The 498,124-nt window shown below is 40.7% G+C and overlaps 5 protein-coding genes across 7 annotated transcripts; 4 read left to right on the forward strand and 1 right to left on the reverse strand.

Annotated features, from left to right (window-relative positions):
• Window positions 1-118,382: 118,382 nt before the first annotated feature.
• Window positions 118,383-131,827, reverse strand: LOC126336434 (protein C10). The gene is made up of 3 exons (XM_050000127.1): window positions 131,378-131,827; window positions 131,074-131,250; window positions 118,383-119,113 (listed from the first exon to the last, which is right to left on the reverse strand). The coding sequence occupies exons 1-3, from the start codon at window positions 131,430-131,432 to the stop codon at window positions 118,989-118,991; spliced, it is 357 nt and encodes a 118-aa protein (XP_049856084.1). The 5' UTR covers window positions 131,433-131,827; the 3' UTR covers window positions 118,383-118,988.
• Window positions 131,828-184,211: 52,384 nt separating this feature from the next.
• Window positions 184,212-208,598, forward strand: LOC126336435 (uncharacterized). Its single transcript, XM_050000128.1, has 2 exons — window positions 184,212-184,504; window positions 207,175-208,598. The coding sequence occupies exon 2, from the start codon at window positions 207,175-207,177 to the stop codon at window positions 208,099-208,101; it is 927 nt and encodes a 308-aa protein (XP_049856085.1). The 5' UTR covers window positions 184,212-184,504; the 3' UTR covers window positions 208,102-208,598.
• Window positions 208,599-228,947: 20,349 nt separating this feature from the next.
• Window positions 228,948-244,264, forward strand: LOC126336436 (uncharacterized). The gene is made up of 2 exons (XM_050000129.1): window positions 228,948-229,021; window positions 243,092-244,264. The coding sequence occupies exon 2, from the start codon at window positions 243,092-243,094 to the stop codon at window positions 244,073-244,075; it is 984 nt and encodes a 327-aa protein (XP_049856086.1). The 5' UTR covers window positions 228,948-229,021; the 3' UTR covers window positions 244,076-244,264.
• A 6,696-nt stretch (window positions 244,265-250,960) lies between these two features.
• On the forward strand, window positions 250,961-271,507 carry LOC126336440 (uncharacterized). The gene is made up of 2 exons (XM_050000139.1): window positions 250,961-251,070; window positions 270,523-271,507. The coding sequence occupies exon 2, from the start codon at window positions 270,532-270,534 to the stop codon at window positions 271,402-271,404; it is 873 nt and encodes a 290-aa protein (XP_049856096.1). The 5' UTR covers window positions 250,961-251,070; window positions 270,523-270,531; the 3' UTR covers window positions 271,405-271,507.
• LOC126336439 (uncharacterized) lies at window positions 270,641-487,385 on the forward strand. Of its 3 annotated transcripts, none has more exons than XM_050000137.1 (8): window positions 270,641-270,720; window positions 358,377-358,573; window positions 364,635-364,790; window positions 364,913-365,015; window positions 380,130-380,217; window positions 389,241-389,360; window positions 404,342-404,466; window positions 467,505-467,642. In XM_050000137.1, the coding sequence occupies exons 2-8, from the start codon at window positions 358,414-358,416 to the stop codon at window positions 467,635-467,637; spliced, it is 885 nt and encodes a 294-aa protein (XP_049856094.1). In that variant the 5' UTR covers window positions 270,641-270,720; window positions 358,377-358,413; the 3' UTR covers window positions 467,638-467,642. The 3 variants fall into 3 exon arrangements, with proteins under 3 accessions (XP_049856094.1, XP_049856095.1, XP_049856093.1); XM_050000138.1 differs by lacking the exon at window positions 270,641-270,720 and adding an exon at window positions 312,341-312,382; XM_050000136.1 differs by lacking the exons at window positions 270,641-270,720; window positions 467,505-467,642 and adding exons at window positions 317,825-317,880; window positions 487,136-487,385.
• Window positions 487,386-498,124: the final 10,739 nt, after the last annotated feature.

Below are 498,124 nucleotides of genomic sequence, written 5' to 3' on the forward strand. Positions count from 1 at the left end.
TTAAGAATCATGAAAGAAGGTTGTATACGTGGAAGAACCCTGGAGATACTAAAAGGTATCAGATAGATTATATAATGGTAAGACAGAGATTTAGGAACCAGGTTTTAAGTTGTAAGACATTTCCAGGGGCAGATGTGGACTCTGACCACAATCTATTGGTTATGACCTGTAGATTAAAACTGAAGAAACTGCAAAAAGGTGGGAATTTAAGGAGATGGGACCTGGATAAACTGAAAGAACCAGAGGTTGTACAGAGTTTCAGGGAGAGCATAAGGGAACAATTGACAGGAATAGGGGAAAAAAATACAGTAGAAGAAGAATGGGTAGCTCTGAGGGATGTAGTAGTGAAGGCAGCAGAGGATAAAGTAGGTACAAAGACGAGGGCTGCTAGAAATCCTTGGGTAACAGAAGAAATATTGAATTTAATTGATGAAAGGAGAAAATATAAAAATGCAGTAAATGAACCAGGCAAAAAGGAATACAAACGTCTCAAAAATGAGATCGACAGGAAGTGCAAAATGGCTAAACAGGGATGGCTAGAGGACAAATGTAAGGATGTAGAAGCTTATCTCACTAGGGGTAAGATAGATACTGCCTACAGGAAAATTAAAGAGACCTTTGGAGAGAAGAGAACCACGTGTATGAATATCAAGAGCTCAGATGGCAGCCCAGTTCTAAGCAAAGAAGGGAAGGCAGAAAGGCGGAAGGAGTATATAGAAGGTTTATACAAGGGCGATGTACTTGAGGACAATATTATGGAAATGGAAGAGGATGTAGATGAAGACGAAATGGGAGATACGATACTGCGTGAAGAGTTTGACAGAGCACTGAAAGACCTGAGTCGAAACAAGGCCCCCGGAGTAGACAACATTCCATTAGAACTACTGACGACCTTGGGACAACCAGTCCTGACAAAACTCTACCAGCTGGTGAGCAAGATGTATGAGACAGGCGAAATACCCTCAGACTTCAAGAAGAATATAATAATTCCAATCCCAAAGAAAGCAGGTGCTGACAGATGTGAAAATTACCGAACTATCAGTTTAATAAGCCACGGCTGCAAAATACTAACGCGAATTCTTTACAGACGAATGGAAAAACTGGTAGATGCAGACCTCGGGGAGGATCAGTTTGGATTCCGTCGAAATGTTGGAACACGTGAGGCAATACTGACCTTACGTCTTATCTTAGAAGAAAGATTAAGAAAAGGCAAACCTACGTTTCTAGCATTTGTAGACTTAGAGAAAGCTTTTGACAATGTTGACTGGAATACTCTTTTTCAAATTCTAAAGGTGGCAGGGGTAAAATACAGGGAGCGAAAGGATATTTATAATTTGTACAGAAACCAGATGGCAGTCATAAGAGTCGAGGGTCATGAAAGGGAAGCAGTGGTTGGGAAAGGAGTGAGACAGGGTTGTAGCCTCTCCCCGATGTTATTCAATCTGTATATTGAGCAAGCAGTAAAGGAAACAAAAGAAAAATTTGGAGTAGGTATTAAAATTCATGGAGACGAAGTAAAAACTTTGAGGTTCGCCGATGACATTGTAATTCTGTCAGAGACGGCAAAGGACTTGGAAGAGCAGTTGAACGGAATGGACAGTGTCTTGAAAGGAGGATATAAGATGAACATTAACAAAAGCAAAACGAGGATAATGGAATGTAGTCAATTTAAATCGGGTGATGCTGAGGGAATTAGATTAGGAAATGAGACACTTAAAGTGGTAAAGGAGTTTTGCTATTTAGGAAGTAAAATAACTGATGATGGTCGAAGTAGAGAGGATATAAAATGTAGACTGGCAATGGCAAGGAAAGCGTTTCTGAAGAAGAGAAATTTGTTAACATCGAATATAGATTTATGTATCAGGAAGTCGTTTCTGAAAGTATTTGTTTGGAGTGTAGCCATGTATGGAAGTGAAACATGGACGATAACTAGTTTGGACAAGAAGAGAATAGAAGCTTTCGAAATGTGGTGCTACAGAAGAATACTGAAGATTAGATGGGTAGATCACGTAACTAATGAGGAGGTATTGAATAGGATTGGGGAGAAGAGAAGTTTGTGGCACAACTTGACTAGAAGAAGGGATCGGTTGGTAGGACATGTTTTGAGGCATCAAGGGATCACAAATTTAGCATTGGAGGGGAGCGTGGAGGGTAAAAATCGTAGAGGGAGACCGAGAGATGACTACACTAAGCAGATTCAGAAGGATGTAGGTTGCAGTAGGTACTGGGAGATGAAGCAGCTTGCACAGGATAGAGTAGCATGGAGAGCTGCATCAAACCAGTCTCAGGACTGAAGACAACAGCAGCAGCACTACATTTTCGATGTTCACGCAGAATAACTTCTGTATTAGGCATGAAGTTTTAATTTATTACTGCTTTACTACTAACTCTTCCACCAACGTATTTTTCAGACAGTTTTCACGTATCTGCAAAGTTGTACCATTATACGACAGGTTATAAGACGTCATAAACTCTGAGATGCGTGAGTGAAAACTGTTGCATCACTCATGACGTATTAATTTATTACTTCTTTACAACTAACTATATATGCATCACATTTCGCATGCACTATCCATGTCCACCACTGAATGTACCTGCAAGATAATATCACTATAAGATACCTAGTTCAGGAGATACGACGTTATAAATATCTGCGTGAAAACGAAACTGCAGAGCGAAATTCGATGAAGATACAGGTGAAACATGTTTACTGAGCCGTGTCGGCTCGTTTTCTGATCGATTACATTTTTGCTGGCTGGCGCGATCCGTTATCCCGTCACGCCACAGGCTGGCGCTTCGGTGTTCTTGAAGTTGGCTCTGTGGCTAGAGAGAGTTGGAGGTAGCTTATTGAAGGACGGTAGGGCACTGAGCGGCGTGGTATTCCGCCTCCTGTTTCGCGGCTGCCACAGAGGCGGCTCGGCCTTCTCCCTTGTTGCGGCAGCTCTCTATAAGTTCAGTTCTTAAGCTTCATGCCATTCCGACTTAATATGTTTAAATCAAAGTGTTCACTACCCTAAGCCATCCCAGGCAAGCCTTGCCTCCGCCACTTTCAATCCTTTACTAATGGATTGCTCAACCTGTAACTTTTAATATCGTTGACTCTGCAGGAGAGACGCTCAGTAGCTCGGTACGGGCTTTTGTTAAAGTTTCGAGAACATACCTTCACCGAAAAGTCAAGCAGTATATTGCTCCCTCCTACGTATATCTCGCGAAGAGACCATGAGGAAAAAATCAGAGAGATTAGAGCCCACACAGAAGCATACCGACAATCCTTCTTTCCACGAACAATACGAGACTGGAATAGAAGGGAGAACCGATAGAGGTACTCAGGGTACCCTCCGCCACACACCGTCAGGTGGCTTTGCGGAGTATGGAGGGGGTAGATGTAGATGTTGTTACATTTCTGTTCCGAAATTTTTAGTGGTAAAGGGCGCTCCAGGTATTTTTTCGTAATCCTGAGCTTGTATATTTTAAAATATTGTTGCCTTTCCCGTTTGAAAAACTGCTTAAGGCAAAGAGACTCTCCAGATTGGTGAACTACTGAACATTTATATCTTAAAAATTATGTTTGAAAAAGTGCTAATGCCGAAGAGGCTTCAGCTGTCAACTGCTGAAATTCTGAAAGTTTGAATATCGTTACCTTCCTCTTTCAAAAGGTGCTAATGTCAACCAGTAAATTTTAAAAAAATGGTGGGATTATCCTTCGGTTTCTAAATTCCTAACGCCAAAGGCGCCCTCAGGTTATTTTAATTGTAATGTAAACTTGTAAAATTTTTCTAACAAAGGAATACCTCCCTTGTTTGGAGTTTACTACCTACTGAATGGTTCTGAAATTGTTATCGTAATGCTCTTTCTGTAATTGCAGACAAGTCATGTTTAACTGAAATTTTACGAGTGCCTAAAGGTTTCTCAAACTGTATTTTTATGCATGTTGAACTCGTTACTTTAACAGGGCATAAGTTGTCCTGTAAAAAAAGGAAAACATTGTAACTGCTTAAAGGGATATTTAAACCACCTTGTGTAACTTGCGTTAGCTTGCCTTAAACTTCCTGTTCTTTCAGGGCTACTACATTGAAAGTTTGATCTTTCTGGTTTGTCGCTCTGAAATCAGTCTCAGTATATCTCGTTAAATAAAGGATAACAACATATTGTGGAGCAACTAATAGCTTTCCTTAAACTAAGCCTGTCCGTTAAGTTGTTATTGTATCTTGAGGCATCCACTGAGATCTGGTAACACAGCTAAGGGCTTGCGAAATAATGTAGAATAAAAAGAACCTCTTCTTGAGTAATTAAAACACAAAACAAAAGAACACAATCCAGAGAATAAGACAGAACCAATAATTCTAAAGGAACAAAGAATTAATTTAAACTAGGCGCAGACAAGAAATTAGGTTATACAATTTATAACAAAAGATTAATGCTCAAAGTACCAGAACATCAATTTTAACTATGCTAGATCACATCGACCCATTGCACCGAGTACCACGTCAGGCTCACAAGTGCCACAAAATAACGCAGTGAAAAACATAATCATCACTACTAATTTATCCTGCAAAACAATTTTATCTTCTCGGTACAAATGCACCATTAAATAACATATACAAAATTTGCTTCGCCCAGTACTGCTGCAAGGACTGCACCAAATACCGTAACTCTGGGGATTCACAATGAGGCGTAACCAATCAAACATGAAATAAGGCTGAATAAGAACATGATCAACTTTACATAAAACAGCTGCCCTTATAAAGCACTCGTGCCTTTTCTGTTTCCAGTAAGACGATGTCGGCTGTGTAGTGGGCAGATCTTAAGATGAACTCTCACAGGCTCTTGTGAAGCAATGTACACAAGACCCACACACACACACACACACACACACACACACACACACAAACACACACACACACACACACACACACACACACACACAGCACAGCATAGGACGCAGCGCCAGTATGTGCACTCAAGAAACACAAATAAGAGACTTGCAGACACCAAGACAATCTTGTCCTTCGGGCTGTCGCTTATACGGTCAACCTACAACCACCACTTGGTTCCTCACATGCCTCTCCAAGTGTGGGCCATTCCACTGCTCCACAACACATTCTCTGCCATCAGTCACCATCAGCCACCACGTCCACAATACAGATGAGACAGCTATCATATGTGACCAGCAGCCAACCATCACTCGACTTCCCATACACATGCTCCTACACTGGTGTAATGCTGCTCGTTGACTAACTCAGAACCAGCCACTCCAGGATGAAGGCAACACCTCCATGCGTCTGACGCCATTCCCGTAGTGTTAGCTGTCAGATACCAACCACAGCTTGCTTCACGTTGTGGCTACTCCGCTGTCACACACCAAACTTCTTAACCAAAGACGAAGACAATGAGAAGTCACGAAACTCGCACTCGTTTTTCTGCAGCTCCACTATTACAGCACTGCCTAACAGCTGGAGTGTATAAACACACATCGAAACGATTGTGTATTGTATATATGGAGTGGAGCAGCACATTCAATATGGAAATGATGTATTTTGGAGCTTATTCTGGCACTATACAGGAAATATGGAAAGGCGTTTTCTAGGCAGGATGACAGCGATAACTGAGACATGTGGAAATCCACTCTCTTTCTTCAAAGTGAATTAGAATAGACTGTACTGAGAGGATTGTACAAGAAGTCGAAGCCAGGAAAGGTATAAGCAATAACTATAGGATGCACCACCATTATGGTCGTCCTAACCAATTTAACTAATACACTAAAACATCCTGCACTAAGAATCAACCAACAAATAATGTGAAAACCTCACCTACTAACCATCCAACAGCAAGCCCACAACAGACTAAAACTTTGAACTCACCAACCCTGGAGATTTCCCACCTTCACCCTCCTCCATAGTTACAAAACCATGACCTGGCTCATCATTTGCTATGTGAATGTTGCTTGGATACCCTCATCAATTCTATATGACGCTCCAGATCCTGGAAAGTCATGTACTCTGTCTCGGTTTCCCCATCTGTTTACCCTCCTCCACTAGGATCCATTACCAATTCAGCAAAATTCCTACCTCTCTTCACTTACACTGAACAACTCAGAACAGTCTACAGTAATCGTAAACTCGACTCGAGTACCTCTACAGTTCCCCCTCTATTCCCCAATCCTCATACATGGCCATGCCTCTAAAACACATCCCACCAACCCTACATCTACATACCCTCCACACACTCTCCCAAGGGAACTTCGACTGTTCACCGGTTTACCTCTGATGATCTCTCATGCAGTCACAGGTGAAAGGTTAGGGGAAAGTTTTATGCATCAGCATTCAAGTGAAGTCAGCACCAGCCATGAAAGCCTAGACTGTATGATTAAACTTCAACCATCTTTCTCTCCTGGATCATGAATTCCGCTCCGACTTTTATCCATCCTACCAACTTTAATTCCACTCCACCCATTCTGCCTCATCAGGACTATCACTCCTTCCACTCCATATGTTCCCCTATCGGTTTTCCCCTTCTCCCTAATTTCCCTGCCCCCTTTTTCCACTTGAAATTTTCGTCTCACTGATGCCCCCACCTACTCTACCCTTCTGCTCTTCAACAGCCACTCCTACCCCATCGATACCAAACTGGAGTCCTCCATCCCTATACTGTTCTTCCACAAACAACTTTTTCCTTCTTCTTTTAATGATCAGTCGTAAATCGCATTTTAAAAGTTTTAAATATTCTCTTGTACTTCTTCGTTCTTACTTTTCAATTATTAGTGTTTTAAATCAAATATGAAGAAAGACATGTTTCTTATACGTGTAACTACTTCTAACACTTTAACCCTTCAAATGTTTTTTTTTAAATCACTTGTAAATATATCATCTTCGTGTTGTTCCACGTCCTTTAGTGTTACTTACCAATTGGCTAAAGAGTGGGTTCGATGTACCGCTGACAGACAACCCCTCACCCCTTTTGGGGCAAGGGCAGAGGGGACGAAATAACAAAAAAAGGAAAAAGAAGAAGAAAGAAGGGGAAAATAAAGGAACGCAGTAAGGCAAGTTCATTTTCACCACTGATGTCCATTTGTTCACTGAAAACGAAGTTAATGGAATGTTGTTGTCTATCAAGGAAAGTAAATAAATCAATACTATTAATTCATGCAGCAGTGGTAGCTGAAAGTGAACAGAAATTTCGTTTTATACCAAATATAACGGAACATGTGCTAGCTGTAAGATAAGATATGCACGCAAATAAGAAGAAAGTGTCTTAGGTGGACACGCTGAAGGTCTAAATGTTACAAATGGGAAAGAGAATCTGTGAGGGTTATACACATTTTGGTAGAAAGGTCTTTTGTAAGACTAACTAGCGGCTAATGTATAATGATGTAAAAAACGTGCCTAGTTTTGAATGTAGTAAAATAGGTTTGAAATCCTCAAAGAAACTCATGCAAAGCAGTAGAAAGTCCGTGAAAATCATGCAGATATAATCAGTTTCTTTTGAGCTTAAAATCTGGTCAATATGTAAATTCCGTGTTACACTATTTTCGATGATACGATTACGACTGGACTACTGTGTACCATATATATATACTGCACTCAGATTTTACTGTTTTACTCGTATGTTAATACTAGTAGCCAGTGAGACATTAGTTTAATTAGATTTTCCTATTCATATTGCAAAAATCGCCGCTCCATTTTAAAACAAATCACCGTTCGAACAGGCCTTGAAGGCCAAATTGTACCGACACGCTTTCATATTAACATCAGCCCTTAGGGATCACCAGATGAAGATACAGAGGGGCATGTGGTCAGTACACCGTTCTCCCGGCCATTGTCAGTTTTCGTGACCGGTGCCACTGTTTCCCATTCAAGTAGCGCCTTATCTGGCCTCCCAAGGGCTAAGTGCACCCTGTTCGCCAACAGCACTCGGCCGACCGCTAACGGTCATCTGCCCGAGTGCTAGCCAAGCCCGACAGCGCTTAAATTCCGTGACCTAACATGAACCAGCGTCACGACTGTGGAAAGGTCATTGGCTACTGCTCCGTTTAGTCACCGGGAAATGTGAAAATAGCAGCATCAATAATAGCATTTTATCACATTCTGCTGTTACTAAATGCCAGCCGCTTGGAGCGCTAGCATCGCTTGTGCTGCCAAAAGGTAGCATTTATTTTCTTTTTTTCCCTGAAGAGTTTAGTGACTGTTTCTCATTGAGAGTGCGTTAACGCTGTCACCCGGTCCCACTCACTGACTCGCGGTGCCGTTATGCTCGGTTGCTTTGAGCTTTGATGCTTCCCTCACTCTCTGCCTCGGCAGGAAGACGTCGCTAGCCCTGGCGCCAGCTGCCGGGCGGTGCAGAACTGTGCCGCGTACGACTAATCAAGACGCACTGCTGAAATACGGGTTTGATCGTACCAAGTTTTTCCAGCAATAAGCATCTAATATCATTGCTCGCTTGATGCTGTCAGTAAATCAAAAGATAGTATGCCAGGACGCCAGACTATTTCCAAATAATAGACAGGATACTTCAGATAAAGTGTTTGTAAATATTTAGTGAAAGAAATACGTATCTTCATACGTGCTAATTTTCTCGAATCTGCAATTCAATGTTTCTTCCAAATGACCTGCGGTCAACATATAAAGTTGCTGGTATGCTTACAGGTGAGATGTATCAAGCTTTTATCGTCGACAGTTTATTTGCATTCAGGAAAATGGGCACTAGACTCAATACAATGAACATTCTCCAACAGAACATTCATCTCAACGTAGGAAAAACCTGCTTAATAGCTTTTTTTGTCCATCTTTGGAACAGAATACATCACTGATTTTGTGGAGCGGAGATCCGACTTCGTTGGTTGGTTTGTGGAGTTATGCGGCATTACATGTCTACGCACAGGTCATGTAATTCGTGTAAATAACGGGCCACTCTTTTGCGTACGTGGTGATGGCGCCCGACAGCGACCGAGATGTGTTCCACAGGATTTACATCAGCTGAATTTGGTCACAGAGACATCAACGTGAGTTCACCATAATGCTCCTCAAACCACTGTAGCATGACTCTGGCCCCGAGACGCGGACGATTATGCTGCTAAAATATGACATCGCCATCGGGGAAGACGTCAACTATGAAGGAATGCGGGTGGTCTGCAGTTGTCAGCGTGTCTTCGACTATCACCACAGATCCCCTGCAAGCGTAGGAGAATGCACAATACAGCTACCACCCGCCAGCGTTCGTGGCGCGGTGAACATTTGAAGCCGCCATTCACCTCGATGACGGCGTTTATGGAGACGACCATCGACCTAGTGTAGCAAAAATGTGCTTCACTCGAAGAGCTGATATGTTCCCACTGATCGCCGGTCGAATTCCGATGGTACTGTGCCCATTGCAATAGTAATTAACGATGTCGTTGGCTCAACATGTGAACACGAAAGGCTGATCTGCTGCGGAGCTCCACCCTCAATAATGTACGGTGAACGGTGTGCTCCAAACACTTTTGTGTGCACCAACATTGCGCCCTTTCGGATGAGATGTCACAGATTACAAACTATCCTACATTACAGAGTAGATAAGCCTCCGAACCCCACGTTCTGTGAAGAGTCGTGGACGTCCAACCATTTAGCTCCTAGTGGCAGTTTCATTCTACCTCCTTCCGTAGATGCTCACGACAGTAGCACATGAATATTCAACCAGTTTCGCCGTTTTCAAGATACTCGTTGACAGGCTCTGCGTATTATTAATAATCTGTCCTTTGTCATAGACGATTATCTCAATGGATTTCCCTATATCTTCGCTATGGTGATCCCCGTCCGTGCCTGCTACGCCTACATACTTTTGTTACCGCTTCACGTGCCCACAACGACACCAGGCGACACCCAACGTCGCGGTAGGCAATGATCATAATTTTTTGTTTTATCATATGTAAAACTTTGAATGTTTATAGTTTCCTAAATTGACAAAAATTTGATTTAAGTAGATCTGAACACTGTTGACTTAAATACGTCGTCTACATGACAAAAAAAATATGTTTACAGTTGACCTAAATACGTCACCTACATGGCAGAAAAAAGATGTTCTGTTTAAAATAATATTTAACTCGTTGCTGCAGCTCTCTGGAAAAGAGGTAAATAAACTACGTTCATAACTCAGCGAAAAAAATAACATTTCTTACTTTTTACCTATCCAAACAAATATTCATTTTACTTATTTTATAAGGCACAGAGAAAGAGATCTTGTCCGAAACACCCTGTATATAAAGCAGTAACTGCAGACCACAAGTGACCAACCTGATCAATGCTGTCTGCGATAATATTTGAAACTTTCATAGTTTTATTATACATGACGCCATTACAAACCATGAAGGTTTTTATCGAAACGGATTCTAGTCGCGAAAGCCTACAATATTATAGCATACTGAGGTGATATGAGCCACTAGATAGCGATATTGCGGTTGTATCCCGTATACGAGGTATAAAATGGCAGATCATTGGCAGAGCTCCAATTTGTAATCAGGTGTTTCATATGAAAATGCTTCCCACGTGATTATGGACGTACGACGTGAATTATCGGACATTGAATGGGAAATGGTAGTTGAAGCTAGACGCATAGGGCATTCCATTTCGGAAATTGTTGTTGTTGTTGTCTTCATTCCAGAGACTGGTTTGATGCAGCTCTCCATGCTACTCTATCCTGTGCAAGCTTCTTCATCTCCCAGTACTTACTGCAACCTTCTAAATCTGTTTAGTGTATTCATGTCTTGGTCTCCCTCTACGATGTTTACCCTCCACGCGGCCCTCCAATACTGAATTTGTGATCGCTTGATGTTTCAGAATATGCCCTACCAACTGATCCCTTCTTCTAGTCAAGATTCGCCACAAATTTCTCTTCTCTCCAATCCTATTCAGTAACTCCTCATTAGTTTTGTGATCTACCCATCTAATCTTCAGCATTCTTCTGTAGCACCACATTTCAAAAGCTTCTATTCTCTTCTTGTCTAAACTATTTATCGTCCACGTTTCACTTCCATACATGACTACACTCCATACAAATACTTTACAGCAAAGCTGCATCCCTCGGGAAAAATTGCGGCTGTAGTTTCCCCTTGCTTTCAGCGTTCGCAGTGCCAGCACAGCAAGGCCGTTTTGGTTAGTGTTAGAAGGCCAGATCAGTCAATCATTCAGACTGTTACCCCTGCAATTACTGAAAAGGCTGCTGCCCCTCTTCAGCAACCACACGTTTGTCTGGGAATTTAATATTCCGAAATTCATAGTGTCAAGAGTGTCCCGAGAATACAAAATTGTAGGCATTACTTCTTGCAGTCTCTGGGCTAGCAGGACAGAGCGGTTTGGGTTACATTTGTGGAAAGGGGCCAAAATAAGTTACTGTCAGCTCCACTCAACATATAAATTTTATTTGTAAAAACACACAATCACTCAAGTAAGAATCAAAAACTCTCAAGGTTTTAACGAAAGACCTCCTTTTATTTAATTTAGATCGAAAATCCAAGCCTCAAGGCCTAAGCAAGGAACTGAGGTAAATAAATTCTTCTGGAGGTTTCACTTCTTTAGAAAAAAAAATTTTTATCTTCAATATAAGAAGGCTGAAAGCCTTAGCTTGAATTTTTCCCATAGAACTAGGCTGAAGGCCACATAATAATCAAAAGCTTAAGGCCGAGACAAAGATTTTCAATGTTTAATCTAGTTGAAAACTCGGGTGAAGGCCGCATATCAACTAAACAATTTAACGGCTTAAGGCCTAGGAAGAATAGCTTTCAATTTCAGAAGGCTGAAGCCCTTATCTTAAAATATTTCCTGTAAAACTCGGCCACAAAAATGAATTCCATCCAACATTTATGGAACATAATTGAGAGGTCAGTTCGTGTAAAAAATCACCGGTAACACTTCCGCAATTACGGTTAGCTGTAGACGCAGCATGGCTCAGTATTTCTGCAGGGGACTTCCAACGACTTATTCAGCCCATGCTAAATCGAGTTGCTGCACTACGTTGGGCAAAAGGTGGTTCAACACGATATTAGGAGGTATTCCATGACTTTGGTCACCTCAGTGTCTAACATATCCCATAAATGTGTTAACATCCATAAACGTAAGCAGTAAAGAAAACTAACCAGAAATTTGAAAAGAGAATTAAAGGACAAGAAATAAAAACTTTAATGCCTGGTGAAGGAGAGATGCCAGAGATGGCAATTTAAGGAAAAGGGGGGGGGGGGGGGATATCAAACGGGCCGACTTGGAGCAGGAGAGTCACCAAAGGACATTTTAATTTCTACTGTCTATACTTTTACAAATAAATTCATAAAACTTTGTCACCATGACCTGGAATGATTGAGGCCTGACACTCATCGCAGTGGACGTTCAAAAACGTAGCAAAATACCTTTTTTTTACATGTGAAATTTCATCATTTTTTCACTTATTACTGGCTGCATTTGTTGCTATAGGTACACCTTTCTTCCTAAGTAAGAGAGATTCTTCGATGAATTTTTCATAGCATACAAACAGTAGTTACAGGTGTATGAAACTCTAGAATTTTCCAAATCTATTAAAAAACTGTGGAAAAAATTGAGATAATTAACTATAAAACTTGAGTTTTTATAAACATGAAGTTTAAAATGTAGCAGTTCATTCATTTTTTCATAAATTGAATAACTTCTTGAGTTTCATACACCTATGGTTTGTACGCTGTGCAAAAGTCATCGAAGAATCTCTCTTACTTAGGAAGAAAAGTATACCTATAGCAACAAATACAGCCAGTAGTAAGCGAAAAAACGATGAAATTTCACATGTAAAAAATGTGTTTTGTTACGTTTTTGAGCTTCCACTGCTGTGAGTGTGAATCCTGAATCCTTCCTGGTCATGCTGTTAAACTTTTATGAATTTATTTGTAAAAGTATAGACAGCGAAAATTAAAATGTACTGTGGTGCCTCTCCTGCTCCAAGCAGCCCGTTTGTCGTCCTACCCCCCTTAAAAGCTTCAAATGAGTGGTGTGGATAGGGTCTTGTAAAGAGATTTTTAAAGGAACATCAACAAAGAAACAGAGAATAATCAAATTATTTTAGGTGACGCTGGAACATCTTAGAAACTGAGGCACTAGAAGTAGTATACGATTTTGGACAGAAAAAAATGGACGACGGCTGAGAATGATACAAAGTGCACAATGCCGATACCTAGAAAATATTTTCAGAAAAAATATGGTTATGTCGTATATGTCTGTTAGGAAGTCATTCCTGGAGCTTTTGCAGTACAGCCTCATATGGAAAAGAAACGTTGACGATGAACGGTACAGACAAGAAAATATGAATGGGTACACCGGATAACTAATGAAGAGGTAATAAACCGAAATGAGGATTAGGAAAGTTTTATGGCATAACTTCACTGAAAGGACGGTTTAATTGTTATCCTGAGGCATCACGGTAGTGTTGATTTGATAATCTAGGGAAGTGTAGAGGGTAAAAACTGTAGAGGGAGTTCAAAGTTTGAATACAGTAAGCTGGCTAAAGTGGATGTATAAATATGAAAAGACAAATATGAAGAGACTTCCACAGTGTAAATAAACTTGAAGAACTGAATTAAATCAATCACAGTGGTAAGCATCGCAAATAATAAACAATATACTCCACAGAAAATAGGGAACACTAGTCAAAGATCTGTTCCCCATGTATAAACAAGAAAGAAAATCTATGTCAAGATGAGTACGGAAACGCTAATTTTCGTATTTATGAAACAGTAAATGAGTGGCTCCAATTGGACTGCACATAATGAAAAATAGGCTTATTACTTATGCGAACCATGGAATTTTCTTGCGCAACACACTCGATTATTTGGATGACTTAGCTTCGGCAGGCTATAGAGGGCTATGTTCCTTCTACGACGATACTCCATAATCTTTCAGTTTAGGCACTCGAACATAAGCAATGATAATTACCAGGTCAGTAGCTAGACATGTAGGCAAACAGTGAGTTTCTCGTGCTGGCAATGGAAGTCTCACACTGTAAGCCGAAAATTAACGAAGTTTTCGATGTAGTTCCTTTTTAGGGTAGTTTTTTCCATCATTGAAATATGATTCAGAATGATCTGAAAAATGTCAATCTACTGTAATCATAACCTCTTATGTAAATTCAAAAGACGTTTCCCAGCTATGTGGTGAATACGATTACTGTTCCGACAATTCATTCTTCAAAATCCACAATTTGATGTTGATCACGTACCATTATTGATAGAAACATACTCCTATCTTTTTCCTTCTTTTATCCATGCTAGCTCTCCCGAATTTCAGTTAGTCTAGAAGATTGGAGACAAATTCGTTGCTTACTGCTAGTTCGTTTCGTCATTTTAGAATTACTCAGAAGAGCAACATTTCCATCCCAGTGCTCGTAAAATTTCTTGAAGATGAAACCGACTTCACGTTTTCTATCTCTATTCCGTTTACCGAGCGAGGTGGCGCAGTGGTTAGCACACTGGACTCGCATTCGGGAGGACGACGGTTCAATCCCGTCTCCAGCCATCCTGATTTATGTTTTCTGTGATTTCCCTAAATCGTTTCAGGCAAATGCCGGGATGGTTCCTTTGAAAGGGCACGGCCGATTTCCTTCCCAATCCTTCCCTAACCCGAGCTTGCGCTCCGTCTCTAATGACCTCGTTGTCAACGGGACATTAAACACTAACCACCATCACAAAATCTATTTCGTTTGTGTTGTGAAGTAATAACAAATAACAAATGAGCGCACAAAGTGAGTTGGGTTCTTTTTATAGCAATCCACACATTTAGTTTGATCAACATTTTAAAAAAATTCTGCTCCAAATTTGCACAAAGTTATTTCTAGATAATTCTTCATGGAATATCTTCTGAAATGATTTTCCTAGGCCGCCCGTGCAGTTTATCGGTGCGGTACCCCTGGACAACTAGACTGTACCGCATCACAACAGCCTTCCGGATACCAGTAAATAAACACTGGAGATCGCACGTCCGCGCCCGGTAAACATGAGCATATTTGCTGCCCGAATTATGGGAAGCACCACACAATGCCTCGGCGTCAGCATCACCGCTCCTCACGCGGAGCGACACCTCATCTGCTATTCTATCCGCAAGCCAGATTCCAATAGCCGCATTGTCTCCCATGTGATCACCAACCCCAGTCTGCTGCCGCGCCTTCATAAAAAGATCCCAGTGTCGCTACACCTAAACACATTCCATATCCTATCTCAACCTAACCTGAACCCATTCCCTCCCTCAAACAATTAGACCCACCCTGACTTTTATCCCTCCTACTAACTTTAATTGTTCCACTCCTCTCCCTCTCCATCCATACCTATAAGTTTCCTCTTGTTAACACTACCGTACCCACACACAACACTGCTCTTCATCCTTTGTCTTTTCCACTGTCTGTATTCCATAGCTTCCCTACCTAACGGGCAATAACTGTTTACTTACACCCGTCAACTCTCTGGAACATATTGTCTCCTCCCATAATACCTCCCACCCAGCTCACGTCCTACAGATCTTAAGTGGAAGTGGAGTACTCCTGTGCTTTTCCATGAAAGAATATCACCAAGCTGTAGTTGTGTCTTTCAAATTGTATATATTTTTCGTCCTTTTAGCTGCCCGTCAGTAATCTTTTTAATTTATAAAGAAAACGGTCCCCATGTTCTTTTTTCTCTCATTTTTGCTATACTTTTAGCAATGCTCTTGGCTGAACAGCGGAGTATTTTACCATTGATAGCCCCCCCCCCTCCCCCACCCACATGGGATGTGGGGGATGAAATAACAATAAAAGCAGCAGTATCACTCCAGACGGCGCCACACTCACGCACCTATTTCCTGTGATAGACACGAGTCGCCTGGAGACTGTTCGTATGGTTCCTCCGCCCAACCCACAGCCAACCAGTCGTCCCGCGAACCCCGACACAGTCATGAACAGCCGTGGTCTCCACGACGAGCCAAGCCTCCGGTACCGCCGACCAAAGTGTGGAAGCACGCTCCCGAGTCACCTTTCCGCCGCTCCGAGCGGTCGCCATCTGCCTCCGACCACAGCCTCGTGGATCCACTTGCGTATGCTCCAGAAGCCGCACCTGTCGCTCATCCATCGACCACGGTCTCGCTGGGGGCAACCTAGCCCTACGTACTTCGCCCCATCCAGCCGTTAGCATGAGCAGCTACTCTTTACTACTGACCTCTGCCTCATACGGCAATGCACTTATGACCGCTGTGACACTTTTCCTACACTACGGGCCATTAAAATTGCTGCACCACGAAGATGACGTGCTACAGAAGCGAAATTTAACCGACAGGTAGAAGATGCTGTGATAAGAAAATGATTAACTTTTCAGAGCATTCACACAAGGCTGGCGCCGGTGGCGACGCCTACGACGTGTTGACATGAGGAAAGTTTCCAACAGATTTCTCATACACAAACAGCAGTTGACCGGCGTTGCCTGGTGAAACGTTGTTGTGATGCCTCGTGTAAGGAGGAGAAATGCGTACCATCATTCTTCCGACTTAGATAAAGGTCGGATTATAGCCTATTGCGATTGCGGTTTATCGTATAGCGACATTGCTGCTTGCGTTGGTCGAGATCCAAATGACTGGTAGCAGAATATGGAATCGGTAGGTTCACGAGGGTAATACGGAACGCCATGATGAATCCCAACGGCCTCGTATCACCAGCACTCGAGATGACAGGCATCTTCTCCGCATGGCTATAACGAATCGTGCAGCAACGTCTCGATCCCTAAGTCAACAGATGGGAACGTTTCCAAGACAACAACCATCTGTACAAACAATTCGACGACGTTTGCAGCAGCATGGACTATCAGCTCGGAGACCATGGTTTCGGTTACCGTTGACGTTGCATCACAGACAGGAGCGTCTGCGATGGTGTACTCAACGACGGATCTGGGTGCACGAATGGCAAAACGTCATTTTTTCGGATGAATCCTGGTTCTGTTTACAGCATCACGGTGGTCGCGTCCATGTTTGGCGACATCGTGGTGAACGCACATTGGAAGCGTGTATTCGTGATCGCCATACTGGTGTATCACCCGGCGTGATGGTATGGGGTGCTATTGGTTACACGTCTCTGTCACCTCTTGTTCGCATTGACGGCACTTTGAACAGTGGACGTTACATTTCAGATGTGATACGACCCGTGGCTCTGCCCTTTTTCGATCCCTGCTAAACCCTACATTTCAGCAGGATAATGCATGACCACATGCTGCAGGTCCTGTACGGGCCTTTCTGGTTACAGAAAATGTTCGACTGCTGCCCTGGACAGCACATTCTCCAGATCTCTCACCAATTGAAAACGTTTGGTCAGCGGTGACCGAGCAACTGGCTCGTCACAATACGCCAGTCACTACTCTCGATGAACTGTGGTATTGTGTTGAAGCTGCATGGGCAGCTGTACCTGTACACGCCATCCAAGCTCTGTTTGACTCAATGCCCAGGCGTATCAAGGCCGTTATTAGGCCAGAGGTGATTGTTCTGGGTACTGATTTCTCAGGATCTATGCACCCAAATTGCGTGAAAATGTAATCAGATGTCAGTTCTAGTTAATATATTTGTCCAATGAATACCCGTTTATCATCTGCATTTTTTCTCGGTGTAGCAATTTTAATGGCCACTAGTGTATTTCAGTGATTGTACCTAGACTCAGTGGATGCGGCGTAATCTTATTTCTGTCTGTCAAAAGTGGCCCCTTATCTCATTCTTGCCATCAGGCAATGACTTTTTACCTGTTCTTCATGTTCTATGTCAATGAAACAATAATGCACTGTTCATCACCACCGATGGCAAATCAGTAAGCGGCTAGTTCTCCTAGTCATCACGGTTATTTCATACAACTTTGCATAGCCATAACACGTACTTTCTCATGGTTTTCATCTGTAGTAGCAGTCTGATCTCGTCGTCAGCAAAATTAAAGAGAAGTATGGCATCGTTTGGTTTCTCTGTACTACCGTGCATATTTCAGCTTACTTTCAGAGAAGTGGCCTTACATAGTAGTCGAATAACGTCGCACAAGACCAGTTTGTACCGACATGTTTTACTAATTGAGTTGCATCTGAATGCAGCGTTTTGCCGAACGAGATGGCGCTGTGGCTAGCACGCTTGACTCGCATTTGGGAGGACGACGGTTCAAGCCCGCGTCCGGCCATCTTCGCTTAGATTTTCCGTAACCTAAACCGCCTCAGGCAAATGCCGGGATGCTTCGTTCGACAGGACAAGGTCGATTTCCTTCCCCGTCCTTCCCTAATCCGAGGGGACTGATGACCTCGCTCTTTGGTCACCTCTCCCAAAACAATCAACCAACCTATGTGGTGTTTGTTATTTAATTACAAACAAAGGGATTTCAGTTCACCAGTTGCACGAGTGTAAAAGATTCCCCTTTTTTTTCTTTTTGTTCGGGCGTCTTTTGATTGATGCTGCCAGCCATGAATTCCTCTCTTGCTCCAACACTTCATCACAGAATAGCGCTTGCCCCAAATGTCCCCAGTTATTTGTTGCGTACGTTCCAATCTCTGCCTTCACCTACAGTTTCTACACTTCACACTCCCTCAAGTACCATTACAAGGCATTCCCTGATTTCTCAAAGTACAGCCTATCATCCTGTCATTTATTTTTCAATTTTTTCCACACGTTCATCTCCTCACAGATTCTGTGGGGCTTATATTTTATTTTATCGACAACCCAATTTTCATCATCCTTCTGTCACACCACATGTCAGAAGTTTCGATTCTCCACTTTTCCTGGTGTCTCACTGTCCATGATTCTCTACCACACAATGCCGTGCTCCAAACGTACGCCCTCAGATACTTTTTCCTCCATGTAACGCCGGTGTTTAAGACTAGTACACTTCTTTTGGCCAGGAATGACCTCTTTGCCTGTGGTAGTCTGATTTTTTTATGCTCTTCTTGCTCCATCCGTCATGGGTTAGTTTCCCTCCAAGATCTATTCTTGGTCCGTGATGTTAAGTTTATTGCTAATCTCATTTCTGTTACTCATTAGTTTCGCCTTCGTTCGGTTTACTCTCAATCCATAGCGCTTTCTTATTACACTGTTCCTTCGATTCAATACTTCCTTCAAAAATGGCTCTGAGCACTATTGGTCTTAACATCTGAGGGCACCTGTCCCCTAGAACTTAGAACTACTTAAACCTAACTAACCTAAGGACATCACACACATCCATGCCCGAGGCAGGATTCAAACCTGCGACCTCAACGTTCACTTAAGACAGCAACGCCATCAGCGAATATTATCATTGATATCTCTTCACTCTGATAGTTCCATTGACTTCTTCGATGTGCAGATGGAACAGTGGGGAAGAAAGATTGCATTCTTGTCTTACAAGCACTTTTTTCAGAGCACATTCTTGTCGGTCTTCCATTCTTATTGTTCGCTCTTGCTCGTGTACATGTTATATATTGTCTATTTTTGCCTACGGCTTACACTCATTTCACTGAGAATTTCGAGGGTTTTGCACCATTTACGTTCTCTGATTGCTTTTTCTAGATAGGCACTTCATATGAAGGTGTCTTGACATTATTAAATCTTATTTCTATTATCAGGCTGTACTGTTTTTCCTGGGTGGACTGGGGTTTTAAAAAATGTAAACTAAATATTATGATAAATTTTATAAATAATCGACAAGTATGCCAAAGAAGAAGTGATAGAACTACAATGGACATGTTATTCCACGGACTCTTGCGCTTCTATGCATGAACTATCTTTCCTTTGTCATTCGCTTATCTAATCTCCTTGGATTCGGACCTTATAGGACGTTCTTGTGTAAAGCTCATCTTGCTGTACCAGCTGATAATGTAAGTTGTACTTAAAACCCGAAAAAATAATGGTTATTTTGTCAAAAGAATTTGTGTATGTGGTCAATCTATTATAAACCGGATACCTTTGTTGTCTTAAGTAGATATGGGCCTTAACAAAGAATTTGCATTGTTAGGCGCCATCTTAGAAAAATCTTTTACATTTTTTTTTAGCTCATCTACTAGACGTGCCGTCGGTTAGGACAATTAACTTTATTTCAGATCCCACGAGAACGGAGGCAGCTTGTAGCCGGACTTCGAATTTCGCCGCGCTACACTCGTTCCCTCAGATATAAATTATACCGTCGCAGCTGTATGAGCGCTCGACGGCAGAGAAAATATTTATAAGAAAATGAAGGTACAAAAATTGTAACTCTTTTTTTTCTACCCGCTCTTGTCTCTTGAGAGCGGAAGCTTAACTTCACTTATTCGCTAGTCTTGGTATGATTCAGGCGTAAAAACTTATTCGCTAGTCTTGGTATGATTCAGACGTAAAAACTTATTCGTTAGTCTTGGTCTGATTAAGACGTAAAAGCTTATTGATGTGCAGACATTTTGTATTGTGGAAGCTTGTATGAAATTTGGAGGTGGAAGCAGCCGTTAAATACATTGCATTCAATATCAATATGTTTTTAATTCGTAGACATTAGTAATTCCTGGACGATGAAATTTACTGAAAGATTTTGGAGCAGCTACGACTTTTTTATTCAGAAATGGAGCAAGAGATTGTTGGAGAACAAGACCTGGACGCCGCACGAGAGAGGACATATTAACTTGGTAATGAATGAACTCTTATTCCCTCCTGTTAATCACATTTTGTTATTCTCTGTTCTCTTTCTAATATTTTTTATAGTAAAAATTGGTTTGACTTTTGCTCAGAAACTCCACAATGACCACCCCAACGATAGCTTTCCCGAATCACGAAGTCCGACAGCTTTTCTGTAATACGAAGTCCGATTTGCAATTGATTCTTTCCCTTTTTCACGGTCATTAACGATTTTTAAAACCCCTTTTTATTCACCACTTCTTCCCACATTTTCAACCTTTTCTTTTCTTCTCTTTTTCTTTTTTGTTAACCACTACAAGCTACTAATAATTTAACAATTTTATTTACAGATTTTCTTAATATAACGAGATAACATCCCAGGTAGGAAATGTCTGGTCACAGGATTCCCGTTCCATTATAGGATTTCATTTGTAGATGCTACTCTTGTTATCTTATATTGGGGAATCGAGACGAAACCACTATGTATCGACGATTACGTAACTACCCTGAGAACTGAGCTAGTTTACTGAGTGCTTATTCACGTCGGGTTAAATTAACACTATATATCGTGTTTGGAAGACGCTGATATCCGGCAGAAAACCCGATTTCCACGAGATGTCACTATACACTTGGTTTTTAAGAATCCTTTATCCCTAATCAACCCAGGGAGCCTTGATAACTCTTTAATAATTGAATAGAGAGCATCAGGGGTAACAATGTAACAATGATAGGGTAGCATATTCAGTAACAGCTGTAATGTCAATTAGTGTGGACCAGTGACATAGTTCCTTCTCACTCTAGTGCGAGTGTCGTGACAATTACAACGAATAGGGTGGCGATGCTGTTGCGCTTATGTTAGTAAATTTAACCAATGTTTATTGGGCCAGATACATATTTTATAAAACATGACCCTAAGTCAGCTGCCACAACAGCCGGGCAGAGCAGTATCAGAAACTGTAAACAGTAAAAAAGTGTCCATACCATCAATAAATTTTTTTCTTAATCACTGAGTAGGAAATTAGCAAGATCTTGCGACAGAGAGTTCCATTCCTCCACCAGCGCTGACAACAAATGCTGGATGGTCGTTGGCGCATGTGGACGTGCTGCAATAATTGTCTCCAATGCATCCCAGACGTGGTTGTTTGGATTTAGGTCAGTCGAATGGGCAGGTCCGTGGATTTGCCGAATGTCCTCTTGTTCCAAGAGCTGCTCTACCTCCTTTGTTCAATTTGGTCGCATGTTGTCATCCACAAAAATGAAGTCAGGACAGAATGGAAACCTGGTGATATGCACATGGGAAAGGAGTGCCGTGTCACCGTGACGTTGAGCGGTGAGTGTGTCCTGTTCAAATTTCTTGAGGTGAGCAAACTCAAGTTACGTTGTAGCTCCCCATACAGCGACAGCGACACAACCTACAGAAGTTACTATCGGCCTTAATTCCTGCACACCAGTGTGTATACACTACTGGCTATTAAAATTGTTACACCAAGAAGAAATGCAGATGATTAACGGGTATTCATTGGACAAATATATTATAGTAGAACTGATATGTGATTACATTTTCATGCATTTTGGGTGCATAGACCCTGAGAAATCAGTACCCAGAACAATCACCTCTGGCCTAATAACGGCCTTGATACGCCTGGGCATTGAGTCAAACAGAGCTTGGATGGCGTGTACAGGTACAGCTGCCCATGCAGCTTCAACACGATACCACAGTTCATCAAGAGAAGTGACTGGCGTATTGTGACGAGCCAGTTGCTCGGTCACCACTGGCCAGACGTTTTCAATTGGTGAGAGATCTGGAGAATGTGCTTGCCAGGACAGCAGTCTAACATTTTATGTATCCAGAAAATCCCGTACAGGACCTGCAACATGCGGTGGTTCATTATCCGGCCGAAATGTAAGGTTCCGAAGGGATCGAATGAAGGGTAGAGCCACGGGTCGTAACACATATGAAATGTAACGTCCACTGTTCAAAGTGCCGTCAATGCGAACAAAGGGTGACCGCGACGTGTAACCAGTGGCACCGCATACCATCATGCAGGGTGATGCGACGAATACACGCTTCCGATGTGCGTTCAACGCGATATCGCCAAACGCGGATGCCACTCTTAATGCTGTAAACAGAACCTGGATTCATCTGAAAAATGACGTTTTGCCATTCGTGCACCCAGGTTCGTGGTTGAGTACACCATCGCAGGCGCTCCTGTCCGTGATGCAGCGTCCATGGTAACCGCAGCCATGGTCTCCGAACTGATAGTCCATGCTGCTGCAAACGTCGTCGAACTGTTCGTGCAGTTGGTTGTTGTCTTGCAGACGTCCCCATTTGTTGACTCGGGTATCGAGACGTGGCTGCACGATCCTTTACAGCCATGTGGATAAGATGGCTGTCATCTCGACTGCTAGTGATTCGAGGCCGTTGGGATCCAGCACGGCGTCCCGTATTACCCTCCTAAACCCACCGATCCCATATTCTGCTAACAGTCATTGGATCTCGATCATCGCAGGCAGCAATGTCACGATTCGATAAACCGCAATCGTGATAGGCTACAATCCGACCTTTATCAAATTCGGTAACGTGATGGTACGCATTACTCCTCCTTACACGAGGCATCACACCAGCGTTTTACCAGGCAACGCCGGTCAACTGCTGGTTGTGTATGAGAAATCGGTTGAAAACTTTTCTCATGTCAGCACGTTGTAGGTGTGAATGCTCTGAAAACTTAATCATTTGCATATCAGAGTATCTTCTTCCTGCCGGTTAAATTTCGCTTCTGTAGCACGTCATCTTCATGGCGTGGTGTAGCAATTTTAATGGCCATTAGTGTACGATGCCGTTAATTTTTTTTCCTATTATCCGGAAACTCTAAAGTGGTCGTACATAATAAATAGCCTTGATAACATATAGTCTTATAAAATTTTAGAGTTTTGATGTAATAGATCTAATGTTTATGTTAACATATTGAATTGATGTTAATTGTACACCTTGCATTTAGTGTTACATTTTTCCTTTTAGCGAAGTGATTCTATGTATCCAGTGTTAATAACAACACTGGGCTGGTACTACTAAAAGATCTGGCGACGTGTCATACAGGGTGACAGTTATTGAACTATATACGAAGGTTGTTCGAAAAGTAAGGAACAATCTGCCGCGAAATGGAAACCACAGAGAAAATCAAAACTGTGTTCTTTGCACATTTAGCTACACGTTCCAGGTACTTCTCTACATACTCATCGCTCCGACTTAGACATTTCCAACACCATCATCATAAACGGCAGGCAGCCACCTGTGCTTTCCGATAGTTTTCTATAGCGCGTATCCTGCACCCAAGCGTTGTCTTCGTATCCAGCGTTTCGTGTGAACAGAGACGAGCCAATTAGGGCTGTGTTGTGGGTGATCTAACACTTCCCATCGAAAAGGCTGCAGGAGCGTCTTCACTGTCCCTGCAGGGTGCGGCTGAATATTGCCATGGAAAAGGAAGTGCGTGGCAGCTGTGCTAGGTGGGTTGCACTCGTTAAGGCGAAGCCTCTCAGCAGGTCCTCCTTCTTGGTGGGAGACGCCGTTGTTCTAGGCACCTTTACTCGCTCACAGTGCGCTCACAACCGAAAAGAGCGTCTTGATGCGATCGACAGGCACTCTAGGCACTGCCCAAAACGTCTGTGGTTGCCATTTCACGAGCGATCGTTCCTCACTTTCCGAATAGCCCTCGCAAAATAAAATCGTCATAACTTCTGAACGGATGCGTTAGGACGTTCCGACTGCACGGTTGGCCGCAGGGCATGGTGGTAATTAGTATGCGAGTCCATGGTTTGGTTTAGCTACGAAGTCTACTTTAATTTGGATGGGTTCGTCAACAAGCAAAATTGATGCGTTTGTGGGACTGATAATCCTCATTTTGCGATCGAAATGTCTCTTCACCCTCTACAGCTGATTGTGTGGTGTGTAAAGTTCAGCTACAGAATAAGCGATGTGATATTACATGATGGCACTGTGGCTACCAAAGGGTATGTAAACGGTTTGCAAGATGATTTCATCCCCATTACCCAAAGTACCCCTAATTTCGACAAAGCATGGTTCATGCAAGACGTAGCTCGACCTCTTCGAAGCAGGAGAGTGATGTCCTGGAGGAGCACTTAGGGGATCGCATTCTGTCTCTGGGGTAACCAGAGGCCACTGAAATGGGCCCTGATGGTCTGCCATATTCTCCATATCTGAACACATGTGACGCCTTTTTGTCGGGATATATTAAAGACAACGTGTACAGAAATAGCCCCAGAACCATTGCTCAGCTGGAAACAGACGTTGAGAAGGTCATCGTCAGCATCGATGTTTGGACACTTCAGCAGGTCATGCAGAATTTTGCTATTTGCCTGCGCCACATCGTCACCAATGATGGCATGCGTATCGAAACAGCCCACAGTTGCACTAATTATGTTTATTTTAGGATAAACATAATTAGTGCAACTGTAGGCTGTTTTTCATTTTTATGTATATTTTATGTTTATTTTAGAATAAACATAATTACTGCAACTGTGGGCTGTTTTTCATTCGAGACAATTTCGTAACGGTTGCTGGTGCCGCTGCCATGACGAAAATGGTGTAATTTACGTTTATTTTTTATAATAAATGAAAAGCACCCGTTATCTTTTGTTGTAGAATATTACTTTTATTGTTAACCGGTTTTGGGCTTACAAGGCCATCTTCAGACATTTACTCAGTATTATCACCAAAGAATTAAATGTTAGCAGACAATATTGGAGGAGAAGTAACACATCGAGATTGATGTAGAAACATACAGTAAGTAACATCTTTCCAATGTAAAAGTAAAAATTGAACTGTACATGAATAACAATGGAGTAGCCAGGAAAACCTATAGCACAAAATAGGAATGGCATGCCTGCTTAACAGTTTCTATTAATAAACAAAACTAATAAAATAAAATAAAATTAGTACTAGACAAGGCTTCATCAGAAGGTATGAAACATGGAGAGTGATACACAACAAATTTAAAGAAGAGACAGTTATCAATGTAAATACAGAATACATGAGGAACTTAAGCAATAACGGTAAGACAAACCGAAATAAATAAATGCAGGAAAATGGAGGTTTTCGAGGGAACCTGCAGTCTAAGAGTGTGGTGGTACTGCATATTAACATTATAATGAAAGTAGTGGCTGTGTAACAGTTTTCATTAAATATATGAGCAAAGTAAAATATGAACAGTATTTGATGAGACAACTACAAGGGGTGTTAAACATAGACAGTAATACAAGTACCAGTTAAAAGAGAGCCTTAACTATTGAAACTAGAGTCTATGTGGAATACAAAGACAACTTTAACAAACAAAACAACTTAATGAATACAGGAAAATGGGAATATGTAGGAAGAGAGAATGTGGGAAGTAATGAACAACAAAGATGATTATATGAAGTTTAGGAGAGGGGAAGTGTTGAGCTGTGTCTGGTCATTTAGGATGAGATCTGGACTGTGAGCAAGATGTTTTATAGTTAAGTAGTTGTTACCCTGTGCATTGATGAAGTCCTGTACACTGTTTATGTGGAATACAAAGACAACTTTAACAAACAAAACAACTTAATGAATACAGGAAAATGGGAATATGTAGGAAGAGAGAATGTGGGAAGTAATGAACAACAAAGATGATTATATGAAGTTTAGGAGAGGGGAAGTGTTCAGCTGTGTCTGGTCATTTAGGATGAGATCTGGACTGCGATCAAGATGTTTTATAGTTCAGTAGTTGTTACCCTGTGCATTGATGAAGTCCTGTACACTGGTGAAGGGACTATTCTTAGTGAAGCGATCTTCTGAGCCTACCTCTTGCTAGTAGAGCCACAAAGAGTGTGGTGTGAGGCAGTCAGCGCTCGGGAGAGAGTGCAGCTCCACCACAGGCGGCTATCTGGAGCCGTCGAGTCCATTAGGGCGGCCGCTTCCGCTTCCTCATTGAAGACGTGGGGGCTGGCCGGGGCGGGTCGACGGTCGCCACCAGACTGGTCCAGGCTACTTCCTCCTTCCAGTCGCCTTGCATTTGTCTCTACAGTCTCTTGTCTCCTTATAAGAGACAGCACAAGAGCTCAGGCCTCCAATTTCCTGATAGGAATCTACGTAAATAAAAATCAGTTGCTGCTTTTATTAAAGATCATCACTTGAGAACGGATCAGTCTACTTTTTTTCTTTTTTCTGTTCGTATTTGTCATGAAAAGGCCTGTTTGAAAGAAAATTTTTGGAAAATCCACCGGAAAAGTCGGAAATTTGGATGGTATTTTTGAATGAAAATCTCGATGAAAGAAATGTGACGGTCGCTTTTACTGTTCCACTGTCACATGTTTTCATTTTAAAAAATGTGACGTTCAGTTTGACAGTTCTGCTGTAGCGTGTTTGCACAACGACAAAAAATTGCGCATTGAATATCGATATCTTGCGATAAAGAATACAACTGAAAGCGATGTCATCACGGCTTCGGTGTGTTGCAAAGGTTGAATTTATGTCAGTTAGTGATAATTCGATGTGTTGAAAACATTCGATTGTTTTAAGTAGTTTATTTCTTTGGAAGAACACCAGCAATGAGGCGTCAAAGTATAGGGCAGCTTACACAACGAAGGCCAACTGCACGATCGCCGAGTCAATGAGTATGACGAAGAGCGTAGACAGAATTATGCAATAAACATTTTCTGTTAAACAGATGCGAGAAAGAAGGTGTTGTGCTGTGAAAATGTGTGAGTTGTTTCCTTCTCGCAGCCATTTTTAACGGAAAACAAGAAAGTTCTGTTTATGGGTAGTTTCGTATTCCTACCTGTTCGTAGATGAAGACCAAGAGAAAGTACTGTCATTAAAGCTACTATCCTCACAGATCTAGCAGTTGCAAAGTTCTCTCTCATACCCCGTGTACTAAGGACTTCAACCGATTTACCGTTTATATTCCCATTTAAGGTTCCGTTTGCAATAAAAATAAATAAGGTCAGAGAGAGAGGGGGGAGGGGGGCAGGAGGAGATTGACAAATAACAGGAAATGAAATGATTATAAGGAGGAGAAAGAGAGTATAGACAAAGAGGTGAAGGAGGAGGAGATGGATAGAGAGAGTGTTGGACAGGAGATATATACAGAGCAGAGGGAAGATGACAGATTTAGGGGGTAGAAAGAGGAGATGGACAAAGGGAGCAGGAGACATCCAATTCCCATTCTTAGTTAGCAACTGCGAAGCATTGCAAATGGTTCAAATGGCTCTGAGCACTACGGGACTTAACTGCTTAGGTCATCAGTCTCCTAGAACTTAGAACTACTTAAACCTAACTAACCTAAGGACGTCACACACACCCATGCCCGAGGCAGGATTCGAACCTGCGACCGTAGCGGTCGCGGGGTTCCAGACTGTAGCGCCTAGAACTGCTCGGCCACCGCTACCGGCGAAGCATTGTAGATTTCACTAGTAATACATAAGGGAAAGGTAAAGACAAATGAGTATCTCTTACGTGACTATTACTTTGGTGCTAGGAGAGGTAACGGCACCAGAGACACACTTCTGACCTCACGCTTGATGATGAAAGCAAGACTTCAGAAAGGAAAAACAAGACACTGACGTAGAAAAGAAAAATAAACTCGAGGAGTTTGAGAAGAGGTGCTACGGAAGATTCCTGAAAATTAGATTGACTGATAAGAAGAAAGGAGATTCATCAGAACTGTCGAAGAAAAGAACATATGGAAAACGCTGACAAGAACAGGGGTCAGAATGATAGCACATTTGATTTCAGGAACTCACTGATAGTAAACGGTATAGAATGTAAAAACTGTAGGGAATGACAGAATTGCAATATACCTAACAGACTATAGCAGTGTCAGACGGCACCAAACCATGAAAGCAGACGACTGATGTCCAGATGTGACTAGTGACGTTCAGTGTGCCACCAACAAAGTAGAAGTGGCCATCATTCATGGAAGGCATTCACGACTAGTTGTCTTAGTTGCTGGTGAATCTTCCTGGTTAAACGGCCGTAGTCCATCAAACTTCTTTATTTCTGACCTTTCGTTAGAGCCGCTTAAGACGTCTTCAGAGGTACTCTGGTTCCGAGTCGCAAGAATCAGGGCAATCTGGAGTACTTCTCAGGATGTCCAACGTAAATCTGGACTAAACGCCAGAGACAAAAAATTCATGGACCGTGACCATATAATACTAAAGATTGTTTCAGTAATGTTTGAAAATTAACACACTTCAATATTCTGTTATTAGGCTTCTACAAAAGAGATAAAGGCAGCTCACTAGCATTGTTACCGATTACAGTTTCAGTAAATATAGTTACATTGTCGTTTAAGAAGGAAAAATCAAGTTGAACTGTTGACCAGCAAACTGAGTAAATTCTGTTGTCTTGAGAAGAGTCTACATGAGCTCCTGGGTAATTCAATATCTAATTTCGATATCTCTGTCTGACCATAGTGTAAGCCAGTTGAAATCTTCCTGTGTCTCCGGGCCTTTTCGAAATAATTCTCCTCCTCTTGCGAATTTTGGAAAGTGCATTTTCCAGTACTAACTAAAATTTATTGCGAAACTCAGTTGGCCTTTATCCTCTCATATTCCTGCTGCCAAGCCGGTATTCTCCCCTAAATCTGTCTTCTATTCCTTCCCCTATAACCATGTTACAATCGTCCATGGTTATTAGATTATCATATCCTTTACTATATTGAACGATTCATTCAGTAACTCATGTTTCCTCTGGCTCTTCAGCTACTGCTAATGACGGCGTGTGTACCTGAACTATTGCTGTTGGCGTTGAATTGCTGTCGATTCTGATAACAACAACCCTGTTACTGAACACTTCATAGTGACTCACTCTCTGCCTGCTTTCCTTTCATAACGAATCCTATTCCCGTTATACCATTTCTCCTGCTGGTGATATTATCCTACAGCCTTCTGACCAGAAACGCTTGTCTTCCTTTAGTGCGTTTCCCTTTTCAAATGTTCTAGCTTCCCTAATAAACTCCTGACAGCCCGCGCTCCGACTCGTAAAATGTTACCCTATCATTTCCCTCATGGTAACCTTCCCCCCGATACCTATTGGCCACCTCCACGCGGTGATCCGAATGGGGGATTAAAAAGGGATCGTTTGGCAATGGAGACATCGTGGCAATTACCACCCGAAGGCCAACTGTCCTGTGGATATACATAGTTGTTAATGCAGTGGTTCCCACTTCCTTCTGCATAAACATGGTAGGAAGATTGGGTTCAACGTCGCGCCGACATCGAGGCCATTAGAGACGGACCACAAGCTTGGATAGTGTCAGGATTGGGAAGGAAATCGACCGTGCCCTTTCAAAGGAACCATCCCGGCATTTTCCTGGAGCGAGTGAGGAAAATCAGAGAAAACTTAAATGTGGATGGCTGGACGCAGGTTAGAACCGTCGTCCTCCGAATGCGAGTCCACTGTGGTAACGACTGCCCCACCTTGCTCGATCATCATAATGGAATTTATCATTACCTTTTAGAAGCAGTTTTCCACTCCAACTGCAAAAGTTGCCTTGAAACTCTGTCCCTTCCTCCTCCATCTTTTAGAAAGCTGTTGGCAGAATGACAGTGGCTCCCAACACCGAAAGTCTTGGCCACCATTGCTGATGACTTTACTCAGAGTGTAGCCAGTTGCTATAATCATTCAGTGGTCCACATGTTGTGCGCGTCTTCGTACACAGTGGTAAGGAGAGCTGGGCTATAGGCTGGCGCAGCAACTGTTGTCATAGGAAAGTTGGACAGGAGCACACATGAGTAGTGAGCAAGTTAACAGAACAAAAAATTACTTAAATTGTATTTCTCCAAATCTACAAGGACTCACTACAAATAATACAGCGAGAAACAAACTGTCACAGTGTTGACAGGGAAGAGACTCTCTGTACAAAGCAAAAGCAATGGAGTTGGAGCTTCATGAAGCAAAGAGGCTCCAAGTGTGAGTGGGTGTGTCGCTGCCTCCCGGCGTCCTACACTGTAGTGGCAGAGGGCGCTCGTAGTCCAGAGCCACCCCACAAATCAAACATCATCATCACAGATGTTTAGATAAGTAATCAAAGTCGTCACCCTTATATCTCAGAAAAATTCTACGAATTACTTACTATGCAAATCTGAAAGCTCTTGCAAGATCCCTTCCTTTCACCCCCACAATTCACTAAATTTCCTAAAGTTTTTCAGTTTAGTTTATGAGCCTGTAGACTGGCCGAGCTTTCCCATCTGAGTTTTGCGGAGATCTTTTCTTAGTGAGTCGTCACTTGGTATTTCTTGTTACTTCTTTTGTCGCAAGGCTCTCGTAGTTGATGTCCTTCACAGAAGCAGTATCAGTGCCATCTGATTCTCTGGAAAATCCACTCTATAGCCTGTAATTCTAAGAGATGACACGGGAAACTATATTGTTTGAAAAGATTGGAAATGCCCTTATGATGTGTTTATTTACGAAAACACATTAATCTGATGATAATGAACAACATATCACCTATTAACTCAAAATTAGCAATTTCTTGAGAGCATGGTTTTACGACCGAATTAGTATAGCGAATGGCGGCTATGGAGTGTAGTCTACCACAGTAGCTACCCCATGTGATCAAAAGCAGCTGGACAGCCCCAAAAACATACGTTTTTCATTTTGGGTTCATTGTTATGCCACCTGCTGCCAGGTACTTTATATCAGCGATCTCAGTAGTAATTAGCCATCGTAAGAGAGCAGAATGGGGTGCTCCGCGGAACTCACGGACTTCGAAAGTGGTCAGGTGATAGGGTGCCACTTGTTTCATACGTCTGTACGCAAGATTTCCACACTCCTAAACATCTCTAGTTCCACTGTTTCCAATGTGATAGTGAAGTGGAAATGTGAAGGGACACTACAGAACAAAAGGATGCAGGCCAACCTCGTCTGTTGACTGAGAGAAACCGCCGACAGTTGAAGAGAGTCGTAATGTGTAATATGCAGACATCTCTCCAGACCATCACACAGGAATTCCAGACTGCATCAGGATCTACTGCCAGTACTATAAGAGTTAAGCGGGAGGTTAGAACACTTGGATTTCATGGTCGAGCGGCTGCTCATAAGCTACACATCAAGCCGGTAAATACCAAATGACGCCTCTCTTGGTGTAAGGAGCGTAAACATGGACTATTGAACAGTGGGAAACGCTATGTGGAGTGACGAATCACCGTACACAATGTGGGGATCCGATTGCAGGGTGTTGGTTTGGCGAATGCCCTGTGAACGTCATCTGCCACCGTGTGTAGTGCCAACAGTTAAATTCGGAAGCGGTGGTGTTATGGTGTGGTAGAGGTTTTCACGGAGAGGGCTTGCACCCCTTGTTGTTTTGCGTGGCACTATCATAGCACAGGCCTACATTGATATTTTAAGTACTTTCTTGCTTCCCACTGTTGAAGAGCAATTCGGGGATGGCGATTGCATCTTTCAACACGATCGAGCACCTGTTCATAGTGCACGGCCTGTGTCGGTGTGGTTACACGACAGTAACATCCTTGTAATGGACTGGCCTGCACAGAGTCCTGACCTGCATCCTATAGAACACCTTTGGGAATATTTTAGAACGCCGACTCAGTGCCAGACCTGACCGACCGACATCGATACCTCTCCTCAGTGCAGCACTTCGTGAAGAAAGGACTGCCATTCCCCAAGAAACTTTCCAGCACATGATTGAACGTATGGCTGCGAGAGTGAAAGCTGTTATCAAGGCAAAGGGTGGGCCAACACCATATGGAATTCCAGCTTTACCGATGGAGGGCGCCACGAACTTGTAAGTCAATTTCAGCCAGATGTCCGGATACTTTTTATCACATAGTGTATTTGTACAACTTCGTTATCTTAAACATTGTTCATTTGTTTATCGAAACGACTGCTTTCTTGCCTCGTAATACTGTTGTAAGAAAGTGTTTATGACCAGTAGAATTATCCTAATGTCCATAGTATTATTAGTAAATATTTATTACACAAAATCACTTGTTTCGAGCCAGAATGGCTGTGATTTCCGTCGTATCGTGCGCCCTCTCACAGCTACCCACAGCCTCTCCGCACCATCTGCTGGCAACGCCAGATGATCCAGTCGCTACTTCGGCAGTGCGGGAACTGAAATTTTACTCTCCACTAAGCGTTCTGCGGTACTGTCTGAACATATTGAATGCTACTGATATTTGCAGACGCAATATAAAATGTAAATCTGAAAAATAAGGAAGTAAAATTTGGTTTCTTGGGAATGTAATTTTTGGAAAACAGTCGTATAAACTTCAGAAACAAACATGGGGATAATGACTTGAGGTTCTAACAGGCACTCATGCAGGAAAATATGACTGATATCAAGCAACTTCAGAAAAGGAGATATGGGGAAAGGCGAGACAACAAGCACTAATATTTGCATGGTACGTAATGTCAATTTAGCTCACGTTACCTAGGGACACCTCTACAGGGGATAAATAACCAGCCCAGAGGGTGGATAGACGGTCTGTATCTCGTTACTGTAGTCCCCGTACGCTATCGAATATAGCTGTCACTCTCTTGAGTTAACCTGGATTTGGTACTCTGTGCGAGTGTGTGATGTTGTTTCTGATGATTCTGGCTGGGTTCAAGGGTTCCGGTTCGAGATCACGTTACTTTTCAGCAGTCAGAGTTGATCTTTGTTTCCAAGCACTGTGTAGCGCATTTTATTTGGCCGATGAGACAGAATTCACAAGAGATGGCATTATAAATTACCACAATACTCACAAGTGGGCAGACTCAAACCCTTGAGCAGTCCAGTAGGTGAGGCATCAGGATCACTTTAACATCGACTCTTAGGCAGGAATAATGGTTAAAAGACTCATAAGGCCATACTTCTTACTAAAAAGGCTAAAAACTGTTGTGTAGTACAGGTTTCTCCACGATGAATTACCAAGAGCTGAGAAAGGCAAGGACTGAGCTTTATGCACGATGGGCAGCACTCCATTTCCTACGAATCGTGCGACATTACCTCAACACAACGTTTCATGGGTGATGGCTTCGTCAAGGAGTCCCAGTGGCAATGCCTCCCCGTTCACTGGACCTGAACCCATTGGATTTCTGGCTATTGGAACAATTAAAGGCATTGGTTTATGCCCAACCCACTGACAATTCATGGACGTTACATGAACCTTTGACTGATACATGTGACGCAGTTTGAATGGAGCCAGGTATATGTGAAACCGGTTGAATTTCAATGAACAACAATCTTACAGTCGGTCAGAGAGTTCTTCCTAACACAATATGTGAAAAGTGTGTGATTCATCGTGAAGGAGTGCTGAAGGACCTGTGACAAACCCAGACACTGGCCGCTGGGACCACAGCCAAGCAACTGAAATCAGACCATCGTCCATTGGCCAATGCCCTCGTAGCTCAGCAGTGTCAGCAGATGTGGTTTCTGCAGCCAGCGCTTTCGTGTAGCGAAAAGAGAGCCGTCACACAAACTCCCGGCGCATGATCGACCGACCTACTGATTACGCCACACCAGTCCATCGACTTCGCTCCTGACGTTTCGTTGCGGCCCCAGTACAGGGACCTTCCGCAACTGTGAGCACGTGGAAAGGGCATTAAACCACCACGACCAGGCCCTAAGCAAGTGCCGTCTGATGGCACACTGTCTGTGTCAGTCACCGTCGCATCTAAGACATTGCCTCCACTGGGTCGCGAACTAGTGACCGCTGCCTGAATGTCTAACTGAGGCATAGGCATGTTGCTTTGCTGATGCGCCACTACTCTGCAGCTGTCATCCACTATCCTCCAGAATGCTATGGTAGCGAGCCTGCCACTACTGTCCATGGGGAACGCCTCTATCACCGGGCCTGCACCAGCGTGCTCGGGTCCAAGGATCATCTCCCATATAACTGATTCACCTCGATGAGCATTGTATCCACAACCTTCAGTGCGGATGCTCGATATCATTCGATTTCCTGCGGAAATCTCGAAGCTTCGAGAGTGGAACATGAATGGGAACTGCGAATAGGTAGGTAAGAGATGGAAAAGAGCCACCGTGGTACAACAACCGAGCTAGAAAACTGCTGCGGAAGCAAAGGGAACTTCACAGCAAACATAAACATAGCCAAAGCCTTGCAGACAAACAAAAATTACGCGAAGCGAAATGTAGTGTGAGAAGGGCTATGCGAGAGGCTTTCAATGAATTCGAAAGTAAAGTTCTATGTACTGACTTGGCAGAAAATCGTAAGAAATTTTGGTCCTATGTCAAAGCGGTAGGTGGATCAAAACAAAATGTCCAGACACTACGTGACCAAAATGGTACTGAAACAGAGGATGACAGACTAAAGGCCGAAATACTAAATGTCTTCTTCCAAAGCTGTTTCACAGAGGAAGACTGCACTGTGCTTCCTTCTCTAGATTGTCGCACAGTTGACAAAATGGTAGATATCGAAGTAGACGACAGAGGGATAGAGAAACAATTAAAATCGCTCAAAAGAGGAAAGGCCGCTGGTCCTGATGGGATACCAGTTCGATTTTACACAGAGTACGCGAAGGAACTTGCCCCCCTTCTTGCAGCGGTGTACCGTAGGTCTCTAGAAGAGCGAAGCGTTCCAAAGGATTGGAAAAGGGCACAGGTCATCCCCGTTTTCAAGAAGGGACGTCGAACAGATGTGCAGAACTATAGACCTATATCTCTAACGTCGATCAGTTGTAGAATTTTGGAACACGTATTATGTTCGAGTATAATGTCTTTTCTGGAGACTAGAAATCTACTCTGTAGGAATCAGCATGGGTTTCGAAAAAGACGATCGTGTGAAACCCAGCTCGCGCTATTAGTCCACGAGACTCAGAGGGCCTTAGACACGGGTTCACAGGTAGATGCCGTGTTTCTTGACTTCCGCAAGGCGTTTGACACAGTTCCCCACAGTCGTTTAATGAACAAAGTAAGAGCATACGGACTATCAGATCAATTGTGTGATTGGATTGAGGAGTTCCTAGATAACAGAACGCAGCATGTCATTCTCAATGGAGAGAAGTCTTCCGAAGTAAGAGTGATTTCAGGTGTGCCGCAGGGGAGTGTCATAGGACCGTTGCTATTCACAATATACATAAATGACCTGGTGGATGACATCGGAAGTTCACTGAGGCTTTTTGCAGATGATGCTGTGGTGTATCGAGAGGTTGCAACAATGGAAAATTGTACTGAAATGCAGGAGGATCTGCAGCGAATTGACGCATGGTGCACGGAATGGCAATTGAATCTCAATGTAGCGAAGTGTAATGTGATGCGAATACATAGAAAGATAGGTCCCTTATCATTTAGCTACAAAATAGGTCAGCAACTGGAAGCAGTTAATTCCATAAATTATCTGGGAGTACGCATTAGGAGTGATTTAAAATGGAATGATCATATAAAGTTGATCGTCGGTAAAGCAGATGCCAGACTGAGATTCATTGGAAGAATCCTAAGGAAATGCAATCCGACAACAAAGGAAGTAGGTTACAGTACGCTTGTTCGCCCGATGCTTGAATACTGCTCAGCAGTGTGGGATCCGCACCAGGTAGGGTTGATAGAAGAGATAGAGAAGATCCAACGGAGAGCAGCGCGCTTCGTTACAGGATCATTTAGTAATTGCGAAAGCGTTACGGAGATGATAGATAAACTCTAGTGGAAGACTCTGCAGGAGAGACGCTCAGTAGCTCGGTACGGGCTTTTGTTAAAGTTTCGAGAACATACCTTCACCGAAGAGTCAAGCAGTATATTGCTCCCTCCTACGTATATCTCGCGAAGAGACCATGAGGATAAAATCAGAGAGATTAGAGCCCACACAGAAGCATACCGACAATCCTTCTTTCCACGTACAATACGAGACTGGAATAGAAGGGAGAACCGATAGAGGTACTCAGGGTACCCTCCGCCACACACCGTCAGGTGGCTTGCTGAGTATGGATGTAGATGTAGATGTAGATGTAGGTGGCGCGAGTGGGAGTGTGGGTCGGCTGGGGAGCGCGTCGAGTTAAACACTGTGTCCGGATGGCGCAGTTGTTAACGGAACTTCCCAGTAATTACTAGGCACTGGGTTCGAAATCTGGTGCACTACACATTTTTATTTCGTCGCCGCTGATTTCGTGCAAAGACCCAAAGCAGCTGACATCAATAATTCCTTTCCTTTTACTTCCTTTCTCCCTCCTCCTCCAATTTACATAAAATGGTGCACGACGCCGGGCAAAAACAGATCCGACACGATATTGGGAGCCATCCCATGACATCATCCCAATGTATAAACCTTCAGCACATTTTTCCTATTCGATTGCTTTTCATTCGTTACCCTTATTACCTGTGGAAGACTGGCTAGACAAACACTAATCTGGAAATGTGGGTTGATGTCTTTCCACACTGTAACACGGCCACTTCGTAAACAAACGAATTTTTAAATGTTCAGTATATATTTATTCCATTGATTTACGTTTGTCTGTCAAGTGTTTGTGCCTTGCCCCTTTACCTTATTACATAACTGCTGGTGGGAACACTTGCTTCAGGGTCGACCTCGAATACTGCCACGATGAGGGGATAGAAGAACTACACGTAAGACATATTTTATCTGCTGAGAGTGAAGTGGAAGCAGATAAGGCACCTAATTCTATGTAATTCGTCTCCTCTTCGACCTCATCAATTTCGTGCACTATGAAACTTTATCTTCTAATGCGATAATTAAAAATTTCAGTACCCCTCATTATTAATGGGACTGGTGTGTATTCCTGTATGCAAAAAGTCTACAGATAGTGTTTCACCAACATTGACATGGAAGGCGTTTATTCGATTAATTGTTTTACAACAAACAGATAGGAACTATCATCAGTGTTCTGACTGGCCTGACGCTGCCCGCCACGATTTCATCTCCTGTGCCAATTTATTCATCTCAGAGCAGCAAGTGCAAACTACATCCTCAATTATTTCCTGGATGAACTCCAATCTCTGTCTTCCTCTACAGTTTTTATCCTATACAGCTGCCTCTATTTCCTGATGTCTTAACAGATGTCCTATCATCCTCTCCCTTCTTCTTGTCATTGTTTCCATATATTCTTTTCCTTTCCGATACTGGGCGTAACCTCTTCTTTCCCTACCCCCTGATTTTTTAATGTTCGTCTGCAGCACCACATTTCAGATGCTTCGACTGTCTTCTGATACGGTTTTCTCACAGTTCATGTTACATTACCATACAATGCTCTGAACCAAACGTACAATCTCAGAAATTTCTTCTCCAAATTAAGGCCTATTTCTGATACTAGTAGACTAGTAGAATGCCCTTTTTGACAGTATTAGTCTGCTTTTTACGGCCTCCTTGCTCCCTGATGTTAAATTTTCGATATTCTCATTTCCATTTCGATTTACTCTCAATACATATTCTGTACTTATTTGACTGTTCATTCCATTCAGCAGATCACGTAATACTTCTTCACTTTCACTAAGGACAGCAATGTTACCATCAAATCGTATGACTGATATCATTTCACCTTGAATTTTTATTCCACTCCTGAACCTTTGTTTTACTTCCCTCCCTGCTTATACGATGTATAGATTAAACAGTAGTGTCGGAAGATTACATCCCTGTCTCACGCCCTTTTTAATCCGAGCACTTACTCCTCGGTTTTCCACTCATACTACTCGCTCTTAGCTCATTGGCATGTTGTACCGTCGCTCCCTATAGTTTACCTCTATTGCAGAATTGTGAACATATTGCACCACACTACGTTATCGAACGCTTTTTCTTGGTCGATAAATCCTATGAATGTGACTTTATTTTTCTTTAGTCTTGCTTCCACTATCTACCGCAACACCAGAACTGCCTCTCTGGTGCCTTTACTTTTCCTAAAGACAAACTGATCACCATCGTACAAGAGCTGCTAAGCTGACTGTGCGGTAATAGTTACACTTATTAGCTCTTTCAGTCTTCGGAATCTTGTGTATGACATTTTTCCGATGGTAATATATCGCCAGACTCATACATTCTACTGTGCGGCTTATCCCGGCGGAAGTTCGACTCCTCCCCCGGGCATGGGTGTGTGTGTGTTTGTCCTTAGGATAACTTAGGTTAAGTAGTGTTTTAGCTTAGGGACTGATAACCTTAGCGGTTAAGTCCCATAAGATTTCACAAACATTTGAACATTTGAACTCATACATTCTACACACGTGCGTGAGTAGTTGTTTTGTTGCCACTTTCGCCACTGACGTTAGAGATTCTGACGGAATATCATGTATTTCTGCCTCATTTGATCTTAAATCTTCCAAAGCATTTTAAATTCTGGCTCTAATAATGGATCCCCTGTCTTTTCTATATAGACTCCTGTTTCTTCTTCTATCACATAACATATATATCTTCCCCTCATAGAGGCATTCAGTTTACTCTTTCCATCTATCCGCTTCTACTCTACATTTAACAGTGGAATTTCCGTTGCCCTCTTCATGTTACAACCCTTGCTTTTAATTGTCTTGACTTTCCTTTATGCTGAGTCAGTCTTTCCAACGATCATTTCTTTTTCGATTTCTTCCCATTTTTATACAGCCATTTTGACTCAGAAGGAGTGGCCCCCAGCGGTGCTGTCGATTTTTGGAGCTACCTATACGATGATGTATGTTAAGATCCCATGCACCACACACTGCAGATATTGGCCCTGGTGGGCCCTTGCTTGCATTTTCTGCTGTGGTAACGTTAAAAATGCAGCAGTATATGGAGTCGTTGTGTGGTGTAATTGATACGATAACAGCCTCCTCCCCAGCGGGTCCCGAGTTCGACTCCCGTCAAGTACACACGTTCTTTTCAATTTTAAAATCTTTATCGGAATGACTTTGACATTTTTATTCAATTAATTGATTTAAATGCATTTTTTTTAAGTTTTCGTTACACCACACCACCAGCCAATGTGAAGTAAGTTTTTAACGCTATTAACTGTCACACAAAATTCCGAATTTGTTTCGTCAACTACTTGCAGACGAGGGCCCACAGGGGTGAATGGCTGCAGTCTGTGATGCATGGCATCTTAACCTGCGTAACCGCATAGACAGTTTCGAAAAGTCGATTGCACCGCTGGGACCTCTCCTTGTTAGCTTCCCTGCATTTCCTATTTATTTCATTCCTCAGCCACTTGTATTTCTGTATATCTGAATTTCCCAGTACACTTTTGTGCTTCCTTCTTTCATCGATTAACTGAAGCATTTCTTCTGTTACCCATGGTTTCTTCGTAGGTACCTTCTTTGTACCTACGTTTTTCTTTCCAACTTCTATCATTGACCTTTTTAGAGATATCGATTCCTCTTCAACTGCACTGTCAACAGAGCTATCCCTTTTTCCAGAATATATAGCCACTAAGACGCCCTGCTAAACCAGCAGGACAGGACAAATAGAATAAATTGTGGAAAGGGGCAAAAATAAGAGGCTGTCATTTACACTCAAACACACAAGTTTATTATTTGATCAAACATTACAAGAGCTCAAAAAAATATTTTTTAAATACACAGCTTTGATCTTTAGGACTTAATTACCTGCTGAAAACCACTTTAATTTAAAATGGCTGAAGGCCAATAACTTGAAACACAAGCATTTTCAGAAATTTTAGGGCAAGCCTTATACGAAAACAGTTCTTTAGTTAGTCTGAAGTTAAAAGTTAAATTCAAATTGGCTGAAGGTCGAACACTTAAAACTGCCAAACATTAACTTTTTTTAAATACCAAATGCCTTACATGAAACAGTTATTTAATTTAGGCTGAAAGCCTTAGGACCAAACAACTGAAATTCAGACCGACTAAAAGCCAAAGACTTCAAAATTTAATTTTTTTTCTAAAATGCCAAAGGGCTTACATGAAACAGTACTTTAAACTAAGATGATGGCCTTAAGAGTAAAACAACCGTAATTTAAAACACAGAACCGGCTAGAAGCCATACAAGAACCGCCAACAGGAACAAATTATTTAAAAAAATAAGGCAGTCCACACAAGGGCGCGCAGATGTCTGAGGGTCGGCCTGTAATTCAAACACTAACGCTCGCTTAGGTGAGACAGGCAGTGGGCCAACCATTCGCGATCCGACGACAACCCAATCATCCGTTAGTCAGTGGACCCACCTACAAGATAACTTTCACTTCACCCTACCAGGGTACAACATGGAGTTCAATGGTACAACGTAGAAGATATTGGCGCCCACAACCAATCATACATGGAGCTGTCAAACTACACACTGTGCTGGACAGCAAAAACATGATGAGCAAACTACACTGCCAAAAATTTAATTCAATGCCCAGGGCAAGCAACCGGAACATTAACGGCCACAGGGCAGAAGATTCCGCTGGTGCACTTCAATTCAAATAACCAAATACAGTGAAATTCCACCGGAGGGTGGTTAGAATTTTTCAACTCGAAAACGACGTTGTTGCTCGCTGGAATATCCCAACTGCCGACAACGAACTCCAAACACAATGTGAACAGTCTTGACTTGCTGGTAGGTTAATCAAAACTCAACTTTCGTGTACAGGGACGCTGAGCCACGGACCTCGTAGCAATAGGACCAGTGCCACACTCTCCGACACCGCGTAGAGACCGCCAGTGGCCCCTGGCCTAACTACGCTCCGCCGAGAATTCCTCACTCCTCCAAGCAAACCGACTGACTCCACAGATCAGCACGGAGACAGCTGGCAGTGACTGTGCAGTAACAAGGACGAATCACGAGTGGGTACACACAGGCAACCTAAAAGCGTTCGCCGGCCAACACACACGTCGTCTGACAAGACGACCGACCGACGGCCAACCAAGGTGGTCCGCACTCAAGTGATATGTATCGGTAACCATGGTACGAGTCACAGCTGTCCACACCTCACTGCAACCTCGCCCCAACCGAACTTCTGCCTCGTCCTGAGTCAAATACTTCCAGCGCCTCCCCACTCACTGGCAGATCCAAACTAACTGCTGGCGTGTCCCAACTGACTGGTCAACACACAACAACCAGGAAGTAATAGCAGTTCAGGAAAGATAATACGGCAGGGCATATATCGATGAGTGCTGCTGCTGCTGCCGCTCACAGGCCGGCAAAGCCGCAACTCAGTGACACAAGTAATTGAAACTAACATAATGAGGTGGCAGTTTGGCAAAAACAGGATGTTAAATAAGAGATGGCATGAACACGAGTCACACATGGCTCAGCCATAGAGGACTTCAAGAGTATCACTTCATTCCTTAGTATTTCTGTACTCTACTTCTTTGTGTATTGATTCCTTCTGACTAATATCTTAAGCTTCAGCCTCCTCTTCATCGCAACTACATTGTGATCTAAATGTGCTCCTGGTACAATCCAGAATCTGATTTCAAAATCACTGTCTATAATATAATCTTACTGAAATCTTCCCGCATCTCTCGGCCTTTTCTAAGCATAACTCCTCCTCTTGTGAGTCTTGAACAGAATATTACTAGCTGAAATTTATGACAGAACTCAATTAGTCTTTATCCTCTCCCGTTCCTAGTACCAGGCCCATATTCTCCCGCAATCTTTTTTTCTATTCCTTACCCTTGTAACCGCATTCCAATCCCCCATTTCTATTAGAGTTTCATGTCCCTTTATGTACTGAATTACCCGTTAAATATACTTACATGCTTTACTTCTTCATCTTTAGCTTATGACGTCGACATATCTACCTGAACTGTCTTTATTGGTGTTTGATTGCTGTTGATTCTGATAAGAACAATCATAACACTGAACTGTTCACAGGAACACACTCTCTACCCCACCTTCCTATTAACTACGAATCCTACAGCCGTTATAACATTTTCTGCTGCTGTTAATATTATCCTATACTCGTCTGACCAGAAAATAAAGAAAGAAGAAAGAAAGGAGAATAAAGAAATAAGAATAATAAGGAAATAAATAACATGTAAACAAATCTCCATGATGCATTGTACAAACTAGTTTTACTAGAAAGTAAACTTAGGTTATTGGTTTCAAAAATCAATAATTTAGATGAAAAACCTGGTAAGGATCAAGAAGTACAGAAGTCTTTAGAATCAAACAATTAAAATAATTAATTATTTTTTGTTCTATATAAATGAAGAATGATAGTCACATCTACCGTTTGAAATTCAAAAAGTTTATTGAAACATGTACTTCTCATAGATTAACAACTCAAAATTTAAGACAATTAATTGAAGATCTTTGTGCAGTCCATAAAAGTAAAAAGAATAAATTAATAAAATTTTTTGTACATTATGGATTACATATTCGTCAACAAATTATTAATGAATAACATAAACCAATGAGAAAAAATATTAAAAGAAAAAATGTAATTTCTTTTGGAATAGATGGTTTATGGAAAGCTGAATTAGTTGAATGTGATTCAGGTAATCTGAAATGAACTTCAGGAATAAATAAAGGATATAAATATTTATTAACTGTTATAGATATTTTATCAACATTTCTTACACTATTCCACTTAAAGATAATAAGAGAAACTATATTGTTGATTCTTTCGAAAAAAATATCCACACTGAGAACAACAAAAAACTTATAAACAGGTAATCGAAAGGAATTTGATAATAAGGAATTTCAAGAATTAATGAAAAACTTAACATTTATCATTACTCTACTTTCAGTGAATTATAAGCATCTCTTGTTGAATGATTTAATAAAACACTAAATGAAAATTTTTGAAAGTATTTTCCCTTCAAAGAAATTGTCAATGGGTTGATTACGTTTCTAAATTAATACATTATCTATAACACAAAGCATTCGAAAATAAAAATTAAGCCAAAATATGTAAACAAAAATAGTGAAAAAATCTTCTTGAAATCTGTTTATGTAACAAATTTGATAGATACTGAAACTAAATATAAAACTTCTGATAAAGTAAGAATAAGTAAATTCAAAGGAATTTTTGGAAAAGGATGTAATGCTAACTGGTCAACAGATATTTTCAAAAATCAGGATGTTGTTAATGCTGATACCATCACGATTAAATTGAAAGATTTAAACAGTGCACAAATAAAAGATTATGAGCAAGAACTACTGAAAACCCATTTTCCAGGTGTTTGTCTTGTTGAAAAAGTTTGAAATAAGAAAAGTAGTAAAACATACGTTACATGAAAATATCGTGATAATTCACACAATAGTTGGGTAAATAATACTAATGTGATTTTTTAAAATGTTAATGAAAAATTTTATACATAAGTGGAGAGATTATAGGGAATTTAAACATTTGTTTTGAATGTAATCTTCATTATGATTATTGTTTCATTAAAGAAGATAGAGTACAGTTTCATATTCAAATAAAGGCTACTAAAATGACTTAGCATAAAAAATAATGTCATGATTTTAAATCTGAGTTAATGGAATCATAAGGCTATAATATTTTTGTTTATGGGATGTATATAAAAATCTTCACAAATGTTTTTTAAAATTTATTTTGAAAAAAGTCTTTGCAAATTCAGTTTTATATTCTAAAGGAATATGCTAGATTATTTATATCTTCCAAAATTTTTCTCATAAATAGTTATCCAATGTATTGAAATATATTTGGGGACTAGTAATTCTTAAGGTTGCTTTCATTTTGATACAAATTTACCGAATTTGCAATACAGTCAATTCTTAAAATTTCATTTGAAATTTGGTGTCTGTTTCTCATAATGTCTATTTGATGTTACACATTTTTAAATTTTCCTCACATAACATAATATTCGTAATTAAAATAATGTAATTTTAAAATTACAGAATTTGCTCTTAAATTACATTCACTTAATTGAGGAACATCATGCGGTAATAAACTATTTATTCAATCATTTCTCATACATAAAATTTCTATCAAATTGAACATCTGAGTTTTGTATATAGTTATCCTTAATTTTATTCAGTTGTTTTAAACGACTTATTTGCCCTTTATAGAGTTGTTTTACATTAATCTTTATTTTATATTCGCTGTGTTTTCGAATTGATGGTAAAACTTCATGAGTATCCCATTTTTAAAACTTTTTTGCATATTCATTATTAGATTTTAAAATTAAAGAATAAAGTCCTCCTTCATTGATAAAAATAGCTGATCTGTCACTTCCTTCCTATACCTCCAAATTGGAGTGATGTCACTTTTCTAGCTTAATATTATCTTCGTCATAAAAATTTTTGCTGGCTTTGTCCATTTTTTTTTTTTTACATATCAAAAGTATAGCCATATCTTTTGCTTCAAGCCATGGATTATTATTATCATTAATAATTATTAAAACATTGTTACCATTATACATAAATTTGTTATCTTTTACATCTAAAACTGACTCCAGTTATATACAATTAAATTTAATATGTTTTATTCCAACGTATTTACTTCGTTATAAATAGAAATGAAAAATAAAATGTGTCCAATGCACAATGAAGTAAAAGAAATTCATAAGGAAATGAAGATAACAAAACAGACTATACCTCCAAACTGGGTTGCATTGATTGTAAAAAGAGAAACAAAAAAAATATCTTCATATCTGACATAATAAAACATTTATTTGTGAAAAATGTTGAAAGGAAACTAAAAATTCTTCTAAATATATTCATACCTGTGATCAATCAAAAAACGAGAAAATAGCTTTAATTTATCGAAAGAATAAAGAAGGATTATGAGGAAGTTGAAAGTTTCTGTGGAAAATTTTTTTGTAAAATTTATTTGGGAAAACATCAAAAATTACCTTATAATAAAAGAAGTGTAAAAAGTAAATTATATTTTTAATTTTATTTCATCTTTTGTGCAACTGTTTAATTCTCATAAGAAAATATTCTTGTCATCTTTAATTTCATTTGGGTTTAATTTATACTGACCATGTTCTGTTGTGGTCTTCAGTCTAGAGACTGGTTTGATGAAGCTCACCATCTACTCTATCTTGTGCAAGCCTCTTCATCTCTGAGTAATTACAGCAACCTACATCCCTCTCACATGACCAATTGCTACTGTATTAATTCTATGCTACTCTATTAATTCTGTCTTGTAATACAACACGTTTTTTCTCCTTAGAACCTAAGTAACGTCATTACATTCAACTGTGTACAACATATGTTTATATGATCTATTCATTTTTCTTTATTGGTTTATTTCGTCAGTTAAACATTCTTTATAATCATCAAAGGTAATTTTATTTCCACAACAAATTTCTTAACTCCTTTAGATTTTTTCCCTTCTTTAGTACCAACTTTATAAGCATACATAAAAGATCTTAAACTTATGTGCTCTAACATAATTTTACCACAATTTTCATCTTTCATTTTTCCTAAAACTTTGTTATTTACTTATGGAATTCCAGAAATATTATCTTTTAAACAATAGCTTGTATCAAAGTGATCAGTCATTCATTTCATATCTTTATAGAAGTTTTTATCTCTTATATCATAAATGAAAGGATCTGTATCTACACAACATAAATCAATAATTTCACCATATTTACAGTTCATAACGTTATAATGAAAATGATACATTTTTATTTGTGAAATATCTACAATAATCATTCCAATATAAACTGGTTTATTGAACATTGTTTTCATTTTCTTCATATGAACTGCTAATAGATTTTCTGAGAAGTATGTTTTGGGTTTGAAATATAATTTGCATATTTTCTTAGACCTGTTATTATTTAATATTTTTTCTATTTTTATTATTTTCCATAGTTTTCCCAAATACTGAATTGTTCATTAACTTTAAATTATAGAAATCTTTTTCAAAATCTTTAACTGCTTTTTTTCATTTCTGTATGTATGAAAATCTATACATTTCTTTGACCTATATGATTTTTCAAATGATAAGACTATGAATTTTCTTTAACTTTAATCCAAGATTCAAACATAAGGTTGTTAATAATTTATTTCATCCTTCTGGCACTAATGGTAAATCTTTTTGGATATTGTAAATCAACTTCTAAAATATAACCATTTTCACTATCATCTGTCATTTTAAGTATTTTTTCAGCCTTAAAGGAGCTTGGTTCTAAACAGCTGAAGTCTTTAAATGGTAAAAACTTAAACATTGCCCCACCATATAACTTATTTGTGTCTAAATATTATATAAAATTTGATTATTTTGTTGCCTCAAAATTTTTCATGTATTTATTATCTGATTTAACATGTCTTTAATACTTTGAGAAATTCCACTTTGAATTCCTTTCTTAAGAAACATAAATCATATCATAATTGTTTCATAAATGTAATTCAGTTTTTGTCACTTTTAACATAGAATCCGAAGATAATCCTGGTGCAGTAAAATACCAAGATGGATCGAATTTATACAACTTAATAAGCGTATCTCTAAAATTTTCGAACATGTCTGCCTAAACTGGTATGTTATATTTATTGTAAAATTTCCGCAATAAAAGATGACAGCCAAAACAGTTGGAGGATAAAGATTTATTAAAATTCTTGACCAAGGTTTTGGTATATATAAATATACCTTCATCAGAAGAAAAAAATCTAAAATTACATCATGCAATGGAGATTAATAAAACAATTGTGCCAAAGGCTTCGTCAATAATTGAGACATCTTCTCCATTTGTACAACATGACTATGGGCACAGGGTCATTGCGAACAGTTTAACTCCAGTACTTAGCATTTCACATCGCTGGCAGTGGGTTATACACATGCTGGTGACGCTTGGAAGGTCAGTAAAACTTTGAAACACGTGTCTATTTTGTACGAGCTGTTAATAAATAGTTACCACTATTAAAGTTCTAACCCTCAAATATTCCTGGTTTGAAGCCTTTTTCTTAATGGTACAAATTGTGAGCGTTTGACAAGGTTTTTAAATTGTTATCATAATAATTGTTGTTAAGCAATAAAGTCTATTTCATGAAATGACAAATCAAATCCTTGGGTCCACACCTTCCATGTGTTTCTCCTTAGAATAATCCCAACCCTTGTTGTGAGATATCAGTAATTTTGCCTCCTGAACGTATTCGTGATTAGTTAAACAATTTACATCCCCTACATAAGGAACAGATCGACAACGCCGATAAGACCTGTGTGTATGGGTGATCGTGAAGAAGTCCCAGTTACAAAGTTATATATATATATATATATATATATATATATATATATATATATATATATATATATATATATATATATATATTTGCAGTCCTGGTCCACGATGAAGTTCCTGCGCCACACACAGCTGAAAAAGTAGAGTATCGTGCGATTCATTTCTTTGCATTTGAAGGGTAACATCGCTGACATAACCTAGGATGAACTGGTTGATAAGTATAACAACAAAGCACCGTGATACGATACAGTGGTTAGCAAGCAAACCAGCTTACAATGTGGCAAAACACGTTTGAATGATGAAGAACGAAGTAGCAGACTGTATGCTTGTGACGACACGAGAGTCGCAAGTGAAATGGAAGTTCATGTACTGGAATACCGATGCATCGCAATCGAGGTGATAGTGGTAAAAGTGAAAATGAGTCATCAATCATCTTTCAGCATATTGCACGAACTTTTGAGCACGACAAAGGTGACCGCTCGCTGCGTGCACGACCGCTCACACTAATTCAAAAAACTCGCCGATCCGGGGCAGTAGCAGAGAAACTTCAGCTGTGTCAGACCAATGTAGATGTCTTCTGTAGCCGCTCAATCAACGTCGACAAGTGCTGAGTAGACACTAAAATCCCGAGACGAAGAAAAACAGCAAACAGTGGAAACATGTAGATTCACCACCACCATAAAAAGTCGAGGACCCTGTCGCCTTCAGGCAAGGTGAAGTTTTTTTTTTTTTTTTGGGGGGGGGGGGGGGGGGGACAGCCCCAGTGTGGTGCTAACAGATTACGCTCGTAAGGGAAAAACTATCACAGGAGTACACTACCAAACCCACATAACGCGTTTATGGGACGCTGTGAAGACGAAGCATCGTGGGGGTGTTTTTACGTCACTTCAAAACGAGAAACCAAGGGATTAAAACAGAACAAAGGCTGAAATGGACGTAGTTTGCAGATATTACTCGGAGATGAAGAGGCTTGCGCAGGATATACTAATATGAAGAGCTGTTTTTTTAACCACAAATAACCTTAAAGGTAGGGGAAACAAAGCTAAAGTACTTGTGCTTAATTTGAAGGACAAACAAACAATTCAAAATTAGAGATAGTAAAACAGCCTATACTAAAATAAGTGGCAGTCCAAATCTGCAATATCTGTTATTGTATTTTCACTGTATGACGAACGGTTTCATATCCTGGAAGTATATCTTCAGTTCACATCTGCAAATAGAATGAAACTACATAAGTACACTATTGGCCATTAAAATTGCTACACCAAGAAGAAATGCAGATGATAAACGGGTATTCATTGGACAAATATAATATACTAGAACTGACATGTGATTACATTTCACGCAATTTGGGTGCATAGATCCTGAGAAATCGACACCCAGAACAACCCCCTCTGGCCGTAATAACGGCCTTGATACGCCTGGGCATTGAGTCAAACAGAGCTTGGATGGCTTGTACAGGTACAGCTGCCCATGCAGCTTCAACACGATACCACAGTTCATCAAGTGTAGTGGCTGTTGTTCCGCCACCATTGACCAGACGCTTTCAATTGGTGAGAGATCTGGAGAATGTGCTGCCAGGGCAGCAGTCGAACATTTTCTGTATCCAGAAAGGCCCGTACAGGACCTGCAACATGAGGTCGTGCATTATTCTGCTGAAATGTACGGTTTCGCAGGGATCTAATGAAGGGTCGTAGTTTGCAGATGTTACTCAGAGATGAAGAGGCTTGTTCAAAGTGCCGTCAATGTGAACAAGAGGTGACCGGGACGTGTAACCAATGGCACCCCATTCCGTCACGCCGGGTGATACGCCAGTATGGCGATGACGAATACACGCTTCCAATGTGCGTTCAGTTTGTGCAGAGAAGAACTGACAACATCACCAAGTTTCACAGTTGCAGGGGATTTTTTTCGTCGTACTTGTAGTAAGAGGAAAATAGTGGAGTTGCCATTTGCTGAGAGTGTGGGAAAAACTGAAATATTCCATGCCTCGAGCTGGATGCTTCTAAAAGGATGGGGACAACAAAGGTCTGAAAGGCTGACGTAGACAAATAGGAGCCGGCTTCCGCAAGGGAGTTCGCCCACACGCTGTGTGGCCTTCGTGAGTGTCAGACTTGGAGGAGAGAAGGCTCCCCAGTGAATTGAGACCGAGCGTGGGCGGCGCTAATAATACGACCCGCCGGGCCGCCCTGCCACAAGACAAGTGCCGCCGCCCACGCGGCCCCCAGTTCCTGTCTCGGGGTACTGAAAAAACAAATACCTCCCAGGTGCTTGTTACTACCACAAAGAACTCCTCAAAAGAGGAGTGAGTGGCTACTGGGCTTGAAATCAGGCAGTATAAAAAATACAACATAGGTAAGGGTACGTCCGAAAGTAATATTCCTTACTGTCTCTTACTTTTTCACAAATGCTACAGCAATAAAGAGAACAGGTTTCAGCCCTTTAAACTTAGCTTTCGCTTAGTAGTTATCTTGCCTTGGAAAATGTGGGAGAGAGGGCTGGAAAGTTCTTGGCAATCGCTCCTTCAAACTGCAAAATGAATTACGATCGCAATGTGATCTGGTGAAGGACGGAGCAAGGGTGCGGTAGGTAGTGGTCTCCAATATTTTAATGCAATAATTATACTACTGGCCTTTAAAATTGCTACACCTCGAAGACGACGTGATACAGACGCGAAATTTAACCGACACGAAGAAGATGCTGTGATATGCAAATGATTAGCTTTTCAGAGTATTCACACACGGTTGGCGCCGGTGGCGACACCTACAACATGCTGACATGAGGAACGTTTCCAACCGATTTTTCATACACAAATAGCAATTGACCGGCGTCGCCTGGTGAAACGTTGTTGTGACGTCTCGTGTTAGGAGGAGAAATGCGTAACATCACTTTCCGACTTTGATAAAGGTCGGATTGGAGCCTATTCCGATTGCTGCTCACGTTGGTCGAGATCCAATGACTGGTAGCAAATATGGAATCGGTGGGTTCAGGAGGGTAATACGGTACGCCGTGCTGGATCCCAAATACCTCGTATCACTAGCAGTCGACATGACAGGCATCTTATCCACATGGCTGTAACGGATCGTGCAGCCACGTCTCGATCCCTGAGTCAACAGATGGGGACGTTTGCAAGACAACGACCATCTGCACGAACAGTTCGACGACGCTTGCAGCAGCATGGACTATCAGCTCGGAGACCATGGCTGCGGTTACCCTTGACGCTGCATCACAGGCAGGAGCGCCTGCGATGGTGTACGTAGCGACGAACCTGGGTGCACGAATGGCAAAACGTTATCTTTTCGGATGAATCCAGGTTCTGTTGACAGCATCATGCTGGTCGCATCCGTATTTGGCGACATCGCGGTGAACGCACGTTGGAAGCGTGTATTCGTCATCGCCATCACCCGGCATGATGGTATGGTGTGCCACTGGTTACATGTCTCGGTCACCTCTTGCTCGCATTGACTTCACTTTGAACAGTAGACGTTACGTTTCAGATGTGGTAGACCTGTGGCTCTACCCTCCATTCGATCCCTACAAAACCCAACATATCAGCAGGATAATGCACGACCGCATGTTGCAGGACCTGTACGGGCCTTTCTGGATACAGAAAATGTTCGACTGCTGCACAGGCCAGCGCATTCACCAGATCTCTCACCAACTGAAAACGACTGGTGGCCGAGCAACTGGCTCGTCACAATACGCCAGTCACTACTCTTGATGAACTGTGGTATCGTGTTGAAGGTGCATGGGCAGCTGTACCTGTACACGCCATCCAGGCTCTGACTCAATGCCAAGGCGTATCAAGGCCGTTATTACGGCCAGAGGTGGTTGTTTTTGGTACTGATTTCTAAGGATCTATGCACTCAAATTGCCTGAAAATCTAATCACATGTCAGTTCTAGCGTAACATATTTGTCCAATGAATACCCGTTTATCATCTGCATTTCTTCTTGGTGTAGCAATTTTAATGACAAGTATTGTACTTTTATTTTCCACAGGTTTCCGAAAAGGAAATTCGGCACAATCGATTGTTAATTTAATACAGTTTAAACAAGGCACTTTAATCCAACCACCAATTCAAATTAACCAAAAATAATTATTTCAAAAATCGTAACCATTAAGGTTACAACCTGAAGAAGCAATTACAGCTGTCAAAGCAGTTTTATAACTGGTGTGTCCAAACACAACGATAAGGTGGACTAGCGAGTGTTGCGCTAAGTTAACACAGTAAACAGAAGATTTACTTGTATTTACCTGTATCTCTCCTAGTGTACAAAGACACATTACAAATAATGCGTCAAGAAACTGAGTCGAGATCAAAAATGGTGCAAATGACTCTGAGCACTATGGGTTTTAACAACTGAGTTCATCAGTCCCCTAGAACTTAGAACTACTGAAACATAACTAACCTAAGGACATCACACACATCCATGCCCGAGGCAGGATTCGAAACTGCGACAGTAGTGGTCGCGCGGTTTTAAGTCAAGCTATCACAGTGTCATCATGGATAAGGCACTCTGTACTAAAGCACGAGCGATGGAGGTGGATCCGCGGCTAGGTGAAGAGCCTCCAAGTCCGAGAGAGGTGAGTTGCTGTCGCCGGCCGTCCTACATCGCAGTGGCAGAGGGCGCCCGTGGTTCGAAGCCACTGGAAACGTAATCCAGCGGGCGTGCACCACGGGGTCCGCCAGCTCTTGCACGACTGCTATCCAGCCGCTATCGGCGTCTGACGGAAACTCGTAATTCCGTTGCCAACTTCGCGACCCCCGCAGGGTGGTATCGATATGTGATACCACAATAACCACTTAAAGGATAAAGTAACACACTTGAGGTACACCTTGTGACGTCCCTTCCCTCCTTCTCACTCACCGGGAGGAGACGCGACTCGTAACGATGTTCGTCCCCGTCGGTATGACGTGGAACAGCACCTGTAACTCTCGTGAGAACAAAACTCCTCACGTGGTTTAGAAATATTCTGTTATCTGTCCACAACACTCTTCTCAGCTTGTGCGAACTGGTAAACTGCAATCGTTTATTTTTATTTTATGCCCGGTTAGTTCCGCGATGAAATAAAATCTTGGTTCTTGATTTCATCATTACGGTTGTTTTTCGCAAGCCGGCCTCGGAGAAGATCAGTTTGGATTCCGTAGAAATGGTGGAACACGTGAGGCAATACTAACCCTACGACTCATCTTAGAAGTTAGATTAAGGAAGGGCAAACCTACGTTTCTAGCATTTGTAGACTTAAAGAAAGCTTTTGACAATGTTGACTGGTACACTCTCTTTCAAATTCTGAAGGTGGCAAGGGTAAAATACAGGGAGCGAAAGGCTATTTACAATTGGTACAGAAACCAGATGTCAGTTATAAGAATCGAGGGGCGTGAAAGGAAAGCAGTGGTTGGGAAGGGAGTGAAAGAGGGCTGTAGCCTATCCCCGATGTTATTCAATCTCTATATTGAGCAAGCAGTGAAGGAAACAAAAGAAAAATTCGGAGTAGGTATTAAAATCCATGGAGAAGAAATAAAAACTTTGAGGTTCGCCGATGACATTGTAATTCTGTCAGAGACAGCAAAGGACTTGGAAGAGCATGCTGAGGGAATTAGATTAGGAAATGAGACAAAGTATTAAAGGAGTTTTGCTATATGAGGAGCAAAATAACTGATTATGCTCGATGTAGAGAGGGTATAAAAGGTAGACTGGCAATGACAAGGAAAGTGTTTCTCAAGAAGAGAAATTTGTTAACATCGAGTCTAGATTTAAGTGTCAGTAAGACATTTCTGAAAGTATTTGTATGGAGTGTAGCCATGTATGGAAGTGAAACATGGACGATAAATAGTTTGGACAAGAAGAGAATAGAAGCTTTTGAAAAGTGGTTTTACAGAAAAATGCTGAAGATTAGATGGGTAGAACACATAACTAATGAGAAAATATTGAATAGGATTGAGGAGAAGAGAAGTTTGTGCCACAACTTGACTAGAAGAAGGGATCGGTTGGTAGGACATGTTCTGAGGCATCAAGTCATCACCAATTTAGAATTGGAGGGCAGCGTGGAGGGTAAAAATCGTAGAGGATGACCAAGAGATGTATACACTAAGCATATTCAGAAGGATGTAGGTTGCGGTAGGTACTGGGAGATGAAGAGGCTTGCACAGGATAGAGTAGCATGGAGAGTTGCATCAAACCAGTCTCAGGACGGAAGACCACAACAACATAGCGAGGATGAAATTTTGCTGTCTACTATTCCATTGCTATGCCATTGCTGCGTCCAGATATTAACAACGGTCCGACGAAACTCCAGACATAACTTATGTTGGAGTAAATGTTTTTTAATACGCCGTAATATTGGTTTAAACTAATCACTATTCACTGCCCATTATTCATGTACTCACATAGTCACTTAAAATGTTTAAAGAGTCAATCAACTTGCATTAATGCACATTTTATTGTCCGTTTAATGAGATAGGCAACAAGTAAGATTTAACCTTTTGCCTCAGATTTTATTGTTCTTTCTGTAATTAATTGTTTGTGCCTACAGCACACGCACACCGATGTGTCATTCAAGATTAACTTCAGTTCAGTAATCGTGACGCCGACGACTACTTTTGACTAATCGGCGTACTTGTCTTTCTTCGTGTCTTCGTTTTATTGTGTCCTACTCAAGATTACGAATTGTTTTTCTGTCGTTGATCCATTGCTCTCAAGGTTTGTAACTGTTCATCAGTTCCAAGGATAAGTCTGATAAACCAATATCACTCAACTGAAGTCTAACACTCGTTTTACTATACCGTCGCGTTGAGAACGGTAACGATTAACTTTCTTCAGTCCAATGATTGAACAATACTTCAATCTCTATCTCACGAATTATCAAACTTCCAAAACTAAAACAATCAAACAGCGTTTGCATCCAGACAACTGTCGCAAAAGTACTCTAGAGCGACTCAAGAGCAACTAACTAACTGAACATTTCCAGATCCGATTTGCATTGTAGTAGCATTGAATTTCCTTTTCGATGCGGCTACAGCTCTCTTCCATGGTAAATGTTATCTTTGTCTGAATTACTTTCTTGGATTTAACCTTCGTTCACATGAATTTGAATTTATTCTATAGATGTTTGACAAAGTATCTATAATAATCATTTCTTTTTATCTCCCCTTTTTGTATGCTTTTTCAGTATTTGAATGATTTAGGTGTTAATCAAAATATTACCCGTGTAGATTTTATCGTCAATGGTTGCCGTCACCGTCAAGATGGCTCACTTCTCTGCTTTAAGCTTCCACAAACTTTGTTAATTGGGGTTTTCTGTCCTTGGGGCGTTACAAACTGTAAGCACCTGGTTATTAGCAAGATTGATAGACCGACAGGTTTCGAAAGATATAACAATTCACAATCAGCTTCTCCACTAGAAGTGCATCCAGTCAACACACCAAATAAGCCCAGTTTCATGCACGTGGTGTGTGTACGCCCTTACAAGTTACCAATACCACTATTACCAATGGGCCACTTGACTACAACATAAGGAGAAGTTGCATACATCCTGTGCCCTTGAATACATTCGAGTAAGAAGTATAGCCACTCAACGGACATTAAAACAAGAGATACGTGCCGAGCATAATCACTAGTTAAGATAGTTTGCTTGTACTTTCCATTAATAGACTTCCGTAAACTAACCAGGATACAGAATGGTTTCACCACAAGAAAAGACACCTGAAACGCTGTTCAACAGAAAAGGTACAGTACTAAAATCGTGTTTTCTACAGATGGCTCAGACTGACAACAGAAGCCTCTCCAGATTCAACAGTATCCTGCTGCCCAGATGAGATGGTCGTAAATCACCAGTAAATATGCCTCAGTAATCTGCTGCTGAGTTTTAAACCTTGTCTAGCAAAAATCTTCATTGCAAGCGATACAACACACTACCGGACGACGCTGCTCGGTAACACCGTTCCTAACGGTGCACCATGGCCCGATAAACAACCCGTGCAACGCAAAGTGTGGCGCCTCTTCAGTCATAGGCCAGCCAGCGTGCCAAACAATAGCTCTGGCGTAACATGCAAGACGGGTATTCGATGTTGCGATTACGGACAACCACCAGCTCTATAATGGAATGATGACAATGAAATTTTGTGTCGGATCTGGATTCGAAACGTGATTTTCGGTTTTAAGCAAGAGGTCGCCTCAACCACTTTGGCCACCCAAGCACGACTCAAGACCAGATCAATACTTTCTGATAAAAATGAGTTCAAAGAAGTCCAAGTACTGGTGCTATAAACAATTGTAAACGGAATTTCCTTTCATCAGTGGCATTAATGCTTTAAAAATGGACACGAACAGCCTCTTTCGCAAAAACATTTATTCTATTGTAATCGGTATCGATCAGTTTTTGACCATCCTCAGACTCTCATACCATGATTCAACTGCATTCGTGGAGTTAAAAAAAACACCCGCTCCATTCACAGTCACCGCCTGCCTTCATGGTATCAGGGTCTGAGGATTGTTAAAAACTAACCGAAACCGACTACCATAGAATAAATGTTTTTGCGGAGGAGGCTGTTCGCGTCCATTTTTAAAGTAATTTTTGCCATGCCGCTTTCCTCCATGAGAAATATTCCCAGAAATTAGTGACATTAGTTCTTCGGACTCAAATGGAAAGATATATGGAACACATACCCTTCCAGTTTCTTAATAAGCTACAGTGGATATCGATATATTCTGTTCCACCTAAAAAGTAACAAACGTAAAAGAGCAGTCTCCGCAGTTCCATTTAGTGCAATTTTAAAATCTTTCCTTAAATCTGAGAAATCTGTGGCCGGGAGGAGAGGTTTATTGCATCTCAGGGACTTTCTTTCCTTTGTAACTTCAAAATTTGTAAAATGTTCCGAAATTGGGTCTAGAAAATATGGTCATCTTATTGTCGTTGTTGTTGTGGTCTTCAGTCCTGAGACTGGTTTGATGCAGCTCTCCATGCTACTCTATCCCGTGCAAGCTTCTTCATCTCCCAGTACCTACTGCAGCCTACATCCTTCTGAATCTGCTTAGTGTATTCATCTCTTGGTCTCCCTCTACGATTTTTATCCTCCACGTTGCCCTCCAGTACTAAATTGGTGATCCCGTGATACCTCAGAACATGTCCTACCAACCGATCCCTTCTTTAACTCAAGTTCTGCCACAAACTCCTCTTCTCCCCAATTCTATTCCATACCTCCTCATTAGTTACGTGATCTACCCATCTAATCTTCAGCTTTCTTCTATAGCACCACATTTCGAAAGGTTCTATTCTCCTCTTGTCCAAACTATTTATCGTCCATGTTTCACTTCCGTACGTGGCTACACTCCATACAAATACTTTGAGAAATGACTTCCTGACACTTGAATCTATACTCGATGTTAACAAATTTCTCTTCTTCAGAAACGCTTTCCTTGCCATTGCCAGTCTGCATTTTATATCCTCTCTACTTCGACCATCATCAGTTATTTTGCTCCCCAAATAGCAAAACTCCTTTACTACTTTAAGTGTCTCATTTCCTAATCTAATTCCCGTGGCATCACCCGACTTAATTCGACTACATTCCATTATCCTCGTTTTGCTTTTATTGATGTTCATCTTATATCCTCCTTTCAAGACACTGTCCATTCCGTTCAACTGCTCTTCCAAGTCCTTTGCTGTCTCTGACAGAACTACAATGTCATCGGCGAACCTTCAAGTTTTTATTTCATCTCCATGGATTTTAATACCTACTCCGAACTTTTCTTTTGTTTCCTTTATTGCTTGCTCAATATAGAGATTGAATAGCATCGGGGAAAGGCTACAACCCTGTGTCCCTCCCTCCCCAACCACTGCTTCCCTTTCATGTCGCTCGACTCTTATAACTGCCATCTGGTTTCTGTACAAATTGTAAATGGCCTTTCGCTCCCTGTATTTTACTCCGTGTAATTTCAACGCCCTACAGCCATACATTTAGCTTTGTACAGTTTTACTTCTGTCGTGCAATAAATGATACATTATACGTAAACTCAGAACGCTGTGGCTTCTTTCCATTTCACCACATCGTCCTCTATTCCCCCTACACTCTAATTAACTCTAAATCAAATTAATTACTGAGTTTTTCTTTCATAGCTAATTTCAGGACCACAGCGTAGGTGTTCAATCATTCGCAATAGACGAGACCTTACAGTTTCGAAACTAATTGCTTGTCAGAGATCCCCCGACAAGGGTGGGAGAAAGCGTTTGATGGCCTCGCTACTTCAAAGCATAAGAGGCGCTAAAAGCGAGAACCATACTTTCTTCTCATATTTTGTAGCGAACGAGTGCAGGAAGACTTGGGTTTCTCGAAACAGAAGCCAAGAATTAATGGCGCCGCAATTATATAAATCGCTAGCGTAAATTACACTTGGTATTTTCGAGTAAATTGGACGGTGATTAATGAACAGAACCATTTTCCTTTCCCCGTTTCCTAAAGTTATAAAAACGGGCGCTTTGAGCGACTAAGCGTTTATGATAACTACATGGGTAAAAAGCGACGAGACTGATGGCATTACTAAGGAACTGCATACACACCCTCACATGATAAAAAAAAAGAAGGGGAGGAGGAAATGAAATGAAACTTTAGATGTTGACAGGTACGGCATGTTATTTCAGTGTCTATAAAATCAAGGCAAATCGACAAAGTGTTTGGCGCTATGAGCCCAGTTATTACTATGACGTTCCACCCCTATTAGCGTTATGCATGCACAGATTATGTTGGGAAGCGTGTGATAAATCCGTTGGAGACACTACTGAGGCAAGCTGCCCCACAACTGTTGTAACTGGTCTTTGACATCCTGGATATTGCCTCTAGGTTCCACACGTGCTCTAACGGGCGTGATCTATGGAACTTACTGCCTATGGAAGTACCTCAACATTACGCAGACAATTCATACAGACACAAACCATGTGTGGGTGAGCACTGCCCTGTCCAAAAATTGCAGCACGACGCTGTCGCATCAGAGGTAAGACATGAGAACGCAGGACATCCGCGACGTACCATTAGACCGTCAGAGTTCACCCACTCACTAACAGCCGTGACCCGAAGTCTTACACGATGGCTCGGCACACAGTGTCGCCAGTAATAACACCGCTGTTTCTCTCCAAGACAGTGAAAGCATGGAACCTCTGCGTAGGCAGCCGTTATACCCCCCCACGATGGTCATCGGGAGTAATGCAGAACCGTGGCTCATTACTGAGCTCAGTCTGACAACATTCATCGCAGTCCATGGTTCCCAGTCAAGACACCACTCAAAACGCGGCCGTTTCCTTTGTAATGTCAACGGCAGCCTATGCATGGGATGTTAATTCCATAGAATGGAAGTCTCCGAACAATAGTTTAGAATGATGCAAATTGTTGAAAGATGTCCATAACTTGTTACTGGATGACAGCCACAAATGTGGAGAGATTAGGATGTAGTTGGTGTACAATTTGACAAACGTGAAGGAATTACGAAATGGTTGGTGCACAACACGGCAGTTCTCTATAGTGGTGGTCAGACACAGTCGAGTGTACCTTGACGAATATGCCTGCCTTAAATTTCAGCATAGTTGAACATCGGGCCAGTGCCACATTCAGATGCCCTACAAACATAAATATTGCACAATTCGACCATCCAGCCACATGAAGACTGACAATGAATCCCCTGCGAACGTTTCTCATGTGCTGATAAAGCTTTGTCACGCGATTGCACGGCATCTACGTGATCTTCGCAGTGATCATTCAGTATCTGATTCCGCTCACGCTCATTATATACCCTACCAAACCTACTAACAACACCAAATGCGAACATTAATTCACACTGGACGGCCGTCCTACCTGCCGCAGTGAGTTGCAGCTCTAATCATTTGCACGGCCACCGATAATGTGTACTTGTACGAAGTCACATTGACATCCGACCTTGTCTTCTGTATGTTTCACTTCATTTGTTACACAGTACACTTGCTGTGCGTAATAGTGGGCGACCATTAAGTACGTCATTAAACTGTGTAAAATTTTATTAGGCTCGACCAGCTCAGCGACAATGGACGAGCAGTTTCTAAAGAAATGTTCAAGCGCTCCTTGTCGTGACTTAACACAAGACAGACGGAAGACAACGAGGTTATAGTTCAGTCTGCAAATGCAGAAAGAGACTCCCAGTGAAGGCAGGCTGATAGATTAGAGAAGCACTCGAAGCGAGATAAACAGACTTCTCGACGATTACTCGAGGCTGGCAATGAGTGACACAGAGTTGATGCCCAGAGGTCTGACAGAGAACTCTGAATACAAAAATGTATTGTGGTGGCGTACTTTTTCTTCTTGTTCTTGCGATGTATAGTAGACCCTCCACTCATCCGACAGTTTACAGGCATCGGCCAATCTGATGATGGGCTCTGCACCTCCCTGGTGTCTCCTTCAACCACGTTTAGGTCCTTTCCCACCTTTACTCTAAGTCGGGATGATTCTGGCGTTTACATAAACAAACTCTATGTCTGGTACCAAGAGCGTTCATCTGCGAGCTGAAGTCAATGCCCTTTCTATTATGGTGGTAACAAAGTGTTCTGCGTCACTTGGCCCCGTCATGAAGCGTCTTGTGCATGGGGACCGCTATTCAGCATTTTTACCCACTTTGCAGATTACTCTAACTTGGGTAACCGACCGACGTTGCGGTTATCAGAGGCAAGTATGAAGCTTGCTGCTTATGCTAAGAGTTGTCACCGACTTCTACTGGAACACCTTGCAACAGCATCTAGGCGGTGGATGGAGTTACCAGTTAATTCTTCGAAATTCTCCCTCAGAGACAGCTGCCCAGATGGTATGAAACTGCAGCGCTCTTGTTTTACTGTTTATCTCTGGTAACCTAAACGTTAACACTTTACGTGCTCTCTGCAATGCGTCTCTGATTTTCTATCTTGGAGTGCCCTCATTGGCTTCCAACAGCCTTAAGTTTAACACTATACAAGTCAGTATATAACAGCCTCTGGAAAATATCGTGTACCAGGTTTGACAATAAACATACTAGACTTGTATTACTGATTTTTGTCTTTACCATTTAACGACCCTTTGACGATCCTGTGGAGCTGTCAGATTACAGATATTGACCATTTTGTTTCACCTGCAGTTCCAAATAATTCCTGGCGTTACTTATGCGATGAAAGTAGGGTGACTTAGCGGGCCAGTCGAATTGCGGTGGAGTGTCTGAGCGGTCGTCAAACCAAGAGCGTGCCTGTGCAGCTCTGTGAGGACAACTGCCGTCATCTTGGAAGGGTGGAGCGTGCATCCAGGCCACCGAGAATATCAAATTAAACCTCCTGATTAATGTATTATTACCTGCATGGATGGGCTCATCTCATGGTACGACGAACAACCATAAAACCACCTAGAATCACCTGCGGCCTCAACTGACTCATTAGATTATCATTTAATGAATAGATTTATCAAAGTTCTGTCAATTACACACACATACACACACACACACCACACTACGGATTGGACACCTCATTGTGCCCTCTGTGTTCTCGATACCTTGAATCATTTGATAAGAAACAAAACTGCGACTCGTCGTACCACGCTGCACGCCACCGGTCACCTACCTTCCGTTTATGTGCTGTTTGGCTCACTGAAGATGTTCAGCTAAACGTGTCACTGTGACTGAAAACTGTGTTAGAGATACGATTCATTTTATGTTCACGAGAGTGTAGTGTTCAATTAACTTCTGCAGAACAGGAGAGTTCCTTAGAGATATCTGCAAAAGATGCTATCAGTCTAATTTCGGGCTTCTTTACTTGGTCATATTGCCTTAGAAAAAAGACGATACCTACAAGCTACAACGTTATCAGTAATTACTTCTTAGCAACCAATAAAAAAGGAGCCATTGTGAAGAATACAGGAATTAGCCACCACAGTGTCGTTGTAGCGAGACTGCATCGGATAATATGCAAATACGCCTAAAGCAAATGCAAAAATTTCCTAATCAAAAAAGCACATAAAAATTCGTTTCTCGCCTTCCTTAGAGACAGTTTTAACTCCTTCCCACTAATTGCGTAAGCTTAGACGAGATATGGCTTAGATTCCAAAAAACTCTATCAACGGCAATTAAAGAATTTATACCGAACAAATTAATAAGAGATGGAACTGATCCCCCATGGTACACAAAAGAGGTCACAACGTTATTGCAGAACAAACGAAAAAAGCGCGCTGAATTTAAAATAGCGCATAACCTCCAAGACTGTCTATGTATTACTCAAGCTAGAAACTTAACAGGGGCTTCAACGCGAGATGCTTTTAATAATCTCCACAACGAAACTGTCTCCAAATCTACAGAAGATCCAGAATGATTCTGGTCGTATGTAAATACGCTAGTGACGGACCTTCACGGCGCGAAAGTAATAGTAACGTTATTAAAGCGTAGTTAGTAAACACAGTTTTCCGAAATTCCTACACCAAACAGAATTCTACTCAAAAACTGCTGCCAACATGAGTAACTTAGAAGTTTCTCGGTTTAGAAAAGTGTCTACAATCACCTAACAAAGGGAAGTCTCCCGGTTCAGATTGTATACCAGTTACGTTTCTTTCAAATCATGCTGACATAATAGCTCTACACTTAGCAATTATATACAGTTGCTCACGAAATGAAAGATCTGTATCTGACGACTGGAAAGTTGCCCAGGTCTCGCCAATATTCTAGAGAGGAAACAGTAGCAATCACCTGAATTACAAACCGGACATCGCTTTACAGAAGGATTTTGCAACATACACTATGTCCCAACATTATGACCTACCTAGAAGGAAATGATCTGTTGGCACTTAATCATCACAGATTCAGAAAATATCGTTCTTGTAAAACATCTAGCTCTTTATCCACACGAAGTAATGAGTGCTATTGAAAAGGGATTTAAAATTGATTCCGTATTTCTAGATTTCCAGAAAGCTTTTGACACACTACCACACAAGCAGCTTACAGTTAAATTGCGTGCTATTGGAATTTCGTCTCGCTTATGTGACTGGATTCGTGATTTCCTGTGAGATAGGTCAATGTTCGTAGTAACTGACAAGTCATCGAGTAAAACAGATGCAATTTCTGGCGTTCCCCAAGGTAGTGTTACAGGCCCTTTGTTGTTCCTTACCTATATAAACGATTTAGGAGACAATCTGAGCAGCCGTCTCAGGTTGTTTGCAGATCTTTTATAGACTAGTAAAGTCATCTGAAGATCAAAACAAATTGCAAAACAGATTTAGAAAATATGTCTGTATAGCGTGCAAATTGGCAATTGATACTAAATAACGGAATATGTGAGGTCATCCACGTAAGTGCTAAAAGGAATCCGTTAAACTTCGGTTAAAAGAGAAATCTGTCAAATCTAAAGGCCGTTAATTGAACTAAATACCTAGGAATTACAATTACGAACAACTTAAATTGGAAGGAACCCATAGAAAATGATGTGGGGAAGGCTAACTAAAGATTGCGTTTTATTGGCAGGACATTTAGAAAATGTAACAGATCTACTAAGAAGACTGTCTACACTACGCTTGTCCGTACTCTTTTAGAATAGTTCTGTGCGGTGTGGAATCCGCGGTAGATAGGATAGACAGAGTACATCGAAAAAGTTCAAAGAAGGGAAGCACGTTTTGTATTAAAGCGAAATAGCGGAGAGAGTGGCAGTGAAATAATGGACATCGCTGAAACAAAGGCGTTTCTCGTTGAGGAGGAATCTTCTCACATAATTCCATCACAAACTTTCTCCTACATAGGGAGATAATAGAAGAAAAATCAGAGCTCGCACCGAGAAATATAGGTGTTCGTTCTCTCCGCGCGCAGTACGAGATTGGAATAATAGAGGACTATTGTGAAGGTAGTCCGATGAACCCTCTGCCCGGCACTGAAATTTGGTTTGTAGAGCATTCATGTAAATGAAGATGTTCTAATCAGATTGCGAGCTTGTGTAGTACCTTTTCAGTTGTGCGACAGGATTCGAGATTTTTTGTCAAAAAGGTCACAGTTTGTAGTAATTGACGAAAAGTCGTTGAGTAGAACAAAGTGGTTCCTGTCGTTCCCTAAGGAAGTGTGATAAGTCCCCTACTGTTCCCAATCTATGTAAAATATTTAGAAGACAATCTGAACAAACCCCTTAGAGTGTTTGCAGATGATGTCATTTACCGTCTAGTAAAATCATCAGAAGACCAAAACCATAGCAAAATTATTTCGCCAGGATATGTGTATGGTGGGAAAATTGAAATCGACTCTAAGTAATTAGACGTGTGAGATCATTCCCATGAGTACAAAAAGAAATCCTTTAAGTTTAGGTTACACATCAACTCGCAAAAATCTTAAGGCCGCCGACTGAACTAAGTATACAGGGTCTGCAATTACGAATAACTTAAATTGGAACGATCACATATTTAATGTTACCAGGAAAGCAAACAAAAGACTTCTTTCCTATGGCAGAACACTTAGAAGACGCAACAGGCCTTCTGAAGAGACTGTTTCTACTATGCTTCTGGAGTACTGTACCGAAGTATGGAATCGTTTCCAGATAGGATTGACGGAGGGCATCAGAAAAGTACAAAGAAGAGCAGCTTACTTTGTATGATGGCAAAACTGAGGAGACAGTATCACAGATAAGATACGCTATATCGGACAGCAACCACTAAAAAATACGCGTGTTCCGTTGCAGCAGGATCGTTTCACAAAATTTCCATCAAAATCTTTTCAGAAAATTTCAGCCGCCAACGATGTCCTCCGAATGCGAAATATCTTGTTGACTCCCACCTATGTAGGGAGAAATCGTCATAATAAGAGAAATCAAAGCTCAGGGCTCGTATTTCCTGCACGCTCTCCAAGAGTAAAACGGTAGAGAAACAGTCAAAGTGATTCGGTGAACTTTCTGCAGGTACTGAAATGTCAATTGCTGAGTAGTCACTTCAAAAATCCGTTCAAATGGGCAAAATAGGTCCCAAGAAGTTTCTAGGGAAACCCTCGCATAAAAGTACTTGACCCCAAAGTTGTTCAACAGCGTTCAACGTTTAATTTCAAACACTAACATATATTTATTGTAGACAATCAGAAAACAACAATTTCATGAAGGAATCAATCAATGAAAATAAGGTTACTTTACATCATCAATTAATCCAAAATTTGCTTCGCCGATCTCAAAACTTTATTATATGACTCTAATTAATACTTCCAAATCAAAGTTCACAGGCTGACTAATGCTCAAAATAAAACTGTAGACTGAAATTAAAAAAAATAATAATGTCAAATTTATTTATAACGGGGAACCAGCCCCTTAAACATAACTAGTTGTATAAGGCATTGTGCCCTTTAATAAAGTTAATTGGATCTGAATTACAAGAATAACTAATATTTTATCAATAATATTTCCTTAGAGAAATAAGAATCAGAACAATATATAATTAAGTGACGATTAGGTCTGCAAAACAATTAATCAACACAGTAAAAGACCAGATGCAAGGACATCAAACAGTATAATAAGTAATTTCTTGGAACATGAACAACATAAGTTTCAGTTATTACATGAAATATTAAAAGGCCCAAGACCAGTTTCCAATCCCAATGAACAACAACTCAACACTGAGAATTAGTTGTATAGATTAGCTGCAACGTACGCAATATACAGAAGTAGTCCATCTGGAATGGTTACTTACACACACACACACACACACACACACACACACACACACACACACACACACACAAAGCAAGGTGTGTCGATCGACGTGTAGGTGCCCCTTCCGGCTCGAAGATGTGCGGACTGGTGAACACGCCCCTCAGCGACTCAGGTGTGGACGATTAACACAAGCAAGAAACCTCACGCAAGCAGGTACATTAATAACTAGAATACGAAGCACTTAGGTTACAAAAACTTATTAATCAAGATACAAGAGGGAAAATGCGTTAACTTGGCACAGAAGTAGGTCAAATTTGAACCACGGCATGAATATTAAATTTTATTTGGCAAAACCTTGCATCAGGTCACTAGGCTTCGAACTGACACAAATTTAAGCAATTGCCCGAAATACCTTGGACTTACTATCTTAAAACCTCAGTAACATGAACAAGCTTACAGACACGATAAACTGAAATTCATCTGCTGACTAGACAGCATGAGAAATTTACAGAAATCTTAAATATATAATTTGCAATAAAACATCAGCTAGGTCACAAATTTACATCACCAAGACGTGTATAGCTGTGTAGCATGATACACGTAAAGCTCCAGAGCTTGCAAATAGTGCTTCAGAGTCTATAGTTTACCACAAGTTGTGCTGTGTCAAAACGCACGGGTTACGTTCGCCTTTACAATTGATGAGCATCTGACCCGATAAATTGCTAATAACGCCTGGTGATTAGTATAAATATACGTGTACGATTTATTAAGGGCGACAAAACATGTTATAGATGATCGGAGGGCGTCGACGAAAAAAAAACAGGTGGTGAGCGCGCCACGACTTCAGCGATGCAACAACTTGACACCACTGGGTCAAGAGATGCTGACTGAGCGACGCGCAGCAGCCAGCCACTGTCGTAGAGAACCGACAGCATCAACGAATAATTGATTAGTTGTCAAAAGTTGGAGGGGCGCTGCGTGTTTGTTCGTGTAAATGGTTCCTATTGCATGACGTAAGACGCTAGTTAGTTCCCGAGGAGACCTCTTACCGACTAAGTTGATATATCGGGGTACGTCTAGGTCGAATAGGATACCGACCCACTGCGTCGTGTATTGAGGCACCGCACTTGATGTTTAAGGCTTGGGAGGTGGAAAGAAGTTCTGCTGGTAAAACCAGTATCTTATTTTGGTGCAGTTCACGGAGGCGTCGTGGATACTTTGTCTTTTAGGCCCCTGTTCATATACTTGGCTGTGAGGGTAGGTTCCTCCCAAAGCTGAGCTGTGGAACGTACGTAGGATCTGTGAGATTTTATAAATAGTCGCGGATGAGACACTGGTTTTGGCGAATTTATGTGCTAGGGCGATCGATTTATTGTCGTCCTGTGGACAATTCGGTAGTAAAGAACAGTTTGATGTGAAGGATACAGCGTGCACCGGGTTAGAGAGAAGGAGATGGGCAGTTTATGAATTTTTGGGAATCGTTGGAACCGATATCCTGTCCGTGGCGTACGATTAGTGGTCGCGGCTCGCCCAGAGGTGATTGGGTTGTTAGTTGCTTTGTTGGAGTGGTTTGGTAGTGATTGGTTTGTGTCGAGAAGCGAAAGCCTTGAACACAAGTTTGTTGTTGTTTAAATACCACGATCATACAGCGGACCTAGAATTGGCTCGTATAGATTCGAACTTTTTCACTGTAATATGCTAGATCACACCAGTAGTTGAGTTCATAAGCGACGAGAAAAACAGGAACCACTTACAAGCAACATTCAACTAAAAGAAAACTTTATTAGTCAAAGCAACGAGTGGCCTATTTCAATTTGCTAACGACTGAGGAGGCTCAGAATAATGTTCAATTGTTACTAAAAAAAATTGGTTCAAATGGCTCTGAGCACTATGGGACTTAACATCTACGGTCATCAGTCCCCTAGAACTTAGAACTACTTAAACCTATCTAACCTAAGGACATCACACAACACCCGGTCATCACGAGGTAGAGAAAATCCCTGACCCCGCCGGGAATCGAACCCGAGCTACCGGGCGCGGGAAGCGAGAACACTACATGACGACCACGAGCTGCGAACTCGATTGTTACTAGAGGTTAGGTTTAAAAAGGCCGTGGGGCCTAGGATTTTTTTATTATTATTGAATTTCCGGATTTGTGGGGTTTGTTAGTCTTTGCTGGCACTCGCTCACTTACGTGAGTTAAATTGTTTTGAGATACCTCGAATAAATACCAGTTTTCTTGGGTTAAAAGATACCTTTACGTGTGTTCAATTAGTAGCTGTTGTGTGTAGCTATATTTTGTGAGAAAAGCAAAAGTTAAGTTTCAGGGATATTGATAACGCTTTGCATGACACAATTATACGATGGTATTTGTAATTTGGCCTGATCTAAAAGTTCATTGATTGAATTGATCCACGCTAAATATACAGAGGGTAGATATGCTAAACAGTTAAAACGATTTCATTTATGGAAAGAGTGTCCTATGTGACTTCAATTAGAAATGAGGCCATAGAAAGCTATCACGGAAAAGCCAGCGATTGTACTAATAACAAAGATTGGTAAATCTGTGGAATACGTTACGTCATATTATTTACATAGCTACGCTGGACTAAACAGAAAGAGATTTAATGGTAGCATCAGTTATCTTAATCCTTATAGATATCGGTGAAAGCAACCTAAAGTGAAGTGGTTGTAACACGACGACGTATTGGATATAAATATTGTAAGTAATTAAAAGATTCCGAAACTTTTCCAGAGATAATGTGCTGCGTTGTGAGAATTTTGTGGTGTGTGAGAACAATTGCAAGCCAGAGGTAATATTTAGCTTGATATAATCCAAACAGGTATTGTATTTAAAGTGGTTTGGTGTTTTATTTTGTCCGATAGTACGATAACGGGAGTTGTTATCGAAATCTGTCTGTCTCGTAAGCGCTGCTCGATATTGTTTGTCAGTGTCACTGGGATGTTTCCGCGTGTCTATTCGTGGTGTAATAGTGTGTGGCACTGCACGATTACGATGTAGTGTATAGTAAAGGTGCTGTTTGTTATTATTCGACATTTGAGTCAGCCGTCTCTTCAATGTTTATGATTGCTGCAGTATTAATTATCCGAATGTTGATCTGTCATCAATTTGTCTTTTAAGAGTGCAACTACGTTACGAGCAACGACTGGAACATTCTGAAAACTAATAGCGATCCACAGTCATAACATCGACTATAAAATGAAAACAGTACCAAATTCATAGTGAAGTGGTCGATTGGTTCGCTCAAGCAAATTCGCGCAGCGGGCGCATAGCGACGTTGGTACAGTACAATCCGTCGTCGTTGTGAGTTCGATCTTGACTACCGCCAGTTGGCACGTTACAAATTCCAGCAGCGAGCCCACAACTAAATAGCAGGTCATATACTCCCAGCGGAACAACCGTCCAGTGACGTAACCGTAGTTTAAACTTAGCCGTCCACGTGGGCAGTAATAGAGCACAGCAACATTTCCATCAATTTTCAATACAAATAAATGCATCAATTTAAAAGAAATCGCTGGCATGCAGACCTAAACAACGTCACACTACACATAGTCGGAGCCAAAGGAGGTGAAAGCAGTAATTTAAAACACAATCTCAAGCTAGCTCTCAGCCACGTTCGCAATACAAATGCATAAGGAAGCAATTACAGCGCTTGGCTCCAGAGTTCCGGATTGCAGTACCGATGCTTCCAGACGAACAGCTTCGTTCTCCGGAGTTATGGCTTTAATGTACAAACGGAAGGGCCGTAGCATCAGTTCTGCCCGTCGGCTAACGTGCAACCAAAATACGGCACGACGCTGCCAGCCCCCACAGGCCGCGGAGCTACCGCTGCACCGGCCGCTGTGGCCGAGCGGTTCTAGGCGCTTCAGTCCGGAACCGCGGTGCTGCTACGGTAGCAGGTTCGAATACTGCCTCGGGCATGGATGAGTGTGATGTCCTTAGGTTAGTTAGGTTTAAGTAGTTCGAAGTCTAGGGGGCTGATGACCTCAGATGTTAAGCCCCATAGTGCTCAGAGCCAAAGGCTACACTGAGTCACAGCACCAGAGATTACGCCAAAGATTATTATTCTGCCGTCTCCACTGGGAGCAGTAGTACTTGAGAGGATGTCGAGGGCAGTCTGTTCTGTTGGGCAAGAGAGTAGACGATCTTAGTGTTGACTGAAATGTTGTACTGATCGGTTGGTGTAATGTATAGATGGAAGAAGATGCAATTGGCAGAATATATTTGGGAAAGGAGATGGGCTTTTGATTTATGATGCTGGTGCAAGGGAATATTTTCGCCAAATATACTGAGGTAAAAAGGTATTACAGTAATCTTTAATAACAATCCCTCTTGCTCACAGGTACAGTCAAGAAAGCATCTGGCTCGCGTTCATTTATTAGACTTGTAATTCTGGTTTCTATGTGCAATTATAGTATTTCTGGTTTTTCAGTTAGTTCATTGTAAATGGTGTTTAAAATATTTTGTCGTACTAAGAAAGAACCGAGCCAGATACATGTACGTTGAGTCACATTACCACACACAGAACAGTTACAATTGTGTTTTGTTGTTTCGTAGCTTTTGTAGTTGCAGGGGACTTGATTAATGAATTGTGTTAATGGAAATTCCTTGTCATTCTTTATTTTTATTTTATGCAGTCAGATTGCGTGCTAATACTAGTCCGGGCCAACCAGTTAGGAGACTTCTTAACCGGTCACACAGCTAGTAAAATTATTGCATTTATTCATTAATATTAGTCTTCCCTTTTTAATTAAGCCCCCAAGCAGTGTGGTGTGTGTGTGTGTGTGTGTGTGTGTGTGTGTGTGTGTGTGTGTGTGTGTGTGTGTGTGTGTGTGTGTGTATGTGTGTGTGTGTGTGTGTGTCTAAATAAAGGGCCCTAGCAGCCAATCATAAGGTGGATAATTTCCATATCATCATTAAAAATATTAAATGTGATATTAAAATCAAGATCAGAATGCACTCTTCAGTTTATTACAAAAGAAAGTATTAAAACGCAAATTCATCTGAATCAATTTTGAAATCACCAAAATTACAAACATAGGATTAAGAATAAGATTTAGAAAGACGGAAGTATCGGTTGACAAAGTCACTCAGAGGTTTCTGAATTGCTAATAAGCACGCATCTGACTTCATGAAATCTATCGCAGCCTGCCTACACATGGGTTACAGTAACTGTTCGACTGAGTAGAAAACTGAAGAAACCCATGTATCTGATGATGTACTGGCTAACGCAGAACAGTAGATCATATGCCGAACCCGAACAACGAACCAGGGATTTTCATAACATGACAGAGCTGCTAGCTATTCTAGTATAAATGGTTCAAATGGCTCTAAGCACTATGGGACTTAACATCTGAGGTAATCAGTCCCCTAGACTTAGAACTAAGTAAATCTAACTAAAAGAAGGACATCACACACATCCATGCCTGAGGCAGGATTCGGACCTGCGATTGTAGCGGTCGCGTGGTTCCGGACTGCGGCCGGCTATTCTAGTATAAATCTCGCAAAAAAGAAAAATGTCAAATAGCGATCATGTGATATATTGATACTAACGTGGTATAGACAATATTACAAATAATAATGATAATGCAATTTATACTAGATTCTGCACTCACGGCAATTTCTTAGCCGACTCCAGTGGCCGCCAAGTGTCCTGCCTCGCTCACTTATAAAGTTTGCTAACTACACGAAATCACGTCGCTATTTGTCCTACGTTTTGATTATTTAGCGCGTTATATGGAACCTTCTGACAACAGTCTCAGAAAATCTAATGGTGCACTTCAAAATGCGAGTGGAAAGCTCTTATAAACTAATTGGCTGCTTCGAATACCTGATTCCGCAAACTATTGAAGTATTGAGGTTTGACCAGAAACTATCAGTCTTTATAATTCGTGCAAGATCGCTCTCAGAGACTACCAACATACTGTACATTATTCACCGTTGTTTCATCTGGAGAACAAATATACTTCACGCCATGGCGGTGTTTCATCGTCCTAAATCGTCCTCTCTCATTCGGCTGGCACGTAATAATTTTAGCCTGGGCTCGAGGAATAAATTCCAATCGAGCGTGCCGATGTGGTTTGCAACTTTAAGCCCAGTCGCGAACAGGGGCGTGACGAGGGAGCTCGGCCCCGTGTTCGCACTTGAATGTTTCATCCCCGTGTCTGACGTCACGGCTGGGATGCTGCGAAAGGCTGTAGTCGCGGACCACGGTCGATACAGTCGCTGACGTCAGCCGATGTTCACTACATCTGTCGGCGATCCGCAACACTTCCACCGCAATGTGCTCACAAGACTGTGACGCAAGTATCACGTGGGCGCCATTATTTGCTGTCAAGAGGTTACTCGTGCGCAGACGCTCACAGCAGACTGAGTTCCGTTCTCTTAAGGACGTAGAATTACGGGAAATGTCAAATAAACAACGTGGAGTGAAGGAAGGAATATTACCGTGTGAACTCTCGTTGACCTCACAACCATTAGAAAATCCTTTGGCAAGTGCTCTCCCTGTCAAGTATCTTTACATGTTACTAAAGCCCTCGCCGCGCTTTAATGTCTGAATGTGAAGCCTAATCTCAGGAACTGCTGTGGGGATTTTGATACTGATTTTACTAACAGACAGACTGTTTCACAAGAAAGGTTTTTGCGTATCATTTGTTACCTTAGATTTTTTAATGCTTTCCTTGCAAAGCCGTAGCGGGTCGCTAGTAAACTGGAAAACTGTGTACGTTTGCCCTGTTATTGTGCAAAAGCAACTGGATTACTCTGGAATGAGAAATAATGAATCACGACAAGGCTGTAATTAACTATTGGAAGAAGGCCCACTAAATAACCTAAGGGTGATTGACTATTTTGTACTCGTCCCTAAAGAATGCAGAACGAAGCGATGCGAGCTTCTATTCATAAATTCAAAGAAAGTAATCGAAACAAAATATCGAAGTATTGAATGAAGGTAATAGAAGCAGTTCTTACCGGAGACTTCAGTGTTCGAAGCTACTCAGAAAAAACACGGCGTACGAACGTCAGTGAGGATCAAGTAGCTTCACACAATTTGAAGTTCCTTTGATTGTTAAAATAGAGGAAGTTCTTATTTACGAACCATATAGATGTCAACTCACAATACGCAAATTACAGCTAAGGCTACAAGTCTGCAACTGCTCCCTTCAAGCTAGACTGTGGTCTATGGGTGAGAGTAGGTACCACAACTGTCCTAAGTCCAGATTCCAGGTTGATTCACGTACCCTGTAAAAGCAATTATTTTCTTTTCGCTACTGTAACTGCCATGGTTTCCTTGTACTCCGCGTATGGTTGTACTCTACCGAGTGCAGAATTATGTTTGATAAAGCTCTATGAAGCCGGCCGAGCGGTTCTAGGCGCTTCAGTCTGGAACCGCGCTGCTGCTACCGTCGCAGGTTCGAATCCTGCCTCGGGCATGGATGTGTGTGATGTCCTTCGGGTACCTAGGTTTAAGTAGTTTCAAGTTCTAGGGGACTGTTTACCTCAGCTGTTAAGTCCTATAGTGCTCAGAGCCATTTTTTGAGCTCTATGAAAAAAAGTGCTTAGAATTGCAAGAGCAGCCAATCAGACTAGACTCGACACGTTCCTCCTTAAAATCATCCATTGGAATCAGTGATGAAAGTCAGCAAATCATCGCCACGAACAGTGAAACCTTTTTGTACCTTTCAGATGTCTTCGGTTACCAAGCACTTGAGGCAACCATCCCGCGTAGACAATGCAATTTACAATTGGAGACTATTGCAAGTCCTAATGCTTTGGTATCCTACTTGAATTATTGGTATCCCTGCAATTTTTTTCGATGTATTAACACAATTTCCGCAACAAAGCACTTTTGTTTTCAAGTCGTTTCGTGTATAACGCATAACTAGTCTACGCAATACAATTACAGGATTTTTTTTCGGGGCGCCTTAATTGTCTCCCATTGTATGTAGAAGTTCAAATTTGGCTCAAATATGCCTGCAACCATTCTTTTTTATAAGCAAAACTGTGAGTTCCTGCAGCGGACCCTCGGGATCGGCAGGGCTTCAAACAGCTAGGTGTTGACACATGTGGGAAGAAAGGCCGTAGCTCCGAAGTTCACATTAGGTGTAAGGTAGGTTAATGATGTCACATTGGCACCAAATTTCACCATAATTCTGCCCAACGCCACCTTGAACGAATCACAAGATGGGAAGGTGGTCACTGCCCACAATTCACTCCTGCTTTTGATGCTTCTGCGATGGGTGTCAGAACCGCGAAGCCCAGCATTGAAATAACACGGTTTTCTTATGGGTGATCGAGGAAAACATTTCAAACACGCCACCGCTCAGATTCAACACGAAAACGCCTTAGGGACTGGCGTAAAGGGCGTTGATGGAAACACCCCTTTCCTTGGGGCGCTGATTTTCAGCCGTTTCTTGGTCGAAGACGACAGTTCATAGTGTGATGGGCAACAAGATGACGTTCTTAGCAACCTTTGATACTGCTGGCAGCTCCCAAACGATTCAACCTTCTCTAATATCGTGGGTCAGCAACCACACTGAACATGATTTCACCACTTTCGAAAACAGTATGACCACAGATTTTGCTCTGGTGTACAGGGTGAAACCCCTAGGGACCGTTCAAAACCATTCGACGAAATGTGAATCGAACCGAAGCAGCAAAGGGTGTTTATACATTTTTATCCCTCCTGTTTTGTGCGCACCTGTGGTGTGATCATGGAGGGATGCAACATTGAGAAATGCGTAAACAAAACGGTAAAAGGTCCCTCTACGACTCCCCAGTTCGGCAACACCTTCGGTGCCAACCATCTGCTACTGCTGAGCACTTTTAAAATGTACCTGTACACGGAGAGACTGTGGCAACCATCATAGGCGCCTGTGGAAAGGCAGTCCCCTGACACGGTTCCTACTCTGCATGCCTGCTAACAAGGGCAAGGTCAACAGGTAACTACGATTCGTGTCACAGTTTTTCTCTGTACAGGTACATTTTTAAAGTGCTCAACAAAAGTTGGTGCATGGCACAGAGGATGTTTCCAAACTGGCGGGTCTTAGAGCAACCTTTTGTCACTTTATTTTCACGTGTGTCAGTGCCCATGATTACGACATAGGATGGTACGAAAAAAGAGCGCTCAAAAAGCGTAAGCACCCTCTGCTGCTTTGGAACTCGTTCAGATTTCATCGAATTGTTTTGTACGGTCCTTAGTGGTTCTATATTGCACACCAGAAACCTGTGGTCACACTGCACTCCAGGGTGGGGGAGGGGGGTGGGAGGGGGGGGGGGGAGAGGGGGGGTCAGTCACCTTCAACGGGATTGCTAGCTCACGATGTCATTACAGATTGATTGATTCGTCCGTGGGATGTCAGAAGTGTCAAAAGTTGTCGACAATTTCGTCCTTTTGTCATGAAACTGTGAACTGTCGTTTTCGAACGCGAAATGTCTGAGAATCGAGGCCCCAAGGAAAGGGATGATTCCACAGACGACCTTTATCCCACCTTCTAAGGCTTATTCGTGTCACTTCTGAGATGCTGATTCTCTTAAATGTTTTCCTGGATCACTCATACGAAAACTGCGTCATTTCGACGCTGGACGTCGCAGTTCTGACCTCCATGGCAGAGGTGTCAAAAGATGGGATGAATTATGAGTAAGAAGGGCTGTGACGTCGAACAGCTCATGCTAATACCCATCCAAATGCTTAAAAATGGATATCAAATATAATTTTTTGGCGAATGTTAACGAAAAAACAGCTACGAAATAAAAAAATGTTTTGTGTAGCTGTTTGATGGAACTGAGCAGGAAGATGACGACAACGCAACACTTACGTCCTAGAATCCTCATGTAAAGTTTCACAACCATAATGATTAACATTTTGCACTCTTAAAACATACGCTACCTAGCAAAACAAATAAACCACTTAAAAGCGGAGGAGGTAACAAAGCGAAGCTTCATGAGTTGAGTTCAAAAGTGCGGTCGCCAAGAAGCACTGCCCACACATTGATGTTGAATCGATGCTGATGAGACGCCGCACCCACTCCCCGATGATTTTATGTAACCCAAAGATCATGAGTATGCAGATTGATGATGACAGTTCTGATAAAGCTCGCTTTGTCGATAAAGGGGACTGATGACATAAAACCCATAATTTTGATGGTCTGGTGCAAAAACTGCCTATAAAATCTTTCCTGCAGAGGGAAATCCACCGCTAACAGTCCTTTCACTCGTTGCAGGTGACAGGGATAGTAGCGGTTGTCATACAGGATACATATAATCGTAATGTGGCTTACCATATAGGCGGGCCACTGTCCTGTAGCATATACTGGGGTTTTGTCTCAATATCCTGTAGAAATCAGACCTCCAATCTGGTCCACGGACAGTTCGCCGTTTCCTTGCACGTTCGTCTGTCTGAAATGATCCACGATCACACGGATGTCCGAAAAGGGCTTGAGATGTTGTGTAACGTGGTTGGTGTCAGTGAGGGTACTTGTTTTTATTTAGCTGTGCTACCTCTCGACGTTTACCATCTACTTCACCGTACACAAACACCATCTCAGCTTGTTCCCGACATGAATACCAGACCATTCCGCCCCTTAAAGTACATTGCGTCAATCACACAGCCTGCAACACCCAAGGAGCTCGCGGCACGTTGTCAGAGGAACTTCCATTTGTCAGCGCCATCTATCGTGGCAACATTGCATTTCCAGACACATGTTCAGAGGACCTTTTGTCCTCCATTTCCATTCAGGGATCCGTGCCTACAGTTTGTCGGTTTTATTAATGTTCACGGTGTGTATCTTACCAGGCCTGGGGTTGGGTTGGGGAAGGAGAGCAGACAGCAAGGTCATCGGTCTCATTGGATTAGGGAAGGACGGGGAAGAAAGTCGGCCGTGCCCTTTCAAAGGAACCATCCCGGCATTTGCTTGGAGCAATTTAGGGAAATCACGGAAAACCTAAATCAGGGCTGGACGCGGGATTGAACCGTCGTCCTCCCGAATGCGAGTCCAGTGTGTTAGCCACGGAGCCACTTCGCTCGGTTACCAGGCCTGGTAATAATGGTAAACACGAACGACACTAGTACACACTGCTGGCTGGTCTACCTGCTACAGAGAATTGCAAATTCTAATATTTTACATATCTGGCGATGATGAATGCTTGTGTGAAGTTACATTGACTTCCGCCCTTGTTTTATTGGAGCTTTACTTTTTTTTTTTTTTTTTTGTTAGGCAGTGTATATGACTCACTTTTCTCTAAGATGTAAAGGACAGACAAGCGCATAAGTGTCATAATATGGTAGCCAGGACGATCCTAATGCAATGGCTACATCTGACAAGAGATTAAAGAGGACACGTGCTCCAATACAGGACGCCAAGAAGTCTTTCCCTGAATACAAAAATAGGTAAGGCGTAAAATATGACAGCTAGACAAATATTTTTTGTGTTGTCTCACAAGTTTCTGTGTACATACACACTTACTGTTACTTTCTTTGTTACAGGGTCCAGTGATGTAACAATAGCACAATCGAACACCATTTTCAAACAACATGCACTCAAGCTAGGAGAAAGACCGCTGAGACCTCTGGTATCACGAGGCACAGTCACCAAAACCAGCTGAGAGAAAATTCCAGACAACATATCACATACAGCCAGCAGATGTCAAAAGCATCAAGATGTCGTATGCGAAGTTTAAAGAAACGAGGTATTGTGTCTCTCTGTTTGTTGTTGTTGTTGTGGTCTTCAGTCCTGAGACTGGTTTGATGCAGCTGTCCATGCTACTCTGTCCTGTGCAAGCTTCTTCATCTCCCAGTACCTACTGCAACCTACATCCTTCTGAATCTGCTAAGTGTATTCATCTCTTGGTCTCCCTATACGATTTTTACCCTCCACGCTGCCCTCCAATACTAAATTGGTGATCCCTTAATGCCTCAGAACATGTCCTACCAACCGATCCCTTCTTCTGGTCAAGTTGTGCCACAAACTTCTCTTCTCCCCAATCCTATTCAACACTTCCTCATTAGTTATGTGATCTACCCATTTAATCTTCAGCATTCTTCTGTAGCGCCACATTTCGAAAGCTTCTATTCTCTTCTTGTCAACACTAGTTATCGTCCATGTTTCACTTCCATACATGGCTACACTCCATACAAATACTTTCAGAAATGACTTCCTGACACTTAAATCTATACTCGATGTTAACAAATTTCTCTTCTTCAGAAACGCTTTCCTTGCCATTGCCAGTCTACATTTGATATCCTCTCTACTTCAACCATCATCAGTTATTTTGCTCCCCAAATAGCAAAACTCCTTTACTACTTTAAGTGTCTCATTTCCTAATCTAATTCCTTCAGCATCACCCGACTTAATTCGACTACATTCCATTATCCTCGTTTTACTTTTGTTGATGTTCATTTTATATCCTCCTTTCAAGACACTATCCATTCCGTTCAACTGCTTTTCCAAGTCCTTTGCTGTCTCTGACAGAATTACGATGTCATCGGCGAACCTCAAAGTTTTTATTTCTTCTCCATGGATTTTAATACCTGCTCCGAATTTTTCTTTTGTTTCCTTTACTGCTTGCTCAATATACAGATTGAATAACATCGGGGAGAGACTACAATCCTGTCTCACTCCCTTCCCAACCACTGCTTCCCTTTCATGTCCCTCGACTCTTATAACTGCCATCTGGTTTCTGTACAAATTGTTAATAGCCTTTCGCTCCCTGTATTTTACCCCTGCCACCTTCAGAATTTGAAAGAGAGTATTCCAGTCAACATTGTCAAAAGCTTTCTTTAAGTCTAAAAATGCTAGAAACGTAGGTTTTCCCTTCCTTAATCTAGCTTCTAATATAAGTCGTAGGGTCAGTATTGCCTCACGTGTTCCAACATTTCTACGGAATCCAAACTGATCTTCCCCGAGGTCGGCTTCTACTAGGTTTTCCATTCGTCTGTAAAGAATTCGCGTTAGTATTTTGCAGCTGTGACTTATTAAACTGATTGTTCGGTAATTTTCACATCTGTCAACACCTGCTTTCTTTGGGATTGTAATTATTATATTCTTCTTGAAGTCTGAGGGTATTTCGCCTGTCTCATACATCTTGCTCACCAGATGGTAGAGTTTTGTCAGGACTGGCTCTCCGAAGGCCGTCAGTAGTTCCAGTGGAATGTTGTCTAGTTCGGGGGCCTTGTTTCGACTCAGGTCTTTCAGTGCTCTGTACAACTACACGCAGTATCGTATCTCCCATTTCATCTTCATATACATCCTCTTTCAATTCCATAATATTGTCCTCAAGTACATCGCCCTTGTATAGACCCTCTATATACTCCTTCCACCTTTCTGCTTTCTCTTCTTTGCTTAGAACTGGGTTTCCATCTGAGCTCTTGATGTTCATACAAGTGGTTCTCTTATCTCCAAAGGTCTATTTAATTTTCCTGTAGGCAGTATCTATCTTACCCCTAGTGAGATAAGCCTCTACATCCTTACATTTGTCCTCTAGCCATCCCTGCTTAGCCATTTTGCACTTCCTGTCGATCTCATTTTTGAGACGTCTGTATTCCTTTTTGCCTGCTTCATTTACTGCATTTTTATATTTTCTCCTTTCATCAATTAAATTCAATATTTCTTCTGTTACCCAAGGATTTCTACTAGCCCTTGTCTTTTTACCTACTTGATCCTCTGCTGCCTTCACTACTTCATCCCTCAAAGCTACCCATTCTTCTTCTACTGTATTTCTTTCCCCCATTCCTGTCAATTGCTCTCTTATGCTCTCCCTGAAACTCTGTACAACCTCTGGTTCTTTTAGTTTATCCATGTCCCATCTCCTTAAATTTCCACCTTTTTGCAGTTTCTTCAGTTTTAATATACAGGTCATAACCAATAGATTGTGGTTCGAGTCCACATCTGCCCCTGGAAATGTCTTACAATTTAAAACCTAGTTCCTAAATCTCTGTCCTACCATTATATAATCTATCTGAAACCTGTCAGTATCTCCTGGATTCTTCCATGTATACAGCCTTCTTTTATGATTCTTGAACCAAGTGTTAGCTACTATTAAGTTGTGCTCTGTTCAAAATTCTACCAGGCGGCTTCCTCTTTCATTTCTTAGCCCCAGTCCATATTCACCTACAACGTGTCCTTCTCTCCCTTTTCCTACTATCGAATTCCAGTCACCCATGACTATTAAATTTTCATCTCCCTTCACTATCTGAATAATTTCTTTTATTTGATCATACATTTCTGTTTAGAGGCACAAAACGCGTGAGTGTTTTCAGATCGTTACTAAACGCAAATAAGTGGGAGGCCGAGTTGATAGGAGCTGAAGGAGCCCAGGTTGCAATAATATGCGGTACGGCACACTGTTAGAGAGAAGGATTATTATTCAAGAAACACATAGTACAATGAAATTACTTATCTTCATTAGTTTGTAGGACTTCAGCTGAGTCTATGAACTTACAATCTCGTAACATGGAATACCATGAACTAGTACAACATATTCTCAGGCACTAAGCCTGATGGGCCCTCCTCAGAGAGTCAATGCAAACACTACAGAACTGGCTGAGGGCCGATTATGAAAGTGCGTCTGCCTAGCTTGAAATATAGCTAAGAAGTGAACGAGGCACACTCCAGTTCCGTCGAGCTGCACAGCCCGCTAGAGTGCGCTGTGCTCGGCAGACAAGCTGTCAACCTTGTGTTGGCGCGGCGTTGCAATAGTTTCTGTGGTAATGATACTACATGGGGAGCGTCTGAACCTAGTGAACAGGCAATTGAGACAATGAGATACACCTTCGTGAGAAGTCGCAAGAAGTCAGTCCCAGAGCCTCACGTGAGTTCCATATTTCGAAGATATCAGTGCGCCGTATCCTACACAAACAACCTATTTTCTGTGTCTACAAAATCCAGATAGTACAGTGCCTCCAGCGGACGGATTACAGTGCTCTTTACGACTTTGCTGTTGCCATGCTGACTCAGAGCGAGGACTATCTCACACGTGTCCTTTTCCTAGATGACGCATATTTCATTTGAACGGTGCTGTCAATCGACAGCATGCTAGGGCGTGGGGGTCCGAGAATCCTCATGCTACCTCTGCATCTACATTTATACTCCGCAAGCCACCCAACGGTGTGTGACGGAGGGCACTTTACGTGCCACTGTCATACCTCCCTTTCCTGTTCCAGTCGCGTATGGTTCGCGGGAAGAACGACTGCCGGAAAGCCTCCGTGCGCGCCCGAATCTCTCGAATTTTACATTCGTGATCTCCTCGGGAAGTATAAGTAGCGGCAAGCAATATATTCGATACCTCATCCAGAAACGCATCCTCTCGAAACCTGGACAGCAAGCTACACCGCGATGCAGAGCGCCTCTCTTGCAGAGTCTGCCACTTGAGTTTGATAAACATCTCCGTAACGCTATCACGCTTACCAAATACGCTGTGACTAAACGCGCCGCTCTTATTTGGATCTTCTCTATCTCCTCCGTCAACCAGATCTGGTACGTATCCCAAACTGATGAGCAATACTCAAGTATAGGTCGAAAGAGTGTTTGTAAGCCACTTCCTTTGTTGATGGACTACATTTTCTAAGGACTCTCCCAATGAATCTCAACCTGGTACCCGCCTTACCAACAATTAATTTTATATGATCATTCCACTACAAATCGTTCCGCACGCATACTCCCAGATATTTTACAGAAGTAACTGCTACCAGTGTTTGTTCCGCTATCATATAATCATACGATAAAGGATCCTTCTTTCTATGTATTGGCAATACATTACATTTGTCTAAGTTAAGGGTCAGTTGCCACTCCCTGCACCAAGTGCCTATCCGCTGCAGATCTTCCTGCATTTCGCTGCAGTTTTCTAGTGCTGCAACTTCTCTGTATACTACAGCATCATCCGCGAAAAGCCGCATGGAACTTCCGACACTATCTACTAGGTCATTTATATATATTGTGAAAAGCAATGGTCCCGTAACACTCCCCTGTGGCACGCCAGAGGTTACTTTAATGTCTGTAGACGTCTCTCCATTGAGAACAACATGCTGTGTTTGAGATCGTCAGAGGCTGAACGTGTGGTGTGGTCTTACGCCCAGTGAAATCATAGGACGTTTTTGCTTCAGTGAAGCGACAATCACAGTCAATACCTATCTTGATATGTTGCTGTTATTTGTTGTGCCACAGATTCAGGACATTTCGGACTTAATTTTCCAAAAAGGTGGTGTGCTACCTCAGTGATGTTTAGACTCTCGTGTCTATTTGAACACAACATTTCCGAGAAGAGGGACCGGGAGTGGTGGTCCACTCAACTGGCCTCCGCTGTCACCGGACATAACACCAGTGGACTTCTTCCTTCGGGGTTATGTCAAGGACCGGATTTACCGAACAACAGAGAGCGACATCGCAGTATTACAGTGCAGAATAACTGACGCCATAGTATCTATCACTCCGAAATGTTGACTAACACATGGATGAATTGGAATATTGCCTGGCTATCCTTCGGGCAACGAAACAAGCACACATCGAAATTTATTGATTACGTATGTGTACACAATAACTTGAAAATGTTACCTTTATCTCAAGATATGTGTTTATGTATCTCATTTTCTGCCTTAAGCATGTTTGTGATCAAGTAAAGACTTCTGGGACACCTGGCGTTTCTTCCCTCACTGTTACTCGCCACTTGGAGTATGGAAGTTACTGAGACCAATTTAAAGCACTGATTCGATTCGTGAGACGTGCTCGGATAGCGCAATCGGTAGCGCACTTTCCTCTAAATGCAGGTCTCCGGGATCGATCCCCTGTCCGAACCGAGCAAGGTGATGCTATAGTAAGGTACTGGATTCGCGATGGGGAGCGTAGTGGTTCAAATAAGTGTCTCGCCATCTACATTTAGGGCTCCCGTGGCTCTCATAAATCATTTAATGCAAATCCAGAATGATTCTTTTCAGAAGGACACGGCAAACTTGCTTCGTTGTCCTTCGCCTATGCAAGCTTGTGTTAATCTTCCTTCTCAGCGCGTCACATAGTTTTAACTTTTAACTAATTTCGTCGGAGTTAAAAACACAAGTTACCACACGACATTGCTTATTTACGACGCGTAACGTGTACCCACACTCCTCCTGTCATTAACCGCCTATCGGTCTGTTGCCACACGAAAGATTAATCATTGTTCTCTGCGATATTTGTCTTCTGCAGCTAATCACAGACGGTCATGAAGCGTTAGCAAATAACACACAATAGCTGTCTCTCCTCATGCAGACTTAACGCTTTGTCGTGCAGAAATTAAACTGTAGTGACGCATAGCGAGCTCATACGGTGATCGTCGTTTGTGCTAGCTCCGATATACGATTATGCAGTTTTATCAATGTAGTAACAGGTCTTATTCATTGTCAGACCGTAATGACAAAGCTTCATTTGTCGTCTGGCCCAGTATTACAATGCAGCCACACGATATATTCCCCAGTGGAGCACAACAAACGACGTTTATCTCCACGTACAGGCACATTTCTGAACATCTCAGAGAAAAGCTTTCAATAATATCGGAATGCGATAACTTTCTGCATAGTTCGTGTCGTATTCACAAACCAGTGATTATCAGAGCTTCGCAAAGGTACTACTCTTCTCTCATATGCACTTCCGTGACACTCACGCTGGCTTCGCTTTATGGTGTCATTCCAAAATTCGTCAAGATGATGGACAGGTATTTTTATGATGAAACGTCATCAGCGAGTGGCTATCCTACGATTCTGGGGCAACAGTTGGTAGCCTGTAAGTGGAGAGTTCGGAGAGTTCTGGAACCTGTAAAGAAAATTGGAATAGGGATCAACATAAACATCATTTCCGCCCTTTTTATTGCTCATGTAAACCACACATTGCGTCTTGTACCACCATATAGCGAGACTTTGAGGTGGTGGTCCACATTTCTGTACATACCGGTACCTCTAATACCCAGTAGCACTTCCTCTTGTATTGATGCACGCCTGCAATCGTCGTGGCATACTATCCACTAGTTCATCAACGCACTGTTGGTCCAGATCGTTCCATTCCTCAACGGCGATTCGGCGTACATCCCTCAGAGTGGTTGATGAGTCACGTCGTTTCAATCTATCCCAGGCATGTTCGATAGGGTTCATGTCTGGAGAACATGCTGGCCACTTTAGTCGAGTGATGTCATTATCCTGAAGGAAGTCATTCAGAAGATGTGCACGACGGGGGCGCGAATTGTCGTCCATGAAGACGAATGCCTTGCCAATATGGTGCCGATATGGTTGCACTATCGGTCGGAGGATGGCACTCATATATTGTACAGCCGTTACGGTGCCTCCCATGACTACCAGCGCCGTACGTCGGTCCCACAGAATGCCACCTCTAAAACGCAGGTAACCTCCACCTTGCTACCCTCGCTGGACAGTGTGTCTAAGGCGTTCAGGCTGAGCGGGTTGCCTCCGAACACGTCTCCGACGATTATCTGGTTGAAGGCACATGCGAGACTCATCGGTGACGAGAACGTGTTGCCAATGCTCAACGGTCCATTTGGCATGTTGTTGGGCCCATCTGTACCGCACTGCATGGTGTCGTGGTAGCAAAGATGGACCTCGCCATGGACGTCGGGAGTGAAGGTGCGCATCATGCAGCCTATTTCGCACAGTTTGAGTTGTAACACCACGTCCTGTGGCTGCACGAAAAGCATTATTCAACATGGTGGTTTTGCTGTCAGGGTTCCTCCGAGTCATAATCCGCAGGTAGCGGTCATCCAATGCAGTAGTAGCCCTTGGGCGGCCTGAGCGAGGCACGTCATCGACAGTTCCTGTCTCTCTGTATCTTCTCCATCGAACGACATCGCTTTGGTTCACTGTGAGACACCTGGACACTTCCCTTGAGAGCCGCCCTTCCTGACACAAAGTAACAATGTCGACGGAATCGAACAGCGGTATTGACCGTCTAGGCATGGTTGAACTACAGACAGCACGAGCCCAGTACCTCCTTCCTTGTGGAATGACTGGAACTGATCGGCTGTCGGACCTTCTCCGTCTAATAGACGCTTCTTATGCATGGTTGTTTATATCTTTGGGTGGATTTAGTGACATCTCTGAACAGTCAAAGTAACTGTGTCTGTGATACAATATCCAGAGTCATCGTCTATCTTCAGAAGCTCTGGGAACCGGGGTGATGCAAAACTTTTTTTGATGTGTGTATCAATATTGTATACGGACTGAGAGAAACCGTAGGAAAACGAAAGTAATTAGAAGTAGCAGAGATGAGATTAGCGATAAACTTTACATCAAAATTGGTGACAATAAAGTAGACGAAGTTAAGGAATTCTGCTACCTTGGAAGCAAAATAACACCTGACGAAGTAATTTAATTCAGTCAAAGAGGGCATTCCTGGCCTAAAGAACGTTGCTAGTCTCAGACATTGGACCTGATTCGAGGAATAAATTTCTGAAAGTATACGTTTGGAGCACAGTATTGTATGACAACGAACTGCGCAGTACTGGAAAAGTGGTGTTGTATGATACTGAACCACGCACTGTTGGAACTGTGGAAAAGAAGAGAATCGACGCGACTGAGGTGTAGTGCTACAGATGGATGTTGAAAATTAGGTGGACTGATAAGGAATGAGGTGCTTCTCTGCGAATCAGTGAAGAAGCGAATATACAGGAAAAACTAACAAGGAAAGGGGACAGGACGGTAGGATGTTTGTTAAGACATCAGGGAATAACTTCCTTGGTGCTGTAGGGTACTGCAAAGGGTAAGAACTATAGGGGAGATAGAGATAGCAATACATTCAACAAATTATTGAGGTAGGGTGCAAGTGTTACTCCGAGATGGAGAGGTTGGTACAAAAGAGGAATTCATTGCGGGCCGCATCAAACCATTCAGAAGACTAATGGCTCAAAAGTAATTATAACGACGTAATTCCTATCGATGACAAAAGTCATGGGATAGTGGTATGCAGATAGCGGTAATATCACGTACAAAGGTATAAAAGGATGACGCATTTGCGAAGCTGTGATTTGTACTCAGGTAATTCACACGTAATTGTTTCCGCCGTGATTTATGGCCGCACGACGGGAATTAACAGACTAAGCGGAGAGGTAGTTGGAGCTAGACACATGGGACTCCGCATTTTTGAAATCGTTAATGAATTCAGTATTCCGAGATCCACAGTGTCAATAGTGTTGTGTACAACTTTGTGGGCCACAGAGCGATGCGACAACTGTCGTCGTAGCAAAGTTGGACAGGAGCAGGAAATGATGAGTGAACAAGATAACACAACAGAAGATTTACGTAACTTGTATTTCTCCAACGAAACCAATACTCATTACGAATAATGAAGGAAGAAACAGAGTCCAGATATCACAATGGCAACAAGGAAATGGGAGAGTGCGCCAGAATTTGCCTTTAATGGGCTACAGCAGCTGACGACTGACGTGAATGCCTTGGCCAACAGCACGACGTAGCCTGCAGCGCCCCTCCTGGGCTTGTAATCGTACCAGGCCAGATGAGTCTCAGTTTCACTTCATAAGAGCTGAATCATAGGGGTCATTTGTCACCACGAAGCCGTGGGCCCAACTTGTCAACAAGGCAGTGTGTAAGCTGGTGGTGGTTCCATAATGATGTGGACTGTGTTTACATGAGATGGAAAGGGTCTTCTTGTATGTTCAGCTACTTGGAGACCATTTGCAGCCATTCATTAACTTAATATTCCCAAACAACCACAGAATTTTTATGGATGACAATGCTCCATGTCACCAGGCCACAACTGTTCGCATTTGGTTTGAAGAACATTCTGTGTAATTCGAGGGAATTATTTGGCCACCCATATCATGCAAATGAATCTCATCGGACATTTATGGGACATAATTGAGTGATCAGTTCGTGCACAAAATCCTGTATCGGCAACACTTTCGCAATTGTGGGCGGTTATAGAAGCAGCATGGCTCAATATCTCTGCAGGAGACTACCAGCGACTTATTGAGTCCGTACCACGTCGAGTTGCTGCACTATTCTGGGCAAAAGCAGGTCCGATACGGTGTTGGGAGTGTATACGGCCTGATGACTCGAACAAAATCGTAATGGTGCAATTACTATTGACACATGCAACTTGGTGCCTACGGATCAATTACTGCTGGTTTGCGCTCTGGAAAATGGAGGTGGATGTGGCCTCACCGACTGATGTAGAGGAGCAATTATACCATCCAAAATGTAATCTGGAGAAGAGGGGTTAGAGTTACAGGCTAACCTTCCAGATTTCGATTTACAAATTTTCGCTACATAACTTGACTAGAAGAACGAATCGGTTGGTAGGGCATATTCTGAGGCATCAAGGGATCACCAATTTAGTATTGGAGGGCAGCGTGGAGGGTAAAAATCGTAGAGGGAGACCAAGAGATGAATACACTAAACAGATTCAGAAGGATGTAGGTTGCAGTAGGTGCTGGGAGATGAACCTTGCACAGGATAGAGTAGCATAGAGAACTGCATCAAACCAGTCTCTGGACTGAATACCACAACAACTACAACTCGAGGCAACAGCTAGAATGGTTCTTCAGAAGTGTTGTGGCTGCCATTGCTCTCCAGCTTCTAGAACTCTGTCTACAGTCACCTCAATATCGGTAGGGCGTTGAACGCCAACCTTCCTTCGTTCGTCTGGGCTCCATTCACTCATCTACCTTGTAACACACATGTAACCACCACAATTGTTCAGTTCAAGAGCTGTTCTGCTGAGAGGACATTAAGAGAGGTATTCGTCTTGAGCGGTCCAAAATTAGGAAAAAGATCTTCCATTATCTCCGCGTTGTAATGTATCAGAGAACTTTATACGTAACATTGAAATGGTTCAAATGGCTCTGAGCACTATGGAGCTTAACTTCTGAGGTCATCAGTCCCCTAGAACTTAGAACTACTTAAATCTAACAAACCTATCACACACTTTCGTGCCCGAGGCAGGATTCGTACCTGCGACCGTAGCGGTCGCGCGGTTCCAGACGTAGCACCTAGAACCACTCCGCCACTCCGGCCGGCACTTAACATTCATAACCTTTTGTCTGTCGATATACAGTTTCTCAGTGGAGTGGTAATGATCATTCAGAGTATTGTATTAATATGTAAGTAACTGCTACTCGCTTGGAGTATGCGTTTATCCCGCAATTTTCGTACCAGAGAATACGTTATTAAATCGCGATTAAGACCACGATTGAAATTTTATAGGAAGATACATTCAGTTAGGCTTGAATGAAAAGTTCTAGTTTAAATTTCCTCTTCAAATTTGGATAAAATCCCGAGCTATCGCTGGCTGCCTACATCAGTCGTCAGTGACTGTCTGATTCTCGGAAAACTGCCGAGGCTCCCACTGTTATGCATCTACTTGGCCAGATTGTTACGGAAGTGACGACGGCATCTGCATCTACAAAACACGTGTGTGCTCGCTGTCCGGCGCCACCACTCACAATAAGCGACAATCTACCTGAAGTCTTCCTCTCTGATCTTTCTTTATCGAGTGCGGTCTTCCATGCATTGCCGGTGTGTTGACTGAAGCTGTTAACACGTAGCTAACTTCCTGTGCGTCCCTAACGTCAGAGTTCGAAGCACGAAACCGAATTCTTGTGAACTTAATTTCGTATTTATTTACCAGACAATGCTTTTTTATGTTGATGTTCAACGCAGCGATCGGCAGCAGTCCGTATAGACTGCCCCACGTAACTGCTGCCACACTCATAACAATATTATAGATCCCATAACAATATTATAGATCCCTGGTAGTCCTAGGCCGAGATTATCGTTAAAAGGTTGCAACATTTTTTTTTAATTTTACTGGGTGGCTGGAAGACTGGTCTGATTCTTGCCTGTGTATGACTCTGCCTATTTTACTAGTTGTTGCACCACGGAACGGAGGCCACGCTATGTGTTGGTACTCCTGGCTTGGGTGAACAGCATCACGTTTTGGTTTACTCGACAGAGTTGACCTAAAGTCACAGACCGAAAATCTGTCCTTTCTAAGCACCATCACCAGCCGATTAATCTCGCAGCAGGGATGGTCTTTGTGTATTAAGGTGTCCAGCACAGCTCTTTTCTGAGCAAGATGATGGCTACATGATGAAAGCTACACTCGTTGAGCTATGGGTTCGTATGCATTGGTTTTCAATACACATAATCCGCTTTCCATTCGACCGTCTAAGAAAGGCTACTTATAGTCCTCCCCCTGTAAATATTGTGCTTCGATGTATATCGTTCATATGATTCATGAATTGTCCCGGCATCTCACTGCCATGTCAAAAGTAGCAGGACGGATGGATGGAGGGAGGGACACTTTTCAACGTTCGTTCTTCAAAACTCTCCACGAAAAAGCTATGGCTGCCGACAGTGGCTATTATATCAGTCATATGATAATTAATTACCACCATACAGAAAGAAATGGTCTTTAATTTATGCCGAAACATTTAGAAAATTTCAGGGACAGGCAATAGTTTTAATGTTCTTCCATTGGTGCTCTCATAAAACTGAAGACGAAGTTGTGAATGGATTTCACTTGGGTCTATCCTCATCTGCTTTACGATCTCTGCAAACACGTGAGTGTGTCCACAGTGGCCAAATCTACGGGTCAATAAATAAGTTAAATATTTCTACCGTATGTATGGACGATAGCCGATAATACCGGGTGATCAAAAAGTCAGTATAAATTTGAAAACTTAATAAACCATGTAATAATGTAGATAGAGAGGTAAAAATTGACACACATGATTGGAATTACATGGTGTTTTATTAGAACCGAAAGAAAGGTATTGCTAGACGCGTGAAAGATCTCTTGCGCGCGTCGTTTGGTGATGATCGTGTGCTCAGTCGTCACTTTCGTCATGCTTGGCCTCCCAGGTCCCCACACCTCTGTCCGTGGGGTTACCTGAAGTCGCGAGTGTATCGTGATCGACCGACATCTCTAGGGATGCTGAAAGACAACATCCGACGCCAGTGCCTTACCATAACTCCAGACATGCTTTACAGTGCTGCTCACAACATTATTCCTCGACTACAGCTGTTGTTGAGGAATTACGGTGGACATATTGAGCATTTCCTGTAACGAACATCATCTTTGCTTTGTCTTACTTATATATATATATATATATATATATATATATATATATATATATATTGTTCTAATAAAACCCCATGTCATTCTAAGCATGTGTGTCAAATTGTATCTCTCTATTTGCATTCTTCCGTGATTTATTCAGTTTTCAAATTTATACTGACTTTTTGATCACCCAGTACTAATTGTTGGTCTTAGTAGTAAGCCTTCTTTGTGTCTCATAGGCAGATCATGCAACCTGTATAGCTTAGGTGCTCGTGGACTTAAATTCTTCACAAGTTCGTCATAGAAGCCAGGGTTCTTTAGTAGTTCCCCTCTCTTCTTGCTAAGTGCTGACGTGGTATATCCTTCATGAATCCGGTATTTGGTATGCTTCAATATTCAAATGGTTCGAATGGCTCTGGGCACTATGGGACTTAACATCTGTGGTCATCAGTCTAAGCTTTGATAATAGACATACTTTCTGTAGCAGTGAGGAGCGCCATCGCATTATCCCTGTTCACTTCTTCAAAGCAACCATCTCAACATTCTCATGCAAAGTCGTAGAGAAACAATGGGAACCTAATGAAGATGGCCAGACAGGGATTTGAACCCTGTCCTCAGCACAGTAAGCCCCATAGCTCAACCACTCTACCGCCTCTTGCCATGTTCTTCAGTGTATGCATGCCAGAACGTTTGCACACGACCTTCTGTTGGCATTGCAGTTTGTTTACACATGTAAAATGGCAGAGACGACGCCGAGAGACCCACTCTAGCTTTGCAGCCGAGCAGACCTGTTAATCAGAGAATGAAAATCTCTGTTTTTCAGGAAGTTGGGTGAACCACAGTCCATCAACCGGCTGCTAGGATTTTCATCTTGCATCCAAGCCCACAGCATATTTTCAATGTCATGATTTGCTCTTTCGGCGCTCCCCTGACTGTGAGAGGTGCAGGTTACCATGGACGATCTTCGAGGCGGTCTGGTACTCCGCTAGGCTGCTTACGAATTTGTTTGGAAATTCCCTGCCGTTATCGAACTGTACGAACGTTGGAGAGTAGGATAGTTCAGTAGGTTCTAGCTCACTTTTTTCCATGCTAGCTCACTTCTTGGCTCACTTTGTGAACCAAAAAGTTCGCTAGCTTGGGAAAAAGTTACCTAGAATGCACTGAATTATCCTACTATACTCCAACTTTTACGGCTAACTCACTTATTTCCTTTGTTTTGCAAATCAAACTGCCTTTTCCTGCTGCTAGTTATTTTATTTATCCCATACGTCATCTCCTGTTCTAAGGCATCATCAGTAGGATCTATAATGATACAGTTTTATTAGTTATAGATTACCAAACTGTATCATTATAGATCCCACTAATGATGCCTTTGAACGGGAGAAGGCGAAACGCGTATGGGATAAATAAAATAACTAGCAGCAGGAAAAGGCAGCTTGATTTGCAAAACAAGTATTTATATGCTTGCTGCCGAGGATGACCACACAAACAAACTTGTTGTTCACTTATTTTCATTTAAAGAACACGTATTATAAATAACTTAGAAAAGTTAAGAAAAATTACAACTTTTGCTTGTCACACTCAATTATTATAAAAAATATTGTTTTCTCATAAATGTGCACATAAGAAAATACATCTAATATTTCCTGATAAAAGGTGCCCATAAGAAAATAAATTCAATGTTTTGTGAAAAAAGGTGATCATACGAAAGTGAATAAAAACTGTTTTTATTTCTTGTATATATTCTACTGCATACCTAAAATTTCTTAAAATTTAATGGCTCATTAGTCCAGTGTGTTTTATTATTTAAGGTGAATGCAAGAAAAAAATCCGGTTTTCATATGTTCTATTCCTTGCCCAAAATTTTCCTAATTCTTTCTTCTTGAGCAACCATAATATTTTTGTAAACTGTTGACTTTTCATGTTTTTTGAGACGACTCTTGACTACACTTCTGCCACGTTCACATGTAACTTTAATTTTCGGGTACTGTTTACTACACACTTTACATATATTATGATATCCATCTTTCTCATTCTTATCTTTATTTAATTTATCAACATTTTTTATCGATTCAATTCCTACACTGCTTTAGTTATTTGGTATTGTCCATTTAAAGACTATAAAATTTAATAGGAAAAAATAAAGGCGATTTTTAAACCATATTTCACATCATGAAATTCATTATTTTTATTTTTTTTAAGTTCCTTCATTCCATTATATTTCAGATTCATTTGTCCTTCTTCAGCAATTTCAAAATCCCCTTCAGTAATTAATTTAGAATATCTATCTGGTAAAATAACCTTAAACTCATTATTAAGCTCTATACAAATTTTTTCTCCATATCTAGTATTTAAATATTCACATCCAGTAACATTTAATGAAACATTTACCTCATATTCACTTATTTTTTGAATCTCTTTCAAGACATTTGCATTGTTGAGCTTCTTGATTAGAGTCTGCATTCATATAGGAAAATTTTTTTTTTACATTTGATTTAAAATGAATAATGTCTATATGGTAATGTATCTATTTATGGTAATGTATGTATTTATATATCTCTTATCATCATGTGAACTCAACGCTTCATTGTTTATTTCAACTGGGTGTATTTCATGTTTTTTCCCTTTGAATCATCATATTTATTCTTCTGTATTGTTCTCTATTATTAACCATTCAATTTTTATAATTTTCTAAGCGTGTTCTATTTTTAATACTATATTTATTAACTGCTTTATAAGCATACATTTTTGTTCTTAAACCACAAAATTCTTCCATTAGTTTTCCATTGCGTTTTTCTTTCATTTTTCCTAAAACTTTCTTGTTTGCTTGTGGAATACCATAAATATTATTTTCAGGATAATCACTAGGATCGATATATCAATCATTTTCATGTCCTCATTGAAATCTTCAGTTTTTATATTGTAGATATCACTATCAGTATCCTGATAACACAGCTAAATATTTTCTCCATATTTTGGTTTCATTATTCTATAGTGAAAATCATATATTAGTTCTTTTGATAAATCAACTACACTCATATCAACATAAATGGGTTTATTAAATGTGACTTTTGTTTTATTCAGATGGATGGTAATAAGATTTTCATTAAAATGTGTTTATTGCTTTAAAGCTTGGCTTAGCTATTAAATTATCACATTTTGTACCATCTGAGACTAATTTTATATTCACTCTGTTTCTTATATTTTACGTTGCCTTATCAAGCACAGAATTATTCATCAATTTGTAAAAATCTTTTTCAAAATTATTCTTAGATTGGTTCCTCATTTTAGTATTTAATTCTTCAACCAATTAGATTGTTTAAATTTTTTAAGACCCTAAGTATTTTTGTTAATTTGAGTCCTAGAGATGGATAATGTTTAAGATTTTTATAGTGAACTACAGAATTACATTTGTCATTCAAAGTAGTCAGTAACTTATTTTTCTTAGTTCCAGGTACTATTTTATTTTCAGGAGCTAGCGATAAATCTTTATGTAACTCATGCAATTCTTTTGGATATTCTAGACCTACTTCAGAATATATCCAATTATAGCAGTAGCTTAAATTACACTTAATTTTGTACGATCAAAATTATTTCTCTCATTCCATTCAAATAAAAAAAAACCTAACTAACATAAGGAAATCAAACACATCCATGCCCAAGGCAGGATTTGAACCTGCGACTATAGCGGTCGCACGGTTCCAGACTGTAGTGCCTAGAACCGCTCGGCCACTCCAACCAGCCCATTCAAATCCACCATGTGGTAAATATCAACTGATACGTAACCATATAAATTATTTTTATCTAAAAATGTTAGTTAATTCAATAGGCATCAATTTTTTCATATATTTATTATTTGCTTTTCTTTATCTTTTACAACACTGGATTTACTCCACCTCTTATTCCTTTTTCAACCATTAAAATCATATGTTAATCATGTAATAATTCTAGTAGTTGTTTAGTCACTTTCAACATTGCATCCTATGACAATCCAGGTGCAGTGAAATACCAAGAAGGATCTGAATCATATACTTCTATACAAGATTGTCTAACATTTTCAGACACATCACACAATAACAATACAGCACTTTTAAAATACAGATCATGATATTCACCAAGATTTTTAATATCAATTTTTCCCAAACTAATTTTGCATATTTATAATCTTCATCACTTACATTAGTCATTCAGTTTATAGTAAAGTTCTTCCTTTGATGGTAATTGTGGATCTTTAAATTTCTTCCAAGAATCCATGTAATCACGTGAAAAACACCTTTTCTAATCACCATATTGAATAATTCTACTGGGAAAAATTTTCTACTATTTTTCATTTGATCTCTCCTTAAATTTGATGAAAGTTTGTCAGTGAAAAAGCCATAAATTTAAATGTATCAAATAAATCTCATCTTTATATTTTCTGTCTTCTTACCAGAAACTGATATACCTATCTTCATTGTTCAGTATTAAATCTATTTCTTTCTTAACATACGCAAGTTCTTTCAAACAGATGGGAATCCTATCCTGATAAATAATGTAAATAAATTGGTACAAAACTTGGATTCCTTATTTTCTTCCACCAAATTTTCTCCAATCTAGTGCAAAATTTAGTATCTTTGTTGGCATTACTACAATTACTCCAGACTGTGCTCAGAAATCATAATATTTGTTTTTTACACATTTCTGATGAACACAGTTAACATTTCTATCTGGTAAACCCCAGTTAACTAATGACTTACTAACACCTACTGGCAGGATCTGTCTCTACAGCCAAGTTGTCAGCTCATCTGACAGTTGTAGAACACCCCTACTAAACCTGCAGTACTAGCAGGGATAATTTTTTCTTGGTGAGAGGATTGGAACAGGGTGCATTCAGCCTCAGGACGCCAATGAAAGAGCTACTTGAATGAGAAGACGTGGTCCCAAGGTCTGAGAAGTTGACAAAGGTGGGAAGAGCAGTTTCCTGACCACTTGTTCAACAGCATCCACATGATGCCATGTGGCTGAGAGTGACATAATGACTGATCAACAACAGGGTGGTCTTTGGAGTCTGACCACAGACTTAGTAACAACAACTAACCTCCACATACATCCCTATTAGTGGCCTACCTTTCCCCATTCCCTTCACAATCACACTTCAAATTATTACCCTCTATTGCTGTTTCCTTAATTTCAGCATAAATCATGCTATCAGTCTCCTCATCATATTTTTTAAAAAAAGGAAAAGAAAAGGTTATCTAATACTTCTATTGAAGAGAAGGCATTCTTTAACACTGTTATCTAAAATCTCTATAAGTTGTTGACCGATTTACTTCAGATTTCTACACGATACTCAATGAACATTCAAAATATATTAAAAACAAAGATTCCAAGACTTACCAAGTTGTAAAAGTCACATTTGTGATGAAACGAGAGCATCTGATTTATGCCTAATTGCATTAAAGGGCAGTTGATAATAAACAAATATTTTTAAGCTTCCTGGCAGATTAAAATGGTGTGCTAGGCAGGGAGCTGAACCTAGAACCTTTGCCTTTCATGAGCAAAGCTCTTAATAACTGAGCTACCTACATATGACAAAGGACCTACCCATACAGATTCATTTTTGACATTTATCTATCTCCTACCTCAAAAACATTGTCTTGTGTACTGTAATGCAACAAACCAAGCCTACTGATAAAAAAATAATACAAGATTGAGCAACCACTCACACATCCAGCCAATGTCTGGCCCACATCACCAACATCTTCCCTGAAGACAGACACAAGTGAAGGCCTCTGGTTCCCAAGATCCCCAAAGTTATCACGTAATTTTTATTTACAGGGCACACTAAAAGGCAAAAAGAGTGTGCTGAGAATCCTTTTATGATGGACAATCTTAAACGGAACATTACTAGTGACTAGTGAAATTAACAACATTGGCCCTGCAGAAATACGGCATGTTGATAGTAACATTATCACATAAGGTCACCCATGCTTGGTTGACCATGGCCACCACTTCTAGCAACAGTTAATGACATGTTTATGTGGCGGTTGTTGTGTATCATCAACATGGACAAATGCAGTGAATATGGATGATATGATACTCTATGGTATTCTGCGGTTTGAATTCACTCTGGCGTTGGTTTTTTCTTTTTTTTCCCCCTTTGATTTGGTTTTGTAAATGATACTGACAGTATAATACACATGTATACTACAACTTCTCCCGGATAATTATTTTGTTCAAATTGCACAAGATTTCCACCTGATGTAGTGTAATAATGTTGACTGTAAGTTGTGTTCATATCACTACAATTACAGATTGTACATCAGAGCTTTTATAATTTGGTCTTCGATGGATTTAATTATTCTTAGCAAACCGATCATGAAAAGGAACCACAGAATACCACCCACACACAACACTGATGTATGCTACCAGAAACATTTTTCTCCGTGATTTGTGGGTAGGTTAACTTTGGCCTCATACATCAGCAATGAAATCCTGTTCAGCAACTACCATCAGCACTGTTCTTAGAAAATGCAGTCTGATTCGATTAATTCTTTCTTTTATAAATAGAGTTCAGTACCACCGGTGCACATTTATTTCTTACACATCGGAATATTGTTTGCAGTTTCAAGCAATTTAAATTTGCCACTGTGATAAAAGTTAAGATGGCAGCCAACAAAAGACATAGGATTACCTTTTTAATTAAGATTTCCCTTTGCTCAACAAATAATTAAGCATTTAAATTGATGCCACCAATAAAAAAAATTATTAAATTGTTTTGCAAATTAGTTTAACACAAATCCATGCTATTTTCAACTGGAAGTACAGACAAAGTTGCTATATTATCGCAACTAACAATGACTGCGCTTTTTGCACCTATGATAAAACAATTAATACAAAATTATAATTAAAAGAGGAAGTGAATTTTCAATAATTAATCATAAATAGTTTTAACACATTTGGCTCTATTTGTTTTTACAAGCAAATGAACTTAAAAGTAAAATAATTTTACATTCAATGTTTTTCATTCAACAGACCTCAAATTGATTCAGAAGAAGACATCAGAAGAAGACAACAAAACAAAAGAAAAGAATGACATAGATTAACAAAGAATGAGAGACAAATATTGTCTCTGTTTTACATAATTATCATCTTTTTAAGAAATAATTACATAACTGAATGAATATTGTGGACTTACGTAATTTTTCACACATTCATATTCCACTTGTAATAAAAAAATATATATATTGTGGATGTCATATTGACCCTTGGACTGATAAAAAAATAGTTTATTCACAATGTTTATTTCTCATCACCCCTTTTTTTTTTTACCAGTCCACATATCCATGAAGATGCATTGATTTCAATGTAACTTGACACAGAAAATTGTATGTGAATTGAGCATTCTTAAAAAAAACAAAAAAAAAGAGAGAGAGAAAAAACACCTAATACGTGACTGTATTGCCTCGGAAATTGCTTCGGATATTTCCCCGATTATCTTATTCCCCCTCCCCCCCCCCCCCCAATTCGGGTTAGGTGGAATCGGAAAACTGGGATCAAAACCATCCAAGGGGCTTCAAGACAATACATTCACCTACTATTTACAGTCAGGTTTGACATAGTTGAGATTATACAAACTGGAACACGTATTTATCTTTCTGTCATATGTAACATTGAAGTTTTATTTTTTTAACAGTTTTAATATATTTCTTGGCGTTATAAAAATTTCTTCCAAGTCAACCCGTCAGAACGCAGTCAGGTAGTGACGGCCGCCGGTCTGCCCCCGGCCGCGTCGGCATAGCGTCAACTGCCGTCGGCTGCGTCGTGATTGCGATCTGCTGCCAGCCGGAACTACCCCTGTAGCAGCTCTGGATTCCCTTGTGCCTCGTCATTCAGTTCAAGACGGGTACATGAAATGTCAAAATACATGTGTCAGTGACAAGATAAACACTCTTGCCATCCTGTGGAGAAAATTTGTTGGTGTCCATTTCACTCGCATTCACACTGACTTCTTTTAAGTGGAATGTCCCTGATAAGTCATTTTATATGACTTCATACTGAAATGTGTACATTAATTAGTACACAATCAGATACTATTTGAGAGGTGACTGACATGATCACACAGCTCACACATGACCAACACTCGTTGCATGTATGGGACTATATGACTCAATCTCATTTAAAACATTTTAAGCATTTCATTGATATATATGCTACATTACAAAAAAATAATATAATTTACTACATCTAATACAATAATATTTACGTGAATTTTTATGAAGATACTGATTTCTTATATTAAAATGTGTTTATCATGGAGATTCTTTACTCGTTGCACAAATAATTCAAGAATATTGTATTGTGACACTTGACGTGTAAATCTAGAAACTAACAGACATAATATAATTGCATTACTAAAACTAAACATCACATTTATTAATGTTCGGTACATTAGCACCTCTTATTAGTCCTTTCTAAATACAAACATTTTATTGCAAATATTTTTTCATGTGTTTATGGCAATATAGCCCCTAATCCAGGGAACTGAGTAAGCTGCTCTACAATTGGTCTTGCGCGGGAATACATTATGATACCAGGTTGTTCAACAAATACTTCATGATATTCAGACAATAATTTGGTCAATTGCTTAGCCTCAGAAGTATTAATGCAAGTTGTCTCCTTTATTTTTTCTTGTATTGTTGCCATGATGTCATTCGCATTACTGGGTACATCGTTATTTTGGTTTTGACTACATATCTGCGGTTCAACATTAACATCTTCTGTTTACTGATAGAAAGGTGTACCTTTTGCATTAATGGAAGATTTGCACCGAACTCCTGATTCAACATCAAAGTTATCGGTCACTGTTGGTGATTAAGATCACATGTCCCCCGGGCAAGATTAATTATACATTCCTTTTCCCGAAGGAACTCAAGTCCAAGTACCACTGGTGCGAATAAGTTATCTATCAATAGGAATGTGCATATCAAGTGACCATTTCCTAACGTAACTTCCGCCTGTGTCTGTAATTTTATGGTTTGTGTCTTATTTCCCTATGCTCCAATAACCTTGCAATTTGCGACGGGTAATATCGGTAATTTTCCTAGTTGTGAAACATCCTTGAAAAATTGCATATTCATTATGGATACATCTGCACCTGTACCGAGCACAATTGTAGTTGGTATCCCATTTATACTCCCGGTGACACTTGCTTGAATTATTTCCTTTTCTACCTTATCAGAAATAATAGGTTCTTGATATAGCTCATCTTCTAATTTATTTCCATCCTGATATCAAATCATGTTTATATTGTGATTCTTCGACCTATTGCCTTCCTGGATGCCCTCGGTCGCCTGGCGAAGGCCTACAGGGACCGCAATTAGTTTGTCGGCTCCTGTGAATTTTGTTTGGTATCAGAAGGTACCTCTGTTATTTTCACATTTTGTGAATTTTCTGTTGTAGTTGGACGTGGCCTTCTTGTATCCCACCATGGTGGACATTGGCTGTTTGACATTGGAATAGCTTGGACATAGTTTATCGGAAGGCCTGTATTAAAACAACGTTGCGACGGTTGCCAATGGCTTGGTCCTGGCTGCTGCCAATATTCGTTATCTCCGCACATATTCTTTGGCTTATCTTTGTACAGACTGTCTGGTCTGTGGTAATTCCGTCTTTTTTTGGTTATTAATGTCACTATGAAAATTTGAATTCTGATTGTGATGCTGCCTTGGATTGCCATTCAACTGTTGGTATTCTTCGGCTTTCCTATAATCCTTATTATTCTTGCTGTAACGACAGTCTTGGTTGTATTGGTTTCTATTGTTGTAATTGCTGTTTCCATAAGATTTATTTTTATTTTGTTTAGGACTAGCTTCGCTCCTATTTCCCTTGTTTGAATTCCATGAATTCTTTCCGTTCGGACTGTTTGTATTGCTGGTGACATCAGAAGTTTTTCTGGTGTCCTCCTGCACAAGATCCAAAGAATTCATTACAAACAGAAACTCTTTTAAGTCGATGTCTGTAACATAGAACAGTTTCTCTCTAATGTGGATTGATAGTCTCGCTTTTAGTACTCGTAACAAATCTCTAGTGGTAACTGGCTCATCCCAGTATCTGGTCATGTTAACATATTTTTTCAAAATATTTCCTTAATGAACGTGATTTCAGATTATAGCCTTCGGCAATGTATACTATTTTATGAAGTCACTCTTGAATAAATGGCATTCAAAATTTATCTAAAAACGCCTTTTCAAAGTCTTGAAAGGTTTTACAAGTTTCCACAGCATTTAATGACCATAATGATGCATCACCAGAGATATGTGATATCACAAATTGTATCTTTTGTTCTTCTGACCATGATTTTGGGAGAACACTTTTGAAATTATGGAGAAATACAACAGGGTGTATATTTCTTTTGCTTTCTTCATTGAAGATCTGAAACTGCCGATGCTTGATGAGACTCTCTTCATGCATCAGAGTTGTTAGTTGCATTGAACTGCTATCATTTGCAGGTGTTGCATTTACCTTTTTCAAGTACACTCTGTTTCATTATCATGATTGTTTCTTGTTGTCACGCATTGCTACGGAAAACCATTTGATTACCAAAGTCTGGTTTTCTTTGCAGCACAACAAGATTTGGTGTAGAATGTTCTGTGTACATTTTCCGATCAGCATGAGTGTTGTTATTGCTATATATATACACGTTCATGTTCCACTCGTAATAAAAAATATATATATATATTGTGGATGTTATATTTATTAGCAATACTATTGTCTATTCATTTTTAGTTAGTTCATTGTTACTTGAATCTCAGGCATAAGGCATGACGGTTTTACATGGGACTTTGGTGAATGTTAAAGCCCAAAGTAAATAAAGGAAAAAATGTTAAAATAAGGCAAAAATGGAAAAGTTTGGCAATTCAATAAAAAACGGGAAACACAGATAAAAATAATCATTGTAATTATGTTACTCAAAATTGTCAAACAATTTTTAATATGAATCATGTAGGTAAATTGTTTAAGTTACAAAATTTTAATTACATCAGAATTTTTAACAAATGATCAGTCACTAACCTTGTCTCATAGTTACAGACTTATACAAATGACCATGGCTATGGTCACATGCCCAGCTCAGGACATTACTTGGATAGTATGAGAGCTATTAATAAAGCAGTGTCAATGTAGTCCATACATTCGGCAGATATAAGGAACTCTCAAATGGGGGTATGGGAGCAATGAGATGGTACCATTGTCAATGTATAGTATGTATTTGAGGGGCATCCGACTGGGAGAGTTGTTGTCCTGTTATGTTAAAGTGAAAGTATCAATTTAACTGCTCTAAAGAGTTTTTTTAAAAGGTGGTTCATTTTCATGGATTAAAATGGAGATTGCCTGTGGCAACAATACGTCAGAATGTTATTGAGGATTATGTGGAGCCTGTGGTAAGAATGTGTTACTGGTTGTATAATGCATCAAGGTATTTCGTATGCATCAGAATGCGACTGCAGATTTGCACCACACAGGTCAGCCATCCATTCCTCAAGATCAAATTTATATTATGACTGTTCTCATTTTCATAGATCATCACTGGACTGTCCAGGCATTATCCATAGAGTTTGGTCTCAGCCATCAGACAGTGTGGTACATACTCACAAAACTTCTTAATATGAGGAAAATTGCATCCCAATGAGTTCCACAACAATTCACTAACATACAGAAATTGTACCCGTATATACTGGCTGGCCTCCATTTGGACAGATACTACCATCCTTAATGTCACCACTGATGAAACATAGGCATGAGCCTATGACCATGAATGAGAGTGTCAATCAAATGAAAGAAACATAGGCATGAGCCTAAGACCATGAATGAGAGTGTCAATCAAATGAGAGGCATCATCCAGGGTCGCCACGTCCACTGAGGTGAAGCTTATGTTGACTGCAGCATATGACTATGAGAGGCATTATTCTTATGTATGAAAGACAAACCATTGACAGTGACTACTATTGCCAATTTCTAGAGTGACATTTGTGTCAGGCTATGCAGCGCAAACTTCAATGTTTATTGTGAGACAACTGCCCTACCATGTTTCCTGACAACACATCAAATCACAAACAATGTCAAGCTCTTATTGTGATGGTGGTATTGGGAGATGCTGTAGCACCCGCCATGCTATTACAAACTTCTCTCCGTTACTTCTAAAATTCTTCAATTATTGACGTGAACTATTTATTTATTTTTATTACAGCATTAAGTCTGTGCAGCCATTTAAGGCAAGATATATTAAAAATAAAGATTCCAAGACTTACCAAGCGGGAAAGCGCCGGCAGACAGGCACATGAACAAAACACACAAACACACACACAGAATTCAATTCTGTGTGTGTGTTTGTGTGTTTTGTTCATGTGCCTGTCTGCCGGCGCTTTCCCGCTTGGTAAGTCTTGGAATCTTTATTTTTAATATATTTTTCCCATGTGGAAGTTTCTTTCTGTTTTATTTACATTTAAGGCAAGAAGTATATTTAAAGTATTTAAAACAAATACTCATCTGGTTCTTGTGGATCTATGTCAAAAATATGTACAGTAACTTTATTTTTCCACAAATTACCATTACATGTCCTGACAGGACAACAATTCACTCCAGACCTCTCTCCAACAGCTACTCCATAACAATTATTTCACAAATGCTGCTGACTTGCAGAAGAACAGAGATAAATGAAGTTACAGTTCAGCTATCTCATAACACATTGATGTTTTACATCCAAAGAATTTCATACGCATTAAGTTCTTTTAAAAATATTGCCAAATACACGACTGGACATTAAAATTGCTACACCACAAAGATGATGTGCTACAGACATGAAATTTAACCGACAGGAAGAAGATGCTGTGATACACAAATGATTAGCTTTTCAGAGCATTCACACAAGGTTGGCACCAGTGGCAACACCTACAACATGCTGACATGAGGAAAGTTTCCAACTGATTTCTCATACACAAGAAGCAGTTGACCGGCGTTGCCTGGTGAAACATCATCATGATGCCTCACGTACGGAGGAGAAATACGTACCATCACGTTTCCGACTTTGATAAAGGTTGGATTGTAGCCTATCGCAATTGCAGATTATCATATCATCACATTGCTGCTTGCGTTGGTCGATATGCAATGACTGTCAGCAGAACATGGAATTGGTGGGTTCAGGAAGGTAATACGAAACACCGTGCTGGATCCCAATGGCCTCTTATCACTAGCAGTCGAGATGACAGGCATCTCATCTGGATGGCTGTAACGGATTGTGCAGCCACGTCTCGATCCAAGAGACACCAGATGGGGACATTTGCAAGACAACAACCATCTGCAGGAACAGTTAGACAACGTTTGCAGCATCATGGACTATCAGCTCGGAGACCATGGCTGCAGTTACCCTTGATGCTGCATCACACACAGGAGCGCCTGCGATGGTATACTCAACAACGAACCTCGGTGCACAAATGCCAAAACGTCATTTTTTCAGATGACTCCATGTTCTGTTTACAGCATCATGATGGTCACATCCATGTTTGGTGACATCACGGTGAATGCCCATTGGAAGCGTGTATTTGTCATCGCCATACTGGCGTATCACCGGGCACGATGGTTAGGGGTGCCATTGGTTACATATCTCTGTCATCTCTTGTTTGCATTGATGGCACTTTGTACAGTGGACGTTACATTTCGGATGTGTTATGACCTGTGGCTCTACCCTTCATTCGATCCCTGCGAAACCCTTCATTTCAGCAGGATAATACATGCCCGCATGTTGCAGGTCCTGTACGGGCCTTTCTGGATACAGAAAATGTTTGACTGCTGCCCTGGCCAGCACGTTCTCCAGATCTCTCACCAATTGAAAATGTATGGTCAATGGTGACCAAGCAACTGGCTTGTCACAATACGCCAGTCACTACTCTTGATGAACTGTGGCATTGCGTTGAAGTTGCATGGACAGCTGTACCTGTACACGCCATCCAAGCTGTTTGACTCATTGCCCAGGCATATCAAGGCCGTTATTACATCCAGAGGTGGTGGTTATGGGTACTGATTTCTCAGGATCTATGTACCCAAATTGCGTGAAAATGTAATCACGTGTCAGTTCTAGTATAATATATTTGTCCAATGAATGCCCATTTATCATTTGCATTTATTCTTGGTGTAGCAATTTTAATGGCAAGTACTGTAATTACTCAAAAAACTATAGAATGGTAATTTAAAATGTGATTATCATTTTGAAAAAAATGATTTGGTTTTCTCAAAACAAAACATGTTAATTTTTGTGTGTTGCTTCTATTTATAAAAATATAAGTCTATGTTATGTTATCAGAATTAGAATAAATACAAAGTTACAATTTTGATGCTGGTGAGTCATATCTCAAATTTAAATCTAGTATTGTATTCTACAATAAGTGACAAAAATAACAATGATCAGTTCCTTTATCATATGAGTACAATTATTTTTACTGTACATGTCTCTGTTTAACATATGTGTGTTTATTTTCAAAATCTCTAGAATTATTTGTTCTTATCAGACATGGTGGCAAGTATTCACACACACCTCATATATGTATGGCACATCATAAAGCATTTGTCCAGATGAAGGGTACCATAACATCACCTACAGTCAAAACATGATTATTCATATTGCCCATGATCATAAAAGATCTTCTGTCTTCAACAGGAAGCTGTTCTCTGTCAGAATTATTTCCACTGAAAAATCTCCCCAAACTTCTCTTTGAGTATTAATGGATTTTCTGGTTTGCTTGATTATCCCTTACTAATGTATTCATGGAGGCTCACACTCCTCAAGAAATGCTCTGCCACACTGAGCCACAATTTAATGGACTTACTCTGACTGCATACTGGGTTCAGTTATAGTAGAATGGTGCATCCATTCACACTGTTGCATCCAGGAGGTAGAAATATATTGCCTCAGATGTATTTATCTATCTTCTCACAAAACGACATGTATACTCCCATTTACTGACTGTAACCATTAGATATCACACAAATAAAAGAGAGTTAGGAAATACACTGAGAGTGCAAAACTACAAAGAAAATAGAAATGAAATACACTGAGGAAAGAAAGAGGATTGACAAAGAAAAACAAACGAGAACTGCATAGAAACAAAAAAAAATCATTATGAAATAACATCCATAACAATAGGCAAATGAAGAAAATCATGTAAATAGTCAGTATGTACTACGGAAATATTATATTTGTAAAACTGACTTGTTTCACAATAAAGTGAAAAATCACAAATATGATCTGTGGAACATTCAAATAACTGACTAAAGAAGTTGTAGCAAGAACCTAAGATGGAAAGAGACTTCAATTGAGCTCACATCTTGCAAATATTCCAAGAACATCTTTAGAGAGACAGTTTTCAGCTATCTTTAAATCCTCACATGTGGTGGCATAGCCTGGAATCACTTATAACATAAATAAATGAAAATTTTAATTTTCACACTTCCTATAAATTCTAACCACAAAGTAATTATTACTGTAGATATCCACAGCCATACCTGTAGATATCCACACAGATTTAAGCTGTTGACCACAAATTAATTATTATTGTGGATATCTGCACACTGCCATGTCACGAGTGTGAGTTTTGATCCAGAATGAGATTTTCACTCTGCAGCGGAGTGTGCGCTGATATGAAACTTCCTGGCAAATTAAAACTGTGTGCCCGACCGAGGCACACAGTTTTAATCTGCCAGGAAGTTTCATATCAGCGCACACTCCGCTGCAGAGTGAAAATCTCATTCTGGAAACATCCCCCAGGCTGTGGCTAAGCCATGTCCCGCAGTATCCTTTCTTTCAGGAGTGCTAGTTCTGCAAGGTTCTCAGAAGAGCTTCTGTAAAGTTTGGAAGGTAGGAGACGGATACTGGCAGAAGTAAAGCTGTGAGTACCGGACGTGAGACGTGCTTCGGTAGCTCAGTTGGTAGAGCACTTGCCCGCGAAAGGCAAAGGTCCCGAGTTCGAGTCTCGGTCGGGCACACAGTTTTAATCTGCCAGGAAGTTTCGTGAGTTTTGATGCTGGGAGACATGGGATTGTGCTGAACAGGAAATTTTTCCAATTGACTGAAATGGGAGGGAGCCTTCCTTGTTTGGATTAAATTCTCTGAAGTGGATGTGTAGGATCAGAGGACAACAAGCAGAATCATCGGCTCAGAAGATAAAATTAAGTTCCAAGGTTGTGTTTTTTTAGATTCGTCGGAAAGTGGTCTGTCACAAAGATCATCATGTTGTACAAATCCAATAAAGCCATGAGGCTGGGGAAGAGAATGTTAGCTCAGTAGCTGAAAGTGCTGTGGGGGCAGCAATGAAGTGGGTAGGAGTGCCATCATTGAGGAAAGACAGAACATCATTTGTAAGAAGTTGGTCAAATAGAAAGCAGAAAGTCGCTATGAGACAAAGCGGTACTCCATCCACAGGTGGTGCTGTGCACTGAGAACCCCAAGTATAAGAAAAATGGCTTGGGGGATGAGCTGCTGGACTGAGGTGGTTGACTCAAAGAAAATAAGTGGCCTGCCTGTAGGTATGTAAACATTGCAAATGGTAATTGCTGAGGTCATTTGCACTCGTATTGCTACTACTTCCAACATGGTACAAAGAGGAATTCATTCACTGACCATATCTGCATGAACCAATATACAGACCTCTCTAAATGCCCTCTCAGGGCCAGCAGGTTTCCCATGGAATGCATGATGATTACAATGTGTTGCAGAATGGTCTTCAGTGAAGTGCATCTCTCTTAGAGCAACACAAAATGCAGAAGAGGAGGAAATAAATTGTTCTAATTCTGACTGGAAATAATAATATCCACTACAGTTCCACTGAATGACTGCTTTATGGGTGTCCAAAATAGGCATAAATGGGCAAAAAGGACCAGTCATGCACCAGGGTCACTGCTTGCCACTGATGGCGGGGGAACCACATCAATGAGAGTTCGTTCAGAATCCAATGGCGCGGGGGATCTAAAGTGGCTGTCACAAAATTAGTCACCTCCGAGTCACACCCAGCCACTCCCTGCAGTCTGCCACTGCTAAGCCCTGATTTTCTCATAGCTTTGTTGCTGCATGTGCACTTAACAGTGCAATAGGTTGGTGCCAGATGAACACAGTGTTTCCATGTGATTTCATGTATTCATGTGTAGTTTCAGTCTTCCGTAGAACGGTGCACTGATTTGCGTTTGGTAATGAGGAAAATACAGAAGACCAAGGGCCTACATGTAGTACTACTCCAGTCGGTGTGCATAAAAAGTGAAAAGACCAAATAAAATATTATAGAATTGTCATATTGAACATAGTAAGATTTTTTTATTGATCTGGCCTACAGTGTCAAAGACACAAATAATATAAACTTCACAAAGTTCATTCTCTAGATGTGAGCATGTGTTTTGATTCTCCAAGAAAGGTATATAAATGAAAACCTAAATTAATGAAGTTTGATGAAACATTAGTGCATAGAACTGTATTTCGATACCATAACAGAGGAGAGCAGCTGATAGCTAGAAAAATACAGAGTGATCTCTGTTAAAAAAACTAATTATTCTGGCTTCTGGCTTCTGGCTTCAAGACTTCAATTCTTCATCTTCTCCATTCACTTGGGCTTTGATTCAGAAGGTTTTAATAGAATGCAGAGACACTGCACTAGCAAGAATGAAGTTTTGCATAAAATGCACTTACTGCATGCTCTTGTAGTATACTTAGTAAAACTTGTGGTTTCACAAAACCATACACAAAAATATGTTTTGCTTGACTTCAACAAAAATGTTGGCCTGAAAGAACCTACAGTTACTTCGCTTAGCATGTATGAGCAATTTGGGTGGCGGGTGTGTTGGCAATGGGTTTGTAAGAGTTACAAATAAATTTTCTGGAGGTATGGAATATTCTTGGTTGTATTACAGCAGGAACTACAATACTGGCATCAGCATACAAGTACTCGTGTGTGGAGTCTCTCGTAACACAAGGCATGATACAATAATGACATCTTAGGTGTTACCAAAATTAATATCAAAGTTTTCTTAACAACTTGCAGCTGAAAGTTTCTACAAGGCCCAACAGAATGCAAATTCATTAGTGACAACATTTTTCTTACACTGGCAGAAGAGTTTCACAACTCTTATTGTATTTAAAAGGTTTTCAGAAATTACTGCAACCAGTCGCCTTTTATGTAGATGTATTTTATTTAACCATGACCGGTTTCGAGCTGCCTAGCAACTCATCATCAGATGGTATATACATTTAGTGCTTTTTTGTACCCATTGTGTGGGTGGTTGAGTATCTGTGGAGATAAATCTTTCTGCAGGTATATATATCTCTTTTAGGACGTATTTTTGAAACCATTGTGTCTTGTTTTTCACAATTTCACAAGTTAAAACTTTCACTAGATGTATATTACTTTTATGAGGCACTATTGGAAACATATATCTTGTTTTTCGTAAACATCGCTGAACACACTTAGCCACAGATACGAATCTGTGGCTAAGTGTGTTCAGCGATGTTTACGAAAAATAAGACATATGTTTCCAATAGTGCCTCATAAAAGTAATATACATCTAGTGAAAGTTTTAACTTGTGAAATTGTGAAAAACAAGACACAATGGTTTCAAAAATACGTCCTAAAAGAGATATATATACCTGCAGAAAGATTTATCTCCACAGATACTCAACCACCCACACAATGGGTACAAGAAAGCACTAAATGTATATACCATCTGATGATGAGTTGCTAGGCAGCTCGAAACCGGTCATGGTTAAATAAAATACATCTACATAAAAGGCGACTGGTTGCAGTAATTTCTGAAAACCTTTTCACACCACAGTCGCAGTGTTCCACATCCACAATGGATAAAAGTCTTATTGTATTTTATTTTTATCTCCGAATACTTTTAATTTATAATGATAAAATATGCATCCATAAATTCTGAGAATGTTCATATATTATTTTCAGTCCTAACATATCAGTGGTTCTATTTCTTTTCACTTGTTTAAATAAAGAATATCGGTATGTTTCTCTTCAAAATTTCTTGTTGCATTAGGGTTCTTTTAAGCAGCTAGCAAGAATTTACTTCTGGAAAGTATTACATCATATTCTTGACTAAACAGAGAGATTGGTAGAACTTTTTTCAGAATTTTTACCAATATCTGAAATTATCACTAAATGGCAGTGTTGTAGGATGGTAAAATGATCTGGACATGCCTATTTTCATGACAGCCATTATAGCACCACTGGGGTCACCAGAGTAGCCACCTCCTCCTCCTCCTCCCTCCTCAGCCTTTGGTGGCTGGGATTCTTGAGACAGTCTGTCTGCAACAAGAGTGGAACAGTTGAAGAGCAGGCAACTCGGGGATTCTCAGATCGCAGTTCCTTCAGACACTGGCTGGCGTCTGACCTCTAATCTGTTGGTTTCTGAGGAGTGGGTGCCCAGAGGGATCTCTGTCACCAGTAGATGAAGGAGAAAATGCTGCTTCTCCAGCTGGGTGTGATAAATGGTTCCTGAAGATGGTGTCACAGGAATACCAAGATAGGGGGGCAGTGGGAAAACTTGTTTTGAAAACATTAAGGTAGAGGAAATGATGGCTGTGACTTTCACACAATTGGACTTCACATCAACAGGCTGTAGATGTCCATAGTTTTTTCAAGCCTCAGTATAGGAGTGTACGACACACAGTCAACAAATGTATATTTTGTATTTTCTTTTCTTTACTGGTGACTGGAGAAACCAGTGAACATGAAGGATGATGTTGCATGTAATTAACACACACAAGTGGTTGTTCACAAGCACTATCTTCACAAAGTAATCATCCACAGATACCACATTGAGTCTGTCATACAGTGGGATGACATATGGCCAAAGTGTAATAACTGCAAGTTGAACAAATATATTTTAAAGAAGACGCAATACATGAAAGTCACAGATCGAGTAAACAGAGTAAGACGTGTACACTTTAACAGTCAAATCATAACTGAGTCCAAGTCTAGCGGCTGGCCGGCAGACAGACAGCGCCACATGTAGAGGATGCGTATAACTGCGCGGCAGCACTTTGAAAGATCGGCGAGTCACAACACTTTTCCCTCCTTTGAATTTTTTGCACAGGTCTTGATGGAGGTGGCCTGTAGATTGCTAACATCCACAGGTGTTGTTTGACTGGCTGTAAAGTCTCGATGAGGAGGCTTCTGGTATGGGCAGAAGTTTCCCCGATGATAATGGGTCGAGATCACAGGAGACTTAAGGGTCGAATCTGCTGAGGCCCCATGCACCAATCTACCCATTGCGGCAAGTCCGGTTATTATGACAGGCGACATGGGTGATATTTCTGCGTCCGCAGCAGGAGGAGGCGAGTAGAGTTGCTCTGACAGATGATGGTCATCTGGTTCCTGCATGGTCACATCTCCTGGTGGCGTAAGGACTGCGTTGAGAGCAATGAGAGATTCCAGTATCCCATACAAAGTCATCGGCGGTGAACCGGCCAAGCGAAGGCACTCGCGGCCATAAGGTGGAAGGCCGCAGAAGATGAAGTAGCGTGCGAGGCTGTCAGCCATGTAAGAGCTCAGCCGGGCTGTGGTCGCCCATGGTGGTGAAACGGTAAGAAGCCAGACATTGGAGAAGCTCATCATAAGCACCAGCAGCAGCAGCAGCAGAAGAAGTCAGGAGTATCCTCATCTGAGCCTTAAATGTGCAGACCACTCGTTCAGCCTCACCGTTTGACTGTGGATGGAACGGAGGGGCCGTGACATGCATGACGCCGTGACGGGCACAAAAATCTGCAAAATCGGAAGGACAAATTGCGGACCATTATCAGTGACAAGATTAGAGGGAAGGCCTTCCAAAGAGAAAATGCGAGCTAGAGCATTGGTGGTTGCCACGGTGGTAGGCGATGTGCAACGGACAATGAAAGGAAAGTTAGAGTAGGCGTCAATAACGAGAAGCCAATAAGTACCTAAAATAGGTCCCGCGAGGTCAGCATGACTACACTCCCAGGGCTTCTCAGGCAAAGTCCGTGGTGACTAAGATGACTTCGGGGTGGCGGCCTATGACGCACAAGGGCCGCAGACAGTGACCAGGCCAGTACACATGACAGTGTGCCAGAGATTTTGAGCAAGAAACACCCAAGTGCCCTTGGTGAAGGAGGTGCAAGTCTGAAGCACACAAAGATGCAGGTACCACAACATGCGGCGAAGCATTTTCGGTGGAAAGGAGGGTAACACCATCCCTAGCCATGAGGCGGTAACACAAAGCGTAGTTGTTCCACAACGGATCAGAAGTCTTAGCAGATAAACGATCTGGCCAACCCGTCTGAATACAGCGTAAAACCCGGGAGAGGGTAGGGTCAGAACCTGTGGCAGCTGCCAGCCGGCCCCCGGTGATGGGGAATCCGTCCACAACCCGCTGCTCGGCAACATCCAAGTGGAAACACAAAAGTTTGTCCTTATAGAATGCCAGATTAGAACCCATGGGAAGGCAAGACAGTGCATCAGCATTTGCATGTTGAGCAGTCGGCCGGAAATGAATCTCATAATTGAGATCGAGACAAGTAAAGAGCCCAATTCTGGAGGCGGTGTGCAGCCTTGTCGGGAAGTGACGTTGATGGATGAAACAAGGAAACAAGTGGTTTGTGATCCGTAACAAGATGAAATTTGGATGCATAGAGAAAACCACCAAATTTATGAAGAGCATAAATAATGGCCAAAGCTTCTTTTTCAATTTGAGAATACTTTTGTTGGGCATCCATGAGCGTTTTGGAGGCATAAGCAATGGGTTGTTCAGAACAGTCAGAAAAACAGCGCGCAAGGACTGCACCGACCCAGTATTGAGAGGCATCCGTGGCAAGAACAATATGTTGGCCAGTGCGATAAGTAGCCAGGCACGGGGTCTGTTTCAGCATGGTCTTCAATTTCTGGAAAGCCGCATTGCATGATGCGGGCCAATGAAAAGGGATGTTTTTATGCAACAGGTGATGCAATGGATGAGCCACCGAAGCAGCAGATGGTAAAAACTTGTGATAGTATGCTATTTTCCCCAAGAAGGCCTGCAGTTCCTTAACAGATGTAGAGCATCGTTCGCAGTGATAGTTTGCTGAACCAGACAAATACCATCCCGAGGGAGATGAAACCCCAAGTACGTGATAGATGCCTGAAAAAAATTTTGTTTTCTGAAGATTACACTAAAGACTGGCAGCCTGTAAGACATGAAAAAGTGTAAGGAGATTTTGAAGATGTTCATCAGTGGTGGAGCCAGTGACAACAACGTCGTCATGGTAATTTATACACCCAGGGACAGTGAGCAATAATTGTTCCAAGAATCACTGAAAGAGAGCAGGGGTACTGGCAACCGCAAATGGCAATCGTTGATATTGATAGAGGCCGAAAGGCGTGTTAAGGACCAGAAACTGCCGGGAAGCAGCATTGAGAGGAAGTCGATGATAAGCTTCTGACAGGTCAAGTTTAGAAAAATACTGGCCTCCAGCAAGTTTAGTGAACAACTCTTCAGGTCAAGGCATAGGGTAAGTGTCCATAAGGCATTGAGCATTTACAGTGGCTTTGAAATCGTCACAGAGATGGATACCACCATATGGCTTAGTAACGACAACGACAGGCGACGACCACTCACTGTAAGTGACAGGAAGCAAGATCCCTGAAGCAGTGAGATGATCCAGCTCCCGTTTGACCTGATCACAAAGGGCCACAGGAATGGGCCGAGCCCGAAAAAACTTTGGCCGAGCAGTGGGTTTGAGAGTGATATGAGCTTCAAAGACATTTGCACGGCCTAACCCAGGACAGAAAGGATGAAAATGTCGTCGACAAGGAATCCAATTGAGCATAAGGAATAGCATCAGAGATGGTATTGAAAGAGTCATCTATGGAGAACCAAAAAACGCAAAAGGCATCGAAACCAAAAAGATTCCCCACATAACTATGGTCGACCACAAATATGGGAACAGTGCGAACGACAGATTTGTAAGATACTTCAGCATCAAATTGTCCCAAGAGAGAAATCTTCTGTTTACTGTAAGTCCGTAATTGCCTAGTGACAGGTGACAGGATTGGAGAATCCAACTGAAGATACGTCTGAGAAATGATGATAGTGGCAGCAGAACCAGTATCCACCTGCATGCAAACATCTTGACCAAGTATTTGGACAGTGAGGAATAACGTCCCTGAAACGGAAGAAGTACAATTCACAGACAACACAGAATCAGAATCAGCATCATGTTCATGAACATCATGTATGCGGTCGGATTTGCAAACGGATGACACATGGCCCTTCTTTTTTGCATTTGTGACACACGGCCCAATGTTGTGGACAATCTTCTTGTGAATGTTTCATAAAACACCATTCACATGAAGGAAGTTGCCATGGATTTTGCTGCAATTTCTTAGAGGTTTGTTTAGGGTTAGGTCGAGGCTGTGCTTGGGAGCGTAATGCGGCCACGTCGGCCGGCGGGGACATGCCACACGCTTCGTCAACATCGCACGCGGGGGGAGACTGGGGGCGCGGGGAGAGGGAGGGAGGGGCGGGGAGAGGGAGGGAGGGGCGGGGAGAGGGAGGGAGGGGCGGGAGGAGAGGGAGGGAGGGGCGGGAGGAGAGGGAGGGAGGGGCGGGAGGAGAGGGAGGGAGGGGCGGGAGGAGAGGGAGGGATGGAGGGAGGAGAGGAAGGGAGGGGCGGGGAGAGGAAGGGAGGGGCGGGGAGAGGAAGGGAGGGGCGGGGAGAGGAAGGGAGGGGCGGGGAGAGGAAGGGAGGGGCGGGGAGAGGAAGGGAGGGGCGGGGAGAGGAAGGGAGGGGCGGGGAGAGGAAGGGAGGGGCGGGGAGAGGAAGGGAGGGGCGGGGAGAGGAAGGGAGGGGCGGGGAGAGGAAGGGAGGGGCGGGGAGAGGAAGGGAGGGGCGGGGAGAGGAAGGGAGGGGCGGGGAGAGGAAGGGAGGGGCGGGGAGAGGAAGGGAGGGGCGGGGAGAGGAAGGGAGGGGCGGGGAGAGGAAGGGAGGGGCGGGGAGAGGAAGGGAGGGGCGGGGAGAGGAAGGGAGGGGCGGGGAGAGGAAGGGAGGGGCGGGGAGAGGAAGGGAGGGGCGGGGAGAGGAAGGGAGGGGCGGGGAGAGGAAGGGAGGGGCGGGGAGAGGAAGGGAGGGGGTGAGGGAGGGAGGGGGGAGATCTAGGCTTCCTGAAAAAAACCAGTAGGCACTAGGAACACACACGTCAATCCAAAAAGAGTCCCTCTTGCCAGGGTAAGCCTTCTATAATTGAAGTGCAGTATGTTCTCCAGAGGTTTGCCACTAAAGGCTGTTCTCCCTCAACTATCCACCCTATCAGCACACAGCTTACCTATAGACTGATGCTATCATCCTTACATTCTAGGTGGCTAAGCCAAAATCCCCATCCCTGTGACACACATCATTCCATTGAAAAGCCGTATGGTGATCACAGAAGCGTCCCTAAAGTTTACAGCCATCGAAGACTGGTGGCCCTCACCAGTATGCAGCTCAGGGAACACATGGTTGCCAAGCCCAGTCCCAGCAAACTAATGCTGAGTACCTTGAGGCACTGGCCATTCGGAACAGCCTGGGTGGTACGTCTGACTTAATGAAATATATCAGTCTACTCTCATCACCTCGGGTTCTCAAAATAGTTTGTATTTAACAGTTACTCAACTTTTGTATGAAACACACACTACTTATGGAGTCAACAAACTCAATCACCCCTTTTAAATTTTAATTACTTGTCACCCTTCTGACAGGTTCTCTGAAATATCTCTGTATATCATCTATCATTGTTGCCCACATTCCAATCTGTTTCCCTCGCCCTAGCTTGTCTTTGAACTTTTTATATGCATAATAATAAATGTATCCCTAATGGGGAATAATTTTATTCAAGAAACCGCTAAACTTCATCCAAGTTCCTGTCCTTTCTTGTACCTGCAATCTTGCCTTTGCCTATACAAATTTAAATAAAAGTTCATATTCCTCTGGATTGACTAGGTCCAATGCAGAATCAGTGTGTTCAGTACAGTCCCTAAGGTCCTTCTCATTATTATCAAAAAAACTTTTCTGTTATACAGGGTGATCAGAAAGGCTCAAAAGCTGTAAGAGTGCTGCAGGGTAGTTTGCGCTGAGAAGTAATTGTCAAGAAAAAACCTAATATGCTGCATCATTTCAAAGTTAATTAGCATTTAAATTAGCCTGAGGCCATTGTGTGTGCAAATTCACTTAGCCTGCCCTACAATTAGTGTTAGTTCTTACAGCACAGATGACTGCACACGAGACTGTTTGGCCTTTGGTTCAGATTTGATCCTTACTACCACCCCATGTCCAATTTTTTTATTACACTCTTGTTCGGTTTTAAGAAACCGAATGAAGAACAGATTTGATGACACCATCTCTAGCGAGCAGCTTAAATTTGCTGTGTACAGTGGCCTGATTGACTAACTTCAGTGCTAATAACTTTGAAATGGCACAAAATATTGAATTTTTCTCTTAATTATTTCTTAGCACAAATTACCCTACAACACTATTACAGGCTTTACAGACTGTTTCTGGAAACTCTGTCTACAGTACTTCCTTAGCACTATAGTACTTCTACCATTTGCAGATGAGCTTACTTCATTAAATAAGCCTTTCAATCAGACAAAATACTACTCTAAAAAGTTGCAATTTCTTAATTTACCTCCTTGCTGTGTTGCCCTGTGGCAAATCGTGCTGAGCTGCAATGAGGTGTGTCAATGTGCACAGCAATGTGTAGGCTTCTGTACCCCTTAGACAGTGCTGGCTCCTCACTTGCTGCACCTGCTCGGGGCCCCAGTCTTTGACCCTGGGACATCCTGCTGCCACCATTAATGCTCACCACCTGCTGATTACTTTTATCAGCACATCACTCTGCTCAGCCATGAGACATTTCGGTTGCATCCTCTTAACAGTGCTTCTCTGCGGTGACTTCTGTAGCTGTTACTGGCTTCTATTGTTCCAACCTCCTTCAGCAAGATAGATGAGCCACCACAACTTTCATGCAGGTGTTACAGTCACTGTAGCAAAACCTATCTATTTCTATGCACAACTACCACACATGCCTGGCATTTATTTATGTCATAAATTTATGTGGATATGGCAAGGGATTAATCAACAGGGGTGTTTGCTAACGGCAATTCAGCCATTTCCTAAAATGTGAGGAATACTTACTTGTCTGGATTAAATTTCCTGAGATGGGAGATGTCCCATTTTACAAGTGGAGTAGATGTAATCAACTCTAAAGATATAATTAACTTTAAAGTTTTATTCAGAATTTCAACTACAAAATGACATCCATAGAAGAGGTGCCTCCACATTAGCAGCCAAGTAAACTGTGATTGCGTACCAGTCTGTCTGCCTAACCCTTTCGCTACTACAGATGTGCTCTCTGCATTCCATGCTGAGGTGGCACTTCTTATGGCTGTATTTCTCATGAAACACTGGTGGCTATGCTGAGAGACAACATTCCAGTTGATACGAAATACTAAACAAACTTTTCGAAAACTATAAATAAAAAATTGTTTTTTTTTTTTTTTTGTACATATTAGAGTGTCATCTTCACTCAACAAAGGACTGGATTTCTTTCGGTTATACACTATAGTTAGTACATATTGCAGTGTCATCTTCACTCAAAGGACTGAATTTCTTTCGGTTATACACTATAATTTCTGAGCTGCATCAAGTTCAGTGAAACACTGCACAAAATTTTAAAGAATTTGTAGAGGTAAAAACGCATTGCATAAAGTTTGAGTATCGTTTATTTTACCTCAGATATTGCAGTGAATAAAATCTAGATAAGATACGGAAATTTTATTTAAAACTGAGAGAAGAGCAATATCTCAATTGGTTCAGGAGTTACTCGATTTTAAATGTGAAGGTCCATAGGGCACAACACACTCAGTTCTGTCTATGCAGACTTGCCGACCACTATGAAAGACTTATCCATTTTTAAGAAAATAATCATCTGACAAAATCTAATTTTTTCACATCTTCCAGTCCGATATCTTCACTTCATAACACATTGAATTTCTTTTCATTATATGCAACAGTTACAGGGCCGCATCAAATTAAAGAAAACACTATGAAGAATTTTAAAAGATTTTGCGGAAGTAAAAATGCATTGTTTGAACATTGCTTATGGTTTGATTCCTGTAGATAAGATACCAAAATTTTATTCAAAATTGAGAACAGTAGAACATCCCATTTCATTTGCGACTTATTGTGCTTTAAATTTGAAGAACGGTTGTGTGCTGTGGTGACAAGAATCGTCATTTTATAAACAATTCAAGATATCGAAACAAGCTTTTTTGCGAACGAAAGCACACAATGAGGCACATATGTTTTATAATAAATACTAAAAATTTTTATAATCACCGAGATGGGATAACTCATTCGCAGGAGGGAGAGGTCAATGCCACAGAATGCATTCAGATGTCTACATCACTAATTTCAAAATTATTCACTATCATAACTCCCAAATGATACTCTTTAGTGGTACTTCTGTAATACTTTTACAATAATATAGAGGCATATGGAGAAAATACGTACAAATACCTCTCTTGCGGTTGTGGATTCTTTAGTGCATGAGGTGAATAAGCCTTATTTCATTGTATTTCTGATGTTAGCACTCATCTTACATACCAACAATAATCAGTAAGAATGAAATTACAATGAAATCCAGAGCAATAGCTGCTTAAAGCCATTGATAAATAGCGGGAACAGTTGAAAATGTGTGCCCCGACTGGAACTCGAACCCAGGATCTCCTGCTTACATGGCAGACACTATCCGACTGAACCACCAAGGAAACAGAGGATATTGTGACTGCAGGGAATTATCCCCGGCATTCTCACGTGAGACACACAGTTATGTAGTGTGCACACACTAAATTAGTAGTGCCCTGCCCACTATACTCATTACTCACGGTAGTCAATCTACCGATTCCCGTAAGAGTTTGAGCAATGTGAGTGCATCCGCACTGAAGAAGATCATTGGCTGGTAAGCCTGATCTATATGAAGATGGCATCTGTTCTTTTGGACATGTCCAGCACTATAGATGTAGTGTGTGGACCATAAGTTCGAACTGTGAGTCTCATGGGGAGCATGCCAGAGATAAGTCCCTGCAGTCGTAATATCCTCTATGTTCTCGGTGACGCAGTTGGCTACAGCATTTGCCATGTCAGTAGGAGGTCCCTGGTTCGAGTTCCAGTTGGGGCACACATTTTCAACTGATCAAAATGGTTCAAATGGCTCTGAGCACTACGGGACTTAACATCTGAGGTCATCAGTCCCCTGGAACTTAGAACTACTTAAACCTAGCTAACCTAAGGACATCACACACATCCATGCCCGAAGCAGGATTCGAACATGCAACCACAGCAGTCGCGCAGTTCCAGCCTGAAGCACTTAGAACCGCTCAGCCACACCGGCTGGCAATTTCAACTGTCTCTGTTGGTATTTATCAATGCCTGTAAGCCACTAATGGTCTGAATTTCATTGTAATTTCATTTTTCGTGTGGTGCAAGATCACTAACGGTATCTGTTCTTTCGGACATACCATCTTCATGTAATCAGTAAGAACTTTGCGGAGTGGATGAACATAATACCCTCTTGTATTTCACCACCTATGAAACAAAAGCAACTTAGGCTATGAACTCCTTCATTCTAATCTATAAAAAAAAAGTACAACTACTGTACTTACTGCAAGTGCAAAATTAACAGACATTATAGAGCATGTTAAAATGCAGCAAATTTTCCAATCCTTGCAGAAGTTCACAACAATGGAACTTTAGTTTAAAAGTGAGACTAAAACAAATGCCAATAAATCATGTGAAGCAGGAATCTGCACGTTCATTGCTGAACACAGTTCATTTCTTTTATATGATCACTTATCAGAATTATGTAAAAAAACAGTTTTCAGTTAGCAAATATGTGAGAACTCCACTTATACAGAACTAATAGCAGAGAAATCTTCGTAAATATGTTAGCTCCACACTTTTTGGAAATGTTGAGTCAAGATATTGGTATGGGTGGGTGTGTACGTGCGTGGGTGGGTGGGCATGTGCTCTGATACATCTGCAAATAAATGTTTAAGTCTGAAATTTTAACTATTGTATTTATTTTGTCTGGACAGTTACAAAACTGAACAACAGCAGGAGAAGTCTTCACGGTCAATATTCTGAAAATATTTAACTAATGTGTGGGTACATTGGCATAGGTAACTCGAGCACAAGGTAAAAATCAAAATACAAGATACTAATAAGAGGTGCCCAAACTAGATTATTACAAACGAGCACTCAATATGGCATGTAGCATGATTACCTGCACAGCCAAAGGCTTAGCTGTTCACTTTTTACAGGTGACCACAATGAATAATTGGTAGAAAGATAAAGGATTTTATATTTTTATTAGAAACTGTTAAAATTCAATAACCACACTACCAAAGTTGTAAATGAACTTGGCATGTCAGTAATAAATAATCTGTCCAATAAAGGGAAATCAATGTATCTCACATTATTGCACAACTGCACTGAACACATGGTAGTCTGTTGATATAAATTAATGTGCTGTAAACAAGTTATAAAATATTTTATACTGTTCTAAACTCTCCACAAAACTTGGGGAAAGCAAACACTCAATGGAATGTGTAAACTGCAAATATGTCCTTTTTGGCAAAGTTGTCTCACAATCCAAGAGACATTCTCAAGACGATTCTGTGCTGATGGACACTGGAGGCAAGTAATGGGCTCTAATCTGTGCATGCAGATGAGCAACTTCTGGATCCTCTTTCTCCAATGTTCGTATTAACTGCACAAACTGCACAATACCTAAGAAGAAAGAAAGAAATTAATATCGCATATGTATAGACAAAATTATCAGTGAGTTTTCATCCTCAAATGGGAGAACAGAATAAAATTTTAAAATGGTGAAGTATAAAAACACGCAATGCTAAATGTGTTAAGTATGGGGTCAGTATCATTTTTTAACCAGTTGAGATACTGGCTAATAGCAGTGCATATCATCCACCCACTATAACTTTTCATTTCTATTTGTTTTAACCCATATATGCTATCTTCTAACGAAAGTTGGGAAAGTGCTGCATGAGAATGTACAAAACAAGTAACAATGTCCTAACAACAACTATCTTACATCTCACTGTTTGTGTGCAGTTTTCAGCATTACTGTGTTGTGAACATTGTAGTTTGTACTAATACAATGTGACTTTTCTCTCTGTGTTGCAATGATGCCATCATAAGTGATTAATATTTTTTTTATCAAAAATTGTAGGTGGAAAGACAGCCCATAGTGCTGAGAGATGAACACATTACAAAGTCCTAAGAAGCTATAAAACAACATAGTTTTATTACTTTAACAATGCCAACCACCAAGTTTGCACAGTATTGTAACACTTCTCAGAAAACAGTCCAAGAAAGAAAAAGTAAATTAAGTTGTTATAATGAAGGAAACAAATTCTTGTCAACTCCTGCAAAAAAATGTAAACATTCAAAATATTACAACAAACATACCAATTTCAATAACCATGTAATGAAGTACATTATTGTGGATTTTTATGAGAAACTATGTCATTCCCGCATGTGTAAAACTTATGACTTTTCTGATACAATGAATTAATTTCCAATGGAAAGACAGCTTTAAAAAAAATGGTATAAGCCTTGAAAGTTACTATTAGAAGAAGAAGAAAAAAAAAACAAATATTGTAAACTGGAAGCAGCACTATTTGCAGAAAGCAAGGAAATTAAGTGTTGATGGTGGATCACTATTTTATTTCAATGACAATTCAGTTGATTTCAACATGACTTACAGAAAATGTTGGAAACAGTGATGGTATAGGAGTCACAAGCACACATGGTGATTGTTGTACATTTTGGTGGACTCTCAGGCTTGGTTGAAAGGTTTGAATTAATTCACCACGGGCAGTAAAATTCTGATAATTTTGATAAGTGGGTGGAGGAGAAAGTTATTCCCAGAATAGCTACACTGAAAACATGTTTTCTTGTTATGTACAATGCTCCATATCATGAGAACCATATCTACAATCTAACATCAAAGAGTTTCGTTAAAAGATGAATGCTTGATTATTTGAAAAACTTGGCACGACATGCAAATACGCCCCAAGAAGACAGACATGTTACTTTAACAAGCTATTGGCTAGCAATGGGCATTCAGCTGCCACACTACCACTATACGCATGTGATATTAATGTGATTAAGCTAGCTTTGCATCAAGTGAAATGATGGTAACATGTCACTGAAAAAAAAGTACAGGAAGGTGTCTAGAAAAGCATCCAATGTGTGATAGCAAACAATAATTGATCTTATTTTTTTTCATAAAATACTAAAGATAGAAGATCATTATTGGCACAGAGACAAAATCATGGAAGACATCTTTAACAATTTTGTAATCAAATTTGAACAAGACGATATCAGAGAAAATGGCACTAGCAACTTAGAAATAGCAGCAAAGTCAAAGATATGGGCGAGTTGCCACATTTGCCTCCTAAAGCATATTAAGTTTACCAACATTTGTAGTTTAGGTTGTAGCATCAGAGACAGCTAGCTTGTTCACAAGATGTAAGGACTTAAATGGGGTTGTGTTGCATTTTTTTGAGGGAAGAGACCAAACAGTGAGGTTTTAGGTCTCATCAGATTAGGGAAGAACGGGAAAGGAAGTCAGCCGTGCCCTTTCAAAGGGACCATCCCAGCATTTGCCTGGAGCGATTTAGGGAAATCACAGAAAACCTAAATCAGGATGGCCGGACACGGGATTCAATCCAGTGTGCTAACCACTGCGCCACCTCGCTCGGTAGACTTAAATGGCTTTGTTGTTCATAGACAGTTTAAGAAGTACATTAACAAGAGTGAGCAGTTTACTGGATGGAATGCTGATCACTCTGGGTGAGACTTACAAGCGACACAACAAAGAATCACTGCCAGAGGTGTAGTGGTAGTTCTTCGGCCTTGGCACATGGGTTGGCAAGTGAGATGGTTCTATATATGGATGAGGCCAGTTCAACCTCTTTAGGATAGCATCAACCACATTTACATTCAGAGGTCTTGCTGATCAATGCATTTGGCAAACATAATCTAGCAGGAATAACACAACGCTTGTAAAACTGTACCCTGAGATCAGTAAATAGGGCAGTTTATGATTGAGCGCCTATTTTTAGATCCATCAGATGTGGTGACCAAGACAGCTTTTAATCACATATGAGTCCAGGAAACTCATCAAATCATTTACCACCAGAAAGGTAAACTTATATATGTAGTCCCTTCACTGGTTTGAGCAGGAGCAATTTGGACCACAATCCATAATGAATTTGGGAAGTGTTCCGCATCCCACATTATGTTCAACAGGGTATGGATGATGTTTTCAGCTTCTGCTGTGAAGTGCCACATATTGTAATGGATTTCGATGTTATCAGATGCAGACAATGTCTAATCCTGCTCTCACTTGGAGAAAGTGCAGTTGGTAGAGTTGGTCACTATTGGAAGCAGTTGCTACTGTATATACAGAAAACTGGTGCCTGGCAGGCAGTAGTAGTTGTCTATATACAATGTTATGCCATGATATGGGTTGCATCCCTCACGTTCAGTTCCAGGCTCCAGGTTCCTCCAACCTCACCCAAAAATCCTTCTGATGGTCTTGCATAACTTTGTGGACAGATTTATGAACTGTAATATCTTTAGGCTCTCTTTTGTATATCAATGTCAGCTGATCAAGACTGCTCAATAACCTGCCACTGACTACGAAACGGCACTCATTGCTCAATCAGAAGTCCTCACAGTTGGCCTAAAGACATTGGAGTGGATGGAACAGCAGAAGACATCATGTTTATAGTTTGAAATTGACACTGCAAGTCTGACAACCTCCTTTCGGGCAGTATTTGATCTGCTAGTCATATCCACATTGGGAAAGGGTCACTTGAGGTGAAGCCATTGACAGTTATTGATTAATGTCCTCAGAGGTGGATAGCATATTAAGGGATCAACAACAGAATGGCCATCAGCACTGAAATGTGACATCTGTCCGATATCTATAATATTTGGTTTTTGTATCTGCATAAAGCTCTAATCTGGAAGCATATAGTGATGGGGCTCTACATCACATTGTCAGCATCAAAAGTCTTTTTTAGACGAGTCTCTGACACAAAAACAAAGTAACACCTCTTGTGTTGAGAGTCTTAGTTCCTCCGACAGAATCCTGTACCCGTTAAAATAATAATAATTTGATAGTGTACCCCACTCATGGTTACTACAAATATTGGAAATATACAAAGTAGATCCTAAATTGAGACAGTTCCTAAACATAGTAATGAAAAATTGGAAAACCACACTTAACATCCAAACAAATTCAAATAATATCACATCACAGCCAATACAGATTAAGCGTGGAATATACCAAGGAGACTCATTAAGTCCTTTCTGGTTCTGCCTTGCTCTGAACCCACTATCCAACATCCTAAATAATACAAATTATGGATACAATATTACTGGAACATATCCACACAAAATCACACATTTGCTATACATGGATGATCTAAAACTACTGGCAGCAACAAATCAACAACTCAACAAATTACTAAAGATAACAGAAGTATTCAGCAATGATATAAATATGGCTTTTGGAACAGACAAATGTAAGAAAAATAGCACAGTAAGGGAAAACACACTAAACAGGAAGATTACTCATTAGATAACCACCTGCATAGAAGCTATGGAAAAACAGATGCCTATAAATATATAGGATACAGACAAAAAAATAGGAATAGATAATACAAATATTAAAGAAGAACCAAAAGAGAAATATGTAGACAAAGACTAACAAAAATAATGAAAACAGAATTGACAGCAAGAAACAAGACAAAAGCTATAAATATTTATGCCATACCAATACTGACCTACTCATTTGGAGTAGTGAAATAGAGTAACACAGACCTAGAAGCACACGATCACAATGCCACAAATATAGAAAACATCACATACATTCAGCAACAAAAAGATTCACATGAAGCAGAAAGGAAGGAGGAAGTGGATTTATCGACATAAAAAACCTACATTATGGACAGGTAGACAATTTAAGAAAATTCTTTCTAGAATGAGCAGAAACTAGCAAAATACACAAAGCAATCACTCATATAAATACATCGGCTACACCACTGCAATTTCATAACCACTTCTACAACCATCCCCCCCCATGAACCATGGACCTTGCCGTTGGTGGGGAGGCTTGCGTGCCTCAGCGATACAGATGGCCGTACCGTAGGTGCAACCACGACGGAGGGGTATCTGTTGAGAGGCCAGACAAACGTGTGGTTCCTGAAGAGGGGCAGCAGCCTTTTCAGTAGTTGCAGGGGCAACAGTCTGGATGATTGACTGATCTGGCCTTGCAACATTAACCAAAACGGCCTTGCTGTGCTGGTACTGCGAACGGCTGAAAGCAAGGGGAAACTACAGCCGTAATTTTTCCCGAGGACATGCAGCTTTACTGTATGATTAAATGATGATGGCATCCTCTTGGGTAAAATATTCCGGAGGTAAAATAGTCCCCCATTCGGATCTCCGGGCGGGGACTACTCAGGAGGATGTCGTTATCAGGAGAAAGAAAACTGGCGTTCTACGGATCGGAGCGTGGAATGTCAGATCCCTTAATCGGGCAGGTAGGTTAGAAAATTTAAAAAGGGAAATGGATAGGTTAAAGTTAGATATAGTGGGAATTAGTGAAGTTCGGTGGCAGGAGGAACAAGACTTCTGGTCAGGTGACTACAGGGTTATAAACACAAAATCAAATAGGGGTAATGCAGGAGTAGGTTTAATTATGAATAGGAAAATAGGAATGCGGGTAAGCTACTACAAACAGCATAGTGAACGCATTATTGTGGCCAAGATAGATACGAAGCCCACACCTACTACAGTAGTACAAGTTTATATGCCAACTAGCTCTGCAGATGATGAAGAAATTGAAGAAATGTACGATGAAATAAAAGAAATTATTCAGGTAGTGAAGGGAGACGAAAATTTAATAGTAATGGGTGACTGGAATTCGAGTGTAGGAAAAGGGAGAGAAGGAAACATAGTAGGTGAATATGGATTGGGGCTAAGAAATGAAAGAGGAAGCCGCCTAGTAGAATTTTGCACAGAGCACAACTTAATCATAGCTAACACTTGGTTTAAGAATCATGAAAGAAGGTTGTATACGTGGAAGAACCCTGGAGATACTAAAAGGTATCAGATAGATTATATAATGGTAAGACAGAGATTTAGGAACCAGGTTTTAAGTTGTAAGACATTTCCAGGGGCAGATGTGGACTCTGACCACAATCTATTGGTTATGACCTGTAGATTAAAACTGAAGAAACTGCAAAAATGTGAGAAATTAAGGAGATGGGACCTGGATAAACTGAAAGAACCAGAGGTTGTACAGAGTTTCAGAGAGAGCATAAGGGAACAATTGACAGGAATAGGGGAAAGAAATACAGTAGAAGAAGAATGGGTAGCTCTGAGGGATGTAGTAGTGAAGGCAGCAGAGGATAAAGTAGGTACAAAGACGAGGGCTGCTAGAAATCCTTGGGTAACAGAAGAAATATTGAATTTAATTGATGAAAGGAGAAAATATAAAAATGCAGTAAATGAAGCAGGCAAAAAGGAATACAAACGTCTCAAAAATGAGATCGACAGGAAGTGCAAAATGGCTAAACAGGGATGGCTAGAGGACAAATGTAAGGATGTAGAAGCTTATCTCACTAGGGGTAAGATAGATACTGCCTACAGGAAAATTAAAGAGACCTTTGGAGAGAAGAGAACCACGTGTATGAATATCAAGAGCTCAGATGGCAGCCCAGTTCTAAGCAAAGAAGGGAAGGCAGAAAGGTGGAAGGAGTATATAGAAGTTTTATACAAGGGCGATGTACTTGAGGACAATATTGTGGAAATAGAAGAGGATGTAGATGAAGACGAAATGGGAGATACGATACTGCGTGAAGAGTTTGACAGAGCACTGAAAGACCTGAGTCGAAACAAGGCCCCCGGAGTAGACAACATTCCATTAGAACTACTGACGGCCTTGGGAGAGCCAGTCATGACAAAACTCTACCAGCTGGTGAGCAAGATGTATGAGACAGGCGAAATACCCTCAGACTTCAAGAAGAATATAATAATCCCAATCCCAAAGAAAGCAGGTGCTGACAGATGTGAAAATTACCGAACTATCAGTTTAATAAGCCACGGCTGCAAAATACTAACGCGAATTCTTTACAGACGAATGGAAAAACTGGTAGATGCGGACCTCGGGGAGGATCAGTTTGGATTCCGTAGAAATGTTGGAACACGTGAGGCAATACTGACCTTACGACTTATCTTAGAAGAAAGATTAAGAAAAGGCAAACCTACGTTTCTAGCATTTGTAGACTTAGAGAAAGCTTTTGACAATGTTGACTGGAATACTCTTTTTCAAATTCTGAAGGTGGCAGGGGTACAATACAGGGAGCGAAAGGCTATTTATAATTTGTACAGAAACCAGATGGCAGTAATAAGAGTCGAGGGGCATGAAAGGGAAGCAGTGGTTGGGAAAGGAGTGAGACAGGGTTGTAGCCTCTCCCCGATGTTATTCAATCTGTATATTGAGCAAGCAGTAAAGGAAACAAAAGAAAAATTTGGAATAGGTATTAAAATTCATGGAGCCGAAGTAAAAACTTTGAGGTTCGCCGATGACATTGTAATTCTGTCAGAGACGGCAAAGGACTTGGAAGAGCAGTTGAACGGAATGGACAGTGTCTTGAAAGGAGGATATAAGATGAACATTAACAAAAGCAAAACGAGGATAATGGAATGTAGTCAAATTAAATCGGGTGATGCTGAGGGAATTAGATTAGGAAATGAGACACTTAAAGTAGTAAAGGAGTTTTGCTATTTAGGAAGTAAAATAACTGATGATGGTCGAAGTAGAGAGGATATAAAATGTAGACTGGCAATGGCAAGGAAAGCGTTTCTGAAGAAGAGAAATTTGTTAACATCGAATATAGATTTATGTATCAGGAAGTCGTTTCTGAAAGTATTTGTTTGGAGTGTAGCCATGTATGGAAGTGAAACATGGACGATAACTAGTTTGGACAAGAAGAGAATAGAAGCTTTCGAAATGTGGTGCTACAGAAGAATACTGAAGATAAGGTGGATAGATCACGTAACTAATGAGGAGGTATTGAATAGGATTGGGGAGAGGAGAAGTTTGTGGCACAACTTGACTAGAAGAAGGGATCGGTTGGTAGGACATGTTTTGAGGCATCAAGGGATCACAAATTTAGCATTGGAGGGCAGCGTGGAGGGTAAAAATCGTAGAGGGAGACCGAGAGATGAGTACACTAAGCAGATTCAGAAGGATGTAGGTTGCAGTAGGTACTGGGAGATGAAGCAGCTTGCACAGGATAGAGTAGCATGGAGAGCTGCATCAAACCAGTCTCAGGACTGAAGACAACAACAACAACAACAACAACCATTCAGATCACATAACAGCAACAGACACAAAGAAAGTAAATTGGAAAAAGAAAACACTTCACTTCATGGCAAGCACCCGTATCATCTAACACATCCACACATCAATAAAGATGTATCCAACACATGGCTAAGAAAAGGGGCAATATATACAGTGAGACAGAAGGATTCACAATTGCAATACAGGATCAAACAATAAACACCAGATATTACAGCAAGCATATTATTGAAGACCCCAATACCACAACAGATAAATGCACACTTTGCAAACAACAAATACAAACAGTAGATCACATCACAAGTGGGTGTACAATACTAGCAAATACAGAATACCCCAGAAGACATGACAATGTAGCAAAAATAATACATCAACAGCTTGCCTTACAACATAAACTTATACAACAACATGTTCCCACATACACGTATGCACCACAAAATGTACTGGAGAATGATTAATACAAATTATACAGGAACAGAACCATTATAACAGATAAAACAACACCACATAAACCTGACATCAAAACCTGACATCAAACTCACCAATAAAAAGAAGAAATTAACACAACTAATCGAAATATCCATACCCAAAACAAATATACAAAAGAAAACAGGAGAAAAAATTGAAAAATACATCCAACTGGCTGAGGAAGTCAAGGACATGTGGCATCAGGATAAAGTTGACATTGTACCAATTATACTATCAACTACAGGAGTCATAGCACACAATATCCACCAGTACATCAATGCAATACAGCTACATCCAAAAGTACATATGCAACTACAGAAATCTAATTATTGATACATGTTCAATTACCTGAAAGTTCCTAAATGCAATGTAACATATACCACACAGTTAAAAGGAAGTCACGCTTGATCAAGGTCCACGTCACTTTCCATTTTTAACCAGACATATCGTCTGAGAAAGGAAAGACATAATAATAGAAGTCATCTGAAAGATCTCTCCCCCCCCCCCCCCCCCTGCTCCCCCTGCTTCAGTTCCTACCGACTATGAGATGGATCTGATGTTTAAGGCATTCGCTAAGGTGCTAGTTAGTTCTCTTGGGCAAACTTCATTATTCACATGATCTGTTGACTGCAGTTACTCAGATTCCTCTGAAAGGTCTAGAGAAATATGAGCTAATACCTGTGAGCTGATATTTTTGAATGTGTGTCTCCTTGAAAGATGATGATGTAGCCTTTCTTTCAATAAGGAGACACACTTATTGGTCATTTTTTTATGGAGAGGGGGGGGGGGGGGGGTGTAACTGGCTTGGTACTTAGTGAAGGTACACTGGAGAGACACTTGAGTATTTCCATGAGCAACTGTAGAAATTCAATTCCTGTTATCTGCATAAAAGCATTGACAGGTTTCCAATGGTGCAACAAATGATTAGTGAACTCTGGATGCTGATTAGCATTTAACAGCTTTTAAGCCTCATCATATGATGCACATTTGATTCAGAATTTTTTTGCTCTGCAGCTTAAACATGAAAGAGCTTGTTCAACACTGAGTGTTCCCTGCCAAGGCATGACATTCCGTGCCTCAGTCCCTGCAAATAGTACTGGTTTTGCACACAATTTTAGTATGAATGTACTTCTGCCACAAAGCATTCCACATACAGGTTAATTTTTATCAATGTTTAAAAAAAAACAAGCTCACGTATGTGATGCTGAAACAATTAATTTAATATAAGAGCAATGAAGCTACAAATGGTGGGAAATACCCCAAAAGTGGATGACAAATCTTGAACATGTGACTTCAGCAGATGACGTATCTCACCACATGTGCAGTGTTAGGGCCTAATGATTTAACACACTTGATCATCCAACCCAAGTCAAGTATTCACACTGGTGTGGCTCCAGGCCTACATACTTTAGCAAATGGGGCTCATGGTTCGAGTCTTGCATCAGGCAGTCACCAGACCCTAACATAATTCCAGTTAGCTTTTACACTATCACACTTCAGAATTAGCTCCTTTCTTAGCTCACAGTTGCTAAGAACCTCTCAGGCAGTAGTGCTCCACTATTGGGGAAGTATGGAGGCCATTCCTGTTTACAACGGAGGTTTGAAGTTCTTGAAAAGGAAAAGAAAAAAGAAGTACTTACATGACAAACTTTTTTTTTTATTTTTCAATGTATTCTCCTTATAGACCAATGCACTTGGTCCAAGATGTTCCAGTGCCTTGATCCCATCTCAAAAATGAGTTTCCTCCATGACTGCAAAATAGGTGTCAACTCTGGTTATCAATTCTTCGTTTGAAGTGAATTTCGTCCACCAAGAAAAATTTTCAGTTTTGGGAAGAGATGGAAGTCTGACAGAGCCATATCAGGCGAATAAGGTGGGTATGGCAACAATTCATACCTTAGTTCATGTAATGTTGCCATGGCGATGGCATGTGTATAGGCTCACATTGTCAAGGGTCGCGGCACTCATCTTGCAGATAATTTTTTTTCCATTTTTAGTTCTTCAGTTAAAATGCGATATACCCTTTCAGATGACATCTGGCAAGCAAGAGCAATTTCACGCACTTTCAATCGGTGATCCTCCATGACCATTTTGTGCACTTTTGCAATGATTTCTCGAGTAGTGACATCTTCGCCAACCACTGTGACGCTGACCAAATTTAAATTCATTTGTCCGCTTGGCACCAGTTGAATATGAAGGAGCAGAGTCCCCAGTTTATTCTAGAAATCAGCATGAAAGCCCTTTATGTTCATACCTTTATTTATGAAGTACTTAATCACTGCTCAAATCTCGATTTTTCCATCTTCGCAAATCACTATGCGAGAACAACAACAAAGCCATATCACTGCCACAGCTCTCTTCCAAGAGCGCTGACATGGCACATGTTTACAGGCAACAGTCCAATGAATACCTCTTGAACAACTTGTCATGCTAGTGTTGACTTCTCATAATTTAACTGATAGTTGGTGACCACATCATGACACTTTTTTAAAAAATACACGGTTAGTCATTGCAATGAATCCCTGTTTTCAAATGTGGTCTCGTATTTCTGAGTTTTTAAAGTATCTTAAGGTATTGATAACAAGGACATAACACCCAAAAACTTCCATATTTCTGAAGGGTTCCCAAAACTTTGAGAGATAAAATACACCGGACTGAATACCATAGTTGTCGGAGGAGTTGACAGCACCGATGGTCCCAACTGACAAGTTGTAGAGTTCAAATGGCTCTGAGCAATATGGAATTTTAACATCTGAGGTCATCAGTCTTCTAGAACTTAGAACGACTTAAACCTAACTAAGCTAAGGACATCATACACATCCATACCCGAGGCAGGATTAGTTGTATAGTATTCTACAAAATTTCCACAGCAGATAGAATAATTCAGCTTACGCAACATTCCCATCAACATGCGGGATCGACTTTCCTAAAGCCAATACATGCAAATTACAAACCACTCTTCCGTGCCTATGCTTCATGGGTGAAAGAATACAGCATGTTATCTTTAAGCAAACATGGTATAACCAAATTATGGTTAAAGTGGAATAACAAGCATATGCCATCCACTCTGGCTAACCCTACACAAGGCAGCTGTGTACAAGTAGAAAGACTGATATCCCCATTTCAACCTTTAGGACAGTATCCCACATAGAATACAAAAAATGTTGTAGTAGACAAGACTGGCTTTTTGTATCAACATAAGTTGTAAATATAACGAAGGCAAATGCATTTTGTTAAGGAAAGAGCTGCCGTCATACCATTACAAAATTTGTACTGCAAACAATATACATTTTCAGAAACTTTTTAAATTCTGTATATTTTTGTATACAAAAACTAGACGTGAAAAAGGTGCGCAACTTTCATAACATATTAAATTAGAATCAAGTATTTCTATTTAATCTAATAGACGATCTAGATTCATTGGTCTCATATCCTCGTCAGCAGTATGATGGTAAATAACTGTCTCTGAAGAAGGCTGAAAGTTTTCAATTTGTTGATAACATAGACCATTGCTATGACAGAATGTGAAAGTTCATAAACATTTTGGGAAGAGTAGAAATAGACTGCAGCTGCCAAACCAATGTCACATGCAATTCCTTACCCTTCAGTATCAGCGAGGTCAATACCTTTTCTCAATACAGATGACATTCCAGTTAGATTCATGACAAGTTTCATGGCAATGTTTTTAAGCAGGAACAGCAGAACATCGTTAGAGATAATTATATTAGTATGAACACTAAATAACTGTACAATGTCAAACGTTCCTTTTCGTGATGGAATGTACAAAATATTACGTATCTACGAATGACAAACTTACCTTCTCTACCTTCCTGAAATCCATAATTTTTTATTACATCCATCTGTATTTGCAATACAATGGGGAAGACATACTGCATCATTTTTAACATATCGTTTCCGGCATTATCTTTCGCTTCTCCAAGTTTAACGGAATTTTCAGGAGAATCTAGTGCTTCCAAGACATTCGACAGGGCAACTGTGGTAAGGAAAGCATGATCATTTCCATTTATGCATGTGCCTTTAGTAAGTAATGAAAGCTTTAAGGTAAGAAAAGTGCCAATATTTAGCTGCCTGTGGAAAATTATACAATTTAACCAACTTACCTCTGGCTTTCTCTGCTGTGAACTGAAAGGAATTAGTTATCTGAGCACTCGCCATTATTATTTCCGTACACTTCGAAAAATACTTGTTGAGACTTTCCTCGTGTTATTGACGTGGAAAAACAATATTCTATTTAGTCCATCCAGCAGACGTCGCGGGCGACGCAATTACAAATCTATCGAATGTCACGGATTAAAAAACACCTACATCACAGTGTCACATTACACACACAAAGACACCGTATGACTTCACAGGTCTGCCCGAATACACATACAAAACTGTCAAACCTAAATGGTGACAACCCTAACACTCTCGTTGACATTTCTAAATTTGACGCACATCATACGTCTTTTATTTTCATAGATCACTAAATGACAAGCAACACCCTTTTTCGGAATGTCAGAGATTTTACACGTGATGTTTGTTGCAGTTCCAGAAGCGTCTCGCGGGCCCCGAGGAATCATGACGTCACATCATGACATGAGGTCGTCTCTCACGCTAACCAATATCGCTGGTAGTTTTGAAACGCCGATATTCTTTGAAAATGACATGCTAAAGCTTTTCAGTCACGGAAAAAAATTGATAATACTTGCTGCAAAAGCAGATGTTTGCAGAAGAGAAATGATAGTTTATATTCCAGATAATGGACAGTAAGTAACTTCCGTTAGTAATCTTATAATGCTCAAGAAAAGTAAAGTGTATGGTAAATCTACACAAATTTCATTCTTTGTGCCTATAGTATTCTGACGCATTATGCTACCCAGTAAAGTTTCTTTCAATGCATCTATGCCGATTATTTGTGGTAACGGCGTATTCTCATAACAAATCGCTTCGGTATTTAAGTTGCAGTCATCGTAACTTTTTCCTGATCTAAAATTGAGTAGTAATTGTATTCTAACGTCAGTAACCTGCACATTTGAAAACTTTTGAATGTTCAAAATTACATCATTCATCATAGTATTTTTTACAGTAAAATAGGTGCGAATTGCAGAGACTGAATCCAGATTTTTGAGTGATGTAATCTGTTTCTGTAATGGATGTTTCAGAGTTTCTGAAGTGAAAATTCGGAGAGGAGAAGACAGCGAGAAGTAGCTTTTTGTCTGTTTCATGGTTTATAGGCCTACTGGGGAAACTCGCCATGTAAAAAAACGAGTAACGCATCAAACTTGGTACCTCTATGGTGATGTGGAAATCCGAGCGTTGTTAATAAAGAAATTAATTCAGTGTGTGTGTGTGTGTGTGTGTTTCTTTTGATTCCTTTATCATGTTGCTTATAGCAGACCAAATTTAATTAAAATACCCAGGTGATAATTTCAACATAAATTGGACTATGTGCATAGCTGTTTCTAATGGCTTTGATGTTTCTCAGAGGTAAGTATGAATATTTACCATCCTCTGGCATGTGCGTTCACTAGTCAGTTATGGCAAAGAAATCACTGACTGAAAGCATAATTGGCTTGGTAGACATAATTGTAAATGCCCGTTTTAGCTACAATTTTACGTTTTTAGATTATAGTATCCCCTGAGAGATTGTCTTCTACATTTCTTGACCCTGACATGATTAGTAATGGATGTTTCACCACCAGGTCAGGCATACAGCATTAAGTGTCCTGCTCTGTTGTGAGTAGCATGGTAGTCAATGTGTTAAGCAGCCATTTAGGAACTTTGAAAGTGAAGTATATGCATATGTACAGTTGTGGCTAAAAAGAACAGTGGTTTTGTAAGACATTTAAATAAAAATACTGCAGACCCAAAAATAGTCTGGAAATGGCAAGGAATAGCAAATATAAGTAAATATTTTTCCTCAGTAAGATTAAAGTGTAAAATTGCTGATACCTGGTTGTTACCATAGCACTGCTGGCCCCAGCAGAGCAATCTGCTCTGACCACCGGCACCTTCATGCCAGCCAACGGGTTAATACACAAAACAGAGCCATGGAAGACTTTGTCCGTAATTCTCGTTGGTTGAAGCAACTGAAATAAAATTTCTGAGGTGTGCTGGAACTGTGTTATTGGTATATTCCCCAGCATGATTTAAAATTTTTGCATTGAAATGACACTGACAGTGTGTAATATATTTTACAACTGAGGACAGATACTACAAAATTAATCTGGGAATATATTTCAAGGAACTCTTTCATACCAAACCTGACAATTATATTGGCACACAAATAAACCTACCTGAATGGCACACTGGGTTACACAAGCATTAGCTGTAGGTATAGAATAGGTAATTTACACAGAAAGCTTTTCATACAAATTTTATTGTAAAGCACACTAAAGTTAAGGGAAATGTGCAATGCCTAGATGAGATAAATTTGGGACAGGCAAGAACTGGTTTTGCTCAGATATATGGAAAATTAACTGTAGTATCATATGACATACAACGTATCTGAGGTGCAAATTTGTGGAGAGGAGAGATTGCATTGAACATGGAGCACATTTTGTTGCAGTGCTGGGATGATGTTATCCAGATTTCAAAATTTGTGGTCTAGTAATGAAACTCTCATCAGTTTTAATATTTAAAAATAAACATGCCTGAAAAAGGAAGCTGAATTAGGACTTTCAATTAAATGGCAAAAATGTTCTTGTTTTCCACATTGACTGCGGATGGCACTTAAAAGCACGGTGTTTGTAGCTCTTATTGACCTTTGTGTCAGCCACAGTGAACATGTTGAAGGTGTTAATGGATGACAGCAGGAAACAGCAATGAAATAATATGAATTACTTAAACCAGAAATTAAACAAGTCTACATAGCTTTGAATACAGTCAAAAAATGGTTGGTTCAAATGGCTCTGAGCACTATGGGATTTAACTTTTGAGGTCATCAGTCGCCTATAACTTAGAACTACGTAAACCTAACTAACCTAAGGACATCACACACATACATGCCCAAGGCGAGATTCGAACCTGCGACCATAGCGATCGCGCAGTTCCAGACTGTAGCGCCTAGAACTGCTCGGCCACCCCGGCCGGTGAACACAGTCATTTCACACTTCTTATTCACTGCATATTTGTGTGCTATAACTAATACAGCAGCCTTTTATTTTCTCATCTTTGATCTGGAACACATGTCACATCTTACTTGTTTTCCTAGAGCAACTCTAGGTTTACAAGATCCACATTTCAGATTTCTGGTAATTGCTAGTCCTACCTCACGCTGAAAGTGTGGGTTGATAGCTGTCTCTTCAGATATGATCTCATCAACTGCCATTTCAGAAACTTGAAGCGTAAATGTGATTATTCAATTTTCTGTCAGTGATGAATATATCACTAATGTATAGGTATATGCGTGATGGTATAGAACAGTGCAGGTCCATCTTTTGGAACACCTGCTGGATAGACTAAACTGTGCACTTCACATCCAGTGCATCAATTTATTCATAGGTAGTATCATAGTACACTACTATCTCAGACTTGATTGTAGTGATGCTCAATGAAACAGCATTATGCCTTGAAGACACTAAACTAACAGCCTTCTTAAGTTTTTGAAGGAAGGATATAAGTAAGTAATATATCCAAAAACAATTTTACATTTTGCTGTCAGGGACTCTTTTGGAATCTTTCCTTTTATTATTTTTGTGTACATGTATGGCCTTTTTGTTTCCTCTTCCCAGTTTGACAAGCACATCTGATTTGCTTAATGAGGATATTTATAGTTACAAAAAAATTAAAAAAATATGCAGAGACAATGCAACCTGCAAACCAAGATCATCCTCCAAAACTTTACAAGCCTAGGAAATAAGCACAATGATTTGGACATAATAGCATGTTTTAATAAACCAGATGTTTCAGCTGTTACTGAGCACTGGTATACCAAAAAAGAATCTTATTATGCACCCAGTAACAAAGAATTTCTGCTCATCTTTCAGTAGGGATATCAAACATTGTGGTGATGTTGCAAAAAGTTACAAGAATTGGCGCTCAGAGATGTAATTCCTACATGTTGAAGGTGTTACTAAACTTTCTGCAATAAGCTATAGATGGGAAACATAATTTTAGATATAGACAGACCTCCATCTGAAAGTACAGATTTGTTTTAGCTAATCTCTATCAATTGCCTGTAGAGAGAGATAATAAATACTAAGGGAAAACGGCTGGTAATTAGGCTGATAATTATTCACAGTTTAATAAAAGCTTATCTAACACAAATCAGTTTCACTCGTAAGGATGGCGAGTGGCACACACGGATCTAATATTACTGACAAGTAATACAGGGTACCCAGGACTTTGTATTGGGATACTTTCTTTTGTTGATTTGTGTAAATGACAAAATACTGCTCCTCAAATTCAAGGATAGTTCTGTATGCCGATGCTATACCCATTGCATGAAAGTGTAAAGATCATGAGCAACTACAAAAACTATGAAACTGCATTACAAATGAAGTTATTCAGTATTTCTATGAAAGTCATCTCATTGTCAGCACAAGGTAGCAGCAGTAACGTATTTTCACCTCACAAGACAGATTTTGAAATTCAGTTGTGCACTGTAACTGATATTGTCATCAACGAAAACTACTGCTTGGTTACAGGTAAACTTTTTATACTTAACTTGTTACAACATGGAAACTAATTACTGTACAAGAACATAACTTGGTAGCATTAATGTCAAGGACATGGGGAAGAGGAGTAATGCAGAAGCAATTCAATTGAAACACTTTTAATGTGCTGCTACAGAACACCATACCATTACATACCAGTACCATTACTGGTGACGGTGACGGAGGCTGTTATGAAAAGCTTGCAATATTATTCAAATCTGATATGGCAAGTTAACAGAACTTTTGATCTATGTGAGTAAGATTATTGTGTAAAATCGATAGTGCAGCTTCTTACAGAAATCTCTTCAGGTCCTTCGGAGCCTTTCACTTACACGTCAACATATTTACTCCCTAATAGTATTTGTTGTTCATAATAGGCATAATTTTACTCTGTTCAGTGAAATGAACTTGCAAAATACTGGAAGAAAAAACAATGTCCATGTAGACTATACATCCCTGCCTACGTTTCAGAATAGAATTTCACGTTTTGACCGAAAGTCTTTAACAGGTTGCTGCTAGACATCAGGCAGAAAACTGAAAATCCTAAGATATTAAAAAAGTACAAAGTAAAAAAATTATTTTATTAGCCTCTCCTTCTATAATTATAATTAAACATAATGTTTCGACTCAAGGATGCATATGCTAGTTAACACTAAGGTTCAAATTGACAGGGTTTTAATGTTACAATTATATGTAGGGCTGACAGTACTCATCGTAAAATTCTGAAATGCTTTGTACGATGTATGAGAGAAAAACAGCACTTGAATAAAAAAAACCATTTCTAGCTTTCAGGGTCATTACTTTCTTCCTCTGGGAAACTGAATACGTTTTGTGACTGGAAATGAGGGGAAGATCACTTAGACCACCCGTATAGAACACTTATGTGACACATTCATGAGTACTGCTCCAAAGTTTGAGATCCAGATCAGATTTAAGCAACACACTGAAGCAACTCAGAGGCTGGATGCTAGATAGGTTACCAGTAGTTTCAAACTATGTGTGAGCTATTATTTTGGATAACACTATTGAGAAAATTTAGAAGGCATGAGAAATCAGGGCTCAGATGATAGGCAGCCTTTCTTCCCTCTCTCTATTTGCTAGTGGAATCGGAAAGAAAATGATTTGTAGTGGTATAAGGTACTCTCCACCAGGTACCATTTGGTTGCTTGTGTAGTATGTATATACATAAAAACATGGAAGAAAATTGTGACTGCCTACTACATTAGAAGTAATAGTTGAACTAACCTAAAGCTTTGTGATTTACTTCAAATGTTTAGTCCCACTGACACACTCTGACAATCACTGACTTGCATCTATACCAGACTTACAATTTGGAGGTGTCAGTATTGCTTGGATCTATTAATATTCCCTCATTGAGCTCTTTTTATCTTAGATCACATAAACTTGGTTTTTGAGAAACTACATATAGGAAGATGTGATTGGCGTATAGCTGTTTGTTTACAGAAAAACAACGATCAAAATTTAAGCTTATCGCTAACACACACAGTGCAAGAGCACATATCTTGGCCAGAGTGCTATACTGGATTTCACCCCCCTCCCCCCTTTTCACTAGAAACCTTGACTGGAGTAATAACTTTATTTGTAGCATAGTCTGAGGTCTACATTAGGTTGACAAGCGATAATTACGTTGACAGTTGTGGAACACCGCGAATGAGAAATAAAGGTTGTGGTAAAGACAGACGTGTGTCTTTGCCTGATATTTGTTTGCGGCATATTTAAATCCACTTTCCCACATTTAACGCATCTCTCAAAATAAAACTACTAGTTCATCCCCAAAAACATATATTAGAAAATGAACAAGCATCCGACGTGTTTTGATGCATATTACATACAGATATCGTACACAAACTGGAAAAATGCAATGGGCGTTCCACTACGCATCCTTTACCATATTTGATTCGTTTTTCCGCGTTTGCTACTGCGTTAAAAACAATTAGACACATTGTCCGCAATGTGTAATATGTGTTATGCTATAAATCACTCTGCCTTTCGATCAATAATTTGTAATCAGTTGGCTTCAATCAATCACGTACGACTGTAATATGTAACTCTGACTACGCTGCGGATTTATGATGTCACCATAATCCAGATTATTCGCATTTAAACCTTCTTTCTATATTTTATTCTGTTAACGGAAGCTTCATTCAAACAATCTGGATTGATTTGACATTCCAAAACAACGGTTGAAGGCAAGTCTGTATTAACGCTGTAGCCAACGTGTGACGTCACTTACGTCAAGAGATTTGTTTACAGGTCTAGTAACCAGGCAGCGCTGTCACGCTTTCAGCCTTTTTGATGGCGTCATGAAGCGATTCCTCGGGGCCCGCGAGACGCACGTTGCAGTTCCTAGCTACGACAGTGATTCCAAATACGAAAAGCAGTTGCACGTTTAACATAAACCAAGGAATTATATTAATAAAATTGCCCATAGATGACTACTTCTTTGGGTACAATCAAGAGAAAGTTTACAACTCCTCAAACGCTTAGAAACGCAGAGAAATCATAACAGATCTGTAAATCTGATCAGTGAAAATGGATGAAGAGCCAGAATTCTATCGACTAGCAAACCAGTTGTTATTACTATAGCCCCATCGTTTCCAATTAAATTTAAAGAACACTGTGTAAGGACAGCAAACAGAAAATGAGTTCAAAAAGAGGTGCTTTACTCAGACAGCTATTTATGCATTCAATGATTGCATAAATTTTTTAATGATAAAATATCAGCTGTTGGAATCTTCAGCAGCTTATCGAATAGTTGATCACAAAAGTATACAGAATGCACAAACTACTGTACTGGTACCTTCAGAAATTTGTGAACTGTTTCAGTATGTCATTGTTTTCCTTCTATGTATTTGCTCTTACTACAGTTAATTTTCATTCTTACTTTCATATTTGTGCTATTGAGTTTCTCTAACACTATGTGAATATCGTTTGCACTCAAAGAAAATATAATTTCGATTTTTGAATGTAAGGGCTTCAAATATATGTGTAAATATTGCTTTGTTCCCACAGTGAGTGAATAACAGTGACTTAAAACTCTTTTCCCTGCAACTACCTATTTTCCATAGACTAAAATGTCCACGTATTTTAATTCTCCAATAGTTTCATCATCTCTGCAATAATATGTTTACCATATATGGCCCTATAAGTAGGACATTGTTTTGTTTGCATTTATTTATATATTTACTTATTCATTAATCCATCGTCAAATTTCTTTGTATGGACATCGTCATTACACACATATACATGCGTTATTTATAATAGAGGTACATAAGAAAATGGAAAAATAGGGTACACATAAGAAATCCACAACAGCAATATATGTATACACAATATTTATCACCCCATTACATAAGGCAGAAGAGTCTTCTTCAAACAAGAGAAATGAATTATAACACTCCTCCAATAATATACCTTGGCTTTGTCTTCCCTGGAACAGTTTACAACAAACTACAATGTATTGAGTACCTTACAAGCAAACTCCTTCCTCTTTGTCCACTTTGTAATTGATCCACCTCCTTATTTATTCGTGATAGGCTAATTTTATGTTGCATGAGCTCTTTAATAGGGTAAAAATCATTTCTTGTAAATATTCTTTAAGATATGCTTTAAATTCCTAGTGTTCCTTTACGTTTTTGATCTCTTTTGGCGGTTTATTATATATATTGAATCCTTGGTAAAAGATAGTGGCTTGGGTCTTTGATCTATTCATTCTAGTCAGGTAGAAGCAATCACTGTATCTGATTTGATGGAGCTGTTTGCAATATATTGTTCAACGTTTTTTGTATAAAAACTTCAGTTTGGAATATTTATTTACTTGGAACTGTCAGAATATCTTTTTTTTTTCAATAGCTCAGTGCAGTAAGTCCTTTTGTGACTCTTTCTCATTATTCTGATGGCTCGTTTTTGCAGTTTGAACACCTTTTCCACATTCTGAGCGTTTCCATCCCACAATATTATGACATAACTCATGTTAGAATGTATATGTGCACAGTATGTTGATTTTAGACATGAGCTATTACACACTATGGACGTATCATATGGCATTGCATGCTGTGCTAAATATTTTTCCAACTACCCTCATGTATTCGCCCCATTTTAATTCTTGATCAATATACATACCTAAAAATGTTTTGTGCCAGCTGCGCAATCTGAGGCTTCATTATGTGTTTTAAGCTTTGTTGTATTAGGTTTATTATTTGTGTAGATATTCATGTTATTAGTCTCGCCTACATTAAGAGTGATTTAATTATTGTCTGCCGAGTTCTGGACTGCCATAAGGCTCTTATCAGCTTTTACTTCTGATGTTTCTGAGGTCCTATCTGTAATTATTATACTGCCATCATCAGCAAGAAACAGTTTCTCCTTGTGTGACCGACAGGGGGAAGTCAATGTAAATAAGAAACAGAAATGGACTTAAAACGCTCCTTGAGGCACTCTAATGTTCAAATATTCTGGGTCTAAAACATGTTTCAACATATTATTACAGTCACTTTATTTTTATGATTTCTCAACGCTGCAGTCTGTCTGCCATGTAAGATATAAATCATGGTTTTACCTCCCCCCTCATTCCTAGTGCTTCACGTTTATCTAAAAGCATTTCATGATCAACTGTGTCAAATCATTAACTGATGTCTATGAAACTGTTTGCTACTTGTTCTCCTCTATCTAGGGCTTCTAAAACTACTTTTGTAAATTTTGCCATAGCAACATCTGTTTCCTTTCCAGATCTGAAACCAAACAGTTCTTTGCACAAAAGTTGGTATTTATTTAAATAATCCGTAAGTCTGTTTTTATAACAGTTTCTATAATTTTTGGTCAGGAAGACAATAATGAAACTGCTCTGTAATTCTCTGTATTTTCTGCATCATCGTTTTTTGTATAGGAAGAACTTTTGCCTGCTTTAAATAATCAGCCAAGCAACCTGATGAGAATGACTCATTTAAAATGTCTGTCAGGGGCACTTTTATCTTCCTATGCAGTCTTTTAGTAGACACATTGGAAATTCATCTACACCTGTGGACTTTTACTCTTAAATGTATGTACAATCCTACTGATTGTCTCGCCAGTCGTGGGTAGCATCATCATTGTGTCACGTACATACTTATTTGTAGGTTTATGTTGTATTTTTGGAATCTTTTCTTTCAGCTTGGTTGCTGAATTACTGAATTGGTTGTTCACAAAGTTTGTCAGGTCCTGAGGGTTATCTATTAAACTATCTTTATTTTTATTTTTGTGCTCATCTGCCTCGACTTTGTGTTACAAATTCCTTGTTTTACTATATTCCAAGTGTCTTTGCTTTTATTGTTGGAGTTCTGCATAGTCTTATCATTTTGGATTCTTTTTGCTTCATGCAACAGTTTACTGTACACTATTTTGTATCTGAGAAAGAATATTAAGAAGACTGGGTCCCTCTTATTTTCGTTAATAGAACTGGGACATTTTAGAGTTTCATAAAGTTTTCTGATACCTTTCGTTACCCAGTTCTTTCTACTACCTTAGGAAATGTCTCCTTAAATTTTAATTTTAATATGTTCATGAACTCGTTAAATTTTTCATTAACATGCGTTCCTGCTTATACTTCTGACCACGCCTGACTGGTCATCTGCATTGCAAATTCATACTTTTTTATTTTGAAAACGTTCTTCTGCAGCTAAGCACTTTTGTAGGTGTTATGAATTCTGCAATTTGACCAAAATGGTCTGATAACCCAAAAAATTTTGACAGCTACCTCGCAACATTTATGGTCGATGATGAATGGCTGGTTATCCTTTGGAATTAGTTACCCGTGAGGCTGACATAATCTACTTTCATCATATTGGTATATAAATCTCCACAAATAAAAATATATCCTGTAGAATTATATATATTGTAAAGCGCTTGTATTAATTTAGTGAAAAAAGTTTTGACATCACCATTAGGAGACCTACATAATCAGAATATAAACCGTTTTTAATCGAATTTTAGTCTCTTAACTCTACTACTGAGAGTTCGAAATGTTTTTCTTCAGTCAAAGAAAGCTTATCACTTCTAACTATGAATTGGAGTCCTCCTTTTACATACATATGTAGACCACCACCTGTCTTTCATGTTCTGCTATAATAACAATCTAATTCATAAGAGGATAAAACTGTGTATTCAGTTTTAGTTCCTTTACACCAATGTTCAATAATGAAGTTGTCAAGCTGTCTGTGGCTTCCAGTTCAGTTTCTAATTGTTGCATTTTGTTTCTTATTGACTGAACAGTCTGCTAAAATACTGTTCAATAATTCAAGTTACTCATTTTGGGCGCTTCTTCTTCCTTCCTTCCATATACTAAAAAATCGTTTGATGGGAAGGAGGCATTGTCCTCCTTTTACTCACACTGATACACGCTGGTTCTTCTACAGTTCTGTTACTGCTGCTGTTCATTCCTGCCCTGCTTGTGGTAATGATGCTCCTAACATCACCATTGTTGTTCTCCTTATTTGTCCACTCCTCTGTATCGTGGATCTTGTGTTGCTACTGATTTTACAGTCCTTGTTGTTACTGCTGTTATAGTTGTTGATGCTGACACTGGTTCATCTTCTGCCAATGTCATCAAAGCTGCTTCATTTGCAACTGTTGCTTCTGTGGCATCTGCATGTATGAGGGTGGGCTTATCTTCAATAGCCAGTTGCTATTTACATTCTTTAGTGTAACCTTTTCTGTCTGAGAATTCTGGGTTGTGTTCAGTGGAATTTGATCGTATCTTCCACTGTCTATGTAAATATTGTTCATTAACTCGCCACATTTTTTATTCAAATAGGATTTACCTTTCTTGTTTAAGGAGATTCCATTTATTGTGAAGCACGTTCTTTTCAAATCAATTGTATCAAGAAAGAAAACATTATCCACTGATCTGCAGATTTTTTGGTACATCACGTACACTTCCTGGATTTCCTTGTTTACACAAGACCATTCTGTTAGATCATGACTGTGATCAAAGGCTGTTACAATAAGTTTCTGATATTTCATTCTGTTTAAGAGAATCTTTGGTGTTCCGGTAGCTTCAGGAAGCTCGATTTTGTGTATGTCATTTGCACCACATACTACAACTATGCACTCGTTTTGCAATGGCTGATTACTATAATTACAGTGTTTTAAAATTTCATTCATACAGGCTCCTGGTTTGATGAAACCTGTAGCTTTGAATCATTCCTGATATTGTAGTGTTTTGGCTAAGCCTCTTCCGTTACTATTGGAATAGAAGACAACATCTGTAGTTTTATTGTTCTAATTTACCTCAGTTACTATGTGTTTTACATTCAATTGGTCGCTTGAGATGATCACTTTCATTCTGAGCACACTTTTCGTATCTTTTTGCACAAGTGAAGTTTCTGTTTACATCACAGATAGATGGAATTACGGGTCCTTTAGTACGATTACTGAGAAAATTAGGTTTCCTGTCATTCACAGTATTACGATTTATTTTACCAGAAATATCACTGTCTTTGGCTCGAAAAATAACTTTGTTTTTTGTATGTTTAAACACTGTGATTTCACAACCTTAAGTACCAGCACTAAAGTTTGTGCTGGTTGATCACTTTTCATAATCATTTTTAAGTTGGTTCTCAGAGCTAATACAGTCTAAACTCTTGCTTGGTTCTGCATCACACTATGCCTCTGTGGATGTATTTAATTACTTTTAACTTGCAAACGTTCATTTCATCCAATTATTTTCTTAAAATTACAAATTTGATCAAGTACTTCAATTTATACATTCTCAAACACACAAATTTTTACATTTTTTTTTTATTTTAATGTCTGAAGCTAACCCACTCAGTCCAGATCCTCCAACAGTTGCATGACTTGCTTATGGGAAGCCTTGTATAATTTTACATTCCCATAGTGTTTTTTAAATCTTCTTTCTCCAGTTTTCACTAATAACATATAGCCTTTCTAAGTATGTCTTATTTCGACAAAGCTGTTCTGTATTTCAGCTTTTTAACTATGGATTGAGAGATCCCTTGCCTAAAATGTTCTCAAATGACCTTTCTATTTAGACAATACTTTGCAAATTTGTTGTTCGATATGCCAGAGTCCATGCAAAAAATATTAACCTAAAATGTTTTCTAAGGATATTATTGAGAAGTTTTTCATAAAATTTCATTAGTAATTCATCCTACAGGTCTATAGATTCCAAGATGAATCAGAATATTATAGGATTTTAAATGAATCAGTATATTCATTATCATGGATACCCAATATTACTTCTGAAGATTGATATTAACAAATCATTACATTGTCATACAAGAACTTCTGTTTGTGCTTACATAGCACGTAAATGTATTAGTGGGAAACATGACACTTTCTTCAATTATGATAGGTAGTTGTTGATTACATATTTCTGCTTGCTTAATATCTACATGACTACATCAATAACTGACACAGAATAACAGCATCTACATGTTGTATACATAAAATCAATTTACAGTTGAAATTATATATATTCATACACAAGTATGAATCCCAAAGCCAACAATTACAGCATGGTCACCTTGCAGATGCCTGTATCAACGTGGCAGGTACTCGGTTTGCTTCTATCAGCCAGTCATAGCAGAAAACCCATAACATAACAAAGCATTACTACTTCATCGTGTGAATTCATAAACGCCTTGGATTTAACCTTACGCTATACATGACATAGACTGTGCGTGATGTCAGTATACTGAAACCAACATCCCAATCATATGATTATTTGTGGCATCCATTTGCTGACAGCCTCTGGAATACTGTTCAGTTCATCTTAACTGTAGTATTTCCAGTAAAGGTTTATTTATCACAATATCGAAAATGCTTGAAGTGCATTTGGTTTCAGTGACACTCATGTGAAAGGAAGCAACACTTCATTCCATATTATATTCTTCTTAACTTGATATTGTTTCGATATACGCACTGGATTAAGCAAAAGTCAAAGACATATGCTTAAAGTCCAATTCTCACTGGTCATCACTTCACATCATGAAACTTCCTGGAAGATTAAAAATATGTGCCAGAACTGAGACTTGAATTCGGGACCTTTACCTTACCCGCAGAGTTTCTGTGAAGTCTGAAAGATAGGAGACGAGGTACTGGCAGAATTTAAGCTGTAAGGATGGGTTGTGAGTCGTGCTGGGCTAGTGGAGTTGGTAGAGCAATTGCCCACAAAAAGCAAAATCCCCGAGTTCAAGTCTTGGTCTGGCACGACAGTTTTAATCTGCCAGGTAATTTCATGCCAGCACATACCCTGCTGCAGAGTGAAAATTTCATTCTGGAAACATCATGTCATGTCATGTCACATCACTGTGCTGTCATGTCAGGATGTATTCACCCTTTCTGCCACATCGTGTCACGTCAGTTTGCCTAGCCCAGCACCAAATGGTGAAACTGAGGTTATAACTTATCAGCTATGATACAAACAGAGTATAGTATCGGAATTGAGGAACTAACTACGTTAAGGTTTATTAAAGGGCAATGCAAACTTTACAGCATATGATCCAGATCAAGTTGGCATGGTAAATAGCCCAGAATTAGTAGAACATTTTAAAATATTGATATTTAGCTGCTAGAAAAAGTATGTGCATACAAACACATGAAGCAATATTTATAAAGGAATAAATAGAGCTAGTTTACCATATCCACTATTTATTTTCTTACGTAACTAATAACGTCATAGACAGCTGCATTTTCCTCTTTCATTACACCTGACTTATTCACGTGAAATGTTAGTTGAAGAAAATTGTTTCTTCGATTTTCTCTCCTTCCTATCCAGTGGGTGTCAGCTCTTTTGTGGTCATTTAAATTTGAAATAATTTTTCATCTTCGGTGACTTAGTTTATGGAAGAACACTCAACAGAAAAAACATCCAAGCCATTATGGTATAGTTGGAATTTCCTATAAAATAAAGCACGATAATAAAAATAAAGATTAAAAAGACGCAAAAGCACAAAATCCATTAATATAAAGTTAGTGAGCGTTGCCAACATAGGTTAACTTCGAATGACAGCAGATGACGGCACCATTCAAACCTTCTTCCCGAGAAACCTTGACGCGACGTGACGGAATGTAACGGTCCGTTGACGACCTGTGTGAACGCTGACTTTTGAAATGCACTGTTGAAAATTTTAACATAATGTGACATAATGGGCAGTACAAGTATTCACTGTAAAAGTGTAGTTCTCACTCATAAAAAGAATGAGCTGTCAATATAATTCAATGTTTCGGACAGTTTTCCATTGTTACATCTAGTCAAATGTAAAATTGGTAACCATAGAATTAATATCAATAATTTCGAAGAAGTTAGGTTAACTGCATTACAGCATGTGAAATACTAATGCAAGAATGCAAATACAAGCGTGTAATTAACTGTTAGTTAATTAGTTAGTGATTGAGTTTCATGTTCATTTACATGACAAATTGTAATGATGTGGAACGAAATCAGCTTTAATTGAGAAAAACTAACTGTAAGCTCCACTTCATGTCAGAAACTCGGCTTTTTGCGACTGTCACTTGACTTAGATGTTAGTTTTAAGCATAAACAAAGTAGAGATGAGAGCAAGAAAGGTCTATATGCATTTATGTTCTAGAATTCGAACACACGTGAAAATTGATAATATTCTTCTTGGGTGTGCAGCCGGATCATAACGTCATCGTCGCTGCTGTCGAATGCATCCTGGAAATGGGTGGATAGATCTTCTTGGGCACTATCAGATTGGACGCATAGTAGTGCCGTCATGAAACAGTCTTCGAAGTTTCAACGGCTTTGTTCTCAACCCATGATATCTGATAACGACACCCGTCGATGGACAGTGATTAACCTCACGAGTAAGGAACTGGACGAAGCCATGCTGTCAGTATTGGAGAAAGGCCTGAATTTTGCCCCCACACTGAGTAACGTGCCTATCACCGAATTCACCTGTGCAGTCGAAAAAGTGGTGTCCAGCTTTTCTGAGGACAAGGCTGAAGATATCAGGCAAAAGGTCTCACACACACTGCGTGGGGCAACGCCTCCATGGAGTAACATCTCCTCTCTCGAAATAGCAGCAGTCCGGTCCATTAGACAAGACGAAGATCTGATAATTCTACCAGTGGAAAAAGGCAATGCAATGGTTCTTCTGTCAGGTGACGACTATCTGGGAAAGATGGATTTCTTGTGAGCCGTGGTTAAAAAAGCTGTTTTGAACAGCGCGCAGCAGCATGTAGTGTGAAGCAGTCGCCCTCCATTTCTGGCGGTGGCGCCACTGTGGCAGTCGCAGCTTTGGTGTCTCCCTCTGATGGGACAGGGGAAAGGTCACCTGTTCACGTGCATTTAAGGGGCGCTATAAGCTCGCCAGTGGGGCAGTTGGTCAGGCTGAGTCCCTCAGTCTAGTGTCAGTCTCTCGTGTCCAGCTTGCTAGTCTGTCTCTCGTCCGAATTTGTGGGGCAGTCAGTGTCTGTCTGTCATCTGGAATGCCAGTATGTCTGTCGTTCGGATCGACTCTTAAAGGCCGGTTGAATCGATCGGTTGGTCGGTCGCACACTGAGACACCAGATGCCTTATCCGTCTTGGGCGTCGGCGCATGTGAGGTCGCCATGTCAGTCCAGTGGGCCGCGCCGTACAGCGAGGGGTAGTGGCTTTGTGGCCGACAGGAGAGCAACAGGAGTCAACCCACGAAATCGGTCTGCCCGCTTCGAGCTGCGACGCCATGAGACGGGAGATCGGCACGCCTTCCTGCGCCTGTTGAAACAGCTGGCAGCGGACGGTTCGGGAGAGCATTTTGGGGGTGCTGCGCCAGGTCTTCGCCAGACATCGCAGTTTATTAGAAGTTAAGTGCTTTGAGATATGTTGTTTCATTTACTTGTTAAATTCTACTTGTTTTCTTGGTCAGTCTCTCGTCCCCAGCTTGCTAGTCTGTCTCTCGTCCGCACGTCCGCATTTGTTAGGTAGTTAGCGTCTGTCTGTCTGTCTGCCATAGGTTAAAGTTCCCTCTGTCATGTTTGTCGGATTCGGTATTGACGAATTTATTGCTTGAAGTGTAACGGCTGAATTCCTGAAATATGTTTTTATCTTGCCTATCATTTTGAGAGGCGGTATATGTGTAATGTAGAGCATGTTTGGGCCAACCTTGTATATTTTAAGTAAGACTTCATTTCATGGATTTTTATTTAAATGGTCATTTTAGTATTTAAAGTTGCCACATTTCCAACGTAAGAGTTTTTTTTTAAAAAAAAAACAGGTTGCATCTTCAGAGGCAAGTTAATTTTTTAATCTTAGTGTTTTGTACCATTTCCATTCCTTCTACAGGGTGCATAGTTTATGTGCTTGTGTGAGTTGTTAAAAGTTTTAGTTTACAGTAATCTAGTGTGTTGCAGATTTGCACCAGTGTAGTCTTTCAGAGGTTGTTGTGAGCGGTCATGACTATGGCCATGTCAAAAGGGAGCATCAAGGTTCTCAGCCTGAAGGCACATACAGTCAAAAATTGTTCTTTCTGCCTCTGAATAAATTTTAAAGTGATATTTAGAGGGTTCTTTCTGATTATAATTTTAAATCTGTACAAAAAAGGACTTTTAGGAATAAAATTTCCATTTGTTGAAAGAAATTCGATTTGCTTTCATCAGTTACCCGCTGGCAACTACTTCCACAATCACATAGTATGATTAAATGCGTTAATGTTCTTGCTGAATCGCTAATAAATAAAGTGAATTTTTAAGAAAAGGTTTTGAAAGTAAATTCATGGTTCATCTTGCTTGAGGACTCAGCATACAGAAGATTGCAGGACGACCCAACTTAACAGCTAAAACGGAAGACGCTTTCACTGCTGAAGAAGAGTTCTTTACGTGACAACGTTCTCAAAAAACTTCATCCTGGTGCTGCTGTTCCGCCGAGATTATACTGTCTACCCAAGATTCATAAGCAAGGGGTTCCACTTCGTCCAATCGTGAGTAATTTGGGTGCTCCTACCTACAATCTAGCCAAGTTCTTGACCCTCACGTCGGTAAATGCGAACATCACATTCCAAATTCTATGGCGTTTATTCAGAGATTGAAGTCCTTGTCTCTTAGTATCTGGGATTTGCTTGTGAGTTTTTATGTCATGTCGCTTTTTACCTTGGTTCCTCTGGAAAAATCCTTGCAATTAATTGGAGAGAAACTGGGTGAGGAAACAACCAGGCTTTGTCGCCATGTGCTGACATCGACGTACTTTTTATTCGATGACAAATATTTTGAACAGACTGACGGAGTGGCTATGGGGAGCCCATTATCCCCAAAAGCCGCCAATTGTTTTATGGAAGATTTTCAGGTCATGGCGCTGAAGACAGCCTCTTTAAAACCAACCTGTTTCTGGAGGTACATGGACGATATGTTAATGGTGTGGCCCCATAGGAGAGAAGCTCTTGACCTCCTCCTAGATCATTTTAATTCCCTGCATCCTAACATCAAGTTTACCATGGAGACAGAAAGTGACGGAAAGCTTCCGTTTCTGGATGTTCTGGTGTACAGAAAGGATGATGGGACACTGGGACACAGCGTTTATTGAAAGCCTACACACACGGACTGTTACCTGCATGCTTCTAGCTGTCATCCATCGTTCCAGCGTACAGGGGTCCTGCAGACGTTGGCGAGAATAGCTTATGCCATTTCAGATGGAGAAAGCTTGACACAAGAATTGGACCATCTGAAGGTTGTGTTCAAGCAGAATGGCTATACAGATAAACAGATCCGTCGTGCTTTCCAGTTTGGACCTTCGCCTTAACCACCAGATGATACCTGCAAATAGGTGGCCTTTCTGCCTTTTTCTGGGAGCATATCCTTGAAGATAGGAATAATTCTAAAACGATATCATATCAAAAGTATTTTTAGTCTGCCAGCCAAGATTAGGGCGCTTCTTGGCTCTGTTAAGGATGACTTGGGTTTCAGGAAAAACAGTGTGTACAAGATCCCTTGCCACTGTTGGAAGGCTTATATTGGTCAGACAATCTGGACCATTCAGGACCGATGTGTTGAGCACCAGCGGCACACACGGTTGCTCAACCTGAGAAGTCGGCAGTGGCGGAGCACTGCCTCACCGAGGGACATAGAATGCTGTATGACGAGACACAAATGGTTTCCCCTGCATCTCGCTATTGGGACTGTGTTTTAAAAGAATCCATAGAGATTCGTTCATCTTATAATCTTATTAATAGAGACAAGGGTTATCTTTTAAGTAAGACTCGGAACCCGGTGTTATCAGACATTAAAAAACAACGGTCTGTGTTTCGATCGTTGTTTCCAGTTATGGCACCTTCTCGCGCACGCATTGTGGGCCTTCTGTGATCTATATAGAGGCCGCCGCTTGCGCTGAGAAGTCAGTTCCGGCGAGATCGTGTACCAGCACTCTATCCTGAAGATGGCGGCCAGTTGGACTGCAGAAATATTGTGTCAAGATGACGTTATGATCTGGCTGCACACCCAAGAAGAATATTATCAATTATTACGCCAGGAAAGCCTTCGTAATCACACACGTGAAAAGCATTAAAGGCCTCTAATTCAGAACTGAATTCTTCCCCCTGACATCTACCCCTCATGCCAACTCCAACCCCACCTTCCCTCCCCTCCTCCTCCTCCTCCTCCTCCTCCTCCTCAGGGCTTCCTGTCCCCTCCTCTTCCATTTCCCTGGACAGTTTTCCTATCTCCTGTGTTCCCCCTTTCCTGTACCCCCTCATGTGTCTCTGCGCTCCCTCCTGCCGTGCCTACCCTCTGCATATCGCACCCCGCCCATCTCCTGTCTCTTGGTACACCCCCGCCCCCTTTTTTTTATTTTTCTCACACGTCCTGCATATACATCTTATCTTGAAATTACCTTCTGATGTTATTTACTCGTATATTACAAAAGGAAAGGAGATATTGTCTGTAAACTCCTTAGAGAGTCCTGGCACTACAGTAGCAATCGGTAAATGTTGCAGCCTTCCCCTGTGTGGGAGCCACAAACTGCACCTGCTCCAGTTCATAAGAAAGGTAGCCTCTCAACATGTGACAATTACAGGCCTTTGTGAATGATTCCTGTGCTACAAAAACAATTGAATAATTAAATCAGTATTCATCACACAAATTGGACAATCAACATGCACGAAGTCTATGTGATGATGCATCAGTCATTAATTCAAATACAGTGACATGCCTGGATGATGTAATAACTTTCAGTTCACTAGGGCCACTTTCATTCCGTCACCTGAAATTTGACAATTGTGAGACAAATGCCATGATATTTCACTCTTGAAAAATTAAGCAATGGTTCACGGTTTTACGGCTGCTTTCCTTATTGTGCTAATTTTCTTGTGAGAATTATTGACACAGCAAGAATAAGTTTGGTTTCAGATCAAGCATGGGTACAGTTGGCATTGCTGCATCGTTTCTGACTAGACTAGGAAACTAATCATTGTTTCAGAGTAGGTGTTTCGAGTTGGCAAAAGTTTGTGGCACTGTGTCTGAGTAATGTTCAATATCTGAAATACTGGTTGCATGAACTGAATGCAAGTTGTTCTATCACACTTCTTTAGGACATACCTGAAATTATTTCTGTTTGTTTTGGACATTCATAAGGATCCTTTTAACAATTCCCATAGTGGAGCAGTTAGTACAAGTGAATGCATTTTTGTTATCAATGGTGTTACTATTGTCAAAACTGATACAGGAACACAGTAAGACCACTTTTGCAAGTATAAAATACTTCAATACACATTTAGCAAGATATGCAGTTTGATAAGACCAAGGTGCTCTTGAAATGAAAGATTTTTCCTGAGTTCATAACAATTCTTTTGAGAAAGAAAGGTAATCAGCTATATTACAATTTAACAAGCCATTGATAGCAAATTTATTAGAGATGAACAAAAGTTAGACATTATAATGATGGATGAGGAAAATTTTCAGACATATATATGTTACCTATTGGGAAGGATATGGCCAGATATTTATTGGTGCTCCTACCAACAACCAAGAGGGTAGTGACACATCTAGCATACCAAATAAAAAATCGGTAGGTCAAGATGACATTTCATTTTACGCCTTTAAAAGTGCATAAACACCATAAAGGCACCATTAGCAGATATAATTAATTTATTTTGCAAATGTGGGTGCTTTAAAAAATTTCTGAAGCAAACTAAAGTATTACCTAGATGAGAAGGAAAATTTAGAGTACTACAGACCAGCTTCAGTACTGTCATTTCTAGAAAAATACACTCCTGGAAATTGAAATAAGAACACCATGAATTCATTGTCCCAGAAAGGGGAAACTTTATTGACACATTCCTGGGGTCAGATACATCACATGATCACACTGACAGAACCACAGGCACATAGACAAAGGCAACAGAGCATGCACAATGTCGGCACTAGTACAGTGTATATCCACCTTTCGCAGCAATGCAGGCTGCTATTCTCCCATGGAGACGATCGTAGAGATGCTGGATGTAGTCCTGTGGAACGGCTTGCCATGCCATTTCCACCTGGCGCCTCCATTGGACCATCGTTCATGCTGGACATGCAGACCACGTGAGACGTCGCTTCATCCAGTCCCAAACATGCTCAATGGGGTACAGATCCAGAGATCTTGCTGGCCAGGGTAGTTGACTTACACCTTCTAGAGCACGTTGGGTGGCACGGGATACATGCGGACGTGCATTGTCCTGTTGGAACAGCAAGTTCCCTTGCCGGTCTAGGAATGGTAGAACGATGGGTTCGATGACGGTTTGGATGTACCGTGCACTATTCAGTGTCCCCTCGACGATCACCAGAGGTGTATGGCCAGTGTAGGAGATCGCTCCCCACACCATGATGCCGGGTGTTGGCCCTGTGTGCCTCGGTCGTATGCAGTCCTGATTGTGGCGCTCACCTGCACGGCGCCAAACACGCATACGACCATCATTGGCACCAAGGCAGAAGCGACTCTCATCGCTGAAGACGACACGTCTCTATTCGTCCCTCCATTCACGCCTGTCGCGACACCACTGGAGGCGGGCTGCACGATGTTGGGGCGTGAGCGGAAGACGGCCTAACGGTGTGCGGGACCGTAGCCCAGCTTCATGGAGACGGTTGCGAATGGTCCTCGCCGATACCCCAGGAGCAACACCGTCCCTAATTTGCTGGGAAGTGGCGGTGCGGTCCCCTACGGCACTGCGTAGGATCCTACGGTCTTGGCGTGCATCCGAGCGTCGCTGCGGTCCGGTCCCAGGTCGACGGGCACGTGCAGCTTCCGCCGACCACTGGCGACAACATCGATGTACTGTGGAGACCTCACGCCCCACGTGTTGAGCAATTCGGCGGTACATCCACCCGGCCTCCCGCATGCCCACTGTATGCCCTCGCTCAAAGTCCGTCAACTGCACATACGGTTCACGTCCACGCTGTCGCGGCATGCTACCAGTGTTAAAGACTGCGATGGAGCTCCGTATGCCACGGCAAACTGGCTGACACTGACGGCGGCGGTGCACAAATGCTGAGCCAACACCGCGGTTCCTGGTGTGTCCGCTGTGCCGTGCGTGTGATCATTGCTTGTACAGCCCTCTCGCAGTGTCCGGAGCAAGTATGATGGGTCTGACACACCGGTGTCAATGTGTTCTTGTTTCCATTTCCAGGAGTGTATGACCAAGTAAGTGGCATCTCTTTGGAGCTGTCAAAGGCTTTTGACACTGTTGACCACAGAATGTTATAACACAAATTAGAGATATTAGGAATAAGAGAGTGGCAACATGTGGTAGGAATCTCAGCTGTAAATCAGGGTGAAACGAGTTGAAATTTCACATACTGTAAAAATACTATTGTAAAATTTGAAATTTCCCGGCGAATCAACTGGTCAAAAAGATTTCGGGTTTGCAGCCGGTCGTCGTAACTACATTGCACGATATTTCTGCTGGACAACTGCCAGCCATCTTCAGATGAGCCGAACAAGGACTGACAAAGACGTTCTCTGCTCCAGCTTATATAGTGCGCTGATAGCACTGCCGCACATGCGTTGCAATTGTGGAGATAGAAGGGCCACACCGACCAGCGGCAGCGCCCTCGCTGGTGGAACTGCAGTAATCATCTGCAGTCGGTATTGTTCCTGGCTGCAGCTATCGAATTCTTCTGGCATCTTCGTATCGAGCAAATTTCGGAAATGACGGGATTCCATGCGTCATTCAATTGGTAATCACTGTCATGGTTCATCAGATTTCCTGCAATGCGTATTTCAACTGGTTCTTTGATAATGGAGTCCCACGAAGTTTTTGTAGTGGACAAAATCGAAGTTTTGTCGTACTCCATTGAATGTCCGTTAGAAATACAATGTTCCGCAACTGCAGACTGACTGGGTTGCCGTGGGCGAATGCAACGTTGATGTTCTGTACAACGCTCTTCCACTGTACGCATTGTCTGTCCTATATAGGCCATACCACACTGAGACGGTATTTTGTAAACTCCCGCCTTCCGCAGTAACACCGATCCCAGTAAATCCGAAATCTTAGAAGGTGGACGAAAAACCACTTTCACATTAAAACAGAGATATTTCCGACAAAGGGTAGAAAAGCTAGGGACTGGCTGGCGCGTACTCCTCTTTATCCACTTCCCGGTTCCTGGCTCTAGTTGAGAAGACCCTATTAATTTGCCGGGTCGAGTACCCATTGTCTCTGAACACCGTCCTCAAATGTGCCAGTTCCTTTGGCAAATCCTCTGAATCCGACACTGTGTGTGCCCAGTGTACAGGGTTTTAAGTACACTCATGGTCTGGGATGGGTGATGGCAACTTGAAGAATGTAAATAAAAATCAGTGTGAGTGGGCTTGCGATAAACAGAATGTCCCACAGTGCCATCACTCTTCCGTTTAACCAAAACATCCAGGAATGTAAGGCATCCATCTTTCTCTAGTTCCATAGTAAATGGAATGTTCTCATGGATGGAGTTAAGATTATGAAAAACCTCCATTAACTTTTCTTCTCTGTGGGGCCACACTATGAAAGTGTCATCAAAGTATCTCCAAAAACAGCTGGTTTACAGACCGCTGATTCAAGTGCTCTCTCCTCAAAATCCTCCATGAAGAGCTTAGCCACCAGAAGAGACAGAGGGCTTCCCATGGCGACACCGTCAGACTTCAAAATATTCCTGGTTAAACATAAAATAAGTTGAGGAAAGAGTATGTCAGAACAAAGCAGTAATGTCCAATTCAAACTATTGACCAATTAGAATCAAGGAAACCGCAAGAGGTACTTTTGTGAAATGGGAAACTACATCAAGACCCACTAGAAGATCCGAACTACTTAAGTAGAGAGCCCTTAGTCTGTTAATAAAATTAGCAGCGTTCCATAAATGGTGTGAACATTTGCCAACAAATGGTCTCAACAAAGAAGCTAGATGTTTGGATAAATCATATGTTGGTGCGTCAATATTACTCACTATAGGCCGTAAAGGCAGACCTTATTTATGCACTTTAGGAAGACCATACATTCTCGCTTCCCTGTGGTCTTAACCGCTTGATAGTCTCTGGAGCTAGCGAGGAAGAGTTCAAAAGTGCACACGTCTTCCGTTACACACGTGCTGTTGGATCTTGATCAATTCTCCGATATGTAGTGTCACTAAGCAGACTATACATCTTCTCCAAATACGATCCATAAGGTAACAAAACGGTAGAGTTACCTTTATCAGCCTTAAGTACCACTATTTCCGGATCTTCTAGAAGGTTCCGTAGTGCAGCCCTTTCTTCAGCGGTTATATTACTGCGTTGAGGAGGAGCTTTCAGAAGGACTCGACCAGTTTCCCTTCTTATCTCTTCAGCAGCGTCCTTAGGAAGGCGACGTACAGCTTGTTCAACACCACTTACGAAACTTATTAGAGGTACAGCACTTGGTGTAGGTGCAAAGTTAAGACCTTTGCCCAAAACCGACAGCGTCGCATAGTCTAAAATCTTCTCCGTGAAATAAACCACAGAACATCATGCAGTTATTTCCTGTGGCGTCGGCTGTTGTGGCACCAAGCGATCAAATTTCGACATCTGCCAAGAACTAGCAGCCTTATATACCCAGTCGAACTTAGCTGACGTCACAACATCCACCCACTCCCATGACATAGGAGAAAGAAGTGCTGCAATTTTCAAGTGTAGATGGAACAATTCTTCTGAGATGGCATTCAACCTTCGTCTCGTATAACAAACTCTCTCCTTCACAATAGCGTGGCTCGCCTTATCCACTATTTTCCGTGCAGTGGTCGTCTTAATAAAACGTGTCACTCTGACAAATTTGGGTATTATGCCATGGTCCCGACATCTCATTAAAAATATTATAGAACTTAAAAGCTTTACTCTCTCACCACGTAGCTTGTCGAACCTTCTTACATTTGAGGCCATCTCCTCCCCGTAATGGCGTTTGACGTAAAATTTGAAATTTTCCCGGCGAATCAACTGATCAAAAATATTTCGGATTTGCAGCCGGTCGTCGTAAACTTCATCGCACGATATTTCGGCTGGACAGCTGTCAGCCATTCTCAGGTGAGCCGAACAAGGACTGACGAAGACGTTCTCCGCTCCAGCTTATATAGGGCGCTGAAATATTATTGGTAAAACACAAAGTACTGTACATATTCATTTTATGTATTAACAGGAACATCAAAATACGGGAAGTAACTAGTACTCCTGCAGGGATATTTCCGCCCTTGCCTGTGTTGACTGCTACTGTCATGCAGAAACGCTGCTCAGTCACTGCTGGATTACTGATTATTCTTCATGTTTTACTGTCCCAGTTAATGCATGTTGATGTAACAAACATTGCACTAGACAAATTTTGGGCCGATCTTTCGACTGGGCACGTAAAATTCCGCTTTAAAAATCATTTTGTTTCTAATGAGTAGCAAATTGACACTTTGCTTCGATGCTGAGTGTCACATGAAAGACTTTATGGGTGGTTTAGTTTGAGCTGACGCCAGCTACACATTTCAAAAACGAAATGGAAAATATCTGCCAAAACACCAGAAAAAATGCACCTGACAACTCTTGGGAGAGACACCTTGTACGTTACTATAGGTGTTCCTCAGGGTAGTTTGTTAGGCCCATTCCTTTTGCCAATCTGTGAGTTTTTACAGACTGTCAAAAATGGAGAAAACATACTTTTTCCAACAATGGTACCATACTGATCACAGATAAAACATCAATGTAGATGACAAATAAGCCAATGATGCTCTGAAAAAGTCCTCAGTTGGTCATTGGACATCTGAATAACACTATGTGTAAACAAGACAAACTGTTTGAAATTCTCGTTGACTAAAAAACACTACAGTGCTAGAGTAAAACTCAACAATGCTGCTTGAGAACGTGCAAAAGAGACTCAATTCTTGATAAGAATGTAGATTTCCATCTGAAATGGGAAGAACATGTAGCAAAGAGAATACACGCAGCAGAGGATTATTCTTTGAATCCTTGCTTCAGTGGGCCACATTTTATGCCCCCAAATCACTTACTTTGGATATATAGCATACAATCAATATTTAGTTATGGGATCGTTTTTTGGGGCATAAGTGCTGGGAATATACAAACTATCTGAATGGGCTAGGCAAATGGGACTAGGCAAATAGTGACAAATAGCAGTGCTAGGGATCATTGAGTGAGTCATTTCAAATCTTAGGAATTCTGACTATGATGTGAATATGTCTTTCAGAATATAATGTGTGAGGGCATGCTGAAAGAAATGCGTCTGAATTTTTTATCTAAAAGTCTTAAGGCTTTTTAAATTCTGTCAGTTGGTACATCTTTGCCTATCGATAGGTTTGTAGCAGTTGATGGGCTGCGAGTCGTGCATCACTGGGAGGATGGCAGCAGCAGTGAGGATGATTGTTACAAGGGGGACCATGGAGAGACAACAAGAAAGTCTGGGCTGTAAATGGAACAGTACTTAACCTGATTGTGTTAACAAGCAGGGGCTACAGCAGTCAGTGCTGTGACTGATGTTGAAACTTGCTGTGGTTACTGTGGTTAAGTCTGTGGAGACTTTGAGTCAATGCCTCCAGAGAGGAACAAGGTCCTTGTAGCATGGACATGATGGTGCATTTATTTTCATGGAATATAGTAGATGGAAGCAGTTTCCTGTTCTGTAGTATGGATAGGCTGAATCAAGGGACTGTTATGTGGCAGGTCCTCTGGGCAATTCTGTATGGAAGGAAGTCTGCTGCTCTGACCTTGCATCATTCATTGCTTGTTGTCACAGTATTTTGCAGCAAACTTTTAGGTGGCACAGTTGCTTCTTGCCTTGCAGCCCTCTTAACAATATAGAACTCACTTAATGGAACAGATGTTTGTCTATCGGTTTAGGGGATATGCCACAGTGTTGGTATACAGTTTAAAGTATGGTGATGTGGACTAACTGTGGAGAGATAACTGTGTCATTGGACCTCATGTGGATTTTTATGTATTTTATTGGGCAGCAGGAACTGTATCACGTAGCATCACTGTTTCAGATGAACCTTAGGGATGGTAATATCTGTTATCTGTGTGCACACTAAACAGAAAGGCCCAAACAAGTGGAACCTTAAGTATAATAACTATCTGTCACATGTGTGGACAGTAAACAGAAATATCAAAACAAGTGATGGTGGTTAGATGAGTGGAAAGATACCACACACATGAAAGAAGGAAACTGCACAACTCATTTGCCCGACGTTTGCAAGTTATGTAAATATTTGTTTTGTCTCATGATGAGCCTTATGTTCTTTACTAATGTGATTTTAAATTTATAAATGAATGAATTGGATTGTAGTTTTAGATTTTAATAATGCTATGGTTGGTTTCAGATTTTAGTATTGCTAACACTGATATAAAGAGAAATTTTTCAAATGAGGGTACAGGGATCCCTCAGTAGAAAATTATAATATAGAAATGTATAGAACAACTGGTAGTACATGAAAGATTCACTCTAAAATCTGTGTTTGAATAACTCTTAGCTGCACTCATTTAGGGGCCATTTACATCCTATCACCATCAAGGGCTTATTATCATAGTTCTTGTAATGCCTTATTGTCCATAAACTGTTCCCACTCCCGAACTTAATGGTATTATCATTTCTGTAAAGATTTTATTATGATGAGATTGGTAATATATTAAATAACTGTAATATTAGTGTTTTAATAAGTGTTTTAGTAACCCGTGGTCTAGGGTTAGCATCTTTGATTCATAATAAAAAACGTCCCCGGTCCCGGGTTCGATCCCCGCCACTGCCTAAATTTTGACAAATAATCAGCATTGGCAGCCGAAGACTTCCGGCATAAGAAGTCAGCCTCATTCTGCCAACAGCCTTGTCAAAGAGGGCGGAGGAGCTGATAGAGGTTCAGGGCACGCTCTTGTCCTACGGGTGGGAAATTGCCCCTAAAGGCGGAAGAATCAGCAATGATCAACGACATGTGGATGCAGAAGGCAATGTAAATCACTGAATTAAAGACACGTAACGTGTATCCACAGGACATGTGGCCTGTAGTTGAAGAAGTGTCATGATGATCTCTCCATTGGCAAAAGATCCCGGAATAGTCCCTCATTCGGATCTCTGGGAGGGGACTGCCAAGGGGGAGGTTACCATGAGAAAAAGATTGAATAATCAATGAAAGGATAATGATCTACGAGTTGGGGTGTGGAATGTCAGAAGCTTGAACGTGGTAGGGTAACTAGAAAATCTGAAAAGGGAAATGCAAAGGCTCAATCTAGATATAGTAGGCGTCAGTGAAGTGAAGTGGAAGGAAGACAAGGATTTCTGGTCAGATGAGTATCGGGTAATATCAACAGCAGCAGAAAATGGTATAACAGGTGTAGGATTCGTTATGAATAGGAAGGTAGGGCAGAGGGTCTGTTACTGTGAACAGTTCAGTGACCGGGTTGTTCTAATCAGAATCGACAGCAGATGATAGTTCAGGTATACATGCCGACGTCGCAAGCTGAATATGAACAGATAGAGAAAGTGTATGAGGATATTGAAAGGGTATTGCAGTATGTAAAGGGGGACGAAAATCTAATAGTAATGTGCGACTGGAATGCAGTTGTAGGGGAAGTAGAAGAAAAGGTTACAGGAGAATATGGGCTTGGGACAAGGAATGAAAGAGGAGAAAGACTAATTGAGTTCTGTAACAAGTTTCAGCCAGTAATAGCGAATACCCTGTTCAAGAATCACAAGAGGAGGAGGTATACTTGGAAAAGGCCAGGAGATACGGGAAGATTTCAATTAGATTACATCACGGTCAGACAGAGATTCTGAAATCAGATACTGGATTGTAAGGCGTACCCAGGAGTAGATATAGCCTCAGATCACAATATAGTAGTAATAAAGAGTAGGCTGAAGTTCAAGACATTAGTCAGGAAGGATCAATACGCTAAGAAGTGTGATACGGAAGTTCTAAGGAATGACGAGATACGTTTGAAGTTCTCTAACGCTATAGATGCAGCAATAAGGAATAGCGCAGTAGGCAGCACAGTTGAAGAGGAATGGACGTCTCTAAAAAGGGCCATCACAGAAGTTGGGAAGGAAAACATAGGTACAAAGAAGGTAGCTGCGAAGAAACCATGGGTAAGAGAAGAAATACTTCAGTTGATCGATGAAAGGAGCAAGTACAAACATGTTCCAGGAAAATCAGGAATACAGAAATACAAGTCGCTGAGGAATGAAATAAATAGGAAGTGCAGGGAAGCTAAAACGAAATGGCTGCAGGAAAAATACGAAGACATCGAAAAAGATATGATTGTTGGAAGGACAGACTCAGCATACCGGAAAGTCAAAACAACTTTTGGTGACATTAAAAGCAATGGTGGTAACGTTAAGAGTGCAACGGAAATTCCACTGTTAAATGCAGAGGAGAGAGCAGATAGGTGGAAAGAATAAATTGAAAGCCTCTATGAGGGTGAAGATTTGTCTGATGTGATAGAAGAAGAAACAGGAGTCGATTTAGAAGAGAGTGGGGATCCAGTATTAGAATCGGAATTTAAAAGAGCTTTGGAGGACTTACGGTCAAATAAGGCAGAAGGGATAGATAACATTCCATCAGAATTTCTAAAATCATTAGGGGAAGTGGCAACAAAACGACTATTCACGTTGGTGTGTAGAATATATGAGTCTGGCGACATACCATCAGACTTTTGGAAAAGCATCATCCATTCAATTCCAAAGACGGCAAGAGCTGACAAGTGCGAGAATTATCGCACAATCAGCTTAACAGCTCATGCATCGAAGCTGCTTACGAGAATAATATACAGAAGAATGGAAAAGAAAATTGAGAATGCACTAGGTGACGATTAGTTTGGCTTTAGGAAAAGTAAAGGCACGAGAGAGGCAATTCTGACGTTATGGCTAATAATGAAAGCAAGGCTAAAGAAAAATCAAGACACGTTCATAGGATTTGTCGACCTGGAAAAAACGTTCGGCAATATAACATGGTGCAAGCTGTTCGAGATACTGAAAAAAGTAGGGGTAAGGTATAGGGAGAGACGGGTCATATACAATATGTACAACAACCAAGAGGGAATAATAAGAGTGGACGATCAAGAACGAAGTGCTCGTATTAAGAAGGGAGTAAGACAAGGCTGTAGCCTTTCGCCCCTACTCTTCAAACTGTACATCGAGGAAGCAATGATGGAAATAAAAGAAAGGTTCAGGAGTGGAATTAAAATACAAGGTGAAAGGATATCAATGATACGATTCGCTGATGACATTGCTATCCTGAGTGAAACTGAAAAAGAATTAAATGATCTGCTGAACGGAATGAACAGTCTAATGAGTACACAGTATGGTTTGAGAGTAAATCGGAGAAAGACGAAGGTAATGAGAAGTAGTAGAAATGAGAATAGCGAGAAACTTAACATCAGGATTGATGGTCACGAAGTCAATGAAGTTAAGGAATTCTGCTACTTAGCCAGTAAAATAACCAATGATGGACGGAGCAAGGAGGACATCAAAAGCAGACTTGCTATGGCAAAAAAGGCATTTCTGGCCAAGAGAAGTCTACTAATATCAAATACTGGCCTTAATTTGAGGAAAAAATTTCTGAGGATGTATGTCTGGAGTACAGCATTGTATGGTAGTGAAACATGGACTGTGGGAAAACCGGAACAGAAGAGAATCGAAGCATTTGGGATGTGGTGCTATAGACGAATGTTGAAAATTAGGTGGACTGATAAGGGAAGGAATGAGGAGGTTCTACGCAGAATCGGAGCGGAAAGGAATATGTGGAAAACACTGATAAAGAGAAGGTACAGGATGATAGGACACCTGCTAAGACATGAGGGAATGGCTTCCATGGTACTAGAGGGAGCTGTAGAGGAAGACAGAGATTGGAATACGTCAAGCAAATAATTGAGGACGTAGGTTGCAAGTGCTACTCTGAGATGACGAGATTAGCACAGGAAAGGAATTCATGGCGGGCCGCATAAAACCAGTCAGTAGACTGATGACAAAAAAAAGTCAGTCTATACTCATTTTCTGACTTTAATTTGAGTAGTGGAAGTTCCAGTGTATAAAATGTTATAAGCATTAACATTATACATCTTTATTCATCATGTCCACACATTTGCTGCCCTCTCCCACTAGAGGGCTCTGAATTGTAGTGTGTAACTATGTCGATGCATGAGAAAAAGTATGCTGTAATCTTGTTTCAAATTCGGAGAGTTCATCCACATATAGAGTATCCTCTCCCACAGCATGACAGTGCCAGTCCACACATGGCATCTGCAGCAATCTCATATCTCGGGCTCACTGTCATCGATCATCCTCCATATGTGGACTTCGCTTTGACAGAGGAGAATCAGTGCAGGCAGAGACGAGGTTCTGGCTCTGTCAACAAAGTCAAACTCTTTACTGTGATGGTATCAACAAACATGTCACTCATTGGGAAAAACGTGTCCATTGGCATGGTGGCTTTGTTCAGAAATAAATATGTATTCATGAAGAATAGAGATGTAAAATGTTAACAACATTTTTTTATGTAAAAGCTTTAGGAGTTTTCACATTAAGAATTTGGACGTTTTACTTTTCAGCACACCCTCATACATCAGAAAAAGATTTCATCTGTATGACACAAGCACCTCAGTACATGACCACAGAGCCAGATCAAGTCATTATTAACATCAAAATAGGAAAAACTAGTCTAAAACACAGGGCAGTCTGTTATATCATGGTTTAAAACTGTACAGCACCATTCACAGGAAATTAAAGATCCAAACAATCCTAGCACCTTTAGCCGAAGATGTAAACAAAACTTTATTAAATAACCGTGATTTCACTGTAAATAAAAATTTAAAATCAACCACAATAGGCAAATAACTCCCTGAACATTTAATACTTCTAGAAACGCTACAGGGCTAATCGTAGAAAATTATGAAAATGTATCAGAAATTAAATATGTCATTTAATGAAAACCATTCCATTAACAACTCATGGCATCCAAGCAATTTACATTGTACTACATGAAAATAAGTAAATAAACGAATTAGTTGGTCATATGATTTTTCTACTTAGCTATTCTTGCATTCTCATTAACTGATTTGGAGAACCCACTACAAACCTATTTATGAATGGCTGGTTCTTGATCCTAATGCTACTTTGGCTAAACAGGAGTCCACTGTCCTAGCCACTGTCCAATATTCCTGTGTCTTTGGAGAAAATGTTTCACTTTGCAAGGAAAATCGTTACATTTTTCGTTTTAGAACATTTTGTATCATTGTTAGACTCTTTCAGCTGTAAATTTCTCATAAATAAGATAAATTAGTGAACTGGAATTTCTTCAGTGGCTGGTATCTTATTTGTTATCAGGTTGGGGGTCTTTGACATCATTTAATACCTGGTGTCAGCCATACTTTTCTAGTGTACAGGGTCGAGTAATTTTAAACTTATATTATTTTTTGGAGGGAGAAGCTGGTTGTAACACAGTAAAGAATAACAATTAGTATTTCCATTTTCAGTGGACAAGTGCAAGTCTTGTCATAAAACTGTACTGATAAAAACAATTATTTATAAAATAATTGTAATTAAAAGTCAACAGTAAAATAATATGTGCTTTTTGAGGCTTTCCTAATGGCTAACTGCTTTAAAGATTCTCAGGTGGTGTATCAGATGGTGTTGCAGAAATTACACAATATTTTTAGGAGGCAGATGTTGTGATCATAAGGTACAATGTCGAAAATGAAGATGGCTACTACAAAGAAATATTGTGAATTTTTATGACACCATTTGATGCACTGCTTGAGAATCTTAACAATTTCTGACACCACATAAAATTTGAAAACTCACACAGTAGTTGTCATCTAAATCGGAGGAAAAGTCCATAACTAATATTAGATAATATGGCCTCTCATCAGTAAATGAAACACATTGAATAATGTGCAGTAAATTTGTAATTTGCAGCATGTCTGGTTTTGTGTCCCACTGGCTCACAGCCTTGGTGGAACACTGTGAGACTGTGCAGGCATCTGCTCTGCTTGTAACATGGTACATCTGCCAGAAGGCAGTGCTGTGACCATGGTTGGACCACATGTGTCAATTCTTCAACAACAGGGGTGAAGAGAGGTGATGGCAGCGGCCAGGGTTGGTGGATCGGGCTGCAGTTGTAGGTGGGCAACAGAGTGGGAATTTTAGGTTACTCAGCCAACTTGAGCCAGAAGGCGCAGTTACAACCAGAGTGGTAACCAGTTGCTGGACAGCCAGGTTCAAAGCAGTTGCTGCAGATCCAAGTACAGGAAGCATCTACAGGCTGTTGCACTGTGGAGCTGTTGACAGGATATCATAAGAATCAGTGCGGTATGTCATCTCTGAGTGAACACACACACTAAACTTAGAAGCAACATATCTTCCAGAGGACAAGAAAAGAATTTTTAAACTATATTTTGCTGTTATGTCTACATGTTACTGCATGAATCAGTTTTGTGGGCCCTGTCAAAAATCAGTTATTTAATCTTCATTTGTTTTACACTAATGACCTCCGACAAACTGCTGCTGCAATTCCTGTTTGTATTTAGCTCGATGGCAGCTTCAGTGTTGTTGAATGATTTAATTGGGGCATTTGTGATGTATCTCATAAAGCATGAACATGAATATCAAAGAAATGTGACTGAACGTGTGTGGAGGAGAAGGTCATTTAAAAAGTGATGCCTCCATATCATATTCACACAATGTATCCCAGGAGAGACTTATATTTTGCACCTGCTGAGATCACATACTTTGTGGAAGAAAATGCGAAGTGATCATTGATGAATGTAGGTGTACTTCAACAGTTTGGTGAATTAGAATGCCTGGAAAGTTTCTCATTGAGGAAAGAAAGTTTTTATACCTTTGTATGGAACTGTCAAGTGCCTTGCCGCCATCCACTGCCATTAGAGAAGAGAGTGGTAATAGTCCTTTATAAATTAGCAAGGTTTGCAGAGAACTGATTAATTGCTAATCAGTTTGGTGTGCATTAAAGTCTGTGCATAAATGTATGTATTCATTTGTGAAGGCTGTGAATATGTATTGCTGACAAAATTTACAAAAATTGCAGACACTGAGGAAGCAGAGAGAATCAACAATGAGTTCTCCAGCATGACAGGTTTCCCACAGGTCATAGGAGTAATAGATGACTCACGTATTCCCATGTTAAGGATATGCAGATTTTCACAAAAGAAAGGGGTGGACATCAATTGTTCTTCAGGCAGCTGTTGACTGTCGTTATTGGCTTGTGAAATGTTTTCTTATACATATATAGTGATAATATAGTTGGCGAAAAGAAACAATTACATTTTCCATTTCACAGTGTTGGGAACATTAACACCAGCTAGAATGGAAATGTTCATGATGTAACAGTACTGAAGGATTCAGGACTCTGTAAACTAGCCAGCAGTCTGATGCCAGGAGTAAGATATAGTTTTATAGGTTCCCAATATTTATAGTAGTAAACATGGTTTCCTCAGTGGCTGAAGCTTCAAGCACTTACTCTCTTGTGAAGGACTCTATCATTTGCCCCGTATACTCAGAAGATTCACCTATAACATGTTGTCTAAAAAAGTACACAACTATTATCTCTTCATGAATTATTTCAATTCAAAAATTAAAAAACTCCCATTCTAAGTAAGAAACTGCGTAATTACATGTTTTGCAGGCTAAAAAAATGCTGAAAAAGACATCTGCCAAACCACACATCAGGAGAGCATGTTTCAAAAACTACAATATCAAAACAAATCCATGTTTCTGATGCAGCTAACTATTTCCTTATTACAGTATATTCATATACAGTAACAGTATGTCTTACATGTAATGCACTTGCAATTCCAGATATCATTAGTGTAAATGTCATCATAATACAAATAAACAAGTTATAGTGATCTAGAATTTTGCTGTATATGTGTAACCTAGTACAAGCAATTTACAGAGATATTAAAAACATATCAGTGTAGAACAGTCATTTTTTCATGTATAGTCTATCAAACCAACAGTATGCATATACCAAATGGAAGCAATAAACCATAGATATGTGTTAAGCGTTAAGTCGATATGTGCCAAGTAGTTCTTTTTCATGTGCAAACAGATAATAATTTCAGTTATTGCAATATTTCAGCATTGCAATATTGTTTACTAATGTAAATTTATTTTCTCAGGCATCATACAAAATCAGTGGGACTGTTACGCCAAAGTTGCTATTTGGAGATGCAGCATATTCTCTGCTACCATGGCTGATGAGACCATATAAAGGGACACATTTTCAGCTGAACAAGAAAGTTTTGTTGTTTACCTGAGCTCTACCAGAATTGTTGTGGAGAATGCTTCTGGTAGGCTCAAAGCTAAATGGAGGTGCCTTGTCAAATGTATAGATATAAACTACCAATTTGTAGCTCAAATGCTTTCTGCATGTGTACTATGCAACACCACTGAAACACACAAAGACCACTTCAATGAAAAGTGGCTAAACGACATGGAAAGGGTAAATGAAATATTCCCACAGCCAAATGAATACACTTGCATTGAAGCTAATCAAGATACAGAAAGGATTAGAGACTGTCTAAAAAAATACTGTACTTCCAATTATCCGTATATCTAGGTTAAGATTTTAATAATTACATTGCGTACTCTGTAAGTAATATATACTGATAACCTGCTTATAAGATCGAATTTCAGAAAGTTATCAAGTAAAATAAACAAGTCTTTGCAATGAGTACTATATTTCGTATTGAAGTTTAAATTTTGACACACAGTGACAATGCTTACATAGTTCTTGGCATATCATAGAACATCTGTGTACAGTTTATGAGACTGCAAAAGAAAAAGGACCTGCAAAAGCAAAATCTGACAAAGCTACCAGTACATGAGAAAGTAAAAATGGTTATGTATAATGTAAAATCAAGCATTAAATAAAAGAAAACGCACTGATCATGGCTCAGAGGTAATGAAAATTCAATAATTTTAATTTTTTTTTTCAACTGGGTTGCAGATGGGAGATCTGGATGCAGATGGGAGACTGGATGGAGATAGGAGACTGGACATTGATGGGAAGGGGACATAGCTATAGAAGGAGATCCTGGTGGGAAAAAACAGGTTGTGAAAAGAACTGGGAGCAAGATATGAACTGGGATTAGATGTTTCTGCCATAAATTGATTGCAGGTCACTTAGGAAAGTGGTCACCAGTTGTCTTGTGTCTTCTGCGTATTTTGTCTACAAATTTTCTACCATCTGCTTCTCCGATTACCTGTCCCTTTAAAATTCTTCTGACAACCTACAGCAAAGTTTAGTGAAATTAGCACCATATTGTTGTACTTATAATGGTACTTTCTTTATAAACAAATGTCCCTGTATATTTATGAAATACAGCTGTCCTCATGTCCCTGCTACTTGGTTTATAAATCCATCATTATTCCAGCTTGGTACTGCACTTTAATTGGATGATTCCATAACTTCAGTTAGTATCATGCTCTGACAATGCTTTGTACAATAAATTTTAATGATGTCACACTCTCTAAAAATATTCCCCATACTTTTGCTGTACATTAATTTAACATTCGCATGTTAAATAAGACCATAACTTACCATCTTTTTTTGCCTTTTGAACATCTAGCTGGTTTGCATGCACGTCCTTTTGTAAAAGTGGCCAAAGCAATTGCATATCCCCCTCTGCCAGTATGAGTTCTTCATCCTGAATGAGGAGTTCAATTGCGAATAAACAATATACATTCCACTGTAATGCAACAGATACAACGACTTTGTTCCAAAATGTGAATGAATGACTAAGCATGTATTAGAGGGTAGGGGTGATAGTGAATCCCCAGCCTCACCCCATGAAATCTTGGATGTATTGACAGATTGGTTTGCAACATAATCCAAGGTCTAAGTGAGTGTGGAAAATGGTAATGTGGTTTTGAATTAGCTAAGCACATGATTATGAATGCGAAATAAAAGTTGGGGTAAAAGACTGATCATAAAAACTACAACATACACCAAATAATGGACAAGTCACTGACAGGTATTTTGAAGTATAGTGTGTACACATATTGTACATAAACTACAAAAAAGCAACTTTTACCTGAGAAAGATAAATGTAATTTGAACAGTGTAATCACTCTAAGCCATCAGAACTACTGTTGTAGGTATATAACGAAAACACGGAGGCAACCACTACTATTTAGCAATCACACAAATCAGTTAAAATTGGTAAAGCTGTATAGATTTCAAATATATATAAAATATGAAAAATCCTCTGCAAATAACATTATCCCAATCTACCCTTAACTGGCCGTTTTGACTCCATCTGGTGGTACAATCAAGAAATGTACGATGCAGCATTTAATTTAAGGTAATAAAAAACAAGTTAACTGAAATTCATAATTCGTTATAAGAGCAAAACACTTACCTCCTTCGCATGGTGTAAAATCCACACCACTTTCAACAATTAAAGCAGATGGCTTGTGGTCCAGGAGTCTGGCCATCTCGTCATACAAACGAAATTAGAGTGGTCACATCCGCTAGTATTATTATGCCTCTTTGAACTCGCTCTTCAGAGATTTAAATGTTGTCCTAATATACAATAATATTTCGAGTTAAATCCAATTTAAACACAGAAAAAATATTTATATCCAAATCACACAATTTAGCCTACTATTATCTAAAATGCTACACCAACTTTAACTGATCATATGTTTGTATGTAGCCATCTTTAGCCATACATGGCTACACTCCAGTAATACAATAACGCTTCAAAATCCGTTGCGTTTGCCGGCATGAGTGACCGAGTGGTTCTAGGCGCTACAGTCTGGAACCGCGCGACCGCCACGGGCGCAGGTTCGAATCCTGCTTCGGCTGTGATGTCCTTAGGTTATTTAGGTTTAAGTAGTTCTAAGTTCTAGGGAACTGACGACCTCAGAAGTTAAGTGCCATAGTGCTCAGAGCCATTTGAACCATTTTTTTCCGTTGCGTCTACGTAGAAGCGAAAATCTATTGCAGAATTGGAAACTGGCAACTAGAAGCGAATTTCCAGAATAAATTTTGATGTGTTTTCATTAGCACCCTGAAGCGATATTGGAAAATCGGTGAAAATTGCGACAGAAAACTTGGTGAAGTGATTGGAGAGGAGAGAGGACGGCGTTCCCAGTGGAGGCAGAGAAAGGGGCTTCTTCATGTCAAGGGCAGTACAACCAATGTGTTTTGTAGTTGACAGTTGCATCCTGGTGGTTGAGTGATTCGGTATGCGGACAGTACATCGTAGGAGTCGGCTGCGACCTTAAAAAAGCGATAACTTAAACAGCGTGAGAGGTGGGGCGATGGGTGGAATATGCCCCTCTCGATGGGCTGCCATCTTACGTCAGCGTTCATTGCTTCCACGAAAGCAGACCTGGCATAACGGTCATAGGGATCCCTGATTCATTTTGTTGTGGTGTGAGTCGTATTCGAATCTTTTTATGCACCTGGATTAGTCTGTTAATTCGATTCAAAATAAGTAACATAGCATACAGTCCACAACAGAAAGCAAACTGAAGTACACAAAGCACATGGTAGCGGCTATAGCGCATTTTTTTTGCTGCTGTTGGCAGCGGTAGTTCAGGCGCGGCCTCTACCGGTATCTTACGCAACCACAGTTCAAAATACTTCCCACCTAAAACTGACACCACACATAGTGCCGGCATAATACAGCGCTGAGTGCAAGCGGTGCACTGAGTGTATTGGTTAGCGGCAATATCAGGTGTGGAAGTCAGTGGTTATGCTGTGACGAGTTATTGTTGTTGTGTGATAGCAAGCTCTGTGCGTGTGCGTGTATGACAGCGAGAACCATATGAGTTTGTTAAATTACATGCAGGGAGTGTGATGGATTTGTATCTTGTATTATACAGAAAGTGATCGTATTTGTATAACACTTTGTGACTGATTTGTTCATGTCATTTGTATAAAGAAAGTCACCTTGTTACTTGCCCTGTGCAAGAGATCAATTTATTTTATTGTGTAGAAGTTTACTGAGATATAAGCGTAGGTAGCTCTGTAGAGTGTTGATGGGAGCTTGATAGAAGTAAAAATATTCAGTTACGTGTTATTTAGATGACCTTAATGAAGACTAAGAGTTGTTTTAATTGCAGAACTTTTATCTATTGTATTTCCTGTCGGTAGCTGAAGACATATGTTGAGATTCTTAGTGTTGCTGTCCCATTCTGTGTGCTGGAGCTGAGTTTGATTTTAATTCTGTTTACGGTACTGCATCCATTTTATTCATATTATCTTGTTTGTTCCTTGCTATCACGAACTATATGGGACCACAGATTGGGTTCGGTTTCACTGTTATTATATTATTGTCCTATTATCATAAAGAATTTTGTGTTTCATAAATTAACCGTTAAACTGAACTCATGCATGCACAACTCCCAGACCAAATGCCACTCCACCCAAATCCTACACTGCAATATAGTTCACCAAATATTATACAACACAAGTGTCACATACTTGTGGGTCCTCTAGCCAGAAAGTAAACGTTGTGCTAAAGAGCTGTGTTCGATGTGGAATATACTACTGTAGCTAGAAAGAGTTACACAATGGTAAGATAGTCAGTTCACAGGATGAAGACTGTTGTCAGTTTCAGTCACTGAACCTCCCAGCAGTGCAAGGAGCTCGGCAAGAAAACAACCAGGACCTGACACGAGGAGGGGGGGAGGGAGGGGGGGGGGCAAATCATATTATTTTCGTGAACGGGAGAGGGACAGAAGATAAGAAACTCAATCTCTTGCTAAATAAATCTTAAAGGTATTGAAAAAAAACTAGTGTTACAACTTTATTAGAAAGTACATAAGACCTTCGATGTAACTAACTGAAATGGCATAGTTAGCTTAAAATTTATAATATTATTGTGCTGTCAGTCAGCTAACATCCAGATATACGCGAATATTTTTTATAGTCACAATTTTAGTCGTTCTTTTTACAAATACTACGAATTGAAGCTAATCGCAAAACTGGGAGCTTGTAGATCCCAGTGGTCTCAGCGTTTTAGCCACGAGAAGAATAATGGTGAACAGAAAAATAATTTTGAGCTCTTGCTACAAATGGAATAGCTGTGGGTACACTTGCTACAAGTCAGTATGCATTACATCTTCTACCCTTCTTCTAACTGATGCTAGAAAGGTAAGTCGATCTGTCTAGCCGGACAGATCTGACTTGAGAATACTTTTTTTGGGGTGGGCGGGGGGCTGTGGGAGTGGCAGCTGCTCAGCCCCTCTGGTTCAGTAGCGAGATCCCTGCCACATTTCATCACTCTAAGAGTATCGAGCAAGCCTCCTTGACCGCTGAATTAAACACTTCATTACACTGATTTCCCACATGTCCTGGTACCGTAGCTCTTGTAGGTGAAATAGCGGATCGTGATTGGACTAGACTAGTGTATAAGCGTTGGATAACCTTTAGTGAAAAAGCAGACTTTTGTAGCTCGAATACATTTCATATCACAAGTGTACTCATGATCTAAAGTGATTTGGCATTGTAAATGGTATCATACAGTAAGTTGATTTTGAGGACATGATTGGGGTAAACGAGAGGGCAGCCACTGTTGTCTTTCCGCTCACACTCATCAGTGTAGACTGATATAAAGTGTGCAATGCTGATTTAAAATACTTTCAACTAGAATTTTAAAGTGTTTGTCTGGAGTACTCCCTCTCTTATACTCTGTTAAATCGAAAATAATTCCCTACTTCGTTAGTAAAAGGCATGAACAATGACTTAGGACTGACTTTCCTCTACTCTAGGTCTGCCATCTTGAAGACTCCAAACATCTTTATTGCTTTAGGTAATTTGCAGATTTCAATGGGTATTCACTTATGAAGGTGGAATACAGGCAGCCGTGGACTAGAAAAGAATGTATACACCTAAGATGTAACAGTGACTCTACAGCCCCAGAAGATGCGAATTTCACCTATCCTGCAGGTTCTTGAAGCCATCCTTACCCCTCTCCCCTCTTTGTGGATACCACTTACAATCTTCTTACTGGTAGGACTTAGTGATCAATAAACATGGCAGCCACAAGTCATTTGGGACTACACAAAAGCCTTGCAAAATTGTGGCAGGCGTGTTCTTCCTGCTCCACAGGACCTGTGACTAAGCCACATTTTTAGTACCCTAAGAGACTAAAACCCCTTAGTCTTACTATTTATGTCAGTTTATAAAAATGACTACACGTCCTCGGAAACCCACAGATGAATAAGTCTGAGAATGTTATGATTCCAAGACCTAGCATAGAGGCATCTTCAGACATGCTTTTGCTGGTCGTTGATGCTCATTTTGAAGAAGGACTCATCACTCAAGACAATTCTAGTCGAGTCAATGAGACTACAAGCTGGAGATGCGTCTGGAGACTTTCCAGACTGTAGTGGAATAACAACCTGAGTGACGCGCCCATAAGCCACGACATCCAGGAACTATGGTCATGGCTGTTCATAGCACCACCCCTTTGGTTGTCATCTGCAGCACCCTTACAGCACAGCAGTACGTCGACGATATTCTGCAGCTCGTTTTGTTGCCCTTCATGGCAAACCAACCTGGACTTACGCTTCAGCAAGATAATGCCTGCCTGCACACAATGAAAATATCTGCGGCTTGTTTTCGTGCTTACCAAACCCTACGTTGGCCAGCAAGGTAGCGGGATCTCTTCCCAACAGAACGTTTAGAGTATCATGAGCAGGACCCTCCAACTATCTCGTGATTTTGGTGAACTGACGCACCAGTTATACAGAATTTGGCACAATATTCCTCAGGAGGACATCAAACAACACTATCAATCAATGCCAAGCTGAATAACTGCTTACATAAGACCAGAGGTGGACAAACTCGTTACAGAATTGCTCAGTTTGTGAAGCTCTTGCCCTCGAATAAATCATCCAATGTTCCTAAAATGTGATCATTTGTTTGTCTGTACATGTACACCACATCTACCGATTTCCATCTCATTCGGATAATTTTTTCAAACACTGTAATTTAAGTAGTTTTGTTGGGAGGTATTACTCCTTACAGCTTAAAATTGTTGAAATGGCTCTGAGCACTATTGGACTTAACTTCCGAGGTCGTCAGTCCCCTAGAACTTCGAACTACTTAAACCTAACTAACCTAATGACATCACGCACATCCATGCCCGAGCCAGGATTTTAACCTGGGAGTTTTACTGTTTTCTTTTAATATGAAGAAAACAGCAGCTGAATATCAGCAAATGCTCTCAAGTACGTATGGTAAGTACGTTATTAGTGAAATAATGTATCGTGAGTGGTTTCAACGCTTCAAGAACGGTAATTTTAACGTCTAGACCGGCATAATGGTGGAAGAGAGAATGTTTTCGAAGATGCAGAATTGGAGACGTTTCTGAGTGAAGACTAGCGTCAAACTCACGAAGAATTTACACGGTTTGTGGGAGTGACACAGCAAGCCATTTCAAAACATCTCAAGGCTATGGGCATGATTCAGAAAGAAGTAACTTGGGTCCCTTGTGAGCTGAAACCAAGAGACATTGAACTGCGATTGTGTGTTTGTGATCAGTTGCTTCAGAGTCAAAAACGGAAGGGATTTCTGCATTGAATTGTGACCGGGCACGAAAAATGGGTTCATTGCGATAACCCTAAATGCAAAAAATCATGGGGATATCCCGGCCATGCTTCCACATAAACGGCCAAAGCGAATATTCACAGCTCCAAGATCATGCTCTGCATTTGGTGGGACCAGCTCGGCGTTGTATAGTACAATATGTTAAAACCAACTGAAACAATCACAGTTGCTCGTTATCGTATCCAATTAATGCGTTTGAGCAGAGAATTTAAAGACAAACGTACGCAATACAGCGAGAGCCACAATAAAGTGGTTTTGCAGCATGACAACGCTCGACCCCACGTTGCAAAAGAGGTCAAAACGTACTTGGAAACGTTAAAATGGGAAATCCTACCCCACCCGCCGTATTCTCCAGACATTGCTCCCTCTGACTATCACCTGTTGAGATCAATGGGGCATGGCAGGGCTGACCAACACTTCCGATCTGAAGAAGAAGTCACAAATTGGATCGATTCGTGGATCGCTTCAAAAGATAAACATTGTTTCGATGCGGGATTCATACACCGCCTGATAGATGGGAGAAAGTAGCGGCCAGCGATGGAAAATACTTTGAATGATACATGTGTAACCAATCTGTTTCATTAAAGCTTCAAATGTTGGGGAAAAAAACGGCGGAAGCAAAGTTGTACACCTTGTATATCGTTCCAGCCCCATACATGCAGTCAACATCCAAGTACAAGATGGAACTCTCATCGATATCAGGATTAAATATTCCCTCCATCGAAGTTTCTTTGCGATTGCGTTTATACGAAAGTAGTGACAAAAATAATGGTATGTCAACAGTGCTTAACCGTTGCAACTTCACGCGCCTTTGTTTGAACGTTCCATGTACAGGTGACAATTATTGAACTATACGAAATAAAATCTTCATAACTTCTGAACGGTTTGCATTAGGACGTTCAAACTGCATGGTTGGCCGCGGGGCATGATGGGAATTGGTATGAGTATTATGGTTTGGTTTAGCGACGAAGTGAACTTTCATTTGGATGGGTTCATCAATAAGCAATATTGGCACATTTGGAGGAATGAGAAACCGCCTCTTCACCTCGACGGGTAACTATGTGGTGTGCAATGTCCAGTTACGGAATAATCGGTGCGATATTCCTTGATGGCAGAGTGACTACCGAACGATATGTGAAGGTTTTGGAAGATGATTTAATCCCCATTATCCAAAGTGACCCTGATTTCGACAAGATGTGCTTCATGCAAGACGCAGCTCGATCCCACCGAAGCAGGTGGGTGTTTGATGTCCTGGAGGAGCACTTTGAGGACCGCATTGTGGCTCTGGGGTACTCAGAGGCCACTGGCAATGGCCTCGATGGGTCACCATATTCTCCGGATCTGCACACATGTGGCTCCTGGTTGTGGGGTTATATTAAAGACAAGGTGTACAGCAATAATCATAGAGCCATTACTGAGCTGAAAGCAGCCATTCAGGAGGTCATGTACAGCTTCGATGTTGCGACACTTGAGCTGGTAATTCATAATTTAGCCATTTGTCTGCGCCACATCGTCGCCGATGATGGCAGGCATATCGAACATGTCATAACCTAATCCGAATATCTGTAGTGACGTTTACATGTTGAATAAAGTGTTTGCACGCTGTAGTTTATAACTAATTTATGATTTTTCGTATAGTTCAATAATTGTCACCTGTAATTTGTACTGTTTACTCGTTTCAATAAAAGGCTGCACGGCTGCACTTGTTAATGTTCACTTATCACTTCCTCTGGAAGAACCACTTCTTATTCCCATTTCCGCTAGCCCTACTCTGATCACACGTTGCTCAATCAATACTTCGGACTTCAGGTGTACGAGCCCGTCATTGTTGCCACATAATGACAAGCCTTCTGTCTTCACTGAACAATTGCTACATCAGTCCTATTGTCATATACAATACCTTGCCACACCACAATTCCAGGAGCTGCAGAGGTGTGGTCTCGGAAGTTGCTGCTTCCTTGACCTTCTTCTAGGTCGTCTACGGATACGTTGGCCACGAAAAAAAAAAAAAAGAAAAAAAAAACAGCGAGACGCATCGCGAAAACCACAAAATGTCACTCAGCATCCCAACAGACTCTGGCTCAACAACATTCAAGGCTCTGCAGCTTGTGGTATTGCGTCAGCGATAAACGACGAATGGCAATACGAGATCTTAACCTAGCTTCCAGTAACCTGTTCACGACGGTTTGCAGTAACTCCCTGCTTGTAACCTCTGCCTCTCTTGTCATCTGCCTATTCGGCAGAACCAATTTAACAGTCCTGCGACCACCTCGTGGTGCAGTGCATCTATAAGGTTCGGTGCCTGTACTTCTTGCGCTGAGACCATGTCACAAACCACTCGTTCTGCACTCACTGTACTACAGCAAGACTGTCTGTGCAGCCTTTCAGTATTACATCCGCTGTCCCTCTCTTCAATGATTCGACTACTCTCAAAGTCGAAAAGGGCGATATGCCCTATGCCAACCCGCCTTGCTCACCGGACCACGGAGAAAGGGGAATAGAGGCCACCCTCAGCATTATCTCCCCCCTTAAGAGTTACGATTTTTGGTTGCATTTAGTTGAATATGCTTTGTCTCAAATGCTGCTCTCCGGACACAGCTCAGATTACAAACTCCGTCTGTGCTAAAATTGCAACTGCATGTGCGAATTTCTACCGCTTCTTCTGCTATGGAATCCCAGTAGATGGATGCTTCGGAGAGCACATTCGTATTCTCAAAGTTGATCTCGTGCCCTGGCCTAAGGCTGCGTTCAGCTAGTGGTCATTCCTCACGATTTCTGTTCTTGATGTGCTGTCTGTATTCAGTGTAGCGCTCAGCTACGGTAATTACGCCCCATTCACACGGCACATTGTACACACCAGATACTCTCAGTTTCAGGCTGCCTTTCACGGGATGCAATGGGGATGAAATCATCTTCCAAAACCTTCACGTACCGTTCGGTAGTCACCGTGCCATCAAGGAATATCGTATCGATTATTCCGTAACTGGACATTGCACACGACACAGCCTCCCATTGAAGGTGAAGAGACTTCTCAATCGCGAAATGCGGATTCTCAATCCCCAAATGCGCCAATTTTGCTTACTGACGATCCCTCAGAGGTTGCAACCAAAAATCGTAACTCTTAAGGTGGGAGATAATGCTGAGGGTGGCCTCTATTCCCCTTTCTCAGGCAGCTTTACTTACGATCACTCCACTCGACGGAAGGAACTCTTAGCGTTTCTCTCCTGGCGTTGGCTGAAAGGGGGGGGGGGGAGGGGGGTGCGCTCTCATGCTCTCATTTATCAGCAAATGCAGCTACACAAGTAATTTTATTTTTATGTGGTCTGTATCCGTTTTACCTAAACACATTCCTTAGGTGTTTCAATTCATATCCCAGGTGATCATGGTCTGAAATTATCTGTGCTCTGTATAATGAAGTGCTGATGACAGCCGGCCGGTGTGGCCGAGTGGTTTTAGGCGCTTCAGTTTGGAATCGCGCGACCGCTACGGTCGCAGGTTCGAATCCTGCCTCGGGCATGAATGTGTGTGATGTCCTTAGGTTAGTTAGGTTTAAGTAGTTCTAAGTTCTAGGTGACTCATGACCTCAGATGTTAAGTCCCATAGTGCTCAGAGCCATTTGAACCATTTGCTCATGACAGAATATTTTGAGCTCGATGGTGGAAACTATGCTCATACAGATAAAGATATGTGCAAGTCGCTCGTCTGTATACGGAATGACCTTGTTATCCATCCAATTTATGCTCCACCAACAAGACCGAAATCGACAATTTGCCTTCCCTTTTCACCTCCACGGTAAATTTTATGTTCGGATGTAAGTTGTTTACACGGTCCAAGGAGTGATGCAACGCACTCAGCCATAAGACTTGATTAAAACCGTGTTTTCCATCTGCCTATGAAAACTAGATGGACGAATAGGAGCAGAATGTACAGTCCGTTCTTCAAAATCTTCCGTGAAGTAGTTAGCGCCAACTGGTGACAATGGGGAACATATAGCCCTACCATCGTTCATTTTAAATGCTTGCCACTGTAAAGAGGGTAAGTGGTCGTCAAGATGTATTTAAAAAGTTTGGTAATGTCAGGTGGAAAATGTACATCTAGACGTTCCAACGCACATGCTATCGGTACTTTTGTAGACAAAGGTACCACGTCTGCGCTCACCATAAACTCGTTCGGCGCTAATTGTCTTTCCTCAATTATGCCAAAGAAAGGTTTAAAGTTCCGGATGTGATGATGCACTAGCCGAGTTTAGACGTCAATAGCTTCGTAAAGTGATTCGCGAGCATAAAAGTGGGAGATCCGATGGTACTAACGATTGATATGAGTGAACTGCCTTGTACATATTTTTGGTAAACCATACGGTCAAGGTGGTCTGGCGGCGAGAAGCATGAGTCTCTGAACAACCTATCAGGGAGTAACCTCAGCAATGTTTACGATAATTTGCAGGATTAAGAGTCACGGACACATTCGCCTTGTCCGCTGACAGTACTACTAAGTCGTCGTTGTTACCTAATAATCAAAGATACCGCCTCCCTGCAAAGTTGATGTTGGGCTTGGCTGGCTTAGACATAGCTACAGCGCGGTTTCTTGCTCGCGTTACCTCATTTGCCGTGTCTTGCCAGAGACGCCCGACAGATCGTTCCATCAAAACTAGACATGATTGTATTATTGGGATAATTTGGGACGATTTGAATAAAAATATGGCATTTCAGTTTTTGATCTTGAATGCAACAGCACGCTCCAGTAAGAAGCAGCGGAACGGCCCTCAGTCTACTGGCGGCGAGGTGAGTTGGGCGCAGCGGAAGTCGCGTGGCGCTGTATACGTTCTGACGTAGGGTAATCCTCTCCACCACCAAACAATACAAAGAAGAGGAAACGCACATTTTCGAAAAGAAAATTATATTTTAAGTTTCTTTTAAAAAAATTTAAATTACTACAAATTATTTCAGTTCATGGTCCACTCAAAAAAGATTATTCATATGTTATTTCATTAAAATTGTCTTATTATTAAAAAAGTATATTCGCTATTATTATGTATGGTAAAAAAATAATATCTTAGTACTTATGCACAATTCTTACAGATAGAGTGCATTTTTTACTTTTGCCATTCAGATTTCTCCAAACTGTGATATAAGATTTTAACAGATTAAAAATTACTTCAGTTATGACAGCAAACCAATAGTTCTGTACTGACAGGTTACTCTGCAATATATGGTATGTTGGCATTTAATACATTCCAAAATTTCTTTTTGTAAACTAAGATAGTTCTATTAGTAACTATATATCTCTCTTGTTAATTCTATTTTAACTTTATATAACACATCTGAAGATGGGCAGCTAGCCTGAAACCGGTCATTGAAAATAAAAAAATAGCGATCAAAGACTGAGATTGTCCCATTGCGCTGAAGGGGATGAAAACGGAAGGCAAATTGCCGTTTGCGATTGTATTAGTCGAACGTAAATTGGATGGAATAATGGGTCATTCCGTGTACAGAAAGCCGACTTACACAGATATTTATTTAATTGGGCGCTGTTTCCACTATCCAACTAAAGAGCATACTGTCATGAGCAGTTCATTACACAGATAATTTCAGACCATGATAACGTGGAATCTGAACTGAAACATCTAAAGAATGGTTAAGGGAAAACGAATACAAACCACATGTCATTAGTGCTGCATTTACTGATAAACGAAAGCGCAAAGCCAGTCAGCCAACGGAAGAAGACAAACCCGAAGCATTCCTTCCATTCTGCATTTCCAAGTTTAAAAATATCATCTCGTGACTCGCGTGCACGATATGTGGTAGGTATGTAAGATGACAGACATGCAGCAGATGGGTTTTTGTGTGCTTGAGTATGCAAAGTGCATTCGTATCAAATACGGAAATAGTACACCTGGTCATCAGAGCATTTCGCGTTGGTCCCGCCAGTTTCGTGACACTGGTTGCCTGTGCAAAGGAAAGAGCGCGGGGACGACACGTGTCTCAGAGGAAATCGTGGAGCGGATGAGACACAGCTTTGTGCGCAGCCCACTGAAACCAATCCTTCGTGGACGCCGTGACCTAGGCATTCAGCAGAAACCTGTGTGGAACACTTTGCACGGCCTTTGCATTTCAAACCCTACCATTTCCAACTGTTACAGCACCTGATTCCAGATCATTATGCACGACGACTGGAGCTTTGTACTTGTACGCACCAAGCTATGGAAGATGATGGTTTGTTGGGGGCATTGATATTCAGCGACGCGGCGGTTTCCATCGGTCGGGAAACATGAATCGTCACAGTGTGAGACGGTGGGGTACTGAATTGCCGCATGTCTGCCTAGAGTTAGAAAGGAATTCACCAAAAGTGAATGTCGTCTGCCTAGAGTTAGAAAGGAATTCGCCAAAAGTGAATGTCTTCCATATCCAAGGCAAAGGTGTATGATCCCTTCGTCTTCATCGATCCGACGATAACAGGCTCTTGTACCACAATATCTTGCAGTTGTGGTTGTTGCCGTAACTGACGACTGACTGCATGATCTTCATCTTTCAACAAGACAGGGAGCCACATCATTGAAGCATTATTGTCAGTCTTTCTCAGAGAACTATCATATGACTGGATTAGGTGCGCAGGTCTGGGTGATGATCCTCTGTTGCCATGGTTCCCAGGGCCGCCAGATCTCATGCCATATGATTTCTTTCTATGGGCTTATGTTAAGGACGAAGGTTATGTGCCCCCAAAGCCAACAACGTTGCAAGAATTGCGGGAATACATCACTACTGCTGTTACACATAGACGGAAACATCGTAATAAATTAAGAGACTTCAGAGCTCAAACGGAAATGTATAGCATTCGATAGTGGAACGGTGGAGAAATGGTCTGAAGATGGTTCTATGAACTCCGTGTCAGACACTTAAGTGTTAATTGCAGGGAAGTCATGTGGATGTAAACATAGGTGCAAGGGCGTCGATTTCCCAAACTTTCTGTGGTTGCTTAACAATGACAGAATGTAGTATGTGTTTTTTGGGGAGTCTCGATATTTTTTAAAATGATTTCATTTCACCTATATTATATTATGAACACTGCCTGTGTCATAGAGACCTGTGCTGATATAAAGTAAAATATACCGGTACTATAAGCATACGTTGAGACTGCCCCAGCTCAGAAGACCTATTCTCAGATTCTCAGGTTCCTTATTTTTTGGCTGGATATGCTTTTCTCTCTTGTCTGTATTAGTGATATCCACCTGTGATGATGACGACAAACGCACGACGAATTTATGCATAGCGACTAGTAAACTGTTCGAATATAAAGGTGTGTAATTAAGTCGGGTGATGCTGCAGGAATTAGATCAGAAAATGAGACACTTAAAGTAGTTAAGGAGTTCTGCTATTTGGGGAGCAAAATAACTGACGATGGTCGAAGTAGAAAAGATATAAAATGTAGACTGGCAATGGCAAGGAAAGCGTTTCTGAAGAAGAGAAATTTGTTAACATCGAGCATAGATTTAAGTGCCAGAAAGTCGTTTCTGAAAGTATTTGTATGGAGTGTAGCCATCTATGGAAGTGAAATATGGACTATAAATCGTTTAGACAAGAAGAGAATAGAAGCTTTTGAAATGGGGTGCTACAGAAGAATGCTGAAGATTAGATGGGTAGATCACATAACTAACGAGGAGGTACTGAATAGAATTGTGTAGAAGAGGAGTTTGTGGCACAACTTGACTGGAAGAAGGGGTCGGTTGGTAGGACATGTTCTGAGGCATCAAGGGGTAACCAATTTAGTACTGGAGGGCAGCGTGGAGGCTCAAAATCGCACAGGGAGACCAAGAGATGAATACATTAAGCAGATTCAGAAGGATGTAGGTTGCAGTAGGTACTGGGAGATGAAGAGGCTTGCACAGGATAGAGTAGCATGGAGAGCTGCTTCAAACCGGTCTCAGGACTGAAGACCACAACAACAACAACATAGAAACAATACTCAATATTGTGTTTCAGTTTTCCAAACGCGTCCAGTAAACGCGCAATGTTTTAAAACCGCCAACATTTTTGCCCGGCGAAGAGCTTTTGCTCCACGCACCCCGTCAGTAGACCCTCTTCTTTCTATTGATGCTACACCACCACTTCAGTCTACAGTATTAGCTACCGTGTCCTTCAAAGCCATTGTCTCAATAAATATAACGATAACAATCCAGATTATGTGAAAACAATTTCACTGAAATCTTAGTCCATACCGTGTTAAATTTTTGCCAACCTCTATGACCGAGCGGTTCTAGGCGCTTTAACCTGGAACCGCGCGGCCGCTACGGTCGCAGGTTCGAATCCTGTCTTGGGCATGGATGTGTGTGATGGCCTTAGGTTAGTTAGCTTAAGTAGTTCTAAGTTCTAGGGTACTGATGACCTGAGATGTTAAGTCCCATAGTGCTCAGAGCCATATGAAACTTTTTTTTTTGTTAAATTTTAAAGAAATGTCTGTTGAGGTTGTCCGTAACAATTGGCTGTCTTATATCTCGGATTATTCTTTATTATTGCTCAACATAGGCAAGCAGATATTTTAAAACAATCGTTGACGATTGGAGTGGACGTATTATAGCGTTTCACTTGTAAGGTGTCCGCCCCCGGTAGCTGAGTGGTCAACGCTACAGAATGTCAATCCTAAGTGCCCGGGTTCGATTCCCGGCTGGGTCGGAGATTTTCTCCGCTCGGGGACTGGGTGTTGTGTTGTCCTCCTCATCATCATTTCATCCCCATCGACGTACAAGTAGCCGAAGTGGCGTCAAATCGAAAGACTCACACGCGGCGAACGGTCTACCCGACGGGAGTCTCTAATCACACGACATTTACATTTACTTGTAAGGAACATGAAATCAAGCCGCAAGAATGGATTCCATTCACCGTATACTGCTACTGTTATTCTGGGGAGGAACGGGGAGTGTGTTGCTTGGTTGCCTTTGCACAAAGACCTGCTAAACAGATATACAGGGTGATTCAAAAAGAATACCAGAACTTTAGGAATTTAAAACTCTGCAACGACAAAAGGCAGAGCTAAGCACTATCTGTCGGCGAATTAAGGGAGCTATAAAGTTTCATTTAGTTGTTCATTTGTTCGCTTGAGGCGCTGTTCACTAGGCGTCAGCGTCAGTTGATGCTAAGATGGCGACCGCTCAACAGAAAGCTTTTTGTGTTATTGAGTACGGCACAAGTGAATCGACGACAGTTGTTCAGCGTGCATTTCGAACGAAGTCTGGTGTTAAACCTCCTGATAGGTGGTGTATTAAACGTTGGTATAAACAGTTTACAGAGAATGGGTGTTTCTGCAAAGGGAAAAGTTCTGGACGGCCGAGAACGAGTGATGAAAATGTAGCACGCATCCAGCAAACATGAAGCAACTTTCCACACTAACGGGAAAGTCAACTGTCACAATGTCTGTATATGGGGCACTGAGAATCCGCGGGAAACAACTCAGTATGAACGTGACTCGCCTAAGGTGAACGTTTTCTGTGCCATTTCAGCCAATAAAGTTTTTGGTCTCTTTTTCTTCGAAGGTGCTACTGTAACTGGACTACAGTATCTGGAGATGTTAGAGAATTGGATGTTCCCTCAGCTCGAACAAGAAGCACAACAATTCATATTTCAGCAGGATGGAGCGCCACCACATTTGCACTTATCTGTCCGTAACTACAGTACCTGAACGTTAACTACCCGAGGCGATGGATCGGCCGCCAGGCAGCCCGTGACAGAACACTTCATCACTGGCCTCCAAGAAGCCCCGATCTTACCCCCTGCGATTTTTTCTTATGGGGGTATGTTAAGGATATGGTGTTTCGACCACCTCTCCGAGCCACCATTGATGATTTGAAACGAGAAATAACAGCAGCTATCCAAACTGTTACGCCTGATATGCTACAGAGAGAGTGGAATGAGTTGGAGTATGGGGTTGATATTGCTCGAACATCTCTGAACTTGTTTTTGAGTGAAAAAAACCTTTTTAAATACTCTTTGTAATGATGTATAACATAAGGTTATATTACGTTTCTTTCATTAAATACACATTTTTAAAGTTGTGGTATTCTTTTTGAATCACCCTGTATTTTAGAGGTCGGAAATTTTAACTTCCATCTCAGTGTTAAAATATTGCATTACGCTTTGATAAATAGAAGTGAGAAATATTTTTTTTTTATCAAACTAAAAATTTTGTGGGTGGGGCTCATTATGAATGTGGGTGGTCGAGCCCCGGCGCACCCACGTAGTCGGCGCGCAATGAGTAGATGTACACTGATTTCTTGTTTGCAGCCTTTCGTTGTGCACTTTTCTTAACGCTAAGCATAATGATGCCACAATGAAGTTCCCAGCAAGCCGCTAGTAAGAAAAACTCATTGGCTTTCGGTATGCTACATAACAACAGAGAAACAGTCGCAAACTTGAAGCAATTATAGAAGGTCAGGATGACTTGGTTCACATCACTGGACCGCACGAGAGATAACGCTGGACGGGCCGAGGAAGGACGATAAGCGCGCGGTTTTTCGCCCTACTCCACGCGGCGCCACTGATCCACGCTCTATCGACGGTTGCAGAGGTAAGACAGCAGCTCTTATACGGACTTTTGCGAGTTCTCCTAGTTAACACACCATGCTTTATGACTTGATCTCTGACTTAATATCGCTTCATAATCCGCACTCACTGCCAGGTTTTACAGTACATTTCCTTCGGCAGGGAAGTGAAGGAGTGTGTAATGCAAAATGTCGTTATTGTTCGCTGTATACAGTACAGATGACATTACTGGCCAGGTTAGATTTTTCAAATGTACTGTGTCGGTGGTGCGTGTGTGTGTGTTACATTAGACTCCTGTTTCGTCCTTCTGGGAACAGACACTTGCTTCCTCACACACATATAAAGTCTACATATATGGTCCTGCACACCACAAACTGCTTCCAAGCACAGATTTTGCTGTACGTCATGATACTCCTAACAACTAACTTCCCAGTCCTTGTCAAATGTCAGCATAGTTCCGGATTCGGTGCAATTGTGATTCGTGAGATTCTCAAAGATATGACAGAACACTGTCAATCGCCTGAAATTTAAATATTTTCGTAAGAAAATCAATTTAGCGGATAACAATATTTACATTAAACTGAAGTTCCATACTTGCCGTGCATAGATAATCGTTTTATTCAACTGATTGTTTCTAATGTAGGTGTAAATTGAATATACTCAAATCGTTAATTAGCAGCTGAATTAAACTGCTGAAAAAGAAATAGTTATAATAATTGTTTCGACCGTAAAGAAAAAAAATGGTTCAAATGGCTCTGAGCACTATGGGACTTAACATCTATGGTCATCAGTCCCCTAGACTTAGAACTACTTAAACCTAACTAACCTAAGGACATCACACTTATCCATGCCCGAGGCAGGATTCGAACCTGCGACCGTAGCAGTCGCGCGGTTCCGGACTGAGCGCCTTAACCGCGAGACCACCGCAGCCGGCAACGTAAAAAAAGGAAATGCCCTTGGGGGATATCATGTAACAAAAACATTATTATCAATAACAGTAACATCGTATGGAACTATTAGCGAGAGATCGCAAAGATTAGTTTCATCGATACAACTTTAAAGTTTTCTGTTTTTGCGCAGATGACGCCTTTCCCAAAAGAAGTCAGGTAAGGCAACATGCGAGTATATTGTGTGTCACAGTAGAACCACAATTTTATATGATACGATAAGCGTTATTCAGATATTAACATACATTGGTGTTTATTGTGAACAATAATTTATTGTAAAAAAATTTACTATTGCAATTGGTGCCAATTCGCAGTTCCCGCCAATGTGGTATTGTCAGCGTTGGGTGTAAAACAGGGCATTTTGTTCTTATTTTGTATTTTTATTAACTATTGGATAAACTATGAATTATGACGTCCTTTGAACAAACCACGAACTGGAAACTTTTCGATGGATTAGTGACGATGTAACACTACTTCCTCCCCCCCCCCCCCCCCTCTCCTCTAGTGTTCCAGGGTTAACCATTCCTCTGCCAAACAGGTTCTCTCTAAAGTGAGGTAATGAAACGGACGACGTCAGCTTCAGCCTTTCTAAGAAGAAGAATCAGTAGAACGTCCGATGTTTGTGTACTGGAAAAGATAAGTAGGCACTAATAAGGTATAAAATGAGAATGCCTCAGAGCCACTGGCGTCATTACCAAAATGTGATTCGCCTGTAAACACGCTTTTAGTGTCCCATGCTACACTCGCAGAGCAGGTACAAGAGACGACCCTCACTACTAGTGACAGAGATAAATTACATTCCCACGCAACCCTGAGCAAATCTACAAGCGACTGGTCAAGCAATCGTATATCGAACGAGATTTGAAGGGTAGTTTAAATGCGTCAAAAGGTTTCTTCAACATATTGCCTTCATACAGGATGTCAGTTACTGAACTATATACAAAAACGTTGTAGTTGCTGTTGTGGTCTTCAGTCCTGAGACTGGTTTGATGCAGCTCTCCATGCTACTCTATCCTGAGCAAGCTTATTCATCTCCCAGTACCTACTGCAACCTACATCCTTCTGAATCTGCTTAGTGTATTCATCTCTTGGTCTCCCTCTACGATTTTTACCCTCCTCGCTGCCCTCCAATGCTAAATTTGTGATCCGTTGATGCCTCAGAACATGTCCTACCAATCGATCCCTTCTTCTTGTCACATTGTGCCACAAACTCCTCTTCTCCCTAATTCCATTCAATACCTCCTCATTAGTTATGTGATCTACCCATCTAATCTTCAGCATTCTTCTGTAGCACCACATTTCGAAAGCTTCTATTCTCTTCTTGTCCAAACTATTTATTGTCCATGTTTCACTTCCATACATGGCTACACTCCATACAAATACTTTCAGAAATGACTTCCTGACACTTAAAATCTATACTCGATGTTAACAAATTTCTCTTCTTCAGAAACGCTTTCCTTGCCATTGCCAGTCTACAATTTATATCCTCTCTACTTCAACCACCATCAGTTATTTTGCTCCCCAAATAGCAAAACTCCTTTACTACTTTAAGTGTCTCATTTCCTAATCTAATTCCCTCAGCATCACCCCATTTAATTCTACTGCATTCCATTATCCTCGTTTTGCTTTTGTTGATGTTCATCTTATATCCTCCTTTCAAGACACTGTCCATTCCATTCAACTGCTCTTTCAAGTCCTTTGCTGTCTCTGACAAAATTACGATGTTATCGGCGTACCTCAAGGTTTTTATTTCTTCTCCATGGATTTTAATACCTACTCCGAATTTTTCTTTTGTTTCCTTTATTGCTTGCTCAATATACAGATCGAATAACATCGAGGAGAGACTACAACCCTGTCTCACTCCCTTCCCAAACACTGCTTCCGTTTGATGTTCGTCGACTCTTATAACTGCCATCTGGTTTCTGTACAAATTGTAAATAGCCTTTCGCTCCCTGTATTTTACCCCTGCCACTTTTAGAATTTGAAAGAGAGTATTCCAGTCAACATTGTGAAAAGCTTTCTCTAAGTCTACAAATGCTAGAAACGTAAGTTTGCCTTTCCTTAATCTTTCTTCTAAGATAAGTCGTAAGGTCGGTATTGCCTCACGTGTTCCATTGTTTCTACGGAATCCAAATTGATCTTCCCCGAGGTCGGCTTCTACTAGTTTTTCCATTCATCTGTAAAGAATTCGTGTTAGTATTTTGCAGTTGTGGCTTATTAAACTGATTGTTCGGTAATTTTCACATCTGTCAACACCTGCTTTCTTTGGTATTGGAATTATTATATTCTTCTTGAAGTCTGATGGTATTTTGCCTGTCTCATACATCTTGCTCGCCAGATGGTAGAGTTTTGTCAGGACTGGCTCTCCCAAGACCGTCAGTAGTTCCAATGGAATGTTGTCTACTCCCGGGGCCTTGTTTCGACTCAGGTCTTTCAGTGCTCTGTCAAACTCTTCACGTAGTATCGTATCTCCCATTTCATCTTCATCTACATCCTCTTCCATTTCAATAATATTGTGCTCAAGTACATCATCCTTGTATAGACCCTCTATATACTCCTTCCACCTTTCTGCTGTCACTTCTTTGCTTAGAACTGGGTTTCCATCTGAGCTCTTGATATTCATACAAGAGGCTCTCTTTTCTCCAAAGGTCTCTTTAATTTTCCTGTAGGCAGTATCTATCTTGCCCCTAGTGAGATAAGCCTCTACATCCTTACATTTGTCCTCTAGCCATCCCTGCTTAGCCATTTCGCACTTCCTGTCGATCTCATAAAAAAAAAAACGTAGAGTTACAAACAACGGCGTGCACACTTTAATCAACATGTAAACATCACTACAGATATTCGGATTTAGGTTATGACATGTTCGATATGCCAACAATAATTGGCGATCATGTCGCACAGACGAATAGCGACATTCTGCATGACTCGCTGAAGCGTCGGATCATCGATGCTGTCGGTGACCTCCTGAATCGCTGTTTACAGCTGACCAATGGTTTTGAGGTTATTGCTGTACACCTTGTCTTTAATACAGCCCCACAAAAAGGAGTCTCATGTTTTCAGATCCAGAGAATATGGTGGCCAATTGAGGTCCATGCCATTGGCCTCTGGGTACCCCAGAGCTAGAATGCGGTCCCCAAAGTGCACCTCCAGGCCAACACACACTCTCCTGCTTGGATGGAGTCGAGCTTCGTCGTGCATGAACCACATCTTGTAGAAACCAGGGACACCCTGAATAATAGGGATGAAATCTAAAACCTTCACGTACCGTTCGCCAATCACCGTGCCATCAAAGAATACAGGAAAAATTATTCCGTGACCGGACACTGCACACCTCACAGTCACCAGATGAGAGTGAAGGAACTTCTCGATCGCGATATGCGTATTCTCAGTCCCCCAAAATGTGCCAATTTTGCTTGTTGATGAACCCATGAAATTTGGCTTCGTTGCTAAACCAAACCATACAATTTCCATCTTGCCCTCGGTCAACCGTGCAGTTTTGAACGTCCTAAACCAAACCGTTCAGAAGTTATGACACTTTTATTTCAGATAGTTCAACAATTGTCACCCTGTAAATATGGCGTGTTCTTACATGTTACAAACTTGAAAGAGTTTACTCTCCTCAACTAAGATGAAGATACGTCACGTGGACGCTAGACGCAACGCTTGATTCTGCGCGTAGCTGTCACAATCGTGACAAGTTTATCGCTCACCGGGTCAATGGCGTACCCACAAACAATTTCAATTAGCCAAGGACAACACGCTTTCGTGCGTCCACTTTCAAAAGTCAAAGGGTTTCCTCCTTACTGCGGCTAATAGGATATTGTACACTGCGGAACGCAATTGGGAGAATTTTGTCTCCAGTCAAATATCCGCCGAAGAAGACAGTACGGGATTAAGGCCAGTTCTTACCATGTCCAGTGAACCGTTTAAGGCAACTTCACTGACAGTTTGATTTTACAATGTCCAGTTAAGAGACACCTGTCCGTAAACAATTTCATAACCGGCAATTATCTTCACCTAGCATTGTCTTCCAGTATACTTTTAGCATAGCCATATTTTAAGGTTACATGGCAAATGGGAAAATAGGATTGTATTTAACTCTTTGAAAGTTACTCTGAAGATAACAATGACGGTCAGATTATAATACGTGAAAGGAAACCTGAAGTAGTAAAAACCAGTACAGACTAATACGAAACTTAAAAAAAATCAAGAATTCTCTAAGCCATTCCCCCTAACAATACTAACAGTTTACTTACTCCTTCCTAATTCAGCATTAAACACAAAGGTAAATTCTTGTTCTATATTATTATGATTTTAATTGTTCTTTTTGGCACTTCTGTAGAGTTTCTTTAACATGTTGATGAGTACTTGATAAACGGAGAACTGTGTATTACACTCTCACTCCAGAAATAATATTCTAATGCCGATGGATCAACTACTTCTAATCATGCGATTTTACGGTCTAGAAAGAATGCTAACTGGACTTTGTGATTTCGTAGTGGTTAGCACAGCAGCTACTTCTCAAATAGTAAAAACAGCAAGCAGTTCAATTGCAAGATTGGCAAAAGAGTACATAAAACATGAAGCAAAATACGAAATTGAAATTGCAAAATTAAACTATTTTCGTTCTGTCAAATTTCATGAAGCTTTGAGTGCATTACATTGCAGTCACCTGAAATCGACCATGCCGAAATGTTTAGAACAGAAAAGGTTATTTTTCCGTAGATGTACAACTGCTGATCAATGCAGAGATACTTATCGCTCACACTTAGCAAGGTGGCAGTAGTAGTGTAGTGGCGCCCTCGGTGCAGTTTTAATGTCAAATTGATATGCCAGTTAATTAAGCTGATCAAATAACGACCCTCCGTCCCCTACCACCCCAGCCCCTGACTACGACCACCCCCGCCCCCAGATGACATCACGCATTTTTCTCAGCCTGCGCATGAGCCCTAGCCCCATCCCCCTCCTCTCCAACCTCCTCCCCCCCCCCCCAATTTACCCTATTGGCCGGAATTTAAAATATTGGCAAGAATTTCTTTGGCTGAGGGCTATGCTTACGTCCGACCTCACCCCCCACCCAGGAATTGGTGGGAAATTAAAATTGGTAGTACTCTTTCTGGGACTAGAACCCTGGTCCTCCTGGACAGAAAGCCCAATTGCAACCCCCTAACTCAATTATACCACCAGAGGTGCCTGGAATTGACAGAAAATTAAAAGTGGCGGTGTCCTCTCCAAGACGACTGATTCTACTGGATGGGAAGCCCAAGTATATCCCCCCCCCCCCCCCCCAACATGAAACTTGTCTAGATGCGGGAGAAAAGTTGAGGACAGTATACTTCACTTGTTTTGGACGGGAAACTGAAGAAAAAAACGATCCTAGTTATGCAATTAATCACAAATATCGCACCTAATTACACAACTGTATACATAGCGCTACACAAGGACGGCACAAAAGCGAAATACAACCCAAAAATTAGCGATACCATACAACTGGTGTTATCCTGCTGGGAAAAATTTTACAAAACCACTCGAAACTAGTGACAGACACACTCAGACTCTACCCTTCACCTGTAAACTGGCGCAAAAAAGGCAGGGGTGTAAGGTACTATCTTTATTCTTTTCGTTCAACTGATGAGATGCTGGGGTTGGACAGAGAGGAGTTTAAAAAGTGTATTACCTGTAAGCATGCAGTATCAATCACTGTTTGATGTCAGAGTACGCTACAGATGCCTGCTCAAAAATCATTCTGCAGCCCAGGTAATCGTAGCCAATACATGCTACCACAACTGATTGAAAAAAAAGTGTCACATTTCAAATTACACTTCGAAATTGTCATGAAAAACCAGCACTCATAATGAACGGGTTATAATGCAGCACATGTACTGGGGAAAATCGTTCTCCTAAAAGACTGCAAAGGGGATGAGCTGAACCTACGTTCTCCTCAATGTACAATTTCAAACTGCCGAAAACCGAGGCCCTCTCAGTTCCCCTCACACCTCCCCCTCCCCCCACCCCTGCCTCCCTCCATCCATTCATCTATGGGCAGGATACATGCTTCTTCAAACGACCAGCTGCTCCACCGTCCTCCTTACCGCACATGCAAGCCGCCGTCCGCCCTTTGCTGTTTTTCTGCAGCTCAACTGCCGACCCCTCTACGGCCGCAGGCCCCACCAGGCCCTCCGCAGTCAGCCGGCCGTTGTGGCCGAGCGGTTCTAGGCGCCTTAGTCCGGAACCGCGCTGCTGCTACGGTCGCAGGTTCGAATCCTGCCTCTGGCATGGATGTGTGTGATGTCCTTAGGTTAGTTAGGTTTCACTAGTTCTAAGTCTACGGGACTGATGACCTCAGATGTTAAGTCCCATAGTGCTCAGAGCCATTTGAACCTCCGCAGTTACTCGTGATACGTGGCATGCCTAAGGCGACGGCCTAGTGAACACAAAATGGAAATTTGGTAGCCCAACTTCGTCCACCCTAGCCATTTCTAAAGTCGGCTGCTTGCGAAACAGGAAGCCTCTCACGCCTAAGGCGGGTGCAGCCTCACACGGGAGTGCCTCCAATACAAAGCGCAACGCCAGCATCTCTCAGAACTGTGATAAAGGACAGCGGGTTGTTTATCCAAAGGGAGAGCCGTGGTCTGTTAGGGAACTCGCCCACAGCAGAACACTGTTCTGCGCTAGCTATTTAACATCAACATGACTCCTATAATAAAACATCTATTAGAAAATGAAAATGCAATCACGATGATAATAAATGTCCACTTTCCACAAAAATAGGTAAAGTCCATTTTCTTTTAGTTTTACGAGCAAAATCGGTATAGTTTTTACGTTCGACAGCAGGATACAATTCGCATCTAATTTTTCGTGATGTCCAATGAATTGCACAGCCACCGATCACAAATGATCAGCGGAGACATGTCCACCATGTTTAAAATCAGGATAAAAAAGCTTCGACTGTTTTGCTGCGATAATTACCCATCACCGCAGAATGTCCTCGTTACCTCGAAAAAGTCATTGGAGTAAAGAAAAAATGAGAATATAATCTCCAAAGAAAAAAATCTATATTAAGCAATTTCTTTCAGCTTATTGAACAAATTGCACACCTGAGAGCGTCTCTCACATTCAGTGTCTGTAAAGAAACTGTCATGCACGTGTGTATTACAAACATTTCAAACAGTCTTCCACGCCATTGGCTAACATGTCAGGAAAAAAAGCACATTCATTGTACGTTCCACAAGAACAAGCTATAATTCTAGAGAACGCAGATGTTTTGTAACTGTGGTAGGTCCCCTTTTACCAATGCCATGCTATATCATACTAGCGTTTACGAAAGCCTGTCTAGTCCTGTGTATGAGGGAGATTGAAACTTCGTTAAAAGATATCGCCACAACGAAAAAAATAGAAACGCCTGACAAGAATCATTCTGTGGTGCCCTAGCCGTCTCCTCCACCTAACAGGCGACAAGTCATTCATATCAAATTGATAGGCTAATTAATTAAATCGATAATGAGAGTCAGTTTACATGGCGAATATTTTTTTTTTTTCAGTGCTCGGATTACACTCATCAGGTAGGTCAGATGGGTATCAATGGAGGGAAGACAGTCTTTTTTTCAAGGAACACTATTGAGATATGACATTTGAAGCTGACCACAGAGTTATTCTACAGCCCACACCATAGATTTTGCATAAGATTTGTGTTATTAAAAACACAATCGAAGCGACTGTGTTACCGTAACCCTGCATAACAAGCGGTTTTGGGTCTACAGGCATACACACTAGTAGCTGATAGTGTTATGCTTTCGGGTAGAAACGCTGCTGCGATTTGGAATCAAGTCTATCCGTTCGACCACGTACTTGGGTTGGATCCTGTAGAGACGTCTTTTAATGATTACGAGCACTGGTGAATCACATTTCTATCTCTTTCATATCTCGAAACGAGCCACCCTTTTCAAACTTATGTGCTAAGGATCCCATACAGCAAAAACCGCAGCGCTATTTTTTAGACATTCCCTGTGCATGTTGGTCGTGATCGAAGTCGCTTCCACAGGCCGGTGTAAAGTTTCACCTCCTGTAGTGTGGGATGACTATATCCAAAAATCACACGAGAGGGTTCCTGTATCGTTCCCTCATAAGCAGTTTCGTAAATTGTTTTTTCGGTTGTAACACATCCAATCAGTGTACACCGCCATACACTTTTTTCCACCGTAACTTACAGATCCGTATCAGCTGCTGCTTAACCAACTTTAATACGTTTGAATCCTCTGGCTCTCAAAGAAAACTGAACATCGCATGGCATAAACTGTACAGCTAGCATAACACAGGTGGGTAGAAGTAAAATACAGAAGTGATGTTTCTCGTTCACAAAAATGTGAAAGACATCGTAACATATGAAAACTGGAAAGTTAGCGGTATTGTAGAGTGCTTCCGACAGCTATTCGATGGTAACGACCTGTACAGTTAATCTCATCTTTCCCATCTACAGGGTAGCGAATGTCTCAAATGTGTGTGAATTCCTAAGTGACCAAACTGCTTAGGTCATCGGACCCTAGACTTACACACTACTTAAACTAACATATGCTAAGAACAACACACACACCCCTGCCCGAGGTAGGACTCAAACCTCGTGCAGGAAGGGCCGCGCAGTCCGTGACATGACGCCTCAAATCGCACGGCCACTCCGCGCGGCGAATATCTCAGTGTTCCATTCTGAAAAGCATTGTTCCTTCATTTTACAGTCATGTACATGATTACTGTTCCAGTGTGGACCATCGCCGGAAGGTGCTGTTCACAACACGCGAGGAGTAAAGCAAAGAAAAAGAGGTAGTGTCACCTTATTGGTGAATAAAATAATAATAGAAACATGTTGAGGGCATCGCAGCATATGGAAATGGGACCAGTCTGTAGCAATGAGGAACGCCAGCAAAGAACTGAATGGAGGTGATGACTTCTACATTTAATCCCATGCTCCACAACAACAAGTAGCTGATACCTGGTGTTCCGCCAAGGCTTCCTCCGACTCAACCGAGTGCTGTCAGTCAATCATTTTGCAGTAATCATCAGCATACCCAGTGGATGAACGGGACGGGAAAGAAACCCTTGATAGCAGTTGATAGCGAGATCAATTTTACCCAGAAGTCGGTGAGAGCTATATCTACCACATTCTGCAACCCGTGTAGAAACAGAGTTAATGCTGTACGACCGAGTTTTGACCACTCGGTGGAAATGGGAACATGTCGTCATAGCTCAAACACACCTGTACGATGTGTACGGTCAGCACCAAATGAAACCTGCTCCTGCAATATGTCGTAGTATAAAAGGCACTGTAAACAGTTACAGTGGTGTTTCTTGTTGGAAAAAATGGGAAGACTCCACATCATACGGGGCATGGAAGAAGGACTAGGATTTTGCTACTGCATTTCGATGCATCTCCAAACTACGTACTGTTACTGCAGTCCGAAGTAGATCCGCGTCCGTCAAGGTCGATTCACGTCTATCACCCAAACATTCTATCATCGTTATTATGTACCATCCAAGAGAAAAAATTAAGAACTTTAAAAGCTCCACTAACTTCATCCGATAGATTTTTTTCCGCATCTCTCTCTTCTGATATATCGAAAACTAATACCGGCTACGTGCCGGCACTGATCATGTGCGGCGGACCTATTAAATATAGAGGTACTGATCCATTGGAACCGATGGCTAGTGATCGACGCCGCTTGCACAGACTGGTGTAAAGTTTCATCGCCTGTATTGTACGAGGACCACCTCCCACAGGTTATCCGCCGTAGGAGAGGGTCCCTGTTTCGTTGTTAAATACACCGCTTTCTCTGCTGTAACACGCTTTGTCCACTGCCATACTTTTTTTTTCCGCCACGACTTCGACGTCTGTGTTAGTTCTAAACTGACATTAACACGTTTTGGTCCATTGGCTCCTCCAGAAAACTAGACATCGCACGGTGCAAATCATGTTGGTGCTGCTGACCCCACAACACACCCACACACTGGGCGATTGAAACAAAAGACAGTCAAGGAAACTGGAAGAGTTTTGAGGCATTGTGGAGCGTTTCCAAACTGCTGTCTGGAGGTGACTGACGATCTTTAAATTTAAACTCATTGTTCACAGTGATGGGGTAGCTCATGGTGCTGTGTTCCATTTAATTGATTCCTCATACTGCTGCTGTGCATGTGATCACTGTTTCCGTGTTAGCCATCCGCGGAAAGTGTTGCCTCCTCCACCAAGACTATTTCTCCTTCTCAAATAAGCAATGTCAATCGGCCATTACGTGGTAATCAGCAGCATACCGGTGGACTGTTGGAGTGGAAAAAGACATCGTCGATGTAGTAAAATAATAAGCATCATAGTTAATACAGCGATCAATTTTGGCAATTTTATTGTAATTACGACGACGACGAATGACACGGCAGCATGCTTACCAATTTCTGTATCATCACTAAACAGCCCCTCCACTACTTTGCGAGTACCATTGCGAATGTAAATAGATGGCTGTGCGGTACATTCATTTATTGTTAATTTTCGAACATACACACCAAATTATACCAGACAGCGACCTACATATCTCTAGTCCTTCGATCATAGTGCATAATTTACGATCTTTCTCTATAAGTCACAGTTCATTCTCGCATTCATAGGATAAAGTTAGAGATCGAAATATCTCCTCGCATTGTCTTTGGCTTAAGTTCCCTGCAGCACTGGCACTGATTTAATCTGGAGCTGGCCAGAGGTAGACCGCTACATTCCACGTTTCGTGCAGGAACAGTGCAAACTGAGGCTGTAACTGCTGTCCCGCAACCGTCCAAGAGCACAAGATTTCTCCAGATGCGCGAATGTCGCGGAGGTTAGCACCCCTTATCAATGTGTAGCAGATATGAATATGTTGTGATGGTATAACAGACGGTTAAGAACAAGAAACGGGTGGTTTTTATGCATGATGGGACTCCAGACGGACGGAGTTTACTGCATTTTACGTAAATCAACTGTGCTATCAATTCTATAGTATTGTTCTAGTGTCTCGGATCATTACCAAGAAGGTATTGGCACTAGAGAACATAAACACATGCACTTTGGTTCAAATGGTTCAAATGGCTCTGAGCGCCACGCAACTTAACTTCTGAGGTCACCAGTCGCCTAGAACTTAGAACTAATTAAACCTAACTAACCTAAAGACATCACACACATCCATACCCGAGGCAGGATTCGAACCTGCGACCATAGCGATCTCTCGGCTCCAGACTGTAGCGCCTAGAACCGCACGGCCACTCCGGCCGGCACAAATGCACTCCTGAGGCTACGACGTTCTGCACTTATAACAGGCTACAATGTTGGATAGTTGCGGTTTCCGACCTATTAGTCGTATGGGATGCAACGCTGTTACGATCCCAATGCAAGAAATATATTTCCAGCGCATTATATACATTCTCCTTGCAGGTTTCTCTACTATAAACTATGGTGATAAACTGTAAAATGAAAAACTACTTCCTTAAAACATCAATTCTTGGTGATACATCTACAATATTCTTACGCCAAATGTATGTTGTGGGCTGTATAATCCCTCTACGGTCAGCTTCAGATGTCATATCTCAATAGTGTTCCTCGTAAAGAATATCGCCTTTCCTCCACGGTTTCCCATCTGACCTACCTGATGAGTGTAATCCGAGTAGTGAGAATAGAATTACTCGCCATGCAAACTGACTCTCACGATCGATTTAATTAATTAGCCTATCAAATTGAAATCAATGACTTGCCGCCTGGTAGGTGGAGGAGACAGCTAGGGCACCACAGAATGATTCTTGTCAGGCGTTTCTATTTTTTTCGTTGTGGCGATATATTTTAAGGAAATTTCAATCTCCCTCATACACAGGACGAGACAGGCTCTCACGATTTGTTTCGTAAACGCTAGTATGATACAGCATCGCATTTGTATAAGGGGACCTGCCAAAGTCACAAAACAGCTACGTTTTCTTGAATTATAGCTTGTTGTTATCGAACGTACAATGAATGTGCTTTTTTCCTGACATGCTAACCAATGGCGTGAAAGATTGTTTGAAATGTTCGTAATACACACGTGCATGACAGTTTATTTACAGACACTGAATGTGAGAGACACTCTCAGGTGTGTAATTTGTTCAATAAGCTGACAGAATTTGCTAAATATAGATTTTTTTCTTTGGAGTTTATTTACTCGCTTTTTCTTACTCCAATGACTGTTTCGAGACAGCGAGGGCATTCTGCTGTGATCGGTAATCATCGCAGCAAAATAGTAGAAGATTTTTTTGTTCTGATTTTACACATGGTGGACATGTCTCTGCTGATCATTTGTGATCGGTGGCGGTGTACTTCATTGGACATCACATAAAATGAAATGCTAATTGTATCTTGCAGTCAAACGTAAAAACTTTACCGATTTTGCTCACAAAACTAAAAGAAAATGACTTTGCCTATTTTCGTAGAAAGAGGACATTCATTATCTTCATGATTGTGTTTTCCTTTTTTAATAGTTGCTTTACTGTAGGAGTCGCGTTGATGTTACAGCCCAGTGCAGATCAGTGAGCGGTTGCGGGCAAATTCCCTAAGAGACCGCGGCTCTCCCTTTAGACAAACAACCCGCGTACATTTATCACGGTTCTGAGGGATGCAGGCGTCGCGCTTTGTATTGAAGCATTGCAGTGTGAGGTTGCGCTGGCTTTTGGCGGTAGGCGCTTCCTATTTTGCAAGTAGTTAACTTTTGAAATGGCATTCTTTGGATGGATCATGAAAATGAAGGCTGAATAAAAACATGACGTTGTCAGGGGGTGGGGTGGACGTGCTCGGGGGATGGGGGTGGTCGGTGCATTGACGATTAATTGATCAATTTAATTAATTTTCATATCAATTTGATATAAAAATTCCAACGAGGCAACCACTGGTCTAGCACTGGTGGCTTGGTTCAACACATGATAGTAACGGTTTCATGAATAGTAGGTTAAGGGCATGCCTCGAAAGAGGAGAGTTAAAGGCCTACGGGTTTTAGGCGACAGTGCATATCCCTGGAAAACCTATTTCTTGACACTACTTGATGGCCCTAGTAACAAGGCAGAGAGAATGTCGCATTCACGCTGGAAAAGTAATAGGAAGGCATTTCGGTGTGTGAAAGCGAAGTTTTCCAGTGTTATCACCAGCCTTGAGAGTCGAATTACAGTCATGGCTATTGTTGTTGCTTTTGTTGTACTACATAATACAGCTCAGAACCAAAAAGATGAGCCTCCTCTAGAGCCAAATACCACACTACTAAATTTGGAAGTTCATGTCTCAGCTATCGTAGAGGACATGGCGAGAATTGGGCTGATCGAAGACTATTTCGCACAACTATGAAATCATATCTCGCTGCAACAGAAGAAAGTGTTTGGTATCTGTACTTACGCATTTTATGCAAAAAATTAAACGCAGTTATATGATACTACAACTCAAAATATATTTGTCGTTTACACACCTCTGATTTTTTAAAGTTTATTTTCATGTTCAGTACTTTCAATTTCCATTCATTTTCTGACTGCCCGCACTGATGGCTTTATGTTTGGCAGTCATGTCTTTCCCTTTCGTATTCATTCATTTCTTTAGCGAAATTTTCTTCTTTTGTAATAAACACGTTTCTGCTGCGCAACCCATCGGAGGTGGTGGTGGTGGGGGGGGGGGGGGGGAAGGGGGGGGGGGGGAGTGCTAGGAGTTGACATAGTCGCTTTCACACTGAACTGGTAATCGGTAAGCTGACGATTCAAAACCGCGTTTGGCCATCCAAATTTAGGTTTTCTGTTACTTCCCTAAATCGTTCCAGGCAAATTCCAGGATGGTTCCTTTGAAAGGACAAGACCGATTTCCTTCCCCATCCTTGACACAATCCGAGCTTGTGCCCCGTCTCCAATGACCTCAACGTCGATGGGACATTAAACCCAGTCTTACTATCCGCTTTATTAGCATCCCCAATATTCCTTTTTTACGGCCTGCCATCAGCAGTTAGTTCGGGACTCGTAACAGACTTTGGGGACAATTCTAGTGTCCGATTCCACTTGTCAGCTTCGAGCAATGATGCCATGCCTGAAGTAGAGACGCTACGGAGAGGCAATCTTTGAAAGCTGCCAGGGTTCTGCAGCCGTTTTAAGTTACCCAGAACATTAGCAGACTACCGTTTACGACTGGATATTTTGTTTTAACATGTATGTGAGTAACTTTTTAGTACGGATAACCTAACTCGTGTAAGATGTAGGCCTACCTTTCCAACAGTAGCCTATTTGCTTCTTTTCCCTGAATATTTCTCGCCAGTAACTCTGTCAGTGTTTCAGAAATAACCAACACAGCAGAACTGGAATGTACGTCTATGTTTATCATCTGCTTGATCTTATTTTTGAAATTTTTTGATTTTAAGGTCTTCAAAGTATACGTTTATACGACGCTTTGTGATATACCAATAATTAGTTACTTAGTTTCATGTTCCATTTATTATTTGCACAATAAATCGTAATGATATGGATCTACTCATTATATACTGACATTTTTTTGTTGTAAATATTCCTCCAAACATCATAAAGGTTTTAGTTTTTACATTTCTCAATTAAAGATATGTTAGTAATTCCTACCCATTACCATTTACAAGCCGGCCGAAGTGGCCGAGCGGTTCTAGGCGCTTCAGTCTGGAACTACGCGACCACTACGGTCGCAGGTTCTAATCCTGCCTCGGGCATGGATATGTATGATGTCCTTAGGTTAGTTAGGTTTAAGTAGTTCTATGTTCTAGGGGACTGATGACCTCAGATGTTAGGTCACGTAGTGCTCAGAGCCATTTGAACCATTCACACATTACAGTAATAGATAATCTCTTGCTGAGTAGGAGGTCTTATCAAAGAGAAACGTTTCAGCTTAGTCTCAAATTTTACTATGATACGTGTCAGGCCTTTTATATCTATGGGTAAGTGATCAAATCTTTTGGTTGCAGCATTGTGAAGATCTTGTTTGTGCTACAGACTACCTTAATGTGTCATAATGAATGTAATTTTTTTTCTTCTGGTATTGTAATTGTGTGCATCATTGTTCCTGTTGAAGTGTAGTGGATTATTTGCAACGAACATCATGAGGGTGTAGCTGTACTGCGAAATAGGTAGGTTGCTACTCAAAAGCCGAGCACAAGGCACGCACGAGGAAATGAGTGTTCACATAAATTTTCAGCCAAAGCCTTCTTCAGAAAGAAAGCAGAGCACACATACCCATTCACACAATCATACACACAAAACTCAAGTACACATGACAGCTGTCTTCTGCTGTCGTAGGCAAAATATTTTTTAAAGAGGGGAGGAAATATGAACAATGATTAATAATAATGGGTTGTTCGCGGATGAGACCGTTAATAAGGTGTGGCCCGAATGTCGGGGCTTTTGCGACTTGGAAGGCAATGAAAACTACAAGAAAGAAGAGAAAAAACCGACACTGAGAAAAGTAAGGCAAATCTAAAGTCAAATGACGGAAATAAAACTATTACAATAAAAATAAACAGTGCAACAATTACTCATGCATACAAAAGAAAATATTGCTTTAATTTAATGTAAATACATAAAACTGCAACCGGTCACTATTTTGAATAGTTATTTATTATTCCATGAACGGGTTTGCTAACCTTTTCCGGTTCTAGCACAACGTTGGGTGCTGGTTTGCGGTCACTATTTTGAATAGTTATTTATTATTCCATGAACGGGTTTGCTAACCTTTTCCGGTTCTAGCACAACGTTGGGTGCTGGTTTGCGACAGTATGGGAGGCTTCTTTCTGTCAGTGTCCATCCGTCTGCTTACACTTTGATGGCTAGTTGCTACATCACTTCACACACTTTTACACAATCTGTATGCATTTACACGGTGAAGCTTTGCTAGCATCCAGCTTGTGCTATACAACAGAGCAATTCTTTTTTTTACCCAATCTAATTTTATTATTCATTCTTATTTTCTCCCAGTATTACAGTTTTTAATTTTTCGCATCAACCGAACATATACGATTTTTTTATGTGTATGACTCGTTGGGTACCTTGGGTTTAAACATAAGAAAGATGTAATTTCACATCGATGAATCAAATAGGTAGCATTCCTATTTCTGTTATTAAAATTAAAAGGTGTGCCTTACATACAGCAATGAAACACATTTATCATTTAGGTGTGAAAGTAATCTACCTTAAGAGCATTATGTGGATACCTGTTAGTTTGAAATACAATAAAAAATGGTTCAAATGGCTCTGAGCACTATGGGACTTAACAGCTGTGGTCATCAGTCCCCTAGAACTTAGAACTACTTAAATCTAATTAACCTAAGGACATCACACATACCCATGCCCGAGGCAGAAATACAATAAGTTTAGTGCGTTCCCTGACAAATTTTGTTCTCAAACTCACACAGTCAGTTACGTCAAAACTGGCAATTTTGAAATCTTACCCCCTCTTGGTTAAATTTGTGCCGACGCCCATGCTGACACAACAAAACTGAGAGAACATTAATACCAACGCCTTCTTTGTTCTAAGGCGTGTAATTTTATATATATATATATACGCCCTCGTAAGTCAATTGTTACAACACACAGAGAACTGTCACCCACACATAAATGCAAAGTGTGCAATGCTAAGGAACAGCTGGATGATATAAATGGGGAAGTCCCTCCTTACCTTTCAAGTAGGGGCATTTCTATTAGTCCAAACTTCAGTTACGTTGAGCGTGTAAAAGGAAGTTACAATTTCGAACGGCCGTCATCTGTGGTGGCTAAAACGCAGCGGATTCATCGTTGCAGAGATCGATGCCTTTGTTCTTCGCCGTTGGATTCAGATCATTTCGAGCCCCCCCCCCCACCCCCCCCCCCCCCCCTCATGAACCATGGACCTTGCCTTTGGTGGGGGAGGCTTGCGTGCCTCAGCGATACAGATAGCCGTACCATAGGTACAACCACAACGGAGGGGTATCTGTTGAGAGGACAGACAAACGTGTGGTTCCTGAAGAGGGGCAGCAGCCTTTTCAGTAGTTACAGGGGCAACAGTCTGGATGATTGACTGATCTGGCTTTGTAACACTAACCAAAATGGCCTTCCTGTTATGGTACTGCGAACGGCTGAAAGCAAGGGGAAACTATAGCCGTAATTTTTCTCGAGGGCATGCAGCTCTACGGTATGATTAAATTGATGATGGCGTCCTCTTGGGTAAAATATTCCGGATGTAAAATAGCCCCCCATTCGGATCTCCGGGCGGGGACTACTCAAGAGGATGTCGTTATCAGGAGAAAGAAAACTGGCGTTCTACGGATCGGAGCGTGGAATGTCAGATCCCTTAATCGGGCAGGTAGGTTAGAAAATTTAAAAAGGGAAATGGATAGGTTAAAGTTACACATAGTGGGAATTAGTGAAGTTCGGTGGCAGGAGGAACAAGACTTCTGGTCAGGTGGCTACAGAGTTATAAACACAAAATCAAATAGGGGTAATGCAGGAGTAGGTTTAATAATGAATAGGAAAATAGGAATACGGGTAAGCTACTACAAACAGCATAGTGAACGCATTACTGTGGCCAAGATAGATACGAAGCCCACACCTACTACAGTAGTACAAGTTTATATGCCAACTAGCTCTGCAGATGACGAAGAAATTGAAGAAATGTATGATGAAATAAAAGAAATTAAACACATAGTGAAGGAGACGAAAATTTAATAGTCATGGGTGACTAGAATTCGAGTGTAGGAAAAGGGAGAGAAGGAAATGTAGTAGGTGAATATGGAATGGGGCTAAGAAATAAAAGAGGAAGCCGCCTGGTAGAATTTTGCACAGGGCACAACTTAATCATAGCTAACACTTGGTTTAAGAATCATGAAAGAAGGTTGTATACATGGAAGAACCCTGGAGATACTAAAAGGTATCAGATAGATTATATAATGGTAAGACAGAGATTTAGGAACCAGGTTTTAAATTGTAAGACATTTCCAGGGCAGATGTGGACTCTGAAAACGATCTATTGTTTATGACCTGCACATTAAAACTGAAGAAACTGAAAAAAAGATGGGAATTTAAGTAGATGGGACATGAATAAACTAAAAGAACCAGAGGTTGTACAGAGTTTCAGGGAGAGCTTAAGGGAGCAACTGTCAGGAATGAGGGAAAGAAATACAGTAGAAGAAGAATGGGTAGCTTTGAGGGATGAAGTAGTGAAAGCAGCAGAGGATCAAGTAGGTAAAAAGACGAGGGCTAGTAGAAATCCTTGGGTAACCAGAAAAACACTGTGCTATTGCCATCTTCTTTTCCCATCATACTTATTTTCCATAATTACTGTCTTATATGAAGTCTTCACGGGTTGTCAGCCAAATAGCATCGTTGTCTCGTAGCAACGTTTCGATAGAATGCGTCTCCCGCAACCTACGATATCCCGACACTTCGCCTGAAGATGATGGAGACGCATTCCATCGAAACGTTGCTACGAGACGACGATGCTACTCGGCTGACAACCCGTGAAGACTTCATATATGAAATTCGCCGAGAAAGCCTGCATTCGAGTTATTGTCTTGTTTCTTCGTTACTGGTTCAAGGAAACTGACAAAGTGTTCCAAGTCCTCTGACGACCTACGATAAAATGTTCAGACTTGTCGTCACATGCTTTTGGAGGTGGATTCATCGGCCTTCAGAATGGTTCGTGCGGCGTACTACGAATTTCTCTCCTTTACCAGCCTTTTTTTTAAATCTCAGAGTATTACTTGTACGCAGCATCCTCAATTATTTGCTTTATGTATGCCATTTCTGTCTTACCCTACAGTTTTTACCCTGTAGTAAGATGGATGTTATTCCCTGATGCCTTAATGTATGTCCTATCATACTGCCCTTCTTCTTCTCAATGTTTGCTACATGTTTTTCTCCTCGCCGTTTCTGCGGAGAATCTCCTCATTGCTTACCTTATCGGCCCAACCAATTTTCAATATACTTTTGTAGCACAACATTACAAATACTTCGATTTTCTACTTTTCAGGTTTTCCTTCGTCCATGAGTCGCATCCATATAATATTCTCCTACAGACGTACATCCTCGAAAATATCTACCTCAAAATAAGGGCAATGTTTGATACAAGTAGTCTTCTTCTGGCTAGGAATATTTTTTTTCCTATAATAGTTTGCGTTGTGTGTCCTTGCTTCGTCCGTCTTGTACTATTTTGCTTCCTAGATAGCAGAATTCCACACTTCATCTATTTCGTTTTCCCCAATTCTCACTAATCACTAACCTCATTTCTGCTACTCCTCAATACTTTTGCCTTTCTTCAGTCGTCTCTCAGTCCATACTCTAAGCTCAGTAGTACGTTCGCTCCTTTCACTACGTCCTGTAAGTCTTCCTCGCTTTCACTGAGGATAACAAAGTCACCAGCGAATCTTAGCATCGTTATGCTACCGATCCCTACCGATACGTAAATCACTTGAAGGCTTATTTCTCTCAAATGTTTTTGAACTTATCAGCTCTAGTGTCACCACTGACGATATTTGTCTACGTTTTTCCGCCTTCGGCTTACAATAAACAACTATGAAAGCAACACTTGCACTTTTCAGTTACGCCTTCTATTTTTAGCTTTCCGTATCTCAGCTGGTAAAAGCAGAACCCTTATAGGACCATTCTGTTGTCTGTCCGACTGTTAAAAACTCTTATCCTTGGGAAAAGGTAGACGTATCAAGTTGAAAAAGTCACATACTAGGGTATATGGTCCCGTGATTGTGTAAATAACTGAAGCTTCAAAGCCATCCAATTAAAAGACACGACAATTTATGTCACTATTTTGATACTCGCAAACTTACTCATCAGAAGCTTTCCGTTGACCTAGAACCATGAAACTCGCCAAGAAACAAGGTTTCACAGTGCTAATAAAGTAAAAAACCAGAAAATTAATTTCTTAAATTATATCACACGCAAAAAATTTGCTCTGTCATTTGTTATCCGTCTTCAATCTTAAAACATTCTCAAAAGTCATGGAATTCCCGGGGCCGAAATCTTGCCAGTATCAGTGCCGATAACAAGCAAAAATTGTAGAAATTCTCGTCTCCCGGGATGGACAGATTGTTTGTGATATAATTTAAGAAATTAATTTTCTGATTTTTTTACTTTATTAGTACTGTATAACCTTGTTTCTTGCCGAGTTTCATGGTCCTAGGTCAACGGGAAGCTTTTGATGTGTCAGTTTGCGCGTAAAAATAATGACATAAATGGTCCTGTCTTTTAATTGGATTTTTCTGCTATTGATTACATACAAAATAATAGGGGGTGCCCATTCAAAAATACACAAGTTTGTGTTGAAAATAGTATTTGTTTACGTTTTAAAATTTCGCATAGTATTTGGTTTCCTAAGCCCTTGCCTTACGTTCACGCCGTCGAAAAGCGTTTTTGAATATCTATTGTTCCAGAGGCATGGATATACAGGGTGTTACAAAAAGGTACGGCCAAACTTTCAGGAAACATTCCTCACACACAAATAAAGAAAAGATGTTATGTGGACATGTGTCCGGAAACGCTTAATTTCCATGTTAGAGCTCATTTTATTTTCGTCCACCTACGCTCAGTGGAGCATGTTATCATGATTTCATTTGGGATACTCTACCTGTGCTGCTAGAACAAGTGCCTTTACAAGTACGACACAACATGTGGTTCATGCATGATGGAGCTCCTGCACATGTCACTGGAAGTGCTCGTACGCTTCTCAACAACAGATTCGGTGAGCGATGGATTGGTAGAGACGGACCAATTCCATGGTCTCCACACTCTCCTTACCTCAACCCACGTGACTTTCATTTATGGGAGTACTTCAAAGCTCTTGTCTACGCAACCCCGGTACCAAATTTAGAGACTCTTTGTGCTCGTATTGTGGACGGCTGTGATACAATACGCCATTCTCCAGGGCTGCATCAGCGCATCAGGGATTCCATGCGACGGAGGGTAGGTGCATGTATCCTCGCTAACGGAGGACATTTTGAACATTTCCTGTAACAAAGTGTTTGAAGTCACGCTGGTACGTTCTGTTGCTGTGTGTTTCCATTCCATAATTAATGTGATTTGAAGAGAATTAATAAAATGAGCTCTAACATGGAAAGTAAGCGTTTCCGGACACATGTCCACATAAAATATTTTCTTTCTTTGTGTGTGAGGAATGTTTCCTGAAAGTTTGGCCGTACCTTTTTGTAACACCCTGTATATGCGTTTTTGAATATCTATTGTTGTTCCAGAGGCATATATAAGTTTGTACAGAACTCTGAGCGCGCGTGTACTACTCGCACCAGGTCAGTTGTTTTATTAGCAAACTGGGACACTGGTGCGCACACACGAACATTGCTTCATTCAGCTGCATTCTGGGCTACTCAGCGCCGCGCGTTTGATCGCAGAGCGGCGAATCCGGTTTGGACGTCACTCACTTAAATTCCTCCTTGATAGCGACGTGAGTAATGAGAAATATTTGTTGGGGAAGAAGGGTACTTAGATAGAAATTGGTAAAAGGCTCAAAAACAAGAGCACACATTATTATTGCCTTATGAGGTAAGTCATTATCTGTCTTTTGAACCTTGCGATGTGATTCAGTTCTCTGATACAGTGATACAGATCATTCTGATACCGAAAGGGATTAAGAGAAGACGGCTGTTTGAGGTTTCATTTGAGGAAGGGCCGAAAAGAAGTATTCCACTAGAAAATTTCTGAAACTGTAAAACCTGAACTGATTCGAATCTTTTTGTTTCAGATGTCAACAAAATGCCCTGCCGTGCCATGGAGCTTTCACATTATCTTCCTTGCCCTCGTCAGTTTCTCCACCGTGACGGCCGCATATGACATCAGAGGCCGGAAAGATGTCACATCGACGAACGTCCATGACTCACCTCCAGTTGTTGTGTCATCAGCTACATGGTTAGATGGAAGTCTAAACAAACCAGGAGATGTGCACAAGGAGAAAAACTTTATTGACAACATCGCTGAACTTGGAACAAGTAAAAAAGTGAAGAGAAGCGACAATGGTGTTAAGGTGTCTAGGCCCTTTATTGTTCAGTATAACAACAAACAGGTGATGAGTCTACCTGGAGATTCACCCACTGACGCGTTATTTGATTTTATAATCAACACGGTGAACGCGGAGATAGTGAAAAAGAAACTCAGCCAAATAAAGATACCCGATATCCACGAGAAATTCCACAAAAGGGTTGGCCATTCGACCATTAAGGGATCATTCGTGGCACAGAAAGGCTGGTTCAAATCTCTGTCGTCTCTACATCGCACACAAGGGATCTCTGTTTCGAAACGTGGTAGCGTTCTAGCTGTAACTGCTGAGATTCAGTTGAGAGAGATGCTGCTCGGTTATGACGAGTATAAAGCCAAATCTGTGGGTCCAAAAGGACGCGTCACTGGCGAAATTGACCACAATGCTATCGAGGTAAAGCTGACTGCAGACCTCACTGGGTCACGTTGCAAACTAGTATTGGCGGGTCTCCGATTTAAGAAGTTAAGTAATCCTAAAATTCAAGTGACTGGATTCGGAAAGAATGGCTGGATATTCGCAAAAGCAGTTATTTCAGTAACTGACACGTTTAAAGGAAAAGTTATACCTAGTGTAGAGAAGGCACTGTCCGATAACTTTCAGGCGGTTCTTGGACGAACAAGCTGTTACGTAGAATGATTATGTGAGAAGCTTTCATAGAATTGAAAAGCAATATTTGAATATATGCAGCTTTCCTGAAATTACAGTTTCTCATTTATTTTTATAACTTTATATCAGTACTACAAGAGTTATCACTAAAAATTATTGTACAATTGCTGAAAATATATATTTTTTTAATTCTAGTTTTCATATGAATCCAGGTTTCTAGTTAACTAGTGTAACTTCAAGAATGATAAACTATGAAAACAAAAAGCTTGCGATGCATGAATCTTGCATACGATGAGTAACTGATTTTCATAGTATTGATTGGTACCTCTGAATATTTCAGTTAGTAAAATATGCATATTTTGTTTAAAGATGTTTTACTTTATTCATGATCTCAACACAACAGATCGCAGTAAATGCAGTTGTCGCAGAGCCATAAGTAACATCGTACATTAAGTAAACGTAGATAATCGATCTTTGTTTGTTTCCAATAAATGTACAAACCAAATAAAAATATGTTGACAGAAAGAGGACTGGGGTATGCTTCATTACTAAGCCATTTTTTGCACTTTCCAGTACATGTGTAATAATTCCTTGTTCTTTAAGTAGTAATGAAAACACATCAGATTCAAATTACATTCGAAGAAACATGTATTTTTCTTTTCTTTTATGTATTCCTTGGAGTCCACTTTAATTCAGATATTGTTTTACTCCTTTTTCTAGTAAAAGAATCTATGTCATTGCAAGTATCATTATCTGTGTTATTGAACTCACAAACTTTCTTGTACCGATTCAAGTTGAACTGAATACTGAAATTAAAAACAATCACACAATAATCAAGAATTTGAAACCATTATAGAATTACTCCTTTTTCCTAGCCTTATTCTGTATCTTCACAGGTTCACCGTGTTAACCTGGATTTGGCAATACTAGTTTTAGAGGCCTTTCTTGTGGCCAGACATAATTACGGAATGAATTGGTAAATTATTGGAGAGTTGTTAATGTATTGATTGCGTGCAGCAATTGCAGTTAATTGTCTAATGGCTAGAGTATTCCAAGCTATTTTTAGAGTGGTGAATTTTCTTTAGTTATTGTATTGGTTATTTATGTATAGATTCTGAATGTCTATTCAGAATGTCTAGACGACAGTTGTATTTCCACATTTGTATCGAACACAGTATCATAACCTCAAGTACAATCAAACAGATGAACAGATTTCTGGAACTATACTTACAATAAAGATTTTCATAATTAATTTTCCTCATTTGGAAAATCAGCAACTAAATGCTCGTGTTGTAAGACAATTTTTTTTGAATAAAGTAAAATTTTCAAACCATGAAATACTGGCCAAAGTAGAGGAGACCAGTGCAGGTAGTCACAGCTCATTTTTAATTTTTGAGGAGGTAGTGGTTTCAATTTCCCTTTCTATTATTAGTGTATCTCGGTTATATTTTTCCACAATTTTGTAGCTATAGCAGCGTATGCCTTTTCAGATAAAAGGATCTGACGGAGTAAATTTGTGTGACAACATGCCCTGACTTGGGGTAGGCTCCCACAGACATGGGGATTAGTCGTCACGGGTTATTTAGACGGGAAAAATATTATTTATTAAAAAAGAGTTGTATTAAGAACAGTGATACAGTACAGGGTAGCGGATGAGGGAAGTGCTAAGGTACTGGCCCATAAATAGAAACGACACAGTACAAACAATCTTCGTTAAACAATAAAAATCTTACCAAATATTAACCACACTATCCCGTGGAAACATTACTAAATTTCGATTCCGTCAAAGACTAGCACACATGATTATTCTAAAATTCAGATGTGATGTGTAACAGCTCAAATAAAACAGGCATTTACTCCAACAGCAGTGCGATTAAGAAAAACGTGACGCATGTCTCGTTTGAGAAAAATAAGACTTTACTTAGACTGAATAAAAGATATAATACAGCCCACCGTGACGTTTTTCCCTTTTAAGATAACAAGTTTATGTAACAGAATCCAAAGATATTATATAGCTTAGACGTAACGTACGTCACCCCAAGACCTATAAAAAAAACAACTTTAATTAACACAATCGAAAATTACACACTAGCTGAACATAAGGTGCGACATCCTTAGAGGAAGGAAGTATTCTTCTGCTGAAACAATTTACATCCGTGCCAGATGTGGAAAATCGTAACACCGATAGCGCCCCTACAGGATGGTGTAAAAAATTTGTAACAGCCAAGACTGGCTATGAAACACGCGACTCCAAGTCCACTAGGAATAGCTGTACAACAAAAGCAGACTGTCCGAATTTTACAATAACGACCACTCCACACTGGAGCCTTAGTAATAGGGCCTTAATATCAATTATTTCAGTGTTGTAATCAAAGACAGATAATAGATTTTGATTAAGGCGTAAGTTTACAACTGTTGCCATACATAACAAGTCCTCCTGCTGAGATGGCATTAGTTGCTCTTAAAACAAGATGACAGAACGTACGGTGTGCAAGCGCTTTAACTATAGTTATCAATACCAGTGACGAAGCAACACGCTGTTGTATAAGGCCGATTGGCGCGGGAGGTACACAGATAGAAACTGAGGCAGCGGCCAATCGTCACCTGACCTCAACGGACTTACGTATAGTATTACTCTGGCAGCAAAGGTATTAGATATTTTATATATCATGTATATCTGTAATTTTATTGCATTGTTAGTAGCCTTATAGGTGAAATTTTCATTCTTTTTTAAATGTAAGATGATGTTACACAAGCAAAGTAAAGTTCTTGTGCACATGTATTTAGCGCCCTCTGCATCCTAGTTTCTCATAATCGCTTGAGCCTGTACGTTCGTGATGAAAAATGTTATTTTAAAGGCAAGAAAACATTTTATTAACTTTATAATTACACCCTGGAGACGAAAAAAACATATTTACTGAAAAAATACAGAAGTTACACAAAAGCAAAGAATAAAGACATTGACAGCACAGTCATGGAGCAGCACATAAATATAGACTTAAAGGAATTTTTTTCTTTTCTTTTAACATTTCCTCCAAAAGAAAAAAAATCATGACATTACTGCATGCCAATTTCTGAACATAGAAAATTAAATCGAACTCGTTCAAGGGGTTTCGTCAAAATATCTGCCAACTGGTTGTGTCCATCAATGTGTTCCAAGAAAATCTCACCATTCAGATATCTTTCACGAACATAGAAATGTCGGACCCCTGTATGTTTAGAACGTCGATGATATTCTGGATTTTTTGCTAACTTCAATGCACTAGCATTGTTAATGAAAAGAACTGGAGGCTGCACCGACATTTACACTAATTATGATAGCAGACGACGTAACCAAACTAACTCTTTCGCTCCTTCACTAGCTGCAATTAATTCCGCCTCGGTTGCGGATGTGGCCACTATTTTCTGCAACTGACTTGTCCATGACACTGCACCTGAGTACCTTGCAAGAATTGCAGTTGTTGAGCGTCTTGTCCGGTTATCACCTACGAAATCTGCATCAGCGTAAATCTTTAACTCTTCTTTTTTATTATATGCAATTCCAAAATTTACGGTCCCATTCAAACACCGGAAAGTGCGCTTCACTCTATTTCAGTCTTCAGTGGTTGGTTTCTCCATAGCTCGAGCAGCTTTATTGAGTGCAAAAGTGATGTCTGGACGAGTTGCTGTTGAAAGGTACATGAGACAACCAATTGCTTCACGGTAGGGTACAGATGACGAAACTTCTTCGTTTTGATTATTGTCCTCACGTCCAATGGGAGTGGAGGCTGTATTGCATTCTGCCATTCAAAATCTTTGCAGAATTTCTTCTGTGTGTTTCTCTTGACTTATCGTTATTGCCCCTCCGCCCGTGAACCATGGACCTTGCAATTGGTGGGGAGGCTTGCGTGCCTCAGCGATACAGTTAGCCGTACCGTAGGTTCAACCACAACGGAGGGGTAACTGTTGAGAGGCCAGACAAACATGTGGTTCCTGAAGAGGGGCAACAGCCTTTTCAGTAGTTGCAAGGGCAACAGTCTGGATGATTGACTGAACTGGCCTTGTAACAATAACCAAAACGGCCTAGCTGTGCTGGTACTGGGAACGGCTGAAAGCAAGGGGAAACTAAGGCCGTAATTTTTCCCGAGGACATGCAGCTTTACTGTATGATTAAAAGATGATGGCGTCCTCTTGGATAAAACATTCCGGAGGTAAAATAGTCCCCCATTCGGATCTCTGGGCGGAGACTACTCAGGAGGACGTCGTTATCAGGAGAAAGAAAACTGGCATTCTACGGACCGGAGCGTGGAATGTCAGATCCCTTAATCGGGCAGGTAGGTTATAAAATTTAAAAAGGGAAATGGATAGGTTAAAGTTAGATATAGTGGGAATTAGTGAAGTTCGATAGCAGGAGGAACAAGACTTTTGGTCAGGTGAATACATGGTTGTAAATACAAAATCAAATAGGGGTAATGCAGGAGTAGGTTTAATAATGAATAGGAAAATGGAAGTGCGGGTAAGCTACTACAAACAGCATAGTGAACGCATTATTGTGGCCAAGATAGACACAAAGCCCATGCCTACTACAGTAGTACAAGTTTATATGCCAACTAGCTCTGCAGATGATGAAGAAATTGATGAAATGTATGACGAGATAAAAGAAACTATTCAGGTAGTGAAGGGAGACGAAAATTTAATAGTCATGGGTGACTGGAATTCGAGTGTAGGAAAAGGGAGAGAAGGAAACATAGTGGGTGAATATGGATTGGGGCTAAGAAATGAAAGAGGAAGCCGTCTGGTAGAATTTTGCACAGAGCATAACTTAATGATAGCTAACACTTGGTTCAAGAATCATAAAAGAAGGTTGTATACATGGATGAACCCTGGAGATACTAAAAGGTATCAGATAGATTATATAATGGTAAGACAGAGATTTAGGAATCAGGTTTTAAATTGTAGGACATTTCCAGGGACAGATGTGGACTCTGACCACAATCTATTGGTTATGACCTGTACATTAAAACTGAAGAAACTGCAAAAAGGTGGGAATTTAAGTAGATGGGACATGGATAAACTAAAAGAACCAGAGGTTGTACAGAGTTTCAGGGAGAGCATAAGGGAGCAATTGACAGGAATGGAGGAAAGAAATACAGTAGAAGAAGAATGGGTACCTCTGAGGGATGAAATAGTGAAGGCAGCAGAGGATCAAGAAGGTAAAAAGACGAGGGCTAGTAGAAATCCTTGGGTAACAGAAGAAATATTAAATTTAATTCATGAAGGGAGAAAATATAAAAATGCAGTAAATGAAGCAGGCAAAAACGAATACAAACGTCTCAAAACTGAGATCGACAGGAAATGCAAAATGGTTAAGCAGAGATGGCTAGAGGACAAATGTAAGGATGTAGAGGCTTATCTCACAAGGGGTAAGATAGACACTACCTACAGGAAAATTAAAGAGACCTTTGGAGAAAAGAGAACCGCTTGTATGAACATCAAGAGCTCAGATGGAAACCCAGTTCTAAGCAAAGAAGGGAAAGCAGAAAGGTGGAAGGAGTATATTGAGGGTCTATACAACGGTGATGTACTTGAGGACAATATTATGGAAATGGAAGAGGATGTAGATGAAGATGAAATGGGAGATACGATACTGCGTGAAGAATTTGACAGATCACTGGAAGCCCTGACTCGAAACAAGGCCCTCCGAGTAGAGAGCATTCCATTGGAACTACTGACGACCTTGGGAGAGCCAGTCCTGACAAAACTCTACCATCTGATGAGCAAGATGTATGAAACAGGCGAAATACCCTCAGACTTCAAGAAGAATATGATAATTACAATCCCAAAGAAAGCAGGTATTGACAGATGTGAAAATTACTGAACAATCAGTTTAATATGTCACAGCTGCAAAATACTAACGCAAATTCTTTACAGACGAATGAAAAAACTGGTAGATGCGGACCTCGGGGAGGATCAGTTTGGATTCCGTAGAAATGTTGGAACACGTGAGGCAATACTGACCATACGACTTTTCTTAGAAGAAAGATTAAGGAAAGGCAAACCTATGTTTCTAGCATTTGTAGACTTAGAGACAGCTTTTGACAATGTTGACTGGAATACTCTCTTTCAAATTCTAAAGGTGGCAGGGGTAAAATACAGGGAGCAAAAGGCTATTTACAATTTGTACAGAATCCAGATGGCAGTCATAAGAGTCGAGGGGCATGAAAGGGAAGCAGTGGTTGGGAAGGGAATGAGACAGGGTTGTAGCCTCTCCCCGATGTTATTCAATCTGTATATTGAGCAAGCAGTAAAGGAAACAAAAGAAAAATTCGGAGCAGGTATTAAATCCATGGAGAAGAAATAAAAACTTTGAGGTTCGCCGATGACATCGTAATTCTGTCAGAGACAGCAAAGGACTTGGAAAAGCAGTTGAACGAAATGGATAGTGTCTTGAAAGGAGGATATAAAATGAACATCAACAAAAGTAAAACGAGGATAATGGAATGTAGTCGAATTAAGTCGGGTGATGCTGAAGGAATTAGATTAGGAAATGAGACACTTAAAGTAGTAAAGGAGTTTTGCTATTTGGGGAGCAAAATAACTGATGATGGTTGAAGTAGAGAGGATATCAAATGTAGACTGGCAATGGCAAGGAAAGCGTTTCTGAAGAAGAGAAATTTGTTAACATCGAGTATAGATTTAAGTGTCAGGAAGTCATTTCTGAAAGTATTTGTATGGAGTGTAGCCATGTATGGAAGTGAAACATGGACGATAACTAGTGTTGACAAGAAGAGAATAGAAGCTTTCGAAATGTGGTGCTACAGAAGAATGCTGAAGATTAAATGGGTAGATCACATAACTAATGAGGAAGTGTTGAATAGGATTGGGGAGAAGAGAAGTTTGTGGCACAACTTGACTAGAAGAAGGGATCGGTTGGTAGGACATGTTTTGAGGCATCAAGGGATCACAAATTTAACATTGGAGGGCAGCGTGGAGGGTAAAAATCGTAGAGGGAGACCAAGAGATGAATACACTAAGCAGATTCAGAAGGATGTAGGTTGCAGTAGGTACTGGGAGATGAAGAAGCTTGCACAGGACAGAGTAGCATGCATCAAACCAGTCTCAGGACTAAAGACCACAACAACAAAACATCATTATTGCTCCATCTTCATATTGCTTTATTTTTATGCCAAGAAAATTGTAAAGACTGCCAGTTGTTATATTGAATTCATGTTGTAAAACATCCATACAACAGCTATTTCTTTCTTGTTACTGCCGACAATCAGGCCATCATCAACGTAGATTGCCACATAAAGGCTATTTTCATTTTGCCTACGATAAAATAGACACAGATCTGCATCACTGTTTGAAAAACCAGCTTTCTTCATGAACTCAACAAAACGTTTGTTCCAGCAACGTGGAACCCATAAAGACTCTTTTTTAAGAAACACACTCGACCTGTACCATCTTCGAAACCTTCTGGTTGTTCCATGTATACTTCATCTTCAAGTATTCCATTCAAAAAAATTGTATTTTCATCGAATTGTTCTAGCAGCATTTTCTTTGAAGCAGCTACAGCCAACGGAGTTCGTGTGGTGTCATAACGTGACACAGGACTAAAGGCGTCGTCATAATCAATTACTGCTTTCTGAATACAGCCTTTTGCAACCAATCTGGCTTTAAAGCGAGTACCTCCATTGACTGCGACCTTTAGCCGTAGAACCCAGCGGTTTTGCAATACTTTGGCATTCTTCGGACGGTCAACCAGCACCCAGGTGTTGTTTTTCTTTAGTGATTGAAGTTCTTCACTGATAGCTTCCATCCATTCTTCTGAAAAACAGTTTGGATTTTTGTATTCAAGTGCATCAACTTTTGTTGCCATACAAAATTCACCACTTTCCACCCAGGTTGGTTTTCTTCGTTGTCTTTTATCCTCTTGTTTCTCTTCATTAGAAGATCCAGCAGCTTCTGCTTTCAGAAATTCTGTTAATTCTTTATTTTCATCTGAATTCGTCTAAAGATGACCAATGTAAATCTCCTAGGCTTACGTCTGTAAAGAAACAAGATTGCTAGCGGCGATTATAAGGCCAGCATTGATAAGCTTGAAGGACCCGAGGACTGGGCCCATAACCTGATGAAAAATATTATTTTAAAGACAACAAAACATTTGATTAACTTTATATTACACCCTTATACGAAAAAAACACGTTACTGAAAGAAAACACAGAAGTTACACAAAAGCAAAGAAAAAAGACATTGGCAGCATAGTCATGGAGCAGCACATAAACATAGACCTCAAGGAATTTTTTTTCCTTTTTTGTTAATAGTTCGAACAGTTGGCATTTGTCTCTGGCATGGTGAATATTTATGTTATGTAAATGTTTTATTGTTTCGACTCCTGTTATAATTTTATATTGACAAGAGCCTTCACCAGTGAGTGAATGCATTTTTGCATTTATTCTGATTTACGCTGAGTGTAATGTGCTTGCTGTCTCAAGCCATGGCATGTGAGGTTTCTGGTTTTCATATCAATGTTTGTATGACAAGAGATGGTCGGCTTCAGCCAATGGAATTTACCACCATGTGACGTAACCTAGCCCACTCCTTCTGAAGAAGATATTATTATGAATATCGAAACCTATTTCTGACAGAATTTCATTGTCGTTGTCAGACTTAACTGGACTAGTCCGTGAATAGCACGGGACACCTTGAAGAAATTGTCAATTTTTTAAACAGTGAAACTCAAAGAATAACATTTGTTAACCCATATAATGCTTACTGTCTTTTAAGATATCTTTGGGGAACATTTTTATGTACGAACGACAGCTTTAGCTCTCAAATTTTTTTGTAACTGTATTTTTTTGTTGCAAGTGAAATAAAACATGCTAACTATTTATGTAAATGACGTGTGATTAGGGCCTCCCGTCGGGTAGACTGTTCGCCGGGTGCAAGTCTTTCGATTTGACGCCACTTCGGCGACATGCGCGTCGATGGGGATGAAATGATGATGATTAGGACCACACAACACCCAGTCCCTGAGCGGAGAAAATCACCGATCCAGCCGGGAATAGAACCCGGGCCCTTAGGATTGACATTCTGTCGCGCTGACCATTCAGATCACGGGGGCGGACAACTATTTATGTGCATCACAGGTACACATACTCAAAATACAAACAAAGTATAAGCATTATTTTTTCCTGTAAGTTCTTTAGACTATTATCTTTAAAGCATACTACTGAAAAGATGGTGCTCTTATAAATTGTAGTACAAATTTTTTTAAGTATGATTATCAAAAATTTTGGAAATAAATTCAGGGTTTTTCTTCAAAACCATTTTATTTTCAAAGAAAAGTCACAAGAATAGTTTACTTTTTAGTTAAGCATCTTTTAAGACAGTGCGCAAAATTTCAATCTATATCTTCAGCAATTTTTAGCCAAAGTGTAGCAGAACATAAAATGATTTAACTTTCGGGAAATTCAAGTTAAGTTAAAACTTGCTTTTTCTATTAAACTTGCATGGCACTAATGCATCCCAGGTCCATGTTCATCTTGTTTCCTGTGTTGTTCTTCCTCTCTTCTCTTTTTCACGCTTCTCCTTCTCATTATTGCTTCTTTGGTGGCTTACAACACTGATTTTTCTGCTTCGAAGAGTCTGTTTCGGTCAATGGCTATTCGAGTTCAGTGCATATTTAGTCCGACAGGCACTTCTTAATTCTTCCCATTGCTTTCAAAAGGGATAAGAAACTCACGCACTCAATAAGAAAAATGGTTCAAATGGCTTTGAGCACTATGGAACTTAACGTCTGAGGTCATCAGTCCCCTAGAACTTAGAACTACTTAAACTTAACTAACCTAAGGACCTCACACACATCCATGTCCGAGGCAGGATTCGAACCTGCGACCGTAGCAGTCGCGCGGTTCCAGACTGTAGCGCCTAGAACCGCTTGGCCACTCCGGCGCACTCAATAAGAAACTCATGCACAAAATTACTTCGCTGTAAGCAAAATATTCGCACCAAAACAACAGCAAAGAATGACTAAACTCTCTGTATGAACAAAAGATAAGCAACTGTAAAGCTTTCGCAGGTTAGCCAGTTTACCCTTAAAAAAACGAAACAAATGAAATGTGAGCAAAACTTTATTTTTAACAGTGCTGACTGTGTGCCATATACATGTCGTGGTGTGTGCAGCCACTTTTAAATTCCTCTAATTTTGATACTTTCTGTGGTCTATTTTCCTGGAAGCAAACTTTTCCTCGTTCAGAAAACTACAAATAATTTAAGACAAAAATTAAAAACTGATTTTTTGAGTGTTATTCATGTACTCGTCCCCTTAAAGATACTATTTCTTCTTGCTGAATACGAAGTTCTCCCCAAATTTCTCCTTGTATTCTTTTCCTGTTTGCTCAATGTACAGAATGAATAATATCGGGGATGGGCTGCAGCCGTGTCTTGTCCAATACTACTTCCCTTTCATACCCTCCGGCTCTTAAAACAGCATTTTAGTGCAAATACCTTACGGCAATGCAGCGGGGTGACGTCGTCGACAACTGCCGACATTTCGATAGAAGGCTACACATCGTTTTTGACGCAAAACAGTAGCAAGTAAGCGCTGTACACGCGAATGTGAAACCTCGGTTTGCAAAGCAATTCTGGAAAGATAACACACACACACACACACACACACACACACACACACACACACACACACACTGACAACTCTAGCGCCACCACACAACAAAAGATGACCGACGCGAGAAGTACTCGATAGTGAAAATTACTAATCAACAGGTTAGTTAGTATTAATGACTGGTGCCAAGACAATGTTCTGTAAGAGCCGATTTGCTCGGCTGTTGCAAGCATGAGTGACGTTTATGCTTAGTACACCGGTTCTTCACGGTCATGATGGTCTGACCAACATATGACATGCCACAGCTGCAAGTAATATGATAGACAACTGCCTTACGCAAACCAGTATCATTCTTAAAGGAGCTTAAAAGGAACATAAACTTAGATCGAGTTCGGTAAACACATTTCACACTACATTTTCGCAAAATCCGTCCAGTCTTGTTGGAGATGCTCAGATGCTCCCTGCGTAATGCAGAAAGACCATAGACATTGACGTTAGATAGGTATTATAATCTCTCAACCGGTGCACGGAGCCCTGTGAACCAATGTATGGAGTCCCCCTTCACGATGAGCCGGATGGTGATAACTATCAGCTTGTATACACAATTCAGTGTGAGTAGCTTCATATAAATAGCATGTAACAATGTAACATCAACCTTTCTATTGACCAACACATCAAGGGAGGGACCGCAGCCATCCTTTTCTATCTTCATCGTGAAACGAATAATTTGGTGTATTGAATTCAGGTGTTCTAAAAATCGTTCAAATGCTCATTACCAAGAGTCCAAACAACAAACCTATCGTTTACATATCCGAGAAACATGCGGGTTTCAAAGCTGCTGACTCCACGCCACGTTTCTCGAAGTCTTAAAAAAAAATGGCTCTAAGCGCTATGGGACTTAACATCTGAGGTCATCAGTCCCCTAGACTTACAACTACTTAAACATAACTAACCTAAGCACATCACACACATCCAAGCCAGAGGTAGGATTCGAACCTGCGACCGTAGCAGCAGCGCGGTTTCGGAATGAAGCACCTAGAAGCGCTCGGTCACAGTGGCAGGCTCGAAGTCTTCCGCAGACAAATAGGTGACAACGGGCTTCCCATCGCAACTCCATCTTCCTGCTCATATTGTCACGTCTTAGCATTCTAGTATCTGTACAAATTATAGATATCTATTCGTTCCTTCCATTGTGTTACTGACAGTTTCTGATTTCAAGCAGTATATTCCAGCCAACGTTGTCAAAAGCTTTCTTCTAGCTGTCTTCTACAATGAAGCGCCAAAGAAACTGATGTAGGCATACCTATTCAAATACTGAGACATGTAAACAAGCATGATACGGCCCTGCGGTCGGCAACGCCTATATAGCGCAGCTGTTAGATCGGTTACTGCTGCCACAATGGAAGGCTACCAAGATTCAAGTGAGTCTAATAGTGGTGTCACAGTCGGCGCACGACCGGTGGGACACAGCATCTGCGAGGTAACGATGAAGTCGGGAATTTCCTGTACGTCCATTTCACGAGTGTACGGCGAATACCAGGAATCTGGTAAAACATCAAATCTCCTACATCGCTGCGGCCGGAGAAACATCGTGCAAGAAGGGGACCAACGAGGACTGAAGAGAATCGTTCAACGTGACGTAAGTCCAATCCTTTCGCAAATTGCTGCAGATTTCGGTGCTGGACCATCATCAAGTGTCAGCTTGCGAACCATTCAACGAAACATCATCTATATGGACGTTCGGAGTCGAAGGCCCACTCGTGTACCCTTGGTGACTGCACCACACAAAGCTTTACATCTCGTCTGGGCCCGTCAACACCGACATTGGACTGTTAATGACTGGAAACATGTTGCCTTGTTGGACGAGTCTCGCTTCGAACTGTATCGAGCAGATGGACGTGTACGGATATGGAGAGAAAATCATGCATCCACTGACCCTACATGCCGGTAGGAAACTCAAATGGTTCAAATGGCTCTGAGCACTATGGAACTTAACTGCTGTGGTCATCAGTCCCCTAGACCTTAGAACTACTTAAACCTAACTAACCTAAGGACATTACACACATCCATGCCTGAGGTAGGATTCGAACCTGCTACCGTAGCGGTCTCCTGGTTCCAGACTGTAGCGCCTAGAACTTCTCGGACACCCCGGCCAGCGGCAGGGAACTGTTCAACCTGCTGGAGGCTCTGCAATGGTGTGGGGCGTGTGCAGTTGTAGTGATATGAGACCCCTGATACGTCTACACTCCTGGAAATTGAAATAAGAAAACCGTGAATTCATTGTCCCAGGAAGGGGAAACTTTATTGACACATTCCTGGGGTCAGATACATCACATGATCACACTGACAGAACCACAGGCACATAGACACAGGCAACAGAGCATGCACAATGTCGGCACTAGTACAGTATATATCCACCTTTCGCAGCAATGCAGGTTGCAATTCTCCCACGGAGACGATCGTAGAGATGCTGGATGTAGTCCTGTGGAACGGCTTGCCATGCCATTTCCACCTGGCGCCTCAGTTGGACCAGCGTTCGTGCTGGACGTGCAGACCACGTGAGACGACGCTTCATCCAGTCCCAAACATGCTCAATGGGGGACAGATCCGGAGATCTTGCTGGCCAGGGTAGTTGACGTACACCTTCTAGAGCACGTTGGGTGGCACGGGATACATGCGGACGTGCATTGTCCTGTTGGAACAGCAAGTTCCCTTGCCGGTCTAGGAATGGTAGAACGATGGGTTCGATGACAGTTTGGATGTACCGTGCACTATTCAGTGTCCCCTCGACGATCACCAGAGGTGTACGGCCAGTGCAGAAGATCACTCCCCACACCATGATGCCGGGTGTTGGCCCTGTGTGCCTTGGTCGTATGCAGTCCTGATTGTGGCGCTCACCTGCACGACGCCAAACACGCATACGACCATCATTAGCACCAAGGCAGAAGCGACTCTCATCGCTGAAGACGACACGTCTCCATTCGTACCTCCATTCACGCCTGTCGTGACACCACTGGAGGCGGGCTACACGATGTCGGGGCGTGAGAGGAAGACGGCCTAACGGTGTGCGGGACCGTAGCCCAGCTTCATGGAGACGGTTGCGAATGAGCAACAGTGTCCCTAATTTGCTGGGAAGTGGCGGTGCGGTCCCCTATGGCACTGCGTAGGATCCTACGGTCTTGGCGTGCATGCGTGCGTCGCTGCGGTCCGGTCCCAGGTCGACGGGCACGTTCACCTTCCGCCGACCACTGGCGACAACATCGATGTACTGTGAAGACCTCACGCCCCACGTGTTATGCAATTCGGCGGTACGTCCACCCGGCCTCCCGCATGCCCACTATACGCCCTCGCTCAAAGTCCGTCAACTGCACATACGGTTCACGTCCACGCTGTCGCGGCATGCTACCAGTGTTAAAGACTGCGATGGAGCTCCGTATGCCACGGCAAACTGGCTGACACTGACGGCGGCGGTGCACAAATGCTGCGCAGCTAGCGCCATTCGACGGCCAACACCGCGGTTCCTGGTGTGTCCGCTGTGCCGTGCGTGTGATCATTGCTTGTACAGCCCTCTCGCAGTGTCCGGAGCAAATATGATGGGTATGAAACACCGGTGTCAATGTGTTCTTTTTTCCATTTTCAGGAGTGTATATACGACTCTGACAGGTGTCACGTACATAAGCATCCTGTCTGATCACCTGCATCCATTCATGTCCATTGTAGACAATTCCAGGCCGGCCGGTGTGGCCGAGCGGTTCTAGGCGCTTCAGTCTGGAACCGCGAGACCGCTACGGTCGCAGGTTCGAATCCTACCTCGGGCATGGATGTGTGTGATGTCTTTAGGTTACTTCGGTTTAAGTAGTTCTAAGTTCTAGGGGACTGATGACCTCCGATGTTATGTCCCATAGTGCTCAGAGCCATTTGAACCATTTGATTTTGGACAATTTCAGTAGGAGAATGCGACAACTCATACGTCGAGAATTGCTACAGAATGGCTCCAGGAACTCCCTTCTGAGTTCAGACACTCTCGCTGGCCACCAAACTCCCGAGACATGAAGATTATTGAGCACTGTCGGCCCGACAAAATTGAAGGGGTACGTACAACGAGTAGAATTTAAGCTAGAGCTCATATTTTGGCGGAAATTACATAAATAATAAAAGTATATGTTGCTATTGGAGTAATATGAAACGTACCGGCAAATTTACAGAAATTGTTTAGGAATGTTTGTTGAGTGGTTTGATACGAAGAACCTATGGTTTGAGAGGCTTCGACGTAGCGTTTGTTTGATATTTTCCCACGTTTCAGACGTGAAACCATTAGACTGGAACAGATATGAATTGATAGTAACATAATTCTGCAAAAGCGGATGGCTGTTCGCATCCGCAGCTGAAAATATATTTCATGTATTTCAAACAAAATTACGCGAGTAAAGAATAGTCTTCCAGTAGAACATTTAAACTTCAGTTAGAGCAGTCTTCAATGCTTTCGCCGTTACGGTAGGGGTTCCTTTAACACAGCAGTTCAAGGTTGTGGCCAACATGAACATAAGAGATTGTACAGTGATACGTTGATCGCACGATATACCCGAGTACCAACGAACAACGTATTATTGATAACATAGGACAAGGAGAAAATTTCTCTGCCGAGTACCAACGAACAACGTATTATTGATAACATAGGACAAGGAGAAAATTTCTCTGTTTGTGAAACACAGGAAGCTGAGATCAGTTGAACAGTTTCCGTTACCTTAGTAAATGTTGTATAGTAAAGTGTTAACTTGATTGGCCTAGCAGTCGTCTTTGATGATGATGAGGTCCCATACTCCGAGGAGCGTAGGGGACGATGCAGGAGACCCGCACCGCGGTACTAGGCAAGGTCCTAGTGGAGGTGGTTTGCCATTGCCTTCCTCCGACCGTAATGGGGATGAATGATGATGATGACGACGGCTCAACAACACCCACTCATCACGAGGCAGGCGGGAATCGAACCCGGGACCCTGTGCTCGGGCGTGCGAGAATGCTACCGTAAGACCACGAGCAACGGACATTTAAATGTATAGTTGTATATATTGTACTAGCGGACCCGACAGACGTTGTCCTGCATGATATTTCAAGCGATTAGGATATTAAACAAAATATGAAACGAAAGACAAATAATATAATAATTTCATTATTTTTTATTCTGAAATAACATCAATTTTTCTAAAAACAATTCGTTATAATCAATAATGTTTGTTTAATTTTATCTTAACGCGAGTTGATGAACAGAATTAGTAGTCAATTCCTGATGAGTATAGATGAATAAACTTGACGTGTTTCCAACGCGAGAACACGCCACATACAATTGACATTTGTGAAAAGACAGGATTTTCTAGATCCAGCCCACAAATCGAAATTGTTTGACCTTGTTGCTGGATTTCTTTGTTGTTTGATATTTAAATGATATCCATCTTCTCCTTCCGAAAATATCAATGGATATTGCAAAGCGTCGTAAGAGCGACGACTGTCTTCAATCGTATGTACTGTGTTATGTCTGCGTTGGATTCGTATACCTCGACGTTCAAATGCGTCTCCAACAACTGCAACTCCATTAATGGTCAGTGCATTATATCTGCCCGTGTGCTGCCCAGATGGTACTTTGTCTGCTTTGATGACGATCGTATAGTTGTCGTTTAGCAGTCTGTTTGAAAAGGTATTGAACAACTGGACCACCTGGTTGTGATTTTGTAAAAACGGTTCTAAAATACCCACAATTCCTCGCTCCTCCATCTGCTCGATATGGTTGTACTGGCAGCGTGCGTTTATATGCTGCTCCTCATCATCCATGAAGTAGATTTGCAGAAATTTTGAATCGGTATCAGGCATCGGCATTAAAGAACCAATCTGATGATACACTTAGCCCTGAATTTTAAATGTTGATAGAAAATTGGGACCATCCTCATTCTAAACGATTTTTGTTGCTCCAAATGATGTCATTTGAAAGCACAAATTGAATTTGCGAATTTTACGGAAAAACGTTTTAGACTGAGATATGCAACAGTGTTTCCAATGGTTCTAGCGGCGAATTGAATGGTGGACATACAACTTTTCCGGACCCACAGCAGAAACCGGCCGATTCACCTTTGTATTTTAGTGCATGACAGTGCTGCCATTGTTTGTTCATAGAACCGATTACAATTTGTGAATCTGACGAAAAATCGATGTCCGACTCATATTCAAAAGTAAGGCGAAGAAGTACTGCACGTGTCAATGCGCGGTGCACTTGCAAACGCTGTTGTTCGCGTGTAATGAATGTGTCGGTGAATCGTTGACGGGCCAGTCTTTGTCTCAATGCATTAGCTCGAAGGCGTTCGTTGCGTTGCTCTTGACTTTCATTAACACGTCTGACTGCAGCCTGATTTCTTAAATTTTCATTGTCCGTCAGTTGATCTTCTGCAGATCTATTTAACCGACGGTTCTGGACTAATTGTGAATTCCGAGTCCGTCGACCAATATTTCCTCCTCGTCCACGAAGACGTGGCATTGTTTTATGTACGCAACTTATATTTGAATATAATACACTTAATATTCACTGAAATGCGACACCTGAAATATCAAAAGACACCGTACAAAAAAATTAAAATGTGAAAATAACGAAACACACTTAATATAACACACTCAAATTAAAATGTCAAAAAATAAAAGAAATCCTATGCACGTAACTTATATCTGAATATAATACGCTCAATATTGCACACAAAAATGCAACGCCACCTACCGTGCTGATTTAAGAATGTAAATTTTCCAGGCCCCCACTTGAATGCATACACGAAAATTCATTTAAATCGATCCAGCCGTTTAGTAGCAATATAGACAAATAACCTGGATACCGACTGCAGAGCCATCTGCCGGGCTGATTTATGAATCTAAACCATCCAGGGAGCCAACCAAACGCATACAAAAAAATTCATTCAAATCGGTCCAGCTGTTTAGGAAGAGTTCAGTGACATACACACGTAAGTAGAATTATGAAGTTAAGCCCTGTTCCAGGTGCATTTTGTTAGCATAACTGACCCCAAAAGAGAATGCAGCCATTTTAGTAAATTAAAGCAATGCCCATTTATCTGTAATCGCATAATATCAAAGAACAACATTGTAGAGCACCCGCAGTATCAAAGTATGAGGTTTTATAGTGTCTTCTCAGCACACATTTATCTTTCAAGAACCATTTTGCAATTTTAGTGGAGGAATGTAATCATAATTTATTTTTCCTAAATCTCAATTAAAATTTCAAACAGTGTGTGCTACTTGAGAAAGTGTGTGTGTGCTGGGGGGGGAGGGGGGGGGGAGGAAGAGAGAGAGAGAGAGAGAGAGAGAGAGACAAATACGTAGTAGCAATGGTCTCTAACTCTTACTAACCCTCCACAGAGGGAGGGGAGCATCTAATTTTAACCTCTAACTCTTGGAATTCATCTAACAAAAATTTAAGCAACTTAAACCCTGCTCTAGTTAGTTAGTAATGTATTTTAACTGCTGGTAACTTTCTCATCTTCTTATGAACTTTAATGTATGCATCATACCAACAATACTAATATATGCATTTAACCACTAATTCACTCTTTACTTCATGTTCTTTGGACAGAGGACCTACATCAAAAGAACTATTGGCTCAGCTGGATTACTTATGATGCCACAATACTAATAAGAGCTCAGTAATAAAACATCTGTTAAGCGAAATAAGCCAACGTGATAAAGGAATTGAATAACTGAAGCATGAAAAGAGACAGTATTCGCAAGAAATACGCGAAGTGAAACTTAAATTGGAGAGATATGAGACTTTAGATATGTCATCCAAAATTTTGTGTAAATCTTCCTAGACTTTACAAATGTGCTCATTGCCTGATGAGTATAAGAAATGTCACACTGCCCAGTATCTAGCCATTTGGTATCAAATACTCTTGGAAATTACTTCTAGTTTTCCCCTCACAATAATTAATTAGATAGCAAAGGTGGGAGGAAAAGTAGAGCCATACAAATCATGTGATAATGTTTTTTTTACAGTAGGTGCCTTGTGTGTATGTGTCTTTCAGAGGGATAAAGTGAATAGCCGTGCGTCATACAGTTATTTATTTTTTGCACTTTATCGCCAAAGGGAAATTCATTCAGAATTGATGAAGGCGAATAAGAAGTGCGTTCCTTAATATTCACAACTATGAAACTGATAGAAGAATTCAAACGTGGCTGTACCTTGGGCGATGTTAGATAACGAACGTACGAAATCGTGGACCAGAAAGAGGAAGTCTATTTCATCTGTCGGAAAAGTTACGCGCAATGCTTTCTGGGATGAAAAATTCATTCTTTTATTGGTTATTCTACAGAAGCTAAGATAATAACTCATGAATACTATGCAATGATTGTCAAGCAACTAGATGAAACAAAGGCGAGGCACCTGAATCGCAGAAAATGGTTATTTTTCGTCGTGGAAACGAGAAAACTAAAAGTTAGAATTAAGAATAGTAGCAACATCTAAACTATTCACTAGATTTGGGGCCCTCTGACTTTCAGCTATTCTCACGTCTAAGTAAATTCGTATTGGTAAAATCGATCTTTTACCACCAGACGGAGAAAAATTATATTTGTTTTTGTATATGAAGGAATATCGGAGTATGGTGATGCATTAGCTCCATATTTAACAATCATATACAACCGCTCGCTCGACGAAAGATCCGTACCCAAAGACTGGAAAGTTGCACAGGTCACACCAATATTCAAGAAAGGTAGTAGGAGTAACCCACTAAATTACAGGCCCGTATCGTCAACGTCGATATGCAGCAGGATTCTGGAACATATATTGTTTTCGAACATTATGAATTACCTCGAAGAAAACGGTCTATTGACCCACAATCAACATGGGTTTAGAAATATCGTTCCTGTAAGACACAACTAGCTCTTTATTCACATGAAGTGTTGAGTGCTGCTGACAAGGGATTTCAGATCGATTCCGTATTTCTGGATTTCCGGAAGGCTTTTAATACTGTATCACACAAGCGGCTCGTAGTCAAATTGCGTGCTTATGGAATAATGGAATATCGTCTCAGTTGTGTGACTGGATTTGCGATTTCCTGTCAGAGAGGTCACAGTTCGTAGTAATTGACGGAAAGTCATCGAGTAAAACAAAAGTGATTTTGGGCGTTCCCCAAGGCAGTGTTATAGGTCCTTTGCTGTTACTTATCTATATAAACGATTTGGGAGACAATCTGTGCAGCTGCCTTCGGTTGTTTGCAGATGACGCTGTCGTTTATCGACTAATAAAGTCATCAGAAGATAAAAAGAATCTGCAAAACGATTTAGAAAAAATATCTGAATGGTGCGAAAAGTGACAGTTGACCCTAAATTACGAAAGGTTTGAGGTCATCCACATGAGTGCTAAAAGGAACTCGTTAAACTTCGGTTACACGATAAATCAGTCTAATCTAAAAACCGTAAATTCAACTAAATACCTAGGTATTACAATTACGAACAACTTAAATTGGGAAGAACACATAGAAAATGTTGTGCGGAAGGCTAACCAAAGGCTGCGTTTTATTGGCAGGACACTTAGAAAATGTAACAGACCTACTAAGAAGACTTCCTACACTACGCTTGTCCGTCCTCTTTTAGAATACTGCTCCGCGTTGTGGGATCCGTACCAGGTAGGACTGACGGAGTACAATGAAAAAGTTCAAAGAAGGGCAGCACGTTTTGTATTGCCGCGAAATGTGGAAGAGAGTGTCACAGAAATGATACAGGATTTGGGCTGGAAATCATTAAAAGAAAGGCGTGTTTTGTTGCGACGGAATCTTCTCACGAAATTCCAATCACCAACTTTCTCCTCCGAATACGAAAATATTTTGTTGACACCGACCTACATAGAGCGGAACGATCACCGCGATAAAATAAGGGAAATCGGAGCTCGTACGGAAAGATATAGGTGTTCATTCTTTCCGCGCGCTATACGAGATTGGGATAATAGAGAATTGTGAAGGTGGTTCGATGAACCCTCTGCCAGGCACTTAAATGTGATTTGCAGAGTATCCCATGGAGATGTAGACGTAGATGTATCATCTACACTAGTAAGGCGGGGGGTCGTATTGTAAACTTCTTAGTTTTGAATTTACTGACAGCACAACTCAATGACAACAAGCACAGAGGAAAATGCAACAGTGAGATTCGGTGGCGGAAGTGTATTTTATGTATCTCGACCACTCGGAGAGATAAGGAGGAATAGGACGAGGAAGAGCGATAAGCGGTTTCGACAGAGCGTCTCGGTCTCGCTCCAGATAAGAGTCGCACATTCTCAGTGAGGACCACACCATTTCAGCAACAGGAGAGGTAAGAGCACTCTGCGCGCACGCAGAAAGCTGGTTTATATACAAAAAGTCCGTAACACTGTAACTGCGAACAAGGGTCTTCTATGACATTTCATTTTAACATCTTGATAAAAAAAAATTGTGGACGATGAAGGTGAAGTACTCGATGTTGCATTCTTTCATTTACGTTTCTTTGTTTTTCTTCGCTACAAGAAAATGCATGTCATCCTTAACGTGAGAATGCAATCTTCTGTGCGGACACTGTGATTGCTTACATTATTCCCATCGCTTGCCCGCCTACACTGTTTTACGACGAGCTGAAAACGAGGCATGCAGGGGTTAAAGAGTCACCACGAGTGGCTGGAGCCACATAGCATTCCTTGCAGCTGCTCCAGAGAAGCCAGAGAAAGATTACTATAACGAAAACGGGGATCTAGTTGGCCAGCAAATGTTCGTAGCGGCCAGTCTTCGAAAAAATGTTTGCTGCGGCAGATACGCACAGGGCTCTGAAACGATGAGCGTATACTTTCAACCATTTGCACTGTTGTGTTGGCAGAAGAGCCAACACCGTGTTACTATTGGAGGCCGAAATGTACGCGTTTAGCTCAAGCAGGCTGGCGTCAGAAGAGAAGGACTATACTGACGTGAGATCTGGAACATGACAAGGAATTAGAATTCAGAAAGCGGACGTAGTTAGTTTGATACTTAACTTTAAGCCATTAACGATGAACGTCGCTCTTGACGGTACATGAGTCATAATATTATCTTTTCAGAGGACATAGTAACTGAATATGGCGCCTTGCTAGGTCGTAGCAAATGACGTAGCTGAAGGCTATGCTAAACTGTCGTCTCGGCAAATGACAGCGTATGTAGACAGTGAACCATCGCTAGCAAAGTCGGCTGTACAACGAGGGCGAGTGCTAGTGAGTCTCTCTAGACTAGACCTGCCTCGTGGCGGCGCTCGGTTTGCAATCACTGATAGTGGCTACACGCGGTTCCGACCGCGGCCGATTTAAAGGCTACCACCTAGCAAGTGTGGTGTCTGGCGGTGACACCGCATGCACACTACTTCCTGCAGTTGTAATGATGCCGTGATGTATATCCTTACCTGCGAGCTACCAGCAGCATACGTTATCAATCGAGTCTTAGCTTCTAGAAATTCCTGCCCACGCCTTTTCCGGCAGCCAGGGCACTGCTATGTTGCTAGGCAGTACCGAATGCGGACAGTCAGTGGTAAGGTGAAGTCCATCGAGTTAGCGTGTCCGAAAGAACAGACACCACTTTGATCCTGCAGCCGCTATGAATCAAGACACAAAGGAATTAAAAGACATTAGGTACCAGTACCATTGATTTACACTGAAGAGCCAAAGAATCTCGTACACCAGCCTAATATCGTATAGGGCCCCTGAGGGCACGCAGAAATGCCACACAACGACGGGGCATGCACTAGATAAATGTCAGAAGTAGTACTGGAGGGAATCGACGCCATAAATCCTGCAGGGCTGTCCATAAATACACTCCTGGAAATTGAAATAAGAACACCGTGAATTCATTGTCCCAGGAAGGGGAAACTTTATTGACACATTCCTGGGGTCAGATACATCACATGATCACACTGACAGAACCACAGGCACATAGACATAGGCAACAGAGCATGCACAATGTCGGCACTAGTACAGTGTATATCCACCTTTCGCAGCAATGCAGGCTGCTATTCTCTCACGGAGACGATCGTAGAGATGCTGGATGTACTCCTGTGGAACGGCTTGCCATGCCATTTCCACCTGCCGCCTCAGTTGGACCAGCGTTCGTGCTGGACGTGCAGACCGCGTGAGACGACGCTTCATCCAGTCCCAAACATGCTCAATGGGGGACAGATCCGGAGATCTTGCTGGCCAGGGTAGTTGACTTACACCTTCTAGAGCACGTTGGGTGGCACGGGATACATGCGGACGAGCATTGTCCTGTTGGAACAGCAAGTTCCCTTGCCGGTCTAGGAATGGTAGAACGATGGGTTCGATGACGGTTTGGATGTACCGTGCACTATTCAGTGTCCCCTCGACGATCACCAGAGGTGTACGGCCAGTGTAGGAGATCGCTCCCCACACCATGATGCCGGGTGTTGGCCCTGTGTGCCTCGGTCGTATGCAGTCCTGATTGTGGCGCTCACCTGCACGGCGCCAAACACGCATACGACCATCATTGGCACCAAGGCAGAAGCGACTCTCATCGCTGAAGACGACACGTGTCCATTCGTCCCTCCATTCACGCCTGTCGCGACACCACTGGAGGCGGACTGCACGATGTTGGGGCGTGAGCGAAAGACGGCCGAACGGTGTGCGGGACCGTAGCCCAGCTCCATGGAGACGGTTGCGAATGGTCCTCGTCGATACCCCAGGAGAAACAGTGTCCCTAATTTGCTGGGAAGTGGCGGTGCGGTCCCCTACGGCACTGCGTAGGATCCTACGGTCTTAGCGTGCATCCGTGCGTTGCTGCGGTCCGGTCCCAGGTCAACGGGCACGTGCACCTTCCGCCGACCACTGGCGACAACATCGATGTACTGTGGAGACCTCACGCCCCACGTGTTGAGCAATTTGGCGGTACGTCCACCCGGCCTCCCGCATGCCCACTATACGCCCTCGCTCAAAGTCCGTCAACTGCACATACGGTTCACGTCCACGCTGTCGCGGCATGTTACCAGTGTTAAAGACTGCGATGGAGCTCCGTATGCCACGGCAAACTGGCTGACACTGACGGCGTCGGTACACAAATGCTGCGCAGCTAGCGCCATTCGACGGCCAACACCGCGGTTCCTGGTGTGTCCGCTGTGCCGTGCGTGTGATCATTGCTTGTACAGCCCTCTCGCAGTGTCCGGAGCACGTATGGTGGGTCTGACACACCGGTGTCAATGTGTTCTTTTTTCCATTTCCAGGAGTGTACGAGTACGAGGGAGTGGAGGTCTCTTCTGAACAGCACGTTGCTAGTCATCCCAGACATGCTCAATAATGTTGATGTCTGAGGAGACTGGTAGCCAGCGGAAATGTTTAAACTCAGAAGAGCGTTCCTTGAGCCACTCTGTAGTAATTATGGGCGTGTGGGGGTGTCGCATTGTGGTGCTGGAATTGCCCGAATCCGTCGGACTGCACAACGGACATGAGTGAATGCAGGTGATCAGACAGGGTGCTTATGTACGTATCACCTGCCAGAGCCGTATCTAGATGTATCAGGGGTCCCATATCACTCCATCTGCACACATCCCACACCACTACGGAGCCTCTAACAGCTTGAACAGTCCCTTGCTGACATGCAGGGTCCATGTATTCATGAGGTTGTCACCATACCGGCACACGTCAATCCGCACTATACAATTTGAAACGAGACTCGACAAACCAGGCAACATGTTTCCAATCATCAACAGTCCAGTGTCCGTGTTGATGGGCCAAGGCGAGGGATAAAGCGTTATGTCGTACAGTCATCAAGGGTACACGAGTGGGCCTTCGGCTCCGAAAGCCCATATCGATAATGTTTCGTTGGATGGTTCGCACGCTGACACTTGTTGATGGCTCAGCACTGAGATCTGCAGCGATTTGCGGAAGAGTTCTGTCACGTTGAAAGATTCTGTTCAGTCGTCGTTTGTCCCGTTCTTGTAGGATCCTTTTCCGGCCGTTGCCGGAGATTTGACATTTTACCGCGTTCCTGATACTCACGGTAAACTCGTGAAATGATCGTACGGAAAAATCCCCACTTCATCGCTACCTCGGAGATGCTGTGCCCCGTCACTCATGCGCCGACTATAACGCCACTTTCAAACTCACTTAAATCTTGGTAAGCTACTACTGAAGCAGCAGTAACCAATGTAACAACTGTGTCAGACACTGTATAGGGATTTGCTAACCGCAGCGCCGTATTCTGCCTGGTTACGTAACTATGTATTTGAATACGAATGCCTATACTATTTGCTTTGGCGCTTCAGTGTATATCAATACCGCAAGTTAAAAATTTGAGCCGTATGAGGGTGCGAACTTGGTGTGCATCTGCACTGAAGGAATAATTCGCCATCATCGCCGTAATTATGTATGTGGTGACTGTTCAAATGGTTCAAATGGCTCTGAGCACTATGGGACTTAACTGCTGAGGTCATCAGACCCCTAGAACTTAGAACTATTTAAACCTAACTAACCTAAGGACATCACACACATCCATTCCCGAGGCCGGATTCGAAACTGCAACCGTAGCGCTCGCACGGCTCCAGACTGTAGTGCCTAGAACCGCTCGGCCACCCCGGCCGGCGGTGACTGTTCTCTCAGACAGACGCACACCAAGGTCGAACTCTTAAGGGAACTAGCGAGATGCGGCATGTTATGAGGCTAATGAGCAGAGACACTACATCAGAAATGTGTGGTATAAAGTTGAGAATTTGGGTGTGATGGGAGGTGTGCTAGGGTAGTGCGTTTGGTTGTATTGACCACTGTGTTCGGATTGCGTAGTGGTCAGCGCAGCTACAGAGAAAGCAGGAGACACTGATTCGAATCAGGGGTGACAGAAATTTTGTAACTTGCCCAATTGATATAAATCAATTGCCAATAGTAGCTAAAATTTAGCTGAAAAAAATGTTACTGGTTAGAAATTTAGAATTTTTTGAGTCATCAGCTTCTGACTGGTCTGATCGGCCTGCAACGATTTCCTCTCCTGTGCCACCCTCTTCATCTCAGAGTAGCACTTGCAGCCTACGTCCTCAATTATTTGCTGGATGTATTCAAATCTCTGTCTTCCTCTCCAGTTTTTGCCCTCTACAGCTCCCTCTACTACCATGGGAGTCATTCCCTGATGTCTTAACAGTTGTCGTGTCATCCTGTCCCTTCTCCTTGGCGGTGTTTTCCACATATTTCTTTCCTCTCCGATTCTGCGCACAAACTCCTCTTTCCTTGTCTTATCAGTCAACCTAACTTTCAACACGACATTTCAAATGCTTAAATTTTCTTCTATTCCGGTTTTTTCACAGTCTATGTTTCACTACCATACAGATGTGTGCTCCAAACGTTCTCAGAAATTTCTTTCTCAAATTAAGGCCTATGTTTGATACTATCAGACTTCTCTTGGCCAGGAATGTCCTTTTTGCCAGTGCTAGTCTGCTTCTAATGTCCTCCTTGCTCCGTCCGTCATTGGTTATTTTGCTGCCTGGATAGCAGAATTGCCTAACTTCATCTACTTCGTGACCATCAATCCTAATGTTAAGTTTCTCGCTCTCCTCATTTCTGATTTTTTCTCATTACTTTCGTCTTTCTTCGGTTTACGCTCAGTCCATATTCTGTAGTCATTAGACTGTTCATTCAATTCAGCAGATCACGTAATTATTCTTCACTTTCACTCAGGATAGCAATGTTAGCAGTCAATCGTATCATTGATATCTATTCAACTTGAATTATAATTCCACCCCTGAACCTTTCTCTTATTTCCATCATTGCTTCAGGACATACCAGATTTAACGGTAGAGACGGAAGACTACATCTCTGTCTTGCACGCTTTTTAGTCAGAGCATTTTCTTGATCGTCGACTCTTATTATTCCCTCTTGGCTCTTGTACATATTGTATATTACCCGTCTTTCCCTATAATTTACTCCTATTTTTTTCAGAATTTCGAACATCTTACACCATTTTATATCGTCGAACGCTTTTTCCAAGTTGAAAAATCATATAAAAGTGTCTTTATTTTTCTTTAGTCTTCCTTCCATTATCATCTGCAACGTCAGAACACTGCCTTCCTGGTGCCTTTACCTTTCCTAAAGCCAAACTGATCGTCATTTAACACATCCTCAATTTTCTGTTCCATTCTTCTGCATATTATTCTTGTCAGCAACTTGGTTACATGAGCTGCCAAGCTGATTGTGCGACAGTTCTCACACTTGTCAGCTCTTGCAGTCTTCGGAATTGTGTAGACGATATTTTTCCGAAAGTCAGATGGTATGTCGCCAGGCTCATTCATTCTACACACCAACGTGAATAATCGTTTTGTTTGGCACTTCCCTCAGCGACTTTAGAAATTCTGATGGAATGTTACCTATCTCTTCTTCCTTATTTGATATTAGATCCTCCAAAGCTCTCTTAATTTCTGATTCTAATACTGATTCCCCTATCTCTTCTAAATCGACTCCTGTTTCTTCTTCTATCACATCAGCCACATCTTCATCATCATAGGTCCTTCAATGTACTCTTTCTACCTGTCTGCTCTCTTCTTTACATTGCAGTAGAATTCCCGTTACACTCTTAATTGTACCATCCTTGGTTCTAATTTTGACTTTCCTATATTCTGTGTCAGTCCCTCCGATAATCATTTCTTTTTCGATTTCTTCATATTTTTCTCGCAGCCATTTCGTCTTAGCTTCCCTGCACTTCCTGTTTATTTCATTCCTTAGCGACTTGTATTTATGTGTTCCTGAATTTCCCTGAACATTTTTGTACCTCCTTCTCCCATCGATCAGCTAAAGTATTACTACTGTTACCCATGGTTTCTTAGCAGTTACTTTCTTTGTACTTATATTTTTCTTTCCAACTTCTGTGATTGCCTTTTTCAGAGATGTCCATTCCTCTTCAACTGTACTGCCTACTGAGCTATTCTTTGTTGTTGTATCTGTAGCCTTAGATAACTTAAAGCATATGTCGTCATTCCTTAATACTCACGTATCCCACTTCTCTGAGTATCGATTCTTTCTGACTAATCTCTTAAACTTTAGTCTACCCTTCGTCTCTACTAAATTGTAATCTGAGTCTATATCTGCTCCTGGGTACGCCTTACAATCCAGTATCTGATTTCAGAATCTCTGTCTGGCCATAAGGTAACCTAACTGAAATCTTTCCGCATCACCCGGTCTTTTCCAAGTGTATCTTCTGCTCTTGTGATTCCTGAACAGAATATTCGCTGTTACGAGCTGAAATTTATTACAGAATTCAATCAGTTTTTCTCCTCTCTTATTCGTTGTCCCAAGTCAGTATTCTCTTCTAACCATATCGTCTAGTCCTTCCCCTACAACTGAATTCCAGTTCCCCATGACTATTAGATTTTCATCTCCCTTTTCGTACTGTGTTACCTTTTCAATATCGTCATACCGAGCGAGGTGGCGCAGTGGCTAGCACATTGGACTCGCATTCGGGAGGACGACGGTTCAATCCCGCGTCCGGCCATCCTGATTTAGGTTTTCCGTGATTTCCCTAAATCGCTCCAGGCAAATGCCGGGATGGTTCCTTTGAAAGGGCACTGCCCACTTCCTTCCTCTTCCTTCCCTAATCCGATGAGACCGATGACCTCAATGTATGGTTTCCTCCCCCAAAAACACCAAACAACAATATCCTGATACACTTTCTCTATCTCTTGAACTTCTGCTTGCGAAGTCGCCATGTATTCCTGAACTATAGTTGTCGGTGTTGGTTTGATGTCTTTTCTGATAAGAACCACCCCATCACTGAACTGTGCACAGTAACACCCTCTCTGCCATACGTTCTATTCATAACAAATCCTACTCCCGTTACCCAATTTTCTGCAGCTGTACTTGGATCGCTGGTAGCCAGGCCTTCTACAACTTGTAACCACTCTCTCTGCCCATGCTGTCTGGGCGCTCAATTATTTGAATACCCTCTCTTATCTACCGCTGCTTCATTTATTGCTGCCTAACGAACACACAGGCTTGATGAAATTATATGCTGTGTTGCCCCACTGGCGAACAATCGACAATGCCACGTGACTTGTTTAAACCACTATTTCCTAAAAGCAGTTATTGGCAGACACAATGTCCCCTTCTCGAAATTATCAGTAGAGATTTCCCCACTCACTTCCCAGTCTTCGCAAGGTTTTGCTAAATTATATTCTTCCACCTGCGACCTGGTTAACTGTTACTAATGAATTTTCAAATAAATTCATGTGTTGTAATATATAACAGAGTAACAAAGTGGCTAAATAGTTGAGTAGATTATTTGTTCCACGCTGGAATTATGTACAGAAATATAGCTGTTCAGTATTAATGAAATACAATTTTTTCTTTTGATTCAGTTTTATTTTTTGTTGCCGATTTCGAAGCTAGGCAGATTCATCCTCAGCTGTCATGATGTGACTCGTGAATCAAACGAGATCCACAAACGTGTGCTGCCTTATAGAAACCAGCTGTGTACTTTCCTAAACTGCATGTATCAACTTGTCTAGCGAAGTGATATATTTATACATGGTGATACGAAATTCCCTTTACAGGCTTCTAGGAAGGATTGTAGAAAAGACTAGATAAAGTTTAGAAAAGAAATCCGTATCCGGAAAAGAGGCATGTAGAAGCTGATTGCATGAACAATGTTTCGAGTACCTGTCCTCGAGTTCTCTTCTACGTGACGAAGGACTTCCTCTTCAAACTCTAGAATTCAGCGTGTCCGTGGAGCACCACAACCAACCCTCCCAGTTTCGAACTTTCTGGCAGCTGTTGTCGGTAATGTACATGATGACATAATTACAACAAAGACTGACGACGGCGTCCTCTTCTCAGCCTACAATGATGTCTGATATTTGAAAGTGATCCGATCTCCAAACTTATTTTATATCTACATGTTACATTTCCGGGCATAGGTTCTTTATCATAACCTCTATGACCCCTAGAAACGCGTAAAAAGAATTTTTAAACACTCTGTAACTGTTGGACAATAATCAGACAAATGGTTTATATAAAGCGATGTGACGGCAACTGAAGGAAATTGTCTGTAGGTAGTGGGCTAGTGGGCACCCAGTGGTGGACTGATTACCTCACATGTTAAATCCCATAGTGCTTAGAGCCATTTGAACCATTTTTGAAGACCAAACAACAACATTCACAAAAAGTCTCAGAAATATCAAAACGGGTACATACACTGAGGCCAAAAACTTGTGGGATAGTGACACGCACATATACAGAGGAAGGTAGCGTCGCATACACAAGCTAGGGCTGTCATATGTATTCAAGTGATTCATGTGAAAAGGTTTCCGGCGTGATTAACGCCGCACGATGGGAATTAACAGACTTTAAAGGCGGAATAGTAGACAGAATGTCAGGTCGACCTCGATGCTTGGTACATTCCATTTCGGTAGTCGGTAGGGAATTCAATATCCCGACGTCCACTGTCAAGAGTGTGCCCACAATATCAAACTTCAGGCACCACAGACTAAGCAGTAGTCGACGGTCCCCACTTAACTACCGAGAGCAGCGGTGTCAGTGCTAACAGACAAGCAACACTACGGGAAATAAGCGCAGAAATCAGCGTGCGACGTACGACGAACGTGTATCCGTTGGGACAGTGCGGCGAACTTTGGCGTTAATGGGCTGTGGCAGCAGACGACCGACGGACCTACCCATAGGTGAGTGATTGAAGGCTCAGTGTGTGCATGCCCGGGGGGGGGGGGGGGGGGGGGGAGTGTGACACGAGACTGTGATATATAACAACAAAGCATTGAGGAATAGGGGTGGGGAAGGACGTAGTAATCATAATAAGCTTAAGGAAACGTAAAAATGCATTACACTTGTATAAAATAGAGTATTTCTCCTTATTAGGAAAAGCATAATGAAAGCTACTTTGGTGATGCATAGCATAAACAGATCAGTGTATGTTTATGACCTATCCTAATCACAATAGATACAGATCTTATTCAGGTTACCTTCCATTTGGAAAGCGGCTACACTCAGCGACTGTTATATTGACTTGTAAATTATAGATTGCAGCAATCAGTTGTCCTTACTTAAATTTTATTATGCAGATCTAGATTTTAGCTAGAAGCTAGCTATTCTCAATGCTAAGAATACAAGACGTACATAGTCACATGTAATGGCTTAACTCATATGGTTTGTATATTACATATTTTGGTATTGTGGTATGTAATATACAAACCATATGAGTTAAACCATTACTTGTAACTTTTTTTATGGCATCATCTTACTATGTGCTTCCTGTATTCTTAGCATGGAGAATAACTAGCTTCTAGGTGAAATGTAGATCTGCATAATAAAATTTAAGCAAGGACGAGTGTTTGCTGCAATCTATAATTTACAGATCTTATTTATTACAAAGATGTTTACTAAGCACAGGGAGACGACAAAATTTCCAGCATATTCAGTTAAACTTGACTTGACTTGACTTGGAGGCTATTTGTATAAAACTCGTTGCTTGTTGGGGTTGTGAACGTAAGAGTACTAGTGAGCTGGAAGGGCAGTAAATGTAGTATTCGAAGTAGATATTAGAGGAGGGGGTGAATAGGGCGTTAAAATGTGTGGAGAGTAGGAAAGGTGGGGAGCAAAGGGAGGGGGGAAGGCAGGGGGGGGGAAGATACATGGGAATAGATAATAATGGACTGTAACTGCAGCACAACAGCGCATCATTCAAGCATTATCAATGAACATAAAAGGCTGAAACATTGCAGACGTAGTGTGACTTTCTTAGATCACAACTGTTCTTTAACCCTTCTTTAAATCACACTATGTCTACAGCGTTACGAGGGGCATTGAATAGGTAACACAACACTTTTTTTTCTGAAAGCAGGTTGGTTTTGTTCAGGATCCCAATAAACCATATTAATCCAAACTCTTTTGGCTACAACACCTCATTTTTCAACATAATATCCGTTCAATGGGACAGCCTTACATTATCTTAGTGGGACGGCCTGTATGCCTGCACAATACCACTCTGTTGGTCTACGTCTTGTTGGATCAATAATATCCCCACCATTCACCTACTGCTTCCCATGGAGTGCATCTTTCATTAGGCCAAACAGATGGAAGTCGGAAGATACGAAATCCGGGAAGCAGTTTGGATGAGGAAGAACAGTGCAATGAAGTTCTGTGAGCTCCTCTCGGATGTGCATACTTGTGCTAGGTCTTGTGTTGTCATGGAGAAGGAGACTTTCGTTTGCATTTTTGTTAAGACGAACAAGCTGCTGTCCTTTCTTCAGTTTCCTTAGCGTAGTGCTGATGTGTGTGCCCGACTGGAACGTACTAGATCGGACTGGTTTGCACGACCTTGTTGCGATAATGACAGCGCCTCGCCCAACGACTCACCGTGCTTTTGTTCACTGCCAGGGTTCCATAGACATCCTGTAAGCCCTTAGGAATATCGGCGATGCTCTGGTTTTCCGGCAAAAGAAACTCAGTGACAACTCTCTGCTTGGAACGTACCTCCGTTGCAGACGTCGTTTTAAAGACTACGTATAGCGTTGTTTCCTATTGGTACTTAAGAAACTACAGAGGCTAAATCGGAAATATTCCATTATATCCCACAAGCAATTAGGCAATTTTTCAACCTAAATTGATCGAGAAAAAATAACTGTGTTGCGTTACAGTACTTACTGAATGCCCCTCGTATCGTTATCATAATTACGTTGTATTACCACTGCATCATACACTTTTACTTTACTACATATATTACGACCATTTCAAGACAAATTCACTATTCCATTACCACATTTCTCCTCAATATAAACTTTTTATGATCGTATTAAGAGGGTTGTCCAGAAAGTAAGTTCCGATCGGTCACGAAATGGAAACCACAGTGAAAACCAGAAACGTTTTATTTGCAACCGTTAGGTACACTTTCCACCTACTTCTCTACATAGTCACCTCTCCAGCTTCGAGTTTCGTCGTAGTATTGTATCAACTTCCCAATATCCTCGTCCTAGAAAGCAGCCGCCTTTTCTTTCGGCCAGTTATCTGCACTGGTCTGCAGCTCGTTGTCTGTGGAAAAATTTTGTCTTCATAGCCAGCGGTTCTTGTGAGCAGATATGAGACTCAGGGGCAGCCAATTACGGACTGTATTGTGGGTGATCAAACACTTCTCATCGGAAATGCTGCAGGAGCGTCTTCATTGCCCTTGCAGTGTGTGGCCAAGAATTGGCATGAAGAAGGAACTGCTCGACAGTTGCGTTATGTGGGCTGCATCACACAGGCGAAATCTCTAACCAGGCCCTCATACTTGGCGGGAGACGCTGTTCCCTACGCATCTTTACGTGCTCACTGTTCACTCAAAACTGAAAACAGCGACGCGACACGATCGACGGGCATATTAGAGACACTGCCCAACATATCTGTGCAAAACTTTACCCCATTTCCCCAGTGGTTTCCATTTAGCGACCGTTCGGAACTTAACTTCTGGACAACCCTCGTACCTTTTACATTTTAAAACAGCGTTTTATTTATTAATCTGCGTGTGTCATTGCTACCATTAACACCTGTGTACCGAAAACACGTCTTTATCAACATCTCACAGTACCATATTTCACTCATTAACCTCTGTATGCTTCATTCTAATTTTTGAAAACCAGCAACGTAACAAAGGCACACTAAGCAGAATGAAAATTTTATTTCATCTCTCCGTAGTTTTGGAGCTTCATTTTTGCATATAACAGTGCTCACACATATTCATTATTTCAGTCCAATATACTGCATTAATTGTGTCGGGTTTAATGAGTCTGTTAGTCTTTAAAAAAGTTCTAGGCGCTTCAGTCTGGAACAGCGCTGCTGCTACGGTCGCAGGTTCGAATCCTGCCTTGGGAATAGATGCGTGTGATGTCCTTAGGTTAGTTAGGTTAAGGTAGTTCTAAGTCTAGGGGACTGATGACCTCAGATGTTAAGTCCCATAGTTCTTAGAGCCATTTGAACCAAATTTTGTAGCATTGAAGTTATATTGATGAAAGCCTCTTCAACACAATACAGAATCAGTAATGGTCGTAGTAGAGTGGCTCGTACCCTACTTGAAGCAGATTCCGAATCATAGCGTTATTCCACATATTCGTATGATTCAGGAATCCATATTCATCACGTAGCCGACATGAATATCACCGAATTACCTAGCTTGTCTCCTTTCGCAGCCTTGTGAGATTAAAAACTAAACTGTCATAGGCCTATAGTTCTTCTGCAGATAACAGGAGTTAATTAGAAAACAAGATAAGTTTGTTTTTAGACTATAGCAGTATGACAAACCGGTACGAACCTCTAAAAATGTCCAATCACAGTTTTTTCTACTCTGGTACGTGTCCCGTCATTGGAAAACTACGTTCTTCTTTGTGCAATAAAATTTCACAGCTGACATGCACAGTTTGTTTTTGGTTTACATCTCGGGAATAGTTAATGACAGACATAATGTCCATAAGATTCCAAATTACTAGTCGAAAGTGTTAGCAAAGTTCATCGTCTTGGATTTAAATCTGAAAGAATAGATAATAGTTGCAATCTGGATTTGTACTTAAAAGTCTTTGTCCATGTACAAACCATTGAACATATGCACAGTGTACATGTTCGGCTCGTAAATTCTTGACAAAAGTTTGTACCCAACATAGACGAAAACATTTCGTATTGACTTACATTTTAGGTATAGACATTTACATGTTGTATAATATCATTCTGTTAGACACTGTCCTGTGGAAGAACACCATGAATGTTACTATTGTGGTTATCAGTAATACTGTTACGCCATGGATATTCGCTTTTCCAAAGTCGTGGGACAAAAGTTTTGTTGTAATCTGTGTTACTTTCTTCACCTGGCATTGGTACAAATAAGAAAGTGTTCATTGGAACAAAAGAGCTGTAGGCAAAGTAATTCAAAATGATAATAACCTCTTTATTAACTGGTACAAGCAATGGAGTTACTCCTTTTTATACAGTTGCTACCCAGTATTGCCTCCCTTGAAAGCAATATATTTGCGCCGTCGTTGGCCTGAATTTCATTCACGTTCTTTGCAGAAACGTAATGGAAGCAACTAATTATCCCACATTCTGGCGTTTGTCTTCAGTACTAGTGTTCACTTCTACAAACTTCTTCATCAATCTTTGCACATTACATTGGTCAATGTTGTCATCCCATCATAGCTGGCATCACACCTCCACCAAAACGCAGTAAAAAGGCGTAACTCAAGCTGTCAGTCTGATATTTAACTCAAAGGAACAATGCTTTTTTTAAATTTAAAGGCACTTGGGCAACGTGAGCAGTTTCAATAGCCTCTACCAGCTAATAAGAAGGTTATGGCCATTTTTATATCAGTATCGCTACAATACTCGTACAGTCACAAAATTTCTTCTTCTATGACAAATTTTCTTTTTTGTTTCAGATGGTGACAGAAAGAAGAAGGCTGCAATGGGGTCTACTAATTCTTTTCTTCCACAACGTCATCCTTAGTGTTACCTGCTTTTCAACTGCTCGTACAGTATACGAAGCACTAGAGAGCAAAGTTATAATTTGCTCGCAGAACACAAACTGTCACGCAGTTGCTTCAGTGTCCGTTCCAGTTGAAAACGATACTCCAAACGAAGTACCCAGTGCTATTCAAGACACAAATAGCATAAAAAATACAACAATTCCTCTGTACAACACTAAAGGAGTGATATTGTCACCACAGACCACCAAGACAAATGTTGCTAACATCCCCAAGTCCATTACTATCCTCTACAACAAGAAAAAAGTAATGAACTTGTTCGCAGATTCATCTATTGACACATTAGTCGATTTCGTCATAGACATGGTGAAACAGGAGATAACGAAGAGAGGAAAGAGCCAAATACAGATACCTGACATTCATGAGACATTTCGTAAGAGAGTTGGTCCTTTAAAGGTTAAAGGAACATTCGATGCCAAAAAGGGTTGGTTCAAATCTTTGTCGTCTTTATATCGCTCTGAGGGTATCTCTGTTTCGAAAACTGGCAGCATTCTGACAGTGACAGCTGGAGTCGGTCTAAAAAAAATGGTACTCGGATATGACCAGTACAAGGCAAGGTTTGAGCATATTGGCCCTAAGGGACTTGTCACGGGAGAAGTGGACCACAATGCAGTTGAAGTCAAGCTGACCGTGGACCTCAGTGGCTCACATTGTAAGATAGCACTGGCAGGGCTTAGATTTAAGCAACTCAGTAAACTTAAGATTCATTTAACTGGTCTCGGTAAGCTGAGTTGGATATTCTCAAAGGTAGTTACTTGGATAACCAACACATTCAAAGGCAAGATCATAGACAGTGCGGAGAGAGAGTTGTCTGAAAATTTGGAAACGGTGCTTGGACGAATACATTGTTACAGTAGTAAAAGAAATAGTTTCCTGTGACAAACAGATACGTCTACCGTTTTAATTTCAAACATAAATCGCAGTAGACACTTCAGACACCTACAGAAGTAGGTTGATGGTGTATCTTCAGATGTGAGCTCTGCATAGCAGAAACGTTTAAAGAAACACACATTTTATAGTTTATTAAAATTATTTATATCAGAAGGTTGATATTGCTGCATGTGTGTTCAATGAAATAACATTACATTTTTCTTCAACAGCTGATGCGAGTACTTACAAGTAACGTGTCCCAACGAAATAACACATGCTGTGAAAAATATGTTAATCTCTTCCAGAACTACTTTAACAGAATATTTCACACATACTTGTATTTGAAATGTGATGGTTTCTTGAGTGCATGTGTGTACAATGTAAATCATAAAATATTTAGTTTTTTCTAGTTTTCTAATAAATTTATAAATATCACAGAATGTTAACGTTAAAGTAAGTACACTGTCAAGTATGAACACAGAGCAGAATGATTTTTCACAAGGTGGTGATGAAGCCACGATTCCCGTACATTTTCATCCAGAGTTTGTGCCTATCCTTACCTTTTACAGCCACAGCTATAAATGTAGCTTTCTGGAATCAAGCTGCATCGTTGGGAAAGAGCAGGAGTTTCCATATATAACATTCCCCAGATGCGGTGACAAGGTGGCTACTGAAGAAAACTACTGACGCTAAAGCTATCCTTCTGGAAGCAGGCAGTACAGATGGCGGCGACGACATAAATGCTGAAAGTACTGGAGAAACAGTATTGGTCAGTATAGTGTATCTTGGATGGTTCATCACTTATGGCTTTAAGTGGATTCCCTCCATTGTTTGAGCGCTATGAGTAGCTCCAGCGATCTGATGGCGCAGTTAAACAACGAAGGATCGCTAAAGATCTGCAAAGTATAATATATGAGAAAAATAGTGATAAACTGTAGTATTAGAGCTGCACCTTTTTTAGATTGCAATCAGCTAATTGGTATCCCTGCTTAAAGGAAGTCTCTCTAATAAGGGATCCACATTCATGGAAGCTCAGATACCTAAGTATAGGATTTATCAGGAGGTAGATTGGGTGATGGTTCACCTTATGGAAAGTAGCAAAAATCAGTTGCATTCGATGACTTCAGTATTAATTCGGTATATGATTGTGCAAGAAGAAGTATGTTGGAAGATCTCCTCAATTTACATGGTCTGATGCAGACAGCATTTTTGCAATCAGGGTGAAGGAGAACAGTAGCACAACCATAGACAATATTTTTATTCATTCTTCATTACTAGATAGGCATTTTGTTAGTAAAACGGTTAATGGCCTTTCAGCCCATGATGCACAAACTTTGACACTAAAAGGTTTTTGTATTCAAATGCATGTCATGTGTAATTACACACGATGTAGGAAAGCTAATCCAATGGCAGTAGAGAGTTTTTGAAACCTCATTAAGGAACAAGAGCGGCAAGATGTTTGTGGTGCTGATAACATACATGTCAAATATAATGATTTCCATAACACATTTCTCATATTCTTTGAGAGTTGCTTTCCATCAGAACGTTCAAAACGGTGTACTAGCAGTAAAAGGCAGCCTGGGTGGCTCACTAACGGGAAAAGGATATCATGTAGAAAAACGTGGGAATTGTACCAAAATTTTAGAAGTAGCCACAATCGAGTTACAGTACCTCATTACAAACAGTACTGTAAGGTGCTTAAAAATGTTGTTAGGAAGGCAAATAGTACATCGTACGCAAATAAAATAGCTAATAAAAATGTTCCACTAACTGATAAGTCAGATATACACTCCTGGAAATTGAAATAAGAACACCGTGAATTCATTGTCCCAGGAAGGGGAAACTTTATTGACACATTCCTGGGGTCAGATACATCACATGATCACACTGACAGAACCACAGGCACATAACACAGGCAACAGAGCATGCACAATGTCGGCACTAGTACAGTGTATATCCAACTTTCGCAGCAATGCAGGCTGCTATTCTCCCATGGAGACGATCGTAGAGATGCTGGATGTAGTCCTGTGGAACGGCTTGCCATGCCATTTCCACCTGGCGCCTCAGTTGGACCAGCGTTCGTGCTGGACGTGCAGACCGCGTGAGACGACGCTTCATCCAGTCCCAAACATGCTCAAAGGGGGACAGATCCGGACATCTTGCTGGCCAGGGTAGTTGACTTACACCTTCTAGAGCACGTTGGGTGGCACGGGATACATGCGGACGTGCATTGTCCTGTTGGAACAGCAAGTTCCCTTGCCGGTCTAGGAATGGTAGAACGATGGGTTCGATGACGGTTTGGATGTACCGTGCACTATTCAATGTCCCCTCGACGATCACCAGAGGAGTACGGCCAGTGTAGGAGATCGCTCCCCACACCATGATGCCGGGTGTTGGCCCTGTGTGCCTCGGTCGTATGCAGTCCTGATTGTGGCGCTCACCTGCACGGCGCCAAACACGCATACGACCATCATTGGCACCAAGGCAGAAGCGACTCTCATCGCTGAAGACGACACGTCTCCATTCGTCCCTCCATTCACGCCTGTCGCGACACCACTGGAGGCGGGCTGCACGATGTTGGGGCGTGAGCGGAAGACGGCCTAACGGTGTGCGGGACCGTAGCCCAGCTTCATGGAGACGGTTGCGAATGGTCCTCGCCGATACCCCAGGAGCAACAGTTTCCCTAATTTGCTGGGAAGTGGCGGTGCGGTCCCCTACGGCACTGCGTAGGATCCTACGGTCTCGGCGTGCATCCGTGCGTCGCTGCGGTCCGGTCCCAGGTCGACGGGCACGTGCACCTTCCGCCGACCACTGGCGACAACATCGATGTACTGTGGAGACCTCACGCCCCACGTGTTGAGCAATTCGGCTGTACGTCCACCCGGCCTCCCGCATGTCCACTATACGCCCTCGTTCAAAGTTCGTCAACTGCACATACGGTTCACGTCCACGCTGTCGCGGCATGCTACCAGTGTTAAAGACTGCGATGGAGCTCCGTATGCCACGGCAAGCTGGCTGACACTGACGGCGGCGGTGCACAAATGCTGCGCAGCTAGCGCCATTCGACGGCCAACACCGCGGTTCCTGGTGTGTCCGCTGTGCCGTGCGTGTGATCATTGCTTGTACAGCCCTCTCGCAGTGTCCGGAGCAAGTATGGTGTGTCTGACACACCGGTGTCAATGTGTTCTTTTTTCCATTTCCAGGAGTGTATGTACTGTGTTTAGGAGTCACTTTCTAAAAGTAGTCTAACCGACCAATTTAAATAAAAACTTGATTCCTACAGAGAATCACATAACTCTCTTTAAAAATGGCTTTCCAAGGCTGTTATCTGAAACACTCCGCCGTTGTGCTATCAAGAGGTAGATTGAGTTAACAATCAAATCACTGAAGACTAAGGACTCTCATGGATAAGATGAAGTATCTAACAGAATACTAAATAACTGTGCTCCACATGTTAGCTATGTACTTAGCCATGTTTGTAATTTTTCCTTTAGGAATGGTCAGATTCCTGAACGATTAAAGTACTCAGTAGTAAAGTCGCTTATAAAAAGGGAGAAAGGGATAATGTAGACAATTTTAGACCTAGTTCTATGCCATCAGTATTCGCTAAAGTTATTGAAAAGTCATTATATGGAAGGTTAATTGATCATTTTATTTCACATAATTTTCTATCAAATGAACAATTTTAGAAGTGGTTTAACAGCTGAAAATGCTATATTCTCTTTTCTCTGTGAGGTACCCAGATGAATTAAACAATAGGTTTCGAATGTGAGGCATCTTTTTTTATTTAACTGAGGGATTTGATCACAAAATATGGCTCCAGAAGTTGAACCATGTGGTATAGGGTAGTAGCTCGTAATTGGTTCACCTCTTACTTTAATAACAGACAGCAAAAGGTCATTCTCCACTACATTGAGAATGGCACAGTTGAATGGGAGATGCCTCAGGGTTCAGTGCTGGGGCCACTCCTCTTCCTTATTTATATAAATGATATGCCTTCTAGTATTATGGGTGATTCTAAAATACTTCTGGTTCCTGACGACACTATCTTGGTAGAAAAGGATGTTGTGTGCAATGTCGGCACTGTTTCAGATAGTGTAGTTCAAGACATAAATTCATAGCTTGTAGAAAATAAACTATCGCTAAATCATAGTAAGACTGAATTTTTACAGTTTCTAACACACAATTCAACAAAACTTGGCATTTAAATTACACAGAATGGGCATGTAATTATTGAGACTGAACAGTTCAAAATTATAGGTGTTCAGACAGATAGTTAACTGTCATTGAAAACCCTTGTTCAGGATCTTGTTGATAGGCTTAATGCTGCCATTTTTACTGATAGAACATTATTTGTAGTAAGTGATAGTAGTCTACTTTGCTTGTTTTCATTCACTTATGAAGTATAGTATTATATTTTGGGGCAGCTCTTCCCATTCTCAAAGGATATTTTTTTGGCTAAGAAATGGGCAGTTCGGGCATAAGTGATGTAAGGTCGCGAAACTCTTGTCGACCTCTGTTCATTGGTGTAGATATTCTTTAACGTAGTTTTTTGTTAACAATATGTGCTTATTCATAAGAATTATCAACTTTCAGTCAGTTAATAGTAGGCAGAAATCCAATTTTCATTTGGATCACAACTCTTTGACTCTTGTGCAGAAGGGCATGGAGTCTTCTGCTGCAGCAATTTTCAGTTAGCTGCCACAAGAATTCAAAAATCTTCGCAGAAATCCAAGCGTTTCCTTACGTAATATGAAGAGTTTCTCCTTGTGTCACTCCTGTTCTGTCGAGGATTGCCTTGAAAAATTAAGCTGATACATGTGTTATATTGTTGATTGCATTTACATAAATTTATAGCTTGCCCTCATTTTACGATTCATAATATTTTATTTTATTTATTATTACTTTTGTGTGGTAAGTTCATATCCTGATACTTTCCATCATAATGGAGATTTGATTCTCAATTTGGTCCTAGAGAAATAGACGTGTAAAATGAAAATAAAAATAAAGACGTGTAATATTCAGTACGTACAAGAACAGAAAGGAACAAAATGGCTCTGAGCACTATGGGACTTAATATCTATGGCCATCAGTCCCCTAGAACTTAGAACTACTTAAACCTAACTAACCTAAGGACATCACACAACACCCAGTCATCACGAGGCAGAGAAAATCCCTGACCCCGCCGGGAATCGAACGCGGGAGCCCGGGAGCGAGAAGCGAGAAAGGAACAATAATAGTGGAAGACCGAGAGGTAAGTGCTAGGATGAAAAAAAGGGCGTAAGACAGGGATATAGCCTTTCGCCACTACTGTTCAATCTACACGTCGAAGTAGCAATGATGAAAATAAAAGGAATGTTCTAGAAAAGAACTAAAATTCAAGGTGGAAGGATAGAAATGATAAGATTTGCTGATAACGTTGCTATTCTCACTGAAAATGAAGAATATTTACAGGATATGTTGAATGGAGTGAACATTGCAGTGAGCACAGAATATGGACTAGAGCGAATCGAAGAAAAACGGAAGTAATGAGAAGTAGCAGTCGTGAGAATAGCAATAAACTTAACATCAGAATTGGAGAAGGAGCAAAGAGGGCGTAGAAAGATGACTAGGACTGGCAAAGGACATTCCTGGCCACGAGAAGTCTGCTAGTATCAGACATCGTCCATAATTTGAGGAAGAAATTTCTGTGAATGTACATTTGAGCACAAAATTGTATGTTAGCAAGTCATGGACTGGATGAAAACCAGAAGAGTATCAAAGCATTTGAGATGTAGAGCTACGGAAGAATACTGAAAATTAGGTGGACTGATCAGATAAGAAGGTGAAGGTTCTCAGCAGAGTGGGCGAGGAAAAGAACATATGATAAACACTGACAACAAGAAGGCACAGGATTATAGGACATATGTTAAGACATCATGCAACAACTTCCATGGTATTAGATGGAGCTGTAGAGGGTAAAAAGTATATAGAGAAGGCAGAGACTGGAATACATCCAACAAATAATTGAGGACGTAGGCTGAGAGGGCTACTCTGAGATGAAGGGGTTTGCACAGGAGAGAAATTCGTGGCGGGTCGCATCAAACCAGCCAGAAAACTGATGACTCTACCCAGGTAAATTACACAGCAGTACAAATTGAAAATTAAACACCTCTGAAGATCTATTTGTATAGGACAATGATACAGAAACGTCTGAGAACTCAGTATCGCGTACAAATTAGAAAACTTGTGCTAATCATGAAAATTCATAGTTGGGAACTCTACTTGGCACAGTGTCAGACACAACAACTCACATAATTTTATTCAGTCAAGATATATGTCAAGAGGGTGATCAGGAAAAAAGGCAACAAAATGGATATGCTAGAGTGATCGGAGATGACAGAAATTGTCAAGACCCGTGCATTCCGATTACTCTTCCTAGCCCTTAGATTCGATAAGAACACCTCTACAGATATTCCGAACTTCGAAAACTTTGTGACACTTTTTTCAATTAATTAGATTGGAATCCATATGATCCCGTTCTGCGCACCGACCGATGAGTATAGACAATGGAGAAAAGAACAGAAGTCGATCGTGATCAATTACTGTTCTTTTCTCTATAGACTTATTTACATTTTATCATCTCGTTAAAGGGTAAACACTGATGGAACCGATGGAATTATGGGTGTTGTAGCGCTGTAGGAAACACTGACGATTTATGACTCGAACACGCCCAAAAGCCTTGAAAATATCTTTGTAAGCGTTTCCACATTACGAAGCAGAAACTTTATCAAGCTCTCAAGCACCTGAGGTTTTCCGTAATGTGACCTCTTCCTGTAAACAATGCGCTTCTGCTGTTTCCCGTTTCCTGTTCATATCCTCCGGCGAAGGTTCCTGTCAGTACCTCCGGAAATCAGCTCTCACCTCTTCATTCTGGCACAGTGAGGTAAAGGTGCAACGTCGTTGCTGTTCGATAGGTGTCACAGAGGCAGAAAACACAGCGCCAGCATCCGGTCCTGTTGTTGGTGAGTTAGTTAGTTATTTACGAATTTCGTAGATTGTATTCACAATAAAAATTAACATGCGGTAGTTATTGGAACAATTTACCCACATATTTTTGTGACAAGATGGCCATTTACAATGCTCTTCTGTGTACATGAGGAAGGTTGTCGATGTATGAAAAGTATTGTTCTTCTATATGAAACTGACACTTAATACGATTGTATGGTTCAGTATGATTGACATGTGTCTTGCAGTGACCAAGTTTTCGTACTAGATGATGGTCAGCGATCGAAACCAATAGCAAATTAATAAATTGTCCTAACGCAACCAAGTGCCACGAATTTTTTGAAACAAGTAAATAGCTACCACCATTCAAGAATGTATCTGTGATGTAAAGAGAGATATCTAGGGATAATATCCTTATCTGCATTTGAAACACCACTGTTGTTTGTGAGACGTTCTAGTTTAGTTGGCAGATTGTCAAACGGTTTACTGTGCCTGTTTCACTCCGCTTTGACCCAAAGGTTGAGCCTTGTAAGACGTCTCCCCATATCGCTCCAATTAAAATGTTTATTTAGCGGTTGTGAATCCAATTAAGGCCATCGGAAAACATTTTGTTCGGAGCTAACAAGTAACATACGGGTAAATAATGACAGGTTCATAGCTGTGACGTATGGGTAGTACCAATCAAAGGACCCTATTTCTATCTTCTGACATAGTTTGCAGTATGTTTATTGAAATTTAATGGACAACAAAAATTCCTCGGTTCATTTAAGAATTAAACCAAAAACATCTGTAATTAAAGTCACTTTTTATTAGATATTGATTTCAACCTAATAATATTTTAGTTCTCCATTCACACTGTCTTTCCAAAACTATCTACGCTCTTGTTAATGTCATTTTGGAATATATCCGTGAAATGTACAGAATCTTAAATTAGACACTGTTTAGGACAAATACCATTTCTCTTGTTACTGTTAAACACTTGAGCAACATCCTCCGTACCTTCTTATTACGTTACTTCCCCCTGAATCCTTTAATTAATGCTTTCTTCGTGTCGCAATTCCACGTTTTATCATCTGTCGGAATTTATTTCTGGGTATTACCCTGGATATCATTCTAAGGTTTAGAACACACTATATGAGTTTTAAAGTAAATTCTGCAGCAAGAAGATCATCTCGAACAAGCTGACAAGTTCTCCGTGGGAAGAAAATCCCGTCATCTGTGTTGGAACTGTTTCACTGTGGAAGAGTGTGGAGCACCAGTTTGGCAAGGATCGGATCACACCAGGCATGCGGACGAGGCATTAAACGAATCAGTCCGCTTAGTTATAGGGTGCCTCAGACCAACCACAGTGCTGTTGACCAGCACTGCACCCCCACCCATAAGCAGCATAGTGACGTGAGAAACAGAACGGAAGAAGCACACTAGGAAAAGCTTTCTTTTGCTGCGAAAGCTACTATAAGACTCTAGCCAGATGTTACGACTTTTTTTCAGTGGCAAGAAAGTGCTCTTAAGCAACAAGGCTTCACTTTCAAGGGGAAAATTAGATGCTCTTACCACTTACCCCACGCTGCTTGTAGCATATTTAATAGATTGAGAACAGGAGTCTCTCAAGATAGAGAAAAAATTTGGTCCTACGTGGACTTGAGGAGAAGGTCAAATGCAGCTGGGAAGCAGTCCAGATACCTGATCACTTACTAGTATGTCAAAACATGAACGGATCCTGTACTCACAAGGGAAACTCGCATCGCACGCTCCTCAGATTTAGTGATAAGATGGCCAATTGGACAGTTCCTCAAGAACTGAACAGAGATCAAGCAAAAAAACGGGCAGAAGGTGTACTGAACTGTGGGAAAAGGAGCAAAATCAAAACAGCGAACCGTCCAAATGTAAGGTGTACAATATCGTGCGAATTTAAACAGTCATGGTATCGTGGTCATGTGGTCACGGTGTTGGACTGCGAAGGGAGACATCCGTGTTCAAATCTCCCCCGTATCCCATATATGTCACTAAATTATGAAGTGTCCGTCCGGTCATTGATGTGTCTGTCAGCTGCATTTAAATATGTGTCTGTGTCGTGGTGTAACGATCGTTTACATCAGTGAGGTACTCCTGTTTGTTCTACACAAGAACCACATGTTATGACTCTTACGTTCCATTTTGGAAATTTTGGCTCTTGGATTCCTGTTTTGTAACATAGTTCACACCCGTACGTTTGTTGTTTTAATGTCTGTGAGAGGTCTATGCGACACTTCGCATGCTCTCACTATTCATCACATTCACATGTAACGGTAACCATAATTACCACATGACTCGTATTCCATTACCAATTTATAGAATGACAACTGCCAAGACTACAGAAGGAGAACAGACACGTCAATGACCGAACGGAAAATTCATAATTTTGCGAAAAAAAGGGGTACGGGGGAGATTTGAACGCGGATCTCCCGCTTTGCAGTCCAACACCGTGACAACACAACGACGACGCCGTGATTTTCGCAACTCGCTCGATGTTGCACATCTTTCGCTTGGACCGTTCACTGATTTTATTTTGCTTCTTTTTCCACAGTTGGTTATACCTTCTTCCTATTTTCATGCTTCATCTGTGCCCAGTTTTTGAGGGGCAGTCCACTGAGCCAACTCATCACTAAAACTGAGGGGGTGAGATGGGGAGTTTCCCTTGCGAGAAATATTTTTTAACTGTCACCATAAAGTGCACAAAAGTTGCGGAATTGCGGAGAGGAAAAGTGTGATGTCTTTATCCCGGACATGGAAAGTGAATAAGTATTTCGGTCGCTTTTAAGATTCATAACATCAAAAATCGTTTCACTGGAAATTCTGTCTACTTCCCATCGCACCACACATCCCTTACACAGCTCTCGGCTACACGTTTCTTCTTTGTATTTGAGGTCTTGTTCCCGCTGCAATGCGGGGTCGGCCTTGTTACTATTGATTTGACAACGTTAGTTGCAGAGGGTGGCTGGATGCCCTTCCTGCCGCTACCCTAAACCCCCTGGGACAGAAGAAGTGTACCCCAGCTGTCTGCATCTAGTGTAAGCCATGGGATAGTGCGAACGTTTATCAAATGTCTGCGACTCGTGTAACTGAGGCGGAACATGGCGACCAGACCGGTATTCACCTATCAGGATGTGGAAAACCGCCTAAAAACCGCCCTCGTCATTAATCCGCCAGGGGGATTCGATCCGGGGCCGGCGCGACTACCCGCGGCCAGGAAGCAGCGCATTACCGCTCTCGGCTACCCTGGCGGGTTGGCTCTCGGTTACACACTGACTCCTCGAAAACGCAGGAGCGCTAAGCTCGAAAAACCAGCGCTGTCGAGATGACGATGCTCAACGAATATCCTTCTGCCAAACAGTTTAATACCCTGGTGGACATGGCGGCCTGTAGCCTTTAATACTCCAATTTTCCTTACAGTATCGTATTTTTAGGTATTATTACTTACCAACACGAAATGACTATTGGTAACCACGCGTAAATTTAGTTCGACACTTAAATTAATAATCCCAACTACTTAAGACATGTGCTGTTTAAGGCTGAAATGTGGTGACTGTTGGTGAGCCACTTGACCCTTGTGATCGGTGGTACCTCTAATACAGAACGCGACTTCGAATACGCCAAGCAAACACTATCTGATCAAAAGTGTCCGGACAGAGCTGAATTGATCACCAGATGTCACGAGAAGCGGACCCGCCAGTATAAGAGGAGATCGGGAGTACCGTGTTGTCAGCAGAGAAGCAGTAAACAGCTGAATGATCGGTAAGGGCCTCAAACTTGCACTCGTCATTGGAACTCATAAGTCCCCAGAGACATTTCAACCCTTATAAAGCAGCCTGGGTCGACTGTCGGTGGCGTGATTTGTGGAATGAAGACACGTAGCATCAATCACAGACCTCGTATACTGAAAGGACAGAGATTCGGGCATTGCGAAGTGTGGTTGTAAGAAAATCGTATGGCATCAGTGGAAGAAATCACTAGTGAGTTCCAAAGTACCACCGGCATTTCAGCTAGTACAATGTGAGTAGCTCCGCCACTGACAGTGAATAACTGGAAACGATTGATTTGGTATGATGAATCGCGCTTTGCCTTGTGGCAGCTCGACGGCAGGGTTTGGGTTTCCGAATCCCTGAAAAACGTTACCTGCCGTCGAGTGTAATGCCAACAGTGAAGCACGGAGCAGGTGGTGATACGGTATGGAGGTGTTTCTCGAGATTAGTGCATAGTCTCCTCATTGAGCTTAAGGAAACGCTAAATGTTGTAAGAGGTCCATGATTAAGGAGTTTGTTGCTAGCGCACACGAGCAGATGTAATTTCCATGGATTGCTCACGCTCTGCCTGCGATATGTAAGCTATAACAGAATCTCAGACCAGAGAGCAGTGTTCGCTGCAGTAAGAGCAGTGTAAGTAGGAGTAAGTGGTAGCTCGCAGTAGGGCGGTTGAGCCGATCGGGCATGAGCGATGTAGTTTAAGGTAAAAGCAGCCGCGCGCATATGTAGTTTGTTACAAAAAAATTTGTGCTATTGTTACATCAAGTCCCGTGTAAATGTTTTAAAAAATCTTTTAATAATAATCTTTCTTATAAAATTAAGTTTCGACAATCATTCATCTGAATTTAAAGAATTTACTAATTTCTGCAATCCATGGTCATCCCGATTATCGTAAAGAAAAATCAATTGTTTCTTTTTAGACATGACAAATGTAGCAGCCAGCATTGCACTGGGCTGTACCACAAAAATTTATTATAGGAGCAGATATATACGCGTTATCCGGCGACTTCATTAAGATAAGAATTTTCAATTTATTCAGAATGATCTTTCAGGGCCATGACGCAGCACTGCTGACGTCCAAATTTACCATTTTAAATTCACAGTCGATTATTTGAAGGTTATAAGTAAGCCACAATCTTATTGAGAGGTTAGTCACGTTATTATTGCAAAGTTACGGAATAGTATTCTAAATGTGAATGTTATATAATTATATACTTATTTTTACTTTTGGGAGGTTACACTAAATGTGAATGATACATATTATTTTTTACTGTTGGGAGGTGACACTGTGATAGGTCAATTTTAAATCATCGTGTACTGTGTACAGCAGACGATGATAGCACAATGCACTCTATCATACAGCAGCATGTGTGAAGCAATAGTTTGTGGTCAGTAACATTCCTGAGATGGAATGGCCTGCCCAGAATACCGACCTGAATCCACTGGAACACCTTCGGGATGAGTCAGAAAGTCGACTTCGCTTCAAAACTTCTGTGGTTGCAGCGCTTCAAGAACGTTCATCTATATCCACATGGATACTCTACGTAACACATTTAAGTGCCTGCCAGAGTGTTCATCGAGCCACCTTCACAATAACTCTCTATTATTAAAATCTCGCACAGCACTGCGGAAAAAACGAACACATATGTGTTTCCGTACCTCTGATTTCCCTTATCTTATTATGATGATCGTTTTTCCCTATGAAGGTCGGCGTCAGCAAAATGTTTTCGCATTCGGAAGAGAAAGTTGGTGATTGAAATTTCGTGAGAAGATTCATACGCAACGAAAAACGCCTTTGTTTTAATGACGTCCACCCAAAATTCTGCATCAATTCAGTGAGACTCTTTCATTTCGCGATAATACAAAACGTGCTGCCTTCATTGACCTTTCTCGATGTACTCCGTCAGTGCTATCTGGTAAGGATCCCACCACCGCGCAGTAGTGTTCTAATAGAGGACGGACAAGCGTAGTGTAGGAGGTCTCTTTAGAAGATTGTTAAATTTTCTAAGCGTCCTGCCAATGAAACGGTCTTTGGTTAGCCTTCCCCACAACTTTTTCTATGTATTCCTTTCGATTTAAGTTGATCGTAACTACAATTCCTAGGTATTTAGTTGGATTTACTATCTTTAGATTTGATTGATTTATCCAGTAACCGAAGTTTAACGGATTCCTTTTAGCATTCATGTGGATGACCACACGTTTTTCTTTATTTACAATCAATTGCAAAGTTTTGAACCATATAGATATCCTTTATAAATCGTTTTTCAATTTATTTTGATTTTCTGATGACTTTACTAATCGAAAAATTACAGCGTCATCTGCAAACATCATAAGACGACTGCACAGATTGTCTCCTAAATGGTTTATAGAGATAAGGTACATCAAAGGGCGTATAACACTACCATGTGGAACGCCAGAAAGCACTTCTGCTTTACTTGAAGACATTCCGTCTGTTGCTACGAACTGTGACCTCTCTGACAGGAAAACACGAATCCAGTCACGGAACTGAGACGATATTCCATAAGCACGCACTTTCACTAAGAGCAGTTTGTGTGGTACAGTGTCAAAAGCCTCCTGGAAATCTACAAATACGGAACCAACTTCAAATCCATTGTCAAAAGCACTCTACACTTCGTGTGAGTAAAGAGCTAGTTGTGTTTCACAAGAACGATGTTTTCTGAACCCACGTTGACTGTTTCTCAATAGACCGTTCTCGTCAAGGTAATACATAATGTTCGAATACAGTATATGTTCCAAAATCCTGCTGCATGTCAACTTCAGTGATATGAGCCTGTAATTTAATGGATTACTCCTACTGCCTTTCTTGAATATTGGCGCGACCTGCGCAATTCTCCAGACTTTGGAAACGGATCTTTCTTCGGGTTTTGATGCTTGTTATTGGTTTAGGATTATTTGTTGCTAAGATGTCAAGTATGCTTTCACAATCGTTTACTATTCTTGTGGGCTCATGAACTAACTGCTCAAAATACTTTTCAGAGAGTGCATTTATCACAATTTCGGATGATGTTCTATGCCTATCTTCGGATTTAAACATGTATTTTCGCCAACATATCGAGGATAAATTAAAGTCGCCACCAACTATAATTGTATCAGTCGGGAACATGTTTGAAATTAACTCAAGTTTTCTATGAATCTTTCAGCACTTGTATCATCTGAATTGGGAGGTTGGTAAAAAGTTCCAATTATTTTTTTATTCCGGTTACCAAGAATGACCTCTGCCCATACTAACAAAAGCTATCTACTTTAATTTCACTGCCGGCCGAAGTGGCCGTGCGGTTCTGGGAGCTACAGTCTGGAACCGAGCGAACGCTGCGGTCGCAGGTTCGAATCCTGCCTCGGGCATGGCTGTGTGTGATGTCCTTATGTTAGTTAGGTTTAATTAGTTCTAAGTTCTAGGCGTCTGATGACCTCAGAAGTTAAGTCGCATAGTGCTCAGAGCCATTTAATTTCGCTACAAGATCAACTACTCCTAACAGCATAAAAACGCGCTACCGCCAACTGTGTTTAGCCCATCCTTTCGGAACACAGTTACATTTTTCGACAAAAATTTCGGATGAACTTGTTTCCGGCTTTAGCCAGCTTTAAGTGCCTATAACTATTTGAGCATCAGCTCCTCTGTCAGGAAGTTTCAAATCAGCGCATACTACGCTGCAGAGTAAAAACCTCATTGTGGAAACATCCACCAGGCTGTGGCTAAGCCATGTCTCCGAAATATCCTTTTTTCAGGAGTGCTAGTTTTGCAAGGTTCGCAGGAGAGCTTCTGTAAAGTTTGGAAGGTAGGAGACGAGGTACTGGCAGAAGTAAAGCTGTGAACAGGGGCGTGAGTCGTGCTTGGGTAGCTCAAATAGTTTGCTAAGAGTGACGTAGAGGTAGCATCCCTGACTAATTAACAAAGCGTTTATCGGTCCTGGGTTCTAAACTCGCTACCGCTTATATTCTGCCGGCACGGTAGCTCAGCGTGTTCGATCAGAGTGTCAGCTGCGCTCTGTAATAAAACAACTGAGTGAATGGATCAAAACAAAGAACTTCAACGGGCGTCAGGTGATGACCGCCACGAACGGATGCAAAGAACTATGACGAACAACAACAAAAAAAAAAGGATGGTAGAGCACTTGCCCTCGAAAGGCAAAGGTCCCGATTTCGAGTCCCGGTCCCTTACACAGTTTTAATCTGCCAGGAAGTTTCATATCAGGGCACACTCCACTGCATAGTGGTTCAAATGGCTCTGAGCACTATGGGACTTAACATCTATGGTCATCAGCCCCCTAGAACTTAGAACTACTTAAAACTAACTAACCTAAGGACAGCACACAACACCCAGCCATCACGAGGCAGAGAAAAAAATCCCTGACCCCGCCGGGAATCGAACCCGGGCGTGGGAAGCGAGAACGCTACCGCAAGACCACGAGATGCGGGCGCTGCATAGTGAAAATCTCATTCTGAAAACATTTTTGATTTATGATTACCAATCTAGCTTACATCATTCACTACACGTTGTGGCTGCCTATCTTAAAGGTGCAGGAAATATTTTCCAGGACAGTTTTATTTTGACTACCCTTTACGTTACATCGTATCACTACAAAGAGATGTCCAAATGTATATGAATAGTTCTTGTTGCCCAGTCACGTGGAACAGCAAGGAATTTTGGCACATTTCATAACTATATCTGGAAATTATATTGCAAACATGTGTACCTATTGTGACATTTTTGCACCTTAAGTTGACCTGAAGGAGCGAAGCTGGCCGTGAAATAAAAGCAAACCATTTAGCAGATGTCAATATGTTATCAATTACGCGGAAAGTGTAGTGCACAGTCACTGTTTTGACTGGGCATGTGTGCTCTTCATTTCAAAAATAGGGAACCTACTCGTAAGTAGATGATAGTATGGTCACTAGTTATAACATTGATACACTTCAAAATACCCAGGAGTAACGCTTGACAGATCTTTTATTTTCAACAGACACCGCATGAATTACGAGACGGAAGATTCCACCAGGAACAATCTGTTAAGAAAATTGACCAGTGGGGCAGTCAACCTGAAACCATCCGAACCTCAGCACTTGCAATTGTCTGTTATGCAGCAGAGTATACGTCTCCAGTTCGGTATAATTCATCACATGCCAAACAGATAGCTCTCGACGATACCTGCAGAATTATAACAGATTGTTTGAAATCTATTACTGTCGAAAGGCTTTACCACATTGCAGGACTAGCACCACCTCCCATTCGAAGAAAAATTGCGACCAATAAGGAATGAAAGAAAGTGGAACAAGAACAAACCCATCCCCTATAAGGGCATAAACTGCATTCGCAGAGATTGAAATCAAGGAAGCGTTTCCTTAGAACATCAAAGATATTTACTATCGTTGCTGAAAATTCCAGGGTGCAACTTTGGAGGGATAAGACTTGCATCCCCTCTGATTGGAAAAGAGTTTCTGAAACTATGCCTCCACGGCATGATGAGGAATGGATGACCTGGAAATCTTTGAATAGGCTGAGATCAGCAGTGGATGGATCAAGGTTTAATCTGGAAAGATCGGGATACAGTACACAAAACAACATTAAGTGCGATTGTGGAGAAGGCCAGACTGTCTAGCACATGCGGCAGTGTCGTCTGAGTCCAGTCTCGTGTACAGCAGAAGACCTCCATCAAAGAAAATGGACCGGAAGTGGCCAAACTTTGGTGAAAGACTGCGTGACATGTAAACTGTGCACCTACGTATGTTTCTGACACGAGAATAAATAAACTGAACGTGGTGACTTCTACTTCAAGCAAAGAATTATAACCAACTAGAGTAGAATCACCACGTGAACTGCTAGAGCTACAGACAAATGAGACATCATTTAGATTATTAGAGCAGCGGCGGAAGGATGGGAAAGGAATCATGCGGTGCATCATTGAGGTAAGCTTCCAAGCTTTTGTCTGAAATAGGAAACCAACAAAACACCTACACTGGCCGTTTAACGGTACAGACAGCTGCCCATGCAGCTTTAACACGATACCACAGTTCTTCAAGAGTAGTGACTGGCGTGTTGTGATCCAGTTGTTCGGCCACAATTGACTAGACGTTTTCAATTGGTAGAGATCTGGAGTATGTGCTGGCCACGGCAGCACTCAAACGCCCGTCCAGAACCTGCAACATGCGGTCGTGCATTATCCTACTGAAATGTAGGGTTTCGCAGGAATCGAATGAAGAGTAGAGCCACGGGTCGTAACACATCTGAAATGTAGCGTCCACTGTTCAAAGTGCCGTAAATGCGAACAAGAGGTGACCGAGACGTGTAACCACTGGTACCCCATACCATGACGACGGGTGTTACTCCAATATGGCGATGATGAGTACACGCTTCCAATGTGCGTTCACCGCGATGTCGCTAAACACGGATGCGACCATCATGATGCTGTAAACAGAATCTGAATTCATCCGAAAAAATGACATTTTGCCATTCGTGCACCCAGGTTCGTCGTTGAGTACACCATTGCAGGCGCTCCTGTTTATGATGCACCGTCAAGGGTAACTGCAGCCATGGTCTCCCAGCTGATAGTCCATGCTGCTGCAAACGTCGTCGAACTGTTCATGCAGATGGTTGTTGTCTTGCAAACGTCCCCATCTGTTGACTCAGGGATCGAGACGTGGCTGCACGCCATGCGGATGCCTATAATCACGACTGCTAACAGTCATTGGATGTATATACCACAGCTACAGCCGGCCGGAGTGGCCGTGCGGTTCTAGGCGCTGCAGTCTGGAACCGCTACGGTCGCAGGTTCGAATCCTGCCTCGGGCTTGGATGTGTGTGACGTCCTTAGGTTAGTTAGGTTTAATTAGTTCTAACTTCTAGGCGACTAATGACCTCAGAAGTTAAGTCGCATAGTGCTCAGAGCCATTTTAAACCACAGTTACAAACTTCTAGGACTTGTAGAGGGGAGTGAGTGCAAATACTCTGAATACGAACCCTTGTCCGGAAATGTCATCCAACGGCGGTACAGAGCGTCGAAGTTATAGGCGCCAGCGTCCGTTAATGTATGTGCATACATGGTGATTTCTTAATGATGTTATAAACTTTCAGAGATCATGGAGACAGATAAACGTATCAATTCGAAATTAGGGTCCCTGTACCGGAAACGAAAGAGTTGCAAGTTATAAGCGAAAACCGTTCGTATACTGCTTTCAGTGGAATACATGTACCGGTACTGTTGTTCTAAGAGTACAGAGTATGCATCTTTCAGAGGTGGTAGCATGGATCAAAACAAGAAAAACGTCTAGTAAACATGGGCTCTAAAATGCATTCCTCAGGAGCTATGAGCACTTCTTCAATAGAGGATATATGTTCGACGCTAGCGAAGATGAACTAGTGGACATAGCTCCTCAGGAAAGCATTTTAGAACCCATGTTTAATACACATTTTTTTCTTGTTTTGTTCGGTACTACCACCTCTAAAAATTTCATATCCGACTTCTTACCGACAACAGTACCGGTATATCTTTTCCACTGTTAGAGGTAGCAGAATGATTTTCACGTATAACTTTCGACTCGTTTATTTCCGAATCAGGAACCCTTATCTGCCTCAATGATCTTTGAAAGTTTGTATACACACACATTTACAGACGCCTGCGTCTTTAAGTTTGACGCTCTGTAGCGTCTCCGGGCATGGGTGTGTATTCAAAATACTATGTACTCACTCCCCCCCCCACAATTCCTAGAAGTTTTTAATGAGAATTTCCGAACACCTTGTCTATGATTTATTTCTATGTATGACTGCATCTCGATCATTTACAGATTATTATGTAACACAGAAGAGTAAGTTTAATAAAAATGAGCATATTAGTGTTCGACACTGCTCATATTACAGCTGAAACACTAATTTAACAACAAGTTAAATACATTATTCTACTGCACTCGACATGCTACCGATGTTTAATCAAACCATTTTCTCTCGAATAGAAGGAGTTGTCCAGAATAAATGATCTCAGTTTAGATTGAAAATTTGTTTTGTTACATGTCATATTTTATTCTAAGGGGCAAATGATCAAAGAATTTTGTGGCTGCATACTGAATTCCTTTCTAACATGTTTCTTTCTGTTCAGGTTTTCAATAATTTGACACCCATAAATTTGGAGCATTCCCATTAGTAATTGATCTCTGTTTATGTACCACATTAATTGCTGGCATTTATCTATTCGTAAAAGAAAGGAAGATTAAGGCATAATGTCCATTAGAGACACTGTTCTATTTGCAGCTGAGAAATGTATGTATCGTGTTCTTTTTTTTTATTTAGGAAGTGTCCATTTCCAGACAATGACTAACAATTGTATGAAAAATAGTATTTCTTATGTTTACTATCACTTATGTCATTTGCAAAAAGTACAACCTCTTCTTGATGTATCTAAACTTAAGCTAATACACCTGCGGAAGAAATAGGACTGGACCCATAGCTGAATCTTTCTAAACTGTGGTTTCTCCCAAGTCACTAAGATTTTATTCCAAGTCAAAAAAAAATTGCAGGATCATTCAGCAGCAAAACTTGCATTCTTTTTGGTAAATATGATTCAAACAATTTGCTTATCACATCATTAATGCTATAAAAGATTTTCTCAAAGAGTGTCATGATTTATGCACTCAAATTCCCTTGACACAACATACAAAATACTAATGGTCGATAGTTTGTTATTTAAGGCTTGTGATATATGGTGAATTAAGTTTTAAATGGCATTATCAGTTGAGCAACTCTTGTGGGATTTAACCTGTGAAGCATTCACGAAATCATTTGTAGCTAATTATGACACTTCCATTGAGTATATTATTTTTACATTACAGAAAATGAAACCAATAAGGAAACGGAAAGATAGTTATTTACACTGTTCCTATCACCTTCCTTATACCGATGTTTGGTACGGAATATTTTAATCTGAGACAAAAAATTCCTTTCGCTAGCAATGCAACATCCTGTTTTTGAACTCTTTTCTGTACGTTATGTGGACCTAAAGTGGTTTCATTTTATGTAAATATTTTATTTGATGTACTCGTAGGCTCAGATAACATCAGGTGCTTATAATATAAAGAATTTCTATATATACAATAATGAGTCTGGTACAGTAAGTGTAGACTTGTAGAGGTTCATGTTAATGTTGTGACGGGATCTCAATCTCTCTCTCGAACTGTCGCAAGAAAGTGTGGTCGACAAGGTCTGACCTGTCAGTGCAGCGACACAGTGACAGAAGCAAGAACATTATCGCAAAGGCACATGACTTCATTGTTATCTTTAGTGTGTGTGTGTGTGTGTGTGTGTGTGTGTGTGTGTGTGTGTGTGTGTGTGAAACTTTTCGTTATTGTAGCACTATAAACTACAGGTACATCTACATCCATACTCCGCAATCCACCTGACGGTGTGTGGCGGAGGATATCTTGAGTACCTCTATCGGTTCTCCCTTCTACTCCAGTCTCCTGTTGTTCTGTTTTCACAAAATTCACGTCAGTATTCACTGAATCCGTCGTCGACCCAAAAAGATAACGGAATAGCATAACCACGAAACAAAGATAAGCTGTGTAGCGGCAGTTAAAACCACAATATTTCCGACCACGTTCGGCATTGTACCGCCGGAAAAGGCTAACCTCTTCCCGTATCTTGTCGACCTCTATGTCGTCAGCTTCTCTAGAAAAAAACTCTTACATTATTTCTGTAGTCACTATCTAAATTTTATTTGCGTAATTTCTCTATTCAGTAATTCATGTATTATTACTTTACCTTTAATCTGCCATTAGACTGTATTAATTATATTTAGTTTATTACACATGAGAGTGTTTATCAAGCTTTACGGTTTTCTAAAATATTTTTCTAAAAGCTGTTATCTAACCAAAATGATCAATAAATAATTGGTTGTCAGTGCTTTAGATGAAAAACGTTTGCACTGCTAAAGAAATTAATAATGAAAAAGGTTTGTAACAAGAAAAGATTGCTGTAAAAATTACGGTTTTTTTTCACATCAATTTTCAATTCGTCCTTCACGTTTCCGAAGAGATATTCTTTCCTCTCATCTCCATAGCGCAAAACCGCAGTGTGATATGACTATAGCGATTCGCAGATTGAATAACTCAACCAATACAAATACCTGGATGTAGCAACTCTTAGAAATACAAAATTGAATAATCACATGAGCCCAGAGCAGATGAAAGACTTCGTTTCATTGGTAGGATACGGGGAAAATGCAAGTAGTTTTCAGAGCAAACTGCTTACAAAACACTGAAGTGATCCATTGTAGAACACCAGCAAACCTCCATTTCTTTACAGAATAGAGCTGCCATGTATAAAACAGCATCAAACTTCTGAATGCAAAAGAGTTAGTGACTTAAATATTAGATGATAACCATGTGAGCGAGAAAAATTTAGAAAAGGTTTGAAACTACGTTTCACGTTTGTTGATAGTCGCTAAGCACTCTCATTATGCAACATGGTATTAGAGTAGGCTGCGTTTCAAGTAAAAGCTGGTTTTTCATGCGTCTCGATGTTTGTATCACCTGACATATGTGAATTACAGTGATACACTTTGGGGTGACAAAAGACATTGGATACCTCCTAATACCGTGTAGAACCTCATTTTGCGCGGCGTAATGCAGCAACTCGACGAAGCCCCTGCAGAAATTTTGAGCCATGCTGCCAGTGAACGTGTTGCCGGTGAAAGATTTCCTGCACCAACTGATCTCTAGATTATGTTCCACAGAGTTCGATGGGATTCACGTCGGACGACCTGAGTGGCCAAATCATTTGCTCGAACTGTCCAGTCGCTAATAGTTGTGGCACTGTGACATTGCGCATTGCCATACATAAAAGTTCCTTCGTTGTTTGGGAACATGAAATCCATGAATGGCTGCAAATGGTCTTCGGGTAGTCGAACATAACCGTTCCAAGTCAATGGTTGGTTCAGTTGGACAAGGGGATCTAGTCCAGTCCATGTAAACACAGCCCGCACCATTATGGAGCCACCACCAGGTTTCACACTGCGTTGTTGACAACTTGGATCCATGGTTTCTTCGGAAATGAACTGAGCGTGTGGCATCATTTGCCCGGAGGCACCAACTCTGGAAGTTCGGCCGCCAAGTGTAAGTCTTATTTGAGTCGACGCCACATTGGGCGACTTGCACGTCGGTGATTAGTATGAAAGGACGATGAGGACAACACAACTCCCAGTCCCCGAGCGGAGAAAATCTCCACCCCGGCCGGGAATCGAACCCGGACCCAGTTGCATGCGAGGCGAGCACATTAGCACCCAGCTAAGCGGACGGCTTCTTGGAGTCTGCGCCTCACTCGAGCCCTACTACCAGCTCTTACCAACTGAAAGCAGGACTCATCTGACCAGGCCACGGTTTTCCAGTCGTCTTGCGTCCAACTGATATGGTCACAAGTCCAGAAGAGACGCTGCAGGCGATGTCGTGGTATTACCAACGACACTCGCATTGGTCGTCTGCTGCCATTGTCCACTAACGGTCCACAGCACGGTGAGACAACGCTGGTTCTCAAAATATGAACAAGTAAAGCGTCCGTGCTGTACCCGCTAAACATGGTATTCCGCCTCACGATTGTTTACGAGAGCGACACCTTCCTTTACGGTATCGAGTAGTTCGAGCCGTAATAGCCCAGACTGGAGTACACGAACTGGCTGTCTTCCAAAGACATTACGAATACAACTTTCATGCTGACAGAGGCCAATAAATCACAACGAACTGAATATACGTGTTATTGCACAGAAAAAATTAAAAGTATAATTTACAAGTTCACTTATATGAAAAATTAATTCTATTACAAAATCAGGAAAAAAACGAAATATATACATATAATTGTTTTGGGATGTTAGAGCACTTCATCAGACTAGTTGAAACACACAAAACTAAAGCTCCATTTTCACGTACATTATTAATTTTTAATGTGCTGTTGAGCCATGAGCAAATAAATGAGGGTACGAATTACTGGAACATATTAGAACCATTTTAATTTTGCGCATAACATTGGAAGATAGGACAAATTTGAAAGTAGCCTATAAAATCAGTTATAGTAACATTAAAATAATGTAAAGTGCATTAAAAAGGTAAGGCACAAATGAGCAAAGAAGTTGTAAAACCATTTGACTTTCTGTATTTACGGAAATTGGAGCCGAATCGATAGTTAACAAAAAAACAAAGAATAAAACTAGATTTTGTAAAACTAAACAGGATTTCGTAAACTAGGCTTTTGATATGTCTGTGTGTATTACTGGTTTTTTCTTCTGGCAGTGAGACGAAATCCATTCGAAAGCTAGCAGTTGCTTAGCCAGGAATAGAGATACATAATAAAATCATTAGCTCGGAAGGAAATATAAGGCAGATTAGAGTTTAAAGTGGTACCGCAAACAAAGTGATTAGATGCGGGACACAAGGATCAAACATGGAGAAGGAAATTTCCCGTGCCCTTTCAAAGGAACCATTTGGTCATTTTGCCCGAGCGATTAGGGAAATCACGGATGAGGCTTCGGGGGTTAGTGATATACCTCCAAGGTGTCCACCCACAAAAATTTTAAACTGTCGTACACAGAAGATTCCGAGAAAAAGGGCTCTCATACATCGATCAACTGACCAACTACGTAGCGAAATCGCTGTACCTGTAGCGGATTCACTTGCCACGTGGGCGCTACAGGTTCGATCCTACCTTCGGGTAACATTTCATTTGTTTTTTATTAATTGTTTTAAAAATCATAACAACTTCTAAATAAAGTTAATGACCTAAAACATTATCAATTAATGATAACGAATTTTATTTCATTTATGAAATGACTGTTACAACTAATTAACGTAAAATATGAATTACAAATAATATTGTCTTTTTAAAAAGTTGAATAATTTCAAATGCATTTTAATGGAGGTGAATTAAAACTTTAATTACCACTGTGAGAAAATGTCAGGTGGTTTTTTATTTTTACAAACTTTTTATAATATCGTTTTTATTTGTCTGTTGTCCGCCCTGGTAGCTGAGTGGTCAGCGCGACGGCATGTCATGCCTAATGGCCCGGACTCGATTCCGGGCTGGGTCGGAGATTTTCTCTGCTCAGGGACTGGGTGTTGTGTTGTCTTGATCATCACCATTTCATCCCCATCGACACGCAAGTCGTCGTAGTGGTTTCAACTCGAAAGACTTGCACCAGGCGAAAGGTCTACCCGACGGGAGGCCCTAGCCACATGGCTTTTCTCCATTTCCATTTGTCAATTTCGTGTTTTAAATACAAGCACCAGAATGATAATTAATAAAAACATTGAAAACAAAGATAGTTTGACATCTTGCACAATCTGTAAAGGACAAGTGTTTACACGAACGACTGGACAATTTCGTTAAAAATCGTTGATGACAGTTTATGATGCACTATTGAATTTATTTCTCTATTATTTTCAATCAGATAAGTTCAATTTTGTACATACTCTTTATTAGACTTTTTACCTATCTATAAAAATGAACGTCACAGGATTGAACAAGAGGAGTACCTTTTGGAGGAATCACTTTCTGGTCATCCTGAAGAATTTCGTCATATAATTCAGGATGAGGTTGTTTACCACGAGAATTAATAATTAATAAAAACTTTCATTTTAAAGCAATGTGAAAAAGCAAATTAAAAGGTACGTGAAAGTAGGATCGAACGTGGATTGCCCGCGTGCAAGTGTGTCCATTACAGGCGGAGCCAACTCGGTGTGCTGCCAGAATGCGTCAATTGACAGGTATATCTACATCTACATCTACATCCATACTCTGCAAGTCACCTGACGGTGTGTGGCGAAGGGTACCCTGAGTACCTCTATCGGTTCTCCCTTCTATTCCAGTCTCGTATTGTTCGTGGAAAGAAGGATTGTCGGTATGCTTCTGTGTGGGCCCTAATCTCTCTGATTTTATCCTCATGGACTCTTCGCAAGATATACGCAAGAGGGAGCAATATACTGCTTGACTCTTCGGTGAAGGTATGTTCTCGAAACTTTAACAAAAGCCCGTACCGAGCTACTGAGCGTCTCTCCTGCAGTCTTCCACTGGAGTTTATCTGTCATCCCCGTAACGCTTTCGCGATTACTGAATGACCCTGTAACGAAGCGCGCTGCTCTCCGTTGGATCTTCTCTATCTCTTCTATCAACCCTATCTGGTACGGATCCCACACTTCTGAGCAGTATTCAAGCAGTGGGCGAACAAGCGTACTGTAACCTACTTCCTTTGTTTTCGGATTGCATTTCCTTAGGATTCTTCCAATGAATCTCAGTCTGGCATCTGCTTCACCGACGATCAACTTTATATGATCATTCCATTTTAAATCACTCCTAATCGGTACTCCCAGATAATTTATGGAATTAACGGCTTCCAGTTGCTGACCTGCTATTTTGTAGCTAAATAATAAGGGATCTATCTTTCTATGTACTCGCAGCACATTACACTTGTCTACTTTCAGATTCAATTGCCATTCCCTGCACCATGCGTCAATTCGCTGCAGATTCTCCTCCATTTCAGCACAATTATGAGCTGCTCGTAAAACTTTAGAGGGAATTTTTTCGGTATTTTTTGGCTAGTGCGCTTTACATGTTTTATGTGTGGACATCCTTGACTAACCTCGAAGTCTCATCCCGAACTGAATTTCCGAAACTTTAAGGTCCGCTTGTCAGACGACGACCCTATTTTAAACATTTTTGGCAGAAGACTGTTAACAGCCGTTAAGTTATGAATAAAATGAGTATTTTAATAATCAGCTGTTTATATTTTAAACCCAAATATCTACAGGTTTCGGTCTTGAATCATCTTCACGCATGAGGGTTAAAATGATTCACATTCATGGCACGTATTATATATTTTAAGTAATGACTGACGCAGTATGGTGGTTTAAACCATTTAACTCTCATCCGTGAAGATGGTCCATGACCGAAACCGGTAGATGAAAAAAATGAAATGAGCGTATGGCATCTTTGGCCGGGAGGCCCCAGCCGTGAAAGTTCAGCCGCCAAGTGCAAATCTTATTTCAGTCGACGCAGCATTGGGCAACTCGCGTGTCGGTAATGAGGATGAAATGATGATGCGGACAACACAACACCCAGTCTCCGAGCGGAGAAAATCTCCGGGCCCGCTTGCATGGGAGCCGAGTACGTTACCACCCAGCAAAGAAGGCGGACACCGGTAGATGTTTGGGTTTAAAATGTAAACAATTGATGGTTCAAATATGCATTTTATAAGAGGACCTAATTAAAGGATAGTAGATTATGTTAGAAAATATACAGGAAAAAACAGGAGGTGTTTGGTTGAATGCTGTACCTCGTGGGAAAGTGTAGAGGGTACTTCCATGCAGCACTGGATGATGATGATAAAATCGATAATTATGTAGACTTTAAGAGTAATTATAGGTACTGTTATAACAATAATATCTCGCCATTTACCAACAGAAACAAAAAGACGTAAGGGGTAGTTGCAGACGAAACCTATGGTTAACATTGGCTGTTAATTCCATTTTATATCTACTTGTAGGAACACACTTCTCTGCAAACGTGATCTATTACGATCTTAATTTTATGTGATGCGATCTAGGTTAACAGCTAATTCTTGCATAACATTTGTTCTTTTTTAAGCTTGTTCCATTTATTTCTGTACAATACAGAGGTTTCGATTCGTATTTTTGTTCCAGATTACCACAATGATTTCTGCAGTGAACCTTTGGACGGTGTCGTTTGCCATTTTGTGTAGTGTGTCGCTGAGCTGCCTTAATGCAGACGCCGCTGAAAACCTGGCTGCTCTACGAGAGACAGATCACAGCTTCGCATCTCCCAGACGATTCAAGCTGTCACTGGACGCTGGAGACTTCTCAGTTCATCCAGATCTGAAGGTAGAGAAACGTTCTCCTGCTGAAATCCAAGTGTCCAGTACTGGAGGCGAAGCTTTAGATTTTGACACCAACAACAGTCAGTTCGTGCAACAAATGACCGACTTCATCCTGAACCTGATCAGATCGCACATAATTTCGCAGGATAAGCGACAGATTGAGTTACCTGATATCCATAAGAGTTCTTGCAAAGGGATCGGTTACCTGTGTGTTACGTTAGCATTTAACGCAACCGAAGGCTGGTTTAGGGACCTGTCTTCTATCACACGTGTTGGTGACGTCAAGGTCTTCCGCAACGGAGACAATATAGTAATGGATTTCGGTGTTGGTCTGCGCACTATACAACTGGGTTACAACAAATACAGATTGAAAGTAGGTCCTCTGAAGCTCAGCGGCAAGATCGACGGAGAGATGGGTACGAGTGTGGTCAGGGTAAAATTCTCCATGGACGTCGGCCAACAGACCTGCAGCATCTCTCTTCTGGACACGGAGGTCAGCTTCCTCGGAGAACCGAAGCTCCGGCTTACAGGTATGGGGAAGCTGAACCCGCTGTTGTCCAAGATCGTGACGTGGGCTGCGAGCAGAGCCCGCAAAGACGCTGCAGCCACAGCCGAGGACATTCTCCGAAACACCGTCCAGGATGTGTTCGAGCGCTTGCGTTGTGATGAAGAGGTCAACAGTGTTTAAGTGCTCTAAACACCGCGGCGGAAAGAAGCAATCATTAATGTCGTCATTTTTCTGAATTTTCGTTATTTCGTCAATTAATAAACAGTTCTTTCTTTACTTGAGATTTGACTGTGTTATTTGCTTGTGATGATGATGGTTTGTGGGGCGTTCAACATCGTGGTCATCAGCGCCCATACAAGTTCCCAGTCTTTCCATTTCCAGTCCTGCCACGTCGCGAATAATGATGATGATGACAGCACGAACACCCAGTTCAAGTGCAGAGAAAAACCCCAACCCGGCCAGGAATCGAACCTAGGATCCCGTGATCTAGAGACAGCAATGCAGGCCACTAGACCACGAGCTGCCAACTTATTTGCTTGCGGCTGAAATGTAAATAAAAGTAAAAAACTGTAAGGACATGACAAAAGTAACGGGTTACTCAGAAGTACCTCCGGAGTTTTAAAAATACACTCCTGGAAATTGAAATAAGAACACCGTGAATTCATTGTCCCAGGAAGGGGAAACTTTATTTACACATTCCTGGGGTCAGATACATCACATGATCACACTGACAGAACCACAGGCACATAAACACATTCAACAGAGCATGCACAATGTCGGGACTAGTACAGTGTATATCCACCTTTCGCAGCAATGCAGGCTGCTATTCTCCCATGGAGACGATCGTAGAGATGCTGGATGTAGTCCTGTGGAACGGCTTGCCATGCCATTTCCACCTGGCGCCTCAGTTGGACCAGCGTTCGTGCTGGACGTGCAGACCGCGTGAGACGACGCTTCATCCAGTCCCAAACATGCTCAATGGGGGACAGATCCGGAGATCTTGCTGGCCAGGGTAGTTGACTTACACCTTCTAGAGCACGTTGGGTGGCGCGGGATACATGCGGACGTGCATTGTCCTGTTTTAACAGCAAGTTCCCTTGCCGGTCTGGGAATGGTAGAACGATGGGTTCGATGACGGTTTGGATGTACCGTGCACTATTCAGTGTCCCCTCGACGATCACCAGAGGTGTACGGCCAGTGCAGAAGATCACTCCCCACACCATGATGCCGGGTGTTGGCCCTGTGTGCCTTGGTCGTATGCAGTCCTGATTGTGGCGCTCACCTGCACGACGCCAAACACGCATACGACCATCATTGGCACCAAGGCAGAAGCGACTCTCATCGCTGAAGACGACACGTCTCCATTCGTCCCTCCATTCACGCCTGTCGCGACACCACTGGAGGCGGGCTGCACGATGTTGGGGCGTGAGCGGAAGACGGCCTAACGGTGTGCGGGACCGTAGCCCAGCTTCATGGAGACGGTTGCGAATGGTCCTCGCCGATACCGCAGGAGCAACAGTGTCCCTAATTTGCTGGGAAGTGGCGGTGCGGTCCCCTACGGCACTGCGTAGGATCCTACGGTCTTGGCGTGCATCCGTGCGTCGCTGCGGTCCGGTCCCAGGTCGACGGGCACGTGCACCTTCCGCCGACCACTGGCGACAACATCGATGTACTGTGGAGACCTCACGCCCCACGTGTTGAGCAATTCGGCGGTACGTCCACCCGGCCTCCCGCATGCCCACTATACGCCCTCGCTCAAAGTCCGTCAACTGCACATACGGTTCACGTCCACGCTGTCGCGGCATGCTACCAGTGTTAAAGACTGCGATGGAGCTCCGTATGCCACGGCAAACTGGCTGACACTGACGGCGGCGGTGCACAAATGCTGCGCAGCTAGCGCCATTCGACGGCCAACACCACGGTTCCTGGTGTGTCCGCTGTGCCGTGCGTGTGATCATTGCTTGTACAGCCCGGTGGGTCTGACACACCGTTGTCAATGTGTTCTTTTTTCCATTTCCAGGAGTGTAGACTAGACGGAAACTATAAGACTTACAGAAAAATGGCACATATCAGTAGACAGAATATTTCTTCAAGCTTCGATTCGCATCACACTCTGTGGCGAGTTGCAGAGCGTACCACTAGGGGGTAGACGTGTCAGACTGTGTTGGCAAGTCATCCGCAAGGCATAGGTAGCGCAGGATACGCTGGCCAATGCGCCGTGTCCAGTTTTCGTCCTAAAGAGCTGCGCGAGTTTATTCGTCTGTTCACGAGGGGAGGCCGACAAGCGGTTGCCACCTCTCGGCCGCTCGGCGATGACAGAATCGACGCGCATACCTTGCAACCCTTCTCAGACGATTTTACAGGAACTGTTCGGTAAGGAAATTTCATTTTTGCTTTACTTGTAGCTTATATGTCAGGTTCATTATAATGTACGCATCAGTTCGCTAATGGTCATAGTTGGGTTACTTACGTGGAAGTAATTCGAAAACAATTGTAATGAAAAATAGGAGTCGCTATGATTTTGCGTCTTCTGTGTGTGTATTGTGTGTTGAACTGGGGACCTAGAAACGACGGAGAGGCTTCGTCCCGCAGTAGTCCTTAGTGGTTCACTACCCCACAACAGGCCACAGCAGTGCACCCACCTCACCGCCGCCCCACACCGAACCCAGGATTACGCTGGGGTTCGGCCCCCAGTGGAACCCCCCCCCCCCCCCCCCCCCCAAAGGAACGGCTCATACCAGACGAGTGTAACCCCAATGTTTGCGTGGTAGAGTAATTATCATGTACACGTACGTGGAGACAGTGTTTGCGCAGCAATCGCCGACATAGTGTAACTGAGGTGGAATATGATGATGATGTTTGGTTTGTGGGGCGCTCAACTGCGCGGTTATCAGCGCCCGTACAAATTTCCAACGTTTGCCCAGTCCAATCTCGCCACTTCCATGAATGATAAAGAAATGATGAGGACAACACAAACACTCAGTCATCTCGAGGCAGGTGAAAATCCCTGACCTCGCCGGGAATCGAACGAGGGACCCCGTGCTTGGGAAGCGAGAACGCGACCGCGAGGCCACGAGCTGCAGACTGAGGCGGAATAAGAGAAAGTAGCCCTCATTAGCCGGGGCAGATGGAAAACCGCCTTAAAAACCATCCACAGGTTGGCCGGCACACTGGACCTCGACACAAATCCGCTGAGCGGATTCGTGCCGGCACGCCTTCCCGCTCGGGAAGCAGCGCGTTACACCGCGCGGCTAGCCGGGCGGGCTTCCGACACGATATTGGTAGATACCCCTTAATTTTTGTCACCTCAGTGTATAATGGGTCCTTCTTTCTTTAATTCCTTCTTAGTCTTGCACAGTACAAACGCTTTACCTTAACGTCAGTAGTCATCACCCAGTATATGAAATCTGTGTGTGGAACTGTGAGCTTCACGTTTCCAGCGGCGTGGTGTGTGGCAGTGCGCATTCGCCCATAGGAAGCTGCAGGCGAGTGTGACAGGGGGGAGGACAGTGGCATGTTGGCAGATTGCAGTTTTCCTTTACTCCTTGTGTGTTGTGCTGAAGAACCATGCACCATAATCTTGAATGTGATAAAATGCAGAATTAAATTACTATCCTTTTTCCAGCTATTGTATTTGTTTCTTTTTTACAATTATTTTATTTTACTGGAAGCTTTAACCATGGCCTTGCAACCTCAAAAAATAAGTTCTGGGACTGTGAGTGATCTTCAACTGTGAGCGATCTTCAACAGCTGAAGTTTTACAGCTATCTCTCCTTTAAGAAGCCACAATTTAAAAAAAAAAAAGAGATCGTTCATCATCCGATATTCTAATATCTCAGCCAGGCATAAAGATATACGGGTATTCGTACCTTTAATTCAGAATGGTATCAACAGCTAAACTGGTGTTGTGGATGAGAAGTAAAAAGAAATGTTGCTTAATGGACAGATATTCTCCCATTAAACATTAGTTGCTAAATTTTTCCATAAAAAATGCTTCACTAATTCTAAGAATAAACAACCTACAGAAGAGACAGTATTGACCACTAAAGCGTATCCTGCGGTTGACAAAGATATGCTTCAAACTGAAGTACAGTTTTATACTCGAGGTCTGATATTTATGAGTACTGCAAATTAACTGAGGCCCTGAAATTTCTCTTAAAAACATTCTGGATGACGTGCTTAATAAAATTATGAAACTGATAAAAATCCTTTTGGCTCTTCCTATGACTACAACAGAGACAGACCGCTGATTTTCAACACTCAAAAGAGCATAAATTTCGAACAAGTAGTATGAATTCGGAAAGAATAAATGTGTTTGCAGTGTTTTCGAACAACAAAAATTTCCTTAGCTATCATCCAGAGGCCAAGAAAAAATAATGTCGATATTTTCGCCAAATTAAAAGAAGAATGGATTTCATTTTTTAATGAATGAACAACGGCAACAATTGAGGTTAAAGTAAGTAAAAATTTTTCAGGATTTTTATCAACAGTTGTGAATAACTATTCTTTTTATAGCTGTGTGTTTCCTTTTACACGATTTCAAAACGTTCTGGAGCAGCACCCACACTAATTTTGGCTACTAACCAACACTGCTCAAACCGCCATTTATTCACGAGTCTATTCAAGCGGTAGCTTGTTTCATCCGTGAACCGCATGCAGCCAACATCAAATCCTTCATTAACAACTATTGTGAGAATCTGGTTCGCAAAGCAATCTCTCCATCGTACAGTTATATGTTTATGGTGGTTGGTAACTTTGAATTTTAAATTGCATCATGTGTGGACTTTTTCTCAGTACTGAACGCATTCTGGAATACTTCAAACAGTCTCTGCAGCAATTCTTGCTGATTACATACAGAAACAATGGCGTCATTTTTAGCAGTAGCTAAAGTTGGCGTGAGGCCAATGTTCCCCCCTAGATCATTATCCACTCTACCTGTCAGCCCGAGTTTGGCGAAGAACTCATGAGGTTTCCGCATCGGGTCCTGCACTTTGTTGCCATAATACGTTTGTGGTAACCTGTAATATTCCAGCACAAAAAACACATTTTGTTCAATGAAATATTTGATTTCAAGCTCTTGTTTCTGTACGTTACTCTCTTGTCGCTTTCCAGCGGTATGACTGATCGCTACGGGCTTCGGAGTACAATTTATAGGCACTACGTATTGTGATAAAAACGCCATTTGTTAGTATCTTCTGTAACAACTGCTTCAAAACTTCTGCGTAAAAGTACCGTTCCTTGTATTTTGCTATCGCACTTTTTTTTCACGTTATATAGTTTCAACATCATGTAGGCCTTTGTTGAACACACCGTACCCAGAACATGGCAGCACACCTGCGAATTACTTAAAGAAGCAGTTCTAGAACGCGATTTTACACTAATATGGCACAAAACCTTAGCTGCAGAAACGAGGTAACTCACACAGGTTGCTTGGTGGACACATTAACCAGTCCTCAGCTTATTTACTGTATAAGACATTAATAAAGATCCAAGTCAGCTGCTAGCAGCAGGAAAAGGCCCTTTTATTTACAAAACAAGTATTTATGTGCTTGCTGCGGAGGATGGTCACACAAACAAACTTGTTATCCAAGTCCGCATTTATGTAGTCTTCCCATATACTTCAGAGTACATTGCAACCATATGCAGTAGAATGCATATTCTGGAGGAGAAATAAATAAAAAAGTACCACACACACTGGAAGATGACCAGCAAGGAATACTATTTGTTGATGCCAAGACAAATGTGTAATTAAAATATTGCGTGTACCTGTGTTACTCCGAGTTGCTATACAATGTGTCTTGGACATGCATGCACATCCGAACGAGCAAGTACTGCAGCGACTACAGCCGTTATGAAATGTATTTGCAGTTCCAAATATGGGCAACTATCTGCTGTATAATGGAATGACGACAATGAAAATATGTGCTGAACCGGGGGACTCGAACACGAATTTCCCGCTTCTCGAGAAAGGTCGCTGTACCATTTGGCTATCCGATCATGACTCCTGACCAGACGAAAATTTTTATATTTCGTCCACCAGGTATCTAGAACCTGTACTCGCGCATCCATTGTGTATATTTCCGTACATGACAGACATTTTACTTGAAAAGCGTTTGCCCAATTGTTGTTGTTGTGGTCTTCAGTGCTGAGACTGGTTTGATGCAGCTCTCCATGCTACTCTATCCTGTGCAAGCTTCTTCATCTCCCAGTACTTACTGCAACCTACATCCTTCTGAATCTGCTTAGTGTATTCATCTCTTGGTTTCCCTCTACGATTTTTACCCTCCACGCTGCCCTCCAATACTAAATTTGTGATCCCTTGATGCCTCGAAACATGTCCTACCAAACTGTCCCTTCTTCTGGTCAAGTTATGCCACAAACTTCTCTTGTCCCCAATCCTATTCAATACTTCCTCATTAGTTATGTGATCTACCTATCTAATCTTCAGCATTCTTCTGCAGCACCACATTTCGAAAGCTTCCATTCTCTTCTTGTCCAAACTTGTTATCGTCCATGTTTCACTTCCATACAAGGCTACACTCCATACAAATACTTTCAGAAACGACTTCCTGACACTTCAATCTATACTCGATGTTAAAAAATTTCTCTTCTTCAGAAACGTTTTCCTTGCCATTGCCAGTCTACATTTTATATCCTCTCTACTTCGACCATCATCAGTTATTTTACTCCCTGAATAGCAAAACTCCTTTACTACTTTAAGTGTCTCATTTCCTAATCTAATTCCCTCAGCATCACCCGATTTCATTTGACTGCATTCCATTATCCTCGTTTTGCTTTTGTTTATGTTCATCTTATATCCTCCTTTCAAGACACTGTCCATTCCGTTCAACTGCTCTTCCAAGTCCTTTGCTATCTGTGACAGAATTACAATGTCATCGGCGAACCTCAAAATTTTTTTTTCTTCTCCATGAATTTTAATACCTGCTCCAAATTTTTCTTTTGTTTCCTTTACTTCTTGTTCAACATACAGATTGAATAACATCGGGGAGAGGCTACAGCCCTGTCTCACTCCCTTCCCAACCACTGCTTCCCTTTCATGCCCCTCGACTCTTACAACTGCCATCTGGTTTCTGTACAAATTGTAAATAGCCTTACGCTCCCTGTATTTTACCCCCGGCACCTTTAGAATTTTAAAGAGAGTATTCCAGTAAACATTGTCGAAAGCTTTCTCTAAGTCTAAAAATGCTAGAAGCGTAGGTTTGCCTTTTCTTAACCTTTCTTCTAAGATAAGTCGTAAGGTCAGTATTGCCTCACGTGTTCCAAAATTTCTACGGAATCCAAACCGATCTTCCCCGAGGTCCGCTTCTACCAGTTTTTCCATTCGTCTGTAAAGAATTCGCGTTAGTATTTTGCAGCTGTGACTTATGAAACTAATAGTTCGGTAATTTTCACATCTGTCAACACCTGCTTTCTTTGGGATTGGAATAATTATATTCTTCTTGAAGTCTGAGGGTATTTCGCCAGTTTCATACATCTTACTCACCAGATGGTAGAGTTTTGTCATGACTGGCTCTCCCAAGGCCGTCAGAAATACGATATTGCAGTTCCTGTGTTATTCCGAATTACGATGCAGTGTGCCTTGGACATGCAAGCTTGTCCGAAGGAACATGCACTGCAGCGACTAGAGCCGTTATGAAATACGGGATATGTATTGAGAATATGGACAGCCATCAGCTGTATAATGGAATGACGACAAATTGCTATGCAATGTTCCTTCGGAGATGCATGCATGTCCAATGCACATTGCATCATAATTCGATATTTATCGGCCAACACCGGGAAAGCGACTTTCAACTAAAATGTCCGTGGTATAACGGAATATACATAATGGATGTACATGTACAGGTTGTAGACACATGACTAACGACAGGAGGAAGTTTAAGTCTGACCGCGAGCCGTGTTCGGATACCAGTGCTGGCCTAGGCGCCCCAGCGTGCGAGCTCGCCGCCAGAGAGGCACGTCGTTGGCCGGGTCACCGTAGCTTGTGAGAACAACATAGCTACGGAAGCTCAGCCTAGGAAGTCTAGCTTGAAATTTTTGTTCCTGTTCGGATATGACAGGCCGAAAGTTTATGAAATCGACGATTGGTTGTTCGAAGGGATAGCTTTACAAGATGATGACGTTCACGGGTTGTCATATCTACATCTACATCTACATACATACTCCGCAATCCACCATACGGTGCGTGGCGGAGGGTACCTCGTAACACAACTACCATCTTCTCTCCCTGTTCCACTCCCAAACATAACGAGGGAAAAATGACTGCCTATATGGCTCTGTATGAGCCCCTAATCTCTCTTATCTTATCTTTGTGGTCTTTCCACGAAATGTAGGTTGGTGGCAGTAAAATTGTACTGCAGTTAGCCTCAAATGCTGGTTCTCTAAATTTCCTCAGTAGCGATTCGCGAAAAGAACGCCTCCTTTCCTCTAGAGACTCCCACCCGAGTTCCTGAAGCATTTCCGTAACACTCGCGTGATGATCAAACCTACCCGTAACAAATCTAGGGTCTCGCCTCTGAATTGCTTCTATGTCCTCCATCAATCTTACCTGATAGGGATCCCAAACGCTCGAACAGTACTCAAGAATAGGTCGTATTAGTGTTTTATAAGCGGTCTCCTTTACAGGTGAACCATATCTTCCCACAATTGTACCAATGAACCGAAGACGACTATTCGCCTTCATATCGCTCTGCAGTGGTACGCCCAATTATTTAATCCACTTGACTGTGTCACGCGCTACACTACTAATGGAGTATTCAAATATTACAGGATTTTTTTCCCATTCATCAGCATTAATCTACATTTATCTATATTTAGAGTTAGCTGCCATTCTTTACACCAATCACAAATGCTGTCCAAGTCATCTTGTATCCTCCTACAGTCACTACATTTCCTTGGTAATGTAGTGTATGTTAAAGTGCGAGATGTTGCAACATGTACCCGGATTATGACATAAACAGGCGGTTTCCTGAACTTTCTTCATTCCAGTGGCGAATCTAGTTCAATTGCGATCACCTACGCTGATTTAGGGTTGCGATCTATGCGCCTATTCAACCTCCGATTTGAACTGAAGTTCGATCTTATCAAACAAGCGTTAACGCCTTATGGAACGCTTTTGCAAGTTACTGGTGAGAAATGAACGGGCAATAAACATTTCAATGTTGGAAATGGTGTGCGGAATGTTAGAACTGATCTTCATAAGCACATCCCGTCGTGTATTATGGTTCAAGGCTTCAGAGTCTTACTTGTTTATGATGGCCAACCAAGGACCTGCGTAGTATGTGGTTCCACGGATCATCTCAAGGCAACCTGCCCCGCGTCAAATCAATACGGAGGGAAAACCACTCACCTCCGCGGCCGATGTGCGACATCAACAGAAACTCGTGTGCGGAGATCTTGTCAGCCCCTTTGCAGGAAACCGGGAATGGGCAGGGCGCTTACATATCACGTCAGGAAGGAAATGAAGGAAATCGGGATTCAGCTACACGTAGCGTGTTGACAAATGAACAGCGTTCAACGGTTAGACTGCCACAAAACGTTCGAATCAGGCCTCTCCAGGAAAGACTAATACCCAGAAAAGAAATTACTATGCCTGTTAAACATCCCGAGGTACCACTAGGCTCCCTTTCCGATGATGTTTCAGTGTCACAGTAGGTAGTGACATGTGAGTTGACAAGGATACAAACCCAAACAACCCAACATTCAACGGCCGGTCTGATCACCCAGTATCAAGTAAGGACAATTCATAAAAGTCGTCTAAACAAACGAAACGGCCCCGTAGAATACAAATCCTGGAAGAGACACAGCAATTAGAAAGAAAAAGAAAACGCACAAGAGATATCCTTAAGAAATCTCAGACAGGGGAAACGGCGGTAGCTGATGCAATTAGGGCATTCAGATGGAATTAGACAATCACGTGAATACAAACGTGTTAGCATCTTCTGAGTCTTACCCGCCTCCAGCACGCTTTGGTCGGAAGATACTGCCGGCTGCGGTGTCCGAACCAAGAGACTGCTACGGTCGCAGGTTCGAATCCTGCCTCGAGCATGGTTGTGTGTGATGTCCTTAGGTTAGTTAGGTTTAAGTTGTTCTAAGTTCTAGGGAACTGATGACCTCAGATGTTAAGTCCCATAGTGCTCAGAGCCATTTTCTTTTCGGATGGTACTGAGCAGTACTAAACAGTTATATGCAGACTTACGAGCTAGGTTACAGTTAACGTTCAGCAAAAAGTTACAATGTATGAAAGATTATCTTTATGCCGCGGATACAGATGTCGCCATGTTACAAGAGCTTGTCACAACTAAAGTAGCGGACATAACAGGTTATGAAGCCATCATCAACATCGGAAATGAAGGAGGAACGGCAATTTTATTTAAAGAGGGTATCACGTGTCAAGCTCAAGCTATTTTAGAGACGGGTCGGGGTATAACTGTCCAACTTCATGACCACACATTAATTAACATACATGCGCCATCTGGGACTAATGAAAGACGGCACAGAACTAACTTTTATCGGCATGGGATAGTTGAAGTGTTAAATAACGTTGGCGCAGCCACCATACTTGCCGGAGATTTTAACTGTGTGTTGCGCCGTGAAGACCAGACGTCGAATTTTAACACTCGTCAAGAGCTACAAACTCTGGTGACTGTGTTGGAACTGCAAGACACCTGGACTCACTTGAATCACCATCATACCGGATATACTCATTTCAGTAGCACGTCAGCAAGCAGGTTAGATAGAATCTATGTTACTAAAGAATTCATGCGCAATATTGATGATTGTAAACTTCTCCGACCATGGTGCATACCATATTTCATTCAGGTGTATCCGACAAAAAACCTTTCGTAGCCGTGGGGTATGGCAACTTACTATTGCAGGATGCTGAACTTAAGCAACATATTAGACAGACTTTGAACAAATGCTTACGCTCCCAAACGAGATATCGGGAGCGGATTATTTGGTGGACCGAACATGCAAAACCCGTGCTTCGTAAACGCACTATACAGCATGCAAAAGCCAAAGCATATTGGAGCAAACAAACGGCGGAATATTACTTCTCCTGTTTGCGAGATGGCTTTTCGGCTAACATACTCAAACTGAAACGTTTTAAGTCGAAAATAACTGCCCTAGCCTGGCAGCGTCTGGATGGGGTGCATACGAGACCTCGAGGTAAGGACGATCTTATGCAGGAACGTAAGTCGTTATATCATGTAATAAGGGAGACACGTAGAGGGAAACAGAGAATAATAACCGCGCTGGCGGATCATGACGGAGGGGAGTACACTGCTCAGACCGCCATAAAACAATGTGTGGCGAAGTATTAGAGGAATCTCTACGCTGGAACGGTGAATAACTTTTAGCAAACGTTACGACGGTACTACGTGAGGAGGATAATGCCTGTCTAATCGAACATCTAACTCAGGACGAAATAAAAACCACAATTAACGACGCTCCGAGGAATCAGTCAGCTGTTCGATGGGCTCCTGGTCGAATGTTATGTACGCATGTGGGTTGTAATAGGGAATGAGCTCACAGATATGTACAATGAGTTATTAACTAACCAGACTTCCCTCATATATTTACAGAGGGAATGATTGTACTCATTCCTAAAAACACCAAGCAGCAAGAGGATTCACGATTTAAGACCACTCACCTTACTCAACGCTGACTTTAAGATTCTCACTTGCATACTGAATAGAAGGATGAAGCCCCTCCTGCAAAATGTCATAGGTCCGTATCAAACGAGTGCAATAAAAGGTAGATCAATGCTAGATACCTTATGTGAGTATAGGGACGTCATAAACCTTGCTTAGTTAATTAACAATAGTCTTTCCTTATTTTTTTTATTAGATTTTGATAAAGTCTTTGATAGGATTTATCATGGCTTCTTATTCAGCACCATGCAGAAAATGGGTTTCGACAACCACTTTATAACTGTCATACGTAAATGTATCAGTGGTGTTTTTTCAAGTATTAAAATCAATTAACAACTGACTGAAACATTTCCAGTTCAACATTCAGTACGTCAAGAATGTCCGCTGTCTGTGACATGATATGCGATCGAGGTAGAACCTTTGCTTTCGACAATGCACCAGAAATTGAGAGGACTACAGGTCTTCAATATTAAAACAGTTTGTCACGGTTATGTTAACGACATAAGTGTTATTGTTAATTTGAATAGTGAGGGCGATGAAGTGCGATGTTTGATACAACCGTACTCACGAACCTCTGGCGCAAAATGGAGTCTTAAAAAATTCAAAATAATGCACCTCGGTTCTTACAGTAGTGCAATAGAGGCGCACTGGTTGGATGTAACTGGAGACACAATCCGACTCGGATTGTGGTTAAGGGCGAATCCCATGCTCATGGCTATGAACAACTGGGAACGAAAACTTAATGTCATCAGAATCTGGTTTGAAGGACCACAACGTCAGATCGTTAGACCGACTGCAGAATGTTCAGTTTATAAGTACATACATAGTTAGCAAAATATATCATGTCGCAGCAGTCTCACCGATGCTGCACATCTCAGCACGAAAAATACTATGTGCAGCTTGTTGGTATGTGTGGAAACAAAAATATCTTCAAGGTATCCTTCCACACGGCGACTTTGCAGAGGCACAGCGGGAGACTTGGAATTAAAGATGTTAAATCTAGATGCCCCCTCCCCCCCCCCCCCCTTGAACCATGGACCTTGCCGTTGGTGGGGAGGCTTGCGTGGCTCAGCGATAGAGATAGCCGTACCGTAGGTGCAACCACAACGGAGGGGTATCTGTTGAGAGGCCAGACAAACGTGTGGTTCCTGAAGAGGGGCAGCAGCCTTTTCATTAGTTGCAAGGGCAACAGTCTGGATGATTGACTGATCTGGCCTTGTAATAATAACCAAAACGGCCTTGCTGTGCTGGTACTGCGAACGGCTGAAAGCAAGGGGAAACTACGGCCGTAATTTTTCCCGAGGGCATGCAGCTTTACTGTACGATTAAATGATGATGGCGTCCTCTTGGGTAAAATATTCCGGAGGAAAAATAGTCCCCCATTCCGATCTCCGGGCGGGGACTACTCAAGAGGATGTCGTTATCAGGAGAAAGAAAACTGGCGTTTTACGGATCGGAACGTGGAATGTCAAATCCCTTAATCGGGCAGGTTGGTGATAAAATTTAAAAAGGGAGTGGTGGTGGTTAGTGTTTAACGTCCCGTCGACAACGACGTCATTAGAGACGGAGAGCGAGCTCGAGGTAGGGAAGGACTGGGAAGGAAATCGGCCGTGCCCTTTCAAAGGAACCACCCCGGCATTTGCCTGAAACGATTTAGGGAAATCACGGAAAACCTAAATCAGGATGGCCGGAGACGGGATTGAACCGACGTCCTCCCGAATGCGAGTCCAGTGTTTTAAAAAGGGAAATGGATAGGTTAAAGTTAGATATAGTGGGAATTAGTGAAGTTCGGTGGCAGGAGGAACAAGACCTCTAGTCAGGTAACTACAGGGTTATAAACACAAAATCAAATAGGGGTAATGCAGGAGTAGGTTTAATAATGAATAGGAAAATAGGAATGCGGGTAAGCTACTACAAACAGCATAGTGAACGCATTATTGTGGCCAAGATACATACGAAGCCCACACCTACTACAGTAGTACAAGTTTATATGCCAATTAGCTCTACAGATGACGAAGAAATTGAAGAAATGTATAATTAAATAAAAGAAATTATTCAGATAGTAAAGAGAGACGAAAATTTAATAGTCGTGGGTGACTGGAATTCGAGTGTAGGAAAAGGGAGAGAAGGAAACGTTGTATGTGAATATGGATTGGGGCTAAGAAATGAAGGAGGAAGCCGCCTGGTAGAATTTTGCACAGAGCACAACTTAATAATAGCTAACACTTGGTTTAAGAATCATGAAAGAAGGTTGTATACATGGAAGAACCCTGAAGATACTAAAAGGTATCAGATAGATTATATAATGGTAAGACAGAGATTTAGGAACCAGGTTTTAAATTGTAAGACATTTCCAGGGGCAGATGTGGCCTCTGACCACAATCTATTGGTTATGACCTGTAGATTAAAACTGAAGAAACTGGAAAAAGGTGGGAATTTAAGGAGGTGGGATCTGGATAAACTGAAAGAACCAGAGATTGTACAGAGTTTCAGGGACAGCATAAGGGTACAATTGACAGGAATGCGGAAAGGAAATATAGTAGAAGCAGAATGGGTAGCTTTGAGGGATGAAGTAGTGAAGGCAGCAGAGGATCAAGTAGGTAAAAAGACAAGGGCTAGTAGAAATCCTTGGGTAACAGAAGAAATATTGAATTTAATTGATGAAAGGAGAAAATATAAAAATGCAGTAAATGAAGCAGGCAAAAAGGAATACAAACGTCTCAAAAATGAGATCGACAGGAAGTGCAAAATGGCTAAGCAGGATGGCTAGAGGACAAATGTAAGGATGTAGAGGCTTATCTCACTAGGGGTAAGATAGATACTGCCTACCGGAAAATTAGAGAGACCTTTGGAGATAAGAGAACCACTTGTATGAACAACAAGAGCTCAGATGGAAACCCAGTTCTAAGCAAAGAAGGGAAAGCAGAAAGGTGGAAGGAGTATATAGAGGGTCTATACAAGGGCGATGTACTTGAGGACAATATTATGGAAATGGAAGAGGATGTAGATGAAGATGAAATGGGAGATACGATACTGCGTGAAGAGTTTGACAGAGCACTGAAAGACCTGAGTCGGAACAAGGCCCCCGGAATAGACAACATTCCATTGGAACTACTGACGGCCTTGGGAGAGCCAGTCATGACAAAACTCTACCATCTGGTGAGCAAGATGTATGAAACTGGCGAAATACCCTCAGACTTCAAGAAGAATATAATAATTCCAATCCCAAATTTACAATTTGTACAGAAACCAGATGGCAGTTGTAAGAGTCGAGGGACATGAAAGGGAAGCAGTGGTTAGGAAGGGAGTAAGACAGGGTTGTAGCCCCTCCCCAATGTTATTCAATCTGTATATTGAGCAAGCAGTAAAGGAAACAAAAGAAAAATTCGGAGTAGGTATTAAAATCAGTGGAGAAGAAACAAAAATGTTGAGGACCAGAATGAGATTTTCACTCTGCAGCGGAGTGTGCGCTGATATGAAACTTCCTGGCAGATTAAAGCTGTGTGCCCGACCGAGACTCGAACTCGGGACCTTTGCCTTTCGCGGGCAAGTGCTCTACCATCTGAGCTACCGAAGCACGACTCACGCCCGGTAGCTTTACTGCTGCCAGTATCCGTCTCCTACCTTCCAAACTTTACAGAATCTCTTCTGCGAAACTTGCAGAACTAGCACTCCTGAAAGAAAGGATATTGCGGAGACATGGCTTAGCCACAGCCTGGGGGATGTTTCCAGAATGAGATTTTCACTCTGCAGCGGTGTGTGCGCTGATATGAAACTTCCTGGCAGATTAAAACAGTTTATGCCCAGTGAACGTCATCCCCGTGTGTAGTGCCAACAGTAAACTGGGAGGCGATGGTGTTATGGCGTGGTGATGTTTTTCTTGGAGGGGGCTTGCAGCCCCTGTTGTTTTGCGTGACACTATCACAGCACAGGCCTACATTGATGTTTTAAGCACCTTCTCGCTTCCCAATGTTCGATTCGGGGATGTCGATTGCATTTTTCAACACGATCGAGCACCTGTTCATAATTCACGGCCTGTGGCGGAGTGGTTACACGACAGTAAAATCCCTGTAATGGACTGGCCTGAACATAGTCCTGACCTGAATCCTATAGAACATCTTTGGGGTGTTTTGGAGCGCCGACTTCGTGGCAGGCCTCACCGACCGACATCGATACCTGTCCTCAGTGCAGCACTCCGTGAAGAATGGGCTGCCACTCCCCAAGTAACCTTCCAGCACTTGACTGAACGTACGCCTGCGAGAGTGGAAGCTGTCATCAAGGCTAAGAGTGGGCCAACACCACACTGAATCCCAGCATTACCGGACTTGTAAGTCATTTTCAGTCAGGTGTCCGGATACTTTTGATCACATAGTGGAAATACCTCCAGGCTTTCAATAGACGAAAACTACAAGGCATATAGAGACACATATCAGTGGATAGAGCATCTATCCAAGTTTTTAACTCACTCTGCAGGTGCTCAGTATGGGAACACTTTATGATGCAGCATACGTCAATTTTTGAGTGCATTCCATTGAAGTGGCAGACTTGAACTGCCAGGGCAGCAACGACAAGAGCCCGCTGTGCAGATCTATTCATTGGGTTGCCTGTCCGCAGGTGTGCACGGATTATGTGCGGCAGTGTGGAGCGGATGATTCGTCTACTCCAGGCCGAGCCAGAGAGCGCTCCGAGATCGCGAGCGCTCCTAGCACAGTGGCAAGCGGGGCTGAGGGGAGAAGAAGAGAAAATGAAAGCTGCAGCCGGACACCGACAGAGCAAGCCTGTCGCAATGCAGTCTGCTGACAATAACACTTCTGTTAAATCAGGCTTCTTCATACGCCCCCCCCCCAAAAAAAAAAAAAAAAAGAAAAATAACTGGAGAAGCCACGTCGCTCAATGCTGAATGGGAATTACCTTACTTTTCGTATCGTTTGAATGTCATGCAATATGCCATCACATTGCGAAGTTCAGAAGAACGCGAAATCCCGAAGATGGGGTAAAATTTACAGATGCGCGAAATTTGGCACGTACTTCGATGCGAGATGCCTTTAATAGGTTCCACAACGAAACATTGTCTCGAAATTTGGTAGAAAATCCGAAGAAATTCTGGTCGTATGTAAAGTACACAAGCGGCAAGACACAGTCAATACCTTCGCTGCGCAGTGCCGATGGTACTGTTACCGACGACTGTGCCGCTAAAGCGGAGTTATTGAACGCAGTTTTCCGAAATTCCTTCACCAGGGAAGACGAATGGAATATTCCAGAATTTGAAACACGAACATCTGCTAGCATGAGTTTCTTAGAAGTAGATACCTTAGGGGTTGCGAAGCAACTCAAATCGCTTGATACGGGCAAGTCTTCAGGTCCAGATTGTATACCGATTAGGTTCCTTTCAGATTACGCTGATACTATAGCTCCCTACTTAGCACTCATATACAACCGCTCGCTCACCGATAGATCTGTACCTACAGATTGGAAAATTGCGCAGGTCGCACCAGTGTTCAAGAAGGGTAGTAGGAGTAATCCATTTAACTACAGACCTATATCATTGACGTCGGTTTGCAGTAGGGTTTTGGAGCATATACTGTATTCAAACATTATGAATCACCTCGAAGGGAACGATCTATTGACACGTAATCAGCATGGCTTCAGAAAACATCGCTCTTGTGCAACGCAGCTAGCTCTTTATTCGCACGAAATAATGGCCGCTATCGACAGGGGATCTCAAGTTGATTCTGTATTTCTAGATTTCCGGAAAGCTTTTGACACCGTTCCTCACAAGCGACTTCTAATCAAGCTGCGGAGCTATGGGGTATCGTCTTAGTTGTGCGACTGGATTCGTGATTTCCTGTCAGGAAGGTCGCAGTTCATATTAATAGACGGCAACCCATCGCGTAAAACTGAAGTGATATCAGGTGTTCCCCAGGGAAGCGTCCTGGGACCTCTGCCGTTCCTGATCTATATAAATGACTGGGTGACAATCTGAGCAGTTCTCTTAGATTGTTCGCAGATGATGCTGTAATTTACCGTCTAGTAAGGTCATCCGAAGACCAGTATCAGTTGCAAAGCGATTTAGAAAAGATTGCTGTATGGTGTGGTAGGTGGCAGTTGACGCTAAATAACGAAAAGTGTGAGATGATCCACATGAGTTCCAAAAGAAATCCGTTGGAATTCGATTACTCGATAAATAGTACAATTCTCAAGACTGTCAGTTCAACTAAGTACCTGGGTGTTAAAATTACGAACAACTTCAGTTGGAAGGACCACATAGATAATATTGTCGGGAAGGCGAGCCAAAGGTTGCGTTTCATTGGCAGGACACTTAGAAGATGCAACAAGTCCACTAAAGAGACAGCTTACACTACACTCGTTCGTCCTCTGTTAGAATATTGCTGCGCGGTGTGGGATCCTTACTAGGTGGGATTGACGGAGGACATCGAAAGGGTGCAAAAAAGGGCAGCTCGTTTTGTATTATCACGTTATAGGGGAGAGAGTGTAGCAGATATGATACACGAGTTGGGATGGAAGTCATTACAGCATAGACGTTTTTCGTCGCGGCGAGACCTTTTTACGAAATTTCAGTCACCAACTTTCTCTTCCGAATGCGAAAATATTTTGTTGAGCCCAACCTACATAGGTAGGAATGATCATCAAAATAAAATAAGAGAAATCAGAGCTCGAACAGAAAGGTTTAGGTGTTCGTTTTTCCCGCTCGCTGTTCGGGAGTGGAATAGTAGAGAGATAGTATGATTGTGGTTCGATGAACCCTCTGCCAAGCACTTAAATGTGAATTGCAGAGTAGTCATGTAGATGTAGATGTACTAGGAGTTGGAATAACATATTGGAACCCCAATACAATATCAGTCACAAAACCGATATAAGGCACTTATTTTCTGTGCAACGATAGAGAATGCCAGCTGAACTGATGACAAAACTGAGTGTACGATAACTCGACTGTCGACAAAATCTTCTATGGTCGACTTTACCAGTTATTTAAATGCGTTAAGTGTCTTAGAGCAAGGTGTAATCTCCCCCGTCCTTCCTAATTCCTGCTATTGATCACAATAAACAAAGTCATGAAAAATTTGAGAATAGAGAAGATTACCATAAACTTTCTAGTTTTGTTAGCTTTTCGAGTAGAGTTGACTCCAGTTCTTGTCTAGGGGTCTGAATCTTGAAGCTGAAATTCTCACATTTTAGGTCCTCATGGTTGAATTGATCTAAATAAATTTGAAGATTGTTATTGCAGAATTTTTGTTGTTACGTTAATACATTTTGTCACATTTTAGTATATCTTACAGTCTTTTGAATTTTCACATCAAGAAAGCCGAAATTACATTGTTCACTCAAAATACAAAAATACGTCCGGTAACATCAGAGACATGCTTACTACTACTTAACTCTTCGGTAATAACCCTATTCCAATAGGTTTACATTTTTTCTTGACAAATGAATTTCTATTAATTTCGATTAATTTCGATTATTATTTCATAAATGAATCCATAAGTAAAGATAGTAAACAGTACTAGATTGCGCAATTGATCATAGAAATTTTAAGTGTGTCAAATAATTCGTAATTTCAAATGTTTCTAAATTTTAACGGTACATTCAGAGCTAGTACATATCGATTGTAACATCGAAAATAAAGTAATTTCTTTCCAGAAACTTTAGCTTGAAACATAACAAATGGTTCAAATGGCTGTGAGCACTATGGGACGCAACATCTTAGGTCATAAGTCCCCTAGAACTTAGAACTACTTAAACCTAACTAACCTAAGGACATCACAAACATCCATGCCCGAGGCAGGATTCGAAACATAATATATTGCGTATAAAATCATATGAAAGTTTACAGAAAAGCGACCGAGATAATATTGACCTGTCCAAAATTTGAAATATAATACTGGTATCGACAACTACTGTTGAGAAAAGGTAATGCTAGAGGAGGATGTCCCGTTGCAAAGGGGAGAATCATATGGTGACAAATATGGTGGGCAAGATTGATGCTGTGAAACAAAAACTAATCTTATGGGAAAAATCAGTTTCAGGGCCATGACGCGAAACATTTCGTGTAACTCAAAACAGTAATTTGTAGGCCAGATGTGACTGACTACGTCTGAGTAATCGAAACATATCGTCATGAGTTCTCAAAGATATTCTAAGACACTGTACGACTGAAAACGGATTTGGATAAACTTGTCAGACCATTGTCGCCTTTGGCTGTTAATGAACTTCCAACTTGAGTAGACAGGCGTAAGTGTAGCACCTGGCCCAACAATCTGTTTGTCCAAACCACGAATTAGCAAGATTTTTATAAATGTTAAGCCAGAAGCAATATTCTCATCTGAACAGACAAGCCCACCAAAGTTGTCGGCCAGAGTGGCCGAGCGGTTCTAGTCGCTACAGTCTGGAACCGAGCGACCGCTACGTTCGCAGGTTCGAACCCTGCCTCGGGCATGGATGTGTGTGATGTCCTTAGGTTAGTTAGGTTTAACTAGTTCTAAGTTCGAGGGGACTGATGAGCTCAGAAGTTAAGTCCCATAGTGGTCAGAGCCATTTGAACCCAACAAAGTTATTTCAATGTTAGGTTCAACACACGTGTGTAAACTTTTTCTTTCTGCTATGAAACTGGCGAAACTCCGCCACCATGAAAGTTTAATAGATTTTAATCTGCGTAACATCAAGTGTTGTCTTTATGACGAACCTTAATTCCAGATATGTTACATATTCCAAAATCGAAATCTGTGTAAATTTATAAACATCACAATGTAATGGTAAATGCTTGTATGCAAAGCTTTTTGCTCTGTTCATCATGTTAGCACAATCTCTATTTGTATATACATGAATACTCTGAAAATCACATGTAAGTACCTGACAGAAGGTTTATCGAACAAACTTCACATTTCTCTATTACTCCAATCTCGTATAGCGCGTGTAAAAAATCGAACACCTATATCTTTCTGTACGAGCTCTGATTTCCCTTATTTTATTATGGTGATAGTTTCTCCCTTTGTAGGTCGGCGTCAACAAAATATTTTCGCATTCGCAGGAGAAAGTTGATGATTGAAATTTCGTGAGAAGATTCCAGCGCAACGAAAAACGCCTTTCTTTTAATGATGACCACCATTCCAGTGACACTCTCTTCCTTATTTCGGGATAATACAAAACGTGCTGCCCTTCTTTGAACCTTATCGATGTACTCCGTCAATCCTAAGTGGTAAGGATCCCACACCGCGCAGCAGTATTTTTTGACGGACAAGCGTAGTGTAGGTTGTCTCTTTAGTAGATCTGTTGCATCTGCTAAGTGTTCTTCCCATAAATCGTAGTCACCTTCCCTACATTTTCTATGCGTTCTTTGCAATTAAGTTGTTCGTAATTTTAATTTCCAGATATTTGGTTGAATTTACAGCTTTTGGATTTGATTGATTTATCGTGTAACTAAAGTAAAATGGATTTCTTTCAGCACTCATGTGGATGACCTCACATTTTTCATTATTTACAGTGAATTTACAATTTTCACACCATACAAATATCTTTTCTAAATCGTTTTGTAATTTGTTTTGATTTTCTGAAGACTTTACAAGTCGATAAACGACAGCGTCATCTGCAAACCACCTAAGACGGCTACTCAGATTGTGTCCCAAATCGCTTATATGCAAGAGGGTCACTACCTTGGGGAACGCCAGAAATCACTTCTGTTTTACTCGATAATTTTCCGTCAGTTACTACGAACTGTGACCTCTCTGACAGGAAATCACGAATTCAGTCACATAACTGAGACGATATTCCGTAAGCACGCAATTTCACTACGAGCAGCTTATGTGGTACAGTGTCTAAAGCCTTGTGGAAATCTAGAAATACGGAATCATTTTTAAATCCCCTGTCAATAGCACTCAGCACTTCGTGTAAGTAAAGAGCTAGTTGAAACTTGAAACTTCCTGGCAAGTTTCATATCAGCGCACACTCCGCTGCAAAGTGAAAATCTCATTCTGGAAAGAGCTAGTTGTGTTTCAAAAGAACGATGATCTCTAAATCCCTGTTGACTGTGTGTCAATAGACCGTTCTCTTCGAGGTACTTCATAATGTTCGAACACAATATGTTCCAAAATCCTGCTGCATATCAACGTCAATGATATGGGCCTGTAATTTCGTGGATTGCTCCTACTACTTCCCTTAAATATTGGTGTGACCTTTGAAACTTTGCAGTCTTTGGGTACGGAACTCAGGTCGAGCGAACGGTTGTATACGATTGTTAAGTACAGAGCTATTACATCAGCATACTTTGAAAGGAAGCTAACTGGTGAATAATCTGGACTGGAAGACTTGCTCATGTTCAGTGATTTAAGTTGCTTCACTACTCCGAGGATATCTACTGTACTTCTACGTTACTCATGTTGGCAGCTGTTCTTGATTCGAATTCTGGAATATTTACTTCGTCTTCTTTCGTGAAGGAACTTCGGAAGGTTTTGTGTAATAACTCTTCTTTGGCAGCACTCTCTTCGATAGTACCTCCAGTGCTATCGCGCAGAGAAGGTTTTGACTGTGTCTTGCCGCTATCATACTTATGTAATGTACTTATTTAAGCAAATAATAAAAGTTATTGCTTTGACAGAAAAATGAAAAGTTGAAAACAAGCACACATATTAAACTCCTGGTTATAAAAGTATGCTGCAATATTCGACTCTCAGAAGTAATTGTACTGTGTTACAAACATTTGTTCCTAAGTTCGCCACTGGTACAGCGTTCAGCATATAACCATCTCACTCGCTCTGGGAGAGCAAATTTTGGCCAGGCCAGATATGTTGTGACACACCTGTCCCCTTAGTGCAGCTACGCCACAGCGCTCTATCCTTTGTTAAGTGCCATTTTCAATCCATCTACAGTACTACGTTCGCCTAGAACATGGAGCAGTCAAAAATGTCTTATTATCGCCTCCAAAAAAATTATATTTAATGTTTGCAGGCAAACCTCTAGAGTCTTGGAATACATATAAATCCCTGCGTCAGATTACCGTAGCACGCAATTTAGGTGTGAAATTTATATTCAAGCATTTTTCCCAGTCTGGTGTTGTTTACAGTGGCACTATAAACTGTTAAGACACGTTAAGACATGAAGGCAACATGAAACTACCAGATCAGTAGTCATTTTTTCTAAACCTCCTCTCAATAGGTTTCTCCGTCCTCACAAAAGTTCGTCAGTAATTCTTATACAGCTTTTGACTGTTTATACAGTAACCTTCCTTTTCTACATCTTATACTCTTACCAGTCGACTGCATCGGGTTATAAAAATTATCTTTTCAGCCCACATCCTCCGCCTGTGACCCAAAATAACCAACTCAGTGTGTGACTGGAGAAATGGAGAAACTGTGCCCTCGCTTTCAGCATCTAATATTTTCTGCAGACTCGGCCTTCGGCCAAGCCATACGGAGAATTTCTGCTTGAAGGGCTTCTTTTCTTCCTGCGCAGCATTTATGACGGCCTTTATCATGGCCTTCAGTTTTGTCGATTTCCAAGGACGATAGTAGTGTCGCTATGAAGGCAGTGGCTGAAGAAGTAGTCTGGTCCTAACAGACGGATGTCAGTTTCTATGTTCATGTCACAGGTAAGGAAATAAACTAGCCCTCGAGTTTTACCTCAGCGCCACCAAATATGCAATATTTTGTCCGTCAAAATTTTTGTCCCTCAAATCGTTCAGCATTCGTCTTCAGGAGGTATCCACGTTCACCACTGTCATTTCCAGCAGCATTTCACTTAATACGGCGTCTTGTACAAGTCAATCCATCGGGACGGTGTAATGTTACAAACCATCGTTATTGTTCTGACATCAGAGAACGTGTTTTTAACTGTTTATTTGTCCACACTTCTCTGTTTAACGTTGTACACAAACTGATGATCAAGCTGACCAAGTTTACAAGTTATAACATTTTTATAGTATGAAGACGACTTTGAATGGTATGATTATTAGAACTAAGATACTTTAAAGACACAATTGGAATTGTTTATAAGTTCGTAAAATCACGTAGTTCTCCTGTGCAGCACTTGGTTCTTAGGACGGCCGTAACTGTCATTGCGACTAAAAACAAATATCACTCTAACACTGACAATTGGTGCAAATGTGTTCACAACTTAACTTTTACGTACATGTCTGCAGGTGATTTCCCTAAATCACTCCAGGCAAATGCCGGGATGGTTCCTCTGAAAGGGCACGGCCGCCTTCCTTCCCCATCCTTCCCTAATCCGATGAGACCGATGACCACGCTGTCTGGTCTCCTTCCCCAACCAACCAACCAACCATGTCTGCAGTCCTAGCACACATCAAAATCTCTTCGCCACAGCACCGTACTACGCCAGTAGAGTAGGGTGACCAAACGTCCCGGAAAACCAGGATTGTCCCGGTTTTCATCCCTGTGTTCTGGTGTCCCGAAAATTTGTTTCGGGACGCTTAAAAGTCCCTGAATTCAGTTTTTAAATACATTTCGTGAAACTTTCTCAAATTGTTGGGATTTCGCTGTATTAAAGGGAATACAACACAAGAAATTAATATATTTTAGCTTATTTGTCTCAAACCTCAATTGTGAAGCCTACTTATGGTTCATTCACAGTCAGCTTAGCACTTTGCAGCATGAGATAAAGGAAATTGAGGGAAGCACGAAAAGTGTAATAGAGGTAAACTATGATTTGTAAAATACCCTGGAAACTGTTACTAAGAGGAGAGAACAACAGTTCATTTCTTTAAATGTTAAATCTGTCCTTAAAAGAGCAGAAGTATCAGAAGCAGCGGAAAGGAGTTTTAGAGAAGAACTTAACAAGTCTTATGACACTTGTGTAGAATATCTCAGCAAGTGGAGCGCCTCATATTTACCCTCATCGCCGGTGTTTGATTTGATGTTACTGAAGAGAGTGCCAAAATGGGAAAGTGTTGAAGAGACATTTTCTTATTTGAAGAGTAAAGAGATTGAAATCGATGATTCCATTCTCTTTGATCAGTTCAGCATACTGACACATTTTGTTGAAGAAAGTCTTCACAAGTGGAATGATGAAAAAAAAGAAGAAACACCATTGGAATGTCATGAGAAGTGGGCGAGTTTTTTTAAAAGCTGTGACTGTCTTCAGCATTACTCTGAGTTGGTAATAATTGCAAGGTATTTATTTGCAATCCCAGCCCATAATGCCAACGTGGAAAGAATATATTCGTTCATGAATATCCAGTGGACTGATGAAAGAAACAGAATGGAGGTGGACTCTCTCTGCCGAGTTTTATCACTGTGTCTCAAAGAACAAAGACATGATCAAGAAGGCTGTAGGCAGTGAAAAATACCCTTTTCTCCAAGGACAGTCAATTCCATCTACAAGTGCTCAGTAATATTAAAGCTCATGTTAATATTAATTGATTAAAAGTTGAATGGCTGTAAAATTTTGTAAAATCGTTATACATTTCTTAATTACTGTATACGTTTATTAAATGTCATTAATTATACAGATAATCTAGATTATATCAATCTTTTGTATCCTCTTATTAGTTATAAAAATCTGGTTAGCAAAATGTATCAACAAAACATTAATATTTAAAATGAAGAAACCTGGGTACATGTGGAATGAGGTGTCCATTGGCACCCGGGTGAATGTGTCCCGGTTTTCACCGAAAATAATTTGGTCACCCTACAGTAGAGGAACCGAAACGAATAGCGCAGCCCTTTGACGAAATGGAGCATCGGGCAGAAATTCGTTTCCTGCATTTGAAAGCGAACACCGCTGCAACAGTCCATGCTGCGGTGGTGGAAACATAACCTAATCTGCAGATTTAATTATCTCATTAAGGGTCAGTGGCCTGGTTATATCTGGATGTATTCCGGATGTGCCTTCCTGTGCCCTCAGAACTAAGTGAGTAAAGTCTACAAATTCCCTAAAAGAGCCACGCTAGTAATGGTAGAAGGCCTGTCCTGCAGTGACACGTGAAAATACGACATCCACAAACAGAATAAATCAATGAGGTCATTCCGCAATTAACACTTTACCACAATGCGAACTCATTGTTACGTGCATACCGATTTACGTAATACGGCATCAAGGCAGTTCCTTGCAACTGCAGAGACGCGACGCGCCTTCCGACACTAGGTGCGCGCTGATACAAATCTAGAAGAGAACTGGGGCCTGGCTCTAGCTCGCAGCGCTCTTATTTGTATAGCCGCGGTGCGGACCGCCGAAGGCCAATGAAGCTCTCAATTTAACTGTGTTATCAACACATATGTAAGTATCTATAATAAAATTCTGATGTGGCTAGGTTAAATACATTTGGCGAGAGAATTATTTTAGTTGCACTGCACGCAATAGATGAGCTCTGAACTTTCCCTTTTGGGAGACGCTACAGCTATAGTTTTAGAGCTACCATTTGGTTGGAAACTTCTCACATCTTTGTTATTATAGCGTATCTCCATTCTACCTAGATCTAAATATCCTAGCTTTATCTAATCACTTGCTTGATATATATTGCTTCCATACTTTTACGACACAAAAACAGAAAATCATGAAATTCAACGAAAATATTACTTCGTGAGATCCAGCATACCGTTTCCATTAAATTACAATGAAAAAGGAATCCGAATATAAATTTTGAAGTTTCTAGCTCCTTCCTGTTGAGCCGATGACTTTTCCGTAAAACTTAACACATTATTATTTTAGCATCACTCCTGACGTGCTATTAACTTTTCAGATTATTTACTTTACTTTTAAGGTATTGCGCAACATTCGTGACGTCACAGCTAGTTACAGCGGACTAGGCTGGCATTCAATGGAAAGCATATGAATTCTATATGGCGTGAGTAGGCTACTTCCCTACATGGCGTCTGAAACGGAGGTGCGTTCCAAGCGAGAGCTGTTATTGAGAGCATCGTAGATATTCATAGGCTCTTGCAGAATGTCGGCGGAGAGATGACAGAGAACAAAAGCTCGATGAGTCGTTGGGCAAGGCGACTGTCATCATCGCAACACAATCACGCAAATCTGTCCAATCTTCCCCGTTCCGGTCGGCAGCTCACAGTTGTGACTCCTGCAACGATGGAACTTGGGAACACTCTCATTCGAGGTGAAAAATGATCGACGGATCACAATCAAACACCTCGCTGCTCTCTGTTTGTAGCTCTGACATACTCGTCTACCAGTTGGCGTATTCGAAGATGTGTGTCCGCTGGGTCGCTCGCCCCGTTAACAGAAGACCAGAAATAGCAACTAAGGGTCAAGTGTGAGGATTTGCTGGCGCCTTACAAGGCTGATCCTGACAATTTCTTGTCAAAATCGCCACTGGCGCCTTCATCACTTCGAACCGGAAACAAAACGCAATCCATGGAGCGGACTTGTCCTCCATGAGAACGCAAGGCCTCACAAAAGTCTACGCACCCGAGAGAAGCTCACAAAACTTCATTGGACTGTTCCTCCTCATCCACCCTACAGCTCAGATCTCCCATCTTCCATCTGTTTGGCTCAATGAAAGATGTGATCCGCGGGAAGCAGTACGTGGCTGAGTATGGGGTTATTGATGCCGCAGGACGTTGGTTCCGAAGTCGACCAGTACAATGGTGCCATGTGGATAAACAGTCCATCCCAGTAGGGTGGCATAAAGCCATCGCATTGAAACGGAGGTTATGTTAAAAAATGGGGCCATGTAGCCAGAAGATTGAGAGATGTGGTTTATTGAAATCCTGATTAAAACCAACCTGCTGTCAGAAAAAAAATGTGTTGCGTTACTTATTGAACGCACCTCGTATTATGCGGCATTACAATATTACATTTTTACAAGACCTTGGATGACGAGGACGCATTTCGACCGATCTACCATTTGCACCATCGTTCGACTGCGCTTTAACGATGCCACGTTTCCTGTGCATATGTACAGAATCAATATTTATAATTCCTCTGCACGTGAGTGCGATTCTGAGTCAGAAACTAATGTAAACCACATCTTGTTTTCGTGTTAGAAATTTGCCAGTTAAGGATCGGAATTTTTGAAGACTCTGATAAGAATGGGCTACCTCCACTCTCAATCAGCGTATTCTCTTTTGGATTCTAGACATTCGCCTTAATAAAAGTGATTGTGATTTTCCTTAAGAATATAGGGAAAAATCTGTAGACTTTAATAGTATTCATGTACTCATTTATCTGTATTGCTTATTATTCGATTTAAGAAATAGTGAGAACTGATAACACAAAAATGGCTAGTTTACGTGTCAGACACGTACTGCTTCCCATGGATCACATCTTTCATTCGGCCAAACAGATGGAAGATGCGGGATCTGAGCTGTAGGGTGGATAAGGAGGAAGTGTCCAATGACGTTTTGTGAGTCTATGCGCAGACTTTACGTGTATTTGTTTTGTCAGTTTTATATTGGAAATGAAAAAATTAGCTGTGTTTGTAGTGTAATATCGAAAATATTTCAGTGAAAACATCTTCCAAATTGTGAAATAGTTGTGTAAAGAAATATCAAAATAGAAATCCTCTGTACGCTGGGCACAGCTGCTTCGCGTGTCTGCAAAGCGGTTTTGTATACGGCTCTAGGGCAACGCCTCTGCATAGCTATACAGACGGCTATTGTTTTCGCCTACAGCCGTTTGCGGTTCGCAGATGAAAGTTGTCGGAAGCGCTGCCAGGTGTCAGTATTTTCCTTAAGTTGACTCGGCTGTAGGAGTGCCTTAGTAGTAAAGAATTTTAAATCGCCGCAACTTTTTTGTCGCACGTGCGCGCGCTCCTATTCGAACCGATGTGTTTCATTCTTGTGACAAATAAATCGCGCGACGGAAAATCGCCAGTGCGCGCCTAGCCTAACTGTACTGAAACTTCATGCATGATGCAGCAGTTTTTCCCAGTGTCTATGACGCCATATCTCTTGAACTACGTGTCGTACAATGATGTATTTGTGTAGGTACATTCAGCTGCATACAGTGTCCGCCAAGTCTGTCGCAAATACATTTAGTACAAAAGAAGTAATAAATTTTAATGTCAAGCATGATGCGTCAGTTTTTCACGGTCTCATTGTTTATCTCCTGAAACGTGGCCTACGATAAATACAGCCCTAAGCGCTTACCGCACCGGCTGTGTGACGTTAACAATGTAGTGTTCGTGGCCAACAGTGTAACAGCCCTTTGATCTTATGGTAATAGGGAAGGTTCTAACAATGATCTTTGCAAAAGTTAGAGTGAGACCATAGTTTGCATGTCACATCGATTGTTTCAGTTGTCCATTTAAGCTATAAATTGACGAAGTGTATCTGGTGTGGGGCTACCACCACTATGATCGTTGCGAAGTGTGAAAAATATAGGATTCTTCATATCACAAAGCACGCTGACTACAAAAACAGTTATAAGCGGTTGCAATCTCACAAAGAAGTAGTAGTAGGAATCAGCTGTATTCGAAGTTGCTGCATTGTGGATGATGTTAGACTAGGGTGACCAAATTATTTTCGGTGAAAACTGGGACACATTCACCCGGGCGCCAATGGACACCTCATTCCACATGTACCCAGGTTTCTTCATTTTAAATATTAATGTTTTGTTGATACATTTTGCTAACCAGATTTTTATAACTAATCAGAAGATACAAAAGATTGATATAATCTAGATTATATGTATAATTAATGATATTTAATACACATATACAGTAATAAAGAAATGTATTACGATTTTACAAAATTTTACAGCCATTCAACTTTTAATCAATTAATATTAACATGAGCTTCAATGTTACTGAGCACTTGTAGATGGACTTGACTGTCCCTGGGGAAAAGGGTATTTTTCTCTGCCTCCAGCCTTCTTGATCATGTCTTTGTTCTTTGAGACACAGTGATAAAACTCGGCACAATCCATTTTGTAGTTGTACAGGATCCGAAGGATTGCTTCAAGAGAGTCCACCTCCATTCTGTTTCTTTCATCAGTCCACTGGATATTCTTTCCACATTGGCATTATGGGCTGGGATTGCAAATAAATATCTTGCAATTATTACCAACTCAGAGTAATGCTGAAGACAGTCACAGCTTTTAAAAAAACTCGCCCACTTCTCATGACATTCCAATGGTGTTTCTTTTTTTTTTCATCATTCTACTTGTGAAGACTTTCTTCAACAAAATGTGTCAGTATGCTGAACTGATCAAAGAGAATGGAATCATCGATTTCAATCTCTTTACTCTTCAAATAAGAAAATGTCTCTTCAACACTTTTCTATTTTGGCACTCTCTTCAGTAACATCCAATCAAACACCGGCGATGAGGGTAAATATGAGGCGCTACACTTGCTGAGATATTCTACACAAGTGTCATAAAACTTGTTAACTTCTTCTCTAAAACTCCTTTCCGCTGCTTCTGATACTTCTGCTCTTTTAAGGACAGATTTAACATTAAAAGAAATGAACTGTTGTTCTCTCCTCTTAGTAACAGTTTCCAGGGTATTTTACAAATCATCGTTTACCTCTATTACACCTTTCGTGCTTCCCTCAATTTCCTTTATCCCATGCTGCAAAGTGCTGAGCTGACTGTGAATGAACCATAAGTAGGCTTCACTTAAAGGGTTACTGAAAAACTGAACCAATATTTTGGGGGCTCTGTCTTCATTTAGGAAAAAATCTTTTAACGGTTCAAACACGCGGATTACTCTTTCAACTGCTAGAAACAGTGATAACCAGCGAGTTTTCGAGTGACACATTACATTCATATATTCAGTTCCCACATAATCACAGAACTCCTTTAGCCTCTCTGTTCTAACAGTATGTATGTAAAAGTGTGAGTATACCTTCATGACGATAGTTTTAACATCACAGCTTAAACTGTCAGCAGATGTCCGCCCGCTATTGTGTAAAACATGTGCAGGGCACCCTATGCCTTCAATGTTTTCATGCAACGTTGCCTTTCATTTGGTAAATGCGTTGCATTTGCCTTGTCTTTTTAAACCACCAAAGTTTGTGTTGGTGTTGTCTGTACAAAATGCCACACATTTATTTTTCTCAAGATCAAACAGTCATACAAAATCTTGAAATTTCGTCAGGTGTTTCATTAGGTAGGGAACTCACCTTCAAAAGTTTGGTCTGAATTCCCTGATTAATATCGAAAAACAGAAAACAAACGGAAATATTTTAGTGGCCTTATGATTGCTGGCATCAGTGGATATCCCGTAGAAAGAAGACTTTTTGATGTACTCAAGGCTTTCCTTTACACTCTGGGGAGCAATAACTCCTTTGACTAAGGCTGACACTTTAGTTCTTGCTGAACTAAACTTTTTTACAATGGAAGAATCATCAAACATAATGCTGTTAAGCTTATTACTCCAATCACTAGATCTATAAGTTTGGTGATGTTTCACCGTGTGGTAAGCTATTGTAAGCTCGGCTACTTGAACTTTCGTCTCTTCACTTGACTGATGTTTCACAAAATAGTTTTGTAGAGTTTTACTGCAGCTGGGTGCACTGTATCTGTTAATGTGTTTCTTTGACCTGATGCGATCAACTGTGTCGGAACGTCCAGAATGACTTATACTAATAAAACAGTTACATACGGAACACTCTGCTTCGTAATCAAAACGACCTTTCTTAATGCAATTCCATTCCTTGAAATAAGATTCAATGAACTTGCAGGCACGTTTCGGCGTTGCGTTTCACACTACTGCAGCAATAATACCATTATATGAGAAAAAAAGCTATTGCAGTTTGTCTGACAAAACATCAACTACTACACTGTTCTGACAATGAGTGTGTGAGTAAGTGGCGCGACAATCGGACGGTTTCATGGCTCTGTTACAGTAATACAACTCACTACTTGTTGGCCAAAGTACCGCTCAAAGTAAATTATTGCCTGAGTGTATCAATACTGATACTGTGATTACTAGTATGGGACAATTGAGGTTTGAGACAAATAAGCTAAAATATATTAATTTTTTGTGTTGTATTTCCTTTAATACAGCGAAATTCCAACAATTTGAGAAAGTTTCACGAAATGTATTTAAAAACTGAATTTAGGGACTTTTAAGCGTCCCGAAACAAAGTTTCAGGACACCGGAACACAGGGATGAAAACCGAGACAATCCCGGTTTTCCGGGACGTTTGGTCACCCTACGTTAGACCTACATTTAAAAAGGGAAAGATGCGGAAGGACATGGAGGTGTGAAAAACCAAGGGTGTTCGAAGAGTACATAAGTGAAATAAATGTGTTTGTTTGTACTCCAAATAACGTAAAATCACCCTCATAAATGCCTCATTGGGTGATTTATATATTGGTTCACATGTTTCTGCAATAATACTTATAATAGTACATTATGGGATGCGAGTAATATATATGGAAAGCTGGAATAGCTTTCACCTGTTGCTAAAAACCTTTAATTAGTCATGAGATCATCTTTAACAGAAACAACATTCATGATTTAAAGAATGTAACACTGCACCAGTTATGTATTTTTCACGATTTGAACAATGCTTTGCGGGAATTTATTCTCATGATCAAGTAGAAATCTTTAGACAGGTATTTTGTGTGATGCTTCGGAAAATCGCCCAAAAGAAATCTGTCCGACTGCAGTTGACCGTAACAACATAACAGCATGGCAAGATACGGAGAACAACACACATACCATACCTATTTGAATATTTCTTTTTGCTAATGAGAATAAACTCTCGAAAACGTCATCGTAAGCATAAAAAGTATGTAACTAATGCAGTGTTTCATTATTTAAATCGCGAGTGATACAATTGCAGGTTTTCAAACGCATCGACTATAAGAATGAAATTAAAAATTGGCATTTCTTAAATGCGTATCGTGTATGGAAGTATGACGGACCAGTTGCACGAGGGCAGACTGAAATGTCTGTTCGCCTACTCACAATTAATTTTCGTTGTTCTTTAAGTTCCTCGCATTATAGCTCTCCACTATCGACGGTTTCACCCGCTATCGTTCCCATTTCTCTTTCTTTTCAAGCAGTGCACTCGCCACCAACATAAACAGAACTGTTCGGCATCCATCCCCAAACAACTATGACGATGAATTTTACTGTCGTATAATACCTTCAGTGAAGTAGTTTGGCCAAGGAAGTTTGACGAAATCTTTGACAAAGCAAGAGTTTCTGTCGGCCTTCCAGGTTAAAATAAGGGCAGATAGTGTTCGTTACCTATGCTGCGTAAATTTTTACAGATTTGTTAAATATTCGTTCTGAAAAAAATCTGTAAATGTACATTTTCTCTGTACAATTATGTATTCCGTATAGACATGTGTTTTCGATGGGTAAATAGAGTACGAACTCTGGGGGCCAAATAAAACAAACCAAACATACGGCAACAATGAACTATCATATGTCAAAGCGGTTAGGTGCTACAGGCGATTTTACTGCGTTCACACGAGTCTTAAAGAGGAAGAACGGAATACCAGACCATCTCTCTGTGAAGAAACGGGAATCGCAAGAGAAATAGATGCGATGGTGCTCTAAGACCGCCGTATCGCAATCTAGGCGATAGTGGAAACAACAAACTTTAGTCACGGTCAGTTCTCAACATCTTGCAAGGCATTTTGAACCTGACAAAGGTCGCCACTCGTTGGATTCGGAAATTGCTGATATCTATTAAAAAAAAAAAAAAAGCCTTCGGAAGTGAGATAACAGGGAAAATGTTGCATGTGTGGGAGGCCAATCCAGATGACTTCTTTAGCCGCCTAATGACGAGTGTTGAGCGTATTACTACGGCCCCGAGACAAAGGAACAAAGGAAGCAATGGAAACGTGGATTCACCGCCGCCGAACTGCCATGGTGTGGTGCTAACAGATCGCGCTCTTAAGGGGCAACCGTTGCACGAGTATACCACTGACATCTCCTGACGAGATTAAGAGAGGCTTTCGAGATGAAGAGTCACGGAAGGCTGACCACGGGTGCGTGTTTGATCCACGACAGTGCACCAGCGCAATTTGCTGGCTGCTTCTTCGGACTATTAGATTTTACCTCATTTCCTGTATTCTCCTTACATCTGCATCTACATACACAGTCCTCAAGCCACCGTACGCTATGAGGCGAAGGGTAACCTGTACTGCTACTAGTATCTTCCTTTCCTGTTCCATTCACAAATACAATGAGGGAAAAACGACTGTTTATATGCCAGTGTATGAGCCCCAATTTTTCGTATCTTATCTTCGTAGTTCTTACGCGGAATTTAGCGGTTTTCTGAATTTTCTCAATAGTTTTCCTCGAAAAGAACGTCGCTCTCCCATTTGAGTTCGCGAAACATCTCCGCAGTTATTCGAGCCTACAAATCTAATCTAGCAGCCCGCCTCTCAATTGCTTCGATGTCTTCCTTTAATCCGCCCTCGTTGTGATTCCAAACACTCGAGCAGTGCTCAAGGATAGGTCGAACTAGGATCCTACATGAAGTCTCTTTTACAGATGAACCAGACTTTCCTAAAATTCTCCCAACAAAACCTAAGTCGACTATTCGCCACCCCTTACACGATATTCGCATGTTCGTTCCATTTCATATCGCTTTGTAAGCTTACGCCCAGATATTTAAACGTTGTGATTGTGTCAAGCAACACACTACTAATGCGGCAGGTTTGTTTTTCCTATTCATCCGCTTTAATTAACATTTTTCTACTTTCAGAGCTAGCTGCCAGTCGTCACAGCAACTAGAAATTTTCTCTGAGTCACCTTGCACCCTGCTACAGCGTTGCTATCACACTTCCCTGGCGCACTCTGACGAACAATCGCCGACGAGGACGTGTTGAGTTCTGTTACTTAAGGGGCCTTCGAGCCACTCACATACCTGGGAATCTATTCCATATGATCCTACCTTCGTTGACAGCCTGCAGTGGGCTACCATGTCAAATGCTTTTCGGAAATCTAGGAATATGAAATCTGCCTGTTGCCCTTCGTCCATAGTTCGCAGTATATCATGCAAGAAAAGGGCAAACTGAATGTCGCACGAGTGATGCTTTCTGTATTCGTGTTTATTCATGGCCAGGAGCTTTTCCGTCTCAAGGATAGTTATTGTATATCAACTGAGAACATGTTCAAGAATTTTCCAACAAACCGATGTTAAAGATATTGGTCTGTAATTTTGCGGATTCGTTCTTTTATTATGTACATGAGTCACCTGCGCTTTTTACAGTTGTTTGGAACCGTGTGCTGCACGAGTGATTCGCGATAAATGCAAGCTAGGTAACAGGCCAATGCCGTAGATTATTCTTTGTAAAATCGAACTGGATTCCATCCGGAGTTAGCGACTTAATTTTTTTTAACTGTTTCAATTGTTTCTCTCCGCCAGAGATGCTTATTAGTACAACCTCCTCCCAGGACTCTGTGCCATGGTCAGACGACGGTATGTTTGAACGAATCTCCTGCGTGAACGATTTCTTAAACTCGAAATTTAAAACTTCAGCTTTCGTTTTGATATTTTCTACTGCCACACCAGACCGGTGAACGAGTCTGGCAGCTACTGACTTCTGCCCCTCTGGTCGGATGAGTAAATCTTTGGCTGTTCCATAATGGCATCGATTTTGTGTAGAATCGTAGAACATATTCTGGACTCAGACGTAATGAGGTAACTTGAACAGAACGACCTCCTCCTGCCAACCGGCATGGACACCGTAAACTTTGATCGTGTCAGACTCAACTCATACTTTTCTCACATGACGTAGCGAAAACCTTGGATCAAGGCAACCAAGTAGATGCAGTATTTCTCGATTTCAGAAAAGTAATTGACTTGGTACCACAGCTATTCTTATTATTAAAACTATGATCATACGAGGTACCAAGCGAAATTTATAGCTGGACTGAGGATTTCTTGATAAAGAGGGCGTAGCAAGTTATCTTGGATGGAGAGTCATTGACAGATGTAAAAGTAACTTTGGATTTTCTGCAGTGTGCCGTGAAGAGTGTTCCGATTCTTGCTGTTCATGTTGTACGATAACGACCTTTCGGACACTACTGATAGTAATCTCAGGCTGTCTAAAATAAGCTGAACAAATATTGATTCTGATCTTGATAAGATTTCAAAGTGGTGCAAAGACTGACAATTTGATTTAAATGCTCAGAGATGTACACCTGTGCACTTCACAACACGAAAAGCCATAGTATTCTATAACACCAATAAGCCGTAATAGTAATCGGACAGCTCAAAGAAGTGGCAGGGTATAAAATGAAATGATTACATAGGCTCAGTTTGGATAACACAGGTGTCGACTTTGGTTTATGTGTAGAATCCTGGGGACATGCAACCATTCTACAAAGGCGATTGCTTACGAATCACTCTTGTGACTCATCTTAGAATCCTGCTCAAGAGCGTATGTGAGACCCATACCAAATAGGACTAGCAGGGGACGTTGAACGTACACAGAGAAGGGCAGCACGAATGGTCACAGGTTTGTTGGACGCGTGGGAGAGTCACACAGAGATGCTGAAGAAACTGAACTGACAGATTCTTCAAGATAAACGTAAACTATCCCGAAAAGGTCTACTCACAAAGGTTCAACAACAAGCTTTAAACGATATACTACAACTCCCTAAGCATCGCTGCCGCAAGGATCGTGAGGACGAGATTAGATTAATTATAGCATGCACTGAGGCAATTAAAAATCATTCTTCCCAATCTCCTCACATGAATGGAACTGGGAAAAAAGACTAATAACTGGTATAATTGGACGTATACTCTGCAATGCGCTAAGCGGTGGTTGAGAGAGTATAGCTATAGATGTAGATGTTGATTTTCGAGGGCAACGGTTTCTGAGCAGCCAAAATGTAGACTTCTAAAACCAAGGCCTCCACCAAATCATTCGTCATTGGTAAAAATGTGTCACATTGCAAGGAGTATGTGAAGAGAAGCAGCAACTCTTATCAGCAAGTTTCGTGGTCGCAGATCGATTTGTTCGGGGTGATAATTAAAACTTTTTGACTACACCTCGTAGAAGATGAAAAATGAACCTTCCGAAACATTAGCCTATTTCGTACTTCAAAACTTGCGCTTTAAAAACATCTGAATGAACCGCTAAGATTAGCGTAGAGGAACGACCTGAATTCAGTGGAAAGCGAGGATTTGACGGAGAAGTAGTACGCTCGTAGCAACAAAATACCATACTAGAATCTAAATGACGCAATTCTCAAATAACGAAGACTAGTTGATCAACTGTTTGCGTGTCTTTGCGTGTGCTATGAGTGTGGTTGTAAATCAGTTCATCTTATATCCTCCATTCAAGACACTGTCCGTTCCGTTCAGCTGCTTTTCCAGGTTCTTTGCTGTCTCTGACAGAATTACAGTGTCATCGGCGAACCTCGAAGTTTTAATTCCTTCTCCATGAATTTTAATTCCTACTCCAAGTTTTTCTTTTGTTTCCTTTACTGCTTGCTCAATATACAGATGGAATAAGATCAGGGATAGGCTACAACCATGTCTCACTCCCTGTCCAACCACTGCTTCCCTTTCATGCCCCTCGACTCTTATAACTGCCATCTGCTTTCTGTACAAATTGTAAATAGCCTTTCGCTCCCTGTATTTTACCCCTGCCACCTTCAGAATTTGAAACAGAGTACTCCAGTCAACATTGTCAAAAGCTTTCTCTAAGTCTACAAATGCTAGAAACGTAGGTTTGTCTTTCCTTAATCTGTTTTCTAAGATAAGTCGTAGGGCCAGTAATGCCTCACGTGTTCCAACATTTCTATGGAATCCAAACTGATCTTCCCTGAGGTCGGCTTCTACCAGTTTTTCCATTCGTCTGTAAAGAATTCGTGTTAGTATTTTGCAGCCGTGGCTTATTAAAATGATAGTTCGGTAATTTTCACATCTGTCAACCCCTGATTTCTTCGGGATTAGAATTATTATATATTTTTTGAAGTCTGAGGGCATTTTTCCTGTCTCATACATCTTTCTCACCAGATGGTAGAGTTTTGTCAGGGCTGGCTCTCCCAAGGCTATCAATAGTTCCAATGGAATGCTGTCTACTCCCGGGGCCTTGTTTCGAAATAGGTCTTTCAGTGTTCTGTCAAACTCTTCACGCAGTATCTTACCTCCAATTTCGTCTTCATCTACATCCTCTTCCATTTCCATAATATTGTCCTCAAGAACATCGCCTTTGTATAGACCCTCTATGTACTCCTTCCACCTTTCTGCTTTCCCTTCTTTGCTTAGAACTGGGTTTCCAAATGAGCTTTTGATATTCATGTAAGTGATTCTCTTTTCTCCAAAGGTCTCTTTAATTTTCCTGTAGGCAGTATCTATCTTACCCCTAGTGATATACGCCTCTACATCCTTACATTTCTCCTCTACCCATCCCTGCTTAGCTATTTTGCACTTCCTGTAGATCTCATTTTTGAGAAGTTTGTATTCCTTTTTGCCTTCTTCATGTACTGCATTTTTGTATTTTCTCCTTTCATCAATTAAATTCAGTATCTCTTCTGTTAACCAAGTATTTCTTTTAACCCTCGTCTTTTTACCTACTTGATCCTCTGCTACCTTCACTATTTCATCTCTCAAAGCTACCCATTCTTCTTCTACTGTATTTCTTTCCCCCCATTCTTGTCCCAAATTCTCTCCCTGAAACTCTCTACAACCTCTGGTTCTGTCAGTTTATCCAGGTCCCATCTTCTTAAATTCCCATCTTTTTGCAGTTTCTTTGGTTTTAATCTACAGTTCATAACCAATAGATTGTGGTAAGAGCCCACATCTGCTACTGGAAATGTCTTACGATTTAAAATTTGGTTCCTACATCTCTGTCTGACCATTATATAATCTATTTGAAACCTGTCAGTATCTCCAGGCTTCTTCCATGTATACAACCTTCTTTTATGATTCTTGAACCAAGAGTTAGCTAAGATTAAGTTATGCTCTGTGCAGAATTCTAGTGGCGGCTTCCTCTTTCATTCCCCACCCCCATTCCATATTCACCTACTACGTTTCCTTATCTTCCTTTTCCTACTATCGAATTCCAGTCACCCACGATATTAAATTTCCGTCCCTCTTCACTATCTGAATAATTTATTTTATCTCATCATACATTTCATCAATCTCTTCATCATCTGCGGGGCTAGTCGGCATATAAACTTGTACTACTGTGGTAGGCGTAGGTTTCGTATCTATCTTGGCCACGATAATGCGTTCACTATGCTGTTTATAGTAGCTTACCCGCATTCCTATTTTTTATTCATTGTTCATTCTGGCCCTTGTGCAAACTATTATTCAGCTTGACATTCATTGGCCGAGTTGTTGGATGTCCTCCTGAAGGACACCGTGCCAAATTCTGTGCAACTGGCGCGTTAAATTGTCAAAATCATAAATGTCCTCAATTAGGGAGAGATCCTACTGGCGAGGATAGGATTAGGCAAAGACGTCTTCGCTGGTTATCGGTGGTCAGTTCGAAGCGATGCTCATCACTAAAGACAGTTCTACTTCAGTCAATGAGATTCCAGGCGACAGACGAGTCCGGAGAGGCCCAGGACAGCAGTGGGATGAACTGATGACCTCATGGTTCTCAGAGCCATTTTGAGCAGTGGGATGTCGCCCTCCAAACGGCCCGGCAGCTATAAGTGAAGGTCCAGGATGCCATTTCTTTTCATAGTACGAACTCGTACAGCATAGCGGCACGTCGACAACATTTTACGTCCCGTTTTGTTGCCCTTCATGGAAAGCCGTTCTGGACACCCATTTCAATAAGATAATGCCCGCCCACACACGCCGAGAGTTTCTACCACTTGCCCTCGTGCTTTCCAAACCCCACCTTGGCCAGCAACGTATGCAATGCAATATTATAGGTAACCGCCCCTCCCCTCCAACTATCTCGGGATTTTGGCTAATGCGCAGTTGGTAGGAATTTGTCACAATATCCTTCATGAGGACATCCAACAACTCTGTCAATCAAAGCCAAGCCGACTGTCTGTATAAGGGCCAGAGATGGACCAACGCTTTATTGACTTGCTCAATTTGGGAAATCCTTTCTCTTGAATAAAGTCTCCAATTTTTCTGAAATGTCTGTATATGTCATCACATCTACCTGCATCTATATCTACATACATACTCCGCAATCCACCATACGGTGCGTGGCGGAGGGTACCTCGTATCACAACTAGCATCTTCTCTCGCTGTTCCGCTCCCGAACAGAACGAGGGAAAAATGACTGCCTATATGCCTCTGTACGAGCCCTAATCTCTCTTATCTTATCTTTGTGGTCTTTCCGCGAAATGTAAGTTGGCGGCACTAAAATTGTACTGCAGTCAGCCTCAAATGCTGGTTCTCTGAATTTCCTCAGTAGCAGTTCACGAAAAGAACGCCTCCTTAATTCTAGAAACTCCCACCCGAGTTCCTGAAGCATTTCCGTAACACTCGCGTGATGATCAAACCTACCAGTAAGAAACCTAGCAGCCCGCCTCTGAATTGCTTCAATGTCCTCCCTCAATCCAACCTGATAGGGATCCCAAACGCTCGAGCAGTACTCAAGAATAGGTCTTATTAGTGTTTTATAAGCAGTCTCCTTTACAGATGAACCACATCTTCACAAAATTCTACCAATGAACCGAAGACGACTATCCGCCTCCCCCACAACAGCCATTACATGCATGTCCCACTTTATACCGCTCTGCAATGTTACGCCCAAATATTTAATCGACGCGACTGTGTCAAGCGCTACACTAGTAATGGAGTATTCAAACGTTACAGGATTCTTTTCCCTATTCATCTGCATTAATTTACATTTATCTATATTTAGAGTTAGCTGCCATTCTTTACACCAATCAGAAGTCCTGTCCAAGTCATCTTGTATCCTCCTACAGTCACTTAACGACGACACCTTCCCGTTCACCACAGCATCATCAGCAAACAGCCGCACATTGCTATCCACTCTATCCAAAAGATCATTTATGTAGATAGAAAACAACAGCGGACCTACCACACTTCCCTGGGGCACTCCAGATGATACTCTCACCTCCGATGAACGCTCACCATAGAGGACAACGTACTGGCTTCTATTACTTAAGAACTTATTTCCGTCCCATTCGAACAATTCCTTCGTGCTACATCGTTCTTCTTCTTCTTTTCTTTCTTTATTTTTTAAATTGTATATTCCCTAGGTTCTTCCTTTCATTAGCACACTATGAATAACGCCGTCGCTTATTTGAACATTTAATCTTTCTTGTCTAGTGCGTTAGTTTATGTATTTCTTCGCTCTGACAACTGACTGACAAAGAAGAGAAGAATTCCGAGGTTGCACCCTTTTGCCAGAACAGGTTCACTGCATCACGAGATTTCTAGGTCTGTGTAACTGCTTGGATGCACATGAGGTACCGAAACGCAGATTTAGGGGCTTACGAGACGAGTTTGCAACGCGTGGCTGTCGCATCTCCGTGACCCTCCTCCTTGCCTGCGCCACGGTACAGTAGCCACCTGGCGAAACTCAAGACCGCTGCCGCACGCACTATATCAGCCTCCTGCTGCAGCCGCCAGCGGCCACAATCACCAGTGCGACCTATACCGGGATCTCTGCCACAGGCCACATTGATCTCGCAGGTAAGACAGCCTTGGAGATATCGTGTACGCAATCAACGTTGGAATGCTTTCTGTGTCTTCGTCCGCATAAAAATAACTTTGAAACTCTAACACACCGGTACATTATTTTAATTATATGAGTAAAGTGTGGCACAGGGCAAGTTTTCGATGAGGCGAATCTGTGAAGCGTTGCGCCAAATCCCTCGGTTTGGCCGGTAACTCTTTGCGACCTAAGAGTGAAGCAAGATTGTCCTCGTCTCCCCAGTTCAACTCGTTGCTCTGCAACCGTGGCAAATGAACTGCGGAAATCGTAAATCTGTGACAGCATAATGTGCTGTGTCGTACTCGATACGTAGTGATTCCCAACATTCCTGAGAGAACTACCCCTGACCTAGTATCCCTGGTCCCCTCCATCCACATCATCAACTTTAGCGCCTAACTAAACTTTAGAATGAAAAGGATTTTCTTTGAACACTTTCATTTTTAAAATGACGAAAGATAAATTATATTTAGTTTTTCTAGGTGTTTTACGAGCCACGAACTAATGAGTCAGTGAGACATCGGTACCATTTATTTCTAACGACCTTTTTTTTTTTTTTGTAGAACAATGAAGCAATTTTAGCGTATCGAAACTGCTACCTACAACTCCTTCTCAGAAAAGAAAGTTACCTGTCCACACTGAGGACAGACAATTGTTACAAAACTTGCTTCCTCTGCGCCAGTCCTCTCCCTAGCGACACTTGCTTCACCTATATACTACACCCCATTTAAAATCAACCAAATTAAAATGCGCGTACTATACTCACTGCTCGTAAATCATTTAATTGCTGGAGTCTTTATTTGTGAACTTATAAAACTTTGAGGCTTCAGGAGGCCAAAGCTTTGTATCTTAACCTCTGCCACTAATAATAATAATACTGTGTCGGCCCTACGCCCAGATAGTAGACATTACATAGTAACTGTGTTGTGTTGTCAATTAGTTCCTTTCTGTGTTGTGAGGTGAATAATGAAGGAATTTCTGGTTCACTGAGGGAACTACCTCCAACTCAGAGAAGCTGTTGTCCAGAGCTATTTTAGCATATATGACGAAAATGTCCCAAATTTGCTATCATAGATGCACAGTATAAAGTACAAAACATGTATGTAGTGGGTAGACTATGTGAGGAAGACATGAGGTGTACTAGCAGTTGCGAAAGTGAATATTGGTGCCCTGCCGAGACTCTTAACACTGATTTCCCTCTTACCGAGGGCAGTCTCCTTATCATTAAGCTATCCGAGCACGTTACACGACCTGACTCGAACCATGTGTCTACAATCTGCACTATTACATCCATTATGAATATTCACGTACATGGGAGACATATTAATTGAAAGTCTCTTGCCAGGTTCAAAAATGGCTCTAAGCAGTAGGGGACTTAACATATGAGGTCATCAGTCCCCTAGACTTAGAACTACTTAAACCTAACCGACCTAAGGACGTCACAAACATGCATACATTTCCGAAGGAACAGGCACTACGGCGATTACAGCTATTATGAAATATATGAAATGTATATTCGAAGGTATATGTATATTCGTACTTATGATCAACAAAGGCAAAGCAATATCGTATATGAAGAAGATGATTTTCTTACATTCGTTTCACAAACTGTAATCTACGCCACACTGTATCAAGCATTAATGCCAATATTTGAAAAAAATATAGTAGGTATTGGTAACTTATGTAACCGGTAACACAGTCTTATGAAGCAGTGATAATAGAAACGATCTTTAAAAAATAGTTTCGTAACGGAAACCCAAACGAACCTTCTTGTTTTCAGAAGATTTCTTTTTGCCCCTCATGGTTAATGACATCTAGGATGGGAACCACTAAGAATAATTTTAGAGGACGTCTTCTCGATTTTCAGTTTTCAGTTTTTTCCCCACTCTCCTAGTCGAGAAAACGGTATCTCTTTTTCTCGGTGTATTTGGGATCACAGATGAAGTATGAATGAATATACTACATAGCATGGGCGTGTTCTTCAGGTTCTGCTACAACAGCTCTGCCTTGTAAAATTGAATGTGGTCTCAGGAAATCATTTAGTGCAGCGTAGTGATTATTAAGATGTACATCTGCGTGAGGGATGTCCTTCTGGCATTTGGGTACAGTGTCGAGTAGGAATACTGCAGCTATGTTTGTTTTCTAGCACTTTTTGAACTGCAGCTCGATAACGGCTGTACAAGGATGCGATCTCCTTTTCGGCAATGTTCTACAGTTTCACAAACGTTATTACTGCAAAACCGCGCCGAAACTAGCGCCGCTCCACGGAAACGGAATAATTTACGATCAACACCCTGACAATCAAACGAAACCCAAGTTATGCATTTCTCTCTGAAACCACGGTATTTCCATTTGAACTTGGCAATGCTAGATTGCAGTTTAGACGGTTATTTTTAGAAATATGTAATAATTTTGTAATGAATAAAACGTTTGTCTATCAAATTCTATAATGGACAAGTGGTTTCTCTTGCCGCTCCTCCTTCTTCCGTCCCCTTTTAAGTTTATAACCGTACTAGAAGTAACAGCTTTAAAATTTATTTTTTCAGTTTTGTTATTCGAATTATCAGCAAAAAATGAAAAGTCATTAAAGTAACACAAAAATGAAATAACATTATCAGCTGTGAAGATCTGTAAGCAAAAACGATGTTTTAAATGGTATCGAAGCCGAATAAGTGTATTTCAAACTTTATTTTCTGTTCCTTCACTTTTAGGTGTTAATCATTGACATTTTTGCTGGCTATTTTTGTTGATAACCAACGGTGACGTTATTGGTCTACAAAGAAATATAAATTTTGCTGTTATTTTACAACCGTGTGAGGACGCAACTTCTGGTCGTTAAATGAAAATGGTGTCATACATGTACATATTAATAATACATGACATTAGATTAATACTTGTTCCATAGATCACGAGTACAACATTTCGCAATGATGCGGAACGTCTCAATTTAACATATATTCCTTTTTTCTTTACAATGACTTCTTTATATTTATAAAGTCATCTATTGAGTAGAAGGAGATGTCATTAAGAAATTTTTTCAATTTGTATTTAAATACTGGTTGGCTATCTGTCAGACTGTCAGACTTTTAATGCTATTTGGTAAATGACCAAAGATTTTTTTGGTAGCATAATTCACACCTTTCTGTGCCAAAGTCAGATTTATCCCAGAGTAGTGAAAATCATCCTTTCTTCTAGTGTTGTATCTATGCACTTTGCTTTTATTTTCAAACTGGGATGGGGCATTACTAACAAATTTCATAAGTGAATATGTGTGTTACGAAAGTACTGTGAATATCCCGAGTCCTTAAATTAATGTCTACAAGGTGATCTGGGTGAGTTCCAGCTATTGTTCTGATTACACACTTTTGTGCACTGAATACGTTTTCTCTTAGTGATGAATTGCCCCAAAATATTAAGAAATATGAAAACAGTGAATGAAAAGAGGCACAGTAGGCTAGTTTAGTGATATGTTTACGACCAAAATTTTTAGTAACCCTAAGAGTATAAGTAGCTGAACCTAAACGTTTCAATAGTTCATCAATGCGTTTCTTCCAGTTCAATTTCTCATCAATGTACACACCCAGAAATTTTGCATATTTCGCTCCTTAGCAACCGGCTTCCGTTCAAAGTCTATATTTATCAATGATGTTATGCCATTTACTGTACAGAACTGTATATACTGCGTTTTCTCAAACTTCAGTGACAGTTGCAGAGAACCACTTAATAATTTCCTGAAATACATTATTTACAATTTCCTCAGCTAATTCTTATTCGTTGGGTGCGGTTACTATATTTGTATCATCAGCAAAAAGAACTAGTTTTGCATGAATATAGAGGGGCAACTCATTAATATGTACTAAGAACAATAAGGGACCCAAGACTGAACCCTACTGGACACCATTCTTGATATGTCCCCAGTTAGTGGACCCTGAAGATGAACTTTACATACACCACTGAAACGCCTTTTAGGTTTCAAAGTAATGTACTTTTAACAAAATATCAAGTCGATAATTATCAAATGTTACAGATAGTTGCTGTCAAATTTCGTTCTTTGGGGATGACATGTTCTCAGACTCACCGAATCAGTTATACTAGAAATGGAAATTTTAGGATCTTATTCCTATCGGGTAAATTTTGGTGGATGCCCATACTATCGTCCTAAGCACGAAATAGAAATTTTGTTCTCGATATTTGCTCCCTTACTTGCAGTATATAAGAACACCGTCGCCTTCAGATTTGCCACCAGAAGTCTGACGTTATTTCAGCAGAGACAGGCCGACCAAAGTGCAGCAGGGCTTAACAGACTCTATTCACATTACATTGGAACAGAGACCTCAAGACTGGTAGTCTGTATTTCGGTCCCCCCACCCCAGATCACTTAATGTTGGGAGTGTCCCTATGAGAAGGAGTTGGCTGATTTCCTTCCCCACCCTGGTTCTAGTGCTCTCCACTAATGACCTCATCATTGACGGTTTAGTTTAGTGCAAACTTATTTCCTTCTTTGACAAGATTACTATTACTTTGTTATTTAGTACTGAGGCAAAAATAAAAGGTACCAATAGTTACCTTTTTTAGCGTATTTCACTTGGTCACATCAGTGTCAATGGTAATTAAGCGATCAGTATTCAATTATAGTCCGAAAGTTACGATCCAGAGTAACCCTGGATATTTGTGGAATGCACTGCTATACTGAGGAAGGGTGGTTCTCACTTAAAAGCGCACTTTGTCGAATGTTCACCTTCCTCTTGCAGTTGACTGTGCGAGTTAAGGGCGGAGGAGAGAGGAGGGGTGATAATGCTGCATGTGCCGACGTGTGTGGAATCCAAGAAAAGGAGACGTAGCAAAGTGCTCTGTCGAACAAGGCCACCATTTCACAGATAGATCACCGCTTACAGTACCAAGTGCCCTCCATCATTGTGATCAACACAGGGTACAACGCAGAGTATAGCGATCAGGGACTTCTCCACCATCTGTTCTCCCATTGTTGACCAAATGAACAAACGATAATTTGTTTACCATCACGATTAAAACCGGCTATCCTCACGTCGAACGTCATATCACTACTTGGCGTGTGAAAGCAAAAGGATGGAAATTTTGTTGTTACGTCCCGTTGACAGCGAGGTCATCAGCGATGGAGGGCAAGCACTGATTGGTGAAGGACATCTGTGTCTTTTCATACCAACCATCCTGGCATTTTCCATAAGTGACTCAAGGGAACCACGGAAAACTTAACGGGAGTTGGACAAAAACATAGAAGCACTGTGAGAAATGCATGCTCGAACACAAATGCAGATGCTAGCCAAGCGTGCTAGTTGCGCCATTGTGTTTCACCACGGGCGGCATCTGTGCAATGACCTCAGTGTTGTGAGGAGATAAAGAGATAAGGAGATAAAAGCTGCAAAAGTGACTGCAGAACTGAATGTCGCACTCGCGAACCCTGTCAGCACCAAACCAACATGATGGGGGCTTCCAGATGCAGGTAATTACTGGGTGAAGTGGAATCCCGAAACCACCCAACAGTGACGCAAATACCAAAAGAGGAAAATGTATTGCGGAGACAGTAAAACTTGGACTCTGTGAAAATGGAAGAAGTATCATTTGGGTGGATGGATCTTGTCTCACACTGTTTCCAACTTCTGGCAGAGCTTATGTCCCAATGCTGAAAGATGGCAGGGATTCGGTGATGATTTAAGCAACCACATCGTGGTATTCTAAGGCCCCATAGTTATTTTAAAAGGTTGCATTACTGCCAGAAATACGTGACCATTTTGGTTTATCGGGTCCACCCTACAGTATAATGTTTATTTCCAAATGGTGATGCTGTTCCAAGACGACACAGGCGCTGTTCACACATCTCGCGTCGTCTAGGACTAGTTTTATGAGCACGAGGATGAAGCGTCGCTTCTTCTCTGGCCCCCGCAGTCACCACATCTCAGTGTTGTTGAACCTTTGTTGTCAATTTTGAAAGGAATAGTGCATGATCGGTATACATCTCCATCGTCATTAATTGAACTTGCCACTATTTTGCAATAAGAATGCTACAGGAGTCCCTTGGATACCATACAGGACATCCATTACGAAACGGCTGGAAGCTTTTTTTAGGCCAACGTTTTTCCTAGACCATATTAGGCATGGTAATGTCCTTTTGGTGTTCCCGTATTTTTGTCCATCGCCTGTCGATCTGCACGGCTGGACTCGGATTTGCATCTTACTGAATACGAGCCCAGTTTGTTACCATTGCATCCTCACACTCCGTGCTGTCCTTAGAGATCTCTGCTGTGGGTATGGATGGTAATAATAAATGTATTGAACATGCAAAGACAGTTCTGTCCGAAAGAAAAGGTTGGTTGCAACCATCGATTTGTTTTAAGTCAAAGCTATGTCTTTTTTATAGCATCATCCCCCTGATACATAAGTGGAGAATGAATTACAAGAGGTAACTATGATCGTTCCTCAGTCTTACAAGTTTACAAATTTGTAATTATTTAAATGAAAAAGGCGAATTATAAGGACAATATTAGCACCACAAAACACAGCAGAATGTTGAAAATTACGAAGTAATGCTGAAGTATACAAAAATATAGAAAATATTTCGAATGTAATGAGATAAAGAAGGCTCATGTTCTTGGACATTTATTTCGAATGCAAGACAGTAGATTGACTAATATGATTGTCAAATATTTGTGGAGTGAGAAGTGCACAACAAACAGGGTCAACGAGGTAAAAAAGGATTTAGAAAGAAACAATGTAAAAATAGAAGGTATAAACAACAGAGAAGCCTTTCGGAGAAAAGTATTTAAAATGAAAAGATTCCAAGGCAGCGTAGCTAAAAAGACTGGTTCGAAATGGTCTCCAGATGGAAAGAAGAAACACAGCGAGCAAATTAAACATGCTGAAATAAAAGAAAAGAACAAAGAATGAAGAACTGAAATCGGAACGAGATCCTCAGATGGCATATTCGCAGAAAAAAAACCTTTTTAATGTAACGCTATTTAACAAGGCCCAACAAGTACAAAATAGTTTCCCCTAGCCTCATACAGATTCCTAACCCCATACAGATAGTCCTGAAAATTTGCCCTTGTGAATTTTTCGTAGCTATGAAAATACTTGTACAATTTAAAAGGAAAAATGCGGATAATAGTAACGAGGTGAAACGTTCAGCTATCAATTATGTATTACATGTGCCCCACGTTTTTCGTTTTAAATTCTACAAGTATTTTCATAGCAATTAAAAATTCGCAAGCATAAATTTGCAGGAGTGTCTGTGTGGCGATAGGAATTTGTATGGGGCTAGCAGAAATTTTTTTATACTTTTTAGTCCGTGTTAAAAAGCATTATATTAAAAAGTTTTTTTATTTAAATAATTATTTTCTACTTTTTAGTCCTGTGTGTAACAAAGTTTTCAATCGATTTCAAACATTTTGATTACAACAGAGACATGTAAATTTCAGGATTATTGCAGTTTCTCTTCGCTTGAATCAGCCAACAGACTGCTTCCTCTTACGATTATCTCACGAAGAGGCCTCATGAAACATTTGCAAGTGGAACAAGAAAAGGGGGAAATAGCAGTGGCACACAAAGTACCCTCCTCATGCACCAAACACGAAACTGGGTTAATTTTGCCACGCTGAAAGTTTCGAGTCTAACTCACCAGAAACTGATAGTGATAAGCAAAGTACCCTCCACCACACACCAGACAAGAAAGCGAGTTAATATTGCACTGTTATCCAGTTCTGCACTATGGTGAAAGTTTCAAGCCTCTAGCTCAATAAGAAATGATAGTGGTAAACAAGAAAGGTTTGTTAACTGGTGTGTCTTCGTTAATTTAAATTTGCAGAATTTATTGGAGAAATTGAAATTTTATATTACAAAAAGTAACTGTGGCCTAATCAGAATTGTACTGCATTGTACGAAACTGTTTGGTGTCTCTCTTAACAGGTTGGGTACCAGACTGATGATGGAGAAAATTACAAGATCAGGAAAGGCCCGTGTGACTGAAGTGAAATTCTCTCCATATCAGAGGAGGTCCTAATCATGGGTCATAGCATTTGAGTGCCAGCTCCACGGGGGCACCGAAGGCTGAACGCAAAATCAATTATGAAGCAAATTACCAATTTATATTATAATATTATTTATTTTATTTTACATCTAATCTTGAGCAACGGATCAGTTTCATTTGAGCGACATGTTTCTAAACACATATGATGCACACGTTTAATCCAGGCATCTTTTATGTAATTCTGATGCTGGAAATATTTGTATTTCGTACTGGACATAGCTACCAGTTCTGTGCGGAGAGACTAGGAAATGCCATCTGGGTGATATGTGAAAATTCTGCAAAATATGTAATTCTAAAACAAAACTGATTCCCCAATGCATTTCTGAACACTGATACTAGGAAGGGATTATCTAGTCGGCCAAAGTTCAATATTAGCAACAGACTCAAAGGTAGCGATTGCACCCCAACAATGGAAAGGCTAGTCCACCTCTGTAGTCAATAAATGAGGTATATGACAACACACTAAAAGGGTAGTATTTTTAATGTTAACATTCAATCATCACGGTCAGTTAAACCATTTTCTATCAAATCACTGCAGGTTGTTGGGTTTAAACCAAATAGCCCATGGCTATCACACACTGTCTTTCAGTCCTCGTAGGGAAATTCTACATCAAATTTGGTAATTTTCCATTCATAATCAACTTTTCAGTTATAAATAATTTGAAGCTGCACATAAATAACTCTACGTGTCCTGTCTGACATAAAATCAACACTGAAGCCTCCATGCACAGCAGTTCCCCACTTAAGATGGCATAATCATGTGATCAGTGTTTCCAATTGCTTTACGAATCTGAGGATAGTTCCTGCTGGTTGTCTATAAACTGTCAGTACTACAATCTTGTGTTTTTCATAATCCACTATTGTGACACAGTATTCAAAAACTGTACAACAAAATATTAATTAACCTGAAAAGCCTCAGACATCATTACATTTTCTGCATGTAGCAACTCTCCCTTTCATCTTATTGGTTCTCTGGTAGTGACATATTAACTTTTGCTCATCAAGATGTACCTCTTCAGTTTCGATGATTTCCATGTGATGCTCTTATTTGCACAACAAATGCTGAAATTTCACTTCTCATTTATCCATATGGCCATGAGAAGTTCATTCTTTTTATGAATGGATCTTTTGATGGAAGACACTGATCGTATTTTCTTTAATATGTGGCTTTGTCCAAGCTGCAGTATTTTGTTTTGCTAGTAACCACTTAATTTTAACTTTATATACACTGCGGCTCTATCTTTCAAATGAATTGCCCTGAAAAGGCCCAGTGAACACATTGGAAATCACTTGCATAGGACAGATACTGATTTAGTCAGAATGAATGCCTCTGGCAGTTATCCATGCACGTAGACTCTTACCAAAAGCATTCAGACATAAATCTTGCCATGTATTATGCGACCAAGTGACAGGGAATGCATCAGTTACACTCATGGTGAATGTCCTCTCCACTGAGCAAGCTCTGCATTAACACATTCCACAGAACACTACACCCAGAACTTATCGTACAGCTCAAAGAATGACACAGTCTTTGCATTAGTGTGAGGAGCATCCTCAACAACTTGCCAGTTGTCATCCTCAGTTGTGTGACCAAGGCTATGGTCCAAAGTCTTGTCTGATTCCCCTACTATTATTAACATGATCGTCTTTTCCGATAGCGTTCCCAAAAGAGTCTAAACAACAGATGAAATCGCTTACCACTGTACTAGGCTTAAAATCTTAGTTACCCGGGATGAACAGTAATGAAAGACTTCTCTTCTTTTCTTCCTACAGTTAGCTTGCAACTTACATCCTGCACTGTCAAACTGCTTTTTCTCCAAACCAACAATGAGGCCACCCTCTACGAAGTAGAAGTAATTTAGTGCTTTGTTCATCAATTGCTGCTAGAAAGATGACTAAATAGTTGTGTAGTGCAGGCTAGCTAGAAATCCTGTGGTCAGAGGATTCCTGGACTATTGAGATACAGTGTGATGTGGCAGGGGATGGTAGAGCACCGTTGGTTGACTGACAACTCAGAATTTGAAGGGCAGAAATAGAGGAACCAAGTGCATAGCTGGTATTATGATTACTAATGGCTAACAGAAACAGTACTGGCGAACCAATGCAGAAGATGGCACAGAGCAATGTTCACGCACCTGGTAAGTGCATTTCAAAGGCGTCCAGTGCTGGTGTAGTGGAAGTCCTGCACTGAATTTATAGTAAGTGGTGATAGCTTTTTGTTTTGTACTGATCATTCAGAAAGAGCATCTACTCATGGTTAATATTCATGCTGTTCTCATAGATGAAGTAATTTCTTCCAGCTGCCCTCTACCAGGTGACATCTCAAGTAACTCTATGATCAGGTCCTGAAGAACGCACGATGCTTACTGGCCTGCCAGTGGCACCATTTTTGAAAGCGATACAAGGGAGGAGGGGGGCACGTAGTAATCACACCATTCTTCAGCGTTTCTCAACTTTCTGAACGTTGTAGATGTTACTTCTTATTTAAGTAGTTCCTTACATGGCCTTATGAGGCTGCATACATCCTGGTCCAGTCGTACCACCAAGGAAAGGTCCATGGCAATATAAGGAGATCAACACAGGTTCTCCACATAGCAGTCAGACTTGCTTACTGCTTCACTACAAATGCAGACGTTGAATCATCTGGAATTGAGAACTGAAGTTAGATTTCAGTTTCAGTGGAAGAGGAAATACAGTGCTGTAAATTACAGTAAATGCCCCCTCCCCCCCAACCCTTGCCTCACCATGCAGACACACAGAGCGAGTAAGAACAGAAACATTCTGCCTTATATTGTGCCTCAGAAAACCTCCACAAATTACCTGCTGCAGATGTCATTCCTTCTCCCGATATATGAAGCTCCTGTGATCAAGGTTGGCCAATTTTAGTTAGGGACCTAATAGTACTCTTCCATAGACAACTTACTATTTGGAACACCCTCAACATTTTCAGGTACACAGAAATATTACTGTCCTATTTCATTACAGCAGAGGTAACCATGCCTGACACTATCTGAGCCCCACCTGCCCTGATGATACTCCCCATCATATGCATTCTTTGGGTTCCAAAGGTACAAATCATAACTAGGTCCCTAGGCTGAAAGTCGAGTTGATATTGCATTACATTCCTGTGATCCTCCATGTTAAATAATTACTGCAGCATCAGTGAGTGATGGTCATGTAAAATCTCATTCAGCCACTTGTCACTGGCATGCCCAAGTACACTCCTGGAAATTGAAATAAGAACACCGTGAATTCATTGTCCCAAGAAGGGGAAACTTTATTAACACATTCCTGGGGTCAGATACATCACATGATCACACTGACAGAACCACAGGCACATACACACAGGCAACAGAGCATGCACAATGTCGGCACTAGTACAGTGTATATCCACCTTTCGCAGCAATGTAGGCTGCTATTCTCCCATGGAGACATCGTAGAGATGCTGGATGTAGTCCTGTGGAACGGCTTGCCATGCCATTTCCACCTGGCGCCTCAGTGGGACCAGCGTTCGTGCTGGACGTGCAGACCACGTGAGACAACGCTTCATCCAGTCCCAAACATGCTCCATGGGGGACAGATCCGGAGATCTTGCTGGCCAGGGTAGTTGACTTACACCTTCTAGAGCACGTTGGGTGGCATGGGATACATGCGGAGGTGCATTGTCCTGTTGGAACAGCAAGTTCCCTTGCCGGTCTAGGAATGGTAGAACGATGGGTTCGATGATGGTTTGGATGTACCGTGCACTATTCAGTGTCCCCTCGACGATCACCAGAGGTGTACGGCCAGTGTAGGAGATCGCTCCCCACACCATGATGCCGGGTGTTGGCCCTGTGTGCCTTGATCGTATGCAGTCCTGATTGTGGCGCTCACCTGCACGGCGCCAAACACGCATACGACCATCACTGGCACCAAGGCAGAAGCGACTCTCATCGCTGAAGACAACACGTCTCCATTCGTCCCTCCATTCACGCTTGTCTCGACACCACTGGAGGCGGGCTGCACGATGTTGGGGCGTGAGCGGAAGACGGCCTAACGGTGTGCGGGACCGTAGCCCAGCTTCATGAAGACGGTTGCGAATGGTCCTCGCCGATACCCCAGGAGCAACAGTGTCCCTAATTTGCTGGGAAGTGGCGGTGCGGTCCCCTACGGCACTGCATAGGATCCTACGGTCTTGGCATGCATCCGTGCGTCGCTGCGGTCCAGTCCAGGTCGACGGGCACGTGCACCTTCCGCCGACCACTGGCGACAACATCGATGTACTGTGGAGACGTCACGCCCCATGTGTTGAGCAATTCGGCGGTACGTCCACCCGGCCTCCCGCATGCCCACTATACGCCCTCGCTCAAAGTCCGTCAACTGCACATACGGTTCACGTACACGCTGTCGCGGCATGCTACCATTGTTAAAGACTGCGATGGAGCTCCGTATGCCACGGCAAACAGGTGACACTGAAGGCGGCGGTGCACAAATGCTGGGCAGCTAGCGCCATTCGACGGCCAACACCGCGGTTCCTGGTGTGTCCGCTGTGTCGTGCGTGTGATCATTGCTTGTACAGCCCTCTCGCAATGTCCGGAGCAAGTATGGTGGGTCTGACACACAGGTGTCAATGTGTTCTTTTTTCCATTTCCAGGAGTGTATATCCTCAGAAAAAGTATTACTGCATTATCTCTTGTCTTTGGCTGAGTCTTGAGCATATCATTTCAGAAGTCCAACCATTTGTCTGTCTTTCCATTGCAGATGGAACATGGCCAGGTAGTCTCATTCCTGCCACAATATTCTAGAAATATAGGTAACCTAATTTTTGAGGTCATTGTTTGTGACAGTCTTTCCATAGTGAGAAGTTTTATTAGCATTCACTAGATTATGTCTGTCTTGCTAGAAGCCCTGAGTATCATAAAGTTAAAGGCTCTGTGGCAGAAAAACCCTAAAAGAAAATTTAAAATATATTGTCCAATAATGTACTATAGGACTTAAATGATGAGGAAGCATTTAGAATATTTTCCTCTCACATTTAAACAGTAACAGTAAACGCTTTTTGAAATGTTCAATCCAGTGATGATTTCCAAATATGTAGTAGCTAGTGTTAAGGCTTCACCTTAAAATGACAGTTAGCTCCATGTTGCAGAGGCATAGGGGTGTGCCTTTGGTAAAGTACAGTTCTTATGGACTTCTGGAAGGCTCAAGTAGCAGAGCTTAAGAGAATCATACTAAACTCCACAAGATTTTCACATTTAACTTTTTTATACAAAGGGTAATCAAAAGGAACGTATGGTAAACACTGACAAGAAGAAAGGACAAAATGGTAGTACATTTGTTAAGGCATCATGGAATAACTTCCATGGTACTAGAAGGAGCTGTAGAGGGTGAAAACTGCAGAGCAAAACAGAAATTGGAATACATTCAGCAAATAACTGAAGACATAGATGGCAAGTGCCACTCTGAGGTGAAGAGGTTGGCTGCTTCAAACCACTCAGAAGACCCAAAAAATAAAAAAAAATAAGAAATGCAGAACTTGGGGTGCATATTGACAGCCTTTGTAACATGTGCATAGTATTTTGAGACAGTTGAAGCGCACAAAATTTGCTAAATCTCTTGACACTAGAGAATTTGTTCACTTTGAAACAAATTCACTACTTCCTGAATGGTCAGTAAGGTCCATAATCTGTCTTGTAGCCACCAGGCATTCTGTAGCGCCATTTTCTAACCAGTCAAGCAAGTTTATTGGCCCACAGTGAAGAGCCACTACCGTGGAGGCTTGAGTTGGGGCAGCTGGTTGTGGCAAGGGTGCAGACAATTGATAGATCATGAAAACAGTATCAGAAAGTCGAACATGTTTTTGAAATTCATGCTACTACAGTCATAGCACTACAGTGCACTGTCCACACCCATTTTAGCATATTGTGTGGCTGACCTGTAGTTCATGCTGTGGCCAGGTATCAGCCAGGAAGCCAGCCATGATGTCAGCATCTAGGAATTGGGGCCCACCAGTGAATCAGTGACATGATGTTAGTCGCCTTGCCCACCATACGCTGCGAACACTCAGCTACATCTGGGGCAGGCAGGAAATCATTATGTCAGTGAAAAGGTACCCAATAAAGTCCTTACATGTTGTTGAGACATGAGTCCATTTAAATGTGCAGCTATGAAGTATTAAAGTGCTCTGAGGTAGTGACTCACCTCCTGCTGGAGATGGTTGCTGCAACTTGCAAGATCTGTAAAGTCATGTGCTGTGATGCACTTGACACAGCTCCACCAGTAATGCTGACACCCAGGAACTGGCCAGTGGCATGTGTCTCAGTTAAGCATCACATAGAAGTCTGCCTGAATTTTTGCCAGTCTCCAGGGGCAGAACTAGTCCGTGTGAACAGAGGTATGTTGTGTCCGGACACCTACATCTGTGTAGGTGGGTGAGTGGCTGTACAGCCCTGGTCATGATCTGCTGTCCCACAGGGCAGGAATTGGGATGCTGCTGAAGTGAGGCAAAAGGCAGCTTACCTGTAGAAGGCACCAAGTCCAGGGAGAGGGACTTAGTACCAGAAGATGGTCCAGCAGTAGCCAAGGCCTGCAGTTGTGTTGGTTGCTTGATGACCCGTATCACTCCAGCACTGGCGTATTCCTGTTGTAGTAGTAAGCACTGCTGGACAGCAAGTACCTCTGTTAGAAGTGATGAATACTTATTCTGGTTGGAAGCTCATTTGTTGTGTCAATGTACTGTTTCAGCCTCAAACGGAATAACAAATACATGACTGGAGGGTGTAGAAACTGCCCACTTGTCCTGAAAAAGCTCCATCTTTCTGTTACATCGTCAGGATTTTGATGCTTGGCCTGGCTCACCTTGCAATGTGTAAGCATTCCTGTTGCTGCAACAAGCAAGCCGAAACCTTTCAGTCTGCTGGTGGTTTATAGCTTCTACAGATGCTTAAAAAAAATAAATAAATAAATAAATAAAATAAAAAAAGGTGACAGCAATACTTTAAGCAGTCTAACACTCTAACACACGGTCTATAAGCCATTACAACACAGCATCAGGTGTCTCACATTTCTTGGATCAATGCCTCAATTTATTAAAAAACTAAAAAGCTGCCTCGATTGTGCTAAAGCACCTAGTGTTAAGTGTAACCCACCTCACACCGTCCTATCTTCAATGGGCCCTGACCCGCCATAAACTGCAGCTACAAACGGTCACTCACTTACAAGCCTGACCTGCTATCTATGCACACACGTAAGACAAGGGAAGTTACTTGAATGTGCACGCGCATGCGAATACGAGAAAGTTTATACCAGGGTTGGGGCTACATAGCCCATATATTCCCAACCGTGGAACAACGTATATCAAAAAATGAAATGGATAGAATAAGAGATGAGCTAAATAGGAGATGAAACCTAATAATAACCGCACATGATTGCTTATGATAGTAAAGAAACTTATATATGACACTACCTATGACAACAGGTGGAACTCTTAAAAACTATACCTAAAGCCAGTAGTTAGCATGGGGAGGGGGAGGGGGGGGGAGGGCTGAGGGGACGTAATCTAACGACATCGTGGTAATAAAGATAAGTTTACATAGGAATTTAACTCACTCCTTGCAGAGTAATAGCGATAAACTTTCCCAATCAGGAGTATATAAAATACATGTGGGGATTGTCCGGACAAATGGGGCGAGCTCTAGGTCTCAGGTATAAAGAGTATATTCCTACTAGAAGCGGTAACAGTACTAAGGGCTCCACTTATGCGGAACACCTTGTGCAAACGGCTCATGCGCCAATTGCTCCAGTTAATATCGACTTACTTCATGCCGAGGTTAAGGGCTTACAACTGGATGTTTTGGAAGAGATGCAGATCTTTAAGCATCTGCAACATGTTAAAGACAATATCCTCAATGACCAACTCCTACTATGAATCAGAAAATGTTTTGAAGGTTTCACGCATTTACTTTGTTCTGTACTTGTACTTGTAAATCTGATGATATGGGGATTATCACATGTGCACACTGATTGGCGAGCGCTGTTGGTCAAGGTGTTCATCTTCTTACTTTTTATCCTCATTTCATTTTCCTTTTACGATGAAGGTGATATTATCCCATTGAACACCTCATGTTTAACCCCTATATCTTTATTACCATGATGTCTTTAGATTACATCTCCTCAGCCCACCCCCTTCCCCAGGCTAACTACTGGCTTTAGGTATAGTTTTTAAGAGTTTCTCCTGTTGTCATAGGTAGCTTCATATATAAGTTTCTTTACTAGCATGAGCAACCGTGTGTGGTTATTTTTAGGTTTCATCTCCTATTTAGCTCGTCTCTTGTTCTATCCATTTCATTTTTTGATATTTGTTGTTCCATGGTTGGGAATATATAGGCTATTTAGCCCCGACCCCTGTATAAACTTTCTCGTATTCTTATGCGCATGTGCATCAAGTAACTTCCCTTGTCTTGGGCATGTCCATAGATAGCAGGTCAGACTTGTAAGTGAGCGACTGTTTGTAGCTGCAGTTTATGGCAGGTCATGGCCCATTGAACACAGGCCAGTGTGAGGTGGAGTGTACACCATTAAGTTAAGTAGTTGTTTTGACTTTGTACATATGTACTGTTTGTGTTTTCCTTTTCTTTTTCGTTTATAAATGTATAGCTATGGTGTTCTTTTAATAATTGACAAAGGTCTTCTTAGGCACTTGTGGGTTTTATTGTTGTTCTGAAGAAGGTGTAGTTATCTAGGCCGAAACTTGAGTTAACACTTAACACTAGGTGCTTTTTTCACAGTTGAGGCGGCTTTTTAGTTTTTTAATAATTTAACCAACTATTGCTGATACACTGTGATGTGGAAGGTTGTTAGATGCCTCAATTCCTCAAAGTGAAGTCACACCCTGGACCATTTTTTGCTAATAGCACCAAATGGTCTTAATTTTCTGCTGTCTTGTCCACAGTGACCAATTTTTTTTCCTTTTTTTTCTGTCAGGTGTATGACCTGCCATCAGAACATGATGTAGCTCTTCACACAAAGGAAGTAATGATCTGGGCACAGTCAGCTCAGATAGAAGGAACTGCACTTGGTGGACATGTCTCCCATTGCCCAAATTGGCTAACCACAATTCAGTCCTGTCAGATGTTTGGAAGTTCATTTATTGGGCCATCCTCAAAGAGACAGATGGTTGATCCAGCAATTATACAATATTTTCGTTTACAACATCATCTGATAGAAGTAGAAGGCGTTGCTCTACTTCAGTTACTCATTGATAGATGTTTGGAGGTAATACCTTTGTCACTAACACTCTGCCCATTACATCAAAATCTGTGGATGTAGCTGTATTGAGGCAATTGGTGCACCACTGTTCTTACCAGAGTCACATTACCAATGACAGAATGGTAAGCCTGTAGACGTAAAGTTTTTGCTGAGCATCAAGTGGCACCCAGCCAAACCACCCCATAGTCCATCCTGCCATAGCCATTTGATGCATGTTAAAGGTATTTTAAATCTGTCTTTGCAACTGCAAGAAAATGCATATTTGTGACAAAAATAAGCATTCTCTTGTAGTTGCAAAGACGAATTTAAAATACCAATCATAATTATAAAGCAACTACAGAGAATATGGCTACACAAAAGAAGATATGTGTGGATTGAGAGTATATGTTGAGTTTGCTGGCTTATTTCTATAATCTTGATAGATGTTTGTCATTCAAAGATTTTTGGATTTTTTATACACAATATTTTTCCTATATCTGAGCAATTCTCTTTTCCTTGCACTTGGGATTTTGATACCTGTTGTTATCCATCCCTTTGCTTTTGGAGTTGTGCCTCTTATTACTTCACAGGGAGTGCAATTTCAAAGTAATCACTGAAGATGCTAGAGAATTTCTCAAACTTTTATTGACATTATCTATTTCTAAAACTTCTTCCCACCTTTCTCCTGATAATAGGGAAGTGAATGTTTTTATATTACATGTACTGAAACATTTTGCTGTTACAGTTCTTTTGTAGTTATGGGCAGGCAGAAAGTAGCTTTGGAGGGCAACAACTTGAGCTTCATGATCACTAAGGCTTGTACTTGTATATTTTGCAGTACAGTTTGTATTCACAAATAGCTGATCCCGAGCAGTGGCAGCAGTTTTTGTGATTCTTGTTGGGGTTGTTATAGTTTATTCCAAGTTGAAAGTATCTGTGAGGTCAAACAGTAGCTCTTTTCTTTTGTTGGTTCCAAGAAAATTCCCACACAGCACTATTGATTTCTTCTCTAGATGGTGCCTATTTAGTACATATTCAAGCTTATTTAGGGCTGACTCAACATTTCCATTTGGGGAATGGTAAATACACACTAAAATGGTATTTGCCTCATTGAGTTCAATGATTGCCAGCTCAAAGTCCCTTTCTGCATTGAGATGCTGTATTAACAGATTTATATTTTGGACCTTGGTTGATGAAAATTACAATACTTCTATTTTTATAACTATTTCTACAGAAATAATTTGCTAGTATGTACCCTGGTGTAGAGATAGAGAGAATTTGGTCAATATTTAGCCAGTGTTCTGTAATGCACATTGATAAATTTTGAGTTCTGAATTTAATTAAATTTCTACATCTAAAATTGTGTTTTTTATGGACTGAATACTTTGATGGTGAACAAAAAGACCTTTGCTGCTGCAATTTATTTGGTTACCATAACTGATTTTTATACTAACATCAGAGATCTGTTACACCCCTAACCTCATTCTTGCTTGGTAAAGATTTGTCTATAAAAAACCATCTGTAAAGGAGTCTGGAGGCTTCTTTTGAGTTGCTGGAGTCCAAATCTTTTCTTCCAATGAGCTATGGACCACTTATGCATAAGAAGGAGATGACTGATGTTTTGGTGAACAAAGAAGACATGAAGATAGATCTGTTTTCGTTGATGCTGGATGTCTTATCCCCACTTTCTTGATGACACATCTGCTAATTTTTCCCACCACAAGCTGCTTCCTTAGCCCATTTAAGTGTAGTCCATGTGCAGTGAAGAATCTACAGCCTATACCACTGAGATTACAGCTTCTACATTCTCATAATGTGTGCATATTTTCAAGAGTAGTACATTTGCCACACTTATCTCTTTGTTGACACATGACCATGAAGGTAGGTTATATCAGTCTGGAATATTCATTAACAGGATATTATGAGTTAAATTACTGACTTCAGACAAGTGGACAAGTTTTTCTGTTTTGCAAGCACCAGGTAACACATGCTGTTGCTTTTCCAATTATTCTGTCATTGATCCGAGTTGAGCAGTAATCCCAGGGCCGTGACTATCAGCAAGGACAATAAACTTTCTGTTACTTTTTCATATTCTGACACTCTGGGGCTGTACATCATTATGAATTCCAGTGTCTATGACAGGTACCTGTGAATCTTCATTAAACTTCGAGAATCACATTTTAGTATGTCTTTTTTGTGTCTATTTTCCATCATCCCAAAAATAATAAAAAATATCAAGCACTATTTATTTAAATAATACATTATCATTCATTTCTCTCTCTCTCTCTCTCTCTCTCTCTCTCTCTCTCTCTCTCTCTCTCTCTCTCACACACACACACACACACACACACACACACACACACACACACACACACACGTACACACATACATGGGTCGAGGCTAAAAGAGAGGTCTCGAGCATCCAGAGAGACACATGAAACAATGATTAATTCTGGCAACATATTCGTTTCTCAAGTCATAGGGGGGGGGGGGGGGGGGGGGTAATTCAAATTTATGTGTCTATGTGTGAACACTGAGTTCCAACGGCAGCAGTTTCTGACTTTTGAAGCTGAGTGTTGTAACTTAGTACCGAAGTGCAAGTCATTACAGAAGCAATTTCCACAAATTTTTGGCTGATTGGTAATTTTTTAGTTCAAAGTAGTGTGTGAAGACAGAAGAAACCAGCATTATTAACAGAAGGCAACTTTTGCATGTAAATAACTTGGAGTTGGAGTCTTCTTCAAAATAAAATTAATTGTATCGTTTCTGTGAGAACCGATATGTTTTATCTTTGTTAGATTTTCTTTTTTGAAATATTGACCTGAGAATTGTTCTTTACTGAGATTTTTGATGACATTGCAGTGTTGTATTTTGGAGTTAAGTGAAGTGTGATAGTGATGTATGTTTGTGGTTCAGTGATACTGATTTGGAACTTAATGGAATGTAATCAGTTTGCTACAGAATTTTTGGTAGTAGATAGGTGGTTCAGCTTTATATCCTTATCTTGTGAATCAAGGCATGGCTGGTGACCATTTTCTAAAGTATTTTGTGAGTACTCAAATTCTGGGTCTTTGCATCAATTCTTACAACATAGCTGCCTAGTGTAGAGAGACTGCACACCTTGTCATATCAGAACTGTGTTGATGCTCACCACTGTAACCACAAACTGCAAAAGTAACATTAAGTCATTAAAAGACAAATAAAAATATGAAAACTAACAGACACAATGCACTTGCCTTAGAGTATAAATATTTTGTCCGTTCCATAGCCATATTCTTTAAAACTGTTGCTTTAGCATTTTTGAGCTATTCTTGGCTTCCAACTGTGGGGCCCTAATCTCAGTTTGAAGTTGCTGTTCCCTTTTGTTGTATTTAAGTGACCCCCCAGTTTTTAGGTTAACTCTCAAGCAGTTGCACCACTTTTTACAACAAAATTGGTCACATGGTTGACTCTGTCAGCCAGCCACTGCATTCTTTGGAGACACAAACAATACTGCCTCAATATGCCGGGTAATGAAAAAAAAAAGCTTTATTTTGCTTTATACATACATAAACATATATTTTAATGTTTGAAGTTTATTTCTCCTTAATAGGTAGTCACAAAAGCTAATAAAAGTATCCAACTCTTTCATTTAACAACAAATTTCTAAAACACACACATTAATGTCATGTCACGCTTGGCCTACATTTATTTCGCACTGCACAATACTTCTACAGCACTTATTGTACCACATTCAGTTTATATATTAGATGTGTTTTTATTTTTATTATGTGTACTCAAATTTTACTCATCCTCTTCCTCCAGCTTGTCCACAGTGATACATGCACACTTTTCACAAACAATGCATGAATGTTTTTTGCACACAAAAATCTTCCACTGTCAACAATGAACTGTAGCAACAATATTCTTTTTTCTGTCACATGTAAATCAGTGACTCTTCTTTTATTTTTAGGCTCTCCCAGTTGTTGAGGTTCTTCCAATGTAAGTGTTCCAAAAATATTTTGATGTCATTTGGAATCATAGGAGTGTGGGATCCTGTATCTAAATGAGCTTTCATAAGTTGCTGAGAGAGCTGTTTCAGAAATATCCTCCTTGATTTTCTTGGGTTTTCTGCATTGGACTGAAACAATATTTGGGCACCGATGTCAATGATCTTTAATAAAGCAAACCATGTAGCCACTGTCCATCTTCTAGTTACATGATCCACAGAGTATTTACTGCACACCAGTTGCACTGTGCCAACCCCTCCCTTTGTCGTGTTGTAGTCTCTGATAATGTGTGGTTATTGGTCCTTCTTCAATAGTGTTTTCACTGTGCATGACCCTAAGTAGAACAACATGTTTACTTCCTTTGGGGCATGACACCATTGTGATATCTTTCCAGTACCCAAACAGTGAAGACTCAAAATATTCCTGGATTTCAGCATAAGAATCCCAGAGAGATGTCCATTTACCTCCACCCCCCCCCCCCCCCTCCCCTCCCAAAACAAATGCAGTGTTTCTGCAAAATTGAGATTGCCAATGGGCAACTAGTATACCAATTATCAAAAGAAATATTCTGACTGAAGCCATTCAGAAATTGTGCCAGTTGATGCCCAGGTCATTTGACACTTGTAAAGGCCATCAACTGATGCTGTGTAGACTGTTTTGGCATCACAAATAGCAAATAATTTCAACCCATATTTGGCTGGTTTGTTTGGTATGTATTGAACAAATCAACAGCTTCCTATAAAAGGTGCAAATCTCATATGTGGTTGTGAACTCTCCCAAACTACACCTTCCCTTACAATTCGTAACAAATTTATCCAAATACAACCTGATTGTTACTAATTTGCCACTTTATTGTCAAATCTCACACTTCTGAGGTGGAATAAGAATTATATGTACAGCATACAAGCTCTGAGAATCATCACACCAGTGCAATCATTACCCCAAATTTCTTCAACATTTGCTTTATTTTCACCCAGTAAGAGCATAGGTCCTTCCCTCAATGCCTCCTTTACATCCCAATCTCTGGAATAGTAGTTTTGTGATATCAGGTGTCTAATATGAAAGTTGCTGTATTCCACAAGTGAATCAATTGCGTCCTCACTAATAATCTTGTTGAACATCACCACATCCTGTATAACAGCCTCAGTAGATGTCTTTGGCCACAAATGATTTTTATTATATTTTCTAAGGGCACTGTTGCTTTTTTGTCTATAACACCTTCCCTGGACCACTTATTTTTACCATCTTCACCAAAAAAAGACCCACAAATAAAATCAAAATCATCACCAACATCTTCTTATTCATGACATTGCATTTTCTCTTCTTCAAAATGAATATGTTCATTTCCCTCCAAAGGACCTGCTCCTATTTCTGATTCACTGTTGTGATCACTAACTAGTATTTGTTCTTCCATACCATTGGACCAGGTCATTTAGAAGTTTTTCAGTTTCCTCTTCTGACAACCCTTTTTTTGCACTGAGCTCTTAAAATATAAACGAAAATGAAACTTATTTGATAATGATAGATTTTAACCCATAAAAATTATGGTGTAAGTAATTAAAATAAAGAAATTTTGACTTACGTTACTGGCTGCATGGTTGACTCTGCATGCCAAACAGTGCGCAGACAAAAATAAGCTGCCAAATCTTCTCACTAAAACTCCAGCAATGATACAGGTGACTAACAGACGTGCAACTTGAAGATAGGTTGAATTGCCAACGGTCCAACAATAATTAATTAGAATTCAGAGTAAAACAATGAATTCTAGTAGACTCAGTCAACCAATGCAATCATTCAAGGGTTAAGCAAAAGTATATAAGTATTAACATCAGGAGATAGATTGATGTCCCCATTACCTACCATGAAGACATTATTCTGCCCTTACAACAGCATCCAAGGGCTTTTTACTGGAGTTGTATATCCTGAACAGTTTATGTGTTGAAATCAAATAATTTTGTATATATATATGTTTAAATCTGTAAATTAGATGGTTTAACTAACACAAAGAATGGCATTCTCATCTGAAAGTATCAGATTATTTCCAGGGACATAAATTACACTGCATCTTCACCTATTTAACAAACTGTTCAGCACCACTCAGTATTTAATGAAATTATGTGCTCAAAACCAAGTAAAGTTTTTCAGCTGAAGCTGAAAATTTCTGGGCTTAAGCTTCCAATAGGGGTGCTCATGTCTCAGATATCCAGTTACACTGTTTGTTACCTTATCTTGGAAAGCAGGATGGAGGGATATCCCCCCTTTGTTGTAGCCTCCTCTTTTGGCCCCATCGTACTTCAGTCCTGACCACTGCCTGCTATGGTAAACAGCAAGCTAATAACACGTGTTTTGTTTCTGAGGCATATGCGCGACCCTCCGTGGAAGTTTTTAACTTTTCCTTTTCTGTTATATATTATTAAATGTTTAATGCTTATTAGTAATTTAAAGTAGTGTACATCTACATCCACATACATACTCTGCTAGCCACCAAGCGGTGTGTGGTGGAGGGCACAATTCGCGCCAAAGTCATATTTCCCCCCCTCCGTTCCACTCGCGGATCGCACGCGGGGAAAAACGACTGTCTGAACGCCTCAGTATGAGCTCTTATTTCCCTTATCTTTGAATGATGATCATTACATGATCTGAAAGTTGGTGGTAATAATATATGCTCTGCATCCTCGGTGGAGATTGGATTTCGGAATTTAGTGAGCAGCCCCTTCTGTTTAGTGCGTCGTCTATCTGCAAGTGTGTCCCACTTCAAACTTTCTATGAGATTTGTAACACTCTCGCAATGGCTAAATGTACCAGTCATGAATATTGCCACTCTTCTTTGGACTTTCTCAATTTCTTGAATCATACCCAACTGGTAAGGGCCCCATACAGATGAACAATACTCTAAGACTGGATGAACTAACGTTTTGTAAGCTATGTCCTTTGTTGAAGAACAGCATCGCTTCAGGATTCTACCAATAAACAGCAAACTAGAGTTCGCCTTACTCATTACTTGTGTAATCTTATCATTCCATTTGAGGTCATTTCTACTAGTCACACCCAGACACTTGACTGATATTACACCTTGTTACACCTTGTTATACGCAGTAGGTTACACTTACTAATATTGAGAGATAACTGCCAGTCATTACACCACACATTTATTTTCTGCAAATCCTCATTGATTTGTTCACAACTTTCATGTGATACTACTTTCCTGTAGACTACAGCATCATCAGCAAACAGTCTAAGGCTGCTGTCAATACCATCAACCAGATCGCTTATGTAAATTGTAAAAAGCAGAGGACCTATTATGCTGCCCTGGGGCACACCTATAGTTACTCTTGTTTCTGTTGAAGCTACCCCATTCAGGATGACATACTGCTCCCTGTCTGTTAGAAGACTTTCTGTCCAACTGCACCTGTCACTGGATATACCGTAAGCACGCACTTTTTGTAGCAAGCGACAGTGCAGAACTGAGTCGAATGCCTTTTGAAAGTCAAGAAATATGGCATCAACCTGGGAGCCGGTATCTAGAGCCTGTTGTATATCATGCACAAAGAGGGCCAGTGTGTCTCGCATGACTGCTGTTTCCTAAAACTGTGCTGGTTTCTGCAGATGAGCTTCTCAGAGTCTAGAAAGGTTATTACGTCTCAACACAAAATATGTTCCATGATTCTACAAAAAATCGATGTAGGTGAAATTGGTCGGTAATTATGCGCATCCAATTTTCTACCCTTTTTATAGTTTTGCTATGACCTGGGCCTTCTTCCAGTCCTATGGAACTTTCCACTGTTCCAATGATCTCTGATAGATGATGGATAAGAATGGTGCTATATTTGTAGTATAGTCAGCATAAAACCTTACGGGGACACCGTCTGGGCCAGATGCCTCTCTGGCGTCTATGGATCTTAACTGTTTTACAATCCCAGATACACTGAACACTATGTCAGCCATCCTTTCATTTGTTCGATAATTGAAAGCTAGGTTTAGAATTTCAGTCTTCTTTTTATCATGATCAGTTACATTAGCCGTACTGTCAGCAAGAGAAGGTATTGAATTACTTGTGGTGTTCATAGATTTTATGTATGACCAAAATTTTTTGGGGTCATTTTTAGAATCTGCAGATAAAACATTTGCTCTCAAATTTGTTAACATAGTCTCTCATTGTCCTTCTGATAGCAGCTTTCATTTTGCATAGTTTCTGTTTGTCAGCAGGGCAGTGACTATGTTTAAAATGACTGTGCAAAATTCTCTGCTTTCTCAGCAACTTCCTAAGATGTTTGTTGTACCAAGGTTGATGCTTTCCCTTCCCTATACTTTTACTAGGCACATGGTGAATTTATGTGTGTCTTGAATCGACAATGAAATGTGTCAGATATGCGCGACCTTCAATGCTTGCATCATGTTATTTATTCATTTTCGTTTCATATTTATTTCTTAGGTACTATGGGGAACAAAGAGATGTATAATTTAAACACTTCTTTGGATGTTGAAGCTGTGATAAATGCAATTCTGCATGATACCAATTTGAGGATGATCAGGACAATAGTTTTATAGAGGACAGTGACACTGATGAATAAGACCATATATTGGAAAGAGATGGAGATTTTGATACAGAACTAAATGCTCAGTCCAGCTCAGAGGATGATAACGATGGGAGCACCAAATTGACATTTCAAGCTGTTCAAAGGAAAAATAAAAAACTAATCGAAGTTTGGTCATGGCAAAAAAAAAGCCAAGGAACAAGCAAAGACTAGGTAAACAAAATATTTTACTCCATCTGCCCGGAGTCATCAGACCTGTGAAAAAGTGACTAATATTCTAAATTCATGGAAATGCCTCATATCTTACACAACGATTCAATGTATTGTACAAAATACAAACAAATTTATTTTTACAATACAAGATAACTATTCTCATTCAAGAGATGCTCGACAGAGCGACAGAAATGAAAACCTTATTCAGGCTGCTTTATCTCACTGGGGTGTACCACACAAATTGTCTGAATCTCTGTGACTTATGGCAGATGGATGACTTCCTGTCATGAGTATACAAAGATTTCCATTTTTAATGTGATCTATTCATTTTGATGATGTGGAAACAAGAGGAGAATGAAGAAAAACTGACCACCCAGCTCCTATAAGAATTATTTTTGAAGAATTCATTGTAAACTGCCAAAAATGCAATTCTCTTGGTGAAAATTTATGCTTTGGTCGACTCTCAGCTATATTATACATATAATATGGGAATATATGCTGGAACCAAACCAGAAGGTCCATTTAGTGGAAGCAATAAACCATCCGATGTTGTGAAAAGGTTAGCAACAACCATTTTCCGCAGTGGGAGCAATATCACAACCGACAATTGGTTAATGAATTACATTTGGTAAAGAAATTGGCATACAAAAAAAATTTCACATGATGACATGTTACCTAAAAATAAACATCAGATTCCTCCACAATTCAAAGCGACCAGAAAGTGACAGCCCCACTCAAGTCTGTTTGCTTTTTGCAAAGAGGCAACACTTGTTTCATAGATGCCAAAAAAGTACAAGAATGTTTTGTTGATATCCAGCCTTCACACAATGGAAAAATTAGTGAAGGAATAGGTGTTCTCAGGAATTATAACTTTTTACACTCACACAAAAGGAGGCATTGGCACTGTCAATGAACTTTGTGGGTTTTTCAACCTTGCAAGAAACACAAAGTAATGGCCTCTGGTGGTGTTTTTCTTGATGATGAAACTTGCAGCCATAAATTCATTTATAATGTGGAAAGAAAACACCAGCAATAATCTCAAGAAAATATCTTAGATATTTTGGAACAAACTTGTGCAGAAACATGTAAAAATGAGAAGAACTAAAATAACTGGAGACTTCCATACAAAAGTCTTAAAGGTGTTGCACACAGAAGTTGAACACCAACAGCAACAAGGAAGAAGAGAAGAAGATCAATCTCAGGAGCCTCTGAAGAAAAGATGTAGGTCATGTTTAGTAAGTAAGAAAATGAGAATCACCCATTTCAAATGTGAAATACACTGACAGTTCATTTGTTTACAGCATTCAAGAAATGTTTGCAATGATTGTATTTCAGCTTCTAAATAGTCAACCATTTCAAATGTGAGATATGTGGATGGTATATTTTGGTTACATCATTCAAGAAATGATTGTATGTCAACTTCTGAATAACTTTAGTATATTGAGAAACCAAAATTTCAAGAGTAATCCTGTATAAATTTGACATTCATTCTCAGAAAGTAAGTATCAGTACCTCGAGAAGCTGTGGAAAGAAAATGTGTGTTTTGAAACATGACTTTATTGTTAAGTAAATTCTTTACCTTGCTTTTGTTTGTATAACCCATGAATAATGCCTAATATTACTTTTATTATAACAAATGTTTACAAAGACATAAAGTTTATTAACAACAAGTAGTATCTGCAAGATGTGCACGACCGCCCTTGTCTGAATAGAAGGTGTGCCTGTCAGAAGGTTAACAAGTGTGTAATTTGGGAATTTTGTGAGTTTTTCATCTTCAGATCTGTAAGGTACAGATCATGGTTATGAGCAGACTTACAATACAGAGGTTTTCTTAATATTTCCTTCTCGATTTTCGATCTGGAAATTTAAACAAGAGGAAAAATGCAGATGCTATATACTAGTCCTCCAAAACGACCACTGTTACAGAACCCTGGTATTTTGGCATAATTAATTAATAGTCTCCAATCTGAATCATCCCATTCATATTTCCTAACATAGCTATGGGCTCCTGGATGTAAATACCACACCAAGTTAAAATTTCATTTTGTTTTTAAGAAATTAGTGTCGTGAAGCCCTTCAGAAGTATGAGAGCCACAATATCTTACTAATTGCTACTAAATGTAGCAGTTTGTTCTAGCAATTACTCTTCAATGATTCTCTTACAAATATTGTGATGGTGTAGAGACATCATTTCTATGATGCCATCAAGCAATAAATTAAGAGCAAACTGCAATGGCTGTGAGGCATTTCATTTTGAGTGTGGCCCTTTCTCAGCTAGGTGTACCTCTTATTGCAATTTCTGCCTCTCTCTGTCATTAACATAGTGCAGATTGAACAGCTTATTCATAAGAAGGTTTTCTCTTCTATGAACAAACCATGGCAATAATTTGTTTTGTATTCTTTATGGGTAGAAGTTACTTCTTATCCTTCTGGTTATTGTAGGCTGAATAACAGTTTTACTTTAGAATTACAAGTTAAAGACTTTCCTGCCAGCATACCATGTTCCATTCTGCATTCCCTGCTTTCATTCATTTACACCTTTGCAGTGTGTTTTTTCAATCATTATGCATTTTATATTTGCAAAATTCACTTGAAAGTTTGGGGCTTTGTATTTGGCGTAGCTTGAAGAATTTCTCTGTGGATATTCATGTTTTGCACTCAGTGCTCTGTTGTTGTCTTCTCATTTGTGTTCCTCTATGCTGGACATAGTGCCAATGACAGAATTCTTAAGCAAAATCTTTTTTAAGTCCATAGCAATCAATAGATGTGTCACCTATGCACAATGCTTAGATTATAATAACTATAGTCACTCCACAAAAGAGAATTGCATCTGATGAATGTACCTTTTTGTTATCTATACACATGAGAAAGAAAAACAATAGTGATTGTGCCAGCTACTGATTTATCAACAATCAGCAAACATGGAGTTTCCCTTAACTGAGCTATTGATTTTTGATGTTCAGCTTGCAGTGAGTAAATCTGATTATTATTAGCATCTACCCCTACTCCCTAAGTGTATTTACAGAAATGAGAGTAAAATCACTGGATTATTCTATGTTTTTCAACCTTGACTGAATTCAATGGCAATGTCTTTAAGAAGTGAGATGCATTCCTCAGATAAAGTACTGGATGTACAAACATAAGCATCCTACGGTGAGTATAATTAGCAACAGCGCAGAATATGTTTGGCGTGCCATGATCATTGAGTTACTTACTTCACTAACACAGAATTGTCCTTATTCTTTTTATGAAATCCCCAACCCTAGCTATTTATCCTATAAATTTTCCTTTTATTAATCATTCCAGCTGTTACTACTGGAAATTGCCTCTGCAAAGTCTCACACCTCTGCACTAAACAAACATTCACTTTCAAAAAGGGCTCTGTTGAACCTCAACATTCACACACAGGAACATAACTTAGACCTCTTGTAATCTGTAACTTGTGCTGTCCCCACAGACAATAAATGAGTTCAGAATCAACATGTTGCCAAAATTAATCGCTGTGTCAATGCACCTCTCTGGATGCTACAAAGTCTCTTAGGCCATGTTCAGAGTGACACTAACAAAGCTCAGCAGACAATATCACCAGAGGCCACCTGATAACTTTGGCTGACAGCCTGGTGACAATTGGTCTGATCTCCTTTGTCAGCTTTTGTGGGATCAAGCAGGTGAGATTAGTTTACATAAGGAAGATTAGAATTTAATATAAATATTACTCTAAAAATGCTGATAGGCTGCAGAAGTGGAGGGGATCTTGTTGGTAGTAAATCCTCTATTATGCTGATGCTTTTCAGGCAATACCTATCATCAAAGTGCCACTTCTTATAAAAGAAGTTAAGGTGGACATATAATGACGTCCATACAAAATGACAAACAACGTTTGTTGTCGAATACAGTAAGTGGCATGTATCAGTCAAAACCAAAACATTTTTATTGCAACTGATATGTCACTTACTGTATTTGACAACAAATGTTGTTTGTCAGTTTTGTATGGACATCATTATGCACCCACTTTAACCTCTTCTGTAAGAAGTGGAACTCTGATGATGGGCTTCGCCTGAAACACTTCAGAACAATAGAGGATTTACAACTATCCACACCTCCTTCATTTCGGCAGCCTCTCTGCGTTTCAGAGTCGTACTTATATTGATTGTGATTATGGCTGCATACTTCCATCAAGACTTTAAGTCTGATCAATGAGATTAGAATTTAACATCATTTTGACAATGTGATAATGAGCAATGGAGCACAAACTTGGGCTAGAAAATGATGAGAAAGTAAATTGGTCATGTGCCCTTTACAAAGGACCATCCTGGCATTTCTTTGGAGCAATTTAGGGAAATCACGAAAAATCTAAATCTGGATAGCTGGACATGAATTTGAACCATCCTCCTCCTGAATGCAAGTCCAGTGTGCTAACCACTGCACCACCTCACTCAAAATGTTATGTTAGATTGCAATTTTTTATGTGAAGGAGATCGGAATCGATTTTAAGCACTTTGGGTGGGTTCGATGGCATGATACCTCTGTACTTGGAGATCTGCATTATAGCCTTTGCTGTTAAAGACACAACGAATACATGTGAATGAGCTATATCTGTCTCAAAAAGAAGCTAGTGAGTACTATGCACTCTTTTCTCAGCTATTGTAATGATCAGACAAATTTTGCAAATATACAAGATGAAGAGAGAATTGTTCTGTTAAGTACTCAAGGTAATTTATGGTGATACTGAAAAGCAAGATTATGAACAGTCTACACAACTTCAAAATAATTCAGAAAGACAGACACATGTCAATTAACCTTCAGTGACTGTCATTCAGTTTTATGTGTGAAAGACAAACATAAATTTTAGAATAAGGTACTCTAAACACCTGAAAGATTGAAAAATGGAGACACATAACCCACATTTGCAAACCACCTCATATGAAAGAATCACCATCCTACTTGTGTAACACCAGTAATCAGTACTAACAATTCATAGACAGCTAATGCCCATCCATCACAACCCAAGAAAGTTCCACTAAAGTAACTTTAAACATGTAATAAGCCACCCTTCTCACTTGAACAAATCAGTTGTTGGGATTATAATTTACTCCTAAAATTTCCAATAAAGATTTTGCCTAAATGTGGTTTCTGATAAGCCTGCAATTTCAGTCCATAGATTCCAAGATATATCCTGATTATGATATTTTTCATTCCCAGGGTGCCACAAACTCATTCTTTTTTGACTAAACTTACCAGTTTCTCACAGTCCATATTTCATATGCAAGAATTTTGGCTGAATCAGTCAAAAAAAAAAAAAAATAAATAAACTGATTTGCATTTCACTGACTGTCATCCAAAATCTGAAAAGTCAGATGATGAAATCAGCTACATTGTGACTGCATATGTACTGGATTACTGATTAGAAAAGATCTGCCATCCCTAGCCAGTGTAGGTCATCAGTGGAATCTATCAATGTTGGTGCGTGTGTGTGATAGTGTCTGTATGTGTATGAGAGAGAGAGGAAAGGAGGGGAGGGAGGGAGGGAGGGAGGGAGGGAGGGAGGGAGAGAGAGAGAGAGAGGTAGCAAGGAATAAGGAGGAGATTATAAAAGTAAAATAGATTGAGAAGTAAGCAAAGTAGAAATAGAAGATAAGTATACCACAATTCCATTTATGCTAGGAGAGAGAGAAGATGATACTGGGCATGAATGTTAGAATGAAGAATTGGTAAGGAAATCAGGATCCAAAATTGAACTATTTCATAGATTTTGGGAGAAATGATACAGGAGGAATGTAATAGAGTGATATCTTCAAGAAAACATATACACTGGTGTCCAAAATTAAAGAAAGAAACCACTATTTCCCCAGCCTGTGTCTAATTCACAATATAATCAGACAAACTGTCAATAGACGTCCATAAGATCATGTTCTGCATGCAAGATGGCATTCTGGTCAATGGACAACCACGCCAATGATGACATAGCACCTATCAAACAGGCTAGTATTTAACAGGTAGTCTCTCATCCACAGTCTCTGTGTACACAGTCACATACGGTACAGTATCCCACAGAGAAGATGCCTACCAGACTCTCTGCAGTGGAGGGCCATAGGAAGAATGGAAATGGGACAGTAACAAATTGATGTTGCCCAATGCCTTAATGTGAATCATTGTATTGTTTCTCAGATGTGGCGAGAGTTTATAGAGACCAAAACTGAATTCCGAAAACCAGCACAGAGTCGATCACATGCAACATTTAGCTGTAAGGGCACAACTGTACCACCTTAGTACTGCATGCCAAGTGTCATCTGACCTAGCAGCATCCACTGGATGTGTTGTGTCAAGGCAAACTGTGTACAGAAGGCTTCAGCAAAGTGGCCTTTATTGTTAGAGGCCTGCTGTGTGTGTACCTCTGATGCACCTTCAAAGAAAGAACATCTAGAGTCAAGTTGTCAACATGCCACCTGGGTGATCAAACACTGGGCCGACGTTCTTTTCACAGATGAGTCACAATTTGATCCGGAGAGTAATTCTCGAAGGATTTGCATCTGGAGGGAATGTAGAACACAATGTCAGGACCCAAATAGTGTGGAGAGAGACTGATATTAAGGAGTAGCACTAATGGTGTGGCAAGGGATTATGTTGACAACTCTTCATGAAATTGTACAGGTGAATCAACAAGATTTAACTGCTGTCAGGTATTGCAAAGAGATCAGACTTTGTACTGATGGACAATTATGCTCGACATCATAGAGCACGGGTAACTAATCTTTTCTTGGAAATAAGAGGTACTACACACAAGACATGGTCTGGTCACTCTCCCGATTTGAATCCCATATAGCATGTCTGGGACACACTAGGAGACTGGTTGCATCACGTCAGCATCCACCAACCTCTCTCCAACATTGCGAGTAGCTCTGCATGAATAATAGCCATTATTGCTTCAAAATGACACTGATGACATCATTCACAGCATGCCCCTTCATTGTCAGACCTATATTGCTGCCAGAGGGGGTCACATCCCCTTCTGAGAACATTAACCAGTTGTCGGAATGTGTGTACCAATCCATTAAGTTGAGAAAAATGAAGAACATGTTTGTCTACCATTGTGCATGTTGCAAATGATTACGTTCTGTATTCTTTACACCACCTCTACTTTACCATCTCCTGTTTATACTGTTTTATGGCAAAATAAGTGCAACCTTGCAAAATAACCATTTTTGCTTTAATTTTGGACACAAGTGTAGTTTAAATGAACATCATTTAGTATGTCACATTTAGGAGGATGGAGCAAAAGGGCATGGGGAGGAAGATTGGAGACTTAGAACGAGGGGAAGAGAGAGGAAAAATTTGAAGTTAAGTTCTTCCTTTTAAAATCACATCCCAAAAATCTATTATTTTTCGTTGAATACTTTTTCTGACATAATGCACCATATCTATTTCAATTAGATAAATAGCATCTTCAATTTCTTTGTCCTTTCCTTCTAGTGAATTCATTCATTGAAATGCTAAGAAAAGCTATGCAATTTCAGATTACCACTCCACTCCCAAAACCATTACATCATGAGAAAACTGATGCAAGAGAGTGTTCTCCATGACAACACTAGTGCATACACTTGTGTTAGGTAACTTTTTGGCATTAATGTGCATTCCAAAGTGAGCAAAGCTATGACTTCAGTTTGCAGAAGACAAGGACAATCAATTTTATTAAGAAACATGTATCTACAATAGGACTTTCATTTTTTCTGTTGATTGTGCAAGGCATCTGCAGTTGCATACTTTGTTTTGGGACAATAATAAGTTTGAAAACTGTAATCAGCCAAGGCAGGTATCCGTCATTACAGATACTCTGCTGTATGATACAAAGTGTCTTGTTCTGTGTTTAATATGATGAGCAGCAGCTTATGGCCTGCAATTAGGTGGGCTTAAACCCATACAGCTACTGATGAAATAAGTTTAGTGAGAAAACTGAGCCCAACATCTCCTACTTGAACTTGGAGCAACTATGTTGTGCTGTGGATAATATTGCACAGGGTAATGTGATAGGGTGTTAATTCCATCTGTCTGGTAATGGAAGAGGGTATGAACAAGGCACACATGTCTGAGTCAGTCAAATGCCTCTTTTCAATCTGAAGACCAGCAATAAGGGACATACTTCTGGCAGAGGTGGTTTAGTGGCACAATTGTTTTTCTTGTATCTGGAATAAAACTGATTTAATAACTGACCTGACTGGAGTTTCTTTTGGTTTTGTGGTGAGCACATTTACCTTATAACTAGCAGAAATACATTAGTTGACTGTATCCCATCCAGGAAGTGCACTGAGTACTTCACTTCCACTTGCTTTTATACTCATAAGCTCGGCTTCAGCCATTTGAAGCTTACTGTATGGCTAGTCTTGCAGCACCTCTGATGCTGTTGCACTGTAGAAGGTTTTCTCTGTGAGGAATGCGAGGAGCAATCTGTTTTCAAATTTTCTGGAAAATTTCTGTGGCCCTGGCAATTGCCACTGCAAGCTACCAGTTTTGATATAGGCCAAACAGTGTATTGAAACCAGGATATTATTGCGTGAATATGTGATGAATGAATGCATACTAACACAAAAATCAAGTAGAAAGTAACAGGTGTACATTATCTGGTAACATACTTAAAATAGCCAACAGTTTTAAGAAGTCATTTCTGCTAATTATATACAACAAGTTTTATGTGGAGTAGAGTACAGCAAATGCATCTTGTGTGTATGCATTTTTTGTGTCAATAGTATTGTATTGTTGTGTTCTTTATTTTCTGTATCTTCCCCACATCTTCCATTACTGCAAGACATTCTCTCAGTATTTACCAACATTTTCACTACACTTTTACATATACCAACTGTGTGACTGATAATCTCCGCAAATTCTACTCATTTCTGATTTCCTCCAAGCCAGCAGCTTTATAAATGTTAATCAGCAGTTGTTTAAGTGAAAAATAATGATTGTATGGCTTTTTTGCCAGGACACTCCATTTGGGGTATTCGGCAGCCTCGTGCAAGTCTTTTTTTATGCTGCTTTGGTCACTTGCACATCAATGATGATGAAATGATGATGAGAGCAGTACAACACCCAGCTCCTGAGTGGGTGAAATCTCTGAACCATCCAGGAATCAAACATGGGTTCCCTTCATGGCAATCAGCCATGTGACCACTTAGCTACAGAGGCAGACATTGTTTTAGTAACAATACCATTAAAGAGCAATGTCAAAAAAGATTCATACTCTCCTGCCGGCAAATCATAATAATGACAGCAGAGCTAAGACAGTAAATATTCAGTGCCAAAGAACGAATACGAAGCAATGGGCTACTGATAACATCCAGGGTAAGAGTTGAACAGAAAAGGTAACAGTTCTGGGTATTAATGCAGATTTTGCACAGTCTCAGCACCAGAAATTTTTATTATACTGTCACAAGCTATGGTGCATGCAATGTGGCATATTTGGCATCACTGGTTGGCATGCTGGTGATGGCCAATTCAAATCTAAACCACTCATAATTATTTTTTTATTTAGTATTAACTGTTTCTGGAATGTTGTTTGTGATGTTTTTATATACCGGAATATTTGATGCTTATAAAATATCATTATTCTAAAATAATTTATGTTTGTATAAATAATTGAAGAATCATAAAAGAAGGTTATATACGTGGAATAATCCTGGATATACTAAAAGGTATCAGATAGATTATATAATAGTAAGACAGAGATTTAGGAATCAGGTTTTAAATTGTAAGACATTTCCAGGGGCAGATGTGGACTCTGACCACAATCTATTGGTTATGAACTTTAGATTAAAACTGAAGAAACTGCAAAAAGGTGGGAATTTTTAGGAGATGGGACCCAGATAAACTAACTAAACCAGATGTTCTACAGAGTTTCAGGTACAGCATAAGGGAACAATTGACAAGAATGGGGGAAAGAAGTACAGTAGAAGAATAATGAGTAGCTCTGAGGGAGGAAGTAGTGAAGGCAGCAAAGGATCAAGTAGGTAAAAAGACGAGGGTTAGTAGAAATCCTTTGGTAACAGAAATATTGAATTTAATTGATGAAAGGAGAAAGTATAAAAATGAAGTAAATGAAGCAGGCAAAAAGGAATTCAAAGTCTCAAAAATGAGATCGATAGGAAGTGCAAAATGGCTAATCAGGGATGGCTAGAGGACAAATGTAAGGATGTAGAGGCTTATCTCACTAGGGGTAAGATAGATACAGCCTACAGGAAAATTAAAGAGACCTTTGGAGAAAAGAGAGCCACTTGTATGAATATCAAGAGCACAGATGGAAACCCAGTTCTAAGCAAAGAGGGGAAAGCAGAAAGGTGGAAGGAGCATGTAGAAGGTCTATACAAGGGCGATGTACTTGAGGACAATATTATGGAAATGGAAGAGGATGTAGATGAAGATGAAATGGGAGATACGATACTGCGTGAAGAGTTTGACAGAGCACTGAAAGACCTGAGTCGAAACAAGGCCCCGGGAGTAGACAACATTCCATTAGAACTACTGACAGCCTTGGGAGAGCCAGTCCTGACAAAACTCTACCATCTCGTGAGCAATATGTATGAGACAGGCGAAATACCCTCAGACTTCAAGAAGAATATAATAATTCCAATATCAAAGAAAGCAGGTGTTGACAGATGTGAAAATTACCGAACTATCAGGTTAATAAGCCACAGCTGCAAAATTCTAACACGAATTCTTTACAGACGAATGGAAAAACTAGTAGAAGCCAACCTCAGAGAAGATCAGTTTGGATTCCGTAGAAATACTGGAACACGTGAGGCAATACTGACCTTACGACTTATCTTAGAAGGAAGATTAAGGAAAGGCAAACCTACATTTCTAGCATTTGTAGACTTAGAGAAAGCTTTTGACAATGTTGACTGGAATACTCTCTTTAAAATTCTAAAGGTTGTTGTTGTTGTTGACTTCAGTCCTGAGACTGGTTTGATGCAGCTCTCCATGCTACTCTATCCTGTGCAAGCTGCTTCATCTCCCAGTACCTACTGCAACCTACATCCTTCTGAATCTGCTTAGTGTACTCATCTCTCGGTCTCCCTCTACGATTTTTACCCTCCACGCTGCCCTCCAATGCTAAATTTGTGATCCCTTGATGCCTCAAAACATGTCCTACCAACCGATCCCTTCTTCTAGTCAAGTTGTGCCACAAACTTCTCTTCTCCCCAATCCTATTCAATACCTCCTCATTAGTTACGTGATCTATCCACCTTATCTTCAGTATTCTTCTGTAGCACCACATTTCGAAAGCTTCTATTCTCTTCTTGTCCAAACTAGTTATCGTCCATGTTTCACTTCCATACATGGCTACACTCCAAACAAATACTTTCAGAAACGACTTCCTGATACATAAATCTATATTCGATGTTAACAAATTTCTCTTCTTCAGAAACGCTTTCCTTGCCATTGCCAGTCTACATTTTATATCCTCTCTACTTCGACCATCATCAGTTATTTTACTTCCTAAATAGCAAAACTCCTTTACTACTTTAAGTGTCTCATTTCCTAATCTAATTCCCTCAGCATCACCCGATTTAATTTGACTACATTCCATTATCCTCGTTTTGCTTTTGTTAATGTTCATCTTATATCCTCCTTTCAAGACACTGTCCATTCCGTTCAACTGCTCTTCCAAGTCCTTTGCCGTCTCTGACAGAATTACAATGTCATCGGCGAACCTCAAAGTTTTTACTTCGTCTCCATGAATTTTAATACCTACTCCAAATTTTTCTTTTATTTCCTTTACTGCTTGCTCAATATACAGATTGAATAACATCGGGGAGAGGCTACAACCCTGTCTCACTCCTTTCCCAACCACTGCTTCCCTTTCATGCCCCTCGACTCTTATTACTGCCATCTGGTTTCTGTACAAATTATAAATAGCCTTTCGCTCCCTGTATTTTACCCCTGCCACCTTTAGAATTTGAAAAAGAGTATTCCAGTCAACATTGTCAAAAGCTTTCTCTAAGTCTACAAATGCTAGAAACGTAGGTTTGCCTTTTCTTAATCTTTCTTCTAAGATAAGTCGTAAGGTCAGTATTGCCTCACGTGTTCCAACATTTCGACGGAATCCAAACTGATCCTCCCCGAGGTCTGCATCTACCAGTTTTTCCATTCGTCTGTAAAGAATTCGCGTTAGTATTTTGCAGCCGTGGCTTATTAAACTGATAGTTCGGTAATTTTCACATCTGTCAGCACCTGCTTTCTTTGGGATTGGAATTATTATATTCTTCTTGAAGTCTGAGGGTATTTCGCCTGTCTCATACATCTTGTTCACCAGCTGGTAGAGTTTTGTCATGACTGGCTCTCCCAAGGCCGTCAGTAGTTCTAATGGAATGTTGTCTACTCCGGGGGCCTTGTTTCGACTCATGTCTTTCAGTGCTCTGTCAAACTCTTCACGCAGTATCGTATCTCCCATTTCGTCTTCATCTACATCCTCTTCTATTTCCATAATATTGTCCTCAAGTACATCGCCCTTGTATAAACCTTCTATATACTCCTTCCACCTTTCTGCCTTCCCTTCTTTGCTTAGAACTGGGCTGCCATCTGAGCTCTTGATATTCATACACGTGGTTCTCTTCTCTCCAAAGGTCTCTTTAATCTTCCTGTAGGCAGTATCTATCTTACCCCTAGTGAGATAAGCTTCTACATCCTTACATTTGTCCTCTAGCCATCTCTGTTTAGCCATTTTGCACTTCCTGTCGATCTCATTTTTAAGACGTTTGTATTCCTTTTTGCCTGCTTCATTTACTGCATTTTTATATTTTCTCCTTTCATCAATTAGATTCAATATTTCTTCTGTTACCCAAGGATTTCTAGCAGCCCTCGTCTTTGTACCTACTTTATCCTCTGCTGCCTTCACTACTACATCCCTCAGAGCTCCCCATTCTTCTTCTACTGTTTTTCTTTCCTCCATTCCTGTCAATTGTTCCCTTATGCTCTCCCTGAAACTCTCTACAACCTCTGGTTCTTTCAGTTTATCCAGGTCCCATCTCCTTAATTTCCCACATTTTTGCAGTTTCTTCAGTTTTAATCTACAGGTCATAACCAATAGATTGTGGTCAGAGTCCACATCTGCCCCTGGAAATGTCTTACAACTTAAAACCTGGTTCCTAAATCTCTGTCTTACCATTATATAATCTATCTGATACCTTTTAGTATCTCCAGGGTTCTTCCACGTATACAACCTTCTTTCATGATTCTTAAACCAAGTGTTAGCTATGATTAAGTTGTGCTCTGTGCAAAATTCTACTAGGCGGCTTCCTCTTTCATTTCTTAGCCCCAATCCATATTCACCTACTATGTTTCCTTCTCTCCCTTTTCCTACACTCGAATTCCAGTCACCCATTACTATTAAATTTTCGTCTCCCTTCACTATCTGAATAATTTCTTTTATTTCATCGTACATTTCTTCAATTTCTTCATCATCTGCAGAGCTAGTTGGCATATAAACTTGTACTACTGTAGTAGGTGTGGGCTTCGTATCTATCTTGGCCACAATAATGCGTTCACTATGCTGTTTGTAGTAGCTTACCCGCATTCCTATTTTCCTATTCATTATTAAACCTACTCCTGCATTACCCCTATTTGATTTTGTGTTTATAACCCTGTAGTCACCTGACCAGAAGTCTTGTTCCTCCTGCCACCGAACTTCACTAATTCCCACTATATCTAACTTTAACCTATCTATTTCCCATTTTAAATTTTCTAACCTACCTGTCCGATTAAGGGATCTGACATTCCACGCTCCGATCCGTAGAACGCCAGTTTTCTTTCTCCTGATAACGACATCCTCCTGAGTAGTCCCCGCCCGGAGATCCGAATGGGGGACTATTTTACCTCCGGAATATTTTACCCAAGAGGATGCCATCATCATTTAATCATATAGTAAAGCTGCATGTCCTCGGGAAAAATTACGGCTGTAGTTTCCCCTTGCTTTCAGCCGTTCGCAGTACCAGCACAGCAAGGCCGTTTTGGTTAATGTTGCAAGGCCAGATCAGTCAATCATCCAGACTGTTGCCCCTGCAACTACTGAAAAGGCTGCTGCCCCTCTTCAGGAACCACACGTTTGTCTGGCCTCTCAACAGATACCCCTCCGTTGTGGTTGCACCTACGGTACGGCCATCTGTATCGCTGAGGCACGCAAGCCTCCCCACCAACGGCAAGGTCCATGGTTCATGGGGGGAGGATTCTAAAGGTGGCAGGGGTAAAATACAGGGAGCGAATGGCTATTTACAATTTGTACAGAAACCAGATGGCAGTTATAAGAGTCGAGGGACATCAAACAGAAGCAGTGGTTGGGAAGGGAGTGAGACAGGGTTGTAGCCTCTCCCCGATGTTATTCAATCTGTATATTGATCAAGCAGTAAAGGAAAAGAAAGAAAAATTTGGAGTAAGTATTAAAATCCAGGGAGAAGAAATAAAAACTTTGAGGTTCGCCGGTGACATTGTAATTCTGTCAGAGACAGCAAAGGACTTGGAAGAGCAGTTGAATGGAATGGACAGTGTCGTGAAAGGACGATATAAGATGAACATCAACAAAAGCAAAACGAGGGTAATGGAATGTAGTCGAATTAAGTCGGGTGATGCTGAGGGAATTAGATTAGGAAATGAGACACTTAAAGTAGTAAAGGAGTTTTGCTATTTGGGGAGCAAAATAACTGATGATGGTCAAAGTAGAGAGGATATAAAATGTAGACTGGCAATGGAAAGGAAAGCATTTCTGAAGAAGAGAAATTTGTTAACATCGAGTATAGATTTAAGTGTCAGGAAGTCGTTTCTGAAAGTATTTGTATGGAGTGTAGCCATGTATGGAAGTGAAACATGGACAATAAATAGTTTGGACAAGAAGAGAATAGAAGCTTTTGAAATGTGGTGCTACAGAAGAATGTTGAAGATTAGGTGGGTAGACCACGTAACTAATGAGGAGGTATTGAATAGGATTGGGGAGAAGAGAAGTTTGTGGCACAACGTAACTCGAAGAAGGGATCAATTGGTAGGATATGTCGTGAGGCATCAAGTGTTCACAAATTTAGCATTGGAGGGCAGTGTGGAGGGTAAAAATCGTAGAGGGAGACCAAGAGATGAATACACTAAGCAGATTCAGAAGGATGTAGGTTGCAGTAGGTACTGGGAGATGGTTGGTTGGTTGGTTTGGGGAAGGAGACCAGACAGCATGGTCATCGGTCTCATCGGATTAGGAAGGATGGGGAAGGAAGTCGGCCATGCCCTTTCAGAGGAACCATCCCGGCATTTGCCTGAAGTGATTTAGGGAAATCACGGAAAACCTAAATCAGGATGGCTGGATGCGGGATTGAACCGTCATCCTTCCTAATGTGAGTCCAGTGTCTAACCACTGCGCCACCTCGCTCGGTACTGGGAGATGAAGGAGCTTGCAGAGGATAGATTAGCATGGAGAGCTGCATCAAACCAGTCTCAGGACTGAAGACCACAACAACAACATAAATAATTGCACTCTCCGTCCAGGAGTTCATTTCTGTTCTGGTCAGTAAAAAATGTTCTTTCAGTTCCAAGTGTTGTACTTCATTAACACCCCTGCCTTCAAATTTGGAGTTTAATGTGGTTTTGACAAGGTGTTATTTGGTGAAAACTCAAGCTACTTCAAAACATTTACATCATGGTGGCTCCAATTAGGCAAAAAAAAGCCAATGCCAACACGTACAGGAACAGCAATACAAGCAGTACATCCTCCATAAGATATGTATATTCAGAGGACAGATGGATTCCAAAACAGCAGTACATCATCTGCACATCAGGCATCCATCAGTGTTCTCCAAAGACATAGGTCAGGATTTGGCAAAATGGCTGGAAAGATTTGACCAAGTCAGCAGATGCAACATATAGGTGACATGATATGTTTGGCAAATTTGTGCTTTTACTTGGATGGCCCAGCCCAACAGTGATTCAGGAAAACTGAAGAGAAGCTGAATAGCCGGGACAAATTCCAGGCTGAACTGAAGAAAATGTTCTGCAACAATCAGCAGCAAGTCCATTTGGTGGAAGAACATGTGCAGAAAAGACACCAACATAATGGGGAAACAACACAATTGTACACACACATGTTCTGGCTTTATGTCACACCATAAATACAAATACGACAGAAGCCAACAAAATCTCACACTTGATGGAAGAAGTCAGGTACAAACCTCTTTTTTGGGAAAGGATATCACAACAACTGATGACTTCATCAAGTGATGACAGTGAACTGAGGAAATGCACATAAAAGAGTCAGACAATTAAGGTATGAGTGACTGCCGATGTGGTCCCTATGACAGTTGTGGAAGACCACCATGAGGTCATCTCTCTCATATTCCAGATAGCAAGAGAAGACATACAGCACTGTAGGGCAACTAGAAATGTCAGATAAAGTATACAAGGGATAGTAACCATGAATGTCAACCCCATATTTCAGGAGATAATAGAGAATGTTGAGAGGAGGTGAGTAATTCTTCAGGCTTTGCCAGTGGTCAGTTGATATCTTGAGATGTTAGGTATTCTGCCACATATCAGCATTATTCATACACAATATTTCAACAATGTGATTCATTATCTTCATTAGGTACTACCTAAGACTGCTTGTTAAGTGGAATGGGTTGAGTAGTCAACTATTTAGACTTATGGCCTTCCCCCTGAATGGCTGGTTCACGTATCCTCTCTGTGGAGTGCCAGATCTCAGTCTGGCAGATTGGACTGAAGAGGGAATGCCTAATGACACTTCTAGCAGGAGTGGACCACAAAGGGAACACCTGGAACTGGCTGTGGAAAGCGATAACCGTAAGTATAAATACTGGACCCATTCCACTCAATGAGAAGCCTCAGGTAGCACCTGATGATGACAATGAGTCATGTTGTTGTGAATGACATTGATATCTGGCAGAACACCAAATACCTCAGCATGTCGAGGAGAGTTTATCAATCTTCGGCACCAATCTTCACCACTTTTTGAATGTGCTATAAAGAATGGACTATGCCAGCTCCAGCTTATGTCACAACCATCAAAGGACAACCCTCTGTCAAATACAATGTTCCACAGAAAAACAAACATTTTGAGAACTGATTAGATTAGTACCTGTTCCATAGATCATAAATATGACACTTCGTAATGATGTGGAACGTGTCAGGTTAATAAAAGGTGTCTATACAAGATATTACATTAGACAAAATATTACATGACACTCATTTTTTTTTGGGGGGGGGGGGGGGGGTGAGGTAATTACCCACTTACTATATCCAAAAATTCATCTAATGATTAGAAGGAGTTGCCATTAAGAAATTCTTTTAATTTCCTTTTAAATACTATATGGCTATCTGTCAGACTTTTGATGCTATTAGGTAAGTGACCAAACACTTTTGTGGCAGCATAATTTACCCCCTTCTGAGCCAAAGTTAGATTTAACCTTGAGTAGTGAAGATCATCCTTTCTGCTAGTGTTATCGCCATGTACACTGCTATTACTTTTGAATTCGTTCGGAGTGTTAATAACAAATTTCATATATTAAAAACAAAGATTCCAAGACTTACCAAGCGGGAAAGCGCCGGCAGACAGGCACATGAACAAAACACACAAACACACACACAGAATTACTAGCTTTCGCAACCGATGGTTGCTTCTTCAGGAAAGAGAGGGAAAGACGAAAGGATGTGGGTTTTAAGGGAGAGGGTAAGGAGTCATTCCAATCCCGGGAGCGGAAAGACTTCCCTTAGGGGAAAAAAAGGACAGGTGTACACTCGCGCACACACACACACACACACACACACACACACACACACACACACACACATATCCATCCGCACATACACAGACACAAGCAGACATATATATATATATATAGAGTGAGGCTACAGTGAAGATTTCTAGCTGTTTAAATAAGTGGCTGCAAGATGATCTTGGATGAGCTCCAGCAATTTTTTGATTACACACTTTTGTGCAATGAACGCTCTTTTACTCAATGATGAGTTACCCCAGAATATGATGCCATATGAAAGTAGAGAATGAAAATAGGCATGGTAAGCTAATTTACTGAGATGTATATCGCTAAAATTTGCAATGAGCCTAATAGCATAAGTAGCTGAACTCAAATGTTTCAGCAGATCCTCAGTGTGTTTTTTCCAGTTCAACCCCTCATCAATGCATACACCTAGAAATTTTGAATATTCTACCTTAGCTACTGAGAACAATGTCCTGGTATGCTTTCACAGTAGGCACATTGTAAGCTAAACTACAAAGAGAGAAGACAAGTGTTCAACGACTATTACATCACAGGAGGTCAACCATGACAACAGTCCTATTCATGCCAGTTCACTGCAAATGATTGTAGCTGACCTGTTGGATGAAGCGCATCACCATACCCCCAAACATGTCCTAGGTATTCCCCGCCACCTACAGGGGTACCACCTGCTCACCTAGCCACCAAATTAAGGAAAACCAAGTGAGCTGATTATTTATGGAGGTGAGGCCACTAAGAGGAAATTCTTCCATGGATGACAGTCATTAAGATGTCAGGAAATCTAACTGGAATCATCACTGATGGCCAACCAGTCTGAGTGCTAGTCGATTCATGTGATTCTTTTTCTGAAATGTTGAGTGCCTATCATCATCATCATCATAGCAAATGTGCTAAAGGAGCAAACAGAAAACTGGTCTTGCTGACAGGAAAATACATTGCAAGAATAACTACCAGTGATAGAATGCAGTCTTTTGAATTTGTCATTTTAGCAGATTGCAACAATATTAGAAAAGGATACCTGCTACTTACCATATGACAAAGACACTGAGCCGCATACAGGCACAACAAAAAGACTGTCAGAATGTGATTTTTTGACCAACAAGGCCTTTATTCAAAATATACAACATAAACACACACAAACACACTCAGGCAAACACAACTCACACACACTCGACCATAGTCTCTGGATGCTGAGGCCACACTCTCAGCAGAAGCCTAAAACTGACTGTTGGGGGTAAGGAGGAGCCTAGGGCAGGAAGGCTCTTGCTTTGGATTTTTACACCTGTGCAGAAAGTAGGATTATTGGATAAGTTAGTAAAAGGCTACTTTAGATGGTATCGTATCCTTTGTTGCTTGTCAGATGTCACATATGAAGTTGAGGATTATGATCTTTTATCAGGAAGGCAACAGTGCAGAGATGTCTCCCACATCCTCCATATGAAGCCTTACAATGGTCCAATGCAGAGATTGACACTGGGAGATGCAAGCAAACTGAAGACCCACTCAACAATAGCAAAGCTTCAGTGATAGAGCCTACCTTTGATGCTCATCATAGTGAAGAGGATGTAACAACATGATGAGAATGCAAGGATCCACCAGCACTGCCATCCAGAGGACCACTGACAAGATGAATGAGTAGATACATGATGCTGCAGTCAACTTCAATGAGAAATTCTGAGTAGCAGGTCACTGTCTCTCAATGCTATGAGCTATGGCACACACAGTGTGGTGTAGTGGTTAGCATCACAGCTGCCTTGCTGTGTGTCACCAGTTCAAACCTGACATCAGCAATTAATATTCATCATTTCTGGAATGTTTTTGAAATACATTATCTTATGTTTGTAATGCCTGTATATTCTGGAATATTTGGTGTTTGTGAAAATAGTTGCACTCTCTGTCCAAGAGCTCAGTTCTGTTCTGGCTGTGAGCTGGTGTCAGTAACAAATGTGCTTTCAGTTCTAAGTGTTATTATTCACTGACATTCCTGCCTTGGACTTAGCCTTGACTGTGGTTTTGATGTGACAGTACCATATTTTACATTTTAGATTAAAGGTTTATTACTGAAACTACTCATAGGCTGTGGATAAATAGTTCACTTCCATCTGAAATTCTGGTTTTGTGTCATGAAAATATTTTTGTGTATATAGTTTTATTGTCTGACTTGACTTCTTTTAATTTTACAGGTATTCACAATTTTTATTAACAAAAATAACTAGGAATATGATGCACAAGAGCTTACAAACAATGCAAGTCTTCATTATCACATTGTCAGCAGTAGCAAGTATTCTTGCTGAAGACAATGAGATTCACCCAGTGAATTCTAGTCCAACTCAAGAAATTACGCAGACACCATTTCACAACCACGAAACATCTGGACATGGTAAGACTCATTCATATTGTTCTGTGTTACCATTCCTCACATGTGCTTTGGTGCTGACATTTTTTAGGCTCTTTGGAAACACTTTTGTGTATAGCATGAATTTATATATTTTCCATTGTTTTACATTAATGTATTCCTTTGTGTTCAAGAATGGCTGTCAAATACTCAGTAATGCCTACATTTTGTGACCATTTAAATTTGACTATCAATCCAACAATTCAATCTATCTTGTGTGATGTTTGTGTCATTAAATATCTGTAAAAGTCTTGTTGTGCTATCAACCATGTTGTTTGCAGTGCAGGGTTCCATGTTGATATGCAGGTGAATAGTGCATTAACTGTTCATTAACTGTGTCAAGATTTTAGTAGATCAAATGTCTGATGGGTTGCACAGCTTCTCAAAACAATATACATTCCTCATATATTCTAAAAGTCGTTACTGCACAAAATGTGCACATTAGATAGGTGCATTGTCAGCTGAGAGGCTTCCAGTTATGAGGAAGATTCATAACCAGATGTGCTCAGTTTTTAAGTACTCAGAACCAGTCATACATTTTCAAAAGGACTCACAATGTGAGCTCCAAGGATTGTGAATCCCTTGCTTTGGTCCTACTCATTCACAAAGTAGAGTAAAAACTATGACACTGCATACAAAGAACTAATTAGTCAGCATTCAAGCACCCTCCTGCCACAATTGTTGCACCAGGTGAGCTGTTTTTCATGATGAGCCCACAAGGTTCAAGTGAAAGAAGGAGTCTGCAGGAGTAGTTCATATGTACATGTAAGTTAGAACAGAGTTTTCAAAAGAATGTTGTCTGCATGACCACTATAGATCTGGCTGGCCGTGTGCTATACTTGTATTTGTTGACTTCTGTCAAGTCAGATATCTGTTGGTCATTGTCATCTGCTCTTTATTAAATATTGCAACATCCAGTTTCTCATAATATTAAATTTATGGGTGACTGCTTATTGATCTATCTAGTGCTGTATCCATAGGATTGGTGGAATGATTCATCATAAACTTAATGAAAAATCAACGTGATTATTTCAGTCGAAATTGTGAAATGAATCAAATGATTATTGCTAATCATCATTTGAGGCTTACTGCAGACAAAAGAAAGAACTGGTTTTGTAATATGATCTCATAAGATATGGCATATAGTTAATACATGTACAGGGAGACTTCAAAAAGTAAGTGCTACACACTAAGAGTATTGGACAAAAAGAGCTGAGTACATGTTCTGGCTCGATGTCAACAGGACATCAAATCCAATCGTCCAACCTTAAATGTTCTCGGTTTCCCCCCAGTTCTACTGTATTACAGGTAACAGGTGCATCATAGAGTAGGAGTGAAATGGTGAGGTAAATGGAAATGTACCCCAAAGTTGGAATACATAAGACAGTACTATTCTTCTGGGCTAAACATCTAAATTGCACACAGATTTACTGAAAAGGTCTGACAGTATATGGACCAAATGCAACGTCCCATCCAGGCATAGTGAAATGGTCCACGTGGTTCAACCAAGGCCACACAGACTTGTCATGATGATTGGGAAGGACATTCATTAACTTTGACCTCAGACAACAATGTCCGGGCAATTGAGGAACTGATTCATAGCAATTGCAGACTTCCTGACAATGAGGACAGGCACACAGCAGTTCTTGAATGGCTCCATGACCAAGGAGGGGATTTATATTGAGGAACTGAATGACTGGTAGAACATTTTAACCATTGTTTACTAGGACTTCAGGTCTATATTGAAAAATAGTGTCAGGTTCAAATGGTTCAAATGGCTTTGAGCACTATGGGACTTAACATCTATGGTCATCAGTCACCTACTGTGTCAGGTATCTGTGTCACTTTACAGTATAGCTTAGCAATCAATACCAGTTACTTGACCTGCCATAATAATGCCTAGCTTACTTTTTGAAGTCTCCCCAGTAAACAAAAGCCATGCACTCTGGTGTGCACACAATTGCTTGCAGTGAATGTAACAAGTTCTAGTGGGGCAGACAAGTGGGAACAGTGAGACATGCTTTAAAGAGCACACACTATTGAGAATCAACAATACAGTGCTTATAACTATTGAGGACTGTTTTTCCAGAAGGTGATAAACGCAAAAAAGTAAATTTTCAAGAAAATGCATTTTTAAGCGTTACTCCAAATGACTAATTAGATAAATAAGGTAATTTAACATCTACACTGTTCTCCAGGCATGATTCTGATTATGTGTTTACTTCTCTAAACTTTCCATTTTTTGTCTCAGAGTAGAAGAACAAAGTTTATGAGTGTCATAAGTCAATAAATGCAACAATGGGAGTTAAAGTTTTTGTTAATATACATATTTAAAGGGTCTTTTTGGTTTCTTTTTATCTTCAGTTACAAAGAAAGTTACATATTGAAAGTAATCAATATATTTCCAGTTAGTATGGTTATATCCAGTATTTCATGTTGCATTTTAATAATGTTTGTTGCTATTTTGTACTTCTGCTTATCAACATTTATGGAAAAGTATATTTGTTATACTTTTCCATAAATGTTTGATAAGCAGAAGTACAAATAGCAACAAACATTATTAAAATACAACATGAAATACTGGATACAACCTACTAAACTGGAAATCTGTTTATTACTTTCAACAATGTCCCTATAAAAGTCTTCTGCTCCTTCTATAGATTAAAATGCCTAGCAAGTTTTAAGATATCCTTCTTCTTTTCTTTGTAGATCATATTCTTCATTTCCAAGGTGACTGCTTCCCTGATTTCCTAGCTGTAGTTTTTGTATTTTCGTACCTCAAACTCTATGGGACTTCCGTTATAAGTTTCCAGTACTGATAACAGTACCTTTTTCTAAACAGTTTCATAAACCATCACTCTCTGAGCAATTATTCTGAAATGTATCTTAGATTGTGGGACTTAAGTGCACTGGACATGAAATCCTTTGTTTCCCAATCTTTATTTAGTATCCTGTTGAAGCCATGTTGTTCCACAACTTCATAACATTCAGTTGGTGAAAGAATATCTTCCTTTTTTTATATAGTCTTTTTCAACTCAACCAAACACTCTGCCAGGAGGCATTTAGCTGTAACCACAAGTAGGGAAATAGTGTATACCAGCTTATCAAATTTTCTGGTCTCTTCCATGAATGCCATTACTATGCTCATCCTTGCTGTATTTTTATTTTAACTGGTACAGGAATCAGAAAAGACATTAATTTCATTTTGGCCATCTTCTGACTGGGACATCTCAAGGTTTCTAAGAAAATCCTATAGAGCAGAGGCCATGGGTCTATATCCTTTTGGTCCTTCTGCCTCAAGCCAAGTATAAAAGCAATCTTTTCCTTTGACTGTGCTCAGGAATGAATCATAATGTTCAAACTGCATAGTCAAACCTGTCTTGAACAGAATACTTCACCTATAGAGAGCTTAGGTACTGGCTAATTATGTTGTATATCAAAACATATGTCAACCACAGTTGGATTTATGATTTTCCTCCTTCTTTATTGCATAGAACTATTTTGCATAAAGTTTGTGTAACATGTGGTTTGTTATTCATTGATTATCTTTCTCCAAATCTTGTTCCTTTTTTTAAATTTTGAAGACCAATCTGGCACGCTGAGTATATACTTGTATGGGGAGGTTTAAACGACACATTAAAGCAGTGATAGTAAATATGTTTGTAATTCAATAAAGAGCAAACAGAAAGGCCTGACAATTTCCTTCCTTCACAAAAATGTTTCCATGTTTTGACTGTATTCAGCTCTATGGTAAATATCATCTATTTGACTTTTTTTTTGAATAGTGGCTCTCTCTACATATACAGGGTGGCACACAAAATGTGTTACCAATTGTTTCTTTCACAATTTACGACACACATTAGATATCCCACTGGGATCTCTACAGCAGTACCAGCAGAGCTTGGAAAAACAAATTAGTTACGAAATGACATGTAATTAATTATACTGCCGCTAGGAGACTAGTAAGCAACAATGGCTGACAATGGAAGACTGACGACATCGGCAATTGTGTTACTTTTTCATGAAACGAAAAGCCTTGTTGTGACTCAGAGGCATTTTCGGCAACAGTTTAACACATGATGCGTCTCTTGCAAGAAGACCATCCACAGGCTGTACAATAAATTTGTACAGGAAGGAACAGTATTGGAAGCGAAGCAACCTCAGCCTAAGCCTGTTTGTTCGCCGGAGAACGTTGAAGTGGTACGAGTTGCTGTATAGAGAAGTCCCGGGAAATCATGTAGAAAGGCAGCAGTGCAACTGGGAATATCCAGATACTTCATTCAACACATTCTTAAAAGTGACCTCCATATGTACCCATACAAGATGACCTGTGCACAGAAGCTCACTGAAGAACACCAGCAGCGGATACTACTTTTTGCTCTGTGGGCGGAGGATAGGGAAGAAACTCTAAACAACGTTTGGTTTTCAGAGGAGGTGCATTTTCATTTAGACTGTGTGGTTAATAAACAAAATGTACGCTTTTGGGCCTCTGAAAACCCACAAGTGCTTCATGAACGACAACATTATGCTCTGAGGATTACAGGGCGAGCAGCAATTTCCAGTTTCTTTGAAGAAACTGTGAACGGCAAGCATTATTTGAACATGTTTCGCAATAGCTTCATTCCACAGCTTCTTGCTACTGCCTTGCCATTCAAAACACAGTGGTTTATGTAAAATGGAGCAAGGCTACATACTGCAAACACTGTGTTGGAGTTTTTACATGAGCATTTCGACATGCAGATCATTTCACTCAGATTTCCATGTCGCTTCAATGACAGACAAAATTGGCCCCCCAATAGTTCAGACCTCAATCCATGTGACATTATTCTTTGGGGGTACATAAAGGAAAAAATTTTCCCAAAACGCCCACATGATTTAATGGAGCTCAGAAGAATTATTCTTCAAGCTTGCAGTGAAATTACAGAAGACATGTGCTGCAGTGTAATCACCAACTTTAGTGTTCATTTGAAGGAAGTTAGGAAGTGAAATGGTGGACATATTGAGCATTCGCTGAGTTAGAACAAATCTCCATGGATGGCTCTTCATTGTAGTATATGTTCCTTTCAGATTGTATTGACAATAAAGTTTATATTTATAAACCAAATGGTAAAACATTTCGTGTGCCACCCTGTTTATGTTTTATATGTTTTGATATTATTCTTTACAGCTTGTGAAATGTCCTCATCCTTAGTAGTGCTATGGTCTTCCCCTAGGTTTTCAATCTGTCACTTCCTTGTTACATGAAATTTATTGGCCAGGTTTGAGAATGCATCTTTGGAGATACCGGATGTTGCATGAAACACTGTGGCACAATCAGGTACAGTTTGGTCATCTTTTCTCCTTATGCTGTGCTTTACCAAAATAGTATTCTTCCTTTTTGCTTCTTTCTTGATGTTCCTGTGTTTTGGTGGTGTAATTACCTGTATTTTAGTAATATTTTATCCTGGTTAATTTTGTTTAAACTATCCACAAAAAGTTGTGATATCATCATAAGTGAGAGCAGCTGCTCTGCATTATTTTCTTCCTAACATTTTTGGAGCCAGTGATGTATCTGGTAGTGTGAACAGGCAGTAGGGTGCATTTTCTTGTTCTTGATGAACTTCTTGGATGATTTAACTCTCAACCTGGACTTCCTACCACTCAGTTACATGTATACCATTTTCTGAATCACTCGTATTAACCTCCGTTTTATAGTTTAACAGACTACTCTTTTACTGCAGGTTTGTCTCTGATATTTTTTAATTTAACATTGAAATTTGATGAACAACCAAAACTGGAAGCAAAAATAAAATAACTTTTGGATTGCACAACTGTTTGGCGAATCCCACTGTTAACTATTTGACCATCTGCTGTCCCATGTCCACAATTGATCATCAGAGACTGTCTCTGACAACACTGGCTTGAACTGAGTGATAATACTGCAACTCAAATAATTAAAACAATATTTATTGTTTATTAAGCTGTATCAATTTGATGATATATATGTTCACAAAAACAACATTGAAAAGTTATCTAACCACTTGTAAAAATAAATCACTTTTCTTAGATCTTGTTCCAATGAGAGCAGATGATGTGTTGCTGCAGGACAGATGGCCAAATATGAAGAAACCAGTTCCTTATACAAATAGTGCTGGAATGTCAAATGCCATTGATGCAGATCCTCAGGCATCAGCTAGTATATCCTATCAAATTCCACACACTGGTAAGAAGTTTTCTTTCTGTATTCTCAGTTCACAATGTTTAAAAATATTGAAGGAGACACTCTTGTATAGGACCACTGGAATATATTACTACCAATGCGTTTATAAATATTATGTCCAACAGGATTTCCTGTGCCAGGCTTGCCACAGGGCGTAGATTACTATGGAACACCTTATCAACCACTAAATAATTTCTTACCTCTGAAGGAGCATCCTACAGGTCACAGGTGATTATGGTATTTGTCTTGCATTGACTCATTCTATGCGCTGCAGTTTGTCAACTGATGAAAATTTATTTTGTAATCACATTTGTGTATGAAATACAATGACTGTCTCACTTTTGGATTGTTTAGTCTTTTTGTATCAAATCGTTAGATGTGCTGGTGTTTATGATGATAAAGATAAATACAAATTATATCATTCATAATATTTCTGTTCATAGATCAGTATTACATGCATACACAGATAACAAAGAAATGATGACTCAAAGATGGTTCACACTTAATCAATGGCTACAACTAGGATGAAATAAGGGACCACATTTCCAACATAACAACCCTACCACTTAATCTGATGAGAGTTTCAACTTACGAATTTGATACATATTGCTCCCTATCAAGTTGTTTAGTTCATAAATCAACAGGCATTTCCTTTGGCTGCAAGTACTTAATAACAATCCCACTTCTTTTCACACATTGTCTATTAAAATATACATTAGCACAAACATGTTTCAATCTAGAATGCAGGAGAGAATTTAGTGATAGTGTAACAGAACTCTGGCTGTCATGCTCTAGACCACTTGCCCGCAAAAGGCAAAGGTCCAGAGTTCAAGTTTTGGTCTGGCACACAGTTTTAATCTGCCATGAAGTTTCATATCAGCACACACTCTGCTGCAGAGCAAAAATCTCATTCTGGAAACATCCCCCAAGGCTGTGGCTAAGTCCTGTCTCCACAATATCCTTTCTTTCAGGACTGCTAGTTCAGTAAGTTTCACAGGAGAGCTTCTGTAAAGTTATGAAGGTAGGAGATGAGGTACTGGAAGAAGTAAAGCTGTGAGAATGGGGCACGAGTTGTGCTTGGGTAGCTCAGATGGCAGAGCACTTGCCCACGAAAGGCAAAGGTCCCGAGTTCAAGTCTCGGTCTGGCACACAGTTTTAATCTGCCAGGAAGTTTCAGCACTCCCATAGTGGAAAATCCCCATTTTTAAACACAATTCCATGGTTCATAGCCTCCTTGAGATAGTGAAGGCCTCTTTTTCATGCGCTCCAATGTACTCTAGTAAATTTACAATCATACTGCCTATACAATAGTGTATAATATGAGGTCTGTCTAAAAAATACCCAACCTTTGATTGTCCCACACAAAATAGAGATGATAGTGCAGTGCAGCTGTACACAGTAAAGGAAGAGACCTTTACGTGTATGGGTGACTTTCGTCTCCGCCTTCCAGCAATTCATTGGTGCCTGTCAGTCACTGAGTGAGATGTTACACAATGTGTTTGTCGGATTACCGATTCTCTCAAGATAACTGAGGATGTTAAGCAAAGATACTGCATCAGGTTTTGTGAAAAGCTTGGTGATTCTCAAAGCGAAATAATTCATAACATTCAGCAGGTGTGGACGGCGAAAAACTTGACAACTGCATCACGACAATGCCTCCGCTCATTCATCCCACTTGATCCAAAATTTCTTAGCCAAACATGGAATTACATCCATTCACCAACCTCCCTACTCTCCAGACAGGGCTCCTTGTGACTTCTTGTTGTTTCCAAAACTGAAGACGTCATTGGAAGGATCCCATTTTGAGGGTAGAGAAGAGATCATGCACAACCCGATGACAGAGCTGAACACCAATCCAAAAGAAGATTTCCAGAGGTGTTTCCAGCAGTGGAAGGATTGGTGGGCTAAGTGTGTGCAAGCACAAGGGGCCTACTTTGAAGTGGATTAGAGTCCCAAGCCCATCAGGTATGCGAAATATTTTTTCTGGCCAAAGCTCAGATACTTTTTAGACAGGCCTCATATATGTCAGATCTTGTATTAGTAATCATATAAAGCAAACATCCCACTTAAACCTTATCACTCTACACATCTCAAACTTCAATGTAGACTCAGTTGGTGTTTTACAGGAGTACAATCAAACATATTAAAGCATTTCAGCACATCTGCAGTATAACCCTTCTGGTCAAGTTTTAAATTACCTTTCTCCCAGTTTCTAGCAATACACATGCCTACACAGGACTTTGCATTTCCTTGATCTTTAACTTCAAAATGATCAGATAATCCCTGATAATCTTTGGCTTTCAACACATTGTTATTACACAAGGCATAAAGTAATCTACATACAAAGCAACAATTTCAAGATTTTTACCTGATCTTTCAATGAACACACTATGTACATCAGTATTTACAAAATAACTCAGTTCTCAAAGTACATTGTTTGCCTATACATTTCACTGTCTAGCTGGTCGTTTTAAATAATAAATGGCCTTGGATACTTCATAGACTTTACCTTCATTACTGTCTGATATAAAGCCATCAGGTTGCTTTGTGATTATCACATATGGTTGGTCAGTAATAACACACACTAAGCATTGAATATGCATTTATTAATCACTGAGACACAACAAACAAACATGGCAGAAGAACAAGTTACACACCAAGAAAAGAACTAGAACAAATCAGTCCAAAGAAATAAGAGTCAAATATAGGGTTCTCTGTGCCAGAGACGATACAGACCCCACCCCCAGTAGTGTGCAGCATGGCAGAGGGAAGCTTCATCACACGAATTCACAATCTTCGTGCCAGCATGGCGGTTGTAGGTGGCTGGAGTGAGAAGTAGGCCAGGCAAAATCTGTGGTGCAAGGGTCCCGTGGTTCCAATGGCTGCACAGGCAGAGAGATGTTGGCCGAAGGGAGCATCAGGAGCAGGTCGGTGAGTGACCACGCTGGTTTCAGTCAATTAACAGACACAGTCTGTGGATGGTCACGTAGGTTGATGGCGAACATGTTCGTACCATGATGTAGCACACAGTGAGGGCCCCAATAAAGCGGCTGCAAGGCTGCTCGCACAGTGTCATCCTGCAGCATCACAAAGTCGCATGAAGCAAGGTCCTTGTGGATGAACACAAGCGGGCATGGAAGGGGAGTGCAGAGGCATGCAACATATGTATAAACCTGTTAAACCAGAGTGAGAAGATCCACAGTAGCAGCTTACGGTGAGTCCTTGATGAACTCAGTGGGAAAGAGGCGGGGGGTTTGCCATATCTAGCATCTAGAATCTAAGCAAGTGAGGCATTCAAGTCTTCTTTATGGGCCAAGCGAATACCCAGTGGGACCCATGGGAGGGCCTCAGACCATAGGCACATAAGCGCGGCCTTGAGTGTGTGGTGTCACCATTTGACCTGGCTGTTTGCCTGCGAGTGGTAAGCCGTGGTGTGAAATTTGGCGATGCCACAGTGTTTCCAGAGCTGTGCAAAGAGGACAGACACAAACTGGTGTCCCTGGTCGGTCGGGAGAGATAGGGGACAGCCGAAAGAGCAACCCACACTGAGACAAATGAACATGCGATGGTCTTGGCCATGATGTCAATAAGAGGGACCACCTCGACCCACCAGGTCACACAGTAGATGATCAATAAGATGTTTCTGTAACCCTCAGAAGGAGAGAGGGGACCAACGACATAGATATGGACATGCTGAAGATGCCCCTGGGTCATTCCATGTCAAATGAACACACTGATTCAGACTTGATGTCTCAGATTTCCATGACTTTTGGTATGCAGCAATATATCATAGACTTATGGAAAAATACCAAATTTCAGTTATGAAGCACAATTATTTCTGAAGTTATTAATTTTTAAAGATTTAAATTTTTATGAAGAAATTTCATGTTTTGGGACCTTTGGATGCCTACTGGCTGGTAACCAGTGATGATATAAACCTGGGAGTGGTCTCATTTTAAAGCTATTGAATAGGGCTTTGATATGATATGCCACAAGATAGTGGTTAAAATTTTTAAAAAATTGAAAATTTAAAAATTAAATTTAAAAATTTTGTTTCTCAAAAAGTAGCAATTTTAAAAATTGCTAAAAATTATCAAATATAGTTTGTAATGTCTTAATACATGAGGCAAAATTCTATCATGGGATTTCAATGGGATTAGGAGGTACAGGACTTCAGTCTATCGCATGGTTCTTTGCCATGTGTTGTTGCTGAAAAATGCAATATTCCATCAACTTTGTCTGGAACAGGTAGACAGCTGTAGTGTTGTGGTTGAGGCAATCTGATATTATTACAAAATGTAAATGTTTGACTTCTTTCTTTTTAAAATACACTACAAAAGGGTGAGTGGTTGGCTGAGTGTTTGACCAGTGATATGATTGTGCCTCATCTTGCAAAATGATCAAAGAGTTCACAAATGACAGCCCCTTCACATTCCAGAAGAGTTTCCTTAGTATGTCTCAGAAATGCACTTTGTTCTTTTCTGTGAAATTATGATGAAGTAGGACAGGAAGTTTTTCACAAAATACATCAACAAATTCACTTACCAATTATTGAATTATTTCTAAGTTACACCGATCCACAGAGATCCACTGTCTGTAAGTGACAGTCTCAATTGCATTGTCTTCATATGCTTTTCCTGAAAGTTCTCTAATCCTTTTGGTACCTGGACACAAAACACAATCAGAAAAGAAGTAGTCAGTTGATGGTGGGCTGCAAACCATCATTTGTGCAGGCAGTCCTTGTATGTTTTAATTTTGCCATCCATCACTGAACTCATTCTTGTATTTTCAAACATAAGCTTCACATTCTTGTGAGTGTAGCACACACAGAGTGAGTGTGTTCCACTGTGGCCTGCTAGCACACAATTTTTAGGCCTAAGTTCTGCAAACTTAGAAAATCCCACTTTTACAGTTGGGAATTTTTCTTTGAAAACTGTACACGCTTCTTTCAAATTATTAAGCATCATCCTTTTTGGAACATGTTCTTTACCACCTGTGCTTTTGTCTTTCACTGATACAAAGGTCCTTCATCTCTGACATCACTCTGCTCATTTCATCACTTGTAAAATATCCTTTAACAATATGAATGGTATGATTTGACAGACTTTTCCCTGGTTTCAGATCAGGACAAGGCAAGGTGCCTATTTCACCCCCCCCCCCCCCCCCCCCCGCCCCCAACTTCTGGCTTGTGGAACTAAGTAGTTAGAGGCCAAAAATTCCTGTATTACTTTTCTCACACTCCAGCTGTCAGGCAAAAGAGTCAGCAGTTAAAGCTTCTTCTTCCTACTAGTGAAGCTGTTGTTCACCTTCTCTACATGTGTTAAGAACTCATCCTGTGAATCATCATTTGCATCATCACTAGATGCATTCATTAGCAGTTTTCTCTTGACAGCCACATTGATTCTGTTGGCCTTCTTAGTAGAGTAAATTTTCGATTGCATCCTCTTTTTGTCTACAGACGACTCTCCCATCTCCAAAGGAGAGCTGTTAAGAGAACTCAGAGCTTCACATTCATCAGGAAATGGCATATCAATAACTTCTTCAGTTTAGTATCAGACTGACTTGCTTCATCTATGTTGCTAGTTCCAGTGGAAATTTCTCTATGTTTTTCATTTTTCAACATTGTCAGCTGCTTCCAACAACTGTCAACTCAGGTATTCCTGGAATCAAGTCACACATCCATGAAGTAACATGTCTCAAATCTTTTGTTGCATGGGAGTGATTAGGCTTATCAAAAGGATTAAAACAATCTATTTTACTATCTTGTCAGTGGTATCCATCCTACAAGGGATAAACAGTGACAAATTAGTTAGGAAAAATGCAGTGGCCAAGAAATGGGTTGTGTTCTAAACATACAATATCACAGAAAACATCAAATGAACATCATACAAGCATCTCTGATGCTACACTGGCTATAAATTAGTGGGCTTGTCTAATTAACCAATCAGCTTCCTATCTGAGTAAAAGGGGATTTCCCTCTATTTGCAGGCCAATCAGCTTTAGTTTTCTTTTAAAGAGTGGTTTCCAAAAATGGTACACTATAAAGTAATCATTCCCTTTTATTAATTTAATAGTGTCTTGCACACTGCTTTTCAAAATTCGTAATTAAAAAATGAAATTTTACTAATTTGGTACATTATTTACAAAATGTGTATTTCTGAAGCCCTGTATCTCCTGATCCCATTGAGATCCCATGATAGAATTTTGCTATAAGTTTTAACACATTTCAACTATATTTGATAATTTTTTTTTCAAATTTTAAAATTGACAGTTTTTGAGAAATTTAAATTTTATAATTTTTATTTTTTGTTTAAAGTTGTAATGCCTATCTTGTGGCATATCATATTAAAGCCCTATTCAAAAGCTTTCAAATGAGACCATGCCCAGGTTTATATCATCACTGGCTACCAGCCTATAGGCATCTAAAGGTGCCAAAATATGTTTTTTTTTTTAAATTGAAATCTTTAAAAATTAATAACTTCAAAAATAATTATGTTGTGTAACTGAAATTTGGTATTAATATAATAGAGGGAAACATTCCACGCGGGAAAAATATATCTTTCCTGATGAAGCAACTGTTGGTTGCAAAAGCTTGAATTTTGTGTGTATGTTTGTGTTTGTTGGTGTGTCTGTCAACCTGCCAGCGCTTTCGTTTGGTGAGTCACATCATCTTTGTTTTTAGATATATGAAATTTGGTATTTTTACATAAGTTTATGATATATTGTTACATAACAAAAATCATGAAAATCTGAGATATCAATTCTGAAAATCTCCCAAAATTGTGTTGATTTGACATGGAATGACCCTCCTTTGGAATGTCAAACTTGCCCAGTGGAGACTGAACATGCCTGCTGACCTTGCTGCACTGGCACAGGATGCGCGCGCGGGTCAAAGTGCAGCAGTTATGCTTCAGTCGGGCCTGACAAAGCGCTCCATAACCAGCCATGTCATTGCTCGCATTCCAGGTTGGGCTAAGCCGTACAAGGCAGTAAAGACCCTGTGACGAAGGGTGGTAGGGACCAGGCAGTGGGGTGTGCCCATAGAAATGTCACAAAAGACAGGAATCATTAACACATGTAGTATATGGGGCTGGACAGAGAGTGATGACTCATTGTCTGGTATTATTCACTGTATGTCATTGTCTTAAAGCCTGAAGTTGGGCGAGCTCCTCCAGATTCAGCAGTGCGGTTAGCATGCAGATGTGGGAAAGATAGTCCGCCACAATGTTCTCCATGCTGCAGATATAGCACGCGTCAGAAGAGTGCTGACACATGTAGTCCAAATGGCAGAAAGGCCTTGGTGGAAGGTCCTTAGCTGGATTATGAATAGCATCCATGAGTGGCTTGTGATCTGTATAGATTGTGAAAGGTCACACGTAGAGGTCACAATGGAAATGTTTGATCACCTCATACCCGGCAAGGAGCTCACAATCCAAAGCCAACCATTTACACTGTCTCTTCATCCGCTTCTTGGAAAAGAAGCAGAAGGGCGTGCCATTGTAAAACAGCACCCACAGCTGAGTCACTGGCATTGGTAGTGATCGAGACATGATCATCAGAATCTGGGTGGGTGAGTGTGACAGCCTTGATGAGGTTACGAAATGCATCAAGCATGGGTTTGGTCCACTCCAACTTCCATTGCCCAATGGTGTTTTTGCCAGAGAGAGTGTCAGGGAAGGCCATTTGGAGGGGGACAGCCTGAGTAACATGGCGGCAATAAAAGTTAGCCATACCCAGAAAACGATGAAGGGAGGATGAGAACTCGGTGTTGGTTACAAATGACAGTGCAAGCCTGATCCGCCATGTGGAAACGAACCTCTAGTGAGTTTGGTACATGAGACAGTAGATGAAGTTGCAGATCTGAAGGCAATTTGACCATCCAAAACATCCAAAGCGTGGCACCAGGTAGTGCTTGATTGTCAATTAAAGCATGTAGGCATCACCAAAGCTGTGAAGGGGTATAGTCATCAAGATGCTCCTCGTTAATAGTTTAATGAAAAGCCTCCACCAGATAGTGGGAAAGGCACTCAATAAGCAGTGATTTGGCCATCAAATATTTGTGCAAGGTGAGTGGTGAGAGGAGCAAATCGCTGATGAGGTCCGTATGTATCGTGGAGGTGGTTCACTGGGCAGACAAAACAAACACCAGCATCAGGAATGCCGTGGATGTCCAGGAGGTGGTCCTCTAAGGTGAACCAAGTTTTTGGATTATGTTTATGCAAAGCAGATAGCTTTGGAAATCAGCTGGATAACACATGTCAAGGCAGCACCAGCAGCCGGAGATCTGTGCAAGCAGAGTAGGACACCTCCAACACTGGAAGTGCAGTAGCCGTGAACGGAGTGTCACCTGAGGTCTGCATGGGGCAGTGGCTGCATGTAGCATATGGTGTGGAGGGGGCGGGTGTAAAATTCGGCACCGTGTGTCCAAACTGCAGTCCTGGTGAAGAACACAGTGCGGTTGTAATGGCTGGTGCCATTGCAGCAGCGAGCAGAAGGCGGTCGCGGCGCAGCCATGGGGAGTTGGTGGGGGGGGGGGGGGGGGGGGGGGGGACGGCTGACCTGGGAACCAGACTTGGCAGAACGGCTGGTGCCATTATGTAAACAGGTGAAAGACAGTCGTGGTGCAAGCACGGTGCAATGGTCACAGAAACCAGCGCAGTCAAGGTGACTGGCGTTGCCGAGACAACATGTGGGGGCATGCTGCGACACTAGACATATAAGAACTTGCTACCCCATGCATAGGAATGTTGAATTCACAGTTCTGGAACTTCGTCAAAGCAACCTGAAGGTAATGGCGTAGATGGAGGATGAACCACAATATCTTTAATAGGAAGATAATCCACGTTGTTGTTAGGTGGATTGCACTGTTCGTGTTATGGCTCTTGTTGTACTCCCATGCTGGGCAGTGACCATGTTTTGGCGGTTAAGGTTAGGTGGCCACCAGTGTGGCTGGGCGTAAATAATTGTTCACTTTTAACCAAATTTGAAGTAGGTACATTTGTCCATTCATGGTCGCAAGCATAGTTCATAGGGCCCATCACACTTGCACCGAAAGATGCTGGTAGATCCATGGTGGCCGAAAGAATGTCGGCTTGCACAAAAAGTTTGTAACTTATGAAAACAAACACAAAATAACTCGCTATGAGATGATGATGGTGTCGGGGTCACCACTGTGATTATCACATATGGTTGGTTGGTAATAACACACACTAAGTATCGAATGTGCAGGTATTAATCTCTGAGAAAAAACAAACAAACATGGCAGAAGAACAAGTTGTGCACCAAGAAAAAACTAGAACAAAGCAGGGCACTCTGCACCAGAGACACCACAGCTTCATGAGAATGGTTCCCTGCAAGTCCTCATACAGAAAAGTAGTCTTCACATCAAAATTATTAATGTTAGGATCAAGATTTACACTTACACTGATTACAGCTCTGAGAGTAATAATCTCACAACTACTGAAAAGGTTTCATCATAATCTATACCAAGCTTCTGAGTAAATCCCTTAGCAACAAGTCTAGCATGATAGAGTGCTGTACCATTTGTACTTCTATTCAACTTATATACCCACTTGTTACCTACGACACTTTTGCTCTTTGGTATGTCCACAGGCTACCGAACACCGTTATTCAGAAAACACTTTATTTCCTCTTTCATGGTACTTATCCAGTCTTCTCTGTCCTCTCTGAAGTGGTATCCTCCATGTTAACAGGATCTTCTCCCAAACTGAAAATGTCACTTACCAAATAGGTGACATAACCTGCAAAGTCCTTGGATTTTAGTATATGGGCTCACATTTTGACTGGATTTTCATCTTCTGGAGCTTCAGGGTCCACTGGTAGCATCTCATGATCCTCCATGTCTACCAGTGACAGAGCATCCTGTATGTAGTCTGCATATTAATCAGAATCTATACTGTCACTCCCAGCATGGCTGACTTCCACCACTACTTCTGCCTTGCCCCATTCAGCATGTTGTTCACTCACACTGAACATACAGTAGTCTTCATTTGCATCTGGTGCCCTGGTACTGCCACTCCTGCACTCCACTCATCCTCCAGAAAACAAAATTCCCATCTTTCTCAATTTTGTTAGAATTCTGTGTGTAACTTAGACTGTAACATTTCATCATTTCCTTGTAGTCTACAAAAACAAATTCCTTAGCCTTGGCATCCCACTTTGGTTTATTCTGATCTAGTATATGAAGAAGAGCTTGGTAACCAAACACTTTTAAATGGTTCAAAGAAGATACTTTACTCTTCCACATCTGCGGAGTCTTATCATTAAACACTCTGTGAGGAATGTAGTTCTTCATGTAAACAGCAGCATTGCATGCCTCTGCTCAATATTGTTTAGGCAGGCCAGAATCAAACAACATACACTATGTCATCTCACAAATTGATCTGTTAGTCCTTTCCACTGCAACAATAATCAAATGCTCAATCACATTCTCTCAGAGAAATTAATCAAACTTAGTGTTATTCACTGCCACTGTCTGCTTTAACACCATTGATTGTTTTGAACTCACAGAAAAAATCAAATGTTTGATCTTTACAACTGAGAAAATAAATGGAATATCTTTCTGGAATAATTTTCTCTAGTACAGCATTTTTCAACTGCCATGTCATAACACATTGGTATGTCACAAATACATGTCAGATGTGCCATGAGATTTTAAATTTCTTCTATTTTTCCACAAATAAAATATCTACAACATAAAAACTTTTTTGCCAAATTGTTTCTGGGAGAAGCCCAAATTTCCCATCATTAGCTATTATTACACACATTTAAATATGTATCATATCATAATAATTATATATTCTTTACATTCCACTCTGAAATGAATGATACCTCATTCAAGGAACAATCTTCACCACAAAAGTCCCATTCAAGAGTCTTAGATAATAAATTTATACATTTTGTAGCTCGTAGTGGTTACTTTAAAAAAATATGTATTTCATGTACTTCATGTGTTTGCCTTTTTGCATCTACAAAAAAGAGCGCTTAATCATACTTAGAGACATCTGCTCCTTGGGGCCAAATAAATCTATATACACCAAGCCAAGCACCTCAATGCACACTGTTCTCCAGACTTATGAAATGCAAGTTTAAACATCTTACCAAGCACATATGATTTACACATGTACAGAGATTAACAATCACAACACTTCAACATTATGCCTCTATCTCATAAACATAACTTAAGTCCAATGCCAGCACTAACATGATCGAATCACTAATTTTTCTAACAACTAGAGCAAACTCACCTGACACAACTTCAGCATTTCTTTGTTTATAAATACTATTTGACTCTGTTCCAGAACAAAGTAGTGAACATCTTACATCCATCTTTATCAAAAGGAAAACTGCTACTCACCATATAGTGGAGACCTGAATTACAGATAGGCACAACCAAAAGTCTGTCACAATATAAGCTTTTGGCTAACAAGGCCTTTGTCAAAACACAGATGACACACACACACACACACACACACACACACACACACACACACACACACACACACACACACACACGTGTGTGTGTGTGTGTGTGTGTGTGTGTGTGTGTGTGTGTGTGCTCTGAATTTTTGACAACATTTCTGTCTGAAGATACAGCTGATGAACTGACAATAACATTGCCTTTCCCTTCACTTACTAAGGCAACATTACTAGCACAATTCAAATTTTTTTGTTTGCAGTTTTCTGACAAAATCTTAAAGCCACAATTTTCTAAACCCCATGTATGGTGATGCATGAGAATTCATGATCTATTCATTGTAGTCAAAATCTGCCATATCAAGTGCACAAAATAATGACTTGTCTGCTCCCTTGGCATATTTCTTTGACAATTCTTGCCTCTTGAAACAGTCATATTTACAATGATAATATTTCCAGAAACCGAAACTTTTTTTTCTTTTATTGTTTGTCTTTGCAAAATCCTGCTGTGATTTCTTACAATGTTCTGTGAATATAGCACTATCACCACCACCTTTGCCCAACTTCCATTTAGCGACTTTTCTTTGATGTTTTTTGATGTTAAATTTTCGTCCATTATCCTGGGCTCTTTACACATACAGTAAGGCAGACATACTTTTGGTAAGCCTATCAGCTTAATGACTGCAGTTAGTCCACCATTAACTAGTTTGCCCATGCTCTGAAGTTTATTGGCTACATCCAGAATATGAGATATGTAATTTGAACATGTCCTTCAAATCTGGATAATTTGATGTCCAACTCATCATCCCAGAAATTCATCCACCTATTTTCATTCTTACCAGGGGAAAAGGATAAGAATCCATGCATCTGTATCTTTCTTTGCATTAATAACAACAACATCCATAGTGTTTTTTAAGCTTCTGTAGCATGTCCCCAGTTTTAGTTTACAGTAATTAGGAAGTGACCCAAATCCGCATTTTGCTCTTTGAATAAAATGAAAACAGGTAGTCTCCTATGACTATAATGTCAGTGAGTCACAGTTGGAATTGGCCAGCTCAAACAGATACCTGTAGGGATATACAAATACTTTGTAGGGCTATGAAATGGAATGATCACATAGGTTCTGTTGTGGGTAAAACAGGTGGTAGACTTCAATTTATTGTAGAATGCTGGGGAAGTGCAGTCAGCATACAAAGGAGACTGTTTATAAATCATTTGTATGACTCAGTCTAGGATATTGCTGAAGTGTGTGGGATCCATATCAAATAGGACTAACAGGGGATATTGAATGTATACAGAGATGGGCAGCATGAATGGTTACAGGTTTGTTTGATGCCTGGGATCATGTAACAGTGATCCTGTAAAAAATGAACTGCCAGACTCTTGAAGATAGACTAAACTATCCTGAGAAGGTCTATTAATGAAGTTTCAAGAATGGGCTTAAATGATGACACTACGAATATACTACAACACCTTACATCTCACCCATGTATGGATTGTGAAGACAAGATTAGAATAACTACATCACACACAGAGGCATTCAAACAATCATTCTTCCAATGATTCGTACATAGATGGAATGGGAAAAAACCCTACTTACTACAATGGGACATACCTTTTGTCATGCACTTCTCAGCAGTTTGCAGAGTAAGGATGCAAATGTAGATGTCGATGTAGAACTATCTAACATAGATGACATTCTTCTTATGTGTTGTATGTATCAGAAATTCAGTGTCAATATCAGAAATAGGTTTGCAGTCCTTATACAAGATAAAAATGGGAAGAGACAAGAAAATTAATGGCAAATGCACAGAAATATGGCCAACTGTGAGAGAGTGTACAGAAAAACTTCATTGGAAAGATGAGACCCAAGAGTAAATGGCTCAGTGGGGTAGCTAGAACAACAGGAGAAGACTGTTATATGTGAGATAACCACTGAGTCCCCAAGCAAAACTTCAAAAATCATGAGTGTCCACTGAAATTCATCGAATAGGGGGCAAGATTTTAAAATTGTCATTTTTCATATACCTGATTAGGTGAGTTTGAAGATGTGTGATGACTCAAAAACTAAATTGCCATTTTTATATACCTGATTAGATGAGTTTGAAGATGTGTGATGACCCAAGAACTAAATTGCCATTTTCATATACCTTATTAGGTGAGTCTGAAGATGTGTGATGACTCAAAAACTAAATCTGATAAAAGTACACAAAACTTAATTTATATCAAACAATTGATAGTTATCCATTAAACACATTTCTAAGGCAGGTTACACATTGGTACATTATTTCAATAACATAAGCAAAGTAAATCATTTTATATTATTAATATGATTGTGAATAGCACCTTTTTGACCCAATTGTCTGAAATTACAAGCTCCTCGCATGATTAAATCCAACGTATGGTTAGGAAATTAAGGCACTAAATATTTATAAAAGCTGTATTGCTGCACGCCTAAGTAATGTTGTGTTGAGTCTGAAAATTAAAATTGAAAGTGAAATAAAGCCAGAACAAATGAGAAAATTCTGTTCAATATCAACAAATATAACTAAAGGAAAAAACACAAGAAATAAAAAGACTGATTTTACTCATCATAGTGGATACATTTTTGAATAAAGTTAAGAACATTTTACTTACAAACTCTTCTCATACAGTTGATGAATGTGTAAAGATCAGTTTGCATAAATCCACTTGAATCTTAATCACTCTTATTGTTAGTACTGCATTATAATTCTTATTACTTCAAATGTTACAGTATTATAGAATTGTAGTGTATATGGCTGTTCCTATTGAACTGCTGTGCACAATGTTGTTGTTATGGCGTACTATTGTACCTTATAATGTTTCTCTGCTGCATTTTTGTATTTGTATGTACATGAATTGCTCTATATGTACAATGCACGATTCTTGAGACTAAAAGAAATAAATAACCAAGGCCACCTTAACATTGACAGAAAAGAACTGATGCTGTCTCTTCGAAAACACAAAGGCTTCTATGTGTGCCTATAGGGCACTGTGGCTAGTCATAAAGAGACAGGTTATATATTATATCATAATGTGCTAATGAACACAGAAATCATAGGAGGTATTTTGCAACCTTACTAAGAACATTCCTCATCAGTATTCTGATTTTAATTATGATTGCATTCCTCATTAGGAGAAAGCACACATATTAGTTAGCACATTTTTTGCATTTACCTCTTTAGCAACAAAGCTTATAAAAACAAGACTTTTCACTTCTAAATGTTATCGAGCACATTTTTCATCAGTAAAAAGCTTTTATATATTGTTCATTTAGTTATATTGAACTATGCAGACCATAATTTGATAGTTGTCTTTTGTATTTTGATTTTCATTTATTTGTTGATTTATAATAGGCATTGTGTTTCAATGGCTCTGTGTCAAAAGCCTCAGTTTTAATACGCAGTTGGTCCTATGATTTTCCTGTCACTTATCACTTATTTGATTAATCTGAAATGTGCAGATTTGCTATATTGTCTGGGTAAGTCAGTTCAAATGCCAGAGGAAGGAAAATGAAACGGTCTCTAATAGGACCAAGCCTAGTAACAGATAACTGTGTTCATACCAACTTTTGAATTGAATACAAATTTACTTTAAATAACAGGTCCCAGATACATTAGAGTCTAGATATAATTTTTAAAAATGGTAATTGGTCTTCAAATATTAGGGGAAACTTTTGAAGTGATTCATTTTTACTAGGATAAGGCTGATAGTATTCAGCACCCACTAAAATACTCATCTATGCATTTAATACCAATTTTCTTGTTACTTCCATCAAATGGAAATAAAATTTAGTAGCTTGAAATTGTTACTTGTGTTTTGATTATAAAGGTGAAATATTGTAAAACAAAGAAAAAATTTCTCAGTGTTCTAATTTCATTTCAGGCTAGAAGAGGGTCACGAAAAGCATATCACAGCTAAGGATGTTGCAATGGCATTTCTGGCTTATATGGCTGTTTTAAGCATTTTACAGGTATTTACAGTTCTCTCAAAATAATTATATTGAACTGATAGAAAATAAAAAAGTATACATCTTCAGTTAATTTGTAAACAGTATGTTAATAAAATTTAGAGATTAGAAGTATGATGGAGGAAGGAAAGGGGGGTAATACACATTCATATTATGTCTTAAATGATGTTCAACATTATTTGCATTTTTTATGTTGATGTAGAGTTCAAAAGCCTCCATTAAGAATACCGAATGTATTCTACACTGGTAACCCATAATACCTTGTCTCAGAACACAACTCACAACTATATATATATATTAAGATGGTATCTGTTCTTTCGGACATGTTCGAAGGCTCACCAGCCACTTGACCATCTTCTTCTTCTGTGCGGATGCACAAACAGTGCCGGAACTGTTACGGGAATCGGCAAACATGCTGCGAGTAATGAGTATAATGGGAGGGGGCACTACGAATGTAGTGCGGGACAATACATTGAGAATTTGGGTGTCGCGGGAGGCATGCCAGAGATAATTCCATGCAGCCACACTATCCTCTGTGTCCTCGGTGGCTCAGATGGATAGAGTGTCTACCATGTAAGCAGGAGATCCCGGGTTCGAGTCCCGGTCGGGGCACACATTTTCATCTGTCCCCGTTGACGTATGTCAATGCCTGTAAGCATCTAAGGGTTGTCATTACATTGTAATAACCCACAACACCATAGATGTTCTGATGATGTCTGCTTCACAGTGAAATTTATTCTGATTGTACCATCAGTGACTCAGAACCCTATAGATGGGAATTTGCTCTGCAACCATGTACTAACTTTCATTAATCTCTCTTGCTGATTTATATCTTCCTTTCCCTTTGACATATTCCTTATTTTTATTTCATTACTACCATCACATTAATATACATACTTTTTTCCCTTTTCCATCTTTTGTCTATATTTTACGTTTACTGTTGTTCTCCCCCTCTATTATTCCACCTTGTTTTCTTTCTGTATCTGACCATTTCTGTTTTGTTTACAATTTCTTTTCTAATATGGCTATACTTTATCTCTCACATGTTCATATGGTTCAAATGGCTCTGAGCACTATGGGACTCAACTGCTGTGGTCATCAGTCCCCTAGAACTTAGAACTACTTAAACCTAACTAACCTAAGGACATCACACACATCCATGCCCGAGGCAGGATTCGAACCTGCGACCGTAGCAGTCTCGCGGTTCCGGACTGCGCGCCTAGAACCGCGAGACCACCGCGGCCGGCTCTCTCACATGTCAGTTGATATCTGTTGATATGGTTTTTCCTTTTCACCTATTGTTTTTTGTATCCATAATTCTGGACTGCTTTCCTAGTTGAATCTTGTACATTTCCATTTCCTCCAATTATATTCTCTCTCTTTAGGCAGACAAAGAAACTCCATAGCTAGGAAGTTAGTGCATTTGTCGACTTCTGTATGTTTTTGTCAGTCTGCTGCTAGCTCTGTCAGATTGTAATTTCGTTTTTTACTATTCTTTTCTTTCTAATGTAAAAATATTGCTAATCACCTAACTTACTCATGATAATTATATGTGCACAATACAATGTCATTTTCAAAACCATTTATCAGGTTTCCAGATAATTTTTTGATTCTTTTGAATGAGTATGTCATAAAAAGAGGAGGAATAACCGAAATGGATTCCCACATCAATGCATCCACAGTAAAGAAAAGACAATGACACAATAAACTAAAATATAATATATATACCAATTTTACTAGGTATACAAATGCTACAGTTTTTTTTTTTAAAAAAAAGAGTGCTGTGGCCAGTAACAGTTATTACAAATGAATATGCCTTCCCAAAACACAAGAAATCTGAGGCCATATGGACTGCTATCGAATCTGAGCTTCTTATTGCAGCCGGCAGCCAATAAACACCCCCAAAATCAAATTGAGCAATGAAGTTATCATAATAGCTGTTCAAATATCAGAGCAGTTGAATGTTTTTTAATGTGTTGGAGGTAGTGAGGAAAGAGGTTTTAGGTAGGATAGCAGGTGATTGGTGTGAAAGGAACTGCTCCACCACAGTGAGGCCCTGGACGTGTAGAATTTTTGTGTATAAGGAAGTGGCATCAACGGTTACAAGGATGGTTTCTGGGGGTAACAGACTGGGTAAGTATTCCAGGCGTTCGAGAAAATGGTTGGTGTCTTTGATGTCTTTAAGCACATACAGGCTATGAACTGTTGGTATTTTAAATTCTTTAAACAAATTTCTGCAGGTCTGTCTGGCACATTTCTTTCCCATAATTCTAAGTGCCTTCTTTTGTGGAATAAGTACACTTTTCATATTACCTTTATTGCTGGATCCCCATACCTCTATCCTGTAGCTTAGGTGGGATTCAAATAGTGCAAAATATATTTGCCTCAGGGTGGTAATGTCAGAAAGAGGTGTCAGTTTTCTTAGGGCATATATGGTAGTAGATAGCTTTTTGCAAATATCATTTACATGATCAGAACAGTTTAATTCTGCATCAAGTGTCAGGCCAAGAAATTTGGTCAAGTATTCTTCTTTAATGTATTCATCACCCATTAAAATTTGGTTTTTCATGAGTTTTCTGCCTCCCAAGATCAAATTCAATATAGACAGATTTATTTGGTTTTAATTTTAGGTTTTTTTCATTAAAATACTACAGAATTATGCGTCCTGCAGTATTGGATTCCACTTCAAGCTGCAAATACCTTGGATTTTGGCATATTAACGTGGTATCATTTGCATATAAGATAACTGTAGTGGGGTTTGTTATAGACTGAATCCTATATCATTATTATAATGATGAGATACAATTATGCTAAATAAATAAATAAAGTAACATAAATAATAAAAAGAAGTGTTCCAAATATTGACCCCTGTGGAAAACCAAAATTAATGTTAGTGGTGTTTGATTTGTATGATACCTCTGTTGTGCTAAGAGACACAAACTGCTTCCTATTTGTCAAGTAGGGTCTAATCAGATTATGGGCTGTGCCTTGAATGCCATAGTTTCACAGTTTGTTCAGCAATATGATCATATCAACACAGTCAAAAGCTTTTTGGAAGTCTAGAAAGATCCCACATACATGTTCTTTATTACCTGTACGTTGGATGCTGCTGTAATGGTAGTTGACAACCTCACAAAACCATACTGCCCCTTAGAAATCATTATTTTGCTTGCCAGACAGTTCCAGATTCTTATATATTTTACTCTCTCAAAGATTTTGGATATTATTGGAAGAACAGATGTGAGTTGAAAGTTTTCTACTAGATTTCATTTTCCTTTTTTAAAAATAGGCACAATTCGAGCAATTTTCAACTTATCTTCCATATAAAAGTTGATAATTGCTGATAAAGGTGATGCTGTTTTATGAATACATTTCTTAAGAGTGTCCAGACTTAGACCACCATATCCTGCTGAATGAGAATTCTTCAAGCTACTAATAATATTAATTATTTCTTCTCCATTTGTTACTGTTAAAAATATACTATCCTGACACTGGTATTCCTCTGAATTTGTATTTGTGATTTTTAAGCTGATTGATGCTGGAGCCAACAGAGGCAAGGTTATTGTTAAATAGATCTGCTACCTTATTCTGATCAGTTTCTATTGTGTCATTTATCAGCAAGTGATTTTCAGTTGTATGTTTCCCAGATTTACCTATTTCTGTATTTACTAGTTACCATGATGTTTTGGAAATATTATTTGAGTTTTGAATGAAACTTTCAAAATGTTTCTGTTTTTCAGAAATTAAGAGGCCTGTGTAGTATTTCTGGTAATTTTTGAACTCTTCTTTTAATTTTTTATTGCTCAAGTCAGTTAACATAGCATTATCATACCATCTTAGTTTTTCTCCAGCCTCAGTCACTGAACTGAATATCGAGTTTTGGGTTACAGATTGCGCCTGAATTCTCTTTTTTATTAATGGGCAGGCTTGGTTGAGAATGTAGTATAGTTCACTTGAGAATTTGCCATACCTATAAAGTGTCGTTAGAATACTGTTCCAGTCCACAATCCTTTCGTGTTATTCAAATGAGTAATGTTTTGGTCTGTATTCATCATAATGTATCTGTAGCAACTGTCTGTAGGAACCTTTTTTATGTTCATACCTTGTTCTACTGTGTGGTGGTCCAACAAAGCACTCATAATAACAGAAGCTGAGCATACATATGTAAAGTAATGCAGAAGTAATTACCATAGTTGTCAGTTTGAGCAGCTTAGTGCTAGCCATAATGTGAAGTTAGTGTATTTTACAGAAATAGTGGTTGTTTCTGCCTGTTAATGTATAACATGACTCGTTTCACATCCCAGGAGGCCCTCCTTCATGGTGGGACTGATGGGGACACAATATGTGAATGAAAGAATTTTGTCATACCATACTTGAATACAGTTCAGTGTAAAATGTAATTTCGAATTTTTTAAGTGACCATCCAAACCAACTACTGTTTTCAACACATTAAAAAACATTCAACTGCTCTGATATTTGAACAGCTATTATGATAACTTCATTGCCCAACTTGGGGGTGTTTTTGACTGCCAGCTGCAATAAGAAGCTCAGATTCTTGGTGCGGGTTTTAAGGGAGAGGGTAAGGAGTCATTCCAATCCTGGGAGCGGAAAAGCCGCTCCCGGGATTGGTATGTCTCCTTACCCTCTCCCTTAAAACCCACATCCTTTCGTCTTTCCCTCTCCTTCCCTCTTTCCTGAAGAAGCAACTGTTGGTTGTGAAAGCTAGAATTTTGTGTGTATGTTTGTGTTTGTTTGTGTGTCTATCAACCTGCCAGCGCTTTTGTTTGGTAAGTCACATCATCTTTATATATATATATATATATATATATATATATATATATATATATATATATATATATATATAATAGAAAGAAACTTCCACATGGGAAAAATATATTAAAAACAAAGATTCCAAGACTTACCAAGCGGGAAAGTGCCGGCAGACAGGCACAATGAACAAAACACACAAACACACACACAGAATTACTAGCTTTCGCAACCGATGGTTGCTTCTTCAGGAAGGAGAGGGAAAGACGAAAGGAAGTGGGTTTTAAGGGAGAGGGTAAGGAGTCAAGGAGTCATTCCAATCCCAGGAGCAGAAAGACTTCCCTTGGGGGGAAAAAAAGGACAGGTGTACACTCGTACACACACACACACACACACACACACACACACACACACACACACACACACACACACATATCCATCCGTACATACACAGACACAAGCAGACATATTTAAAGGCCTTTAAATATGTCTGCTTGTGGCTGTGTATGTACGGATGGATATGTGTGTGTGTGTGTGTGTACGAGTGTACACCTGTCCTTTTTTTCCCCCTAAGGGAAGTCTTTCTGCTCCCAGGATTGGAATGACTCCTTGACTCCTTACCCTCTCCCTTAAAACCCACTTCCTTTCGTCTTTCCCTCTCCTTCCTGAAGAAGCAACCATTGGTTTCGAAAGCTAGTAATTCTGTGTGTGTGTTTGTGTGTTTTGTTCATTGTGCCTGTCTGCTGGCGCTTTCCCGCTTGGTAAGTCTTGGAATCTTTGTTTTTAATATATTTTTCCCATGTGGAAGTTTCTTTCTATATATATATATATATATATATATATATATATATATATATATATATATATATATATATATATATATATATATAAAACAGAAAGAAACTTCCACATGGGAAAATATGTCTGCTTGTGTCTGTGTATGTGCGGATGGATATGTGTGTGTGTGTGTGTGCGAGTGTACACCTGTCCTTTTTTTCCCCTAAGGGAAGTCTTTCCGCTCCCGGGATTGGAATGACTCCTTACCCTCTCCCTTAAAACCCACATCCTTTCATTTTTCCCTCTCCTTCCCTCTTTCCTGACGAAGCAACTGCCAGTTGCGAAAGCTTGTAATTCTGTGTGTGTGTTTGGGTGTTTTGTTCATGTGCCTGTCTGCCGGCGCTTTCCCGCTTGGTAAGTCTTGGAATCTTTGTTTTTAATATATATATATATATATATATATATATATATATAAAAAACAGAAAGAAACTTCCACATGGGAAAAATATATTAAAAACAAAGATTCCAAGACTTACCAAGCGGGAAAGCGCCGGCAGACAGGCACATGAACAAAACACACAAACACACACACAGAATTACGAGCTTTCGCAACTGGCAGTTGCTTCGTCAGGAAAGAGGGAAGGAGAGGGAAAAATGAAAGGATGTGGGTTTTAAGGGAGAGGGTAAGGAGTCATTCCAATCCCGGGAGCGGAAAGACTTCCCTTAGGGGAAAAAAAAGGACAAGTGTACACTCGCACACACACACACACACACACACACATATCCATCCGCACATACACAGACACAAGCAGACATATTTCACTGTGTGTGTGTTTGTGTGTTTTGTTCATGTGCCTGTCTGCCGGCGCTTTCCCGCTTGGTAAGTCTTGGAATCTTTGTTTTGGTGTGTGTGTGTTTTGTCTGGTTCAGAAGACTTTTTCAATGTATGGTGAGTAGCAATCTATCCTTTTCATAACATTGTCATTATTACATTCTGGCTTTTCCATTGTTTAATCTTAGTTACAGTAGATCTCTTCTTTTTATTTCATAAACAGTGTGATAGAGAACACTCTTTCTGCAGTAGCATTCGAGCAAGATAGAGCTAACACAAACACAGTAATTAGCTGCAAATTCTTGCAGCATATAGATTTTGTTCAGTTTGGTTTAATCAAACAGTGTGTTTTCTTTATTCTTTGGGTATAATCACATTTGCTCTTACTTTTGTTATGCTGCATGTAACTTAAAAACACGCTATTTCAAAATATAGAAGACTGTTAATGAAATATAGGAATATGTACAGGGTGATTATAATTAAAGTTAAACTTTCAAGCTGCTGTAGAAATAACATCCCTGGTCAAAATGATGTCAAACTGCAACAGCATATTATCAGAGACGTGTGTGGCATAAGAAAAATAAATAGTTACAAAATGTAGCAATAGACGGCACTGTAAGCATCATAATTTAGTAGAGGTCAACCACAAATGACAAATGAATCATACAATAATGCCTAAGTTGTAAATTTGCCATTAAACTAACTGTACAACTCAGTGTGCATGGGTGTACAGGTGTGATACTGTTAGTTACGTAAGCCCATCCACCACGACAAGGTCATATCACATCAGATGGGAAAAATTGGTTTTTAACTGTCCTGAGGCCAAAACCTGCATAAGAGACATCAATGACATTGGTTTTTAATTAGCCTGATGCCAAAAACTGCATAGAAAGCATCAGTCAAAGTCAAATCAGATTACTAATTTCCATGTGACTGGCGCGAAACGTGTTCAATATACTGTCCACCATTTTCTGCAACAATTTGAAATTGAGAAACAGCATGTTCCGCAACTGATCAAAGTGTTTCTGGAGTCATGTTCAGAATGTGTTGCAGAATGCACGCCTTCAATGCACCTAAGTTTGCAATCAGAACAGTGAACACAACATCTTTCAGATAGCTCCACAGCCAGAAGTCACATGGATTAAGATCAGGTGATCGGGATGTCCAGGCTGTAGCAAAATGGTGGCTGATAATTCTAGCAGTTTCGAAATGGTGTTTCAGCAGCTGCTTAAGTGGATTTGCAATGTGAGGTGTGCCATCTTGCATAAAAATGGTCCCATCCATACTGTTGGAGAGCTGGAATGACTTGGTTGTGCAAAAGACACTCGTAGCACTTACCAGTGATGGTATAGGTAACAGTACTGGAAGCACCTGTCTCTTTGAAAAAATGTGGCCCTATGGTAAACGATGCCATAAACCCACACCACACAGTGTCCTTTTCAGGATGAAGTGGTACTGGTTGATTTGCGTATAGATTTTCCGTTGCTCATGTTTGACAACTCTGTGTATTGACATATCCTGTCAGATGGAAGTGGGCATTGCCTGTCCACAAAATCTTCCATGGCCAATCATTGTCCACTTTCATGTGAGCAAGAAATTCTAAAGCAAAGCTCTCTCTTGCTGGCAGGTCAACAGGAAGCAACTCGTGAACATGGGTAATTTTTAATGGATAGCAAAGAAGGATGTTTCATAGGATTTTCCACACCGTGCTCACAGGTATGTCCAATGTTCGGGCAATTCTCTGTGCACTACATGTTTGCCCACCAGCATTTGTCTCCTCCTGCATTACTGTGCCACTGCTTCCATTAACATCAAATCAATTTGTTTCCTCCCTCTACCAGGTTGCACACCAAAAGAAACCGTCTTTTTGAATTTCCGAATCGTTTTCTCCAGACCCAAGGCAGTCATCAGACCAAAGCCTTCCTTCAAACCCTTCAGTGTCTGGAACTTCTGCAGAGTGTTGTGTGCACGTCATCATTCTTGTGATGCAGCTTTACAAGCAGCGTGTGATCCTGCATTGTGACAGCCATGGCGAACATGTGCATGGCAGGTGTTTTCATTTACATATTTTGATACATACAGTGCCATTTATTAATCAATTTTAACATTATTTGTTTTCTTCTGCCATACGTTTTCCCCCTTCTCCAACAATATTTCGTTGCAATTTGACATCTTTCTGACCAGTGGTGTTATTTCTACAGTGATTTGAAACTTTAATTATTATTGGCCTGTACATTCCATAGACATTTTGTCAGGACAATGGGACAATTAAGCTAAATAATGGATGATCCTGTGAAATATGTGTCATCTAGTCACCATACTGAAGCATATGGTAAAAACGTGTACATTCACACAATGTAATATCTTGTACACCGTAAAGTTGGGTATTCACATATTAAAACAGCTACATTGCTCTCTCTCTCTCTCTCTCTCTCTCTCTCTCTCTCTCTCTCTCTCTCTCTCTCTCTCTGTCTTCCTTACTCTGCCTTTACCTGGTGTTAGGATTGCCATATTACTTAAGGTTGAGGATGACAGAAACAGTCTTGTGGGCTATAAATTACTTCAGTTCAGCGTTCTCTGTTCACCACTCTTTATTTTTTCCTTGAGAAATTTGGAAATATTACTCACTGTTTACATTTTTTGTTCTCAGGGTGGTATATTTACACTGATTAAGGATCCCCCAACTCTGGGAATTGTTACTTCTGCTCGAAATAAAAGAGAAACAATGGTGCCTGTGCCAGTTATTCCTGATTCATCTACTCCACCACAGGTAACCCTAGCATTTCATATTAAATATTAGGAATTGGCTGAGATAATCAGGTATACTTATCATAATTAAACATGATTGCATACATCTTAATAAAACTCAATAAATAATTATTACATGTTATTAACACATATCTATATAAATTGTTGTACAGTATGTGTCTCTCTTATATAGCAGATATACTGGATGGTAAATATTTAATTAAGTTTCATTCAAGCTTAATTTTTAAAGGAACTTCTCAACAGAATAGAAGGAGTGACCCATGAAAAAACTCTTCAGATTCGATTTGAAAGTGTGTGGATTACTGCCAAGATTTTTGAATTCTTAATGTAGCTTATTGAAAATGGATGCAGCAGTATACTGTACACCTTTCTACACAAGAGTTTTAAAGAAGTCTGTTTGATTTCTGCCGAGTATTAACTGAGTGAAACCTGCTTATTCTTGGGAATATGCTGATATTGTTAACAAGGATTGACAGTAAGGAATATATAAATATTGAGGGGCCAATGCCAAAATACCCTGACTCATGAACAGAGGTCAACAAGAGATTCACTAACTTACACCACTTATTGCCCGAATCACCCATTTCTGAGCCAAAAATATCCTTTCAGAAATGGAAGAGTTACCCCAAAATGTAATAACATATGACATAAGTGAATGAAAATAAGCAAAGTAGATTAATTTTTGTGTCAAACGAACACTTACTTCAGATACCGTTCGAATTAAGTCTTTGAACAAGATCCTGAACGTGGGCTTCCCATGACAGTTTACTATCTACCTGAACACCTAAAATTTTGAGCTGTTCAGTTTCACTAACCATATGCCCATTCTGTGAAATTAAAATGTTGAGTTTTTTCTTGAATTGTGTGTTAGAAACTGTAAAAACAGAGTCTTACTGTGATTAGTGTTAGTTTATTTTCTTCATGCTATGAACTTATGTCATGAACTGCACTATTTGAAACCGAGCCAATGTTGCACACAACATCATTTACTACCAAGCATCATCAGCAGACAGAAATATTTTAGAGGTAGCCGTAATACTAGAGGGCATGTTGTTTATATAAGTAAGGAACAGGGGCACCGCCCATTTGACCATACCCAACTCACACCCCACGTCATGGCCACTCTCAGCACTGTCAATAACGACCTTTTGCTGTCTGTTGTTAAAGTAAGAGGTGAACCTATTGTGAGCAACTTCCCATATCCCGCAATGGTCCAACTTCTGGAGCTATAATTTGTGATCAACACAATCAAATGCCTCAGTTAAATAAAAAAATATGCCTGGCATTTGAAACCTTTTGTTTAACCCATCCAGAGAATTTACCATTTTCAGCTGTTAAATGACTTCTAAAGCTAAACTGTACATTTGATAGCAAATTATGTGATATAAAATGATCAATTATCTTTACGCATACAGCCGTTTCAATAAGTTTAGCAACACTGATGGCATAGAAATAGGTCTAAAATTGTCTACATTATCCCTTTCTCTCTTTTTATAAAGCAGGTTTTTTATGGGATGCTTTAATAGTTCAGGTAACTGACCATTCCTAAAGGAAAATTACAAATATGGCTAAACACAGGGCTAAGATGTGCAGCAGAGTACTTTAATATTCTGCTAGGCACTCCATCATATCCATGAAAGTCTTTAGTCTTCAGTGATTTAATTATTGACTCAGTCTCCCCCTTGTCTGTATCACAGAGGAGTATTTCAGACATCAGCCTTGGAAAGGCCTTTTCCAAGGGAGTTATATGATTCCCTGTAGAAACTAATGTTTTTTTTTTTTAGTTCACCACCAATGCTCAGAAAATGATTGTTAAATACTGTACATATATCTGATGTATCATTAACAGAAATATTTTTACTGCTGTTAAATACTGTACATATATCTGATGTATCAATAACAGAAATATTTTTACTGCGAACTGACTTTGTATCGTCGACCTTTTGCTGCACTTCCTTCACATCTGATCATATGGTTTTAATTTTATAGTGTGAATTAGCCATTCTATTTGTGCACCACATACTCTTTGCCTCCCTAATAATGTTTTTAAGCACCTTACAGTTCTGTTTGTAATGGGATGCTGTGACTTGATTGTGACTACTTCTAACATTTTGATATAATTCCCACTTTGTTCCACATGATATCCTTATCCCACTAGTCAGCCACCCAGGCTGCCTTTTACTGCTAGAACCCCATTTAGAATGTTCTAATGGAAAGCAACTCTCAAGGAGCATGAGAAATGTGTTAAGGAAAGCATTATATTTGTCATCTATGTTATTGACACTATAAACATCCTGTCTCTCTTGTTCCTTGACGAGGTTTAAAAAACTGTCTATTGCTGTTTGATTAACTTTCCTATATAGTTTGTAATTATATATGTGGCATTTGTTTGAGTACATAGTCTTTTAGTATGTAAAATTTGTGCATCATGGTCTGAAAGGCAATTCATCCTTTTACTAATGGATTGCCCATCTAGTAATGAAGAATGAATATAAATATTGTCTATGGCTGAACTACTGTTCCCCTGCACCCTAGTTGGAAAAAGCACTTTCTGCATCCAATCATATGAATTTAGGAAATCTACCAACATCTTTTTTCTTGCACCATCATATACAAAATTAATATTGAACTCAACACTTATAACTAATTTCTGATACTTTCTATAAAGTGAATCAAGGACCCTCCCTAGCCTGAGCAGAAATGCGCTAAAGTCTGAGTTTGGGGATCCATAACCAACATCAATTAGAAGTTTAGTTTCACTAAATTCAACTGCCCTTGCACAACATTCAAATATCTGTTCAGTGCAGTGCCGTGATACATCTATGGACTCAAATGGAAGACTGTTTTTTACTTACATGGCCACTCCCCCAACCCGCAAGGAACTCCTTGGAGAACAGCCAGCTAATCTGTATCCTGCTAAAGTAAGCCTCTGAAATGTATAATTATTTAAGTGTTGATGCAATATACCAATAATTTCAGAGTCCACATTTATAAGCAGTTCACTAACTTTATCTCTAATACCTCTTATATTTTGATGAAATATCTAATTCCTTCTCTATTTGGAAACATGATGTTCTCTGAAGGTGAGCCCTTAGAGGGATTTCCTTTAAGCAGGTATACCTATCTGCTGACTTCAATCTAAAAAAGGCGCAGCTCTAACACCAACTACTACCGGAATTTTTCCATGAGTGATCCCACCACTACCCACTACATGTCAGCTATAAGCTTTACCAGCCTCCCCTTCCCATACCTATTGAGGTGCAATGTGACCCATGCCCTCTGCAATCAGTGCCTTCTCCAGCTTCATGTTAATGCACCTAACAGCTGCATTAAGATGAGGCGGATCATGATGCTGAAACAGTTGCACAAAATGCACATCAGCGCCACCAGTTTGAGTAGCTATCTTTACCAGGTCACCACCTACATCATATTCTCTGTCTCTCTCCAGACTATTCCCTGCTCCACCCACTATCACCACCTGATCCTCCATAAAATTCCTACATAACTCCCCTATGCTGTCAGTCACCTGAGGCTTCACAATGCTGGTGACCTAGTACTCATTCCCCAACACTTCCTGCAATTGGTGGCCCACACCTATACCTTGTGAACTATGTAGCAGCATAACCTTCTTCTTTCTGTTAGACTTTGCAACTAACGTAGGTCTCATAACTGCTCAGGACAGCTGCATGTTTCCTGTACCTATGGCTTCAAGAGGTTCCTCTCCACTAAACTTTGACAGTTAGTCACATCTATTGCATATATGCAAAGTACAGTCTTACTAGCTCCTCCTCCTAGCTGCCTTCCCAGCATCTTTCCCTCTCCTCAACCTATCTGTTTCCTCCTTTGCATATCATAACTGCACCTGAAGGGCACAGATCTTACACTCCTGCTCCTCTATCAACTTATTTCTACTACAGATACTGCATTTCCAGGAGAGGATCTCACTAGAATCTCCACTGGCTTCCCCACTGTATCCCCTCCCCCCTCCCCCCCCCCCACCCCACCCCCAATGAAAAGACTTTGAACCAATCCCATACCATAACCCACTGCTCACAAACCTAACCCACTACTCACAAACCTACAATAGAGCCCACACTTCTCACTCAGGGTAAAATTTTACAGTTACTGACAAAAATTGTATGTCTATGTTATCTAAGTTCAGTTACAACAGTAGGACTGTTTATAGAACCAACAATTGTGATCTCAAAATTCTCTTTCTACTAAGAAAGCTGCTACTTTTATTAATGTGACTACTGTCCATGTTCAGTGTCAATGTGCAATAACCAGTCACAGATTGCATGTGGCAGCACTATCATTGGAGGGTAATGAAGCATATCAGGGGAACAGTTTTCGAAAAACATAGCAGTCGTCATAATGCACAAATGGAGCAATTTATCTCACATCCGAAGGGCATGATCATTGCCTTCTGGACCAAGGCTAGAGGCATTTCCAAACTGGCTAACTTTGTAATGTGTTTGTGTGTCACTGTGGTTAAAGTATACCCTGCATGGTCAAATAACTCTGTCGAAAATGGGCAGCAAGGTAACTGTGGCACGCCACAAGCCATAGATGACAGGAGTGAATGATGGCTGCAAAGATGTGTTCAGAAAAGTAGGCGTGCAACTCTTGAACAACTGACTGAACCAAGGGGTCACCAATAGTGGCTCCTTAACAACTATTCAGTGAACATTGCTGTGCACAGGTCTCCATGGCAGGCATCTAGTTCATTCACCCATGCAGAATGCTGTTCATTATTGATGAATGCTGGAATCTGCATGTTATTACTGCAACTGGACATCAACCGAGTGGCATTTCCAGGTGAATAATGTTTTATACTCCTGCGGACAGATGGGTGTTGGCATATATTGTGTGAAATGTCTGAAAGCAAATAACCTGCAACAATTGTCAGGAGCATCCAGGCTAGAGGAGGGAGCATTATGGTCTGGGGAATGTTTTTGTGACATTTCTTGAGTGACCTTTTCATTCTGGAACCCATAATGGGTCAACATAAGTATGCATCTATCACTGGGGACCATGTCCACCATTACATGCAGTTAGTTTTTCCTTGGCAAGACGCCGTCTGCCAGCACGACAATTCAATGTATCACAGAGTCACAGTATATGTTCATGGTTCAAAGAGTACCAGGATGAGTTTACCACACTCCCCTGCCCGCCAGACTCTCCGGGCTTAAACCCAACTGAGAATCTGTGGGACTACCTTGATTGGGCTGTTCACACAATGGATCCTCAACAAAGAAACCTAGCACAGCTGGCCATGGCACTGGATTTGACATGGCTCCACATTCCTTTCAGAACCTTCCAGACCATCGCTGACTCTCTTCCTGCATGTCTTACACTGGTCCATGCTGCAAAAGTTGGTTATTGAGGCTTTTGACAGCTGGTTACATCAATGTGACTGGACAGTATATGATTATAAGTAGCACCAGAATAATCAGACATTTTCCTATGTCATATTTAATTTTAATGATATTATATATAGACATGAAACATGTAGCTTGTTATGGTAAGAAAATTGTGCAATTATCACTTAAAATTGTCATCTCATCAAGTAAGCTCATAGTAGTAAAGTAAATTGTTTTAAAAATTAAATCCACTTGAGAAAAATAGCCAGCCATTCTGTCTCCATTTAGTATTACATAGTTTATGAAATAACATGTTAAAATTGAGACACTGAAGTACACTGCAATTACTTCTATAGATTTATTTGAAATACATGAGATACAGCCATAGCAGTGTTTGAAATTCATCTATTCCTCTTCAGTGCATATTGCAGTACAGTTACAGACAGTCAGTGGACTTGATTACCTACTAAGCACTTAACTATTATGAGTACAACAATCAGTTCAATTAGTTTTGGACATTAGGTTTCAGAGAGCAGGGTGTTATGTTTCAAACTGACAGTCAGCACTGAACCGCCATGTCTACTGATAATGTCACCGAATTGTCAATTAGATAACTACGTCATCTGTTCAGGGTGCTGCAGAGATATCTGGAAGGAGTATTGGCTGTAAATTCAGCTGTTAGTTCAGACTGTGATTCACATACTACATGTATGATTTGAGAAAAAATGTGAGAACAATTGCAGACATTCCAAACAGAGAGTCATGCCAGCCACACTTCACAGAACTAAAAATGTTAATGAACCTTCCCTCTACATTAAACCCTATCTCTTCTTTATTTAAAAAAAAAAATGCTGGAGATTTCAACTTACACAAGTTCCATCCACAATTATGGAACAAGGAACATGAATAACATACACTTACAACATAAAAGATTAAGTAAGTCCCACAATAATTTAAAATGTACTTGCATAAAGCTGTATAAACTATCCCTGGCAGTGAGATGTCTTGCTGTGTTTAGGAAGTAGAAGAATTCTAAAATAGAATGGTATCTGAAATGAGACATTTAATTTTTAATGTAAAGTATGAATGTAATATCTAACTTTTAATAAAAAAAATTATTATTATACACATGCTAAAACCCATATCATGTACACAATCAGTGGTTAGTTAATTACTTAGTTTCATGTTCAATGGATCATTTGCATGATAGATCATAATGATGTGGAATGAGTCATTTGATAAATAAATATGAAATACAATATGCAAAAGTGTAGTTACATTTTGGTGTTCAGTGTCATCTGGCTTATTACAATGAAGAAAGAAGAAAGCAACCATGATACTGACTTGTTGAGAAGTCTGATTTATTCAGAACTGAAATGCAGTTAAATAAGCAAAACAGATAGTAACCTGCACATGCAGAGTCAAAGACGTCTACGTACATAGTGGAACATAATAATTTAACTATAAATGCCACAAATCCAAAGTCAAGTCATTGTACACAAATATCAATGTCTTTCCTGCAGAATCCAAGTCCAATAGCATGGCAGGTTTTTTCATTCACTCAGGCCTGTGTCACAAGCTGCTTCATATCACAAAGTGAAGTAAAATGGCTGATGTGGACATGCAAATAGGGGCCATGTTCCATAACTGATGGCACCATCATACATGTTACAAGCACTTCCTCGTGCTAACAGCTGTGTCTTGTGGGTGCCACTTAGCACTGCCTGTGGTTTAAGTCACTAAATGTGTCTTGTGGTGACACAAATAGTCTGATATTAAGACCAAGATGAAAAGTGTGGAATATCCTTCTTTTTTATGACTGACATGTTCTTTGGTTAGTTTCCTGTAACTGCCGTTGTCTTTGTGTTTCTGTTGGATAACATTTATCTCTTACTGTGTATCATATGGGTATTTTTGATAAATTAATAAAGTGTGTTTAGTATCTACACAGGCATCACAACCACTAAAAACACTGTTGGCAGAAGGTACCGTATGGTCTGATGGTGGCTCGATAACAAGCCGGGGAACAGATCCCCACAGTAGTTAATGCAAACTCCCCATGTGAGTCAGTCTACAGAGAAGCAGGAAGCCCAAAACAGTGTAGAGATGTCCATAGGGATGAGCATAACATATGGCGGGTGTGGATGGTCTGAAGGTAAGCACTTCGGTCAGTGGATCCAGCCATGCAATGCCCCGCATGCGCCCTCATGGCTATTGTTGCACTAGTCTGCTGCACTGCCCATGCCAGCTCATCTGCCTCAATTGTGATGCAATAGCAAGGCTTGGGCTGAAAACTCTGGTGCAGAACTGGAGAGAGTGCCAGAGACCTGGGCAGTGGACTGACCGGCAAAGGAGGCAACGCCGACAATGCTGGCTTTGCCAGAGGGGTGGAAAGATGCAGAGGCTGAGGCAATGATCAGTCAACCAGTAGCAGTTGAGACAAGGCCACATCCACCAGTGAGAGGGTGGGGGGGAGGCAGAGGCATCTACATCTACATACATACCCCGCAATCCACCATATGGTGCATGGCGGAGGGTACCGTATTTACTCGAATCTAAGCCGCACTCGATTCTAAGCCGTGCCTGAAAAAAGAGACCCGAAATCAAGGAAAAAATAAAATTTCCCAAATCTAAGCCGCACCTGAAATTCGAAACTCAAAATTTGAGGGGAGAGAAAAGTTTTAGGCTGCACCTCCAAATCGGAACAAAGTTGGTCCATTGTAATATGAGACACAATTTAGGTCGAATGAATGATGATACAGCTGCAGTAGTTTGGTTCGAGTCATAAGCTTAGCAGTTAAGCTTTACCAGGTAGCCATTGCTATGTGTCAGGTGCTCCATCCATATTTATATGGGTACCCTTCCTTTTTCACATGCTTCGTCTGGTTTGAATTGATTGCTTATTTTTCTTTGATCTGATAAGTGCTGTACTCTTTGTTATAAGTGTTTACATCACTCTAAGCTGAAAATCCAATATTGTACTGTGTCATGCATTGTCGCATTTTGATAATGAGTGTTTACGACCTGTTGCTGCTCATGGCATGCCTTGCTTTTGTGTGCATTACCGTCGCTTCCAATTAAAAAAAAAAAAAAAAAAAAGAGGAATCGTCTCATTAGCGAAACAATGGCAAGAGACTGCTATTTGTTGTTACTTACACTGCTGCTTTCTTTGATAATAATCAACAAGAACCAAATAAAAGACTGCCTGTGATAGATGTTGTGAAGGAGAGTTTAGACAAAATTTTTCTTCGTTTGAAAATCTTTGCAGATGCCTCTTTAGTACATTACATTCTGCACAGAAATTAGAGTCATCTTAGATTTAAAAATCTAGTCAGTTGTCGTGCTTCATTTCTGACTGTATTGTAGATACCAATACCTATGGTTGAAGCTGTATCACTATTCGGTGTAAGAATAATACAAATATAAACTTGGCATGATATGTATATTCTTCCGCATTTGCTGTTGTCTCACTCTAGTTTCGTAGTTTATTAGACCGACAGGATTTAAATGAGATAGCAGCAAACAAGAAAGAATGCATGTCAAAATTGTTTATATTCATATTATTCTTATGGTGAAGAGAATGCTACATGTGATTCACAATTCATAAAAGTTCCTATTAGCAACCATCTCTCGTCACAAGTAGGAAAAAATTCAGAACTTAGAGTTGGCCATATTGACAAACATCCCAGTCTTGCCAGTCAGATTTTCGTAGTACATTGAAAGGTTGCTACATTCCAAGATGAACAATACGGATTTTTTTTTTTACTTTGATGGATAATGCATGAAAATGCAGTGGTCGAAACTCGGGGTGGAGAAAAAAAACTAGTCTTCCACCTTAATTTATTTACTGTCGCAGAGCTTTTGGCGCCAGTATTTATCTTTGTGCCTGCAAAGCATGCCTCTGCAGCGCTACATATATTTGACGGCAGAAGTTAATCGTGGTGGCACCTACCAACATTTTACAGAACTTCCACTTATTTGCACTCGATTCTAAGCTGCAGGAGGTTTTTTGGATTACAAAAACCGGAAAAAAAGTGCGGCTTAGATTCGAGTAAATACGGTACCACATACCACAACTAGCATCTTCTCTCCTTGTTCCACTCCCAAACAGAACGAGGGAAAAATGACTGCCTATATGCCTCTGTACGAGCCCTAATCTCTCTTATCTTATCTTTGTGGTCTTTTGGCGAAATATAAGTTGACAGCAGTAAAATTGTACTGCAGTCAGCCTCAAATGCTGGTTCTCTAAATTTCCTCAGTAGCGATTCATGAAAAGAATGCCTCCTTTCCTCCAGAGACTCCCACCCGAGTTCCTGAAGCATTTCTGTAACACTCATGTGATGATCAAACCTACCAGTAACAAATGTAGCAGCCCACCTCTGAAATACTTCTATGTCCTCCCTCAATCCGACCTGATAGGTATCCCAAACACTCAAGCAGTAATCAAGAATAGGTTGTATCAGTGTTTTATAAGCGGTCTCCTTTACAGATGAACCACATCTTCCCAAAATTCTACCAATGAACCAAAGACGACTATCCGCCATCCCCACAACTGCCCTTACATGCTTGTCTCACTTCATATCGCTCTGCAATGTTATGCCCAAATATTTAATTGATGTTACTGTGTCAAGCACTACACTACTAATGGAGTATTCAAATATTACGGGATTCTTTTTCCTATTCATCTGCATTAATTTACGTTTATCTATATTTAGAGTTAGCTGCCATTCTTTACAACAATCACAAATCCTGTCCAAGTCATCTTGTATCCTCCTACAGTCACTCAACGACAACATCTTCCCATACACCACAGCATCATCAGCAAACAGCCCCACATTGCTATCCACCCTATCCAAAAGATCATTTATGTAGATAGAAAACAACAGCGGACCTACCACACTTTCCTGGGGCACTCCAGATGATACCCTCACCTCCGATGAACATTCACCATCGAGGACAACATACTGGGTTCTATTACTTAAGAAGTCTTCGAGCCACTCACATATTTGGGAACCAATCCCATATGCTCGTACCTTAGTTAGGAGTCTGCAGTGGGGCATCGAGTCAAACATTTTCCGGAAGTCAAGGAATATGGCATCCGTCTGATACCCTTCATCCATGATTCGCAAGATATCATGTGAAAAAAAGGGCGAGTTGCATTTCACGGGAGCAATGCTGTCTAAAGCCGTACTGATGCATGAACAGCAACTTCTCTGTCTCAAGGAAATTCATTATATTCGAACTGAGAATATGTTCGAGAATCCTGCAACAAACCGGTGTTAAGGATATTGGTCTGTAATTTTGAGGATTTGTCCTTCTACCCTTCTTAAATACAGGTGTCACCTGCACTTTTTTCCAGTCACTCGGGACTTTACATTGGGCAAGAGATTCGCGTTAAATGCAAGCTAAGTAAGGAGCCAATGCAGTAGAGTACTCTCTGTAAAACCAAATTGGAATCCCATCAGGACCTGGAGATTTATTTATTTTCAACCCATTCACAACCCCAGGGATGTCTATCACTATGTCCTCCATATGGGAATCTGTATGAGACTCAAACGCCAGTATGTTTGTACGATCCTCCTGCGTGAAAGATTTCTCAAATGCTAAACTTAAAATTTCAGCTTTTGTTTTCCTGTCTTCTGTTGCCAGGCCAGACTGATCAGTGAGTAACTGGATGGAAGCCTTTGACCCGCTTACCGATTTTACGTAAGACCAGAATTTCCTCGGGTTTTCAGCAAGATCTTTTGCTAAGGTATGATGGTGGTACGATGGTTGTATGCTTTGTGCATCACTCTTCTTACAGCAGCATGAATCTCTACTAACTTTTGCCTGTCCTCATTCTCCTGATCTTTCTTGTACCGCCAGTGCAACTGTATTTGCTTCCTGAGAATTCTACGAATTGCGCTGTTAAACCACAGTGGGTCTTTTCTGTCTGTAACCCACTTTTTCGGCACATACTTCTCCATGTGTGATTTACAATGTGTTTAAAATTTGCCCATAATTCTTCCATTTCCATCGTACAGGATGTAAGTGAAGGTGATTCATTTACAAAGTGGGATGCTAACAACTGCTTATCTGCTCTTTCTAGTAAAAATATTCTACTAGCCTTCTTGACCGACTTTTTAACTTTCATAACCATAGTCGTAATGACAACATCATGATCACTAATCCCTGTCTCAACACTGACACCGTCGATGAGGTCTGGTCTGTTTGTGGCTACCAGATCAAAAATATTTCCATTACGCGTTGGCTGTCGATTTAGCTGCTCTAGACAGTTTTCGGATTATGTGTTCAAAAGTAATTCACACAACAGCTTGTCTGTACCACCTGTAATGACTCCATAGACATCCCAGTCTATACTAGGTAGGTTGAAGTCGCCTCCGACTAATATAGCATGATCCGGGTACTTCTGCGATACAGAGTGTAGACTCCCTTTGAATGGTTCTAGAACTGTCGCAGTGGAACCTGGTGGCCAATAATAACACCCAACAATTAACTTTATTACTCCTAGTCCTGTTAAACATGTCCGGATAACTTCACAATCACACTCTACTTCGACCTCAGTAGAGACAATATTTTTGTCAACTGCAATGAAGACACCACCTCCTACGGTGTCTAATCGGTCTTTCCGATACACATTCCAACCCTCACTAAATATTTCAGAACTTCCTGTCTCAGGGTTCAGCCAGGTCTCAGTCCCGAGAATAATTTGCACACCACACACTTCCTGGAGGGCAGTAAATTCAGGAACTTTATTCCAAACACTCTGAACATTTACTGCTAATATCTTGATAGCTGAAGTGTCTTTACACTAAGCGCGTCCTGATTTCCCTGCCTGCATGTTGACTGGTGAGTGTTCATCAGGACACCTCGCACTACTGCCTAGCCTAAAAAAACCCCATGTGCATGCCACAAGTACTCTGCTACCCGAGTAGCCGCTTCCTTTGTGTAGTGCACCCCTGACCTATCTAGGGGCAACCTACAATTCCCCACCCAATAGTGCAAGTCTAGAAATCTGCAGTCAAGACCGTCACAGAGTCAATGAACCTCTGGTTGAGACTCTCCACTCGGCTCCAAACCAAAGGACCCTGATCCACTCTGGGAACGATGCTGCAAATAGAGAGCTCTGCTTGCACCCAGTGGTCTGCATCAAATCCGCCAGCCGCCTGTACGAACTGAGGATCAGCTCAGAACTCAAGCAACAGGCTTCATTGGTGCCGACAACTGCACCCCGTACGCTCGATAGCTGCAGGCAAGACCACATTGATCCTCTGCCTCAAGTAACGCGAATGCATTGCAGTCTGCCACTCACCCTGAGGTGAGGGCAGCCCCAATGTGCCAGGTACACTAGAAGAGGCCTCAGCGGCTGAGTCAGTGGATGCAGCAAGCGACACCTGGGGTGCCTCAAGCGATGCGCCAGACCCTCTGCCGTTGCTGCACGTCAAGGAAGGAGCCTGAAGGTGGCTGGCCGTGGCCAACAGCACGCTCAGCTGCCCGTAAACTGCGGCCAGTTTCTCCTGTGCCCGCACACACCCTATCCATCCTACTGCTAATATCTGGACATATAGAGTTGCGACAAATAAAATAGCAATACGCAACTGCACAGTTGCGTCACCAGCGCCAGGTTGAGCTGTGATATATGAACAATTACTTATGAACCAAGCAATCACATGACTATGACTACACCACTGTACAGATATTACAATGCGATTCTACACCTGTCTTAGTACAAATGACAACCGCCTACACAATGTTACACTCTACCATTATTAAAATTTGATACTACCCCTTTCTAATTCGAAAATACACAAAGATCTGAAAAATTTCACCACACAAGCACACAAACACACAAAGTAATTTGAATTAAACCTGCGGAACTATTACGAAAAACTGAATATACAACTAGTTTCTGCTACTGCTGCTCGCACACGTCACTCTGCAAGCATAGATGAAACTGCACTGTCCTCCGTCTGCTGCTAACTGACTCTACGAAATAAACAGAAAGCACTGGCTGTCCAAAACAAACAACTGACTAACGACTCCACAAATTTATACTTTACAGCTATCAATAAGCAATGTAACTCCTCTCAAATACGAGAATATGCAAGGATTTTATGTAATTAAATATGCAAATGCACAAACACTCGGAAAGAAATTAAGAATCAAACTACAAAACAAATATGAAAGCTAAATATGCGGCTCCCTACTGCACTGCTGCTGCACTATTGCTGCACTGATACTTCACCAGGGCTGCTCAAGGCTCAGCTGAGGAGGAGGAGGAGGAGGAGGAGGAGGAGGGGGCCAGGTCAAAATCTGTGGGCTCCACATCAGTAGGTGTGGCAGCAAGTTTTACTGTGGCATAGGTTCACAGGCAAAGTAAGGACAGCCTGTACCAGACATTCTGTGTACAGAATTGCCGCAATTACTTGACGCTTACCAGGAAATAAATTGGATTTCTGACAGATTTCTCAATAAAGTCCAATGATACAAGCTTGTACATTGACAAGAGAACATTATTCTGATCATATTGCCACTGTGTTTACAGATGATATGGTGCATTTCAAGTACTTCATCTTACAAATAGAGGACAGAAAAGATAAAATTATACCTGCCAAGGAGTCATATAAACTGATTTTTGGCAAGATGGCACAATCATATTTCCTGAATGTAATGACAGCATTGCCAATTAATAGATGTCTGATGATTACAAATGGCACAGGTGAACATAACTTTTTGAAATGAAAACTAATCGAAATCGGCCTTCATTCGTCAGTGTCTCAGAATTGTTTAAATTCACTGGTGATAATGGTGACTGAAAATTATATATTGGAAAATGTCAATTTTCAAGGTACTTTAAACGATTTTGTATCTAAAAAAAACTCAGGAGCATTAATATTTAAACATACTGTACTTTGCTAAATGAGTTAATAAAAAATACGCATATTTTCCTTCCACTTATTTCAATTTTTTTACTGACTAGGGTCATGGTAGACCTTCAAAAAAATAGTAAAATAACAGCATAATTATGAATAAAATTGCACTGTGGTAATATATATATATATATTAGGGAGTTTGAAAAGGCTAAAGGAATCCTGACATGTGCATTGCCTGGGGGCCCCAACATGGTTAATCTAGCCCAGTTTATGTGTAATGCAAACACTCTAACCTGTTCTCGTTTCAAAAAAAATTATCACATTAAGACACTGTTTATATTTTTTTAAGTGATATCATGGTAACCATGTACTACTATTTACTACAATGTCCACAACTGCAAATTTCAACCTTAAGTCATCTTGAAGCAAAAATAGTGCTGAAGACTCAGAGCTGTAAACATTAATAAAATAAGTAAACAGATGTGAGTCTAAATGGGTCACATCAGCGTACAGGCTCACATCCTTTTCACTTATTTTATTAGTGCTGACAATTGCTGTTTTTTCAGCACTTTAATTGCTAGAAATTGATATAAGGTTAAATATGCAACTGTGCAGTTTACAATAAATACTCGTTGTACACGCAATGGCAAACATTATGTCACTTAAAAAATTCAACAAAACTGTAATCCCAAAACAAATGCAAGGCTGTCCTTTCTATATTGATTGCATGTATCTTTCTGCATCAGGAGCAGTCATGGATACTTGGAGAAGAGAAGCAAATAAGATGTATACAAAGGAGTCTGTGTGCAGTTAACAGACAGTTAAAGATGGAGCTTGGCATTACTGGAAGGATATTAGGCCAGTATATAAGGTAAGACAACTTACAGTTACATAATTTATTGACAATTCTTTCACTGTTTTCCACAGTACTTTTATTAAATAATGATAATGAGGGAAGCATTATTTGAAGTACATACAGTCTCTTTGATCCTGTATTTTTTGTTTAAATATATGTGTGTGTTCACTGTAACTGTTTGGAACCATCATTGTAGCATAGTAGTGGTGGTTAACTTTGTTTTGTTGCTTTTGAAACATCAAAGGCAATTATCAGCATAACATGAGAGCTATCGAAAAAGTAAATTCCATTACAATACAAGCAAAATATTAGAATACTTAAAATAAGTTTATTAGAAACATCTTAAAACCATGCCTTCATATTATTTCTCTGCATTACCATCATTCAGATTTAATCATTTACCATATGTATCTATTCATCAGGTGACAAATTCTCTCTGTATAGAATTCTGCCACCTGAGTGATTTAGAACCCAATGAAAAGAGCCTGTGCTGTCTTAACCATGTAGTCACAATCTCATGAAAGAAAAAGAAGTCTGCCGAAAGTTGTCTGAGAGCCAAAATATAATGAAACACTGGTTTTTATAAATTGTTTTGTCAATTTTCTCCACCGGCCCATTGCACATTACATGAAGATGATCACTTCTGCCATTGGCACTAATGCATATCCTTCCATAAACAAATGACATAGCTGACATACAACATCTTCACTTATTGTCATTTCTGGTATTCAAGCTAAACAGATGGGCCTGTACAAAATTGCAAACCAAGAGTTGATTTAATGTTTCTTATATGGCTTTCTAAGAGATTGTGAAACATATCAGGGACTCATGACATTGCATTTGTGTGCCAAAATAGTAGCATTTTAACTAAGGCAATTGCTGTGTAATGAGTAAAGGCTGACTGTGATACAGCTAGTTTACTGAATTTAGATGGGGTGGTACTGCATGAGGCAAGTCTAAACAACACTGCCAATTATGCCATCACAAAATGAATGAAGGATTCTACAACAGTCTCAGCAGAAAAAGTGGTTATAATCCAGATCGTCATGAGCATTACTGTTGATGACTATGTTAGAGTGATGTAACTGATGGACAGAGTGAAATCCGCTGCTTCCAGATTGCTGGACCAATATGCATATTTCTCAAATCAGTTGCACAAGAAGGTGATATGAAAATTATATGTAACACATTTGGTTCAAATAAAATATTTCAAAGCAGAAGGCTAAGTACAAAAGTGTTCTCTTTTTTCTAGTGTCTTACCATTCACATCAAACAGATCAACTATCAGCAACATTTTTCAGTTTGTAAGACCTTAAGTCATTTGTGCAAGATACTTTACCGGTCAAAAGTTGCAGAATGCAATCGTTTCAAATCATTTTGTAGAACATCACATTACATTTTTGGTAACACAGCTAAAATTCCAAAATCAATAGCTGTCTCTAATGAAGGTGCATGGTTTTTCACACATGTTGCTTGACAAAAAGAGTGAAGCACCCAGAAGACATGGTCAGATGTCAACATAGCTTCTTATATGTAAACACTATTGGTCCACATGTAAATGATTACAGTTGCAATTCTCTGTGGCAGGTAGAATGGCAACCAGGGTGTATTAGTGTTGTTCATGTATGCTGTTATTACCAGGCCTAGTAGAGTAAATAAGGAGCGATAACTTTATTGGCTTCTAAGTGATCACTGTGAAAGACACAGAGATCCCACATACTTGTTGTGTGAGACAGTATTGTCAGTGCCAGACAGAATTTGTAAAGGCCTCTCTTTATTTTGCTGACTGGTGGAATCATGTAAGATACTGATTTTTCAAGAATTAGAATGTGATAGTGGCTTGATGTTTGACTGCTTGGAGTATGAGAGCAGGCATACTCATCACTAGGATTCCAGATGACCATGCCTGGCCATGACAAGGCCACAAGGGAGGAACACTATATTGTACACAAAGCACATCATAGCTCCTTCAAATATGCACTTGACATCCCAGAAGAAGTAAAGGATTGCTTATGATACTTTGTACCATCCCACACGATTGGTCAGGGACTAGATACAGCCATACTAGGGAATTATATTCCCACACATAGGTAGCCATTAACATCATAATACAAATGACTGTGTTTGGAATGTTGTGGTTACCAGGAAGCATGGACTGATTAATGGTGGTGCATTGTGTTCAGCAATGAATCAGGATTCCCCCCCCCCCCCCCCCCCATGATCATCACCAGTGACTCTGGTGGTGACTTGGGCAGAGGCCACATTCTTCCAATGTTTTGGAGATGCAAAGCAGTGTTATTTGTGGCATCATGTTATGGGGGCCATTGGATTTCAGACCATGGTTGGTAGAGACTGAAGAAACTCTGACAGCACAATGGTATGTCATGGACATCCTGTGTCCATTTATTTTCTCTTGTGTGACAGTATCTTGGTGCCATTTTCCAAGAGGCTAAAGCTCATCCACACACAGTACATGCCTCTATGAACTGTCTACATGATGTGGAGGTACCCTCTTGGCCAGCAGTATACCTAAATCTGTCCCAGACAGAACTTCTGTGGGACTAGTTCAGACATCAAATCTGCCCCAAAGCCAGTATCAAGGATATCAAGAACTAGCATCCTAAGGGCCTGGGTTTGATTCCCGCCTGGGTCGGAGATTTTCTCCACTCAGGGACTGGGTGTTGTGTTGTCCTAATCATCATCATTTCATCTCCATCGATGCGCATGTCGACAAAGTGGCGTCAAATCAAAAGACTTGCACCTGAGAGGAGACACTCATCACACACCATCATCATCATCCAACAGTTGTGGATCTGCTTGCTTCAGTAGAGAATACAAAAGCCTTATAATATAATTCCCTTCCAAATCAGGCATCCACACAAGCTGTAGGAAGTGAAATGTCTTATTGATAATAGGGTTCATATTAGCAAGTCATTTGTAAATTTCATTCAATTTTGTAATCGCCAAAATAACATCATATATAACCTCAACCTGTGAAGCTTCATTTTGTTTACTCCTCCCCTTTTGGGTACTCCACTTTTTTGTCAGGCTGTATATATTACATGGTATGTAATGGATGTTATGGTTTGAGACATGTGAAAAACACTGCAAGAAAGTTAATACGTTTGTTGCATGTGAAGGTACATTCCCCCATCCTGCAACCTACACAAAAATACTAAACACCACTCAGCATGCAATAACCAGGACACAGTTGTGTTAAAAAAGGAATGATAATGCAACCATTATGAATGACCATACATATTAAACAGCTATTCAAGGACAGTAGTTGAAAGACATTGTGACACATCAAAACTCACTATACAACTGAGTCTGTTGCTGCTCCAAAGAAAATTAAGAAATCTGAGGTTTGCAATAAAGGGTGTATGCTACCTCTCCTAAGATAAAGTTGGTTGATAAATGTAGTGCTGACAGGTACTTTAAAACTGGCATACAGTTCAGAACACTAGGAAATCATATTGAGAATACAGCAGCAGGCTCTTCCCAAGATTAACTTCTGATTTTCAACAAGCAGCTACTAATAATTCTGTAACAAAAGATGGTAAAATATCACACAATGAGATGCATTTAACGCTTATGACACAAACCTAAAAGTTTACCCATCTGGTGCAAACAGGGATCAGTACTCCCAAGAAGTGATAAAAGTGTCACAAATGTAACTGAACAATACCCGACACTACTAATGTTAACAAATATTACAACAGAGAAACATCAAAGCTATTGGCAATGCGTGTGGACTTGTTAGTAACCACTGATACAACTGACATTCTACATGTACACAAAAATCAAAGTAAGCAAAACCAAATGGGGAAGGGTTTGATCTAATCATCAAAACGATGAAGTGGATTATGCAGATGTCAGAAACATCAATATCTGGGCTGATACAGTACAAAATGTATCAAAGGAAGGCCAACTCCTCCTTCCTATTGAATTTCCAAGGTTCCTGAAAGTCACAAGGCATTCTAAACAGGTCATCCCAGTAGGAAAACAATTCACAAAGGACATCAGCATCCTAAAGCTGTAGATAGAAAAGGAAATCTGGAGAATAATAAAAGATATTAATATAAGACTAAAGTTACAACAAACCTGCAGTAATCCTGCACTGCAATAAACAATCTTTTGCAGTTTATACAAGACAGCAACATAGATTTAATGATTATCCAGGAACTTAATCAGGAACAAAATAAAATCTCTAAAACAAAAAGGTACAGAATGTTCATTGCAGGGAACAAAAGGAAATGCATGGCAGCAATAGACATCAATAAAGGAATAAAGGTAATTATGTTGAACCAGTATCCAGATGAGAATTCTTTGAAGATATAAGTAACAATGGGTCATTTACTGTTCTGTAGTGTTAGCATTTATTTCAATCAGTTAGCAAGAGACTAACAATCTGATTTAGAAACTTTAGTATCTCTGCTAGCATACACTGTGATGGAGGCAGATGAGCTGGCATGTGTAGTAGAACAGAGTAGTGCAGAAACCAGTCACAGAGGGAGTATGCAACATGTAAAATGGGCAGACTTTCTGACAGAATGTGTTTACTCGTAGGTGACAGTAAGTCGAGCGGGCCAGTGCTTATGCTGTGCACAACGACAGTGTACCTCAGTGTACCTCACAGTGTTGACGAGTGCTAAATTGACAGCTGCCCGTACCAGACATCTGCTAAGGTTGTTCCCATGCATATCTCTACATGGTTTTGGACTTCCTGCTTCCTGCAGATTGATTTGCACAGTGAGTGGCCCAATTATTATTGAGCCACCATCTGCCCATGAAGCAGCCACATTGACAGTGTAGTGTAGTGGTGTAGTCGTGCCATGACAGATACTAAAGTGTTGATGATGGATTTTCTTATGCAAGTGATGCCTCTATTTTTTGTTCTTAATGTTAACTTTTGGCCACCATGGACCTAGGATTTCTGCAGTGCTGGCAGGAACAGATGCACCTGCAGAGCTTTTCAATGAAGTAAACCCATATTGACTATGTTTAGTAGATCTTTTGAAGGAAAAAAGTGCATGATATGTTCATTAGCTGTTTACCAGCAGTTTTGCCTTTGTAATCAGGAGGGTGATAGGGCAGGTTCTACTATTGGCATTATTATAGATTTCTTACATTGTTTTGGAAAACATTTGTGTTTTGTGCAAGTGTTGTATATTTCTGCGACATGCTTCAGAAGAAGGTCGAAAATTTGTAGGAGTACTTTGCTGTAGATTCCATTTTCACCAGGGCTCTTATTTTGATCCATTCTTTTTATTGTTTCAGCAATATCTTATTCTGTATCTTTTTTTGTTATCTGATATTTCTATTTTTTTTCTGTGTCTGTTTCTGTTGTGACCAGATGAAACTACTTTCAATGGGACACATCTATGGATTATTTGGTTGTCCTGGGAGGATGCTCACCACACTAGAACACATGAGATTTTAGTTCAATTTATTAAATAAGTGAACAAAAGATTTCCATAATTATACAATAGAAAATCCAGGAATGAATGTAACAATGTAATGAGAAGGAAAGTTGCTGCTCACTATACAGCACAGACATTGAGTCACAGATAGGCACAACAAAAAGGGCTTCACAATTAAAGCTTTCAGTCATTGGCCTTTGTCCACAATAGACACATAAACTCACACAAGCGTGACTTACACACCCGACTGCAGTCTCGGGCAACTGTAGTTTAAGTTGGCTGAGACTGCAGTCATGTGTGTGCGTGTGTGTGTGTGTGTGTGTGTGTGTGTGTGTGTGTGTGTGTGTGTGTGTGTGTGTGAGTGAGTGAGAGAGAGAGAGAGGTAAACAGCTAACAAACAGATCATGCACTTTTTTCCTTCAAAAGATTTACTAAACAACAGTCAATATTGGTTTACTTCATTGAAAAGCACTGCATGTACTTAGGAGTTGACCAGTAATTTGTTGAAGACAGTCTAGTGCATGGTCAGTATGTGTTAATGGTAAGCCTGGATGTATAAAACGCCTCTGTTCTCAGTAAGTGACCAAGTATTCTCAATGCTGTGTAGGAATTTTAATGTATTGAAGACTTACACGGTTAAATTAAATGTTACTTTCATGAATGACTGGCTTATTTGTCACCCAAAAATGTTGAGACTGATAAAAAAATATCTAAAGGACACACTTAAGGCGACTATTGTGGATAGAATTCTAGGACATACACCACAATTCCTTGCTAAATTATTACACAGCACAAAACACAGGCACCTTTACTGACAATTTAGTACTACTGATGGAAGGAACCAGCATTGCTAATACAGAAACATGACAAATCAGAGAATGACTCCAAAATAATAAAATGTAGTTCATTAAGCTGAAACTGGAGGGCCTCTTAACAAAAAGAAAAAGGGACAAAACAAAATCTACCATTTTCCACAACACTAATCAATTGGAGCAAGTTGACTGACTTAAATATCTTGGCCTAATTATTGACAGTAAGTTCAGTTTCAACGACCACAAACAGAACATCATGGCCGACAGACTAAATTACTATGTGCATAACTAACTTGCGACTTAACAGTAGACTTCTCTGAGGCTCTAACAGTCGTCTATAGAGAAGCCTAACATTACCTACCATACATATCCCCTGGGTGCATTAACATTCTAACAAGACAATACAACTGCAACATGTACAAACAAGTGGAATGATTAATTACAATCAAGATTGTCAAAGCATACAGAATGGTATCAAATGATGAGTGGCATATACTATTGGACTTAACACCAACAACTATTAAAATCAAAGAAATATTGAATGAATACAATTCAACAAAAACTGAAAATACTGGCCTCATCTGGCATATTTCACTGTTCTTAACAATATTAACAGCAGAAGGCAGCACTATATAAAATTACTGATAGGAGTGAAACTGGAGGAGGAGTAAGATATTTCCATCAACAAAATGCCAACCTGCTCAAAGAAATACAGACTGAAAAATAATTCTAAGCTAATCAGGTGGAATTCTTTGCCAATTTGCATGCTCTAAAAAATATTAGCATGTACCTTGAGAAATCCACATCATACCAACAGTCTATGTCTACACTCCTGGAAATTGAAATAAGAACACCATGAATTCATTGTCCCAGGAAGGGGAAACTTTATTGACACATTCCTGGGGTCAGATACATCACATGATCACACTGACAGAACCACAGGCACATAGACACAGGCAACAGAGCATGCACAATGTCGGCACTAGTACAGTGTATATCCACCTTTTGCAGCAATGCAGGCTGCTATTCTTCCATGGAGACGATCGTAGAGATGCTGTATGTAGTCCTGTGGAACGGCTTGCCATGCCATTTCCACCTGGCGCCTCAGTTGGACCAGCGTTCGTGCTGGACGTGCAGACTGCGTGAGACGACGCTTCATCCAGTCCCAAACATGCTCAATGGGGGACAGATCCGGAGATCTTGCTGGCCAGGGTAGTTGCCTTACACCTTCTAGAGCACGTTGAGTGGCACGGGATACATGCGGACGTGCATTGTCCTGTTGGAACAGCAAGTTCCCTTGCCGGTCTAGGAATGGTAGAACAATGGGTTCGATGACGGTTTGGATGTACCGTGCACTATTCAGTGTTCCCTCGACGATCACCAGAGGTGTACGGCCAGTGTAGGAGGTCGCTCCCCACACCATGATGCCGGGTGTTGGCCCTGTGTGCCTCGGTCGTATGCAGTCCTGATTGTGGCGCTCACCTGCACGGCGCCAAACACGCATACGACCATCATTGGCATCAAGGAAGAAGCGACTCTCATCGCTGAAGACGACACGTCTCCATTTGTCCCTCCATTCACGCCTGTCGCGACACCACTGGAGGCGGGCTGCACGATGTTGGGGCGTGAGCGGAAGACGGCCTAACGGTGTGCGGGACTGTAGCCCAGCTTCATGGAGACGGTTGCGAATGGTCCTCGCCGATACCCCAGGAGCAACAGTGTCCCTAATTTGCTGGGAAGTGGCGGTGCGGTCCCCTATGGCACTGCGTAGGATCCTACGGTCTTGGCATGCATCCGTGCATCACTGCGCTCCGGTCCCAGGTCGACGGGCATGTGCACCTTCCGCCGACCACTGGCGACAGCCTTGATGTACTACGGAGACCTCACGCCCCACGTGTTGAGCAATTCGGCGGTACGTCCACCCGGCCTCCCGCATGCCCACTATACGCATCCGTGCATCACTGCGCTCCGGTCCCAGGTCGACGGGCATGTGCACCTTCCGCCGACCACTGGCGACAGCCTCGATGTACTATGAAGACCTCACGCCCCACGTGTTGAGCAATTCGGCGGTACGTCCACCCGGCCTCCCGCATGCCCACTATACGCCCTCGCTCAAAATCCGTCAACTGCACATACGGTTCACGTCCACGCTGCCGCAGCATGCTACCAGTGTTAAAGACTGCGATGGAGCTCCGTATGCCACGGCAAACTGGCTGACACTGATGGCGGCAGTGCACAAATGCTGAGCAGCTAGCGCCATTCGACGGCCAACACCGCGGTTCCTGGTGTGTCCGCTGTGCCGTGCGTGTGATCATTGCTTGTACAGCCCTCTCGCAGTGTCCGGAGCAAGTATGGTGGGTCTGACACACCGGTGTCAATGTGTTCTTTTTTCCATTTCCAGGAGTGTATATCTACATCCATACTCCATTTTAGAAAATGTAATGTAACTGCATAGACAAAAAAAATTTGCTCACCAATTGGCAGAAGCATGCATATGCATGAAGGTTAAAGAGATTTGCAAACTTTCGGAGCCAATGGCTTATTCTGCTGGCAGAAATGTTGAAGGGGAAGGAATAGGGTTCAAGCAAAAGGAATGGTGAGGTTTAGGAAATGTGGAGAGTTTGGAAACATCACCAACAAGCTCAGGTCAGGTGAGAATTATTAATGGGGTGAGAAGAAAAGGCTGATTGTTGGGGACCACATTGTACAAGATTTGAAAAACCTGACAGCCTGGGGGATGAAGATGGGGTAATAAGCAGGACAGAGATTACTGACAAAATATTGTGCAAAATTTAATAAGAATGGAAAGCTACATGCATTGTAGAAGTGGTGGAATGGGGCAATGTAGACAGGTCAGAAAATAAAACATGTAGAAATCTAAAAGGAGTGACAAAAGGAATAGTCACCACATTCTTGAAACAAACAAGTCTCTTGCTTTATGGTACAGACTACTACTGACTTCACACACCCAACCAAGTTGTCATATGTCAAGCGCTCCAGTAAGTTCTTCAATGTTACCTCACAAAGTTCAACATTCGTGCAGTACACACATAAACAGACATCTGTAGGTGGGTGTGAAACTACCCACTTAGGTCATAGTGCATAAAATTTTGATCTTCCAATATGTGAAGTTGTATAGTTGCTCTTATAAATTGTAAAAGTTTCTTTAATACTGCAAGTCATGTACTTCTTCACTTTTAGAACTTTTTGACTTTCAACTGTTACAGTTATAGTGTCTTTTTAGTTGGCATCCTGGTGAGAATAGTCCCATTTATCTTCCAGACAAAATGACTGCACTATTTGAACATTAGCTTCTTCTACAGGATGATCATAATAGGGATCTGGTCTTCCAAAGACTCCTTACATTTCTTGATTCGTTCTACCATGTACTTTGATACTGATGGAATGTGGCTCAAAATTGTTTTCTTTGAAAATGTCTCTGGAATAATAGTTAAAACTTACATCTTTTCACTGTAGTATGCATAATATTCTACAGCTGAATTGATATTTGTAAAAAATTCCTGGCAAGAGGTGCAAAAGTGCTTTGGTTCATTGTCTTCTGAAGGTGGAATTTCCACTTTGAAGCATGTGGTCACTTTTTGCTGTAGTGTATTCATCCACAGATTTAGTAATGTCTCTGCACTTTCTTGATGCATAGAGCTTATGACTTGACTTAATTGACCACAGTTTCTTAACAGGACTAACACCTACCTATGTAGTTGACTGATTCAGGATATTTAATTCTTCCTCTATTGATGCAAAATCTGCATCATTTGCACCGTGGGAGGCTCCACCTTGTTCAGATACTATCATTGTTGTTATTCTTTCAAAACATTTAGAACACAAAAAGTCTCTTTGAAACAGAGTCTTAAAATGAGAACATTTATTCCCAACCTGAACAAAGTTTGTCTTATGTATCACTCTTTGATGGGTATGCAAATAGTCAGCACACTTCACTCTCCTGTGCCCCAGTCAGAAGACATTTCAAACAGTCCTTTTCAAAAAATAAACTGCAATTGGGTCATCTGGCAAATTCCTTGCAAAAACACATAACTCATTGGATGGTCTCAGATTTCTTAGAAGCCTCTTCAGTAAACAAATTAGCACTGAACAACTACAATACAGAAACCTGCAATGAACAACCATGACAAAGAAACTGACAAGAAACTACAATAAAGTGTAAGAAATACCTGCAACAATGAGGTACCTGCAACAAAGAAAGTGATAAGAAATAACTGCAACACAGATAATAGAAATAAACATTGTAACAAAGAAATTAGTAAGAAACAACTTCAGTGAAGACTACATATCCCATGAAGGTTTAAAAAAAAAGATTTTTAAAAATAAAACCTGTCCAACATAAAAGTGGAAGCTGTCATTTACAGAGAATATAGTACTATATGGTAGTAATCAACAGAAAAAATCTAACTTTTCTAAATTGTCATTTTTGAAAAGAAATTATAAAAAATTCAAAAGGTGACAGTAAAAGAACTTTGACAGATTTGTCCAAATGGAGAATACCATTGTAATCATAAAGCAATTATCTTTCAAATAAAAATATATCTATAACTGTTACGGAGATACAGCATTTAATAAAAAATTCCAAAATTCGCATCTCCATAATGGTGTTTGCAACATCATTTTTGGAGGCCCATGTCTTTGGGCAGGAATTTTTTTGGAGAAAACAAAAAAAATATGTGTTTTTTACTTCCTCCTGAATTTTAACATTTGCTAAAATCAATAACATCCAAGTCTACAAAGATTACCCCCTTGCCTGAAGTGATATGGATTATGCCTTTTTCATTTTATGAATTGCAAAATTATACATTTCTGAACAATTAGAGCAAGTTGCCAATCTCTGCACTACATTGAAATCAATAAGATCTGATTGAATAGTTATGCAGCATTTTTCAAGTAGTACTTAATTATAGATACCTGCATCAACTGCAAAAAGCCTGATTTTATTATTAATATTGTCTGCAAGGTCATTAATATAGAATATGAACAGCAAGGGTCCCAACACACTTCCCAGGGCACACCTGAAGTTACTTCTACATCTGACGATGACTTTACATCCGAGATAACATGCTGTGTCCTCCCTACCAAAAAGTCCTCAATCCAGTCACAAATTTCACTTGATACCATATATTATCATGTGGTGTCACGGCCAGACACCACACTTGCTAGGTGGTAGCCTTTAAATCGGCCACAGTCCGGTAGTACACGTTGGACCCGCATGTCACCACTGTCAGTGATTGCAGACCGAGCACCGCCACACGGCAGGTCTAGAGAGGCTTCCTAGCACTCGCCCCAGTTGTACAGCCGACTTTGCTAGCAATGGTTCACTGCCTACTACGTTCTCATTTGCCGAGAAGATAGTTTAGCATAGCCTTCAGCTATGTCATTTGCTATGACCTAGCAAGGCACCATTATCATTTACTATTGATATTGTGCACTATGTACGGTCTCCTCTAGTAACACGGTGTTGGCTCTCCTGCCAACCACAACAGATCGTACTTCATACAATTAGCATAGGTGTGCTACTGAGTTACATGCTTTATGGAAATCAAGAAATACTGCATCCACCTGGTTGCCTTGATCCAAAGCTTTCAGTATGTCATGTGAGAAAATTGCGCGTTGGGTTGCACATGATCGACGTTTTCAAAATCCATGTTGGCTGGCATTGAGGAGATCATTCTGTTCGAGATACCTCATTATGTTTGAGCTCAGAATATGTTCTGAGGTTCTACAACAAATCAATGTAAGGATATTTGTGGATCACATAGCTCAGCCGTTAATTCAGTATAGAACTGACAAGGATTTCATTGGGGCCTGGAGCTTTGTTCAGTTTCAACATTTTCAGCTGTTTCTCAACATCACTGACACTAATACTTATTTCATTCATATTTGCAGTGGTACAAGGATTAAATTGGGGCAATTCTCCTGGGTTTTCCTTTGTAAAGGAACATTTGAAAATGGAGTTAAGCATTTCAGCTTTTGATTTGCTACCCTCAGTTTCACTTCCTGTCTCATTTGCTAGGGACTGGACACTAATGTTGGTGCCACTAACAGCCTTTCTATCTGACAGAATTTTAAGATCAGTTGACAATATTCTGCTATGGTAGTCATTGACTGCATAACGCATTGCTCTCTCAACAGCCAAATGTGTTTCATTCATCATCTCTCTATCTATAGTCTTATGCTGTGTTTTACAACTAATATGCAGTAATCTCTCAGTTTCTTTAGGAGTTTCTCTCTCTCTCTCTCTCTCTCTCTCTCTCTCTCTCTCTCTCTCTCTCATAATTTATTTATTTATTTATTATTACAAAACTGTATACCCTGCAGGTTCCCTCCCATTATGGATTGTTCTACTGGGCACATATCTTTCCAGTCCATGATCAACTATTCTTTTAAATTTGAGCCAGGATTCCTCTACATGATACTGCCCTGTGCTGAAAGTTTTAAATTCGTCATTGAGATATGACAATACTGATTATTTTATCTAGTTTACTGAACATGTATATCTTTCTGCTTGTTTTAGCTGTCCTCTGTACTTTGGTAATCATTGTTGCCACAACCGAATCTTGACCACTGATACCAGTTTTGATAAGGGCACCTCAAAGACATCAGGTCTGTCTGTTTCTGTCATGAGTGAGGTTCCTAACTATCTGTTCTAGGCAGTTTTCAGAGAAGACACTTAGTAAAGTTTCACAGGATGTCTTACATGCCCAGTGGTAACAAAGCTGTAATTTTCCCATTTAATTGTTGGATGATTAAAGTCTCTACCAATGATTACATTATCATTGGGGAACTTACGTACAACTGAACTGAGGTTTCCTCTTAAGTTTTCAGTTACATCAGGAGATGAGTCTGGTGAGCAATACAAGGATCCAATTATCATTTTATGCCCACTCCTGATACTAAGTCTTACCCAAAAAATCTCACATGCAACTTTTAATTTTGATCTCGGACTTGAGTTTCTTGTCTACTACTACAAACACACCATCTCTGTTTGCCATTTGCCATTTTTCATTTGCCTATCCTGTTAATATACACTTAAATTTTCCCCAAAAATCTCACTGCTATCAATTTCATCTTTCAGCTGGCTTTCTGTTCCTAGTATTATGTGAGCTTCACTGCTTTTCATGAGAGCTTCAAACTCTGGCACTTTGTTGTGAATACTTCGACAGTTTACTACTAGGATTTTAATATTCTTGCCTGTGGCAGGCATTTCTTTTATTCATACACTGATACTTCTGGGTTTCCTACAGCTATCTTTATCTGGATTGGATGAAGAGTCACCTGATCTAAGGAATGCTTGTGTGCACCCCACACACAGTCAGCTACCTAAGTAGCCCCCTCTGATATGGAGTGCACACCTGACCTGTGTGGGGGGACCTTACCATTGTCAACCCATGGTGCAAGTCCAGGAAGTCATGCCACCTTGCCACACAACATTCTGTCTCTGGTTCAGTCCTTCCATTCAACTCAGGACCAAAGGGCCATCAGCTAGAACAGGCTCTTCAACATGCTAAATGAGGCCCCCAGGCATAGAACTGAGTGCACCTGGTGTACTTTCCTGCCCCTCCTGCCATTTTCCTAAGAGGTACTATCATTCACCATATGTTTGAACTGTCAATGATTAATAGACTCCTGTCATTTTGTGCTTGCCTCTTCCTGACACTAGACAAACCAGATTTCTCCAAAACACGTGAAATGAGTCCCTCTGTCTCAGTTTCAGTTTCAGTGAAAGACAACACCTCAAACATGTTGGTTAGGGGATCAGTGCAACACCCTGAGTCTTCCCTGGTCCCTGTCCACCCTGTACAGGATGCCTAGATCTACCATTGACACAGCACTCGCAGACAAGTGGACGGGTAATGACAGATCCTGTACTTTCTGCAGAGGAGACAGGATCCACATGATAGGATATTACTTGAGGTACCTCTGATATAGGTATCACTCTCAGGAGCTCTTCCAACACTGTTCACAACAGCCGCCAATCATTTGACAGTAGCCTGTGTGCTTACGAACGTCAACAAACTCATCCTGAGTTTGAGAATAGTTTGGCTGTTGCAATGAACAAATAACTTTAAATTAAACCTGCTGATTACCTTTTAATCTGTCGAGCTAAAAGGTTTGTACTCGCCTATAAGAACTGAACCAGGTAGACAAAAATGAGATTTCTATTGAGGTGACACAAAAATCTGTTCCGTAAAATGTTTTGATGTTAATTATATTTGTTAGCAAACTCAAAAACAGAGTTAATTTACAATAAATGCAGTAAGTATATAGGGCTACTCCTCTTTAAGGGAAAACTAGACATAACACAATATGTTAGAAGTTTAAGTAGCATACGCTCTTGTACATGCAGTCTCACAGAAGGGAAAATTTCTTAGCTAGCTGTTATAAATAAATAAACATGCACATTGCATGTATTTTTCACTTAGCTACTTCTGTGCACACTTACACACTGGCATGCGAAAGAGGAACACTGCAGCGAAGGTTTATCTTAATCAAAATTGCTAAAAGCCTAAAATGTGCAGCACCAACAAAGTACATCTTCTGCCGGTTGTAGCTAACAATGCTTATACCACCATACTGAAAAGTGTGATAATGAAACATTGAAACTGGCCAGCTAGAAATAGTGAACTACTACAACAATTTTTGAAAGACTTCTTTAGGGCCTTAATGTAATAAAATTACCAAATTTATGAATTCCAACTAACAGTTGCAAAGTAAACTTTTAAATCCGTAATCACTGTACTAGAAAACATGCAATATTCAAAATATCTGTTTTGTAGCTACAAGACAGATTGTAATTAAGTAACCCAGCAAATGTAGTATCCCTCTATGTAATTGAGCACATGAACTGAATTTAAAAAGACAAATGAGCAAGGAAACGAAAAAAAGAAAAAGCTTCATTCATCGTGTTTCACCCATATTCAGCATAAAGAGTGGATTTCACATTTGACTGAATTTACATTGCAAATACCCCTTTTGAACAGGTATGTGAGAGTTTGATGGAGCTTTGGAAGACTTGTGAACAAAAAGGATAGATAATATTCCTTCAGAATAAACAAAAATGGGGGGGGGGGGGGGGGGGGGAAGTGGCAGCCATTCATGTTAGTGTGTATAAAGTATGAGACTGGAGCCATAATATCCAACTTCCAGAAGAAATTTGCCAATGACTTTGCTTCCTTCAGTGAAAGTGGGATTTGTTGCATGGAATGAACAATTTAATGAGCATACATTATAGACTGAGAGTAAACTGAAGAAAGATTAAAATAACATGTAGTATCTGAAATAAAATTAGCAATAAATGTCATGGGATTCATTGGTTCATTTGGAGATTAAAGGGACTAAAATACATGGTTATCAGTCCCTTTTTCCTTAGTCACACAGGTCTCAGATTAAAACCATCCCCCAAATGAATCCTATCACTCAAAATCCAGGGAAGGAACAAACTGCGTAAAACTATGTGTGTAATCACACTGAAGAAGAAAACGAAAGTATCAAGTCAATACTGAAATTTTTATTAAAAAAGGAAAACATCAGTGAAAGATGTTAAACCAATATAGCAGATGGTCTTGGCTAGCTATTCACAAGACTAAAGAAAGGATTAGCCAGCCACTCTGCAAAACACTAAAATCCCTAGCCTAAAAACGCTAGGCAAGAGAAAAACAGGTGGTGAAAAGATGAACACCAAGTCAAACAGACAGCACCAGAGGAAATAAGGAAGAGTTAAAATGCAGGTAGGGTGAGGGCCTGAAAGAAATGATGAAAAAAACCTTCATGGATAAAACTTAAAGCTATGTTAGCCATTGAGGTGTTGTCACCTAAAAGCAAACTGAGTGCATCAGAGAGATTAAAAGTCCATTTCAGTGTGGCTAAATTTTGACAGTCCAATAAGATGTGAACCACAGTCCAGTGTGAACCACTGAGCTGGGTCCCTGCATCGTAGGAGGTGACCAAGAGTCAGCCAAGTATGGCTGATATGGAGTTGGAAAAGGACAGTAGAGTCCTTGTGAGAGGCTCGCATGGAGGACCTCCAGACATTCATTCACTCATTGACCAGACATAACTTATTTGGCAAAATCAGGGAGTGCCATTCTGTATTCCAGAGCCCCAAAACCTTGTGGTGTAATACCTATCAAAGACTAGATTCTGGTATGCCGATCTCCAGACTCAGTTTACAAGTATTGTCTTTGGCTAGCCTGTTGGCAAGTTTATTTTCTGCAATTCGTGTAAATTACCTCTCAATTTAGAGAGAAACAGATGGGGCAGGGCCACAGGATGAACTCAGTCTTTTGGGAACTGTAATAGGTCCAGACAAAGCAGTGATTGAGGTATATGCCACTGATGTGTAGGTGAGTGGACCTGAAGGAGGGGTGGTAGAGGCAAAGACTCAAGCTCAGTGAGAAGGGCCATACACGGACAACAGTTGGAATCCCCGATCTGGCCTGCCATTGCAGGAGATGGATCACCGTGTTAGGGAAAAGGAGATGGTAATTCGGATGTTTAGGCAAGCTGTGAATGTATGCAGTATAATTGGCAAGCATTTGTTGTCACCTGATCTGCAATGGAGGAACCACAGCTTCCACAAGTAGACTGTTCACAGGGCTCATTCGGAAAGCCATCACAAATCGAACTCCACAGTGGTGAACGGGGTCCAGCACCCGCAATGTTGAGGGCAACACTGATCCATACACCACGGTCCCATAGTCAAAACAGGGCTGTACAACGGCTGTGTACAGCTGCAATAGTGTAGGGTGATCTACACCCCAGTCGGTGTGACTCAGGCATCAAAGAATGTTAAGGTGCTGCTAGTACTTCTGCTTAAGCTGGTGAAGATGGAGAAGCCACAAAAAGTAGATGTCAAAAACCAGTCCTAAAAAGCGATATGAGTCCACTACATTAAGGAGATGATCATCAAGATAAAGATGTGGGTGCGGGTGCATTTACAATAGAGACAAAACTACATGACACATGTCTTGGTGGCGGCAAACTGAAAGCCATGGGTGAGAGCCCATGGCTGCATCTTCCATATGACTCCCTGCAGTTGGCATTCCGCCACACCAATAATAAATGAGCAAAAGGAAATGCAAAAGTCATCAGCATATAAGAAGGGTTAACCTAAGGTCTCCGCAGCTGCTATTAATGACCACTAAAAAGAATGGGATGCTCAGTACAGAGCCCTGTGGGACCCCATTCTCCTGGATATGGGGGGAACTATGCAAAGCACTACCTCTGAAGGTGCAAAACAACAAAACATTCTGTATAAAAACAGGAAGTGTAATGTGGCAAGAAAGTGGTGTTGCCAAGTCAGGTCATAGGCTTTCATCAGATTAAAAAAAAAACAAAAAAGACAGCAATAAGGTGATGACAGCAGGAAAAGGCCTTTCGGATGGCAGACTCCAGGTATATCAACCTCTCAGTGGTGAAGCGACCATGGCTAAAACTGTCCTGTGACTGAGCTAGAAGGCCCCAAGACTCGAGGAGCCAACATAACCTCCAGCTCACCATACAGTCGAGTAGCTTGTACAGAACACTGGTGAGGCTAATAGGACAATAGCTATTCATATCTAGCAGGATCTTACCAGATTTTAGCACTGGAACAATGATACCTTATGGTGGAGTTTGTACATATGTCCTTACCTCTGTCAACAGCGACCTTGGAAGTTGAAAGGCAGGGACCCCTTGCATGAGAGAGGAGATGGAGGAGGTGGGGGAAGGGTACTGATGTCCCTGGCATTTGGTGGGAGAGGCAGGTTGCTCCCAATGTAGATGCTTTGGGAGCAAGAGAAGAAGTAGCACCAACCATCAAGGGGGGGGGGGGGGGGATGTAGATGAGATGAGAGACCTACTATCAAAAGTTAGGGTGATGTCGTCATAGCTGCAGCATAGGAGGACGTCAATTGAATGGAATTCGAGTGGTCATATTTCTTTTTAAACTCTTGGTAAGTCAGCCTATTGAGGGCCTTGCATTCCATAATTTTCCTCTTCTATTGAAGAACCGTGCAGTTTGATGAGCAGGGGGAATGGTGCTCTCAACAGTTTACATAGGTGGTAGGAGGGGCACATGGAGTATTTGGATGCAATGGACATCCACAATTTCTACATGTAGTACTTTAATTGCATCGGGAAGACATTTGACCGAATTTCCAGCATGTAAAGCATTGCATAGGGGGAGGAACATATGGTTTTATGTCACATTGGTACACAATCATCATGACTTTTTCAGGTAACAAATCACCCTCACAGGCCAAGATGGAGGCACCAGTAGCAACCCTATTATCTTAAAGGTTGGACGAAGTGAACACCCCCATCATTCTAAATTGGTGTATAGCACAGCATCGGACTGCAATAGGGGGTCTCGATGGAAAATAATCCCCTGGACCATGTTTAGGCTTTTATGGGGAGTGACCAAAACAGGACTATCACCAAGCTTGTCACAGGTGAGCAACACTCATAAATGGGGTGGGGATGCTTATCCTCCGGGTTTTCAACAAAACAGAGAGAATTTGTAGGCAGGAAAGAGTCCCCATCTGTTCCGCTGAAATCTAAGAATCAAAGTGAATATGGCTCTCTTTATCTGTAGCTCTACATTCCTCCCATGGTGTAGCTACGAGGGGGAACAACTTGGGGTCATACTTGTTGGCACTGCAGTCTAGCCTTTCCTTCTTAGAGACTGTTGGGGCCATTCAGCCACCAGCAAAAGATGATTTGGTCCACTTCATTATCAGTTGTCTGCCCTGATGCCACCCATGAGGGCCGTTGCAGGGAGTAGTGATGCCCCAAGAAGATGGGCATCTACTCCTTAGCATACACGGGGAGTTTGCAGCTCAGGCATCAGCAGTGCGATCCCCGTGTTGTCAGGGGCCTACAACAAAGAGGGTATATGATGACCCCTCCACAACTGTCTAGCTACTGCACTGGATGTTGGGTGCAAAAAGATCCATCATTATCATGGGTACAGAAGAGGACAGCAGACAATGGATGTAGAAGATGCATCCCATAAGGTGTCCTTACCCAAACAGCTGTATTACGGGTGGAGTTGCAGAACCATGACAGTAACAGGTGCAGGAGGTCTCAGCACATGATGGATATATGATGCATCAAGCAAGGTGTCCTTCCCCAAAGGGCCTGCACTTCTGAAAAAAATTTTAAAAATGTGGAGGCCAAACCCTAAAAGGAGACAATAACTTACATGGCCAAAAAGAAGGAGACTCCTTTTAGTCGTCTCTTACGACAGGCAGGAATACCTTGGGCATATTCTAACCCCTGAACCCACCAAACCCACAGGGGGGAATGTCACATGCAAATTGGAGACAAAGTCAAGGAATTCTGCTACCTCTGAAGCATAATAACATATAATTGAAAAAAGCAAGGACATAAAAAGGAGACTACCACAGGAAAAGATAGCATTCCTCCTTAAAAACAAGTCTACCACCATCAGACATAGGACTTGACTTGAGGAATAAATTTCTAATACTGTATGTCACAAAGCATTTAAGATATGATGCTTAAAATTAATTGGAATGATAATAAATGAGAAGGTTGTGCACAGAATTGGTATGGAAATGACTATGCGAAAGACACTGCCTAGAAGAAGGCACTGGATGACAGGGTATGTGTGAAGACACTGGTGAATAGCTTTCATGGCACAAAAGGGGAAACATACAGGTCAAAACTACACAGGAAGACAGGATTATATACCCAGCAAATAGTCAAGGATGCTAGGTGTAAACCCTGCACTGACATGGACTTAAAGCACATGTCAATGCTGCAACTGTTCAGTCTCCCCCACTACATCTGCATGAAAACATAGATGACTTCCTAGATAGCCCCCATATGTTGATCATAATGCTGTCTGTTTTTATTTGTAGTTATCACAGTGAGTTTAATATGGAGCAACAATTCTGAGTAATTTCCTGCCATCATCCTGAAAATCATTTTTCAATAGCAACATTAAAAGTGTATGATTCACTAGGCATTTTTGAGATAATATAACACATATGCGGTTTACACAATTTATACTTGATGACAAATTACATTTCAAATAATGAAATTTATTCCTGAGATTCACCTTGATTGTGATAAGTATAGATGTACTACGTAAAGTGACATATGAAACTTTGTGATGGACCAGTACTCGAATCTGGATTTCCCAATTACTGAGAGCAGTTGCCTTACCACTTACACTACCTGACCACATTCCACCAAATAACTCAGACGTCCATGTCACACATCAATCTATTTCCTCTCATACATTGTTAATTCGCTTACCCATATTCGCACATTTTGTGATTGCAGTTAAATTGAATTTCAGGAATAAATTTCAATATTAGAAACTGTATCTTCTGATATATATAAGGTGAAAACAGGCCTGTGACAAAAATGACAATGATGATCTATGACTTCTTGTTGTCTTTATTCTAAAACTTGTATGGGAATCGCAATCTTTGTGAGTGTGGGCAAATGAATAAATAATCTATGAGAAGAAATAGATAGGTGTGTGACATATGGAAGTCTGGGGAACATGCTCCAACAGCCTAAGTGGGAAGGCGACCACTCATGATAAGTGGAAATCCATGTTACATTCCTCGACTGGCTCACATTTTCATATGTTGCTTTTAGGTAGTTCACTTATGCCTCTTACAGTTAAGTTGATTTTCAGGAATGAATTTCAGTTTCCGACACCCATGACGCCAATAGAGCTATTTCATATGCTGTTACTCTAACAAGCTGAATGCCTGTGACATGACTCTAGACACTGTGTGATGACCCACTGTACTAATGGGCTGTTAAGTGGAGTGTTCATAATTAAAGTTCAAGTTGTAAACCACTAGAAGGAGAACAACTGTTCAGAATTACATCAAATTTGAATAGCGTACTATTGACACAGACAGAAACATTATGAACAAAAAAGTTGAACAAAAATTTGACCAATAGGTGACACTATAAGCATCAGAATATGCACACTAACAGATGTGTGGCACATGGCTGATCCTCAGTTTGTGTGCAAGAGGCCCAACATGACTGTCTCCATGAAGGATTGTCCAATGCTGGTAAAACTCTTTTAGAAGAATGGTGATTGTGTGCCAGTAGCCCTGCAGAAGTTCCAGACACTCAGTGGTATGAAACAAGGTATTAGTCTGATGTCTGCTGACGGTCTGGAAATAATGATTACAAAAGAAAACAGGTTCTTTTGAACTGCAACATGGCAGAGGGAGAAAAGCAGTTGATTCAACATCTGTCAAAGATGTAGCCACAGCACTGTGGCAGGGGCTGAGCAGTAGTGTTCAAACATTCAATGCACAGGGAATTACCTGAATGTTGGACATGCCTGCAAGCATGGTGGGCAAAATCCTATGAAATATCCTGCATTGCTATCCATACAAAATCAGCCATGTTGAGGAGTTGCTTCCTGCTGACATGCCAGCAAGGCAAATGTTCACTCTGGATGTCTTACCTTCTGATCTTAATCCGTGTGACTTCTGGCTGTGGAGTTATCCAAAAGATGTTGTGTTCCATGCTCCAATTACAAATGTAGCTGAATCAAAGGCTTGCACTGTGGGGGACATCATCGACAACTGCTGATATTTCAACAGGAGCACACCCTGCCATTTTCAGTGCATAACGGTGAATATTGCAGGGCGTGTTCCTGTTGAAACACTGGAGGTTGTCAATGATGTCATCTGGTTGCATTCCCATAAGTTACCTGAACATTGTATTTACCAAGAGACACTCAGGTCTCATGCAGCTTCTCAAAATTCAGGTCCCATGCAGCTTCTCAATTTCAGCTTGTTGCAGAAAACAGTGGACAGCATACAGAATATATCTTGTGCCAGTCTTGTGATAGAAACTGATCTCATTTTGCTTTTTATGCAGTTTTTGGCACCATGACAATTAAAAGCCAATTTTTCCCATCCAACGTGATATGACCTCGCCCTGGTGGACTGGCTTACCTAACAGTGCCATAAGTGTTGAGTGCTCAGCTTGTACAGCCATGCACATTTAACAATATGGATGGTGTAATGTACTATTAAAACCACAGACACTGTAACACGATTCATCTGTCATTTGTAGCTGACCCCATTTACTTTAAGTAGAGCCCTGTATACGGGAGAGTACCGCCAACCTGCCGGCCGCCGCCATTTTAGGCCTACTGTGCAATCGCAGCCCTATGGACAGAACTGTAAAATTTGCCTTTATGAAGAAGGGAACTGGCTTGAAACGTTAAGTGAACAAATAACTATCATTATTAATCGTTACATACTTGATAACTCAGCGTCTACCATGAAAATTAATGAAAATTTGCTACTCTGTCACTGAGTTCTATACACTTATAAATATCACTAGCAGTAATTTTTTTCTCACGTTGACCTTAGTGAAAAGTATTACATGCTCTAATGATAGACTCTAGCCAAGGTCTTCTGAGGTCCATACGACTTACAGTACACATTAAAATAAAATGCATACTTCAATTTGCATTATTCCTTTTTTAATGCTTGTTTGTTACAAATAATGGTAGTTATTTGTAATTAAAAATAAAAAAATACAAAATTACAAATTACCAGTACATCAATTTAGCTAAAACAAATGAAAGACAATAAATTTCTTCTTCTTAAAATACCTTTACTGTATTTCTCATACCAATACTTCTACTACCACACTTTGCTGTGGCATCCTTCTGTACCTGGCAGTTATATTTCCTCAGAAGAATATCAATCTGAGTCTTCAAAAATTCATGTACAACTCTGTCTATGACACTGTGACAAGAAGGAATATTCTGAATGAGTTCCTCGATTGATTTGTGTGCAACTGCTTCCAGTGCTTGGAGGAACAACTTAGATTCCAGGAACAGTTTTTCATTCACACGAAAGACTTTTTCTGTCATCTCAATAATGCGAAATATTTCTTGGGAAATGCATTCCAAGCTGTCTTGAGCTGTGTAATTTTTTAGTTCAGTGAATCTTTGTACTGCTTCACATTCAGAATTCTCCTTTTCTGAAAGTGATTCTCAGCACACTTCACAAAGCAAATACTTCTGCTTCACTTGCTTTGTTGTTCTGCCTGCTAAATAATGTAGAGACTGGGCTTCTGCTTCATCGTACGTCCGTCTGTGTTCCAAGTAGTTGACAAGAAATTCAGCATCTTCTGTCTGATAACTTTCAAGGCAACTGGGACAAAAATACTGTGACACAGCAATGAGCTGCAGTATCATCTTGAAACTGAGACAATCTGGAACATTATTACTGGGTCGAACCATACTGAAAAGGTTTTCCAGAGCATCCTGTGACAGCCTGCACAACAGAACACACTGGAAACCTTTTTCGTTCAGAAGATAATCCTGGACATTAATAGCTATGCATATTGCTAGAATAATTCCAGATTGTACAGGTTTCCAGATACCCCTGTTTCCAATTTTCAAACAGCGAGATGACACTCTTAAGGAACTGTACAGCATCATTGTGTTTGTCCTCAATGGCTCTACTCATGACAGTTTTCCTGTTCCTTGAGGTCATTAATTTAAACCAACGGAAAATTGTGGCTATGAAAAATGCTATTGATGTGTCAGAATCTTCAAGTATATGTTTCTCCATTGCATACTGTAACGCTGCTGCAACACTGTGATTTAAAAGTGTGTAAGCAGGACCAACCTTCATTTTATCATAATGCCCTGGCCTTATGACATTATCTTTTTAATCCCAAGCAATATTTGATTTCTTTGCCTTGTCAAATTCATACAGTTTTTTGATAGGCTCAATTGAGACTACTGGTCCCGTCAAATTACTGTCTGCAAGTACTTGCTGTGGTGGATATTGTGGTCAGAATTAGTTAGGTGATTCCTCACATTCTTCAAGATATGAGCTATGTCAGGCATGAAGTACAGCTTCCGCTCTGGAGAAAATGGATGTTGGCAGAAATTCTTTGTTTCATTATAATGGCCAGCAATAATACCACATTCATGCCACAGTGCCTGATTTTGTCCATCCATATCTGATACAATAACTTCTACCATCAGACCAATCGCTTCACACTTCATAATTAATTGCCACGGAAAGGACTTTAGTTCTTTACCTGAAATTGATTTCCCGGTGAAATGGTAACCAATTATTTGTTTTCATCGCATACTTAGACCACCAAGCATAAATACCAAGGCGTGGCAAGCATGTTTTTCATGCGAGCCATTGGCTGCTGGAAGTGTTGGATGGCCAATTACGAATTTAGATGAAATGTCATAATGTAGGCCTGGTGTGAGACTCATCTCATCCATCATTATTGCAAAATGTCTTTCTAAAGGATTCATGGTGTCCACCTTCACTTTAAGAGCAGGTACAAAATCCTCCAAAATACCTGGACTGAATGCCAGAGTTTCCTTTCTAGAGTTCTTTTTCTTGGTAATGGTTGTCCCAGTTCTCTTACCTCATTATATCCAATACTTCCACAAGTTAATCGAATTTTCAAAGCCTTCTTAATAGTTTCCAGTGACCACTTTGTCCCTCAAATAGTTTTTTTCTGCAGTGTCGAGATCTGATCGTTGTTTAAAAAAGGTTTCACAGATGCAGCCATTGTGTCAGTTTTACCATTTGCACTGTGTAGTTGCTTCTGCAATAACTGGATTTTGCTTTTCAAACTTTCTAGTTCCATATCAGTGTCATTCTCAGGAGGTAATCCGGCGTCAGAACTGTGAACATCTGGCAAAACTTCTTGAGGAAGTACGCAAACTTGCACATTGCCTGAAAAGAAATAATATTAATAATAATAACAAAAAAATGTTTTGTCGAACTACAATGCGAGAAAATTAAGTTTCATAAAAAGTTAGTAGTGAATAAGATAGATAAGTTTCTCTTTAGTTATATAAATTTAAACAGTACCTGGCTCTGTCTGCATAATGTAAGTGCACTCAGGTTCCCTCTGCAAACACCTGTCCTTTGTTGGCTTTTGTTCCTTAATTTGAGGACAATGACTAAATACAGTGGGTACCGCATTAGGTTTCAGTTTTTTAACACCACCCTTAAGATTTGCTTCAAACTGATTAGATGTGAAATGAGGCTAAAAATGACAATCCAAATTACACTGTTAAATAAAGTTCAAAACTAATGCTTGCAAAGTAGTGAAGTAATATAGATGGCATTATGAATAACTAACAAAATAAACCTTTTCAAATTTCATATACATGAAGTACATCCATATTTGAATATTGATTCTTCAGGGTCCATCTCTTATTCAGTGGTGATCATAGGCATTATTGCAAAAATGATGTGTATGTTGCTTTATTAACACTATCAATAACATTGTTAATACATTTAGAGCAATTTCAATATAAATGTTACCACAAAAATTTATAAAGTGAAGAAAAAACCTTTTTGGTTTCAAGTGGAACTGAACCCAGAGCCCACATATCAGAAATCAAATGCTATAAAACTTTTTTTAAAATTCATTTTGCTCAATATTGTTTGTTACATTTGGTCTGGGCTGGCAAGACACCCATTCAAGACATCCATTCAAGTTGATTGTTGATTCTTTGACTCATGTGGAATGCGGAAAAGCTTGCTACCTCGGACTGGTTTCGTATAACAATTTACAGCACAGCATGGCGACATTTTCACTATAGAACAGTGGAACATGCCACGTTAAGCTCTTAATTTAATACACAAAGAGTATATATATTTCCAACACCTGTAAATACTAAAATATCGGCTAGTTAATTCAGATTTGCCACTTACACTCACATATTGCTTAGGCTCAAAATGGCTGCCTCCCTCAGCTCACCTCAACTGACCAATAGCAGCCACAGATTGTTGGCAATGCACACATAAAAGGTTGGCAGCACTCTCTCTTATACAGGGCTCTAACTTTAAGACACTTACAGCACCATCTATTGGTAAAGTTTTTGTTAAATTTGTTTTTGTTCCGTGAAAATTCCATGTGTCAATAATATGCTGTTCAAATTTGAGGTGATTCTGAGCAGTGGTTCTATTTTTTTAGGTGTTTTGAAACTGTAACTCTAATTGTGGACACCCCATACATCAGTGATACTGCACCAGATTTTTGATTCAATAAATACATATGAGTCTACAAAACAGAGTATCAAATCTTATCTGTTTACTCCTTTGGCCATAGAATATCAGTCTCCGTCTCCAATGTATTAGAGAGGTGGGCACATAACAAGGTTGGTCTATGATGGGATCTGTCCAAGGAATTTTGTGGTGTCACCAACACACTCTGTGACTTTGATCCACACTTCATGTTCCAGTTGTGCTCTCTCCTGTGAACTGCCAACTCCACATGCTCCATGTGGAGGGCATGGTTTCTACTTCTGATCCTCTCTCATAAAACTGATCCACTAAAAAAACTGTTTCTCCACATGTTCATGTAATATTTGTTGCACTTAAATTATGAGCACTACAGAGGCAAAATAGGTGTCAGCATACATGCAGTGGCACACCTTATGTAGGTCAAGCATTGTGTCTGGATAGCTTATTTGTACAAGTATTGCTCACAAGGATCTAGTTTTGGTCCCAGTCTAGAACACAGTTTTAATTTGTAAGTGAGTTGTGTAATCAGCCACTGCCTTCCCACTAATATGAGAAGAATTTGTTTCACATACAACGTCTAAGGTATACCATTCTCATTAAACTCATGGTAGTGACAACAGAGTTAGTAAAAGTTATATCTTGAAATTAATTTAATAAGTGTAAGCTGCACTACACCTGTTAGTATAATGCAAAGTTTTTTCAGTCTTTATTTCTTTAAATCCCTTATCTATTTACAAATAGAAAATGTCCTTTCTATATGTAATGCTGTTATTATAAGGCACTTCCATCCTATTTTTATACAAATCCCTTGACATATGTCTCTGTTCTACATGCCAGAAACAGAATTATGGAAAGTGTTGACACAGGAGAAAATCACCATCATGTCACTAGAAAATTTAGTATGCCAAGGCACTTAATAGCAAGAGCTGGCAAATGTCCCCAAAATCTTAAAAAAAAACTCTCTGTTCAGTTGAGACATATCATTTAAGACTTTTAAAATAGCCATCATTAACTCTTTTAACAACGTAAAAGAGTTCTGTAATATTTACAATAATGAGCAGTTTTTAAGTTTGTGTATACTCATCGACTTGTCTATACAACTATGATGCTCTGATAACCATTGTAAATTAACTATTTCTAATAGAGGTTGTGTAGCCCTGCAGTGCCAAGGCTTTTGGAGGAAAGGTTCATGACTGTGTTTTGGGTCCGTTTAGTTTCTGGATTTCATGTGGTGGTGGTGGGAGGAGATTCAGAGGTATACAAGACAGGGTTTATCAGCTATGAGAGGACATGGGAGACATTTGGAGGTTGATGCACAGGTGGTGGACAGTGGTAGCCCAAGGCATGAGTTAGAAGTGAGCAGTTGGAGAGCTTTTTGAGGTGGCATTGTTTTTGTTGCTCTAGTTCCTGGAGGGCAAGAGTTTCAGTGTGTGTTATGGGATCCTGAAATTTGGGATTGCACAGCATGAACATTTTACAGATGGAGAGAAGGTACTGCAAGGAGGTTTGGGCATGACTGATATGATTTTGTAGGACTATATTGGTGAGGGCTAAGGATTGGTGGAATATGAACATATGGAGGTCATTGTGGAAGGAAGGGTTGCATCTGGAGATGGATTGTTTGATGGCAATGCCATTTGAGGGGATTCCATGAGTAAAGGAACAATGCAGGAACAGTAAGTGGGACTGAGTTCTGGCTAGGGATAAGAAAAGTTTTCTGTATTGATGCATATGGAAGGAGCAAGGACCCATGGTGGTGGAAAACACGCATAAAAATACATAAATAACGTGGAATAAAAATTTGCAAAAATATACTCAAACATGTAGGAAAAATTACAAAAAAAAAAAGAAACAGATGAAATAAAGGGAAACAAGTTGAAATCGGTGGAAGTAGGCCGATTGTGAAAGGTGAAAAGCAACTGAAATTGGCATGAAGTCAAAATGAGATTAAATGAAAAAAGTTGGTTACAGATCTGTGGGTGGATAAGAGTTAAAAGGGGGAGGCAGAAGTGACTAATAGAGGTTATTGATTCTTAATCACATCCACAGTGTTCTGAGTTCATCTGATGTAAAATCAATCATTAAGATGTAAAATTTTGCCTTTATTTTAAAAATGTAAGTTCTTTTCCATCTTCTTCTTGTCATTTTGTTTACTCGATAGTTATAATGTACTTAGTGGTCCAGTGCCATAATCCTAATTTCATACCTCTTTGTTTTTAACTGATCGTACTTTCATAGATAATTAATTTCATAGATATATACAAAAAGAAAGATGATGTGACTTACCAAACAAAAGCACTGGCAGGTCGATAGACACACAAACAAACACAAACATACACACAAAATTCAAGATTTCGCAACAAACCGTTGCTTCATCAGGAAAGAGGGAAGGAGAGGGAAAGACTCAAGGATGTGGGTTTTAAGGGAGAGGGTAATGAGTCATTACCCACATCCTTGCGTCTTTCCCTCTCCTTCCCTCTTTCCTGATGAAGCAATGGTTGTTGCAAAAGCTTGAATTTTGTGTGTATGCTTGTGTGTCTATCAACCTGCCAGCACTTTTGTTTGGTAAGTCACATCATCTTTGTTTTTAGATATAGTTTTCCTACATGGAATGTTTCCCTCTATTATATTCATATCATTAATTTCATAGATAGTTAGTTATAAAGCATAGCTGTATGACTAACCTGTCAACAGCTACACTGTTAAATTTTTCAGAATCACTACATAAAAACTTTGTAAAATAATACTTATATCACAGCTCAAAGTGTTTAGAATCAATCATATTCTAACTGAGAAGGAAGGTGAAGAGAGAGAGAGAGAGAGAGAGAGAGAGAGAGAGAGAGAGAGAGAGAGAGAGAGAGAGAGAAGAAATGAAAATAATGTATAAATTTCTTAAATAATGTGGCACAAATTCTTATTTCAAAAACCTGGGTCTTTCATCAGAATAAACACTCAACTCTGATTACTACCCTCATTCAACCAGAAAATTAAATCATCACAAAATGTTACCAAATAGTTGTGCTGTCAGAATATTCTCATCCCTCTAGCAACACAGTTATCAGTTAATCAGCAAAATTACTTTTTTTGTTCCAGTACTACCACTTCAAGCTCATAATTCCTCAGAATACAAGAAGTTTTCTGATGACCTACAGATCCAATAATGCAGCATTATATGACTTGTACATCACTAAAATTTTGCTCTTTCTGTTAAGCTCTCATTCCCAGCTCCAGTGTCATGAACTGCACAGTATACACAGCACAGTACCCAATGTTGCCTAGTTCAAAAATAAATCCTCATTATAGTTACACCACACTTGTTTGCATACATTTACCTTTTTCATTAATCATGTCTGCCAGCTACATTATTTTACTTATATTTCTTACCTCGTTAGCTAGTGGAGTGCATTCTCAAAAAATACCAGTACTGTAGAGACAGGCTCCCTAACCATTGGGACCATAACTTGATTCATTATTTTATTATTTCATTATTGCTTGATTATCTAATAAATAAACATTTTCTCTGCTTATCCAATGCAAAACTGATTCTATTCAACAACACTCCACACTAACAGATCCTTATGCTACAGCAAACTTAACTCTCACTACTGATCAGACAAAATTATCACTTCGAAAAACTATTATTTTACTGTATTCCATCAAATTGCTTGAGATTCTAGCTTGAAGGTGATATACATACAATTTTCCTTATTCTTTCCACACACATTACTTCAGGCAACTATGTTTAAAGTTTTATTTCCTTAATTTTAGAGAAGGCTCTAACACGATGCACTTATATAGGTAGATAGTTATCTCCATGTACTGACTGCACTGAACACAAACACTTCTATTATATCACAATTAATATCAAAATCTAATACTCAAGATGGTTTTTACTGCGTGTTTCCTCACCTGGGCACTATATGTGAAATTCACCTGCATGCTGATTGGTTGCTCCTGTAGGCAACGGCTGCTTCCACAGACCCCACTCACTGATTGGCTGCTGTCATACTGTGACCATGAAACCCATGCTCTGATTGGCTGTTGCACTTCCTTCATTAAAATCACTGTATTATAAACTGTTCACGAGTTCAAAGTTTGCAAGTCCTAGTACATTGTTATACTGGCTGAAAAATGGGGGATGTAAGTTCAACACTGACTACTGTAAATGATGTAGCCAACAGTTGCACAAGTGCATTTCACAGTTCTTTGATTTCACTGTTCTCTACCCCCCCCCCCCCCCCACCCAATATTACACAGTTAATATGGCCAGTTCACTACTGGTTAACTATTGATAAGCCTCATTAATAGTTTGCAGGCAAACATCAGCATACTGGTACAATAATTTGCTGTTGAGCATCTATGAGTAGTAAATACCTAACCACACAGTTCACTATTTCTTGAATACACTGTCATTGTTTCAACACATGGCCTATTGGTGTTACACAAATTCCACTACATTATTCTTACTCTGATAGATACAGATTTCCCGTCTGAAAATCGACCATAGACTGACCATCTCAGGACCAAAAATCAGATCTTTATAAATGTGCTGATAGGAACTGATAATGTACAAATGATTGAAATTTAAGAATACTGTTCTCCTGACAAACCACAAACGAAACAGAGCTACCACAAAATATGATGTCTGACAATATCTTTAAAAATACTTTCTACAGTCAAAAAAATTCTTTATCAAGAGTCACATTGGTTGTTCAGGATGGAATCTGCATTATAGCAACAGTCTTTTCATCATCCTCCCGAAAGTCTTAGGTATCATTGTTTTCAGGCTAAGAATCCAACAAAAGCAGTTAATTGATTTCTGCAATTAGTTAGAAACTGTTTTGAATGTAATGTTAAAAATGATTCTTTCACGTTTTTCCAGATTTTGATAGGTTGATTATAAGTCTCTTTTTGGTCCTCAAAGGCAGATATATGAACATATCATAGCATTAATCAGTTGCACATTAGACTCTGTCTATTTTTGTCTCAAAATGGCCGGCCGCGATGGTCTCGCGGTTCTAGGCGCGCAGTCCGGAACCGTGCGACTGCTACGGTCGCAGGTTCGAATCCTGCCTCGGGCATGGATGTGTGTGATGTCCTTAGGTTAGTTAGGTTTAAGTAGTTCTAAGTTCTAGGGGACTGATGACCACAGCAGTTGAGTCCCATAGTGCTCAGAGCCATTTTGTCTCAAAATGATAAATAGCAGTTTGCTTGCAATTCTTCCATGAAACATGACTGATTGGCATTGGACATAGCAAATGTAGGTATATGAGCATCTTTGTCTTCACATCAACTACAAATTAATGACATCTCCTCTACAGTCTTAATTGAAGGAAACTTTGTTGTTTTATGACATCCTACACTGTATGATTTCTTGACTGCTTAACCAGGTCGAAGAAGGCTTAAAATCAGCAGTGTCCATCTTAATTGCAATCTGGAAGGCCCATTCGCACAGATATCCATCAGTAACAGCCCATTGCCTCTCACAAGCAGCTCTATATGGTTCATATCTCAAGAAGGCTATTCCAAAAAACTGTTGGTCATGTTACTTATTTAAGTTGAATGGTTTATGTTGATTATTAATGGTGTGTAGGCAGAGGGGTTTACAGGGACTACCCTCTACAGTAAATCTTTCAGATAGAGTTCCTTCCATAGTTTTGGGAGTTTCATCTTGGTGCAAATTTATTACTTTGTGTAGGTCTTTCTTCCATTTATACAGTTCACAGTCAAATTTTACAAAGCAAAACTGTGTTAGCACACAGTTTAACATTAAACATTAAACATAATGAATACTAATTCAGTTTTATCTCTGTTGTGACTCTTCAAGCTTTCCCAGCAGATGTATTGTAAATAGTCTTCACGTGCTTATTTCAAAGAAATTCTTATTTGATGACCAATATTTTGAATAAGTGGACTTTGTTGACATGGGAAGCCCTCTGTCTCCTGTGGTGGCCAGTTGTTTTATGGAGGACTTTGTAGAAAAAGCACTACAGTCAGCCACTCTCAAGCCCTCTTATTTTCTGTGGTATGAGGATGATACATTTGTGGTGTGGCCACATGGACTTGATACTCTACCTAGGTGTCTTCAGCATCTGAATTCACTGAATCCAAATATAAACTTCACAATGAAAGTGGAAAAGATGGTACTTTACCTTTTCTTGATGTTTCGGTAGGAAGGGAAGCAGATGGAACCTTGGGACGCAGAGTCTACTGCAAGCCAATGCATACATATCTATATCTGCAGGCCACAAGCTGCCATCTTCCTGCACACTGAGGTAGTGCATTACGTACATTGTTTCATAAAGCACACGTGGTATCTGATCCTGAAAGCCTGTCGAGTGAACTCAGTCACTTGAAGACAGTGTTTGACAAAGATATTCTGAGAGACTGATATGTAATGCACTCAGGCCCAGCCAAGTTCAGTCTTTGGAGCAGAATGAAGACACAAAGACACCCACCACTTTGACCTTTTTGCTGTATTTTGGTGCCATGTCGTCAAGAATAGGAAGAGTCCTCAGAAGATATGGAATTAAGTGTGTTTTTCAACCATCTGCAAAACTGAGAAACTTGTTGTGTTCGGTTAAGGATGACCTTGGCCTGAGGAAATGTATTTTGTGCAATATTTCTTGCCAATGTGGGGCAGCGTATATAGGCCAGACATGCCACACAGTACAAGAACGCTGCGATGAACACCAGCGTCATACACACCTTCGTCAACTGGAAAAGTTGGCAATCGCAGAACACTGTCTGAATACAGGACATCGGATGATTTACAAAAGACAGAAGTTTTATCCCCAGCATCATCTTTCTGGAATTGCATCATTAAGGAAGCAATACATATTCGTACAGCCAATAATCTTGTCAACAAAGATGCAGGATTTCATCTGAGCACAGCCTGGAACCCTGCATTGGCTGCTATTAAACCACAATGCGAAAATCCTGATTCTTTGATAACAGGCCTGTCATAATATTGGTCGAGTACAGCCATTGGTGAGTAATGTATGGCCACACTGTTGGCAAATGCAAAGTACAGTGCACCCGCAGGAGAGCCGAACTGTGATTTTCGGCAGAGGGAGATTGAATATGGCACCAACTACCTGCAAATCATTGTGCATACACGATTTCTGTGCCTGTGCATTCTACGCATGCATCAATGTGTGGATACCATCAGTCATACCTAGCCATCAGCAAGGTTGAACCACCTGAAGCTGTCAGACGTTGCTACGAGAGAATACTGTGGAATCTGCACAACGTGATCCGGCGGCAAACCCGTGAAGAGCATTTATCTCCGTTGATAACAGTTGCAGTATCACATCAGAAAGTGGAAATTATTATGGATATTAAATGAGTTGCAAATTTGAGAGAACAGTAACTGTGGACAGTTGTTTCAGAGAAACTATCAACAAAAACTGAAATTTGCTTTATTAATTACAACTGTGCTGAGTCTTGTTATCCATTTATTGATGCTCCTACCAACCTATAATATGCATCTATCACATTGCACGTACACAGCCCACTACAGCTCCAATAGGAGTGTAAATTTCTCCAACTGCATGACAAGATACAAATTTGGCAATTTTCAACATTTTTTAAAATACTTGTGGTGCATCTTAGCAGCTAAAATTTTGACAGGATCTTTCTTTCAGTGCAACATGTCAGTTTCGACCATTCCCTTGTAAGAAACTTGAAGAGTGTAGACAACAAAACAGCATCTACAGAATGGAGAATAATCACTACAAGTGTACCATAGGGATTTATAATGGTTCAATTCTTGTTCTTGTTATATATGTATAACTGATCTGCCATCGTATACTCAAGAAATGCTTCTCTTTGCTGATGGTGAAAGTCTTAATAAGCAAAATGAGGAAACATCAACTGTTGAAAATGTATGTGCTGTTTGAGGCTTTCCCAGTGTTATAAATGGATCTCAGGTATAGTGTCAGATAACGCTGTCTAAACTGCACAATATTTCCATGAGACAGCTGCTCATCTACAGATGCAACTGTAGCTACGTCATGTCTTGATGCATGATAGAGAAAAATCAGGGTAAGTCTGCAATTTCCAAGTGGTAAGGAGCAAATGCAGAAAGACAAATTCCCAGTGAAGGCAAGTTGATGATTTGGATTAGCAACAAACACTGTCGCTGGGCATCTACAAGAGGCACAGATTCTGGGAATCAACAAGATGCTTGCAGCAGGAGACTCATGGAGTTCAGGGGTCTGATTAACACTATTTATTTGTGATCAGACTAATTATTTCACTGATGGCTAATGCTAAACATGAGAAAAAGCAAAGTGGCTGCACAACAGAAGGCAGTGTCTGAAGGCACAGTGGGGTTGCTAACACATGTAGCGGATACTAGCAGCACGTCACATACAAACTTGAGAACAGCACTCAAAGTGAGAAAAACAGACATGTCAGAGCTTACTGAGGCTGGCCACAAGTGACATGGAGTCAATCAACGATCTGACTGAGAACCCCCGGAATATAAAAACATGGGTTTTAAAGAATTGTGGCAGCACACCATTTCTCCCTTCCCATAGTCGACCCATCAATCCACCAGCACTTAACTTCAGCCAATCTGGTGAGTCGCTCTGCACCTCCAAGGTGCCCCTGATCAACCACATTTAGATTCCTCCCCTATTCCTACACAGTATGTAGGGATGCTTCTGGATTTTACATTAACAAATTCCAAGTTTGGTATCAACTGCATTCAGATGAAAGCTAAATGTCACTGCCACTCCTATTATGGCCAGCAACAACAGTGTTTTATGTCACTTGCCCCTACCCTCCACCCTTCTGGGGGTGAGGACTGCTGAAGTGGCACTCTAATCTTTGTAAACCCTTTGATGTTGCAGTTCTCAGGAGCAAGTATCAAGTTGCTGTCTCTGCTAAGACGTACCTTTTTGTTGCCATCTTTTACAGTGCCGCCTAACAACAACGTCTAGGTGGTAGATAAAGTTACCAGTTAAATCTCTGAAGTGAAACTTCTCCCCTGTGACAGCTTGCCAGAGCATCTGCAATTTGTACAGCTCTAGTGTTACTATTTATCTTTGTTAACCTAAAAGCTACCACTTTTGCCTGCACTCTGCTTGTGTCTCTGATTCCCTACCTTGGAGTGCCCTTGATGGCTCCCAACAGCTTTAAGCGTAACAATGTAAAAGTCATTATAGCATTCATATATGGCATCTCTCTCCTCTCTTTCACCCCCCCCCCCCCACCCAATGAGGAAAAAATGTTGACAATTATTTAGCAAAAAAATTGTAATCTGTGTTCTGCTGTAGTGAAAACATCTTAGCTCTAGAAACGACGTTATACACGTTCTTGGTTAATGATCTTATTTATCTTTACATTTTACACTTTCTAAAGTTTGTATTTCATTTTTGCACCCATGTAAACAACATTATAAAGAACAGTTCCATTTTTCACTGCACTTGTATAGACACATAGTCATAGAAACAGCATCATAAAAGATTCCTTCATTTTTCACAAAAGCATATATTACATAGAACATAAATTTTAATGAAACTTCCTGGCAGATTAAAACTGTGTCCCGGACCAAGACTCGAGCTCGGGACCTTTGCCTTTCACGGGCAAGTGTTCTGCCAACTGAGCTACCCATGCACGACTCACGCCCCATTCTCATAGCTTTACTTCTGCCAGTACCTCGTCTCCTACCTTCCACACTTTACACAAGCTCTCCTGCGAACCTTGCAGAACTAGCACTCCTGAAAGAAAGGATATTGTGGAGACATGGCTTAGCCACAGCCTGGGGGATGTTTCCAGAATGAGATTTTCATTCTGCAGCAGAGTGTGCGCTGATATGAAACTTCCTGGCAGATTAAAACTGTGTGCCAGACCAAGACTTGGGAATTTTGCCTTTCGCAGGCAAGTGCTCTACCAACTGAGCTACACATGCACGACTCACGCCCTGTCCTCACATCTTTCTGAATAAATTTTAATCATTGGCTAATTAACTTTTGCCTTTTGCACTACAGATACAAATACAAAACAAAATCAAACATTTTTCTCTCTCTTTTTTACATTACATATACATTTTTACGTTTATTTGTCTATTTTTCTTCACATCACTTATAAATAAATATCTATATACAGCACATTATACAAGAGGTGTTTGAAAAGTCGGTGCAAATTCTGAGAGATGACACCACTGGTGCGTATCAAGGTCATGTTTAGTTAGTAGCATCTTTGGAAGGAACACAAATCAAGTTTCAGCGATATTGGTCTATTTCTTTGTGTTTGGCATTTGTATGAATCAAGGAAGTCAAGTAATTGTCACAAAATGACAAAAAAGAATTTCGTGTGGTGATTAAACATTACTTTATGAAAGGCAGAACGCCTCAGGAGACTAAAGAGATGCTTGGTAAACATTATGGTGACTCTGCACCTTCAATTAGAACAGTTTGTAAGTGGTTTCAAAATTTTCATGGTGGCCATATGGGCACAAGTGATGCTGAATGTTCTGGACGACCTGTGTTGGTTACGACTCTAGAATTGATAAAATCCATGATATGGTGATGAATGACACAAGAGTTAAGGTACGTGAGATTGCTAGTGCTGTGGACGTCTCAAATCAATGGGTACATAATATTTTGCATAAATATTTGGACATGAGAAAGCTATCTGCAAGATGGGTTCCGCAATTGCTCATGCTTGGCCAAAAACGGAATCATGTGAAGTGTTGCCAGGATGGTTGACAGCTGTTCAGGAAGAATCCACAGGACTTTAAGCATGATTTTGTCACTGTGGATGAAACATGGAAACATTATTATACTTCTGAGACTAAACAACAATCTAAACAATGGGTTACCAAGGGAGAATCTGCACCAAAAAAGGCAAAGAACATTACTTCATCCAGAAAGGTTATGGTGACTGACTTGTTTCACATCCCCCCTATTCTCCAAGCTTGGCTCCCTTGGACTGCTATTTGTTCCCCAATTTGAAGAAATGGCTGGCAGGACAAAGATTTTATTCAGATGAGGAGGTGACTGCAGCAACTAATAGCTATTTTGCAGACTTGAACAATTCCTATTATTCGAAAGCGATCAACAAATTAGAACAGTGTTAGATGAAGTGTATAAATCTAAAAGGAGACTACGTCATAAACTAAAAACGGTTAACCCCAAACATGTAAGTAGCTTTTATTCTTGCATGGACTTTTGAAACGCCCCTTGTATGTCATAATTACAATAATAAATCTGAAAGAAAACACATAATATTGCAAAATTCTTGTTTACATTTTACTTACGTGATTCACAACAGTCATTTCTTATGTACTATAGGAGTTTTGCAGTGCCCTGCATTATCTTGATCTTTTTGTGATGAAGGCACAGGCAATACAACTCTTTCCTCATTGATTCAAACATAACAGAGACTTCATCACACTCTTCACTGTTTCCTCTGCTTGACTGAAGAGGCTGACTACTGCCAATGTGTGTCATTTCTGACCCTTCACATATGTTTACTATGGTCATCCCCCACCCCTGCCGGCCAGAGTGGCCATGCGGTTCTAGGCACTACAGTCTGGAGCCGAGTGACCGCTACAATTGCAGGTTCGAATCCTGCCTCAGGCATGGATGTGTGTGATGTCCTTAGGTTAGTTAGGTTTAATTAGTTCTAAGTTCTTCTAAGTTCTAGACGACTGATGACCTCAGAAGTTAAGTCGCACTGTGCTCAGAGCCACTTGAACCTTTTGAGTCATCCCCCATGCCTTTCCATAAGAAGTTAAAGCAATCTCTAAAACATTTGCAGTATGTGCACAAACAACATATAAACGTAATGGTAAGTATTACAGCTCCTATGTAAGATCTGGATGAATAATGATACCAAGGTATTTCTGAGAAACTATGTTGCTCTTGGAAAGCTAATTCCTCTTCTATTTCTGTTATTTTATGACCTGCTACCTTAAGGTCATCTACATGTTATATGTTCCAACAGCATGTCTAACTGTAACTCAGAAATGTTCCTCTTTTGCTTATTTTGAATACAGCAATCAATCTCCATATTTACAGCTGGCACTATGTCTTCACTAGTCACATTAATTCTTATTATTTGTTTGGGCTGTATGAACACCTGTGTTCCATACCCTTTACATTTTTCATCAACAAACTTTCATGTACAAATTTTGTGAACATTATCTATCTCTTTAAACATCAGTTCTTTGTTACCCAGTTTTTATAGGGCACTTTTATTCAGCAAATAACAAATAATCTCTTATCTGGCTGTATGTATATTAATAAACCTTGACTTCCATCAACTTCAGAAGGTGGGAGTAATACTTTGTACATATTAAATAGTTCACTTTCTACAAATGGCACATTCAACACATAACTTAGTGTATGGCCACCCGTTATGTGTAAGAACTAATACACACTCTGTTCTGAGAGATCAATTAGGAACTTCTTGTCTATAATATCACCCCAAATTAAACGCAAGTGCCTAACTATTTGCACTGGATTAATTGTATGAAGTTCAAGTATTCCTGTTTGAGCATTTACTACGGCAGAAATTAGCTTCTCACATTCCCTTTCTAGCTCAGTATAAATCAATACCAACTCTATAAACTGTTCATTAACAGTAGTGATCAACCACAGTGCTGTATCTTTTGATCAGTACTATCAGCATATTCATTCTTGTACCTGTGGAGCTTTCCCATGTTTTTAACAATCATTTCCTTGTTATGTACAAGGCTAGCTGCTGCAGGGTTGAAACTCATCAAAGTTGCTGCTGCTACTGTTCTTTGCTCTTTGGTCAACTTAAGAAATTGCCTCTCATTATTTTCAATTAAATCAGTCTTTGATTTGAAATAGGAGGCATCCTATTTAACTAATGTCCCAAAGAATATTTAGCTAATTTTCAGCCACAAAATTTAAGACACCTCATTTCCTATATGCCTCATGGATGGTTAACTGTCCAATTAGACCTTGCAAATCATGAATCTTTTTTGACATGGTATTCGAAGGCTTCCTCTACAGTGGTACATTCTCAATCAATTATTCTCAAACTTTTTAACTTCTGTTTACAAGCTCCTACTAGTAAATGTGCCAGTCTCTCTGTCTCATCAGATTTTCCATGAAGTTCTCCCAGATTAATATAACTGATGGTTTTCCATGTCATACTGTAGATTTGTACCTTGCCAAAGTCATACTGACACCCAGCAGTGAAGGAAACTTCTCAATGCTTAAATCTTGAAACTGTACAAGTGTGTACACTGCAGCAATACAGCTCAACAGCTGGACACTCCCATCAGTTTCCTCATCTGAAATTGAAGAAAAAATGCTATTTCAGCAAACTCCTTTAAGCTATTGGCAGGCACCATTCAAAATTTGTTTCTCTTTAAACTAATGACAACATTTTAGCCCTTTGTCTTTACTACAGTCATGCAACTGCATATCTAGCTTACAGCTTCTGCCCCTTCTAAAACTTTCATCATACAATAAGACTTGATTATCTGTTTTAAAGTCTTCTGGATTCTAGTCTCTGTCGTAGTACTCTTTGTTCTTCTACTTACACTGTTTATTGCAATCTCTGGCATGTTGAAGCAGCTGTCTCATTTTCTCTTTTAATTTGAGTACTAATCATTGTAATTATAAGTAATGTCTATGGAATCTGTCTGCAATATACTCAGTATGCTATATGCACTACCAAAAAATAACTGATGTGGTGTATAGTTCGTGGTCTTATGGGGTGTTATATTGTACACAAATACTATGAATAGAAGCCATTCATCCCAATGGGATTGAGCGTTATTGACATAGTGTCTCAAGAATTCTTTTACGGTTTGGTGTGATCTTTCCAATGCCCTGTTTGATTGGAGATAATAATCGGAGGTCTGTACCCCACCAATTCTTAACAATCTGCACTCTACATCTACATATAAATAAATACTCTGCAAGCCATCATAAGGTGTATGGTGGAGGGTACCCTGTACCACTACTTGTCATTTCCCCTCCTGTTCCACATGCAAATAGAGCAAGGGAAAAATGACTGTGTTTACGCCTCCATACAAGCCCTAATTTTTCATATCTTATCTTTATGGTCCTTACACACGATGTATGTTGGTGGCAGCACAATCGTTTGGCAGTCAGCTCCAAATGCTGTTTCTCTAAATTTTCTCAACAGTGTTTCCCAAAAGTCATGCCGCCTTCCTTCCAGGGATTTATATTTGAGTTCCCGAAGTATCTCTGCAACACTTACATTTTGTTCAAACCTACTGCTAACAAATCTAGCAGCCTTCCTCTGAATTGCTTTGATGTCTTCCTTCTATCTGACCCAGAACAGATCCCAAAAACTTGAGCAGTACTCAAGAATAGGTGCACTGGCATCCTATATGTCGTTTCCTTTACAGGTGAACAACTCTTTCCCAAACTTCTCCCAATAAACCAAAGTCAACAATTTGTCTTCCCTACCACAGTTTTCACATGGTTGTTCCACCTCATATTGCTTTGCAGTGTTATGCCCAGATATTTAAATGACTTGACTGTGTCAAGCTGGACACTAGTAATATTCTATCCAAACATTACAGGTTTGTTTTTCCTGCTAATCTGGTTTAACTTACATTTTTCCACATTTAGGGCTAGTTACCATTCATCATATCAACTGGAAATTTTGTCTAAGTCGTCTTGTATCTTCCTACAGTCACTCTACTTTGACACCTTACGGGAAACATGGTATCATCAGCAAACAACCACAGACAGCTGCCCACCCTGTCCGCCAAATCATTTATGTATATGGAGAACAACAGCAGTCCTATCACACTTCCCTGGGGCACTCCTGACATTACCCTTGATGAACACTCACTGTCAAGGACAACATAATGGGTTCTATCATTTAAGAAGTCTTCAAGCCACTCACAAATCTGTGAACTTATTCCATACACTAGTACCTTCATTAGCAACCTGCAATGGGGCACTATGTCAAATGCTTTCCAGAAATCTACAAATATGGAATCTGACTGTTGCTCTTCATCCGTATTTCTCAGTACATCATATAAGAAAAGGGCAAACTGGATTCGAACTGACAATGTGTTCAAGGATTCTGCAGTAAACTTATGAAACATATGTTGGGTATATTGGTCTGTAATTTTGTGGGTCTGTACTTTTACCTTTTTTTATACTGGAGTCACGTGTGCTTTTTCCAGTTACTTGGGACTTTGTGCTGAGTGAGAGATTCAGGATAAATGCAACTAAACACTACTACCTTTGTCTGTTCTCTGAACTGGGTTTCTGATTTCCTACTTGGAGTGCCTTTGATTGCTCCTAACAGCCTTAAGTGTAACAACATACAAGTCATTATGTTGTCGATATATGACAGCTAGCTGATGTGGTCACCAGTTTATACACTTTTCACTGAAAAGGTGCAGGTGCCATGCGGTGCATTAAATGGCAGTATAGAGGCAGGGCTACAACATTATTGCAATGCACATTAACTGCCGGAGAAGCAAGCCCTGGCCTTCATATGTATGGCATGGGAAAATTCAGCTGCAAGCCCTGGACACCAGGAAATGTGCACGGGAAAAGTGTTGGTGCACAGTTTAGCTATCCTGGCTTTGATTCCCTATCAGTGTTAACTTTTGGAATTCATATGCCTGCAGGCCATGATTCTTCAAGAAGTTTCATTGCTGGTTCCCACAATTTGTTGAGTTGAAAAACTGTTTGTCTGTTAATTCAGTTGCTAACTATTCATACTTTAACTACATCTTTAATAATGGAGCAGTGGCATAGCATATGTAACTGGCACATGGAGCATGTCATTTACTGATGCTCCCCCACCCCCATCTCCGAATCAGTGGCCGGAACATAACGCTTTATTGGCTCCTACCCCCTACTCGGTGCCCAGGGTCGAAATCACACTCCATTGATGGCCCCCTCCAGAAACACATACAGTAATATAATATGTAGAATTTACCCTAATAGCGCACCCACCTCTCTATTCCACTAGGATTGAGTCCCAGTATGTGGAGACGGACAACAGAATCTTTGTCTCTCTGTAATTCATGCTGTGTCCCATCCTATGATAATGGTTAGCAACAACAGAATTTTCTGGGTGACCTAGTCTTGTGTGACACCTGTATTCACCGCATCTGTCTTTAAGAGTGCAACATGTCTGACCAACCAGTGATGACTCTGCACAGTGACATAAGATTTTGTATATTCCTGGCTTCCTTAGATAGAGGTCATATTTCATGGAACTTAGCATCAATTGAACTCATGCCAGAGGATGGAAGACACATTTTGTACTGTGTTTCTTAAAGGACCTGCCAATCTAGAAGGGCACACTGCCAACATAGGGCAAGAAAACCATTCTATTGAAGTTCTTCATTTATTCATTTATGTATTTATTTATTTGGTCCATGTCAGCTGATATCACACAGTGTGCTGTAGATGTCAGACAAAATGCATTAATATTAATTATGGCTTATATGAAGGCTGTTCAAAAAGTATCAGACCTTACTTTTAATTGTTGAAACCAACAACAGTATAGGGGCATGTGCACTCTCTTTGTTTGTAGGTGTACCTGATGCCTGATTTTTTTCATGAGTGCGGAAACAACCAGTCACTGGCTAGCCATTGACAAATGGACATGTGAAAGTGGAGTAGACAGATTTTATGTTGTGGGCAAAATGGCAGAAAAAGTGGAACAAATTTATGGCATCAAATTTTGTTTTAACCTTGATGATTGTCAAGTTGAAATAATCTGCAAGATTCAAGAAGTTTTTGGGGACAAAGGAATGGGTACCACACAGATAAAGGAGTGGTACAACAACTTAAAAGATGGTCACTCATCAGAGAAGAGTGAAGCAACTTCTGGTAGGTCCTCAACATCCAAAAATGAGGTTGTTATTGATCAAGTAAGGACCCTAGTGATGCAAGACAGATGAATCACAATCAGAGAGCTTGCAGGTGAGGTTAAGATTAGTACTGGTTCCATTCATTCCATTTTAGTAGAACATATGGATCTCTGGAGGATCTCAGCAAAATTTGTGTCAAAGTTGCTAACAAAAGAGCAGAAGCAACTTCATTTGGAAATCACACAATACATGTTGGACACTGGGAACAGTAATTTCAACTTACTTAATGTAGTGACCACTGGTGATGAGTCCTGGGCTTATGGATATGACTCAGAAACAAAGTTCCAGTCATTGCAGTGGACGCATCCATCATCTCCCAGACCCAAAGAAGCAAGGCTGGTCTGCAGCTATGTGAAAGTCATGCTGAACATCTTTTTTGACTCCAGTGGTGTGGTCCATCATAAGTATGCCCCAGAAGGTACTAATGTCAATAAGGAATACTAGTAACAGGTTCTGCATCACCTTCATGAAGCATTGAGACATAAACAGTTGGACTTGAGGAGAGCAGGCAATTGGCAACTTCACCACAATAATGCACCCACTTATCGATCTCAATTAATTCAGAGTTTTTTGGCCAGACACAACATGTCTGTTACTTGACAGCCTCCTTATTCTCCTGACATGGTAACAACTGACTTTTGTCTTTTCCTAAACTGAAAAAGACTCTGAAAGATAACAGATTCCAAAACAGGGAAGACATTATGCAGAAGTTGATGGAACAGCTGCACACCATATCAAAAAAGGCTCTCTAGCGGTGCTTTCAGCAGTGGCAGCAGCACTGGGAGAAGTGTATAGAAGATGAAGGAGACTACTTTGAGGGTGACTTGTGTCAAACAAGAAATAAAATACTCAAATACTCATTCATGAGTGCAGAGCAACTTGTAAAACACATTAATTGTACACACTTTACTCATCTTCCAATAAAAGGTACAAAGGACACATAAGCATGTTTGATAAATCAGTAAAACCACAATGAAAGAACTACAATCTGTCCCAGTCAAACCGTCACATGAGGCAACAAGCAGAATAATACAGGCATAATTTACATGCTCCGACATGGCTCCCATGTCAGTGGTGGGGCTTCATGTCTCACTCATACATTGCAACCCGCTCAGGTGCCACATATCAATTAGCTGATATGATATGAATTAAGCACAACATAAAGACATTCCTGTTCAAATGTGTTGTTTATTTCCATGATTGAAATTACATTAAGCCTGTGACACTGATAATGACTCATCTGGTTGTTGATATTGCCAGCAGCAATAACTGCTCTGAAGTTTGTGGCCTTTTAAAAAAAATGTACAGTGGTCTGTGAAATAAAAAATACTGGATGAAGTACTTAACACTGTGATTAGGAAAGTTGGTTGGTTGGTTTAAAGAAGGGGGAGGGGGGGGGGGGGGGGGAGAACCAAACTGTAATGTCATCGGTCCCTTGTTCCCGGTAAAATAATTACACCAACTCTGTGACACATTAAAACATCCACCCTAAAAGCATTAGAGTGGAGAACACAAAGGGACAAATGACATGCATGAAAACTTATACAGAATGATAAAACCCACTGCGAAGCAACTCAAATCGCTTGATACGGGCAAGTCTTCAGGTCCAGATTGTATACCGATTAGGTTCCTTTCAGATTACGCTGATACTATAGCTCCCTACTTAGCACTCATATACAACCGCTCGCTCACCGATAGATCCGTACCTACAGATTGGAAAATTGCGCAGGTCGCACCAGTGTTCAAGAAGGGTAGTAGGAGTAATCCATCGAACTACAGACCTATATCATTGACGTCGGTTTGCAGTAGGGTTTTGGAGCATATACTGTATTCAAACATTATGAATCACCTCGAAGAGAACGATCTATTGACACGTAATCAGCATGGCTTCAGAAAACATCGCTCTTGTGAAACGCAGCTAGCTCTTTATTCGCACGAAGTAATGGCCGCTATCGACAGGGGATCTCAAGTTGATTCCGTATTTCTAGATTTCCGGAAAGCTTTTGACACCGTTCCTCACAAGCGACTTCTAATCAAGCTGCGGAGCTATGGGGTATCGTCTCAGTTGTGCGACTGGATTCGTGATTTCCTGTCAGGAAGGTCGCAGTTCGTAGTAATAGACGGCAAATCATCGAGTAAAACTGAAGTGATATCAGGTGTTCCCCAGGGAAGCGTCCTGGGACCTCTACTGTTCCTGATCTATATAAATGACCTGGGTGACAGTCTGAGCAGTTCTCTTAGGTTGTTCGCAGATGATGCTGTAATTTACCGTCTAGTAAGGTCATCCGAAGACCAGTATCAGCTGCAAAGCGATTTAGAAAAGATTGCTGTATGGTGTGTCAGGTGGCAGTTGACGCTAAATAACGAAAAGTGTGAGATGATCCACATGAGTTCCAAAAGAAATCCGTTGGAATTCGATTACTCGATAAATAGTACAATTCTCAAGGCTGTCAATTCAACTAAGTACCTGGGTGTTAAAATTACGAACAACTTCAGTTGGAAGGACCACATAGATAATATTGTCGGGAAGGCGAGCCAAAGGTTGCGTTTCATTGGCAGGACACTTAGAAGATGCAACAAGTCCACTAAAGAGACAGCTTACACTACACTCGTTCGTCCTCTGTTAGAATATTGCTGCGCGGTGTGGGATCCTTACCAGGTGGGATTGACGGAGGACATTGAGAGGGTGCAAAGAAGGGCAGCTCGTTTTGTATTATCGCGTTATAGAGGAGAGAGTGTGGCAGATATGATACACAAGTTGGGATGGAAGTCATTACAGCATAGACGTTTTTCGTCGCGGCGAGACCTTTTTACGAAATTTCAGTCACCAACTTTCTCTTCCGAATGCGAAAATATTTTGTTGAGCCCAACCTACATAGGTAGGAATGATCATCAAAATAAAATAAGAGAAATCAGAGCTCGAACAGAAAGGTTTAGGTGTTCGTTTTTCCCGCTCGCTGTTCGGAAGTGGAATAGTAGAGAGATAGTATGATTGTGGTTCGATGAACCCTCTGCCAAGCACTTAAATGTGAATTGCAGAGTAGTCATGTAGATGTAGATGTCATATATAAAATGTAAAACTAAATTATTTGATGAGGCACCCTCAGCTAAAATTAATGGCAACAAGTCCAGTAATAGAAGAGTCTATCACAAGCAGCCAAAGAAGGACAGCTCACCACAATATGGGCCACTGTCAACCGGGCACCGCATCGCCACAGAGGTGGGTCATCACGGGGCAGGAGGTAGCCGTGTGTCACCCAAACATGGCCAATGTAGAGCTGACAGAGAACCACAGAGTCCCTGCGAGAGGCCCACATGGAGGTCTTCCACACAGTAGTAGTCTCCTTCATGGCCTGCAGGTTGTTGTGCGTACTGCGGTAATGCCATTCCGTCTCCCAAAGCCGCAAAATCTTGCAGTGTAGTATTAAATGCAGGTCAGCAGTTGCAGAGAAGCTGATCTCCATAAGCGGTTTCCGCCTAGCCTGTTTGGCCAACCTGTTGGCAAGTTCATTGCCAGGGATTCTGATGTGACCTGGAGTCCTGACAAACACCACTGAAAGACTGGACTGTTCCAGGGCATAGATGGACTCCTAGATGGTCGCTTCCAAAGGCTGATGAGGGTAGCACTGGTTGAGAGCTAGCAGGCTGCTCAAGGAGTCAGTACACAGAAGAAATGACTCCCCAGGTCATGAACAGTTGTGCTCAAGAGCACGAAATATAGCCATCAGCTCGGCAGTGAAAACACTGCGGCCACTGGATAAGGAATGCTGTTCAACATGTCCTCCATGGACATAAGCAAAGCAGACATGGTCATCAGCCATCGAGCCGTCTGTGTAAACCACTTCATGGCCTCAATACATGTTAAGAATCGAGAAGAAGCAGCAGCAGAGAGCTATGGCATTAACTGAGTCCTTAGGGCCACATCAAAGGTCCCGACGAAGCTGCAGCCTAGATGTATAACATGGAGATGTACATGAATTGACCTAAAGTATAAGTGGTAAGGGCAAGGACTCCAGTTCAGAAAGGAGGGATCGGACAAGAAATGCAATTGGAAGCCCTGACCTGGGCCACCGATGCGGGAGATGAACCGCTGTGGGTGGCAAAATGAGACGGTAATTCGGATGTGCAGGAGAACTACAAACATGTGCAACGTAACTGGCCAGTACTTGTGCACTTATAAACTGCAATGGAGGGGCTCCAGCCTCCACCAGGACGCTGGTCACTGGACTCATCCTAAAAGCTCCTGACACTAGGCGAACACCATAGTGGTGCACTGAGTTGAGTAAATGCAATGCTGAGGGCACCGCTGAGCCATAAACTGGACTCCCATAATCAAGGCGGGATTGAACAAGGGCTCTGTAGAGCTGCAGCAGCATAGAGCAATCTGCACACCAGTTGGTGTTGCTCAGGCTGCAGAGGGCATTGAGGTGCTGCCAGCACTTCCACTTAAGCTGATTAAGGTGAGCAAGCCAAGTCAATCAGGTGTCAAAACCAGTCCTAAGAATCGATGTGTCTCCACTACAGTGAGTGGATCGTCATTAAGGTAAAGTTCCTGTTCCAGATGAACAGTACGACGCCAACAGAAGTGCATAACACATGTCTTTGCAGCTGAAAACTGGAAACCATGGAAAGACACCACTTCACCAGATCTGGTTGAAGATAACAAGGACATGTTGCCTGTAGTCAGATGGTAGGTGTTCAATCATCTGACTGTGGCTCCGATCTGGCCCAAGAGCAGTGTCAGGGCAATGTGCAAGGGCACTGAGAAGCTCCCCATCTGTAAATGGGGCATTATTGGATTCACTGTGGCGTGTAGTGAATGAGAGGACTTTCCCTTCTAGTTGCCATTCGAGAGTGCAAGGGTGATTCTCCAATGCAGAGGCTCGAGCATAGTGCTCAGAAAAGTTCTTGACAATTGTGATTGCGTTGGTAGATAACATGCCATTTATGTTAACACCGGAACACCTGTTGGGGTCTGGTACCCGAAAACATGTTTGATACTTGCCCAGACTTGGGAAGGTGGCATATGGCACCCAATGATCGAGACCTATCTCTCTCAACACTCCTGCTTCCGTTGTTCGATAAGTTGGCAAACGCAGGCACAGAACCATTTAAAGGTTATGAGGTGGTGCTCCAGGGAAGGATGCCGCTTATGCTGCTGTAGAGCTCGCCAATGCTCCTTAATTGCTTCAGCGATTTCCAGCGACCACCAAGGGACTGCCTCTTGCCATGGGCACCCTAAAGAGTAAGGGATCATGTTTTCTGCCACAGAAACGATTATTGTAGTCTCCTGCTTAATCACCACATCGATATTCCTGTGTGAGGGAGATTCAGTGGTGACAGCAGAGGTGAAAGTTTCCCAGTTAGCCTTGTTTAAAGCCCATCTGGGCATGTGTCTGTGGGCCTGACGCTGCAGCAGTGACAGGAAGATGGGGAAGTGGTCACTACCACACAGGTTGTCATGTGCTCTCCAGTAGATAGATGGGAGAAGTCCTGGGCTACAGATTAACAACTCAATGGCTGAGTAACTATCAGGAGCCACACTGAAATGTGTGGGAGCCCCAGTACTTAAGAGGCAGAAGTCGAACTGAGACAGTAAAGTTTCGACATCTGTGTCTCGGCCAGTAAGCATTGTGCCACCCCACAAGGGGTTATGGGCGTTAAAATATCCCAAAAGTAGGAAAGGTTTAGGGAGTTAATCAATCAGTGCAGTTAATACATTCAAGGATACTGCACCATCTACAGGAAGATATACATTGCAGACAGTTATTTCCTGTGTCGTCCTTATTCTGACAGCCAGAGCTTCAAGAGGGGTTTGAAGGGGCACAGATTGAGTGTAAGATATAAATGCAAACTCCACCTGGCACTCGATTATAGTCACTATGGTTCCTGTAGTATTCCTTATAGCCGCAGAGGGCAGGGGTCCACATTGCCAGGAAACAGGTTTCCTGGAGGGCAATGCAGAAAGTAACCGCAAAGCTTAACGGTTGCTGTAGCTCAGCCAGGCGGTGGAAAAAACCACCACAATTCCACTGGAGGATGACGTCATCGTCAGACTGGGAAGGCATGGAACATTCAATGAGGCAGTTTACGCCTCAGGGTCACCTGCTGCCACCGACTTATTGCCTGAGCAGCCTATATCCATTGTGTCTGACGGTCCGGCAAGATCTAGGTCCTCAGTCTCAGAGGTTGCAGGTAGTGGTGGCGTGGGCACCACTGCACATCCCTTGCTCTTGGGAATCTTCTTTTTGGAGCCCTATGACCAGCTGCTTTTGCGCTCTTCATCCACTGGCAGGTGTCATCTTTCCCACTAGAAGAAATCTGGGAAGGGAAAACCCAATGGATCCCTTCCTAGTGAGAGGAGCCAAAGAAGACTTAAGCTACTCCAGCACAGAAGTGGAGACTGATATCCCTGATGGTTGGGGGTGGAGGGTTGCTCCTGAGATAACTGGTGCAGGAGCAACAGCGAGGGAAGTGCCCCCTCCATCTAGGGGGCAGGTGTAGTCTTCCGTCTCTGGGAGGTGACTGGGGTTGGTGGAGCTGATGGGACTAGAACTGTTGTAGCAAGGGCATAAGATGATGTCACACATACAGGATGTAGGTGTTCAAATTTCCTCTTAACCTCAGTGTAGGTCAGTATGTCCAGGGTCTTGTACTCCATGATTTTCCTTCTTTCTGGAGAATCCTGCAATCTGAGGGCAAGGCAAATGGTGCTCTCTGCAGTTGACACAGATGGGAGGCAGGGCACATGGAGTATTGGGATGTGATAGGTATCCGCAGTCTTGACATGTGATGCTGGAAGTACAGCGGGATGAGATATGGCCAAACTTGGAATGAAGTTTTTCAATAGTTGAAACTCCAAAAGAATAATGTACCTGAGTTGGAAGACTGGTTAGCACATTTGGGGCATAAGTGGATGTCCCACGATATTTAAAACAAGATCATTGATCTACTAGGAAAGGTTGTATTGAGAAAGGTATTGGCTTCAATCAAGAAGACTGAACATTTTTTTATTATGGTTAACGAAACAAGTGATTCTTCAATTCACAAACAAGTGTCATTTTGTATTCGTACTATCGATGATTCCTTAATCATCAATGAAGACTTTGAAACTTGGTGGCAGATTAAAACTGTGCGCCGGACCGAGACTTGAAACTTGCTGGCAGATTAAAACTGTGTTCCAGACTGAGACTCGAACTCGAGACCTTTGTCTTTCGCGGGAAAGTGCTCCCGAGTTCGAGTCTCGGTCCAGCACACAGTTTTAATCTGCCAGGAAGTTTCATATCAGTGCACACTCAGCTGCAGAGTGAAAATTTCATTCTAGAAACATCCCCCAGGCTGTGGCTAAGCCATGTCTCTGCAATATCCTTTCTTCCAGGAGTGCTTGTTCTGCAAGGTATGCAGGAGAGCTTCTGTGAAGTTTGGAAGGTAGAAGATGAGGTACTGGTGGAATTAAAGCTGTAAGGACAGGGCGTGAGTCATGCCTGGGTAGCTCAAGTGGTAGAGCACTTGCCTGCGAAAGGCAAAGGTCCCGAGTTCGAGTCTTGGTCCGGCACACAGTTTTAATCTGCGAGGAAGTTTCATATCAGCGCACACTCTGCTGTAGAGTGAAAATTTCATTCTAGAATAGAGACGTTATTGGTTTATATGAGACCCCCGAACACTGAATCACAAACTCTGTTTTGTATTTTAAAAGACATTTTTGCTCATCTTTATTTGTCAATGGATAACTTAAGAGGACAGTGCCTTGAAGATGAGAGGTAAGTTCAAAGGACTAAAAAATTTAGTTTTGTACGTATATACCACCAAAACATCTACATCTACATCCATACTCCGCAAGCCACCTGACGTTATGTGCACTGTACCGCTTACAATTTAGACTTGGCAGTTGTAGACAGTCTCTGCCATCTTACGTCTGTGAGGGATATTAATAAACACCATAATGGAATTGAGCAAAAGGATGAGACTTTTCAGAAGCATACACTGTGAGAGTGCCAATGACCAAGCTGGCCTACAACCCTTTGCATGACTCAATGGACTATGCAAGCTTCTAGTATCTTAAGAATATTGAAAAACTTTGAAGAACTTCTAGAGTTTTTTGGAACATTTTCTGCAGAGGACAAAACAGAGGCAGGTTGCAAATGTGCAGCCTACCTTGAGTCAATGTTACGATTCAAGACTTACTTCTTTTTATGTCTTTATTGTCATGCAATGAACCCAGTAGTGGATGTCAATGAAAAAATTCAATGCCCTCATCTAAGTGTTGCTGAGCTGGAAAAATATATCAGGACTTGATTTGTATATTGAATGGAAGGTGTGATAATTTGAACACTTTTGGTAATTGTGTTTAAAAGAAAAACCTTCACAACTTGATGACCCTTCACTTCCTCATAATGGAAGTACACCAAAGAAGTACAAAAACAATTAAGGCAACTTGCCGCACACTTTCAAAACCCCAAAGGAATACTACAAAGCTATTTACATTGAAGTTTGTGAAAGGCACTACCTTGCTTTGCTGAGCAGTTTGCTTCAGCTGGACTTACACAGGTCATTGCAGTTGAACAAGAGTGCTTGCTTTTAGTAAATGATCTAGACATTGAGAGACTGTGCTTACACTTGAATGTGTTTGCTGATATCACTAACAAAAAACAACTGGTCTTAAAAAACATGTGTTATGTAAGAAAGTACATTACACAAGAGAATGTAGATGGAGAAATGTTATTTGAATTGGTGAAGTGCATTAAGTTTCTCCAAGTAGTTCCAATCATGACAGCAACAGCAGAATGGTTATTTAGCGCCCTTAGATGTCTGAAGTCATATCTCTGATCAACAATGGGTCACAAGTGATTGAACAACTTGGATGTCCTTCATGCCTACTGAGATGTTTTGGATGAATTGGATATCCATTCAGTCATCAACGACTTCATATTCAATAATCCAGTGAGAAGGTCAACATTTGCACCTTTCTAAAAACACTCTAGCCCTAATAATGGCATTTACAGCAATATTAAAAATATTTATAAAATAGATAATTAAATACATACATAATGTTAAATTTTAAGTTTCAAAATATTAGTACTAGTTTAGTACTGTTTTACTATATTACTGTAGTACTGTATTAGTTATTTTCAAATACTTAAATATTTTTAGGGTGTAAGACCCAATTAAAACCCACTATTTACATACTTTCTGTCTGAAAGTATTAGGCATACTGCATTAACTTTATTAACTGTATGAAAGTATTAACTTTGAGATATTGTTTTTATTTAATGAACCCTGAGCCTTATTCAAAGTAAGCTTAAATTAGATGTTTCACTTATTAATCAAAGTGCTATTTCCTTGCAACAGCAATATTATATATTTTATTCTTTTAATGATAGTTTAGGATTTATTTAAACACAATTTCAGTCTTTTCAGAGCTATATGTTCACTGCTCTGTAATAGTCTATAAGAATGATTATTACAGTAAATTAAATTAGATTTTTACAAAAATATGATGCATGTTTATGTTTTGTTTCTTTTTTCAAACCCAAAAAAATGTGTCAGGCTTGTTAAGTTTCCCAGTGTATTGTGTAAGCGAGAGTCCAGTTTTTGGGGTTCTAAAGTTGATCTTACGACTCTAAAAAGCTTAAAAAACTTTAAAACTCACTTTTTCATCTAAAACTTAGAAAATTTTCCTGGGCAAGACCCCCAGTATGCGCCTCCACAATATTTTTTATAAGTCAGCACCCCAGCTCAGTTGGAAAACTTTGCCAAGAAAACTCTTGCATCATGTTGTGAATTAGCAGCAGTTGCTCCTAAAATAAGCAAGGATCATATCACTGCTTTAGTTTCTGCCAATGCTACTGGTAGCGACTGACTGCCTGTGCTTGTCATTGATAAAAGTAAGAAACCATGTTGTTTCAACTGTGTTAAAACATTTGCAATGTTGTTTGCACCTCACAAAAGATTGCCTGCATGGAGAACAATTTTCAGGGAATAGTTTATGAAAGCTTTTGTACCTTCTGTGAAAACTCATCAGTTAAAAAATGGCAAAAGGAAGGAAACATTATTGCTCATTGTCAACCTGTCACCTCATGCATCATATGACATCTTAAACAAAAAGGATGAGTTGATAAAAGTGATTTTTCTTCCACCTAAAGTAGCCTCCTTCTTACGTTGTTGTGGTCTTCAGTCCTGAGACTGGTTTGATGCAGCTCTCCATGCTACTCTACCCTGTGCAAGCTTCTTCATCTCCCAGTACCTACTGCAACCTACATCCTTCTTAATCTGCTTAGTGTAGTCATCTCTTGGTCTCCCTCTACGATTTTTACCCTCCACGCTGCCCTCCAATACTAAATAAGTGATCCCTTGATGCCTCAGAACGTGTCCTACCAACCGATCCCTTCTTCTGGTCAAGTTGTGCCAGAAACTTCTCTTCTCCCCAATTATATTCAATACTTCCTCATTAGTTATGTGATCTACCCATCTAATCTTCAGCATTCTTCTGTAGCACCACATTTCAAAAGCTTCTATTCTCTTCTCGTCCAAACTATTTATCGTCCATGTTTCACTTCCATACATGGCTACACTCCATACAAATACTTTCAGAAATGACTTCCTGCCACTTAAATCTATACTCAATGTTAACAAATTTCTCTTCGTCAGAAACGCTTTCCTTGCCATTGCCAGTCTACATTTTATATCCTCTCTACTTCGACCATCATCAGTTATTTTGCTCCCCAAATAGCAAAACTCCTTTACTACTTTAAGTGTCTCATTTCCAAATCTAATTCCCTCAGCATCACCTGACTTAATTCAACTACATTCCATTATCCTCGTTTTGCTTTTGTTGATGTTCATCTTATATCCTCCTTTCAAGACACTATCCATTCCATTCAACTGCTATTCCAAGTCCTTTGCTGTCTCTGACAGAATTACAATGTCATCGGCGAACCTCAAAGTTTTTATTTCTTCTCCATGGATTTTAATACCTACTCCGAATTTTTCTTTTGTTTCCTTCACTGCTTGCTCAATATACAGATTGAATAACATCGGGGAGAGGCTACAACCCTGTCTCACTCCCTTCCCAACGACTGCTTCCCTTTCATGTCCCTCGACTCTTATAACTGCCATCTGGTTTCTGTACAAATTGTAAACAGCCTTTCGCTCCCTGTATTTCACCCCTGCCACCTTCAGAATTTGAAAGAGAGTATTCCAGTCAACATTGTCAAAAACTTTCTCTAAGTCTAAACATGCTAGAAGTGTAGGTTTGCCCTTCCTTAATCTAGCTTCTAAGATAAGTCGTAGGGTCAGCGTTGCCTCACGTGTTCCAACATTTCTACGGAATCCAAACTGATCCTCCCCGAGGTCGGCCTCTATTAGTTTTTCCATTCGTCTGTAAAGAATTCGCGTTAGTATTTTGCAGCCGTTACTTATTAAACTGATAGTTCGGTTATTTTCCCATCTGTCAACATCTGCTTTCTTTGGGTTTGGAATTATTATATTCTTCTTGAAGTCTGAGGGTATTTCGCCTGCCTCATACATCTTGCTCACCAGATGGTAGAGTTTTGTCAGGACTGGCTCTCCCAAGGCCGTCAGTAGTTCCAATGGAATGTTGTCTACTCCCGGGGCCTTGTTTCGACTCAGGTCTTTCAGTGCTCTGTCAAACTCTTCACGCAGTATCGTATCTCCCATTTCATCTTCAACTACATCCTCTTCCATTTCCACAATATTGTCCTCAAGTATATCGCCCTTGTATAAACCCTCTATATACTCCTTCCACCTTTCTGCTTTCCCTTCTTTGCTTAGAACTGGGTTTACATCTGAGCTCTTGATGTTCATACAACTGGTTCTCTTATCTCCAAAGGTCTCTTTAATTTTCCTATAGGCAGTATCTATCTTACCACTAGTGAGATAAGCCTCTACATCTTTACATTTGTCCTCTAGCCATCCCTGCTTAGCCATTTTTCACTTCCTGTCGATCTCATTTTTGAGACGTCTCTATTCCTTTTTGTCTGCTTCATTTACTGCATTTTTATATTTTCTCCTTTCATCAATTAAATTCAATATTTCTTCTGTTACCCAAGGATTTCTACTAGCCCTTGTCTTTTTACCTACTTGATCCTCTGCTGCCTTCACTACTTCATCCCTCAAAGCTCCCCATTCTTCTTCTACTGTATTTCTTTCCCCCATTCCTGTCAATTGCTCCCTTATGCTCTCCCTGAAACTATGTACAACCTCTGGTTCTTTTAGTTTATCCAGGTTCCATCTTCTTAAATTCCCACCTTTTTGCAGTTTCTTCAGTTTTAATATACCCTCCTTCTTACAACCCTTGGATAAAGGCATTATTGGTTTTGAAAACAAAACTGCAGAAGAGAAGTGTTACGTAAGTTATTGTTAGAAAGAGAAGAGGAGGGAGCAGAATGTCTCTTATGAAATCATAAAAATACTGATTTGAAAGATGTGCACTACATGATTGGAGCAGCACAGGGTGGTGTAAAGGAAATGAATTTGAAAAAGGGTTGGAATAAAATGTTGGGTATGGCATAAAGATCTCAAAATCTAGTTGAAAATGATGATCAGAATGATATGTCCAAAATGCTCAAGATGCTAAAAGAACTTAATTGCCCTGAATATGAAAAAGAAGATGTTCAAGAATGGATGAGTGTCTACGATGCAAATCCAGCGCACCAAATCATACAGAATAATGAAATTGTTAACCTCACCACTGATAAAGCTGACACTGCCAGCATCTCAATGGTAGTGGCTAATAAAATGAAGATGAAAATATACTGGTTGCTTCTAAAGCATTTACATGTTTAGATACAGTTTAAAGATCAAGATCAAAGCAACTACTATCAGATATCTGTCCTGAAGAAAGTGCATGATTTAGCTGTTTGTAAGTGGGTAATCTTTCTCAGACAGACCAAAATTAAGGATTTTTAAGTGTTAATTCTGCATAAACAAACGTACCGTACAAGCAGACTGCATATGTAATACTTTTTTTTGTTCACTAGGCTGTACTACATACATTCCTACTTTACTTGCCTTGGTAATAATAAAAGTTATCCATGTCATTATAAATATATGCAGTACTGGTAACAAAATGTATACAGGTCAAATATTCGAATAAATCAGTTTTCCAAACAATCATACCCCCAATTAGTTCAGATAACTCACATTCTACTGTACAAACTAAATTATGCCTACTGTAGCACAACAAATGTTAGGTTGCTATGTTTGGTAGCACACAAAATCATGAAAACTATCAACTTTTACTGATTCTTATTCACCCCTCGATGTGTCCACTCTGATAGCTGAATTGTCAGCGTGTCGGACTGCTGTCCTAAGGGGTCCGGGTTAGATTCCCAGCTGGGTCGGAGATTTTCTCCACTCAGGGACTGGGTGTTGTGTTGTCTTCATCATCATTTCATCCTCATCTGGTGTGCAGGTTACCCCATGTGGCGTCGAATGTAATAAGACCTGCACCAAGGCAGCCGGACCTGCACCAAGGAAACCGGACCTGCCCCGTAAGAGGCCTCCCAGCCAATTGACGCCAAACGCTCAATTCCATTTCCATTACCCCTCGATGTCAGCAACTAAATGCTTGGCAGATGACCAGCAATAGTAAGAACTTAAATCAGAAAGCTATGTCACCATATTACCATTCCTCTGTCTGTCTGTCTCCCCTACCAACCCCCACCCCCCCTCTCACTCTCGGTCTTTTGTGTGGGAAATATATCTCTGCGGTGGGAGGGGATATGTAGGCTGGCAGCCTTCCCACCCCTTCCTCCCCCCCCCCCCCTCGAGTACGCCACTACCAAAAGCTCAAAGGAAATAAAAGATAGCAACAAAAGCATCCTTAGCAAATCATAGTTTGGGATTCAGAAGTGTTGCTCTACTAAGAATGCCACTTACATGTTCGTTCACCAGATTTTACACACATCAAATAATAAAGCATCTCTGTTAGTGTTTTGTGACCTCTCTAAGGCATTTGACTGTGGAAATCACAGTATTCTCCTTGATAAATTGACATCTTATGGGACTGGTGGTATTGCATACCAATGCATAATGTCATATTGAACCAAAAGAATGCAGAAAGTTGTACATAGTAATTCAAGCAATATAGTCCAAGGACATAATTGTGACTGGGGAGAAATCACATATTGGATTTCGTAAGGTTCAATCTTAAGCAGTATTACACAATGATTCGCAAACAGTACTGGTATAGCGTGACAGCCATCTAGCAGTAGAATGGGTGAAACTATGAAAATTAGCAGACATTATCCACCAGACAGAATACAGTGCAGTTCTAAACTGCCGTCAAACTGACCACGCGCAGTAGGCAGAGACAAATCGCGCACGCATGGAAGGGTATACCACAGTGCTTTCTGCTTCTTGCTCTTTTTTTTTCAGTAAGTACATTTCATACATTCAGAAGAGAAACTTTTTCTTGGCAGTAGACACTCTTATACTAGCTGTTTGTGAAAAGATTTTTTCTTTTGATAGCTTCATATTCTAGAAATGAAATGGAGCAAAGAGGCAAATCAGGCATACAGCTATGAAGGTGCATCTATGATCCACTGTACCATAATAAGGTAGTCAGAAACTGTTTCTTTCTGAGTAATAAGAATATAACATTATAAGGTGATTTTCGATTTGTATCGTAACGCCTCTTTTTACGAAAGATCAGGTTTGATTTGATTGCACCTCTTGCTTGATTACAACATGCCAGAAAAGAGAAACTAGCAGTGAAAGGGAGAAAGTCCTTGCAGTTTGGCCCAGTGTGACAGACGTGGACTACAAAACTCTGATTAGTATATGTAACACAAGCACACCTTTAAGTATTGGTCCTTTAAAGTGTTGCAAATTGCAGCGCATATATTCACAACAACTTTTGAAATGGCGAGCTGTACTATTCTGTGGCTAAAAGCAAGACTCTTAAAAGATTCCCCAGTCACCAGGAAACGTAATGTTACATCCAGCCTGTAACATAACAGGGCATTTATTGGTATTTTATTCGTGATCTAGGCTGGTATAATCACAAAATGTATAAACTTATAGTTTAATTCTTACTTTTGAGAATGTGAGGCAGCCTCCCTCAAGAGTGTCACACATGCCAATTCCATCTTCTATCATAGATAGCAGCTTCTTGAAACAGACCATATCCATCCTCACGAAGCTCCGAAATTCATGCGGAGCCTCGAGCCTCAGTTCTTTCATAAGCAGTGAATATAATCCCCTGCCTTTGTCCCTTCCTTTCAGCCAGGATCGAGCTCAACAACATCTGGCTTTTTGTTTTTGTTGTCGTTCTGCCCTAATCTGAAGATTTACTGTCACTACCAGAGAAATACCTCCCAAAACAAGTGCAAAATGCTGTATAAATACATACACCTGTGTAACCAAGTGTTGCAATATAAAGCTAACTGTTGAGTCTGTAACTCAGAACAGTAATAACTTACATAAGAGAATAACAATTACTTAATAAACAATGATAAACATTTTCTTATGAAATAGGAACCTTAAGTCACATAAATAATTCGAACGGATGATGTTCCAATATGTCACATGGTCCCGCTTGCGTTTCATTTGGAAGAACGAACGACTTTACAAGAGATCAGACAGTTGTTTGCATTTCACACATTATCACTGTCTACTTCACAGTCACACCAGGTATATCCCATGTGAATGGTGTAACAGGTCTACGTGAACCAGTCTGTAGCGACAGATATGCACGCTTGGGGTGCTGGTGCATAGATCTGCGGTTTAGGCACATTGTGTAACATGGGCTTGTTGAAAATATTAGGGAGAGACAAATCAGTAGGTTGACATATTTTTCATATTTTCATTCAATAATGTCATATGGAATAATGTGTTAGTGTAACTCATCTTTAAGAAAGAAAATCTTCATAGCACAAAAACAAAGTACAGAATAATATGTTGTGCTCATCCGTGATCTTCTGATAGATATCTCTTTAAGGAGTTGGGCATCCTGACTATTACTTCATAATATATCTATTCTTTCATGAAGTTTGCTGTAAAATCCCACTACAGTTTGAAAGGAACAATTATGTGTATAATTACAATATCCAATGGAAAAATGACATTCATTATCCTATTATTCAACATTAAGGTTGTTTCACACAAAAAGGAGTGCACAATGCTGCAACAAAAATCTTTTGATCACTTACCCAGTGATATAAAATGTCTGACAGATGGAAAAGATAAATTTGAAAACAAACTAAGAAAGTTTCTCCTTGACAACAAGTTCCGTTCCATGCAGGAATTTCTGTTACCATAATGTGTAAAAGATGGTGGGGAGGAATTACTAACTTACAACTTTATATCTTTCTTTCTTTTTGTAATAAAGAAAATAAAATAAAAATTAAAAAGAACTTAGAACTGTTCAGAATGTAACCGTACATATTTGTGATGTGAATACAAAATGACTCAGTCCACATCACTACAATCTATCACGCAAAGTGATGCATGAAACATGTAACTAATTAACTACAGCTTTGTTAATGAACTGTCATATAACTAAGTACCAGCTGAATACAGCAAATCAACAACACTAGAGCCACTGTGCTCATAAAATCTTGAGACAAGCAATCTTCCTTAAGCTAACAGCACCAACTTCTTTCTGAATAATAACCAAGGCCTGTCTGAATAATAACCAAAGCCATACAGCACGTGTGCACAGCTATCAGCGCACACTCCATTGTAGAGCAAAAATTTCATTCTAGAAACAACCCCCAGGCTGTGGCTAAGCCATGTCCCCGCAATATCCTTTCTTCCAGGAGTACAAGTTCTGCAAGGTTCGCAGGAGAGCTTCTGTGGAGTTTGGAGGGTAGGAGACGAGGTACTGGTGAAAGTAAAACTGTGAGGATGGGGCGTGAGTCATGCTTGGGTAGCTCAGTTGGTAGAGCACTTGCCCGTGAAAGGCAGGGGTCCCGAGTTCGAGTCTCGGTCCGGCACACAGTTTTAATCTGCCAGGAAGTTTCATGTCAGCGCACACTCCACCATAGAGTGAAAATTTCATTCTAGAAACAACGCCCAGGCTGTGGCTAAGCCATGTCTCCGCAATATCCTTTCTTCCAGGAGTGCTAGTTCTGCAAGGTTCGCAGGAGATCTTCTGTGAAGTTTGGAGGGTAGCAGATGAGGTACTGGCAGAATTAAAGCTGTGAGGACGGAGCATGAGTCGTGCTTGGGTAGCTCAGTTGGTAGAGCACTTCCCCGAGAAAGGCAAACGTCCTGAGTTCGAGTCTCAGTCCAGCGCACAGTTTTATTTTTTCAAGGTGTTTTAACCACCACCAACCTTAACACATAAGATCACTTCATGGAAACTGCTGCTGTCGTTGACACAGACCACAGAGACAACAACAGCAGGGCATGTAAACAGTGGCCTGCCGTGCATAGACCCAGTAAAGAGCCTTACAGGCTGAAAGCTGAGTGCAGGAGGCTGCTACTGTTGACACTTGACAGTAGGCAGCTTCAGCACCACAGTGATTCTTCCCACAGTTCCACAGTGTGAACCTGAGTACGTTGCAATAGTGACAACTTTTTGAGTTGGCACAAATTTTATTGGAAATAGTTGTGTAAGTGGCTGACAGATAAACACTACTCTCTTAACCAAAATATTATTATACTATTCCTAAAGAGTCTCACTTGCTTCATTTTTTTCTCTGTAACTGGTTAAAGTAACTCCTCTCCCTAATGCCAGTATTTACCTCACTTTTTGTTTGTATATGACTGGTGCCACTAGCTAAATACATGTTTCTCTAATATTTTATAATGCCATTGTTTTACTTTCAACTCTATTATGATATATTGTTTCTTTCTCCAGATTAACATACATTGCTTAACTCTTCAGTCACTCCTTATTTTTGTGTGAGTTGCAAAATCAATGCTGTGTTACTGCATTCTAGTGGAAAAAAATGACAGTGTGACAAAATAAATTTCAATATTTCCAGAATGAATTTTCACTTTGCAGCTGAATGTACACTGATCTGTAACTTCCTAGCAGATTAAAGCTGTGCCCCAGACCTGGAGTCAAACCTGGGACCTTTGCCTTTTGCAGATAAGTGCTCTACTGACTGATCTATTCAAACACAACTCATGACTTGTCATCACAGATTTATGTCTTCCAGTGCTTCTCTACTTTCCAACTTCACAACAGTTCCCCTGCATATCTTGAGGGACCAGCATTCTTGAAAGAAAGGATACAGCACAGAAATAGCTTAGCCACAGCCTTAGAGCTTGGGAGGCAGGAAAAAAATACTGGCAGAAGTAAAGCTGTGAGAGTGGGTTCTGAGTTGTGCTTGGGTGGCTCAGCCAGTAGGGCATTTACTTGTAAAAGACAAAGACCCCATGTTTGAGTCACAGTATTCCACAGAGTTTTAATTTGCCAGGAAGCTTCAGTTCATATACTGAGAAGCTAACACTTCTTTAAAGTTTCAGAATAATTAAAAACTGAACTTTTGATGACGAAAGTAGTACATGCCATAGTAGCTATAATCAAGTGAACTTTTGAGCAGCATTACTTTCCAAGTATGTTAATGCAAACAGAAGTTAAATTTCCCTTCAACAAAGAGTGAACTACTGTCTCACCTCTACTCTTCCACTCATTTCAAAGTAGTTACAATCAAGTTTCAAAATTTTATTTAAGATTATAACATTACTCTAAGTAACCAATTGGGATTCCAGCAAGCAGGAAGTTCTGTTGTTATAGTAAACAACAATGGGAAAAAAACCACAGATCAGAGACATAATGTTGGACGAATTGTCTGTGATCTTACAAAGCTCTTTGACATATTACTACTTCTCACTTCAAACACATGAATTATCCTAAGTGGAGTAAAAAATACACTCTAGGGCATGTCCTGTTTTACTCTACATGGGTAACTTAACCTGTATAAGAGAATGGAAAATCCAGGATGGAATGTACGAAAATATAAAAATGTAAATGGTACATCAGTTTTGTTTGCTACTGATTGTCAGTGTAAATCAAAGGCAGCGTTGCAGAATAAAAAACCTGTATACCTGTATGGTACAGTTCAGAAAGAGAGAATATGTATTCCCTACCCCCCCCCCCCCCCCCCCTCTCTCTCTCTCTCTCTCTTATAAATGCCTGAACAGTGAACTCCATCCTCACAAATATGAGGTTAGTGTCTTAACAGCTGCACAGCACTGCCTCATTCAGATGGTCCCTACTGTACAATGTTCTTAAATACAATTTTCTTCAGATAACTTCTAATGTAAAACATCCTCTGATGGTTTCTGGACCATGAAGTTGCTGCTATGCCCCTTGTGCTAACTCCATGGAAAATGACTCCAGGCCCATAACATTCAACTATGCTCCCAGTATGTCTTCCCATCCTTCCCTCTGTCCACCTGAAACACTGAGTCAGCAGCCCCCCATGGTGAGTAAGATGTTTAACTCAGGAAAATGACAAGACTTTACTATCATACACTTCAAATGTTGATCAATGATTTTCTTGTAAAATGTACTTTAGCTTTAAAGAAAGATTCATCTGGAAGCCAATTAAAATTTTCAGTCTTGTTTATGTGCCTATCAATAATTCAGTGAGTTGTTAACATTACTCCACAAATTATTTATATACCATCAATAATTTCCCTTTGCCTTATTTATATTAGTATTATGGTACTATTATTATCATTTGTTGTACTGTGATAGTGGTGAAGTTATATCACAAATGTTTTGTGTATCTCCTGTCCTGAATCAAATGATTTAGTAATTCACATTATGAGATTAATACGTCACAATAAAATATTCCTTGACATAAAGTGACACTTCCTAACTTTGGCCCAAGCTTTTTACTCCTAATTCCTTCAGACACACCCATTTATTATTCACTTAAAACATTTTTAAGTGTTTAAAAGTTATATTATTTCACAGTTCATGGACAGCAAAGTCTGTAGATTCCAGTTGGATGCGGCTAATTGCTGATGCTGGTTTGGCTGGAATGAGGGGAGTTGATTGTGATGTGCTCTACAGAGGATGCAACAATGACAAAGGAAATCAAACTTAATTTATGTTCCAGTTATGAATAATAATTTTTTTTTTAGATACAGTGTGATATACTGTAACCATATTATAAACATTATTATTCTTGTTAACAAATAAAAGAACCAATATATATAAAGAAATGATTTTTGTTTTAGTGGTCAAGCTGTATTATTGAATTAGTTAATACTGGAAATGTTAATAGATGAAAATAAAAAGCACTGAACCACGGACTTTAAAAATGATGGTAAATTCAACAAAGCCCATAGACCTTGAAATTCTAGTTTCAGAAAAATTAATTACTTCATCAGTTGCTCAGTAGTTAAAGAAGAAAGTACATATTCAGAGATAAATTTGTAAACAATGACCAGAAAATTATGTATTCTGACTGGTATTTCTAGTAACAACAGCATAAATAAATGTGTAAAATTTCACTAAAGTAAAGGAATGTTATGTGAGAATTCCACAATCCTTAAAAAGGTCTCTGTAAGATGTGCGGTTATTCACTTTACACAATATTTTTACTGGTCACCTCTGCAAAACATGGAATTTATTTACTTCAGTTGCATAAGCCTGTAGGGAGTGGAGAGCAGGCATGGTAATTATGATGATATATAATCAATCACACTCCCTTTAGTTACTGTGAATACTTTATTCTTGGAGCGTATGCACAATGCGTTTAGCATAGAACACATACCACAGAGAACTGATCTGGCAAACACACAGTTGTTCTTGCTGCAGTAGGACAGCAATATTATTAGAGGGTAGAGCCAGTGGTTCTACATCCCCATAGTGTAAATAAGCCAACATTCATGTCTTTAGGTCAACATAAGGAGAGATACCTTGTTACACCTCCCATTACATTCTACACTGTTCTCATTCAGGAGAGATTACTTCTCTCTGAGATCTATGGAACATGCTATGTGATGGTTATGTTATCACTTATTGACTTACTATCATTCAGTAGCTTCAAAGATCAGCATTTCAAAACCACCAAAGAAGGGTTGAAGGAGAAGGAAGAGGGGTGAAGGAAAAGGACTGGTGAGGTTTACAAAAAGGGACAGAGTCTGGAAAAGTCACCCAGAGGCTTGGGTTAGGGAAGACTTACCAGATGGACTGAGAAGGAAATTCTTTCTTTGAATTTAGAAAAATTCATACAAGCACGTCTCAAGAAGCAATGACACATGTTTTAGAATGAAATTTAAACTGGCCATCTGAATAATCCATAAAGTGGTTGTGAAAAAATGAAGAATCACAGAATCTCACAAGCATCACTGAGAGGAAAAAATGTTTTGCAGTAATCATCATCAGTCTTTCCCCCATTGCTGGATGAAGCCCAAGACTTCTCAGGGCTTTACTGTTTTTGACTACATTGCATTCAAATAATTCTTTCATGTTTTCTAATGTCATCTTCCCACTTTCTATTAGGTTGCACCCTAAGAGTTCTTTTATTTCTTGAAATTCAGCAAAGAAGTTCTTTGGTTCAGCTACCATTAATCATGCCAACCTCCATTTCGCCTTTCTATTCCCGTCTGTTCCCTAATTCATTTGTTTTCCTGTTTATCCCAGTGTATCCCAACATGTATATATTTTACAATGAGTATCCCTCTGCTTGTCAATGGTTTTCACATTAAAAGACTATGTCTCTCTGACTAAGTCAAAATTTGTAAAACACACTGACTAAACTTTTTTTATTTCAGGAATATTAGAATCTTCACTATGAAAGTTCTATTTCAGTTACTGAAAACACAACAGGCTCTTCTTTCACTGTCCACTTAGCTGTTGTCTTCAACCACCCTACATAGAGCAAATCAAATCCATTTCTTTGTCTGGAGACAACATTAATGTTGCATGAGACCTCATCAGTTTAGAACAAGATTACATACTTAATTTATGAAAAACAGCTACATATCAACAATTTACCAGACCACTGTACATGAATTGCTCAAGGTTACAAAAGGTCTACATTTTTAATGAAGATTATAATGTCTCTTTAAATTTGTTGGCTCGTAGTTCCTGGTACATCTTAAGAAATACTCTGCAAAATAGTTTTTGCTTTTTGATAGTTTTGTCCTGGGGGACATTTATCATGTTGCTATTCTTTGTAGCCTGTAGTATAACTTGGGGCATGTACGAGCTGAGAACAGGAAGTATCTTGTGTTCAATAAACTATGCTTCACAAACTAAAAATGTGTCTAATGACACTCTTTATGACAGAGGAAAACATTATTAGTCACAACAGCCGTTTTTCAGGGTATTAATCCATAGTTCACAAGAGTATGGAAAAATGCTTAAACCCAAGATATGATTGACAATCTTTTAATCTCCTCATAAGGTACAGTACTGCTGATAAATTATTGCAAACCTTTTTCTATACGGGTGACTCATTGTAACTTATTATCAATGTGAATGCCGAACAATTGTTCTGTTGTCTCCTTATGGTAATATTTATTTATTTATCCTCTGAATCAATCTTGTACAAGATATGCACATGGTGATGCACACAGAATGTACATTTGCTACTGTACAAATCATAGTATGGTGTGATGGTTTGATGATATGTAGTGATGTGATGAAACTTTATAAAACATGATTTTAAATAGTGTTTACTCCTATTTCATTTTAGTTTTTGTCCATCTCATACATATACAAAACAAGTACCTGGTTGGCATAGTTCTGGATTACAACATAAACCCAAGCTTTTTAGCACATATTTTGCATTAGTGTTTGTTTCTTTTACAAAAATCATTCCTGAAATCAATTTCATATTTCTTTCCACAGAAATGTGCCAAAAATCCAGATACAGTGTAAAGCAATGGTTTTTAGATTCTTATTACAGCAAGTCAGAGACTTACTGTTGTTGATCTCTGCTGGCAGACTTGTTAAGTTAAATTCCTTGGTTAAATGATGAATATTAAAGGCACAGGTATGCATTTTTAGAATGTGGAGTTTTATTGTCTGTCTTGTGTAATTATTATGTACATCCATATTTTTTATGAATTTTGGAATATTACTTTTTACAACCATCATTTCTGATACATAGAGACTGCCATCAGGAAGAATGAGTGAATTTTGGAAGAAGGGTTCTAACAGTTTTGGCAACAAGAGAAGCAGTGCAAAGCTGGATTGCAAACTTCACACTTCTCTTACTACAGTTGACTTACTTGAAACTTTTGGCTGATCCTCTTCTCTGTATATGTGGCTGCATCGATCTCCACAACTTCTTCTCCAAAGAGATAATGCTGGTTAGAGGAACTAACAAATACTCTCTCTCTCACTAGAAATAACTTGGTAACCTCATACTTTCATTTCAGTCCAGATATATTTTCATCTCCGCGAGACTCACATAAACATACAAATTCTTGTAAGACAACTATGACGACACAAGTTAGATACAATTAAACATAATCACAATTGCCTGCTTTTAATAAATGCTCTTTACTCTGTGTCTTCCACAACAGTGTCTGTGGCACTTGCGGCAAACACTTGTTGGTGTCGCTTGTATGACTCAGCTCCTGTCTTCCCTTGATAAACATCAATCCTGTACACACAGACATGTGTTGCGCAGTGATAGGCTCTCTCTCATATTTATCTTTAAAATATCTTGTGTTCGAGGTGGCAGAAGGTCGAGTGGTTCCAGAATTTACGTGTAAATTTCCTAATTCTTTACTCTACTTTGTTTTTAGAACATAGGACTCTATTTATGATTTCATTCCGCATTACTCTTACTTATTAATTGTGAGGACTTTCTTTTCTGCTCCAATCATAAATTCCAGATGTCATGGACACTTAAATATTTCACCCTGTATTCTAATTTTTTGTACTATTTTTCCTCAGTACTGACTAGTATCATTATTCATAGTAGTTTGTATTCTGGAGGAACTCTGGGCAAATGAAAGTGTTCTTTCCAACACTCATAAAACATAAGAATCCTAGTTGTATATAGAATTCAAACTTACCAAAATAATACCTATAATATGTGTGACTTCTGTCACGATACTGTCCATTTCCCCTTTTGGAACAGTACCCATACCTTACAAATGGGTTGACCCCATGAGCGCACTCCCTCCTTCCATTTCAGTTGGTACACCCCTCTTGATTTCTATTTTCCTATGGTACAGGTCAATCCCCTTCTTGGTGCCCCTGTCCGCACAGTACAGGTCAGCCTTTCTTAGGTCTGCCTATCTGCCTTTTATATTCAATAAATGCTGGGTGTGTCCCCCTTATCCTTTATGGGTAGGCCTCATGGTTCATTACCCTAGTATACATCTTTATTTACACTAAAATGAAATGTATTCTGGTAAAGTTACAAATCTATTTTACACCCCAAATCCATTTCTTGACACTTCATTTAGTCCCCGGAGTTCTCCCCTACTTTTCAACTTATACATACTTGGTATATACTATGTCTCTACACAACGTTCAATATGTAATATGTTTACTTAGATTATAAGAGTCCCACTGTCCTACAGATTGTCAGAATATTTGTTAGGCTGACATTCCTTAATAATTACCCCAATTGATTTCTCTCTGGCTTATGTTCTTTTTTCTTACTCATGCTTCCTTCTTATGTATACTCAGAAATCATTACAGTTATATATATATATATATATATATATATATATATATATATATATATATATATATATATATATATATATATGATATTGAATCATCATAGTTCTTATATGTTGTATCTGTAATTGGAGAAACAACAAATAACAATTGGCGTGAGTTCCAAATTTTGTTTATTGCCAACAGTTCCACAACACTAACACAACTTGGAGCTTGATCAAGAGCAGCGACTGGGCTACAGAGTTCAAGTCCAGTATGGTAAACCATCGTAGCACAGTGTAGCGTCATTCCTGGGTGCGATGTTGACATAGCAAGTAGGTAGCCCAACACGACACTGCCAGGTGTGGTGGCGTATGCGGCTATATAGGGCTAGTGGTGGAGGAATATGCCCACCATAACCGAGTCCGCTTGTCGTGTCCTGTTATGATTGGCGGCGCGGCCTCACGTAACTATCCCTCGGGAGGATGCCAGCCAAGGTTGCCATGACAGTGCAGAGGCACTCAGTGTGTGAGGCCCGCGCCTGTGCTGTACAGCTGTGCTGAGCTGCGCTTAAGCAGGGCATGCCGGCCCTTTGCTGTATGATGTAAAGACCGCGGCCACGCAGCTGCAGGCGCCACAGTGTGGGCATTGACTATACCATATATATATAAAAATTTCCACTTTCAACACTACCGCTGCTATAAAGTCCACCATTTCTAGTTTACAAATAGTTCCTTTCACCTATTAAAGAACCATTTCGGCTAGTTCTAATAACTTTTGCTTTATTTCCATTTCCATTTTTCTCACATCACTGATCATTTTTAGCCGCTTCCCACAGGTTTTAACGTCGTTATTTCTTCGCCAGACAATTGTTAGCCTCATTTTCATAATCTGCCACTACAAAACCACTTCTTTTAATACATTTACACGCAGTTTTTTCGAAATTTTCCCGAATTTCTCCACCCTTTAACGTGTTTTGGCGGCAACACGACCACCTAACCTTTGTGCACATCGTTGTCTACCAACCCAAGTTCACCACAGGATCAAGATAGCCCAGGTGTAACCAACACTTTTTCGCCTTTATTCACACCAGATCTCCAGTTGCTTTCTAGTTCACCTTTATCTCTCCCCATATATTTTTATTTTCATTTTCATTTCAGCCTCATGTTACACTTTCCACCTTCTAATACCATGTCACCCTCACAACACCCCCATAACGACCCCATTAAGTTTTATTTACATTCCCTCCACAAACATGCCTTCGCCCTAGCCAGATTACGCTCCCATATTTTATTTTATCAGGCTTGTCTGACATTTGGCATTACCCCCAAAGGCCTTGCACTTAAAGTTTCCATCTCTGGCTGCAACCCTTCTTTCCATCAGTCCCTATACCAGTTCCAAACTGAGCAATCCATTGCCTCACCCACCTAATCCTTCACCTACACATCAACTCAGCCAATGAACACATCCGTCAACTCCTATGCTTAATAAAAGTCCTCAATCTTTCCTCTCCCACATCCACACCGACTGTTCAGAGCATCCTCCCACAGGCCAACCGCAAATTAGAACAGCATGCCACCCTCCACCTCAAAAAATTTCCAATCTCCTGGTTTCCCACCTCTGGAAAGGCAACTCACTCACCCTTCACAACCTTTCCAGCAAACCTCAACCTCCTCTCATTGCACACAAACCCAGTCTCTCCAATCTACTCAATCTCCCACTTCCAGCTCCACTCCCTCCAAAACCTCAAAATTCCAATCAACACAATCTGGAACCACAACACCCCAATTCAACAGGTAACCTTTCCTCCAAACCTCTCTCCCAATCCAAAACCTCTGTCCTATCCAAAGGCCTCACCTTCAGCCCCACTCCCAGATTCAACCAAACAGCCCTCGCCAAAGATTTACTGTCCTACACTCATACTCTCTGCTGGAAATATCACTTTGCCACGAAGAAAAATGATCCTAATCCTACTCCTGATGATCCAACTCCCCAAGACACTATCCAAATTGAACCCTGCCTGGAACAATTCCGTCCTCCGTCACAGCGGGACCCACCTCCTCTTCCTCAAAATCACCCTCTCCAAACCTTCCAGGAATTTCTGACTTCCAGCCTTGCCTCTCAATCCTTCTTGAAAAACCTTAATCCTACTCCCAACATCACCACTGCTGAAGCCCAGGCTAACTGCTGTGATCTGAAGGCTGACTGATCCATCGTCATTCTTCCGGCAGACAAGGGTTCCACGACTGTGGTACTTAATCTTCGGGAGTATGTGGCTGAGGTACTACATCAGCTTTCAGACAACACCACATACAAAGTTTGCCAAGGCAATCCCATTCCTGATGTTCATGTGGAGCTTCAAGGAATCCTCAGAACCTTAGGCCCACTCAAAACCTTTCACCTGACTCCATCAACCTCCTGACCCCACCAACACCTCGCACCCGTACCTTCTACCTTCTTCCTAAAATTCACAAACCCAATCATCCTGGCTGCCCCATTGTAGCTGGTTACCAAGCCCCAACAGAATGTATCTCTGCCTACATAGATCAACACCTTCAACTCATTACATGCAGTCTCCCATCCCTCATCACAGACACCAACCACTTTCTCGAACGCCTGGAATCCTTACGCAATCTGTTACACCCCCCCCCCCCCCCCCCCCCCCCCCCGAAAACCATCCTTATAACCATTGATGCCACTTCCTTATACACAAATATTCTGCACGCCCAGGACCACGCTGCAATGGAGCACTTCCTTTCACGCCTATCACCTGCCACCCTACCTAAAACCTCTTTCCCCACTACCTTAGCCAGCTTCATCCTGACCCACAACTTCTTCACTTTTGAATGCCAGACATACCAACAATTAAAGGGAACAGCCATGGGTACCAGGATGGCCCCCTTGTACACCAACCAATTCATGGGTTGCTTAGAGGAAGCCTTCTTGGTTACCCAGGCCTGCCAACCCAAAGTTTGGTGCAGATTTATTGATGCCATCTTCATGATCTGAACTCATAGTGAAGAACAACTCCAGAATTTCCTCTTCAACCTCAACTCCTTTGCTTCCATCAGATTCACCTGGTCCTACTCCAAATCCCATGCCACTTTCCTTGACATTGACCACCATCTGTCCAATGACCAGCTTCACACATCCGTCCACATCAAACCCACCAACAAGCAACAGTACCTCCATTATGACAGCTGCCACCCATTCCACATCAAATGGTCCCTTCCCTACAGCCTAGGTCTTCATGGCAAACGAATCTGCTCCAGTCCGGAATCCCTGAACCATTACACCAACAACCTGAAAACAGCTTTCGCATCCCGCAACTACTCTCCCGACCTGGTACAGAAGCAAATAACCAGAGCCACTTCCTCGTCCCCTCAAACCCAGAACCTCCCACAGAAGAACCACAAAAGTACCCCACTTGTGACAGGATACTTTCCGGGACTGGAGCAGACTCTGAATGTGGCTCTCCAGCAGGGATACGACTTCCTAAAATCCTGCCCGAAATGAGATCAATCCTTCATGAAATCCTCCTCACTCCACCAAGAGTGTCTTTCTGCTGTCCACCTAATCTTCGTAACCTCTTAGTTCATCCCTATGAAATCCCCAAACCACCTTCCCTACCCTCTGGCTCCTACCCTTGTAACTGTCCCCGGTGTAAAACCTATCCCATGCACCCTCCCACCACCACCTACTCCAGTCCTGTAACCCGGAAGGTGTACACGATCAAAGGCAGAGCCATGTGTGAAAGCACCCATGTGATTTACCAACTGACCTGCCTACACTGTGAAGCTTTCTATGTGGGAATGACCAGCAACAAACTGTCCATTCCCATGAATGGACACAGGCAGACAGTGTTTGTTGGTAATGAGTATCACCCTGTGGCTAAACATGCCTTGATGCACGGCCAGCACATCTTGGCACAGTGTTACACCATCCTTAAGTTATCTGGATACTTCCTACCAACACCAACCTATCCAAACTCTGGAGATGGGAACTTGCCCTTCAGTATATCCTCTCTTCTCGTTATCCACCAGGCCTCAACCTCCGCTAATTTCAAGTTGCCGCCACTCATACCTCACCTGTCTTTCAACAACATCTTTGCCTCTGTTCTTCTGCCTCGACTGTCATCTCTGACCAAACTCTTTACCTTTACAAATGTCTTCTTGTGTCTGTGTATGTGCGGATGGATATGGGTGTGTGTGCGAGTGTATACCTGTCCTTTTTTCCCCCTAAGGTAAGTCTTTCTGCTCCCGTGATTGGAATGACTCCTTAGCCTCTCCCTTAAAACCCACATCCTTTTGTCTTTCCCTCTCCTTCCCTCTTTCCTGATGAAGCAGCCGTTGGTTGTGGGGGCTTGAGTTTTGTGTGTATGTTTGTGTTTGTTTGGGTATCTATTGACCTGCCAGTGATATATATATATATATATCACAGAATTTCAAGCTTTCGCAACCGGCGGCTGCTTCGTCAGGAAAGAGGGAAGGAAAAGGAAAGATGAAAGGATGAGGGTTTTAAGGGAGAGGGTATGGAGTCATTCCAATCCCGGGAGCGGAAAGACTTACGTTAGGGCTAAAAAAGGATAGGTATATACTCACACACACACACACACACACACACACACACACACACACACACACACACACACACAGATATCCATCCATACATACACAGACACAAGCAGACATATTTAAAGGCAAAGAGTAAGGACAGAGATGTAAGTCGAGGTGGAAGTGTGGAGGCAAAGATGTTGTTGGAAGACAGGTGAGGTATGAGTGGTGGCAACTTGATATTAGCGGAGATTGAGGCCTGGTGGATAACGAGAAGAGAGGATATATTGAAGGGCAAGTTCCCATCTCCGGAGTTCGGATAGGTTGGTGTTGGTAGGAAGTATCCAGATAACTCGGACAGTGTAACACTGTGCCAAGATGTGCTGGCCGTGCACCAAGGCATGTTTAGCCACAGGGTGATACTCATTACCAACAAACACTGTCTGCCTGTGTCCATTCATGCGAATGGACAGTTTGTTGCTGGTCATTCCCACATAGATAGCGTCACAGTGCAGGCAGGTCAGTTGGTAAATCACGTGGGTGCTTTCACACGTGGCTCTACCTTTGATCGTGTACACCTACCGGGTTTCAGGACTGGAATAGGTGGTGGTGGGAGGGTGCATAGGACATGTTTTACACTGGGGGTGGTTGCAAGGGTAGGAGCCAGAGGGTAGGGAAGGTGGTTTGGGGATTTCATAGGGATGAACCAAGAGGTTACGAAGGTTAGGTGGATGGCGGAAAGACACTCTTGGTGGAGTGGGGAGGATTTCATGAAGGATGGATCATGAAGCGACCCATAAATAGGTTGGCATACGAGGGGGCCATCCTGGTACCCATGGCTGTTCCCTTTAATTGTTGGTATGTCTGGCTTTCAAAAGTGAAGAAGTTGTGGGTCAGGATGAAGCTGGCTAAGGTGACGAGGAAAGAGGTATTAGGTAGGGTGGCAGGTGATCGGCGTGAAAGGAAGTGCTCCATTGCAGCGAGGCCCTGGACGTGCGGGATATTTGTGTATAGGGAAGTGGCATCAATGGTTACAAGGATGGTTTCCGGGGGTAACAGACTAGGTACGGATTCCAGGTGTTTAAGAAAGTGGTTGGTGTCTTTGATGAAGGATGGGAGACTGCATATAATGGGTTGAAGGTGTTGATCTACATAGGCAGAGATACGTTCTGTGGGGGCTTGGTAATCAGCTACAATGGGGCAGCCAGGATGTTTGGGTTAGTGAATTTTAGGAAGTAGGTAGAAGGTAGGAGTGCGAGGTGTCGGTGGGGTCAGGAGTTTGATGGAGTCAGGTGAAAGGTTTTGTAGGGGGCCTAAGATTCTGAGGATTCCTTTCTCGAACGCCTGGAATCTGTACCCAGTCTGATACCCCCGGAAACCATCCTTGTAACCATTGATGCCACTTCCCTATACACAAATATCCCGCACGTCCAGGGCCTCGCTGCAATGGAGCACTTCCTTTCACGCCGATCACCTGCTACCCTACCTAAAACCTCTTTCCTTGTCAGCTTAGCCAGCTTCATCCTGACCCACAACTTCTTCACTTTTGAAAGCTAGACATACCAACAATTAAAGGGAACAGCCATGGGTACCAGGATGGCCCCCTCGTACACCAACCAATTCATGGGTCGCTTAGAGGAAGCCTTCATGGTTACCCAAGCCTGCCAACCCAAAGTTTGGTACAGATTTATTGATGACATTTTCATGATCTGGACTCACAGTGAAGAACAACTCCAGAATTTCCTCTCCAACCTCAACTCCTTTGGTTCCATCAGATTCACCTGGTCCTACTCCAAATCCCATGCCACTTTCCTTGACGTTGACCTCCATCTGTCCAATGGCCAGCTTCACACATCCTTCCTCATCAAACCCACCAACAAGCAACAGTACCTCCATTATGACAGCTGCCATCCATTCCATATCAAACGGTCCCTTCCCTACAGCGTAGGCCTTCATGGCAAACGAATCTGCTCCAGTCCTGAATCCCTGGACCATTACACCAACAACCTGAAAACAGCTTTCGCATCCCGCAACTACCCTCCTGACCTGGTACAGAAGCAGATAACCAGAGCCACTTCCTCGTCCCCTCAAGCCCAGAACCTCTCACAGAAGAACCCCAAAAGTGCCCCACTTGTGACAGGATACTTCCCAGGACTGGATCAGACTCTGAATGTGGCTCTCCAGCAGGGATACGACTTCCTAAAATCCTGCCCCGAAATGAGATCCATCCTTCATGAAATCCTCCCCACTCCACCAAGAGTGTCTTTCTGCCATCCACCTAACCTTCGTAACCTCTTGGTTCATCCCTATGAAATCCCCAAACCACCTTCCCTACCCTCTGGCTCCTACCCTTGCAACCGCCCCCGGTGTAAAACCTGTCCTATGCACCCTCCCACCACCACCTACTCCAGTCCTGTAACCCGGAAGGTGTACACGATCAAAGGCAGAGCACCATGTGAAAGCACCCACGTGATTTACCAACTGACCTGCCTACACTGTGACGCTTTCTATGTGGGAATAACCAGCAACAAACTGTCCATTCCCATCAATGGACACAGGCAGACAGTGTTTGTTGGTAATGAGTATCACCCTGTGGCTAAACATGCCTTGGTGCACGGCCAGCACATCTTGGCATAGCGTTACACCATCCAAGTTATCTGGATACTTCCTACCAACACCAACCTATCCAAACTCTGGAGATGGGAACTTGCCCTTCAGTATATCCTCTCTTCTCGTTATCCACCAGGCCTCAATCTCCGCTAATTTCAAGTTGCCGCCACTCATACCTCACCTGTCTTTCAACAACATCTTTGCCTCCACACTTCCGCCTCGACTTACATCTCTGCCCTTACTCTTTGCCTTTAAATATGTCTGCTTGTGTCTGTGTATGTATGGATGGATATGTGTGTGTGTGCACGTGAGTGTATACCTATCCTTTTTTCCCCCTAAGGTAAGTCTTTCCGCTCCCAGGATTGGAATGACTCCTTACCCTCTCCCTTAAAACCCACATCCTTTCATCTTTTCTTTTCCTTCCCTCTTTCCTGACGAAGCAGCCGCCGGTTGCGAAAGCTCGAAATTCTGTGTGTGTGTTTGTGTGTTTTATTCATTGTGGCTATCTACCGGTGCTTTCCCACTTGGTAAGTCTTGGAATCTTTGTTTTTAATATATTTTTCCCATGCGGAAGTTTCTTTCTTTATATATATATATATATATATGTGTGTGTGTGTGTGTGTGTGTGTGTGTGTGTGTGTGTGTGTGTGTGTGTGTGTGTGTGTGCAATGCAGAGCCTTCACAATAAACAACAATGTGTGTACGTACAATGTAGAACATTCACACTAAACAACAATGTGTGTATGTACAATGCAGAACCATCACAATAAACGACAACGTGTGCATCCTTTCCCGGGGTACACATTCATTTCCCCCTACAACACGTGACATTTCTCCCTGTCTGATGTGTAAGATCATTGTTTGTGTAATCATAATTTTTTGTGTAATCATAGGTGTGTTTGTGTAGCCTGATTCTTTGGCTTACTTATATAAAATAAATTTTAGGTTATTGGAAACCACAGAAAATAAGAAGGACATCAGCAACAGAAGCATATGAATATTTAAAGAGAGACCAGTACTCAGATGAGAAGTAAGAAAGGGAAAAGTAGAAATCGTTGCTAAGATCGAAGAAGAGAAAGAAGATAGCCCCAAAGACAGGGAACCCTTCCAACCCCCTTCCCCAGGGTACCTATTTCGCCAGTACTTGAGTGAGAAGCTGGACGAGGTATGGTGTTCAACGTCTCCTACAGAACGGTCATTCTCACCTTCACCTTTGACATCACTGGAAAAAAAAAAAAAAAAAAAAAAAAAAAAAAAAAAAAAAAAAAAAAAAAAAAAAAAAAAAAAAAAAAAAAAACTTTTGCAAACTCTATGGAATGGCAAATGGTGAAGAATCAGTTACACTTGTTTGCGAGGGTCTTTTGGAAGTTATGGTGGGTGTTCTGTGTTAGCCATGTTTGTACTTACATTACCCACCCCTTCCAAAAACTAATATAAAACCTCCCTTACACATCACATCTCATAAAAGTAAAATTATGTATCAGGATATCACAATTGCGTAATGATTCCAACAAAATCCCCTTTTGTATTAATCTAATATTCTTTGCAGTTTATTAATATGCACCCAGGTTTGCATAGACCAACTGGATAAGAGATTACTTTCAAAGAATAGCTTAGGCAAAATAAGACCTAACTATACACTGATGGCGGGAGAGACTGGCTGGCTAGGCAAAAATAAGACCTAACTATATGCGGATGGCAGGAAGGACTAGCTGGCTAGGCATTACAATTGAGACTACCGCTGACTACAGCAGAGCATGAAGGCGACTTAAATACTTACTGAGCACGATCCTCTAACAACCGAGTACTGAGAACACAGACTGTTCTGGACGTAATTGTAGATATATCAAATTGGAATCCAACTGCTTTTAATGAGCATATTATGAAACCAGTAATAGATGCTTCAGTCCTGAGTTGTGCTTCCTGACTGGACTTACTGATGAAACGAGAAACAATTTTAGAGTGATGAAAGATATTGCAACATACACACGTGTAACACCAAATCAAAGACAGGCGTCAGGGATATTATCACACTTCCACATGGGTATGTTTCTCTAAAGGTGGAAAATAGGATAATATAAGAACTCAAAAATAGATTACAGGATAGTTTAAGATTTGAAGAGAATTCGGTGCAGGAAAAAATAGCACAGAAGAAACACCGAAAACAACTCGGGATCCGACGGTCGTCACTCCATCCATTAACACAGAATGTTAATGTCCCTGGGAGATATACAGTTTTATGTCTTTTACATTGTATTTTCCTATTTCTGGTCCTGTTATATGACCTACTAAAAGAAAGGCTTTGGGATGCATTACCGCTTGTACTCGGTAAGGTCATTCATATTTTTGGACAAATTTATGTCTTCCCTTCTTCGGGGCAAAGCTCTGAAGATGCTGTTTTATGAGAACTAGGTCACTGACCTTGTATTGAGGTTCAACAGCCTTCTCATTATGTTTACTCACTCATTGTTGTGCTTTGTTGACTAGGTTTTTAGAGACTATTTCCTGTTTAAGTTGGTAATCATCAGTAGGTTGTTCAGGCCAAATGAAACATTTAATAAGGGGTTCTCCCATAAAGGGTTTACCTATTGCTTCCAAATGTATTAATCCAGTTGATAAATGTGGTCATTCATTTAAAATAAGTTCAAAGTCTTTAACTTTCGTTGCCCATGATGAATGTTTTTCATGGCAGTAGGTGCGGCATAATTTCCCAATTTCTTTCATAACCCTTTCACACAGGTTAGAAGATGGATTATAGTTGGATTTTAGTACTTGACAAATATCTTCACAAACTAGAAATTCTTTAAAATCGTTACTAACAAACTGAGGTCCATTATCGGTGAGAAACCGTTTTGGTTTTCCTACCTCCAGAAAGTATTGTTGCAGACAGTGAATCCCAGTTAGTGTATTTGCTTTCTTAATAGGATACAATTTAACATACTTCGACTAACACTCTATGAGGACAGTAATGTATGACACTCCTCCCGTTCCTTTCAGAATGGGTCCAAACAAATCTGCTGCTGTACGATTGTGTAATGTCTTCTCGAAACAGACCATATCCATCCTCACGAAGCTCCGAAATTCATGCGGAGCCTCGAGCCTCAGTTCTTTCATAAGCAGTGAATATAATCCCCTGCCTTTGTCCCTTCCTTTCAGCCAGGATCGAGCTCAACAACATCTGGCTTTTTGTTTTTGTTGTCGTTCTGCCCTAATCTGAAGATTTACTGTCACTACCAGAGAAATACCTCCAAAAACAAGTGCAAAATGCTGTATAAATACATACACCTGTGTAACCAAGTGTTGCAATATAAAGCTGACTGTTGAGTCTGTAACTCAGAACAGTAATAACTTACATAAGAGAATAACAATTACTTAATAAACAATGATAAACATTTTCTTATGAAATAGGAACCTTAAGTCACATAAATAATTCGAACGGATGATGTTCCAATATGTCACATGGTCCCGCTTGCGTTTCATTTGGAAGAACGAACGACTTTACAAGAGATCAGACAGTTGTTTGCATTTCACACATTATCACTGTCTACTTCACAGTCACACCAGGTATATCCCATGTGAATGGTGTAACAGGTCTACGTGAACCAGTCTGTAGCGACAGATATGCACGCTTGGGGTGCTGGTGCATAGATCTGCGGTTTAGGCACATTGTGTAACATGGGCTTGTTGAAAATATTAGGGAGAGACAAATCAGTAGGTTGACATATTTTTCATATTTTCATTCAATAATGTCATATGGAATAATGTGTTAGTGTAACTCATCTTTAAGAAAGAAAATCTTCATAGCACAAAAACAAAGTACAGAATAATATGTTGTGCTCATCCGTGATCTTCTGATAGATATCTCTTTAAGGAGTTGGGCATCCTGACTATTACTTCATAATATATCTATTCTTTCATGAAGTTTGCTGTAAAATCCCACTACAGTTTGAAAGGAACAATTATGTGTATAATTACAATATCCAATGGAAAAATGACATTCATTATCCTATTATTCAACATTAAGGTTGTTTCACACAAAAAGGAGTGCACAATGCTGCAACAAAAATCTTTTGATCACTTACCCAGTGATATAAAATGTCTGACAGATGGAAAAGATAAATTTGAAAACAAACTAAGAAAGTTTCTCCTTGACAACAAGTTCCGTTCCATGCAGGAATTTCTGTTACCATAATGTGTAAAAGATGGTGGGGAGGAATTACTAACTTACAACTTTATATCTTTCTTTCTTTTTGTAATAAAGAAAATAAAATAAAAATTAAAAAGAACTTAGAACTGTTCAGAATGTAACCGTACATATTTGTGATGTGAATACAAAATGACTCAGTCCACATCACTACAATCTATCACGCAAAGTGATGCATGAAACATGTAACTAATTAACTACAGCTTTGTTAATGAACTGTCATATAACTAAGTACCAGCTGAATACAGCAAATCAACAACACTAGAGCCACTGTGCTCATAAAATCTTGAGACAAGCAATCTTCCTTAAGCTAACAGCACCAACTTCTTTCTGAATAATAACCAAGGCCTGTCTGAATAATAACCAAAGCCATACAGCACGTGTGCACAGCTATCAGCGCACACTCCATTGTAGAGCGATAATTTCATTCTAGAAACAACCCCCAGGCTGTGGCTAAGCCATGTCCCCGCAATATCCTTTCTTCCAGGAGTACAAGTTCTGCAAGGTTCGCAGGAGAGCTTCTGTGGAGTTTGGAGGGTAGGAGACGAGGTACTGGTGAAAGTAAAACTGTGAGGATGGGGCGTGAGTCATGCTTGGGTAGCTCAGTTGGTAGAGCACTTGCCCGTGAAAGGCAGGGGTCCCGAGTTCGAGTCTCGGTCCGGCACACAGTTTTAATCTGCCAGGAAGTTTCATGTCAGCGCACACTCCACCATAGAGTGAAAATTTCATTCTAGAAACAACGCCCAGGCTGTGGCTAAGCCATGTCTCCGCAATATCCTTTCTTCCAGGAGTGCTAGTTCTGCAAGGTTCGCAGGAGATCTTCTGTGAAGTTTGGAGGGTAGCAGATGAGGTACTGGCAGAATTAAAGCTGTGAGGACGGAGCATGAGTCGTGCTTGGGTAGCTCAGTTGGTAGAGCACTTCCCCGAGAAAGGCAAACGTCCTGAGTTCGAGTCTCAGTCCAGCGCACAGTTTTATTTTTTCAAGGTGTTTCAACCACCACCAACCTTAACACATAAGATCACTTCATGGAAACTGCTGCTGTCGTTGACACAGACCACAGAGACAACAACAGCAGGGCATGTAAACAGTGGCCTGCCGTGCATAGACCCAGTAAAGAGCCTTACAGGCTGAAAGCTGAGTGCAGGAGGCTGCTACTGTTGACACTTGACAGTAGGCAGCTTCAGCACCACAGTGATTCTTCCCACAGTTCCACAGTGTGAACCTGAGTACGTTGCAATAGTGACAACTTTTTGAGTTGGCACAAATTTTATTGGAAATAGTTGTGTAAGTGGCTGACAGATAAACACTACTCTCTTAACCAAAATATTATTATACTATTCCTAAAGAGTCTCACTTGCTTCATTTTTTTCTCTGTAACTGGTTAAAGTAACTCCTCTCCCTAATGCCAGTATTTACCTCACTTTTTGTTTGTATATGACTGGTGCCACTAGCTAAATACATGTTTCTCTAATATTTTATAATGCCATTGTTTTACTTTCAACTCTATTATGATATATTGTTTCTTTCTCCAGATTAACATACATTGCTTAACTCTTCAGTCACTCCTTATTTTTGTGTGAGTTGCAAAATCAATGCTGTGTTACTGCATTCTAGTGGAAAAAAATGACAGTGTGACAAAATAAATTTCAATATTTCCAGAATGAATTTTCACTTTGAAGCTGAATGTACACTGATCTGTAACTTCCTAGCAGATTAAAGCTGTGCCCCAGACCTGGAGTCAAACCTGGGACCTTTGCCTTTTGCAGATAAGTGCTCTACTGACTGATCTATTCAAACACAACTCATGACTTGTCATCACAGATTTACGTCTTCCAGTGCTTCTCTACTTTCCAACTTCACAACAGTTCCCCTGCATATCTTGAGGGACCAGCATTCTTGAAAGAAAGGATACAGCACAGAAATAGCTTAGCCACAGCCTTAGAGCTTGGGAGGCAGGAAAAAAATACTGGCAGAAGTAAAGCTGTGAGAGTGGGTTCTGAGTTGTGCTTGGGTGGCTCAGCCAGTAGGGCATTTACTTGTAAAAGACAAAGACCCCATGTTTGAGTCACAGTATTCCACAGAGTTTTAATTTGCCAGGAAGCTTCAGTTCATATACTGAGAAGCTAACACTTCTTTAAAGTTTCAGAATAATTAAAAACTGAACTTTTGATGACGAAAGTAGTACATGCCATAGTAGCTATAATCAAGTGAACTTTTGAGCAGCATTACTTTCCAAGTATGTTAATGCAAACAGAAGTTAAATTTCCCTTCAACAAAGAGTGAACTACTGTCTCACCTCTACTCTTCCACTCATTTCAAAGTAGTTACAATCAAGTTTCAAAATTTTATTTAAGATTATAACATTACTCTAAGTAACCAATTGGGATTCCAGCAAGCAGGAAGTTCTGTTGTTATAGTAAACAACAATGGGAAAAAAACCACAGATCAGAGACATAATGTTGGACGAATTGTCTGTGATCTTACAAAGCTCTTTGACATATTACTACTTCTCACTTCAAACACATGAATTATCCTAAGTGGAGTAAAAAATACACTCTAGGGCATGTCCTGTTTTACTCTACATGGGTAACTTATCCTGTATAAGAGAATCGAAAATCCAGGATGGAATGTACAAAAATATAAAAATGTAAATGGTACATCAGTTTTGTTTGCTACTGATTGTCAGTGTAAATCAAAGGCAGCGTTGCAGAATAAAAAACCTGTATACCTGTATGGTACAGTTCAGAAAGAGAGAATATGTATTCCCTACCCCCCCCCCCCCCCTCTCTCTCTCTCTCTCTCTTATAAATGCCTGAACAGTGAACTCCATCCTCACAAATATGAGGTTAGTGTCTTAACAGCTGCACAGCACTGCCTCATTCAGATGGTCCCTACTGTACAATGTTCTCAAATACAATTTTCTTCAGATAACTTCTAATGTAAAACATCCTCTGATGGTTTCTGGACCATGAAGTTGCTGCTATGCCCCTTGTGCTAACTCCATGGAAAATGACTCCAGGCCCATAACATTCAACTATGCTCCCAGTATGTCTTCCCATCCTTCCCTCTGTCCACCTGAAACACTGAGTCAGCAGCCCCCCATGGTGAGTAAGATGTTTAACTCAGGAAAATGACAAGACTTTACTATCATACACTTCAAATGTTGATCAATGATTTTCTTGTAAAATGTACTTTAGCTTTAAAGAAAGATTCATCTGGAAGCCAATTAAAATTTTCAGTCTTGTTTATGTGCCTATCAATAATTCAGTGAGTTGTTAACATTACTCCACAAATTATTTATATACCATCAATAATTTCCCTTTGCCTTATTTATATTAGTATTATGGTACTATTATTATCATTTGTTGTACTGTGATAGTGGTGAAGTTATATCACAAATGTTTTGTGTATCTCCTGTCCTGAATCAAATGATTTAGTAATTCACATTATGAGATTAATACATCACAATAAAATATTCCTTGACATAAAGTGACACTTCCTAACTTTGGCCCAAGCTTTTTACTCCTAATTCCTTCAGACACACCCATTTATTATTCACTTAAAACATTTTTAAGTGTTTAAAAGTTATATTATTTCACAGTTCATGGACAGCAAAGTCTGTAGATTCCAGTTGGATGCGGCTAATTGCTGATGCTGGTTTGGCTGGAATGAGGGGAGTTGATTGTGATGTGCTCTACAGAGGATGCAACAATGACAAAGGAAATCAAACTTAATTTATGTTCCAGTTATGAATAATAATTTTTTTTTAGATACAGTGTGATATACTGTAACCATATTATAAACATTATTATTCTTGTTAACAAATAAAAGAACCAATATATATAAAGAAATGATTTTTGTTTTAGTGGTCAAGCTGTATTATTGAATTAGTTAATACTGGAAATGTTAATAGATGAAAATAAAAAGCACTGAACCACGGACTTTAAAAATGATGGTAAATTCAACAAAGCCCATAGACCTTGAAATTCTAGTTTCAGAAAAATTAATTACTTCATCAGTTGCTCAGTAGTTAAAGAAGAAAGTACATATTCAGAGATAAATTTGTAAACAATGACCAGAAAATTATGTATTCTGACTGGTATTTCTAGTAACAACAGCATAAATAAATGTGTAAAATTTCACTAAAGTAAAGGAATGTTATGTGAGAATTCCACAATCCTTAAAAAGGTCTCTGTAAGATGTGCGGTTATTCACTTTACACAATATTTTTACTGGTCACCTCTGCAAAACATGGAATTTATTTACTTCAGTTGCATAAGCCTGTAGGTAGTGGAGAGCAGGCATGGTAATTACGATGATATATAATCAATCACACTCCCTTTAGTTACTGTGAATACTTTATTCTTGGAGCGTATGCACAATGCGTTTAGCATAGAACACATACCACAGAGAACTGATCTGGCAAACACACAGTTGTTCTTGCTGCAGTAGGACAGCAATATTATTAGAGGGTAGAGCCAGTGGTTCTACATCCCCATAGTGTAAATAAGCCAACATTCATGTCTTTAGGTCAACATAAGGAGAGATACCTTGTTACACCTCCCATTACATTCTACACTGTTCTCATTCAGGAGAGATTACTTCTCTCTGAGATCTATGGAACATGCTATGTGATGGTTATGTTATCACTTATTGACTTACTATCATTCAGTAGCTTCAAAGATCAGCATTTCAAAACCACCAAAGAAGGGTTGAAGGAGAAGGAAGAGGGGTGAAGGAAAAGGACTGGTGAGGTTTACAAAAAGGGACAGAGTCTGGAAAAGTCACCCAGAGGCTTGGGTTAGGGAAGACTTACCAGATGGACTGAGAAGGAAATTCTTTCTTTGAATTTAGAAAAATTCATACAAGCACGTCTCAAGAAGCAATGACACATGTTTTAGAATGAAATTTAAACTGGCCATCTGAATAATCCATAAAGTGGTTGTGAAAAAATGAAGAATCACAGAATCTCACAAGCATCACTGAGAGGAAAAAATGTTTTGCAGTAATCATCATCAGTCTTTCCCCCATTGCTGGATGAAGCCCAAGACTTCTCAGGGCTTTACTGTTTTTGACTACATTGCATTCAAATAATTCTTTCATGTTTTCTAATGTCATCTTCCCACTTTCTATTAGGTTGCACCCTAAGAGTTCTTTTATTTCTTGAAATTCAGCAAAGAAGTTCTTTGGTTCAGCTACCATTAATCATGCCAACCTCCATTTCGCCTTTCTATTCCCGTCTGTTCCCTAATTCATTTGTTTTCCTGTTTATCCCAGTGTATCCCAACATGTATATATTTTACAATGAGTATCCCTCTGCTTGTCAATGGTTTTCACATTAAAAGACTATGTCTCTCTGACTAAGTCAAAATTTGTAAAACACACTGACTAAACTTTTTTTTATTTCAGGAATATTAGAATCTTCACTATGAAAGTTCTATTTCAGTTACTGAAAACACAACAGGCTCTTCTTTCACTGTCCACTTAGCTGTTGTCTTCAACCACCCTACATAGAGCAAATCAAATCCATTTCTTTGTCTGGAGACAACATTAATGTTGCATGAGACCTCATCAGTTTAGAACAAGATTACATACTTAATTTATGAAAAACAGCTACATATCAACAATTTACCAGACCACTGTACATGAATTGCTCAAGGTTACAAAAGGTCTACATTTTTAATGAAGATTATAATGTCTCTTTAAATTTGTTGGCTCGTAGTTCCTGGTACATCTTAAGAAATACTCTGCAAAATAGTTTTTGCTTTTTGATAGTTTTGTCCTGGGGGACATTTATCATGTTGCTATTCTTTGTAGCCTGTAGTATAACTTGGGGCATGTACGAGCTGAGAACAGGAAGTATCTTGTGTTCAATAAACTATGCTTCACAAACTAAAAATGTGTCTAATGACACTCTTTATGACAGAGGAAAACATTATTAGTCACAACAGCCGTTTTTCAGGGTATTAATCCATAGTTCACAAGAGTATGGAAAAATGCTTAAACCCAAGATATGATTGACAATCTTTTAATCTCCTCATAAGGTACAGTACTGCTGATAAATTATTGCAAACCTTTTTCTATACGGGTGACTCATTGTAACTTATTATCAATGTGAATGCCGAACAATTGTTCTGTTGTCTCCTTATGGTAATATTTATTTATTTATCCTCTGAATCAATCTTGTACAAGATATGCACATGGTGATGCACACAGAATGTACATTTGCTACTGTACAAATCATAGTATGGTGTGATGGTTTGATGATATGTAGTGATGTGATGAAACTTTATAAAACATGATTTTAAATAGTGTTTACTCCTATTTCATTTTAGTTTTTGTCCATCTCATACATATACAAAACAAGTACCTGGTTGGCATAGTTCTGGATTACAACATAAACCCAAGCTTTTTAGCACATATTTTGCATTAGTGTTTGTTTCTTTTACAAAAATCATTCCTGAAATCAATTTCATATTTCTTTCCACAGAAATGTGCCAAAAATCCAGATACAGTGTAAAGCAATGGTTTTTAGATTCTTATTACAGCAAGTCAGAGACTTACTGTTGTTGATCTCTGCTGGCAGACTTGTTAAGTTAAATTCCTTGGTTAAATGATGAATATTAAAGGCACAGGTATGCATTTTTAGAATGTGGAGTTTTATTGTCTGTCTTGTGTAATTATTATGTACATCCATATTTTTTATGAATTTTGGAATATTACTTTTTACAACCATCATTTCTGATACATAGAGACTGCCATCAGGAAGAATGAGTGAATTTTGGAAGAAGGGTTCTAACAGTTTTGGCAACAAGAGAAGCAGTGCAAAGCTGGATTGCAAACTTCACACTTCTCTTACTACAGTTGACTTACTTGAAACTTTTGGCTGATCCTCTTCTCTGTATATGTGGCTGCATCGATCTCCACAACTTCTTCTCCAAAGAGATAATGCTGGTTAGAGGAACTAACAAATACTCTCTCTCTCACTAGAAATAACTTGGTAACCTCATACTTTCATTTCAGTCCAGATATATTTTCATCTCCGCGAGACTCACATAAACATACAAATTCTTGTAAGACAACTATGACGACACAAGTTAGATACAATTAAACATAATCACAATTGCCTGCTTTTAATAAATGCTCTTTACTCTGTGTCTTCCACAACAGTGTCTGTGGCACTTGCGGCAAACACTTGTTGGTGTCGCTTGTATGACTCAGCTCCTGTCTTCCCTTGATAAACATCAATCCTGTACACACAGACATGTGTTGCGCAGTGATAGGCTCTCTCTCATATTTATCTTTAAAATATCTTGTGTTCGAGGTGGCAGAAGGTCGAGTGGTTCCAGAATTTACGTGTAAATTTTCTAATTCTTTACTCTACTTTGTTTTTAGAACATAGGACTCTATTTATGATTTCATTCCGCATTACTCTTACTTATTAATTGTGAGGACTTTCTTTTCTGCTCCAATCATAAATTCCAGATGTCATGGACACTTAAATATTTCACCCTGTATTCTAATTTTTTGTACTATTTTTCCTCAGTACTGACTAGTATCATTATTCATAGTAGTTTGTATTCTGGAGGAACTCTGGGCAAATGAAAGTGTTCTTTCCAACACTCATAAAACATAAGAATCCTAGTTGTATATAGAATTCAAACTTACCAAAATAATACCTATAATATGTGTGACTTCTGTCACGATACTGTCCATTTCCCCTTTTGGAACAGTACCCATACCTTACAAATGGGTTGACCCCATGAGCGCACTCCCTCCTTCCATTTCAGTTGGTACACCCCTCTTGATTTCTATTTTCCTATGGTACAGGTCAATCCCCTTCTTGGTGCCCCTGTCCGCACAGTACAGGTCAGCCTTTCTTAGGTCTGCCTATCTGCCTTTTATATTCAATAAATGCTGGGTGTGTCCCCCTTATCCTTTATGGGTAGGCCTCATGGTTCATTACCCTAGTATACATCTTTATTTACACTAAAATGAAATGTATTCTGGTAAAGTTACAAATCTATTTTACACCCCAAATCCATTTCTTGACACTTCATTTAGTCCCCGGAGTTCTCCCCTACTTTTCAACTTATACATACTTGGTATATACTATGTCTCTACACAACGTTCAATATGTAATATGTTTACTTAGATTATAAGAGTCCCACTGTCCTACAGATTGTCAGAATATTTGTTAGGCTGACATTCCTTAATAATTACCCCAATTGATTTCTCTCTGGCTTATGTTCTTTTTTCTTACTCATGCTTCCTTCTTATGTATACTCAGAAATCATTACAGTTATATATATATATATATATATATATATATATATATATATATATATATATATATATATATATATATATATGATATTGAATCATCATAGTTCTTATATGTTGTATCTGTAATTGGAGAAACAACAAATAACAATTGGCGTGAGTTCCAAATTTTGTTTATTGCCAACAGTTCCACAACACTAACACAACTTGGAGCTTGATCAAGAGCAGCGACTGGGCTACAGAGTTCAAGTCCAGTATGGTAAACCATCGTAGCACAGTGTAGCGTCATTCCTGGGTGCGATGTTGACATAGCAAGTAGGTAGCCCAACACGACACTGCCAGGTGTGGTGGCGTATGCGGCTATATAGGGCTAGTGGTGGAGGAATATGCCCACCATAACCGAGTCCGCTTGTCGTGTCCTGTTATGATTGGCGGCGCGGCCTCACGTAACTATCCCTCGGGAGGATGCCAGCCAAGGTTGCCATGACAGTGCAGAGGCACTCAGTGTGTGAGGCCCGCGCCTGTGCTGTACAGCTGTGCTGAGCTGCGCTTAAGCAGGGCATGCCGGCCCTTTGCTGTATGATGTAAAGACCGCGGCCACGCAGCTGCAGGCGCCACAGTGTGGGCATTGACTATACCATATATATATAAAAATTTCCACTTTCAACACTACCGCTGCTATAAAGTCCACCATTTCTAGTTTACAAATAGTTCCTTTCACCTATTAAAGAACCATTTCGGCTAGTTCTAATAACTTTTGCTTTATTTCCATTTCCATTTTTCTCACATCACTGATCATTTTTAGCCGCTTCCCACAGGTTTTAACGTCGTTATTTCTTCGCCAGACAATTGTTAGCCTCATTTTCATAATCTGCCACTACAAAACCACTTCTTTTAATACATTTACACGTAGTTTTTTCGAAATTTTCCCGAATTTCTCCACCCTTTAACGTGTTTTGGCGGCAACACGACCACCTAACCTTTGTGCACATCGTTGTCTACCAACCCAAGTTCACCACAGGATCAAGATAGCCCAGGTGTAACCAACACTTTTTCGCCTTTATTCACACCAGATCTCCAGTTGCTTTCTAGTTCACCTTTATCTCTCCCCATATATTTTTATTTTCATTTTCATTTCAGCCTCATGTTACACTTTCCACCTTCTAATACCATGTCACCCTCACAACACCCCCATAACGACCCCATTAAGTTTTATTTACATTCCCTCCACAAACATGCCTTCGCCCTAGCCAGATTACGCTCCCATATTTTATTTTATCAGGCTTGTCTGACATTTGGCATTACCCCCAAAGGCCTTGCACTTAAAGTTTCCATCTCTGGCTGCAACCCTTCTTTCCATCAGTCCCTATACCAGTTCCAAACTGAGCAATCCATTGCCTCACCCACCTAATCCTTCACCTACACATCAACTCAGCCAATGAACACATCCGTCAACTCCTATGCTTAATAAAAGTCCTCAATCTTTCCTCTCCCACATCCACACCGACTGTTCAGAGCATCCTCCCACAGGCCAACCGCAAATTAGAACAGCATGCCACCCTCCACCTCAAAAAATTTCCAATCTCCTGGTTTCCCACCTCTGGAAAGGCAACTCACTCACCCTTCACAACCTTTCCAGCAAACCTCAACCTCCTCTCATTGCACACAAACCCAGTCTCTCCAATCTACTCAATCTCCCACTTCCAGCTCCACTCCCTCCAAAACCTCAAAATTCCAATCAACACAATCTGGAACCACAACACCCCAATTCAACAGGTAACCTTTCCTCCAAACCTCTCTCCCAATCCAAAACCTCTGTCCTATCCAAAGGCCTCACCTTCAGCCCCACTCCCAGATTCAACCAAACAGCCCTCGCCAAAGATTTACTGTCCTACACTCATACTCTCTGCTGGAAATATCACTTTGCCACGAAGAAAAATGATCCTAATCCTACTCCTGATGATCCAACTCCCCAAGACACTATCCAAATTGAACCCTGCCTGGAACAATTCCGTCCTCCGTCACAGCGGGACCCACCTCCTCTTCCTCAAAATCACCCTCTCCAAACCTTCCAGGAATTTCTGACTTCCAGCCTTGCCTCTCAATCCTTCTTGAAAAACCTTAATCCTACTCCCAACATCACCACTGCTGAAGCCCAGGCTAACTGCTGTGATCTGAAGACTGACTGATCCATCGTCATTCTTCCGGCAGACAAGGGTTCCACGACTGTGGTACTTAATCTTCGGGAGTATGTGGCTGAGGTACTACATCAGCTTTCAGACAACACCACATACAAAGTTTGCCAAGGCAATCCCATTCCTGATGTTCATGTGGAGCTTCAAGGAATCCTCAGAACCTTAGGCCCACTCAAAACCTTTCACCTGACTCCATCAACCTCCTGACCCCACCAACACCTCGCACCCGTACCTTCTACCTTCTTCCTAAAATTCACAAACCCAATCATCCTGGCTGCCCCATTGTAGCTGGTTACCAAGCCCCAACAGAATGTATCTCTGCCTACATAGATCAACACCTTCAACTCATTACATGCAGTCTCCCATCCCTCATCACAGACACCAACCACTTTCTCGAACGCCTGGAATCCTTACGCAATCTGTTACACCCCCCCCCCCCCCCCCCCCCGAAAACCATCCTTATAACCATTGATGCCACTTCCTTATACACAAATATTCTGCACGCCCAGGACCACGCTGCAATGGAGCACTTCCTTTCACGCCTATCACCTGCCACCCTACCTAAAACCTCTTTCCCCACTACCTTAGCCAGCTTCATCCTGACCCACAACTTCTTCACTTTTGAATGCCAGACATACCAACAATTAAAGGGAACAGCCATGGGTACCAGGATGGCCCCCTTGTACACCAACCAATTCATGGGTTGCTTAGAGGAAGCCTTCTTGGTTACCCAGGCCTGCCAACCCAAAGTTTGGTGCAGATTTATTGATGCCATCTTCATGATCTGAACTCATAGTGAAGAACAACTCCAGAATTTCCTCTTCAACCTCAACTCCTTTGCTTCCATCAGATTCACCTGGTCCTACTCCAAATCCCATGCCACTTTCCTTGACATTGACCACCATCTGTCCAATGACCAGCTTCACACATCCGTCCACATCAAACCCACCAACAAGCAACAGTACCTCCATTATGACAGCTGCCACCCATTCCACATCAAATGGTCCCTTCCCTACAGCCTAGGTCTTCATGGCAAACGAATCTGCTCCAGTCCGGAATCCCTGAACCATTACACCAACAACCTGAAAACAGCTTTCGCATCCCGCAACTACTCTCCCGACCTGGTACAGAAGCAAATAACCAGAGCCACTTCCTCGTCCCCTCAAACCCAGAACCTCCCACAGAAGAACCACAAAAGTACCCCACTTGTGACAGGATACTTTCCGACAGGATCAGACTCTGAATGTGGCTCTCCAGCAGGGATACGACTTCCTAAAATCCTGCCCGAAATGAGAACAATCCTTCATGAAATCCTCCTCACTCCACCAAGAGTGTCTTTCTGCTGTCCACCTAATCTTCGTAACCTCTTAGTTCATCCCTATGAAATCCCCAAACCACCTTCCCTACCCTCTGGCTCCTACCCTTGTAACTGCCCGCGGTGTAAAACCTATCCCATGCACCCTCCCACCACCACCTTCTCCAGTCCTGTAACCCGGAAGGTGTACACGATCAAAGGCAGAGCCATGTGTGAAAGCACCCATGTGATTTACCAACTGACCTGCCTACACTGTGAAGCTTTCTATGTGGGAATGACCAGCAACAAACTGTCCATTCCCATGAATGGACACAGGCAGACAGTGTTTGTTGGTAATGAGTATCACCCTGTGGCTAAACATGCCTTGGTGCACGGCCAGAACTTCTTGGCACAGTGTTACACCGTCCGAGTTATCTGGATACTTCCTACTAACACCAACCTGTCAGAACTCCAGAGATGGGAACTTGCCCTTCAGTATATCCTCTCTTCTCGTTATCCACCAGGCCTCAACCTCCGCTAATTTCAAGTTGCCGCCACTCATACCTCACCTGTCTTTCAACAACATCTTTGCCTCTGTTCTTCTGCCTCGACTGTCATCTCTGACCAAACTCTTTACCTTTACAAATGTCTTCTTGTGTCTGTGTATGTGCGGATGGATATGTGTGTGTGTGTGCACGCGAGGTTATACCTATCCTTTTTTCCCCCTAAGGTAAGTCTTTCCGCTCCCGTGATTGGAATGACTCCTTAGCCTCTCCCTTAAAACCCACATCCTTTTGTCTTTCCCTCTCCTTCCCTCTTTCCTGATGAAGCAGCCGTTGGTTGTGTGGCTGCTTGAGTTTTGTGTGTATGTTTGTGTTTGTTTGGGTATCTATTGACCTGCCAGTGATATATATATATATATATATATATATCACAGAATTTCAAGCTTTCGCAACCGGCGGCTGCTTCGTCAGGAAAGAGGGAAGGAAAAGGAAAGATGAAAGGATGAGGGTTTTAAGGGAGAGGGTATGGAGTCATTCCAATCCCGGGAGCGGAAAGACTTACGTTAGGGCTAGAAAAGGATAGGTATATACTCACACACACACACACACACACACACACACACACACATATCCATCCATACATACACAGACACAAGCAGACATATTTAAAGGCAAAGAGTAAGGACAGAGATGTAAGTCGAGGTGGAAGTGTGGAGGCAAAGATGTTGTTGGAAGACAGGTGAGGTATGAGTGGTGGCAACTTGATATTAGCGGAGATTGAGGCCTGGTGGATAACGAGAAGAGAGGATATATTGAAGGGCAAGTTCCCATCTCCGGAGTTCGGATAGGTTGGTGTTGGTAGGAAGTATCCAGATAACTCGGACGGTGTAACACTGTGCCAAGATGTGCTGGCCGTGCACCAAGGCATGTTTAGCCACAGGGTGATACTCATTACCAACAAACACTGTCTGCCTGTGTCCATTCATGCGAATGGACAGTTTGTCGCTGGTCATTCCCACATAGAAAGCGTCACAGTGTAGGCAGGTCAGTTGGTAAATCACGTGGGTGCTTTCACACGTGGCTCTACCTTTGATCGTGTACACCTACCGGGTTTCAGGATTGGAGTAGGTGGTGGTGGGAGGGTGCATAGGACATGTTTTACACTGGGGGTGGTTGCAAGGGTAGGAGCCAGAGGGTAGGGAAGGTGGTTTGGGGATTTCATAGGGATGAACCAAGAGGTTACGAAGGTTAGGTGGATGGCGGAAAGACACTCTTGGTGGAGTGGGGAGGATTTCATGAAGGATGGATCTCATTTCGGGGCAGGATTTTAGGAAGTCGTATCCCTGCTGGAGAGCCACATTCAGAGTCTGATCCAGTCCCGGGAAGTATCCTGTCACAAGTGGGGCACTTTTGGGGTTCTTCTGTGAGAGGTTCTGGGCTTGAGGGGATGAGGAAGTGGCTCTGGTTATCTGCTTCTGTACCAGGTCAGGAGGGTAGTTGCGGGATGCGAAAGCTGTTTTTAGGTTGTTGGTGTAATGGTCCAGGGATTCAGGACTGGAGCAGATTCGTTTGCCATGAAGGCCTACGCTGTAGGGAAGGGACCGTTTGATATGGAATGGATGGCAGCTGTCATAATGGAGGTACTGTTGCTTGTTGGTGGATTTGATGAGGAAGGATGTGTGAAGCTGGCCATTGGACAGATGGAGGTCAACGTCAAGGAAAGTGGCATGGGATTTGGAGTAGGACCAGGTGAATCTGATGGAACCAAAGGAGTTGAGGTTGGAGAGGAAATTCTGGAGTTGTTCTTCACTGTGAGTCCAGATCATGAAAATGTCATCAATAAATCTGTACCAAACTTTGGGTTGGCAGGCTTGGGTAACCATGAAGGCTTCCTCTAAGCGACCCATGAATTGGTTGGTGTACGAGGGGGCCATCCTGGTACCCATGGCTGTTCCCTTTAATTGTTGGTATGTCTAGCTTTCAAAAGTGAAGAAGTTGTGGGTCAGGATGAAGCTGGCTAAGCTGACAAGGAAAGAGGTTTTAGGTAGGGTAGCAGGTGATCGGCGTGAAAGGAAGTGCTCCATTGCAGCGAGGCCCTGGACGTGCGGGGTATTTGTGTATAGGGAAGTGGCATCAATGGTTACAAGGATGGTTTCCGGGGGTATCAGACTGGGTACAGATTCCAGGCGTTCGAGAAAGGAATCCTCAGAATCTTAGGCCCCCTACAAAACCTTTCACCTGACTCCATCAAACTCCTGACCCCACCGACACCTCGCACTCCTACCTTCTACCTACTTCCTAAAATTCACTAACCC

Source organism: Schistocerca gregaria, chromosome 2, assembly GCF_023897955.1.
Source record: "Schistocerca gregaria isolate iqSchGreg1 chromosome 2, iqSchGreg1.2, whole genome shotgun sequence".
NCBI classification, from domain to species: Eukaryota; Metazoa; Arthropoda; class Insecta; order Orthoptera; family Acrididae; genus Schistocerca; species Schistocerca gregaria.

What these genes read in the sequence shown, in the direction of transcription:
- LOC126336435 (XM_050000128.1), top strand. Translation starts at nt 207,175, where the DNA reads ATGTCAACAAAATGCCCTGCCGTGCCATGGAGCTTTCACATTATCTTC.
- LOC126336440 (XM_050000139.1), top strand. Translation starts at nt 270,532, where the DNA reads ATGATTTCTGCAGTGAACCTTTGGACGGTGTCGTTTGCCATTTTGTGT.
- LOC126336434 (XM_050000127.1), bottom strand. Translation starts at nt 131,432, where the DNA reads ATGGCGAGTGCTCAGATAACTAATTCCTTTCAGTTCACAGCAGAGAAA. An exon ending in CACAGCAGAGAAAGCCAGAG is followed by an intron (nt 131,251 to 131,377) that starts GTAAGTTGGTTA and finishes TCCTTACCACAG; the next exon opens with TTGCCCTGTCGAATGTCTTG. An exon ending in ATTTCAGGAAGGTAGAGAAG is followed by an intron (nt 119,114 to 131,073) that starts GTAAGTTTGTCA and finishes CTTTCTTCTTAG; the next exon opens with GTATTGTGCAGTTTGTGCAG.
- LOC126336436 (XM_050000129.1), top strand. Translation starts at nt 243,092, where the DNA reads ATGGTGACAGAAAGAAGAAGGCTGCAATGGGGTCTACTAATTCTTTTC.
- LOC126336439 (XM_050000136.1), top strand. Translation starts at nt 317,858, where the DNA reads ATGATGGGGGCTTCCAGATGCAG. An exon ending in ATGGGGGCTTCCAGATGCAG is followed by an intron (nt 317,881 to 358,376) that starts GTAATTACTGGG and finishes TTAATTTTACAG; the next exon opens with GTATTCACAATTTTTATTAA. An exon ending in ATTCATCTACTCCACCACAG is followed by an intron (nt 389,361 to 404,341) that starts GTAACCCTAGCA and finishes TTTCTGCATCAG; the next exon opens with GAGCAGTCATGGATACTTGG.